Genomic DNA, 421501 nt, shown 5'->3' on the forward strand with positions numbered 1-421501 from the left:
CAGGTAAATACACACTTCTACTTGTATAAAACTGACCTTTGTACGATTAATACTTCATAAAATACTGCAGATCCTTTATCTTACCTCTTTCTAATCTACACACATAAAAGTATTTAAATGAAGTTACACAACAGTGTTGTTGATACAGAGTTGGAGTTTATTCACACGTCACTACAGTGGGTAATGTTTTCAAGAAACATTGAACAGTGCTGCCACATATGACACAGGAAAAAAAGAAAAGACTCTGAACCCTTTCTTTGCCAATATATAAAAATAGTGTTGCTACAAAAGTATAAATTAGGCTTACTAATAAGACAACTCATATCTGAAGCTAGACAGGAATCTGCTGCCAAGTGCAATAAAAAAGACTAAATTAATAGAATCAAACCCTTTTTTGTTGCATTTTAGTAGATTATAAAAGAAATGCCTTTAAAATAGGATGCAAGCAACACTAGTTTATTAACCTAATTGATAATAGACTATAATCAATTTAAGTTTGCATTCTTATACCATTTTGTACAATAATTATAATGAATAAGTTCAAACAAACTCAAATTTACAGCTGATTAATAACGGTATCTAACTTGAGTTTTTATCATATCAAAAACCTGTTGAAATGCTACTGTTTTATTACGCATCGGCAGCCTCCAGGAATGCTTCTTTCACAACTTCGCCGTCTTTGAAAGACTTCATGTGTTTCGCAAGAACGTGACTGACACGATAAGATGCTCTGGAAAAGCCTTGCTCTGGTTGTTGGGCCTGGTGAAAATGGACTGCTGTGCATTTAGCTGTCCCTTTCAGGTCCCTCCCCTTTTGGGAGCGTAGGGCAGAATTAGGAGGGAATTCCGTCTCGTAGCGTTTGTGCACTGTTTTGAAATACCGCTCCTAAATTATCCTTCTTCGATAAAGCCACGCTCGCATTGCAGATGAGACAGATGGACTTTGAATTGGAATAGATACAAAAATAATCATCCTCCCACTCGGAGTGAAAATTATATATGTGTTGCTTCTTGTGTGTGTGCGGACTGTCATTCCTGGTGTTGACACGGACAACGTTAGCGAACTAGTGCACTGCCCACCAGCCACGCCCCGACACATGGGGTCACGCCGGCCAATCACAAAGCTTTGATGCGTTCAGGTGCATTATTCTGGCACAGGAAGATTATGTTATAGGACATTAACGATAAAACAGAATATTGTTGTTCTATTTTTAGGAACATCTCGCGATTTCGACTGGGAATCTCCCCTGGTGTAGAGGGATTTTGTGCTTTTTTGTTACTTGTTTTTTGCACATTAACTTCATGTTGGCATTGTCACTCCGGGTAATATTTCATGTGTAATGTAAGCTATAGAGAGGACCAATATGTGTGTGCAGTGAAAAAAGGTGTTTTTGGTGCTCCATATGTGCTACATAGACGTTTGCCTCTAAGATGGTTTCATTTTCAAATTTATATTTTAACCATCATGCCATGTTTTCTGCTTCCGTACTCCTTGTGCACCCTCAGTAATCTGACTTGAATCCCATTTATTTGCACAGTTTAAAGCCGATTTTTCTCATTTTCGGACAAGGAGGGGGTAATCAACACCAAATTGATTTTTAACTAATCATAAGCTATGCACACTTTCTGCATATATAGTCCAAATCAGGTAAAACATTGACCAGATGCTAATAAATATGTTCATTGTCTTCTAGTAGCCTCCATTGCTTCCACCTAAAGACGGTAGGGTGGCTAAATCTGAATTAGAGTGGTGTGTTCTAGGATTATGTTTACTTCCTCCTTTGAAGGACTTTGAATGCTGCTCAGTGAAGAGGGGACTCCAGGTAAAAGCTCCTATCCTGTATTGATGTCCCTTATTAAATATAACAATCACAAATTAGATCATTTAGAGAAAAAGCGAGCGGGAGTTACCGATAACATCAGCAGATGCAGCTCTCGTAGGCTTTCAGAATAACCAACTCAAAGAAACTTCTTCACTGACTTCACTTGTTTCTTCGACACTCTCATTAATGCCACGGTGGGTCTTTGTCTCCAAAGCAATTGAACACATTTCCCCGGGGATCAAGTGGTCAGTGATCGGGAAATAAATCAAATGTCATGAGTAGACGGATGTCTATCTGTCTCCCGGGGTGGCATATTGACTGAGTGACTGATTTAGATACTGACTGTCAACTGGTTTGTTGATTAATCATTTTGTGCCAATAACACTGAACGCATCGCTTCAGTAATTGCTCGTATGGATAGGAGAACATGTGTGACGGATTTATCGGCGTAAGATAGTAAAACTGATGAAGTCAGTTCACTGTTATAGAGAGCAAATGTAATTGATGCTTTTCTTGAACTGTTTAAGGGAGAAGTGTTGTCACAAACATATCATGGATCATTCCATTTCAGGGATTACCATAAAAGAAGGGTTAGCAGAGATGGTATGTGCCACAAACTGGCTTTATAGGCTACAATTAGCCTCTTTTTTCCAGACTAGGAGATTTTCAGTTTTATATCAAAAGTCTTGAACTCTGTTGGAAGGATTGCTTCGAAACTTGGCAATCCATGTTCCTCCCTGGTAAATTATAAAAACTGGGGATCAGACTCACAATCAGAGTAATTAAACAAGGGAGAAAAATATAACCCTAACCCAAAAATAAGTATTAACAATATAAAAGTAAATGAACAATTAAAGTAGTAATATCTGTACTGCATGTTGTTCTAATAAACAGTTCTAAAATACACCAAATTAAATCTAGTTCATTCGGGATCCAGCAATATTTAAAAATAGGCATTTACTTTCAGATAATGTCAAGTGTAATCTAATACATTAGCCAACAAGATAGGACGCATCATACATTAGAATCAAAGACTATTTAAAAATGTAAGAATGGCTCCATCTTACATATTAATACATCAGTTGTAATATCTCCATAATATACACAGTATTTATATATAACACTCTTAATGCAGGAATTCTGCATAAAAAGAGCTGTCACTTTGGAACTTTTAGTGCATTATACAGCTGATACCACATTGCACTAATTGACATATGGCATTTTTTATTGATCAATCAATCAGTTTTCCCTGATGAATACAATAAGCCTTGTGAAGTGCAATGTATTGCAACTTTACAGAAACCCTGGATTAGGAAATCTATTAGAATTTCAATACTCTTAAGTGTCAATGTGCAAAATGCAATAATGATTAAAGAACACTTTTCAACTGCTTTTGGGATTGCCCAATTGTGGAAGCCTTTTGGAAAGATGTTCCAGGCACAGAATCAGAAATACTTTCGGACAAACTACCAGAATGCCCAAAACTCTTAGGGTTTTCCAAGACTTAAATAACACCAAGAAAAATGTATTGGTATTATTGAAGCTAGACAATATTTGGCTTTCGGGAAACACGATTAGTCAGTGGCTAAAAGACCTGTCTCATTGCCTGGCCATAGATAAATTAACCCTTCTCCCTTCCCCTCCCTGCCCCCGCTCCCCTCTCCCCCTCCCTCCCCTCTTTCTCCCCGCCCCCCTCTCCCGCCCCCACCTATGTCCATATCTACTGTTGTTTATTCATGCCAAATGCCCCCTCTTTCTGACTGACTGGTCCCGATATCTGTATCGCACGGGCAGTAGAGCGGGGAGCCCGGAGTGCTCTGTTACAGGGCACTCTGTATTTCATATTGTGTTTTACTACCATTAAAATCAGATTATTGTTATAATTTTTATGCCGGTGTTTTGAACTCCTTCTCTTATTAATCTGACCAGGCTCATCTAACGGACGGCGTGGAGCAGAGGTGGGCTTTAAGCCACCACTACTGTGTTTGCTCCTACAATACATATACTCTCAACTTGTCCAATTCACATTATTTATGGCTACAGATGTTATGGCTTTAATAGCGTCCTCAGATTCTTTCTCATCTGGTTTATTGGCTTTGGAGATGAGCTAATAAATGCTAATAGCCAACAAATAGCAGGACATACCTGTGCTCTGAATGGATGTATAACAACATCAGACTACCTACATTATGGATCTCTAGAAGGCCATATGGTTGTGACTCTTAACTCTCAGGGACAAAAGGGTAAGTAGTATGATATTTATATTAATGCCATAAAATCTCTCAGGAGGAGGTCAGGGTGGATGGGAACAAACAAAGCCTCAAATACAGGTGACTGTTGACTTATCGTTTACAGCCAACTGTCAACTTTTATGTATTTGGTCCTATAGCCTTGCTACCTTGCTTTTCCCTAACTTCAAAGCCTGCGCAAATGAAAATGTTTATGTGAGCAATGATTGAAATGACTCTGTGTAATGGTACATCATAGTGACCAACCAAACCAAAGAGAGCTAGCTACCATAGACGGTTGTTCTGAGCTCCTCCTAGCAGCATTGCTTAGTGGAGACCGTTAAACTCACCATCGACTTAAAATTGACATTTTGGGAGAAAATCTGATGTGGGTGGCAGACGTGTTATTTAATGAAATATAGATTTATAGTACACACCTTTTTTTACCTTCAAATCTATCCACATTGTTTTTTGAATGTATTGATACATGTTTCTTAGCAAGCTGTTATATCTACCATGTGAGGAGGAGGGTATGTGTCTATAAGTCTGAGCATTAAGTAACAAATGATCATACTGATAGAAATGTTGGCGGTTATTGATCGTACAATGTACAGAGGGGAACATTTTTAAAATAAATCTGATAACAATGCTTCCTAGCATCTTCAGCTTTCTGTTTCTGTACATTATCTGGGCACTGTTTTTGTATTTCCGACAATACTGTTCTGGAATTCTTCCTGAAGGCACAAAATAACAAAAAGACAAAGTTAATTACTGGTTGATTCTGATTTGTTTCTTAGGTGAAGATGATCAAAACAGAGGTAAATGAAGTGAATAATGGACACATTTCACAGGTATGTTTATGGTACCATGTGTCTGGTTTATGTGTTTGTAAGGTGAATATATGTAAGGGTTATGATAATAACCCCCATATGGCCAAACAAATCAATTGCATCTCTAATTTAGTATAGTTTACCTTTCCCATGGTCCTTTTATGAACTCAGTAAACAAGTAGTATTTGTGTCTAAAAATAACTTCTCCCACATTTTAACAGTCATATTTTGGCTTTAAAAAGTACAGGCAAACAATGTTGCTCCTCAATTAGTGGCACCATATCACAGACCGCTCATACGTGTACTTGTTAAGGCAATGAGAAACTATAGAATTGGTCGTGTAATTTTGTCGGATGACGGACCAGCGACATGACGTGTACTGTAATTGGTTGGTGTTATCAAACAAGTGTTGTCTTTTATAAAGGTGTCTGCGTGGAGGATCAGAGACACAGTAATTCCAGCAGCCAGTTTTAACAGCAGAGTGTCTAAAATGTAAATGATGACTCATATTTCCTTATCGGAAGAGAACATGTGCGTTGATGAAATGGTTTGCCAGTACCACAGTATATCTGCGTTTCAATAATGAGGGTTATCGCTCCTGCTCCGCAGCTGTTCCTCAGCCATTACATTTTCTACATGTGCCAATCCCATAATTCATATGCAGAGATGTACAGTATTCTCTACTTACAGTACAGCCAACGCATAATACCCTGTCAGCATTCAGACCTGAGGAGGTAATTACTATCTGCAAAAAAGCGCAACTGTGCCCAAAAGATGCTGAAAACACAATTTGTTTACAAATCAAGAGGCTGTCGGAAAATCTGTTTATGTAAACAATGCTTAAGGATGTTCTGACAGCAGCTTGATAAGTTACTTTATTTTGAGCTGCATAATAAAGAAGAATATTACGGGAACTTTTTATTCGAATATCTTACAAAGACAATTACACTGACATGTTTGTATTCCAAGGACTAACCCTAACATAAGACATCTAGAGCACACTGCATTTTGTGTCTCGTATATTTTGATGTTTTACTGCAGAATTTACCAGCCTGATCCTCAAAAACAACAATCCCATACAACATTGTGAATTTATTTTTGAGAGAAAACATATTTCCTCCCAGATAACATTAGTTTTTGATGTATCAAACATATGTCCATAACGAAAGTCCCGAAAGTCCAAATACAGAAGAGATTTATGCTGAAGAATATATCAATGTCGACTCCTTTAATTTGTCCACAATGGTTTTATTTCAACCATCAAGCTTTACCAAACAATCGGTTTTGTTGTGTTTTGTTTAAATGTACCTTAACCACTTTAACCAACCTTGCAACCTTACTATGCGAGAACAAAAGTTAAAATGTTATTGAGAATGCCATTTAGCTTCATGGAACGTAATTTGCATTGTGTTTATGTTACCTTTAATGGTGTAGAGCAGGGGTGCCCAACCTTTTTTTAACCGAGAGCTACTTTTAAAGTTGCCAGTCTGCCGAGATCTACCAGTCCACATAGAGAGGCGTAGCCATTACTGACAGCCTACTACCAGGTAAATACACACTTCTACTTGTATAAAACTGACCTTTGTACGATTAATACTTCATAAAATACTGCAGATCCTTTATCTTACCTCTTTCTAATCTACACACATAAAAGTATTTAAATGAAGTTACACAACAGTGTTGTTGATACAGAGTTGGAGTTTATTCACACGTCACTACAGTGGGTAATGTTTTCAAGAAACATTGAACAGTGCTGCCACATATGACACAGGAAAAAAAGAAAAGACTCTGAACCCTTTCTTTGCCAATATATAAAAATAGTGTTGCTACAAAAGTATAAATTAGGCTTACTAATAAGACAACTCATATCTGAAGCTAGACAGGAATCTGCTGCCAAAGTGCAATAAAAAAGACTAAATTAATAGAATCAAACCCTTTTTTGTTGCATTTTAGTAGATTATAAAAAGAAATGCCTTTAAAATAGGATGCAAGCAACACTAGTTTATTAACCTAATTGATAATAGACTATAATCAATTTAAGTTTGCATTCTTATACCATTTTGTACAATAATTATAATGAATAAGTTCAAACAAACTCAAATTTACAGCTGATTAATAACGGTATCTAACTTGAGTTTTTATCATATCAAAAACCTGTTGAAATGCTACTGTTTTATTACGCATCGGCAGCCTCCAGGAATGCTTCTTTCACAACTTCGCCGTCTTTGAAAGACTTCATGTGTTTCGCAAGAACGTGACTGACACGATAAGATGCTCTGGAAAAGCCTTGCTCTGGTTGTTGGGCCTGGTGAAAATGGACTGCTGTGCATTTAGCTGTCCTTTCAGGTCCCTCCCCTTTTGGGAGCGTAGGGCAGAATTAGGAGGGAATTCCGTCTCGTAGCGTTTGTGCACTGTTTTGAAATGCCGCTCCTAAATTATCCTTCTTCGATAAAGCCACGCTCGCATTGCAGATGAGACAGATGGACTTTGAATTGGAATAGATACAAAAATAATCATCCTCCCACTCGGAGTGAAAATTATATATGTGTTGCTTCTTGTGTGTGTGCGGACTGTCATTCCTGGTGTTGACACGGACAACGTTAGCGAACTAGTGCACTGCCCACCAGCCACGCCCCGACACATGGGGTCACGCCGGCCAATCACAAAGCTTTGATGCGTTCAGGTGCATTATTCTGGCACAGGAAGATTATGTTATAGGACATTAACGATAAAACAGAATATTGTTGTTCTATTTTTAGACACATCTCGCGATCGACTGGGAATCTCCCCTGGTGTAGAGGGATTTTGTGCTTTTTTGTTATTGTTTTTTGCACATTAACTTCATGTTGGCATTGTCACTCCCGGGTAATATTTCATGTGTAATGTAAGCTATAGAGAGGACCAATATGTGTTGTGCAGTGAAAAAAGGTGTTTTGGTGCTCCATATGTGCTACATAGACGTTTGCCTCTAAGATGGTTTCATTTTCAAATTTATATTTTAACCATCATGCCATGTTTTCTGCTTCCGTACTCCTTGTGCACCCTCAGTAATCTGACTTGAATCCCATTTATTTGCACAGTTTAAAGCCGATTTTTCTCATTTTCGGACAAGGAGGGGGTAATCAACACCAAATTGATTTTTAACTAATCATAAGCTATGCACACTTTCTGCATATATAGTCCAAATCAGGTAAAACATTGACCAGATGCTAATAAATATGTTCATTGTCTTCTAGTAGCCTCCATTGCTTCCACCTAAAGACGGTAGGGTGGCTAAATCTGAATTAGAGTGGTGTGTTCTAGGATTATGTTTACTTCCTCCTTTGAAGGACTTTGAATGCTGCTCAGTGAAGAGGGGACTCCAGGTAAAAGCTCCTATCCTGTATTGATGTCCCTTATTAAATATAACAATCACAAATTAGATCATTTAGAGAAAAAGCGAGCGGGAGTTACCGATAACATCAGCAGATGCAGCTCTCGTAGGCTTTCAGAATAACCAACTCAAAGAGAACTTCTTCACTGACTTCACTTGTTTCTTCGACACTCTCATTAATGCCACGGTGGGTCTTTGTCTCCAAAGCAATTGAACACATCTTCCCCGGGGATCAAGTGGTCAGTGATCGGGAAATAAATCAAATGTCATGAGTAGACGGATGTCTATCTGTCTCCCCGGGGTGGCATATTGACTGAGTGACTGATTTAGATACTGACTGTCAACTGGTTTGTTGATTAATCATTTTGTGCCAATAACACTGAACGCATCGCTTCAGTAATTGCTCGTATGGATAGGAGAACATGTGTGACGGATTTATCATCGGCGTAAGATAGTAAAACTGATGAAGTCAGTTCACTGTTATAGAGAGCAAATGTAATTGATGCTTTTCTTGAACTGTTTAAGGGAGAAGTGTTGTCACAAACATATCATGGATCATTCCATTTCAGGGATTACCATAAAAGAAGGGTTAGCAGAGATGGTATGTGCCACAAAACTGGCTTTATAGGCTACAATTAGCCTCTTTTTTTCCAGACTAGGAGATTTTCAGTTTTTATATCAAAAGTCTTGAACTCTGTTGGAAGGATTGCTTCGAAACTTGGCAATCCATGTTCCTCCCATGGTAAATTATAAAAACTGGGGATCAGACTCACAATCAGAGTAATTAAACAAGGGAGAAAAATATAACCCTAACCCAAAAATAAGTATTAACAATATAAAAGTAAATGAACAATTAAAGTAGTAATATCTGTACTGCATGTTGTTCTAATAAACAGTTCTAAAATACACCAAATTAAATCTAGTTCATTCGGGATCCAGCAATATTTACTAAATAGGCATTTACTTTCAGATAATGTCAAGTGTAATCTAATACATTAGCCAACAAGATAGGACGCATCATACATTAGAATCAAAGACTATTTAAAAATGTAAGAATGGCTCCATCTTACATATTAATACATCAGTTGTAATATCTCCATAATATATACAGTATTTATAAAATATATAACACTCTTAATGCAGGAATTCTGCATAAAAAGAGCTGTCACTTTGGAACTTTTAGTGCATTATACAGCTGATACCACATTGCACTAATTGACATATGGCATTTTTTATTGATCAATCAATCAGTTTTCCCTGATGAATACAATAAGCCTTGTGAAGTGCAATTGTATTGCAACTTTACAGAAAACCCTGGATTAGGAAATCTATTAGAATTTCAATACTCTTAAGTGTCAATGTGCAAAATGCAATAATGATTAAAGAACACTTTTCAACTGCTTTTGGGATTGCCCAATTGTGGAAGCCTTTTGGAAAGATGTTCCAGGCACAGAATCAGAAATACTTTCGGACAAACTACCAGAATGCCCAAAACTCTTAGGGTTTTCCAAGACTTAAATAACACCAAGAAAAATGTATTGGTATTATTGAAGCTAGACAATATTTGGCTTTCGGGAAACACGATTAGTCAGTGGCTAAAAGACCTGTCTCATTGCCTGGCCATAGATAAATTAACATATGGCCTGAAGGGTATATCTTATTTGGGGGTTATACATATATGTAATGGCTAAATGCAAATAAGAAATACTTGTCAAAAGATACTCTCAAATCTCCCTAGAAAAAACAGCTCAGGATTATTCAAGATGAATTCATTATCCAAAGAAATGTCTTTGTTCTCCACAGAATGAGACGTATGAAGGTCAGTTAGTGAAATGCAAGCCAACAACACATTAATTAGAAGCTATAATTCCCCTATTTCATTACAAATGGATATCAATTACATTATATTCCCATCATTCCCGGCCATGTGATCATGATTTGGTTAAAGTGAACAACACTAATAATGTCCAGATAATTTCACACACTTGATGAAAGGTCATCTGAGTGATTGTGTGCGTAATGAGATTAGAAATGGCGACCTTACATACTGATTATTCTTACAATCATTGATTTTATTTTGTTTCATTCCATAGGCATGTTGTCAAGTCGTTTATTTGGCTACGTCTTCCCCACAGAGGCTGGTGGTGTCAGCAGGTCACACACACTGATACCCTGATGGCCTATCGACTGCGTGCTGAAAACGACATGTTAATAGAAACGGGATGACAAACTGAAACCTCTCCACTTCACCTTTGATGGATTGCTACAGAGTAAAGGAAGATCAGGGCCATATATCTTCACCGCAACGTTGTCAGGTTGCCAAAGAAAGCATGCAGGACAACAAATATTTCCCTATTTTCTACTGACAAGCTGTGGGAATTGAAATGCAAATCATCAGATGAACGACGCACTTCGGTGGCGACTGACAGAAATGGGAAGAGCACCTTCTATGTTTTCCCTAAGAGAGAATAGCTACTGGTGTTTCCAACATTTTCACATTTTAATTTCCATTCCCACGGGTGATCATGTCTAAAACCCATCATCTGTCGGCATAAGTTAACACAAATGGCCATAAGATAATTGCAAACCAATGGGAGATGAAGGACAAATACATAATTACATGCTTCAAAAAGGACGTATAAAAAAACGATTTCTAAAAGGTGGATTAAACGGTTACAATACAGACATTTTGGTATTCTTATCCAGACCCAAAAGTCAAGGGTGTGAAAGGTCGGTGTCTTAAAATCCCAGCACTGCGTGTACCTGTAGTGAGAGTACAAGGAGATCATGTTCAGGTTATACAGTACAGGAAATGTTGGAGGAAACTGAAAAATGATGGAGCATATTTTCAGGTAGAAAATACAATTCTGGCTTTAGGGGAAGAGGGTTATATGTGGCCTGAATATGTGCTTTAATTCAGGGTATGAACAAAGAATTAAGAAGAAATGCAGTTTTAAATGGATGATCTGACTTTATGCATAGCTGACACCATGCAGAAAGTCAGACAATGGAGCCTAAAATGAATGCAGATGATCTATCTTGATCTTGTTTTGAGAGAGAGAGAGAGAGAGAGAGAGAGAGAGAGAGAGAGAGAGAGAGAGAGAGAGAGAGAGAGAGAGAGAGAGAGAGAGAGAGAGAGCAGTAGAGAGTCGTCATACAAGATGGCAGCAGCAGTATTTCTTCTCTGAAAATCAGACGTGATATTTTAACTAGGGCCGGGACTTTAACAAAATTAACGCATTTTAATCGCACTTATTTTTGCACAGCGGAACGTTTCTCACTGGATGAGTTTCAGAGTTATGCAAAAAAGAATTTGCATATCACCGCAGCACATCAAGCCTAAAGTATCACCTAAATGCAAAGCATGTAGCAGCTAGCGTGGACGTTAGCCCGACTCCGAGTGCAAGGAACCACACCCTGACCCAACCCACACTCAACCAGATGACTGGTTTCAGGGCCAGGATAAGTAAGTCCACGTCTGAGAAAATAACCAGCTCACTAGGGCTCGACATTAAGGACTGCCCGATGGCCCGGGGCCATCTAGTATTTAGCTCGGGCAATGAATCCTCACCTGCTGGTTGCCCGATCGGGCAATCTATTATGCCAGTATCATGCAGCTCGCGGATCCAGTAATGAGTGACCCGACAGTAAAACTAAACATATCTATAACTAGTTTAGGTAGTTTGAGAGGTAATTGAAATAGCTACGTGTGATATTCTAAACTGAAGTGTGTGTTTTGTTCCGCTCACCGCTGCATGTGGTTATGCAGAGCTGCGTGTCGAGTCTTGACTCGTCAGCAGCAGCTGATCTCTCTCTCCCGTCAGATTAGACTTCACTCGCGTTTATGTCCATATCGATCAGATCCAGCTAGTTCTAGCTAATGATATGACTACCTGCTTATTAAAAGACAACTACACAATAAGTGTCGCTATGCAACTGGATGAGGCCACAAAGTATAGCGCAGCATTATGCATTTGTTTACATGCCCACCGGAACCCCGAGGCATTACCAACAGATCAACGCACAATCAACCCATACAGGACATCTCTTTCTCCACATTAAGTGTTAGACATTAGAGTTGACTATTCTTGTCTGTCACATAAGTGGCGCAACTGAAGCGGTATTGCTCTAAAGCAGGGGTGGGGAACCTCCGGCCCCTGGGCCGTATACGGCCCGCGAGACCATTTGGTACGGCCCTCGAGGTAATTTATAAACACACGCAAAAAAGAAAAAGATGAAAGAAATCTAGACCGCAAAAAAATTAAACAAGCGAGTGCCTGTTTTTCCTGGCCAAGATCAGGGTCCTTGAACACAACACGAGCCTAACGTGTCATCACATATATACAGTCTATGGTCATCACGTGATATATGTCTCGTCTGACAGGGGTGTAGTGCTGACGGAGAGCACCAGGACACCGCTCCGGCACTTCCAAAAATTGCAGTAGCCTACCCATAAGGAGCCGTACACATGCCGCAGTTTTTGCGTGGCTGTGTCTTTGGTTGAAAGCCCAGTGGCGATCTGTTCATGACTGTCATACTGATCATACAGTCAATAACGTTGTTGTTATTAGCATCTGGTTAGCTAGCTATGCTAACGAATATAAGAAGCTTTTTCTCCAACCAGTGAGGTAAAGGCACAACTTTATATGATCATTATTATAAAAAAATAAGATAATAAAGTAAACAGGTATAAAATACTATATAACAGTAAAAAAAAGTTGTTATTAATAAACAAGAATACAGTTTGAAAGGGGAGTGATTTGTAAAATGTCCATAAAGAAAAAGTAAATCTGTTTAGAGTTCTGTTTCATATGGGTGTTGAGTTGAGAGATGTATCCATAGAGCTCCTAATTTTGCTCTCAAATTGCACCAGATTGATGCTTTTAACTTCAACATTTAAAAAAAAATCTTCCCGGGGGAGCATACCCCCCGAACCCCCCTAGAGGAGGTTAGGTCCCCCCCCCACTTAAATCATGTCCACATGGATAGGAAACTAAATACATTTGCACACATCTTGTGTCCATATCTTTCTGTTTTGGTGGTCATGCCACACCGTGCCCGTGCATGCACGAGGTCAATCATTTGTACGGCCCTCGGAGGATGTTGAAAAAATTGAAATGGCCCTTGAGAGGAAAAAGGTTCCCCACCCCTGCTCTAAAGGGAAATTATTTTGACCGAAGATATTTAGATTTGCCGGCTAACGGGAACTCTGACGTGTGCTTCGCGGATGCGCTCGGCTCCTCTCGACTGCTGCTCGGGTCTGCTCGGTCAGCTTCCGGATGAGGAGGCATTCGTTCGACCAACTTACAGTAGTTAACATTACAAACATTTTTAACAGGGGCCATAATAGTGTAAATAATGTTTGTTTTGGCAGTTATAACTGAATGTAATGTTTTCTACTTTTTTCCATCTGGGAAGGCATTTGCCTTCATCAGATGGAAAGTGATTTGACCAACAACTTAAGTATTTCTTATAGCAATGCAGGGCATGCAAGCGAGCAAACACAAACAAGAACAAGAACAAACAAACAAGTGAAATGAAGAATACAATTTAAATTGTACAATATAATATTGTGGTAGTTAATCTTATAATTCAGTCTAGAGAATGCACCAGACAGCATCTAAGACCTGCAAAAATCTAAATTTTCTAGGGGGACGGAGGCCCCCCAAACCCTTCGTGCCATTTCGTCCGCGTGCATTTTTCAGGGCAATCTCTATTGGGCTCAGGGCCATCTGTAAATTAGCTTAGATGGCCATCTCCCAACATCCTTAATGTCATGCACTTGGACTGTAGACCACTTGGAGTAAAATCCATGTGAAAATTGCTTCTCACTGTTCTCAGGTCAAATATGTATATTTGATTAAAAATGCGATTAATTAATTTTTTTAATCGAGTCCCGGCTCTAATTTTAACGTTTTATAGCTTTTAACCACAGTTTTAAATGCTGATATTAATACTATTTCATTGCCTGGCTTTGTGTCAGTAGATTTTGTTAAAAATCTTTGACAGATTTATGCTTAAATTCTCTCAGAAAGTTACTGAAAGATACACTTTTGTATTTAAAAGTTGAAAAGTAGATAATGAAGTACTTTGTGTCAGTAGATTTCGTTAAGAATCTTGATGACAGTTTGTGATTTTGAGGCTATTTCAGTGAAACAAGGCTGTTTTGAACATTTGACAGATTTATGCTTAATTCTCTGAGAAAGTTACTGAAAGATACACTATTCTTTTTAAAAGCTGACCAATACCATGAAAGTACTCTGTTTTAGTAAATTTAATTAGGATTCTGACTCTTAATGTCAGTTTGTGATTTTGAGGCTATTTCAGTGAAACAAGGCTGTTTTTAAACATTTGACAGATTTATGCTTAAATTCTCTGAGAAAGTTACTGAAAGATACACTTTTGTGTATAAAAGCTGAAAAGTAGATAGTGAAGTACGTTGTGTCAGTAGACTTCGTTAAGAATCTTACTCTTGATGGCAGTTTGTGATTTTGAGGCTATTTCAGTGAAGCAAGGCTGTTTTGAACATTCGACAGATTTATGCTTAATTCTCTGAGAAAGTTACTGAAAGATACACTATTATTTTTAAAGCTGACCACTACCATGAAAGTACTCTGTTTTAGTAGATTTAATTAGGATTCTGACTCTTAATGTCAGTTTGTGATTTTGAGGCCATTTCAGTGAAACAAGGCTGTTTTTAAACATTTGACAGATTTATGCTTAAATTCTCTGAGAAAGTTACTGAAAGATACACTTTTGTGTATAAAAGCTGAAAAGTAGATAATGAAGAACATTACTTTTCTAATATATGTTTTTTAGAGGCGTTACTACGATTTATTTCATGTTATTTTAAACACAACATTACTTTTTTCATATTTTTTCAACATACTGTGATATTTAGTTTTTTGTCTTTCTCTCCTTTTTCCATTATATTTTTTGAAAAACTACATAGTGATTTCTAGCAAAATACAACATGCAACTAATACATTATACAATATTACGACTTTTTGCGATATTTTCAACACAATATACTTGTACCTTGTTTTTTTTTAATAGGGCTTCAAGATATTTTGCATGTCATGCATAAACACGGTGTCATCTTTCTTGAAACTGACGTGCTGTCCGTTTTACAAACAAGTTATGTCTTCATCCTCTGAATTGTCCTCCCCCGTCCATCTTCCTTCACCCCTCACAACAACAATCAAGGTGGATCTGTGAAATGAAACACCTCTTCCCAAAGCGTGACTTCCCTATTGAGGGCATGCGTCTAGGGCAGTAGGGTCTAAAATCGATTGGCCATATATACTAACATGCAGAACGTACGGTATGTTTGAAAAAAGACTATCCATTTATCCAGTTCAAGCTGTTGCAAATGACTAATTTAATTTACCCTCAGACTGTTGATTAAGTATTTTAAAGGGGACCTATCATGCAAAATGCACCTTTGTACGTCTTTTATACATGAATATGTGTCCCCGGTGTTCCAGGGAACTCACCAAGTGTCAGAAAACACAACCCTCTCTATTTTCCTCCTTCGCCAAATCTCTAAAAAAGGGGCTGCAACGGATCTGAAAAAAACTGATCCAGATTTCAACACTTTTCTACGTCACAGAGAAGTCCTCGGCTTATTGGTCAACTCTCCACCTATCAGGGGAATGAGCCACGGCCACGTGCATTGCCAAACCTCTCATTCGCATATAGGCTATCGGCAGGCTAAATCAACCCACATCTGTGTTTTTGCCTGCTCTTGCCAGGATGTCTAAGCCAGTTAAACGTTGTGCTTTTGACAAACTAATGCTAAACCCGGGATCAATACCAACCATCCGGGACCAGGCCAGTGAGGACACATCCAATTTTGAAGCTGTAAGTTTTTATTTAGCGGTGTTTTTACTGATAAAGCTATCTCTAGCTTGTAGTATGTAGCAGCATGTAGCATGTAGCTTCGCCGTATCAATGTCGCCTCAAACCCAAATAGTAATCGGTTAGGTGTTTATATGTTTTTGTAACATTTTATTTTGTACGCTCCGCAGTCTTTGCTTTGTCTTTTATTTTAATTATCAGGCCTTTGCTAACATGTTCAGACATACTGCCGTAATGGCGATCTGTGTGAAGGCTGTAATGCTACGCCCTAGCCGATAACACAAGTATTTATTCTCCTATTTATTAGTATTTTGTATCCTCTAAAATCATATTGAGTACGTTATAATAACAAACGTAATCTTCTGTAGCCAAGTGCCGTTTTTTCCAGCGTTATATGTAAAAGCTGTTGTGATTGTAGTCTGTAAGAACGATCAGATATCATCGATCTGTAAGCTAAGCTACGCTACGCTACGCTAATGAGACATGCCGTTTTTTGCAGCGTTATATGTAAACGCTTTTGTGTGTTTACTTGTTTGCGCACATGAATATAAATGGGGGTGTGTTAGGATACAACACTGTGTATGTATGCGAGGGGGGACACACACGACGAGTAAAACTGAGCTAAAGCCCCGTTGGTCTGTTGTTGTTGACAAGGCCTTACCACTAGCATCAGGCTAATTAGTGGCTAGCACTCATTACAGTCAGTCTACTGAGCTCAGCCCCTCTCCAACACATCATCTGTATTGAGTCAGAACCACAGCATGCACGTTACGGTTCAAAACTAACTCAGATTGGAAAAGGCTAAGCAAAGAGCTTTGCTAAATAGAGAGTTTTGCTAAATAGAGAGTTTTAGCCCCATCTTTTGGGATTTCAGACTATATTTATCCAAATAGTATTTTCTCATCCTGAATACTAAGTTGAGATGATTTTGTTCTAACTATGTGTTCTTCTTTACAGGCCAGCACCTCACATACTTACTAATTAGTGACAATTTGTACATCCTTTGCTATTATTTACATTTTTTTTTATCATGGCGGAAATGAAAGACTGTACCTGGCAGCCAGGGCCGGCCCTCGGCATAGGCAGTATAGGTGAATGCTAAGGGCGCATCATCCCAAATAAATAAATAACACAATTTCCCGATTTTGGATCAACAAAGTACATCTTATTATCTTATACTAACAGAACTACGCTTATATTGCGTACAGCGCCCATAAACTATGGCACACCCCACCCCCCCAAATCAAGTTGAACTGCCCCAGTCCCAGTAAAAACCAGAGGTTTATGTGAAATTGTTCTTTTTTTAAAATAATGGTTTTAGTTTGCAATTATAGGTTTTAATTTTGTATTTGTGTTAATTTAAAATAAATCAAACTCCCAAAAAACGTACACAGCTTCTGTGTGCTTTTATTAACATTGGAATTTACTGTGTAAGCGGCCGCAGGGGGGAGAGCTTTAGAGAGCTCTCTCCTGAAAGATTGAGAGGCTCTGATAACCTCAGCTCAGTGAGGTAAAGGCACACCTTTATATGATCATTATAGTTATAAAAAAATAAGAGAAAAGGTGAAAAACAGGTATAAAATACTGACAGTACAAAACAGTTGTTATTAATAAACAAGAATACAGTTTGAAAGGGGAGTGATTTGTAAAATATCCATAAAGAAAAAGAAAATCTACTTACAGTTCTGTTTCATCTGGGTGTTGAGAGATGTTTCCATAGATCTCCTAATGTTGCTCTCAAAGTGCACCAGATTGATGCTTTTAACTTCAATATTAAAAAAAAAAGTCTTCCCGGGGGTGCATGCCCCCGGAGCCCCCTAGAGGAGGTAAGGTCCCCCCCCCACTTAAATCATGTTCAAATGGATAGGAAACATATACAGTTGCACACATCTTGTGTCCATATCTTTCTGTGTTGGTGGTAATGCCACAACCGTGCATGCGCGAGTCATAGTAAGTGTAAGTGTCTGCATTTTGGGTGGGGGGGGCGCCAGCTAAAATCTTGCCTAGGGCAGCAAATTGGTCAGGGCCGGCCCTGCTGGCAGCCCTGCACTACAATGAAAACGCTGAGCGTGCACAAGCCACTACATCCACTGGAAACCCTCTGTATAAACTGCAGTTCCCAAAGGCCAGGAAGGGAGAATGCAGAGCAAAACCAGTAAAGACTGACCCCACATTCCGTAAGTGTTTAAAATATTTATTATACAACTATTTACAAATATAAAATAAAAAAATTAGAAAGAAGTTTCAGTTTTTTACATGCATATACTAATCTAAACCACATTTTTTGTTGTGCTTTTTTTACCATTGCACAGCCCTACGTGGCCAACTTGATGGACCTCATCTTCGACCAAGTCTTTGTGGACCCTGCACCATTATGAGCGACCTGACAGGGAGGAGGGGTATGCTACACGGTTCAATTTGGCTGCTGTCTGAACCCAACATCGACATTTCACGGATCAGGAAACTCCCTGCGTATCCTGAGGACAACGCAGGCCGGAATCACCACTCTGATCATGCGTCCAAGGAAGCCCCAGCACCAGCTCACAAAGCTTCTGTAAAAATATTTAGTGTCATTTATACAAAATACAAGTAGGCTACATTTAGTTTTTTTTAATGGGTTTTTTTTAACCGTTGATTTTGACAATAAAGTTCCGAGTTGATATCAAAATGTGTCGTGATTATTCATGTTTGGATGGGTAAAGAATATTCTGATTTCAAAAGCATAAGGTTGTGTGTGTGGACTTTTTTGTCGTACACATGGGTGTGTTATGCCATTGCTGTGTAATATATAATATAATAGTACATGTACAATGACAGAATGAAAGATTGCATAAAGCCATATACACCAGTATTTATTTCCATGAACAATATTAGCATTCGTTTTACAATTTCAGTCAAAACAAACAAACCACTCACTGCTCTATTTGCCTCAACTGTAGTCCACCATGTTCAGCTATGTAAATATTCAACGCATTCTGCAGGGAGAACACATTTAGGCACACAGGCTCCAATCCAGGATGGTCCACCATACAGGTTACAGAGTCCTCAAGTTACTGCATCCGTCTTGACACATTGTGATAAACATATATTGAATGACATGTGAAAAATGTATTTAAACAGACAACTTAGTAAAGCTGTCAAAAATGTTACCTGTGGTATCTCCATGCAGCACACATTCTCCGTTCAGAAGGCATCGTGGCGCAATTTGCACGAAGAAGTCAATAACTGAGCTTTTAAAAACACATGAAACTACACACATTGCTGACAACTGAGGTGTTGTTGGAGTTATACTTTTTATCATCCTAAGTTATTCAACTTTCCAACGGTTGTTGCACGATGTTGGAAGAAAAGGACTGTTAACTATTAATAAACGCAATGAGGCCATTGTATATATGCTGAAAATATGAATGTCTCCCTTTATAAATATATATATATATATATCGCTGTGTTTGCGTTACAAACTGTACACATTGCATTCTTGCTAATTAGCCAAAATATGAACGGAATAAGGAGCAAGCATCGTAACAGAGTAAAAATAAATAGGGACAACAGCTTGTCAGCTAACCATTCAGAAACGTCCTGCTGCAAACCGAGATTTTTGCACCTCCACCAAAACCTCAGCTGCTTCAGGGTCAGTTTCTGGATCAAATTGATAATATGCTTGAACACATGCATTGCTCTGAGATGACATGTTTATTCGACACTCGTAATCACAGCAAGCACGGTAACGTGACTCTCGCCGGCTCATGCCTGCTCTTCTGCAGGGGGGCGTGGTCAGCTGCTGCTCAGAATTTTCAAAGACAGGCTTGGAATAGAGCGAAAATGAGCGAAACGAGGCATGTCTAAAAAATGATCTGTTTGGTATTTGGAAAAATAAAATGTATAAATATACCTTATATAGGTATGGTCATACACTATATCATTTAAATATAGCATGATAGGTCTCCTTTAAGTGTTTACAGCTTTTCTTTGTTCTGATCAGCCCTACTGGAGCCGCCTTGGAGTGAATAGGAGCAGAAACACACATTTTTAAAAGATACTTCTCTTTGTTGCCTACAACAACATCTAATATTACACCCACACAACCTCACACAGCTTCATATTGGGTTTCCTTAGAGTGGTGTAAAGTAATTATTTAAAAAAGACAAAGATTATGCATAGATATTTTATTATTTCCCCTCTTCAGAGAGACTTTTCTTATAGTTAAATAAAAGTAATTATACATTAGTTCATAATCCTACAACTAAAGAGAACATCCTTAGTTATCACTATTAAAACCTAAATAAGATCTTTTAAATTAATATGAATACCCTCTTTGCAAGCAGATACTTCCTTGTAGTTAACAGTTTCACAAAAACTTTAAAAGAAACATCCTTAGCACTCACATATCATTTAAAACAAAAACTGAATCAGATCTAGAGAGGGCAATAACGTTTTTTAGGTGTCTTAGTGAGTGTCTTAATTAACATATAGATTAACATCCCCTGCTTATCTCAAATCCTCACATCAAGGGGCAACTCCAACGTGTGTGTGTGTGTGTGTGTGTGTGTGTGTGTGTGTGTGTGTGTGTGTGTGTGTGTGTGTGTGTGTGTGTGTGTGTGTGTGTGTGTGTGTGTGTGTGTGTGTGTGTGTGTGTATTAACTGTTCTTAAGGGTAGGGGTAGCTCATTTTTTGGAGAAACCAGTTCGAGTGAGAGTCTTTTGCAGTCAAACCGGGGGAGAAATCCTGCCCCTTCCTTCAGACTTCCTTACAGAGCACCTCTCCCAACACACATGAACGCGCACATGACCAGAAAAGAGGGCACGAGATAAGTTTGTGCACAGATCTTTCGGCTGTAGGCGTCTGAACCCTGCACTGCTGCTGCATTCGTTTCTTGACTGGCGCTCCGGACGGGTGGCGGTCACAGGCTGGTTAAATCCAATTCGAGGCGTCTCTGGTCATTTTTCTTTTTTGAATGGTGACTTGGTAAGCTGAATTGTCTGTCTTTTTTAATTTAGTTTGAGTGTATTTCTATCTTCATCTAATTCCACCCCACTATCTGCTGGCTTCATAGCCACAGGAAGGGGGATGGAGATAAGGGGGGAGGCTGGGAGGGGGCGGGTAGACAGTCTCACGCATAACTTCAAAGAGACACCTAGATTAACATCAAAGGCTTTCACCAGTGTGAAATCACACCTCACATCAAAGGGCAAAACATCAACGGCTAATTAGATTAGATAACAAAGGGCTCTGAGGGACAGGGGCCAGACAACATAACTTCAAAGAGTCTGCCTTAATCAACACATCAAATAATTAGACAACAAAGGCACTACACAGGGGGGCTTTTCACACCTACCTGTTATAACACACATCAATGGACTAGACTACAAAGGGGTGTGAGGGGACAGGGGCCAGACAACATAACTTCAAAGAGTCTGCCCTAATTAACACATCAAAGAATTAGACAACAAAGGCACTACACAGGGGGGCATTTCACACCTACCTGTTAACACACATCGAACAATGGGAGGCGGGACATGGGAGGTGGGACTTAGCTCATTGACCAATGGGAGACGGACTTATCTAATTTGCATAATTGGGGGCGTGTCCACTTGTCACTTTTTCATGCATACTAATGTAATTGAAACAGCATGGTTAATACTACTCCTGTGTCCATCTAAAATAAATTCAGACATCATGACACAATTCCGTCTGATAAATGATAAAGACCTAGAGGACATTATTAAACATCTGAAATCCTGCCTTGATATTATTCCAACAGGATTGTTCAAAACTGTTTTTCATTGCATTGGCTCAGATCTACTTCACACAGTAAACAAGTCTCTTTACTCGGGTGTTTTTCCACAGGCCCTGATAACTGCAGTAATTAAACCGCTCTTAAAAAAGCATAATCTATACGCATCCGTAATGAACAATTACAGGGCAATATCAAACCTCCCATTTTTAGGCAAAATTATTGAAAAAGTTGTTTTTCAACAGCTGAGTCATTTCATGCTTTTAAATGACGGTTTCCATGTGTTCCAATCAGGCTTTCATCCAAATCATAGCACTGAGACTGCTCTTGTTAAAGTCTTCAATGACATCCATTTAAACACAGACAGTGGCAGAATATCAGCGCTAGTATTATTAGATCTCAGTGTTGCATTCGATACTGCATTCGATACAACATATTGCTAAACCGACTAGAAAACTGGGTGGGACTTTCGGCAACAGTTCTAAATTGGTTTGATTCCAACTTAAAAGAAAAAAAAAACGTTGTCTCTATATTATATATATGTTGCAACCCGGTATCACGGCAAGACGTGAACATGTGACAATTTACCATGCTGGGAGACCTGAAGATGTCACGATTTCGTCCCTTCAAACGTGACAGTTACACGGTATTGTTAACATGGCCCAACCAGTGGAGATATAACCGGAAATGCCAAGCAAATGCTACCCCGACGGTCGGTTGTTATTGTCAATATTAATATAATAATGATTTATTTTGTAATAGTCACACTCGATTACGCCGATGTTCTTGTTGCCCCAGCTGGTCGACACCTCTTTTATCAGAAACAAAGGCTACATTAATGTATTAAATCGATGTTAATCCATGCGTGTGGATGTGGAATTAACGGACGTGACGTTGTGCGATTGCGTTGCCACGCAACAGCTTCGGTTCATGTTAATTTACACACTCTTCAACTACAACCGTAGTCATATTTAAAAACATGTTAGAAGGCCTCACGAAATACTTTAATGCAAATTAAAATGTAAATGTGAAGGAATGTGTGTATAACAAAATACATCCGTCATAAACGAAACCGGAAACAGACGTAGGCAAGATCCTCAGCTCGATGATTGGATGGTTTAGCCTCAATGCATGCTGGGATTTGGCGTTTATGTGATGTGAAATCCGAAAACATTTTTTAAAAATAAAATAATACTTACTTCCGAGTGTGCTTGCTTTTCTCTTTGAAAGTCATCATATAACGGCATTGTAATACACGGTTCGGCTGCATTAAATATTATATATCTGCCGTAATTCTCTATTTATAGAGCCCTGCTGAGAAGACTTCTAGACAAACAGGAGAACTGCCGCCAAAACTGAAAACGTGACATGGATCATAAATATATAAGCAATTAAACAACATCTTACATTTCTTTTCACACAATACGTGTCCTTGCAGTATCAACACTCATTCGGCTGACTTTTATATTTGATCCAATTGGTAGATTTACACCATAACGGTGCAGAGCTGATAGAAAGGGACACCTGGTGGTTAAAGCACGTTATTTTATTTTATTATTAGATATTAATAGGAGGATGTGCAAAACAGACAAACTAATAAGGCTTCATTTAAACATTAAAGAATACTTTAGGAAAAGGTCTTCTTTTGAATCAGAAAAAAGCTTTGGGGGTATAGAAGAAGAATATGGAGGGATGAAACCCTCTTTAATGGTCACACATGCAGAGCACACAGCACACACAGTGACATTTGTATCTACAGATAAATATTAAGCCTGACAAAGTACTTAACGTCTAATATATTGCTTTCCTGCAATGTTAACTATGGTTAAGCACTTATTTTAACTGATATTATACATATGTATTATACTCTTATAAGATGTATGTAGATAGTATAAGAAATGTGCAGAATGACAGTTTAATGGTGGAGGTACACGCATATTGATAGATGTCTTGAGTTGAGGAACCTGCGACCCAAGTTTTTCATTCATTGCATAACTACACCGTAGTTGTGTATAATATGCTATATCAATAAACTTTAGCTTAGAAAATCTTGAAATCTTGAAAGGGATGTGCAAAATAGTCATTATATACAGTCTTTAATTAACTATTAGTAGAGAATAACGAGTAATGAATATACTTTATAGAGATCCTATTAACCCTCTGGAGTCTAAGGGTATTTTCTCGAATTTTTGATGTTTTCTTAAATCCCCTTTTAAATGTATTTCTTCTCACATGGCACCCCATGTGTTAAATATCAAAATGTTCAGGACAATCTTTGGTATTGCTATATATGCAAATTACTCACCTTAGAGCACTGTTTTATGAGATAAGTAGCTCAAAAGCTTAAAATGTTACATCCGATTTTAGGAAAATCTTCAAAACTCTTGTGAAAACACAAATTTACTCATGTGATCGACATGTTTTGGTGTTTTAGATTTGGTTACCAAAGTATTAGGATCACAAAAGCAGTGAAATATTTGAATTACACTGTATATAAATGTGTAATTCATGTCTAAAATGAAAAAAATGTAATTCGAATTTTGAGTAAAACAGGTGTTTATCACTCTACTTTCACCACAGCAGGGACTGAGATACATCAGGACTGAATAATGACTTCATATGACATACCAAGGTTCATGTGATATGTACAAATCAGGGTTTCCGTTAGCCGGTAATTACCGGTTTTTAGCTGGTAAAATTTATAAAAAACCGGTAAATTCAAAACCTGACGGTCAAAATGTCTGGTAATAATTAGGGAGGCTCCGATCGATCGGCCGCCGGTCATTATCGGCCGATATTCACTCTTAATAGTTAGATCGGTGCTCTCTATAAAGGCCGATCAGGAGAGCTGGATCTGATCGATATGGACATAAACGCGAGTGAAGTGTAACCGGAGCGAGAGAGAGATCAGATCAGCTGCTGAGTCTGACCGAGACACGCAGCTCTGCATAATCACCTGAAGCTCCGCCCTCTGTTTAGCGAGCTGCATGAGAAACTGACGGGCTGTCAGGAGAGAGAGAGGGAGGGAGAGGATCCGTTTCTCCCGTGTTATTATTCAAAGTTGATGTAAACTTCTGAATAATGTACGTTATCTACTACAAGTAGTTTGTTTGAATGTAATAATTATGTTGTTTGTTGTTTGTGGAATCATTTATTGAAAAATGAATCTGAATTTTTCGATCTGTTACGATTATAAACTGAAGCAATATAAAAATGAGCCCGTGAACTGAGTTTTAAACTGAAGCATATCTGCTCATAGTCCGGTAATTACCTGCTAACGGAAACTCTGCTACACAACTATTATTATTATTGAAATATGACCGGTAAGTTTCAAATTAGTCCGGTAAAATAAATTCTGCCCGGACATTTGACCGGCGAGAAAAAATCCTAGCGGAAACCCTGGTACAAATACAAATTGAGTATTCAACCTTTTTTTTCAACCAACAATTTATTATAAATATGTTTTTTTCAACCAACTATTTATATAAATATAAGAAACTGGAAAATCTTACTATTTACAATATTGAACATCAGAACTTTCAACCAACTATTCATTATACAATGTCAAGACAGTGTCAAGGTCATTGTCTGTCTTCCAAGACAGTGTGTCTGGTTGCTGTGTAGGTGGGGGTGATGGTGCATGGGCTGCTGTGTAGGTGGGGTGTACAAGTGCTATACGAGACCACCACGAGACCTCCTTGCTGGCTGGGTTGAAGGGGATGGCTGTGGTGGAGCCTTTGTGCTGAGGTGTATCTTGACCTGGTGGCAAATGGAGGTGCAGACAGCTGTAGTGATGCTGGTCTGCTGGTCCTTGATGGTGATGGCTCTGGTGAAGGCCCTTGAGCCACAGTAGATCTTGACCTGGGGGCCGGCACAGATGGATGTTGTGGCTGCTGGATAAACGCCGCCTGTGGGCCACTAGGCCCAGACAGCTGTGAAACCTCTCTGTAAAACAAATAAAAATGTAGGACAATAATTACTTAGTTACTAACTAACTAATTTCATTGAAATAAAGTTCAAGTAAAATGTTGCTCAAGCACAAATAACAATGCACACATAAAAAGAAAGTTTGGGAGGTTGGAAAAGGAGTCTCTCTCTCTCTCACTCACACACACACACACACACACACACACACACACACACACACACACACACACACACACACACACACACACACACACACACACACACACACACACACACACACACACACACACACACACACACACACACTTACAATAAAACACTTTCAATGCAAATCCTTATGGCTCATTTGGCTCGATTCTAAGTGAACGGGTCACACACACACTACATCTGATTACAAAGTCTCATCTGTACAGGACGGTAAAATAATAACAGGCACACATAAATAAATATATGACAAAGTCTCATCTGTACAGAACAGTATGATAAAATAATCGATGGCAAAAACATGTCACTGTAAATGTCTCCGTTGTGGGACGAATAAATGATTAATTTAATCATCTACACATGTAATCTCACTTTTACACACCAAAATAACGTTAACACAGAGTAAACTTTTGCTAATGGAGTTTGTTTTGTCCCAAGAAAAAGTTCATGACTATCGATAACAAATATATATCAATAAACCTATTGTTCATTTTCGCGGTATTCCCCACACATTGCCAGTACACTATTACTGTAATATTTACACTTACCCATGTCCAAATGGATCCTTGTTGTTGTCTTTGTGTTCGTCTTCTTCAGAAGAGTCGAAGACTTCAGGTTCTGAATTTCTGAGGCTCTATCTTCACTGCTGCTAGCGAAATAAATCTCTAGTGAAGTCGGCAACCGTAAAGTTTTTTTTAGCCATTTTCTCTCTCTCTCTCTCTCTCTCTCTCTCTCTCTACACAGACGTAAACTGATGGGGAGACACGTGGTTTATGGTTTTTTTACTTGGTGGGTAGGTCCTTATTGATTTCTCGATGTCCATTGGTCATTTCAGACCATGATGGCTGCCGGCCGAGATTTCCTTGACGGACACACGAATCCACTAATCCCACACAGTGTAAAGTCAAGCTGCTTTGAACGGCCATATTGGCTACAGTCTCACAGGAGATACCGCTGGAAAGCTACCCTTCCAGCGATTCCGCGGATATCTGAATCATGTTTCTACTCCTTATAATCGAAAATATATGATTAATTACATAAAATGATGCGCACCTGGACGCGCCGGCGCGTCCACCGACTCCAGAGGGTTAATATCTAATAATAAAATAATAATATTCAATAACGTGCTTCAACCACCAGGTGTCCCTTTCATCGATTTAATACATTCATGTACCCTTTGTTTCTGCTAAAAGAGGTGTCGACCAGCTGGGGCAACAAGAAAATCAGCGTAATCGAATGTGACTATTACAAAATAAATCATTATTATATTAATATTGACAATGACAACCGACCATCGGGGTAGCATTTGCTTGGCAGTTCCGGTTATTTCTCCACTGGTTGGGTTAACAATACCGTGTAACTGTCACGTTTGAAGGGACGAAATTGTGACATCTTCATGTCTCCCAGCATGGTAAATCGTCACATGTTCACTTCTTGCCGTGATACCGGGTTGATATAACTACACATCAGCCTTGACAAACATGACATGCAGGGTTCCTCAAGGCTCCTTCTTAGGATCTCTGCTTTTTAATATCTACTGTATATGCTACCACTGGCTCAAATTATGAAAAACAACAACCTAAGTTTTCATATCTATTTCAGATAACACCAAGATTTATTTAAAAATGTCACCAGGAGACTATTCTCCAATTACAACACTGAGTAAGTGCATTGAGCACATCAATGACTGGATGAGTAGGAATTTTCTCCAATTGAACAAACAGAAAACTGAGATTATTGTTTTTGGAGCAAAGGAGAAATGATTAAAATTCATCGCAGAGCTTCAGTCGGCAGACTTCAAAACAACGAATAAAGCCAGAAATCTAGGTGTAGTGATGGACTCCGACATTAATTTTAAAAGTCACGTTATTAAGTCTGCATACTATCACCTAAAGAACATATCTAGGATTAAAAGACTAATGTCCCAACAGCTGGCCTGGGAGCGCCTTGGGATCCCTCAGTCAGAGCTGGTTGATGTCGCCAGGGAAAATAAAGTTTGGGGCTCTCTGCTGGAACTGCTACCCCCGCACCCGACCACGGATAAACGGGATAAGATGGATGGATGTCCGAACAGGATTTAGAAAAGCTTGTCCATGTCTTTATATTCAGCAGACTCGACTACTGTAATAGTGTCTTCAAAGGTCTCATAAACAAAACCATTAGAAAGCTGCAGCTGATTCAGAACGCTGCTGCTCGAGTACTCACAAACACTAAAAGAGTGGATCACATCAGTCCAATTCTGAAGTCTTTACACTGGCTTCCAGTCCACCAAAGAATTGATTTTAAAGTGCTATTGCTGGCTTTTCAAGCACTAAATTATATTAACGATCTCCTGCAAAAGTATGAACCATCCAGGAGTCTCAGGTCTTCTGGGACGGGTCTGCTCTCTGCTGCAAGTGTCACAACTAAACATTTTTAGAGTAGCATACAAATGAGCACAGTATGCATTATAACCTTAATTTAATAGATTGAATACTGTATTGTATTGTGTTGTTTTTTTAAATATGACCATATTACTAGAAGATATTTAGCCATCTTCTTCGAAATCTTCAAAATCAGGACCAAAATACATTTCATAATTTAAAGGTATACATATAGTTCAATATTTGATTCGTATGACACTGTCACAGTCTGCTTTCTCACTCACCTATTTTCTGCATTAACATTCCTTAGTCACCTGGTAGTCACACCCTGTCTCTCTCTCTCACTCTGTTACACCCATCAGCTCCATTAGTATTTAGGCCCACTTCACTTTCACCTCAGTGCCAGATCGTACTTTCCAGCATGCCAGTCTTTCCCACATTACCCTCCAGATTGCTCTCCCGGGTTTCGACCCTGCCTGTCCCTGACCAGCCTGCCTCGCCTGCTCCCTGACCCGTTCTGTACCTGCGACTCCCGTCCTGCTTTCTCCTTGAACCCTCGCCTGTCCCCGACCAGCCCTTTGCCTAATATCTGCCGTTTTGTCTCCGACCAGCCTATTGCCTTCAATAAAGCTGGTTACCGACTATCCCTGGTTTCCCGTGTTGTGCATTTTGGTCCTCAGCTCGTTTGTGACAGACACAATCCAATGCTGCAGAACTGCTACTATATATACTATGTAGATCATTTTTTCTAGGGTTAAGTTTCATCTTCAAATCTTACATTTTCTAGCCAAAATGATTGACAAAAAAAACACTTTCAATACAGTCAAGCAAACTCAATGTATTTTGTTAAATTGAGTTATAAGACCAACATAAGAGTTTAAGGGCTAAATTAAACTTTTGGCCGGATTGTTTGGTTAAGGTCAAGTTTTTAAGGTCACAATTGCAATCTTGTAGCAGATATCTCCAAAGGTCAAACAAATGAATGTGCTCCTTGGATGTTCCCATTTCATGAGTTGGAAAATGTTGTTTTTTCTCGTAGGCATTTTCACAACATAAAGGTCGTAATGTGGAAACATGGATTCAGCGAACTTGCCTCATATGGCAATGTAAATGAAAGTGAAACATAATTGTGTATCCACCCTGTGATTCAGATCCACTAAAAAAATCATTGGGTTCTTCCTTGGCCAATAACACAACCTTCCACTACGTTTCATTAAATGTCACTTATTATGCAAGATCCACTTTTTCATTAATGTTATACATAACCATGTGTTCCCTCTCGAAATAAATATTCGCTCACTTTTTGTCTTGATCCATTTATATAAAAGCCTGTCTGAAAATGATCAGATTTTGGCCACTTTGTCATAACGATGTTTTGGCTTGTGTAACCATTAGCCAATAACCAACCAACCAAGGTTTTTCCCGTATTCTTGGTGACAGACTTTGTTCAGACCTAATTAGCATTTTCACAAGTATGTTCATATGCAATGGTTCCCAACCTGGTGGTTACAAGGGGGTCACACGACTAAGGCGAACATACAGGTACAAACAAATTGAAGTTATATTTCACACAGGCTCCACCCTCTACTGGACTCTATGGGTACTACTCTCTATCATGCTGTGCGTGCTTTCACCTACTGAGTTTACGTAAACATAGCCGGCCAATAGGGGCGAGCCTACCTGAATGCTCGCGCAGGCCCACAGTATATAAAGGCGGCTACACCCGCCGCCCACTATCCTTTTTCTCGTCAGACGAGCTGACAACCGAAGAGTTAAACGAACGAAGATTAGAAGGAAAAATGGACTCGCCATTACTGGAAGCTCGGCCATGCACCTGCCCTGGTTTGATCGCGGGCGCCGGTCTCCACCACCTCTGCTTAGAGTGTTTGGGGGACCAGGATATGGCCGAGGCGGTGCCATTCACGTCGCCATTCCAGCGGGGCGGATGGCTCCGTTTTCCGTTGTCGGGCACTTCCGGGTCCGGTCCATGGAGGTCCACCGCCCTAGGTGATGACCATGGCGGCGGAGCGGAGCTGCTCCCAGCGGGCAGCAGGCTGGGCAGGGAGCTGAAAACAGCGACTGCAAATAAACACGGGTGTGTTGGGCATCTCGCTCATTGCTGGAGATGCCCCCACCTCACCAGATCAGAGCGATTATTTGTAGCTTGATCGTGGCCGCCGCCGTTGTCTGCCGTGTGATATCCCGGTGAGGGATCACGCCGCATGGCACTTTCCAAAAGGACCGCGTTGTTGATCTCCCGGGCAGGGAGCCCCAGTGTTTACGGAAGGGCTCTTTGGATCGATCTCCTCAACACACTCTCACTCCCTAAGCGTCCAATAGCGACGTTTGGTCAGTGTCCGTGGCGTCCAATTGTGACGCTCCTAGGCTCCTTCAGCGTCATAAAGGGACGCAAATAGCTTTCAACTGATTGCAATGTATTCCCATCTGCGTCGGGATTTGACGCTCATGGAAGCACGGCATTCGTTTATGTCGGCTGCCCTTAAAGGTAATGTGAGCGTCCATTCCCAGGAGTAAAGGATGGCAGAAGACACTACACTACCCAGAATCCCCAGCTATCGTTTGGACTACACCATGTGCTCTGTTTGACAAACCCCATGATAGTCCTCAAGCTCTGTGATTGGAGAGTGTGCTCCGAGGGTTAAGCCGATTCTCGAACAGCACTTGAAATGGGATGGAACCACGGCAGACTGTCCAAAACTGGATTTGAACGGGTCCACCGCGTCCCCCCTCCCCCACCCCATCCCCAGAACTACACATGCTGGCTATTCTGTTTCGCAACATGTTCTCTATGGCACGTCTCTACTGGGAGTTGTAGTTTTAAAAGACGTTTTCGTATTTCCCATAATAAGAAGTTGCCAGTATTAAACTGTGTACATCCCTGGAGGTTTAGGGGACAGGAAACACTCACATTTAAAACATATAATTAATAAATGGGTGAAAATTGCTTGTGCCCATTATGGGCAGTATTAATATATATACCCACATGCCAGCTAAGGTCAGAAGAGCTTTATTTAACAGCTGGTCTTATGTGTGTGACCCCTGTGATAACATTACATTACATTAATTGATAAGCCTGAAACATGCACTTGTCAAGGTTCAGAGGCACATTTTGCAAATATGGCAGTAGCCATCGATCAGCTTAAGATAAGATATACTTTATTGATCCCAAGTTGGAACATTTGCGTTACATCAGCATGTGTAACAGTTAAATATGCAGTTATGTTTATTTGAAAATCATTTAGTATAATCACACAAATTCTGTGTTTTATATTCAACAATTATGTGTTTTATTTTATATTAAATTTATTTATTTATTTATTGATTGTTCAATACCTGACAAGGCCGGAGATGAAATATCTACATACATCTTATAAGAGTATAATACATTATGTATAATATCAGTTAAAATAAGTGCTTCAACATAGTTAACATTGCTGGAGGTATGCACACATATTGATAGATGTCTTGTAATGCACTATTGAGGAACCTGCAACCCAAGTTTTTCATTCAGTGCAGAACTACACCACAGTTGTGTAGGCCTATATGATATGTCAATAAACCTTAGAAAATCATGAAATCTTGAAAGGGATGTGCAAAATAGTCATTACATACAGTCTTTAATTAACTATTAGTAGAGAATAACGAGTAATGAATATACTTTATAGGGATCGTATTAATATCTAATAATAAAAATAATTAAATTCAATAACATGCTTTAACCACCAGGTGTCCCTTTTTATCAGCTGTGCACCTTTATGGTGTAAATACAGCCTATCTACCAATTGGATCAAATATAAAAGTGAGCCGAATTAGTGTTGATACTGCAAGGAGACGTATTGTGTATTACAATGCCGTTATGTGATGACTTTCAAAGAGAAAAGCAAGCACACTCGGAATAAAGTATTATTATTATTTTTTTTAAATGTTTTCGGTCTGTTTCCGGTATTTGTTAATGACGATGTGCTGTGAGATGTGAGACTGGAATTGCACAGGGGGAAAATAACGTAGGCTATCTTTAGATGCGGATTTTGTTAAACTAATATGTTTAGGCTGTGGACCAACACTATACATTGACGGGGAAGGGGGTAGCAATAAAGATAACACCATTAAACAGTTACACAACATAACAGAAATAATATCGATAGCAGCGTCCCTAGCAACCACCTTGGTAACAATGAAAACGTCGCGATTTCCTGAAGTAATCTTCGTAATAACTAGCAAACTAAAGATCATGTACATCCACTGCACACATAATCTGAAATAACAACTCATATTTCTCGCATCAAATGACATCAACACGCATTTTAATGGCCAAACTAACTTTAAAATAAGCATTTTCTACCGAGAATAAAACGAATTTCGGCCATGTTTTCTTTTTCTGCAGGGAGAAATTTGAAGATCATGTGACATAGACGCCAGCCATCGGAATGAATGGTGAAAAAAACGGGGTTTGTCAAACAGAGCCAACCTGATCTCACCAGAATGCGTGACTCCACCACGACTCCTTAACACCACAATGCGTGGTGGAGTCACGAACTTTGTTACATTTACGTGTCGGCACCACACAAACAACCCCAATGTAAAGTGAATGAGGCTCCTTTGTCGTGGTGCACACACGCATTCTACAACGTCCCGCAGTGAGCTTTTATTCTATAAAACGTGTTTAAAATCTACTTTATAGCTTGTAGTAACTCACGGGAGGCTTCTTTTATATATTCATAATTATTTTTATTTTTCGTCAGAATGTAAAAATTACATTAGTTACGAATTTGTGTTCTCAAAAAACACTGCATTGTGTGTAATGCAACTGTGATTTTTATTAAATTAGTTAGTTTTTAAGGAAGGCCAGAGCTTTAGATGTGTCAAATAGATTGTTCCCTTTAGTTAACGTTATTTAAAAGATAAAGATCATGTCCCCTGTATTGTATTACGAGCGTCCATTCCCATTGGATAACGGAGAATTTTACACCCGGAAGTAAGTAGCCTATTCTCCTTACTGTCGATTGATTTTACAGTGATATCTGAACTACTCATCGACTAAAAAAACACCATATTATCCTTGTTAATTACACAACATTGATTGGTTTGAATTGTGTACAATGCTTTTGTATTTTCGGAGAAACAAATATTTTTTTGGAGTTTTTGGACGGCAGAAGACACTACACTACCCAGAATCCTCAGCTATCGTTTGGGACTACACCATGTGCTTAGCTTGACAAACCCCGTGATCAGTCCTCAAGCTCTTTGATTGGTTGACCTCCAACTGCATTCCATATGAAAAAAAAACGTTTCGTAAAAGAGAAAATCATACTTTATTCAGCAGTGCTTGCTTTACTCTTTGAAAGTCATCACATAAATGGTTTGGCTGCATTAAATATTACACATCTGTCGTAGTTATTTATTTATCTACAGAGATCGGGCTTAGAATAGACCGGAAACTATTCTTTTACCGTTTTGTTTTAATTTCACAATAAAGTTAGTAGTAATATTTTGTTTTGATATTATTGTTTTTTATTAACTTCTAGACCGCTGGGTCATGTTAAGACCATCTTTTCTGTGTTGCTGTGGGTTTTTTTCCATCGCTTTTGTGTTACAAATATCAAAACAATAACAAAATAATATTCGTTGTAAACTAAACCGGAAACAGCAGTATATTTTATTTTGTTAACACTGTAAACTTGACAGCCTTTTAACCTATGCTTTTAACCCAAACCACCTACTGGTTAAAGCACGCTATTACACGTTTAGAGTAATTGCAATGCAGGTAGATTGTGTTGCTTTTTAATGACTGTTTAAAATGCCTTTTTCTTAATGTCTTTCATTTTTGTAAAGCACTTTTGAATGTGTTATATTTTATGAAAACATTTAAATATTAAGAGTACATACAAAATAGTGGGAAAGTAGAAGGTCAATTATATAAATATAGAATAGAAAATATCAAGAAGATACTCAAATGATATCTAGAATAAAACAGTTTAGTGCCTGATAGGAGGATGTGCAAAACAGACAAACTAATAAGGCTTTATTTAAAGAAATGTGCAGAATACGACAGTGTAATGGTGGAAGTATACACACATTGATAGATGTCTTGTAATGCACTGTTGAGGAACCTGTGACCCAAGTTTTTCATTCATTGCATAACTACACTGTTGTGTATATGATATGTCAATAAACCTTAGAAAATCTTGAAATCTTGAAAGGGATGTACAAAATAGCAATTATATACAGTCTTTAATTAACTATTAGAGAATAACGAGTAATGAATATGCTTTAAACGGATCTGCAGATAAATATTTAGTCTTCTCAAGCACCAACTATACTATTCAGGTGTAACTAAAGTCTGATTTAAGGGTTGTTTATATTTCACATCATTAATCCAAATCTGTAAAGTAACTAAAATAAATGTAGTGGAGTAAAAATACCAGGTTAACCTTAAAGAAAGCCCTCAGGATTATAAAAGACCCCATCACCCCAGCCACAAACTGTTCTGTCTGCTGCAGTCTGGCAGGCGGTACCACAGCATCCGGACTAAAACCACCAGACACAGAGACAGCTTCATCCCACAGGCTATACGATTATTAAACACCTGAATTTAGAAATAACATTCATCTGGCTGCTACTTAGAAATTATCTAATATATCATATTCCAATCACTTGTATATAGACTCTTATTGCACTATTTCACTATTTTTTCTGTGTATCTGTTTTATTGCGTAGCACTGTTGGAGGAGCCTGTGACCTAAGGGGGGAGGAGGGGGGGTAGGACACGTTCGATTCCTGTTTTGAATAGTGTGCCTTCGATGGGTTTCATTCCATTTCAAAGTCCTTTTTGATGCTCTGTGTAAACGTCGCGCATCCAATCACAGAGGTTGAGGACTGATCACGGGGTTTGTCAAGCTAAGCACATGGTGTAGTCCCAAACGATAGCTGAGGATTCTGGGTAGTGTAGTGTCTTCGGCCATCCTAAAACTCAGAAAAAATCGTTGTTTCTCCGAATCGAAGGGGGAAAATACAAAAGCATTGTACACAATTCAAACCAATCAATGTTGTGTTTTTTAGTCGATGAGTAGTGCAGATATCACTGTAAAATCAATCGACAGTAAGGAGAATAGGCTACTTACTTCCGGGTGTAAAATTCTCCGTTATCCAATGGGAATGGACGCTCGTAATACAATACAGGGGACATGATCTTTATCTTTTAAATAACGTTAACTAAAGGGAACAATCTATTTGACACAGCTGAAGCTCTGACCTTCTTTAAAAACTAACTAATTTAATAAAAATCACAGTTGCATTACACACAATGCAGTGTTTTTTGAGAACACAAATTCGTAACTAATGTAATTTTTACATTCTAACGAAAAATAAAAATAATTATGAATACAAATAAAATAAAAGAAGCCTCCCGTGAGTTACTACAAGCTATAAAGTAGATTTAAAAAACGTTGTATAGAATAAAAGCTCACTGCGGGACGTTGTAGAAATGCGTGTGTGCACCACGACAAAGGAGCCTCATTCTGGTGAGATCAGGTTGAACAGAGCACATGGTGTAGTCAAAACGATAGCTAGGGATTCTGGGTAGTGTAGTGTCTTCTACCATCCTTTACTCAGAAAAAATATTTGTTTCGCCGAATCGAAGGGGAAAAATACAAAAGCATTGCACACAATTTAAACCAATCCATCCATTCATCCATCCATCTTCTCCCGCTTATCCGTGGTCGGGTCGCGGGGGTAGCAGTTCCAGCAGAGAGCCCCAAACTTTCTTTTCCCTGGCGACATCAACCAGCTCTGACTGGGGGATTCCAAGGAGCTCCCAGGCCAGCGAAGAGATATAATCCCTCCACCTGGTCCTAGTTCTACCCCTTGGTCTCTTCCCAGCTGGACGTGCCTGGAACACCTCCCTAGGGAGGCGCCCAGGTGGCATCCTAACTAGGTGCCCGAACCACCTCAACTGACTTCTTTCGACGCGAAGGAGGAGCGGCTCAACTCCGAGTCCCTCCCTGATGACCGAACTTCTCACCTTATCTCTAAGGGAGACACCAGCCACCCGGCGGAGGAAACCCATCTCGGCCGCTTGTATCCGCGATCTCGTTCTTTCGGTCATGACCCATCCTTCATGACCATAGGTGAGGGTAGGAACGAAAATGGCCCGGTAGACAGAGAGCTTTGCCTTCTGGCTCAGCTCCCTTTTCGTCACAACGGTGCGGTAAAGCGACTGCAGTACCGCTCCCGCTGCTCCGATTCTCCGGCCCATCTCACGCTCCATTGTTCCCTCACTCGAGAACAAGACCCCGAGATACTTGAACTCCTTCACTTGGGGTAAGGACTCATTCCCTACTTGGAGTGGACAGTCCATCGGTTTCCTGCTGAGAACCATGGCCTCAGATTTGGAGGTGCTGATCCTCATCCCAGCCGCTTCACACTCGGTTGCGAACCGATCCAGTGAGTGCTGAAGGTCGCAGACCGATGAAGCCATTAGAACCACATCATCTGCAAAAAGCAGTGGTGCAATCCTTAGTCCACCGAACTGCAGACCCCCTCCCCCACGACCACGCCTCGAAATCCGATCCATGTATATTACAAACAGGATTGGTGACAAAGCGCAGCCCTGGCGGATGCCAACCCTCACCGGAAATGGGTCCGACTTACTGCCGAGGACCTGGATACAGCTCTCGCTTTGGGAGTACAGAGATTGGATGGCCCTGAGCAGAGACCCCCTCACCCCATACTCCCGCAGCACCTCTCACAGTAAATCCCTGGGAACTCGGTCATACGCCTTCTCCACGTCTACAAAACACATGTAGACCGGATAATCGTACTCCCAGGCCCCCTCCAGGATCCTTGCGAGAGTAAAAAGCTGATCCGTCGTTCCACGACCAGGACGGAATCCGCATTGTTCCTCCTCAATCTGAGGTTCGACAATCGGCCTGACCCTCCTTTCGAGTACCTTGGAGTAAACTTTCCCGGGGAGGCTGAGTAGTGTGATGCCTCTGTAATTGGCACACACCCTCTGATCCCCCTTTTTAAAAAGGGGAACCACCACCCCGGTCTGCCACTCCTTCGGTACTGTTTCCGACTTCCACGCAACGTTGATGAGACGTGTCATGATCAGTCCCTCAACACCCAGAGCCTTCAGCATTTCCGGGCGGATCTCATCCACCCCCGGGGCTTTGCCACTGTGGAGTTGTTTGACGACCTCAGTGACCTCCCCCCGGGAGATTGGTGTTGATCCCCCGTCATACTCCAGCTCTGCCTCTAACATAGAGGGCGGAGTTGTCGGGTTCAGGAGTTCCTCAAAGTGTTCCTTCCAACGCCCTAACACTCCATCAGTTGAGGTCAACAACGTCCCATCCTTACTGTACACAGCTTGGATGGTCCCCTGCTTCCCCCTCCTGAGGTGTCGGACAGTTTTCCAGAACAACTTTGGTGCCGCCCGAAAGTCCTTCTCCATGTCTTCTCCGAACTTCTCCCACACCCGCTGCTTTGCCTCGGCCACGGATGAGGCTGCTGCCCTTCGGGCCTGTCGGTACCTTGCAACTGCCTTGGGAGTCCCCTGGGATAACAAATCCCTGAAGGCCTCCTTCTTCAGTCGGACGGCTTCCCTGACCACCGGTGTCCACCAGGAGGTTCGAGGGTTACCGCCCCTTGAGGCACCTAGGACCTTGAGACCACAGCTCCCCGCCGCGGCTTCGGCAATAGAGGCTTTGAACACCGACCACTCTGGTTCAATGTCCCCAACCTCCACAGGAATGCCCAAAAAGCTCCGCCGGAGGTGTGAGTTGAAGGCCTCCTGAACTTGGGCCTCCTCCAGACGTTCCCAGTTCACCCAAACTACACGTTTGGGCTTACCAGGTCTATCCAGAGGCTTCCCCCGCCACTCGACCCAACTCACCACCAGATGATGATCAGTTGACAACTCCGCCCCTCTCTTTACCCGAGTGTCCAAAACATACGGCCTCAGGTCCGATGATACGATAACGAAATCGATCATGGACCTTCTGCCTAGGGTGCTCTGGTACCACGTACACTTATGAGCATCCTTATGCTCGAACATGGTGTTTGTTATGGCCAATCCATGACAGTCCAGTAACAAACCACCACTCCGGTTCAGATCAGGGGGGCCGTTCCTCCCAATCACGCCCCTCCAAGTGTCTCCATCATTGCCCACATGTGCGTTGAAGTCTCCCAGCAAGATTAAAGAGTCCCCTTCAGGAGCCCCATACAGGACTCTTTCCAGGGTCTCCAAGAAGGCCGTATACTCTGAACTGCTGTTGGGTGCATAAGCACACACAACAGTCAGAGTTTTCCCCCCATAACCCGCAGGCGTAGGGAGGCGACCCTCTCGTCCACTGGGGTAAACTCCAACAACGAAGCACCTAACCGGGGACTTGTGAGTATCCCCACACCCGCCCGGCGCCTCACACCTTGAGCAACTCCGGAGAAGAATAGAGTCCAACCCCTATCCAGAAGTAAGGTTCCAGAACCAATCAATGTTGTGTAATTAACAAGGATAATCTGCTGTTTTTTAGTCGATGAGTAGTGCAGATATCACTGTAAAATCAATCGACAGTAAGAGGAATACTTACTTCCGGGTGTACAATTCTCCGTTATCCAATGGGAATGGACGCTCACATTGCCTTTAAGGGCAGCCGACACAAACGAATGCCGTGCTTCCATGAGCGTCAAATCCCGACGCAGATGGGAATACATTGCAATCAGTTGAAAGCTATTTGCGTCCCTTTATGACGCTGAAGGAGCCTAGGAGCGTCACAATTGGACGCCACGGACACTGACCAAACGTCGCTATTGGACGCTTAGGGAGTGAGAGTGTGTTGATCTCCTTGGTTACGTGGGTGAGGAGTAGTCGCAGCGTGGCTGCTTCTTGCTCATCCCCAGAGGAAATAACACTGTCCCACACTCCCCTCCCCCTCTGTAAACTCCAGTATAGGAGCCAGCAGGTGGGCGCGTGCACATGAGTGGAATAAACCGAAGTGCTGTCAAAACACTGTGCGGGTTCAAGAGAGAGTGATGTGTGTGTGTGAGAAACGCATTCAGTGAAAATGATTGCATTTATCCCAGAGTAAGAGTCATCTCTCTCCACATTTCCACTTTTCACCGTAATGTCCGTTTCAAATGCGGCTTTCACACCAGCGCTTTTCCCTTTCTAGCTCCGAGCGGGAGCTTTTATGGTTCAGCTCCGGTTTCCCTTTTCTGCTCCTGCTCTGTTCACACCGCCCAGAGCCCAACTGGTGCTGCCGCTGCTGCGTCATGACGTCACCGTTTACATCGCTGATTTGCTCCCCAACGGCGTTACGGTGCTCACAACAACAACAACAACAACGGGGTACTGCGTCGAGTCGATTATCGTGTTGCTTTTAATCACACAAAGCCAAATTAAATAACGACTTCTCCAACCTTATACTTTTCTCCAGAGTGCCGTGGTTCATTGTTTATTAATGTGTTTCTGCGGCATTTACCGACCGCTGCAGTGTTGGCTGCTCTTCCACGGGAGTTTATTCTCCTCCGTTAGCTCTCCGGTTAGCTCACACTGCAGTGGCCGCTCTAAAGTATTCACTGTCCGACTCACACAAGCAGCTGATACATATCCCCAGTTCCCCTTAGCCTAAGTGAATGTGTGTCAGTCTGAATTGACGCTGTTTGGCATCACAACGCTGTTATGAAAGTTTCTCTGGTATACAATTGGTGATGTTAGCATAGCAACCGAAGCTAAAGTGACTACTTGCTATTCTTTCACACACACATACAGGTATTGGGCCGAGCGCGACACCGTACTTCCGGTATCCGCCGTTTTACGCGAGGTGCAAGCAGCCGTACACCGTCTAGGTGTTGCTAAGCTTCCTGTACTGAACATCATAGTCTATTGCCTTAATCAATATCTAGTCAACTCTAAAATACCACATATATGCAATGGCATGATAATATTATTGTGACAAGTGGGGTATTCACCTGGTGTTTCCAGAAATTAGACGTAGATGCAGCCAAAATCGACGAAGGCCACTGTCGTTTTTCCATACATCTGCAGGCAGTCTGTAAAGGCAATCCGACAACCCACACAGCTCTAGTTTACGCTGGTAACGACCTAAAGCACACCCCTCAAGTCCAGAGATGTAATTCGAAGACATGCAGCGATTTCTTCGGTCGTTAATTCAGAAAAAAAACCTAGTGCGCTCTGCCTGGCTACGTTAGCTAGCTGTTTATATTTGCACTTCCAGGATATTTGCACCTCCAGAAAAATGGCGTATTTATATATATATATATATATATATGGCGCGTGTTGCATTGTGGGTAGCTCGTGACGTCACTGTGTGAAAGAATTGCTATCCTATTGTGGCATTAACCGTTTTCTACAGGCACATTTTACCGGCGTATTTTTATTATGATTCTAGTTGTGATAGTCGGACACGACAACCTGTGCAGCCCATGTATTGATTCCATCCGATAGCTGCTATAATACAAAACAAAACATCTGCCTCTCTCCACAATGATCAATAACAGTGAACGGATGGTCAAAGTAAGGTACAAATAAACAGAATCACATGAAGCCTGGTTAGTGTTGTCTGACTTTATAAAGTGTGTTTATAAGCACTACTGCTTGTAGGCAGGCATGACAGTCGACCCATGTTCAGGGGAGGTGGGTTTAGTTTCCTGCACGCCTCGACGTAAGAGAGATGTAAGCGACGCCACCTCATAGCTCCAAAGCTCTTGCCTCTAGACCAGTGGTTCTCAAAGTGGGGGCGCGCCCCCACAGGGGGGCGCAGAGGCATGACAGGGGGGGCGCGAGAGACCAGGAGGAAAAATGGTTATTAAAAAAAAAGATTTAAAAAATAAATAAATCATATTTGGAAATAATATGATACAGTACAGTACTATTACGTCTGGCTCTCTGTGTTTCATTAAAGCTCGGCTCTGTGTGTGTGTGGAACGAGCCATTTTGTTTGCGTGCGAGAGCGAGAGAGCGCACCGGTACCGGATATCGTTGATGTGAGCTTCTGGTGCTAGTGAGCTACGCTAACGGATATAAGGAGTCTTTTCAACAACAAAGTGGAGGAGAGTCCTCTCCTGTCAGACTGAGAGGCTCAGTGAGCTAAAGGACTCTTTCAGTGTTATCTCAGTGGGTCTCAAACGTTTTGGTCACCATTAATGTAAACAATTATTTCCGAGGCACACGTGTATATTGATCATTATAGTTATAAAAAAATAAGAGAATAAATTAAAAACAGGTATGAAATACTATATGGCAGTAAAAAAAGAATAAAGTTTAAAAGGGGAGTGATTTGTAAAATATCCATAAAGAAATAGTAAATCTGTTTACAGTTCTGTTTCATATGGGTGTTGAGAGAGGTATCCATAGATCTCTTCATTTTGCTCTCAAAGTGCACCAGAATGATGCATTTAACTTCAATATTTAAAAATCTTCCCGGGGGAGCTTGCCCCCGGACCCCCCTATGTGAGGTCCACACACCACCTATAAAAATAGAACCTTACCCCTGCTTACACCTATATGCGGCCGTGAGCTGATTATCGAGCCTTCATTGTAACAGTTGCGGGTACGTATGCATGGGGAATGTTGCAGTAGAACATTCCACTGTAGCGACCGGTACATTAATGGGAAACCCTAAATGTTTGAGCACCCTCTATGAAACGTCAAGCTACCCCACAGCACCCACACAAATACATCTCTGGCGCCGCCACTGAGCCTGACTATTTGTGTTGGGGGGGGCCCCCGAGCTAAGAGGCGGCACCGCTGCGGTGTGAACAGGAAAAAACGGCACTTTTCAGGCTCCAGCTCCGAGCCGGAGCTGAAAACGCATTGGTGTGAAAGGGGCAAAAGAGATTTATTTATCCCAGAGTAAGAGTCATCTCTTTCCACAATTCCACATTTTCCCATAATGTCTCGTTGAGATCGGCAAGGCCGTTTTCATACAATGTTAATTGGACACCCATTATGAGGCGAGGCCCCCGTGGGAGTGGCCGCGGTGCGTTCAGGTACCTCCGCAGAAGAACAGTGGTTTACGAAGTGTAACTCTAGTTCTAGAGTGATATGTGTGTGTAAAATGCATTCAGTAAAAACTAGTGCATTTATCCCAGAGTAAGAGTCATCTCTCTCCACATTCCGGCGATGGTGTGAAGGAAGGAGTCCAGAGCCTCCGTCATGCACGCTGGGCTCTATTCTTACCTACTTACAGATACTGGTGGACAGGGGGCTGGCTCATTCCACAATTAAGGTGTATGCAGCAGCCATGTTGTCCTGCCATGAGGGATTTGGAGGCAGGTCAGCCTTCAGTCAGCCGCTTATGTCGCGGTTTTTGCAGGGGGTCAGGAGGCAGCGCCCAGTAGTGCAAGCCTCCGCCCCACAGTGGGACCTGCCGTTGGTGCTCTAGGCTCTGGTCACAGAACCATTTGAGCCCTGGAGCTCTCCTCCCTGAAAGCACTGTCATGGAAGACAGCATTGCTACTTGCCTTGACTTCGGCCAAAAGAGTGTCCGAGCTGACCGCTCTGTCGGTGCACCCAAGCTGCCTTTTGATCCGGGGTGACCGTAGCGGGGCGACACTCATACCGAGCCCCTCCTTTACTCCTAAGAGCCTAAGGAGTTCGTTCAGGTCAAGGGCTATTCAGTTAGGTGGCTTTGATCTTCCACCCCATATTGAGGCCAGGGAGGCTAAATTGCACCTCCTCTGCTCAGTGCGTGCGCTAGCATGTTATGTAGAGCGCATGGCTGCCATTAGACGCACTGAACAGCTGTTTGTGTGCTTTGGGGATGGTGTGGCTAGAAAAGCTCTCTCAAAGAAGTGCCTAACAGGATGGCTATGCGGGTGCATTACACATGCCTATGGACGGGCGGGGAAAGTCCTCCCCACTGGGGTCCGTGCGCATTCTACACGGGCTGTGTCAAACAGCCTTATTCAGCAGTGTGAGTGTAGAAGATATATGCACGTCGGCGTCTTGGTCTACGCCAGGCTCCTTCATAAAATGTTATCTCCTGGACATGTCTGGCTCCTTCTCGTCGTCTGTGCTTGCCGAGGCAACGCATGACTGGTGAGAGGGGGGGGTGGCTGTGGGTCAGCAGGTGTCTGACCCCCCCCCCCCTGGACATAAAGCACTTGTGTTTTCCCATGCTCCTGAGGGACTCGGGAGACATGGTGCGCAATCAGCCCCATACAGGGCTGGAGGCAGGCTGGGAGAGCCTTCCTCACTATTGTCCATGCCCACTCTACACGGAGCGTTTGTGAGTGTGGGGGACGTGGTGCACTTATGTTTTCCCATGCTCCAGAGGGACCTGGGGAACATGGTGCGCGGTAGGCTCCAGACGGAGTCTCCGCACAGATCTTTTCCATGCACACTCTACACGAGGTAAGCGTGCCTTATCCAAATTGCGGCCCCAACTTCTCTACGGTTACAACCGGATGGGAGGAAGTGGGGATGCAATGGATGTTAGCCAAAAGCCAGTCAGGGACGGTGTGGTGGGTCGATGTTGTTGGATGACAGGGCGTGTATACATCAGGGCTCCGCCCACTGTACCCATAGAGTCCAGTAGAGCGCGGAGACTGTGTGAAATATAACGGGTGGTTACGTATTGTAACCCTAGTATATAAGCACAGGCGGAGCCCTCTACCTGGGGGCCCTGTCTTTCCTAGTCCACTCGCTGAAGAGTGTATAGGATAGTGGGCGGCAGGTAGGCTCGCCCCGATTGGCCGGCTACGTTTACGTAAACTCAGTAGGTGAAAGCACGCACAGCATGATAGAGATTAGTACCCATAGGGTCCAGTAGAGGGCTCCACCTGTGCTAATATGCCTAGGGTTACAATACGTAACCCCCTGTTATTGGCTTTGGACAAAAACCGCTTGTTTTGGCATGAAACGAGACAAACACGAGACAAGCACAGGACAAAGGGAGACGAGGACTATATATATGGGCTAATGGGACACAGGTGGCAACAATCAAGGGCGGGGCTGACAATCACTGACGGGAAAAGACACAATGGCAGGGAGTCAAGGCCCCTGAAACAAGATTGAATGGTACATATGAAACGGGAAGTGCAATGACAGAAAGTGAATGACGAAACTAGAGGTAAGTGACTGTAACATGTAAAAATTAAACATGACTAAACATAAATAACTAATTCTAAACATGGACTCTAAACTAGACATGCGACATACATGATAACTAAAGCTAAAGATGAACTAAAAATGGCTAACTCCACAAACGTGGTGTGATGTTTCACATAAGCAATAGGTTGCCAGTCAATTATTCATTTTACATAATCATAACGTAAAGAGGTTAGAAACCTCTGCCTCCCTGAACTACTTCCATCTCTGCCGTTGGACTTCCCTGACTCCATTTGTATCCCACTCACCGTCTAAAAACCATAATCACTGCTGTTTCAGCTGCCCACTTACTGCTCCTGTGATTGTCTTTCTCATGACCCTTTCTTTTCATTGTCGTGCCTTTGTTGTCGTAGATTTGTCATGTTTGCTATTACATAAAGGCCATTGTTGTGTCAGTTCATGTTGACATGTCTACATTTGTTTTAATTTGTATCCACTGTCTGTGCAAATTGTGCTTTGACAGTTTGTTAATGGAATATGCTTTAACCAAAGGAAAGCAGACCGTGTCTCCTCACACAGGGACACTTGCAGTCTACTTACAGCACTTTCATTGTAATGTAACTGTAGCTAAAAGCCTTGTTTGGGATCATTATTATAATTACATTTCCATAGCTGCAAGGCTGAGCACAAGAGGCACAACAACTGCAGCTGTGTGTCAAAATGAAATAAGAGACGGATGGTTTGTTAGCCTTTTACCAGTCTGATAAAGCATTGGGAAATGAGCACAAAGTTTGAAATACTGCCTGTGTGCTGTTGAAACAATTTATGGGGCTGTTGCCCTGTCATCCACTTATGGCGCATTACCACTGCAGGCCTCGCTCAGTTTGGTTAGGCCTTATTAGGCCCGGCTCACTTTAATGCTGCGCTTCCATTACAGTTTAGGAACTGGGGTAGTTACTATAGTAACGCAGTGTAGGCGGAGCCGTGACGTCATCTTCAATGAGAGCCCCAGAAAAACAACACAGCCGTTAGCTCTTAGCACTCAGAGCTCACAGCAGAGATGTTCACAAGTCTTTTTTTGCAAGTCCAAGTCAAGTCTCAAGTCTTTGGTCACGAGTCCAAGTCAAGTCTCAAGTCTTTGTGGGGTGAGACTTGATCAAGTCTCAAGTCTTTGGTCACGAGTCCAAGTCAAGTCTCAAGTCTCTAAAAAAATAAAAGTCTCATGTCTCTTCTGGTTGTAATAAGCCTTCTATTGTCTGCTGCTATCCAGTCTGTTAAGAATACTGCACAGCTATATCTAAGAAATGCAAAGCATTTACTGTGTTATTATCACTCCTATATCTATTAGCATACAGTATCAGTACTGATTAGTTGTTTGTTATATGATCACTTTAAACAGGCTATTGCAATGCAATATGAGGAAAAACATCACACTTTAGCTAAATGCAAACAACTTATAAGCAAAACACTTCAGAAATCAGTATCACAAATACAAAGCTAGTAGCAAGCTAAGTTAACATTACATATGCTGAGCTAAACATATTTGCTAACCGTCCATGCGTTAATGTGACTGACCTCTCCGGGTGACTTTTCAAGTGCCTGATGAAATTCGACGTTGTTGCGCCAGCATCCTGGATTTTGATATTGCAGACTTTGCAGTGTGCGCTCCTTTTGTTGGTGCCGCCGGCGTTTTGTTCGAAGTTTTTGTAGTTGAACCTAATTACAAGCGGTACAGCCACAGGTGTGCCGCCGGTCGCCATTGTGTTACTACGAGGTAGTAACAGAGGCGAGCACGTCTGCGTAATGAGCCCGGCTAAAGTAACTGAATGGCCTACCTGCCTGTCAGCCTTCCATCTGGGCACAAACTGATCTCGTGCCCTCATTGGTCATGTGCGCGTTCGTGTGTGTTGGAGGAGGCGGGCTCTATAAGGAAGTAGCAGCCTCTAGCAGATTATCTCCGGTTGTGTATTTTCAAATTCTAGCGATCTCGAGCCGGTTTCTCTCAAATGTACCTACCCCACCTTTAATACGCCAAAAATAGAAAACACAATGATTGTTCACGAGTCCCAACACACGAGTCCAAGTCGAGTCTGAAGTCTTTTGGTCACGAGTCCAAGTCAAGTCTGAAGTCTCTGTGTGTGCGACTCGAGTCCGAGTCGCAGACTCGAGTCCCCATCTCTGGCTCACAGCTCTTCATATCTGTTCAGAAACTAGACAAAAGTTAAACAAGTACAAACCACAGACTGCCTGTGTCATGGCGAATACAGTAGCTGGTTTATTTATGTCTGTATAGACCGTTGTTGTGAGTGTGGACGGTCGGAGCATATATAACGTTAGCTTAGCCAAGCTTCATTTAGAAAACACGCATTTTAAAAGGGTTTTTTGCCTGCCGTCTGTCTGCAGACTTGTCAAAGCATTAATTCATGGTTTTTACTAACCGGTATCAGTATGCTGTTACTTCGGCATCATTTTGAAACGTATATTACAATTAAATCAAATATGTTCATCTTGTTGTAGTTGTAGCCCCCTTGCCAGCGATTCTCTCTCTAGTTTAGCATACTCAGCTACCTACCAAAAACACAGGGCAGCAGGTTGATTACACCCTGCATCAAATCAGGGCGAAGAGAACAATCCCCAAAAGGCAGGAAAACATACAAAGACAGGAAATGAAACCAGACATGACATGAGGATCCTATTTTGACAAACTAAAACAGGAAACAGAACAACAAAAGGCAATATCATGACAGTGTATTCTTGAAAACTGGAGGAATATCCATACCCTTAATTTCTTAACAATTTGAACAATGGAAACACACATTGTAAATCAACTAAAAGGCAACGTAAAGTACATTCACCTGTATCCAATTCAAATAATATATATCACAAAATATGTAGCCAAAGCAATTTTGCAGCCGGCTAAAGAAAACAATCCCTAAAATGTATCTACGCTGCTAAAGGGTTGATTAGGGCTAAGCTTGCCGCTAAGGAAATTACAAGCCTGCACTGCTCAGACCTCGATTGTGTGTACAATTTCCAATGAAAAATGACTTTGGCACGGTCAGCGACATGCACCTGGCCTACTTGGAGTTTTTTTTTAAAAGTAATAACTGTCCTTCACTAGTAAAAAAAATGTACTCCAAGTTTTCTGGAAGGCAGCACCACACTGTATGGGTTTCAATCTCGCCGAGTATGTGATCTGAAAATGATGACTAACTACCTAATGGGAATGTAATCAGGATGCATGTATGCATGGCATAACCTCAGTATGGTGCATTACTGTCATTGAAAGAATAATAACTAATATGTGAGTAATGGTTATTCATTAGCTGTGAGCTATTTGGAGGCTGAGTCAGAGTGAATGAGGAACAGCTGATAAAGAAGGTGTTCCTGCAGACTGAGGGTTTTAATACTTAATACTAAGGTTATGAATTGTCCAACACAGCAATTATATCTCACTATAACTTGGTCCGAATGCTTTTAAATTACTTTCCACAGGGCAAGGATGGGACTCTGGTGCAGAGATAATAAATCGCTTTAACCCTTAATCCTTTTAATGTTGTGTTTGAGATAATGGAGGCACTGAGACTCTTGACTTATAAGCTTAATACTCCATTACTTCTCCTGATTTTATGACTGCTATACATGTTTCAGAAGTAGCAAAAGAAAATTAAACATCGCTTTTGTATCAAGTCTCTGAAGTTGCACACGACAGGGATGTACAAGCTATAATTCCAGTTGCGTTATAAATGCAGCACCACTCTTCTCAAATCCAAGGTAAGTCAGTTTGTATTTATTTGATTGGACTCCTTTTAAAAAGGCATGTTTTCCTTTATTTGGTGTTCTAACGATGCTTTATGGCCATTCCTGTTTTTTTCACAACCCCGTATTTGATTCCTTACTTTACATAGGGTTCTCTTGGGGGCATTGGAAATCAATAGTAGCTATAAATGTTGTTATACATTGATTTGAATGATCGTTATGTATATTGCATTTGAGTTGTTCCTAGAGTCTGCAAACTGGATCAGGAACCAGAGCTTTAACTTACCGAGCTCCTATTCTTAGAACCAGTGTCCAGTTACTGTTAGGGAGGCAGAGAGCGTCCCCACATTTAAGAGCAGGCTAAAGACCTTCCTTTTCAATAAAGCGTGTAGTTAGGGCTGGCTTCAGGCTTCCTTAGAACATGCTCCTGGATCCTACATTTAAGGAAATTGATTTGATTTGTATTTATTTGATTTTAATTTGTCATTCTTTCTTGTAATTTCATTATATTCTTGGCATATCTTTAATATGTATATGTACATTGTCAATAATGCTTGTTGATGTGTGAAACCAACTGAGACAAATGTGTCATGGGCTTTAGAAATGAAATTGAATGTAACCAGATAAATCTCATTAAATACAAAAGTAAAACAAACAAATACAAACATTTTAAAGCAAGGGTGCATTATATCTTATACTGTAAGCCTATAACACATTTAAAACAATCAATAGAGAATCCAAAAATAAACTATTAAATATGGCTCTTAAATAATATAGTGGATTTAAACTACCATATTTCCCTATTAGATAGTATAAAGTGGCAACACATGGAATTACTTAAATACCCTTTATTGAACTTAAGTACAGTATTGGTGCACAGTAAGTAATAATAGCTGTCATGTAATTGCTGTCCCTATGTCTTCCGACAGGTAGTGAGCTCCTGGTTTCTGAAGGTCAAACAGGATGCATGCAGCAGTTTTGGGGTTTTTACAAATGGCAGAACAACTTCTTGTCCAATGGTCTGCCACATAATAGAAGACAGTGTTTCCCGCAGCCCTGATAGGCTACTTTGTTGCTCTGAACGCTAAACACCGCTAAGCACACACTAATCCGTGGTCGGTCCTTAATCTCCTGCACTCGCTGCGGACCGTGCCAAAGTGGCCCTTTACGCATCATCATCGCTACAATCACTCCCGTGTTTGTTTGCGTAAATGCGCGGTAGTTCCAGCTGACCTGCTTATTGCGCCCCCCCTTCTCTCTTCTCCCCGGTGGGCTCAGTGATACCTCATGGCGTTTGTGCCATCTAGGGTTATCCGCCGCTCCATTGCAGTCTTTCTAGCGCAGAGACTTCACACCTCACTATCTACTCGCTCTCGGACAACTCCTGAATTATTAACAACACAAACTTTCTTTTTGGATATTCACTCCCTTTTTTCCACCCGGCTTGGATGTGCGTTTTAGGAGTCTCCAAAGAGAAGCAAGGGACATATTGTGTGTTTTCACCGACAAGTAAGTACGGCACCGAGAGGATATAGAACAACGCCTGTGTCATATAGCAGCACTGTCTCTCCCTCTCTAAAGAAATACATACTGGAAATACATCCACGAGCCCTTCACAGCAGCCAGCTAGTTATTTTTACTTGAAGGAGGGAAACTACAAATATTCTGTGAAGCTCTTCGTCGCAGCTTGGCTCCCGGCGGAAAAAAAGCGCAGCTTTTTTAGAGCATTTGCTTACTGCTGGTGGTGGTGGGGCGTACCAATTGTGAAGTGCGAAAGAAGAAGCGATATCTGGCTCGCTCGGCAGCTGGTTTCGCAGTTCGTCTCCTGGAATTAGTGGATGAATGGGAAGGGAGCGGCTGTAGCCTCGAACCGGGGAAAGAGAATACTCCGAGCAGAGCCTGCGGTGGCACACAATGGATACTTGTCCGTCTCTAAAGGTAAGGAATAACCTTTATTGGGTGTGAGAGTTTTCTGCCCAGATTTAAAACTAGTAGTTGCTCTATGTGTTGGATATGCAACATCTTTCCACAAGCTTTATTTTGCTGTTAACGCACAAACAGTAGCCTATGTTTATGGACTCGTTGCTTGCTCTATTTTGCAATTACAGGTAATCCGGAGAAAGTAACAATGCACAGTGCTATGGAGATTTTATTTATTTGCATTTTTGAAATGTACATAAGTGGGGAAAAGGTCGCAGCGTTGCAGGGGAATCAAGAAGAGACCTTGGATAGTTGTGCCCGACGCATACTAATCCAGGGTGTGTATGAACGTGCGTGTTTCTTTGGAGGGGTGTGTGTGTGAGAAAGAGAGGGAGAAAGGAGGCGAGGAAGAGATTAGCCTACTCTTCCCAAAATGTTCCCTTGTGATCGCAGAAGCTTTATTAAAACTCATTTTAAGTTGTTTGTGCGCACGCGTGTGAGACAGAATCGGGTTATATGATGTGCTCATTTTTTTTAAACTAGCAGTCCCTATAGAATGTTTTCATTTGTGTGTCTGGTTAAGGGATCGATGGCCGCCTCGAGGCATCATGGGAAGCAGTGTAAAGCCAACACCCGCTGTACTCACCACCCTCTTGTGGATTGCAAGTGTTCCCATGGTAGTGTGGAGGTAGAGAAGCCTGTTCAGCACCATGGACAGTGCAGAGAAATATAGAACTGCAAGTAGGAGGGGAGGCTTTGACACCCACAATGGGGCATTTATCGACTTTTGAATGGCTGCTATGTTATTCTCCTTAAAGCGTCACTCTGTGAAGGATTTGTCTGAAAATAGGTGAGACTTTCAGATAAAAGCGTTGCATTTTACTGAAGAGTTTCTACTGTGTTTGAAAACAGAATAGTTCCGACTCACCGAAAAGAGCACTCTATACAGGATTTACCTTGTATTGTTGTGTAATTTATGTGAGTGGATCCCACTGCCAAGTCTTCAATGTCTGTGGATGGACCAACAATAGCTCGTCTAAAAGAAGATTAAAGAGCCTCTCTAGTTTTGTCTTTACAGAATGATACACAGTTTATTATTATGGGGTGTCACCCAATGAATTTGACTTTACTTCCTTAAATTATTACCTGTAATAACCTTTTTGGTCACTAGGGGGAAGAATATCAAAGTTGTAAACGAAGCATTGACATTATTATGTCTTATAAGTTTATTTAGTGACCTTTTTAGCAAACTGTTTCTTATTTACATATCCGGCAGTAACAGAGCCAAATGCATATTTACTTGGACTATCATTCGTCCACCTGTTGAATGTACGTCCAGTTTTTTCTCTCTTTTTGTTCTATTTTGGCTCCTATCACCCCCTAAGGGAAATATGTCCTGATAATATAATGATTTTGAGAAGGCCACACCCAATTCAAACCTGACAAAAACACAAATAAACTAATCTCAAATAAAGTTATCATATTAAATAATCCAAACGTTTCGACATAAGAAAATGCTGTGCTGAGTGTGACCCAGTCAATCAAAATAATTCCAAAACCACATTTTCACGGCCTATACAGTTTTGAACAAGATCTATTATAAATCAAAGTTACACCACTGATAGTGCACATATGTGATGAATACTTTCTTGCGCTTACTAAGAATGTAGTGCTCTGACTCTAATACTGATGGAGATGGGCTTTCAATAAGAGTTAGTTGACAGCCTCAGTGCTTCAGTATCAGAAACTAAGGGGCACTGACGAGGTGTGTATTTTGAGAGTTTGAAATAAGACTGCCATTGAAAATGATCTGTTTTTGGCTCTAGAAATAATTAACATCGTTTTTAATTTCAGCTAAATCCTTCACCGCTATCACCTGTTGGTTGTTGGCTACATAGCAAGTAGTTTTGTTAGCATCACATATTGTTACTCGAGGACGAGCTATGTAAATCATTATTATTGTGGTATTTAGTTTCTCATCGCTAACTGTCCCCATCTGATATGTTGATATCCCTGGCAGTTATTGTCTGTCAATGCTCAATTTCAGAATGACGCTTGAGGGTTAATGCCTTCTGTCGAGATGCTTGCTGAAATTGATAGGCCTGTCTTGACAGATGAGATAACCTGCGATCGCAAGCAAACGCAATTTACGGGTACAGGCAGATGGATGCTGAGGATGCACTCAGAAGTAGGCCAGATCTACCTTGAGGAGAGGCCTGCCTTAAAGGGCCTGCAAGGGAAATTATGAGAAGGGAGAGGTGGGAGGAATGGAACCCAGAGGACTGTTTTATTAAACGCCACACACAGTGAAATAATAAAGAAGGGATCAATCGCTCTTCATTTCTCACACCGCTCCTCCGCTCCCTTCACTGGCTTCCGGTAACTGCTAGAATCCACTTCAAGACACTGGTACTTGCATACCATGCCGTGAATGGATCTGGCCCTTCCTACATCCAGGACATGGTTAAACCGTACACCCCAGCACGTGCACTCCGCTCTGCATCAGCCAAACGGCTCGCTGCACCATCGCTGCGAGGGGGACTCAAGTTCCCATCCGCAAAAACACGTGGGTTTGCTATCCTGGCTCCAAAATGGTGGAATGAGCTCCCCATTGAAATCAGGACAGCAGATAGCCTACACATCTTCCGGCGCAGACTGAAAACTCATCTCTTTCGACTCCACTTAGAGCGATAGAATTATTAACAAAGCACTTATATACTAATAAAGGACTGGCTTATCTAAAGCCAGTTGAGTAGCACTTGAAATGTTTTGGCTCTATGAAACCTGATGTACTTATATGACTCTGTTTTCTTCAAGTTTGTATCTTCTTGGTCAAATGCACTTGTTGTAAGTCATTTTGTATAAAAGCGTCAGCTAAATGCAATGTAATGTAATGTAATTCGCATGGAATAGCTTTGATTGGAGGCAATTGAAGTTAAGCTAAAAATTAAGTGGAAAATAATTTGGGATTTAGCCGTAAACCCTCTGTGGAATTTTCCCCTGCATGAGTCTCCAAGTCGAAGAAAAACCGGGGCTTGGTTCCTTTCCAGAAAACTCTCCCTCATGGCTCCATTCACTCACCAGCAGAACAAGCTATGTGCACGGGAAATAAATAAATACATCTGAAACACAAGCAAGGAGGAGAGAACATGCAGGCAGTCAGATGTGTTAGATCTATTTGTAAAATAATGAATATACAGCACAGCGCTTCCTGGGAATGGAGCACAGCTGCCGGGCATTTCCATGTGCTTCTGCACCTCAAATTGCCCGGCATCAGAGGGAACCATTTCCCCAATGAATTTAATCAGTGCTCCCGTTGTCACCGAGTTGGTCTTTTGTTTGTGCGCCTGGTGACCACTGTCCAGCTGCTGTAGTGCAGCATATGTGCAGAGTGAAGATGACACTTCATGCAGCGTTTAGAGGAATCAGCTGCTAGGGCGGGGCCCCGGCTCCTGTTGAGGGTTGTGTTAGATGCAGCCCGAGAGAACTCCTTATTTTGCCTGTTTCTTCTTCTAACCAGGGCAGAAAAACTACATTATCTTAGGTTAACTTGTTTATTACCCTAACCCTAACCCTACATTGTATGTAACAGCCATTGTGTCACAAATGGTGATTTCTGTTACACTCACTAAGGTTTTTGATTGTTTATATTTTTGCATTTGGTAATTGTTTATAATATTATTACCTATTGTGAGTTTGGTCACGTAAATATGTGCGGTACTGATTAACAATCACCCGTATAAGATGTGTGTGGGAGAACGGGTCGCTGTATTTTCTATTGACTGCAACATTTTTGTGTGGATGTACACGTTATAATACATTTATAATTTTCATTGAATTAAGATTATGTTCGAGGCATTTTTGGATCTTAGCATTCATTTTGTATCAATGCGCGTCAGACAAAGTCAACCCGGCCCGACCTCAGCCGCTCAGTGACTTGTTTTGTTACTGAAGTCACTAGACATTGTTTTGCTCTCATATTTGATCAATAAACCATACAATCAAACTGTTGGACTTGCAATTTGCTTGAGCTAAAAAAAGTCTAGCTTTTGGTCAAACTTGGGTTGTTTTTGCAGGGTAATGCATGCAAGGGAAGTATCAATACTTTTGAAAAGTAATTCCAGACAGTGCATTCAAATGCTTGTTGAAAATTCTGATATCTGAGAGACGCTTGCATACCAACAATGCACCAATGAGCTATGCGTTCTGAAACCTATTAAATAATAAAAACAAGGCCTCAAGCATTGATGTTATGAAAAGGAATGGGTAGCTTTCAAGGAAGGCTGGAGTTCTCTGCCAAACTGCCTCTTTAGTCTCCAGTGTGGGACCTCGGAGCTTCCCACCAGCTGAGTGGGAACGGAATATCCCCTCAAGCCTTTTCAATACACTGTTTGCTTTCCACTTAATGTGCAATATCTCACAACAACACTATGAATTCAAACAGTGGTGGAAGAAATGTAGCAAAATGTGTGATCATCAAAATAAACCTAAAGTACTAGGGTTTCCCCAGGCATGCATTTACATAGGTGAATCTGGTCAAGTTTTGCCTTTCTTCAAGTGATCGTCAAATGATGTTTGTTTCTTTTACTCATTGATTCCATGTTTAAGCTTGAACAAAGGCAACACAGCTGTTCGCAGTACTACAAAGAGGCATAAATCCATTATTAAAAGTATTCTTTCATTTTGAAACAGTAGCCATATTGTCTTGTTATTAAGCCTTTCTGAGGCTACGCTAAATGCTACTTTGGTGGTCCAGCTGATTTATTATTTATCCAAGCACACACCAGGCAGATTTATTAAAAGTAAATGTGTGATTTAAACGTTTATAGACAGTATTATAACTAGGCTTATATTTGTACCAAAATGGACTCAATATCATTAACTGCTGGAAGAAACCAAGACATTCAGCACCCCCATGCCGTGGAATGTTCCTTAGTTTCATAACCACATTTTCCCACCTCTTTGACAATTAGTAGTCCAATCAAGTTCCTTCGACTGAATCTTAAAATAGTGGATTTTTCAGGGTCACCCCTACAAAGTACCAAAAGTTTATGTAACTATTAAACTTCTACACAGCGGTATGGCTCAGTGAACAGTTTTAGAGTGCACAAGAAGATGTAGTTGTCTGCAAATTCCTTACTAAGGGCGTGTTGAAAAGTAGAAAAACATGGTATTTTAGAAGGGTGATATACTATTTTATGGCATGTATTCACCCTACAATAACATTAAAATATGTACATTATATTTTGTTTATAAACCCCATATTGTTCATCTGACTTCCATTGATATGTAAATCTATCTCGTTCAAATAATGGTACATCGAGTTCTTAGAAATAACTCTTTACATCAATGCAAGACTCTAAATGTATGAGAATGGAGAACCTACTATTTCTCAGGTCCTTTGCCTTTGTGTAGTGGCTTAACCCTCTTACAAAGTCAGAAAAGAGAAAGCGCTTTTGGCTGGCGTTAGATCACATACCTGTGTCGTGAGGTGGATTTCTCTGCTTGTCTCAGCAGGAAGCCCCTTGACTCAGGAGAATATCAAAGTGAGCGGCAGAGACCGAGGCCAAGGCCACTCTGGGGCTTTAGCAAATATCTCAGGGAGTTTACATCAACCTTCCTCTGTGAAACACTAGTCAGAACATTAAGATGTCACTGCTGACCGACCAACATGGCCACCGGTACGTCCACACGGCAGCGTGCGTTGAAGCTTGCCGGTGGGCGTGTCTGGCGTGCGACAACAACCAATCACATTAATCTCCCGCCCTGGAAACACAAGCACGCGGTTTGATTGGCTAGAGCTTGTACTGGCATATGATTTGATTGGCTGGCGCTTCCATCGACACTTGAAAAGTTGAACTTTTGTCAACTTTCAAAGCGAGCAACGGAGGCAATGCGACATGACGGAACCACAATGCAGTTCGGCAAAGCGTGACATCACCCCATTCAAAGTGAATGGGAAGCGTCTCCGTTGAAGCAACGCATGCTGCCATGTGGGCGGGCCGTTAGATACACAGCAGCAGCTATGGATGTACCTCAGAAGATGTTTTCTGGAGCAATAATTATGGAACCAGCATGGCTGACAGTGTGTCTGGGGCAAACCTTTGTTAAAATCAAGACTCAGCACTTTCGGTACATCAGGGAAAAGTGTACCGAGTCAAATTACAAAGGCTAAATTCATCTTTTTTTGCTGTCACCCTTTTCTCCGCTCCCACATGAATTCTATGGTTGTTGTTGCACTTCAGAATAAAGTGCCCCCCCCCCCCTTCCTTCATTTAATGGCAGACTCATTCATCATAGTCAGCAGTTCAAGCACACTCAACCTACAGTGTTTCAACTAACCTTTACATCATAAAAGCCTCTAGGTTCAGGTCTTTGCTGCTCACAAAGCGTTCAGTACAACCGACGGGAGGTCATGTGTTTTCTAGTGTCTCACACAGGACAAAAATATACTGTATGGGCATGGCGGATGGTGTATATGTGCATTTTTTGAAAAATACTCAAAATGTGGTAAGGGGTTTGATTGTATTACGCTTTGGAGATAAGACTATTTTCCTAAAACGTATTTTAAAAAGGGGTTGTTTCTGCAAAATGAAATACATGCAAAAGATACTTTACATTTTGCATTGATTTAAAAACATTTCAAATATTGTATTTGTCGTATGGACAACAACAACAGTTTGTTTTTGGCAATGCAACATACAGTAGTGGCTCCATGGTTCCCTGCCTCTGAGGACACAGTTGACCTGTCAGTAGGTCAGTGTCTGGCATCAGACTAAGCAGCAGAGATTATCTCAACGTAAACACAAAGGAAGAGATCATGACTGACTTGAGGAAGGCCCATGCAGCACTGCACAAGTCCCAATCTCTAAATACAGGTTCTAAGAAGTACAATCATTCCTACTTTGTGCAGTGTGGACACTATACGAAGGGGCATTCTTAGAAGTATGTTCTTGGAACCAGTGTTTGGAAAATTATTCAGATTCTTAACTTAGAAAAATGCTTAAATACAAATTAAAGTCCTGGATTCTATTTGTAACTAAAGTAAAAGTACTGAAGTATTGTCGGCAGAATGTATCAAGCAAGTAAAAGTACTACTTATGCAAAATTACTTTTTCTCAGTATTCTATAATTATCATTTTGTTTGGCTGTTTTTTTTTTTAATACATACACATAAGAACATTACACTGTTATTTACCTCTGAAACGTCTGGCTTCCCAACCAAAGGGTCTCCAGTTAAAGTCCTGATCGGACTCAATATACTGACTGCTTGCCACTTCCTATGGGTCCTTGAGCAAGTAATTAAATCCCAAACTGCTCCCTGGTGCTGTAAAACATGTTTGTGCATTTGTGTGTAGGCATGTGTGTCTTTTTACTGTGTATACATATAAGTAGAAAATACACACATTTCCCTTTGTGGGATTAATTGTATGGCCTTTTCTCAAATAGAAATACCAAGTAGAGTTAAAATGATATCAAAATAGTACTTGAGTACATTTACTGACAGTCTAGCACTGCTTCAAACTATGATGAAGTTCCACCGGTCCGAAAACGTCTTTAGACTGCACGTCCCTACAGAGGATGGTGCAGCCAGCCGAGTCCATCAGTGGGAATTCCCTCCCCACTATCCATGACATTTATACTAAATGCTGATGCCTTCAGGATCATAAAAGCTAGTAGAGCATCCGAGCAAGATCCTCCAGACTCAGCAACAGCTTCTTCTTCTCAGGCTGTCAGACTGCTCCACACCCTGCTGCCCATGGACCCCCAGTCCAGTCTAGCTTGTTTTTCTCACACTGTCTTGTATAGTCAATCTGTGCATTGCACTACATGCTTGTATCTTGCTTTGGTGTCTTGTTTTACAGATTGCTCCTCGTGTGTAGTCTGACGGTTACTCTACTCCCATTGACTGTTGCATCATTCATTCTTCTTGTTTTACACCAGGAGACACCCAGCTGCGCTCCTCTGTGCTGCACTGTACAGACGGATGACAATAAAGTCTCTTTTATCTTCAAACTCACCCAACAGCAGAGGTGGAAGAAGTACCATTTTCAGAATCATATTTAATATATCATAGGACTTAATTATTGATGCATTAATAGGTTAATTTTGCAGCTGGTAATGGAAGGGCCATCTTTAATGAATTAATATACAACGGCCGTGTCTCAATTCAGGGGCTGCAACCTTCGGAGTACGCAGCCTACGCGGTCCGCGGAGGGCCCAGCCCACGTAGACCGGGTAGGCTGGACCGAGCGGCCTACGAAATGAGACGGTCTAGCCTACGGAGCGCTTCGTATTTACGTCACGTGATACGCGCTGTTCCGTTGCGCTGCTCCAGCAGCCTGCTAGCAAATTAGCTGAAAAGGATCCAGAAACTTTACTTTTATACTTTAACCATTTTTTGGAGATCACCAACGGTGATGAAATAAAGAGGACCATGTCCTACACGTCAGGGTAGTATTTTATAAATCCCACCGTACTGTAGGCTATAAGGTCTAAATGTTTTCACTTTGGTCTATTTATATAAAATAAAGTATAACTGATCTATAACAGAGCCAAGATCTCTGTATGACTTTAGTAAACTTCTGAATTGAATTAAAAACAAGTGTGAACCAACAGTGTAGTACGTCCCAACCCAGTCTCACGGCATTTCGTGTTCACCAACACGATTTTTAATCTATTGATTCGTGTTCACCAACACGATTTGCCCCTTTTTTCGTGTTGCACAGCACGATTTTAAAAGCAATGTATTTCTACTGCCTGCAGCACGTCTTTTTCTCCGGTCGGGTCGTGGGAGACCGGAAGCTGTGTGGTTCATAAAAACATGTTCTTACTCAATATCAAGCCACAATTATTGCTTGTATTAAATCGTATAATTTCGGACTTTTGTTGCCGTCTGTGAGGAAAATAAATGGGGCTCAGAGCCTCAGGATACTGAAATCTGTATTTTTAAATATATTTTCCTTCTAATTTGTTATTCTTTTCAAAATAATACACTGTTATTTACTCACCAATAACACACAATTATCGTTGCTTTTATTTATTGGTTTAATTCCATAATCTCGGGCTTTTTTGGTGTCCGTCAGGAACTGAATTTCAAAATAAAAATAACCGGAAACAGACGTAGGCCTATAAGGGACATTTCGAGCATCATTGCGATTGTCAACATTTCTGAGTTTAGGATGGCCGAAGACACTACACTACCCATAATCCCCAGCTATCGTTTAGGACTACAGTCCCGTAAGGTTACGCAGAGCGTCAAACAGCTGTGTGAAATGGAACGAAACCACCCAAAACTGGAATCGAACACCCCTCCAGAACTACACATGCTGGCTATTGTGTTTCGCAAAATGTTCTATGGGACGTCTCTACTGAACGTTTTCGTTTTTCCCACAATTAGAATTTGCCAGTATTAAACACATTGGTGTTATCAAATGTAAAACATATAATTAATAAATGGGTGAAAATCGGTTGTGTCCATAATGCGCAGCATTAATATATAGCATTAATATATACCCACATGACAGCTCATTGCTACTTTGTAATTCTACTCCACTACAATTCAGAGGTTAACCTGGTATTTTTACTCCACTGCATTTATTTGAGTTACTTTGCAGATTCTGATTAATTATGTGAAATATAAACAACCCTTAAATCAGACTTTAGTTACACCTGAGTAAAATTCAAGTAAGGTGATTGTCAAGTTCCAACAATCAGGAGAGATATTTGATAGTTGGTGCTTGAGAAGACTAAACATGTATCTGCAATTGACATGAATGGAAACAAGTAATAAAGTATATTCATTACTCGTTATTCTCTACTAATAGTTAATTAAAGACTGTATATTATGGCTATTTTGCACATCTCTTTCAAGATTTTCAAAGTTGTATTGACATATCATACACAACTACGGTGTAGTTATGCAATGAATGAAAAACGTGGGTCACAGGTTCCTCAACAGTGCATTACAAGACATCTATCAATATGTGTGTACCTCCACCATTAAACTGTCATATTTTGCACATTTCTTATTCTATCTACATACATAAGAGTATAATTCATATGTATAATATCAGTTCAAATAAGTGCTTCAACATAGTTAACATTGCAGAAAAGCAATATATTAGACGTTAAGTACTTTGTCAGGCTTAATATTTATCTGTAGATAGATACCCCCAAAGTTTTTTTCTTATTTAAAAGAAGACCTTAATCTGTTATTTAATGTTTAAATAAAGGTTCATTCGTTTTTCTGTTTAACACCTCCTCCTATTAATATCTTTGTACATCCTGCACTAAACTGTTTTATTTTAGAGATCACTTATAGTATCTTCTTGATTTTTTATATTCTATATTTCTATATTTATACTTTCCCCCTATGAAAGTATGTACTCTTAATATTTTTGTAATCAAATATAACACATACAAACAATAATTCAATAACGTGCTTTAACCACTAGGAGGTGTACACAAGGTGCACAAAGCCATAATAACTTTGTATTATTAGTGTGTATGTACAACATCTGAAGATGTGTAGTTTTATTCATGCTTTCACATAATTTTACAGCATATTGCTATACTATTTCAGACTCAGTATTTACATTCTTACATTCAAAGAAAATCAGTAATATCTTTAAAAACTACAGTCCTTTTCTATCAGCTGTGCACCGTTATGGTGTAAATATAACCTATCTATGAATTAGATCAAATGTAAAAGTCAGCCGAATTAGTGTTGATATTGCAAGGAGACGTATTGTGTGAAGAGAAATTGAAGATGTTGTTTAATTGTTGATATATTTATGATCCACGTCAAGTATTCAGTTTCGGCGGCATTTCTTCCAGTTTTTCCAAAGGTCTTCTCATCAGGGCTCTCTAAATAAAGAACTACGGCAGATCTGTAATATGTAATGCAGCCGAACCGTGTATTACAATGCCATTATGTGATGACTTTCAAAGAGAAAAGCAAGAGCACTCGGAATTAAGTATTATTTTATTCTTTTAAAATGTTTTCCGGATTTCATATAATATAAACACCAAATCCCAGCATGCATTGCGGCTAAAACATCCAATCAGCGAGCTTAAAACCATAGCTGAGGATCTTGGGTAATCGCTCGAAATGCCTACGTCTGTTTCCGGTTATATTTATTTTGAGATTCAGTTCCTGACGGACGCCAAAAAAGCCCGAGATTATGGAATTAAACCAATAAATAAAAGCAAGGATAATTGTGTGTTATTGGTGAGTAAATAACAGTGTGTTATTTTGAAAAGAATAACAAATTAGAAGGAAAAACAGATTTAAAAAATACAGATTTCAGTATCCTGAGGCTCTGAGCCCCATTTATTTTCCTCACAGACGGCAACAAAAGTCCGAAATTATAAGAACATGTTTTTATGAACCACACAGCTTCCGGTCTTCCACGACCCGACCGGAGAAAAAGACGTGCTGCAGCCTGCAGGCACGAAACACATTACCAGTAGAAATACATTGCTTTTAAAATCGTGCTGTGCAACACGAAAAAAAGGGGCAAATCGTGTTGATGAACACGAATCAATAGATTAAAAATCGTGTTGGTGAACACGAAATGCCGTGAGACTGGGTTGTACGTCCAGCTAGCTAGTTAGCGTCACCAAAGTCACGTATTTATCCGTATTATTTAACGAAAATGTACTTTTTAATTGCCCTTTGGGTTTGACGTGTGTGACGTTAGTTCATTTAAAGTAAGTTAAAACCCAATACTCACATTTACTAGTGATTCCTCCGCTTGCCGCTGCTTTTAAATCCACTCTGCTAGGGAGACCGGACCGCCATTTCATTTGAAAAAAACTCACTCTTCCCTGCGCGCATTGCACCCTGGGTGTCAGTCTGCTTTCTCACTCACCTATTTTCTGCATTAACATTCCTTAGTCACCTGGTAGTCAGGCCCTGTCTCTCTCTCACTCTGTTACACCCATCAGCTCCATTAGTATTTAGGCCCACTTCACTTTCACCTCAGTGCCAGATCGTACTTTGCAGCATGCCAGTCTTTCCCGCATTACCCTTCATATTGCTCTCCCGGTTTCGACCCTGCCTGTCCCTGACCAGCCTGCTGCTCCCTGACCCGTACTGTACCTGCGACTCCCGTCCTGCTTTCTCCTGGAACCCTCGCCTGTCCCCGACCAGCCCTTTGCCTACTATCTGCCGTTTTGTCTCCTACCAGCCTATTGCCTTCAATAAAGCTGGTTACCCACTATCCCTGGTTTCCTATGTTCTGCATTTTGGTCCTCAGCTCGTTTGTGACTGAATGATCTGGCCAGAAATGGACCAAGCAAACACCAGGTCTCCTAGAGACCGCTTTGAGAGGGTTGAGGATGCCATCCAAAGACAGGAGGTCACGATAGCTACCTTAGCTACCGAGACCCACCAGGCAACCTCAACCCAGGGACAAACGCTGGCTTACCTTACCTCCCAGATGCAACAGATGGCCGCCACCGTACAACAGCTAGCCGCTACCATGGCTGCTACCGTCCCTCCGCCCGCAGCTCCGATGCTCGCTCCAGCCCCTGGTCCGACGGGATACGCTCCGGAGCCTCGTGTGGGAACGCCGGAACGCTATGCTGGTGAGCCGGAGGGATGCAGTCCTTTTCTCACAAACTGTTCCATATTGTTTTCACTGCAGCCACACACCTTCGCCTCCGAGGCAGCTTGTGTAGCTTTCACCGTTAATCATCTGACGGGGAGAGCCTGTTTATGGGGAACTGTGGAGTGGGAGCAGCAGACTCCAGCCTGCGCCTTTTTTGCTGAATTTTCCGTGGAGATGTGGAAGGTGTTCGCAGCAGCTGGAATGAGCCGGCGCAGTGTGACGCATATCTGAGAGGATTAGCAGATTATATGAGAGATGAGCTGGTTTCCTATGATCTCCCTGCTTCCTTGGATGGGTTGATTGAGCTCACCTCTCGGATTGACAGACAAATCCAGACCCGGAGAGGAGAGCAACAGACAACAACTTCCAGTTTCCGGGAGATTTTGACTTCCGGTTTCGGCGGAGAATTCCCATTCCTACTCTGACTCACGATATGGGGAGGTCGAGCCCATGCAAGTGGGTCGTACCAGTCTTACCTCTGAGGAGAGGGAATTACGTCGAAGAGGTAATCTTTGCCTTTACTGTGGTCAGGCTGGACATATGGTTTCCCGTTGTCCGGTAAAAGGCAGAGCTCATCAGTAATAGGGAGTATACTGGTGGGCCAAACCTCTGAGCTGATCCCCAATCTAAGACCCTTGTGCCATGCTCGACTCCTCCTGACAGGCACATTTCAGGCTCTGGCTGTTTTTATCGACTCCGGATCAGATGTTAGCATCATTGACGAGGAGCTCGCACTACAGCTGGGCATCCAACAGGTTCGGCTGCTCCAGCCGGTACCGGCTAATGCTTTGGATGGTCACCTGCTGGGAACGGTGACACACCAGACGGCACCGGTCAATATGCTCATGTCGGGGAACCACCATGAGACAATCTAGTTTCATGTGCTACGGTCCCCCCAAATCCCTCTGATTTTGGGTTATCCGTGGCTCCGCCGCCACAACCCGAACATTGACTGGGCAACTGGGTCCATCCTAGGTTGGAGTTCCTCCTGTCATCAGGTTTACCTTAAGCAGGCCGCCGCACCTCAACTATCTGTGGATATGAACCTGGTTCCGGATGTCACAGGGGTTCCGGCAGAATATTTGGACTTTAAGGAGGTTTTTAGCAAGGCTAAGGCGACATCTCTCCCACCTCATCGGCCCTATGACTGCGCCATTGAGCTACATCCAGGCGCAGTCCCACCCAAGGCCCGGTTGTACTCGCTTTTGGCACCGGAGAGGAAGTCCACGGAGACTTACGTCAATGACTCTCTGGCTGCAGGAATTATTCGTCCTTCCACATCACCCGCAGGAGCAGGGGGTTTTTTTGTGGCGAAGAAGGACAAGACCCTGAGACCCTGCATTGACTATCGGGGCCTGCACGACGTCACGGTGAAGAATCGTTATCCCTTGCCACTCATCTAGTCAGCATTCGAGTTACTACAGGGGGCTACAATCTTCACTAAGCTGGATCTACGAAACGCTTATCACCTGGTACGAATCCGGGAGGGGGACGAATGGAAGACTGCCTTCAACACCTCTTCGGGACATTACGAGTACCTGGTGATGCCATTTGGACTTACCAACGCCCCTGCAGTTTTCCAAGCATTGGTGAACGACGTACTCCGGGACATGTTGGATCGTTATGTTTTTGTTTATCTGGACGACATTTTGATTTTTTCAAAGAACACGTCCATCATGTCCATACAGTCCTCCAGAGACTTCTGGAGAACTCGCTGTACGTCAAGACGGAGAAGTGCGAGTTTCACACTTCTTCGGTCGCCTTTCTTGGCTACATCGTGGGTCAAGGAAGTGTGGAGATGGATCCTTCTAAGGTTTCAGCAGTTACCTCGTGGCGGGTCCCTGATTCCCGGAAGGAGCTGCAGCGTTTCCTGGGATTCGCCAACTTTTACAGACGGTTCATCCGTGGCTACAGCACCATGGCCGCCCCGCTCACCGCCCTGACCTCGTCCAAGGTGACGTTCCGATGGTCCCCTGCAGCCGAGGAGGCTTTTCAGGACCTCAAGGGCCGGTTTACATTGGCTCCTATCCTGCAAGTACCAGATCCCGCTGGTCAGTTGGTGGTGGAGGTGGATGCTTCTGACGTAGGGGTGGGGGCCATCCTGTCGCAACGTTCTGGTGAGAACCAGAAGCTCCACCCCTGTGCTTTCTTTTCGAGGAGATTGAGTCCGGCGGAGAGACACTATGACGTGGGGAATCGGGAGCTTCTAGCAGTCAAGTTGGCGTTGGAGGAGTGGCGACACTGGCTTGAGGGGACAGAACAACCATTTCAGGTTTGGACCGACCATAAGAATCTGGAATACATCAGGTCGGCACAAAGACTGAATTCCCGGCAAGCCTGGTGGTCGTTGTTTTTTACCCGGTTTAAGTTTTTTTTCTCCTACCACCCGGGCTCCCGCAACGTGAAGGCCGACGCTTTGTCCCGGCAGTTCGGGAGGGAGACACCTGGGGTATTCCGGACACTATTCTTCCTGCTCCTCGAGTGATCGGCGTCCTCGCTTGGGAGATTGAGGAGAGGGTTAAGACCGCTTTGGTGGACCAACCCGGTCCTAGTTCTTGCCCTCTCAACCGTTTGTTTGTGCCTCTGGTTTTGAGGGCTGAGGTGCTTCAGTGGGCTCACAGCTCCAGACTTTTCTGCCACCCTGGAATTCAACGTACCAGAGGGATGGTCCTACAACGGTTCTGGTGGGCCACGCTGGAGGCTGACACCCGGGAGTTTGTGAACGCCTGTCCTGTGTGCAATCGGCACAAACCATCTCACCAAGTGCCAGCTGGCCTCCTTCATCCATTACCGGTCCCACGTCGCCCTTCGTCACATATTTCATTGGACTTTGTGACTGGTCTTCCACCGTCCCACGGACATACTGCCATCTTGACGGTGGTAGATCGGTTTAGTAAGATGGCTCATTTCGTACCCATGCCTAAGATCCCGTCAGCTAAGGAGACGGCAGAACTCATTCTTCTCCACGTTTTTCGCATTCACGGACTGGCGACTGATGTGGTTTCCGACCGGGGGCCCCAGTTCACCTCTGTGTTTTGGAGGGAGTTTTGTGAACTGATCGGGGCGACGGTCAGTCTCACCTCCGGTTTACACCCACAGGCCAATGGCCAGACCGAACGGAAGAATCAGGAGATGGAGACCACTCTCCGCTGCATGGCTTCCGATCATCCCACGACCTGGTCAAAACAACTCCTGTGGGTGGAGTATGCCCACAACACCCTCATCAGTTCCGCTACTGGTCTTTCCCCTTTTCAGTGTGCATACGGTTTTCAACCCCCATTATTCTCTGCATTGGAGAAGGAGGTTACCTGTCCGTCTGTCCAGTCTTTCATCAGACGTTGTCGGAGGACTTGGAGGCAGGCTCGAACAACTCTGCTTCAGTCTGCTAACCGGTATGCCACATCAGCGAACCGCCGACGCACCAAGGCACCTGTGTACCAGGTAGGCCAGAGGGTGTGGCTTTCCACTCAGAACATTCCCCTTCGGGTGGAGTCTAAGAAGTTAGCGCCCAGGTTTATTGGACCCTTCAAGATTGTCAAGGTCATTAACCCTGCTGCAGTTCGACTGAGTTTGCCCCGGAACATGAAGATCCATCCCACCTTCCACGTTTCTAGGATTAAACCTGTCCGGGAGAGTCCTATGATTTCCGCCGCCCCTCCACCACCACCCCCTAGGATGATCGATGGGGGTCCTACCTACACCCTTCGTTGTCTACTCCGTTCCCGTCGCAGAGGAAGAGGGGTTCAATATTTGGTGGACTGGGAGGGCTATGGTCCTGAGGAAAGGCAGTGGATTCCTGCTTGTCATATCCTCAACCCTCAACTCATCCGAGACTTCCACCTGCGTTACCCGGAGCAGCCTTCTAGGACCCACGCTCAACCAGGCGTTAAGCCAGGGGGCACTCGTCCGCTACAGACCAGAGGCTTCGTCGAGGGGGAGGGGGAAGCGTCATCAGTCGAGGAGGACGAGGACTTCCAGGAGGGAGAGGCCGAGAGAGCATTCTTAGATGAGTACTAACCTTTCCCCATACCTCCACCTTCCACCCTGTGTCTGTAGGGTTTTTGTTGATTCTTCTTTAATTCTTTTTTTTTTTCTCTCTCTCCTAGAATTTTCTTAGACCTCAGGAGTCGTCCATTAAGGGAGGGGTTCTGTCACAGTCTGATTTCTCACTCACCTATTTTCTGCATTAACATTCCTTAGTCACCTGGTAGTCACACCCTGTCTCTCTCTCACTCTGTTACACCTTTCAGCTCAGTGCCAGATCGTACTTTGCAGCATGCCAGTCTTTCCCGCATTACCCTTCAGATTGCTCTCCCGGTTTCGACCCTGCCTGTCCCTGACCAGCCTGCCTCGCCTGCTCCCTGACCCGTTCTGTACCTGCGACTCCCGTCCTGCTTTCTCCTGGAACCCTCGCCTTTCCCCGACCAGCCCTTTGCCTACTATCTGCCGTTTTGTCTCCTACCAGCCTATTGCCTTCAATAAAGCTGGTTACTGTTAGGAGATTTTAATGATAACTTGGCCGCATTTCCAAATCTCCTCGCGTCCCTACACAAGCCGTTATCTTACAGGAAGGAAACCCAGAGCATACTAGTAACCGTTAAACAATAATCCACTTTAATGGTAATATACAATGCAATACAATCAAATACATTACCATACACAACCATATCGTATCATATGTGTAATGTCAGGAGTTTGGCCTACTCCTGGCTCCTGCCCACAGGCCGCCAGACCTCCAGTCCCAGCGGCACGAGAAGAGAGAGAGAGAACACAGCGGGGTTCCTGTCTAAATACCTCGCTGACCAAAGGAGGAGTTATCTGCGCCTCCCTTCCAGACCAGTGATTGGCTGCCCAAATTAGTATCAACAGCTCACATCTTAAGTCCCCAATCCCAGTGGCTCAGCTTCCTTATCACAGGGATCTGAGATGACTGTATGTCAACTCCACACCTTCCCCCTCTTCCTTTGTCCTCACAAAACCAAATGTTCACAGGCCCCAAAAACAGTTCACAGTTTTCTTACTCAAATCATTTTCAAGCTTCTTCACAGTTTGCATGAATACATACAAATATTTCCTTACATTACCGACTATCCCTGGTTTCCCGTGTTCTGCATTTTGGTCCTCAGCTCGTTTGAGACACTGGGATATGGTAGGCCGCGAAGGATACATCAGATGTATCCTCCAAATCCGGGAAAATAAGGCTGCATTCGTGGGCCGCATTCGGAGGAGTCTCGTCTTTTTAAAAAATTGGGACAGCCTTCTTTCAGCGGAAGTGACGTTTGCGGTCTCCAAATGCAGCCTCCAAAGGGTGCAGCCCCTGAATTGAGACACGGCCAACATTTCATGCAAGACTTTTAATTGTTATAAATAATGTGTGGGCTATGGGGATTTTACTTGAATTAAGTAAAGGAAACTGTGAAATGCTGTACTCTAAGGAACATTTTTATATTACATTCAAATGATATGCACACCATTTTAATTTATGAGTCTTTTAATCTGAAAATCCCCCATTTAATGCCAACTATGTGCCTTCGGCCTTCTATTAAAATAGAAAAAAAATGCATACATTCTCTGCTATATGTGCCTCTGGGTTAAAATTAACTGGGGTGGCCTTTAATATACAATGATGAATTGGATTTGTATAACCTATGAGTGGGACACACTTGATATAATTCCATTACTTCACACACTGCTGCCATGTTCCAACACAAACACACATTTTCACATTTAGAGTATTTAAACATATTTCAAGAGTGGGACTCCTACAGTACGGCACAGTTTGTGGCGAATCATCCTCACTCCGTTGGGCCGTCTCCTCTTACCCGCTGATGTGCGGCAAGCCTCGAGGTTGGCAACACAAACTGTTTAGCCCCGAGAACTTAATGTGGAGTTCCTTGTGCCGCTGCGGAGCGATAACATTCAGGCTCTGCTGGGGATGTCGCCACTGTAATTTAGAGAAGGGAATGGAAAAGATTATCTTCCTAAGCCCCTGAGCAAAATAAAGAAGTAGTGAGAAAAAACACAAGACAGAAGCAATGAGTCACAGTTAATGACACACAGGGATAATAAATAAGTCTTTTAGAGGAAGGTTTGCTGGTTTTGTCCCGCTTAATATTCATTTAATTCTTGTTAAGACTGAGAGTCACACGAACTGCGTCCAAAAGGTCAACACGTAGGCAAGGGTCTTCACGCTGCTGCAGCCGGAGATGAAAAAATTCGACGATGTACAGTATTAGATATTATTTTTGTCTTGCCATGGCAAAGCTGTTGAACGTGTTGGAAAAGCAATATTTCTCTCTTCGTGTTTGATTTGATCTTTTTCAAATCCACCTTAAACTCCATTTGACATATGCTAAACTGTGTCCTTGAGAGTGAAGTTATTCTTCTTCTGACTGGAATTCTTTAGAGATATGAACATAGTTTGGTGCTATCAACGAGTAACAATCACATACTAAGTGCTCATTAAGATTGGCTCTCAAGATTACAGCACCAGAGTTGTCCATGCTCTCTTATAAATTAAAGTCATTAGGCAGAACATTTCCCAATTTCTCTTTAAAGTTGAAGTTCCCTCTCAGCAGCGTCTTTGATAAATTGATAGCTGGTCTTTTAATCTCACTGTGCTCCTTTGGGGTCCTCCCCGATGATTGGACTGTTGATGGGTCCTTTGCAAAGAGCTTCCCTTGTCTCACAGCAGTGAGTTTACATCAGTTAGTGAGCACGGCCGTCAGTATGCACACAGTGTTCCCCAAGCGCTGGCTTTGAACGCCAACCTTTTCTTTCGCTTGTTTATTAGGCATTCAGTGTAGGGAAATTGCATTGGATTAGACTTTGAATGGTTTTTTCAACATATAACTCTCCGTGGCTGTTAAAGCGCACACTTTCCATCGTGGTTGACGGTTAAGTCTAACGTCTTCAGCTGTAGTCCTTGTCAAGGTTTGCTTAATGAAAGGACCCAAAATACACCTTTATTGTATCAGTAGACTGATTAACGTCTCATACGTCTGTAACTTATGTTGTGCATTTTCGTGTTCCCTTTCCTGTTGTGTGTTATATAGGTGCCCTGCAGAGGGAGTTTCAGCAGTAGCATTGCTGTTAGACACACATTTTTCTTTAATTTATTAATAATATAAAGCTGTTAAGTATGTGGACATTTTGGGATACTAACTGCTGAAACAGTTAATGTTTATGATTAAAAAAGTCAATGTTTTCCTCTTTTTAATTATATTATGGTGAGACTATTTATGATGTTAAATACAGTACAATAAAGACTGCATGGTGTCGGGTTGAATTTTTCATTCAAACTGCTTCAACAAACGGGTTTCATTATTTCTTCTATTTTCAATAGACTGAACAGAAAACACCATCTGCCTCTGGCTGTGGACAGAACAATTTCCTGGATAATCCTTTGTAGAGCTACCATGCTTGACTGTGATTGGCTCAGCTGTTTCCGAGCAATGAGACCAGAGATATGATTGTGGAGAATCATTTCAGATAACCAAAACATTGCATGTCATTAGGGATTCATCCCTACAAAAATAATTTTCTGTCAAAATTGTTAAGTGAAAAGACGTTATTCTTGTTTTACATACTAACTTAGGAGAAATGTTATCTAAACTTCAAGGCTAAACGTTTCAAACTGTTATAACACAGACTATGTATGTTTCTCACTCAGAATTGGTGCAGAACAAGCTCTTTTGAGACATTTTGAAAGATGTTGGTGCGTTTTAGAGGTTAGAATAGCTTTTCTATGCAAACTGTTAGAAAAGTGTGAGTAATGGCTGATGCATGTTAGCAATCGAAAAAAACAGTAATCACCACACCCTCTGATCTACGATCCATCTCACAAAACTGTTTTGCACTTTGCGCTGTACATGAACCAAAATAACAGTGGGCCATTTCACAAAAGCAATTTTCAGGCACCATATACCCGCAGATCGCTAATGGTGCCAGTGTCCCGTTTCACAAATGACTGCCACCGGCAAATTGCAGATGCATTTAAGAGTTCTACAGTCCTCTTGCATTGCTCACAAGTATGCTGTTTCTATCCATTCATGGAAGGTTTTAAAATGTTTGCAAGACAAAGTGATTATTTGTTGGAGATTTGGGGAAAAAATACTTCAAATCTACCACGGTATGTATGTCTCTGCACTTAAAATAGGGTCCATAGTCTAATTATTATTCCCTTGTTTCCCTATTTGTGACACCCAAGCTAGCATACTGGTTTCTTCCTCTAATTTAATATTTTGACTTATTTTATTATTTCATTAATTTGTGTATTTACTTGTATGGATGTTTTCTTTTTCTTTTAGTCTTTTTCTTTTTGTTCAGGTTTTACTTGTTTTTTTTGTAAATACTTTTTGTTGATGAATCAGTGAATGTCAGCGGATGGTTATTTCCAGAGCCATATAATAGAAGAGTTACGACAACGGAAGTCCAAAAACGGTTATCGTCACGTGGTTCATGTAGATGAGGATCGTTCCCCGGAAGTTCATGGCGGGCAATGTGAATGCAATGATAACAGGAGATAGAACTACGATTTTTGGTAATTATTAGTGAATAAAGGTTTTGATTTGCAATATTTATACAACAAATTGATATGTGTATGTATTTACATCAATATGTTTTAAAAAATAAAATAGAATTTGCTAATATTAAGTGATAATATTAGGATTAGTGTGAACAACTAGTTTACATGTTACTAACAGTGCCTTGGTTAAAGACCCTGTTGTTGTTTATTTATAGCTTTGAATTCTTTAAAACCAATATTATCTTCTTAAACTTGTATGGTAGTCAGGAGCATCACTTTCTAATGTTTATTGATATATTTAGCAGGAGGGGATCTAAAGTAATGCTTTAAAATTCAGATTAGATTAATTTCTACCATTTTCTTAAATTCATGGTAGTTTCAGTAATCTCATGGTCATTGAGGACACAAGTTATCTAAATGACTAATGTCATCTGTATGGCTTTCAGAAAGGGCAGGAGACCGACAGGTGACTATCAAAGGACTATCAAAGGACTAGCAGCAGCAGCAGCATGTTAAATGTGTTGTTTTAGGAACATCCATTGCAAATACATGGAATTCAATAAACATTGAATAGCATATCATGCAGTTTGTCTTCCGGCGCAGACTGAAAACTCATCTCTTTCGACTCCATCTCGAGCGATAGAATTACTAACAAAGAACTGCTAACAGAGCACTTATATACTAATAAAGGACTGGCTTATCTATAGCCAGTTGAGTAACACTTGAAATACTTGGCTCTATGAAACCTGATGTACTTATATGATTCTGTTTTCTTCAAGGTTGTGTTTTACTGGTCGAATGTACTTATTGTAAGTCGCTTTGGATAAAAGCGTCAGCTAAATGCAATGTAATGTAATGTCTGTGCCTTTTCCTCCGTGTTGTCCTGGTTTGCTGTGCTGCCTCCTAGTCGCCACCATGGTTTGCTGTGCTGCCTCCTAGTCGCCACCATGGTTTGCTGTGCTGCCTGGGGATGCTCCAATCGCTCAGAGAAAGGAGTATGAATGTACGGCTTCCCCACTGACACAGAGCGGAGGAAGCAGGAGCAATTTCACGACCAACAGCAAAAAAAAATGTGATTTATATACAAACACTGCATTTGCACTTTTTCACAAAACGAAAACCACACCATTGGGAAAGCTTAATGTTTTGTTTAATACAAAAAAAAACAGGGAAAGGCTTGAAAAAGACAGAGTTGAGACTCAGGGTGAGGGTCTCAGTGCAGGTATTCAGGCTCCATTGAATCCCCCTCTGGTTCTTGTGCTGAAAGAGGGAGTAACAGACAGGAGAAAGGGTTATACACACTTGGATGGGAAATTGCCTTGGGGAGATAAGGTGTGGTCTCTGTTCCCAACTGAAGTTATGGAACTTTATTATTTGTGAGTTTAACAAAGTATGACAAATGGCATCAGTAACAGATGTGATATGAATTTCTATAAAGTTGTCTCACATTCTTGGTCATATTTTATATACAGTATGTAATGAGTATAATTACTCATTACATACTGTAATGAGTAATTACATAATATTATACTTTCCTAATACTGAAAGTATTAGGAAAGTTTAGAACCGCTCTGACCTGGTCTCTGAGAAGGGGCGGAGCTTAGAAGCACGGGCTTTTACTCTAAATCGATAACAGATGGACAAACAAAGATTGTTTGTCTCGTAACTGCATCGGGCAGTTAACCCTTCCTCCCACAGGAAAGGCAGAAGACCTTTTGACCTGTGTCTTCCTGAGAATTTACTTGCAGGAGAAATGTGAGAAAGACTGAGAATCTTAAAACACAAAGAGATGTCATTAAAATATTCTCTGACAATACCCACCATCTTCGTGCATCGCCCTGTGGTCAAAAAGAGAAGGGCCCCTGTATCTACAAAGCCCATAGCTCATGATCACAGCGATAGTGTGAAAGGTGACACAGGTATAATAAGTATGAACTCTTAGTAATATTTCTTATTTTTAAGTGGTATAATATTTTAAATGTTCGAACATTTACAGTGCCATGTCTTCTACTTACATTAGTCTCAAAGATTGCGGGAAGAAGGGAAGGGATCACTGCCCTCCACCTGCCAGCACCCAGCCAGAGGAGCGCAAACAACAAAAACAAGCAAGGTGTCCCGTCATGTACCTGGAAGTTTGGGTTGGCAAAATGGAGTAAGAGAGGGACTTGAAAAACCTTGGTGGCTCTCTACTCATGTTGTTACAGTTTTTTGTGCCATTTCCACATCTTTAGGAAATATGAAAAAATTGAAGTGAAATCAACCTCTTCTCTGGAGAACAAACTTTGATTTTTCTGTCTTGTGAGTTTGCAGTCTTGCAGTTTTGCTCCTCCACCTGTAACATCACTGCCCCTCCACCTGCCATACAGTACAGTAGGTTACTAACAAGATTACTTATATAATACAGTGATAGAATACATGTTTAGTATGCTTACTTATATAAAACAGTAGTATTAAACTTACCTTGTGTTTTCACTCTCACTTAAGTCCCTCTCCCTTTGCCATCAATCCAAAATCAGCTGGGCTGCAACATTATACAGACAGGTAATAATCAACATAAGCACAAGGACACAATATGGCTCTGCTAAAAACACTCACTCTTACTCGCACCAAAGTTATATTTATCTAATATTTAACTCCCTACACCCCCGCATACAATCCAGTTTAGAAGCCCCTCTTCTCTAATTCAACAACGTTGGACGAAATGACATTAAAGGGGAAAGGAAACACCAATTACAGTTATAATATTCCGGTAGTTTATTCATTTTACAATGGATATTGATCGTAATATTTATTGTACATGATATTACTCGCCAAAAGAAAATTAATTATCCTCCGGCCAGGTGGGGAATTCCGGGACCAGGCCGCCGCCATTAGGGGAGTCCCAAATGGTGACGTCACTGGATGGGTCTTCGCTCCGGGTATCCATACCGGAAGTCAACACAACGTAGCAGATATGGCAGCGATGGAGGAATTTTGCAATGAGATCGATGTTTTGAACGATGAATTTGACTATTCGTCGGGAGATGACATTGATGTGGAAGCATCTACAGTTACCAGGCATCCCATGGCCCATGCTTATGGACTCGATTCGGTCGAATAGAGTGGCATACGATCCGGAATAAAAAAACAAAAAAAACACAATGCTAACAGTGAGCCTCTTAATTAGCCCCGAGCGAAAAATGCTAACCTATTACTGCACCGAAAAGCACTCCTAGCTCCCTTATTACTTATCCTAGCTGCACATCCAACACATCGTTTATGATCGCAAGGAGACACAGAATATAACGGTGCCCACCTCAACACCGAAAGATACAAACTCGTAAGGTTATCAACAAAAACGTACATCAAAACAAGTGGCGCTAGGTACTAACATACGCCAGGCTAACGGCTTACCTTCCTCATTGTCTGGTCTAAACTGGTCTTCAATGGCATTACAACGATAAAAACGATGATGTAGTTAATCCATACGTTAATATCCAATGGGGCTGTGTCCCCTTTGGAATGTTCTGATAATCTATAAGCAATACAACTGCAATTCCGTTATCTGCTGTCCGCTCTGTGCTCCGTGCGCTCTGGGTCCTGCAATACCATCCATTGAACACCTAGTCCAGCAATACTAGCCTTTTTAGGGCTGTTTTCGACAGATGAGCGTGTGTATGCCAGTTTAATTAGTTGAGCTATAGAACACCCCCAATTCTCTATTGTACGTCATAATAATAGCTACCATTTAGTTTGGACGCGATTGCGTTAATTAATAAGGTCACACTGTGTCAGTAAATACATGTGTGAGCTAGTAATCTGGTAGTGCTGCAGTATTTACCTCTCTCTCGGCAGCTGAAGCAACTCGTTTGGTGGCTCGAACTTCACGTTTGTTGACACTGTCATTGTCTTGCACGGCCGACGTGCTGGGACGGTCGGTGTTCCCGACTGCATAGCCTACGTTGAGAAATCGAATATTGTGGGAACAGATCCTGGCTTCAAATCCGATGTTTTGTATTGAACCAGGCATCCAGACTGGACTTTGAGCAGCTTCTCATCCTTTAGTGGCAGCCTATGGAAATGTACTTCTTCTTCCTTCTTCGTATAAAATCCATTTGTGCAGCCTGGGGCAATACAATAAATTCCTGACGACGACCGTTTTCTTGTAATGTAAACTACTGGTGCATTGCACGCCATGTTGTTTGTTATTGAGCTTTGGCCCAGGAAGCCGTACCCACTCAGTGACGTCACTGGAAAAGTCCCGGAGCAATGGAAGCGCCCATGGTCATTAGGCACGTATTTCAAAAAGTAAATTTGCGTATCTCGATCATTTACATTGGAAATAGACTAGATAAATACATTTCCTAATGGGAATATTGTCGCATGGAAAGCAGTTTGAAAAGTGTTTCCATTTCCCTTTAAGAGAACGGAATTTACAATTGAAAGGCTGTTCAACGTGTGTTGCTAACTTGCTTCGGTATCCTAGCTTGATCTGTTATCTGTAAACGTTCCCTAAATCTACTAATTTAGGGATAATCCACTGACATCCTTTAATACACATGTTAATTTGAATCAGATCTACTGATAATATCCGCAATATAAATCTTTAAACTTCTTCTTACCTTTAAAAGTCCGTCACGAACGGTCTATTAAGCTGCAACTCTGCAGCTCTGCTAGCCTTGGCGCTAACTTCCGAGGAACGATTGAGAGGCTCCACGATCCGCCATTGCTGTAAAAAAGTGGTCCATTGGAGTGAACGGAGATGTCGTAACTCTTCTATTATATGGCTCTGGTTATTTTGACAAAATGAATGGCAGTTCAGCAGCCTTGCTGGTATTAAAAAAAAAGCATGCAGTACATGCTTCCATATATGTTTCCAAGAAAGAAAAAGAAATACAAAAGTTTATGTCTTATCCTAACTTTATCCCAGGTATTACTCCATATTGTTCCTATAGAGTGAATGCAGTTGTTTTGGTGGCACCTGTCCATTTAACTGTAACCACGATTTGTGTTACACTGCATGGGTTGTGTTCCACATGATTGCTTGAAGTGGTGTGATGATGGTGTAATTAGCTATAATAAGGTGCTGGCATGCATCTCCTCGGATTCATGGGAAAACTGCCAAAAATAGAACATTCTGATGAGTGCAATAAGATGTAGCGCTGTGTGCCTCTGATGATCATTTTGTGCACTACAACACAAAACAGCAGGTGAAAACTGCAACTGTAAAGAAACAAAATCAAGCCACAGCAAACATCGTTGAGCGGGGGGTGCTGAGTGTTTGTAGAATGCCCTGCTAATCCCATCCAACGGGCCAATAACTAGTGCGCACAGTATGCAGTGGTGCCTTTGAGTTGTTGAATTTTGCTCCCAATGCACGATCTGTGCCAAAAATAAAAAACAATATCTCAGTATTTATGCTTTTCTCTCTGCTGGTGAAGGGTAAACAGAAAAAAAAGCCACACAGCCACAGGCGTTGAGCCCATATAATCCCCCAGCAGGGTGTCCTTTAGATGTCAACAGTGGCAACAAAGCCTCAATTTGCTGCTTGTATGAAGTGGGTGCTGAATAGAAGTAAAAAGAAGCAGACAGGACCTCGCACAAAGTGATCGGAAAGATAATGTTAACAAAATTATTTGGTTAATCGTAAACTTCTTTGAAGGTAGCAGTTTAAGACTGGTCGTAGTTTAAGCTCCTGACATGTTGTGGCCACACAGAGTCAATATCTGCCATCGGCGATCCTTGCTGTGATGTTCTTGCAACATCTCTGGTGCTCCCCATTGTAGTGTTTTATACCTTTATTCCGAAAGGTCACTTCCCAGTTGGAATGGACCAAAACATGGGTGTGACATTTTGTTTAAATGTTGCTGATGCTTTTGACAATAGAACATTCATAAGAAGTGGAAGTTGACTGTGTGTTGTTACTAATTGGTTCAGTTGAGTTAGCCATTACGACTATTGCCATTTTCAATGTTTGCCGCGGCCATCTTTGTTTTTTTAGAACCAAAAGGGGGCGGGGCTTAGTATACCGAACAAGACATTTTTATGAAGTTCAATTATACTGTACGACGGTTAAAGTTCTTGTATGAAAACACGGACAACGTGGTAGTAGCATGGTGTTAGCATCTATAGTCTTTTTTCTCTAAATCGGACCATAGTTTACAAAATGTTGCAGTATTGAAAAAGACTTGAAACTGGCTATTGAGAAAGCAACCTATTTAGGAAAATGCCTATTGAGGTGATAATTCTAGTTAAAAGAAGGGTTATTTTCTCATTGACTTCTAAACAATCAGATTTTTTTTGCAAACAGTCCAAAAAGTTTAAAACCCTCCTGCAATTGCTTGACTTTTCAGAAGTGGAGATTGCAGTTTGCTATGATTCAGTTGTATACAATTCTCATCACATCATGTTGGAGTTGGTAATGTTCTTGAAACAGATATACAAATCATAAAACATTTCTGGACTCATGAAAGACTGTCAAACATATATAATTTATGCAGCACAACAACATTTTGCCTCTTTTACATCAAAAACGGTTTCCCTTGAAAACTAAAATGGAGTTTATCCGACAGCCTGTAAACAAACAGTTCCACTTCAATCGGTTTTGTTACTGTCATCTTAAACATCTCCAAGATAGTATATTTAAAATGCAAATGAAGACGATGAGCTGTTTATAATGATTGGTGGGGTCCACTGATGTACTCTCTCCTCTGCCACTCTTAGGCTACTGTCTCCAGCTCTAATTTCTCCCTGAGAAATAAGAAACTACTGTATTGAGGTTTCACTTTGCTCTTCAAAGATTGCACTTGTTCATGTATATAATTATCATCCGCATTGAATGACATACGGCCATTTTAATCGCCAATATCAGTTGTTTTTTTGGTTTAGAAGGTGTCTGCTACGCCTTAGGTTCAGGATGTTGTTATCCTCAATGTGTACTGTTGCTTCACCTGTGTCATTATGATGGACACAATGGAGGAAGTCCAGGAGGTAGAATGAGACCATCACACTTTCCTTAGGGTATGGTGGATGGAATGGCGGTGTAGGCGAAGTCTATAGAGATTTGGCTTGGGAACCAGACCGGAAGTTCACTTGAAAGTGCTACCGAGGTGTCCCTGAGCAAGGCACCGTTCCCTACACTGCTCCCCGGGCACTGTACATAATGGCAGCCCACTGCTCCTAACACTAGGATGGGTAAACAAAAAAAATTGGATAGTCAGAGGCATATTACTTAGAAGACCAGATTTCACCTACGTGTAAAACCAATTGTATAATATTAAGTAATTTTAACTGACAAAGCATAAGACAAGTGAAATAGTGGTACAACAACCTTAACCTTAATAAACCTAGGCACACTTAATTATACCCATTTAAAACCACAACATAATGTTTTTCCTTAACCTTACCACATAGATATTGTGCCAAACTTTACTAAAGGGGAAACCTACGGAAACTGTGAACCTTTCATATTTTTGGATTTGGATATGGACTTTTAAACAACTTTTAGTGGCAATTCAATGGCTTGACAACATTCAGAATGTATGTAAATATATTCATATTTTAATGTATTTAAATTATTAATCAGCTAGTCGAGAAACAAGCAGAGAGTTTTAAAAAAGAAAGTATGCCGTTTTGAGAGAACAGGCCTCTTTTTCCGTTGTTGCCTGAGTCCTGACCCTGAGCATTTGGGTTTGAATTAGTAATACTTACTTAGTATAATACTTAGTCACGTGACAACCATTATACATTTGGTACGTGGATTCAGTTGTAAAGCACAAACCTGAGCAATTAAATACTGTATGTGTTTTTTTTGGGGCATTCAACACGCTTCTTTTTTTCAAATAACTGTGTCACTGTCATCATACTTTCCATCATCCCTTCATTGTGTCTTTTTGAGTAGTCATTAGCATGGTATAGCATTGAAGCATTCTCCATGAAATAACCCTGTGAACAAAGCAGCAGCTAATCAGAGAACAATGCCCTGTCTGACCCGCACTGAGCTCCACTCTGTCCGCATGATTCAGTCCCACTGAAAGGCAAATCATCCAAGAAACTGTTGCTTGATTCTTAAGCCTCAGTAAATTGCTTCTCTTCCCTCGAGCAACAATAGCTGACTCATTGACAGAGACCCTGCACACAGGAAAAACAAAAAACGTGTCACTGACTCAATGTTCATCCCATCCATCATGGACTCATTTTAGGGGGAACATTTTTTCGCCTTCATGTGGCGTTGCCCTGTGGCGCCAACTGCTCATCACAAACAAGGCACCCGCTGAACTTATTGAAGCGACAATCCTGTGTTGTCAGTCTTTCATCCACCAGTGATGCTGAAGAGCCCCAGTGCAACAATCATCACAGTGTGCACAAAGCTGTCAGACGCAGCGCCACTAATTTGAGAAGGAAAAGCAAAGATATATTTACTGTGAGATTGAAGTTTCTCTCCAGTGATTACTGCTGCATTTCGACTACAGAATAGAACTGAGTTTTACTAACCATGGTCCAAATAACAAAGGAGAATAGAAATCATAGCTCAAAGGAAAGTTATTTTCCCATGAAGCTTATAAAACAAAAGCCGTGTAAAATGTTTTTGTGTTTCTTAAGCAGCTTTTTCAAGTCTGAGAAAATATCCCGTTATGACATTATATTTATTTCAGCTTGTGCTTGGAGATTTAACAGTTTTACTGCCTTCTTTACGGAGGCCGGCAGGTGCCAAACCGGCCAACACATTTCCATGTGGCGGTGGTGGCGAAGTCGATAGGAACTTGGCTTGGCAACTGGAAGGTCACCAGTTCAAGTCCCGGCAAGAACTAGTGCTACCGAGGTGTCCCTGAGCAAGGCTCCCTACACTGCTCCCCGGGCGCCGTTCAAAATGGCAGCCCACTGCTCCTAACACTAGGATGGGTCAAATGCAGAGAATCAATTTCCCCACGGGGATTAATAAAAGTCCATCCATCCATCTCCATTAGAAGGTATTGTCATCTAGGTACAGTTAAAAAAAGTATGCAAATGTGCCAAAAGAAATGCAAATGAAAAAACATCCGCAGCATATAGATAGTCTGTCGTGGCAGGAAGCTTTCCACCCATCGTGATTTTTTTCCTTTCTTTTTTGTTTCACTAAAATATATAAATGTTTTCTGACAGACATTCAGTATATAATACTTCTTGGCTGGTTGGCAGATGATGTACTCCCTTCTGTCAGTTTCTGTCTTAAGGACACAGGGAGACACTTTCAACTGTTTTCATAAGTAGGATTATATTTCCTCGATGGAAATAACATTTTAAGTAGCACAGTTTCACTGCTGGAAACAATTGTGGCTTACATCACACTTATCAAAATGTTCAATATTGTGATAGTCATTAGAAGCGCCATTTTTCAAAAAGCCTTGTTTTTCTGATGCCAAAAAAGACCCATAAGGCCAAATGTTGTCCAAAGTGGCAAACAGACTCAGACGGCATCAAGAAGATTGCTTGCAATAGAGCTGTGGATGCACTTTCATGGCCTCGGCAATGACAGCCTTAGCCGGCCACCTCGTCTGTCGCCCCTGACAGGATTCCAAAGAGAGCTGTTACTGACTCATAAACATTACAGAGTGCCAGCCTTGCCGGACCAGACCCACAGAAACATACAGCGGCTTTGTGTCCAGGCCCGAATTGATAGCTGTGGTAGCTTATAGGGGTGTAACGGTTCACAAATATTTAGGTTCGGTACGTACCTCTGTTTTTAGGTCACGGTTCGGTACGTTTTCGGTACAGCATAAAAAATGATCACAAAACATAAAATATTTTTGGGGGGTTTTTTTAACGGAGGTTTTTTTGTGGAGATATCGCGGTGAGACCTGGAGCGCCTCCACGCCGGATATATCTGGCTTTGGGATCTGAAGGATTCACCGGAGAGGCCTACTGTCTTTCTTCAGCCCTGCATCTCCGGGCCTCCCACCTCCAGTGCCCCGGGCTCGGTGAGTGACGCCGCTTCACTTCATAACGGAAAGGGAATATCGTGGATGCTGTGCTGGCCTGGGGAAATGGCCACTATTGTGGCTCTGCTGTGCCTTTTGGCTGTCTTGGACGGTGAGAAGTTTTCTAGTCATCCTGAGAAGTCTACTGGATTCATGTCTGTTCTGCCGTCCGCGGTGAGCATCCCCTGCAAAGTATCGGGAGTGCTACACAAACAATTACCCGTTACCTTGTCACAGGCAATCAGTTAGATAAAATATGTTTGTCTTTTTTGTTTGACTGCGATGATGGTTCTTCAGGACTGCTTCTTAAGCTCTAACTCTCGCAGACTTTTCCGGTGATTCTAAAGTAGATGACAATGTACTGTATGTGTGTCGTTTAAGAGGAAAAGATGCCTGTTTTTGTTGTTGTTATTACTGTCAGGAAATGTACAACCTAACCCTGGTCTGCCCAGTAGTAGTAGTCAGATCGCTACTCCTGCTGATTTTAAAGCTAGGTCTGGGTTGGGTTTAATCCACTTGAATGTGTGCAGTCTGTTAGGTAAACTAGATTTGGGCGAGCTTGACTGACGCTGACGTCATTGTTTTATCAGAAACATGGCTAAATAAATCTATTTTGGCCTCTGACATTGCCTTAAATGGTTACAATGTGTATCGTACCGACCGGTAAGGTGGTGGCGTTGCCATTTATGTTAAGAATAAGTTTAGTGTAATCACATTAGTTTCCAAATCTATCAGTAAGATCAGTTGTTTTTATGCGTAACCAATGTGCTGCAGGTCTCCCTTGAAAAAGAGATCGTTGATCTCAATGGGATTTTCACCTGGTTAAATAAAGGCTAGATTTTGTGCGCACGAGATAGTAACCGGTGCGCCAAGTAGGAAGTGGAGCACAGAGGAGACAACCGTTTCATTGCAGACTGTTATGTTTATGTGGAGAAATGGCAGTGCATACATTATTTGAGATATATTTCAAACTCAGACTTCATTTAGGGACATTTTGGCCAGGGGTTTAGAGCTATTTGTTTAAGCACCGGATTCGTAAACCAGTCTGTTTTGATCTATGAATTCCTGTCCGTGACTCTCACAATATCTGCTGACCACAGCTGTTTTATAGAAGGAAAACCTCCTTCACTTTATGAAATCTATGCGGCACCAGTGGCCTGTACTACGAAGCAGTATTTGCTATTTACTATTCATTCATGAAGTATGACGCTGCGCTGTCAGCACGCTCACCCCGTCCACGTGAACGCGCTCTCAGCCAGACAGAGAAACCCTGGTTGAATTACTGAGTTGATAACCAGCTTCGTAGGACCGCTTAGCGAGATTGCGTTTGTTAGGGTTAGTTAAGACGGGTAACTCAAACATATCCAGGGTCTGTTGAACTGGCTTTGTCGTACAGGGCACTGGAGGCAGTAACGTGTAACTCAGCAGAATCTGAGAAGAGCAGCACCAGCTGCAAAGAGCTGTGCCTTTTACTGTTTAGTTCCCTGTGTTCCCTTCATTAGAACCGCTGAATAGAGATTGAGTAGGGGTGTAACGGTATCCGTATTCGTCACAGTTCGGACGTTACGGTTCGGCACATGGCAGTCACACGGCGAATACGCCTTTTTTTACGACTGGGAAAAAAGTCTGTCACTCAGGGCAGTATTACACTATATATCAGGGGTCTTCAACTAAAATTCAACGAGGTCCAGTTAGAGAAAATCTTCCCATGCAAAGGTCCGGAACATCAAAATGTCTAAGTTGCTTCATGAATTAGTGTGATATATATTGAAGTGACCTGTAGCTTTATCAACGTCTGCATGTAATCAACAACTGACTGCCAAATAAAGAAAGAAAGTACAATTCAAAAACAACTATTTATTGTCAATTAACATTACTTAAATACTGTGGATATGTGTAATGTTCCTCTCTGGCTGCATTTACAAATAAAATAGAGAAAATAAATAAAATAGCTTTTGAAAATATGTGCATCTTAAAAGTGCTTAATTTGAGATAAATAAAATAAAGTGTAGCAGCAGCTTGAGTGTCCCTTTTTCTTTGTTAACCGTTTCACATCATGACTTAACAGTTTCAGCCGATTATAGAACAATATCAGTCTTTACACATCATAACAATTGAACAGTTTTAAAGTTTCTCTTTCTTTCCCTCTTATATTGCAGTCCATCACTCACTTTTTTTAAATTCAGTGTGAGAATTGAGCTTGTCGTGCCAGGAGTTTGTAAATCTGGGCTGACATGGAGTCAGGGCTATTCTCATACACATGCAGGTGCTCATTGGTTACAGTGATGCAAACACAGGTATGGTGAAAAAAGAGAGAACTATTCGAAGCAGAAAAAAACCAGCGTAATTTACCATCTGACAAAGGCCTGTGCTATAATGCTTCAATGAACTGCTATTCTTCATAATATACTCAGATCAATAGGAGACAGAGATGTTAAGTTAAAAATCAAGGATTTTTATTATTATTTACAGCAGGGGTGGGGAACCTTTTTCCTTTCAATTTTTACAACATCCTCCGAGGGCCGTACAAATGATTGAACTCAACCTCTGCTTAAAAAAACTAAAATCACAGCCCATTCATTTCGCCTTTCTTTCATGCTGTGCAAAGAAAAAGTAACCTCTTAATACAGATATCTCACCATGACTCACGTATGCATGCATGTGCACGGTGTGGCATGACCACCAAAACAGAAAGATATGGACGATGAGTGCAAATGTATTTATATCCTATCCATGTGAACATGATTTAAGTGGGAGGGGGGGACCTAACCTTCTCTAGGGGGGTCCGGGGGCAAGATTTTTTTTTAAATATTGAAGTTAAAAGCATCAATGTGGTGCACTTTGAGAGCAACATTAAGAGATCTATGGATACATCTCTCAACACCCATATGAAACAGAACTGTAGCATATTTTTCTTTTTGGATATTTTACAAATCACTCCCCTTTTAAACTCTATTCTTGTTATTTTTAACAACTTTTTTGTTGCTGTCATATAGTATTTTATACCTGTTTTTCATTTAGTCTCATTAATAACTATAATGATCATATCAAGGTGTGCCTTAACCTCACTGAGCTGAGGTTATTTGAGCCTCTCAGGAGATAGCTCTCTACCACCTGGTTGTAGAAAAGCTCTTTAAATTCGTTAGCATAGCTAGCTAACCAGATGCTAATAACAACAGATCGCCACTGTGCTTACAACTAAAGACACAGCCACGCAAACACTGCGGAATGTGTACGGCTCCTTATGGGTATTGCAATATTTTAAGGGCTGGAGCGGCGTTCCGGTGCTCAGCACTCCTTTCAGACGAGACATATACCACGCGAAGACACGTTACGCTCGTGTTGTGTTCAAGAACCTGTCCTTGGCCAGGAAAAACAGGTACTCGCTTGTTTAATTATTTTTGCGGTCTAGATTTCTTCTTCTTTTTTGAAGTGAGAAGTTGTCCGTCTGTCGGACTGACTCCCTCCCCCCCACCCCCAAAACGAAAACTCTTCGGTTCTCCACGAATTACACAAGTCACCCAAATCAGCGTTAAAAAAGCGGGAGGCGCCGAAAAATCCCCTATTAATGTATTGATTATAGCGCGGGTCCGTATAGGTCGGCGCCCCCCAAAAAAAGATACTTATATTAATCCCATCCTCAAGCACTTTGGAGGGTATAGTTGTAGGACCAGTACCAATAAATGGAGCAGGTTTCATGTATGTGACACGTTTATTGTCAGAGATAGCAAGGGGTGCATATCGTGGCAACCAGGCTATTCATAAAAAGCACCACCCAAAATAATAAAAATGATATTAATTCCACCCTCAAGCACTTGATGTAAAAATAAACAATACATTGTAAAGCACAAGTACAAGCAAAAGTATACAGACAGGACGTCACAATTAAATAAAACCATATATTAAATAAAAAATTAACTGAAAAATAAGTTACAAATAAATGCAAAATCCAGGATTCGACAACCCAACCATCAAAAAGACAACTTAGAATAGCGGACTATACATTCAAATGCAACTTCCCGTGTCAAGGGGTGCATCATTTGACACATCACCGGCACCGCCCTTAATTTTTTTTAAACGGCATCATGTAAGTTGCGGTCACAACAGTGGTCCACAGTTGCTCCGCAGCGAGGCTCTCCCCGCCCTCCCGTAGACAGTAAAGCTCAGTCACTTCATAACACCAAAGATGGATCGCGGTAAACCAGTGACGTGCGGTGAGGTTCATGGCTGGTGAGGCACTGACTCTTTCAGAGTCAGATTTACAAATATTATATATTTACCTTAATCGAAATATTCGGTCATTTTCAAAAGCTTTTTTAGTCTGATGCTTCGATTCATTTTAAACAGACCGTTCAACAAAAGGATACCCAAAATCTAAATATTGGATTGTTCTTTCTTAGTAAGATCCCATTTTCATTACAATTGGGGTCTTACCTTGACTTGAAGATGAAGTCCATGCTATCCTTCTGGACAACAATCTCTTACTTTTTTGTAAAAGTCCTCCTTATCTTCCTCTAGTTTCAAAAGTCTAGTTTGTTGTTTGCGTCTACCGTCTCTGCGTAGAATAACAGTAGCAACAAGAACATGTGGGCTCCTCACTTGCGCCCCCTTCAGTGCGGCAGAGGTTATGGCTGCCTCCCCTGGTGCTTTTTTCATTGCCGTTGTATGATGAGACCAGCGAGCCTAAATATCACATACGTGAAATAAGTTATTTAGAGACTATGGATGGCGAGGATAAATGTAATAAAGGGATCTACAAACATTACATTGGTGACATACAGTGAGATGGTGCAAGCATGCGCTTAGGGCCCGCTTTCCAGCCAGTTTCTGTGGGGTGACACATTCTGAGGTGAGGCAGATCTCATCTGTGCATCACCTTACCCCACAGTAACTGTCTTGAGCGCGCTCACAAAATAAGTGCCCGCGTTAAATTAGTGCCCGCGCTACAGCCAGTTACTGTGGGCTTACGAGAGGCAGAGCTCGTCCCTGCCTCACTTCTCATCGCTACCCGTAGTTGTAGCGGAGCTCGGCAAATTTGCTGATTTTGACTATATAAAGCGATTGGAATCATACATAAATCACATTTACAACACAGATCAGTGGAGACATTTTATTATTATTTAGTTTTTCTTTAGTTGTTTTTCCGTTACATTGGAGTATGACAGGTGAGGCTCAGCCTCCCCTGACTGCACGTCGCTGCGGTAAACGCTCTCAAGTGAGGCTCCACTACAATAAAAAAGAAAAAGACAAGGCACAGTGTAATGCATTTGTATTGCATGTATATTTTTTATTTGTAAAAATATCAGTTAAAGCTTAAAAGAATAAAGATATTTGTGTTATCTAAACGTTTTACCTCTTTCTTTTACAATTTTGGAATCAAAACGGGGAATCGATAAGAACCGGAATCGATAAGAAGAACCGGAATCGGAATCGATGCATTTCAAACGATACCCATCCCTACCTATGACCAGCTCTCATGCCTCTCGTCCAATGAAATGACTTGGTCGCTCTATGACACGTTGAACCCAATGTGAGCAAATTACACTGAACGCTACGACACAGTACCTGAGATTACTTCCAAAAAGTTGTTCACGTTCTCAATTTTTTACGTTTAACGTTATATTCGTTCGGTACACTTCGGTACACACGTGTGCCGACCCGAATGGCCCTACCGAATATTTTCGGTATGAATACATATCCTTACACCCCTAGTAGCTTCTCACAAGGCTGAGGTCTATCTATCTGAATGGAGCTCTTCTTTCATCCAGCAGCTGCTCTGACACCCTCTAACGTGCTTAATAGGCTACCCCTGGCCAGGGGCGGCGGGTACTGTAGGCTAGGGAAGGCTAAGCCTTCCCAAATATTTGTGTCACTGCATCCTGGTAAAATAAAAATATAATGTATAATGTTTGTGTCTTTGACATTAGCGCTGCTATGCAGCCACCTGTGACTACGAAGCCAGTTCAACATACCGTGTTTGAGTTATCTTAACTAACCCTAAGAAACGAGATCTCGCCATGGTCCTACAGTACGACGCTGGTTATCAACTCAGTAAATCAAGCCAGTGTTTCTCTCTCTAGCTGAGAGCGCGTTCATGTGAAAGGGGCGGGGTTAGCTACATTTGACCAATCACAAACAGGGACAAGTGTACTGACAGCGCAGCATCATACTTCATTAATGAAAAGTAAACTAATATTAGACAAATGTGAACTTTAAACATCCATGACTTAAACATATAATCCAGGATACAAGCCACATAGTTGCACCTGCAAGGTGAATATAGAACTGGTTAAAAAATAACTACCAAGTGTTTGAAAGTGTACAACAGTTTTATGATATCACTGCCCCGTCTAAGACACGAGTGGATCTGACTTTAATTACATTTAAGTTGAGTGTTTCGTCAACTTAATGTGTTGCTTAAAATAATACTTCTGCATACAGTACTGTATATGTGACAATGTAAGTGTTGCACGGCCAGATACGGCTCGAGAAGCTGACTCAGATAAGGAAATATTGTGATATTATCTGATCGATGATCTGATATCAGTGTGATATGAATGATCTATCTGATCGATGATCTAATTCAGGGGTGCCCAACCTTTTTTGAACCGAGAGCTACTTTTGAAGTTGCCAGTCTGCCGAGATCTACCAGTCCAAATAGAGAGGCGTAGCCATTACTGACAGCCTACTGCCAGGTAAATACACACTTCTACTTGTATAAAACTGACCTTTGTACGATTAATACTTCATAAAATACTGCAGATCCTTTATCTTACCTCTTTCTAATCTACACACATACAAGTATTTAACTGAAGTTACACAACAGTGTTGTTGATACAGAGTTGGAGTTTATTCACACGTCACATACTACAGTGGGTAATGTTTTCAAGAAACATTGAACAGTGCTGCCACATGTGACACAGGGACAAAGAAAAGACTCTGAACCCTTTCTTTGCCATTATATAAAAATAGTGTTGCTACAAAAGTATAAATTAGGCTTACTAATAAGACAACTCAGATCTGAAGCTACACAGGAATCTGCTGCAACAGTGCAATAAAAGAGACAAAATTAATAGAATCAAACCCTTTTTTTGTTGCATTTTAGTAGATTATAAAAATAAATGCCTTTAAAATAGGATGCAAGCAACAGTTTCTTAACCTGAATTGATAATAGACTAATCAATTTAAGTTTGCATTCTTATACCATTTTGTACAATAATTATAATGAATAAGTTCAAACAAACTCAAACTTACAACTGATTAATAACGGTATCTAACTTGAGTTTTTATCATATCAAAAACCTGTTGAAATGCTACTCTTATTTTTATTACGCATCGACAGCCTCCAGGAATGCTTCTTTCACAACTTCACCGTCTTTGAAAGACTTCATGTGTTTCGCAAGAACGTGACTGACACGTTAAGATGCTATGGTAGCAGCCTTGCTCTTGTTGTTGGGCCTGGTGAAAATGGACTGCTGTGCATTTAGCTGTCCTTTCAGGCCCCTCCCCTTTTGGAGCGTAGGGCAGAATTAGGAGGGAATTCTCGTCTCGTAGCGTTTGTGCACTGTTTTGAAATGCCACTCCTAAATGACCCTTCTTTGATAAAGCCACGCTCGCATTGCAGATGAGACAGATGGACTTTGAATTGGAATAGATATAAAAATAATCATCCTCACACTCGGAGTGAACATTTTATATGTTTTGCTTCTGCCATAATTGCGGTCTTGTGTGTGTGTGCGGACTGTCACTCCTGGTGTTGACATGGTGTTGACACGGACAACGTTAGCGAACTAGTGCACTGCCCACTGCTCTCCAGCCACGCCCCGACACATGGGGTCACGCCGGCCAATCACAAAGCTTTGATGCGTTCATGTCCATTATTCTGGCACAGGAAGATTATGTTACAGGACATTAAAGAGCCTGTGACACGGTTTTCCCCCATCATCCAAACCCATCAATTTGAGTACATATTGTCCCCTTGAAAACCGTTACTGAACTGATTTTGGATATTTGTACTTTGATAACCATTAATCTGCCTTCAATGTTGACAATTTTCTGGATCTTCTCGCGGATTCTTCAAGTCCCGCCAAATGATGGGTGACGTCATTGCGGGCACAGCGCTCCAGCTGCACCGTCCAGGATCCCAGCATCTGCATGGAAACCTTTATATATATACAGTCAGATGTAAACGCACGACGGCGCACACAGCAGCAAGCTCAGACAGCGATGACAGGTTAATGTTAAACGTGTCTGAGAGCTCATATGAGGCTGAAGGATCGGTTTATGTTGTATCTGTTAGAAGTTTAGGAATGAGGTGCGTCAATATGGGCGATCATATGGTCATGTAGCCAGTGGGACTGGGACTAAAAATCATCCCGGGACTCTCGACCGGCCCACTTCGGTACCGCTAGTAAATTGTCAACGGGGGGGAGCGGGGGATGTAAAATACAAATATAATGTATAATGTCTGTGTCTTTGACATTAGCGCTGCTAGCCACCTGTGCCCTGTACTACGAAGCCAGTTCAACAGACCCTGGATATGTTTGAGTAACAAACAAACTAACAACAACAAACTAACAAACGAGATCTCGCTAAGCGGTCCTACGACGCTGGTTATCAACTCGGTAAATCAAGCCAGGGTTTCTCTCTCCAGCTGAGAGCGCGTTCACGTCTAAGACACGAGTGGATCTGACTTTAATTACATTTGTCTCGAGTGTTTCGTCAACATAATGTGTTAAATAATACTTCTGCATACAGTCTGTGACACTGTGAGTGTTGCACGGCCAGATGAGGCTGGAGAAGCTGACTCAGATAAGGAAATATATGATATATTATGATATTATATGATCGATGATCTGATTGATGATGTAATATGAATGATAAGTGCGACACGTCGGCGTCTTCTCTGCATACGGCAGTTTAAACTGTATTTCCTTTATCCTGTAATATGACTTGAGAGATTTAAACTCCGCACACTGAGTGGATCTCTTTTCTATAGACGCCGGAGGCGGGCAGCGTCAGGTAAAAGAAGTTATTTAGCCTTCTCAAACCTGAGCCTCACGCGCCGCCTATGGGGGATGTGCTAGTTACTTATCCGACCGGCCCACTTCGGTACCGGCCCATCGGGATTCGTCCCGATGGCCAGTCCGCCACTGCACCCAGCCCACGTAAACTGTCAACGGGGGGAGCCTCGCTGCGGGGAAACGGTGGACCTAGTGTCCCGATCGGAGTGGGAATAATAATAATAATCCGTGCATTTTATCCATTAATTTCCCCAACATTGTGGTAAAAAACCACACGTTTAATCCATGTTGTTGGTGTACTACAACTACAAAAAGCATCGGTTTGTTTTCTCATCAGGAAATGCAGACCGGCTCAAACAAACGATTTGTAATCATCATCCTCACTCATCATTTAATGTATCATATGTTCGCCGAATTGACATGAAAGCACTAATAAATGTAGTTTCATCCACTTGAGTTTATAACCACAAAAATAATCGATTTGTTTTTATATCACATCTGACGGGAGGAAATTCAGCAGCTCTCACTCCCGATTTTTAATCCTAATGTAAATCATCATCTTCACCACGATCATTTATGTTTATGTCGCCGAATTGACATGAAAGCACTGACAAATATGAATATACTGTAGTCAACTTCATTAAAACGTTATTAACGTGCCTAAACTCAGTAATTCACCATTTCTACGCATGACACAACACACTTTGTCCGTGTTTGGCTCTCGAAGCGTTCCCGCATTGACGTCACTTCCGGCTTCCCCAAAACTTCAAAATGAGTCGAAGGAATTTCCCGCGATGTTCGAAATTATTGATATTTAACGAAACGGTATCGCTTTTTCTTTTTTAAACTGACAGTTCGAGATTACTAGTAGCCCAATATTTCATTGCACAACAGTTGTTGGGATGGTGTCACAGGCTCTTTAACGATAAAACAGAATATTGTTGTTCTATTTTTAGACACATCTCGCGATCGACTGGGAATCTCCCCGCGATCGACCGGTCACCCCTGATCTAATTGATGATGTGATATCAGTGTGATATGAATGATCTATCTGATCGATGATCTGATTGATGATGTGATATGAATGATAAGTGCGACACGTCGGCGTCTCCTCTACATACGGCAGTTTAAACTGTATTTCCTTTATCCTGTAATATGACTTGATAGATTTAAACTCCGCACACTGAGCTCTGATTGGTCAGCAGGCGGTGCTTTCACTGAGTTTCTCTTTTCTAGACGCCGGAGGCGGGCAGCGTCAGGTAAAAAAAGTAATTTAGCCTTCCCAAATCTGAGCATCACGCGCCGCCTATGCCCCTGGCCTTTATGAATGCCTAGTATGACATTTCAATTGTTTCATTTAGTTTGTTTAGTTGCAAAAAACAGTTTGTTTGGGTTGAGAAGATATGAAAGTAAATATAAAGAAGTCCACTAAATTAGCTACAGTTCACACTCTGTAAGTGACATTTACAGCCTTTGAAGATAAACACGTTAAGATTATGTAAATAATTACAACCCAAGAGTTGCCTTTATGATCATATCAGCCGTATTGCTTCACATAACTGTGACCACCAACATCAGACAGTTGTTAGTCACCACGCAAGTACATTCCCTCTCAATTAGTCTGAAGTGCTTGTGTGAACATAATCTCGGGGTGATAATTTAAAGATAGGAGAAACAGGGTTGGCGTGTTCTTTATAATGGCTGTGATAATGGCTTGTGATAATAGCTGTTTGTGCAAAAGAAAAATAGTTTTTCTCACGTTAGAGCCAACAGGTCCAGCAGTGCTATGGTGAACAAAATAGAAGGATCTCCTGCCTCATCAAATGAGGAGTCAGAGTATGATTAGAAGTCAAATGAGTTTTCACAGGGACAGAATGAGCTCAATTACCTGCAATAATGGAACTTACTGGTGGCGGTGCAAATGGAAAGGAGACGGATTAAAATTGGCCTTTGGCCATTGCGCGGCAAATTGCCTTTTTCAAAAGGTAGCCCAAAGCATGGATCACTTTGTCCTATTTGGGTAAATGGGGACTGGAAAAGTAGGCAAGAGCTGTTTGTGTATGTGTGTGACTGGTGCACTTTACTGTATGTTAATGCATTTGTTGCTGTGTGTGGATAGCCTGTGGGCATGTTTATTATATTCCGGAAAGGGGAGTATGAAGCTCAAACACATTCTTACACAGGTTATCTGAAGTCTCACAAAAGTACTTGAGTTATGCAGAGATTGATTATATTTCAATATGCGGCAGAGTACAGTAAGCTTTCCGGCTAACTTGAAAGTATTTATTATTTTTGTAATATAATTGCAGTTTTGATATTAGCAGCTTTTAGTGAAGCTTGCTCCTTTCATCAATAAAGGGGGGCTGCCCTTGCTTAACAACATCCTCTCAATTAGAGTAAATCAAACCCTTTTTGGGAACCTTTAAAGTGATGCTTACTTTGTTTTAATTTGCCCAGTGGTTTCGGAGCAACATAATCAATTGATTATCATTTTTGTTCATGTTCAGTTGAGGAATTAACCCTAATACTCAAAACATTTTTGCTTTGTTTTTAGTTAAAAAGAAATGTAAAGTTTAAAGGGGACATATTCAGCCCATTTTCTGGTTCCTATTTGAATGTGCACATTTTCAGAAAGTGCTTGATTTTTCTCATACTACTTGTGCTGCAGCAAGAAAACCAAAAAAGCCTGATACGGCCCCTCCCCTTGCTTTTTCAAGTGTTTTTACGTCCACTGGATAGAATTAACCCTTAAACTAACTTTATTTTAGCTCTGTCACGAACGAGCTGAGAACCAAAAATGCAACTCACGGGAGTCCAGGGAAAGTCGGTAACCAGCTTTATTAAAACTTGTTTCCACAGAAAAGTTCTGGTTTAAGACAAACCGGCAGACAGTAGGCAAAGGGCTGGTCGGGGACAGGCGAGGGTTCCAGGAGTAGGCAAGACGGGAGGCGCAGGTACAGGCTGGTCAGGGACAGGCAAGGTCAGGGAACAGGCGAGGCAGGCTGGTCAGGGACAGGCAAGGTCGAAACCGGGAGAGCAAACTGGGAGGTAATGCTGGAAAGAACTGCATGCTGCGAAGTACGATCTGGCACTGAGGTGAGAGTGAAGGGGGCCTATATACTAGTGGAGCTGATGGGTGTAACAGAGTGTGAGAGAGAAACAGGGTGTGACTACCAGGTGACTAAGGTGATTGAGAAATGTTAATGCAGAAAATAGGTGAGTGAGGGAGCAGACTGTGACAAGCTCTGTTTTTAGAAATATACAATATATTCAAATCAAAGCCCAGATCTAAAAAAAAAAACTGGTATATTACCATGTACAAGTAGTCATTGCAACAGCCACAACTGAATTTGTTGAATATGTTTAGACTGCAGAGTTAATAATATATGAAGGCTGGAACATGTGTCAAAAGTCAGAATATGCTTTGTATAAGAACAGCTTGAATTCAAATTTATCCCAAGCACTTTTGATTAACAGTTAAAGTAAACACAGGCCTGCTAACCGCACTCAATAAATGTCAGTCAGCCCGGCCCTCTCCTTCTGAGGCGGCTTCAGTGTGTGAGCGCTGTTCAGAGCAGCATGCCCACTCAGAAGGGAGTGCATTGATTTTTTCCCCTTGGATAACAAGGCTTGACCGACTTGGGTGCTTACATGAGTTCGATTGCTTCCTGTCTATGCTGGCCGTCCATACAGATCTTAGACATACTCATCAAAACTCTAAATGCCCCCATGCAGCTGTGGATGTCTTTGAAGAGAGACAGCTTTGACCGGTGCCATCACTCTTCAGACAGGTTGATTAATTAAGCGTCTGATGTTCAATCAGGGCGACTGGACAAGGGAGGAGAAATGTTGTTCGACAAATTTCAGCTACCGCAATCAGCAGGAGCTTTGATTGATTAAATGCAGCACTTTCACAACTACTTACACCGCTTTGGAAGCTTTTGACAGTTCTACATTCTGAGAGGCAGTGGCAGCTGGGAATACTTCATTATAACATCTCAAGAGAGGAATTTCAACGCTGTGTGACATGCAGTCATTCTGTAGCCGCAGGGTCCATTATTTCATCCATTGGATTTTCCACTCTGAAACCAACAGATGTCAAATAAAGACAAGAAATGTGTTTCATGATATTTTTTGACATAACAGAGTTCAACATAAGGGAGGTTTCCAAGTTGGGCCAAAATAACCCTGATGTCATCTGGGATATTTCAATTTAGTTTTATTTTATAATCTAAAGGTTCTAAATGAAGACAAATTGGGGCAGTGGTTCATACAGCCCCAGCTGCTTTGAGTTTCATCATTCACAACCTCATGTGTTGTTACATAGCCAATCCAATTTTCCTCACATCATGTGTAAGACTGGGGTTAATGAGGGGTCAAATTTGACTGCTAAGATCATTTTCAAAAATCTCTTTAAAAGACAAAGTGAACAGATTAATCTTTGTACGTGTCTTAGGCAGGGCAAGACAGACATGTCCTCTTATGGGCCCAGCAGAGCTTTAAAGTCAGATGATGGCTGGAAATAAAAAGATAAATAACATTGGCAACGACTCAGGAGTATGCTGTGGAAAATCTTTGAAGAGAAGTGTGCTAAAATGTATACGTAGGGTCCATTAGGCATGTTTCTACAACCAGAATATAATGTCAGAAGACTATACAATATAAGATCTTATGTATGCATTTCATATTTAAGCTCCCATTATGTTTTATAAGGAATTAGCTGTATCTTGGCAAGTCAATTACACAAGTGAACTGCTTAAACTGAGTTCAATGCTGCTAATCGATGTCTGCAATAGATTTTTTTGTAATCCATCAAAATGTGTCAGAATTGACACAGAATTGAGTAATCCAGACTGAAGTAGACTTTGTTGAAAGCAGACTTTGTTGTGCTGAGAGGATAATTGGTGCCTCACTCCCATCACTCCTGGACATTTATAACACCTGCATAGCACTCAGCATTGTGGGTGAACCCTTCCATCCCTTCAACTGCCTCTTCACCCTCCTGCCTTCAGGGAGAAGGTTCCGCAGCCTGAGGTCGAGCACAACCAGACTGAAAAAAAGCTTTGTCCACCAGGCTGCCAAGAGACTGAACTATCTCCCCCCCTCCCATCTCTCCCCTCATTTCTCTCCACCGTGCCCCCACTGGACCGGGGCTTTAACCCACCCACAGACAAAATCCCTTTTCTTTTTAAATTGGAGAATTAGAAAAGAAAAAACAAATATTACATTCATCTTGGATTCACCAGTTATGGAATTAAATGCTCAATTCAAATGAATGCTCATGGAGTTATTCACATTGAATGTATTTATTCCTCTTCTAGGTTTGCTTTTGGTATTTGTTTTGGGTCAGGACTTGCTGGTGTGGATATTTCTCAATATTTTAAACAATCCTGCTATACAAAGCTCAGCATGAAAAACAACCTCTGCACTTTCTGTTTGAAGTAACACGAAATGTGCTCAGAGACGCAAATATAATGATGTGAAAATATAGTATTTATTTATATTAATATTTAAATATTTAAGTTGTGAGTAACAAGCTCAAGTAGCTATTCAAGCCCAATGCACATTCTACCTAAATATAGCGTCTGAACCACACTCTCTACTTATCCTGCCACAGCAGGGAAACGTAGCATGACAACAGTAGACTGTACAATAGATTGGTGTTTCTGTTGCTGTTGTCCAGCAGAGTGGTGTCATCTGTCCTTTTCCCAGCATACCCAGCACTAAAATCCACTGCCAGTGTCTGCAGTCTGGATGTAGGCTGTAATAAATAATAGAAAGCCCTGTGCATTGGGAATACATGTACCAAAACATTGGAGCCGCCACACTGTTTTGGCTGTGTTGAGTCTGCTATTATATATTAATAAGGAACAGGGCTCATAACCTGCTGTTATTCTTTGAAAGCCATTTCATTTTTTTCATGAGCGCTGGCCAGAAGTTATGACATAGGCTGTCTGTAAGGAGGTTAAGTGCTGAATTGAGTGGAAGCATTTGTCAGCATGTGCCCGGTACAGCAATACAAGGCTAAGCTTACATATAAGCAACTTTAATGGGTTATGTTAAATAGAAAATATACAGTTTATCATGTTTACCCGTGTATAATCCTCAAAGTCTGAAACCATTCTTTAAAAGCTAAATGTTTCAGTAATGGTAAGTAATGGTCCCCTTAAGAAAGCTCTTCTGTGTTTTTATAGAAGAGTGATGCTCCTCAACAGGCTTGTAACAATTTAAGCAGTCTTCGATTCACATAAAGTGTTGCTAGTTTGTACAGGAAGGCACAAAAGAGAAGGTACACCAGCTTTACTAACACAGTTGATGCCTCAATGATTATACACCTCTGCTTGACCCGTCATTACCAGGTTAACTGTCCAACGTTTACACTCTTACCTCTCAAATTCAAGTCTGTTTCCCAATAAATTGGTGGATGGCAATTAAAATACTGAGCGCTATGTGTTCATATAGTGGACTGATGGATGATGGGATGGTTGGATAGATTGATGGAAGAGTTGATAGGTGGATGAATGATGGATTGAGGGATGGTTTGATGGATGGATAGAGGGGTCGATGAATGTTGGATGGATATTGGAAGGATGGATGGATGGATAGGTGGATGAATGTTGGATTGATATTGGAAGGTTGGATGGATGGAAGTTGGATGGATAAATAAATGGGTAGATGTCACAAACTTGGAAACACAAGGTAAAGGACCAGGGGCAGTGCCAGGGGGTAGCTTGGAGTTGCTATAGCAACTCCAACAATTGGCCTAGCAACGGCTTAGCAACCCCATTGTTTTGTTATGAAAATGTATCATATTTATACACATTCTAGCGAGATCGTTGAAAGTTAAAGCGCAAACTTTTACTTGGCTAATTCTCAGTAGATCGAAAATGGAAAGATTTCTCACAGTCACAAGTCAGCGTAAACGACCGCGATCTCCAACGGAGCCGGTCCAGCCGGACAACCCTGCTATCCACAAGGATCCCGATGTTCACTCTAATGAAAACCGGGAGGCTTGGGACCACGAAGAACAGGTTGCCCCGCCAACTGACCCGCTGCACCCGCAGCAGCAGGACCAGCTAGCTGCTACCGCGAGCTGCAGTGGAACTAGTGGAACTAGCGCTGCTCCCCTCCGCACCGTAATTGACATTAGCCAGTCAGCCTGTGATGGACCAAGACGTCCTATGCTGAGAAAATACCCGACCAAGAAGTACGGACTGCAAATGCGGTCATTCAATCGCCGATGGTACGAGCAATATACTTGGCTCGAGTACTCAGTGACTATGGACAGTGTATTTTGTTTTGCTTGCAGGCATTTTGCTCACGAAGGACGCCGTTCCATAAAGAAACCGCCTTTACCCATGACGGATTTAGCACCTGGGTTAAAGCTACGCAGTCATTCCTTACACATGATGTGAGCAGTGGACATAAATGTGCCATGGATGCATGGTCTGCATTTAAATTAAGGAAAGAGAGTGGCTCAAAAATCAGCAACGCACTCAGCGAGGGACATTCAAAAACTGTATGTGAAAACAGGGAATATATGCGGGCAGTTGTGGAAGCATTGCGTTACACTGCCTGTCAAACCATTGTACAACGAGGGCATAGGGAGAGTGAAGCATCAAACGGGGGAAACTTCATCGAACTTTTAGACCCGATTGGCAAGTTTGACAAAACTGTGGCAAAAAAAATATCCGATAATCCGACAAATGCAAAGTACACACACCACGACATACAAGATGAGCTAATTGAGCTGATGTCAAATATGGTCAGGGATCAAATCAGTGGGGAAGTACAGGAAGCTGGAGTGTTTCTACTGATGGTGGATGAGAGCAAAGACGTGAGTAAAAAGGAGCAGGTGTCTGTGGCAGTGAGGTATATATACATAACGATGGCATACAGGAGGAGTTCCTTCACTTCACCCCAGCTGATGGACTAGACGCCGATTCACTTTTGACAACGATCAAACAGACGCTCAGTAAATGCAACATTGATCACAACATGTGCATTGGCCAATGCTACGACGGTGCCGCTGTCATGTCGGGGTGTAATAACGGTGTGCAGGAGAGATTTCGGAGCCACAGGCCCTTTATGTACATTGCCATGCCCACCGGCTACATTTAGTTTTAGTTGACTGTGTCAAGAATGTAAGACCAGCAGGGGATTTTTTTGAAGTTGTGCAGATGCTGTATAATTTATTTTCTGGCTCTGTCGTGCACAACATTTTCCATAAAAAAACTAAAAGAACTTGAACCAACAGAAAAGCCGGTTGAACTAAAAAAGCTGTCACACACTACATGGGCTTGTCAGTATTCAGCACTGTGGGCCATTCAGAAAACACTGCCAGCAATCTATGCCACACTCGATGAGGTTATCACAAGGTCAAATGCTCTCAGGAAGACAGAAGCTAGAGCAGTGAAGGCACTGATAGACGGTCAGTTTGCTGTGCAACTCACTCTATTTGAGGATATGTTTCGGGCCACCAAATTCTTGTCCGACCATTTACAGTCCCCAGATCTGCAACTGGCATCTGCCACGGATCTTGTTGAGTCGGTAATTACATCGCTCTCCGAAAAGCAAAATGAAAAATCATGGGAAAATGGTTTGGACAAAGCACAAGCCCTCTCCACCAAGACTGGCATCCTCCTCCAGTTGAGACAAGAACGATGTCAGACTCAGCCTGCATGCCATCTACAGGAGTTTGTAGTTGATGCTCCAACAGGAAAACTTCCACCACTCACCTCCTCTGATGACATCCGAAAGCACTGCTACTACCCTGTCATTGATAGACTCGTCAATGAAATGAAAAGGCGGTTTTCGTCATCTTGTGGAGTTCTACAGGGCACGTCTGCCTTAAATTCAACACATAAGTCATTCCTTGAGATGGAACACCTATCACCCATGGCCCAGTATTATGGGGTAAAAACTGACAACCTGTCTGCAGAACTGCACCAAGTTTGACGGCTCTTTGACCGAAAAAAGCAGCAACAGGGACAACCTGTGAAAACCACCCACAAATGTCTCTCCCTTCTCCGGCCATACAAGGACGCATTTATTGATTTGCACAGACTTTTGTGTATATCGGTCATACTGCCTGTCACGTCTGCAACCTGCGAACGCAGCTTTTCTTGTTTACGGCGTGTCAAAAACTACATAAGGAGCAACAGCGGGGACTTAAGGAATAGCAATTTGGCTTTGCTGTCCATCAATGCAGAACATGCAAGAGCCCTTGATGTGCACAACCACAACAACAGACGCATTGTCCTGCTCTGACAGATGTGACCCATTGGTGAGTGGCTCTGCCCCCCTTCTCACATACGTGTGTGTATGTGTGTGTGTTATTTAGGCAATGTTGTTGGTGGGAGTTAAAGAGACCGCCCCTTCCAGGTGTGTGTGTGTGTGCGTTTTCCGGTGTGTGTGTGTGTGGAGGGAGTACGAGACGGTAGGAGTTGTGTTCAAGTGTGGGGACAAGTCATGAGTGTTATACTATTGATTGGTTCTGTAAATAAAGAGAACGTTTTCAACATTGAAGGCTCGAGTGATCTGTGATCTTGAATAGCGGTGAACGCTACAATATGAACAGGCTTGTGCGTTTATTTTGAAAATTAACTAGCAACGCCGTGCTGTCATATAGCAACTGCTAAGCTACTGCAGCAAAGAAAATCCTGGCGCCGCCCATGTAAAGGACTCAAATGCACGACCCGGGAGACAGAAGTAAAGTATGAGTAAACTACTTTATTCCAAATAGGTTTACAAAAAATGATCAACACTCTTAACGAGGTGAAAAAAAGGCTCAAAAAAGGCACAAAGAAAATCACTCAGTAAGTGAGGAACAAAACTTACAAAGTAATTCAGGAGCATGAATCAGGCTTGAGATAAGATAAGTGATCGCTGGTACGCAGACTACTGGCATGGAGACAGGACAAGACGAACTGACACAAGACAAGGGAAGGCTGGGGAATTTAAACAAAAGGTAACTGGCACAGGTGGTAACAATCAGGGGCGGGGCTGACGCTGATGAGAGCGGGAGACACACTCAAGGATAGGGAGTGAAGGGACCAGGGGTGCGTCTCACTTCGGTTATTTTTCATTTTCTCGCTCCTCGGGCTCTGTATCCAACGGAAGTTGATTTGTCTTCGCCATCTTGAGTACCGTCCCAGTGGCCTTATTTTTTCAGGAGGACCGAGAATCGAGGAGTGATAATGGAGGAGCGATAATGGAGGAGCGATAATCGCGGAACTACCACACCATCCTCCGGTGACATCCTCAGACACTCGCCCGCCCCCTTACTGTGTATCGCTCACTGATTGGACAATGCAGCGCATGCACTGATCTGGCTGTTGTCAGACGATCAGCTGTGCGGCGTCATCACAAACGGACGTCGCTTCACGTGAAGCTCCGGAGGAAAGGACGTCCCATTGCTCTTAAGACTAATTTCCCTGCTTCTCGTGGTTTACTTGCGTCTCTCCATGTTTCCCTGGTGGGAGGGACTAGTCGCAGGGAAACGACGCAAGTGAGGGACGCAAGGAATCCATTTAACCGAAGTTAAACGCACCCCTGGAATGAAACACAAAAGGTGAGTACCAAAATAAAACAGGAAGTGGGAGACAAGACAAAAAATGATTAAACTAAAACATGAAACTTGACTGAACTCAACACTTTTGATGGGACACAAGTCACACAACAGTAGATGTATATTAGATGGATGGATGGATGGATGAATGGTTCATGGATCAATTGATGGAAGAAATATAATAGATAAATGCAAAGCTATCATCGATCAAAGCAAATCCATCAAAAATCTTAACCAAATTAAATATGACAGAAATGTCCTCATTCACATAAAGGTTTGATTTGCCTTTCTTAAATGTAATACCTTTAAGCACATGGCTGAGTGGCACTGACTGACAGCTGACAGCTTGCATTATTAATATTCTGCCGCCCCATTCACTTTTAATTAAATCTGCCATGTTTCAGTCTCCTGGTTTTATTGAAAAAGATGCAAAACAAAGAAGTGTGATGAAAAAAAGCTGGCTTTCAAAAAATCTTTAAAAAAAAACAAACAATGTTTATTTGCTTTGAGATTCAGGGTTACTATGGGAGGTTTTTTGGAGGAACAACAAAATGGAAGTCTGACATTAAATTACATCAAAACATTTTAGGGAAGATGGGAGAATCAAGGTATGCACGGTCTCTTACTGTATATGTGTTTTCTTTACTTCTGTATACCACAGCCAGCCATGATGATGGGTTCTGATTGCCTAAGCATGTCCATCTTAATTGGATAAGAGTAGATGAAGTATGAGGAAATATTACAGCATATGTTAATGTTTGTTTTTTATTTAAAATAATGCATACATATAATTAACTTGGGTTAGGGTTAGGATAAAAGAGCATGCCAACAGCTCCATATTTATCAGACATTTGCTAGCATGTGAGCATGATAATAAAGAGCACATCTACACATGATGGGATGTCATTCTGTTCTCTTGCATAACTTTGAATATGTCAACCAGTTCATTAGTTCCTATCAATTTATTTGAAATCTCGACAGTACACATAGTAGTTTTGGCTTTCTGGAAACATCTGGGTATTTTTCATCACAGTCAGAGTTTGGCATTCTACGTGTATCATGGTCAACAGATCACGTCAGCAACCACACAAAAGGTACCATATGTGAGCCTTTCATTAGACATGGACCTCAGGTGTTAGCTCTCTGCTCATCTTGACATACAAAAGACTCAAGATTGTTATTTCCCTCCTTAAACATCTTCCTTTTTTCTGAATGTTGTGATCATTTGTGCTCTGTGACAAAGCCTCGGCCACCTCTTTTCATAGATATTTGGGAAAATATCTCAGAAATGAATTCAACAGGAGAAGTACTACATATCTTTTCATGTTTTTGATCAGGTAGCAGCTCTTGGGTGTTTCTATGAATACCTGAGCCATTTATAGCTCCTTAGATCTTTCTTTGTTATTGCATGAATTTCATTGAGTATGCAACCAATTGACATTCGTTTTCAGTTTTATAAAATAAACATTATAATAATGCTTTACAAACATTAACAAAATCAGAAGGAGCTTTTCTGTATCCAGGCAATGTTTTTTAAAATAAAGCAAATATGATATTTTTTTCACCTAAAGAAGGTTTATTTCTCCGCTCTTACTCCGTTTCATGTTCAGATCCTAAGGGTATACATGTTGAGTTGTGGTAATTCTAAGGAAAGGCGTTAAGTCTAAGCAGTCAGGGAATGAAAAAGTCAAAGAGCATTTATGTGACTACATTGCATTTCGAGAGTTCTGCCTAAGGATGAAAAAGGAGGAAATTAAACCTTTGCCTTATCGTTTTTACTAAAGCTAGTGGTTTGACTCTGGGGATGGAAAATCTGGTCTCTGGTTGGTCAACCACTTTTGTGTAAAATTAACAATTAAATTAGAAGATGATAGCACAATGATTTGGTGATGCTCTCTTGTCCTATGAGGTTCCCATGTGGTTTCAAGTCAAATGGTCACAACTATTGATATGACATCTGTTATAGACATTCACCTTCCTTTTAGACAACCATATTCATTTCAGAAATAATCTGGATTTTCATTCAGTGCCATTTTTAGATTCAATTTGTCCTAATCCTTGCTATCAAATACCTTCACAACTAATACAAAATGGTTGCAGACCGTGTGGTTTCCTCCACAGAGGGAAGGACGGATTGATTGTATCCTAAATCAATTTCCTAACATTTTTTCCATTCACACAGTCAGTGCTGAACCTTTAAGAGGATCGGCAAAAAAAAAAGGATTTCAGTTTCGCAATAAAGATAAAGATCTTGAATGTACCTGCTGTCTCCTGGGCATAATTCATGGCGTGGAAATGATCACAAATTATCTGTTATAGATTTTCAACTGTACCTTTGAAATAAGTATTTTGCGATCTAGTACTATTGGATAAAGACCAAAGACCTCTGAGAATCATATTTCATGAAGACATATGATTCTGAGTGCTTGTTCAACAATGATACTTTTAACCTTTTCTGCATAGTGGAGAAATGTATAGGATTCATTTTTGCCATTCTTAAGAAGTGCATGAAAAAAATATTTTTGCCAAAACTTTCCCGCCTTAACACGGAGAGATGGGATTCGAGACAAAGAGACTGAATTATAGCCTATTTTGAGTCTTATCAGAACCATTTGCAATATACTGTAAGAGAAGGTTTGCTTTTGGTATAACTTACAGACAGTAAGGCAGACAATAGGAAGTAAAAATAGTCTCCATCTAGGCTATTAAAATCGTTCTTGGAATGCTCCACCTCGACATGCGGTTTGGAGCACCGAACCCATGCAGCTTTTTATTTGTCATTGTTCCACAGTCAAAGGGAGACATCAAGGATAGTTGCACTGTGCATTTGTTCCAATATTGCAGACGATCTGGCCCGTTTAGAGTGGTTTATGTGCTCTCAAACAGTCAGCAGATGTCTAATTGAGGTTCTCAAGGAATTATGGATGAATAAACTAAGCCTTTTTCTTTTTTTCGGAAGTTTTTCCTTGTACGATGTGAGGGTCTAAGGATAGAGGGTGTCGTTTTTCTCATACTGATATTCTGAACAATCTGTGCTGTTGTATTTGGTGTAAAGTGTCTCTACTGTAGGCTATTTTTATTATATGTACAGCACTTTGGCTCGACCAAAAATCGTTTATAAATGTGCTATATAAATAAAACTTGATTTGATTTGAAGCCTTGGGGGGAAAAAACACATATCTCTAGACTGGGATTTGTCTGCCAGGCATAGCCTGTTGGATCTCTGGAAGAGCTCACTGGTGTATGATTAATTCAAGAGTAATCACAGTGAAAGAAAAAGCTTCCTACTTTGTTCTGCCAGTTTATTCCACCGTGGAGGTCAAGTCAAGGATTCAAAGCTCCCAGTAGGCTGTGCAGGATTAGAGATGTGTTTGTTTTTCTAACAAAGGAATGAACTCGTAAGCTAACAGCGCTGCTGATTGTGTAACATTTGAGTCACACTTGTTGGAAAATTAAATATACCCAGTGACAGATCATTGTTTACATTTGGTGTCCCACTGTGCTACTGGAGTGTGTGTTCTCCCTGACATTCACGCTTCCACTGGGATACGGGAACATGTTTGGGCCACTGTCATGGCCTGGCTCTTAGCTATAACAAACGCGTGGAGAAGGACGAGTATATATAGGAAAAAGGTATTTCATATATATTATAAAGCTCAATGTGGCCGGAGCCAAACAAAAAAACAAAGAAAGAATAGGCAACATGGCTGCTCTCTCAGGTCTGGTCCTCTGCAGGGGAGCGAGATCAAGAATCTGGCTCCGGCCTCTTAAACCTCCGGTGCCATCCGTCAGGTGTCCTCAACCAGATGTAACCCACATTAAAACATAGTAAGCATAAAGTCGTTCAAAAGTGATTTCATTAAAGGATACACGTTTACAATTGGTCAATGATAACAATGACCAATCCCTTTAAAAATATAATAAATAAAAGTAGTATGACAAATTACAAGGTACTGTTCCTTTAAGGGATCTCTGCTCACCACCAGGCACACGCAGCGTAGCAGGAGAAAAGATCAAACGGAGCAAGATACAGATGAGAGGAGCGGAGTAAATTATATTAAAAGTGATTCAAAGTTGATTTAAAAAAGATAAAAATACCATCCACACGGTCGGGAAACCCAGTAGACGGTATAAAACATTAACCAACGGTGTTTTGGTGATTCAAACCTTTTCATAGAAAAGTTTTGTATGAGTGATTTAATGTTAGCTTCATTGTTAGCATTTCATGTTGTTGAACTGTAAGGGAAGCTATGAACATGTCTTGCAATGTCATGTATTTGTTATTTTGTTTGGCTGAAACTACGTGGCTTTAATGTGTATTTTACAAGGGGAAATATGTGTTATTTATTTGTGTGAACAGGATAAATGACACGTGTAGAGGAGAGTAAAGCTGCCATTTTGAGCCCCATTATAAGCTGTATTGAGAAAAGAGCTAAGTTTGCAATAGTTTTGAAAATGTAATTATATAATTTATATTGTTAGTCTATATTATATTTATATTCTTTCATGACCTGTGGTACAGGTCAAGAGATCAAGAGATAATAGCTGAACCTATATGGGATTAGTTTTGTATCATAAAGATAAAGCAACACTTTCTCAGAATAAAGCAAAACTATGAGTTTAAAAGAAAAAAAAACTGAGTCAAGCAAAATAAAATACATTTCTAAAATAAAACTATAAGTTGCAAACAAATCATTTGTGTAATCATGTAAACTATAAGTCTTTTTTCTTTGTTTTAACATAGGTTTTTGTTTGCAGTTCTTGTTTCTTCTTTCTCAATGATCAGACTTTTGCTCTCGCTGCAGCTTTCTCTTTTGCGCTCCCTCATTTTTTTTTGAGATTCTGACACAAACATCCCAGGTGGGCGGGACTTTCAGGGGCGCGTCCCCATTGGCTACTCAGTTGTTGAGTGACAGCCCAGTCCTCCAGCGATTGTACAGTGCAGGCAGCTGCGGTGCGGTAGCTAGCTGAGCGTGGACAGAAGACCCCCAGAAGAACCAGCATTTCAATTAATATAATACTACAAGTGAAAATATATGTAAGTATTGATCATTTGTGCTATACGGTCTGTTTCTTTATTGTGTTAAGTAGGAAGTAAAGCTGTGCTATGAAAGTTAGCTTGTGCTACCTTTAGATCCATAACAATGCAAGCTAAGTAGCCTAACAGTTAGCTACATAGCTAGCAGTGAGTGAGCGTTCAGACACCGGCGCACACACTCAAACGGACTCGTGTGCCTGACTCTACCTACAGGTTTTCATGATTCTGTTTAGATATGCAAGTATAAGCCATGATAGCTTATTTTATTGACACGCTAATTTGATATGAAAATCAATGGAGGCTGAGTTAACTTTGTAGGAAAACCTACCGTCTACGACTGCCCCTGAGCTGTGTTTTATTTGTTAACTTCATATTTTTCATTTCCTAAAACATTTATTTTCCTCTCATTAACAGTGTGGATCATTGAGACAGCGTGGCGTCCTGAGTCTAACCCCCTGATCCCACCGGAAGCGCCTGCGCTGCGCTGTGGCTGCGACGCACTGCGACCTCCTCCTGCGTCATAACCCACCAGGCGCGTTTCAAAACGTTGCGGAAGCGGAGCGTCGTGTGTGCAGCCCCGCAGTTATTAGATGAACGTTCCACTTCCTGCCTGCGCTGCGCCACGTCAAAAATAGGATTCATCCTATATTTTAGAAATTCCTTGCGGCGAGGAGCTTCTGGGACGCTTCTGGGATGCTTCTGGGACGCTTCGAGCCGCGGCGCAGCGGGTCTGGTGGAATAGCACCCATTGACTAGAGTGGCCGCGATCGCTAAAACCGCCGCAGACGCTCCTGGTGGGATTAGGGGGTCTGCGCTGCGGCGTTTTTAGCGATCGCGGCCACTCTAGTCAATGGGTGCTATTCCACCAGACCCGCTGCGCCGCGGCTCGAAGCGTCCCAGAAGCTCCTTGCCGCAAGGAATTTCTAAAATATAGGATGAATCCTATTTTTTACGCGGGCAGGAAGTGGAACGTTCATCCAACAACTGCGAGGCTGCACACACGACGCTCCGCTCCGTTTTGAAACGCGCCTGGTGGGTTATGACGCAGGAGGAGGTCACAGCGCGGCGCAGCGCAGACGTTTCCGGTGGGATCAGGGGGTTATCCCGTATCCCCACTTCCTCTGAGGGGACAGCACGGAGGGGGGGCATGAAGAAAGAACTGCACTAGCTTCATCCACGCTGGCGTTACTGTTATCACTGGCTCAGTGTCATTTCATTTGACCAAATGTCTTTACATATACATGTAATAGATTTTATTATTATCCACCTTTTTGTTTTATGTCCTTTTATTTAAAACATTCTTTGAGACTTCATATTCTGGTTCAAATTTCAATAAATGTAATTTGTATAATCACTCTTGTCTTTATTCTACATGAAAATGTTAGAGATTCCATTCAAATCTGTTGATTATTCATATCGAATAGTATGTCAAATTTGTAATGCTAAATGTATATCATTTTCTCACAGGATATAGAATGAGATAACACCGGTTTTATCCATTGTGTATGAATGCTTCAGCTCTTCAGACCAACATAGTAAGATGTGAGCATGTTCCTAATTGTGTTGACATGCAGCCTAGGTCTGGTCTGTTTAATAAAGCAAATCTGCCACTTTTATATTGCAGAATTTGTTCAATTAAAGCAGTCTTTAATTGTTTGTCCTAAACATAGCAATATATGCTTTTGAAATGTAACATGTCTTTGAAAAATAATAGTATACACAGTTTATATTGTGTATCACCTTTAGCTTAAAAATATGTGATTTTTTAATCTATAAAATAAATAGACACACTTTATCAATCCCAAATTGGGAAATTATTTAACAGCAGCAGTGTGTTCAGGACAGGTATTAAAATATATAAAGTTGGAATAAAGTATGAACTACACATCACAAGTATAATGCATTGCAATCCATAAAATAAGTCCGATATGTTCATGAAAACCCCCCAGGAGACACCAACACTAATGTGGCCGAGTGGACTCCGGAGTTTGCTGCATGAGTTGCACTGTATGATCTGTGGTGTAGTGGGCTGTCACTCAAAAGCTGAGTAGCCAATGGGGACACACCCCTGAAAGTCCCGCCCACCTGGGATGTTTGTGTCAAAATCTCAAACAAAAAATGAGGGAGCGCAAACGAGAAAACTGCAGCGAGAGCAAAAGTCTGATCATTGAGAAAGAAGAAACAAGAACTGCAAACAAAAACCTATGTTAAAACAAAGAAAAAATACTTATAGTTTACATGATTACACAAATGATTTGTTTGCAACTTATAGTTTTATTTTTGAAATTAATTTTAATTTGCTTGACTTAGTTTTTTTTTCTTTTAAACTCATAGTTTTGCTTTATTCTGAGAAAGGGTTGCTTTATCTTTTTGATACAAAACTAATCCCATAAACTCACTGCCAGAGTGGTAGGAGTATTGAAGAAATGATAAGGTTGGAACTGGATTTAAGTTGTACCTGGATTTAAAAGAGACACTATATATTGTACTCTAGGTTTTCATTTGTCATTTGATTTCATTGATGGTACAATTGTGTTTTTTTTCATTGAATTAGATATATTTTACCTGTGAAAAGGGAAAAGAAAAAGAGTTAACTCAGGATATTGAAGAGATTAAAATAGGAAAAATCTATAAATAATACTTAGTAGACCGGTATAAAATAGGCTATTTTATTTTGTTCATCCTATATGGATACCATTTACTAAGTCACAAAAATCAGAAAACAAGGGAAAGGTGAAATACTTACCTCTGATTATACTGCAGAAAATATTCATTGTCTATGTTTAATGTTTTGTCTATTTGTCTATTTCGTCAGTAAATTGCCGGCTGTTCTATTCAAACCACCTGGTCTCTGGTCTAATTACTTACCTGTCTATCCACTCTAGTAGAATCCAGAATCCTTCTAGTCAGATAGCATAGACCAAGATAAGAAGTGTTACACAGAGGAAGAACGTTAAAGGGTCATACACACCACAGGACCTTAAAGCAGGGGTTGGCTACCTGCGAAACCATTGCCCAGAATGAAATGTATCCCCTCGATTAGCAAAGCTGGACATACACCAACAGCTATTTCACCTTTAACAAGGTCACAGTCAATATACACCTTATGAACATGAATAGGAAGAATTTTTAATCCCATCCCCCAACTCAGAGCTGTGTCACTTTCATCAGACAACGGCAAAACAGAGTCAACAATATAGGAGTCAAAAGCCCCTGTGTCCCGCAAGATTTTGATTGGAATTCTGACATTACTACCTACCAATGACACCAAGCCGTCTCGTATAAATGGAGTATAAGATGCCAAAACCTCAGATCCACATAAGTGGGATTTAAGCACATCGGCAACACAGCAGATTTTCACAGGAGCAGCCAACGCAACAGGCCCAACAAAACATCTTCCTCCCTCAGATTATGCTCCAAGCGCAGGACATTCTGCTTTCCAATGGCCTTTCTCACGACAGTAGTGGCAATTATCAATGTTAACCATGTTGTCCACATCAGCTTTTACCAAACCCAATTTCCTTGGATCCATCCCAAATGAATCATCAACAGCCCTTCTACTTCCTTCAAAAACAGTTAGGGCCCCCCCAGAGCGCCCTCCGAACCTGCTCTTATGAAGTAACACAAACTCATCACCTGCCACAGCAGCTTCAGCCGCAGAAGTGACCTTTCGTTCAGTGACATATGTTGCAATACGATCAGGAAGAATATTTTTGAACTGTTCCAAAATCATGAGTTCACACAAATCGTCAAAAGAAGCGATTTCAAGAGCAGTTAACCAACGCTTAAAATGAACAGACAAATCCCTCGCCATCTCCACATATGTTTGACCTTGTTTCTGCTCAAAGGACCTAAAATGCTGTCGATAGGCCTCTGGCACCAGTTCATATGCTCTAAGCACCGCCGATTTTATTTTGCTAGAGCTATCTTCCAGACACAAGTAGGAATATGCAGACAGTGCTCTTCCTGTGAGAACACACTGAAGCATCAGAGCGCAGTCTGAATCAGGCCAATCTCTAACCCTAGCTACACGTTCAAATAATAAAAAAAAACGTGTCAGGATCACTTTCATTAAAGTGAGGTAACAAACGCAGGTTATTAACATCAAAGCGATGAGGAGACCTGGGCACCTGTTCACCCTGCCCCTCACCAGACAACGCGCCATCTCTGATAATAGACAGACGATGTCCCTCCAACTAGGGGTGGGCGATATGACGATATATATCGTCGTGACGATATTAGGTCTCCACGATATGCTTTTTCAGAGATATCGTATCTATCGTGCATATGAAACGCTAACCATTCCCATTGAGATCATTAAAACTGTTATTTGAACGGCGATCAAGCCTGAAGCCACAGAGACGGACACGATCCCCTGTTCGGCTAGGGTTAGGGTTAGCCAACACACTCACTCCATAATCGTCCAGGAGCGATGTTTGGTCAGTGTCCGTGGCGTGCAGTTGTGACGCTGCTAAGCTGCATAAAGGGACGCAAATAGCTTTCAACTGATTGCAATGTATTCCCATCTGCGGCGGGATTTGACGCTCATGGAAGCACTGCATTCGTTTGTGTCGGCTGCCCTTAAAGGCAATGTAAGCGTCCATTCTCATTGGATAACGGAGAATTGTACACCCGGAAGTAAGTATTCCTCTTACTGTCGATTGATTTTACAGTGATATCTGCACTACTCATCGACTAAAAAACACCAGATTATCCTTGTTAATTACACAACATTGATTGGTTTAAATTGTGTGCAATGCTTTTGTATTTTTCCCCTTCGATTCGGAGTAAAGGATGGCAGAAGACACTACACTACCCAGAATCCCCAGCTATCGTTTGGACTACACCATGTGCTCTGTTTGACAAACCCCGTTTTTGTTTCACCATTCATTCCAATGGCTGGCGTCTATGTCACGTGATCTTCAAATTTCTCCCTGCAGAAAAAAAAAACATGGCCGAACTTCGTTTTATTCTCAGTGGAAAATGCCTATTTTAAAGTTAGTTTGGCCATTAAAATGCGTTTTGATGTCATTTGATGCAAGAAATATGAGTTTTTATTTCAGATTATGTGTGCAGTGGATGTACATGATCTTTAGTTTGCTAGTTATTCATTTCAGAAATAAAACCAGCTTGAAATGCTATTTTGGTCTGTTACTCCTTTTTGTTTTAGTTTCTGTTACCTTGTAGGTGCGTGTACTGTTAAGTAACTTGAAAAATAACCAACATGAAAAAATATCGTGATACTGCTTGAAAAATATCGTGATAATATATTTTTCAATATCGCCCACCCCTACCTCCAACTCTATCTTGGCTTTCTCAGATTCTTGTCGTATCCGCTCCACTGTGATTTCCTTCTCAATTCCCATCTTATACTTTACTCTGTCATGTTCATACTTTACTCTGTCATGTTCCCACTTTATTTTTTCATGTTCCAGCTGCAACAACATTTCCTTCTGCTGCTCAAAAGAAAGTGCACTAGCCTGAGAAAGAGGTTTTAACAAAACCCCCTCTTCCTTTGTAGTAAAAACTCCTGTCTCCCTTAATGTCAACACTATAGTCTTTTATGTTCTCTTTCACCGACAATAGGCACAGAGAAATGCTCAGCAATCAAGAGCAGCTGCTCTCTTGAAAAAGTGCCAAGAGACTCCTGAGACGGAGCTTCAATAAATGCCTCTATGTCAGCCATATTAAATTATAACGACCCCTCACCGGAACACAACACCGGACCTTTAAAGAGCCTGTGACACGAGTTTCCCCCATCATCCAAACCCATCAATTTGAGTAAATATTGTCCCCTTGAAAACCGTTACTGAACTGATTTTGGATATTTGTACTTTGATAACCATTAATCTGCCCTTCAATGTTGACCATATTCTGGATCTTCTCGGGGATTCTTCAAATCCCGCCAAATTATGTGTGACGTCATTGCGGGTCAAGTGCTCCAGCTGCACCGTTCAGGATCCCAGCATCTGCATGTAAACGCACGATGGCGCACACAGCAGCAAGTGATGACAGTTTAATTTAGAAATTTAGAGCTCATATGAGGCTGAAGGATCGGTTTATGTTTTATCTGTTAGAAGTTTAGGAATTAGGTGCGTCAATATGGGCGATAATACGGTCATGTAGCCAGTGGTGGACTGGGACTAAAAATCAGCCCGGGACTCTCGACCGGCCCACTTCGGTACCGCTCGTAAATTGTCAACGGGGGGAGTGGGGGATGTGCTAGTGACTTATCCGTCCGGCCCATCGGGATTCGTCCCGATGGCCAGTCCGCCACTGCACCCAGCGTAAACTGTCAACGGGGGGAGCCTCGCTGTGGGGAAACGGTGGACCTAGTGTCCCGATCGGAGTGGGAATAATAATAATAATCATAATCCGTGCATTTTATCCATTAATTTCCCCAACATTGTGGTAAAAAAACCACGTTTAATCCATGTTGGTGTACTACAACTACAAAAAGCATCGGTTTGTTTTTTCATCAGGAAATGCAGACCGGATCAAACAAATGATTTTTAATCATCATCCTCACGATCATTTAATGTATCATATGTTCGCCGAATTAACATGAAAGCACTAATAAATGTAGTTTAATCCACTTGAGTTTACAACTACAAAAATAATCGATGTGTTTTTATTAGGGCTGTCAAGTTAACGCGTTAATAACGCGTTAACGCATGTGTATTTTTTTTCCTCGGCCGCCCCGTAGTTTCAGAGCGCATCAAGTTTAAAATACCATCTGCTGACAGCCCCGCTCCTGCCGCCCGCTTGCAGCAGACCACACTTCCACGCTTACCGGCAGGCACCGACTGGCCATCGGGAGGACCGGGAGGGTGTGTGTAATGTGGCCCGAGCAAGCAAGAGAGAGATCTTACGTGCATTGTTGCTGTTGTTAGCATCTGGTGCTAGCTAGCTGCGCTAACGGATATAAGGAGCTGTTTAAATGAAAACGGGAGCGACATTTCCCAACAACTGCGCCGAGCACTTGACTTTATGCAGGCAGCCAGACAGCGGGACATTGGAGGAGAAGTCAGCCCACTCATGATTGCAGCAACATGATTGCAGCGTCCAGGCAGCTCCCGTTCGAGCATATGCCTTGAGTTGCACAAAGCTCCAACGATCCAACACACACACACACACATATATATACACACACACACACACACACACCCCATTTGTAGAGAGGTTCCAGGTTGAATTGAGGCGAATATTTGTAATGTTCAGAGGTTGTTGTTTAATATTCATGAGAATATTTGTCATTGTTCAAATGATAATGAACATTAGCATAAAGCATATTTGTCCACTCATATGTTGATAAGAGTATTAAAAACTTGAAAAATATTCCTCTAAGGTACATTTAGAACAGATAAAAAATGTGCGATTAACTATGGACAATCATGCGATTAATCGCAATTAAATATTTTAATCGACTGACAGCCCTAGTTTTTATATCACATCCGTCGGGAGGAAATTTAGCAGCTCTCACTACCGATTTTTAATCATCATCTTCACCACGATCATTTATGTTTATGTTCACCGAATTGACATGAAAGCACTGATAAATATGAAAATACTGTAGTCAACTTCATTAAAACATTATTAACGTGCCTAAACTCAGTAATTCACCATTTCTACGCATGACAACACACTTTGTCCGTGTTTGGCTCTCTCACCGCACAGTGGAGCATTCCCGCATTGACGTCACTTCCGGCTTCCCCCAAAACGTCAAAATGAGTCGAAGGAATTTCCCCGCGATGTTCGAAATTGATATTTATCGGAACGGTATCGCACATTATTTTTTAAACTGACGGTTCGAGATTACTAGTAGCCCAATATTTCATTGCACAACAGTTGTTGGGAGGCTGTCACAGGCTCTTTAAACTGAGAGAAGAGCAAAAACCAAACAGAGACCACAGCGTTTATTATACGTACCAAGTGGAACAATACTAACTTTTTGATTGGAGTTTCCCCACTAACTGTTACCATCCCACTGACTAATCTCCTCCCTAGTCTTCATGCAGTTACTTGTGGTGGGTATGTATGCACTGGAGACCGCTGGCCCAGCAAAGCGACTAGCAAGCTAGCAACACTACTGAAACCACGGCTATGCTCCCAAGCCGAAGCTTCAACCACTTTCTCCGCCACACTACACACCCAGCTCAACAATCCCAAGGGAACCACCGTTAAAACCCAAAAGGGAAAACTCCGCACTGCTCCAAATACAACGCACCAAAAACCCACACGTGTCAACGAGAGAGAAAAAAAAAAAAAAAAAAAAACAGCTGACCACGGCTAAGAACAACTAGCAACCACTCTGCCGAAATATAGTACAAAACAAATCAAAGCCTCACAAAGTAACCCAATCAGTCCTTAAACAACGATCACAAATATAAATGTCCTTCCCACATGCAGTCCAATGAGCCGAAACAAAGAAACCGACCGCACTGCATGCGCAAACAAACTTTACACACCCCACCAACTCCTAACACAATACTCACCTATCCGTTGCTGTAGTATAGATAGAAGAAGTGGACGAGCCCCCAGCTGTCATGGCCTGGCTCTTAGCCATAACAAACGCGTGGAGAAGGACGAGTATATATAGGAAAAAGGTATTTCATATATATTATGAAGCTCAATGTGGCCGAAGCCAAACAAAAAGACAAAGCAAAGAAAGAATAGGCAACGTGGCTGCTCTCTCAGGTCCGGTCCTCTGCAGGGGAGAGAGATCAAGAATCTGGCTCCGGCCTCGTAAACCTCCGGTGCCATCCGTCAGGTGTCTTCAATCAGTGCAAGCAGAGGTGATCCTCCGGTGCCATCCAGCGCTTTACTTTACCACGTGTAGTCCAAGTGAGATTTTAATTCATACACTTTTTGTGTGTCAAAATATCAAGGTGACTGTTGATTGTGAATACTTTTAAAGGCATTTTGGGACATATTTCCTGAAATTTAGTCTAAGCTTCAAGCCTCTTGGCATATTTGAGAGCCGCTTTTGCTAGGATTTAGACTATTCACTGAGGAATTGTATACTGTTTTCTACAACAAAACTCATTAGGGATATGAGAAGCAACATTCAACAAACATATTTTGAAAACATTTCACCAAGGAGTAGAACTAAAAGAAGAAATAAGAAGAGATACAACAAACTTAAATGAAAAGAAACAAAACATTTAAAAAAGTCAGAAGCTTGCTTGTTAAAAAACATAACGGTGAAAAGCTATGCCTAATCCAGTCCCAAAATGGAGAGGTGTCAGCTGTGGCAGAAATACTGTTATACCAGTGGCGAACCGTCAGGGCCTTCAAGGTATTCAGAGAATACTCTGGAACACTCAGATAAAACAAACAAAAAATCGATTTAATTATATAAATAAAATGTATATAAAATGAATAAATGAGAATCGTATCTTGTTGATCTGTAATATGACAGTGTTACGTTGATTTGTTTGTCCTTCTCGGACCATGCACTACGCATTTCAGTGGTTTTGTGTTAGAAAAGAAAGAAACCAATCAGATCTTGTTCTGGGTCTCTGGGTAGAATATCCTTCAACCGTGTGTGTCTACAGAAGGTCCAGTTGTGATAGACACGGTTCGCCACTGTGTTATACACATTAAGTGTTAACAACTTTTGGCAACAAAATCCATCTGTTCCTTTACAACATTACATTTTTGGTGAGAAGGCTTTCTAGCTTCCTGTTAGCATACAATCCAAACACTACCATGAGGGTTAGATACATGGACAGGCGTCAGCTATGGTCGAATCACCGTCATTCCCAGTGTTAGCAACTTAAAGGTCCCATGTCATGCTTTTCCGGTTATTACCAGTCACCTTGTGTGTTATGAAGGTTTTTATGCATGTAAACGGTCTGCAAAGTCACAAACCCTCAAAGTACACCCTGTAGCGAGTACAACTCTAACACAGAAGGAGCTCCAACAAGCCGTGTAGGACAGAGACTGAATACACATACTATACAGAGATGCTGTATGAGAAACCATGTGATTTTGGAACATTGAACAATATAAATCTATTTTAGTAGACCTCAACAATGGAATTATGATCAGTAGAAATGGCCATGACATGGGACCTTTTTAAAGCAACATAAACAACCTGTTTTTTGCATCATAACTTGTTGGCAATACTCATATTCCATTCAGAAAGTGGAAGCTTAGCACGTTTGGCTAACTAGCTTTGTCTCTCTAGCATTATTTCCTAGCACTGATTCACGCTTCATGTCCTTCTTGTTGGTGTTATTTCCAAACCCCCTCTGTCATTGGCAGCTTCTGCATCCTCAGTGATGTGTTGGTTCTATTTTTTTTGTTTCCAAAAATAGGATCTAGTTAGCATTAGATGTGAAAGCACAATACCAGATTGTCACAGCAAGAAGCTCACTAGAGGACTGCAACATATGGTTTGCTATCATAAAAAAAAAAATCAAATGTCTTGGAACTTATTTTTTCGATAAATTCAGTACAGCTTTTTACCAATCATTTACACATAGCCTATGCTGATTTATTTCGGAGATTGCAAAAGAGTTGCATGCACAGTTTACATTTTTCTTTTACACAAGCAACAGAGACACCCAAAACAGAAGCTGAGAGTCTGATGTTTTAATGGGCACGTTGTGACAGTAAGCTGTCTGCCCTTTACACACCCTCTGTGTCAGACAGCTAACACAGAGCCACTGTGTGGCGTGGAACCTCAGCTAATGAGCCACAATCTGACATTAAATAATGGATGAATTAAGAACAGAGACCGAGAGAGAGGAGTTTGTTAGAGTTCTCACAAATAGTTAGTGTGAATAAAGTAGAAGTGTGTGTGAACTATGATTCTTCCACACCATAGGCTCCAAAGTACATTTTGGAACCTTTTGTACAAGCCACACCATTTAAAAAAAACATTATTCTTACACCAAAACATTATTTTTTAAACGGACATATTAGAAGTAAATTCAGTTTGTCGAAGGCAACTTTATCACATTCAGTCTGCAAACATTTTCTAAAACAAAGCTTTAACTTTAGCTAAATGGATGCAAAATATCAAGCAATTGTCAACTAACGTTCATAAACTCTAAAAAAAAAGTCTGTTAGCAGTGGTAGCAGCAACATATACTTACACTTGATTTTGTAAGAGACTGGGAGTGTATACCATATTATACCATTGGTGCAACTTATAAGGCATGATCTTTTTTCATAGAGCATCTTTGGTCTAGTTTTAAAATGCCAGTGATGGCATTAAGGTTCACTTGATTTGGGCATGGACACATAAGACTTAGTTATAAAAGAGAAAATGCATTATGTTAAGTGTTTAAGCAAAATTGAAGTCCAAGGGTCAGGATATCTCTGTCAGTCCTGTTTAAATTATGTTTCCAAATTCATGGACTTTGGGATTTAAAATTAATAGAAGTCCCCTTTGAGACACATAGGTAGAATTAGTTCTTTACTTTTCTAGTAATTGTGAGAAATTCCGCTAAGAACGTAGTCCTTATATGTAGCTTCACAAGAAAGGAGAAGTTCACATCCAAGGCAGCTGACAGATGATGTAGCTGGACTCTAATGACCTCTCATAGAAGTTCCACTCTCACTGTAAAGGTCGCTGTCCAAGGCCCTGAAACCTCTCTCTACACAGCGGACACTTCAAGACATTTCCTTTTCCTTCATGTTTAAAATCCTGACACAATCTCATGATATTGACATTTCATTATGGGGTGTCTGCTCTCTAAGTGCCTTCTAACCTCCTTTATGGTTCATATCCACCATACGAAATGGAAAAACTAAGTAAAAAATTGGCCACAAAAAAACAAACGTGTTAGTGTTACTGACTCTACATGTTGCTACAGTGCAGAAAAGGCTAATTTGATTGTATTGCCTGAATTTGAGTATGAATGCATGTCTGTGCATGTGTTAGCTCTGTGGTAGTATGTTCAATCATCTATGGTATACTTCCCCTCTCGCCCAATGTGAACAATGGCTCCCTCCACCTGCGATAATGCACATCAATGACTGTTTTCGGGTGTCATTTAAAAGAAGTGAGTGTGGAAGCAGGCTCGATATCCTTGGGCATTGTTCTCCACTGATACATTGAAGCCTAATTAATCGTCATTGTCAGGCTGCATTTACAAACTGCGCCCTGTCTGAGGATCTGATGCCGTAATTAGGCTCATAAAGGATTGAAAGGTCAGAGATGTTCCTCGATGATAGTCCGGAACAAACCGTTCAGTTGACCAATTACATCAATATATCAATAATTCAGCCATATAAAAGCTTTAAATGGCCAAATAGAACATATATTTCCTCTAAGTTGGGGAAATAATGGCACATGACACTTGATGTCTGTAAGGCAGTGTTTTTTTAGTTGTTTGCTGGCTTTTATGTGGGCATACTCGCCCATAATGCATGAAACAAAAGCCTCAGCTCGCTGTGACTGCAGTTCCATTTGCCAAGTCGATCGAGTAAAATGTACAAAAGTCCATAATGACTCCGAGGGGTGCTACAGTAGATCATTAACCCTCTGAACCTCAAGTGGTTACAGGCTGCTTCTTTCTCCTGTCACATTTGATTCACTGTGGCCTTGTTTCTCACCGCAATATATAAGTCCTGCACTTCTATGGAAACAGCACATCCAGGACTAGGAGTAGGGAGGACTCAGGAATGTATTTGCTGCAGCATATTGCAGTTATACTGACAAAAACAAGTTGAATTTCTAAAATAGGGGCAAACATGGGAGCTGCATTCACAACATGTTCAAAGAGCCCATAATTGAGACGAATAATACAAGCAATCTGATAAACATGTCAAACTATTTTACATTTTAAAGCCTATTCCAACAACCTCTGTTGCCCTCTGTTCTCGACTCTGTGTAAAAAGTCACCAGTTTAGTCAAAGTCTTGCTAAGTTTTTGTCATGTGATTGTTAGGGTTCAGACAACTCACTGCTGTCTAAATGTATTCTTATATAAGATCCTATTACTATAAACTCTTTATTATGGTGTGAATATAAAGTGTATAATGAACTCATTTCGATTAAATATGACTTATGAGCTTTGTTCTGATTATTTTGACTGATTGACCTATTTGTCTCCAATAATCTGTTCAAGTACCGTTGGAAAGTTAAACGTGTGATTGTGATGTTTGTTTTTACAGTTTCTGGCTTTGACAAAGCCTGCCATTTTGGCATTTTTTGGAACAAAACAGCGTGCTTTGGGGTTCAGGAAAAGGCTGATATAGTGTTCTGTGGACCAATATATCCATATATTATTTATGTATTTTATATTATTCTTTTCACTCATGACAATGAATATACTGTGACGACCCCTCCCCCCTTCTGCCTGGTTGTGCTCCCTGCCTTGCTGTCCTCTGGCAGGTACTGGGAGGGTTGTCCTGTTTGTGCCCGCCCATCTAGAGGCGGAGCCACAAGAAGTGTTGATACAAAATACAATGTTTCAAAATTGCTTTAAATACAAAGTCCACAATCCAGTTTTTAGAACATTTTTGATACTTCTTAAAATAAGTACTTCCATGGAGCACATTAAGTCAGAATTGTATGCATCAAAATAAACCTTTATAAGACTGTATCATATAGTGCCATTCTACACCTCAGACCACATGGGTAATTATTCTCTAAAGCCACATACTGTAGGTGTCAGCTCAGGCTGTTGCCATAGGTTGCATGCCATAGCCATTATACACCATGACTTCTTATAATGCATTTGAAATTTAAACCCATTAGATTGAATACACTTTAGAATTCATAAGGGCACATACATAAGAGTAAAGGCCAACTTTCTTCAAATGTAATCCCAGAACCACACAAATGTCAAGGCTACAGCTACGAGCTGGCAGGACCGGAAAATATACAGACACAGAAAGAAAAAAATCTCTAAAAATGCAATGCATCACATTGTGGATGAAAAATGGTAAATAACGCCCCTAGTGGCCCTACCTTAATATAATTTTAGCACAATTCTTCCATTTATTTGATATTTATTTTATTAAAAGGGACAGGTATGGTTTCCTTATTGACATTTTGCATTCTATTGAAGTTGTTATTTCTGATATTTATATGTATTTTATTTACTATATGAATATAGAAGCAACACGTCTGATCATGTTACAATCAAATGTATGTTATTGTGATATATGTAAATATACTGTATATGACTTTTGTGGTGGGTAAGGATTGGGTCTATAGTAATGTCGAGGCGTTCCGTGCTATTCTATACGGTGGCCCTGAAGTGCAAGTCCAAACAACATTTCAGGAAACACCAGAGAATTTCAGAAAACGAGACAGCATTTCAGAAAACACCACAGCATTTCAGATAATGCTACAGCATTTCCGAAAACACTACAGCATTTGAGAAACGCCACAGCATTTCACAAAACACTACAGCATTTCAACTTATACGGAAAGGGTATTCCTTTAGGGCAATGTTTCTCAAACTTTTTCATACCAAGGACCACTTAACCAATAAAAAAACACTCGTTGACCACCTAACTCAGGGGTCTGCAACCTTTTTGACCAAAAGAGCCATTTTGCTCCTTTTTCCAAAACATTTTTTTGTCTGGAACCGCAAAACATATTTCATAGTTTTTTATTGTTGTATCAGACAAAAACTACAGTTTTTTTGCATTTATTAGGTTATTTATTACATGATATAAAACTGTTAACCTCTAATAAGAAACAAAGAACTCTTATAAGGAGAATTAAAAATAATACACAGGCCTACTTTAAAATAAATTAAACACAGCACTTGGGGAGTCCTCTGCACATTTGAAGGGAAACAAAATATTATTAAAATGGGCCCAGTTTGAAATAAATAAAACATATAGCTGCACCCTAAAAAGAGTTAAAGGTAGGGTAGGTAAGAATGGAGAAACCAGCTTGAGTGCGCTAGAATTTGAAAGTACACAACCGGAAAAAATATACCTCTTCCTCATGCTCTTCCTTTAGACTTTCTTACAGAGTCCCTCCTCCAACACACACGAACGCGCACATGACCAATGAGGGCACGAGATAAGTTTGTGCACAGATGGAAGGCTGACAGGCAGTTAGGCCATCCAGTTACTTTAGCCGGGCCGGCTCAGATGATTGGTCGTGCTTTTTACAGTACTACGGCTTCCAGAGATTAATTTTTGTATGTATTTATTGTCAAAGCATTTAATATATTCATTGCTATCGGGACGTTAAGAGCATTCCATGGAATATAACAAAACGTGTTTTCTGAAATAAATTACATACCCCATTGAATTATGACTGAAGATCGTCAGCTGTCTTCCTCTCCCTTGTTGTTCCTCGATACGTAAAGGCTGCACCACCGTTGACAACTTCTCTCTACATATCAAACATACCGGTAAACCAGCATCGTTTGCTGTGAAAGCATATAACTCTGTCCACACAGAATTAAATCCTGTGTTCCTCCGGTACTTTTCTTTGATTTATCCATAGTTCGCTCATCGAGCCGGAGGTCAGGTTATTCGCCTCCAAGAAAAGGCGCTCGCGCGGGACCGTAGCAGGATGTGACGCATATTTTAGTTAACCTAATTAAAACCGTTGTTTTTTATTTATGTGTCACAGTATCACCTCAAAATACAAGATACGAAACATTTTCAACCATGCAACACAATATAAATAGTCCTACAAATACTTTTATTTTATTTCCTTCTTATTTTTGTCTAAACTCAAGGGAGCCAGAGCAGAGGGCTTAAAGGGCCGCTTTAGGGAGAACACTTCTTGTTTGTGATTGGACAGAGCCAGCCAGAGAAGTACGGCTGTGATTGGTTGTTTTTGCTGCCAGTCAAGAAATGACGCTTCGTTATTGGTCAGCACCCGACAGCGCAACATGTCACAACACATCAGCCATTAGCTGTTAGCACACAGAGCTCACAGCTCCTCATATCTGTTCAGAAACTGGACAAAAGTTAAACATGAACAAACGACAGACCGTCTATGTTATGGTGAATACAGTCGCTGCTTTATTTATGTCTGTATGCCGTTGTTGTGAGTTTGGACGGAGCAGCTACAGGTTGGTTTATCCTGATCGATCCGATCTCCATTCAGAAAACAAGCATTTTAAAAGGTTTTTCGCCTGCCGTTTTGTCTGCAGACTTGTCACAGCATTAATTCATGGTTTTTACTAACTGGTATCAGTATGCTGTATTTTCTGCGGGAGGAATGATGCAAAAATATATATCTTAAGATAAAGAAGTATAGAACAAAGATGTTCGTAAATAATAGGAACAATTAATGGGCCCACATAGCAGATTCACCCATTTTCTCCACTCTGAGACCAAAGCAACTGTTTAAGTGGCAAGCCTGCTAAGAACATACATAAGTAATTTGTTTTTGTGCTTACAAGACACACTGCAGCTGCTTTGAAGGGCACTCACTGCTGGGTCTCACTTGACTTTGACTTATTTTCAAAGAAAACTGTCAAAGGAAAAAAGAAAACAGACAATACAGCTAACGGCAAAAGGCAACGTTGGTCAGAAAGGGTAAAGTCATTACTTGTTCATGAACAGAGATGGGGTCGTTACTAAAAAAAAGTAATATATTACATATTACATATTACTTTTAAAAAAAGCAATATATTACACTACTTCGTTACTCTCTACATAAAGTAACTCGTTACTTTACTCGTTACTTTACTCGCAGGGCCGGCCCGCCCCTCCCTGCAGGCAGATCACGCAGACTGCTAAAGTTTCAAATGTTCTCTTTAGTTCAGTTTCCATTGTCGCATAAGACTGATCCAGATCCTGAATGTTTTCCTATCTGACCGTGGCTGTCCTCTGTCTCCTGCTATCTGTATATTTTGCGCAGTCTATCTCTGCTCACGCTGTTGCGTCGGCGTGTTCTCCTGCGTGTTGGCCATGTGTTTCACTGGAACCAGACACCGCAAAGACTTCAGCCGAGCACGTACGAACTGCGCATGCGTGAGTGGCAATAACTCTCCTTACCAGCAGGCGGCGGTAGTGTGTATTCATCATTCAAAACAGGCAACAACCGGAAAACAGAGAAGAAGAACAGACCACGTGATATAAACAAACAACAAATAGCTGTGCGTTAGCTTCACCTTAGCATGTGTTCTTTGCAGGTGTTTGTTGAGGTTTGATTATGACTGATTTTAGTAAGTAACGAAGTAACGCGTGTCGGGGCAATGTTAGTAACTGTAGTGTGATTACTGAATTATAAAAGTAGCGCGTTACACTACTCCGTTACCGACAAAAGTAATATTATTACAGTTACTTTGTAACGCGTTACACCCAACTCTGTTCATGAATATAACCAATTATGTTTTCAGGCATTCTGTTTATCATAACCAGGCCCAATTCATCTGGCTGTAGATGTTGATGTGAAAAAGAAAAAGAAAAAGAGAAATAAGTGGGAAAAAAACAGGTTGCATTAGTCAGGGTGCTTGAAATACTTGAAAATGCTTGAAATGTCAAGGTTGGGAAAGTGCTTGAATTTTGGGAATGGTGCTTGAAATTGAGATAAAGTGCTTGAAAATGTAAATGCTTTACTTTTACAATAAATTGCTGTCTGACTGAATAGTTCGCTTTTTAGATTAAAAGAAAATAATTGCTTCGTTTCTACATAAAACAGCTCCGCTGCGGCCTTCCCGTGCTATGCGCGTGACCTGCAAGTGTTTGTGTTACGTGTGACCTGGGCATTCTGATGAGAGATAGGTGACTGTGTGCCAGGAGGTTGCAGTTGCAGTTGGCTAGCAGAAGACAAATACAAGCCAAGATGAGGGTCAAGCCCACGAGTAGCCTCCTGCAAAGTTTGCAAAAATAACGATGCGAGAGTCTGCGCTGACGAGCCACATGAAAGGTACGCCGTAGTAGAGCATTTTAGATTAGGCTAACGTTGCATGTTACGTTTGTTTAAGCTAACGTTAGCGAGCTGAATAGCGAACTCAATTGAGGGATAATAATAATTGCAGGGGACAATCATTTCAGAGGAGCGTACCTATGTTATGTGCGTTACAGTCGCCATCCTGTGGTGTTCAGAGGATGAAGCACTCACGGCATTTCGTATTATAGTCACAAAATATAATCTATTGATTCGACACAGAGCGATTTTGAAAGCAATGTATTTCTACTGGTAGTATGTTTCGTACCTAAACCAAATGTGACTTGATCTATCGAAATCAGTAACAATGACCCGAAGACACATTTTCGTTTCTATTACTGGTCTGGGGGAAGCTCGCGAGTGTGTTTCTGTATTTTTGAGTTTGTGTACCGGGGAAACACTTACAAGAAACACCGGCTGTTGCTATGCTTGCTGTGACGTTACATTAGTCTGTTCTCTGCTTGTAATTATGCCGAAGCTTCAAAGTTTTATTTATCATCTGAATTTGCCGAAACAAGTTTAATATTCTGAAAGCCAATACTTTGTTTATTTGACAACAGATGAAAACAAACTGTCTTTTATATAAAATTGAAGTATTATACAAGTAAAACTACATTTTGCTTTAATCCCATGTAATTGTAGAATGAACACAGTCTTCCTTTGAAGATGTGTAAGTCTGGTGTCTTGAGTACAATTACCTACAAATCATTGTGCACATTTGTAAATATTATTTTCCACTTGTTATCATTATGAGTTTATTTGTATGCAGCCCTGCGTGATTTTGTGGCTACAATTCAGACTAATACGCTACTAGAGGTGGAATAAGTACTCAGATCTTGTACCAGAGTGTAGGAATACTCTGTTACAGTAAAAGTCCTGCATTCAAAATGTTCCTCAAGTGAAAGTAGAAAAGTATTATCATCAAAATATAGTGATAGTAGCGACAGTAAAAGTAGTCATTGTGCAGATTGGTCCATTTCAGAATAATATATATGATATGTTTTATAATGATTGATCATGAAAGTGTTCTCAAAGCTGGTAAAGGTGCAGCTAGTTTGAATGACTTTGTATACTGCAGGGTAGCTTGTGGATTTACTCCAGATGGAACTAAAGTCTGATTTAACACCTGATTATATTTCACATCATTCATCCAGATCTGTAAAGTAACTAAAGGTATTAAATACATGTAGTGGAGGAAAAGTACACCATGTACCTCTGACTTATGTTCACTTCCAACCTAAAAGTACCTAACAAATAGTAATCAATAATGTATTGAAAAGTTATTTGGCTGATTGTTTTATATTGGCTCAGCCAGGTTATATGGGATGCCTAGTCTACATACAGATCACTCATTTTGAAATATTAAACTTAGTTTTCTTTTCTTTAATTTTTCATCCTCGTGTAGAATGCTATCACGAAACACACATTTGGTTGTTTATAGCATAAAGAACATCTGATTTAATGTGAGGTAGGGAAATAATCATTTGAGTATGTGCATATAAATATGTAATTTACAACAGCTGTAAGCTGCTTGAAACCTGGAAAATGCACCTTGAAAATGCTTGAAAAGTGCTTGAATCTGACTTTGGAAAAGGTGTAAGAACCCTGATTAGTGAATGCCTTCCTTCTTATAATACTCAAGAGCTTAGTTGTGTTATAGATAAAAGAACATCATTTAATACCATGACACTATCTGTCTGAGGGCACATTAGTCCTTTCCTATACTCATAGGTATTTATATCATCCAGACCTTTTGCAAAAAGAGTTTACCTTTTCTCTCTTTTATGTTTTTTAATTGGGAGAATCCGTGTCATTGATTCAGCTCTCAACACTATTCTAAATGAAAAAAAGGCTTCAGCTGTTGAGTCTTTGAGCTAAATGTCAAGGTCATCATGCTGCTGGTGGTGGTAAATCAAAAGTCAAAGATCACCAAAGTAATTCACATCAAATCAAGTTTTATTTATATAGCACATTTATAAACGATTTTTGGTCGAGCCAAAGTGCTGTACATATATTAAAAATAGCCTACAGTAGAGACACTTTACAGCAAATACAACAGCACAGATTGTTCAGAATATCAGTATGAGAAAAACGACACCCTCTGTCCTTAGACCCTCACATCGTACAAGGAAACACTTCCGGAGAAAACCCACAGTTTAAGGGGAACATGGGAGAAACCTCAGCGAGAGCAACAGAGGAGGGATCCCTCTCCCAGGACGGACAGACGTGCAATAGATGCCGTGTGTAAATCGAAGAGATAATACATTTTACAGCATATAGACCGAATGTTAGGAAATGCATGTGTCTGTAATAAGAAGATGAATCCACGAGGATGTCAGCTACAATCCTGAGGAAGCCATCAGGGAAGCAGCATGACGAGACCCAAGGCAGGACCGCAGAGACAGGTTCAGCCACGACCCGAAGTCCACGACTTAATCCAGAACTCAGGATAGAGGATCCAAGACACAGGACTACAGCAAGAGGATCAGCCTGGACTCCGGTTCCCGGCGTAGATATAGATACAAAACAAGAAAAAAGATTTGGCTGGGTTAATCGGAACAAGAGAAAACACAAACACAGGCAGAGAGGGAAAAGGTCATTGGATAGAAGTTATTCTTGATAACCCTCTAAAAAGATCTCATGAACTTCCCCACTCAATCTCAACTTTAATCAATTAAAGTTGCTTTTATCTTCAAAATCATTAGTATTCATTATCTGGTGACCCAGAACGTTTGTACAAAATATTTGTACAAAAACCATAACTACCAACCTGCTGATGGCTCAAAGGGAATCGTTAAACGTGCAGTAAAGTCCGTAAGCTTTATCCTCTGGGGAGTATGAATGTTTGTACATAAGTGTATGGCAATTCATTTAACAAGCTTGGCTGAATTGTGGTTGCCTAAAGAAGCTGAAAACACAAGAAAAGAAAGAACACTTGTTCACCTGCAGCGTTCAGGGGACCATGAATATTTGTAGAAAATGGCAAAGCAATTCATTAACATTTGTTGTGATGTTTCACAAAAGACCAACATGTCAACCTGCTGGTGGCTTAAGGGGAAGAGCTAAAGGCTCATTGAGGAAGGTCGACTTTATCCTCTGGGGACCATAAATGTGTGTACATATACATAACACATTTGTCCACATGTTTCACTAAAATCCAACCTGCTAAAGGCTTGAGTGAAAACAATTATGGGATCAGTAAAGTCAGTGAGCTTCATTTTTTGGGGACCATGAATGTTCTTAAAAAAATAAGTTATCAATCCATTCAACATTTATCGAGATGTTCTACTAAAACCCAATCTGTTGGTTGCTTAGGAGAAACCTTAAGTGCTTAGTGAAGTCTGTAAGCTTCATCCTCTGGGGACCATGAATGTTTTAACCAAAGTGCATAGCATTAAATGTAACATGCGTTGAGATGTTTCACAAAAAGGGGTAATATAGAGGATCTGTAAATCCAGCTTCATCCTAAGGGGACTATGAATGTTTTTACAACATTTTAGAGCAATTCATTTGAAACTTGTTGAGACATTTCTTCCTTGACAAAAGTGGTGAACCAAGTACACACTCAAATACAACCCGTACGCCAGTTCTAAATGACTGGTTAATGTGAGCATGCTGTGTTTACATTGAACAAATCAATCCATAATTCCCAGTTACATGAAAGTGGCATGATATGCGGAGCTGCATAAGGAAGTTCTGATTTATGTGTCTTCAATTGGTGAGGTGAAACATTGTCACCATGTCAACATATGCAGCAGATCAGCGGGGTTTGCTGAAAATGGCAGATTGTCAGTCAGGTCATGCCAGTAATATGTTTACAGGAAAATGCATCTGACAAAACAACACAGTAGGAACATATTGCCTTGGCGAACTTGGATGTTTTTTCTCTCGCTGCTTGTTTGCATGAGAAGGTGAATGTTCAAAGAGGGTTGAGATATTGTATAGTGAATAGGAAGAGACTGAATGAATAGACATTGACAATGCAGGTCTTAAGTGCCTGCTGTTTTTCAATTAAGTGCCATATGTTAAGTCACACGACACACGTACTGACTGGAATGGTAAAAACATTGTTGTCGTGCCGTTATAGTCATTAGAGAATTGAGGGCACTCTCTTTGGAAACATGCCACCTACACTACTCTCAACAGGTAATTCAAAGAGAAATGAGCTCGACTTGCGTATGTGTATGACAGCGAATTAGCTGACAAACTGCTCTTTAAAAAAATTCAAAAAGAGCATGACACTTAGAGCTTATTAAGTAGGGAAGAAACATGGGACAGCCCACAAAATAATATGGAACATACATAGAACGCATCACCCTCTGCTTGAAGATCATTATTTTCAAATGGGAGAATCCATTAGGGCAGCAATAGTCATTTTAATTGCACTGAATTAGGTTGACAGTTGTACATGCATACTGTAAAGCAAGTGCTGTTTGGCTCATACTAAAGGCAATTTATGTGAAAAGAACACTGTGAGTAACACGTATCCGAGCACATTCAGTTACAGGGCCTAACATGACTCACATTAAACTTACATTCAGGTGGTTAGAAGAACATACAGTATACATGTTTTAATGTGATCAAGGCGGGATGTACTCTTTGAACCCCTCGGCTTTCAGTCTGATGACCATAAGACTCAGTTGCTAATGGACATGTTTCTGGGAATTTAATGTAACCAGTGGAAATAGTCCTTTTCCCCTGGCCCCGGTCAATAGTTTAAAGGGCCCCTAATTTTGAGGGGTTTCCCTTTCCTGTAGTGTGTTGTATGGGTTTTTGTGCATGTAAATGGTCGACAAAGGCTTTAATCCCCAAGTTTCCTGCAGAGGCAGTTTCTCTCCCACACACTCCCCCCCCCTGCCTGAAGTGCCTCCATTGGACTTCTGTAACATAATGAAATCACTATGTAACACACGCGATTCTATTGGCTAATGCACCAAACTATTTTATGTGATAGCAGACAGCTCTAAGCGATAGACCAATCACAAGAGTCGGCCAGCTAACCAATCAGAGCAGACTGAGCTCTGGTTTCAGACCGAGGGTGTAAAGAGGTGCTGAAGCACAGGCAGTATGTGAAAAAGTAAGCAGTTCTTGAACATTAAAGCATGGAGACATGTCACAGTAGAGGCACAACATACAAATATGAAACTGAAAATGAGCATAATATGGCCTATTTAAAGTACGATTAGCAACTTGAGATGCAAAACGGGTGTCATACTTGCCAACCCTGAGACCTCGGGAGCATTTCAAAACCACCGCGGGGGGGGGGGGGAGGGGGAGGTCGCTAGTGGATCGCCAGAGCTGTATTAGATTAACATGTAGTTGTAAGTGCACTGCCTTGCGGCCTGTAGCACCATCCTTGATGGAGCATGTGTGAGCTGGAGTTGCCGATTCTTGTTCAGTTTTCTGTGACTATCTTCCTCGCCCTCTCACACTTTCAGTTGCGCGCGCTACTAAAGAGACGCGCTGCCTACCATGGAAACCAAACAATGGTGTAGCTGTATTAAAGTCCGAGTGGAAACAGTCAATCTGATTTTGCCAGAAATCGGGAGAAATGCGGGAGAAATATAAAAAAAAACAACGATATCGTTGTCAGTCAATAGCCAATGGATATCGATATTGCAATTTATTTTTCTCTCCACACGCACTTGCTTGCATACAACCAAATGTGCTCAGATGTGATGGAGGAACAAGAGTGCTTCCAAAACCACAGTCTTGTCCTGTTGCTTACAGGTTCTGCCTTCATATGGACAATCTGTTCATAGAGATAATGAATCATGTAGTATGTATTTGCTGTGCTGTAGGTGGTTTGCCCTTAGAGAAACCAGTTTGCCTCGGCCTTATGGAAACAGCTTTTGATAACACCAACAACTGCCTGAGGTTAAAATGCAGCTACGTTAGCAATAGCAGCTTTACAGCTTTTGGCAGATGCTTACAGCTCTGCCTTAAGGGGAAAGAACAAAACTGTGGAATATGGAGGGGCAGGAGCTAGTGCTAACCCTAAGCTTTAGCAACATAGTTCTGTTTGTAAAATGCATTCTTGGACGGGAAGGGGTTAGGTGCAGGGCAGTGGTTTACGTTAGCTTCACCAAAACGTTGACATTTTAATTGGAACATGCTAATGGCAAGAGGTTCAGATTCAGAGGAAAAATAGTTTAGCTCTTGACTCCGTGTGTGTGTTTGGTGTGAGAGCACATGCAATTTAATGAGCTTCTTTACACAAGGAGCCCAATAACAGCTGTGAAAATAATTATGTGCAGCAAAACATTCATGTGAGAAACAACAATCACAAACATGCTGTGTAGCCTCGTCGCTAACAGCTCCTTAATTGTCCGCGTTAGCCTCTACCGGGCAGTAGGAAGGACAAAATGTCACATCTGATGACAAAAACAAAGCCTTTACCCGAACAACCCCAGCTGGAGTGGCTCGTAGCTTTATCAATCCGCGGAAAGAAATATCAGATTGCAACTGACCTCGGCACTGCTGCTCAAAATCCCACTGCCGCCATAAGAGGCTTTACTACAGACTCGAGGCGGGTGAATAGGGATCATTTAATGAAACATTAGACGAGAGCACTCCACAGTCCTTTAACAAATTGCTTTTCTGACTGCCAAGCTCGGCTCAATTTGGATTGCCTGAAGGAAGTGAAAACACAAGAAAAGAAAGAACACTTATTCACCTGCAGCGTTCAGAGGTTGGATATAATAGTTCCAGAAAAACAATTGAAATATACAAAAGGAGGCTGTCCTGAAATGGCTTTCCTACAAAGTCTACTTGTGGATTTATGACAACTTTCTGAAGGACAGATTAAGTGTGATGGGAGGCTGTTGACTTCCGACCAGAGAGAGCAGAAAGCACCCTTCCTCTTATCTACAGCCACCACGGTGCACAAACAGGTGGCTGTTGGGTACTGGCACCTTTTTACTGGCAATGCTAGGTAATTAAGATGACACTTAAAGCCAATATGACTATTCTGTCTGAGTGCTGCACAGATTTAGCTTAGTTATGGTGTGTGTGTGTGTGTGTGTGTGTGTGTGTGTGTGTGTGTGTGTGTGTGTGTGTGTGTGTGTGTGTGTGTGTGTGTGTGTGTGTGTGTGTGTGTGTGTGTGTGTGTGTGTGTGTGTGTGTGTGTGTGTGTGTGTGTGTGTGTGTGTGTGTGTGTGTGTGTGTGTGTGTGTGTGTGTGTGTGTGTGTGTGTGTGTGTGTGTGTGTGTGTGTGTGTGTGTGTGTGTGTGTGTGTTTTTCAGGAGGGACTTGCATGCAAGAGAATGACTTATGTCCATGTTTGCATGCATATGTCCCTGTCTGCCTATGCCGGATGTACATTCATGTGCTAATGGGACAATCATTGGGACTCAGGCGGCTTCTTGGTGCTTCAGTAATGAGGGCAGAGAAAGGCACATAGCCATGAAGTGTATGTGTCAATTGTACATTGTGGCTTGACTTAGCTCCGGTGGGTGTAAGATAAAGATGTAGCCCTGTTCGGAACACACTGGAGGCATTTAAAAGACGACGGCACATACATTTATGCAAAGATAAGTAACACTGAGACCAATTAAAGGGAAATTATGGAAAACTATCTTTTTGTGACTTTCCATAAATAGGCTCAGGAAGATAGTATCATTTTAACCAGAAATCTTTTTTTTCCGTATATGCCCTAATACATTTTTTAACTAACGAAGAGTAATGTTCAAGACAACTATGTTACATTTAGCAATTAAACAAAGATGTAATGTATTGGTTTGAATGTCAATATTTAATATTTTATTTTGTCATAATAAAAGACTATTAAATCCCATTTGCAAAACATAAACTGCTTACTAATACTGTAAGTATTTAAGCTAATTTGTGTTGCAGCTTGGGTCTTATTTTGGTAGTCATCCTCTGTTATGCTAACAGTGTACTGAGCTCATTCACTGTTGAGAATCTAAAAATAGATCCAACAGGGCAAAAATAACTGCACACATGCACACATATGAGCCACATTTATTTGAAATATAATCCATCTGGTCAACTAGTCATTTATAAAATGCATAGCCATAGATGATTTGGGACAAGAGGGTTTTTTATGGAAGAAATTCAGGCTATCTAGCAGGTATACAACACATATGGCTAATTTACCTTATTGGTGTGCCCTTATGAACCTATTCTTAGCAATGATGATGAGTTGCCACTTCTCAAAAACGATTATCAATGACCAGACACACAATAATGATGCCCAAACAATAACATTTCTCCTATTCATTTACGTTAGCAATTCTGTATGGACAGCCCTAAGCACGGCTGATAATTGTAAAGTGATTTATGTGAAAACTACACAGCGTGCTTCACACTTAAACAGTATGTGCAATCATTTCTCCACAACATAAAATGAAATGAAGGGAAAATACATTGATGGTAGACTACCTTCTATTGTTATAGATAAACTGTCAAGCTGACATGAGTTGTCACATACATTGTTAGAATTTAATTTACACTCTAGGCGTTCCCTTCTGTTGAATGCCTATCATATTTAACCTCCACACATTTAGACAGCTTCATTATTATTATTATTACATTTATTTGTTAACATGTGTAGGTGGTATGTTCCTTGAGTGTGTTGTGCACAATATGCTTTTTGATAGACGTTTTGCATTTCATTAATAACAACTGTGAGGAAGTGACTGCTTCTCATTAGCAGTCAGCAGTTTGGTGGTATGTGTCTGCAGTAGTGTCTATTCCTGGGTGTGCTGTGCACCGACGTCAATTGAATGAATTCTCCGACCTTAGCTCTTGATCAAACAGAATAACCGGTTTTCTCTCCTCGCCTGCTCATTATTCTCCTGCTGTTTCCTCGGTGCATTGTCCGCTGTGCACGGGGACATTGGGACAGAGAGGTTAGAGTTCCCTGTGGCTCGACACTTCATTGAGTTGAGAGTAACTGCCAGGGCACACAACACATATTTTTGTCATCCCAGGGGAATGACGGAAGGATGGAAGATTGTACGGCATGAGCGGAGTGGCATTCTGATGATCACGTCAAGAAAAACAGCAAGCCGTTGAATGGTTTTCAGATTAAAGCTGATGCTGGACACAACACGAAACAAAGAGCGACATTTCAGAGTGTTGGTACATGGGTAATCATGAACCTTAAAGAGGGTAAGGTCTCCAAATACATAGGTGGTTAAAACATATTTGAACTTAACAACTGGCAAAGAAAAATGTAAGCAAATACGAGATACACCTGGGAATAAGGGAAAGATAGGGGCAGGTGGAACTAATCAGGGCGGGGCAGTTTATCATACAGGCTGGAAACACACAAGGGCAGGAAGTGAGGGATCTGTACCAAGAGCCCGACTGTTTAAGTCCTTTCAGTGACACCACATTTCTGCAGTAACTGTGGGAATTCAAAATGTTGCCACATTTTGCACATGGTTACCAGGGGAAATCCAGAGTGTCAATTAAAATGACGGTGTAAATTGTACACAGAAACATAAATATTTACGATGGAACATATAAATCAGAGTAATGAAGGCATAAGCTATGTATGTTACGTCCTTTTTCACCTGTCATTTCTTTAACTGTTGCTTCAAGATTCTGTATCAATCATAACACTAAATGTCAGAATGACATCACCTTTTGCTAGAACCTGAAATATGTTCAAATCAAGTGAAGTCTAGTACATTAGAAGCGTACAATAAAACCCCACATCATGTGCTGTTGTGTCCCGGTAACCCAATATTTTCTGCAAAGTGCTGTCCAAGATGTATTTGCTGGAGATAAGGGCTTGAGTGCCAAGATTCAAGAGCAAATTGTTAATAATAAGAACAAAATTGAGAACAAGGAAAAACATAATCTAATCCTGGGACCAGAACATGACGATGAGATTTACGAGTACTGGTTGAGCCATAACCCAAGAGGGTAACTTTGTGAACACAGCTGGCTTTACAGAAGATCCATGAGCAAACACATTTTGTAAATGGTTGCTTTGCACTGGTGTGACATGATCTGCAAAAACCTCTTAGTATTAGAAAAAAGTCTCCATTTCCCATGGTTAAACCTTTGAATTCCTCTGATCTGTCAGTACACGCAGTCACACTTTCCACAGATCATGTTGTGGTCATGATCTAAATTAGTACACAGGCTTTTGTCAGGTAACTCTGACAGGCAAAACATGGAAATCACATTATACCCTGCATGAATCATCATCAATGTGCTTTCCCTGTATTCAAGTCTTTCCGGTAGCACTCTGGGAAACATACCTTTCAACAAGAAATGGCCTGGAACACATTAAATCCATGAGCAGGTATGTGTATTTGAGTCAAACACTCAAGAGATGGAGGAGTACACCTGGGTAGACATTTACTCAGTTATAATGCTTGCAGGTCAGGACATGTATGATTCATGTTGAATAGTCTATAATGTAAGTATATACATACCCAGATAAGGGTCTCTTTGGTGGTATTTTGTCCTCTGAACATTTACAGAGAAGCAGCCGTTGGCAATGATAATATGATATCTCGCGCTTTGGTACACATAATAACACGCAAGTAATATAATGAGAATCTAAGAAAAACATTGAAGTAAAATATAGGTTTAAGCCCTTAACCTCCCCAAATACATCCGTGACTACACCAATCTCACCATGGTCAAATCAATACTCACCTTTTCATAGCTACTTTCAATCTGTAATAAATGTTGTGTTTTATAAATGTTATGTGTTGTTTTAAATGTTATTTTTATGAATTTTAACATGTTACATGTCTTTGAGTACCGTGAAAAACGCTCTATAAATAAAACGTTTTATTATTATTATTATTATTAACCCTATTCGCACTATTTATTTTATATATATTTTTGAGAGTAACCCATTAACAAATTGTTAATCTTGTGCCCAGTCATAGGGTTGGCACATCAGTGATATTTTGTTTCTGTTCTTTTGGTTCATTAAGGAAACCTGGTTTGTTTCAGTTAATTCACAGATATATTTTTTTAATGCAGAGTGTTGCTTGGGCAGGTTTCTTTACGCCCATTATCACAATAAAGTTTATTTCACCTAATAACTTGTTTCTGTATTACCATCAGTGTACCTTGTCACTCTGTTGAATTGGTAAAAGTGAATACCTGTTATGGCCCATTAGAGATACAGAAATGTTTCCCATGTGCTTCCAAGCTGCTCAAAATGGTCCATTGCCACATAATGGTAATTCCCAATCTGTTTTATTGTCAGGCAAGAAAAGGCCTGACTGTCAGGTCGTTCAGAATACCCTTAACCTAATACCCTTCGTTTGTGCTATTGGGGAGATTGGTTAGTCCAGTTCTGATTGGACGACTGTGCAAATATCTGTTATTCTTTATGCAACTATTTCAGTCACTATCTACAGGAACAGCCAGGTGTGATATAATTAATGTTTTCAAGGGTAAATGGCCTTCGAACGGCATTGGACAAATCTGTGTACAAACCAGCTGGTTTCAAGCTTTGCCTGACCTTACGGTTCCTCTATTGTTAGTGCAACTAGTTATAACCTTGCTGAAATCTTTTAGGAAGAAAAAACAAGCCAGTGGTAAAATTAATAATGTCATTGGTAGATATCCAATAGCATTAAACAACTGACTTCCTTCATTGGACTTTGACCTAGCTGACCTGTTTGACATCCGACTAGTTGTTGAACTGTTTGGTTTGTTGTAACTTGATCTCTCTGCAGATCAAATTCTCTGTCGGAGCTAAAGTAGACTTTATAGACTTACAGCGCATGCTTGATCTCCATATATTGGCAAAGAAAACACTTGTCTATTATCCCTCATGAAATGCCTAATGCATAATGCTAATATTGAATATACATACTGAGTAATTAAACCAGTATACATTAAACAGTTGCCTCCCAGCAACACTTTTTATGACCTAGTTTGTTTCAAGCAAACTGAACTTTGTACTTATGCATTCTCACCTTACGATGGGGAATTCAAAATAGTATTTAGCACAGTTCTCAGTGTAATCTGTGTCAAACAGATAAGACTTCCAAACAGACTAACTCCCCTTAGTTGTTCTGAAGTGAAAAGGACCAAGTTTGACAGGTGAAATTGAATGTATTTGACAGCAAAGATGTCTACTAAAAGCAAACTAGTATCTTAAAAGGTATGAGGAAGAAGGAATAAGTAAGTGGAAAGTCCTTGAGAGTTGGTGCATCCTGCAGATTTCAGCCAACCTTTTTGCTAATGGAGTTGCAGAACCATCCCCTGTAAAGAGGAGAGGGACGCTCAAATGAGGCAGCGGAATGACAGGCAATAGACTGGAAAATATTAGACAGAGAGAGGGGGGTGGACTCAAGCTGATGTGTTTATTTGCCACTGCGGGTTCCCAGCAGAAATCGTTGTGGGTGAATGCATTTGAAGTCCCCAATGCATAAAAAGAAGTTGACACAGCCTGTGTCCTACCATAAAAATCTTTAGAAATCATTCACGCCCTCAGATTTTGTGACTGTTGATCCTGCTTGGTTTCAGAAGTTCAAAGAGGGATTTAGGGCAAGGTTACAATCTTGATGAGTCATGTTCATGAGTAAAATCAATTTTCATCAGGTTGAGCTTTGTCATTGAGACAACTTTGTGCTACTGTGAAGTCAATGGAGTGATTTTGACAAGTGAGTGGATTCTAGAAGTGCAATTGAGCTAGGTAATAACATAAGGCTTGTGCGAAGAAAAGCATAAAAAGTGAAGTTCCTTTAAAAGTGTCTCACAAGTTGTAGTTAATCACCTTAGTTTCTCAGTTACCTGGTCTAGAAAAGCAAATCACAGCCACTAGGGATGAAGTGTACGAAACAACTAACCAGCTATTGCTATTCCTGACAGCTTGACGTGCTTGTTTTGTTGGAATTACACAATCAAGTCTTCGTTCAGCAGTGAAACAATCACACAAGTTCATCTGGTAGCAAAATGCAACGTTATTATCTTTTCACTACGCTTTTCAAAGAACGAAAGGATGCTTGGTGACGTTCTTGGCTGACCCCACTTAAACTGTTATTCTGTAAGAGAAAATACACATGTGTGAAACATAAAAGCTACCACTGAGGCAGCTTCTTAAAGAAGATACAAGACATAGATAATGTAGAGCATATTTGAAAGCTTGCCAAGATGATTCATTACATTACAACTAACTGCTGAGTCACATGTAGCGTTCTTTGTTAACCTTTCAGATTGTGCTAAGAGACAAAGCTGAAAAAGCAAAGTAACACATGCAATACAGCAGTTCTATATTTGTTGATATAGCTTTGCTAGAAAGGCTGAGTCATTGCTTCAGTTGTGCTGCCTTTTGATTAGGGGTGTAACGGTTCACAAACATTTCGATTCGGTACGTACCTCGGTTTTTAGGTCACGGTTCGGTTCGGTACGTTTTCGTTACAGCAGAAAAAATTATCACAAAACATAACATTTTTTTTTAATTATTATTAAACTGTGAATAATGTATTCAATCAAATAAATACAAAATATAATAAAATAAACATTAAGGTGCAGCTTTTCGATGAACTGAAATAATCTGTATTTGTACTGTACTGTACTAGTACCTAAGCAGCCAGTTTGACATTTGGACTTGCTTGTCATTTCATGTTTTTTTAAAGACAGAGGAACTTGTCCACATTGCTTGCCGAAAGGGCAGATCAGCTGGCACTAACAATGTCTCCTGCCGTGGAGAACACCCTCTCGCTAGGGACAGAGGTAGTAGCAGATACAGCCAGGTAGCGCTTTGCTAACATGGCAACATAAGGATATTTGCCGTTTGTAATAGCTTTGGCTCGGTCTGAAGTTTTTGCGAGTGGTGGAGGCTTAAATGCTAGTGGGAGTTGGGTTTGCACTTCAGTCTGTTGGTACCGGTGATATTCACGTTCGGGTGATATTCACGTTCGGGTGATGCCTTTTCAAATGAGTGTGCAAGTTTGATGTATTGCCAGCCGCGTAACCAATTTTAGTTGAACAATGCCGACAAACAGCTTTGGTCCACCTGTCTTTGTCCGTCATCCTTGTACGTAACTGCAAAACCAAAATGTTCCCAAACCGGAGACTTCAATGATGCTGGAGGATTTTCGAGCTCAACTTTATCTGCGTTCGCCATTTCGATAGTTCCTCAAATTACTGACTACATTTGAACGCATCCCTCTGACTTGCTCGTCCAATGAAATGACTTGCTCGCTCTATGACGCGTTGAACACAATGGGAGCAAATTACTCTGAACGCTGCGACGCAGCACCTGAGATTACTTCGAAGAAGTTGTTCACGTTCTCAATTTTTTACGTTTAACGTTATATTCGTTCGGTACACTTCGGTACACACGTGTACCGAACCGAAGTGTACCGTTACACCCCTACTTTTGATACATGTCATCAGGGCCGCCCCTCCCTACAGGCCAATCACGCAGACTGCGTGGGGCCTCACTTCGCCGAAAAAGACAGTAAAATAGTGGTATGCAACGTGTGTGAAGCAGAAATCCTGCAGCTCCGCCCGCCGGACCGGTAAGCGCAGCGAAACACACACACAGGTGTTTCCTCATATTCCAAACGAGAAATTACGGTAGCAAATCAACCGGTTCTTTACGACCAGAACTATTAACGGGATACAAACGGAGGAACCAGGCATGGAGGGAGGTGGCAGAGACAGTGGGTGAAACTGGTAGGTTTTCGCCTGTTTGGGGAGTTTATATATATATATTAGTGCTGTCAAAATTATCACGTTAACTGCGGTAATTCATTTTTTTAATTAATTGCGTTAAAATATTTAACGCATTTAACGCATGTGCAGAATGGCCCGCCCCATACGTGCCACCAGTGGCAGCGCCAGGGTATGGCTGGGGTAGGCTACACCCATACCAAGAAATGGCTGTTAAAAATGATGTTAAAGTAAGCAAAATAAAGTCTGCCAACTCGCGCGGAGTAAATTGCTCAGACAGCAGTTAGTAAGATTGATTTCAGTAGCCACGGTTTTGAAAACTTTTGTCACGTAGTGATCTTCTTCTCAATAGAACATCTTTGATAACGGCGTGGTGTTGTTGCAGGAAGTCCCGACGGAGAATACTTTTGCTGTAGTACAGGTAACACATAACTGGTACGCAGGTTATGTGCGTAATCTGAAATGCACTTGTATCACTTGTGTCACAAAGCGCATTTGCTTTTCCATAAGGCGGTTAGATCACCGGACGACAGAGTCGGTCTCCGTGTGCACAGACAGGGCTGCTGTTAACGTCGGTCTGTACAACGGAATTGTGCCAAAACTACGCCAACCGGCTGCGGAGGGAGACTCCCCCCCCCCCCCTTTACTCGAGAACTGCGCTAAAACAGCTGATCACAACGTTCACACTCTGTTGTCACGAAGTATTCCACTAGCCGCCCCGCCCCCCCCCCCCCCCCCCCTCTGTCGACCTCTCTGAAGTACTCCCCCGTTGATAGAAATCAACACGTTGTAGTGCCGAGAGATATGGAGTCAGAGGCGGTGCATCGAAGGTGCAAAAGGGAACTTTAATCACAAGCTGCAAAGGACATGTTGTCGGGTCGCAGCCCGGGTCGACAAGAGAGAGAGCCAAGAGGGCACACCTATTTATAGGTAACCCATAACATGTCCGTGTGGGAACAATAACCGCAACTGTAGTTCCAGGTTTGAATTATGTCCCAGTGGTTAAATAGGTGGTCACCACACAAGCCCCCCCAGAATTCAAACATGGCAAAAAAAAAAAATATCCCCACGTCCGTGGAGGAAGCACCACAAGGGCCGAGGAGGGTGGGGCCGCAGGTGAGGACCGGGCCATGGAACGGGCCACGAAAGGGGGCAGGGGCCCTAACGAGGGCGAGGGCACCCACACCGGGGGCGGGCCGTCGTAAGGGGGCCGCACTAGGTGTTGCGGAGAACCCAGCAGGAAAGAGGGCAACCCGGCCGCAGGCAGACGCACAACGGCGGCGGGCATGAAGTCCTCGGCAGGCGTCGAGGTATCCCCGGAAGAGAGGGCAACCCGGCCGCAGGCAGACGCACAACGGCGGCGGGCATGAAGTCCTCGGCAGGCGTCGAGGTATCCCCGGAAGAGAGGAGCAGTCCCCCCGGGAGGAAGGAGCACAACCCGGCCGCAGGCAGACGTGCCGTGGCGGCGGGCATGAAGTCCTCAGTAGGTGCTGAGGCATCACCGGGAAGCAGGAGAGGCCAGACAGGGTCCCGGAGCGCGCCACCCATGGGCCGATGGAGCATGGGCGACGTCCGGAACTGTCGAGGCGAGAGGGGGTCCAGGAGTGCGCCACCCAGGCGTCGATGAACGTGAGTGGCGTCTGGATATCCCCGGAAGGCAGGAGAGGCCAAACAAGCTCCGGAGCGCGCCACCCACGGGCCGATGGCAGCATGGGCGACGTCCAAAACCGTTGAGGCGAGACGGGGTCCAGGAGTGCACCACCCAAGCGTCGATGACACCGTGAGTGGCGTCTGGAACCGCCGTCGAGGTGGTGAAAAAAACGAGAGTGTCCACATGAGGTCAACCGGCTGGTCGAACCTCCTCTCCGGCACCGGAAAAAAAATTGTCAACAGTCAGATGTTAACAAAAATATGTCGACAGCAGCTAGCCGTTAGCCGCTAGCTGGCAGCCATGGGCAGCTGCTAGCTGTCGTTAGCCCCTCGTGGTTAGCCGCTAGTCGTCGTCAGCTAGCGCAGCCTGGACGTGCAGCCGCACACCCCGAAGAAACAAACCCACGAGGTAGCAATCGGGTTGCTGGTCGAGCAGGTCGTGCATCGTCCTCCTGCTGGTTGGAAAGCCGATGCGGGAACGGCGAGCAACGTCCCCAGCTCTTCTGCGGGGCGCGCACCGAGCCTCAGTCCGCGTGCCGGTGGCAGCCACGGACGATTCCAAAAATCCCCGGCATTTCGAGAAAGAAACATGAGTTCCTTTTGCCGTGTTCGGGTCCGTCCCGGAAACTTCTCGAGACTTGTCGGGGTCACCAGTGTAGTGCCGAGAGATATGGAGTCAGAGGCGGTGCATCGAAGGTGCAAAAGGGAACTTTAATCACAAGCTGCAAAGGACATGTTGTCGGGTCGCAGCCCGGGTCGACAAGAGAGCACACCTATTTATAGGTAACCCATAACATGTCCGTGTGGGAACAATAACCGCAACTGTAGTTCCAGGTTTGAATTATGTCCCAGTGGTTAAATAGGTGGTCACCACAACGTATTGATTTAAGACCCCACGGTTTGATGATTGATAGGTGTGTGGGTTGTCTTTCATTTTGACACGCAGAACATTTTTATAATAAACATAGATACTCTATGTTAAATGGATATATCCGCCTTCTTTCATTTATCTTTCCATTCCCACAACAATATACATACATAAATGGCATATTTTGGACATAGTTCGAATGGTGATTAATCATGATTAATTAATTTTTAAACTGTGATTAATCTGATTAAAAAATGTAATCGTTTGACAGCCCTAATATATATATATATATATATTGCTCGCATAACATCCCCGGGGTTTTTTGCTTTGTATGTCGGGGGCGGGAGATTCATGTGATTGGTTGTTGGTCGCGTTGCTCGCAAAAAATCCCCAAGCTTTCAGACACGCCCAGCTCCAAGATTTTCAAGATTTTTGAAAAGCTGCTGTGTGGACGTACAGTAAGAGTTAGACCTAACACACTTAGTTATTTTATCTACCTCTGGAACAAGCTAAACTAGTTATTATAAATATATGTATTCTTCATTGTCGGGTCACTCATTACTGGATCAGTGAGCTGCATGAGCTACTGACAGGCTGTCAGGAGAGAAAAAGAGAGCGCTTCCGCTAATTTCTCCCGTGTTATTAAGTGAATGTAAACTTGAATAATGTACATCATTTGAATGTAATAATTAAGTTGATTGTTGTTTGTGGAAGCTCCAGTGAATGAGCCCCATTAACTGAGTTTTAAACATCACTTTAAATGGAAGATTTAAAGTGATGTTTAAATCTTCCATTGAGGCCCCGCCCACTCGATCGGATCGGCGATCGATCGGTATCGGCCGATACTGATTCCGGCGATCGGCCCCGAAATTGGCGATCGGAGCATCCCTAGTGACTATAGAGGGACACTTGAAGAAAATGACTTCAAAGGAGCAAGAGAGATAGCAGCTGCCCAATTTGCGGGCGGTGGTGGCGAAGTCCATAGGGACTTGGCTTGGCAACTGGAAGGTCACCAGTTCAAGTCCCGGAAAGACCAAGTGCTACCGAGGTGTCCCTGAGCAAGGCACCGTTCCCTACACGGCTCCCCGGGTGCCGTGCATAATGGCAGCCCACTGCTCCTAACACTAGGATGGGTCAAATGCAGAGAAACCGTTTCGTTACATGGTACCTGTACTGTGTAATGACAATAAGTTGAATCTATCTATCTATCCAATCAGATCTCACTTTAGCAGGATAATAGCATTCAGGTCCCTCAAGGCAGAAAAGAGGATGTGTCATAAATTATAAATTTCCTTGAGAAAAGATATGGATGGCGGTGTCATGCAATAATTGGCACAGCACTTAGCTCCAAGTAAAGCTGGCCGGTGGCTGAGTGATGTACGCTGCAGGCACCCACCCCGAAAACACGCTGAAGCGATTTGCAATGTCAGCGTGACACAAAGAGGCGCCCCCAATTATCATGTCGACCCAAGGCGATATGGTTTGGCAACCTCATTTCATGACCTGTACGGCAGCATGCTGGGGTGTAACCGAGATTTCAAGGCGAGATTAGCTTCCTGAGATGATTGAATGTGCTCCTGGTAATATTCTAATGTCAAAACACACCTGTAATATTAAACTAAAACTGGTGTTACACTGAAATGTACAGCGTTAACCCTTTTCAGATGTGGATTTGACTTTGGCACACATGATGAATTAAAATGATAGGGAAAAAAAGAATGCTCACAACCAGCCACAATGATTCAGATACAAGCGCTCCGATTTACTGGCAGGATCAAAGGTTTTTGACGAAAAAACGCCTTTGTACTTTCAAAATGTAATGCCTGTACCCAATCCTGACAAGCCGCAATGTTGCTTAGCTTTTAGGATCATTCTGTTTTCATTATTTCTTTTTCAAATACTCTTTTTTAAGGGACAGTTACCGAAGTACAACAAGCATTCTGGTGTTTGAACCAGACATATACATGTAGGTTTATATGTTGATACAGAATTATTTTCAATCTCAAACCAGTTGATCAAAACCATCACTCTTAAAAGACTGAAAATCCCTTACAGACATAACGTACTTTAACAAGTGGCAACCTCCATGACTGAACAACTCTTTTTTAATATTCAGCAGGGGGCCAATAATAGTGTAGAAGCCTACGAAAAAATTATGCTATTTCTCACTTGATGAAGTACTACAGTAATCATTTTCTTAACGAGTTTACGGTCCCATTGGCTTGCTTAAAGACCTTTTCAGTACAGCATGATAACATAGCCGCTGAAAAAGGGTTTCCTTAGGGCATGGATTGACATTTTGATACTAGTTTGGGTGTCACCTGTCTTTTTGTTTCAACTTATGGAATGGTATCATTGTGGTACTTAAAAATGTTCAGTGTTTGATTTTACTTATGTCCTACATCAATTCTGGCAAGTCAGAAAACAGAAAGTTGGCGGAAAAGGTCAAAATGCCAAACTCAACGCTTTATAATGATAGTCTACAAAACAATTGGTGAAATCTCAGTGACTTCTTCTATACGATCAATACTAAATACTGATAGTATCATACAATCCACTATTAATGTCTTTATATTTTTAAAGAAAATCAAAATAAAAATAAGTTTCAAATTCCCCCCTCCCCTTAAAAAATGGCAAAAGTCCAACATTTCAAGATATACACTTTTTTGCTTTTCCAGCTGAAGGTGACATTAATAGATTAATAACATCGTGTGCATTAATAATGAAGCTGGAAGGGATTTAGCTTAGCTTCTAAAGACTGTATACAGGGGGGGGGAAAGACAGTCTGGTTCAGTCAAAATAATAATACACACTTAGCAGCACCTCTGAAGCGCATAACCATGTGTTTCTAGTTTGTTAAATGTGTACACAAATAGGAACGAAACAGCATGTAATGGCCATTAAAACCCCAGCTTGCTGTTTTACATTTATGTGTGTTAAAATAACTATTGCATTAGATGCAAGCACTTGCATCCTACCTAATTTAGAAACCCAATTTATAAAAGCTCTTCCAAGCCTTGCTGAATTAATATCCCTCCTGCATGGCTTTTATAGCCTCAGGCTTTTTCTTTTTCAAGAAAGCCACAGCCACAAATTTGCAGTCGCAATTCTCACTGAAATGTGTAGAAACCAGCACTTTGACGACTTTGTCTTTGTTATTCGTCTAACAATTTGTTATTCGTCTAACAATTCCTTCGAAATAATGCCACCCTTAGGGAATGGATGTAACTCCAGACCTCAGTCAGGGTTTGGGCGAGACCCAGTGTTCTGTTTTCTCTGAAATGAAAGAAATACAGACCACACATATGTATAAGATCGCTGCCATTTCTCATGCCTCTTCTCATTGTTTTCCTGTAGGTGAAAAAGTGAACAGATGAGGTGGAGGACTTCTTCCTCAGCACACACAGAGACGTCACCTTGCAGCATTCATCCGTGGGAGGAGAGGAAATACTTGGGACTGTTTGTTGCCCTCAGGAAGAATTCAAGGTCAGTGCACGCACACAGGTTTAAGACAAATAATAGGAACAAGGGAGCATCTTCTCTCCTATTGGCTCTGTATACTAAGATGAGTCAAGTGAGTTGATGCGATGTTTTGCATGAGCTGCATTGCTTTCATGAACAAATAATTGCCGGTAAATGAAGATTCTGTTCAATGAAAGAAAAGAGACAATTCCCAAATGTCCTTTTGTTCCATCTGGCCTTTTTCTCTATTTCTCCCTCAATTGAACTGTTCCTTTCCTAATAATATGTTTCCTTTTCTGGCGTTGCTTCCTTCCTCCCATGTCCCCTCTGTAATCAACGCCTCCAAACAAATGTTGGGCCGTCCAAAGTTTTTTTTTTCTTTCTTTTTTTCTGTGAAGTCCTCACACTGGGATGAGTTTGGATTTTAATTGCTTCCCCACAGATTGCTGCCTCACTGAGAAACTGGGTTAATTGCATGAGAAGACAGAGCCACTTGTGACCTTCATTGAATCCTGCCAACTACAGTTACTGCAGCATGTCTACTGCAGTGTTGCATTTACAGGTTATTTAGCCACTTCTATGTCAACAAAAAAGGTGATGGCTTGGGTGTCAGGAATGCTTTTTTATGAATGTTGACATGTGTTTCGAATCGATTTTAAAGTGTCAGTCCTGCAAAGTTCTCCTGACAGACTGATGTGTCCTGTACAGCTCCGTTAGCCTACACGTGTCAGTTGGCATATGGAGATGTTTCGTGTTGATCAGGCAGGTTGAATGGGCTGATTGAAAGCAAAGAGGGAATGGAAAGTAAACTTAAGATGTCAAAGATGATCAGTCCATCAATACTTGCTTATTTCAGTCCTTACTTAAAGAAAGTTGGCCAGCTGTTCTCTCTCATACATATTCAGTTAGTGAATGAGGGACGGCTCCAATCAGACCTTGAACTCTCTCCAGCCTTCCTTCTTTCTATCCTCCAATCCTTCCTTCATTAATTACTTTTTTACCAATCTGTGTCATGTGTTCCTTAAGTCCTTCTTTTTGCCTGTACCTTCCTTCCTTTATCTTGTCTCCTGCTCATGTCTTCTTTCCTTCTTCTTCCTTCGTTTTACCTTCTCTCTTTGTCATGTCTTTTGTTCATTCTTCCTTCCTTCCTGCTTTCCTTCCTTTCTTATAATGTTTTGAACGTTATTCCCGTCTTTTAACTTTTTTTCCATCCTCCCATTTGTTCTTACTTTCCACCTCTTTGTTTCCTTCCTTTTTTTCTTTCCTCTCTTCCTCATGTTCTTTGTCCGTTATTGTCCCAGTTTGTTTACATTGCTTCTTTCTTCTTTTCCCATCTCTTCCTCATGTTTTTTCCAACCTTCCTTCAATATTTCCTTTCTACCTCTTTTCTTTCAATCTGTCCTTGATTTTCTTAATTTCTTCCTTCTTTTTTTCCTCTGTCTCTTCCTTTTCTTTTCTTCTCTTTATACTGTCTTTTCATCATGTATTTAGTCTCTTAAGTCAGGGGTTCCCAAACTTTGCTATGCCAAGGACCCCCATATAGCATTATCCTCTGACGGGGACCCCCCTGTTGCAATTTTTTTAATTATGTCTACAAGTGCCTCGCGATGGAGCATGCAGTGTGTTGCCACTACATTTTGAGCCTTCTGCCTGATTTAAGCTGTCACTCCGCTTTTTTTGCCTGTCATAGCCCCACTGCCCCATCTGAACACACACCCACACAACGAGACCAGTCAAGTCCATTTGAGATGATGTACTCATCTAAAACTTGGAAAATGTCTCTTCATGTGGTCCTACCTTCCAGTGCTTTGCAAAATAATATGTCCTCAACAAAGTTGTCTTCTGAAATAAATCTAATGCTGTATGCAAGCAATTCTGCGTCATTTGCTACATCCGTGCTCTCATCCAGCTGCAGAGCGAAATATTCACTAGCTCTCACTTGCTCCAAAAGCTGGGCAGATACTCAGTTTCACTCTCAGTAGTGGCAGCTCGATTCTGATTGGCTTGAAGGGCGGTCGTGTGATTCAAAAACAAAAATATTAAAAGATTGGCATCAAAGGACACATAGATTGATAGATATGCAGTTATTAATAACATCTAAAAAAAAAAATTAAAATTAAACTTTAAAAAAAAAAACACTGTCTTAAGTAATGTATTCCTGCTCTCCCTTGTTTGCTCTTGTCCCTTCCTTCATCCCGTCGGTATTACTGTCATCTTTGTTCCTTTTTCCATGTGTCCCATTTTTTCTCCACTGTTATTTATTAGTTTTCTCCTTCCTTCCCTTCTTCCACTTTTACTTCCATATTCCTTCCCTCACCCCTTCCTCCTGTCTGTCCTCTGTTCCTTACCTATTCCCTCATCTCTGTCTGTCGCACCATGGATTTCCTGGTGAATATGAGGAGCTCACACACAGACAATGATAGCTGGAGATGAGGTTAGGACTGACATTCCCCTTAGGACTGGCGCCTGGCACAGAGCCCTTGTAGAATATTCCAAATTACGTGAGAAGCTGCAGATAATAATACCTGTTTTATAGGTTGACAAACCCAGGGAACTGTGAAGGACGAGCAGGGTCAGGTGAAAACACACACGGGCTGTAAAGTGTGTTTCATTGGCAGGGTGTTCAGATATATGAGAAGTGGGTTGATATTGAACTGAAAGAGCACACTATGATTATCCCAAATTGTCCTAATTATTTTCAGATATCATTACATTACATTACATGTTACTTTTTAGACGCTTTTATCCAAAGCGACTAACATACTCAATACTGTGGACAATCCCCATAGGAGCAAGACATTTGGGGTGAAGTGTCTTGCCCAGGGACACAACGACATGCTGACTGCAGTGGGGTTTGAACCTGTGACCCCCTGATCCCAACATCAAGGCTCTATCCACTGCGCCACACGCCCATATCATTTTTATATATTCACTAATTCTTGCTAATTGACTGCCACAAGGTATGTTTTTGATGAATAGAGTAAATATGAAGCCTATAGACTGGCAAGCATTTGACATTTATCTGTCGATTAACTTTGTTTTCACTTTAATTGATTCCCTTTAGATTGATGATTTAACAATATTCACTGTATTGACACAAAGGGTGCTTTTTGTTAAAGCTTCTGCTAATGAACAAAGTCATGCAAAAATATTGAGGCTGCTAAAATGAACATTCAGAGTTTTTGACATTCAGACCAAACTTTCAGATCCATCAGCTGATCAACATAACCCCCCCCCCAAAAATGGGACTCACATTGTTTCATTTACAGCAGGTCTTTGTGTCTGCATTATAAGTGACACATTTAGCAAAAACAATGTTATCCTGCAATTAAATAAGGCTATATTCATTTGTATTATTAGGTGGTAGTATATTTTTTAAAACAGAAGACATGGTTGAAAAACATGCTTTTAGGGTAGACCTTCAGCAACAATAGTCAATGCGTCTTATAATTATATCTATTAGGAATGCAAATAAGGAGTTTATGCAGGAAAGGTAACTTTAGGTGTGTTTTAACCTTGACTTTTCATCCTATGTCTTCAGTGTCTTACTGAACCAACTACAATGTAATCCTATCAGGGAAATCATGCACTGTAAATGCATGTGTGAGTTGGAGAAGAAAGGTGAAATGTGAATGTCCCCCAACAGTCTAAACCTATAGAAGCATAGGGGCTTGTCCAAAGTAAACCTGAGCCTGCCCTAACTTTGAGCTTTATCGAAAAGGAAAGTCTTAACCCTGCTTTTAATTGTGGAGATGGTGTCTGCCTTCCCGAAACACAAACTGGAAGCTGGTTCCACAGAAGAGGAGCTTGATAGATGAATGCTCTGGCCGCCATTGCACTTTTGAAGACTCTAGGGAACCATTAATAACTCTTGGAAGGTAATAGTGGGGAAGTTGTGTACAAAAGAGGATGTTACCTGGCCAGGGAGCAAGTACAGAGCAGCTTATACAGGAGTAAAATGATCCTATTTTGTACAGTGTTGAGAGACGTGTTGGTACAGCCTGATAATCAGGAATTACAATAGTCCATGCCTTGAAGTAACAAATGCATGGACTTCAATCAATCAATCAATGTTTATTTATATAGCCCAATATCACAAATGTTACATTTGTCTCACTGGACTTCACAGTTTGTACAGAATATCAGTACGACAATACGACACCCTCTGTCCTGAGACCCTCACATCGTACAAGGAAAAACTTCCGGAGAAAACCCACAGTTTAAAGGGAAACATGGGAGAAACCTCAGGGAGAGCAACAGAGGAGGGATCCCTCTCCCAGGACGGACAGACGTGCAATAGATGCCGTGTGTAAATCGAAGAGATAATTTTACAGCACAGGTAGACCATGTTTGGAAATGCATGTGTCTATAATAAGAAGATGAATCCACGAGGATGTCAACAATCCTGTGGGAGCCATCAAGGAAGTAGTATGACTTGTATTATTGCATAATTTTGAGTCAAGATATGCTGGATGTTCGCGATGTAATTACTGCATCATTTGTAAATGATCAGTGAATACTAGTGATAACAGATAGTAATGTATTATTCAAAGGAAAATATCCTGCTGTGTCTTTCCAAAATCAGGCGTCTTGCCTGGAGGAGGACAATGATCAGTCTATCACTTCAAACACACACTAATTGATTTGACAAATAGAGATCTTCCTTGAGTGCACCCCCACACACTCAATCCTCCATCATATGCATTTTAGTAATAGCTAATGGAATATGGATATGATCCTAATAGGTCTCTCCTCAATATATTGAGTAAGTCTAACTCCGGAGTGATTGTATTACATTCTAATGAGCTCTGTTGTTTTGACTTTCACAATTACATGTCCTCTCTGATTCTCCACTTTTGAAGTCATGATTAATATGTAGAACACAACTCTGCCATAGAATGCATTTGGACATCTGTTGTTTTTGAATGACAAGCCACCATTTGTACAATTTTTGTTGATTTCAAGTCAAATATAATACACTTTTCAATTAGCCAATCAGGGAATTAAAACATAATGATTGTTATTAAGAGGCGGACAAGATGTTTGAATGGATTTAAGGCGGTTTTGTGGTGAGCAGATGGTAAATAAATATATTGGATCCTTATTTGAGTTCTGATGGCATAGCCTGACAATATTTTGGGGAAATCCATTATTTGCATGGTGGCATATCGTTCAATCTATTTGCTGCCATGACAGCCCCTCGGCCTTAGCTCTTGTTCTTTAGTTGATCTTAGGGTTAGGGTTTCTCTCTTTCTCTTGCCTTCTAGATTTCATGGTAACACCTTCTTGGATTTCATTTATATTGGATAGTTCTAGATTGCCGCTCTATTTGAAGTCTGCATTGGTAATGGTTTCTGGTATGGACAACCCCAAGAAGCATCTGAAGCAGTGGTTGATGAATGCCTGTAGTTTGTTGACTATGTTGGCAATTTTCAATGTTTTGATCTGTACAACAGAATGGATTTGATGTTTGAATGAAAAATGTTCAGTTTGGTAATAATGTTGCTCTGAAGCAGTCTACATAATAACTTTAACCCACTGACCCTAACCCTAACACAAGATATTTTCATCAGTCCCAAATGCCTAATTTGCCAAGTTTTCTTTAGCAAAAGTTTTGAGCTATTTGTCTACACTTCAACTTGTATGCCTCACTAAATAAGGCCATATCGACCTGCATTTCCCCTGAAAATGACCACTGGCCATACATTGTGAGCTGCAGAATCGTCTCTGCGGATATATTTTGAGAGTGGGAGTGCTTGGAAGCCTTTCCAAGAGATCTGTAAAAAGAATAAGGGGAAAAATGTGTTTTGCTTTAAACATTACCCAAATATATTGAGTTCAAAGCAAACTTGACAGTCAGACAAAATCGGCTACATCCAAGAATCGTGCAGATTATATACAAATTGGCTGTTGAAACTGTAGCTCAGAATCCACCGTGGTGCTGTTTGTGTCTCTACCTACTGAGCTTTGATCAACAACATTTCTGGATGGCGAGAACCCTGAATAGCTCCCCCTCCTGCAGCAGCTATTTATGAACGTGTCCCAAAACTGTCACCCTAGATGAAGGGTGCAGGATCGAGTCAGCCTATTCCTCAACAATCCTTTAATAGTCTAAATACTCCTGTGATTTAGCTGAGCCACCCTCAGATTGCACTGCCTGCTTTGTGAGCCATATTAACCTGTCTCATATGTGTGAATAAAACTGTAAGGAACATGTTGATTATCATACTGTCATCATTGCTGTTCAGACAATGAAGGTGAAGGTTAGACAGCGCCTTGGGTTGCAATATGTGCTGCTACACAGAAATACTTTTATTTGTGTAACAGTATACAGGGAGTTAATGAAGTGCTATATAGGCTTCGTTCTATGATAAATACAAATCCACAGGCGGGCCTGGGGTAGAAACTAGGACATTCACTGGATATCTCAGGTGAATTGAATCCTATGGTGTCCCTGACTATGTACTGAAAAGATTGACAAGTTGACTTTAATTAAATGTTTTATGTCAACTAAACAATATTAGGTTCAACTTAAGAAGTTAGACTTTCATCTAACTTAATTATTTGACATGATACATTTAATTAAAGTCAAAATGTCAGCATACCCAAATGGATTCCTGGTTGCAGAAACTGAAGGAATAAACCAGTGGCTTCAAATGCGTACAATCCCATTGTTGTTGATAGCTTATGATATTATATTATTCCATTAAGCATTGTTGTCCATGCTTTTGGGATTCAATATTGTGTAGTGCTGCCTGTCATTACACGTTACCAAGAAAACATGCTAAGAAATGACATTGTTGGCATTTCAAGTAGTTTGTTGTTTTTTCAGGTTCAAAATGGGTTCATCCAGTCATGCAGGAACTTGATGGTCAGACGACATATTTTCTTTAACTGCATAATAAACCAAGAGGTTTTGACTCCACCGGACTCGCTCTTTGTTGGTTTTCAATACGGAAAAGTTGTGGATATAAGCTTGTAACGGTTGCCAAAGTTTCAGAAGTGGATTAAATAAGATTGTTTCTTCCAATATGGAATCAATTCATTCCATCACACTCCAGCTTTATCAAGACAAATTGCTATTGGTCAAAAACTGGAATATATATTTCACCAAAGTTGAGCTAGACAGGAATGATTTGTACATATTCACTTGTATTAATCATCGGACTCCATTTCCGGCATTTTTCATGTTCAGCAATTCAGCTTAATTCACCAAAGGAAACACTGGTGTGAGAGAGCTGTTGTGCTGCGGTCGCACTGAGGCAGCAGAATGAGACAAACATGATAATCACATTATATTCTGTTTGGGGAACGTTGAACCATTATTCCAAGATGGTAAACTCCATTGAAGTCCCACCAGAAATGGAAATTAAGTCTTAATTAGCTATTTGTGTATTGCTTTGTAAACAAGGGAAGCCAAACACAACGTAAGTGTTGATTCTTTTTTAATTAGCTGCATCAATCGCATTAGTGTTAATTTTGTTTTGTTATGACTGTCAGTTATTCCTTTGTAGTAATTTTTGCCAGACGTTTGTGGACACTGCTGTGATTCTTCCCATAAAATAAGATATTTTGAATCTGTCATAAATTCCTAATTAGTGGAATACTGACATACTTGTTTTCACCATACACTTCTTCAAAATGGCGTGAATGCAACATTTGTCTCACGTAAAAGTGTCAGCCAGACTAAGTGCAAAAGCAGCTGAAAGCTTTTTTAGCCTAAAAGTAATCCCAAGAGTTCTTGTGTCACAGAATTCCCAACATACAAAGAAAACATCTATATAGCAAACTATTCCAGGTTTACCGTGATGTGATCAGGTTCTAATCTGGTTTATGTTGGAATTGTGTCTGTGCAATATGTCCAAAAGTCATTACAGTATATCAATCCACAAATTCAGCTCACTCAAAATACTGTTATTAATTTACTTTTCCAAATTAAATTGCTGTGTTAGAAGAGCAGCAAAGTGTTTAGATGGAAAAAATAACCAGCAAAATTACAAATCAAAATTATGAACAATTTCCATCAAATATTAAGTGTTGATGCATTTTAAATTTTAGATACAGCCAAGTCACTCCACAGAGAATTTCAGAAAATGTCCTTGTTGCTCCTCAATTAGGCTCAGTGTCACGGTTAATGTGCTCATATAAAAGCTGTGTGTTATCATGGAGAAGTGGTATTGAATTTAATTTCAATACAGGAAATGCCTCAGCAGTTATTTTCTTTTATGAATAATCTCTGCAGTTTTAATACTCTAGGCACTGGGGAAGACATGTATAATGGTATGAAACCGAACCCGTCAGTTTTATTAGCTATCGTTAACTGGAAGTGCAGAAAGAGTATCTCTGACAAGCAAGATGAATATCACTGACTCATGAGTGCGTTTTACCCTACAGCTCAAGACCACTCCGGAACCATCAAACTACCGAAGCCTCTAACAGAATGTGGAATCAGAATCAGATCCCACAAAACACAGTGTCAGATAGTCGAAGCCAAAGTTTTCTCCAGATACTAAAAAAGACATGGACAAAAACACCCAAGCAGAGTTCCACAAACTCTCAGCTTTCTATGGTTGTATAACTTTTAGATTCTCATTGTCAAAATATCCTGATGAAAGCTCAGACATGTGTGGTGTCCTTTGCTGACAGTGCCTTGATCTATGAATTTCATTGTGAATGTCATTGTATAGGAATGGGTCATATGTGTTGGAGGACTTGTTGATTCATTATCATGTGCTATAGAGTGGTGAAGATGTATGGTATGCCGACCCAAAAGTTAGCATTGCAAGCAATGGGATTTTCGGTACATTTCCAATAAGACTACCCTTATAAAGGATTCACAAAGGGTTTATAATTAGGTTATGAATTAGGTTGTAAACACTTTATTAATCATTAAGAACCATTTAAAAACCAGTTCTAACATAGTTTTCATACATCAACACAGGCTCACTACTTGGCAAGATGACTAAGCCTTATATTGGCTACTTAGCGAGAATCAACTCAGTGAGCAAAGGATACCAAGGATGCTGGCTGATGAAGAAGACGAAGTAAGCTAGGTAGCCAATATAAGACTTGTACAGATAAACGTGGGCTCACTATTTGGCAAGCAACCGGTCACAGGTGCCCTGTTTATCTCATGTCTTATGTAAGGGATAATGTGCAGTGACGAAGCAGAGGGATCTAGATCGGCATGAAGGTGTTCTTTTCCCCATAATGACCAAGTCGCTGCACATTATCCCGCTTATTACATGGCCCCATTCTCAACAAAGTAACGTTATGAGTCCCAATATTAATTGACATGCTTTTATGGATTTAGAAAATGATTTTATTGATTTAAAAAATAGTATATTGATTTAAATTGACATGCATCCGCTAAGAAAAATAGTCCGTTGTTACCGTTTGAACTAACGTAGCAATGGCAGGAACTGCTTCGATAGCGTTTTTGAGGAGCTTTTTGATTACAGATTTGAAAACATCGCTGCTTGCTTTAAAAGTATCACAATTCATTATGTCAGACTTTGGAAAGTATCTAGATATCCCTGCCCTAATGCCAAAGTAACTGGCAACTGAATATGTGTCGCCGTTTGATGTCTATGTCTGGACCGCTGCGTAAAAAGGAGGGTTTCCGCCCGTTACTTCTCCGCTGTTTTCTTATCACTCTTGTCTTGTCAGTTAGAAAAGCAAACTGCATGCAGTTTGCTTTTCGGCCAAACTGTATACAGTTCAATCGAACGGACTTGTTTGTGCAGATGTAAGCGTCCTTAACAACGGTCAATAAGTGCTTGACAGCGGTCTGTCTGTTCTGGATTAACAATATGTCACGTGTTCTGAATTGACCAATCAGAATCGAGTATTCAACTAAGGCGCCATGTAATAAAAAAGCGTATTAATGATGTATAAAGTGTTCACAACCTAATTAATAAATGAATTACAAACTATTCATAAACCCTTTATCAGGGTAGTCTTATTGTAAAGTGGTACCGGATTTTCTGATATGGATTTCTGTATATCGCAGAAAATAAACTCTGTGGCAAACACAAATGTATGATACTTAACAGGTCGAGGTGTTAATACATTTGCCAGATGTAAATAGCTTACAAATATCACCGCCACTCAGCTAAAGACAGACTTTTTAAAAGATTCTTGTTAGCAACCACCATTTTTACATAGAAGATCATCGATTCACCAGTTGGGTATTTACTGACCTATTTTATGTTGTTGAACAAAACGTGAACATCTCATGAGCTTGTGTTATCCACAGACCTTATTTCAGGCATCAAACCACAATGACATTCATAAAAACGCTAACTTCGAGACGATGGAACCACATGTTGTAAAATGCTTAATCATGCATGGGTTTTAGGACTCATTCCTATTAACTTTCATGTACAACTTGCACAGTTGTAAAAGGAGGTCTCAGGGAGTGCAGATTGAAAAACTAGGCATTATAATATGTCAGGTACTGATAAGAATGAAGTTCAGATGTTGACAATGAGATGATCTTTTTTTCAGCTAAGGTTGGTCTGCTTTTTTTTTTTGTCTGTTCCAAAGCAAGACATCACTAAAACATCACTTCAACGTCCTATGAAACTTGGATATTGATAGCTCAAGCATTAGGGCATAACTTACTCATAATTGGGTCATCGGGTCGTGCAACTCCCATTGAATACATGACATGAATCTGGAGTTTCTGAGATCTACAGAGCTAGGGAGGAGTATTTTAGGATGGTGCCACACCCATGCATGGCATCTGTGCATCCTTATTTCTGCCAATGGTTATACACTGAGGCAAAGTTAGCAGTAATGTATAAAGAAAGGCAACAATGCTCTGATACAGGCAGTGGAGAAGAAGAGTGAAGGATTGCAAACTTGAAACAATCCAGAATTGAACCAGAAAGGAAATGCATCCAACACGCTTGGTGCTGACTTCAATTATACAAACAACAATGAGGTCTGGTGTGTCGTTTTGAATGTAAACTAAGTCCTCGGATCACCTTTAAAAGTATATCTAAATAACTTGTTTAACTGTTTAATATATAATAACGGTTTTCAGATAATGATGTGAAATGCCATAGCAGTTAAATTGTTTGTAGATCTCAGTAACGTCAGTGCCTTAATCTGCTTTTTATATTAAACTGTACCTCTAAGGGATTTTGAATGCAATATCAGTTATCTTCACCTGCATTTCAGTGTACATGCAGCAGGGGAAGGTGCAATCAATCATCATACAGTGTGGGCGTACACTGACATTTAATGCCATCTTGGGATCATTTTCAGCAAAACTCCTTCATGGGAGTTTGCATTACAACAACTACTGTAATGAGATTTTAGATTTCCTTTAATTTCCCTCGCATACTCCCAGTTGGGTTAATAGCACTGTATGTAAAGATTATGTTATCCTCTAATGAAGACAGTATTGTCTTAAATCACTCCCTAGGTTTAATGAAACACAATATTTCTCAACAGCTAAATATTATTGTATAAGCAATCCTCAAAAGATAACCATTTAAAAAGACAATTGTACGAAGTATCACTGTCTGTAAAATGATTTACCCAAAGCATATTACGAAAAAGTCATAAAGATTAAACATTTGACACATACACATCTTCTCAAAAAATGAAATAATCAGTAGTTGCGCTCACAGTAAATAGGAACAAAAAAATCATTGATGAACTAGATAAAACCATCCTTGAGAGGTTAGAAAAATATCTTGTGATTAAAACTACTTCATGTGATAAAAAACAAGCCTTTCTTCAAACTTAATTAAAAATAAAAGGGATCTTCACGGAATTAGTCATGCATGTGGATTCAAATAGATACATTCTCCCATGTCCAGTAGTCACACGGAAAGAAAAGCAACCCACTGGTCTTTTTTTAGATTGTGACTGAGCGACTGCTGACAAAGCTCTTCATGTTTTATTGATCAAAGGAGCTATTGATAGACTGATGTGCATTTTTTTCTCTATCTTATTAACTAATGACACACATTATGCTGCCAGACAACAACAGTCCCACATCATGCAAATGTGGAGCAACCTTTCATTTGCCTCTGCAGAGCATCATATGGAGCACACACTGTTCCCTTCATTCATGTATCTCCGGGGTGCATCTTGTTGTTTCCGTCAGCAGCTGGTTTGCAGCAGTCTGCAAACAGAATGCTACAAACATCAGTGCGTGGCTCATTGTTATCAGACTTTTGATTTCTTCCCAGAGAGCTGTTCACTCATATTTCACTGACTGACAGCTTTGTGAATATTTTATTGAATATTTGATGTGTGTTTTCAAGAACTCTATCAGATGTGTGAGACAGGCAGAGCAGCACCTCAGCATGTCATGTTTCAGACCGGTTTGAAACGGAATCACACTTTTATTTCAGTGGACGATGTTTAAAGGGGCCCTATTATGCTCATTTCCAGGTTCATATGTATATGTTGTGTCTCTACTGTGACATGTCTCCATGCTTTATGTTCAAAAAGCTCTTTATTTTTATCATACTGCCTGTGCTGCAGCACCTCTTTTCACCCTCTGCCTGAAACAAGACCCCTGTCTGCTCTGATTGGCCGGCTCTGTTGTGATTGTTCAACCGCTTAGCATATCATGTACAATGTGTTGGAGCCCTTGCCAATAGTAGCGCAAGTGTTACATACTGATGTCACTATATTACAATATATTATTATTGAGCACAATAGAGGCGTTTCCGGCAGGGAGGGGTGTGACTGAAAGAAACTTCCTCTGGAGGGAACTTTGGAATTTTAGCATTTAACCGTTAGCCACAATGTTATCAGACGGTTTGATCAGTCTTTGGGAGCAACGGATTACAGGTAACCAGATTACGTAATCAGAATACAAAAAAAGGTAACTGTTTTGTCCTTACAGTAAGATAAAAAGAAATATCTAATCAGATTACTGGTACATTTCTAAAAACTGCCAGCAGGATTCAAATGTTACTAAAAACTAAAAAGAGCATATTGTGTTTGTTGTAAAAGGATCAGATGTGATGTATGCTCTGTAAACTGTATTGTTCTATACTTTCAGTGAATCTATACGCCTGCTGCATGCATTTGCTTCATGGTTTTTACTTTCTGTGGCTCATTTGTTTAATTTTAATTCATTAGTTCAACCTATATTTTCATAAAATTGTGCGTGTTAAACAAAAAAATTAGCATTTTCTTTCAGCTCAGATTTTATGTTTGCTTTTTCAAACTGTAGTATGTGCTCATGTTTTTCAAATATATATTCAAGAGAATATCTTTGTTCTTTGGACTGAAAAATAAGCCATCATCTTCTGTAATATTTGTAACATTTTTCACATTTTATAGACCAAACAATTAGCCTATAATATAGAAAGTAATAGGGAACATAGTCATGAGTTTCAGCTCTGCTAAACTTTCAACTGTGAATGTTATATTAACTTTTTTAACCATGTGACTATTTCCCAGAATACAAGAGAACTAAAGTGATTGTGTGCCATGAGTAGAGATGATAAGAAAGAGAGGTTGCCATGTATTCATACTGCAGGCCGACCTTTTGAAATGCCATCCTTTGTCTTCAAAGACTGACCCCATGCCACCAGAGAGCCGTTTCACCTCTGCAACACCAACTACATACATGCATTGTCCTTTTGCTGGGGCAAATGTATTACAGTTTTTCCAAGAACTTTGTGAGTGATGGCTTCCCCGGAAAAGGGCACATTCGTTGTAGCTAAATAAACGATTTTCAGGGGAAATGGTGTAGAACTAACCCAGCGAAAGTTGTTATTTTGCATGCAAATGAATATATATCCCTTTGTGTGAACAGGGGAGATAATGCACTGCGGCTTTGCCTGTCTGTATGATGCAAGATAAAATGATGTCATATTAAGCTGGTTTTTAAGGTCTGGTTTGGATGTAATCCAGCTAGTTTAGCATTTACATCCGGCATGCATAAGTGAGTACATTACAACCTGACAGGAGACAAACATGAGCTTCAGGCCGGGGCTCTTTATGTAAACCTCATCCCAAAACAGATTTTACAACAACAAAGAATTTTGGAATTTAAAATGTGTTATTACCCTTGCATACATAATGTATTCCCCCCTTGTTTACTCGTCATAAATATTCTATCTTGTGTTCAGCACTGCAGGGCCTAACTTAGACAGTCAATTACTGTATGCGCCTTCACCATATATCTTGCATGCAAATGAGCCTATAAATACAACGACTCATCTCTCAGATGCATGACTCTTTCGCTGCATTAAACAGTGGGCTGAGACTCACTGTAGGTCTGTCACTGTCTTGAAGTTCTTTATAACACTTATGGGACATGCAAATGTAATCTTCATCTCATGCAATGTCAGAAGTTAAGCCCCTACATAGGCTAGAACTAAAGACATATCATTTTTAAAGTTTTAACTCAGACATAATTTTGCAAGACCGACATCCTGGCTTCAGGAAGTGCAACGGAGAAACTCTGCAAACAAAAGGTGTTTATTTAACTTTGAACCGTTTAGTTGTGAAAAATAAATTCGATTTTAGATATTTATGGATAGAATACTATGTTTGCCATTACTGTAAGTCTGCTTTCTATACTCAAATCCAAATATTATCCATTTACTACCTCATTTGAAAAAAAGTTAGCTAAACCCCAACAAATAACATGAATTGCGGAGTTCGAAGTTTTCAAGCTCCAAGTACTGATACGCTGCTAAGCTAACTTTGGACTAGCTAGTTACAAGAAGTTCAAATGTTTTAAGCATGATTTATCAACCTTGTTTAAGAAAGATGAATAAATAACTCAATTATCCAGATCCCAGTTCAACATGGATATTTCTTCAGTTAAAGATATGGTAACATATTGGGAAAAATCTCTAAACTAACTTTAATTTTAGGTTAAAGGTGGGGTAGGTAAGTTTCAGAAACCAGCTCGAGTGCACTAAAATTTGAAAGTACACAGCCGAAAAGAATCCGCCCCTTCCTTCAGACTTCCTTACAGAGCACCTCCTCCAACACACATGAACATGACGTCAGCAGACTGGTGAAAGTGGCCGCCTGTTGCTGGCGAGTCATTGAAGTACTGCTGCAATGCACGCCCAATGACGGCACAAGATACATTTGTGCGTGCACGAGATGGAAGGCTGACAGACAGGGCGGCAATCCAATCCCGGGCCGGCTAAACGGATTGGTTGTACTTTTTACAGTATTACGGCTTCCACAGATGACATTCTTTTATGGATTTTTTGTCAAAGCACTTCAGATATTCATTGCTATCGGGATGTTAAGAGCATTCCATGGAATATAACAAAAAGTGTATCTCGAGCCGGTTTCTGAAACGTACCTACCCCACCTTTAAGCTAATGCTATCCATTCATATCTCAGCCACCTTTTTACTTATTTTCTATTTGGTTGTATTCAAACCCCATATTTTTTGCACAATTGCAGGAAGAGACGATGCCACATCAGTAATATGAGGATGATACTATTTGTATTAGGGTTAGATCTAGTAGTAACTTTATTGGATTTTTTCCAATTTATGTGATCCAAGAATTTGCACACTTTAATGTACATCATATAATCATTGGCATTCATCAGTTATGTAATTGCTTAATCAGATTTTTTTTTTTATTATTTGCATATCCCGAGTATCTGGGGTGTTGATTTTGATCAAACACAGATGAATTATGTAGCAACGACCCACAGAAGCAATCCACAGGCTGTGTCACCGATGCTGCAGAGCTAAAGATAGAAACAAGAAGAGGTCAAGTTCACTCCGCCTGCACAGAGCCTACAGTGTTGTAAAAACACAGCAGGTTCAATGCAGGGAATAAGCCAGGAGAGTGTTTTGAAACCACGCATGGCATCCATGAAAAGTTTCAGTCTGGCTTCAAACCTATGCACAGCACTGAAACAGCCCTTTTTAAGAGTTTTTAATGATCTGCTCCTATTCCTAGCTACCGACTCAGGTAGCCCAGCTGTCCTGGTGCTGTTAGACCTGACTGCTGCCTTCGACACTGTGGACCATAGCATCCTGTTGTCACGGCTTGAACAGTCCACAGGCATCACAGGCTCTGCCCTTGCATGGTTCAGATCCTACCTGACAGACCGTAGCTTCTCAGTGCAGCTAGGTGCCTTCTCCTCTGCTAAAGCACCTCTTACCTGTGGGGTTCCCCAAGGCCCTGGACCCCATGTTTTTATTTCTCTGTACATGCTGCCCCTAGGCTCAATTGTCACTAAACACAATATTCCCTTCCATTGTTACGCCGACGATGTACAGATCAATCTACCCCTCAATCAAAATGCCAACTCACTACAGCAGTTGATGGACTGCTTGATAGAGATAAAATCCTGGCTGAGCAAAAACATCCTTAACCTTAACGAGAGCAAGACAGAAGTCATCTCTTTTGGACCCCAACCTCCAGCATCTCCGGTTGATATTCTGGGCTCCCTCAGTAAAAACATCCTCCCCTCTGTCATGAACCTTGGAGTGACCTTCAATAGCGCTTTTAAATGTGACAAGCAGGTCAGCAACGTAGTCAAATCCTGCTTTTTTAAAATACGACTATTGGCTAAGACCAAGTCGTTTTTATATTTTAAAGACCTGGAAAGGGTTATTAACGCCTTTGTTACCTCGAGACTGGATTACTGCAACGCTCTGTATGTGGGTACGGACCAGGCCTCAATTAGACGCTTGCAGCTAGTGCAGAACGCAGCTGCACGTCTTCTGACTGGCCATAAAAAGCGTCACCACATCACCCCAATTCTGGCCTGGCTTCCAATTTGGTTGTGAATTGATTTTCAAATAATTGTATTTTTTTTCAAAGCCCTAAATGGGTTGGCTCCGGCATATATAGCAGAACTCCTCCAGCACTACACCCCAGCCAGAGCCTTAAGGTCGGCTGACCAGCTGCTGCTGATAGTGCCCAAGACCAGGCTCAAAACCCAAGGACACCGAGCCTTCACAGCGGCTGGCCCCAGGCTCTGGAACACTTTGCCCCTCGATGTGAGGTCTGCCCAGACCCACATTTGTTTAAATCCTCACTAAAAACACACTTTTTCTCTCTGAGCGTAGTATGACACCTGACTTTTGTAAATGATTGTCTTTTATTGTGATTGTAGTAATGTGTTTTTATTACATGTACAGCACTTTGGCTCGACCAACAATCACTTTTAAATGTGCTATATAAATAAAACTTGATTTGATTTGATTGAAAGGTTTGCTCAAGGGTCAACTGTGTCGCAGAACATAGATTTAAATAGCATAACGCAGTTGAACCTATCTATGTACATTTGGAAAATATTGATAAAGCAGGTTTATCTCTAGAACAGCCTACTCTAATTTATTTTAGAACAGCCATGAGGTTAGGGTTACCGCCAACGCAACAGCAGATACAGTACTGGTAAAAATAGTTCATTGTTTCTAATGATAATTTTTGACAATAACAAAGACTATAATAAAACAAGTTTTTTAAAATTCTGTTTATAAAGTTTATTCATTTTTCAAATTTGGCTTTTTTCCCCCAAATCTTTGAAAATGTGTTAAAAAAGATAAAACAATAAATCAACCATTTAAAATGGTACGTTTAATCCTGACCATATACAAATTATTATTCGATGTGGAACAGAGGCATTTGGCAAAAATGTGGTTAACGCCAAAGCAAACTAACGGAAAACACGCACAGACACACAATATTCTATAAATAATTGAATAATCAATACGCCTCATAATTTGCTAGGATGACGCAATATAGGCGAGTTAAATGTATAAGAATACCTTTTCTGGTGTAAAGATCAAGTTCAAATGTGTTACCTTGTGCGCATGTGTGTAAGTTAATGACATCAATTGAGAACGGGAGAAAAAGGAATTTGTGTCACAGTGTTTGTTCTGTAACTTTGCCAAAGTGTGCCCTAAAATAATAGTATCAAATGATTATGTCTATATTCATCCAACTAGCACACCTCATGTCCAAACTACTCGGTTGACAAGGATGTGGATTGCTGGACTTAAGAATTGAAGTTAAACGAATGAAAAACGCTAGTACTTTGATGTCTACCCACTCCATACTGTTTATGTGAACTTGTCTTTTACATTAGGCCCAATAGCATAAGGTGACTTTAGGGAGTGCTGCTTTCTTTGAAGACTTCATTCATTAGCATTCAAAAGGACGGCCCTGGTCCAACCGCCCAGGGCCCGGATCAAAACATTGCCAACATCAGGGCGGAGGGACGTGAGTAGCATTCTCTCTGACCTTGTGTCTTTGAGGCGCCTCATTTGCAGCTCGGTGTCATGTGAAAATCCCTCTAGATAGATGGTGTCATGGTATACTCAGCAACCTGTCATGTCACGATGATAGGTCTGTTTTCTGAGAGCGATTGGTTTTGATTTGAAAGGACGGTAAAGCAGGTCTTTGATGATCTAGATCCAGGTGGTAATGATGCTAAAGAGGAGTATGTATGTAGGCCCTGCAGAGACTTGTGAAAGACAAGCCAAAGTCAATGAAACTCTTAGGACTTATGGATTTTGCTCACCCTCCCAAATGTTTCCTTGTGCAAGCATACCGCCAACTAATAAGGGCCTTATGACTCAGTCTGTGAACTTTCTCTCTGCTGAGTTAGAGTTTCAAAGGCACTAGAATGATTTTACTTGTCAGAGTTAATTTAGTAGTCATGATTAGTACTTCTTAGTCTGGGAAAAAAGTTGTCTGATGCTCTGGTGCTTTGTGATGTTTCATCAACCCGGTAGTTTGGCTTTCCGACTTTAAACAGAAAGTACCGTTTGTGTCTCTTATGTGGGTGTTGATGACTTTTTTTAAATGCCTTAAAGTGTATTGGTTTATATCTATAAAGAAATACACTTTAAGGAATTTTCAGTAGTATAGGTATGTAAACAATATATATATATATAAATATGCATACAATATATTGGATATACTGTAATTCATTTTCTGTTGACATTTTATTTATTTGTAATATAATATGTTTATTCATGAAAATACAATTTAAGTAACATCTTCTATGAAAACCAAGTTAGAAACATTTGTTTGTATGCTCTCAATAGTAGTTATTAGAAAAAATGAAAGAAAGAAAATTGGAAACAGCCAAAATTAAACATGTTTGACTAAAGGGATAAGGTTTCTAAATCAGAATCTGCCAATTTTGAACAAAATATTCAGCCAATCAAGAAGTGCCAAGTTGTAGTGTAGGTTGGCCAGTCCACCACTTTTGTCCAGAGTAAAGTATCTCAATATCACCTGATTTGTCCTCCCACACCATCGTGATGTTGTTGTTGTTTTGATTTGTAATAGTACGTCTCAACAACTTTTGGATGGATTGCCATGAAATGTGGTACACACATTATGACGTTGAATTAATTGTTATAACCATTGGTGCTGCATTATTTATTTTCTTTGAGTGCTATAATGAGGTAAAAAAAGCCTTGGCTGTATTTCAACTTATTTATTGAACTGATTTAATTCAGATTTACTAGCTCAAAATGAAATTAGATTTCTGATTTGATTCAATGTAATCAATTATCAATTGCATTAGGGTTATTTTAGTTACAATACTAGTATTGATTTGACATGAAAGAGATAAGAGAAATAATGCTGTATTAAAAAGGAAACCTGTTACTCTTGTGATCGATACAAATATTAAGATTTGCATTCTGTAAAACCCAGCTCTAATGAACTAGGACAAAATTAAATATCTGCATGGCCATTGTGAGCATGTTGGGCCACATCAGTATAAGGTCAACACACCTTACAAAGATTGGGGTACTTTCAGAATATTTTACACTAACCCCAACCCGTAACCCATTACAGTTAGCAGAGCCAGATCTCATCACAACATAAATGACATATTAACATGTGTTTTTATAGAGTGAAGTTTGTACGAAAAATGTTGCATTGTTGCAATTATGTAAACATATCAAAGCCTGCATTTTGATGGATTGAATCCTCTTTTATGTGTGTTTGTGCATAAGTAAGTAGCCGATATGTAGCAGAAGATATGCAGAAGTAATACATGTGTAAGATTTAAAGGGTGCTTCTTTTAAACACACTTCATCTCCCCTGAAGGCAATACAGGTTTAAATGTGGATCTGTCTTGTAGTACTCAACCACCTTGCTTATTTATAATGCACACTGAACTCATTAACTTGTATGCAAGGAGTAGGTACAATCTAATTGTAGAGCAACCCAGCAGTCTGCTCTGTCTCTTGTGGGCGTCCAGTTGTGGCTTTGGTTTTGGGATCAGATGTGCTCTTTGTGGCTTGGATCAGATGACTAACCAGACTTAAAATGATCCTCTAAGCAACCCTGTGTGTGTGTGTGTGTGTGTGTGTGTGTGTGTGTGTGTGTGTGTGTGTGTGTGTGTGTGTGTGTGTGTGTGTGTGTGTGTGTGTGTGTGTGTGTGTGTGTGTGTGTGTGTGTGTGTGTGTGTGTGTGTGTGTGTGTGTGTGTGTGTGTGTGTGTGTGTGTGTGTGTGTGTGTGTGTGTGTGTGTGTGTGTGTGTGTGTGTGTGTGTGTGTGTGTGTGAGGTTGTGTTTTTGGCTCAGTTAGTCTATTAGTATGTCAGCAGGATTACACAAAAACCACTGGCCCAATTTTCATGAAACTTGATGGAAAGGTGTAGCATAGCCAAAGAAAGAACCAACAAATAAATTGTGGAGTACATGTCTACACAACAACGCGGGACCTGTTGGTTTAGTGATGTAACTGATATCCAAATTAGCAATAATATACAACAACTCTTTTTTACATGATAGCATCCATGTTTTCTTCCACAATGCGACTTAAAATTCCCAATACACAGAAGTCTTAAGAACTTCTTCCCTACTGTGAAACCGAGATCATCTGAGCAGCATTTGAATGCACCGTTGGCTTTGACGAAGGGCCGCACTCTCTGGTTAATGTACTATTGACATGTGGTAGGAAACCTGGGGGTCCGGTCCCCACAGAAACGTCCTGGTGGTGGCCAGATGGTTGGGGAGGAAAAAATGCAATATTATCTGAATGGCGTTTACAGTACATTACCTCTACCATCGACATCATTTTGCTGTGTCTGAAAAAGAGGATTCCGGAAGGTCAATTGGAGAGAAACAGTCCAGCAGTAAATTCAGCAAGGACATACAGTAGAAGTAGTTCAAGGCACACAAAACTAAGCAAAACTTTCATCACGAATAGAAGCATAGCCTATCATCATTTATTAATCACCTTCCGTGTTACCTGGTCCTTTCATTCCAATGTGTTTTTCCTTCTGGAAAGTCGGAATTAGATCTTAAAGATCTATTCAGAATCACAAAAAGCAAACAGGCTCAGAAAGAAACCGTGACGTGACAAGTTCCTGACTCTATCGCTTCATTTTTTCAGTTTTATGGAAAGGTGCGTACTAACACAAGACCCCCTTACTTTTTTACATTTACATTATGTGTTTTCATTTTATAACACAGACATCCACTTTTGTAGCTTTGGGACTTGCTTTAATAATATGCCAAATGTTTACACCAAAAGCATTAATTTCTCACAGTTTATTAGTGATTAATGTTGTGAACACCAACATGATTATTCTTGGGGTTCCTGACTGAAAAGGTTAAAAACAAGTGCTGTCATTTGTGTAAGTACATATCTAATTGCTTTATAGTATGCATGTTAATGGTATGTTAACGTGTTATTCACAATGTCTCAGTAACTCCTGATGTTCCCATACTGATATATTCTTGCTTGTGAAAGGCCCTGAATGAATGTGTGTGTGATCTTAATTCCTTAATCAACACATTGTCAACACTGGATTCACTGGGCTTTAAACACTGATTTTAAAACGTTTTATTGGCATCCTCCATCCGCCTTGATTGACCCTTGAAGAGTACCAGACAGGCAGCGTTATTGATTGATTACTTCGATGCAACTTATTTTGTATAGAGCGTTCAGAGACACACACAGCTTAATTAATTTGCTTTCAGGCACTCAGTAGCTCACACCTTACTTGAGCTATTTGACATTCATGAGCATGCACACTGCTTGTTTTACGTTGAGAAGCTGACAGCCAGAGCATAGTTGTTGTAGCATTTGGGGTGTGAGTGAAAACAGATGAATTTATGTATCATAGGGCAGACAATACTCAATTTACATATTCCTTACCTTCAAGGTCTCCACATGTAACTGCATTTACATAACTTTAACACCAGAGATGGCTAAAGTACAAACATCCTTTACTCAAGTAGATGTACAGATAGCCTACTCATGTTTAAAAATACTCTGGTAAAAGTAGAAGAACTGACTAAACTTCTTTACTCAAGTAAAAGTAAAGGACTATGGGCTTTGAAATGTACTTAAGTAACTGCCAACTGTTTTAAATAATGTCATTGTTAGCTAATGAATGTTACGAAATTCAAGTTATAAAACTTGAAGTGGTTACCTGTTACAAATACCTTGGTATCTGGCTTGATGATTGTCTCACTTTTAAACTTCATGTCAATAACCTGCTTAAAAAGCTGAGGGTTAGGCTAGGTTTCTTCTACAGGAACAAGTCCTGTTTCTCGCTTGAGGCCAGGAAAAGGCTAGTCACTGTGACCTTTTTACCTGTGCTGGACTATGGTGATCTGATGTATATGAATGCACCTGCCCATTGCCTGGTCAAGTTAGATGCTGCGTATCACAGTGCACTGAGATTTGTGACAAACTGTAAAGCATTAACCCATCACTGTACCCTGTATGCAAGGGCTGGTTTGCTTTCACTAACTGTACGGAGGCTCAGTCACTGGTACATTTTTATATACAAAGCCATGTTAGGGAAACTTCCATCTTACATCTGCTCCCTGATCTCACGGAAAATTGTAAGTGGCTACTGCCTGAGATCGAATGCTGTGGTTTTATTAAATGTGCCAACTGCTAGGACTGTCTTAGGGAAGACAGCTTTTAGATGCGCAGCTCCTCTGTCTTGGAATAGTCTGCAAATTAAATGGAAACTGAACAATCTGGTGCCACTAAATGTTTTTAAAGCTCGGTTGGATGCTAGTCAATCAGAAGCTATTGGTACCTGTTTATGTGGATAATTATGTAAATGATGCTGTATGATGTCCTTTTGTTGTTCTGTTTATGTTTTTATGTTTCATGTCCTACTTGAGCAGGTCTCGCTTGAAAAAGAGATCAATGATCTCAATGGGATTTATCTGTATAAATAAAGGTTTGAAATGAAATGAAATGAACGATGCTAAACAATGGCAATATTACAACGTTTGTATTGGTCCCTCTTCTTTAGAGAAGACCAGGAAATGATGGATACACGGATCATGTTCAAATCAATAGGCACGCAGTGACTCTAAATAATAATGATCACGCCACCAAACACAGATTAAAACTAAAGTAACAAACCTGTTTTGAAAAGTACAGGTATTTTTGTTAAAAATGTAAGAAGTGAAAGTAAAAAGTCGTCAGAAAAAGAAGCAGTGAAGTAAAGTACTGATACCAGAAAAATGTACTTAAGTACAGTAACAAAGTATTTGTATTCCACTACTTCCCACCTCTGTTTAACACCACGGCAAAAGTGAAAAAGGAACACATGCGGGACTCTTTTTCCTCTGTTACATTATGTTACATCAACCATAATCTAGAGTGACAGCTGTTTGATGACCTACAGTATGCGTCACGCAAAAGCAGCATCTCAGTTATGCAGCGTGAAATTGTAACTGTCTCAATTCTGGTAGAACTTTCACAGCTTCATGCCCGTTTGCACTGGAACAATGTTAAGCCCACCACGAGGCAGTGTGGGCACTCGGCTGCTGGAGGTGGAGCGGCTGCTTGCAGGCTCTGGAATCTGGTTCAAGCATATTGTGATGCCAGAATCAAAAGCAGAGGTGTACTTGGCAACTGCTAACAGCTATAAACATGGATGTCGGGATATCTCTGTGGCTTAGAATCACCCCGCACTGCAGAGAGAGAGATTGTCAATGGGATTCTGGGAGGATATTCTGCATTCTTGTCACAGAGGCAGAAATCCCATCATGACGTAACAAGTGAAATGGGTTGCCAGAGATAGCAAATTGTTGTATTTTCGTTTAGTTTATTTTAATGAATAGATTGAAACCCCAGGAAAAGTTTGACTTCAGGACATATGAAGTTGTTTTTATCCATCTTAATTTATTAACTAACTTTAAATCTGCCAACATCTTCAGTTCTTTTTTTAAGGTATTCAAAATGGTCTGGTTATGTGGTCATTGATGTTTGCTATGGGAGGTAATTGAGCCAATGAGGGTTTTTATGTGGAATTATTTATCTGGATGTCATGTTCCTGTGCCAGAAACCTGTTGACTTGACTTGAAAAATATCAAGTCTTAAATAACATTTTAATATGTACCACTCAAAATGCTTTGCTTAAACACTGTTTTTAGATTTTAGGTTCAAAGCCAAGTTGTTTTGAACAAGATTTTACAAAAGTCTCTTACATTTGCACGTACATGAATCTGTGCATATTCTATCCCAGGGAGAGTCCACATCCTCACCTACGTACGTTAACAAATACATTTTATGTTTGAAAATATAACACCTAATCCATTTTTTATACTTGCTGCAAACTCTTTGCATAGAGAGGTTATCCTTGTTTGTGTTCCTTACTGCAATGTAGAGTTCTATTAAGAAGTAGAATGATGAGTAAAAAACGATTTTCTTTTTTTTAAATCTGAGTTTTCTCAGGATCATTTTAAGTATTCGTGGACAAATATATATTGTTTTTGTCTTTTGGATGAACAGACCCTTAAAAAGAATGCACATTAGTTGATAAACGGGCAGATGGAGAAAGTGCCAACGACGGTCATTTGTCTGGGATCAGGCATTCTGCTTCTTCATTATGGTAGGCCGCTGTGACACAGTGCTTATTATCCAGCATCACACTGGCACTGTTAAACTTATTTTGTCTTTTACCATAAGACTCCAGTGTTTTCCCTGTCAGCCAGTTGGATTATGTGTCATTTATTTTTCTACCCTGACTGTGTGATTTGGCAAAGATGGACGCCTGGCAGATGCAGACCTTAGAAAGAGCTTTGTTTGAGCAGAAGGATGTATTGGTCTGTGAAACAGCACTAATTGCATGGAGACTTTAAAATTGCTTTTGTTTATTCACCTCGGCCGACATAGCCTCGAGCCAGAATGCACAATTTGTATCCAAATAAACATAATGAAAGCTTGTTCTCTACCATTCTCTCTGTGTTTTCTTTTTATCTTATCTTTGATGAAAGGTTGAAAAGCAGCATTGGGTTTTTTGAGGACGCTAGCGAGGACGCTAGCAATGACTTGCTTACGGAATTTTGATGAGTCAATGTATGAATGCTGTATCATTTATCCCGAGGGCTATATTTTGCATTCCTATAACTTCACTGAACAAAAATATAAACGCAACACTTTTGTGTTCGTCGTCCATAACATACGCCTACCCATACCATAACCCCACCACCACCATGGGCCACTCAATTCACAACATTACTCTAACCCTAACCCTACCCCTACCCTTAACCCTACCCCTCACACCAGATACTGACTGGTTTTCGGACCCCCCCAATAAAGCAAAAATGCACGTTTCAGAGTGGCCTTTTATTGTGGCCAGCCTAACCCCCTAAACGCACCAGGAGCGTCTGCGCTGCGTTACGGCCGCGCCGCGGCCTTCGCAAAGATCGCGGCCACTCTAATCAATGGGTGCTATACCCATTGCTCGAAGCGGCTCGAAGCGTCCCAGAAGCTCCTCGCCGCAAGGAATTTCTAAAATATAGGATGAATCCTATTTTTGACGCGGCGCAGCGCGGCGCAGGCAGGAAGTGATGAAAATCACCTTGTTGTCTGCTTTGCTGGTTGAGGGGGTGCACCCTGGAACACCGGATCCTTCTCCTCCCCCCCACCACCGTCTTTCAAGTAGGAGAATACATGCCAGCGGTCTCCTCCGGTTTACAGGCACTGTCAATTATATATATATACAAGAATTATGATGATGAATGCATATTTTTTTACCACTAAAATACAGCAACACATCTTTGATTCATGTCGTTTATAACTGGAATATTACAATTATTATTAACTGTGTCTGTAGTCTACAACACAACAAAATAGGAAATAACAACAATAAACCCGATTTAAACAGACACAAACATAAACCATTTAACTACGTAGACTACTACTTGTAGAAGTACAAATGTCCAGGAAATATTCCAAAATCAACAACAACTGCGAGGCTGCACACACGACGACGCTCCGCTTCTGCAACGTTTTGAAACGCGCCTGGTGTGTTAGGTCGCAGGAGGAGGTCGCAGCGTGGCGCAGCCGCAGCGCAGCCGCAGCGCAGCCGCAGCGCAGCCGCAGCGCAGCGACGCTTCTGGTGCGTTTAGGGGGTTAGGCACACCTGTGCAATAATCATGCTGTCTAATCAGCATCTTGATATGCCACACCTGTGAGGTGGGATGGATTATCTCGGCAAAGGAGAAGTGCTCACTAGCACAGATTTGTGAACAATATTTGAGAGAAATGGTTATTTTGTGTATATAGAAAATGTTTTAGATCTTTGAGTTCATCTCATGAAAAATGGGAGCAAAAACAAAAGTGTTGCGTTTATATTTTTGTTCAGTGTAACTAACTTCCAAACAGTTTCTTCTGTCAGGGGACTCCTTTGAAACATTCCCTGCAAAGATTTTGGATTTTAATCTGTCTATCTGACCCTGATGTGCTCAAACTTATTCACCCTTACTTATTTATCATTTGTATTCTCCAGACATGAATAAAGGTCACTGAAAGGTATAATTACCAAACCGAATGCAACGAAAAACTGTTTATCTGCTCACTCTATAGTGCAGTTTGAATGTCTGATCATTAATTTCACTTTGGTCATGGCCAGCCAGTGGGCTTTTGGTAACAGATACATAATAGACCAAAGTACACATTTGTTAATTTAAATGTCTTTTTTCCCCCCCATTGAATCCTTTAAATCACAAATGGTTTGTTAAGCAGACAATCTTCTACATTCATAATCATTCATCACAGAAAACCAACTCTGAACCCCCATGATAGTAATAAAGTTAACATATTATTTAACTAACTTGTCTAATATTTGTCTATTATAGTTTACTTTTCATTCGTGAAGTATGACGCTGTGCTGTCAGTACGCTTCTCCCTGTTTGTGATTGGTCAAAAGTTGCTCACCCCGTCCCTTTCATGTGAACGGGCTCTCGGCAGGACAGAGAAACCCGGGATTGAGTTACTGAGTTGATAACCAGCGTCGTAGGCATACTTGCCCACCCTTCCGATTTTTGCAGGAGACTCCTGATTTCATTGCCCTCTCCCGGTTTCCTCCCGGGATCATATTTCTCCCGCATTTCTCCCAATTTCTGACAAAATCAGATTTACTCACAACTGTTTCCACTCGGACTTTAATACAGCTACACCATTGTTTGGTTTCCATGGTAGTGCGTCTCTTTACTAGCGCGCAACAGAAAGTCTGAGAGGGTGTTCATTATGGTGAGGAAGATAGTCACAGAAAACAGAACAAGAATGTACAACTCGACCCTCTGCTCACTCCTTTCCTGTAAAATACAGGTCCAGCCCACACATATGCTCCATCAAGGATGGTGCTACAGGCCGCAAGGCATTGCACTTACAACTACAATAAGCATGTGGAGATGTTCTTTTCATCTTTCAAAGTCCGTTTCCCCGCTGCGAGGCTCCGGCGCTAACAGTTCTAACAGCTTGAAATTCACCCAATTTCTGAGGTCCCAAGGTTGGCAAGTATGGTCGTAGGACCGCTTAGCGGGATCTCGCTTGTTAGGGTTTGTAAAGCCAGATAACTCAGAGATATCCAGGGTCTGTAGAACTGGCTTAGTAGTACAGGCCACTGATCGATAAGGCTAAGCTAACCTGTAGCTGCTCCCTCCACACTCACAGCAACTTCATACAGACATAAATAAACAACCCAGTCTCACGGCATTTCGTGTTCACCAACACGATTTTTAATCTATTGATTCGTGTTCACCATCACGATTTGCCCCTTTTTTTCGTGTTGCACACCACGATTTTAAAAGCAATGTATTTCTACTGGTAACGTGTTTCGTGCCTGCAGGCTGCAGCACGTCTTTTTCTCCGGTCGGGTCGTGGAAGACCGGAAGCTGTGTGGTTCATAAAAACATGTTCTTACTCAATATCAAGCCACAATTATTGCTTTTATTTTAAATCGTATAATTTCGGACTTTTGTTGCCGTCTGTGAGGAAAATAAATGGGGCTCAGAGCCTCAGGATACTGAAATCTGTATTTTTAAATATTTTTTTCCTTCTAATTTGTTATTCTTTTCAAAATAACACACTGTTATTTACTCACCAATAACACACAATTATCCTTGCTTTTATTTATTGATTTAATTCCATAATCTCGGGCTTTTTTGGTGTCCGTCAGGAACTGAATTTCAAAATAAAAATAACCGGAAACAGACGTAGGCCTATAAGGGACATTTCGAGCATCATTGCGATTGTCAACATTTCTGAGTTTAGGATGGCCGAAGACACTACACTACCCATAATCCCCAGCTATCGTTTAGGACTACAGTTCCCGTAAGGTTACGCAGAGCGCCGAACAGCTGTGTGAAATGGAACGAAACCACGCCAGACTATCCAAAACTGGAATCGAACACCCCTCCAGAACTACACATGCTGGCTATTGTGTTTCGCAAAATGTTCTATGGGACGTCTCTACTGAACGTTTTCGTTTTTCCCACAATTAGAAGTTGCCATTATTAAACACATTGGTGTTATCAAATGTAAAACATATAATTAATAAATGGGTGAAAATCACTTGTGTCCATAATGCGCAGCATTATATTAATGCCGTATACCCACATGACAGCTCATTGCTACTTTGTAATTCTACTCCACTACAATTCAGAGGTTAACCTGGTATTTTTACTCCACTGCATTTATTTGAGTTACTTTGCAGATTCTGATTAATTATGTGAAATATAAACAACCCTTAAATCAGACTTTAGTTACACCTGAGTAAAATTCAGGTAAGGTGATTGTCAAGGGCCAACAATCAGGAGAGATATTTGATAGTTGGTGCTTGAGAAGACTAAACATGTATCTGCAATTGACATGAATGGAAACAAGTAATAAAGTATATTCATTACTCGTTATTCTCTACTAATAGTTAATTAAAGACTGTATATTATGGCTATTTTGCACATCCCTTTCAAGATTTTCAAAGGTTTATTGACATATCATACACAACTACGGTGTAGTTATGCAATGAATGAAAAACTTGGGTCACAGGTTCCTCAACAGTGCATTACAAGACATCTATCAATATTTCATTTCATTTAATTTCAAACCTTTATTTAACCAGATTGGTCCCATTGAGATCATAGATCTCTTTTTCAAGGGAGACCTGCAGCATATAGGTTCCACATGAAACATAAAACAATAAAGGACATTATACATTATATTTACAGGATACATAGTTATAGACATTTACAAGTGCCCATTGTATCAGCAAGCATTTCATTTAGCCTAGCTTTAAAAACATGCAGAGGAATGAGATTGCTCTGCATGTTTTTAAAGAAAAATATGTGTGTACCTCCACCATTAAACATATTCATATTCTGCACATTTCTTATTCTATCTACATACATAAGAGTATAATTCATATGTATAATATCAGTTAAAATAAGTGCTTCAACATAGTTAACATTGCAGGAAAGCAATATATTAGACGTTAATTACTTTGTCAGGCTTAATATTTAATATTTAATGTTTAAATAAAGGTTAATCCGTTTTTTTGTTTTGCACCTCCTCCTATTAATATCGTTGTACATCCTGCACTAAACTGTTTTATTGTAGAGATCACTTATAGTATCTTCTTGATTTTTTATATTCTATATTTCTATATTTATACTTTCCCCCTATGAAAGTATGTACTCTTAATATTTTTTTAATCAAATATAACACATAAAAACAATAATTCAATAACGTGCTTTAACCACTAGGAGGTGCACACAAGGTGCACACAGCCATAATAACTTTGTATTATTACTGTGTATGTACAACATCTGAAGATGTATAGTTTTATGCAGGCTTTCACATCATTTTACAGCATATTGCTATACTATTTCAGACTCAGTATTTACATTCTTACATTCAAAGAAAATCAGTAATATCTTTAAAAACTACAGTCCTTTTCTATCAGCTGTGCACCGTTATGGTGTAAAACAGTAAATATAACCTATCTATGAATTAGATCAAATGTAAAAGTCAGCCGAATTAGTGTTGATACTGCAAGGAGACGTATTGTGTGAAGAGAAATTGAAGATGTTGTTTAATTGTTGATATATTTATGATCCACGTCAAGTATTCAGTTTCGGCACCATTTCTTCCAGTTTTTCCAAAGGTCTTCTCATCAGGGCTCTCTAAATAAAGAACTACGGCAGATATGTAATGCAGCCGAACCGTGTATTACAATGCCGTTATGTGATGACTTTCAAAGAGAAAAGCAAGAGCACTCGGAATTAAGTATTATTTTATACTTTTAAAATGTTTTCCGGATTTCATATAATATAAACACCAAATCCCAGCATGCATTGCGGCTAACACATCCAATCAGCGAGCTTAAAACCATAGCTGAGGATCTTGGGTAATCGCTCGAAATGCCTACCTCTGTTTCCGGTTATATTTATTTTGAAATTCAGTTCCTGACGGACGCCGAAAAAGCCCGAGATTATGGAATTAAACCAATAAATAAAAGCAAGGATAATTGTGTGTTATTGGTGAGTAAATAACAGTGTGTTATTTTGAAAAGAATAACAAATTAGAAGGAAAACAATATTTAAAAAATACAGATTTCAGTATCCTGAGGCTCTGAGCCCCATTTATTTTCCTCACAGACGGCAACAAAAGTCAGAAATTATACGATTTAAAATAAAAGCAATAACTGTGGCTTGATATTGAGTAAGAACATGTTTTTATGAACCACACAGCTTCCGGTCTTCCACGACCCGACCGGAGAAAAAGACGTGCTGCAGCCTGCAGGCACGAAACACATTACCAGTAGAAATACATTGCTTTTAAAATCGTGCTGTGCAACACGAAAAAAAGGGACAAATCGTGTTGGTGAACACGAATCAATAGATTAAAAATCGTGTTGGTGAACACGAAATGCCGTGAGACTGGGTTGAAATAAAGCAGCTGTATTCGCCATACAGGAAACACACATTTAAAACGGTTTTGCCTGCCGTTTTTGTGTACACAAGCATTCATCAATGGTTTGGAAAGTGGCACTGTACCTTAATAATATAAAAGATTGTATTTGCGTGTATTTCCTGTTCGGAAAGTGGCAATGTACTGAGAGTGGAAGTGTCCTGAGATTAGCGCCTGCAGGCAGGCTCCATGGACCTGTCAGCTCTGGACAGCGCAAAATGCGTACATGAGGCGCTACGTCATGAACGCAAGAAATCATCAGCGATCAGCGATCCGTGCACAGAAAGCGGTTTATGTTTGCAGATTCAGAGGTTTTAAACGGAAAACAAATATGTGAGGATCAAAGATACATATGTAAAACTTTTTTCTGTATTTGGATTGTATTTACATGTATATGAAACGGAACACATTTGTGTGAGCATTGAAAAACACAAGTGTGGATTCGGAAATACAAGTGTGAATCCTTCTGTGTGCATGTGTGTATTATGAGACTGTTCTGATCCCATAACAAAGGGCTATAAAATAAATACATATATGTCAGCAATCTGAAAATAAATGTATTGGTTGGTATGGATATGTCTTGCTTATGTCGCATTAATGTTCAATTACACTTATAAAGGAACACAAGGAAGCTGTCTTGGCTATCACTCTGATATTTGTAGATAGAGCACTTGCTAGCATTGAATAACCCTTTAGTGAATGCATGTTAGCATGTAGCATTGGGCTTATGGTTAACTTGGAATGTATAGATGAACAGGGGCTTCATACCTAGCAATGGCGGAAAAACTCAATCAAACTTTGGAACCCTTAAGACAAAACATGTCAAATTTTCTTTTCACGGAAATATGACATGCTTCACCAAATCTTCTTAAACCCATTCTGTCACATTCCTTCAGTCAGCATTTGTGCCGCCTGTGCCACAATGATTGGATGATATAAATCACTTCAACAGGACAAACAATCAGCAAAACCCAGAGCGTTCTGATTTACTTGAGTTGGATTAGAGTCTTAAGCTATCTCCCCCAACTATTCTCTTATTTTCCAATTCTATCATTCTCCCTTTCTTGGAGTAAATTGGCATCATTTACTGCTGTCACTGCAGAGCTCATTGTCCCCCATTATCCCAGGGACAAAGCTGCCGTGACATTGAGTTAATCCGTGCTTGTTTCAATTTTGCTCCCAGGGGGTGACAACAGATAAGGAGTTCAGGTAACTGAAGGCAAGGAGGTGCCATACACCGAGGCAAAACGGACTACAATGATTGAACACTTAAAGAAAGATAATATGCAATCTGCCAGGCAAATTATGTTGATTTCCCCAAAATGGTCACAGACGTGTTTGGCTTGCTTTTTAAGGTTCTCTCACTGAATTTGATTGGAAACTTTTCTTAAGACCATATTTGCTTGCCAGAATGTCAGGCAAACGTATGCTACTGTAAAAAAGACACCATGTCTTCACTAAAAGGAATTTTATTTGGAATCAATGGCAAACTAGTTTAGGCGAAGACATTCCCCCACTAAAACATTGTTGGAGCAAGAAACACACGACCAAACAACTAAGACCTCTGTCAGAAGCTTTTGAAGGATAGCTGTCAGCAATCTACATTTGCTAGCCTGCTCTTTCACTGACTGATGTGAAATGTCATGTATAAATCTCATTGTCTTGTCGGATAAAGCTCTCACCAGGTGTCTAATTATATCAGGTCATACTGTATGCATGTCATTTGGTGTATTGTGTGTTTAAGCTTTCTTAATTACATCTACAGAATAAAGATAAGACACTAGAATTAGCTGGGGTTGGTTCAGGGATGAGCTCTGTCATACTCATTCAATAAGATAAGAAGTTTATCAAGATTTTCGGAGCTTGACTATTCTCTTGAATAAAAGTTGAGTCCTTTTATAATTTCACTACATTTATTTGTATTTGTCTCTTACAAGGCTGCTCAGTTTTTTTGTCTATGGTAGCAGAAATGCAGCACTCGTGTCAGGATGTTGAGGGTGGATGTAGGAGTATTCACCACTTTAGAGGGACACATAAAAGGCACCCAAAAGCAGTGAACCAAACCTAATAAACAAGACAAATATGTCACCGTTAATGGTCTTTAATGCAGAAGTGTGTCTCCCAGAAATATCTGTACCCATCTGTCCCATCTGTTAGATGGTAAATGTGAAGTAGTAAAGTGGCTCTTGATAGCATTTCATTGGCAAATTAAGTAATTAACTAGAAATGGATTCATAAAGCGCTCGAAGGTGTCATAATGTTTGTACTGAAAACATTAATTTGCAGTGCTGTGAAGACATTTCACATTTGTCGAAACCTGGGAATTGCCTCCCTCCTAGGTCCCATCTCTGCGGGATATCAAAAAGATGATAGCAAGTTAATATGCAATCTATTGATTGCACGTCAGCTTTTACAATCTGGCCTCATCTATTGGTCTGCAATCCGTCTGTCTCATTTAAGAGATTTCGGGAGCTGAGGTGAGCCCGTCCTCTACCTGACAAACTTTTGCTCCCCCATCCATCCAGCCCCTCTCACCGCCCCTCTTACAGCCCAGCACAAGAGCTCTATCGTGGTTCACTAATCCTCCTCATTAAGCCGGGCCTCCAGGCTCTCGTTAGTGTACATCTATTCCCACATGCCTTGTACTCGTGTCTTTCATCTTTGGCAGTATGTGCACATGTCATGAATTTGCCATGAAGCAATATAGCATGTGTGTCAGGACTCTGATGTCTCTGTTGGCTGAGGGACCAGATAGCACGTGGAAAAGGCAGCTGTTATCGCTCCATCTTGATGTTTGAGGGAAAATTGGACGGATATAATTTGCGCTGCCTATTATAGAATTTCACATGGACTCCTATTAAAAGACTAAGGGTTTATTTATTAAGTATCGCTATTAGCCAATGGCACCACCAAATCTTCCTGGAGTTCAAAACCCAGAATATTTCAAATGTGTTCAATTTATGTGAATTTACTAATAAGAAAGCGGTTGATGTCAAAATGTATTACATTGTACATTAGAAAACATGTCTCTTTAAACAATAGGTTTTGCATTTAGTCTAGGAAATAGCCTGAAGGACCCTCATCAGGCAGCAAGAACAGAGCCAAACAAAAGGTTCATATTTGTATAAGCTTTTCAGGATCAATACAAGTGGCAGGGATAGTTATTGTAGTACGCGGTGTAAGATACAGAAGGTAAAACCTCAGGGCTGAAAGTCCTTGTTTTATTTCTTATTTCTGAGTTCTTAGACCAAACAAGCCTTGAGGTTCTGATGGCGATAAATACATATACATTTTATAGCCTGACAAAGTGACGTTGAGCATTTAGCTTGTGCAAAGTTTCCGGAAGGGAATAAGTATCTATATATCGACCCTGCTTTGAAGTTACCTGTTCAGTCCATAAGCTCCTTTTTCATTTCCTTGTTAAACGCCTTTCAGATTAATCTTGAAAACAACTGAGACCAATTTAAAGCTGGGCTATCAGGGGCAGCACTTCCAACCATAGAACTTCCTCTGACAAATGGTGCTAAAGCTCCAGTGACAGGCGGCGGGCAAGATGGGTTTGAAGGCTACAAATCATCCACTGTGAGAAAGCACAGAGTCGAGCAGCTTTGGCTCTCTATCAGAAATATGCTTTAACTAACAGGCTATCCTTTTTCAAAGTGTTTTAGGGTACGGATTATTTTTAATCAGAGGAATAGATGTGAAATATTGAACCATAGAGAGTAGTTTAATGTGTCTGACACGGTATGAAACTAAAGAACAGGTGATAACAGCTTATTTCTGCTTTGTGGAAATATTTTAACTCCTTTACATTTACATCACTGGATACACTTAGGATACACGCATAGTTAACGTTAAAGTAGATATGCCACTATTATTATTGTTAGCGAAAGTAATTTTGTACACAAAAAAAGTCATAGAGATATTTAGCTTTTCTCTGTATCTCTGTTCTCATTCATAACACTCCGTTCGATGTCTCACTATGGGGATGCGCCTCATCGCGGAGCAAACAGAAGCATCAATCTCATTACGCCAATCCTGATTGGCCGGTGATTCTTGACGTCAACGTCAGGGGAAATCACCCCCTATAAGTAGTCTGCGCCACGACGCATGCGTCATTCAAACACCTCTTCTCGCTTCAGAGCACATCTCGAACGGTAGCCGGGCTAGCTTAACAGTCCACAGACTGAACCCAAAGCTAATTTTCGGTCGACGGGCGTTAGCCGGCTACCCGATTCTCTCACAGAAGAGTATTATAGTCAACCTCGCCGTTCTTCCTCTGGAGTAAGGTAAGGTTTTGACTTCAAGTTAGCAACACACCAGTTGCTAACTTGTGTTTTTTCCCTCACTACCGACACCACGGTAGCGAGGACACTTTTTTCTTCTCTCTTCCACGGAGGAGAAAAGGATTACAGGAATATTACCATACCAGGTAATATCCTTGAGAGAAAAAGACCCACGCTGTCCTTTTTTCCCCCGGATTAAAGACAGATCGGTAAACATTTTTTTCTCGAACGTACCTGTCATGAGCGGACCCTCTCCACGCCTCACGGCGAACGAGATGGATGCCTCTCCCCCTCACACCAGAGGAGTCAGGAACTCGGAGGCTCGGCGCTGCGGTTGCGGGTTGAAAGTGTCAGGCACAGACTCACACCAGATCTGTTCGTCCTGCCTCGGGCTGGAACACGCCCAGGAGGCCATCGACAACCCCGGCTCGTGCGGACATTGTGCCCGCCTCACCGTGAAGAGCCTCCACCGAAGGTTAGCGCAACAAGTTAACCTGTCGGGACGGGACCCCCTCATGTCCACTGACCCGCCGACCGGCAATCAGGACACGGGGACGTCTGCCGCAGAGATGGAGCCCCTCACTGCGGTCTGGGGCTCACCGACAGCGGCACCCGCAGAACCGGAATCCCGCGCCATATCAGGCCGAGATCCGGTGGCGGCAAGAAACGCGGGAACTGGGCCCCACGCTATACCAAGCTGGGGCTCCCGACTGGACCTCACCATGGTTTCACCCGCGGAAGATGTCCTGGAGTTAGACTACATGGAGGACGAAGAGTACACCTCTGAGTTCCTCCTGTCTGACTCGGATGAGCAAGAAGACGACGTCTTCGTGTCACCAGCTCAGGCTGCAAAGCCGGGAGCGATGGCTGCTCTCTCTTGGCGATAGCACACCAGCTTCGCCCTGTCTCAGTATGGACCTACAAGCCGTGTGTCAGCGCGCTGCGGCCAGACTAGATAAGTTGGCCGAGAAAATCTCCGGTTCCGGCTGCAGCTCAGGCTCAGCCAACCCAGAATTTCGGCCAGCAGTCGAGGAAGAAGAAGCGAGCGGCGTGACAGCCCCTCCTTCTCCCCTCCGTGAATGTGTTCCAGCCACCTCGAGAGATGCCTCAACGTCATCCTCAAGTCCGCATAAAACACATGTCACATCTTTCTGTCTGAATAAACCATTTTCCGCTGACGCATCCAGGCTCCGGCCAAGGGCGCAGCTCCAAAAAAATGAAAAGAAAGACAATAAACAGTCTGTTAACCATAAATCCCCTTCTGAGAGCAGCTACGGCCTCTCTCAAAAGGCGGATAATAAACGGGTCTGTGAAGGCACCACCGCCACGCGCATGCGCAGTGCCGGTTGGGGCTTTAAGGGCACTACCGCCACGTGTGTACGCAGTGCCGGCTAGAGCTGTAATGGACAGCCCGTCAATCCTTCCCCTTTCAAGAGCAGCTACGGCATCTCTCAAAGGACGGATTATTGACGGGTCCGTGAAGCCACCGCCACACACATGCGCAGTGCCGGCCGGGGCTTTAAGGGCGCCACCGGCACGCGCAGGCGCAGTGCTGACTGGAGCCGTGAGGGCACCACCGGCACACACATGCGCAGTACCGGCTGGAGCTGTAAAGGCACCTCCGTCACGCACATGCGCAGTTCCGGTCGGAGCCATAAGAGTGACATCCCAGCTGGCTCTAAGGAGCATACAGCAGGAGATACTCACGATGTCTGCCTGGGCTTCTCAAAACAGTTATAATGTATCTGTTTTCACAAACCCAGAGAGAGTCAACCCACATTCTGGAGAGAAAGGTTCTCTCTCTCCTAGAAAGAAGGGTTTTATCTATAAAGCCCACCGAGCGGAGTCAGATTACGGAGGAAAATGTCCTCGTAAAGCACCCGCTCAACATGGGCCTCATAATAAAAATAAACCCCGAACGCCACGGCTTACGGAGAGTTTTGGTGATTATGAAATTCGTAGTGGTACTACACCCGACTTTTCCAGTGCGGGATGCGCCTACGGGTGCAGTCTTTTCACGGAAGGTGGTCACCACGGACGCAGGTCAGACGGGCTGACAGGGGACTTACGAGGGTCGCCCGGTGAGAGGTCTCTAGAACAGAGACTTCCAGCGGGCACGCGTAAATTACCCGGAGCTTTTAGCGGTGTTCCCCACCCAAAAAATGCTTCCTGCCTTCTCTCAGAGGACTTCATGTCCCCGTGAGGATAGACAACACGATATCGTGTATGAACCGCCAGTACACGTTCCCACCCCTGGTTCTGTTCCCCTTAACTCCGGCCAGAGTGAAAGAGCAACGCCACACGCTTACTCTGATGTTTCCACCCTAGCCCGCAATATACGGGCTGGCGGGGATATATCAGCTGTTGTGCGGGCAGCCGTGGCAGCCCCCACCACGCAGGGACAGATTGTCTCAGGCGGGGAGGGCGATCCTTCACCCACGCTCAGAGCACGGGGCACTATGGGCCTGACCCGTGAGTGGTACAATCTGAATACAGTGGGACTCCCTCAGAAGGTGATAAACACTATTCAGAGTGCGAGAGCTTCCTCCACCAGGTCTCTTTACGACTGTAAGTGGAGGGTGTTTGAGGAGTGGTGCCTTCAAGAAGGACACATCTCTTTTCAATGTCCTGTCGGGGTGATTTTATCATTCCTACAGGACTTGATCGATAAACACAGAGCTTTTTCCACGATCAAGGTGTACCTGGCTGCTATTGCTGCATGCCATGTGGGCTTTGAGGGTAAGACGGCTAGCCAACATCCTTTGGTTTGCCGTTTTATGAAGGGAGCGCACAGGCTCCTCCCTGTCTCCAGGTCGCTGGTGCCCTTATGGGACCTGGCAGTGGTTTTAAATGGGCTCAAAATGACCCCATTTGAACCCCTGGAAGGAGCTGACATGAAACATCTGTCACTCAAGACTGCTGTTACTGGCCCTGGCATCCGCTAAACGGCTCAGTGATATCCATGCACATGTACATCCCTCATGCACTCAGTTCGCCCCAGGGCAAACGAGAGTGTTGTTGAAACACACATATATGGACAGATCAAAAGAGCTTCGTCTTAATGACCAACTCTTCGTGTCCTGGGCTAAACCTCACAAGGGTAAGCCTGTTACTAAGCAACGACTATCCCACTGGATCGTGGAGGCGATTGCTTTGCCCTATACGAGTCAGAATCTGCAAGCACCTTCGGGTCTGCGGGCTCACTCGACTCGGGGCCTGGCTACATCCTGGGCTTTGTTCAAGGGTGTTTCCATCCAGGATATCTGTGCGGCGGCAAGCTGGTCTTCGCCACTCACTTTTGTCCGCTTTTACAGGCTGGACGTCTCCGCTCCAAGCGTGGCCCGAGCAGTGCTGGGCACCTTGTTGAGTCGGGACTCCACCTGTTAAATTCTGGTTGATCGGTGATCTTCGAGATAAGCTCGTCTGGCAATACGGGAGCTACAATATCCCATAGTGAGACATCGAACGGAGTGTTATGAATGAGAACTATACGTTACTTACGTAACCCCAGGTCTCAGAGTAACATGAAGTGAGATGTCTCACCAGACGGCCCTCCTTGCTATGGTGAAGCGAGAAGAGGTGCTTATTTTGAATGACGCATGCGTCGTGGCGCAGGCTACTTATAGGGGGTGATTTCCCCTGACGTTGACGTCAAGAATCACCGGCCAATCAGGATTGGCGTAATGAGATTGATGCTTCTGTTTGCTCCGCGATGAGGCGCATCCCATAGTGATACATCTCACTTCATGTTGCTAGAACTGGGGTTACGTAAGTAACCTATAGTTTCTGTTGTTCTCTGTATTATGTTAAAGTGAATGTGTGTAGCTACTAATACAACTACATATTCATACTGATAATCTTGTACTTTGTCATTATGGGATGGATTATTTCCTGATATATGGACCAAACAATCAATCGAGAAAGAATATAAGCGAACCTGCCTGTGGATATTGTGGAGTTTGATTGATTTTTTTACCCCAGTATGGCTAAATGCAACAGCGCAACCCTAACCCTAACCACACCTTTACTTATTGTTTGGAAACTTGAATATAAATAGATAATTGTAAAGCTCCAACAAGCCGTGTAGGACAGAGAGTGAATACACATACTATACAGATATGCTGTATCAGAAACCAATGTGAGTTTGGAAAATTGCACAATATAAATGTATTCTAGTATACCTCAACAATGGAATTATGATCAGTAGAAATGGCCATGACATGGGACCTTTAAAGGGAACTTTAGTCAACCCTTTTGAAAAAACACTTCGACAACGTCTTGTGTGGTTCTCAGTCCAGAAAAATAACTTTGTGGATTTCACGGGACCATTCATTGGTTGGGCGTATTCATTTCTGAACAAAAACCTGCGTTAAGTCCTTTATGTAGGCATTTACCAGGAGATTATAACAAGAGTACTCATGAATTGAAAGTGAATTATTTAGTCAATGTCTTTGGTGCTTGATCCATTCCAGAAATATGCCAAAAAATTGTGCTTCTCATGTTTCAGTTTAATGTTTTTCTAGCCACAATGCTAGCGTGCTCTAGGGATGGCAATAAGTCAAATGGTCCATCGATCACTTTTCATCTGAACTATCTGAACACATTTTGGAAGGATGTAAATTAAATGCATGAAAGTGTTATCACCAACGGTAAATCCTATTGGTTTCAGTGATCCCCTGAGTTTTTATCTGCCACCATCAACACTACAAAGTTGAGAGCGACATTCACTCAGACACCAACAACATAAAGAGGAGAACAAAATGTGCATAGATGTGGCCACTTAATCTCCAGGTTCACAGAGTTTATTATGGGGTTTGGGTGAAATGTCTTGACTGTTGCCACTGCCACTACATAAAAAATAGGCGTCAGATTTGGAAACTTAAATTACAACTAGTCAATAAAAGCAAAGAGCCATATGACAAGTTAAACACAGAGGTTTACAATTGTGTGATGGTTATTATAACTTCACTTCAATTAGTTAAATTATGTATGATGTTATGCAAATTATTGCTTCAAGGATTCATCAGTAAATCTACAGTGCTCTAACTAAACTGCCAAATACAATTCAATACACATCCCTGAACCTACCTGGTCATTTTCCTTCTTGCATTATCTACACTCCCAGCATAGCGACAAGTATGTGTGTGTGTACTTTCCAGCCTTGATGCTTTTAAACCGCATACGCTTGATACAAGTGGCCGCAGATATTGAGGGGAAACCACATGGACTGCGTAATGACAATGTGTGTGAATTCGATAAACCCTTTTCTCATGGGCACTAGAACCACCGTCGCGGAAAATGTGATTACACTTCTCCACAGGAGGGGCAATGTGGGACGTTGTTGCAGAGGGGAACTTGGCTTGTCATTGAGTCCGCAGTTTGTCTGTTGCCTCATAGCCAGTAATAACGTTGACACAGGTGTAATGTCCAACTAGGACTGGAAATATCTTTTGTGTCTATTTTCTATTTCTACTTTTGAAGCTGAGCGTGAGTGGTAATGATTCAATGATGCATAATGTTGATGGCACCATGTTGAACCATCATTGGTGTAAACTGACTTGTAAATTGAAGAGAATTGAGATAAGTAGTGTAACCAACATCCTTTAAAAAGGCCTGTGGCTCGAAACTGAGACTCATTTTACTGAAACAAAAATAAAATGCAAAATAACTTACTCATTTTAACTAGAAGAGTTACAAAAGTATGAAAATGTATCTTTGAAATAACTTATCTTTAAAGTAAAATATAAATGGATTAATCTGGACATGTTTACCAATCTTAATCTTAATTTGTGTTTAATCACATTATCAAGTTTGACCCCAAGAATGGATGTTTGTTGTAAGAAAACAACCTTGTTACCTTATTCCCTGCAGTAAGTAGCAGTTATTTGTCTAAAACCAATTAGCCAATTTAGTCAGCCATGGAACTAAACTGTACACAACAAACGTATAAAGGCAGCAGCTAATGCTAGCTTTTATTGTACAATAAAATGGCAAACCGGCAAAATGTAGCTCCTCTTAGCCGTCCCCCGGCAACTCCCGAGCAGCAGGGAGGCTGGGTGACTGTTCAGAAGGGGCATAACGCGAAACCCGCAGGTCCCCACCAACCCGTTCACGTATCTAACAGATATTCCCCACTCAGCGAGACACCCGCTGAGAAGCCAACTCTGGTTATTGGTAGCTCTATTATGAGACACGTGAATTTAGAGACCGAAGCCTCCACAGTCACATGCATTCCGGGGGCCAGAGCGGGCGACGTTGAGGCGCATCTTAAACTGCTGGCTAAAGATAAACGTAAATACAGTAGGATTGTTATTCACGTCGGTGGTAATGATGTTCGTTTACGCCAATCAGAATGCACAAAACTTAATGTGGAGTCGGTGTGTAGTTATGCTAAAACAATGTCGGACACCGTAATCTTCTCTGGTCCCCTCCCCAATCTGATCAATGATGACATGTATAGCCGCATGTCATCATTTCAGCGCTGGTTGTCTTGGTGGTGCCCAGCAAACAATGTGGGCTTCGTAAATAATTGGACAGCCTTCTGGGGAAAACCTGGTCTGATTAAGAGAGACGGCATTCACCCTACTTTGAAAGGTGCAGATCTCATTTCGGCAAACATTTCAGGGCTTTGTGGACGTAATCCATGACAAACTGGAGTTGAGACCAGGAGGCAGAGTCGCAGTCTTACACGCTTCTCTGCGCTCTCTCCTAGGCAGTCACCCATAGGAATCCCGAACCCAATAAAATACCCAATATTAGCGGTGTGTGTGTCTGCCCAAGGACAATTTAAGGTAAAACCTAATAGAGGTGTCATACATAATAACCTAACAAAAGTAAATGTAACAACTACTACAGTGCAACAAAACAGGAAGATTAAATGTGGTCTCTTAAACATAAGATCTCTAGCATCTAAAGCAATATTGGTAAATGATTTAATATCAGATTATAATATTGATATATGCTGTCTCACTGAAACTTGGTTGAGACATGAAGAATATGTCAGCATAAATGAGGCCACTCCACCCAGCCATGTCAACACTCATATTGCTCGAGGCACGGGCCGAGGAGGTGGAGTTGCAGCAATCTTTGACTCAAGTTTACTTATCAATACTAAACCAAAATGTAATTATACCTCTTTTGAAAGCCTCGTTTTTAGTCTTACGCATCCGACCTGGAAAACTTTGCAGCCAATCTTATTTGTTACAGTGTATCGTGCACCAGGTCCTTATTCAGAATTCTTATCAGAATTCTCTGAGTTTTTATCAACTTTGGTTCTTAAAACAGACAAAGTAATTATCGTAGGTGACTTTAATATTCATGTTGACGATGATAAAAATAGCCTTACTGTTGCATTTAACTCTATATTAGATTCTGTTGGTTTCTGTCAGAGTGTAAATAAACCAACCCACTGTTATAATCACACTCTCGACCTTGTTCTGACTTATGGTATTGAAATTGAGCAACTATTAGTCGAACCGCATAATCCTGCTTTATCCGACCATTTCTTAGTAACTTTTGAAGTACTGTTACTAGACTACAAAGCATTAGTCAAAAGCTCTTGCAGCAGAAACCTATCTGTTAGTGCTATAGCCACATTTAAGGAAGAGATTCAACCAATACTTAACTCGATAGCATGTCTGCATGTAGGGGAGGAAACTTATACAAAATGTACACCACCCCAAATTGATCATGTTGTTGATAGTGCTATAGATGCGCTGCGAATAAAATTAGATTCTGTTGCTCCTTTGAAAAAGAAGAAAATAAAACAACATAGATTAGCTCCATGGCATAATGCCGAAACCCGCAAAATAAAGCAAAAGTCTAGACAACTTGAAAGGATATGGCGTTCCACTAAACTTGAAGAATCTCGTTTAATTTGGCATATTACTCTCAATGAATATAAGAAAGCACTGCGTAAAGCGAGAGCAGCCTACTACTCTTCATTAATAGATGAGAATAAGAATAATGCAAGATTTCTTTTCAGCACTGTAGCCAGGCTGACAGAGAGCCACAGCTCGATTGAGCCTTCTATTCCCTTAGCACTCAGTAGTAATGATTTTATGTGCTTTTTTAACGATAAAATTGTTACTCTTAGAAACAAAATTAATGACCTCTTGCCTTCGACCAGTATAGTGTTATCAACAGCTCCCGGAATCGTAAGTTCTAATATTACACTAGATAGTAAACTAGAATGCTTTTCAGCCATTAACCTTGAACAATTACATTCAATGATTCTCTCTTCTAAACCATCAACGTGTATGTTAGACCCAATTCCAACTAAGCTGTTGAAGGAAGTTTTTCCATTAATTATCAGGCTATGTTCCACAATCATTCAAAGTAGCAGTGATAAAACCGCTTCTTAAAAAGCACAACCTCGATCCAGAGGTTTTAGCCAACTATAGACCTATTTCTAATCTTCCGTTCCTCTCAAAAATTCTTGAGAAAGCGGTCGCAAAACAGTTGTGTGATTACTTAAAAAACAATGATTTATTTGAAGATTTTCAGTCTGGCTTTAGAACACATCATAGCACAGAGACAGCTCTGGTTAAAGTCACAAATGATATTCTAATAGCCTCAGACAAGGGACTTGTCTCTATTCTTGTTTTGCTCGATCTTAGTGCTGCATTTGATACTATCGACCATGATATCCTATTGCAAAGACTAGAGCACTTAGTTGGCATACAGGGAACTGCTTTAGGCTGGTTTAGGTCCTATCTATCTGAACGCTCTCAGTTTGTACGTGTTAACGATGAATCTTCCACGCAAACCAAAGTTAGCCATGGAGTGCCACAGGGCTCAGTGCTCGGACCTATTTTGTTCACATTATATATGCTTCCGTTAGGCAATATTATAAGGAATCATTCTGTAAACTTTCATTGTTATGCGGATGATACTCAACTATATTTATCAATCAAGCCTGATGAAATTAATCATCTAAATAAAATTCAAGACTGCCTTAAGGACTTAAAAACGTGGATGACCTTAAACTTTTTGATGTTAAACACGACCAAAACTGAAGTTATTGTACTTGGCCCGAAGAATCTACGAAACAAATTATCTAAAGACATACTAACTATGGATGGCATTAATTTGGCCTCCAGTGAGACTGTAAGGAATCTTGGTGTTATATTTGATCAGGATTTATCCTTTAACGCCCACATAAAATCAATTTCAAGGACCGCCTACTTCCATCTACGTAACATTGCAAAAATCAGGCATATCTTGCCTCAAAACGATGCAGAGAAACTAGTCCATGCATTTGTTACTTCTAGGCTGGATTATTGTAACTCTTTATTATCAGGGAGTACCAAGAAGTCAATCAAGTCGCTTCAGCTGATTCAAAATGATGCGGCTCGTGTACTAACCAGAGTTAGGAAAAGGGACCACATTACTCCTGTTCTGGCTGCCTTACACTGGCTCCCTATAGAACACAGGATAGAATTTAAAATTCTTCTTCTCGCCTACAAAGCCCTTAATGGGCAGGCGCCATCTTACCTTAAAGAACTCATTATACCCTACTGTCCTACTAGGGCATTGCGTTCCAAGAATGCAGGGTTGTTGGTTGTTCCTAGAATCTTTAAAAGTACAATGGGAGCCAGAGCCTTTTCTTATCAAGCTCCACATTTGTGGAATCAGCTTCCAGTTTGTGTTCGGGCGGCAGACACCCTATCCGTTTTTAAGAGTGCGCTTAAGACCTTCCTTTTTGATAAAGCTTATAGTTAGGGCTGATTAGATTCAGCCCCTAGTTTTGCTGATATAGGCTTAGTTTGTCGGGGGACATCTTACTTCTTCCTTCTCTCTGTCTATACCCGTGTACACTCATGTTCCGATTAACCCAGCTTCCCCAAATGTCTTTCTTTTTGGTGTCTATATACGCTGGGATCCGGAGTCATGGATGATCCTGCGGTCCTGTGTCCTGGATCGCGAGCGCTGGATCTTGAGTCGTGGCTGTGGTCCTGGATCATAGGTCCTGGATGGATATCCTCGTGGATTCATCTTCCTATTATACACACATGCATTTCCAAACATTTGGACTACCTATGTTGCAAATGTATTATCTTTTCAATTTACACACGGCATCTATTGCACGTCTGTCCGTCCTGGGAGAGGGATCCCTCCTCTGTTGCTCTCCCTGAGGTTTCTCCCATTTTTCCCTTTAAACTGGGTTTTCTTTGGAAGTTTTTCCTTGTACGATGTGAGGGTCTAAGGACAGAGGGTGTCGTATTGTCATACTGATATTCTGTACACACTGTGAAGACCACTGAGACAAATGTAACATTTGTGATATTGGGCTATATAAATAAACATTGATTGATTGATTGATTGATTGTACAATGCACAGCAGCATGTTTTTTTTTTTTGTCAATTTATTGAACATGTCAGAAACAAAGACATACAACAATAATATATAGATATATTATTTTTTTCTTCTCACTCAAATTAATAATTATAACAAAGTACAACAAAAACAACAATCATTCTCAAATAGTCTCTGTCATGTTCAACAGGGGCAAGAAGAATCTTAAAAAAAACGTTTCTAGCATATATTTTTCTTATAAATAAAATATTAGGTCATCGTCATCAGCGACATGTTTGTCTTGTTAATTTGTTTGCTTTTGTTTTTTTTACAAAACAATCAGAAAGAAATTACTTTTACAATTGGTTGGCAACATCATTAGCCTAAAAATAACAAAACAAACAAAAAAAACATTCACCCAAAAACGAATAGTAGGATAAGATGAAGGCTTTCCTTCATCTTATCCTACTATCCTACTGCTTAAAACCCTTTGTTGTACATTCCTAAAGGTGGAGCATTGATTTGTTGATCATTTGTGACCTTTAGTGGATACTATTATTGCCAACAAGGACACACTGATTACAAATGAATAATGAGTTCCATTAATAGTGTTGTTGTGATGTTATAATGAAACAGCGTTCTCTTGGCATCTTTCAAAGTCTCAATTCCCTCATTCATTGTGTTAGCATAAATGTGCAACACGGCAGGAAATAGCTTGAGGCAATTTCTTTAAATGAAGTGATGGTGAATTAAGAAGGCTAATGAAACTATTCTCTAACTGCTCCGCCTTAAATGCTTATAATGACTTTGTGAATGGGCAAATCTCAGGTCCACCCACCATCCACCTTCTCCGATAACTCCGGCTTAGCTATTTCCAGTTGGGAATGGTTTGAGTGGAGGTTCAGTCTCTTAGGTGAGCGTGAAGTGCATCCTGTGTTGGCGTTTGTAAAACTGCAAATCGACAAGCTAAGCCCAGCAAGGGACCTGCTAAACACAGAGGCTTAGATTGTTTTCTGTTAGGGTCCCCTGGTTGATCGAGAACTGTTGATGAGCCAGATCTGCTCCAGAAATTAAAGCTCCGTTGGGGTAGCGCTTGCAAGTTTTCAACGCATCAGACTTGAAGTTCACGAGAAAAGAGTGAGCTGGAAGTCAAACAATAAATCTGATCCGTGAGAACAAGGCGTGTCATGGGTCCACTGAGAGAGGCATTGATGGAACAGTTGCGTGTGTGCCAATAAGATAGTCTGGATCAAGAAGAACTTGCGAAGGAGGGGAAATACATGAGGGAGGCAGCATGTAAACTCCTCGTAAGATGAGCACTGAGTGCAATATAAAGATGCTATCAATGGAGGAAAAAAAAATGCAACCTGTAATTCCTTACCTTAACATGATTATGACTTCACAACATTCGGATAAAAATACATACTCACCTTTATTTAATACTTCTAGAGGTCATAGCCTTCTATTGCTTTGTGAGCAGATGGTGGCATTTTGCTTCATTTAACGTCCCCAAAATGTTTTTTTACATGCATGACCTTGTCCTTTTCATCATACATGAAGACGAGCACAAACATATTCAGCCACATGCACACCGGCACTCTTACTCCCACACATACTTGCAAAGTAAACAAACAATAAAGCTTTCGGAGTGTGTGTTTATGAAGGCAAACAGCTTGTAGGGATGACTGGCCAAGGAAAAATAAGAGAAAAGAGACGAATAATGCTCGGTCCTTGCCGAAATTATAATGTCACTTGGGAGCCGTAGCCCTGCACAAACACCCCGCTGTGCTCTATTTCAATAATTTTCCATAAACCAATCTCCCCTCCCTCCTACACTGTGCTTTAAGGAGACTTTTCTTTGAGAAGTAGATCATTCCTTATCAATCACAATGGCACTGCCTGAATTGTAAAAGGTTTCCAAGCTTAAGGGCATGATTGGCTCACATCAAATGCTTTGTTTAGAATCTGTGTGAGATGGTATCAAAATACAGAGGTTAACATGACTCTCATGTAGGCGCCTATTTTATTATTCAGTACAATATTCACAAGAGAGAAAAAAATGCTTGTTATGTCATGACTTTCTCTTGGAATTTCCTACGCTTAACCTTACATTTGAATGGGACATAACCTTATTTTTAATATAGTGAAATAATGTCGTAGAAAATGTCCTTTTAACAGTTTTCTCCTTTTCTCTCTTTCTATAGGCTGCGTTACATCTTGCTCGCTGAGTGTGAATGTGTGGCCTTCAGGTATTTTCGAGGGACCGTATGGCACAATACCATACGATATAGGTACGCTTTTTTCCCTTCACTTTTCCTGTTTACTGAAATTACACCTGAAAAGCCCTTGACCATTCTTATCAAGCTCAGGCCTTGGCAGGATGTATTCACTAATGCAGAAGACTTTCAATATGAGAAAAGTGACAGAAACCTCAGGGAAGGTGATCAACTTGAGCCTTTAACACCAGATTTGGTTGGTGAATTCTTCTTAGCTTCCACATCTATCTCCCGCCCAGGAGTGATACTTAGTATCAGGAAATGGAGGCATGAATTATTAGCCTTGAATAACCTATACAACTGCCAGATGAAAAGAAAAATTTTACATGACAAATTAATCAGTCAGGTACATGGCTGTATGCTTAGCTTATATAATTACCACTGTGTAGAAAACAAACAAATCAAACAAGCAAACAGCACCTCCCACTCACTATATGAGCTTGCATATTAAACTTTACAGTGTCTCTTTTTTATAAAACATTGTACTTGCATACCGCCTCCATGCTCTGAGCATAGTCTGCACCTACCTGCATCTGTAGCCTGTCTTTGTACTGGTGACAAGAGCTAATTAAACACATAGTATGCTGCAATCCTTCATATTTCATTGTCATAGCGACTACACATTTACTCTGCTATTCATTGTCATAGCGACTACACATTTACTCTGCTATTCATTGTCATTGCGACCATACATTTACTCAGCTTTGCAATATCCATACCACCATAGTATTTAGAATGTCAAATGCCGAATGCCAAAATACCGCAAGCCTGCTTCTCGCTATTCTAACCCACAAGTTGAGCAGCGGATGATCTGTTACATTGCTTGGGTCGAGGATAGAGCACTGACAGATGACAGCTCATAGGAATTTCCCGCTGTGAACTGCAATGGATATATGATAAGGTCATAGTTCAAGGTGAAATCTAATGATGGGGCAGTATGAATTGTATGTACTACATGAAACAGAGTTGTTAGGGCACATTCAGTTCATACTAAAAGTAAAAAGAAAAAGTATGCGAGGGAATGCAGCCTTAGAATTAAATGCACATGGGCATTTATCAAGTGTCAATAGAAATCGGGACATTGGATCCATTATGGGACATGTAACCCATCAATATTGCCTGTTAAAGTCATAGATGTATAAAGAAAACTGGATACAGCGTTGGAGGTGGGGTCCTTTTCACTCAACAAAAAATGGCTCACTTGTGAATGTAGCTTAAATTGCTTGACTCTTGAGAACAAAAATACCTGGATCGTAGGCGATCTTTCGGACACATTGGTCACAGGGCATGCCAGCTTTAGCCCTGCCTCCAATCAGCAGTGTCACGGGGGGACTCAGCTAAGTCACAGGAATGGAGAGGAACATAACTCTAGATTCGGCTTTCAGCGCATTTTACAACTTAGACCTAATGATTTCAATAAGGGTTTTTCAAGTGTTCATATAGGGAAGTTGGTTAATCTCACTGAACATTTGTTTTGCTAATTTACAGCCTTGTTTTTCCTCATGTAAGGCAATTAGAAAAAGTATGTTTGGGCCCAATGGCATCACCTGACTAACACAGAAGTTGAAGTACCATCTTTTGGCCACTATCATTATTTTTAATTAGCCTTCCTGAAGGCTTTGGTGGGTCAATTTACCTCATAATATACTCAACTGAATGTGAAAACAATTATTTAATATCTCTAGTGACAACAATATTTGAAAGAGGAAACAAATATCCTTTTGATAACATTATTATTTACAGAAGCACCTATTTTTTAAGGTAGTGATAGGTCAGAACATCTTGTTGAGGCTTTCTAGCCAAATTGTTTTAACTGTGTTGCTTCTTAAGGCTTCAAGAGAACTCTACGTGGCAATTTACTGCTTGAAACGACAAGTCATTGGTACAAGAACCTACATACTTCTTCTTAGTTGCTTTTCTGGTCACTGCATTGCTAACCAATGAATATTGAAGTTGTTAGAATTGTTGACATGCTATACATGTATGCAGGGATGCATGACGTGCATTGAATGATACGCAACACTGAGCGAAGGAGATGCCGGTGCAGCAGCTTGTGAAGATGATGATGACAGTGATGATGGTTTTGACACTGTGATCACAGCAGAACACCCAGCTGTTAAATGAGGCTACAGTATACAGTAGCTGCCATTGATGTTGTCACTACTGTAAAGCAAGTGGCAATTCCAAGTCTCAGTGGAAGCTGTCCTAGATTCTTGATGAACACTTCTGATCACTGCAGATCAGTCATCTAAAGGGGATTCAAAGAGTGCTTCAGGCTTTTGAGGCTTTACGCATTCCCACTCAGGGGGTTTGCGAAGGTCACACAAAGTGAAAAAACTAAGAAGGTGATATGCAGAATAATTGTGCCACGTGCTTGGATTCGGTCTTTGTAACACCTGCAGCAAAACAATGCTTAAAGTCGTGCTGCGGGGGATTTATTTTGTATCCAAAGTACATCTAGCTTAGAGTACTTGATGAGGGTGAAGTGATGTCTAGCTTGTTTTGGCACTCAAATAGAAATGATAGATATGGGGCAGGTTCATAAAGAACAGATAAACAGCTAAAAGCAATGCACAGCGTTTTACTGACCCTGAGATAAACAAGAATGCAAGCGTGGATTGGATTTGCGCTCACTGTATGTGAACATAATATAAAGTGCATCACTATAAATTGAAAACCTCTCCTGCGTGATTCATAAAAGGATATTTTATAACATGGACAAGGCGCGTCACATATCTCCATTAAGGTATCATTTTGAAGGGAGAACGAGAAGGTGAGAATATGTAAAACACAGTTAAAAAGAGTTACATTTTTAAACCGCAATGAGTGAAAGCTTGAATCATTTCTGACCTACAGTACAAGAGTCGACAAGCTGAGGCTTTATAAAGAAGTTGCTTTCCTCTGAGGAATGTCTTGGGAAATACATCATGCATTGTTTCAATTAGTTCCCCCCTTCATCCCAGGACTCTGCAAGTCTGATATCTTAATGACAACACTCTGCAAACACACTGTAGATGTTAACTTTCAAATGACTGGGCATGCTAAGTGTGACAGGTCCATATGTTTTAGTCCGATAACATCTACAGTGGTCCAGCTTCTATATTGAATTGTTTCTAGGTATTGAGTAACACTGCAGAAATTCTAAGTAAGGCATGACCTTTGTTGTAAAACAAATGCAAAATGTTCCAAAAGTCTGCTATACAGTATATGGACATTTCACCTGATTTGGACACCGCAATTGCCTTCAGTGATGACATGTCAATACTACGGAGCCCTGGAGGGTTCATAGAGAAAAAAATAAATAAAACGAGGCCACACTTTATTAACTTGTGCGCACAAGATAGTTTCTCGTTTGCACGAGATACTTTCTTATGATTAAACACATCGGACTCCCTGATTATTATGCCATATTATTAGTTTTATGAAGAACATGTCCGGTCGCCAGGGCGTGCGTGTGTGTTTGTGTTTATTTGTTTATGATAGTGTCATTCGTTCCGGTGCACTCCGGCAGGACTATTAGCACTACATCGAGATTAAGATTAAACACATTTGTTTCACTTCAATGTGTGTTGAAGTGAAGTTTTTCCTTGTACGATGTGAGGGTCTAAGGACAGAGGGTGTCGTTTTTCTCATACTGATATTCTGAACAATCTGTGCTGTTGTATTTGCTGTAAAGTGTCTCTACTGTAGGCTATTTTTATTTTATGTACAGCACTTTGGCTCGACCAAAAATCGTTTATAAATGTGCTATATAAATAAAACTTGATTTGATCTGATATAACTATGGAGAACCAGATTTGTGTAAATTACTGTTCTTGGTAATTTGAAAACAAATGCCGGTGTCGGACACACAAACAACACACCGAACACACACACACAGAGCCGAGCTGAGCACAAACACACACACATCATGCGCCCTGGTGACTGGACATCTCCTTCATAAAACGAGTAACAGGGGGAATACTCTGGTAGTTCGATGTGTGTAGAGGTGTGTGTGGTTGAACGTAGCAGCCTTGATCTCTATTCAGCTGTTCTAATGAAGGGAAACACAGTGAAGTAAACAGTAAAAGGCACAGCTCTTTGCAGCTGGTGCTGCTCTTCTCAGATTCTGCTGAGTTACACGTTACTGCCTCCAGTGCCCTGTACGACGAAGCCAGTTCAACAGTGAAGGAGGTTTTCCTTCTTTAAAACAGCTGTGGTGGGCAGCAAATACTGTGAGAGTCACGGACAGGAATTCATAGATCAAAGCAGACTGGTGTACAGACTCTTCTGTTTTGCGAATCCGGTGCTTAAACAAATAGCGCTAAACCCCTGGCCAAAATGTCCCTAAATGAAGTCCGAGTTTGAAATATATCTCAAATAATATATGCACTGCCATTTCTCCACATAAACATAACAGCCTGCAATGAAACTGTTGTCTCCTCTGAGCTCCACTTCCTACTTGGCGCACCGGTAACTTTCTCGTGCGCGTGAAATAGTATTTTGTGCGAACGAGAAAGTATATCGTGCGCACAAGATACTTTTTTTTTCTCCATGAACCTTTAAGGCTCCATACAATACTGTGATAAAAGCTATGCTGCTCATAAGTTGCCAAATAATCAATGAATGTAAGTTTAAGAAACAGTACACTATTTTGGAAAACATGCTTGTTCACTCTCTAAAGGCAAGAAAAAAGGGTCTCAGGTCTATATGTTAAAGGTTAGCTTCGGTATTTTTTGCCCTCGGTCCTATTTTTCAAGTTTCTGTGTTGAGGAGACTTATGGCGCGTTTCCACTGTAGCGCGGAGTTCGCTTTAAGCGCGCGGAGCCGTGCGGATCCCGTTTTTGGTTGCGTTTCCACTTGGCCTAGTACCGGCTAGCGGGTCCTAATCCACAGTTTTTCGGCCCCATAAAATCGTGATTCTAGGGCCAGGAACAACCATGCTGAGTTGGGCTGAGTATGCTAAACTAGAGAGTGAATCGCTGGCAAGGGGGCTACAACTACAACAAGATGAACATATTTGACCGTGATTTAATTGTAATACACGTTTCAAAATGATGCCGAAGTAACAACATACTGATACCGTTTAGTAAAAACCATGAATTAATGCTGTGACAAGTCTGCAGACAGACAGCAGGCGAAAAACCTTTTAAAATGCATGTTTTCTAAATGGAGATTGGCTAAGCTAATGTTGTATATGCTCCGACCATCCACACTCACGGCAACGGCCTATACAGACATAAATAAACCAGCGACTGTATGAGGAGCTGTGAGCTCTGAGTGCTAACAGCTAACGGCTGTGTTGTTTTTCTGGGGCTCTCATTGAAGATGACGTCACGGCTCCACCTACACTGCGTTACTATAGATACTACCCCAGTTCCTAAACTGTAACGGCCCGTCCACACAGCGGCGTGCGTTGAGAGCTTCACCATTCACTTTGAATAGGGTGACGTCACTTTTTGCTGAACTACATTGTGGGAAGCGACGCGGAGCTTTGCTGGCGTGGCTTGCGGCAAAAGTTGAGCAATGTTCAACTTTTGAAGCCTAGGCAGAAGCGTCAGCCAATCGAATCATATGCCAGTACAATCTTTAGCCAATCAAACCGCTGCTTGTGTGTCAGGGGCGGGAGATTCATGTGATTGGCTGTTAGTCGAGTTTCAGACACGCCCCCCGGCAAGCTTCAACGCACGCCGCTGTGTGGACGGGACGTAATGGAAATGCGCCATAAAGTGAGCCAGTCCTAATGAGGCCTAGCCATACCGAGCGAGGCCGTGTTGTGGAAATGTGCCATTAGATATTTTGGAAATAGGTCAAAAGTTAACAAGAAGTTTCGTGTCATAAAAATTGTGGTGAAAACTGTTGTTCGAGTATCTAATGGGAGTTACAATCCTTTAAAGTCACATAATCAAAGATGGTGAATTATGCTTTTTAAATGTAGTTTCGCAGTTATGGTAAAATATGTTTTACTCAAAAAAAAGACATCACAGTACGCATTTTTCAGTGGACTTATTTGGGGAAATCATATTACAGATCTAGCGCTTCATTTCAGACGCCTACCCGTGCGGGTCCGTGATCGGCACGGGGTGGGCCCCTGCTGAAAAGGAAAACCCCCCTGCAGGACTTGAAACGCCCCCTTGATAAATACATTTAATTATAATGAAACCAGCTGCAATGGATCATGGATCCACCAGGGGGAGCCGTGAAAAGCTGCCACACTGGAACTCATCTGAAATAAACAGCTGATCTACAGGTATCTGATATAGCGGATATTTGTTAAGATCCATATGTCACGGATAGGATCATATTCTGTGCTAAATAAGAGACATGTAATCATTTACTAAACATCACCATGTTTTTATTTAACAAAATAATGTTTAATTCACGTTGGCATAAGTACAAAACCATCGCTATGTTTTTAGATCAGGAAATGCATCCAGGCTCAAACAAACGATTTTCAATCATCATCCTCACGATCATTTAATGTATCATATGTTCACGAGTTGAAATGAATGCACTACATTTAATCCACGTGAGTTTACAACAACAAAAATAATCGCTTTGTTTTTACATCACATCCGACCGGAGGAAAATGCAGCGGCTCTCACTACCGATCATCCTAATCCCACGTGCAAACAATAATATGTACAGTGTTAATAGTTTACTGTATTATTAGTGTCTAATATTACTGGGGATTTCGGAATGGTACTATATTTTGATTTATTGTATCGGCTTCATATCGCAATATATTCCCGAAGTCTGAAATGCAAAAATGTCCCACATTAGGGATATTCACCCTACATTTAGTCATTCAAACACAATCATATTTAGTTTCTTTTTAACGAAATAAATGTGGTTTAATCCACATAATTTACTGTGTTAATTGTTTACTGTAGTATTGTGCACATTACTTTTCGCTGCTTGTTGCACCTGGTTAGAAGCTAAACTGCATTTCGTTGTCTCAGTACCTGCAATATGTGCAATAACAATACAGTTGAATCTAATCTTGAGCAGGAACAAATGTATTTAGGCTACTTAGTACATATCTGACATAAACGATTAAACACATTTGTGCATTCTTTAAACCGAGTCAAGCCGAGTCCGGAGGTGGCGGCCCATTAAAGTGTGCACCTGATTGTTTAACTTGAAGGTGCCTGATGACATTTAATCATTCAAACAAAATCATATTTCGTTTATTTTTAACGAAATAAATGTGGTTTAGTCCACATAATTTAGGCCTACTGAATGTAGGCCTTACCTCACCCCCTCCCTGGTAAATACATCCTGTTGAGCAGAATCTACAGTGTCCAGTATTTTCCGTTTCGTAAAATGATCAAATACGGCGAAGATATTCAAATATGTGCTTCCATTGTTCATACTTTTGAAATGTATTAACTTTATATCATCGTATCTCCGTGTTTACTGGGTGTTTTTGCATGAAACAAAGACTGGGATATAGTTTCAAGCCAGTACTTTCGACAGAAATACACGGCAATGTTGTCCGGACTGTTGTTTTTATGCGGCACCGGCTTGAACAGGTCATGTGATCTGATCACCCCGGCGTGACGGTCGACTCCAAAGGGTTAATATTAAATACATATAAGTATTTTTACAACTTGTATTTAGAAATACTCTGTTGTAATTATTGATGCATAAATGTGTTCATCCATTCAATGTGGCATCTGCTATAATGGGGTTAATGTATGATATTACTTAATAATACAATGATATGATATGATAATTACATTTTAGTTTTATTCATTTCTTATTTCATAGTTTCTCATTATTATTTTTTTTATCGCTCATCTTATTTTTGATTTTTTTAATCTGTGTGAATCTGTGCTGTCCTGTTTTTCACTCTCACCCTGTTGCTTTTTGAACTACTGAATTTCCCCACGGGATTAATAAAAGTCCATCTTATCTTATCTTAATGTATAAATTGATTTACTTCAATCTACTGTACTGTGTAAAAACACCCCAACAATATTACAAGAAATATACTGCATAAAGCAAACTATACTTTATTTGATCTAAAATATTGATGTTTTTTCATTATAGTAGCCTGTGAAAACCATACAGTAACAAATAAGTGATTAAATGCTACAGTATTCAGCAAACACAACTGCAGAGCTGCAAACATTGCAAACAGACTAAGTTCTACAACACCCAGTTCAATCAGGAGAGACATGATGTATGGAATACATATTTATTATCGGTCACATTATATCAATGAAACATAATGATGACAGTTCATCACAAATGAATGAAATGTTGTTTTGGCGATTAGGCCCAGGTTTTTGTAGGATATCAATCGGGAAGGGAAGAACCGTTTCCGATGAACCCCCCTGGGTCTAGACACTGGTGGTGGTGATAAGTGGTTAGGTCCGGTTGGAAGGGAGAAGGTTAAGCTTGGTCCTGAGTTCAATCAATCGATCAATGTTTAGTCATATAGCCCAATATCACGAATGTTACATTTGTCTCAGTGGTCTTCACAGTGTGTACAGAATATCAGTATGACAATACGAAACCCTCTGTCCTTAGACCCTCACATCGTACAAGGAAAAACTTCCGAAGAAAACCCAGTTTAAAGGGAAAAATGGGAGAAACCTCAGGGAGAGCAACAGAGGAGGGATCCCTCTCCCGGGACGGACAGACGTGCAATAGATGCCGTGTGTAAATTTAAAAGATAATACATTTGCAACATAGGTAGTCCGAATGTTTGGAAATGCATGTGTGTGCATGCATGGGGTGGAGGAGGGTTGCGCGTTGACACCTGGAAGACAGCTGATAGAACAGGGGAGAGCATATATAGAGGGATTAACAGGTGCGATCATTAGGCTTGTAAATGGAGGGGCGTGATAGGTTAGCTGAGGAGTGGCGCTCCCTGTCATTTAGATGCAGGGAGCAAGTATTGCCATGACGAGCAATACGGAGTGTTAGGTCTTCCTGTCTGAACTTGCGCTAAGCTTCATTTCAATCAGGAGAGACATGATGTATGGAATACATATTTATTATCGGTCACATTATATGAATGAAATGTTGTTTCGGCGATTAGGCCCAGGTTTTTGTAGGATATCAATCGGGAAGGGAAGAACCGTTTTCGATGAACCCCCAAAAGAATGAAGTATGAAGTACTGAATGTGAATAATCTTACCTTGTGGGATGAAGCGGAAATCTATGGATGGAAAGGAGAGGTTAATACATGTGAGGATTTAAGCGACTGATGCCTCCCGGGCATCCTTCCTGGACGTACAGGGCATCCCGGACGTACGGGGCATCCCGGATGGGGCATCCTGGACGTACGGGGCGTCCCGGACGTACGGGGCGTCCCGGACGTACGGGGCGTCCCGGACGTACGGGGCATCCCGGACGTACGGGGCGTCCCGGACGTACGGGGCATCCCGGACGTACGGGGCATCCCGGAGGGGGCATCCTGGCCGTACAGGGCGTCCCGGACGTACGGGGCATCCCGGGTGAGCGGGGACTACCCGGACGCACCGAGCGACCCGACCAGCACCCCGGGCGCCCGGAACGTGCGAGGCTTCCCGAACCTTTTCTCTTGCGGGGCAACCTGCTTTAGCAGGGACACGTTATACAGACCCGAAGGTTTTACAGCCTGGACATACAGGTTTAAATATTCAGAAATAAACATGAGCCGCGGGGCGACATACGTGCTGACATGCTAAGAACCACCACCAGTTATATGCATACGTACCAATTTGTTAAGGTTTGGAGAGACCTTTGGATAGCCAGCACGGCATTGAGGTCGGGGCGAATGTAGGATGAGAAAGCGGAGGAGGACCACCGTCCGAGTTGTTGCAGGGATGAGGATGAGACACCTTGATTAGCAGCGGAAGTAGCTGCGCCTATTCTAAAGGAGTGCCCCGTGTATAGAAGAGGTGATAACCCGGATTTAATGAGGACTTGTTTTAAATAGACATTGAACTGTCGTTGCGTTAAAGGAAAATTCCCTGAGATAAGGAATAATGGTGAGAGAGGATTAGAGGTAGGTCTAAGCCGTAGGAACTTGATCATGGCCTTATAAGGGCAGAACTGGGAGTCGATGCGGTCGGCGATGACGGAGCAGGCGCCGCCGCATTTGGAGTGTTAAAGATATAAACTAAAGTGGCTAGCGTGAAAGGATATGTCAGAAAGCTGACGTCTCGATTGGAATCGAAAGTAAGGGAAGCTGTGGTAAATTCGCCTGGTTTGAGAAAGGCATAAAAAGCTAGGAGAAATAGAGCATCGAGTAGTGCATCGATATAAGGGGAGAATAACCCACTTCTAAGTTTGGAGAGCATGAGGCGTAAAGTGGAGAGTGTAATAGGGCGTCTCCGGTCTAAGACGGGGGAAAAGTTTTAATGAGACCTTTGAGGATGAGTTTGACTGACTGGTTTGCGAACAGGCTGGGAAAGCCGGGATCGGAACGCGAACGTTAAACTGAACTCCTGCTAAGAGGCCCCGGATGTATTGGGGTTTGCGGTGGCGATCAGTGGCGCAGTAGCACATGAAGGCACACACGGTGGAGATGAGAACAGGTTTAAGTGTGATGCCTACGGAAAAGCAAAATGTCGCAAACGTTCTCCAAGCGAATCATATGTTTTGAGGGAGGACGCGCTAAGCCCTTCCTCATAAACCTGCTGATTCGAGGTGCCTTTCTAGGGGGCTTCTATTTAAGAGAGAGAGAGGAGATGCAGGGGAGGAATCCTGACGGGTTGAGCGCTGGCTCCTGGGCAGAGGTTCCGGAACGTCTTGTGGGCTGACTGCGGTGATCTATGGATGAAATGAGAGATTAACATGTGGATTAAACAATCTGCCGGAATCACTACCGGGCTTACTGTACATCATAAGATGCTGACCCGAAGGTCGATGGCCGGAATCAGCGCCGGACTTACGAGAACACTACCACTAAACAACGGCCGGAATCGCTGCCGGGCTTACTGTTCTCTGCTGGGCTTACTGTACATCATAAGATGCTTGACCCGAGAGCCACCGGCCGGAATCAGGCCGGGCTTACGTACTACCACTAAACAACGGCCGGAATCGCTGCCGGGCTTACTGTACATCATAGGATGCTGACTCGGAAGTCGACGGCCGGAATCAGCGCCGGGCTTACGTGAACACTACCACTAAACCTTGCCGACACGATGGTCGATGACCTGCGATGCAGGGTTAAACATGCACAGATGAACACTACCACTAAATGTATAAATACCAGGAAAGAGAGATCTTGGATGGCCGTCTGGTTGTTGTAGGGATGAGGAATAATTACCTTGATTGCGGCATGATTGCGGCATGGTTGCTGCACCTATCCTGGACGAAGCCCTGAAATGCTATTAAGACACCACCACCAGTTATATGCATGTTTACCATAGGTAAACTGAGAGATCTAGGATTGCCGGCATGAGTCGATGTCCGGGGGAAGAGGGAGATGTAGACAATGTAATGCAGCTGTTAGCTTGAGTACAAAGAGACATGAATGTTATACCCTGGCTTATCGTAAGCCATGTGAGCATGAACCAATATAAATGAGACAATATGCGCAGCATAAAATGATGTATGCTTAGTGAACACTGAAACATGACCCATGATATGGGACTAGCTTAATTAACAGTTTAATTACGCCACGGTGAGACATAAATGCACTTGATTGGGTGATTAGACTGTCTTCTATCATCTTACGTGAACTTCTCTTTCTCCCTGAAGAAACTCCCCAAAAACCCCACGGATGGGCAGCATCCGTGAATAAAAACGAAGACTCATTGAGTGTCTGAGTGAGTAGATACAGCCGCTGCTAATGTGTGGCGTTAATGCGGGTGGGGGGGGGGGGGGTGAAAGATTATTTTCCATGTGATTCCTGGCGCGAGGTACTGGCAAAGCTGCGGTTGCGCCTGGGGCATACAGACCTCGGATGAGCGTCCTTGCAGGACTGCAGATGTGGAGGAATGTACGATATGGGTGGTAGCAGACGTTTTCGTTAAAGTTATGACAAATCTTCTCGTCTTGCCTATGCTGCACCTGACGGCTTTGATTATTATTCCCGGAAAACAGCATGGGAAAGACTCTAGCCCAACAAAATAAAATACTCAGTTACCTCTAATCATTAACCCATGTTGTATAATTTAGTGAACTCTGTGTGTTGCTGCCAGCATACATGACACCTGACGTGGAACGTTACTCGTGGATGGGGCTACAGAGCTGCTAGACAGTCGAAAACGGTGCATTCCTCTGTCTGAATGTGCTGCACTTTGATAAATGTTTAGACAAAAGCTAAACTCTTATTGCACTTTTGGCAACGAGCATTCTCCACGTCGAGACGGGTAAAGTTTAACCACACCTCGGAGCGCGTTCTCTCCGCCACCTCCGCAGAGTGCTCCGCTGCATGTAGTAGCTGCGTGTGTGTAAACTGCCCCGCCCCCTCGCACGCAGACCGGGGAGAGAGATCTCGTCTGATCGAAAATACATCATAGACGCATTTGTTTGTCTTTTGCATATTAGAAATGAGTTGGCGCCATCATTTCAGGTAACGCTGTGTTGAAGCTTGAAACTGCGTTAGTTACTGAGCATTGTAATGGGTAGTAATTACCCGACTGCATTAGTAATGCAAGTAATACGTTACTGAAACTCCATACTGTAACGCGTTACACCCAACACTGCCTGGAACTCACCTTACCCCTCTTGCCAGCGCTACTCTGACGCCTATTTAGAGTGAGGCGCAGGAGGAAGTAGCTTCAATGGGATGTAGCTTGAGCCCTGCCTGCCTGCAGGAGGGGTTGTGGTTTGAAGCCAAAATGGGTAAATCTTCGCATGCGATGAGGACCCGTTTCGCGTGAAGCCGGAAGCGCCGCATTTGAGCGGCCCTGAAGCCAGTGATACCCTCTTGAGAGACTGAAGGCGTACGTCAATTGTTTGGGTGAAGTAGCCCGTTTCCATTAAGCCGGAGGAACTTCCGTGGAGCCCGATTTCCTTGTCTTTTCCTCCCGCGTCCGGGTTTGCGGGGCGGCCGGCTGGAACCGCTAGCCGACTGGAGAACGCCGCCTGTAGCTTAATCAGCCAGACTGCGGAGCTGATGAATAATGCCTGGAGCTGGGACGAAGCTCTGCTGCTGGTTGCGCGTTGACACCTGGAAGACAGCTGATAGAACAGGGGAGAGCATATATAGAGGGATTAACAGGTGCGATCATTAGGCTTGTAAATGGAGGGGCGTGATAGGTTAGCTGAGGAGTGGCGCTCCCTGTCATTTAGATGCAGGGAGCAAGTATTGCCATGACGAGCAATACGGAGTGTTAGGTCTTCCTGTCTGAACTTGCGCTAAGCTTCATTTGTCTTTGTGTATTTTGTGAATGAAGCGCCATCTCATGGTTAAATCCTGTAATTGAACAAATGGGGAAATTGGGCAATGCCCTCTAGCAATTTGGCAACACCCCCAGCCACTGGCATCCGCTGGGCTTTTGACTGGGACACACCCATGTGAGTCTGATCTGGAGTGCTACATCTGTATGAATGGCATTGCTAGAAAGAACCACCATAAATAACCATAAAGAGTAGAGAGTTTTAACAAAGCTTCTCCGACACACTCAGTATGAACCCACCTTCAGCTGCTTCACAGCCCAGCTGTCACGTGCATCTGCAGGATGAGGAAGGCAGGTGTGATGAAAGGGAGGAAGGGCTGGTGGTGGGGGCTGATCAGGAAATGGTGTAGGGAAATCTAATTTATTTTTCATACACTGCTGAGATGCAAAGTCATATATCATGCCATGTAGCAATTTTGTGCCAGTCCCAGGCACACAAAAGATGAAAGAATAGTGATCAAAGATACAGAGAGAGAAGTCAGCTACTGGAGTTGCTATGAGATCCACTACCACTGAGAACAATATAAACTGTGTTGAAATATTCATTCAGACTCCTGTCACTGTTGGTTTTTAGTGTCGGACAACTCACTAATGTAAAAGAAAACATATTTGGAATTGAATTCTGGTTAGCTTTTAAAGCCCTGGGCTGACTCCTTATCTTAACAATGAAACAACAACATGTTCTACACTTAGTAAATGAAAAAAGACATAGAACAATTATTAGCATATGAACAAATTCCATATACTATAACTATCAATCTTTCCTTAAAGTAGATCAATGGTCTATTGCTAAAAAAATACAAAATCTCCCTGCAACAACAAGAAGCACATGGCCAATTATAAGCCAGGATGAACTTCCCAATATAAACTATTATGAAATTATTGCAAAAGCTTACTCTGTCTCTCATTTAGCAGGATAATAAGCCATGTGCTTCTGTTTGTAGCATAGAAAATGTGTATTTTCAGAATATTAGACTGTTGGATCCATTTCCAATGGGGCAATGTTCGGACTTGAGGGCATATTATCAAATCGCGCAATTTTCAGAATATTGTGGCCGACCTAAATATGTGGGTGGGCATTTGATCTCTGAATTTGGACCCAAGGTAAAAGTACCGGGTGGCGCAGGGTTCATCAGTTTATTGATCTTGCTTATCAATAGGTAAAATACTTATATTTGTCTGGAAATTCACTGATCTTAAAAAAAACACAATCATAGTTGCATCCCATCAGGGCTGCAAACTAAGAAATGAAACCACTATCATCTTGGGCAGCGCCAACGTGGTGACCCAGTTTCGGCACAGCAGAGGCATATTCTTTCACACACAGTGATGTCACGAGCTACCCACAATGCAACGCGCGCCATATATATATATATATATATATAAATACGCCATTTTCCTGGAGGTGCAAATATCCTGGAGGTGCAAATATAAACAGCTAGCTAACGTAGCCAGGCAGAGCGCACTAGGTTTTTTTTCTGAATTAACGACCGAAGAAATGGCTGAATGTCTTCGGATTACATCTCTGGACTTGAGGGGTGTGCTCTAGGTTTGTGAACAGCGTAAACTAGAGCTGTGTGGGTTGTCGGATTGCCCTTACAGTCTGCCTGCAGATGTATGGAAAAACGACCCTCGAAAGTGGCCTTCGTCGATTTTGGCTGCATCTACGTCTAATTTCTGGAAACACCAGGTCACACTTGTCAAAATAATATTATCATGCCATTGCATATATGTGGTATTTTAGAGTTGACTAGATATTGATTAAGGCAATAGACTATGATATTCAGTATAGGAAGCTTAGCAACACCTAGACGGTGTACGGCTAAACCCTCGGCCTGCTTGCACCTCGCGTAAAATGGCGGATACCGGAAGTACGGTGTCGCCCTCGGCTCAATACCCGTATGTGTGTGTGAAAGAATAGTAATAATAACATAAACATTCAGGCTACCCGGACCTCTGTAGAAATGTCTTGGGGGATTCAAACCTGGGAATTTATATGATAAACAAGCTCTATTTTAAAGCTTTTATGGTTACCCTGGCAACTGATTTCCCTGCAAAGAACATGTCTCAGTCATTGATGTATGTACATGTATTACCCAAGCGGCAAACTCTAGGCCACTTCCGGGATGCGAATCAGGAAGTGCCTCAAACTGCAGTTCATCTAGTGGCCAGTAGGAGCAGTCTGCAGAAGGGAGCAATTTCCATAGACCACAAAGTTAAAATGCCCAACTTTACAGCAGAAATAAACATGTTTACATCATGGTTTCAAAAAAAACATTTTATTCTCAGTATAGTTAGATTCCCCCTTCCTGTCTATGGATCCTGGAGTGAATTTTTTCTCAACTCATCTGTTTAAGAAATATTCAGTCTTAAAGTTATACATAAATTAGGGCGTGGTAACTTTGAGTGACAGGTACGAGCCTCACTGTCGGCTAACAGCAATTTGTCAGCTCTATAGGCTAGGCTTTGCTAGTTGTATTTACCGAACTTGACCCAACGGACGTGTCCGTGGATTTCATGTATTTTGTTAAGTATAAGACAATTAAAATGTCTTGTTGTGCGGTTGATTGTACTAACCGACATTCCAAGAAGTCTCTTATGCACTTTTTTCGGTGAGTATAATTGTAATATTTTATATATATATATATATATCAGGGTTTCCGCTAGGATTTTTTCTCGCCGGTCAAATGTCCTGGCAGAATTTATTTTACCGGACTAATTTGAAACTTACCGGTCATATTTAAATAATAATTATAATAGTTGTGTAGCAGAGTTTCCGTTAGCAGGTAATTACCGGACTATGAGCAGATATGCTTCAGTTTAAAACTCAGTTCACGGGGCTCATTTTTATATTGCTTCAGTTTATAATCGTAACAGATCGAAAAATTCAGATTCATTTTTCAATAAATGATTCCACAAACAACATAATTATTACATTCAAACAAACTACTTGTAGTAGATAACGTACATTATTCAGAAGTTTACATCAACTTTGAATAATAACACGGGAGAAACGGATCCTCTCTTTTCCCCTCTTTCTCTCCTGACAGCCCGTCAGTTTCTCATGCAGCTCACTAAACAGAGGGCGGGGCTTCAGGTGATTATGCAGAGCTGCGTGTCTCGGTCAGACTCAGCAGCCGATCTGATCTCTCTCTCGCTCCGGTTACACTTCACTCGCGTTTATGTCCATATCGATCAGATCCAGCTCTCCTGATCGGCCTTTATAGAGAGCACCGATCAAACTATTAAGAGTGAATATCGGCCAATAATGACCGGCGGCCGATCGATCGGAGCCTCCCTAATTATTACCAGATATTTTGACCGTCAGGTTTTGAATTTACCGGTTTTTTATAAATGTTACCAGCTAAAAACCGGTAATTACCGGCTAACGGAAACCCTGATATATATATATATATATATACAAGCTAAGCTAAAACATACACCTGCTAATCATGCTAACGGGTTGGACAGAGCTCCAGCCGGAAGAGCTATAGGTCTTCGGAGCTATAACTGCGGTGTGCTGTTCGCAGGGAGGTAACGTGGTAGTGGCAGCCAAAGGAATTATGTACGCCACAATTGTTCTTATATGTTTGTGTACTAATTAGATATTATTTACGGGTGCAAACCATAGACTGTATAACCTGTTAATATGTTAAGTAGGGGATAGTGTGCAGCAAGTCATTATTGAAGAAAGCCCGACGCTAGCTTCTCGTAGCTTTGGTTTTTTCCCTCATTAATGACCGCCTTGCTGTACATTATCCCTTATTTATTGTATTTGCTCCTTTTGTCTGCACGGACTCTCTTCTGTGACAACGTTACATTTCCAGAGGTGGGAGGAATTAAGGATGTACAATTATGAACTGCAAGCTGGGTTGTTAGCTTAATACTGGGAGCATATTAGCTTAGCTTCTTAGCGTGAGCTAGGTCTGGAATTTCACGTCCGTTGTCAGCAGGTCCCGCCCTGTCCCGCCTCGGCTCCGCCTCTTTGCCCTTATTTGGAGCAGGCGGGAGTTAAAATCGACGTCACTGTCGAGCCGTTAGTAGCCGACTCCGCCTACTAAGGGCTTCTCTGCAACTCTGCAGAATCCTATGGGTGACGTCACGGACCCTACGTCCATTTATATATACTCTGGTATTACCGCAAACCCGCATGTTTATTTTGAAGATCAGATATGGATTGTGATGTCAAAATATTTACGCTTTTCTCTATCTCATCCTCTGTGTTGCTCAGGGCTGACCACCAGACTCTAACAAACAGAGTTAGTTCAGGGATCTATGATTATTCTGACAGGCTGTTATGTTACAACCACACATTTTGTTTATTTTCTGTAAACTGGCTTACAATTAAAAAAACGCCGGGGGAGATCTCCATGGTAACTTATGCTGAACATCTAACCCTCTCCAGGAGATAAAGAGATCACCTCCAGAAAGCACCGCCTGCTGACCAATCAGAGCTCTGCGCATATAGTTTAAAGCAATAGTCATATTCCAGGCTGAAGGAAATACAGTTTAAACTGACGAATGCAGGAAAGAGGGCTGGCAATGAATCGCCGATTGTGTGAACATGGTTATTGATAAAATATCACTGCCCATCTATCACATTTGCGGAAAGCAAGCTTACTTAAATAACTGCCACAACATAAGTAAATGGATCAAAGTAATTCAGAGCATTGCATACAGTCCGGGCAGTGTAAGTGTATGACGCGGATCACATCATATATTTTCTTTTCTGTGTCAGCTAAGGTCGTTGTGCACTTATATTGCCACATACTGTGTGCAAAAGTATTATTTTACAACACATTCAGTTGAGACAACACTCAAGTGTACTGTCATTAAAGTCACTTGATGGGGCAGTGATATTATAAACCTTTTTATTTACGCATTCAAACAGTACTTAGGTTTGGGTTTAAGTCATGGATGCTTGAATTATAACATGATAGTTTAGTCGCCATTGATGAAGTATAACGCTAGGCTGTCAATACGCTTGTCTATATTGTGTTCGGTCAAATGTTGCTAAGTCCGCCCATTTCATGGCAACACACTCGCAGCTGGACTTAAAAAACCTGGGTTGATTTACCGAGTTGATAACCAGCGTCGTAGGACCGCTTAGCACGATGCGTTTGTTAGTTAAAGTCAACTTTATTGTCAATCTTCCAGTTTGTGTGACGGACAGAGATCGAAATACTGTTTCCCACAATCCCAAATATAAAAACAAATGTATATAAAATATTAAAATATGTGTGCAAATATGTATATATATATATATATACACAGTCAAAGACACATTTGTACATGTGCACACATTTAGACCTACATAAAAACACAACAATCAATATAAAATAACAGTCACTTAAATATTTTGTGCAAGATAAATATTAGTGCAAGATTTTCCATAGAATGTGCATTATTGCAATATTGTCCTGTGAAGCTGACCGTTGAGCAGCCCGACCAAGCAAGGAGAAAGAGGCAGAGAATTCAAATATAACCCGGTGTGGGCATATATTACTCACAACCATGACACAGCCTCAATCTGCTGTTCACATGAGCACAGCCACCAGGATCTCACACACACTACCTGCCCCTAACAGCCAGGGAAACAGAGCCTAAATACCCACACACACTAATCAGCAACTAGACACAGGTGAGGGGGGAGGAGACAACACAGGGCACCAGGTGCACACAATCCAGCAACAGACATAACGGGAGGGGGAACACTTTTCAAACAGAAACATATAACTGAACAGAAGTACACACATACAAACCCAACTAAACGCAGTCAGCACTTGTACAATTAATGCCACTTAACGCTATGATGTCTACACCCCCCACATATTATTTGCACCCGGATTATTCTTAACCGCTGTCATTCTACACCAGCATAAGCACTTTCGGCGCTCTCGCTAACTCCCCTATCTTGTCAGGCGGAGCCGAGGACCCGACCAGCACCTGCCAGACGACATTTCAATTAATACGGTTTAATCCTTTAATAAATACTATCTCAATAATTAGTATAAATTATATAAAATGTGCAAATATGCCATGCCAAACGGTACTGTGCAATCACGCTAATAAAGTGCAAAACTGTTCACCAAAGTGCTGAGTTACCAGGCCCGAAGCCGTCAGTTCACAGTGACGAAGTTACCTTCGTCACATGTCCATAGCAGCGTAAACAAGTGTCTGTTAGGGTTAGCGTACAGGTCTCTAAAGTCCATTCACATAACCTGTATAAATTATCTTTTATCTTTGTCTTGTTCCATTGATTTATATGAATTACATTATATTACATTACATAGCATTTAGCTGACGCTTTTATCCAAAGCGACTTACGATAAGTGCGTTCGACCAACAAAATACAAACTTGAAGAAAACAGAATCATATAAGTACATCAGGTGTCATAGAGCAAAACCATTTCAAGTGCTACTCAACCGGCTTTAGGTAAGCCATTCCTTTATTAGTATATAAGTGCTTTGTTAATAGTTCTATCGCTCGAAGTGGAGTCGAAAGAGATGAGTTTTCAGTCTGCGCCGAAAGGTGTGTAAGCTATCTGCTGTCCTGATGTCAATGGGGAGCTCATTCCACCATTTTGGAGCCAGGATAGCAAACCCACGTGTTTTTGCTGATGGGAACTTGGGTCCCCTTCGCAGCTAGGGTGCAGCGAGCCGTTTTGTTGATGCAGAGCGGAGTGCACGTGCTGAGGTGTACGGTTTAACCATGTCCTGGATGTAGGAAGGGCCAGATCCATTCGCAGCATGGTACGCAAGTACCATTGTCTTTAAGTGGATTCTAGCAGTTACCGGAAGCCAGTGGAGGGAGCGGAGGAGTGGCGTGGTGTGGGAGAATTTAGGAAGGTTGAAGACCAGACGAGCCGTTGCATTTTGGATGAGCTGCAGAGGTCGGATGGCACATGCAGGTAGACCAGCCAGGAGGGAGTTGCAGTAGTCTAGGCGTGAGATGACGAGAGCCTGGACCAGAACCTGCGTCGCTTTCTGGGTCAGCTGGGGACGTATCCTCCTGATGTTGTAAAGCGTGTATCTGCAGCAGGGTTGTAGCAGCAATGTTTGCAGGGAAGGACAGGTTGTTATCTAGGATCACGCCCAGATTCCTTGCAGTCTGAGTCGGGGAAACAACAGAGGTGCCGATGTTGATTGTTAGGTCAAGAGTGGGACAATCTTTTCCCGGAAGGAAAAGCAGTTCAGTCTTGTCAAGGTTGAGCTTGAGGTGATGAGCAGACATCCACTGAGAGATGTCAGCTAGACAAGCAGAGATGCGTGCGACGACCTGGGTCTCTGAGCGGGGAAAGGACAGAATTAATTGGGTGTCGTCAGCGTAGCAGTGGTATGAAAAATCATGCGGGCTAATGACAGATCCGAGCGAGTTTGTGTACAAGGAGATTAGGAGGGGACCAAGAACAGAGCCCTGAGGGACCCCTGTAGTTAATTGACAAGGGTCGGACTCCGACCCTCTCCAAGTAACCCTGTAGGTGCTGTCTTTGAGGTATGAGGTGAGGAGGGAAAGTGCAGAGCCTGAAACTCCAAGTTCTTGAAGAGTGTGAAGGAGGATCTGATGGTTCACCGTGTCGAATGCAGCAGACAGGTCCAACAGGATTATGACAGAGGAGAGGGAGGCTGCTTTAGCCGTGTGCAGTTCCTCAGTGACAGCAAGGAGGGCAGTTTCTGTGGAGTGACCTGCCTTGAAACCAGATTGGTGCGGATCCAGAAGGTTGTTCTGATGGAGATAACAGGAGAGTTGTTTAAAGACAAGTTCAAGTTCAAGTGTTTTAGAGAGGAACGGGAGGAGAGAGACAGGCCTGTAGTTTATAACATCAGACGGGTTGAGAGTGGGTTTCTTTAGGAGAGGGTTTACTCTTGCCTCCTTGAGACTGTTTGGAAAGTGACCAGAAGTTAGAGAAGTGTTGATGAAATGGGTGAGAAACGGTAGAATATCAGGAGCGATAGTCTGAAGGAGGTTTGAAGGGATAGGGTCCAGAGGACAGGTGGTAGGGCGGGTAGAGGTAATGAGAGTAAGAACCTCACTTGGAGAGAGAGGGGAAAAGGAGGTCAGTGTGTGGGTGAAAGGAGGGTCTGGTGACCCAGCGGTGAGTAAAGGTGAGTCAGAAAAAGAAGAGCGAATATCATCAACCTTTTTTTCAAAGTGGTTAACAAAGTCGCTTGACAGAAGGGAGGAGGGGGAAGGGGCTTTGGGGGGGTCCAAGAGGGTGGAGAAGATGGAAAAATAGTTGTTTAGGATTGGAATAGGAAGATTGGATCTTATCTTGAAAGAAAGTGTTTTTTGCCTGAGAGATCGAAGCAGAGAAAGAGGAGAGGAGAGCCTGATAGGTTAGGAGGTCGTCATGGTGTTTGGATTTCCACCGTTTCCGCTCTGCTGCCCGAAGGACGGTTCTATTAGCACGCAGTGCGTCATTTAGCCAGGGAGCAGGAGGGGACTGACGAGCCTGCCGAGATGTGAGAGGACAGAGAGAGTCCAGAGAGGATGAGAGAGTAGAGAGGAGAGTTTCTGCAGCAGAGTTTGGAGGTAGGAGTTGGAACGAGTCAGAGGAAGGGAGGGCTGAGAGCACCGATGATGCAAAGGTAGAGGGGGAGAGGGAACGAAGGTTACGGCGGACAGGTGCAGGATGAGAAGAGATTAGTTTGTTATGTTTGGAAAGGGGTAGAGAGAATGAAATGAAGAAGTGATCGGAGGTGTGGAGCGGGTTTACAGAGAGGTTAGAAGTAGTGCAGTTACTTGAGAATATGAGATCAAGGACATTGCCAGCTTTATGAGTTGGTGGAGATGGAGACAGTGAGAAAGCAAAGGCGGTTAACAGAGATGTTAGTTCGTCTATCTTCCATGTCTGGAGGTTGAAGTCTCCGAATGAATAAATTAGGTGATACATTTAATTTCAAACCTTTATTTATACAGATAAATCCCATTGAGATCATTGATCTCTTTTTCAAGGGAGTCCTGCTCAAGTAGTTCCACATGAAACATAAAAACATAAATAGAACAACAAAAGGACATCATACAGCATCATTTACATAATTATCCACATAAACAGGTACCAATAGTTTCCGATTGACTAGCATCCAACCGAGCTTTAAAAACATTTAGTGGCACCAGATTGTTCAGTTTCCATTTAATTTGCAAACTATTCCAAGACAGAGGAGCTGCGCATCTAAAAGCTGTCTTCCCTAAGACAGTCCTAGCAGTTGACACATTTAATAAAACCACAGCATTCGATATCAGGCAGTAGCCACTTACAATTTTCCATGAGATCAGGGAGCAGATGTAGGATGGAAGTTTGCCTAACATGGCTTTGTATATAAAAATGTACCAGTGACTGAGCCTCCGTACAGTTAGTGAAAGCAAACCAGCCCTTGCATACAGGGTACAGTGATGGGTTAATGCTTTACAGTTTGTCACAAATCTTAGTGCACTGTGATACGCAGCATCTAACTTGACCAGGCAATTGGCAGGTGCATTCATATACATCAAATCACCATAGTCCAGCACAGGTAAAAAGGTCACAGTGACTAGCCTTTTCCTGGCCTCAAGTGAGAAACAGGACTTGTTCCTGTAGAAGAAACCTAGCCTAACCCTCAGCTTTTTAAGCAGCTTATTGACATGAAGTTTAAAAGTGAGACAATCATCAAGCCAGATACCAAGGTATTTGTAACAGGTAACCACTTCAAGTTTTATTCCTTGCGTAGTTAAAATATCTAAAAAAGGCTCTGGTGTCTTTTTAGCTTTAGAAAAGAGCATTACCTTGGTTTTCTCAACATTTAAAAGAAGCTTTAGTCCAGAGAGCTGCGTCTGAATAATGTTAAAAACAGCCTGTAATTTAACACCAGCCTCCTTAATGGAGGGACCTGCACAGTACATCACGGTATCATCCACATAAAAATGTAAAGTAGCTTCATCCACCTAAACTATTAATATAGATAGAGAAAAATAGCGGACCTAAAACTGAACCTTGTGGTACACCATTAGCAATGTTCAACCACTCAGAAGACAGCCCATCAAAATGAACACATTGGGAACTTTCAGAGAGGTAGTTTACAAACCACCCCACTGCATGGCTGGACATGCCTATACTGGCTAGCCTCTGCTTTAAAATGTGATGATCGACGGTGTCAAACGCTTTTGAAAGGTCAATAAATAGAGCTGCACAACTCTGCTTATTATCTAAAATACTCGCCACATCATTCACCACTTTCATTGTGGCAGTGATGGTGCTGTGTTGCTTTCTGAAGCCTGACTGATGTTTAGACAGGATGTCATTTGTACATAAAAACACCTTTACCTGTTCACTCACTAAGCGTTCAAGAACCTTAGCCAGAACTGACAACTTAGAGATTGGCCTATAGTTATTTAATAAGGTGGCCTCCACTCCTTTTAGCAAAAAGGCAGGACATACGCTGACTTCCACAATTTTGGAATTGTGTTTGAGCTGAGGGAGAGGTTAAAAAGAGTAGTAAGAGGTGGAGCAATAAAATCTGCAGCTATCTTTAAAAAGAAAGGTTCTACGTTGACCGGGCCAGCCGGTTTCTTAGGATCTAACTTGGTTAAAGCTTCACGAACAACATCAACAGTAAAAGGGGTAAAACTAAAAGGGTTTTCCAACACATGTTTTTCAGAGTCACATACTGTAGTGTTCACAGAAGCAGAGTTAGTGAGAGAATCAAATAGAGAACCACAGGACACAAAATGCTCTTTAAAGCAATTTAGCATAGTAGCCCTGTCCGATATAGTGCCAGATGCTGTGGTAATGCACGGAGGTAGCTCATTACGGATATCGCCGGTGGATAACGATTTAATGGCTTTCCAAAATGTTCCAGGATTATTCAGATTCTTTGTGGTTACTGACAGATTTTGATTTAGCACTTTTGACATGAGAAGTGAAGCTATTTCTTAGCTGCCTAAAATGCAGCCATTCTACCTCTGAGCCTGATTTCCTAGCCTTTGCCCAGGCCTTGTTTCTCTCATGAAGGAGACTGGACAGATTAGCAGGAAAACCAAGGATTGTCTCGTCCCTTTACTCTAAATGTACGCAGGGGTGCAAGTCTATCAATGATCTCCATAAAACCAAGATAAAAATAAGACCATGCGGTTTCTACATCAGCACACAGATCGATTGTACCCCAATCAAAATCAAACAGATCATGCACAAAACCCTGCTCCACAAAGTGTTTTTTGTCTCTCTTAATGATAATGCGAGGTTTAACCTTATGGACCTTAGTGTCCCTAATTGTGGCTACAACACAGTGATCACTCAGATCATTTGCAAATACTCCCACAGATGAATATTTATGGGGAGGATTTATTAGGGGACTTAATGTTAGGGCGAGTAGGACTGTCAACAATCTGAGTAACATTTAAAGAGATACAAAGGTTTTTCAAATCCTCTGACACTGCAGTTAACCAGTCCCAGTTAAAATCTCCAAGTAGCACTATTTCCTTGTAGTCTAGTTGTGATAAAATATGTGCTAGTGAAGACAAGGAGTCTTTGACAGCTGAGGGGGGTCTGTAACAGCTCACCACCATGACCTGTTGACCCTTTGCCACTTCTATATTTATGGCTAACAATTCAAATTGCTTACTGATCGATATGGAAACTAATGTGGTTACACTGAACTTATTCTTAACATAAAAGGCAACGCCACCACCTTTATTAGGCCGGTCGGTACGATACACATTAAAACCATTTAAGGCAATGTCAGAGGCCAAAATAGATGTGTTTAGCCATGTTTCTGATAAAACAATGACGTCAGCGTCAGTCGAGCTCGCCCAGATACGGACAAAATCTAGTTTACCTAACAGACTGCGCACATTCAAGTGGATGAAACCCAACCCAGACCTAGCTTTAAAATCAGCAGGAATCGCGATCTGACTACTACTACCGGGCGGACCAGGGTTAGGTTGTACATTTCCTGACAGTAATAACAACAACAAAAAACAGGCATATTTTCCTCTTAAACGACACACATACATTGTCATCTAATTTAGAAACACCGTAAAAGTCTGCGAGAGTGTGATTTGAGCTTAAGAAGCAGTCCTGAAGAACCATCATCGCAGGAAAACAAAAAAGACAAACATATTTTGTCGAGCAGATTGTCTGTGACAAGGCAACCGATAATTGTTTGAGCAACACATCTGAACCTTTGCAGGGGATGCCCACTGCGGGTGGCATAACAGACCTGAATCCAGTAGACTTCTCAGAATGACTAGAGATCTTCTCATAGTCCAAAACAGTTAACAGGCACAGCAGAATCCCGATATGGGCCATTTTCCCAGACCAGCAGACAGTATCCACGATGTTCCTGGAACAAAATCAGCACAGCACCAAAGGACAGGCGAAAACAGCAGCGTGGAAGCGCTCCGGTCCCTCCGTGGTATCGCCGGGGTGAAAGCAGGCCTCTGCAACAGCAGAACCAGGACAGGTGGAAAGCAGGCCCCAGCGGTGGTAAAATCCTCCTCCGCACAGCAGCACACGCCCGGTGGAAGCAGGCCAAGCCCGAAGCGTGGATCCACTCCATCTCTCCGCGACGACTCCAAGGTAAAAACCTCTCCAGTACAGCCGTATTCTACAGGTGGGAGCAGGCCTCCGTAGATTGCAGATCGCAGGCAGCAACAGGTGGAGCCGCTCCGTCTCTTCGCGACGAGCAGGCCTCCGTAAATCGCAGATCGTATGCAGCAACAGGTGGAGCCGCTCCGTCTCCGGAGGAAAAACACCTCAGTACAGCCGTACTCGACAGGTGGGAGTAGGCCTCCGCAGATCGCAGACAACTAAAACTACTACTTGTATAATCAGTGATGGCTAACAGTTTGTAAGCAGGAGAGCTAGATGCTAACAGATGCCAGATGCTAACAGGTAAGTGCGAGCCTGTAGAAATTGCGACTGCCTCCAATGACAGCGTAGGAAGAGTGGTGACAGCGATGTAGAAGAGACATGGAGAAGAGGGGACACATGTTGAGTAATAAAACAGTCTCATCTTTTCTTTTTGTGCCACATTTATTTCTACATTAGTAAATAAACCATAGAAGCTTCTGAGAGTCACCAGAAGCTTTCAAAGCCATAAAGATATTTTGGAGTTGGCTGTGAATTTTAATAGACAATCAGGGTTATTTATCAACCTGCTGTACTTTTTTTTGGAAGTTCAGCCCCTATTGAACACTGTAAAACAATCCCTTCTATTTTGTATTTCATTGCTAAGATTCTTTATTCTATAATGTTGCTCAAGCGCAATGTAGACCAATGCTTTACAAGACAGAAAGACTAGGAAAGCATCCATTTTGTGCATATATCAAAATAAACAGAGCAATTCAAGGTGTTTCCTCTCTACTAAGCCGTGAAAAAGGTGATTATCTGTACCTTGTTCTGCGTAATGAATTCAAGAGTCGATATCAAGCTATAGGCGCACAGCATATTAACAGAAAATTGACATTTCTTTTTTAATACTTACTTTTCTTTGATTGATATAATTTGATAGTGTGTAGGTCATCATATTCAAACAAGAGATACTGATTTGCATCGGTAACCACAATAGTCTTACACCACTGGCAGAAGATTTTTATAGTCAGTCCAAGATGAGACTGTTTTTTCTTTTGCCAAACACCATACAGTTGTAGATCCAATTATCGAGTTACAACACTCAGAGTACTTGTCTTTTGCTTTATGAAGATACAAACCAAATTGTTGTGACTGTGGGGGTGTAAGGCTTGATTTTGCCTTCTTACTCATTACTACATTAATTTGGGCTATTCTATTTTCCTCAACATCATCCAAGTCTGTGTGCTGTAAAATGAAAGTCAGTGATTTTCTGCACGAGTGAGCATATAATGATCGCAAGCAACCAACTTGTGATTGTTATAGGATTGCTATAACATTTGGACAAAGTTTGGATTAGTTTTTCAAAACATATAATTGTATTAACGGTGAAACGTTTTTGTCAATTCAATTACAGATCATCAATCATGGAAATCAATGTTCAATAACAGAAACAATAGAGAACAAATATATTTTACAGAAAGTGTAAAATAAATACTTGGGGTATGGAGTCTCAAAGGTGTTGAAGTCATCAGGAAGAAGGTGTCTAACCAAAAACCATATTTAGTTGCATTATTGGAAATGTAGGATTGATCATTTTGGTATTTTGTCCAATAATCTTGAGATAATTGGTACGACAAATAACTTACAACACATGACGAGACTTCTCATAAAGTAGGTGTGCCCAAAGAGGTGCCCAAATACATTAAAATATTAACATATTATAAACATTACATGGCTAAAATGTTAGCAGGGGGTGCTTCATTAGATGGGTTGAGAGATTATTATCTATTTGGGAATAGGTTTTTCTGGCCACCTGGTAAATGTAAGTCCAACATTCTACTTTTATCTCTGTTTTGGTCAACTCCTTAGAGAAATATCTGGCTCTTTAGCTGATAGCTGCTACTCTATGCTCATCATATGCAAACTTTGTTTGTCTGTTTATTGGTACTGGGTAGGTAGCATGCAGTGGGTTTTCAGAGATGTTATGCTATACATGCGGCGGAGAAAATCAAAACAAAGATAGCCTAACAACATAATCAGTGTCTATACGTTTGTAATCTTTTGACATTTCATGAGGTCATGTCAACATGAAAACATTTATAATTGCAGCTTGCAGTAGTACGTTTGAGGGTCCAGAGCTGCAGTTCAAGGTGTTAAGTATAACAACACATGTAATTATAATAATTACAAAGCAAAAACTAAGCTGATATCTATAATGAGCTGATTGTTGTCTAGATGAATCCAGCGGGTTGTAAACAGAGCCTTTGTTGCAATAATGCCCACACAACTTCAAATCAGTGAGTGTGTGAAGATGCTGAATACACGAGTCAGGTCACTCCCACATCACGGTTGTATAAATTATGTTTTATTTTCCATCGTGCACCAGGCAGTGTGATGTATCCTTGCTTAAGGCGAAAGTGAATCGATTTGTTTTTCTCTGATCCCAGCAGGGGTCCTTTGGCACAAAGTTAAGGCACCTATCAACACTTCAAAATTGATCAGTGACACGTCGTTTCCATGAATGCGAATGATTATTATCATCATAGCATTCAACTAAAACAAAAAACAAATCTATTTCTATATTTGCCTGGCTTAATTGCTGAATATTGATGGATTACTTTGAGTGTTTGTTGAATGATTTCACAAGATAATTAATCAGATTCAGACCACAAAGGCAACACCTCCCCAACAAACCAATCAGCTAAACAAGCTCAAATTAAGCATTGCAGACTGGGCCACCTCTGACGCTCTTGCACGGAGAACAAAATGCACAGTTCCCCAAGAAAGAAGAGCATTGATCTGCGCTAAATCATCGCGACTTTGTGACAAACCCACTGGAGCTGAACTAATGCTGTTAAAAAGATGCACCAGATGCCATGTGCTTCTGTCTGATGTGAGTTCTCGCTTGCTGCCTCAATGGAAGGAAGAAGAGAAAGGGTTGCAATTACATGCAGAAAGGAGTCGAAAAGTATTGTGTCTCACCTGGAGGGGAAATCTATTTCTCTCGACCTTCTGTTCTTGGTTTTATTTTTTGAACTTTTCTTCTTTCTTCCAATTTTGTTCCTCACCTGTCTACAGTCTGTCATCTTTATTTCAAACCGGAGAGACGTGATGTAAGAATTACATATTTATTGTTTACACGTCATATGAATGAAATGATTGCCATGATAATACAACAGGAGAATGTAATGGTGTTTGGCGATTAGGCCCCCGGTTTGCAGGATAATCATTCAGGAGGGAAAGCACCGCTCCGATGAAATCCCCGGGGTCTAGACACTGGTGGTGGTGCTGAGTAGGTGAGACCGGTCTGAAGAAGGAAGGTTTAGCTTTGTCCTGGAGGAGACTGGAGGCGAGAGGGGTGGAGGCGGGTTGCGGTCATCTGCAAATGACAACTGACAGGGAGGAAGAGCAGGCATTTAAGGAATTTAGCATGTGCAGCTATTGGCTGCTGAGGGGTGACGCCCTCATATTTAATGAGGGGGGAAGGGAGCCATCGAGTGACGTGTAAGTGACTCGTGTTAGGTCTTCCTTATTGAACTTGCGCTAAGCTTCATTACACTGGTAAAAGTTGCACTTTTGTTAAGAAGCACGAGGAGAGGAATCTTTGAGTAGGGTGAATAACGACGCTTCATGACATCAGCATAATTTTCAGCCTTGCAAATGTTAGACAGTGATTCTTCAGTCCTATATTATCTTCCGAAATGTGTTTTCACAAGTATATAGCAGGTTATATGAGCACATTGAAAGCATGTGACTGAAGTGTGCATCTAGACCGGGTGACGACAATACCTATTGACGCAGCAACCACTGTAAGTTATATTCTTGTTTAATTAGACTTCTCTGTTTCATTTATTCTACTCTGTATAATTGTTCTGTAGTTATTGTAGCTAAAACGGCGCTTTTGAGAGATTTTAAATCTCAGATCTGCTCACGTGAACCTGTTACACAGGTCTCAGTAGGCACTCAAGCCTGCATTACAATATAGGCAGGGCCTCTCTGCTGATTGCGTGAAGTATACAACAGCGTGAATTAGTCATCTTCCAGCTAAAAAGCATTCAAATACCGCATTCAAAAACTGAAGAACTCAGTGTGCATCTAGACCGGGTGACGACAATACCTATTGACGCAGCAACCACTGTAAGTTATATTCTTGTTTAATTAGACTTCTCTGTTTCATTTATTCTACTCTGTATAGTTGTTCTGTAGTTATTGTAGCTAAAACGGCACTTTTGAGAGATTTTAAATCTCAGATCTGCTCACGTGAACCTGTTACACAGGTCTCAGTAGGCACTCAAGCCTGCATTACAATATAGGCAGGACCTCTCTGCTGTCGCCCATCAGCTGTAGAGAGCTAACTAATTAGAGGGGCGTGGTCCCACAGCTGTGAGAACTCAGCAATCAGGCGTCCATTTTAGGTAGCTCTTTCCTGGAGCGTCAGCTTCAGACATTGGAGTCCTGCTGGAGTCACGAGGGTGGCAAAGAGGAGGCAAATCCTACTCTGATTGAGCTAATTACCGCATGGTGTCTTATTTTATTTTATTTAGCTTTCTAGCCCCTCATGCTATAATCATGTGTATTTTCTCCATTCCTGTTCATGTGTCTTCTCGCAATTATCACTGGCCCCGTGTATCTCCTAATCGCTAGTGATGGTGAGATGAAGCTTTTAAGCTGTCCAGCCAATTGGTTTGCAAAAGGGTTCATCTCATGAGGCTTCATCATGGGCTTCATTTGAACACAAACCCCCCTGTTGGTAAAAGTGTGTAAAATAGGCAGATTGGACATCTCAACAGTGTGCTCTATCTATCTCATACCGAGTTCCCATTGAGTAAAGCCTTAGAATAACTCTAAACAACGAACATTAAATCATATTTTCATGTTAACAATATTGTATTTATTCCAGTTCAATGATTGTGATTGAAAAGCCTAAGGAGGCTGCTAAACATTGCAAAGAGGGATTTGTATTCCTTAATAATATTCATAAACTTAACCATGTTGTAGCCTGAGAAAGGCTAAACCATATCAAAGAATACATTTATTAACTACATTATCTCATTTAGCTGTAGCTTTTATAAACAACAAAAAATACGTATTGTTCAGTCGTTGAACCAGGGACCCTACGGTCATGAGTCACCTGCTTTCCAGCTGAGCCACAGCACACACACTAAAGCTCCCTGAAAACACTGCAACATATTTATTCCTGTATTTATTTGTTCATGTTTTTATTCCTACATTTATTTATGCTTGTATCTATTTATACTTATGACATGTTCCGACCTCTATATAAGTGAGGGTCTGAGCTCTCTTGATTCCATCGTGTCCACCGGGTACATGAGGGGTAATATGATTCTTAGTATACATCCATGGGTATTATGAGCGTTGTGGTTCAGCAGTTCAACCGATCTGAATCGCTTCGTGAAGCAGTCACGTGGTATCGACAGGCAGCGAGGCTTCGTTTGTCATCGATGACGTCACTGGCCCAAAACGATACAAGCCTCGATACATGCTTCACAAAAAGCTTCGGGATTACTCGACACACGCTCCGAAGCCTCGGTGCAATACGTAACATCACTACTAATCGCTATAACCGGCCTGCTCTCGTCTATCCCACGTGCTCCACTGAGATCCAACATCTAGTTTCAGGTGGCCTGTGGAACTGCCAGTCAGCTGTTCCTAAGGCTGACTTCATCTCTGGCTACGCCTCCCTGCATACCCTGGATTTCCTTGCTCTCACTGAGACCTGGATTACTCCATTCAACACATCCACCCCAGCAGCTCTCTCCACATCATATTCCTTCTCCCATACACCCAGACCCACTGGCAGAGGAGGTGGCACTGGTCTCCTGCTCTCTCCCAAATGGAGCTTTTCCCTCTTCAAGCTACCTATCTGCACTCCTTCCACCTTTGAATTCCATGCCGTCACAGTAACCCATCCTATACAATTAACCATTGTTGTTCTCTACCGTCCACCAGGCGCCTTGGGGGACTTCTTCGAGGAATTAGATAATCTCCTCTCACACATCCCTGAAACTGGCCCTCCTGCTGTACTTCTCGGAGACTTCAACCTCCAGACAGGGAAGATAGACAAACTAACATCTCTGTTAACCGCCGTTGCTTTCTCACTGTCTCCGTCCCCACCAACTCATAAAGCTAGCAATGTCCTTGATCTCATATTCTCAAGGAACTGCACTACTTCTAACCTCTCTGTAGACCTGCTCCACACATCTGATCACTTCTTCATTTCATTCTCTCTAACCCTTTCCAAACATAACAAACTAATCTTTTCTCATCCTGCACCTGTCCGCCGTAACCTCCGTTCCCTCTCCCCCTCTACCTTTGCCTCATCAGTGCTCTCAGCCCTCCCTTCCTCTGACTCGTTCCAACTCCTGCCTCCAAACTCTGCTGCAGAAACTCTCCTCTCTACTCTCTCATCCTCTCTGGACTCTCTCTGTCCTCTCACATCTCGGCAGGCTCGTCAGTCCCCTCCTGCTCCCTGGCTAAATGACGCACCGCGTGCTAATAGAACCGTCCTTAGGGCAGCAGAGCGGAAACGGTGGAAATCCAAACACCGCGACAACCTCCTAACCTATCAGGCTCTCCTCTCCTCTTTCTCTGCTTCGATCTCTCAGGCAAAAAGCACTTTTTCTTCCTATTCCAATCCCAAAAAACTATTTTCCATCTTCTCCACCCTCTTGGACCCTCCCAAAGCCCCTCCCCCTCCTCACTTCTGTCAAGCAACTTTGTTAACCACTTTGAAAAAAAGGTTGATGATATTCGCTCTTCTTTTTCTGACTCACCGCTGGGTCACCAGACCCTCCTTCCACCCGCACACTAACCTCCTTTTCCCCTCTCTCGCCAAGTGAGGTTCTTACCCTCATTACCTCTGCCCGCCCTACCACCTGTCCTCTGGACCCTATCCCTTCAAACCTCCTTCAGACTATCGCTCCTGATATTCTACCATTTCTCACCCATTTCATCAACACCTCTCCAACTTCTGGTCACTTTCCAAACAGTCTCAAGGAGGTAAGAGTAAACCCTCTCCTAAAGAAACCCACTCTCAACCCGTCTGATGTTATACACTACAGGCCTGTCTCTCTACTCCCGTTCCTGTCTAAAACACTTGAACGCGCTGGCTTTAAACAACTCTCCTGTTATCTCCATCAGAACATCCTTCTGGATCTGCACCAGTCTGGTTTCAAGGCAGGTCACTCCACAGAAACTGCTCTCATTGCTGTCCATGACCAACTGCACACTGCCAAAGCAGCATCCCTCTCCTCTGTCATCATCCTTTTGGACCTGTCTGCTGCATTCGACACGGTGAACCATCAGATCCTCCTTCGCACTCTCCAAGAACTTAGAGTTTCAGGCTCTGCACTTTCCCTCCTCACCTCAAAGACCGTACCTACAGGGTAACTTGGAGAGGGTCCGAGTCCGACCCTTGTCAATTAACTACAGGGGTCCCTCAGGGCTCTGTTCTTGGTCCCGTCTTCTTCTCCCTGTACACAAACTCGCTCGGATCTGTCATTATCCCGCATGGTTTTTCATACCACTGCTACGCTGACGACACCCAATTAATTCTGTCCTTTCCCCGCTCAGAGACCCAGGTCGTCGCACGCATCTCTACTTGTCTAGCTGACATCTCTCAGTGGATGTCCGCTCATCACCTCAAGCTCAACCTTGACAAGACTGAACTGCTTTTCCTTCCGGGAAAAGATTGTCCCACTCTTGACCTAACTATCAACATCGGCACCTCTGTTGTTTCCCCGACCCAGACTGCAAGGAATCTGGGTGTGATCCTAGATAACAACCTGTCCTTCACTGCAAACATCGCTGCTACAACCCGTTGCTGCAGATACACGCTTTACAACATCAGGAAGATACGTCCCCAGCTGACCCAGAAAGTGACACAGCTTCTGGTCCAGGCTCTCGTCATCTCACGCCTAGACTACTGCAACTCCCTCCTGGCTGGTCTACCTTCATGTGCCATCCGACCTCTGCAGCTCATCCAGAATGCAGCGGCTCGTCTGGTCTCCAACCTGGCTCCCTTCACTGGCTTCCGGTAACTGCTAGAATTCAATTCAAGACACTGGTACTTGCATACCATGCTGCGAATGGATCTGGCCTTTCCTACATCCAGGACATGGTTAAACTGTACACCCCAGCGCGGGGGGGAAGGAGCCGGAGCTTGTGCGGGAGGTGGAGCGGTACCAGTTGGATCTGGTTGGGCTCACCTCTACGCACAGTGTCGGCTCTGGAACCTTACTTCTGGATAGGGGTTGGACTCTATTCTTCTCCGGAGTTGCTCAAGGTGTGAGGCGCCGGGCGGGTGTGGGGATACTCACAAGTCCCCGATTAGGTGCTTCGTTGTTGGAGTTTACCCCAGTGGACGAGAGGGTCGCCTCCCTACGCCTGCGGGTTATGGGGGGGAAAACTCTGACTGTTGTGTGTGCTTATGCACCCAACAGCAGTTCAGAGTATACGGCCTTCTTGGAGACCCTGGAAAGAGTCCTGTATGGGGCTCCTGAAGGGGACTCTTTCATCTTGCTGGGAGACTTCAACGCACATGTGGGCAATGATGGAGACACTTGGAGGGGCGTGATTGGGAGGAACGGCCCCCCTGATCTGAACCGGAGTGGTGGTTTGTTACTGGACTTCTGTGCTAGTCATGGATTGGCCATAACAAACACCATGTTCGAACATAAGGATGCTCATAAGTGTACGTGGTACCAGAGCACCCTAGGCAGAAGGTCCATGATCGATTTCGTTATCGTATCATTGGACCTGAGGCCGTATGTTTTGGACACTCGGGTAAAGAGAGGGGCGGAGTTGTCAACTAATCACCATCTGGTGGTGAGTTGGGTCGAGTGGCAGGGGAAGCCTCTGGATAGACCTGGTAAGCCCAAACGTGTAGTTCGGGTGAACTGGGAACGTCTGGAGGGGGCCCAAGTTCAGGAGGCCTTCAACTCGCACCTCCGGTGGAGCTTTTCGTGCATTCCTGTGGAGGTTGGGGACATTGAACCAGAGTGGTCGGTGTTCAAAGCCTCTATTGCCGAAGCCGCGGCGGGGAGCTGTGGTCTCAAGGTCCTAGGTGCCTCAAGGGGCGGTAACCCTCGAACCTCCTGGTGGACACCGGTGGTCAGGAAAGCCGTCCGACTGAAGAAGGAGGCCTTCAGGGATTTGTTATCCCGGGGGACTCCCGAGGCAGTTGCAAGGTACCGACAGGCCCGAAGGGCAGCAGCCTCATCCGTGGCCGAGGCAAAGCAGCGGGTGTGGGAGAAGTTCGGAGAAGACATGGAGAAGGACTTTCGGGCGGCACCAAAGTTGTTCTGGAAAACTGTCCGACACCTCAGGAGGGGGAAGCAGGGAACCATCCAAGCTGTGTACAGTAAGGATGGGACGTTGTTGACCTCAACTGATGGAGTGTTAGGGCGTTGGAAGGAACACTTTGAGGAACTCCTGAACCCGACAACTCTGCCCTCTATGTTAGAGGCAGAGCTGGAGTATGACGGGGGATCAACACCAATCTCCCGGGGGGAGGTCACTGAGGTCGTCAAACAACTCCACAGTGGCAAAGACCCGGGGGTGGATGAGATCTGCCCGGAAATGCTGAAGGCTCTGGGTGTTGAGGGACTGTCATGGTTGACACGTCTCATCAACGTTGCGTGGAAGTCGGAAACAGTGCCGAAGGAGTGGCAGACCGGGGTGGTGGTTCCCCTTTTTAAAAAGGGGGATCAGAGGGTGTGTGCCAATTACAGAGGCATCACACTACTCAGCCTCCCCGGGAAAGTTTACTCCAAGGTACTCGAAAGGAGGGTCAGGCCGATTGTCGAACCTCAGATTGAGGAGGAACAATGCGGATTCCGTCCTGGTCGTGGAACGACGGATCAGCTTTTTACTCTCGCAAGGATCCTGGAGGGGGCTTGGGAGTACGCTTATCCGGTCTACATGTGTTTTGTAGACTTGGAGAAGGCGTATGACCGAGTTCCCAGGGAGTTACTGTGGGAGGTGCTGCGGGAGTATGGGGTGAGGGGGTCTCTACTCAGGGCCATCCAATCTCTGTACTCCCAAAGCGAGAGCTGTGTCCGGGTCCTCGGCAGTAAGTCGGACCCATTTCCAGTGAGGGTTGGCCTCCGCCAGGGCTGCGCTTTGTCACCAATCCTGTTTGTAATATACATGGATTGGATTTCGAGGCGTAATCGTGGGGTCTGCGGTTCGGTGGACTAAGGATTGCACCACTGCTTTTTGCAGATGTGGTTCTGATGGCTTCATCGGTCTGCGACCTTCAGCACTCACTGGATCGGTTCGCAACCGAGTGTGAAGCGGCTGGGATGAGGATCAGCACCTCCAAATCTGAGGCCATGGTTCTCAGCAGGAAACCGATGGACTGTCCACTCCAAGTAGGGAATGAGTCCTTACCCCAAGTGAAGGAGTTCAAGTATCTCGGGGTCTTGTTCTCGAGTGAGGGAACAATGGAGCGTGAGATGGGCCGGAGAATCGGAGCAGCGGGAGCGGTACTGCAGTCGCTTTACCACACCGTTGTGATGAAAAGGGAGCTGAGCCAGAAGGCAAAGCTCTCTGTCTACCGGGCCATTTTCGTTCCTACCCTCACCTATGGTCATGAAGGATGGGTCATGACCGAAAGAACGAGATCGCGGATACAAGCGGCCGAGATGGGTTTCCTCCGCCGGGTGGCTGGTGTCTCCCTTAGGGATAAGGTGAGAAGTTCGGTCATCAGGGAGGGACTCGGAGTTGAGCCGCTCCTCCTTCGCGTCGAAAGAAGCCAGTTGAGGTGGTTCGGGCACCTAGTTAGGATGCCACCTGGGCGCCTCCCTAGGGAGGTGTTCCAGGCACGTCCAGCTGGGAAGAGACCAAGGGGTAGACCTAGGACCAGGTGGAGGGATTATATCTCTTCGCTGGCCTGGGAGCGCCTTGGGATCCCCCAGTCAGAGCTGGTTGATGTCGCCAGGGAAAAGAAAGTTTGGGGCTCTCTGCTGGAACTGCTACCCCCGCGACCCGACCACGGATAAGCGGGAGAAGATGGATGGATGGATGGATGGTAACATATCAACTTTATAAGGTCATTTAAATGTTGTGTTAACAGCTTGATTTGCTCCCCTCTAGGGTTAAAAAAAAGTTGACTTTTTCTCCAAACTAAATCTTTGGAACTTAAGTATTGTGGTTAGAGCCAAGACAAGTGAGAAAGTAGTCATTCAGAAAGGATTGAAGCACTACAACAATAAAGTCACCATGACTGTTAAACCACCTACAGTAGGTCAAGTTTTTAAAAAATCCAATCCGGAACACAGTCGAGTCCAAGTAAAGGTACAACGTAATTTCTTGTGTTATTTCTGAATAGAGCTGTCCGAAGTGTGATAAATTACTTGGGTGTGTTGGGGCTGAAGACTACAAGTTGGAAAAGTTAGTGTGAAGTTGGGCAGAACTTTGCATACTACATATTTGTAAATCACAAATATGATGCCAGATGAGATGAACTTTTATGCTCCATAGACAACACAGTCTCACTCCCTGATAGTCCAAAAGCGACGCTTGGTCAGGGTCCTTTGGCGTGCAGTTGTGACGCACCGAGTCTCCTTCAGCTTCATAAACGGACGCAAAGAGCTTTCAACTGATTGCAATGTATTCCCATCGGCGGCAGTATTTGACGCTCAGGGAATTACCGCACCCGTTTATGTCAGCGGCAGTTAAAGGCAATGTGTGCGTCCATTCCCATTGGATAACGGAGAATTGTACACCCGGAAATAAGTATTCTCCTTACTGTCGATTGATTTTACAGTGATATCAGCACTACTCATCAACTCAAAAACACCAGATTATCCTTGTTGATTACACAACATTTATTGGTTTAAATTGTGTTCAATGGATTTGTGTTTTTCCCCTTCGACTCTGAGAAACAAATAGTTGTATCGGAGTTTAGGATGGCCGAAGACACTACACTACCCATAATCCTCAGCTATCGTTTGAGACTACACCAATGCGCTTTGCTACAAACCGCGTGATTAGTCCTCAAGCTCTGTTCAACATTCACTTCCTGGCGGACGGCAAAAAAGCCAGAGATTATAGAAATAAACAAATAACAGGGATAATTGTGTGTTATTGTTGTGTAAATAACAGTGTGTTATTTAGAAAAGAATAACAAATTAGAAGGAAACAAATATTTAAAAAAATACAGATTTCAGTATCCTGAGGCTCTGAGCCCCATTTATTTTCCTCACAGACGGCAAAAAAAGTTCGACATTATACGATTTAAAATAAAAACAATAATCATGGCTTGATATTGAGTAAGAACATGTATTTATGAACCCCACAGCCAGGGCCGGCTCAAGACAATTTGCCCCCCCCCCCCCATAGAATATATAAAGAATAAATTAAAAATCTCTACAAAAGACGAATACACTACAAAAACAGAAACTTATTGACATAGGCAAAAAGGCTTCAAATGTATTCAGTATTGTATGAACATGTTTGAATTGGGGGATGGACGTCACATCCGGGAAGACATTTTTGAACATTTTAAAGTAAAATGCTTCAATCTGGTGCACTTTGAGCACACAATTACTACTACGTAGATCTAGGGGGTACAACTCTAAAACACCCATATGAAAAAGATCAGTTAACATTTTAATAATCAAATGAGTATGTGAACATAACCAATAACCTACCATAGCTAATAAATGTAACTTATTTTATTTTTGTTGTTCATTCATATCTTATTTGACCTAGTTAACATTCATTTATGTATTCATATTTTTATCTCTCCAGTTTTTAAACGATATTTTTGGTTTACTGTCCTATAGTATACATTGAAAACACCAACCCCCCCACCCTACACACAAATACAAAAACCACACTTGCTTTAGTTATAATTCAACAAACATCTTTTAATAAACAAGTAGCTTCCACAGAAGGAGTTATATAACTATTTTAAAGAACACTTAAGAACACACGTATTGTAATAATAAATAAACAAAATAAAATAAATGAAAAAATATTAACAAATACATAAAAACAATTTATACAAAAAAAGAACAATTAAATTTCTGTTTTTGAACACGCATATTGTAATAATAAATAAATACCTTACTGACTTGTTTGACTTAAACACTCAGAATTGCACTCGTCTTGACTTCTTTGCTGCAAAGTCATCGATAACATCCTCATATGACAGCTGACGAGAAACATCACTGTTAATGCTGATGATGGCAAGTCCACTGAGGTGTTCTTGGACCATTGTAGACCTCAGGTAGGTTTTAATTAACTTCAGCTTTGAGAAGCTTCTTTCTGTTGAAGCCACTGTCACTGGCATAGTGACTGCGATCCTGAGGGCCACCCTCAGGTTCTTCCTTTCCAAGAACACCAACAGTTCCAGGGTGGTCATTGTGGGTGAGGGGAGAGTTCGAAAGTTCATCAGCTCCAGTGCCAACTCTATTCCATCTATGTCTGACTGTCCGCCAGAGCTCAGGGTGTTGCTCAGTGTTTGACACTGCTTTGTCAGCTCGTTTCTGGGCAGTTCGGGGAAGTTGACAAGCACCCCAAACTTTGCCTGAACTTCTTCCAGGTGTTCAAAACGCTCATTGAGGGAAGTGATGCAAACATCAACCACCCTGTTGAAAAATGTAACTTCCATCTTTTTTAGGGCATTGGCCATTGGCTCATCAGGTGCTTCATAAGAGAACTGCCTCTTGGTTGACCTCAGCCTCTTCTCCTTGAGGACAGCATCCACATCCATGTTCTCACACATGTCTTTAGCACTGATCTGAGCAGAGGCAAATCCAGTGGCTCTGTAGTCTTCCAGGGTGGCCTTTGTCTTTCTTAGGAGGTCAACTGCGATGTCAAGTTGCATTGACACAGACTGCATTACCTTACTGACCTGTTTGACTTTACTGAGGATGTCGTACCACACCACAGTGCAAATGGAGAAGCCCCCACTTCCTCAGCCAAAGACTTCCTCAGCCAAAGACTGTGCCTCTATTTTGATCATCATGTCAGTGGCCTTGTCCCTCACCTCCAAAAGTGCATCTTGAACATGTTGAGCCTGATATCGCACAGCTTCCACACTGTTGACCCGGCTCTCCCACCTGGTTTCAGACCATGCTTTCAAGGTAGTGGTGACATCGCTCTTCAGAATGTCCCAGCGCTTTGTGGATGCTGAAAACAATGTAAAAAGCTTTTGGAGGTAGCCAAAGTATCCAGTGGCATCTAGGGAGCTTTTCGCTGCATCAGCTAACACCAGATTGAGAGTGTGTGCGCCACATGGCACGAATAGTGCCCTCTGGTTTAGTTCAAGTAACCTGGCCTGAACTCCTTTGTTTTTCCCTCGTATATTGGCACCATTGTCATAAGACTGTCCCCTACAGTCCTCAAAGGGGATGTTCAGTTCTTGGAGCCTGTCCAGGATGAGGGATGACAAACTCTCGCCAGTTGATTCCTCAGCAACAAGGAACCCCATAAAGTGTTCCTTAACTTGTGGCATCTCCTCCATTGTAACAATCCTTAAGATGACTGATAACTGCTCTGTGTGGCTAATGTCAGGTGTGCAGTCCAGAATGAAGGAATAATATTTAGCCTTTTTAATTTCTTCAATCATGTGGGCACTGATTCTCTCACCGATACATTCAATGAGTTCATTTTGAATATTTTTTCCGAGATATGTGGTATGGCTTGCACCCCTTTTGACTTTAGCAACGTGTTCTTTTCATTACAGGGTCAAACATTGCCATCAGCTCCACTTCTTTAAGGAAGTTGCCATTGTTGGGTTTGTTCCCCTGAGGCCAATGTTTCTCTCAGCTAATGATTGAATGATGGCGACCAACCTTGTTACCACCTCACGCCATCTCTTCCTTTCTATGTATGTAAGCGCCATCTCAGTCCTATCAATAGATTGCCCCTTTTGTAATCGAAACTCTAACTCTTTACATGATTCCATGTGTTTAGTATGTTCTGCTGTGTTCTCGTGTGTTTTCAGTAATTGGTGGCAATTTTTCCAGTCATTTAGTCCTGCACTGATTCATTTGTATTCCTTCTGGGAGAACAGCTTGCAGCAAAAACAGTAAAGGCTGTCGTTTTTCTGTGAGTACAATAGCTAGCTTCCCTTGATTATTTCCCCATTTACCAGTTTTCTATAAAAGTATTGGTGGTGGCAGCTTCTCCCATCCTGTCTTTTTGGAAAAATTAAGTGGGGTTTTGCCTGATAGGGTCCTCTGCTCACAAACTCTGTTCATACCTTATCATACATGGATGGCCAGTCGGCAGGGTCAACAGCTGCTGCCGACTGTGTTGTGGTACTCGGGATCAATGTTTCCCCTGCAGATTGTGTAGCAGCAGGTTCACTTGGGACAGGTATCGATACATTTTCACCTGCAGACAGTCAAACATGCATGAATACAGTCAGACACCCACTGTGTGTGTGTGTGTGTGTGTGTGTGTGTGTGTGTGTGTGTGTGTGTGTGTGTGTGTGTGTGTGTGTGTGTGTGTGTGTGTGTGTGTGTGTGTGTGTGTGTGTGTGTGTGTGTGTGTGTGTGTGTGTGTGTGTGTGTGTGTGTGGTGTGTGTGTGTGTGTGTGTGTGTGTGTGTGTGTGTGTGTGTGTGTGTGTGTGTGTGTGTGTGTGTGTGTGTGTGTGTGTGTGTGTGTGTGATAATAAACTAGAAAACTGTGGTACTGTGCTGGGAAGCTTCCAGGTGTGAACATGTGTATGAACTACCCACAACCCTAATAAACTCACCAGGCAATATCACAAAAAACTTGACTGAACTCACCCGCTACAGGCAGTGATGCAGTAGACTCAGGTTGTGCAGTGGTGGGAGTGGGATTACCCAGATATTTTAACAATGCACCTGGAAATTACACAGAGAATAATGTAGTAGGTATCTATCTGCAATAATACTGAGCAGTTCAGACTAGCTGACATAATTTCCTATGCAAAATATATTTTTAAGTGATAACCTAGCTAGTTAATGATTTAGCAGACTTATTTTGTGGCCATTACCATTTGTAAGCTACAGATGGAACAAAATAGATAGCTTTAATAATAATAAATATATGAATACAAGAAAAACCACACAGTGCAGTTGGTGTAAAAAGAGCTATCAAGCTAGATGGTAAAGCAGCTAATCTGCTAGCTTCTATCATACTATATATCAGCTGCTATCATTAGCTAGCTAGCTTTATACCGTTGCTTGAAAAATGCCAATAAACACAAACAGTCATCAGACATACCTCTGTTTTCCTGGAGTTTTTCCTCCTCTCTCTTTCTTCACCTTTTCCAATGCGCCCCAGACGGCTTTTTGTTGGGATTGCCCCGCTTCATGTTGTGACAGTGAAGTTCTAATTCTCGTTCAAGACGCGAGCGCGCACGACACGCAAAACACAAATGGACAGAACCAAAGAAAACATAGAGAGGGGTGGTGCAGTGTTAGGGCGCCCCTACGTTTTATTTTTCATATTCTCAAAAAAACAAATGAATCCTGATCTGAGCAGTGCCTAAAAAAAAGGAATCTGGGGGGTGCCTACAAAAATAAAAAAATATACATAGGCCTATTAAAAAAATGTGTTATCAAATCTGGACTGCGCTCCCTCTACAGTGGGCAGGGCGGGCCGGCCCTGCCCACAGGTTCCGGTCTTCCAAGACCCGAACGGACAAAAAGACGTGGTGCAGGCACGAAACATACTACCAATAGAAATGCATTGCTTTTTAAATCGTTCTGTGTTACACGAAAAAATTAAAAAAAGGGGGAAATCGTGTTGGTGAACACGAACCAATCGGTTAAATGTCGTGACTATAACACTAAATGCCGTGAGAGTGGGTTGTAATGTATTAGCGACCCCCACAGATGTATGATTTCCCTGCTTTCATGGGAGCTCAAACCCCTCCTTATCGGAGCTCAGCTCCCTTCGGCTCCCACATAACTCAAACCCTGGTGGAGAGCAGGGTTTCCCACACATAGACTATACTTGGGCAGGCCGCCCAGATATATTAACGGCCGCCCAAGTATATTTCGCGACCCATTTAGGTTTTTTTTTTTTATAATTTTGTGTTGTATTCGTCCGTGACCACGACGCTATCTGCGATCGATTAACTTGTGGACAATGATCCCTCGCTCCCTTGCACTGATCTCGCCTCCTTCTGGTCTGTTAAGTGGCCTGCCTCACACAGGGTGACTGGCTGTCCACATGATGTGGCCTGCCGACATGGCCACTGTCATACATATCATAAATCAAAGCCCTTGATTGGTCTCTGTGTGTCATTCAAGCTCGGGATAACCTCAGCTCAGTTGAGGTAAAGGACTCTCTGAGTGTTTAGATAGTTAACTTAGTCTAAGTTCTCAGTGGGTCTCAAACGGTGTGGTCACCATTTATGTAAACACATATTTCCATTTGAGAGGGTAGTGATTGGTCTAATGGATAGTGAGGTGGGCTGAAGATCGGAAGGCTGTGAGTTCAAATCGGCCAGGAACACCACCACTAGTGTGCCCTTGAGTAAGGCACTTAGCCCTTAGTTACTCCAGGGAGAATGTCCCTGTAATCGGTCATTATAAGTCGCTTTGGATAAAAGCGTCAGCTAAATGAAATGTAATGTGATTAGTAAAATATGCATGAATAAATAAATAAAAAGTTAACTGGGTGAAAAAAGGTAAGATACACTTTTAAAACTTGTTGAGAGAAAACTAGTCTTTGCTGCTGCCTCAAAGAGGAGCAGGGGGAGAGGAGGGAGACAGGAGAGGCTGATTCAGGAGCACAGACACACTCACAACTATAAATGAACCAAACATAAATTAATAAACAAGTTTCAGTGTTTTTTTCATATTGGAAATGGTATGTTATTGGTTATGGCCAGAGTTGGGTGTAACGTGTTACTTTGTAACGCGTTACTGTAATAATATTACTTTGTCGGTAATGGAGTAGTGTAACGCGCTACTTTTATAATCCAGTAATCACACTACAGTTACTAACATTGCCCCGACACGCGTTACTTCGTTACTTTCTAAAATCAGTCATAATCAAACCTCAACAAACACCTGCAAAGAACACATGCTAGGTGAAGCTAACGCACATAGCTGTTGTTTATTTATATCACACACACCTTCTTCTCTGTTTTCCGGTTGTTGCTTGTTTTGAATGACGAATACACACTACCGCTGCCTGCTGGTAAGGAGAGTTATTGCCACTCACGCATGCGCAGTTCGTACGTGCTCGGCTGAAGTCTGGCTCCAGTGCAACACATGGCCAACACGCAGGAGAACACGCTGACGCAACAGCGTGAGCAGAGATAGACTGCGCAAAATATACAGATAGCAGGAGACAGAGGACAGCCACGGTCAGATAGCAGGAGACAGAGGACAGCCACGGTCAGATAGCAGGAGACAGAGGACAGCCATGGTCAGATAGGAAAACATTCAGGAGCAGTCTTATGCGTGAACTAAAGAGAACATTTGAAACTTTAGCAGTCTGCGTGATCTGCCTGTAGGGAGGGGCGGGCCGGCCCTGCGAGTAAAGTAACGAGTAAAGTAACAAATTACTTTATGTAGATAGTAACGAAGTAGTGTAATATGTAATATGTAATATATTACCTTTTTTTAGTAACGACCCCATCTCTGGTTATGGCCATGATTTTATGATTATTTAAATGTATACAGTTCTGTTTAATATAGATGTTTCCATAGATCTAGTCTCTTTATTTTCCCCTCAAAATGCACCAGATTGATGCATTTAACTCCAAAATAAAAAATAAAATCTTACCGGGGAGGCGTGTCCCTGGACCCCCATAGAGGATTTGAGGTCGACCCCCACTAAAAATCACATGGATAGGTTCCTAAATACATTTATAAATACATTTATTTTTTAAAATAGTAACCCATTTCCATATGTTCATGTGTGGGTAGTAGATTTAAACTATAGGGCTATCATTATGGGCCCTGCCTGTACCTGTTCGCTCTGCCATCGCGTGAAGGGTCTGCTAACAAGCGACCAACAGAAAGGTTAATGTTGTTGCACGTTGCATTTTTATATTTATAGACATTTATTTTGGACGAAAACTTAGCGTGAGGAAAGGCATGTGTGGCTCAGTGCATGAGGGTTGGCAGCCCTGGTACTTGCAAACATCCTGGTGATTTGATTTCTGCACAGCTGCCGAAATGTAATGATTCTGTGATTTTATAAAGCAACAATATACTGTAGGTGTCTATCTTGTTTTCTCTTAAGTTACACTAGTCATATTGCTTAATTTTGTTCATGATAAAGTCAGGGAAATAATTGTTCAACTTCACTGGTTCAATCTCTAGTACTGTGTTGCAAGTACTGGGGTTCGACTGTCATAAATGGAGGCTAAAATGTGATAAATTGCAGAAATAGGTCAAATTTAGGATTTAAACTATTAGATAGTTGAAACTAATGTAAATTAAACACTGACTTACCAAACCCACAAGATCCAGAAAGACAATAGAAAATAGGTTTTCACTCAACAACTTTTAGTTAAATACAAAAAAATAGCCCTTCTTAATCTTTCTACCCTTCAGGAAGCCTATCTCCTGAGAAATAAGAAATATATGGGGCAACTTTCTCTGTTTCCCAGTATGACCAGTGGGTGATTAAACCACAGAGATCAGAGGAAGGCAGGACTGTACTGCTGTGCTTTAGCATAAGGCTTCAGTGGCCACAGCATGCACTGAAAATGTTCACTAAGCACTAAAAATGACCAGCTACCTTTGTTGTACAAGACTCTGTCGATGGAAGATCTATTTCATGTCTCTGGGCCAGCTGTACCACAAAGAAAGGCAGCAGCAGCATCTGCTGTGTGACAGGGATGTTTACTACAGACTCTGAAGCAAAGTGCATCGCACATCCAGGGCCGTATCTATGATTTCCTAAATACAGAGGTCCAAACATGCTAGGGGGGTTCGGGGGAAACCCCCCGAGATTTTTGGGATTTTCATGTTCTAGTTAGGTGCTTTTTAAGTCCTGTGGGGGGTCACAAATTGGATAATATATTAATTTCAACCCATGTCAGTGGGCTGACAATGTCAGCATCAATTATTTTTAAAGTGTAATACATCATAAGAATCAGTTAATTGTTACTATTAATGATCTGGACATGCAGAAGAGGCTAAAATGAACACATTGTCAACATTCATTTTCCATGTCTCTCTCCTTTCCATAACCTGCACGCTCTCTTCCATCTTCTTGAGTCTCTCTGTCTTCTTCCTGTTCATTACTCTATCTGTCCTCTACTCTTTCTCTTTGTTCAATCTCTCCCTCGTTGTTCACTGTTTGCTCCTCCTCACTTGTCGCTCCTGCCAGTGAATTAAAAGCAATTCAGCAATTTAGTTCATTTCACTTGTTTGTTTGCATTCTTTTTTTATTTAAATCTGTTTTGTTTGATTCTCAAAAGAGAACAAAGATGTAAGCAAATTGTGTTTTATACAATTGTATGTTATGACATAACAAAGATATATGTTGTTTTAAAATTATGCCTATTGTCTATATTGTAAATGAAGACTACGTTATAGATAGATAGATAGATAGATGGGGTTATTAAGCCGACATTCTTTTGTGTGACTGTTCCTCCCTGACTTCCATCACTTTCTCTCTCTCTCTCTCTCTTTCTCTCTGCCTGTCCTGTCTCTTCCGTACCAAAGCTGAGCCTCGACTGACGTAGTCTTTTCATTATATCTGAATCAGTGTAAAAAGCAAACAATACAATGTTATATCTTTAATGTTTTACTCAAATTGAAAGAAAAGCATTACAACGTTTGTTAAAAGGTAATCCTTCTGACATTGGATGAACGTAATTAACTTTAGCTCTCTAGCTAGTTTATTCACGCAATTTAAACCAAAGTATAGCCTATAGCTGCAATATAAGTTAGTGTGCATGTTGTCGGACGTCCACTGACTAACGTACAGCGTTCACACAGGATCTGCTGGTCATATGATGTCCTGATGAGCAGAAACACAAGCAGCCCGCTGGACTCGGATCTCTAGATACTTCATCACTCTTCGCTGCTCCGGTACAAGTCCGGGCTGCCGTGGTTTGTTGATACATGTCGTCTTCTTCTGTTTGCTTTAATCAAGGCTACGTAGTTATGCAGCGCCCCCATGGTCAGTAAATGGAAGTACTACAAATAACCCCTTTTCGTGCAATTATTTCACAAGTTTTGTTATATACACAGCTCGAAAAATATTACCAAGGTCTGGACCTCGGTGACCTCAATGGTAGATACGGCCATGTTCACATCAATGGGAACATTCGGTTTCAGAAAAATATATTGCCCAACTTCAATCGTTCATCACTTTGTGTTCTTTTATCATTTCTGAAACTAATTAAAAGAGGACCTTATCAGGCTCTGAAGGCAAATCACACAAAGTTAATCTTATTATTGTAGCCGGAATATTGGCTGACTGGATCACATGCAGATTATTTGATTTGCTTTGAGTCCGCTCTAGCTGCTCGTCTTCAAACACATTTGAAACCATTCTGTCCAGGAGGAAAGGCTGACACCACACATGTTCCTGTTTGACAAAAAGCTGGCTGACAGACCGCTGATTGGTTTTGTGCCCCTCATATTCTCTTACTATTGTGTGTCCCTGTACTGGGCATATTTCTTCTCAATGGCTTCTTCCCGTCAGCCATTTTGTGAGCATATGGGTGCATAGTGTATGAATGCCCCTGTTTCAAAGCTGCTTGTCTTTCATTCAGGAAGTCTAAGCTCTTTAACACCTGCAGTATGAATTATATAACAGTCCCCCATATGGGCAGTTGTCTGGATAAACAAGCATATATTTCTCGCATGAAAGTTTGCATTATCTAATGAACTGGTACCTGGTATCATAGCTGCCTCTGTTGGCTTTTTCCCAGACCTAGATTAGATTTGCTAAAAGTTCTTTGTTTTTAGTTTTTCCCTTTTTGGAGAGGCAGATGGGATGGGTTTACTGCCTCTGAGATTTTAATTTTGGGTAAAGTTTGAATTGCAGATTGCTGTTATTTTCTTCTTCTAAACATTTCTCCAGACACCTGATTGTCTGGAAAAGTCAGACTCACAAAGAGTCATTTCAATATTTGTTCAGACACCTGGGGCCTCATTTATAAACGGTGCGTACACTCATAAGGTGGCGTACGCCAGTTTTTAACCTCTTAAGCCCGAAGGTCCCCCCAGTGGACCCCTCCCTCCGTTTTTTTACGAGACTATGTCTCAGGGCTTCTTAACATTTATGAAACTATTAATGTTTCATACCCTTTTAAAGGTAAGAAACTCCGCTAACTGACAATAAGAACAATTGTTAGCTAAAAAAACCACAAGAGTAATACCAAGCCTTTGAATTAGCATTGAGCGAAAAAATGCTAACTAATGCTAACGCTTTTTTACACAGAACTCACGGTAGAAATGCCCTTATTACTATCTTAACTGCACAAACAAGATATACGATTTAAAGCTGAGACTCCACAGATTCCACACATATAATGTCATCACTGTACGACCTCGAATTGCTGGAGCTATCAGCCAGAAAAGAGAAAGTAAACAACATCCGGTTTCAAAAATATTACAATATTTACGTCTTACCTTTTTTGATTTGTGATCAAAAGTTGTGTTCAACGGAATAAAAACGCCGCTCAATGTTAATCCAATGTCTTTGTGTCACGTAGAAATGTTTACTGATAATCCATCATCATATGTATGGCAATATACTGGGTATTGTAGCGCCAGGAAAAGGGAGTCGGAGGCGGTGTATTCAGAACGGAGTTCCAATCTTTATTATCCATTTAGTTATAGAGAGGTCAACACCACGTCTGCTCTGCTTAACGAGCTAGCAGGAATGAGGGCTAACTCTCCAGGTGTTCCCACTAAAAGGTCCGTGTGGCAACACAATAAGAGAGGTGAATTATGTCCAATGACGTGTCACCACACAAGCCCCCCCAGAATTCACGTATAAACAAAATCCGTATGGCGGGGAGGAACAATCCGCCTGCCCCCACGAGACCTGCGCACCGGAGTCGGTACAGCGACCTCCGCCCGTGCGGCCCCTGACAGAGGAGGGACCGGAACAAAAGGTCCACACTCCCTGACAGGAATCAAAGCCGGGGGTCGGCCCCGTCTCGGCGGCCGAGCCAGCACCACCGGCCGGTCCACGTCCAAGTGAGCAGCCTTCACCCGGTCAACCGAGACGTGCTCAGCCTTACCGCCCATGTCAACCACCAGGTGTTTTTCACCGTGTTCCAAAACCCGGAAAGGTCCGTCGTAAGGGGGCTGCAGGGGGCCTCTGTGTGCGTCGTGACGGATGAAGACGTGCCCAGCTGAGCGTAGCTCCGCGGGAACTTGAGACCCCGACGCACCGTGCTGAGTAGTCGGGACTGGAGCGAAAGCCTCCGCCGCGTCACGCAGAAAAACTCGCTGGGCTGTGGCAGACCAGGGAGCTGACGCATTTGGGAGGAAATCCCCCGGATGGCACCGATGACGACTCTGGAGAGGCAATCAGCGACCAGGTTCGACTTGCCAGCCACGTGCTTAATGTCCGTAGTGAACTCTGATATGTAGGAAAGCTGCCGCTGCTGACGTGCCGACCAAGGCTCCGCCACTTTTGACATGGCGAAGGTGAGCGGCTTGTGGTCGACAAACACCGTAAATTCACGGCCTTCCAGCATGAAACGGAAGTGCCGCACGGCCAAATAAAGTCCAAGGAGCTCTCGGTCAAAGGCGCTGTACCTGCGTTCCCTGGGCGTCAGCTGGCGGCTGAAAAAGGCGAGCGGCTGCCAAGCGCCCTCCACCCACTGCTCGTGCACTGTGCCGACCGCGTAGTCCGACGCGTCCGTGGTGATGGAGATGGGAGCCGTAGATGATGGGTGTGCCAGCAAAGCCGCCTGAGCCAACGCGGTCTTGACCTCAGCAAAAGCGACGTCCGCCTCTGCTGTCCAGTCGATCGCCTGGACGGGGGTCTTGCCTTTCAAAGCTTCATACAGCGGCCGCATGATGTGTGCGGCCCGGGTGATGAAACGGTGGTAGAAGGTCACCATCCCCAGAAACTCACGGAGCGACCGGGCTGTGAGCGGGCGAGGAAAAGCCGCAACAGCCTCCACCTTCGCTGGCAGAGGTGTCGCACCGCCCTTGTTGACGCGGTGCCCCAGGAAATCAATGTCAGACACCCCGAACTGGCACTTTGCCGGATTGATGATTAATCCGTGTTCGTTGAGCTGTGTGAAAAGGGCTCGGAGGTGGGACAGGTGCTCCTGCACTGAAGCGCTCGCGACGAGTATGTCGTCGAGGTAGACAAACACAAACGGCAGGTCCCGCAGTACCGAATCCATCAGGCGCTGAAACGTCTGAGCGGCATTCTTGAGTCCAAAAGGCATCCGCAGGAACTCAAAAAGTCCAAAAGGTGTTATCACTGCCGTCTTGGGAATGTCCAGGGGGTGCATGGGCACCTGGTGGTATCCACGCACCAGGTCCACCTTGGAAAACACCCCTGTACCGGCCAGATGCGCCGAAAAGTCCTGAATGTGCGGCACTGGATAGCGGTCAGGCGTAGTGGCGTCGTTGAGTCGGCGGTAATCCCCGCACGGGCGGAACCCGCCGTTCGGTTTGGGGACGACGTGCAGGGGTGAAGCCCAAGGACTGTCAGAGCGGCGGACAATGCCCAGGCGCTCCATGGTTGCAAACTCCACCCTCGCCACAGCCAGCTTAGAAGGGTTCAACCGCCGGGCCCTGGCGTAGACAGGAGGCCCCCCGGTAGTGACGTGGTGCTCCACGCCATGCTTAGTGGTAAGCGCAGAGAAGGTGGGCAGCGACAGGTCTGGAAACTCGGCCAACAGTCTGAGAAAAATGTCTGCCCCTGACAGCGAGCCCGACAGCCCGTCGTACGCTGCGCTGCCAAGTGTGCACACGAGGGAAGAAAATGTCAAGGCATCAATCAAACGCCTATTCTTAACGTCCACTAAGAGTCCATGAGCACACAAAAAATTCGCTCCGAGGAGGGGAAAAGAAATGTCCGCTGTCACAAAATCCCAGCTGAAACGCTGTCCTCCGATGCACAAACACATAGGCCTCACGCCGTACGTGCGAATGGGACCGCCGTTAGCCGTCGTCAATCGCGGTCCATGCCCTCCCCGGGTGACGTCTTCACTCGACGCGGGAACTACGCTCCGTTGAGCGCCCGTGTCACACAGAAACAGGCTCCCCGAAACGCTGTCGCTGACGAAGAGGAGCCTGCACGTGCCGCCGACGCTCAGGGCCACTACCGAGCGCCGGCCCCTCCGTTTCCCGGGGGTTTGTAGCTGCACGGAGCAATGCACTTCTTCGCCATTGTCCCGAAACGTGCGTGGTAAAAACACTCTCCGGTGTCTCCACGCCGGCTCGCCACAGCCGTGTCCGGCCCCCGCCATGCTTTCTTGACTGCAGATGGGCTGCTGCACGTCTCTGCACCGGGCTGTTGTGTAGCCAGGAAAAAACGATCTGCTTCCTCCGCCAAGGCCCGCGGCTCCGTGGCAGGCGTGTTGGCCAGCGCCGTCTGGACCCGGGGAGGCAAGTGACGCAGGAAAATCTCCATGAACAAAATCCGGGGATCTTCCCCCCCTAGCAGATTTAGCATTTTCTCCATTAGCTGAGATGGCTTGCTGTCTCCCAGGCCTTGAATGTCAAGCAACTGGCGGGCCCTCTCCTTAGCAGATAAGCTAAATGTCTTCAGGAGAAGGGCCTTAATCGCCTCATATTTGCCATGATGTGGGGGGGCTGCGATGAATCCCACCAACCTGGACGACGTAGAGCTGCCCAGCGCTGTTACTACATGGTAGTATTTCAGGTCCCCGTCACGGACCTGTCGGCAGGCGAAGTGCGCCTCCACATGTGCGAACCATGCCTCCGCGGCGTGCTCCCAGAACTCCGGCAGCTTTACTAAAACATCGCGTTCAGCCATGCTCGTTAATTTTCCGGAAACTTTCTCGGAAACGTCAGGGTCACCAGTGTAGCGCCAGGAAAAGGGAGTCGGAGGCGGTGTATTCAGAACGGAGTTCCAATCTTTATTATCCATTTAGTTATAGAGAGGTCAACACCACGTCTGCTCTGCTTAACGAGCTAGCAGGAATGAGGGCTAATTCTACAGGTGTTCCCACTAAAAGGTCCGTGTGGCAACACAATAAGAGAGGTGAATTATGTCCAATGACGTGTCACCACAGTATAAACTTTTGCCGTCCAGGCTTGTACTTTCAGATATGTTTCGTTTGCTTCTCTATTACGTCCGCAATGGTAATGTTTACGTGGATTTGGGAACTGCCCATCGATTCTATTGGATGTAATGGTTAAGAAAAAGGTGTAAATCACCCAAATCGACCAATGGGTTCCAGAGATATGGTCCTGCGTAAAGTATAAAGAATACCAGCCAGCTTAAGTACATTACGCAGCAGACTTTACTTATTGTAATGTTTACTACGTAATTCCTTACGCAGGAATTGCAGGACCCAGAGCGCATTGGAGCACAGAGCGGACAGCAGATAACGGAATTGCAGTTTTATTGCTTATAGATTATCAGAACATTTCAAAGGGGACACAGCCACATTGGATATTTACCTATGGATTAACTACATCATCGTTGTTATCGTTTTAATGCCATTGAAGACCAGTTTAGACCAGACTAAGAGGAAGGTGAGCCATGTTAGCCTAGCGCATTAGCGCCACTTGTTTTGATGTACGTTTTTGTTGATAACGTCGCGAGTTTGTATCTTTCAGTGTTGAGGTGGGCACCGTTAGATTCTGTGTCTTTACGATCATAAAGAATGTGTTGGATGTGCAGCTAGGATAAGTAATAAGGGAGCTAGGAGTGATTTTCGGTGCAGTAATAGGTTAGCATTTTTCGCTCGGGGCTAATTCAGAGGCTCACTGTAAGAGGATAACAGAGTAGGCCAACCTGATCTCACCAGAATGCGTGACTCCACCACGACTTCTTAACACCACAATGCGTGGTGGAGTCACGAACTTTGTTACATTTACGTGTCGGCACCACGCAAACAACCCCAATGTAAAGTGAATGAGGCCCCTTTGTCGTGGTGCACACACGCATTTCTACAACGTCCCGCAGTGAGCTTTTATTCTATAAAACGTTTTTTAAATCTACTTTATAGCTTGTAGTAACTCACGGGAGGCTTCTTTTATTTTATTTGTATTCATAATTATTTTTATTTTTCGTCATAATGTAAAAATTACATTAGTTACGAATTTGTGTTCTCAAAAAACACTGCATTGTGTGTAATGCAACTGTGATTTTTATTAAATTAGTTAGTTTTTAAGGAAGGCCAGAGCTTCAGCTGTGTCAAATAGATTGTTCCCTTTAGTTAACGTTATTTAAAAGATAATGATCATGTCCCCTGTATTGTATTACGAGCGTCCATTCCCACTGGTTAACGGAGAATTTTACACCCGGAAGTAAGTATTCCCCTTACTGTCGATTGATTTTACAGTGATATCTGCACTACTCATCGACTAAAAAACACCAAATTGTCCTTGTTAATTACACAACATTGATTGGTTTGAATTGTGTACAATGCTTTTGTATTTTCCCCCTTCGATTCGGAGAAACAAATATTTTTTCGGAGTGTTAGGATGGCCGAAGACACTACACTACCCAGAATCCTCAGCTATCGTTTGGGACTACACCATGTGCTTAGCTTGACAAACCCCGTGATCAGTCCTCAACCTCTGTGATTGGATGCGCGAAGTTTACACAGAGCGTCAAAAAGGACTTGAAATGGAATGAAACCCATCGACGGCACACTATTCAAAACAGGAATCGAACGTGTCCTATATATTCCATATTTATATCATTGACCTTCTACTTTCCCACTATTTTGTATGTACTCTTAATATTTAAATGTTTTCATAAAATATAACACATTCAAAAGTGCTTTACAAAAATGAAAGACATTTAAGAAAAAGGCATTTTAAACAGTCATTAAAAAGCAACACAATCTTCCTGCATTGCAATTACTCTAAACGTGTAATAACGTGCTTTAACCAGTAGGTGGTTTAGGTTAAAAGCATAGGTTAAAAGGCTGTCAAGTTTACAGTGTTAACAAAATAAAATATACTGCTGTTTCCGGTTTAGTTTACGCCGAATATTATTTTGTTATTGTTTTGCTATTTGTAACACAAAAGCGATGGAAAAAACCCATAGCAACACATAAAAGATGGTCTTAACATGACCCAGCGGTCTAGTAGTTAATAAAAACAATAATATCAAAACAAAATGTTACTACTAACTTTATTGTGAAATTAAAACAGAACGGTAAAAGAATAGTTTCCGGTCTATTCTGATGCCCGATCTCTGGAGATAAATAAAGAACTATGATAGATGTGTAATATTTAATGCAGCCAAACCATTTATTACAATGCATTCATGTGATGACTTTCAAAGAGTAAAGCAAGCACTGCTGAATAAAGTATGATTTTCTCTTTTACGAAACGTTTTTTTTCATATGGAATGCAGTTGGAGGTCAACCAATCAAAGAGCTTGAGGACTGATCACGGGGTTTGTCAAGCTAAGCACATGGTGTAGTCGCAAACGATAGCTGAGGATTCTGGGTAGTGTAGTGTCTTCTGCCATCCAAAAACTCCGAAAAAATATTTGTTTCTCCGAATCGAAGGGGAAAAATACAAAAGCATTGTACACAATTTAAACCAATCAATGTTGTGTTTGAGTTGATGAGTAGTGCAGATATCTCTGTAAGATCAATCGACAGTAAGGAGAAAACTTACTTCCGGGTGTACAATTCTCCGTTATCCAATGGGAATGGACGCTCGTAATACAATACAGGGGACATGATCATTATCTTTTAAATAACGTTAACTAAAGGGAACAATCTATTTGACACAGCTGAAGCTCTGGCCTTCCTTAAAAACTAACTAATTTAATAAAAATCACAGTTGCATGACACACAATGCACTGTTTTTTGAGAACACAAATTCGTAACTAATGTAATTTTTACATTCTGACGAAAAATTCAAATAATTATGAATACAAATAAAATAAAAGAAGCCTCCCGTGAGTTACTACAAGCTATAAAGTAGATTTAAAAAACGTTTTATAGAATAAAAGCTCACTGCGGGACGTTGTAGAAATGTGTGTGTGCACCACGATAAAGGAGCCTCATTCACTTTATATTGGGGTTGTTTGCGTGGTGCCAACACGTAAATGTAACAAAGTTCGTGACTCCACCACGTAATGCGGTGTTAAGGAGTCGTGGTGGAGTCACGCATTCTGGTGAGATCAGGTTGGAGTAGGCCTATGTTTTATTTTTTTTTAACAACAGTTGTATTTGCATGGAATGAATACCTATAGTGATAATTAAAAGTAATAAAATGATTTTTACAGTGAAAAAGTTCAAATGGAACTGATGGTTCCCAAATTACCCAGAGGTGAGTCCGCTTGGACTTTATTTTTCTAAACCTCTCTAAAAAGATCAAATTTCACTTGTTTTGCATCAATCTTGATACAGGGTACTTATTATATGTTATAGTTTGGATTCCTAAAGCTTTTAGTCTACTAGCCCATCATTCAAGGGTGGTTTTCACTATAAGTAATGGTTTTTTTTTAGGCGGACATTAGAATGTACATGTTTTACTGTGTTCCATCTGAATTTACTTTAAAATAAAAACATCTATATTGATTCTGACACTTCTACATCCAACTTACACATATGTAACCTTGCTTTGAGAGAACATATTATTAATTTACCCCTTTTAGAAGAATATATAGTCTTTTTTTCCTTTACGGGAAAATGTGCGGTCCTCCACGCAAACTCTGACCCATGCGTACGCACTAAGCACAAAAACGGGAGGGACAAGAAACTGCGACACCGTTAGCAGAGGGAAGAATGGAGAAAAATATGTGAAAATAATACCATAAATAAAATGTTACCTCATTTATCTTATATGAAGAATTCATTTTCAAACATTGATTAAAGCCAATCTTGAAATGATTAAACAGACGCCTGTTTGCAACTCCTCAGTGCACACAAAAACATAACTTGGAGAAATAAATAAATACGGATATGTTATTTAAAACCACCTCGAATATGTTGTGTTGATGTTATGACATGTATTCTCATAAATAATGCGGTAAGCAGGAGGACAGAATTACGTCTAAACTGACGCCGTTTTGCATTTATATAGGTTGTAGATACGAGCATGGTTTTATATACTATCACGTTTAATCATGTTTTATGCCGTTTGCTAAGACTTGATAAGTCACTCATAAAACACAGGAGGTATGGAAACTAAGAACACCATATATTTGGTAGATTTGGCATCACAACTGCTTTACGTTATCCATATTGGCTGATTGAGAAGATAGATTGGTCGATTGATAGACTGTAGTGTGTATCTAATAGATCATTATTTCCTAGTTTCTTCTCAAAGAAAAGGTTCTTCTGAATCTTCATCGTATATCCTTCTGTATTGCAAACATGTTTGGCTTTTGGAGTGTTGGTCAGGTAAAAAAAAATCAGATTGACATCTGGGCAGGTGTGGCTCAGCAGTTTAATGCACTCATCTTCAGATCAGGGACGGACCGGTTCAATCCCCACTGCAGTCAGCGTGCCACTGTGTCCTTGGGAAAGACACTTCACCCAAAATTGCTCCTGTGGGGATTGTCCACAGTATTGAATGCATGTAAGTCTCTTTGGATAAAAGCGTCTAACAAAGTGACATGTAATGTAATGTAATGTAATTTAATGTAATGTAGAATAAAGCGTCTTTGAGCACCTGGAACAGCACTATAAAAAAAAACATTTATTATTATTATCTGAGAACTTGTAAGAAACATATCTTACATTTGTTCAGCTTTTTTAGACTTCGTCATCAATCAACCCTGGCAAATGTTGCCTTGTCCCTTCATTCCTCTAGAATTACTACATGTAGCTCCCTCCTTTTTATTCCCTTACCATGCTTGAGTTCTTATACAAGACGCAGTACCATTCGTGATGGCTTATTGTACCCGTCTCTCTATGTCTTCCTCTCTAACTCACATTATGCTCACATACTCAGCTAGCTCTGTTTGTTTGGAGGACTACTGGTGGTGGTAAACAGCTTTCACAGGCAGCGTGAAAAAGAAGCTGAGGCAGTGAGCAGCTGCCAACCATCGTGTGCATGAGTGTGTACGCCTGTGCGTCTGTCAACTGTGTGTGCATCTGAATGTCACCACAGATAGTCGTCTTTAAGAAGAGAACATGAGAAAGTGAAACAAAATTCAATGTTGGGGCTGTCAACTAGAACGTTCTCAGCAGTCTGTCAACATTCTAATCACAGATGGCTTGATCAGAGAGGGTTTCGCGCTCTGGTAAAAGGTTTTCTGCCTTCCACATATACCATTTAGAAAGCTTACACCCACTGTGAAAGACTGCCAGTGGGCTTTTGCATACAATGTGTGCATGATTGGCTCTGCTGCTGGGCCTGTGCTGTAAGTTGAAGCTGTAACAAGGGTGATGGATGGAGCTTGTTACTCACAAGTGATTTGCATCATCTTTACTGTTGCCACAAGGCTGCCGGGGGAACCACCGTAAAACATATTTTTGTTCTCCTTTTTCAAAGTAGCAGATCACTCTCATCTGAAGTTCTTTCGTCTTCAGGCATGGTGGGGGAAACAGAGGAATTGGCCTTTGACGTTACAGATCCCCTTTTTCCCAGCATCCCTTTGCTCCAATCGACCCTCCTCCGCACCGTGATCCACTTTTGGTTCCAAATGTTTCCAGGCTATACGTCTCCTCTCCCTTTTACTGTATCTCAGGCTCTCCCGCGCTCTCCCTCCCCAATGCGAAGGCTTCGTGTTGCGGTGCACCTTCAGGCGGTGTGTGGGATGGTGTTGTGGGCTGGCATCTGGCAGCCTCTGATAAGAAACGAGTGAGCTGGTGCTATTCCTTCTGAAACGTTTTAAATTATAATTTTTTTGTCGTCCAGGAAGACCATTGGGAAATGTTTTTGGTGATGTGTGAGGAAGTTTCTAAAAAATGGACCTTTCAATAGGCTTAGACGAGTTCATGCAGTGACCGTATGCACCCCACTTAATAAGTCTCTTAAAGTCGTCATTTTTTGCTGTTTTGATATAATGGAAACACAATTTTTTACTCACCACCTCATAAATTCGGCATGGCAACAGTTCTGATGTACATCCAGCTTCTGCGAAATATTTCCAAATAGCCATTTGATCCATTATTGATAAAAATGAGTGTGTAACGCAGCTTTATGAGTGGCCTATTAATCATCTTCTGTCAACAGAGATGAAAAAAACATGCCTTTGAATAATAATAATAATAATATATTTAATTTGTTAGCGCTTTTACAGGTGCTCAAAGACGCTTTACAGATATAGTGAAGAGAAAAGAAAAGGAAGGAACAACAAATAAATATATAGTTAAAGTTAAAGTCAAATAATACACATTAAAAGCCAGATTGAAGAGGTGAGTTTTTGTAAGTTTTTTGAAGGTGGTGAGGTCGGTGCAGTCTCTGATGGGTTGTGGGAGTGAGTTGTAGAGGGAGGGGGCAGCGACGGAGAAGGCTCTGTCCCCCCAGGTCCGGTGATTTATGCGGGTGGGGATGGATAGGAGGTTGGCTTCTGATGAGCGGAGGCAGCGGGAAGGGGTGTGGTGGTGCAGCAGGTCTGTGAGGTAGTGGGGTATAATCAGCAAATTAAGTTAAGTTTTGATTTTGAGTGACCTTGGGGAGTCTAGATCTTCCTGATACTACTTCTGGCCACTAATGTCTGGCTGGAACACGCTCCAGGCAAACCCTAGCCACATCTTCTTCCTGCACTTTTTGAATGAGAATATATAATCTGAACCACAGGCGGTTGTTTATCACAGTTGAAATCTGTTTCTAGGAAGTTTTGGAATTAATCGCTTAAATGAGTGGTTAAATAATACAACATCTGTATATTAATGTAACCCCTGAGGCCTTCTTTGTTAAAAAGAATACATGCCCATTGTTGATCAAACTATTTCCCCCGTTGCATTTTTTCACTGCCTTCATTTCGTGTTTGACATGGGGCTGTGGTTACCGGAGTACAGGGACATTATTTGTCCTTCTGCAATTAATTGCAAATAATCATTCTGGGGAAAGAGTCAGACAGCTAATTGCTATGATAATATCCATGTTTCTGAGGCATCACGGGCCACAGATTGATCGTGGCTGTGCAAGCAGTAGTAATGGAGAACAGTTGCCAGACTGGCTGGCTAAATCACTTTCATTGTATGGCTCCATCGACCGCTCAATTGTGTCTCAAAATCCCAATTCATAAAAGTCTAAGATATTTTATAAGTTTTTATAGTCTGTGGTCAGTGGTTATGGTATTTTCACAACATAGCTTTCCAAGAGCATTGAAAAAAATGAATACATCTCCACAAAAATATGCATTGTTAGTGAAGCTATAGGATGTATGACAACCTTAATTGCATGTGTTATTAAAATTATCAATTCTTAAGACCACAGATACATTGTGTACAAATGTAATTTTTTAACAAAGAAATCCTCCAAAATGAGGAAGTTCTAAGACATTTTTACATAACTGATTAGCCCCTGGAAATTGTAATTCAAACCTTAAACAAGTTTCTATTCATGAGTAAAGTTTTGATTCTCCTGTTAGACATGATTTCTCTCTCACACACACTCTCACACTCACTCTCACTCTCACTCTCACTCACACACACACACACACACACACACACACACACACACACACACACACACACACACACACACACACACACACACACACACACACACACACACACACACACACACACACACACACACACACACACACACACACACACACACACACACACACACACACACACACACACACACACACACACACACACACACACACACACACACACACACACACACACACACACACACACATATAGAATATTGGCCTTGGATCTCACCCGTTGATCCATCTCACGCTTGAAAGAGTCAGAGTCTCTGGCCGGAAAGTTCAGCGGTCAGGAGCGATGAGATGAGCCGGGCAGAGAGCCAACCAAATTCTAAAATGAAGAAGAGACACAAGTGAGATGCTTTGACTGGATAAAGGGAGCGAAAGCAGGAGGCGTACGTTGTCAATTACCCATTTAGGTCTGATATAGCGCAGAACCTGTGACTTGCCTGGGGGTGTGTGAGGGCTGTTATGTGATGGAAACAGGAGCGTATCCAGCACTGCAGATATATAGTATGTGGACAGCTCTGTGTGGGAGCTGTCTGAAACTGTACTGCAATCTGACTCACCCCTACATATCTGCACTTCTACCGTCAAACCTAACCGAGCTGTCCTGGGTAAAACATTAATAATTAATCATTCTAGTCATTTCTTTTGTGCAACAGCACAGGTTTATGTTTATTAAAACTGCTATATTGATTGTTGGTTTCCCCTGATGTTTTGTTTGAGATTCTACACAGATTGTCTCTGACTGCACAGTTCTTTAAGATGCAATATAAATGAAAACAGGAATGCATAAAATAACTCTCTGAGATCTCATGCACCAAACAGTTGTGAAAAGTACATTTACGTAAGTACTTTTCTTTCTGTGCCACTTTATACTTGTGTTCCACTACAATTCAAAGGGAAATATTGATTTAACAGATAAAGTTACTAAATGAATTCAGATCTTAACATACAAGGTAGAGCTTATACATTGTTTTGCTTCTATATGAATTGAATGACCATCCAACATTACCTCAAGAAACATTGAGTGGGTTGACAGGAAATTATTTGGTAGCAATTTTGCTAATTGTTTTTAATTGTTTTGTTTAGGCAAGGCAAGGCAAGGCAAGTTTATTTATATAGCACTTTTCAACACAAGGCAATTCAAAGTGCTTTACAAAAAATGAAAGACATTAAGCATTAAAAAAGAAAAGCTAATAAAATAAACATTCAAAGAAAAAATACATGGATAAAAGTTACAGTGCAGTTTAAGATATGAATAGTAAAAATAAAAGCAGCGACAAAAAGAAAAGTCTTCAGCCTGGATTTAAAAGTAGTAAGAGTTGCAGCGGACCTGCAGGTTTATGGGAGTTTGTTCCAGATATTTGGAGCATAATAACTGAATGCTGCTTTACCATGTTTAGTTCTGACTCTGGGGACAGAAAGCTGACCAGTCCCTGAAGACCTGAGAGATCTGGATGGTTCATAATTTAGCAGAAGATCAGTAATGTATTTTGGGCCTAAACCATTCAAAGCTTTATAAACCAGCAGCAGTATTTTGAAATATATTCTTTGACACACAGGAAGCCAGTGTAAAGACTTCAGAACTGTAGTGATGTGATCCACTTTCTTAGTGTTAGTGAGGACTCGAGCAGCGGCATTCTGAATCAGCTGCAGCTTTCTAATAGATTTTTTAGTGAGACCTGTGAAGACACCATTGCAGTAGTCGAGTCTACTGAAGATAAAGGCATGGACAAGTTTTTCCAAATCCTGCTGTGACATTAGTCTTTTAATCCTAGATATATTCTTTAGGTGATAGTAGGCTGATTTAGTAACTGTTTTAATGTAACTGTTGAAACTCAGGTCAGAGTCCATGACTACACCTAGATTTCTAGCTTTATCTGTTGTTTTGAACATTGCACACTGAAGCTCAGCGCTAACTTTTATACGTTCTGACTTGGCTCCAAAAACCATTACCTCAGTTTTATCTTTGTTTAATTGGAGAAAGTTCTGACACATCCAGTCATTGATTTGTTCAATGCACTTACTCAGTGTTAGAATTGGAGCATAGTCTCCTGGTGAAATTGTTACGTACATTTGTGTGTCATCTGCATAACTATGGTAACTTATTTTGTTGTTCTTCATTATCTGAGCTAGTGGTAGCATGTAGATGTTAAAGAGAAGAGGCCCCAAGATGGAGCCTTGAAGAACCCCACATGTCATATTTGTCAACTCAGATGTGTATTTACCTATAGAAACAAAGTTGTTTCTGTCCTTTAAGTAGGATTCAAACCAATTTAGAACTGTTTCCGAAAGTCCCACCCAGTTTTCCAGTCGGTCTAGTAATATGCTGTGGTCAACAGTGTCAAACGCAGCACTGAGATCTAATAATACTAACACTGAAGTTCTGCCACTGTCTGTGTTTAAGTGGATGTCATTAAAGACCTTTACAAGAGCAGTCTCAGTGCTGTGGTTTGGACGAAAGCCTGACTGGAACACATCGAAACAGTTATTTAAATGCAAGAAATTACTCAACTGTTGAAAAACAACTTTTTCAATGATTTTACCTAGAAATGGGAGGTTTGATATGGGCCTGGGTTCATTACTGAAGCATCTAGATTATTCTTTTTTAAGAGCAGTTTAATGACTGCAGTTTTCAGGGTCTGTGGAAAAATACCTGAGTGAAGAGATGTGTTTACTCTATGAAGTAGTTCTGAGGCCATGCAAGGCAAAACATCTTTGAAAATCCTATTGGAATAATATCAAGGCAGCAGGAGGAGGATTTCAGAAGTTGTATAATGTCCTCTAGGTTTTTATCATTAATCTGATGGAATTGTGTCATGATGTCTGAATGTATGTTAAGTGGACACAGAGACAACACATTTGCTGTTCCTGATGCAGAGGCACTGACTGCTTGTCTGATTTTCTGAATTTTGTCAGTGAAAAAGGAGGCAAAATCATTGCACGCCCTGGTGGATAGAAATTCAGAGGCTACTGACACTGGGGGGTTAGTTAGTCTGTTGACGGTAGCAAACAAGGCACGTGCGTTGTTTTTGGTAATGATGTCAGAGAAGAACGATTGTCGTGCGTTTTTCAATTCCAAATTATAAAGGCCAAGTCTCTCTTTATAAATGTCAAAGTGAACCGGGAGATTTGTTTTTCGCCACCTGCGTTCAGCTTTTCGACATTCTCTTTTTTCTGTTTTCACGGTCATGGCCTTTCTCCATGGATATATTTTCTTCCCAGTCATTTCCTTTACTTTAATTGGAGCAATGGCATCTATAACATTTTTAATTTTTGAATTAAAATGATCTACTAGCTCATTTACTGAGGTGTTAGCAGGGGCAAGTGTGGTAGAAAAATTCTGAGTAAACATTTCCCTAATATTTTCAGTTAAATATCGCTTTGTGGTTACCTCTTTTTGAACACTTGTGTGAACAGAAATAGAGCTCTCAAAGAACACACAGGAATGATCAGAGAGTGCAAATCAGTCACCACAACCTTAGAGATATTCAGACCCTTTGAGATAATTAAGTCCAGAGTGTGCCCCTTATTGTGCGTGGGCTCCGTCACAATACTGAGTCAGTCCATAGCTATCAAGAACACAACACAGTTCTTTAGCCCCTCTGTCCTGGGGGTTGTCAACATGGATGTTAAAATCACCAACAATGACTAGATGGTCAAAGTCAATACACACTATAGACAGCAGTTCAGTAAAGTCATCAAAAAAGCTTGCACAGTATTTGGGTGGTCTATAGATATTTAGGAACAGAGCTCGAGAGGAGCATTTCAGCTGAAGGGCCACATATTCAAAATAATCAAAGTTTCCATACGATGTCTTCCTGCATTGAAGGGAATCATTGAACAGAATAGCAACTCCACCCCCTTTCTTATGCATTCTTTCCTGACTCATAAAACTAAAGTTGGTTCGATAAGAACAGCTGCACTGTTATTTTGTTCAATCCAAGTTTCTGTTAAAAACATAAAATCGAGATTGTGCTCAGTGATAAAATCATTGATTAAAAATGTTTTTCCTGCCAAAGACCTGACATTTAATAAAGCTAGTTTAAGTTCGTTAAACACACTATCAGTCATGTTTTTTGTAACAAGCTGTGGCTGACATGGAATCACTGCTAAATTAGATAAACTCACACAAACGTTTGGGCGATTCCTGTTTCTAAGATGATTCACTGCTCTTATTCTATTACCTATCAACACAGATGCAAAGCTACTGGCAGGCAGGGCCCCGACATGTCCTGGAAAGAGTTGAGAGTGTCATACGCCCTTGAGCCTGGACCCCACACATATCAGTAAGAGTTTGTTGTGTTTTGTACACATACATTCTTATCAGGCTTCGGAGACTGCAGATGCTTTCTTGAAGGGAGGGGAGGTGGTTGACGTAGGCACGGTGATGAAGACGGAGGAGATGGTGCGCATCTCTGCGGTAATTTTGGTGGGCGTAGTTGAGGAGCGGGGATAAAGGACATGGTGCCAGCCCTGCGTATCGCCTTAGTTTGGTCTTTGAACTCCAGGAAGGAATCGGTGCCAACCCTCTGTATCTCCTTTGTGGGTTCAGCGATCTCCAGGAGGGTGGGCGAGGGTGAAAGGGTGAACAGAGTATCCTCAAAGGCGTTGACAGGGGGAGGGGGGAGACTCCTCCGTGTGTCTCATATGTCTCCCATAATCAGAACATTCCTCAGGCGGGTGCAGTGATAATTCTTTAGGGTTTTCTTTGTGTTGTGTCTTTCTCCTGTTTTGATTCCTCTTGCCGCTTGTCCTTGGCAGAGGGAACAGATTGATGACGCAGGCAGTTGAATATGTTAGAGATAAACAATTTCACTCCTGACTTGTTCAGGCAAACTCCATTTGCCTGAACAAAAAAAGTTCCAGAAAAAGTTAAAATTGTCAATAAAATGAACAGAATGGTCAGTACAGACAGTTGAAAGCCAGGTGTTCAGTGCAAACAATCTGCTGAATCTCTCTGCTCCTCTTCTGACTGGCAGTAGAGGGCCACTGATGAACACATCTGCATTTAGAGAACTGGCAGTTTCCAACAAACCTTTAAAGTCTTCTTTCAGCACTTCTGACTGTTGTTTCACAACATCATTTGTTCCAATGTGTAGTACCACATTCTTCACAGTCAGATGTTCAGCCCCAATATGCGGGATCTTCTCAGCCAAGTCAGAGACCACATCCTTGGGAAAACAGAGTACTTTGGTGTTGTTCTTATTACACAGACCTTTTACATCTCTTACAGCAGAGTCACCCACAATCAGAGTTTCAGGCCCAGTCGTTAGTTTTCCCTCTAACCTTTTACTTTTGGAGTAGCTATTGGTCCTTACCCTGCTATGTGAAGAGGACGGGTTATCCAGGTCATCAGAAAGAGATCTCCGGCTCTCGGTCAGCGGAGCGTATCTGTTCTGGATTGGCACACTTGGTGGTTTAGGAGGATTGTTTGTAATTCTCCCTTTAGCAGCTGTCCACGACTGTTTAGGGGTTGAAGAGGCGCTCTTCCTGGGTGATAACAATGCAGGCCAGCCGGTCGCATCACAGATTTCTGAGCGCTGGGCTCTGCCTGTTATCCGTCCTCCCAAATCCCATGAAAATGATTTACTCTTAGGCTTTGCACCCAGAGAGTTCCAGGGAGGACTACCACTTGTAGATTTATTACCCGGTACACAGCCCTCCTGTTCCGTGGAATCCTTGTAGCTGCTAACTAGCTGTGAGTTAGCATACCCTTTTTCATTATTTTGCAACACTGGTAAAGTGGTGTCATTCCCACGACATAGTCCATTCACTTCCACGTTAACTTCCAACCGTTGCATTTTAATTTCCAACACAGCCATCTTCTGTAGAAGTTTGTGGAAGTCATCTGTAGAGAATGGAGGCATTTTGCTACCAACTAGCTTAAGCTAAATAGCATGCAGTAGCCTACCAGGCTTTAGCTGTTGCTAGGCCACGCTACTGTAAGACTGAGGTCATCGTAAAAATGTTGAAATATGGCTGAAACCCTCCGTCTATTTACGAAGATGAACTGTCCCAGTGATAAGTTAATGTCCAGGAGCCGCTGCTCGAAGTTTTCAGAGAATAAGAATAGGAAAATCAGCATAAAAAGTAAGCAAAGGCAAGAGCAAGCAGAAAAGCGTCTGCACTGTAAGAAAGATAAGGAGATACAGATGTTTAAAAAAACATTTAAAAGTTCCCGCTTCCTAAATGTGAAGATTGTGGTGACCACCTATTTAACCACTGGGACATAATTCATACTTGGAACTACAGTTGCGGTTATTGTTCCCACACGGACATGTTATGGGTTACCTATAAATAGGTGTGCCCTCTTGGCTCTCTCTTGTCGACCCGGGCTGCGACCCGACAACATGTCCTTTGCAGCTTGTGAATAAATAACTATTCTTGCACCTTCCTTGCACCGCCTCTGACTCCATATCTCTCGGCACTACAAGATCCTGTTTGTGATGCCTATGTGTTGTGTATTTTTTTAATTTCCACATATCTGAAGAAATAGACTGGAGACAGGAGCATACGATTTTGGTTGTTTACTTTCAAGAAAGGCATCAGACATCCAATACAATCTCTTCATACAGTATAGAAACAAATAGTACATGACCTCACATCATTCACTTATTGACTCTGAATCTGTTCTTTGGACAGCTGGGTCATCATGTTCTGGTGTCACCATGAGAGGACATCTCATGCGGTCCCAGATACACATGTTTACTAAACAAAACTCAATACAAGATATAGTTCTCATTCATAACACTCTGTTCGATGTCTCACTATGGGATGCGCCTCATCACGGAGCAAACGGAAGCATCAATCTCATTACGCCAATCCTGATTGGCTGGTGATCTTGACGTCAGGGAATTCACCCCCTATAAGTAGCTTGCGCCACGACGCATGCGTCATTCAAACACCTCTTCTCGCTTCAGAGCACATCTCGATAGTAGCCGGACAAGCTTAACGGTCCACAGACTGAACCCAAATATATCCATTTCGGTCGACGGGCGCTCGCCGGCTACTCCTTCTGCTTTGCAGGAAGACGGTAATACTAACGCCAGTTAGTATTGAAATCGACCTTGCCCTTCTCTTCCCCGGAAAGTAAGGTAGGTCTGATTTTGTCAAGCTAGCAACACACCTGTTGCTAGCTGTTACGCAGACAAATGTCTGCGTAACAGCCTCCTGCTCCAACTGTGCGAGAAGCAGCCAGCTGTTACGCAGACAAATGTCCTCGTAAAGCACCTGCTCAACCTGGGTTTCATAATAAACACAGAGAAGAGCATGTTGTGCCCCGCGCAGACTATACTCTTCCTGGGTTTACGCCTGAACTCGGTTCCCTTTGCAGCTCGCTTGTCAGCGGAAAGAGTGAAAGCTTTCAGAGCTTGTCTCGCTCTTTTCCAGCTGTGCAAACATGTTCTCTTCAGATCATGAGTGATGGTTACTGTGAAATGCGTAATGGCACTGCACCACTGGCTGCACCCGACTTTTATAGTACGAGGTGTGCCTATGGGCGCTGTCCTTTCACGGAAAGTGGTCACCACGGACGCATGTCTGACAGGTTGGGGAGGTATTTATGAAGGTCGCCCGGTGAGGGGTCTCTGGAGCAGAGACCTCCAGCGGGCGCACATAAATTACCTAGAGCTTTTAGCGGTGTTTCTCACCCTAAAACGCTTTCTGCCTTTCCTCAGGGGACATCACGTCCTCGTGAGGACAGACAATACGACCACATTATCGTATATTCACCGCCAAGGGGGTTTGCAGTTACACACACTGACGCGCAAACTGATCCTATGGAGCGGTAGACGTCTCCTCTCTCTGAGAGCGACGCACGTACCAGGAGTGATGAACCTCGGGGCAGATCTACTGTCCAGAGGTATACCACTTTATGCAGACTGGACTCTACATCCAAGGATTGTGAGCCAGCTGTGGGTGCGTTACGGCAGAGCTGCAGTGGATCTGTTCGCATCGAAAGACAACGCTCAGTGTCAGCTGTTTTTTTCGATGCGTGATCTAAATGCACCGTTAGGCGTGGATGCACTCGCGCACGATTGGCCCCCGGGCCTTCTGTATGCGTTCCCACTAGAGATGTTAAGATTCACCGATTCGCATCGGTGCACCGGCATAAACGTTCAAGATGCGAGTGCACCGGTTGAAAGAGTGCACATCGGCTACAGGTTGGGTTGAACCGGGTTGAACTCGCGATGCATCGATTGCGTAGCGTCTTTGCATCGGTAAAAAACCGATTCAAAATCCCCTCATCTTGTCAACGCTCAGCAGAGACGATCTTTGATATTTGCTTCGCCACTACGGAGGCCGAGAGTCTCAGTTATCAACACACACGGAAGTTGAGGAGAAAGAGAAACGCAGCGCACCGAAAAATACCTACAAATCAAACGTTTGGCAACACTTCGGATTGTTCAAGAAAGACGGTGTAATAGTCCTTTATGCTCTATAGTTGACTGCAGGTCATGGAGAGTAATAAGGTATCCGTCAGAGATGTTCACAAGTCTTGTTTTGCAAGTCCAAGTCAAGTCTCAAGTCTTTGGTCACGAGTCCAAGTCAAGTCTCTAAAAAATAAAAGTCTCATGTCTCTTCTGGTTGTAATAAGCCTTCTATTGTCTGCTGCTATCCAGTCTGTTAAGAATACTGCACAGCTATATCTAAGAAATTCAAAGCATTTACTGTATTATTATCACTCATATCTATTAGCATACAGTATCAGTACTGATTAGTTGTTTGTTATATGAAAATGTAACCTCTTGTTTAATTACACTGGGTCTCTAATGACATATTTTAAGTCTACTATAAATAAACATATTCCTCTATCCTCTCACTCAAACCCAGTGTAATGGTAACCTGATAAACCTGTAACATTAACGTTACGTGGTCAACAATAAACCTATAAACCGACAGATGTATTAGTGTATGTAACTATGTATTTTTCTACGTTTAACGTTAGCCAGTAGATGGTGGCAGCGGAACATAATGACGTTACCGACCTTTTTTATGTCATGTCAAGAGTTGGATGTCAACGCCACTCAACTCAAACAAGTGTGTCACTAATCTTTTCAAATATTCAGTTACAAAGCTAGTAGCAAGCCAAGTTAACATTACATAGCTGATGCTGAGCTAAACATATTTGCTAACCGTCCATGCGTTAATGTGACTGACCTCTCCGGGTGAGTTTTCAAGTGCCTGATGAAATTCGACGTTGTTGCGCCAGCATCCTTGATTTTGATATTGCAGACTTTGCAGTGTGCGCTCCTTTTGTTGGTGCCGCCGGCGTTTTGTTCGAAGTTTTTGTAGTTGAACCTAATTACAAGCCATTGTGTTACTACGAGGTAGTAACCGAGGCGCGCACGTCTGCGTAATGAGCCTGGCTAAAATAACTGGATGGCCTACCTGCCCGTCAGCCTTCCATCTGGTCACAAACTTATCCCGTGCCCTCATTGGTCATGTGCACGTTCGTGTGTGTTGGAGGAGGCGGGCTCTATAAGGAAGTAGCAGCCTCTTGCAGATTATCTCCGGTTGTGTATTTTCAAATTCTAGCGATCTCGAGCCGGTTTCTCTCAAATGTACCTACCCCACCTTTAATACGCCAACAATAGAAAACACAATGATTGTTCACGAGTTCCAACACACAAGTCCAAGTCGAGTCTGAAGTCTTTTGGTCACGAGTCCAAGTCAAGTCTGAAGTCTCTGTGTGTGCGACTTAAGTGCGACTCGAGTCCCCATCTCTGGTATCCGTAGACCTTTGTATGAGGTATCTTTATTACTTAACAGGTCTACAGCCATGATACATAGATCCGTCCTAGATGCGGGCTTGCATACACACAGTATCACTCCGCAGCCGCACCCCATCAGTAACGTCCTGATGGTATATGTGCGCGGCACTATATACTACAGATGGTCAACTTGAAAAATCGCTCGCAAATTGTTAACGATGCCGAGCCGCTTTAAAGTACACACGTAGTATGAGGAACTTAGTGACGCACATAAAGAGGCGACATGGGGTCTGCGGCTGAAAAGAGAAACCTGAAAGTTAGACATATGAGTTAAATCACTCAGTGAGGTGTTCCTGTCAGAGAGAGTGGCGTTTAGTTTACAGCTGCCTGTGACGGCCAATAATAATTTAAATGTCTTCCTTACTGTAAGCAGTTATGAAATAGCTGTTTGTGAAAGGTTATTTGTATTCTTTATTGTTCATATAGAACCCACTGCTTTCTGCTCACTGGTGAGTCAGCCGATGAATGAGTGTTAAGCACATCAGGCTGGCAGCTGTATGGGCATTGCACTATGGTAGCTGTTATTTGCACATTGTTAATCATGAGCAATGCATCCTTACATTGTTTAACTGTGAGGTGTTATACAATTGTACTGTACTCTGGAGAGCTTTTAAAGGTAAAAAAATAAACGGCATGATGGGATGTGCAGTACCAAATATGTAAAGCACTTTTTTGTTAATGTACGATTTGCTGCATATAAGGAATACAACAAAAATCCTCTGTCGTACCATATTGAAGTATCATTATTTTTGCATCGTGTTGAATCGCATCGTATCGCTCCGAATCGCATAATGTTGAATCAAATCGTATCGCAACAGGGGTGAATCATATCGTATCGCATCGCCTGGTGTTTCAAATGTATCGTTAATGTATCGTATCGTGGCTACGTATCGAGATGCGCATCGCATCGGCCTCAGTGATGGAGATGCACATCCCTAGTTCCCACCCCTGGCTCTGATACCCCCAACTCTGGCCAGAGTGAGAGAGCAACGCCACACACTTATCCTGATAGCTCCGCACTGGCCAGCTATGTACTGGCTAGCGGAGATATATCAGCTGCTGTGCGGGCAGCTCCCACTACGCAGGGACATACTGTCCCAAGCGGGGGGTGGGTGATCTTTCACCCACACCCAGAGTGCTTGGCTCTATGGGCCTGGCCCGTGAGTGGTACAATCTGAATACAGTGTGACATGAAGCTGACCCTGGCAGCTGCCAAGCGAGCCAGTGGCACTCATGCACTATCTGTACAGTCTTCATGCACTCAGTTCGCCCCAGGGCAAACAGAGTGTGGTTGAAGCCCAACCCTGCCTTTATCTTAAGGCGGTTGGTTCAGGTACCACATTTGACATTGAGGCATCCTCCCCGCCACTGTATTCCTCCGGGGAACAGCGGCCGGATTTGCCGTGTCTAGCCCGTGCTTTACTCACGTACAGAGACAGATCAAGGGTGCTTCGTCCTAATGATCAACCCCTTGTGTCCTGGGCTAACTAAGGGCAAGCCTGTTACTAAGCAACGGCTCTCCCACTGGTTTGTGGAAGCAATTGCTTTGGGGCCCATACGAGTCAGAGTTCGCAGGCACCCTCGGGTCCGCGAGCTCTTTCGACTCAGGGTCTGGCTGCATCCTGGGCTCTGTCCAGGATGTCTCCCATCCAAGACATTGGTGCGGCGGCGAGCTGGTCCTCGCCGCTCACTTTTGTCCGCCTCTTAACAGGCTGGACGTTCTGCTCCCAGTGTGACTCAAGCAGTGCTGGCCACCTGGTTGAGTCAGAGCTCTACCTGTTAAGTTCTGGTTGGTTTGGTGATTTTCGAGATAAGCTCGTCTGACAATACGGGAGCTACAATTTCCCATAGTGAGACATCGAACGGAGTGTTATGAATGAGAACTATAGGTTACTTACGTAACCCCAGTTCTCAGAGTAACATGAAGTGAGATGTCTCACCAGACGGCCCTCCTTGCTATGGTGAAGCGAGAAGAGGTGCTTATTTTGAATGACGCATGCGTCGTGGCGCAAGCTACTTATAGGGGGTGAATTCCCTGACGCTGACGTCAAGATCATCAGCCAATCAGGATTGGCGTAATGAGATTGATGCTTCTGTTTGCTCCGCGATGAGGCGCATCCCATAGTGAGACATCTCACTTCATGGTACTCTGAGTACAGGGGTTACGTAAGTAACCTATAGTTTTAAATTAATATACTATACTGCTTTTCCTTTGAAATGTTTTTCATAAGTTTCTAAACATACTTTTACTTAAGTTCTATACTCAATATAATAATTGTAATGGTGTATTTTAATATTTTACCTAAAGGATCTACTAAATGTACCCCTTCTCGAACACTATGATACAAACACTTTTTCCCTTTGCATGTCATCAATAGCAAGTTGGAACAACAATGTGGTGTTTCAACTTAATACTTGACAACCATTAAAGGTGGGGTAGGTAAGTTTGAGAAACCGGCTCGAGATACCCTTTTTGCTATATTCCATGGAATGCTCTTAACATCCCGATAGCAATGAATATCTTAAGTGCTTTGACAAAAGAATCCATAAAAAAATGCATCTGTGGAAGCCGTAGCGCCGCTTTTTTTCGGCTGTGTATTTTCAAATTCTAGCGCACTCAAGCTGGCAAAATTACCTACCCCACCCTAAAAGTAAACAACAGGATCAAATTAATTAAAAGGTGCTGAAGGTCTTAGGTGACTAGAGCAAAATGCCAGAGGTGGGAGTAAGTCCTACATGTGCAAGTCATGACCTACAAGTATCAAGCAAGTCCCAAGTCACTGTGATGAGAGTCAAGCAAGTCAAGTCATTGCTCAGGTCAAGCAAGTCAAGTCAAGTCATACAAGCCAGTTTCCGCATTTAAATCAGTTAAAAGACAGTGGTTATAAAAATGGATTCAACCCACACTATGATCTTCATTACATACACAGTTAATCATTTGAAATCTAATTTGACAATCATATTAGATTCATATTAACCCTAGAACTGCAGACAATAGCTAGGATTCAATCAAAAAGTCTGTTCAAAAAGGCAGAATTCCAGGTAAGAAAATCATATATGGCATTTGCCATTACACATATCTAATTTAAATGTCTATTAACACTAGAACCGCCAACAGCGTCAGCACCTACATAGATATCATTTTCAAATCATTTAATTTGTTCCTCTTCATAATTTCCTTATAAACTAAGTAGGACGATTTAAAACTCACTTAATTGGGTTCATTTTGAAATTGCTTCAGTTTATCATCATAACAGATAAAAAAGTTCAAATTCATTTTTACAATAAATCAAAGAATGATGCACTTCTACAAACAAAAACAACATAATTAAAAAATGTAAACAAACTACTAAAAGTAGATGAACTACATTATTCAAACGTTTACAGTAACTTCTGATAATAACACAGGGGAAATAAACGAGGCATCTCTTTTCCTCTCTCTCTCCCCCTCTCCTGACAGCCCGTCAGTATCAGGGTTAGTCAAAATGAATCCCTTGGAGGTTCTAGTGTTCATTTACCGTTTTGTCTTCTCTTTGCAATGCTTAATCGATTTGAAACCAAGTCTAACGTAGCTTAAACTTAACGTTAGCTTTCTAGCTAACACAACACATTCACGCACCTTTCTCTGTGGGGTTTTTTGTAGTGACGAATGAAGTTGGATGTTGTGGTGGTCGTGTCACTGATCTTTATGCTGCAGACCCTGCATACCGCTGTTCTTTTCTTATTACCGTCATCAACAACATAATCCTTGAATCCAAACTTGACTATTTGTGGAGTAACGCTAGCCGCTGCCATGTTAACTGACACTCCTGCCGTCTAGTGGGTTGCCAGGTTTGCGCGCATGGCGCTATAATCACCCAATCACGTTTCGAGAAAACTAAACGTAATATCTCAATACAAACGCAAATATTTAATTTTAAACAGTCAAGTCCTTTCAAGTCATCTGTCTCAAGCTTAAGTCAGTCTCAAGTCATGAATACCAAGTCAAAGTCAAGTCAAGTCTTCAATGTTAGTCAAGCAAGTCTCAAGTCCAAAAATATGCGACTCGAGTCGGACTCGAGTCAAGTCATGTGACTCGAGTCCCCACCTCTGCAAAATGCCATTGACAAACAATTATTTCGCATTTATTTTCAAATGCATCACAAAACTAAAGCAAGGCCACGTCCTCAGTAAACGTGTGAAACTCCAGATGGTCTGAGAAACATACATTATTATGGTGGTTGAAAATATTATTTCTTAAAAAGCTCAGATGATTCAGCTTACCCATAGGCGGCGTGGGAGGCTCAGGTTTGGGAAGGCTAAATCACTTTTTTTACCTGACGCTGACCGCCTCCGGCCGGCGTCTATAGAAAGGAGATCAACTCAGTGAAAGCACCGCCTGCTGACCAATCAGAGCTCAGTGTGTGGAGTTTAAATATATCAAGTCATATTACAGGATAAAGGAAATACAGTTTAAACTGCCATGCAGAGAAGACGCCGACGCGACGCACTTATCATTCATATCACATCATCAATCAGATCATCAATCATATAATATCATAAGGTATCATATTCCCTTATCTGAGTCAGCTTCTCGAGCCGTATCTGGCCGTGCAACACTCACATTGTCACATACTGTATGCAGAAGTATTATTTTAAGCAACACATTAGGTTGACGAAACACTCAACTCAAATGTCATTAAAGTCAGATCCACTCGTGTCTCGGGGCAGTGATATTATAAACCTGTTGTACGCTTTCAAACACTTGGTAGTTATTTTTTAACCAGTTGTTCTATATTCACGTTGCAGGTGCAACTATGTGGCTTGTATCCTGGATTATATGTTTAAGTCATGGATGTTTAAAGTTCATATTTGTCTAATATTAGTTTACTTTTCATTAATGAATTATGACGCTGCGCTGTCAGTACACTTGTCCCTGTTTGTGATTGGTCAAATGTTGCTAACCCCGCCCCTTTCACGTGAACGCCCTCTCAGCTGGAGAGAGAAACCCATTGATTTACCGAGTTGATAACCAGCGTCGTAGGACCATGGCGAGATCTCGTTTAGTTAAGATAACTCAAACATATCCAGGGTATGTTGAACTGGCTTCGTAGTGCAGGGCACAGGTGGCTGCATAGCAGTGCTAATGTCAAAGACACAAACATTATTATATTTTTATTTTACCAGGATGCAGTGACAAACATATTTGGGAAGGCTTAGCCTTCCCTAGCCTACAGTACCCGCCGCCCCTGAGCATACCTCTACTGGTACATGTGCTGTTGAATATAAATTAGGCTGATAACCAACCAACCCAGACTGCCAATCCACTTACATATATCATCGCAATGAATCTGCTCCTTACTTATCCATTCAATGCTCCCAACTCATACATGTCAATTATTACCTTAATTTGAATTACTATGTCTTTATTTTTGGTCATTATCATCCCCAAATGAGTTTTCTGACCTTAAAGGGGCCCGATTATGCTCATTTTCAGGTTTGTATTTGTATGTTGTGCCTCTACTATGACATGTTTACGTGCTTTACTTATTTCATACTACCTGTGCTGCAGTACCTCTTGTCACCCTCTGTCTGAAACCAGAGCCCAGTCTGCTCTGATTGGTTAGCTGACCGGCTCTGTTGTGATTTGTCAATCGCTTGGAGATGTCCCGCCCCTTAGCCTATCATGTACAATGTGTTGGAGAGCTAGCCAATAGAAGCACAAGTGTTACAAATGTATGTCACTATGTTGTGGAAGAAAACAAAGGCATTTCAGGCAGGGGGGGGGGGGGGGGGGGGGAGTATTTGAGAGAGAAACTCCTTCTGGAGGGAACTTTGGGACCATTTACATGCACAGAAACCTATGCAGCACACTGCAGGAAGGGGAAACCCCAAAAAGCATAATAGGGCCACTTTAGCACTTTAATTCTAAAAAGGTTTACAAAAAAGTATCTTGTCATTGCTGCATTACAATGATAAGAGGCATTGGAGACGTGTAAAGGATGTGTTGCATTCAAGGGCATAACAGCCACAACAAGATAAACCAGACAAAACAAACAACGATAAATAGACACAGTCTAATCCGATAAAGGTTAATTAGGTCTGCAACAGTTAAAATATAAAATGAATACAAAAACAATTTAATTTATTAACTGCAACCCTCAAGCAGAATCAATTAATTTGATCCTGTTTTGGGATGTGAAGACACTCGCATTCATTATTGTGCGCGGGGGGATTTCATCAAATACCAAGCACGGTTGTGAAGTCTGCTTTAATTAATCAGCGTGTGTGTGTGCGACGATGTGTGTTTGCAGTCGAATGTCAGAGGCATGTATGTAATTAGTACAAGACAATGGTAAACTACAGAAATTAAGAGGGTACACAGACCTAAAATGTCTGACCTTTTTACAACCATGACGGCTTGTTCAAGAGGCAGATCTCTCATTGAATAAATGAAAACACCACAGATGTACAATGGCACAAAGATCCTCGTTAGTTCGGTGTAATTCCAACAAATTCCCTTTTATCCCGAGCAAATATGATATGAGATGCTAAGATGAAGCTAAGACAGGAAAACTAGTACCTTCTCATTCTTAAATATGGAGACTAATATATATGAGGGAGGCTGTGGCTCAGTGGATAGTGTGCTGGACTTCAATTCACGGGGTAGCAAGTTCGAGTCCCACTGCAGTCAGCATGTCGTTGTGTCCCTGGGGAAGATACTTCACCCCAAATTGCTCCTGTGGGGATTGTCCACAGTACTGAATGTATGTAAGTCACTTTGGATAAAAGCGTCTAACAAATTACATGTAAAGTAATATATTTTAAGTAGGGCTGTCAAACGATTACAATTTTTAATCAGATTAATCACAGCTTAAAAAGTAATTAATCATGATTAATCACCATTCGAACTATGTCCAAAATATGCCATTTATTCATGTATATTGTGGGAATGGAAAGATACATGAAAGAAGGCGGATATATCAATTTAACATACAGTATCTATGTTTATTATAACATTGTTCTGTGTGTCAAAATGAAAGACAACCCACACACCTATCAATCATCAAACCGTGGGGTCTTAATTCATTACGTGTTGATTTCTATCAACGGGGGAGTACTTCAGGAAAGTCGACAGAGGGGGGGGGGGGCGCGAGTGGAGTACTTCGTGACCACAGAGTGTGAACGTTGTGATCAGCTGTTTTAGCGCAGTTCTCCAGTGAAGGGGGAGTCTCCCTCCGCAGCCGGTTGGCGTAGTTTTGGCACAGTTCCGTTGTACAGAGTACCGACGTTAACAGCAGCCCTGTCTGTGCACACGGAGACCGACTCTGTCGTCCGGTGATCTAACCGCCTTCTGGAAAAGCTTCACAAGTACATCGGTACGCAAATGCGCTTTGTGACACAAGTGACGGTACGCATTTCAGATTACGCACATAACCTGCGTACCAGTTATGTGCACCCCTGTACCAGAGCCATATTATTACTATTATATGGCTCTGCCCTGTACTACAGCAACAGTATTCTGCGTCGGGACTTCCTGCAACAACACCACGCCGTTATCAAAGATGTTCTATTGAGAAGACGATCACTACGTGACAAAAGTTTTCAAAACCGTGGCTACTGAAATCAATCTTACTAACTGCTGTTTGTGCAATTTACTCCGCGCGAGTTGGCAGACTCTATTTTGCTTACTTTAACATCATTTTTCATGGTGGGGCTAAGCCATTTCTTGGTATGGGTGTAGCCTACCACAGCCATACCCTGGCGCTGTCACTGGTGGCACGTATGGGGCGGGCCATTCTGCACATGCGTTAAATGCGTTAAATATTTTAACGCAATTAATTCAAAAAATTAATTACCGCCGTTAACGCGATAATTTTGACAGCACTAATTTTAAGGTATTCAACATAAGTTGTTATGGAAATCTGAGACCCAACACTGTGGAGAGTACAAGTCAAAGTGATCAAAACAAATAAATGGTGAATCAGACAGAGTTGTCTTTCTGGTTATTTATTTGAAGCTTCAAATACATAAGATACAATAAAAATAGACACAGGTCTCACAGAGTATAGAATAGTCTGCGCGAGTGCGCACCTGTCCTTGAGCTGTAGATAGCATAACGGTTACCAGAGTAGGGAAGTTCTTGTGTGACTTTGTGTGAGTCTCACCCTAGTCTGCCAAATCAGCTCTGTGGCCTTGAAGCGCTTGGGAATAAACCCACAGTAGAGTATGAGAAGAAAACAGCACATCTCAGGAAATGATATAGGTGTTTTACAATGTTTTGAGAAGCATTTGGTTTAAGCATATAAGGATATAATAAAAATGTCCACTACATTCTCCCCTTTTGATCATACTTGATCAATAAAAAAAAAAAATGACAGGATAGACTGATATAACACATCAATGAATACACTCCATCGCTGGTTTAAGTAAACACATCACAAATATATCATAGAAAACTGGCTGTTTTTGTGGAGGACAGACTCCAATATAATGTAAGCATAAGAGAGGAGGGTACACATGATTATATTGTAGTGTCGGAATCAGACTCTTCTGATTCTAGCTGGTCTATCTCACTGTGGCGCAAAGGATTGTCGTGTAATGGAATAGCAGTATACTGAACGAAAGCTGAGGATACCATGCTGGAAACGCACTTCTTCAGTATTGGGATAATCAAACAGGTACAACTGATTAATAGGCCAAAAATGATCGCCAGGGGTGTAACTATCCTAGCCAGCCATGCTTCCCACCCCCCCGATGTAAGCCAGGACCACCAGTCCCAGCCACCTGCGTTGGATATGTCATCCGCTTTCATGTCGACTAACAGGTCGTTGAGATGCAGCACGGTGTCAGTGATGTTCTTGGTGACGTCGGGAATGTAAGTGCAACAGGAGTCACCGATCACATGACACAGGCCACCCTTTGAGGCGAACAAAAGGTCAAGAGCAAATTGGTGCTGCATGAGCATGTTCCTAGAGGCTATTATGAATGGGGGCAATGCCTGGAAGCCTTGCGTCGTCTCGTAAGTGAGGTTCTCTAGCCGGACGTGTAAGGTATCCATGTTATGGGCATTGTTTACTGTACCCCACCATGGGAACAGGCCGCCCATGAATTTAGCTCCAGCGGACGTCAGATCTCTTTTTACCTTGTGGTGGTCGGGGTGTTGGAACTCTGGGTAATGATGTGTCGTGTACATTAAGGACGTGAGGACAGTGACTGCAGAGTGCATGTACCTATCCAGAGGGGAGCCAGAACTTGGTAGAGCTTGTCGCCGCTGTTTAGAGTCGGTGAGGTCCTGATAATTTCTTCCGGTAAATTACTCTGACCTACTAATTGACCTGACCGAAGTTATTGAGTCTATGTAAGTTTACTGCTTGGCTCAGATCCACCAACGTCAGCAAGATCTCACCTCTATTAACTCCCCGAAGAACCAGGTTCAATTAACTGCTGTTTCTATTCAGACAACTCTTTTTAATCTGTTTAAGGGATCCCGAAGGATTTTGATATCAGTCATGAGGTGTCTTCCTACCTAAGTGAGTGTGGCAGGGTGCAATCTTACCTTTGAAGCAGGAGAGGAGAGCACATATTTTCTTTTTAGTTGTCCCAATCCAACAGGTGAGATCAGTTTATTTGAAGAAAAAATAGGTCCAATCTAACACAGAGTCTTTACCTTTTAACACATTATAATCATATACAACATATCATGCTGGGGTTATATTTTTATCAAAAAGCTTAATTCATATTTCTCATCTTTCCCAGATTCAAATAGAGTTATTAGTTCTAAGATCCCTATACGTACTAATAACGTATTCCAGGTCGATCTAAATAGTGTTATTCATAAGATTCCCGTACGTTCTAATAATGCCTTCCGGGTAGATCTAAATAATACTATTAGGTCTAATATTCCCGTACGTTCTAATAATGCCTTCCGGGTAGATCTAAATAATACTATTAGGTCTAAGATTCCCATACGTACTTATAACGCCTTCCGGGTATACCTTACCGAGAGCCATTTTACCCAGCTCTGAGGGCCAGAGCTTACCGGGAGAGAGTATACCAGGGGTTTCCCCCTCTCTCCCCCCACGAAATCCAAAAAAGCCAGTCTTTTTATGCTCAAAAAACCGGATAGAAAACCCCAAAAACACCTCCTCTATACCCAACCAACATATTCTATTGGCTCTGGCATAAGACACACCTTCCCATGACCATGACATGACCAGACATATTCTATGGCTATGACATAACCACCTTTTTAAGATAAGATAAGATAAGATAAGACTTTATTCATCCAGAAGGAAATTGTTGTGCCAGAGTAACAGTAACAAAATACAACAAACACAATAAACACAGCAGAAAAAGAGCAATCAAACATCCACCGACAACATGAAACATAGAAACATAGATGGTCACACAATCAATGCAATCATTATTAGCAGTATTCAGTAGTTTTCAGTAGTTAGTAGTGCAAAAATTAAAACGTAGTGGCAGTTACGTAATTGCACATTATCATAGCATTATTAATAATAATACTAATACTAATAATATAATATAATATAATATTGCACATAGTTATGTATAGCAGCGAGTGTAATTGCAATGATGGTAATTATATTGATATCTTGCACATAGTGTTGGTGTGGAAGTTCTCAGTGCCCTTTACTTAGGGGTGAAGAGTTAAAAAGTTTGATGGCCACTGGGAGGAAAGACCTCCTGTGGCGCTGTGTGGTGGTTATCGGTGATCTCAGTCTGTGGCTGAAAGTGCTCCGGTAGGAAACCAGCGTGGCATGCAGGGGGTGAGACCCATTGTCCAGAATGCCGAGGAGTTTCCTCAGCATTCTCCCCTCCGACACCACTGCCAACGACTCCTGGTCCACTCCCAGGACAGAGCCTGCTCTCCTGATGAGCTTGTTGAGTCTGTTGGCATCAGCTGTCTTCACTCCGCTGCCCCAACACACCACAGCAAAGAAGATCACACTGGAGACCACCGAGTCATAAAACATCTGCAACATAGTGCTGCAGACGTTGAAGGACCCGAGTCTCCTGAGGAAATACAGGCGACTCTGGCCCTTCTTATATAGGGTGTCAGTGTTTTTACTCCAGTCCAGTTTATTGTCTATGTGGACACCCAGGAACTTGTAGCTGTCCACAATGTCCACATCCATGCCCACGATGGTAATTGGGCTTGGGGCGGTACTCCGCTTCCTGAAGTCAACCACTAGCTCCTTGGTTTTTGTGACGTTGAGCTGCAGATGGTTCTGACCGCACCACTCCACAAAACTGTCCACCACACTCCTGTACTCAGCTTCCTGGTCTCCGATGATACAGCCCACAATGGCAGAGTCATCTGAGAACTTCTGCAGATGGCAGGACTGTGAGCAGTGTCTGAAGTCTGATGTATAGACTGTGAACAGGAAGGGAGAGAGGACCGTGCCCTGAGGAGCGCCCGTGCTGCTCAATATAATGTCAGAGGTGTTGTTCTGCAGCTTCACGTACTGTGGCCGAGCTGTGAGATAGTTGGTTATCCAGCTCACCAGTGGAGCATCCACCTGCCTCTTTTTGAGGCCTCAATGTGTTTCTCCTTAAGTCAGGAGCCCCCCTCCCTGCTGTGAGAGGAGAGGAAATAACCTGCCTACTCTCTTATCAGAGAGTAAGGCATAAATCATTATAGGTCTTACACTCAACTTAACAAACCACCTGTGTTTTGTTTATGCTGTAAATATAGAAACACCTAAAATATGAAGCATTTTCATTGTGGGTTATACAAGAATATAATTGATTATATCTAACTTTCGTTTTAAGTATTCAACATACTATGAAGCTCTGAACACCACACAACCAAACGTAATCTTGTGGCGAGCTAAACCCAGCATCACTGGACCAGGCCAGTTGGAGGGAAATATGGTTAACATCAGGGAATGCTACGTTAGAAAGGATTCTTCCAGGGGCACCGAATACGCGACAATACGAGATTTTGTAAGCACCGTAACTGCACGTGTTCCGTAGGATACGAGTACAACCAGTAGTAGTGCCTAGGAACAAATAAGGTGGTGTAAGAGACGTTTTGTGGTACTCTCTCTGGATGCAGAGGCTGTGTTTCATCCCTCTCAAATGGCTGGGGTGCACATGGCTGACGGGTTGGTACTTTGCGTATGTGGTATCAAACGTAGATGCACGCAAAGGGGAGTTAGACCGATTACTGCATGGTGGGGGAAGCGGCCTAGCATAACGCCACTCGGTTACGCGGTCTTCACCCTTGATGGGCCTTGTCAGAGCCATAAACGTGCAGAGGTGTTCAACCTGGGTCAGAGAGCGAGGACGAACTGGCACGGACATTGATGAGTCCTGGGGGAAAAGGGTGCATGCATAACATGACCCATTTTGTCCTGCGGCCTGCAAGAATGATCTCAGAGTGTGCCACCAGACGTTACCGGTGATCCCATTACTGGTCTGAAACACATCAATGTTGCTATGGTCGTTATTGCCTATGTATAGATTAGGTTTTAGAAATGTAGATGTACCTATGGATGTCAACAGTTGCGTCAAAAGTTGCTTACCCTTTTCGGGGGTCTGAGTTTTGGGCGCGATGTCTATGTAAAATGTGCCACACGGGTCGGCGCCGGATACATACATACAGACAACATAACAACCCTTGTCTGATATCTGGGCAGCCTGTAGTTGCAACAGGATAACGGGGCTCGATTAATTGACCTTGGAGATAGACAATCTCTCTTTGATGTTTGTTTTGTCGTCCCATAAGGTATAACCCCAATCGGTGTGCGCGGTGGTCCATAAAACAAAAGTCCAGCCCCCCGAGCAGTGAGTGGCGGTGTGACTGTCACTCTCGACATAGCATATGTAGGCGTCTGCCCACCCCAGTTTCTTAGGGTCGGGGCAATGCATGTAGTCGCACGGGTCTAACTGCACTGTGCTATCTTCCCCATCCCTTAGAGTAATGTTACCAATCCCTGTCTTGACCAGCCCCTCGACCCATGTGGTTCGCCCTGCTTTTCGCCCTGCACCTCTTAGATACCTCGATTTTGGCTGACATGCTGTATGCTGACCATGGATACATAAAATATAGGACTAGTCCTAACACAACTATCATGGCAAGTATGCAGAGGAACCATTTTATGATTGTCCAGGCTCTCCAGTAGTATCCACATTGCTCACGGTTGCCTTGTCGCCTTTCCAGGTGAGCCCTCATCACGAGGCAGGAATGCTCCATGGGGTGTGTGTGTGTGTATTCTCTCGGTCGATTTTGTGACACGGACAGTCAGACCGCACACCGATAACACAAACGAGGAACGAGAGAGCATATGGAACCACTCAGCTGGCACTCGCTTTTGACACCTTGTGTGTTTTGGTGTATGTAGTGCAAGTGTGGTGCTGGTGGTGACTTGGACACGTCACTTGTTGTCGTCTTCCGTTGGTGACTAGGACACGTCACTTGTTGTCGTCTTCCATTGGTGACTAGGACACGTCACTTGTTGTCGTCTTCCATTGGTGACTAGGACACGTCACTTGTTGTCGTCTGCTTCTACCGTTTCTCCTTTCCTGTGACTACGACCTTGCAGTGGCTGGCGTGGACCCACGTAGCTCTCTCGGCAACCTTGACCGCTGTCTGGGTAACGAGAAGCACCTGGTAGGTACCTCGCCAACGATTGGAATTCCAGCTCTTTCTCCGGAAATCCTTGATCAGCACAAAGTCGCCGGGTTGGAGATGGTGAAGTGGACCAGTGGCAGGGGTAGGCAAGGCTGCGGCTACCTGACGTCGGATGTCTGCTAAAGTGGATGATAGGTTAACACAATATGACAACATAGCATCCTCACACAAAGTTGTGGAGGGAAGAGGACACCCTGGAGCCTTGAGTCCAATCTGTGGAGGAGCCCCAAAAAGGATTTCAAATGGGCTGAGTTGACTCTGTGTTCTTTTCCGCATCCGCATGTACATCAGCACAATGGGCAGAGCTTGTGTCCATGACAGACCTGTGTCTGCACAGCATTTTGCTAGTTTGTTTTTTGTTGTGCCGTTCTCTCTTTCCACCCCACCCCTACTCTGTGGATGATAAGCACAATGCTTTCTGATGTCCATGCCCATGTATTCTCCTATCTGCGTAATGGCCTCATTAGCAAAATGTGAACTGTTGTCGCTAGAAATGTTGTCTGGTAGTCCCCATCTAGGAATGATTTCCCTCAGTAGTGCCTTTGCCACAGCATTTGCTGTCTGTGCTTTTACTGGGAAAGCTTCAACCCATTTGGACCACATGTCAACCACCACCAGACAGTGCTTCTTACCCTCTGATGGGCTAAGCTCAATGAAATCCAGCATTAGGTGCTCAAATGGCCTGGTGGGAGGTGGATGTGCTCCGGGTCCTGTAAACTTTACTGGTCTACCAGAATTTTGCATAATGCAAATTAGGCATGCTTCACAGTGCTTTTGTGCTGTTACTGTGAACCCCCTTGTGAACCACTCCTGATTTATAGCCTCTAACATCCCTCCTTTTGACACATGATCAAACCCATGTGTCAACTTAGCGAAATGAGGGAAAACATGTATTGGGAGACGTGGATTGGAATTTGGACCAACCCAGATGCTGGAGGTTGGGTCAAAAACAGCCCCAGCGGCCTTCCATTGAGCCTTCTCAACTGGCGTAGCTAGCTGCTGCATGGAAGTCAGTAATGACATTTTGTCAGTGAAGGAGGAGACAGGGATTTTAACAAATGAGTGTGCGTGAGGTGCGAGAGGAATCAGAGCAGCTGCCTTTGCGGCTGAGTCAGCAGACGCATTTCCTAGGGAAACTGGGTCTGTACTGCTTGCGTGTGCGGCACATTTACAGACTGCAACTTCAGATGGGAGCAGAATGGCGTCTAGTAAGCCTGCAACCAGTACATGGTTAAGTAGTGGTTTGCCATCAGATTTCAGAAATTGTCTACACTTCCAAATAGCCCCAAAATCGTGTACTACCCCGAAAGCATAGCGTGATTCAGTGTAAATAGTCACGGTTTTGCCTTCTGCAAACGTGCAGGCTTCAGTTAGTGCGATGAGCTCTGCTGCTTGTGCTGAGAGGTGACATGGAAGTGGTCCAGAACGGAGTACAGCAGAATCTGAAACAACAGAAAAACCCACCCGATTAGTGCCCCCTTGGTCGCGAGAGGCAGACCCATCAACATACAAAATGAGGTCAGCGTTGGTCAGAGGAACGTCTTTTAAGTCCGGTCTAGGTGTGCACACAATGGAAAGTACGGCAACACAGTCGTGTTTGTCCCCGTCTTCAGGCAAAGGCATAAGAGACGCTGGATTCAGAGTGTTACATCGCTTGACATAAACATTAGGCATGTCTAACAGGCATGTGTGATACCTAAGGTAACGTGCAGCAGAGAGGTGTGATGTTCTTTGTTCAAGGAGGATGAGTGAAACAGCATGTGGAACTAACAGGGTCAAAGGTGCATATCCCACAATGTCACGTGAGGAGTTGAGCGCTTTCTCAGCAGCAGCCACTGCACGTAGACATTTAGGCAGGCCAGCAGCTACAGGATCTAGCTTGGAGGAAAAATAGGCAACAGGCCTCTGTCTTCCTCCATGATCTTGAAGGAGAACTGAGGTCATACACCCATGTCGTTCATCCACTGCCTGAGTGAAAGGTTTAGTGTGATCAGGTAGACTTAGAGTCGGTGGGGATTGGAGAGCCAGCTTCATATTAATGAAGGCTTCGTCGGCTTCCGGTGTCCATATAAGGTGATCTGTAGGTTTCAAACCAGTGATGTACGTGATAGTACGCAGTGGCAACTCGATTGGAGAATAGTTTGGAATGAATGACCTGCAGTATGAACAAAAACCCAAAATATGACATCATCTGTCGCTTAGTGACAGGTTTTGGCAGAGCAGCCAATGATGCAATACGCTTATCTGAAAGCGTTTTCCCCTCTCCTGAAATGACATGACCCAAAAATGTAACTGTTCTTTGTACATATTGGAATTTAGACAAACTGGCCTTATGGCCTTCGGCTGCGAGATGCATTAACAAATCAATAGTATCAGTTTCACACTGTTCTACTGTGGGTGTGCAAATCATGAGGTCATCGACATACTGGATGAGAGCCGTGCCTTCAGAAACTTGTAGAGAGGCCAAACTTGTACACAATGCCTGGTTGTACACAGTAGGAGATTCACAGTAGCCTTGACACAAACGTGTGAATGTGTAAGGTTTACCGTCATATTCAAATGCAAACCAGAATTGGCTGTCTTTGTGTACAGGGACACTGAAAAATGCATTTGAGAGGTTGATGACAGTAAACAATGCTGCAGAGGCTGGAACTTGGGAAATAATCAGATAAGGATTTGGGACGAGCGGTGCATTTACAGCTCGTAAATCCTGGACAAATCTCCATTCGTCAGGAGGTTTGTCTCTGATCTTTTTGACAGGAAACACTGGAGTGCGGACCGGGAATCGTTACACGGAATAATGACCCCTTGTTTAAGCAGAGAGGTAAACACTGGCCGAATGCCATCAACAGCATCACGTTTCAATGGGTACTGGGGTTGATTTGGACGGAACGTGGACTTAGGAGTGATAACCACCGGCTCAGCAGAGCGGATTAAACCTATGTCATATTTGTGAGCTGCCCACAGTGTTTGAGGCACTGTTTTTAGTGCGTCAGGGAGCTCAGAAATATGACTGAAAAATGAGAACTCCGGGCCAGATGGGCCAGCAACGGGGTTAACATAGTCATCATTGCCTGTGAGAGTCAGAGAACGCAGTACATGAACTGAGCAGTCAATGCTGTACTTAAACATGTCATGTGATGGGGAATACTCAATCAACGGGTCGTCTGCTAGTCCAATCAGTACTAGATTCCCAGTCTTTAACGATTGGACCTAAATCTCTCCATCTATCAGTGGGCCCCCTGGCTAGTGAAATGTGTGGGACCGCCCCTGGGATTTGATACAGCTTGTGTTGTGCGGCTGTGAGTCTAACAGAGATAGCACTACCCAGCGAATTCCAATACATAGTTTTAAGCATGATCTCATCATTCAAACATTCCAGCAGAAAACTCTCATCATAGTATCTACAGAAATCATCAACAACGTTAGCAGTACAATGCAAATGAGAAGTTTCCATGAACACAGCAGGTGGAAAAACACGTTGATGAGTCAAACGCAACAACTCCTGAGAATCAGGAGTTGTCAACAGCCATTGGTACACATTCAGCAGTTCTTTATCATCAAATGTGGGGTTTTGAACCGTCAATGGAGTTGGTCGTCGGACTTTGAGTCCCTCATTTGTGGAAATGAGGTCTCAGCCGAACCGGAGAATCAGATCTCTGCCAAGTACATTTATTGGGCAGACAGATGATAAAAGAAAACTGTGTTTGACTGATGTGGGAAATGGATGACTGTCATCACCGTTATCTTTACACTGAAGTGGTATCGAAAACTTCTCCTGCACAGTTACTGCTGTGAAGCTGCTCCCATTGAGTGAATACATCTTCCACTAAATTCGCAATCAGGAAAATCTGCTCTTTTTACCAAAGACAGTATAGCCCCAGAATCAACCAAAAATGTAACATCAACACCCATGACAGCCAAAGTCAGTGTGGGACATTTCTTAATGCAAACATATTTCAAATATGTGCCCTCTTTAACCAGACATGTCTTCTACATTTTCCAATTACTCAATAGCATGGTGTGTGTGTGTGTGTGTGTGTGTGTGTGTGTGTGTGTGTGTGTGTGTGTGTGTGTGTGTGTGTGTGTGTGTGTGTGTGTGTGTGTGTGTGTGTGTGTGTGTGTGTGTGTGTGTGTGTGTGTGTGTGTGTGTGTGTGTCACTTCCCTGGTGCTGCTGGCTGAATTTCCGTCTCGCTCGATCGGGCCCCTTTCTCCCCATCTGGTGTAGGTCAGTCTTTGTGAATGGTGGCCCCGTCCTTATTGTCCCCCTCTGCCTCCACTGCCAGTGTTCTGTGAGCAGTCCCATAATCCAATGTTCAACACTGCCACACTTGAAACATCTTTCGTCAAATGAAGGTCTTGCTTCTCGTCCTCTGCCTCGTAAAACCTCCTCTGCCTCTCCCTCGGTATTGTGAGCGGCCATCATTCTGCGTAGCTTGCGCTGTCTCTGTGAGACCGTTGAGAAAGGCATTACTGAGGTTTGTCCCCCAAACACCTGCTTGGGCATCGGGTTTGTTTATCCCGCTGTTGTCCCCATCTACTTGGGGCTGATTGGGGTGGTGAGCTTGGAGTTGACGGACTGCATGGCTGGGGCTTGTAGTGGAGGTGGTTGAGGTGTGCCAACCGGATTGCCAGGGTTGTAGGCCGGAGGAGGGAAGGGATACCCAGAGTCGAGGAGAGGTCATTCAGGCCTGCAATGGAAGGACACAGATGTCTGGGGTTTACATGGTTTTGGAAATAATTTATTTTCCTTCTTTTCTTCACATTCATCTTCAACCTTAATATTTTCTTTAATGCCCAAGGCCAACTGCCTTTTTTTACTCCCCAGTATTATAAACACTTTATGTGAGTGTCCAGTTTTCTATAAGTCTTTTACTTTAACTTTATTTGTACCATTCATTCCATCTTCATGTTCTCGTAATTTATCTCCCAGGTTTTTGATTTTTAATTTACTCAAAAAACCTCCTTTTGGAAATCCGAACATTTCCGTCCAGATATTTAATTTAGACGGACTGTTTTCACCATGGTTTTGCTCGCATGACATCCACAATCGGACCCTCAGGGGGGTGTACAAACCCCCTACCCTGCTTTGCTCCCATAACAAAGTCTTTAAGTGTTTCCTAAACACCCCGTGTTACCAAAACACTATTTTTTCATCCGTCGATGATGTGATATGTGTTTCTCAGTACAAATCACACAAAAACTGATCGTAATCCCAAATCACGACGGATATCCCAAATATCCTACTTTCGAGCAGTCCCTCTCATAAATGTCATGGAGTTTAATTACGTTTAACTTTAAACAATTTAGACACTGTACATCTCACCGAGTATTGAAAGCCTTTTGAGTTTGTTGGATCTCGTGAAGTCAATTGGTTCCACCCCGCGCTGGTCCTCGTCCCGTACGGTTTCTGTCGAGGTAGAGGAGAATCCGAGGATCCTGGAGCGACCACCAGCGTCTGTAGGTGTCCCCAATCGAACTTGCAGAGATCCTGCCGACAACGCCAATTGTTATAGAAATCTGAGACCCAACACTGTGGAGAGTACAAGTCAAAGTGATCAAAACAAATAAATGGTGAATCAGACAGAGTTGTCTTTCTGGTTATTTATTTGAAGCTTCAAATACATAAGATACAATAAAAATAGACACAGGTCTCACAGAGTATAGAATAGTCTGCACGAGTGTGCGCAGTACAATATGGTAGCAAAGCTTATATACAAGAAGGAGTGGGAAGTTCAGAAATCTGTCTTCACACAGTCACATATTCTTCATCATCATCATCATCATCGTCATCATCATCATCATCATCATCTTTATTTAAAGAGACTCTTGGTCCATTATTACAAAACATACAACACTCAAATACAAACTAAAAAAAGGCAGCCATACCAATGTTTCCACAGAGGTGACTGGTATCGTACAGCACTGAAACACGGATTTGAAAGCAGCATAATGACATGATGAGTTATGAGAAACATTCAATCGACAGATGAATTTGTACATCAGACCTCTCAAAAGGGCATGGAACGTGTTGACTCGTGCATTACAGAACATTTCACTTGCACTGCACCACCTTGGTTTTCTAAGCAGTATACGCAAACAGTCATTATATGCAACCTGGAGCTTCCGGAGGCTCGCCTTCTTATACTTGACCCACAAGGGGGCAGTATAGAGAGGAGTGCAATATGCTCTAAAGAGGTTCACCTTAACCTTATCTGAACACCAAGAGAATTTTCTAGCCAACATGTTGGCTTGTATATATAAGACACGCCGCTGTCTATACATGTCATCATCATCATCAGCCATTTCATCTGTGATGATGTGTCCCAGATACTTCGTGTTACAGCAAACAGACAGCACCTGTCCTGACAGATAGAATGTTGGAAAACAAAGGTTCTTATCCCCTTTTGCTCTACAGATCATTACAGCGCTCTTCTTAGCATTGTATTTAACGTCAAATTTGACTCCGTAATCAGAACAAACATTTAGCAACTGTTGAAAACCAGCACTGCTAGGAGAAATAATTGCCAGATCATCGGCATACATAAGATGGTTTACAATCACATTACCAATCACACACCCTGTTTTACAGACACTTAAATCATCCGATAGATCATTCATATAGATATTAAAAAGGCATGGTGAGAGGAGCCCCCCCTGGCGGACTCCATTACCAACACCAAATGGCGCCGAGACTGCATTCCCCCATTTGATCTGCATGCTCTGGTTGGCATACCAATAAGCCAGGATCCTAATTATACTGTTAGGCACACCTCTTTGTCTCAATTTTAAAAACAGTTTATGATGGTTAACTTGGTCAAAAGCCTTAGAGGCATCAATGAAACCAATCAGAACAGTGGAATTCTGTCTTCTATATGTTTCTACCATTTCCTTCAAAGCATAGATGCATAACTCAGTACCATGCTTAGCCTTGAAGCCAAACTGGTTATCTGAGGTACATAAATAAGAACATAGTCTATCCAACAAAATTCTTTCCAGGACCTTGGATAACACACTGGCTAGAGCAATTGGTCTATAGTTATCCAAGCTCCCTACCTTGCCCGCTAACCAAAGTAACAAAGTAACAGTCAACATGGAGTCTGGCAACATACCATGAGTCATGAGGCCGGTAAAACAAATGGCAAGAAGAACTGCAACCTTCGGGCTTGCCAGTTTAAGGTGCTCTGCAGTGATTCGGTCAGAGCCGCCTGCCTTGCCATCAGCCAGCTGTGCAATTGCTCGATAAACCTCTTTAGCTGTGATTCCCACTGTGTCACTTTTCACAACACTACCAACTTTGTAGGGGTCACTTTTAACACAATTAAGTATAGTAGAGTAATGTTGCCTCCACAACTCAGCTATGTTATCGGCTCCAGATACTCCCTCTACGGTACACGGGAATGACGTACTGGCCCTGTTCAGAGCTCTCACCTCCTTCCAGAAGCCAGTCACATCATTATGAAGGAGCTTTTCAGCCATAGAGTCCGCTCTCAATGTTTCTGTATGTTTGTTGACATAACGAACTGCATATTTATATCTAGCATGTGTACGCTTTTTGAGATCCAGGACAGGCCCCTCTCTGGGCCTTCCTGCCTGGACCCAGGCCCCAAAAGCATTCTTGGCTTCAGCGTATTGATCAGCCACATGTTTATTCCAGACTGGCTTGTGTCTCTTCCTAGAGTAGGTACAGCACGGTCTACTGGCCTCCCATACAGCTCCCACAATACAATCATACATGTTACAGAGGTCTTCACGGTGAGAGCTTTCATTACAACCCACATCAACACACAGAGTTGCCACTTTGGGTAGATATACATCACTCAATAGGACATCAGTTCTCCCATAGTACAATAGCCTATCCTCATTTGTGAGCTTGGACCAGTCCACTTTAGTGGTACAGGCATTTTTAACCTCCTGAGACATCTCAGGGAGACTATCATAATCTAGTGACATTATAAAAGGAATGTGATCTGACATTGATGCCTCATACACAATCTCAATTGATCTTACAATGTCATGGGCATTAGCAGTGCTTATGCAATGGTCAAGCCATGAAGTTGTATGCCAGGCCTCGCTTATATATGAATAGCTATCTGTAGGCAGAAGTATTTGGCTTGATAATATAAGATTGTTATCATCACAAAACTGTAGCATATCCTTAGCAAACAAGGACCTTTTGTCTGATATGTCAGCATTCATATCACCCACTACATAAACACTGGAGGAATGATTATCAACAATAAAAGAATGTATAAAAGCAAGTCTGTTCAGGTATTCATCTTCATTATGCTGTGACTCATATGGTGTATATACATTGAGAATGCTAAACTCCTTGTTATTCATTTTGATCTGTACAGCAATACACCAGTCAACTTCAAGCCTGATGACATTAATGACAGCGTCCAGCTTTTTGTGCCACAGGATAGCCACGGCCCCTGCTATCCTTCCTCTCACTATTCCCAGAGATAGGTCCGTAGTGGACTCACCAGCCCTGTGAAAATTGTCATTAAGAGAGTTCAACTTTCCCAAGTCCTGCTTTGGTAAGAAAGTTTCTTGCAAACATAAAATGTCACATTTTTGTAGCAAGTTGTCCACCACTACACGTCGGATCCTATCAGCAGCGCTGTTGCCCAGGCGCAGCCCGCGACAGTTAAATGATCCAACCCGCATAACGTTTAGCTAAGCAGCTCAGCCGTAGCCCCATTCAGTACCCTCGCACCAGCAAAAGGTCTATCTCTGCTAGCCCCTATCACCTCCGCTTTACGTGGTTCATAGTATCGCCTCACAACTGAGCCTTCAGGCCAGAGTTCTGGGTTAAACATCTCCGCAACTTCATTGCACTCAGCACACACTTTAAACGAGCTATATCTGCTGCTCGCAGTGTCAATACGGTGACAGTTAACATCACAGCCGAGTTGTTCAGTTAGATATTCGGACAGTGTCTCAACGTCAAGGTCTGGCGAGAATTTGGTAGCAAAAACACTCACCAACTTCGTACGGATCACTTTTATATTCCCTTGTGCAGCAGTGCCAACAATAGGCTTAGGCATCCTCCGTTCAGGTTTCCCAACAAGCTGTTTAGATAAGGCAGACTGGCCCTCGGCCCTATTCCTCCGACCTCGGCCCTGTTTCACAACTTGACTCCATACCTGCGAATTTACCGCAGTTCCTCCAGGGCTCACACAGGCACTCACGGTCCCTGACGCAGCAACCGGGTCAACACAGTTGGGATGTACATCAGTAGAAGAGCCGGGGGGGCTCGCATCCTTCACCGACACCGCACCATCCTGGCCATCACCCTGAGCGCTCCCACAGGTAATTTCAGCGTCACTTGGTACAGCCAGTCCTCCACCATGACTCGGCTCCAACTGGCGTTCTACGGCAGCAACTCTGCTGTCCATGGTCGCAGCCACAGCACGCAGGTTCTGACCGATATCTGCCTGAACTTCCACTACGTGTCTTAATGCGCAAACCTCGCTGTGCAGTCACTCCATCTTGCTCAGCAGGTTGGACACATCCAGGTTGTTAAACGTAACAGGCGGCAGCTCATCCAGGTAGTGGGAGACAAAACGGGGGATGTTTTCACTGCATTCATTTAGCATTTTTAGACAGCTTTTGATATTGTTTGCATCCTTCTGGTTGCCTTTAAAGACCACACACCGCTGCTTGGTTTCAGGACAGAGTTCAAACAACGTCTTTTTAGAAGTCTCGATCCATTCGGATTCAAAGGTGTTAGAGGCTACAAGGACTATCTCGTCCTGGGTGATAGTTTTAATTTTAACCGCCAGGAAGTTGAGTAACTCATCCTCTACAATAACTAGGCCGTCAACAGTCTTGTATATTGTAGGTTTTAATCGAGGCCGGTGGTTTGAATCAGGAGCTACTGAGCCACGACACACACCATCAGCCATCTTGGCAAGCACGACGAATATTGTTATTAGACACCTGTCCTTGAGCTGTAGATAGCATAACGGTTCCCAGAGTAGGGAAGTGCTTGTGTGACTGTGTGAGTCTCACCCTAGTCTGCCAAATCAGCTCTGTGGCCTTGAAGCGCTTGGGAATAAACCCACAGTAGAGTATGAGAAGAAAACAGCACATCTCAGGAAATGATATAGGTGTTTTACAATGTTTTGAGAAGCATTTGGTTTAAGCATATAAGGATATAATAAAAATGTCCACTACAAAGTCCTTTAGGAAACGTTAAGTTTGGACATTAGAGGCAAGGCAAGTTTATTTATATAGCACTTTTCAACGCAAGGCAATTCAAAGTGCTTTACAAAAAATTAAAGACATTAAGCATTAAAAAAGAAAAGCTAATGAAATAAACATTAAAAGGAAAAATACATGGATAGAAGTTACAGTGCAGTCTAACATATGAATAGTTCAATTAAAAGCAGCGACAAAAAGAAAAGTCTTCAGCCTGGATTTAAAAGTAGTCAGAGTTGCAGCGGACCTGCAGGTTTCTGGGAGTTTGTTCCAGATATTTGGAGCATAATAACTGAACGCTGCTTTACCATGTTTAGTTCTGACTCTGGGGACAGAAAGCTGACCAGTCCCTGAAGACCTGAGAGATCTGGATGGTTCATAGTTTAGCAGGAGGTCAGTAATGTATTTTGGGCCTAAACCATTCAGTGCTTTATAAACCAGCAGCAATATTTTGAATTCTATTCTTTGACACACAAGAAGCCAGTGTAAAGACTTCAGAACTGGAGTGATGTGATCCACTTTCTCAGTGTTAGTGAGGACTTGAGCAGCGGCGTTCTGAATCAGCTGCAGCTTTCTAATAGATTTTTTAGTCAGACCTGTGAAGACACCATTGCAGTAGTCGAGTCTGCTGAAGATAAAGGCATGGACAAGTTTTTCCAAATCCTGCTGTGACATTAGTCTTTTAATCCTAGATATATTCTGTAGGTGATAGTAGGCTGATTTAATGTGACTGTTGAAACTCAGATCAGAGTCCATGACTACACCTAGATTTCTGGCTTTATCTGTTGGTTTGAACATTGCAGACTGAAGCTCAGCGCTAACTTTTAAAGAGCATATTTACCCAAAATGTAAGCAGACCATTAATGGTTTGGGGATTGTCAAGTCAATTAACAGTTTTCATGTTGCACTATCAATATTTGTTTGACAGTACTGGGCTCTGAATATCTCACCAGTATTGTTGTTCACTAAAGCACCCATCTATCATTGGGTTCGGTGGCAGTTGTGTTGAATACGACTGACTTTTGAAAACCGCTGACCCAGACCGAGTTCTCCATTGTTATTTTGAACGATATCTAGGGTCAGATTTTAAGTTTAAACTTTTAGAAACGGAAAAAGAAAATTGCCACTCAGGGTTCAGTTTCTTCACAAAAAGCTACTGTGTTACCACAAAGGAGTAAAGAACTGTGGAGTTCTCTTGGTTAAAAGTGCCAGCCCAATTTCAGAGCCCACTCAACCATATCATGACTCTGGGCTTCAGAGGCTAGATTTACCAGCAAGTTCAAAGCTGATTATAGAGCTTTCAAATAAAATTCCATTTGAATTTCTGTTACGCACACAACATAATCTTAGGCTTAATGAATCAGTGCTTCTTACTGAAGAGAAGAACACTTTAGGTGTTGTAGTTTACTTTTCGCCTCATTGTACTCATACACAGGGTTATACATTTAACTATTGCATGCAAGAACCAGATCTTTTCTAATGCAGTTGATAATCTTAATACGGAAGATTCAAGTGGGAGGTATTCATATCCAATGAATCCTTGGCAGAGCTCCAACTAAGTGCTAATCAAGTAAATTAATTAGTCATTCTCTTTGGCAACTCTGGATGCCTGGTATAAGAATATCTACTTTGCAACTTTGTTTCCTGTGCAAAAGGACAAGTGTGACAGGATAAAAAGTAGACTTGTGTCCAGTGTACCACAGAAAACCTTTGGTGACAATGAAAACTGACCACAAAAACCTTTGGTGACGAATACCACCCAGGAACCTTTGGTGATAATGAATACTACCCAGTAAACATTTCGTGAAAATGAATACTACCTAGAAAACATTTGATGAGAATGAATACTACCAAGAAAACATTTGGTGACAATGAATAATACCCAAAAAACATTTGGTGACGATGAAAACTACCGAGGAAACATTTGGTTACAATGAATAGTACCCAGAAAACATTTGGTGACGATGACATTTCAAATAAAGCAACATCAATTTCTCTGAGCAGTCAATCAGAATTAAGAACCTTTTTAAAAAAAACCTGTACAAATCCTGATCTTACCAGTGCTCAAAGACAGCTATCCTTATCTCAAAGGTTTTAGACTCCCAAAATCTGATTGAACAGACTGAGGATACGTTTGTACATCTGCATCAATTCCATAGATCCTCTTCAGAGAAACTTGTAAGAAAGCGTAGCAGGAAAAAAAACTCACAGCTGGTGACAATCCTGTCACAGTTCTAGAAAGTTACACCCTTTCAGGTAGTCTTTTCATATCCAGCAGCCTGTAAATGTGTTTGGGTATACAGTATGTGATTGAACAGATAGATCACTATTATCCAGTGTCAGGTTTCTGCCATGACGTGCTGCTTCCATTTTACACTCTGATAATCTCCATCTTTTGTCAAGATTTTTAGTGATGCCAAGATTCTTTTTTATAAATCCTGTGAGCAATTTTGCATTTATTTTCACATTTAATTTCCCCAAAGATGCAAGATGCCAGGAAGTAAACAGAAAAAAAATTGAATTTTTTCAGCTTTATATGTGCAGGTAGCTCCAAATAGCAGTGAGAGGTGTAACTGTTGTCATGTTTCATCATGTGTGCTTGCTGACGCTCCGGCACTCAACATTGTGACATCAATGGATTGTACACATCACACCAAGGTTTACCAAGCTGTCTACATGTGACACATTCTATTATATGTGACACATTCTATCAAAGTGTTACAGAGGAAAGAGAAAAGGCAGAAGATGTAAGGCTGGTGAGTCCAGCTCTCTCTAGTCAGTACTCTCACAATATTCTGTAAGAGCGGGAGTAGTGTATCCCCCACCCCCTCCCCCTCAATTGGGTGTTGGGAGATTATACCACTGAACACAGCTGACAACGGCAAATAGCACTGAGGCAAAGGGGGCACGACTTGGATTACTTTTTTTTGTAGGTCCGGGCATTGAAAAGATAAATCAGATACAATGAAACACGACCAATGTATTTGGCTGTACAGCATGACATATTCACTTGGACTGATATAGAATGTTCGTTGGTAAGAAGAAGCCATCAGACTGACCGTCCTTCTCCCCCTAAAGGAGTACTATTGGATTTTCAGATTGCAAAACAGCTGTGCAGTCATGTTCATGTGATGGTTAACCTTGTACAACAAACTCCTACTCACAAAAGACACCTTGTTTTTAACAAACCTGCACTATCTTTCTGCCGTGCCAGCCTGTCTTTGTCTGTTTCTTTTCCCAATAACTCGTAGATAAGTTACAATCCATCCTTGTATATACATCATAAAAGCTGAGCTTGGCAAAAAGCCTTGAAGCAGGAAAAATAGCTAGTCTGCTGCTACCACAATATAAATCTATTCATTTAAGGACCAAAGGACAAAGTACAATACATTGAATCCTGGATTTGTTTGAATGGCAAAAAAAATCGTTAAAGTTCAACCTACATAAACCAGTCTTCATAGAAGAACAAAAACACTCAGAAAACACTGTTTGAACATTTCTTGTATGTTTCACAGCACTTCATGTTTAAAGTTTGGAAGAAAATGTACTTGCCAACTGTATACCATTTTTTTCAGGGTTTTGTTCACAAAGGAAATCAGTTCAGTAAATACATGTTCCCTTTCTATGATAGAGACAAAGACAAATGTATCAGAATAATTCAGAGTTTCTCCACATAATATGTATTTATTTTTCAAGAGAATAATGTGTAGAGCAGCATGTAGATATTTGACAATACCTAATGATAAATAAGTAGCTTTTCCACCTATGCCTTTTCATGTCCGTTTACTTTTCTATATTAGCATTTGATTGATGCTAGCACAGCTGACAAAACCAAAAGCTATTAAACCAATGGCCAATTTAAAAACCTTTTAAACTGCATTTGCTGTTCTAAATGCCCAGTGTTGTACTTTCTTTTTAAAAAAAACAAGAAATCCCTGTTCAGCTGATAAAGCGATGTCCTTTAACATTCACAGAGGCAACAGCAGCACATTTAATTTCACGAGTGCATGAAAGCAGAAGTAATGGAGTAATTTGCAGTCTGCGCTGGATGCCTTTTAGAACCAGTCTCTGCACAATCATGTACAACTCTAAAGAACGGCTGCATAAACACATTTCAGTTCAACCAAAGTTTGTTGGTTCTCAAAAGTGAGTGAAAAATGTGTTACAGTAACTGCCAATGCATGTACAAACACTAGCTGCAGTCTTTGTAGTTTCCTTACCGGCAACTGAATTATAATATTACACTATAGACGCTTCCTCTGAGTTCTTATTACTATTAATAGACTATTGCCAAAGTAGGTTACTTCCATCTGTCTTTCCATTCTGCATGGTGTATCTTTTTATCAATTACAGAGGAAAAGAATAAAACATCAACATTCTTAGTTTAATGCATTTATTTCAGCAATGGGTCTTTGCGTTCAGACAGAAGAGAGAAAAAACGGGTTCTCATTTCATCAATTTCAAATGGGTGAAATCATGACTGTCAATCTATAAACTACAGCTAGCAAACTTACGCTATAAGTTACTTGAAAACACTGTCTGTGAAAGGTTCATTAGATGTTTTCATACAGGTACAGCTCAATAGGTAATTGTCCTTGTTACATTGTTAGATATATAATAGGGAAACATCTACCTCTCTGGTTTTGTTCTAAGACAATCCCTGTTTAAAGCTTGAGCTTGCTAAAGTAAAAAAGCTAAGGTTCGATCGTTAGCTTGAAAATCTTTGATTAATGCTTTGAATTTTCTCGTTTACAAGTAAATAAGACTTTAGGTTAAGGACTTCCTCTGTAGATTGAGAAAAATACTTGTTCTGGTCTAACTTTGGCTAAAGGTGATAATAACCTTTAAACTCTCATATTTCAGGTACCAACCCTCCCAAAATGACCAGGTTGTGAAAATTCCAGAATTAGCTATCGCCACACACAAAGGTCTATACAAATACAAATACAAATATGAATGAAAAATGACATAATCAACTTAATTTGGGCAGGCAAACACATATCCTGGTGTGATATGACTCTAAGTCAAGAGGATGACATAAGAAAAATGTAAAGCAGCCCGAACGCAGTGAATTTTTTATTTAAAAAGTGTGTTAAGAAGGGACAATGCGGGACAATGCACGACTCTTTAAGGATTTAAAACTGTGAATTGTAAAAAATGACACAAATCTTTTGTCTCAAGTATCATCCAACAATCACCCTAGTTACAGTTGCTAAGCTATAGAAATATATTTTGTTCATAGAAGAGATACAAAGAGTGCTTTAATCACCAAAGAATCCAGGGTCACAACGAGGTTAATAATGGATTTCACAGGTTGTATAATGCAATGCCCTGTGGAACATTCTATAATGTAGCCTTGTTGGTATTTCCACAGTTTCTTTGTCGCTTGAATTGAATTGTAGATGGTGTTGCTGGCTTGGTAAAGGCCACGAGTAAATGGATGTGGACCTCAAACATCCGTGGTTCGTCTCTTTGTGACTACTATCCTTAAAAAGGTCACCTCTGCCTCCCCTATGCGCCTGGCTTGCTTTACCCATCATCTAAATACTCTCCACATATTGCACACACCCTAATGGGAAGTGCGGAATGAAAATTATACATAATTGTTCAACTGCACCCAGATAGCATTATGAGCATCTCTGCAAATGTGTATATTTCCCCCAGTTTTTGAAAAGGCTTACCCACCACAATTGGCTATTTTCAGTGGAAAACAAGATCAAAAGAAAATGAGCGAGGCAGATTCTGTGGGTTTTCATGGCTTTTCAGTTGCTGTTTCTCAATGCTGTCCATTAAAATTAGTTCATGAGAGAAACTGTCTCTCTTCACTGACAGATCTCACCATGAGGCCTTGTGGGAATTAGCTCCAGAGTGCTGAGAGAGTCAGAACAGCAATAGATTTGCAATTATTTCTGCTCAAATAAACACATTTTTCACACAGTTTACTGGAGTGCTGATTGAATGCTCAGATGTAATCACCATGGGGGAATTCAGGTCCATCTTAAAGGACAGAGAACACAACACCATTGGTATATGTGAGTGCTCGTATATCCTAAAATCGTTTTACATTTGGCCTGTTTTTAATGATTTTTAATACTTTGTTTTACTTCGTATATTGACTGGCTAATGTGCCATTTTATTTGTGTTTTACAGCTGTATTCGTCTGCCTGTCTTGTGTGTTTTATCTGTTGTAACTTCGTACATGCTGCCCTTCAGGTCACTCTTGGAAAAGAGATTTTAATCTCAATGAGTCTTTTACCTGGTTAAATAAAGGATATATATATATATATTCCACAAAAAATTAATGGGTCAAACAAAAGCACATTTTTACTGAGAAATCTGTATAATTCAGTTAGCTTTTTGGTTGAAATTCTAGGCCTTAGTTACAGCTTCCCTAAAATTAGTGTTCCATAGATGGAGTGAATTCACAGTAATATAATTTGAGAGTAATATATCCCATATTTCTGTATGGTGATCTGAATCACCAAAAAAACAGAGTGCAGAGATTACATAGCTCATTGTTGCACTGCGTTTTGATAGGCTAGTCATTTGCTCTCACCACAATAAGCTAAAATGCCAAGCTTGCTAAAACAGCTTAAATCACTAGACATAGCTAGCAAACGTTATGTGGGCTTGTTAAAGAAGAGAGACAATGCTTAATGGGCAGATACAACATGTTGCTCCCCTTAATACACTCTGGGGGTTTAAAGCTGCAATTTCTCTTGGTCTAGCATTGCAACCCAGTCTCACGGCATTTCGTGTTCATCAACACGATTTTTAATCTATTGATTCGTGTTCACCATCACGATTTGCCCCTTTTTTTCGTGTTGCACAGGACGATTTTAAAAGCAATGTATTTCTACTGGTAACGTGTTTCGTGCCTGCAGGCTGCAGCACGTCTTTTTCTCCGGTCGGGTCGTGGGAGACCGGAAGCTGTGTGGTTCATAAAAACATGTTCTTACTCAATATCAAGCCACAGTTATTGCTTTTATTTTAAATCGTATAATTTCGGACTTTTGTTGTCGTCTGTGAGGAAAATAAATGGGGCTCAGAGCCTCAGGATACTGAAATCTGTATTTTTTAAATCTTTTTTTCCTTCTAATTTGTTGTTCTTTTCAAAATAACACACTTTTATTTACTCACCAATAACACTCAATTATCCTTGCTTTTATTTATTGGTTTAATTCCATAATCTCGGGCTTTTTTGGCGTCCGTCAGGAACTGAATTTCAAAATAAATATAACCGGAAACAGACGTAGGCATTTCGAGCGATTACCCAAGATCCTCAGCTATGGTGTTAAGCTCGTTGATTGGATGTGTTAGCCGCAATGCATGCTGGGATTTGGTGTTTATATTATATGAAATCCGGAAAACATTTTAAAAGTATAAAATAATACCTAATTCCGAGTGCTCTTGCTTTTCTCTTTGAAAGTCATCACATAACGGCATTGTAATACACGGTTCGGCTGCATTACATATTACAGATCTGCCGTAGAACTTTCTTTATTTATAGCGCCCTGATGAGAAGACCTTTGGAAAAACTGGAAGAAATGGCGCCGAAACTGAATACTTGACGTGGATCATAAATATATCAACAATTAAACAACATCTTCAATTTCTCTTCACACAATACGTCTCCTTGCAGTATCAACACTAATTCGGCTGACTTTTACATTTGATCTAATTCATAGATAGGTTATATTTACACCATAACGGTGCACAGCTGAGAGAAAAGGACTGTAGTTTTCAAAGATATTACTGATTTTCTTTGAATGTAAGAATGTAAATACTGAGTCTGAAATAGTATAGCAATATGCTGTAAAATGATGTGAAAGCATGCATAAAACTATACATCTTCAGATGTTGTACATACACACTAATAATACAAAGTTATTATGGCTGTGTGCACCTCGTGTGTACCTCCTAGTGGTTAAAGCACGTTATTGAATTATTGTTTTACGTGTTATATTTGATTAAAAAAATATTAAGAGTACATACTTTCATAGGGGGAAAGTATAAATATAGAAATATAGAATATAAAAAATCAAGAAGATACTATAAGTTATCTCTACAATAAAACAGTTTAGTGCAGGATGTACACAGATATTAATAGGAAGAGGTGCAAAACAGAAAAACGGATTAACCTTTATTTAAATATTAAGCCTGACAAAGTAATTAACGTCTAATATATTGCTTTCCTGCAATGTTAACTATGTTGAAGCACTTATTTTAACTGATATTATACACATTAATTATACTCTTATGTATGTAGATAGAATAAGAAATGTGCAGAATATGACAGTTTAATGGTGGAGGTACACACATATTGATAGATGTCTTGTAATGCACTGTTGAGGAACCTGTGACCCAAGTTTTTCATTCATTGCATAACTACACCGTAGTTGTGTATGATATGTCAATAAACCTTTGAAAATCTTGTGCAAAATAGCCATAATATACAGTCTTTAATTAACTATTAGTAGAGAATAACGAGTAATGAATATACTTTATTACTTGTTTCCATTCATGTCAATTGCAGATACATGTTTAGTCTTCTCAAGCACCAACTATCAAATATCTCTCCTGATTGTTGGCACTTGACAATCACCTTACCTGAATTTTACTCAGGTGTAACTAAAGTCTGATTTAAGGGTTGTTTATATATTTCACATAATTAATCAGAATCTGCAAAGTAACTCAAATAAATGCAGTGGAGTAAACATACCAGGTTAACCTCTGAATTGTAGTGGAGTAGAATTACAAAGTAGCAATGAGCTGTCATGTGGGTATACGGCATTAATATAATGCTGCGCATTATGGACACAAGTGATTTTCACCCATTTATTAATTATATGTTTTACATTTGATAACACCAATGTGTTTAATACTGGCAACTCGTTCGATTCCAGTTTTGGATAGTCTGGCGTGGTTTCGTTCCATTTCACACAGCTGTTTGACGCTCTGCGTAACCTTACGGGGACTGTAGTCCTAAACGATAGCTGGGGATTATGGGTAGTGTAGTGTCTTTGGCCATCCTAAACACAGAAATGTTGACAATCGCAATGATGCTCGAAATGTCCCTTACAGGCCTACGTCTGTTTCCGGTTATTTTTATTTTGAAATTCAGTTCCTGACGGACACCAAAAAAGCCCGAGATTATGGAATTAAACCAATAAATAAAAGCAAGGATAATTGTGTGTTATTGGTGAGTAAATAACAGTGTGTTATTTTGGAAAGAATAACAAATTAGAAGGAAAAAAATATTTAAAAATACAGATTTCAGTATCCTGAGGCTCTGAGCCCCATTTATTTTCCTCACAGACGGCAACAAAAGTCCGAAATTATACGATTTAAAATAAAAGCAATAATTGTGGCTTGATATTGAGTAAGAACATGTTTTTATGAACCACACAGCTTCCGGTCTTCCACGACCCGACCGGAGAAAAAGACGTGCTGCAGCCTGCAGGCACGAAACACGTTACCAGTAGAAATACATTGCTTTTAAAATAGTCCTGTGCAACACGAAAAAAAGGGGCAAATCTAGATGGTGAACACGAATCAATAGATTAAAAATCGTGTTGGTGAACACGAAATGCCGTGAGACTGGGTTGAGCATTGTAGTTAATGTTAGCACATTTTGGATTCTTCCGTGTCATTGACATCACTGAAATGGCTTTGTCCATCCACTTTAGTTCTGCTACTGTTACACTACATTTAAGTACCATTATCTTAATTACCACTCGTTCCCACAGATGCTGTTAAGATGCTGAAAGTCTAGCTCCACATCATAGTTGCTTGGCTAAATCTACTGTCACAAAAGTGTTGTAAGACTTATTTGCTTATATTTTCCCATTTTTTTATTTTAAAATGTTTCTCCCTCGCCTTTCTGTTTATTATTTGGCTCTGTCCCCAGAGTCAGAACTAAACATGGTAAATCAGCATTCAGTTATTATGCTCCAAATATCTGGAACAAACTCCCAGAAACCTGCAGGTCCGCTGCAACTCTGACTACTTTTAAATCCAGGCTGAAGACTTTTCTTTTTGTCGCTGCTTTTAATTGAACTATTCATATCTTAGACTGCACTGTAACTTTTATCCATGTATTTTTTCTTTTAATGTTTAATTGAACTATTCATATCTTAGACTGCACTGTAACTTTTATCCATGTATTTTTTCTTTTAATGTTTATTTTTATTAGCTTTTCTTTTTAATGACTGATTTTAAATGCCTTTTTCTTAATGTCTTTCATTTTTTGTAAAGCACTTTGAATTGCCTTGTGTTGAAAAGTGCTATATAAATAAACTTGCCTTGCCTATTTTTTTTATTAAGAACAAATCAAATAATAGTACATGATTGTAAAATGTTACTTGGTCTTATTTACAATATAAGACCAAGTAACATTTTACAATCATGTACTATTATTTGATTTGTTCTTAATAAAAAAAATACTCAGCCAAATAATAAACAGAAAGGCGAGCGAGAAACATTTTAAAATAAAAAACATATATATGTGGTGAAACATATGAACAGACTGTTTTTGTATATGTCTGATATACATTAATTTCTTCAGAGATTCAGACTCCATGAATCACTTTTTTTTCCATATCAATTTCCTTCTCATTATCTCTGTGTAATACACAGACCATATGCAGTGGCACTCCACAATACAACTACTACTTGAATCAAGGAGAGGAGGGGTTATTTATGCATTTTTCCTATTGTAATTATGAGTAATGAGAAGTAGAGAAAACACATTAAAGGGTTGTAACAATAATAATAATAATAATAAGATGAATAGGCCATATACTGTGACTCCTCTCACACACATGAATAATGATAAATGATTGCATGTAGTTAACATACGAATATTACAATTGTGCCTCCTTTTGGTTCTAGTGAGAAAGACTAGAAGGCAGAGTTTTCCATTAATGTTGCTCATGTAAAACAAATTTAAATTGATTTGAGTGTATTAGGAATGAATGATACAATTTTCTGCGGGAATTTAAAGACCGTTGGATGAAGCCAAATGTGGCCATCCAGTCAGGTATGAGGTTCTGTTATGGAATATTGCATACAATTTTGTTTGAATGGTATGGATATGATAGGAAAAGGGTACTAATAAGGCAAAGGTTGAAAACATACTCCGTCAGTTAACACACAGACCAGAACTCTGTATATGCTTACAGCATATACATGCACTTGCCCCACTTTATCTAATTTCCATTGCATGCATAACACCCTATCTGTATTGACAGCTTATAGGTACTGTATGTGCATCATTAAAAATGCCTTCTTAGTTGGCTTATTCAGAGAATCCTCATGTGATTTCTCACACATTATTTGCATTGCAAAATAAATGAAGAATATTAATGTAGAAAATCCTCAAGGATGATTGTTATATCTGAGAAATATTTGCCTCCGTGGTCCAAAGGTCATGGTGGAATTGGATTTTAACTGTGTTAATAGGTCCTTCACATAAACACACACACAATGATGGATGCATAAGTGTGATGTTATTGATGTTTTGATTAAACTATAAGATGAAGTAAAGTGTGAACAGTTTATCTTAGCTGATCATTATCTAAAAATGTGTCTCTTTTTTTTTCTCGTTTTTGCAGGTCCCTTTCTGTGAACTAACATGGACAAAGTGGTCATCAGTCTCCTGCTTCTGGGAACCGCAGTAACGATGGTCCATGCCTGTCCAAAATACTGTGTCTGCCAGAACCTCTCAGAGTCTCTAGGGACTCTGTGCCCCTCCAAAGGCTTGCTCTTTGTCCCGCCAGACATTGACCGGCGAACTGTGGAGCTCCGGCTGGGCGGCAACTTCATCCTCAAGGTCACCACCCTGGACTTTGTCAACATGACGGGTCTTGTTGATCTCACCTTGTCCCGTAACACCATCAGCACCATCCAGCCTTTCTCTTTCATCGACCTGGAGACCCTAAGATCCCTTCACCTCGACAGTAACAGGTTGACTGAGCTGGGACCCGACGACCTCCGAGGACTGGCCAACCTGCAGCACCTGATCCTCAACAACAACCAGCTGAAACAGATCGCTGACACAGCCTTTGACGACTCGTTATCAACAATGGAAGATCTGGATTTGTCGTATAACAACTTGCGCAATGTGCCTTGGGAAGCCATCCGCAAGATGGTTAACCTCCATCAGATAAGTCTGGATCATAACCTCATATTGTACATTTCAGAGGGGACTTTTACAGATCTGGATAAACTCGCCCGCTTGGACCTCACCTCCAACCGTCTCCAGAAGCTCCCTCCAGACCCCATCTTTGGGCGCTCACAAAGCAATGTAGTGATGAGCACTCCTTATGCACCTCCGCTCTCTCTAAGCTTTGGAGGAAATCCATTGCACTGCAACTGTGAAGTGCTTTGGCTTCGAAGGCTAGAGCGGGACGATGATATGGAAACTTGTGCATCTCCTAATAGTCTAAAGGGGCGCTACTTTTGGTCTGTTCGTGAGGAGGAGTTTGTTTGCGAGCCCCCTCTGATCACGCAACACACACATAAATTACTAGTGCTTGAAGGCCAAACGGCTAGCCTGCGCTGCAAAGCAGTCGGGGATCCGATGCCAACTGTGCATTGGGTTGCTCCTGATGATCGTTTGATCAGCAACTCCTCCCGAGCAACAGTATACGAAAATGGCACCCTGGACATTTTAATCACCACATCCAATGATTACGGGATTTTTACCTGCATAGCTGCCAACGCTGCAGGGGAATCTACGGCCTCCATTGAACTGTCAATCATTCAACTCCCCCATCTGAGTAATGGTACAAACCGTACCACACAGTCCAAGTCAGGGCTTTCAGATATAACCAGTTCTACCAAGATCAGTAAAGGGGAGCCTAAACCTCTACCAGAGAAGGTGGTTTCTGCATCAGAAGTGACTGCCATCTCTGCACTGGTCAAGTGGACTGTTAGCAAATCAACTCCAAAGGTCAAAATGTATCAGCTTCAGTACAATTGTTCTGAGGATGAAGTCCTTATTTACAGGTAAGAATGCTTTGTGAAACTCCATTACTTCAGCAGAGGCATTTCTGGTCAGAGTGGTTAATTAAGCCTGAGGTATAATCAATAGGCGCATTCACACTGCGGTACTTTTCCCACAAAGGTTCATGCGAACTTAGTTCATGAGAACTCTTTTATCGCGTTCACACCAAAAAGAGCCGGTACTAAAATGTGTTCATGCGAACCTTTTTACCCCCTCGAAAGTCCCTGCTAGAGAGCAGGGACTTTCGAGCGGCTCTTTTGTGAGAAAAGAGCTATATTTCTGATTGGCTGGCTGGATTGCAAACCACGCCCCGTAAAACTCCAAAAAAGTTGTGTGAAGCCGTCATTTTATTATCCTCGCATTAGCATTATTAGCATTAGCCCAGCGCAGAAACGCAGAGAGACTAACAACACAAAATAAAACATGGGAGCGGTGGAGATGAGGAGGTGTCGGCGTTCTGGCGATTTACTCGGAAGGCTTCAGTAGAAGCTGCTGGGACTCCCAGCAGCTTCTACTGAAGCCAGTCCCCAACTCCGGGGACTTCCGGCCGGGGACTTTGGGCGGCAGTATACGCCGTGAAGTGGTTTGCGGCCTGACAGTAAGCCCGAAGAAGAAGAAGTGATGTCAGCGGCTTAATTTGCCTAATCCACCCCCAGGGACTTTTTCCGGTGTGAACGCGATCTGTACTTAGTTCATGCGAACTAAAGAGTTCGCATGAACTAAGTTCGCATGAACCTTTGTGGGAAAAGTACCGCAGTGTGAATGCACCTAATCATTTTATTTTAAGCCTCTTCAGTCAATTGCTAATTGTTGCTGAGTATTATTCCGAGTGTGCTTGTTTTTCTCTTTGAAAGTTATCACATAACGGCATTGTAATACATGGTTCGGCTGCATTAAGTATTACATATCTGCCGTAGTTCTCTATTTATAGAGCCCTGCTGAGAAGACTTCTAGACAAACAGGAGAACTGCCGCCACAACTGAATACGTGACGTGGATCATAAATATATAAGCAATTAAACAACATCTTACATTTCTTTTCACACAATACGTCTCCTTGCAGTATCAACACTAATTCGGCTGACTTTTATATTAAGCCTGACAAAGTACTTAACGTCTAATATATTGCTTTCCTGCAATGTTAACTACTGTATGTTTAAGCACTTATTTTAACTGATATTATACCTATGTATTATACTCTTATAAGATGTATGTAGATAGTATAATAAATGTGCAGAATATCACAGTTTAATGGTGGAGGTATACACACATATCGATAGATGTTTTGTAATGCACTGTTGAAGAACCTGCGACCCAAGTTTTTCATTCATTGCATAACTACACCGTAGTTGTGTATAATATGTCAATAAACCTTAGAAAATCTTGAAAGGGATGTGCAAACTAGTCTTTATATACAGTCTTTAACTATTAGTAGAGAATAACGAGTAATGAATATACTTTATAGGGATCCTATTAATGTCTAATAATGAAAATAATAAAATGCAATAACGTGCTTTAACCACAAGGTGTCCCTTTCTATCAGCTGTGCATCGTTATGGTGTAAATACAGCCTATCTACCAATTGGATCAAATATAAAATTCAGCCGAATTAGTGTTGATACTGCAAGGAGACGTATTGTGTGAAAATAAATGTAAGATGCTGTTTAATTGCTTATATATTTATGATCCACGTTTTCAGTTTTGGCGGCAGTTCTCCTGTTTGTCTAGAAGTCTTCTCAGCAGGGCTCTATAATTATAGAACTACGGCAAATATGTAATATTTAATGCTGCCGAACCGTGTATTACAATTCCGTTATGTGATGACTTTCAAAGAGAAAAGCAAGCACACTCGGAATAAAGTATTATTGTATTTTTAAAAAACGTTTTCAGATTTCACATCACATAAACACCATATCCGAGCATGCATTGCGGCTAAACCACCCAATCATCGAGCTGAGGATCTTGCCTACGTCTGTTTCCGGTATTGTTTATAACGGATGTATTTCGTGAGGCCTTCTAAAATGCTTTTAAATATAACCATGGTTGTAGTTGAAGAGTTTGTAAATTAACATGAACCGAAGCTGTTGCCTGGCAACGCAATCGCACAACGTCACGTTCGTTAATTCCACATCCACACACATGGATTAACATCGATTTAATACATTAATGCAGCCTTTGTTTCTGCTAAAAGAGGTGTCGACCAGCTGGGGCAACAAGAAAATCGGCGAAATCGAGTGTGACTATTAAAAAATAAATCATTATTATATTAATATTGACAATAACAACCGACCGTCGGGGTAGCATTTGCTTGGCATTTCCGGGTATTTCTGCACTGGTTAACATGGGTTAACAATACCGTGTAACTGTCACGTTTGAAGGGACGAAATCGTGACATCTTCACGTCTCCCAGCATGGTAAATCGTCACATGTTCACGTCTTGCCGTGATACCGGGTTGCTTTTAAGATCATTGAAGTCCAAAGTGTAATCCTTTGCCGTGAACTATTCATTAGAAATCCAAGAAGAAAAAAGATTAAGGACCCTCATTTTGATGCATCTTTCTTAAGGTGCTCAAGTCCATAAAGTGAAAGTGTGGAGATCTTCGTGCTCTGTGAAATCACTTTTCTTATGTCAAAGGAGAGACTTTCCATCATTATAATCAAGTTGGAAATATAGAAAAGAGCCTCGTTGTAAAACATTAAATCATTTTGGGAAAGAAAATAAGATGCCACACTTTGCTGTAGGAACTAATGTTAATTTCGTCAGCTATTTTTTTATTTAGTTTTAGTCTTAGTCCTGTGTTAAATTTCCTTTTTTAGTTTTAGTCACCTTCATCCTGTTTTTATTTAGTCAAGTTTTAGTCGACTAAAAGTCTGAGCATTTTAGTCAAAGAAAACTAATTGTTTTAGTCTACTTTTTGTCATTGAAAACTGTTGAGTCTTTTTTAGTCATCAGATTATATAGAACATTTCAGTCAAACTACTCTAGCCAAAACCAATAATTTGTCATTTTAGTCACATTGTTTCTTTCTCCCAAGCAGTGGTGGCATTATACTTTTTCGTTGTCAGTCATTTTGACGGACAGGATCGTAACATTTCCGGCACAGTGTGCCACTGCCCGGTGTACTGTACTTCAAATGTACCGCCGCGCGCAGCACAGACACACAGCTGCTGCCCAGCCGCAACACCGGCATTTTCGTCTCATCACTTTTCGTCAGCGATATTGCATGTTGATTTTGTTACAGTTATTGTTTACTGCCGTCGGTGCCGTCTCATCGTTTCGTTTTAGTCATGGAAAAAAAGGTTGTTGGCGAACATATTTCGTCATAGTTTTAGTCAGCGAAATTAACACAGGAACAAACAAATAGATACATGTTTGATGAATCCTTGTTGCGAACCTAGGATTCAATTTGTCTGACAGCCCTAAGATATTTTCCTGACTTTGCCAAAGACCACCCTTAGAATAATAAAAATGGTATTCACAGCATCAGAATGGAGGGGAAATTGTTGGCCTGTTGTGGTCAACATGTACTGCAATTTCCTGTCAGCTTCATTCTTCCTTACGAACCGACAATGGATGGTAAATTACTTACTAAAAAAACGTACTCTGTGCCGTAGTCCTACGTAATTTTCCTGCACCCAGATAGAGCCATTTAATGAAAGATCATTGAGAAAATAAGAGAAGTATGGTTATTAGCTGGGAATATGAGATAAGAACTGTACACAATATTGAAGAAAGATATTACTTTGTTCAAAAACTGTCAATGCAACTCACTCCATGCAAATTCAATAATAAGGTGTTTATCTGATTTCCTTGCTTGCAGTGCCAGATTGTCACGCAAGAAAAAAGAGAACAATATGAATTTTCAGTATATTTTTTCCCCCGGTGATGGAATTGTCAGATGACTTATCTTGTTTTTTTTATGGATTTTATCTAATGTGCAAACATACCACTGATATGTGTGGTATATTTACTGAATTATTTTCCTTAACGAAGTGATTATTTTAATAGCATTCCTGATGGAAATCCTTATTTCATACTTCCAAATTGCCCTCATGATTCGCTGTTTAAAATTGTTTTTCTACTTCATAATCACCACACACAGTATGCAGTAGAAAAAATACCGAAAGCAATGGATTTATCTGGTCTTGTATAATAACGGCTGTGCAGTACTTTTGCTTGTCAAAAAACAAATTAGGAGTTGGAAGGAAAAGATTACGTGCACAGAGAGGCCACCACTGTCTTTGAATTAACATCAGTATGACTTCATTGCTTGCACACGCACACCTACTGCTCTCCTCTTGTTGGCTGACATAGTTTCCCAGGGTACTGCCCGCCCTCAAGCAATGGCATGATTAAAAATCAATCAGAGCCACGTGGGGAAGGTGAAATATTGCATGAGTTCTCTCAAACGGGAGCCAACACAGCTTCTTCCTAGTTATGTAAAAATACAATTATGGATGAATAATGGACTGCAGCCCCTCTGGTGTCTGGGCTCCCTGCGATTCAGAGGGATCAAAGATGAGGATACATGTACTGGAAGGGAACGACAAGCTAATAATCTATAGACGACTGAGGAATCTATTTTTAGATACACATATGGTGAAGAGTCTATAAGGGCCATTGTGTACTCACAGTGTGTTACAGCTATTGATTGCTACTCCATGTTGTGTGGTCTCAGTAATAGGCTATATAGCAATGGTTTCGAACATCTTCCTTCAGATATACCCAAGCTCAATATCTGCTCCACTGATACCACCCACCAAGTGAAATTTATATTATACAAGACATTTTGATCGTAGAATTATTCAGTGATGGAAGGAGTAGAAGTGAAAGGAATATAACCCCATTGTAGAGGTAAAAGTGTGGCATTCAACATAAGTGAAAGTAAAAATGAATTAGCCCAAAAATATACCAAAACTAAAAGCACTGATGTAGAATGGCCATTTTGTTAATAATTGATACATTATATAACTGGATTCTGATGACTTATTCCAAACAGCTTTAATTGTGCTGCTGGTAAATGTAGAATTACCTTTTATTACTTTGTATACTCCAAGGTATTTTAATTCACAATAGTATATCATAATTCATTAACCGATTTTATTTTCGTACTAATAATTTGAAACTGAAAATTAACTCATTACTAATCTTTTCAAAAAAAGATGTTGAATAAAGAGTACAATATCTCTACCCAATTGTAGTGAAGTAAAAGTAAGAGGTAGCACAAAATGGAAATACCAGGTAAGGTAAAAGTACCTAAAAAATGTCCTTAAATACAATACCCCAGTAAATGTTCTTATTTACTCTGCCCCTTCGGCATTGTTTTAGCTTAGGCCCTTTCTGTCAAGTTTGCAATACCAGTATTACCACTTTACGTTACATGTTATGCTAAACCTTTCCAACATGTATTCTTGAATGTTGGTTACATATTTCCATTTCTGGTAACACTTTCTATAAAACTCAAGGCTATTCTATATAACTGTAGAATTATAGTAATAAACACTCATATTATAACGCATTGTTTAAAGACTTGTTACTCAAAATACATTGTAATTGCTGTTCACTCACTGTGTACAATATATATCAGTTGTAATTGCTGATTTTATACAATGCATTACATTGCATGCATTATAAGTTATAACACGTTAAAGGTTAAGGTTTGGATATGTGCTGTATTGCAGCTGTTACCATGACAATGTAGGACTTTTGATCAGCCCAAATGCTTTGAGTATATTCCCCAAAATAACTGTTCTTATATTCTTGCTTTTAATATATGAAACAAAGCTTTAAGATAAGATAAGATAAAATGGACTTTTATTAATCCCTCGTGGGGAAATTGTTTCTCTGCATTTGACCCATCCTAGTGTTAGGAGCAGTGTGCTGCCATTTTGAACGGCGCCCGGGGAGCAGTGTGGGGAACGGTGGCTTGCTCAGGGACACCTCGGTAGCACTTGGTCTTGCCGGGACTTGAACTGGTGACCTTCCAGTTCCCAAGCCAAGTCCATATCGACTTCGCCACCACAAAGTGGTTGACTTTGAAACACGGTTTATATTCATTCGTACATAGCAATGATCTCAGAGAACAGATGTTTAGAGTCCTATTCCAGCTTCCTTAATGTTTCTGGTTCATCGCCGTTCGAGTATGTGCATTGCCACGACTTGTACAATATGGGTACTGCTAATTCAAAGGAAAATGCTAGCTTTACACATGTAAGTTGTTTCCACGACACGTCGGGCCCATCCAACAACCAAATCTCCACACATTTCCTGTAGTGGCATTGAACATTGGCACTCAACAAAAGTGGAAATCAGATTTGTCCAATATGTACGGAATTCCAAGAGTAATGGACTTGTGTATACAGTGTCTGCAAAGGGCTTACATACATTTGATATCCAAACGCTATTTCAATCTGATTTGATTGAGTTGTTTTGGAAAGGTTTATAACACTTCACTGTTGTTCACGAACTGCATTAATCAAATAGCTTTTTTAATGAGTTTAGTAGCTTAAATTATCTAAAAAAACGTTAATATAACTGTTTTTGGGATTTGTTACATGTGTATGTCACTGCAGTCTGTGTAGTAGGATTAATTTGTTGGAAAAAGGCCTCTATCATTGGCTGTCTACACAATTCAGTGTTTCATGCAGCATAGCATTGATTAGCAATACAATTTAGAGAATTAATCTTCTGCAGATTGACGTTCATTTCAGTCAAAAGCAGCGAGGCTTAGTATTCAGTAATAGTTAAACATCTGACATTGTAACAGATTGAGTTGAAACAAATGAATGCTTGATAAATGGAACATACAATAGTTTACATTCAGCCAAAACAATGTTAAAAAAGTCACCATTGAATACTTATCTCATTGCTTTTGCCTCATGCATGTCAAATGGGATACACTTGGACCAATGAAGTAATTTTTCTGAATTACTCTGTGCATATAAATAGCTACTTAGCATGCTTCATTTTGGCAATTCCTTTGATCTGCTCTTGTATAACGAACCATGCCAGTGTTTCATTCAAATTTCAAAGTCTTCTACCCTTGCACTTCCACAGCAAGAGGTCTGTATTTTTCATGTTGTATCTTTTTGTGTCTTGTCAGGATGATTCCCACGACTAACAGAGCCTTCATAGTCACAAATCTTGTCCCAGGAATGCAGTATGACTTGTGTGTCTTGGCCATCTGGGATGACACCGCCACCACCCTAACTGCCACCAACATTGTCGGCTGTGTCCAGTTCATAACCACGGAGGACTACCCGCAGTGCCAGTCTCTCCACAGTGGCTTCCTGGGTGGCACCATGATCCTAGTCATCGGCGGCATCATCGTGGCCACGTTGCTGGTGTTCATCATCATCCTCATGGTGCGGTACAAGGTGACAAGTGGCATCCAGACCGATAAACTACCTGCTGTGAGCAACACGTACTCGCAGACCAACGGGGGGTTGAACCGGTTCAGCGGTGCCCAGCCGCAGGTCAAATCCACAGTGGTGGTCATGCGTGAGGAAATGGTAGAGTTCAAGTGTGGATCCCTCCAGAGCAGTCTATCTTCATCATCATCATCTTCTAACTCATTAGACAGCAAAATAGGAAGGGGGGCTGGCGACCACTACAGCATGCAGAGCAGTGAATGCAGCACCTTGCCCAGCAGCAAGTTCAGGAGGCATGGCACCAAAGCACGGCCAAACCTGGACCACCTTTTAGGGGCCTTCACCTCACTGGAGCTGCGAGGGGTAGCAAGGGACCACCACCGGGCTTCTGGCCCCACTACCTCTTCCAATGCTATGATCACGGTAGCAATGGTACCCCCGTCTGACAAACAACCCCTGCTCGGTAGGGCCGAGTCAACCACCATGCTGGGACGTCTGTTAGGGATGCCCCAAGAGGGTAAGCCCAGGAGGAGCCACTCGTTTGACATGGGTCACGTGGGGGCTGCACAGTGTCGCGGCAGCCACCCTCGCAGAATCAGTAACATCTGGACTAAGCGCAGTCTGTCTGTTAACGGCATGCTGCTGCAGTACGATGACAGTGAGGACGAGAAACCTGCTTTCGAAAGCGCGGAGTGGGTGATGGAAAGCACAGTTTGAGTGGGTCTTACTATGAGGTCCATGGCCAATAAATCTATATCAGGAGCTAAAGGGACATGAGTGTTTTGGCAAGGTGTTGCAAATGGGAATCTGCATTTGGGTATTGCATGAAGTTCATCCATGTGAATACTGTCTAAATGATGTGAGAAAAGACACTCAAATCCATAGATTACTGGCCATGATCTCAAATCTCTGAAAGTGTCTAACTGTATTTCAATACTGATTCCTGGATTGTGCAGTGGGAATAATTTCCCAACCACAAGGCATATGAAAGTGTCTCATAGAGAAAGAGGGGGGAAAAGGAGGATCAATTCTGAGTGGATTTACTAAGTCTTTATCGAAAAACTGAATGCCAAGAGGATTTGCCTCGGCTGTGGTGAACTGAATGTGCGTCACAATGTCTTGGACCCTCAGCACGAAATGGGACTACTGCAACAGACAATGGGACTGCTGCGACAGTAGCAAGAAAGACTGGAAGAGCGAATAGAACATTAAAACAAAGTCATTTTTATTTTCATCTTGGTTTTTCTACCATTTTTACTGTTTATTATTTGATGTAATTCCTCAGCAGGCACAGCTCTTTGAATGAGATTATACACTTACACAGCTATCCCTTCACATCACTCAAAATTACACATTTCAATCATTTACAAAAATAATACCTTTTTTACAGTAAGGTGTCTAGGCCTTAGATATTAGAAACACTGAGGCAAAATTAGCCAGTATAACCCAGCCTGGATTTCTACCTCAGGTTATGGATCATATGTGGTTATTTAAATATGAAAGCAAATGGAAAAATAACAAACAATCCAAATGCACAATCAGCTCAAAACACAAACTTCTTCACTTGTTTGCAAACGCTTCAAAGAATAGTTTTTTAGCCGATGAAATTGAGTTTGTTATCCAGCTCAGGTTTAGTTCCGAAATGTCTTTTTGAAAGTTTTGAATGGCTAATATTGACAACATTTTCACCTTTATGCTCAAAGGACATTGATGTAAGCCCAGTGTTATCCTCATGATACTGTCTCCAGATGCTTACAGCACATATTAGTGTCACCAGATCGGAATAGTCTTTGAAATCCATCAAGGCCACACAATAATTTGCTTATCCTCACAGCAGTATGTATTTGGCTCTAATTCTCTTTAGTTAACAATAACAAGGGAGTACGCCACTTATTCATTTAGCCAGGTTAAATGGCGGAATGAGTCCAAATTGACTTTTATTAGTTTGATAAAGGTCATTATGCTGCTCAAGGGAGGATGTTAAGTGGAGAAAATGGGAGAAAGATATCTTTTTAAAAAAGGGCCAAACAGCTGGAAACTAGCTTGAAATATATCTCACAAGATTGCGTGATACAGAACCACAGTTGGTTTTTGTATTATGTGAATTGATTCATCAAAAGAACCATTCATCTTTTACCGTCTTTCATTCGGAGCTGTACATTGCAGTACGATTCTTTGAATTAGTGGCTATTGGGATTACTGCCAAGACATCCCTACACATGTTGATGCCTTTCTCGATATATTGTGGGTTTCTGCTGCATTTAAAAAATGTCGGGTGGTCATAATTTTTGTATTATTTTCATCCTAGGTGTACTGTTCTGTATATTGGCATTTTTTTTTGTACAAAAACTGGGTGAGAATGTAAAGGGGGGGGAAATTGTGCAGTAGTACTTTTATTTTCATGTGAAGCAAACAGTGAGAAGGTGCTTTACTGTGGTGTACCAACTTGGTCATTGTTAGTTGGCTCACTGAAATAGGATTGTACATGATGTCACATGTAAACTACTGGCTGATTTAAAGGATCAGCTAAAATGTAAAATATACATTCAAATGTCTTGGTTTATTATCCCACTATGAAATGTCTACCTCCACCATAACACAGTTGGTGTGCAAAATAACATTATATACCAACAGACAGTTTTCAGAGTTGTAACCATAACACATATACCACAGAAGCTATCTATTTAATACATATGGGGGTATACACTCTGTGTGAGCTTATAGCACTATTTGTTGTATTTTCTTCAGTGCCACTCCCATGTATCTTAAAGAGACCGATATAACAATGAATCAATCCTTTTGAAATATGTGTTGTCCTCTGACACAGAGCTTGTTTGCTATGACACAAACAGGGGACATTTTATTTTTTACCAAAATCACAGGAACTTTAGTTTATTTTGACTAAATCCTTAAAACTTTAGTAAATGAAACAAACATGTCTGCATGAATGGGAACCTATAAAGATGAATAAGAAAATTCCTTTTTATTTTATTTGGGGTAACTGATCCTTTAACCTGCTCTCTTTACCTGTGATATCATGTAACACCCTCTGCCACTATGTTAACTGACAATACAATTTAAGTGTTTACTTGACTTGACATAGTCATGACTCTCACCTGAGGTTCTAGGACAAAAACAAGAAAAAAACATGTTCCTGTGTGAAAACATTTTGCTACAAAAGAATATAAAATATTGATCTATTCCTATGAACCAAACTGGATCTTCTGTGTTTTCTCTTCTCAAAACATCTTACACTAAACATATTACATTCCTTTGATTACTAACCTAACCCTTCTATGCTTGAAATGTTACCTTACGGTTCTGTTCAAACCCACAATACAAACTAAATCAGTGTGTTTCCTATCCTGCTGTCTTTGTTTACTGGGGATGGGAAGGGTTTGCCTCCTAAGGTCCAGCTGCTGTAATCAGGCCAGTTGCTGCTGACTCACCTTATCGCTGCCCTTATTACAAATCACCGGTACATGCAGCTCCTGGCCAGAGCCCATAATAAGGTGCTTACGGCAGCACAGAGTAAATATAACCTCCACAAGGGCCAAGTGTTGCATGATAAGGCTGTGATATGCACCTGCCAAAAGTTGATATGACAAAGACATAAACACAAACTGTGGCTACTGTACATCCACATTAATACCTTTTTCGATGGAAAAATATTCAGGTGTTTTGGAACCTTTTTAACTAAAGGTTTGCCATCTAGTCTGGCTAGGAAGAAACGGTTACCTTTGAAGACGATGACACAGACACCCATGATAGCTTTTTGATAGGGTCCTTTTAGTTATGATGTGTACTTCCCTGATTCTTCACACCCCTATCACGTTAAAACTTTACCGAAAGAAAACTTACAGCATCAACTTCAGGTTCCCCGCAACTACTACTGGTTAATTCAACATATAATTCCTTTATTTGGTAGATGGCTTTGGACACTGAAAACCCAATGCAATGCTAAATGTTGATATGCCAGTCCTTGCTATGATATTGGATGGTCAGAAGGACCTGAATGCCGACTGAAGGCTGGGGTGACAGTCCATGGAGCCCCTCTTGAGGATTCTGCCATCAAAGAACACTGCTGGTTACATGAGGTATGTTTGCTGATCTCAGTCCAGGGCCATATCCAGGATTTCCTAAATACCGAGGTCCAAACATGCCGAGATTTTTGGGATTTTCATGATCTAGTTAGGTGCTTTTTAAGTCCTATGGGGGGTCACAAATTGGATAATATATTGATTTCAAACCATGTCAGTGGGCTGCAGCATCAATTCTTTTTTAAAGTGTAATGCATAACAATTAGTTGATTGTTACTATTAATGATCTGGACATGCAGAAGAGGCTAAAATGATCACACAACATTGTCAACATTCATTTTCCATGTCTCTCTCCTTTCCATAACCTGCCCCCTCTCTTCCATCTTCTTTAGTCTCTATGTCTTCTTCCTGTTCATAACTCTCTCTGTCCTCTACTCTTTCTCTTTGTTCAATCTCTCCCTCGTTGTTCACTTTTTGCTCCTCCTCATTTGTCGCTCCTGTCAGTGAATTAAAAGCAATTCAGCAATTTAGTTCATTTCATTTGTTTGTTTGCATTATTTATTTTAACTTTAAATCTGTTTTGTTTGATTCTCAAAAGAGAACAAAGATGTAAGCAAATTGTGTTTTATACAATTGTATGTTATGACATAACAAAGATATATGTTGTTTTAAAATTATGCCTATTGTCTATATTGTAAATGAAGACTACGTTATAGATAGATGGGGTTATTAAGCCGACATTCTTTTGTGTGACTGTTCCTCCCTGACTTCCATCACTTTCTCTCTCTCCCTTTCTCTCTGCCTGTCCTGTCTCTTCCTTACCAAAGCTGAGCTTCGACTGACGTAGTCTTTTCATTATATCTGAGTCAGTGTAAAAAGAAAACCATAAAATGTTATATCTTCAATGTTTTACTCAAATTTAAATGAAAGAAAAGCATTACAACGTTTGTTAAAAGGTAATCCTTCTGACATTGGATGAATGTAATTAATGTTAGCTCTCCAACTAGTTTATTCACGCAATTTAAACCAAAGTATAGCCTATAGCTGCAATATAAGTTAGTGTGCATGTTGTCGGACGTCCACTGACTAACGTAGAGCGTTCACACAGGATCTGCTGGTCATATGATGTCCTGAAGAACAGAAACACAAGCAGCCCGCTGGACTCAGATCTCCAGATACCTCATCACTCCTCCACTGCTCCGGTTCAAGTCCGGGCTGCGGTGGTTTGTTGATACCAACGTTGATACATGTCGTCTTCTTCTGTTTGCTTTAATCGAGGCTATGTAGTTATGCAGCGCCCCCATCGGCAGTAAATGGAAGTACTTCAAATAATCCCTTTTACTGCAATTATATCACAAGTTTTGTATACACAGCTCGGAAAAAATTACCGAGGTCCGGACCTCGGTGACCTCAATGGTGGATACGGCCATGTCTCAGTCTACTGGTTGCCAAAAAACATACAAAATGGTTTCAGAATGGTGCCTACAATCTGCAGATTGGTGCTAACTAGAGCCAAGAAAATGGAATCCCTTTGCCAGGACGTCATCCCACGGCCAACCGCTGAAGCACAGGATGAGGTTGGCAAAAGCATTGCACGGCCTCCTGTTCTTCAGGTATGTGGATGCCATTGATGGCTGCCATGTCTGCATAAAGACTCCCAAAAGGACCCAAGTGCCAGGATTACCTTGGCAGAAAGCTCTTTCCATCATAGGCAATAATTGATGGGAAGGGCCTTCATCAACACCTTTGTGGGTGTGGCGGCTCAATACCCAGTTACATTTGAGTCGCCGAGAGGCTAAACTTGGCTTTAAACTGTGACGCGTTTTCGAAAAGAAAGTCCATGTTGAAGCAATATAGTTGTAAGGATATTTAATAAACAAAATCAAAACATAGTAACTATGGACAAAACGGTGTTTTACTTTGTAGCGGCCAAAATCATATAGAACTAAAACAGATAGTTAACTTAACAGCCGCTGAGGCAGTAGTTAGCGGATCTTACGCAGGGCAATGATCCAGGTCCAGACAAGATTCTCCGTTGTGCATTTTATTCCTATAACAAAATACAATGAACAGGTTTCCTATATCTCTTTCCTTGAGCCTTTCCTATGGCTTTCCCTTGTGTAGCTTGAAACACCCTGTGGCTTTAAACCGTTTGCCTACTAGTGCTCTGGCTCCCACCACCCACCTGTCTCCAATATATACAATTACACCAGGTGCTCTAATCACCCAGTGCCCAAAACATGCCTTCAAAATAAAAGCATAGAAACTACTTTAACTTATGACGCTAACTAAGAATACATAAATGATAATAATAAACACTATAAACAGCAAGAAAATAAATGTTAAACTATTAAATAATAAAAAGAGATATATATATCTCCAACAGTGGGTATCCTGGCTCCTTCCAAGATTCTTTCACACACAGTGACGAAAATACGCCATTTTGCTGGAGGTGCAAAGCTAAACAGCTAGCTAACATAACCAGGCAGAGCGCAATCGTTTTTCTATTTCTATTTCTATTCTGAAGAAATCGCTGTAGGCCTATGTCTTCGGATTATATCTCTGGACTTGAGGGATGTGGTCTCAGTCGTTACTGGCGTAAACTAGAGCTGTGTGGGTTGTCTGATTGCCCTTACAGACTTCCTGCAGATTTATGGGAAAATGACCCTCGAAAGTGGCCTCCGGTGGATTTTGGCAACATCTATGTGTATCTTCTGGAAACACCAGGTGAATACCCCACTTGTCACAATAATATTATCATGCCATTGCATATATGTGGTATTTTAGAGTTGACTAGATATTGAATAAGGCAATAGACTATGATATTCAGTAGGCTACAGGAAGCTTAGCAACATCAAGACTGTTACAGGATTTTTATTTTGGAAAGTATATTTTTTTCTTACTTCTCACTTTTTTTATTATATTTTATTATATCATAACTTAGTACTTTTTTCTTAACATAGGTAACATTAAGCTGTCTGTGGCTCTTTCCTGCTGTAACGATGCAAATGTCCCCTCTGTGGGACTAATAAAGGTATTCTGACTAGTCTAGGGCCTGTAAACATAACCTCATCATTGGCCATTGATATAATTTGGTACTACCAGCATTGTAGCTATTGTCACTGTGTTAAGCCTTACATTGATGCTTACCAGCTGTCAAATCAAAGGTAGTATATCCTACTATGTTTGATGTTTAATTATAAGGTGACAGTGTATGTTTTACCTTTGTGTTTCAACAAGGTGTCCACACTAGAGAAGCGATGAAAAACTACAAAGCACTAGACTCCTACAAGCTGCTGGAATCTGGTTGGGTGCAGACAGTGAGGCATATCATTCCTGATGACACAACCCTCACTGTCCTGAGAGCTGACGTGACACCGTCATTCCGTGTTAATGAACCACCGCATCATCCATGGGCAGCCGTTACCCAGCGTGGCGATGTGGTTGCTGCTCACTATGACTGCAAAGTTGGGTATGTAGATTCCAGTATGTAGAAACTAAATGTTTACTATGAACATATTCTGGTTGTATATTGTTTTTTGAAAACAATTAAATTACATAGGAATCATTGGAAATATGAAAACATTTCACCTTTGGTGGATGTCTTTCTCACAGAAAACAATGCCAGAATATTGACTTGTAGTTTGTTGAACTTTTACGTTAATAATAATAATAATAATAATAATAATAATGTATGTGTTGATTTATGTGTGTGTCTATAGGCTTGGTGAGTCATGCTCCCATATTGGAGGTCTGCGCTACAAGGTGGAGATGATCGTCAGAGTCGGCGGAGCAAGAGATCATGCCTACACTGATGTTCTCTGCACATGGAACGAGGCGAGCATGAAAGGTGTGCAACCAGCTCGAGTGGCCGACATCAACTTTTATGGTGATAAGCCCAAAGAGAAGGTGGTTGCCAACAACGCGCCAGCTCGTCGAGCAGACCCCCAACCCGTCTCCTCTGATGTATTTGAAGACTTCCTTATGTCCCTTCTTGCTGCCTCCAATCCAGTCATGCCAGTTGGGCTCAGCCTCTTCGGCTCGACTTCTTCAAACTTCGCCCCAAAGAAAGCTGTTGTACCCTCACAGAAAGTCCCTCCAGGGCTGCGGTCCCTTTACAGAGGTGTGGAGGGTTTCAATTCCCTTGATGAGGTGTACAGTGCTGCCACACAAACTATGAAACTTGACCACAAAGATGTGGAGCATATTGGTAATGTCACCAAGCTGCAGTCCAAGTCTTTGGTGTGGTACGAGCAGAGGGCTGGTCGAATCACCTCATCCGTTTCCCACTCTGTTCTTCGCACCAGCACTACAAAGCCGTCACAGTACCTCATAAAATCCATATGTTGTGACAGGCCATCAAACTTGAAGAGGACTGCAATTGTGTGGGGGAACGAACATGAACAAGTTGCCAGGCAGCAGTATGCTGACGGGGCCATCTCTTCAGTGCACAGTGATCTCAAAGTCAACAACTGTGGACTCCTCATCAAAAGGGAGCAGCCTTTTCTCGCTGCCTCTCCAGGTGCCATGCTGGCATGCTCGTGTCATGGGATGGGCGTGTTGGAGATAAAGTGTCCATTTAAATTTCGTGAGATGAGTGTAGAAGAAATGAGCAAGGAGAAAGACAGTTGTCTAGACCAGAATCTCGAGCTCAAGGAGTCACACCAGTACTACACGCAAACGCAACATCAAATGTATGTGACTGGTGCAAGCTATTGCGACTTCCTTGTGTGGCTGCCCACTGGGGGTCATGTATGCACAGTTTTCCCTGACAAGGAGTACACCCTAACTTCTGTGCCTGTTTTAACAGCATTTTGGGAGGGACATATTCGCCCTGAGCTGTTGTTCAGAAAGTTGGAACTGGGTACTAAGCAAACTGAACATGGCAACAAGCAGGGTTATTGTTCGTGTGGATCCGCAGATAGTGTACCCATGCTAGGGTGTGATGATGACAAATGCACACACCAATGGTTCCACTGGGCTTGCGTTGGCATTACCAAGGAGCCTAAGTCCAAAACGTGGTACTGCGACAATTGCAAGTCGAGCAACACCAAGAGAAAGCGACAAAGGAGACAGTGAACGTTTCGACAGTGAACGTTTTTCAAAGTATGTGTAGTATAGTTTTTCAAAGTATGTGTAGTATATCCAATTCTGCCATGTTTTTCAAAGTATGTGTAGTATATCCAATTCTGCGATGTTTTTCAAAGTATGTGTAGTATAGTTTTTCAAAGTATGTGTAGTATATCCAATTCTGCCATGTTTTTCAAAGTATGTGTAGTATAGTTTTTCAAAGTATGTGTAGTATATCCAATTCTGCCATGTTTTTCAAAGTATGTGTAGTATAGTTTTTCAAAGTATGTGTAGTATATCCAATTCTACCATGTTTATAAATGTGTGTTCATGTTATGTTTAATAAATGTTTATATCCGAGAAGGATTATTAATTCTGCTCGTATGTGATCTCATATTGTGGATCATTGTAGTCCTTCATAAGCCCAGATGAAATTACAATTTAAACGATAGTGTTGGCAACATGTATTATTTATGGAACACAAACAAATCCATGAAACTCTTATACAAAGACACCAGGTCAATATTTGAACAAAGAAAATAATACAGAAAATATGGATGGAATCCTAGGTAAAGTATCACAGAATCAACATACAAAATATAACATGGTCAACTCTAAATGTAAGCATGTGAACTAGCAACCACACATACAAATTAATTCCTTGTATACAATCCCACCCCCAAGGTTAGTCAAAATTGCACATACCCCAACTATCTTATCTGCACTTGATTTGTCTACCTGATCTGCCTCATCCTTCAGAGATTTAATATGTCGAATCGGCAAAGTGCCTTGCAAAATAACAAAACGATTTTTCATTAGGCCAATCACACGCTCAATATGAATTCTCACCGATGACAATTTCCTAGAGGATTCAAGATCTTTGGCTGGTAATTGACTCTGCCCTTTAGTGAATGCTGGTGTGAGCAGCTCTACACCAGCAATACCCGCAAACTCTTCCTTCATTGTAAACCCCCTATCCGCTAGAACTTGGTCACCCGGGTGATGGTCACATTTAGTCAAGAATCCGCTTTGATGTACTAGTTCCACATCGCTCACCCTCCCACCCCAGGCATCAGACAGAAAACAAATGGCACTAAGTGGGTTACATCCAATAAGAAACGTCATAGTGGTGTGACGCTTATAATTTGACCAGACTTGGGCACGAGCTTTAAGGTTCCCTGGAGATTCAATGAACACTTCAAAACAATCTATTGACGCATTTCCACTGCAACGGGGTAGCCCCGTTTAAGCGTCCCTAAGCGTCCTCGCTCAGGCCTCGGGCTGCCTCGCTGGCCGGCCGAGGCCGTGGCGCATTTCCATTACAGTTTAGGACCTGGGGTAGCAACCATAGACTGTATATATAAATGGACGTAGGGTCCGTGACGTCACCCATAGGATTCTGCAGAGTTGCCGTGAAGCCCTTAGTAGGCGGAGTCGGCCACTAACGGCTCAACAGTTACGTCAGAGTTCAACTCCCGCCTTCTCCAGCCTGCTCCAAATAAGGGCAAAGAGGCGGAGCCGAGGCGGGACCTGCTGCCACCGAGCTGGAAGTTCCAGAGCTAGCTGAAGCTACCAAGCTAAGCTAACATGCTCCCCATCGTTTCTAAGGTAAGCGGCCTTGAAACTATTCAGCAAAACTATAAATTATAATCTAAGTTATTGAGTTTTTAGCATAATACTTCAGAATCTTAAAACCCCTTAACGTTTGTATGTAATTGTGCTAAATTCAACACTGGAATCAAGCAAATATTAATGTTTGCATGACATTAGTTATTTATATTTTGATATCACTTAACTATACGTTTAATACATTTAAGTCAAGCTAAGGTACATGTGATGGTAGCTAGTTAGTGCTCTTACCTGTGATGCCTCCTCCAAACAGCATTATAACCAGACTGTATTATTCAAACTAAGTACCAGTTCTAGATCCTTGACTTTAGACAACCAATTCAAAAGACAAAATGTATTTAAAGACCAATCTTTATTTGAATGTGCCTCTTAACATGAGATATTAGTTATACAGTAATAGTATTGACAATCTAAAAAAACTGAGCAACTCAACAGTCAACTTTATGTTTCTTATTGTCTAAAGCATTTATTATTTTCATTTCCCCCCTCTCATATTCAGTGTGGACGGATTGAGACAGCCTGGTGTCCAGAGAGCAGCAGAGACTTCAGGGAGAAACCTCTGTGTGATGGACGTCCTGTCTGTTGGTGTGGAGAGGACTGAGGGTCTTTCCTCTGCGAGAAGATCCAGGCCTGATGGAGGAGCCCATGCTGGGCAAAGCTGATACCAACTGCACAGGCCTAGTCTGTCACGTTATTTGACTTAATGTGTTTACTTATACATTTGATAGGTTTACACCTTCTGTCCATATGTGCTTTTTATTTAAAACATTTGATTAACTTTTGGTTCACATTTCAATAAATTGTATTTGTATTTGCATTCCTTTTGTCCATTATTCTTACTGAAAATGTTAGATTACACATTCCCATCTGACTGAAGATTGGCCCCATTTATTTGTGACGTTGCAAACTCTGCGGTACAAGACACAAGTGATGTGAAGCTCATAAAGTGAGGCAAATAGAAATAATCAGTGGATGGAGTGTAGATGTGGAAATAGCTGACTGTTTTTACAATACAAGTAGTTTCTTAGTGAATGTCCTGTACTGGTCTTAAAATCTCATAACATCAGCTTTTAATGTTCGTCTTGGATGTTCTTCTTGACCCTCAGAGAAGGAGAAAATGTCGTGTCTTTCAGGCATGTCCTTTCCTAACAAAAATGACAGGAAACATAAAACATATTATTGCAGAACAAGTGTGTTATTTATGAAAGCGGTGTGTTTGTGTGTTTAGGGGCTGTAGATATAATTATTTTGTAATTGTAATGTTTTTATTTTATTTTAACAGTGAGCAATCAGATTATGAATGAACAGTATGAAGTTCATCAACATTTAAATATATGTTATTATCAAAATAATATTTAATTGTTACAAAACGTAGTGCAACTGTAGAAGCTTGCTCTGTTTTCTCACTGAAAGAATAACTTTTACCACGTTTTACAGACAATATTGAGAGATAAATAGTAGCAGTTCTCACTATGTGTTAAATATCTTTGCCTTCAATACATTAAATTAGAGAGCTGACAAAGTCATATTGCTAAATATCTAATTGTAACTTTTTGCATGGAATAAACCCTCAACTTAACTGATGTGTAGGTGATCTAGTATTTAGTATTGTTTATTGGAATGTATATCAGTGTATTCAAGTCAATACTTCATTCATTTAAACCAATATATTTCTTGATTTTTGTACAGTATGAAAAAAGAGTCTTTGTACCTGAGCTGAAGTTCACTGCTGTGAGGAGTCCAGTTCTGTCTCTCACTCTCTGGTCCAGCCTGTCTGCATCACCTGGACAGCTTAAACAAACAGATATATATATATATATATATATATATATGTAAAGTACCATGTGTAAAAACAATATAACTGATTCTCTGCTGTTGAACATGTTGGATTGTGTATTGTCCGAGTCAGGGTCCTTTTTATTTTACTGTAACTTTGGAAGTTGTGTTACCAATGCTTACTGTTTATTTGATACCCATTTGGTAATGCAATTAATAAAAACAACAAGGTTTGGGTTCGTTCTTCAGATGACTGTGACGTTAACGTGTAAGCTCAATAATGAACTCCAGCTCAATCAACCATATTGTAATATCTAAGTAATCATCTTGAAATATGACATTAATAATTGTAATATACACACATCTTATTGTGAGGTTGATTTCACATAACTACTTCGACATTAGCTTGTCTACATACTTGAGCATAGCCAATTTAAATTAACCTTATATGCATCCAGTTCTACCTACATAATAAAATATCTCTAAGTTACAAGGATGTAACCTTATTTTATCAACCTCAAACAGAAGCCGTTTGTTCAACAGTATTATCCCACTTAACACTTGTCTATTTCGTTTTAACCTTTATATATACAGTTGTGGTGACCACCTATTTAACCACTGGGACATAATTCAAACTTGGAACTACAGTTGCGGTTATTGTTCCCACACGGACATGTTATGGGTTACCTATAAATAGGTGTGCCCTCTTGGCTCTCTCTCTTGTCGACCCGGGCTGCGACCCGACAACATGTCCTTTTCTGCTCCTCATTAAAGTTCCCTTTTGCACCTTCGATGCACCGCCTCTGACTCCATATCTCTCGGCACTACACTGGTGACCCTGACAAGTCTCGAGAAGTTTCCGGGACGGACCCGAACACGGCAAAAGGAACTCATGTTTCTTTCTCGAAATGCCGGGGATTTTTGGAATCGTCCGTGGCTGCCACCGGCACGCGGACTGAGGCTCGGTGCGCGCACCGCAGAAGAGCTGGGAACGTTGCTTGCCGTTCCTGCATCGGCTTTCCAACCAGCAGGGGGACGATGCACGACCTGCTGGGTCGACCAGCAAACCGATTGCTACCTCGTGGGCTTGTTTCTTCGGGGCGTGCGGCTGCACGTCCTGGCTGCGCGGGCTGACGACGACTAGCGGCTAACCACGAGGGGCTAACGACGGCTAGCAGCTACCCATGGCAGCCAGCTAACGGCTTCCGGCTAGCGGCCGTCGACACCAGCTAACAGCTAACCACTACAGCTAACGGCTAGCAGCTACCGACGGCTAACAACGACAGCTAACAGCTAACAACGGCTAACAGCTAACGACAACTAGCAGCTACCGACGGCTAACAACCCCTTACGACGGCCCGTCCCCGGTGTGGGTGCCCTCGCCCTCGTTAGGGCCCCTGCCCTCTCCTGCGGCCCCCTTTCGTGGCCCGTTCCATGGCCCGGTCCTCACCTGCGGCCCCACCCTCCTCGGCCCTTGTGATGTTTCCTCCACGGACGTGGGGATATATTTTTTTGCCATGTTTGAATTCTGGGGGGGCTTGTGTGGTGACCACCTATTTAACCACTGGGACATAATTCAAACTTGGAACTACAGTTGCGGTTATTGTTCCCACACGGACAGGTGTGCCCTCTTGGCTCTCTCTCTTGTCGACCCGGGCTGCCACCCGACAACATGTCCTTTTCTGCTCCTCATTAAAGTTCCCTTTTGCACCTTCGATGCACCGCCTCTGACTCCATATCTCTCGGCACTACACAGTCTATGATTTTAAGTTGGAGGCTACGATTAGCATCGTTAGCACCGATGTAGCTACCACTAGCTTACATGCTAACCCAAGCCTTACTATTCATTACGTAGCTGATTAAAATCATTAACACATAAATAAAGCACTCAAATTTTACTTACCGCATTCATGCACCGTCTGTTTTAACCGCAGATCGAGTCACAATAGTCCGATATATAAGCATGAAGAACAAACAATCACGGCCGGCTACAAGTTGTGTTTCCTGGATGAGCTGAGCAGGCAGAGTCCCTGTAGCTTCACGGAGCAGCTAGCGGAGAGACAAGAAGCTAACAGCGGCAGGCACTTGACAGAGCCGTCACTCAATGTGACCACGCCCTAATTTATGCACACACTTTAAGACCTAATATAAATAAAAGGGTCGCGTTAGAAAACAATTCACTCACAGATCCATAATCATGAAGGTGGAATCTAACTATATCGATAATAAAATGTATGGAGCCAGGGAGAGAAACATGTTTTTTTCTGCTGTAAAGTTGGGCATTTTAACATGGGGGTCTATGGAAATTGCTCCTTTCTGCAGCCATCGCCTATCGGCCATATATGAACTGCAGTGTGTGGCACTTCCGTATTGGCTTCCCGGCTCTGCCCCAGAGTTTGCCGCTTGGTAGCAACGCAGTGTAGGCGGGGCGATCAGCTTTTTGGCGGGCTTTTTGGGCGGAGCGACGCTGGGTAAAACTGCAGTGGCGTCATCTTCAATGCGACACAACTCACAAAACACACACAACAATGGAGGATGTGGAAGCGATCGTTTACTTGTTTCTTGGTGTGTGGCTTGTTATCACAGCAAGAAGGAAAGTGATCACAGCAAGCAGGAAAGTGATCACAGCAAGCAGGAAAGTGATGTTTCAAAGTAGGCTGCGTATAGCAAGACGAGATACAGAAGAAGCTGACGAGAGAGTTGTGGAAGTCCTACAACGCTGCAGAGACTACAACAGGACTTACTACTCGGTAAGCTAACGTTCGCTAACTAGCCATGTGTTTAGGCTCACGCTCACAATACGACCAAAGTGTTTCAAATATTTAATTAATTGTAGCTACCACTTTTACGTATTAAAATATGTATGCTTTTGTTTGTGTATTTCAGAAGTTACGTCGCCGCATCCATGTGTTTGGATGCTCGACCGAGCTACCGAGTGGTGGTCTGTGATTGTTCCATCTTTCACACACACTCAGTGGGTGGATAACTTCAGGATGTCTGAGGAAACATACACCTACCTGTGCAACAAACTGCGACCAGCGATGGAGAGACGGGACACAACATTCCGCGTGTGTATACCTCTAAAGAAGAGAGTGGCCATCGCACTGTGGAAGCTTGCTACCGGCTCAGAGTAGAGAAGCATTGGACATCTTTTCGGAGTGAGCAACACCACTGTGTGCCGGTGTGTGCGAGACTTCTGTGCTGCTGCAGAGGCGTTGTTAGTACCGGAACTAATTCGTTCACCAGACTGGCAGAAGTTTGCAGAAATGGCTGCCTACACTGAGAACAGGTGGGGGCTCCCTCAGTGCGTAGGTGCTATTGATGGATCACACATACCCATCTTGGCACCACAGGAATACCACTGTGACTATTTCAACCGGAAAGGCTGGCACTCCATCATCCTTCAAGGAGTTGTAGATGGAAAGGGACATTTCTGGAATGTGTTTGCAGGAATGCCTGGGAGCATGCATGACGCTCGGGTTTTGAGGCTGTCCTCATTGTGGGAGTTAGCCAGTCGTGGCAACTACTTTCCACATTGCACCAGGGACATTGGTGGGGTGAATGCTGGCTATTACATGCTTGGAGACAATGCCTATCCCTTGCAACGCTGGCTCTTAAAACCCTTCCCAGACACTGGACGGCTGACAGCAGAACATGTGGTATACAACAAGAAAATTTGCAGCGCACGGGTTGTGGTTGAGAACGCATTTGGTAGACTGAAGGGAAGGTGGCGTTGCCTCATGAAAAGAAATGACTGTGATGTGAAACTTGTGAAATCCATGGTGCTAACATGCTGTGCTCTGCATAACCTCTGCGAGAGTCATGGAGAGGACTATGATGATGGGTGGAATGCACCAGCAGCCGCAGAGCCTGGGGTAGCAGCGGCTCAAGGTGCAGAGGAGGAGGGCGCTACCTGAATATCTAAATATGCATTGTATTGTATTCATTGTATTGAACATAAATAAATCCTTTTTTTTTTCATATACATGTGTTTGTCAAATGTTTTAAACAAATATTATCTGAATTGAATATTTGAAATTCAAGCACCAGTAAGTACTGCCCCATAATAACATTTGAGGAAATATCAGATCATGAAAAGAAAATCTTTCTAATCAATTAAGCGAATATCAAAGCTAACTATAAACATAAATACTAAAGTGTAAAACACAGCAAAACTATATTCATAAATGCAAGTGTAAAATAGTGTGGACAATTGTAAACTTGGATGGAGGCTAAAGTATCCACAATATAAAATATATTAAAATATAACCTCAATCTTTCTTCTAGACATGTTAAAAGCATGCTTGAATGCGTTATAGGTTTCTTTTGTTCTCTCGTCTTTGAAATATATAAGGAATGTGTTGTTTGAGTCTAGTAGAACGAGGGTATTACAATTGAGAAATGTCTACATGTATTATATATTTATCATGTATTCTTAATACTATTACAAAATAAACATGTAATAATGTTTTAGAGGAGGACCTCAAGCTAGCAAACTCAATTTCTTGCTTTAAATCTCTTAAAACTAAGGGGCTTTTTCCTAACTGATGGTGTTTGTTATTCCTTTATAAATTCATGTATGTTTATATCTTCTCTAAATAAAGATTATGTGAATCTGATTTTTTTCTGTTGGGTGCCATTCATTATCAACAAGAGATAAGATAAGTCAAAGAAGTACTTTAATGATGGCAGTATACAAAAAAAAAAATGGTGTATCAAAAAGGCATGCCATTAAACAATACATATTAAAAATTATAAACTGTATTGCAGCCAGCATACATGGCATTGTACAAATAAAATGAACATTTTAAAGAACATAAATAAACAAGAAAGTACAAATTTAAAAAGTAACTAGAAAAAAATATATAATATGTACAATAACTATTAAGGTTATTTTAAGTTGGACGAGGAGGAGACGGGCCACGTCGGCTGCCCAGTCCCCCTAGCACCTCGCCAAGAGTGCGCAGGAAGGCTAGGTTGAAGGTCTCTGTTTGAGCGGCCTCCTCCCTTCTCAAGGCGGCCTCCTCCCTTCTCAAGGTGGCCTCCTCCCTTGCCTCCTCCCTTCTCAAGGCCGCATCCAACTCCCATCTCCGCTCAGCAGACGCTTTGGCCCAGTCCAGGTGCCATTCCAGCTTGGCCATGTGCTGTTCATGGTGCCGCTGGGCCCGATCCTCTCCTCCTCGTTTCCTCTTGCCTGGGTGACCATAAGATAATAATTAGCAATAAGGAAAAAACACAGGACAGGTACAGGTCACACAAGGATATAAGAATAACATGTATAAACAGAACAACAGTAAGGTGAACTAAAGAAAGTTCTGGCCCTAGATGTTTACAGTGATTGTGAAAGTGAATTACATTATGTCCAGCCTGTTGATAATGAATATAAATATATGTATATGATTGGATGTCACACACAACTGTACTAGCTGCTTACTAGCTAAGACTTTACTTGTAACAGAGCATTTCCACACAGTGGTATAGCTTATTTTAATTACTGACGATGGATGATCCAAGGTTTAAAAAAACAAAACACAATTCCAGTCGTTTTGCCATTTCTATTTCTTACCTAGAACCACACGCTGCGGTGTCGTGATGGCACTCGGTGTTGGTGGTTGAGTCGGGTTAGGGTCTTCGGCTGGTGTCTGTGGTCGAGCTGGGGTCCGTTCTGGATTCAATGACGATGTGGACGGAACACTGCCATCACCCGTTGTTCGGGAATGTTCCTCCTCACAAGTCCCAATGTAATCATCTAGAACAGCAAAATGACTTGTTAATTCCACAAACTACTGCAGCACAATACTAAATAGCAACAACAACTATAGAAAAGAAAAACTGAACGTAAACAATGGCACATATGGTGTTAGCAAACAATAGACTACTGCAGCACAATACTAAATAGCAACAACAACTATAGAAAAGAAAAACTGAACGTAAACAATGGCACATATGGTGTTAGCAAACAATAGACTAGCTATGTAGCTATGTAGCTCTTCGGGGCTCCATAAAAGCATGGGTTGTCGAACATTAATGTAAGGATAAAATAGACTTATTTGTTAGAAGTGAGCGTACCTTGCAGGGACTCCAGTAAAGCCGTTGCAGAGTCCAGGCCTCCCTCCCTCCCAACGTTGGCCGGTCTATGGCCGTAAATCTGGTCCAACAAGTCGAACCACATCCATTGTTTGCGACCCGCACCACTCGTGTTATTGTTGTCCTTTATTATGCGATATTCACTCTTCATCTTTTTAAGTTTTTCCCTACACTGCAGGAAAGTCCTTGAAAATCCGCGTTCGGACATCTGTGCAGAGACATCCTGGAACACTTTTACATTTCTTGTTGTTCCGTCGAGCTCCCGCTGGATTTTATCATCCCCAATGAGATGAAGGAACGTCGTCACCTCCTCGGTCGACCACGGTGTGCTTTTCTTAACAAACGTAGCCATTTTTGTAGCTCCTCCGTTTACAAAATGCTGTTTATAAAAATGCTGCTAGCTTGCTTCTAAATATATATGCGACGCTAGGGATGAACTCGCGCGCGATCTTGTGACGATTCTCTCTGACCAATCAGCAGTCGAGAGTGTTGACGTCACAGCCCTGGCCTGGGGCCTATACTACGAACCTGGTTCAACCTAACCTGGATATGTTTGAGTTAGCCGGTTGGCCTAATACAAAACATACGCGCTCTCGCTAAACTGTACTACGACGCTGGTTATCAAGTGGATCGCTCAAGCCAGCCGTGTCCTATCTAGTTAGGTGCGCGTTCACATGAAAGGGGTTGTATTTGGAGCATTCGACCAATCACAAACATGGAGAAGCGTACTGACAGCACAGCGTCATACTTCCTGAATGAAAAGTGAACTTTAATACTAGTCAAAAATGAAGAAGTTAAACTTTAAACATCCATGACTTAAACACTTTATCCAGGATAAAAGCCACATAGCTGCACCTGCAAGGTGAATACAGCTGGAAAAAGAAAAAGTGTTTGAATGCGTACATTAACAGGTTTATGATATCACTGCCCCGTCTAAAACACGATCTGACTTCAATTACATTTGTCTCGAGTGTTTCGTCAACTTATGTGTTGCTTAAAATAATACTTCTGCATACAGTATGTGACACTGTGAGTGTTGCACGGCCAGATACGGCTCAGCTGACTCAGATAAGGAGATATATGATACATTATGAAGTGATATGCCGCGGACTGTACTTAATGTACTCTGATCCGGTTACTTATGTTGTGGCCGATATTTAAGTAAGCTTTCTTAACGCTAATGTTATAATAGTCAGATTGCTCTGAAGATGGAGGTGATATTCTATTCATGTTCACGTTCACACAGTCGGTGATTTTTGCCGGCCGTCTTTCCTGCGACGGCAGTTTTTCTGTATTTCCTTTCTCCTGTAATATGACTTGATCGCTTTAAACTCCGCACACTGAGCTCTGATTGGTCAGCAGGCGGTGCTTTCACTGAGTTGAGCTCTTAGCCTGCAACCTAACCTGGTCCCGACCAGGTTAGCTGCTTAGCATATATTACCATGGAGATCTAGCCTGCTAAAAAGAGAACCAGCTTCGGATGACCGGAAAGCCGGAGTTTTCCCTGAATTTAGCCGGCTAAGCGAAAATCCTGCTTCGCAGTATACCCCCCTGGTCTGATAAATAGAACCACGATTTTATGGGGCCGGAAAAAGAGGGAAAAAGTACCCGCTAGCCGGTACTAGGCTATATGGAAATGCCAACAAAAACTGGCTTGGCCGCTTGAGGACGGTTAAGGACGCTTAAACGGGGCTACCCGCTGCAGTGGAAATGCGCCATATGATACAAGTCAGTCTAGGGTACAGAGCCTTGAATGCAGGTGGCATATTAGAAAATATGCGCTCCCTCTCTGGCCAACTAACAACACGCTTCAGTTTCACAAAGGCTACATCCATCCACTTCCAAAAATGATCTATGAGCGTGCTCTGAGGGATGCCTACCTGGTCTGCCAAATACTCAAACTTCATGCCATGTTTCAACTTCACTATCATATAAAAAAACTGATCAATGTAGGGGATGGATGGGGTACCTTTGCATATCATCGAAACTAGCAAGAATTGAAAAGTGGCTAGAAAAATGGGCCAAGTTAGTCCGGTGTAATACTGACACTTCTCATTGTTGTCAGCAACAGTGTTCGAAGACAGCCGGACAGAGTTGAGGGTGGCCCTAGCATGGTCCCTCTCAGCAAAAGCAGCATCTCTTTCCGCCCTGAGTGCAGAGATCTCATCAAAGAGCATCTGTTGAGGCACGGAAGGTGGAGACACTGAACTGGTGGACGGTTGAGGCGAATCAGGAGTAGGTTGATGCTGTGGAGGTTCAGAGGATGCAAGGGATGTGTCCTGCACTCCAACGGGGACTGCGTAAGCCACTCTGCACTTCTTTTTTGAGGGCCCATTTGCTTTGCCAAGCATCTTCTTGCCATGACGAGACATAGCATTCGAGAACCTAATACACACAAACATTACATATACCAGGGGTTAGGGTGGTGCGATTATGGCAAAAATCATAATCACGATAATTTGGGTCAATAATTGATATCACGATTATTAAATACGATTATTCATTGACTTAGAAAAAATCTATTTATTGAACTTTAAAACAAATAATAATTTGAACAGTATATTTTTAACAGTTGTTTACCCTGAACGTATAATTCAACTGAAAAACCAATACAAACATAAATTAAATAAATGATACATTTATATTTATATATATCATTTATATAAAATACAATTAATGATAACTGACACCTACCCACAGCTGGTATGTTATTGTAAAATGGTATACTTCACATCTATCACAACAGTATTACAGTGTTCGATTTAGGCCAGGCATATCATCAGTATATACATGAATTTTCCGCAAACCTTCTCAGTTTCTGGCACTTGTCAGCTGTTGGTAGTTTCCCAGGCGTAGCAAATTTGGTCGGGATGTAATCTGGATGGCCGAGCTCCTTGGAAGGCTGCCCTGAAAAACAGATAAGAGCAACCATGATGCTATGCTACCATGCTATGATTCTGCTGTAGAGGAAGGTAAACAGTAGTTTGGTCCAGTCCGGGCTAGCGGCGGACATCAGATTAATCATAAACATAGTAGTTGTTCTGAAATACAACTTCAACTTACCAGAAATGAAGTGTGCCGAGCAGATGTACACATATTGCACGGTGTCCTTGGGTTTCCACGGAGTGATGGCATCGACGCGAGCGCAAGCTCTCGCCCACTGGGCCCTTCGTCCTGGCTGTTTTTTGTGACTGGGGAACTTGAAGAAAGAAAACTTGGATTTTCCATCACTATCTGTCATCGAATGATGATTTCTACAAGTCCCAGCACTACACCACTTCACCATCTTACGTTCAGGTAAACGCTGGCGTTAGTATGATATGCCCATATTTGGACATACGCCCGATCTAGTAAGCGACACATAGTATATTTTAATAACAAGTAAATAAGCCAATACCATTTAGGATTTTATATTATAATGTTGCCAAAGGTTTGTATAACACTATACAGTGATTCAGTGAAAAGTTTAACCAATTTCTAGACATTTTCAAGCTATAAATAGTGAATATGATATTCTATTTTATCTATTTTGTCAGTGTTATGACCTTATAACAGTTGTTTTATGTTTTTTGCATGTGTTTAATTTTTAGCAACTGTCCACTCGGATGTTTTATTCCAAGAGAAAGGATATTGGAAGGAAGGAGGAAGATGACGATGTGGAAGACCCTGACTTTGTCCTACCCACCCACAATCTGGACATTCCAGGCCCAAGTGACATGGGCCCCTCTGCCAAGAGGAGGTGCATGCAACCTGCAGTGCTCCAGGTCGATGACGACGACGATGACGACGACGATGGTGACAACGAGCAGCCAGCCCTACAAGCCAAGAGGCCCACCAAACCCAGGAAGTCAGCAGCAAGGCCAACCACCTGGCACAAAGCTGACCTGGAAAACATAGAACTGCCGGAATACCAGCACTCTCCCCCTGACTACATTGAAACCCCTTTTCAGTACTTCACAATATGTCACTCATATCACCTACCAAACTAATTTGTATGACACTCAAAAGGACATTAACACCACTTTCACCACTAATGAGAATGAGATAATGACATTGCTGTCCATCCTGATGTATATGGGGATTTCAGAGCTCCCAGCTTTTGAAGATTACTGGGCCATAGAGACCAGAGTCCCTCAAGTTGCCAACCTGATGTCCTCAAAGAGGTTCAGGCTGCTGAAAAGGGTTGTCCATTTCAATGACAACACTGAGCTCCCTGGTTCCATTGACCGCTTCTTCAAAATCCGGCCACTGTTCATCTTCCTCAATTACATGACATTGCATTTAGCTGACACTTTTATCCAAAGCGACTTACATTCGACCAGGAAGACACAACCTTGAAGAAAACAGAAAAAAAAGATGGACTTTTATTAATCCCTCGTGGGGAAATTGTTTCTCTGCATTTGACCCATCCTAGTGTTAGGAGCAGTGTGCTGCCATTTTGAACGGCACCCGGGGAGCAGTGTGGGGAACGGTGCCTTGCTCAGGGACACCTCGGTAGCACTTGGTCTTGTTGGGACTTGAACTGGTGACCTTCCAGTTGCCAAGCCAAGTCCCTATCGACTTCGCCACCACCGCCCACAATCATATAAGTACATCAGGTTTCATAGAGCCAAACATTTCAAGTGCTACTCAACTGGCTATAGATAAGCCAGTCCTTTATTAGTATATAAGTGCTCTGTTAGCAGTTCTTAGTTAGGAATTCTATCGCTCGAGTTGGAGTCGAAACAGATGAGTTTTCAGTCTGTGCCGGAAGATGTGCAGGCCTTCTGCTGTCCTGATGTCAATGGGGAGCTCATTCCACCATTTTGGAGTCAGGATAGTGTTTAGAGTTCTAGGTGCGGCCCCGATTAATTTATTCCGGTAAATTACTCTGACCTCACTAATTGACCCGACCGAAGTTACTGAGTCTATGTAAGTTTACTGCTTGGCTCAGATCCACCAAACGTCAGCAAGATCTCACCTCTAGTAACTCCCCGAAGAACCAGGTTCAATTAACTGCTTGTTTCAATTCAGACAACTCTTTTTAATCTGTTTAAGCGATCCCGAAGGATTTTGGTATCAGTAAATGGGGTGTGTTCCTACCTAAACATGTGTGTGTGGCAGGGTGCAATCTTACCTTTGAAGCAGAAGAGGAGAGCACAGATGTCCTTTAAGTTGTCCCAGTCCAAAAGGTGGGATCAGTTTATTTGAAGAAAAATAGGTCCAAACTAATACAGGGTTTTTTCCTTCTCTCTTTACAACATTATAATTATACTAAACAACACACAAAAATGATGCTGTGATCATGTTCAAATATGAAACTTTAATTCACAGTCTTACATTTATTACCAAAATGTTTCCCTTTACCTGCCCATTTCAGTTGTGACATTCTCTCATACAAAGACTGGTGATAATAAAAGCCCATTCAAAATCCCGCAATGATTCGGAGGGATTTCCTCACGTGGGCGGGTTTCACTAAACACTCAAAATCCCGCAATGATTCGGAGGGATTTCCTCACGTGGGCAGGTGTCACTAAACCATCAAAATCCCGCAGTGATTCGGAGGGATTTCCTCACGTAGGCAGGTGTCACTAAACCATCAAAATCCCGCAGTGATTCGGAGGGATTTCCTCACGTAGGCAGGTGTCACTAAACCATCAAAATCCCGCAGTGATTCGGAGGGATTTCCTCACGTAGGCAGGTGTCACTAAACCATCAAAATCCCGCAGTGATTCGGAGGGATTTCCTCACGTAGGCAGGTGTCACTAAACCCTCAAAATCCCCTTCATTCCATGCAGCAATCACTCAGCATTCCAACCAAGAAATTCAAGAGATATTCACCAAGTTTGAGAGAACCTTACCGAGAGCTATTAACCCAGCTCTGAAAGACAGAGCCTACCGGGAGAGAGTATACCAGGGGTTTCCCCCCCTCTCCCCGACGAAAACCAAAAAAGCCAGTCTTTTTATGCTCAAAAAACCGGATAGAAAACCCACAAACACCTCCTCTATACCCAACCAACATATTCTATTGGCTCTGGCATAAGACACACCTTCCCAAGTTTGTGTAAAACAAAACATGACTGGACATATTCTATGACTATGACATAACCACCTTTTTGAGGCCTCCATGTGTTTCTGCTTAAGTCTGGAGCCCCCCTCCCTGCAGTGAGAGGAGAGGAAAGAACCTGCCCACTCTCTTATCAGAGAGCAGGGCATAGATCATAGGCCTTACACTCAACTTAACAAACCACTTTGTTTTGTTTATGCTGTAAATATAGAAAAACCTAAAATATGAAGCATTTTCATTGTGGGTTATACAAGAATATAATTGATTATATTTGATTATAACTAACTTTCGTTTTAAGTATTTACTTCATACTATGAAGCTCTCAACACCCTCTTTTGAAAACGCAAAGTTATAAAACAGCAACAACTAAAATTGTAAGCATACCTACATATTCAAAAACCATCAAGAAGCATTCTCATTATGGGTTCATACAAGAATATGATTGATCATATATGATTTATAACTAACTTTCATTTAAAGTATTTACTTCATACTTTGAAGTTCTCAACACCCTCTTTTTAAAACGCAAAATTATCAAACAGCAACAACTAAAATTGTAAGCATACATACATATTCAAAAACCATCAAGAAGCATTCTCATTATGGGTTCATACAAGAATATGATTGATCATATATGATTTATAATTAACTGTCGTTTTAAGTATTTACTTCATACTATGAAGCTCTCAACACCCTCTTTTGAAAACGCAAAGTTATAAAACAGCAACAACTAAAATTGTAAGCATACCTACATATTCAAAAACCATCAAGAAGCATTCTCATTATGGGTTCATACAAGAATATGATTGATCATATATGATTTATAACTAACTTTCGTTTAAAGTATTTACTTCATACTATGAAGATCTCAACAATAGCAAACCCACGTGTTTTCGCTGATGGGAACTTGGGTCCCCCTCGCAGCGAGGGTGCAGCGACTCGTTTGGCTGATGCAGAGCGTAGTGCACGCGCTGGGGTGTACAGTTTAACCATGTCCTGGTTGTAGGAAGGGCCAGATCCATTCGCAGCATGGTAAGCAAGTACCAGTGTCTTGAAGTGGATTCTAGCAGTTACCGGAAGCCAGTGAAGGGAGCGGAGGAGCGGAGTGGTGTGGGAAAATTTGGGAAGGTTGAAGACCAGACGAGCCGCTGCATTCTGGATGAGCTGCAGAGGTCGGATGGCACATGCAGGTAGACCAGCCAGGAGGAGGGATTTGCAGTAGTATAGGCGTGAGATGACGAGAGCCTCGACCAGAACCTGCGTCGCTTTCTGTGTCAGCTGGGGACGTATCTTCCTGATGTTGTAAAGCGTGTATCTGCAGCAACGGGTTGTAGCAGTGATGTTTGCAGTGAAGGACAGGTTGTTATCTAGGATCACACCCAGATTCCTTGCAGTCTGAATCGGGGAAACAACAGAGGTGCCGATGTTGATAGTCAGGTCAAGAGTGGGACAATCTTTTCCCGGAAGGAAAAGCAGTTCAGTCTTGTCAAGGTTGAGCTTGAGGTGATGAGCAGACATCCCCTGAGAGATGTCAGCTAGACGAGCAGAGATGTGTGCGGCGACCTGGGTCTCTGAGCGGGGAAAGGACAGAATTAATTGGGTGTCTTCAGCGTAGCAGTGGTATGAAAAACCATGCGGGCTAATGACTGATCCGAGCGAGTTTGTGTACAGGGAGAAGAGGAGGGGACCAATAACAGAGCCCTGAGGGACCCCTGTAGTTAATTGATAAGGGTCAGACTCTGACCCTCTCCAAGTTACCCTGTAGGTACGGCTTTGAGGTATGAGGTGAGGAGGGAAAGTGCAGAGCCTGAAACTCCAAGTTCTTGGAGAGTGTGAAGGAGGATCTGATGGTTCACCGTGTCGAATACAGCAGACAGGTCCAACAGGATGATGACAGAGGAGAGGGATGCTGCTTTGGCAGTGTGCAGTTCCTCAGTGACAGCAATGAGAGCAGTTTCTGTGGAGTGACCTGCCTTGAAACCAGACTGGTGCGGATCCAGAAAGTTGTTCTGATGGAGATAACAGGAGAGTTGTTTAAAGACAGTGCGTTCAAGTGTTTTAGACAGGAACGGGAGTAGAGAGACAGGCCTGTAGTTTATAACATCAGACGGGTTGAGAGTGGGTTTCTTTAGGAGAGGGTTTACTCTTGCCTCCTTGAGACTGTTTGGAAAGTGACCACACTGTAAAAACGCAAACTTAAAATTGTTGGTCAATATAGGTCCTTTCAAGACGGCCACTTTTTCAAAGTAAAAACACTTTTGGGGGTAGAAGAGGCACGTATTTCTATTGGATTGTATATTGATGATTTTGAGGTATGTAATCCTTTGGGGACATCTAGAACAATTCATAAGATCACCGCCGTCTACTGGGTTGTGCTCAATTTACCAGCAAAGTTCCGCTCCACCCTACCCTTGATTCAACTGGCTCTTCTTGGAAAAAGTGTGGATGTTCAACTATTTGGTTATGATGCATTTCTTTATCCGCTGATCAAAGATATACAGTCTTTAGAGAGGAATGGGGTGTATGTTGAAGTTCTTGATACGTTTGTAAAGGGAACAGTGTTTTGTGTCTGTGCAGATAATCTCGGGGCCCACAGCCTAGCAGGCTTTCATGAATCTTTCAATGTTGAATATTTCTGCAGATTTTGTTGTTTTAACCGAAACAAAATAGCCACTACTGATGCAAGGGACTGTCAATTAAGAACAGTAGAACAGCACAACACCTTTGTGGAAGAGCTTAAATATAGTGATAAAAGTGTGAATGGTGTTAAACAAGCATGTGTGCTAAGTAACCATTTGACCTAATTCCATCCAGTTACTGGGTTTCCACTTGACATTTTACATGACTTTTTTGAAGGTGTTATCCCAGTAGAGTTATATTTGTGTCTCAAAGACTTGATTAAAAAAGGATTCATTACATTTGATGGACTGAATAGCCGCATTAAAGCATTTCCATATAAATATTCTGATAAAGTCAACAAGCCACACCAAATTACAAAGGCAAGCTTTGGAAGTCGAAGAGTCAGTGGCAATGGACATGAAAACTGGAGTCTATTAAGATTACTACCACTTCTCATTGGGAGCCGTATTCCAGAACAGGAGCCCTCGTGGGAAATATTGATGGACCTTAAAGAGATTGTGGAAATCATTGTCACTAACACAATATCAGAGGAAATACTGTGTTACCTGGAGAGTAAAATATCTGACCATCGGAAGCTGCTACTTGATACATTTCCTGACTTTAAGTTTCTGCCAAAACATCACTTTATTGAGCATTATGTTCACCTCATACGTTGCTTTGGACCTTTAGTGGACTTGTGGACTATGCGATTTGAGGCCAAGCATAGCTTCTTCAAGAAAGTGGTGCATGATGTTTTCAACTTCAAAAATGTGCTTCTTACACTCTCTTCGAAACATCAACACATGATGGCGTATTATCTTGATGGCAAAAACCTGTTAAAACCAAAACTGTACATTGGCAGTGTTGATAAGGTGAAAATATCCTCATTGGAGGAAAATATTTTGTACTTGTAGTACTGATACCATCCACTAGACTCCTTGTTACGTCGCGAGCTGCGTAGATGATTTCAAATACCACAAAATAATCTGTGACACATTTGTGTGTATTGTGTTTGTTTCCCGGGGCAACCCTCACAAGAAACACCGGCTGTTGTTATGCCTGCTGTGACGTTAAGTTGCCTCTTGTAATTATGCCTTTACAAGCTTAAAAGTTGTTTTTATCATCTGAATTTGGCGAAACAAGTTTAATATTCTTGTTTATTTGAAATCAGATGAAAACAAACTGTCACGGACCCTGCCGTGTTATCTATGATTACTATACGCTTTTCATTCATAATATCAGCGGAGGGAGGGGGAGCGGAGCTGAGGAACAGCAGAGTGCGGGATGACAGGTGTCTGTGTAGACATTCCCATTATTGTGGAATAAGGGGGATGCAGAGACTGGCTACAAGTGTTCAAGTTAGACAACTAATGTCTGGGTTAGTGTTCATGACTTCATGTGTATGTCATCTAATGGTTAATCTCAATACACACACATTTTCCGTGCTTTCCAATAGTTTAAAATAATTGTATTCCACTGTTAAATAACCTGTTCAATACAAACACGCCACTTGTAAAAATGAAATAACATTTCTGTGAACTGATATTTGTTTAGTGAGCTTATTAGAGGATGTTCCCATTGTTTGGGGATGTTCCCTTTGATTGTAAAATGTCAATGAAGATGTCAGACTTAGTATATTTGTTAATAATTACATACAACACATGGAATTTGTGTGTGTGTGTGTTCCAAGTGAATCTGCGGCCCCCCTGGTGGGGGCCGCAGTACATCTCAGTACATCTCAGTACATCAATGATGTGGCCCCCACCATAGATATATATAAACACTAGATGGCTCATGGGAGATTTTCCAGCGTAGCTGACCGGCCGCCATCTTGCTACAGTTAACAGTTACTCTGATTCGCATTATGGTAGCTGTTGTAAGGTGAGTGATCTGCACAAAAATACTCTTAACTCACTGAAATCTTGACTGATTTACAAACGGTTTGGTTTATTATAAACATGATTAGCATGGCTATGATACAGGATGCTTGGACATGTTGAAATTGCAGCTTTTCTTTGTGTATGTGGTTGTATTTATTAGCTGGCTAATAACAAGAGGCTGTCAGTGAGACCTAGTATTACAAAGTTGACCCAGCAACTTTACACCAGTGGGAGAGGCAGAACTGCTCTTTATTTTCAACACAACTTAAGTTACACATGATTTCTTCCAAGTGGTTTGGCTTGTTAAAAACATCTTGCATTATGATACAGGAATTTGCTGGCTTTGTGTTTACAGAAGTACCTGACTATGCCGGACTTTTGTGCAGCCTACGGATGCTCTAATCACCGCAGTCTGGAAACAAGAACCCGTGGGATCACCTTTCACGTGTAAGATATGACAATATTATGACTACAATTAGGATAATCGTTAATTACTTAGTGGATGTATGTACATTACAAGTCCAGCTACACAGGATCAGTGGGGCTATGTGAGATAATAGTATTGCAAGATTGTTGTTGACCCAGCCTCTTTAGAATATGTTGTTACCATTTCTTGACACAATTATTTAATGTTTCTATTGGACACCTTTTTTATTACTCTTAGTGTGGTTGTCTTATTCTTAAAGTAGGCTATACATACATGCATACATACCAAACATATGATAATTTCGGTGTGTATTTTTGTCCTACCCTTAATGTTAAAGGAAAGAAGGGAGGAACATGTTGACAATAATTTATATATCTGGCTACCTTTCTCATGTTTTTAAGGTTTCCCAAAACCAAAGAGAGGAGGAGGCAGTGGGAACTCGCCCTAAGAAGGGACGGTTTTGTTGCCTGTGACAGGACACTGCTCTGCAGTGAGCACTTCAGGAGTGAGGAATTTGACTGGACAGGGCAGACTCTCCGGCTTAAAGATGGTGTTGTGCCAACAATATTCAACTTCCCAGCTCATCTTCAAAGGGTATGTGTATCATTGGCCAACAACAATTCAAGGTGTATAAGATTGATATATAAATATGTGATTAAATGTCACACTTTAGTTTTTCTTTCTGCAAGTTTAGGAATAAATAATGTGTTGTGTATTACAGCACATTTTAAACACTCAACATGTCTTTAATGTTTATTTTAGCCGGAAGCAACAAGAAGCACAACCACTTCAAGAAGAGCGGAAGATGAACCTCAGCCTAATGTTGTGAGTATTCTGAATGTGGCCAAGGCCAGAGAGATGGTCATTGATTTCAGGAGGGTGAGGACGTCTCCTCTACCCCTGTGCATTCTGGGAGAGGATGTGGCTGTTGTGGAGGACTACAAATACCTGGGAGTGCACTTAGACAATGGGCTGAACTGGAGGATTAACACTGTGCACAAGAAGGGATATTAGAAGAAGGATATTCATTTCCATATTACTATTATTTATATATTCGTATATTTTTATATTTATATATTAATGGCGAATCGCTACCACTAGGAGCATAATATCGCCACCTACTATCTATTTATTAAATCTTCATGTTCCATGAGACGCAGCACTATGTTCCCCACATATGTTTATGTTTGCTCAGTCTAATAAACCCATAACATGGTTGTGAAAGAATACCAAAGCTGAGGCTGGACGATGCTTGATTGTTGGTGTGCCATGTGTCACCGTGTGTCTTATTGGTTTTGTGTTATACTGTATTTTATTGTGTGCAGCTGGTCCTTATCTCAAGACACATTTAAAACAAATAACCTTGAAGTCCCATCTCTCCCCACCTGCTCCTGCTTCCTACATCCCCTCCACACCACACCAAGTTGTTCTTCTTAATAATAATAATACATTTATTTTGGGGGGCCGCCTTTCATAACACCCAAGGACACATAGGATAGTTTATGTTTAAATTGTTCCCTATATTGCATAGGGGCAATATAGGGAACAATTTAAACAGTGGATGTTGTGATATATCAGCCGGGGTGAGACAAGACAAACCACAAATGGACTACAGAAGGACACAAAAGGACACATGGGACAGTTTATATTATTCTTGGTCTTTTTTCAATAACATATTTCAAAGGTTCTGGATTTGTTTACAAATCTAGAAACTAAATACAAAACTAGGATGATATGAAGATCTCATGTCAAAAATAATTGTGATAAATTAGACAGAACTGGCCTGTCTGTGAGCACATTTTATGTTGGTTTGGTTCTTCTGATAAAGGTGTGAATATCTAAATAATATACCAACATATGCTATTGTCATTAGTTGTGTCCCTGTTCTTAAAGCTAAGGCATTGCTAAATTAACAACTCTTGGCTTACAGAGTGGTAACATGAGACCGATTTTTATATATAAAATATAAATGTATTTTAATTTTATAATTTATTTTAAATATTAACAATATAATAAAATAAATGGAAATATATACACTGGCAAATATTTAATATAAATACCTTGTGTGTGTGTGTATAGCTATTGCTTTATCTGATTAATGTTATTTTCATATGAAAGTCCATGATTATAAGTATGCAGTATCATAACTACATCTTTGATGTTTATAAAAAACCAAACCGTTTGAAAATTGGTTGAAAATTGAGCAAGCTATGGTTATTTAAATAGTAAACCATAATGTTATGAATGAGAGAACTCCCTGTAGCAAGATGGCGGCCAAGTGGCAACGTCGGTCTCCATTGGCCAGCAGCGCGGGTGAGTCATCTAGTGTTTATATATATCTATGGCCCCCACCACCATCAAAGTTGCCCATCCCTGTCGTAGATGATGGTGGACCTACCCCGTCTCAAATGGTCAACAGTATTGCTGTTGTCTTGGAAGAGACAATTGTACTCTCGGATCTACCAGACATCCCAACTGCATTTGTCTACCTTTTTGGTCTACTCTATGCCCTGAACATTGAGTTTCCAAAAGAACACAAGTACACTTTTGAGACTGTTCAGCATATCTTCATGGGACTTTCCACCAGTTGCTCACAGCGGATCAGGAGTTTGAAAACAAAGCTCTTAATCTAAGTGAGCATTGGCAAATTCAAAAACAGATTCACAAGATGTCCCCATTTCATTTTCCTGCCTTCACCGCTGTTTGTGACTTGAACATTCAGTTCCCAATACCAAACTAACCCAACTAACTAACTAAACCAACCCACTAACTAACCCAAATAACCCAAGTTCTTTATCTTTACAGATCAAATGTTAACTAGTGACATGAACATCTTGCTACATTTTCAAAGACATGTTCTCACTCTTAAGGCACAAGCACCTTTTTTCTCTAACATTATTTCACATTTTTCTCAAGCTGGCTTGCATACTCGTTATATAATAACTTTGCACAACTTTCACTTAATGGAATTGTTAGTATGTAGCAGAGATGTTCACAAGTCTTTTTTTGCAAGTCCAAATCAAGTCACAAGTCTTTGGTCACGAGTCCAAGTCAAGTCTCAAGTCTTTGTGGGGTGAGACTTGATCAAGTCTCAAGTCTTTGGTCACGAGTCCAAGTCAAGTCTCAAGTCTCTAAAAAAATAAAAGTCTCATGTCTCTTCTGGTTGTTATAAGCCTTCTATTGTCTGCTGCTATCCAGTCTGTTAAGAATACTGCACAGCTATATCTAAGAAATTCAAAGCATTTACTGTGTTATTATCACTCCTATATCTATTAGCATACAGTATCAGTACTGATTAGTTGTTTGTTATATGATCACTTTAAACAGGCTATTGCAATGCAATATGATTAACGTTACCGACCTTTTTTATGTCATGTCAAGAGTTGGATGTCAACGCCACTCAACTCAAACAAGTGTGACAAGCAATTCACTAATCTTTTCAAATATTCAGTTACAAAGCTAGTAGCATGCTAAGTTAACATTACATAGCTGATGCTGAGCTAAACATGTTTGCTAAACATCCATGCATTAATGTGACTGACGGACCTCTCCGGGTGAGTTTTCAAGTGCCTGATGAAATTCGAGCCCGGCTAAAGTAACTGGATGGCCTACTTGCCTGTCAGCCTTCCATCTGGGCACAAACTTATCTCGTGCCCTCATTGGTCATGTGCACGTTCGTGTGTGTTGGAGGAGGCGGGCTCTATAAGGAAGTAGCAGCCTCTAGCAGATTATCTCCGGTTGTGTATTTTCAAATTCTAGCGATCTCGAGCCGGTTTCTCTCAAATGTACCTACCCTACCTTTAATACGCCAAAAATAGAAAACACAATGATTGTTCACGAGTCCCAACACACGAGTCCAAGTCGAGTCTGAAGTATTTTGGTCATGAGTCCAAGTCAAGTCTGGAGTCTCTGTGTGTGCGACTTAAGTGCGACTCGAGTCCGAGTCACAGACTCGAGTCCCCATCTCTGGTATGTAGTACTCAAAATAAGAAGTTTCTATACATATGAAAGGTACATTTTCTAGACCAACAATAATAACTTGGCACAACTTTCACTTAATGGAATTCTTTGTATGTGGAACTCAAAGTTAGAAGTTTTTAAACGTATGAAAGATACATTTTCCAAACCAAAGATAATAAGTTAGCACAAGCTTTACTTATTTAAAATGTTAAGTATGCAGAACTCAAAACTTGAAGTTGTACAACATTTGAATGAGTTGTCTCGACAAAATATAATTAGTTGACTCAATTGAAAAGAGAAACTTAGAAATGTTAGTTGGCCTCAAAACTTAAAAATATTGTGCAGCCTGTTGCCTTGACATTTTGAGTTGTCCTAACTTTTTTTTTTTTACAGTGCAGAAGTTAGAGAAGTGTTGATGAAATGGGAGAGAAATGGTAGAATATCAGAAGCGATAGTCTGAAGGAGGTTTGAAGGGATAGGGTCCAGAGGACAGGTGGTAGGGCGGGCAGAGGTAATGAGGGTAAGAACCTCACTTGGAGAGAGAGGGGAAAAGGAGGTTAGTGTGTGGGTGGAAGGAGGGTCTGGTGACCCAGCGGTGAGTAAAGGTGAGTCAGAAAAAGAAGAGCGAATATCATCAACCTTTTTTTCAAAGTGGTTAACAAAGTCGCTTGACAGAAGTGAGGAGGGGGGAGGGGCTTTGGGAGGGTCCAAGAGGGTGGAGAAGATAGAAAATAGTTTTTTGGGATTGGAATAGGAAGATTGGATCTTATCTTGAAAGAAAGTGCTTTTTGCCTGAGAGATCGAAGCAGAGAAAGAGGAGAGGAGAGCCTGATAGGTTAGGAGGTCGTCATGGTGTTTGGATTTCCACCGTTTCCGCTCTGCTGCCCTAAGGATGGTTCTATTAGCACGCAGTGCGTCATTTAGCCAGGGAGCAGGAGGGGACTGACGAGCCTGCCGAGATGTGAGAGGACAGAGAGAGTCCAGAGAGGATGAGAGAGTAGAGAGGAGAGTTTCTGCAGCAGAGTTTGGAGGCAGGAGTTGGAACGAGTCAGAGGAAGGGAGGGCTGAGAGCACCGATGAGGCAAAGGTAGATGGGGAGAGGGAACGAAGGTTACGGCTGACAGGTGCAGGATGAGTAGAGATGAGTTTGTTATGTTTGGAAAGGGGTAGAGAGAATGAAATGAAGAAGTGATCGGATGTGTGGAGCGGGTTTACAGAGAGCTTAGAAGTAGTGCAGTTCCTTGAGAATATGAGATCAAGGACATTGCCAGCTTTATGAGTTGGTGGGGAAGGAGACAGTGAGAAAGCAAAGGCGGTTAACAGAGATGTTAGTTCGTCTATCTTCCCTGTCTGGAGGTTGAAGTCTCCTAGAAGTACAGCGGGAGGGCCAGTTTCAGGGATGTGTGAGAGGAGATTATCTAATTCCTCCAAGAAGTCCCCCAAGGCACCTGGTGGACGGTAGAGAACAACAATGGTTAATTGTATAGGATAGGTTACTGTGACGGCATGGAATTCAAAGGTGGAAGGAGTGAAGTTAGGTAGCTTGAAGATGGAAAAGCTCCATTTGGGAGGGAGCAGGAGACCAGTGCCACCTCCTCTGCCAGTGGGTCTGGGTGTATGGGAGAAGGAATATGTTGTGGAGAGAGCTGCTGGGGTGGATGTGTTGAATGGAGTAATCCAGGTCTCAGTGAGAGCAAGGAAATCCAGGGTCTGCAGGGAGGCGTAGCCAGAGATGAAGTCAGCCTTCAGGCGTGAGCTGCAGACCCCCAAACAGTCTGTGGATGAGTTGATGGTTGCCGACAAAGGGAAGACAGCCGGCAAACTGAGGCAGTATATAAAGACCAATCCAGTGTTGTAAGTGATAAGTTGTTTTACAGGGCCTCTGCGGATGGCTTCATCCACGACATGGTGCTGTACCAGGCAGAGATGGAGTACTCGAGTCCTGGACTCGGACTCGAGTCGGACTTGAGTGCCGATCTTCGGGACTCGTGACTTGACTCGGACTCGCGCACTGATTGACGCGACTCGGACTTGGACTCGTGAATTCTCGCACAGGATGACTTGGACTCGGACTCGGACTCGTGAATTCCCCCCCCTACGATGACTCGGACTCGACTCGTACATTGACGCTCCGACTTGGACTCGAGCACATTTTCTCTGGAGTCTGATGTCCTCTATCCTGTATGGCGAGTTCACGTACTGGGCCCCGCTGTTCCAGTCTAGAGATGTCTACAGACACACCCCGCATCGTGCTGTATGCTTTCACACATTCTGCTTCCACATTGGAAAAGAGCAGCGCAAAATGCTCGTTATGTGGAAACAATATAGAAGAGAAGGCTCCGTAACACATTACTCTAAGGATCGAGTTCAGACATATAGGCTGTCTTGAACACTATCATCAGAGTAACGTGATCTAATCATTAAATAAAGATTCAGCCGATAACACGAAAGCACATGGCTACTTAACATGCATAATGACATCATTTTGCATGCTAAGTAGCCATGTGCTTTCTGGGGCTAAATCTTTATCAGTAAACTGATTTAACCCGTAAAAGTTCCTTCAAAATAAGAGTCCCAATCTTATTACTATCAAAATAAAAGTGCAAAACGAAAACTTTACCATAGGAAAATATAGGTATACAAATATAATCACTTCTCTAAAAGGTAACTCATTTTAAATATAGTCTATTTATATATAATAATAATATTAATATTATAAATAAGCTTTATATTTGTATAGCACCTATTACAAGAATTGTAGCCAAACTCGCTTCACAGCAGTTCAATAGACAGGATAACAGCAATGTAGAGGAGCAGCTACATTTCAAAACATATATCCACGAAGATTAATACATGAAGACTTGTGACTCGGACTTGACTTGGACTCTTCTTAAGTGACTCGGAATTGGACTCGGACTCGAACACAGGTAATGATGACTCGGACTCGGACTCGACTTGGACACTCCTTGGGTGACTCGGACTTGGACTCGGACTCGACTACGACTCTCCCTTGGTGACTCGGACTTGGACTCGGACTCGAAGAGTGGTGACTCGAGGGTGACTTGGACTCGTGAATTGGTGACTTGACTACAACACTGGTACCAGGGGAAGACTACTCTGGAGGCCCACGGTGTCCCCCTGACACCTGAACAACAAGCCATGGGTGCCACCAGCCAGATTGTCTCTGTCCTGGCAAGTACCATGTCCTCCCCCAGTACCATAGCCATCTTTGTGGATAATTTTTCACCAGCCTGGAGCTAGTGCGATACCTCCGAGACCAGAACTGCAGGTATACAGGGACAGCCAGGGACAATAGAATTGGAAAGCCCCCGCTCAAGTCCATCAAGGAAATGGAGAAAAAGGCTCTCCCTCGTGGAACATGTGACTACATCATGAGTGATGATGGGATCCTGGCTGTCAGGTGGAAGGACAACAGAACAGTATCTCTGCTGTCAACAGTCATCAGGTACTGCAGTGAGACGAAGTCGAAGGAGCCGGTGAGCTGTCCAGCTGTCATCCGGACCTACAATGCCAACATGGGGGGCATTGATACTCAACTATATTTATCAATCAAGCCTGATGAAATTAATCATCTAAATAAAATTCAAGACTGCCTTAAGGACTTAAAAACGTGGATGACCTTAAACGTTTTGATGTTAAACACGACCAAAACTGAAGTTATTGTACTTGGCCCGAAGAATCTACGAAACAAATTATCTAAAGACATACTAACTATGGATGGCATTCATTTGGCCTCCAGTGAGACTGTAAGGAATCTTGGTGTTATATTTGATCAGGATTTATCCTTTAACGCCCACATAAAATCAATTTCAAGGACCGCCTACTTCCATCTACGTAACATTGCAAAAATCAGGCATATCTTGCCTCAAAACGATGCAGAGAAACTAGTCCATGCATTTGTTACTTCTAGGCTGGATTATTGTAACTCTTTATTATCAGGGAGTACCAAGAAGTCAATCAAGTCGCTTCAGCTGATTCAAAATGCTGCGGCTCGTGTACTAACCAGCGTTAGGAAAAGGGACCACATTACTCCTGTTCTGGCTGCCTTACACTGGCTCCCTATAGAACACAGGATAGAATTTAAAATTCTTCTTCTCGCCTACAAAGCCCTTAATGGGCAGGCGCCATCTTACCTTAAAGAACTCATTATACCCTACTGTCCTACTAGGGCATTGCGTTCCAAGAATGCAGGGTTGTTGGTTGTTCCTAGAATCTTTAAAAGTACAATGGGAGCCAGAGCCTTTTCTTATCAAGCTCCACATTTGTGGAATCAGCTTCCAGTTTGTGTTCGGGCGGCAGACACCCTATCCGTTTTTAAGAGTGCGCTTAAGACCTTCCTTTTTGATAAAGCTTATAGTTAGGGCTGATTAGATTCAGCCCCTAGTTTTGCTGATATAGGCTTAGTTTGTCGGGGGACATCTTACTTCTTCCTTCTCTCTGTCTATACCCGTGTACTCTCATGTTCCGATTAACCCAGCTTCCCCAAATGTCTTTCTTTTTGGTGTCTATATACGCTGGGATCCGGAGTCATGGATGATCCTGCGGTCCTGTGTCCTGGATCGCGAGCGCTGGATCTTGAGTCGTGGCTGTGGTCCTGGATCATAGGTCCTGGATGGATATCCTCGTGGATTCATCTTCCTATTATACACCATAGTTATACACACATGCATTTCCAAACATTTGGACTACCTATGTTGCAAATGTATTATCTTTTCAATTTACACACGGCATCTATTGCACGTCTGTCCGTCCTGGGAGAGGGATCCCTCCTCTGTTGCTCTCCCTGAGGTTTCTCCCATTTTTCCCTTTAAACTGGGTTTTCTTTGGAAGTTTTTCCTTGTACGATGTGAGGGTCTAAGGACAGAGGGTGTCGTATTGTCATACTGATATTCTGTACACACTGTGAAGACCACTGAGACAAATGTAACATTTGTGATATTGGGCTATATAAATAAACATTGATTGATTGATTGATTGATTGATAAGAATGACATGTTGGTCCACCTCTACCCAGTGGCGGCACCAGAGATTTTCTCTAGGGGGTGCTGTGGGGTAGCTTGACGTTTCATAGAGGGTGCTCAAACATTAAGGGTTTCCCATTTTCTACTGCAACACTCCCCACACGCACACACAGTGTACCCGCGACTGTTACAATGAAGGCTCGATAATCAGCTCACGGCATATAAGTGTAAGCAGGTGTAAAGTGCTATTTTTACAAGTGGGGGGTGCTCACCTCCTCTAGAAGGGCCCTCACCTCCTCTAGTAGGGTCCGGGGGCATGCTCCCCCGGGAAGATTTTTTTTTAAATATTGAAGTTAAAAGCATCAATCTGGTGCACTTTGAGAGCAACATTAAGAGATCTACTCACGCCTAGACTACTGCAACTCCCTCCTAGCTGGTCTACCTGCATGTGCCATCCGACCTCTGCAGCTCATCCAGAATGCAGCTGCTCGCCTGGTCTTCAACCTTCCTAAATTCTCCCACACCATGCCGCTCCTCCGCTGCCTTCACTGGCCGATAACTGCTAGAATCCACTTCAAGACAATGGTACTTGCGTACCATGCTGTGAATGGATCTGGCCCTTCCTACATCCAGGATATGGTTAAACCGTACACCCCAGCACGTGCACTCCACTCTGCATCAACCAAACGGCTCGCTGCACCATCGCTGCGAAGGGGACCCAAGTTTCCATCAGCAAAAACACGTGGGTTTGCTATCCTGGCTCCAAAATGGTGGAATGAGCTCCCCATTGACATCAGGACAGCAGATAGCTTACACACCTTCTGGCGCAGACTGAAAACTCATCTCTTTCGACTCCACTTCGAGCGATAGAACTATTAACAAAGCACTTATATACTAATAAAGGGCTAGCTTATCTAAAGCCAGTTGAGTAGCACTTGAAATGTTTTTGCTCTATGAAGCCTGATGTACTTATATGATTCTGTTTTCTTCAAGTTTGTATTTTGTTGGTCGAACGCACTTATTGTAAGTCGCTTTGGATAAAAGCGTCAGCTAAATGCAATGTAATCTATGGATACATCTCTCAACACCCATATGAAACAGAACTGTAAACAGATTTTCTATTTCTTTATAGATATTTTACAAATCACTCCCCTTTTAAAACAAACCGTTTGAGACCCACTGAGATAACTAGACTAAAGTTAACTATCTAAACACTGAGAGAGTCCTTTACTTCACCTGAGCTGAGGTTATCTGAGACTCTCAGTCTGACAGGAGAGAGTTCTCCCTCCACCTTGTTGTTGAAAAAGCTCCTTATATCTGTTAGCTTGGCTAGCTAGCACCAGATGCTAACCACAACGATCTCCGTCAGATACCCACCGGTGTGCTCTCTCTCTCTCGCGCACGCACACAAAATGGCTCGTGCCACACACACAGGTCAGAGCTTGAATGAAACACAGAGACCCAGAAGTAAGCTACTTGTACTCAAGAGGCCTATTATGTGCAGAATCCCTCTCGTGTTCAGGTCGTTTTGATTGAGTGTCCACACGTGGACGTTTAAGGACTAAAAAACGATACATTTTTCACTTTGCTGTTAGCAAATAATTTGGTGCTCTAGCTAACAGGAAGTCACTCAAGTGTCACAAAGTAATTTAGCCTATGGGTAGGTCAAAAATCAAATGGGTGCTGGCCATTGGCGTAATAATAGTACTACTGTTCCGATTTATTGTTGTACTGCTATTTATTTATTTATTGTTGAACTGCTATTTATTTATTGGTGTACTGATGTTGTCTGCTGTACTCTATTTAATTATGTTTTTATTTTCTAGTCTTGTTGTGGTCAGTTAACATCTTGCCAAGGACAACAGTTGAAAATTAGCCTGCTGGCTAATACTGGCTCATTTACAGCAATGTGAATTAATGTGCACTGTCCTTTAAATAAAACAAACAAACAAACAAACCTGTGTTGGCTTTGTGTTTTTGGTAAAAAATGTGTTTGTTTCACATTTGCATTGATGTAATCAATAATCTTTCTAATTTAAATGTAATAAAAATAATAATAATTTTGGAAAAAGAAAAAACATATTTCTTGGGGGTGCTTAGCCTCTACCGCACCCCCATGAAGCCCAAGAGGTGGTACATGCATATGTTTGCATACGCCATTGATGTCAGCCTCACAAATGCCTGGATCATGTACAGGCGGGACTGCAAGGCCCTTGGTGTGAATGGCGTGCCTCTCAAAAGTGGAACGATGGTGGAGTGTTTTAAACATGTGGGGACTACAGACTGCAGCAGGGGCCTGTTGAAGATGTCTGAACACCTCTGCCAGCTGAACTGCACACACCCTGAGAACACGGCCAGAGATGCCATCAGGTCCAGGAGCCTTGTGTGGGTTAACCCTTTTAAAGGATTTGCACACATCTGCCCTGTTTAAAACAAAAGGGCAGGGCTCCTGGTCCTTCTGTGCCTCCACAGCCTGGCTGCTCTCAAATCATGCAAAAAAACTGTTCAGCTCATCTGGGAGAGATGCGTACGCAGACACTCCCGCAGCTCCTTTGTAGTCTGTCATTGTTCTTAGTCCCGCCCACATGTTCCGGGTGTTACAGCCTTTGAAGTCAGATTCCACCTTGTCTTTGTATTGTCTCTTTGTGCTGCTGATTGCTCTCCGGAGTTCATACCTTGATTTCCTGTACTCCTCCAAATCTCCAGCTCTGTGCGCGATAGTGCGCGCTTTCAGCTTGCCACCCACCTCGCTGTTTATCCAGGGCTTTATATTCGGGAATGTTCGTACAGAAACCTTCGGTACCACGTCATCGATGCATTTCCCAATGTAGCAGATGACCGTATCCGTGTGTGTGTTGATGTTGTTGTCCTCAAACACACTCCACTCCGTAGATGCAAAGCAATCTGACTCCTCACTTAGATATTGAAAATGCTCCGCACACACACACTTAGCACAGAACTCATGGTAGAAACACTCCACCACTTATCAGATCTTCACAAACAAGACATCAGCTAGCAAGCTGAGATTCCACAGATTCCAGAAATATGAGTATTATCACTGAGCGACCAGGGGGGTATACTACGAAGCAGGATTTTCGCTTAGCCGGCTAACTTCAGGGAAAACTCGGGGTTTCCAGTCCTACGAAGCTGGTTCTCTTTTTAGCAGGCTAGATCTCCATGGTAACTTATGCTATGCGGCTAACCTGGTCGGGACCAGGTTAGGTTGCAGGCTAACAGCTCAACTCAGTGAAAGCACTTTCCTCGCCGGTGCGCAATGTTTTGTGAATCGGAAAATGTCGGAACATTTCTGTACCTATTTTGTTTATTTCTACTACGTAAGCAACCTTCCCACATGAATCCTACGCACGGCGTTATAAATGAGGCCCCAGATCTTGCATGCATGCTCCAAAGGGGGCGGGGCCAGCAGCTACTGACCCATAATCAGCACTTCTCTAACAGGGCTGAAACAGAGGGATATGTCTAAAGTACATGATCCGTCTATTTTCAGCAAAACACATCATAGACATATTTTTTTATTTGTATATATCTGAGACCAATAATATATGCCTACAAATAGCATAATAGGAGTCAAATGTTCTTTGATGGTTTCCGACTTTTGCCCCAGCTGCAGAAGAAAGGGAGCCACCAACACTGGGCGCCATGTCAGCCAAAGGCTTATTCCTCTCCCAACACATGGGTCCATTAGAACAGGGGGCTTAACAGTAGGCAGCCTCCCGATTGCCTCACAAGTCTTTTTATCTGGTATGAGGCTACCGATTTGACTAGACTCTTGCACATGTGATAACACCATCAGCCATCACTGGTTTGATATCCTGTCTGATCGAACAAAACAAAACATTTCTTTGTAAGGAAAATATGTTTGATGCATACAGAAAAAGAACAGGATCATCGTTTGTTTGACTGGGCTGCCTACCAGGGACGTTCATCATTTTATTCGTCTCTTATCGCTGACCTTCACTGTCACCGTTTTAATTAAAAGACCTCAACCAAATGTGGTTTTACTGGGCAACAACCCCTTTTAGGTTGACTGACGTACTTTTTTCAGCAATTTATGCAGTGCGTCCATCGATCATCTTTTATGCTGGAGTACAGGTCGCAGGTGTGGATTTTCTCTTTCTGTAGAGGGAAACCACACCATATTTGAGGTCATGACAAAAAAGTTAGCATAAAGTGGGAGTCTCATATTCACAACAAAAGTGGGTGTCCATTACAAAGAGCTCTGGGAAAGCAAACCTTATCTATCGTCTGTGTCTGCAGCCTCATCACCACTTCCATGGGGATGTTTTCTTCCCAGAATCCTATATTAATAACCTCATGATTAATAATGCGTGAGGGAACGGCTGACTGTGTGAGGTTTGTTTATTTCTCAGACAAAGTTGTCTTGCTGGAGAAAAGTTGAAATGCCAGAGTTTATTTAGTCATGTCTCATAGCTGGTATACCATCACTCAGTCTTAATAAGTATCTCATCCGCTGTCAATCTTCCTTCCACTCTGTAACAAGGAATTAAGTGATATCTGCTGGATAGTGTAATAAGGTGTCAGAATGCAATTAAACGCTCCTCTGGACAGCTATCAAATGCAATCACATCTCCACATCATTACATTAACTGTCATGTATGCTATTTCTTCGGTGCCAACCCTTTTTAATGTAATTCCACACCTGATCAGTCTGGCATTTCGCATAAATTATATTGGAATATTTGGAGTTATTGCAGGAATTTTGTTAAGACATACTTTTATAATTGGCTTCATTAAAAGTAGCACTAGCACAATGTAGTAAATCATTACCTAAAGCTGCACAAGTAATATTGTTTGTATCAACAATCGATCAAATTACTGTGTTTTAGCACATTGGGAATCATCATGCAACTTAGCAGTTCCCATCCGTTCTATTAAGCATTTTAGCATCTTTCAGCTCAATGTGTCAGTCCTGACGTGTTGCGCCTGTTTGATAACCTGATTTTATTCACCTGATGGCCTTTCGTTTTTTTCCTTCCACCTGTGTCATGTCATTATGATTACCTCTGCATGTATTTAAGTTCATTTTTTTGTCAATATTTGTCAGACCGGGGTTGTTTGTTTTTTGGCTTGCCCAAATCTATTCTGACACTATTAAAAGGTACGTTTTTAGCCAAATTATTTGGTTACCTGCTTGTGGATCCTGTCGGCTTTGCTCTCCAGTGTGAATGTTTTAGTTTCACTCTGTGCAACTTTTACTGTTTTGATTCAGCCTTACCACTCAACAGTAGACAGACCAAGTAAGCAAATAGCAAGTGAACTGTATGGAGCATTTAGCAGCTAAACATACATCTAATATCCTCAGGAGTCACCATTCATCAGGTGGGCGAAGAGCTAAGACTACAATGATTGATACAGTTGTTCGAACGTAGTTTGGATGTGTAAATGAGCATCTAGCCTTTTGACATTGAGCTATATAAGTTAATGTACAGACGCATCAGATGAAACAATCAAGACACCTTTGAACACTTATACAACAATGCCTCAGATCAATTAATCACAAGTTTAGTATGTCAAGCCTTAAGCCCTGTAACCCGTCCTCAACCAATCCATTGTTTGCTATTTTACAGCGTGTAACCCGCTTGGGCTTCCTTTTGCACTTCTTCTTCTTAGTCCCTTTTGACCCAGGCAACCGATACAATCAAGTAAGAGGCGGGCTTTCTTACTTCATAAATTATATTCCTGTTTTGACGCAAGTATCTAGACCAAACAAAGATAATAATAAACGGGGCACTGTAACAACAGCAAGAGCTCTACAAATGTGGTCACCCACACATTTGTTTTTAAGGCATTTATTATGGCAACATATCTCTCTACAACATGTATGTGATCACAGCCTTCATCCGCAAAATAGGTTGGTATGGTCATGAGGTAATTGAAGTGAATACAAACCCTTAAGTGCACGTTCTTTAAAACCCTCTGGAGTCGGTGGACGCGCCGGCACGTCCAGGTGCGCATAATTTTACGTAATTAATTATATATTTTCGATTATAAGGAGTAGAAACATGATTCAGATATCCGCGGAATCGCTGGAAGGGTAGCTTTCCAGCGGTATCTCCTGTGAGACTGTAACCAGGGCACAGCAGCCAATATGGCTGCTTGACTTTACACTGTGTGGGATTGGTGGATTTGTGTGTCCGTCAAGGAAATCTCGGCCGGTGTCAGTACCAGATGTGTTCGGGCTACCAGATATGTTCGGGTGTATTTCCGTCGCATCCGTCATCTGTCATATCTGTCTACTCACCTCCCTCTGCTCCCAGCACTCTGCTGACACACACCGGCTGTCTGCGGAACTGCAGCCGGAGGAACTCGGTACAGCTTGTTATATGTGTGTACTTGTGCACATAAATAATGTTTCTAATTATTTACAATTAAAAAACATATATATTCTGCGTTACTTTAGCCAACACTTTTATAAGGCCACTAGATTAGATAATTACGAAATGTGTAGATAGAATACATATCTTTCAGGTTGTTATTTTGTCATTGTTTAATGTTTTATTTACCTTTTAGTATTTTTATATAGTATCTGAACTTTGGAGAGGAGTTGGGAGACACACCACACATCAAATCACATCTACATATTGGTTCTCTGCTTCATACAAGCAGGATTTCAACGTCATGTACACCATTGACACCTGCCGTGGATGCTTGGAGCCTTACAAAAACTGCAAACCAGGTAGACTTCTTATTCTGGATAATAATGTTTATGTGTCATTACATATTTAGTGTGTTGTGGTCCTAGTGTGATTCAATTACAATATTTTCTTTTTCTATTCATAGGATATGTTGGGAAAGGTAAAAGAGGAGAATTGCAGGGCATCTACTCTGATGACCAACATCCAGGCTATTGCAGTCCCTTCTGCAACCAGATATCATAGGTACAGATTAACTCACACAAACAAATGTCAGAATAGACTAAATTGTCACTGCAATTAATGAAGATCATCATTTGATATGTTATCTTCAAGTTTGGTTTCCCGGATGCTGCCCGTCGTGGACTTCGGGTCGTGGACTTCGGGTCGTGGACTTCGGGTCGTGGCTGAACCTGTCTCTGCAGTCCTGCCTTGGGTCTCGTCATGCTGCTTCCCTGATGGCTTCCTCATATATTCTGAACACTCTGTGCTGTTATATTTGCTGTAAAGTGTCTCTACTGTAGGCTATTTTATTATTTTTACAGCACTTTGGCTCGACCAAAAATCTTTTATAAATGTGTTATATAAATAAAACTTGATTTGATTGATTTGATTTGAAAGGGTGTGCGCCAAGGTTCCATACTAGGACCAATAATTTCACCATATATGTAAATAATCTCTAATAATTTATCAAATGCTGCTTTCCATTTTTATGCAGATGATGTCATTTATTGTTCATCCTCTTCTATAGAGCAAAGTCTTGATTTCCTCCAGTCTGCCTTTGATATTATTCCATCCCATTTATCTCAACTCAAGTTAGTATTAAATGCAGACAACTCCAAACTCATGATATTCTCAAATGGCAAAAAGTTAACTTATTGTCTCCCCAACATTTGTACTGTTCAAGGGACTGACATTTACATTGAAAGGGTCACTACATACACATATCTAGGTTTTATTATTTATCAGAACTTATCTTTCAAGTCACACACTGAAAATGTTGTTTTAAAAATTAGGTTTCTCCGTTCAGACAAGGAAACATTTGATCTCTGCAACGTTTTTACCAGTACATGAATGTCTCTGACCAGTGCCTAAAGAGTTTGGATACTGTGTACCATTGTGCATTGTTTTATTACATATATATATATATATATATTGTGAGTTTGGAATAAATATGCACTTTATGAAAATTGGTTACTGTTAGTAAAAAAACAGTAAGGTTAATACTGGATGTTTGTTACACTTGGATATGTTTTCATTGGACATTCAATTCAATACCTTTATTTGTCCAGGTAAAATCCCATTGATATCAATGATGTCTTTTTCAAGGGAGACCTGCAGCAGTAGGTTCCACATGAAGACATACAAACATAAACAACAGAACAACATATCTATCCACATGTACAGGTACCAACAGCATCCGATTTTGTAGCATCCAACCGAGCTTTAAAAACATGTAGTGGTATTAGCTTGGTAATTTTCCATTCTTTTTGCAGACTGTTCCATGTTAGTGGAGCTGCACATCGAAAAGCTTTCTTCCCTAAGACAGTCCTAGCACTTGGGACATGTAATAAAACCACAGCATGCAATCTCAGGCAATAAGTACTTTCAATTCGCAGAGAGATCAGGGAGCAGATGATCAGTGGGGCCTTGTTTTTACTGAATGGTGTGTTTTTTTATGGGGAAATCAAATATGAGCTTATTTTTAGGATTTTCGGAGACTTTGCACACATTTTCACAAACATGTTCACGCTAGGAGTACTTCCATTCGCTTCGTCTTGATCTGTAGATGTGATTTGATGTGTTGTGTGTCTCCCAACTCCTCTCCAAAGTTCAGATACTATATAAAAATACTAAAAGGTAAATAAAACATGAAACATAATGACAAAATAACAACCTGAAAGATATGTATTCTATCTACACATTTCGTAATTATCTAATCTAGTGGCCTTGTAAAAGTGTTGGCTAAAGTAACGCAGAATATATATATTTTTTAATTGTAAATAATTAGAAACATTATTTATGTGCACAAGTACACACACATAACAAGCTGTCCCGAGTTCCTCCGGCTGCAGTTCCGCAGACGGCCGGTGTGTGGTAGCAGAGCGCTGGGAGCAGAGGGAGGTGAGAAGGCGGATATGACGGATGCGAACATATCTGGTACCCCGAACACATCTGGAACCTACACCGGCAGCCATGGTCTGAAATGACCAATGGACATCGAGAAATCACTAAGGAGCTACCCACCAAGTAAAAACATAAACCACGTGTCTCCCATCAGTTTACGTCTGTGTGGAGAGAGAGAGAGAGAGAGAGAGAGAGAGAGAGAGAGAGAGAGAGAGAGAGAGAGAGAGAGAGAGAGAGAGAGAGAGAGAGAGAGAGAGAGAGAGAGAAAATGGCTAAAAAAAACTTTACAGTTGCCGACTTCGCTAGAGATTTTTTTCGCTAGCAGTAGTGAAGATAGAGCCTCATAACCTGAAGTCTTCGACTCTTCTGAAGAAGAAGAACACAAAGACAACAACAAGGATCTATTTGGACATGGGTAAGTGTAAATATTACAGTAATAGTGTACTGGCAATGTGTGGGGAATACCGCGAAAATGAACAATAGGTTTATTTATATATATTTTGTATCGATAGTCATGAACTTTTTCTTGGGACAAAATAGACTCCATTAGCAAACGTTTACTCTGTGTTAACGTTATTTTGGTGTGTAAAAGTGAGATTACATGTGTAGATGATTAAATTAATCATGTATTCGTCCCACAACGGAGACATTTACAGTGACATGTTTTTGCCATCGATTATTTTATCATACTGTTCTGTACAGATGAGACTTTGTCATAGATTTATTTATGTGTGCCTGTTATTATCTTACCGTCCTGTACAGATGAGACTTTGTAATCAGATGTAGCCTATGTATATGTGTGTCTTTGATTTTATACTGAAGTAAAGCAACTGGAAGTGTGTGTGTGTGTGTGTGTGTGTGTGTGTGTGTGTGTGTGTGTGTGTGTGTGTGTGTGTGTGTGTGTGTGTGTGTGTGTGTGTGTGTGTATGTGTATGTGTGTGTGTGTGTGTGTGTGTGTGTGTGTGTGTGTGAGATCGAGAGAGACTCCTTCTGCAACCTCCCAAACTTTCTTTTTATGTGTGCATTGTTATTTGTGCTTGAGCAACATTTTACTTGAACTTTATTTCAATGAAATTAGTTGTAATTATTGTCCTACATTTTTATTTGTTTTACAGAGATGTTTCACAGCTGTCTGGGCCTAGTGGCCCACAGGCGGCGTTTATCCAGCAGCCACAACATCCATCTGTGCCGGCCCCCAGGTCAAGATCTACTGTTGCTCAAGGGCCTTCACCAAAGCCATCACCACCAAGGACCAGCAGACCAGCATCACTACAGCTGCCTCCACCTCCATCTGCGGCTGCCACCAGGTCAAGATACACCTCAGCACAAAGGCTCCACCACAGCCATCACCTTCAACCCAGCCAGCAAGGAGGTCTCGTGGAGGTCTCGTATAGCACTTGTACACCCCACCTACACAGCGGCCCATGCACCATCACCCCCACCTACACAGCAGCCAGACCCACTGTCTTGGGAGACAGACAAAGACCTTGACACTGTCTTGACATTTATAATGTAAAGTTGGTTGAAAGTTCTGATTTTCAATTTTGTAAATAGTGAGATTTTCCAGTTTCTTATATTTATAATAAATTGTTGGTTGAAAAAAAAAGGTTGAATGCTCAATTTGTATTTTTACACATCACATGAACCTTGGTATGTAATATGAAGTCATTATTCAGTCCTACTGTATCTCAGTCCCTGCTGTGGTGAGAGTAGAGTGATAAACACCTGTTTTACTCAAAATTCGAATACATTTTTTTTCATTTTAGACATGAATTACACATTTATATACAGTGTAATTCAAATATTTCACTGCTTTTGTGATCCTAAGACTTTGGTAACCACATCTAAAACACCAAACCAATCGATCACATGATAGTGGAGCAGATAAGTGTGATTTTTTGGCAGAATCGTTCAAATGGTGATACAAGCATGAAACTTGGTAGGAACGTTCCTTTAGGATCACTCTGCAAGAAAAAAGTGCTAGCCACGTGGATTTTCAACATGGCGGCCATGTTTTCCAAGATGGCCGCCAGGGTATGAAAAAAACAACTTTTAACCATAGAAATCGCCAGAGATGTCGGATTTATTTCATCTTGGTGTCGATTTATAGGTTTTTGACCTTGCTAGAGCTGATTCCTGAGTGTATTGATCATTTTCTTGAACCAATAAATCAATTTTAGGACTTGTGTAACAATAAAGAAGTCAAATGACAACTATTGTGCAGGCTTCGAATACAAGTAAATTGGTTCTCGTTATAGACGGGGAAGGTTAGAATTGCCCCTCCAAAGGACTGCTAATGCCGGGGTGGCAAAGAGGATGAGCTCTCTTTGCCTACTAAATGCCCCAAATGGCAAGCGAAACAAAGCCTCTGGCAGTCAAGCTCCAACCCTAGCCTTCTCGTGGCGGGGGTGTTTCCACAAATAGTGGTGGTGCGAAAGGCGAGTCTCTGGCGCCTGAAAACCAGACAGCTCTGGGCAGATGAAGCTCATTAGCCAGGTAAAGGCAATTCATCTAGGAGATGGAAAACTCCGAAATAAAACCACTTGCGACCGAAATGCAGCCACAAGGATATATAGGACCCAGACATCAGTGTAACCAGCGATGATGGTGGACACCAGCCAATATCAATTAAACACAGAAAAAGAGAGTGTATGTCATGCAATACCAGGGCACACTGGTGGCAACTCAGCATGGGGTTCAATGTCAGCTAAATCGTGGGTTTAGTATCCCAAATGCTATCTAATGAACCCCTCAGATGTTAGATAGCCGCACCTCAACCGACAGGATGTGCCAGCGCGGGAGAGCCGAGCCAAGGATAACGGGGGTTTTACATGTAGTTATCCGGATGGTGTACAGATCGCACAGGATTTAAATGACATTGGATGAACGATCGGGCTAGGTGTAGGGCAAGTGCATGAACCTAGCTGTATCCTATACATCAATTTGCACTAACGTAAGGTGGTAAAAGGATGAACCCTCGACCTTGCCATTCTTAGTCACAAATTATGGATACTCAAGCAAAATCAAAACCACAAACAAACTGGACGAAATGTTGTCTCTGTCAGAATGATACAGAGGAAAAGTTAATGTCACCACTAAGTTCATTCCAAAGGGAACAGGACTATGCTGGTTATACCAACATTGCAAACAATGTGCCATTGTTTCATGCCATCAATGATATGCCGATTCCACTTAACCCAGCCAGACTAGATGAAGGTGGTGGTATAAAAGAAACACTGATGCGAAACAGAGCAAAATATCACCAAAGCTGTAGATTGTTGTTCAATAACACAAAGCTACAAAGGACACAGAAGAGAGCGACTGCAAGTACTTCTACGTGCAGAGAAGAGAACGGCAGTAAGAGGCAAAGAACATCAGATCCACCAAAAGCGTCATCAGTATGCTTTTTGTGTGAAGAAGAGGCCGAAACATCAACTTTACGACAAGCAATGACAATGCAATTGAATGAAAGACTCAATGAGTGTGCCAGGACTCTGAATGATGGAAAGCTCCTCGCAAAGCTCAGTGCCGGCGATGCTGTTGCGCTGGAGTTGAAATATCATCCTGCTTGCCTTGTAGCTGTATACAATCGAGAACGAGCCCATCATAATTTGATTTTGCAAGAGCAGAGCTGCAAAAAGCCAGATAAAGAGTTATACCCCATTGCTTTTTCAGAACTTATCATCTACATCACTGACACCAGAGCTGCCACCGAGGGAACAGATCCAGTTATATTCAGGCTGGCAGATTTAGCTACACTGTACAAGCAGAGATTAGAGCAACTCGGTGTGGACTCTCCGGACGTGAACTCAACAAGGTTAAAGGAACAGTTACTCTCGCGTATTCCAGAGCTTGAAGCGCATCAGAAAGGACGCGATGTCCTGATAGCATTAAAAAATGACAGGCTCAATTCTTGCTGATGCTAGTAAATATGGTGAAGCTATACACTTAGCTAAAGCTGCTGATATCATACGTAAAGAGATGCTTAATCACAAGACCAAATTCAACAATCAGTTCAAGGAAGGAGCTGGTGAAGAATCCATTCCTCCCTCACTTCTACAGTTTGTGTGTAATATCGAACACGGTGTCGATATTAAGTCACATCTGAAACATGGTGTAGTAAAATCAGACTTGGCTATTGCACAACTGTTGCAGTATAACTGCTACACAAAGTACAGAGATGGATCAGCAATCCACCGGCATTCCAAAGACCGTGAGACACCATTTGCTGTATACATTGGGATGATAGTGTTCGCCAAGACGAGAAAACGACAACTTATTGACAAGCTTCATGAGAATGGCATCAGCATTTCGTATGACAGGGTCTAAGAAATATCTGCCCAGTTAGGCGAATCTGTTGTAAACCAGTATGTGGAAGAAGGAGTTGTGTGTCCACCGGTTCTACGTAAGTGAATTTTCACCACCTCTGCTATGGACAATATTGATCACAATCCAACAGCAACCACAGCTAGTACATCCTTCCATGGTACAAGCATTTCAATGTTCCAGCATCCAAGTTCGGATAACAAAGGAGAAGTACGTGCCCCACCCAAAGTTGTGGACAGCAGGGCAAAGAAAGTGCCTGAGCTTCCTGAATCGTTCACGAACATCCCACCGGCCTTCTTCAACAGCCAAAGTCTGCAAGCAAATCCGAGACAAAGTTACTGAAGGAAGACTGCAATTTGTTTTCCCGCCTCTTCATCTCCTGCCAAAACAGAAAGTGTGACTTGCAAGAGTTCTTCAAACACGAGAATCAGTCTTTTCCGGCCTCACTCAGTAACAAGGGGAAACTACACACATGTACGAAATCGGATTTAGTGGATGTACTACAAGCCAAGGTTACGCTTCCAGAGACAAAGCCAGAGTCTGACGTACTCATTGTAGATGGAGCTGCGCTGGTAAATACAGTAGCACCACGAACACCAAAGACATTTGAAGAGTATGCCAGAAAGGACATTCTTCCTAAAGTCGAGTACTACAGCACGAAACACAAAAGAACCGACATCATCTTTGATGTGTATCATCAGTCCAGCCTGAAGGCAGAGGCAAGATCTAAACGAGGAAAGGCCATCAGAAGAAGAGTAACAGCGACAAGTAAAACTCCCTCGAATTGGCAGAGCTTCCTTAGAGATAGCACCAACAAAACAGAGCTATTCCATTTCCTTGCCGACAAAGTGGCTGAAATGACAACGGGCAATCCAGTTATCATGACTAAAGGAGAAAATGCCATCACCACCACCAGTGACACCAGTGTTAACCTGGAGGAAGTGGCCCCATGTACCCATGAGGAAGCAGACACGCGAATATTCGTACATGCTCGGCATGCAGCCACCGAGGGATACAAGTCTCTGATGATTGAAGCTAATGACACGGACATTGTAGTTATTGCCATATCCCTTATACCTTCTCTTGCCGCAACAGGTCTTGAGAAAATGTGGGTTGCATTTGGCAAAGGGGAGCACAGGAGATGGATCCCTATCCACGAACTTGTGTCTGCCATAGGACCAGAGAAAACGAGTGGGATGCTCTTCTTCCATGCCTTCACCGGTTGTGATGTTGTATCATCTTTCAATAGCAAAGGGAAAAAGACAGCATGGCAGACATGGAATGTATGCAATGAAGCATCAGTCATCTTCACGAAACTCAGTCAGTGCCCATCAAAGATTGAGGAATCTGATCTACAAATCCTGGAGAAATGTGGGGTCCTGATGTATGACAGATCAAGTTCAGTTGCGTCTGTGAATGAGGTGAGGCTTGCTCTCTTTGCACGAAAGCAGAGGTCATATGATTTCATTCCACCAACACAAGGAGCACTCAAGGAACATGCCAAGCGAGCTGCATATGAAGCAGGACACATTTGGAGCCAGGCAATAGTCCGCCAGCCAGAGCCTCAGTGTCCGTCCGAGTGGGGTTGGTTCAAAGAAGATGACTCGTGGAAGCTCTTCTGGACTGCCCTTGCTCCCATAGCTAAAAGCTGCCAGGAGTTAACAAAATGTAGATGCAAGACACAATGTAGTGGAAGGTGCAAATGCTTCCGTTTCGGACTAAGTTGTACTCCACTATGCAGTTGTTTTTGTCAGACCTAGCTAGTCAGACAATGAACATTGCAGGGCAGAAAAACATTGCAATAGAACTGGGACCGGTTCGTGTTATATTCACCCCAGGCGCATTACGAACGAAGTGCAGATGTTGTTGATGGCATGATACCCCTTGCCTATCAAATTGCCTTTAGGAAATACTAGAATTTAAAAAAATAATAACGGCAAATTTAAAGTGATAATTCAGCATCAATAACTGGAAGTGCTGAACAAAACAGAAAAAGACAATTTGGGTGAATCTAAACTCGTATATTAAAGTAATACTTTTTCACCTAAAGCCACATATGGCAGGTAAGGGGTTAATACCACATCATACATCTGTTTTGATATCATAATCGGGTTCGCCAGTGTTGAAAACATATAAATCGCCACCATGACCTACTGAATTGGACAGATCTATCCAAAGTTATCAGGAAATGTCACCGATGGGGTGGTCATCTGGTGGCCATCTTGGAAAATGGCCGCCATCTTGGAATTTCAAGTGGCTAGCACTTTTTTCTCATAAAGTGACATAAAATAAATATTCCTGCCAAGTTTCATGCTTGTATCATCATTTGAACGATTGACCTTGTTATCTGCTCTACTATGAGTACATTTGTGTTTTCACAAGAGTTTGGAAGATTTTCCGAAAATCGGAAGTAACATTTTAAGCTTTTGAGCTACTTATCTCATCAAACAGTGCTCTAAGGTGAGTAATTTGCATATATAGCAATACCAGATATTGTCCTGAACATTTTGATATTTAACACATGGGGTGCCATGTTAGAAGAAATACATTTAAAAGGGGATTTAAAGGTCACATGTCATGGCCATTTCCACTGATCATAATTCCATTGTTGAGGTCTACTAGAATAGATTTATACAGTGCAATTTTCCAAACTCACATTGGTTTCGCATACAGCATCTCTGTAAAGTATGTGTATTCACTCTCTCCACTAAATGGCTCGTTGCTCCAATTGGTCGGGACCAGTCGGGACGTTGTGAATCGCGCTAAGCTCCGTGGAGGTGTGATTTCCTTGTTTAGCGATACACAGCGAAACATAGCCAAACTCACCCTGAGCACACACAAAGTCACAGCCGAAGTAAAACCAATAAGTGTGGCTTGATATTGAGTAAGAAAAAGGTTGATAAACGCTGTGAGAATGGGTCTGCAGAGAGAATTTCGCCGTGATCCCAACTGTCGTTTTGGGGAGGTATTTTCTGTGTTAGAGTTGTACTCCCTACAGGGTGTACTTTGAGGGTTTTGACTCTGCACACCGTTTACATGTAGAACAACCTACATAACACACAAGGGGACGGGCAATAACCGGAAAAGCATGACATGTCACCTTTAAGAAAACATCAAAAATTAGAGAAAATACCCTTACGGCCCCTACACACGGCGGCGTGCGTTGCTGCTTCAACGCTTCTGCCCATTCACTTTGAATGGGGTGACGTCACGATTTGCCGAACTGCATTGTGGGAGCAAAGCGTAGCTTCTCTCGAGGTGCTCGCTGCAAAAGTAGAGCAATGTTCTACTTTTGCCGCCTCGACGGAGGCGTCAGCCAATCAAATCCCTCGTATGTAAATCTGACAGTACAAGCAGTAGCCAATCAAACCGAGTGTATGTTGGGAGAGCCAGACCGCAGTTATTTCCCATATGTCAACAAAAGGAGGAGAAAATGATCGTGGCGGTAGGGAACATACAGGGATACAAACCGGAGGAGCCAGGCATGGGGGGAGGTGGCAAAGACAGTGGGGGAAACTGGTAGGTTTTCGCTTGTTTGGGGAGTTTATATCCAGTGTATTTCGTTTGAATGGACAGATAGCAAGCATAGACAGTATATTTAGCCAGCATGGATCTAGCATGAATGCTTTGCTTTGTATGTCCGGGGCGGGACATTCATGTGGTTGGTTGTTGGTCGGGCTGCTCGCGTTGATTCCCCAAGCTCAAGACACGCCAAGTGGCAACGCACGCCGCCGTGTGTAGGGGCCGTTAGACTCCAGAGGGTTAATATCGACACCACTATAAAAGTCAAGGATCACTCATTTTTATGAACTTTTTTTACTTGGTTACCTATTGTTTTATCATTATTTAATCGATATAAAGAGGTATTATTTGTATTGATTTGGTACAGTGTTTCCCTTATAACACAGAGTTCTCCCTCACAGATATCCTGTTTAATCTTTAACTTCTGGCAAGTTTTTAGTGATCAGGGGAAGAGATGTATACTTATGACGGATAGACTTCCTCTCCTGTGATGCACCTCCAGATGCCTTTTCCTGCACGGAGATGCTCACTTGGCAAATAGCCAATCATCTTGCGGCTGGTGTTGCACCAACACCTCACCACCTCAATTGATTCTTCTTTCATCAGCGTAAACTTCTCACCTACTTATGTTGAAGCCCAAGGAATGCTGCAATTTGTTTGGCAATGAAATCCCCTCTGTTGGCTGATGGTATCTCTCTCTGTGAACTAGCAACTTGGGATGCTTTTATCTTCGTACAACTAAGGCCCCGGCCACACGAGGACGATAACGGTCTTTCCGTTACCGTTTTGTGTCATATAGACCATTCGGCCACACTAGGACGACAGAATACGGCACTAAACGACTACTGTAACGATAATGGGTCCCAAGGTGGATAGAACGGCATACGCAACGCTCTGGGGGGTCAAACGGCTCCGTGTGTATGCCCTGGCCTATACGATCATTTTCTGATAATGATGAGGCAATAGCCCGCCTCTCCCCACCTCTGCTGCTCACCCCCGCGTCAAAGTAAACTGCACCCTGAATTCAGATTATTTATCTTTCTCTCGATATGGACATAAACGCGAGTGAAGTCTAATCTGACAGGACGGAGACACGCAGCTCTGCTCACCTGCAGCTCCTCCCGCTGTGATGCGACGGTGAACGGAGCAAAACACACACTTCAAGCAAGATCATCACCCTTAGCTATTTTAATTACCTCCCAAATTACCTAAACTAGTTATAAATATGTTTATTTTTACTGTCGGCCGGGTCACTCATTACTGGATCAGCTGCTGCATGAAACAGACACTGACGCTGTCCGAAGAGAGGGAGGAAAAAGAGAGGCTTGTCGGAGCAGACACAGTTGTGGTGGCTTAAAGCCCAGCTCTGCTCTGCTCCGCGCCGTCCGTTAGATGAGCCTGGTCAGATTAATAAGAAAAGGAGTTCAAAACACCGGCATAAAAGTTATAACAATAATCTGATTTTAATGGTAAATAAACACCAATACAATTTTACAGAGTACTCTGGACTCCCAGTTCTACTGCTGTGCGATACAGGTATCGGGACCAGCCAGTCAGAAACAGGGGGCCCCGTGCATGAATAAACAACAGTATATATGGACATATTTGGGGCGGAGAGTCACTGCTTATCTTCCACCGGACTTCACTCCTTTAATTTCCCAGGGAAGGTTTCACACGAACTATTCTTTCCTAAACAATCAAACATTGTACACAGATATATTGGTGCTATATTGGCCTCAAAAAGAACCTTGAAAAGGACATGTGTGTGTGTTTGGTAAGAGGAAGTGTGTGTGTGTGTGTGTGTGTGTGTGTGTGTGTGTGTGTGTGTGTGTGTGTGTGTGTGTGTGTGTGTGTGTGTGTGTGTGTGTGTGTGTGTGTGTGTGTGTGTGTGTGTGTGTGTGTGTGTGTGTGTGTGTGTGTGTGTGTGTGTGTGTGTGTGTGTGTGTGTGTGTGTGTGTGTGTGTGTTGATGTCTTGGTCAGGGAGTGTGTGTGTGTTGGTATCTTGGTCAGGGAGTGTATTGTGTGTGTGTCAGGGTGTCTGGGAAAGTGTATGTAAGAAGGTTTATATATATAGGATTACTTAAAAACAGTCCCAAATAATACATGTTCACTTTAATACAGTTCAAGATAATACCTGTTTACTTTAATACAGTTTAGAACAATATCTGTTTGCTTTAATCCCTTTTTTGATCTCACCTTCAGAGATCAACTTATACACAGCATTTGGAACATAACCAATTAACATACAAAATGAGGTCAGCGTTGGTCAGAGGAACGTCTTTTAAGTCCGGTCTAGGTGTGCACACAATGAGAAGTTCGGCAACACAGTCATGTTCGTCACCGTCTTCAGGCAAAGGCATAAGCAGGGTTCTTACACCTTTTCCAAAGAAACATTCAAGCATTTTTCAAGATTTTCAAGCATGTTACAGCTGTTGTAAATTACATATTGATATGCACATACTCAAATGATTATTTCCCTACCTCACATTAAATCAAATGTTCTTAATACTATAAACAACCACATGTGTGTTTCGTGATAGCATTCTACACGAGGATGAAAAATTAAAGAAAAGAAAAGTAAGTTTAATATTTCAAAATGAGTGATCTGTACGTAGACTGGGCATCCCATATAACCTGTCTGAGCCGATATAAAACAATCAGCCAAGTAACTTTTCAATACATTATTGATTACTATTTTTTGTGGTACTTTTAGGTTGGCAGTGAACATAAGTCAGAGGTACATGGTATACTTTGCCTCCACTACATGTATTTAATACCTTTAGTTACTTCACAGATGTGGATGAATGATGTGAAATATAATCAAGTGTTAAATCAGACTTTAGTTCCACCTGGAGTAAATCCACAAGCTACCCTGCAGTATACAAAGTCATTCAAACTAGCTGCACCTTTACCAGCTTTGAGAACACTTTCATGATCAATCATTATAAAACATATCATATATATTATTCTGAAATGGACCAATCTGCACTATGACTACTTTTACTGTCGCTACTTTCACTATATTTTGATGAGAATACTTGTCTACTTTCACTTGAGGAACATTTTGAATGCAACACTCTACTTCTACTTTTACTCAAGTACAAGTTCTGAGTACTTATAATTTCACCACAAGATCTGAGTACTTGTACTTTTACTCAAGTACAATATCTGAGTACTTGTTCCACCTCTGGTAGTGTATTAGTCTGAATTGTGGCTACAAAATCACGCAGCGCTGCATAAAAATAGACTCACAATGGTAACAAGTGGAAAATAATATTTACTAATGTGTACAATGCTTTGTAGGTCATTTTGATTACTCAAGACACCTGACTTATACACCTTCAGAGGAAGACTGGGGTTACGTATTGTAACCCAGCTTCTATGAGTATATACATCCCTCTAAGGCTATCGCTATTGGGCAAACCCCACTGCACGTGTGCAGCACTGACAGACTTATTCCACGCCCACCTACGACGTGGGCCCCACCTCCAGGCTCACTTCCGTATAAATAGGAAGTAGGCCCTACAATCCGCTCCCACAGCTTTTCTTCAGCTATTCGCGGCACCAGTGGGGCCGAACCTTAGAGGGCTGCGCCTATACTCATAGAAGCTGGGTTACAATACGTAACCCTAGTACTATTTCGTATAAGGCTTCGCCCTCTAAGGCTATCGCTATTGGGTTAAGGACGAAGCAGGATATAGTCTACGCCCCACTGGTTCCGTCCGTTACCAGAAGCACAAAACACACCTACTCAGTTAATAACCCATGTCCATTTCGCCGTGCGTAAATGGAGCATCACGTTCCCAGGGAATATAGCATTTCCAAAATGAATATTTCCCCATCAAGGAACGAAGGTAGGCTTACTCGGGCTACCTGAGTTTTTTAAGTCTTACTTGTTAAAAACGATCAAGAGAGGGGAGCAACGGCCGCTTTCTACATGCCGACAGGCAGGAGAGAGGCCTGCAATTTGGAAAATCCCCGATATTCCTCAATCTGGCAGACTATTCAGTACTGAATGTGTCAGAGAGGAATGGGAGACATCCCTCAAATAAAAACGAATAAACGAACAGGGTGAAGACCAAGATGCAGCAGTGCAAATGTCTTCCACTGTCATTCCTCCGAACAATGCCGTAGAAGTTGATATTCTCCTGGTGCTGTGCGCTTTAATGTTTTCCGGTGGATCCAACCCAGAGGAAACATACGCCTGTGACACCGCCTCACCCAGCCAGTGTGACAGGCGCTGTGCAGATAGAGGCTGCCCTACTGAGCGCTCTCTGAAATGCACAAACAGACGCTGGGATTTGCGTAACGCAGCCGTGCGTGTAACATAGCATGCCAGTGCGCGCACGGGACAGAGGAGATGAGATGTGGCTTGTTCCTCTGATGTGTGAGGCGGAGGAAAGAAGCCCTCCAAAGTTATCACTCTCGATCTGAACGAGCTTGTGATCACCTTCGGCATAAACGCCGGGTTCAGGCGTAACACAGCTGAGCTGCCATCTCCTTGGATCTGGAGACATGAAGGAGCCACAGAGAGAGCAGACAAATCACTCACCCTTTTAGCTGACGTCAGAGCCAGGAGCAGCGCTACCTTGGCTGACAGAAACTTCAGGGGAACTTGATCCAGCGGTTCAAAACAGGCTTTACCTAGTGCGCACAGCACTACAGCCAAATCCCATTGAGGCGCTAAAGCGCGTGATACCGGTCTGAGTCTCTGTACTCCTCGTAGGAAACGTTTTGTCAGCGGGTGACTAAACACCGTGCTGACCCCAAACCCTACATGGCATGACGAGATGGCAGCCGCATACGTTTTTATCGTGCTATGGGCCAATTTCCTGTCCAGCAACAGCTGGAGGAATGACAGCAGGAGAGGCAGGGGACACGCCACGGGGTCCACGCTTTTTCCTACACACCATCGTTGGAACGCCGTCCATTTGGTTGTGTACAACGCCCTGGTGGACGCGGCTCTGGATCCCTGAATAGTCCTCACAACATCTTGAGAGAGGCCGAGCCCCTCTAAGTGTTCCCGTTCAGGGGCCATGCCCACAAACGTTGGCCTAACACTGGGTGACCGCTGATTGCTCCCTCCACCTGGGAGAGAGCATCCCTCCGCCACGGAATATCCCACGGTCTCCCTGACAGCATCCGCTGCATGCAGGGAAACCAGGAAGCTCCCGTGCGCTCCGGGGCTATTAAGACCGCTACCAGTCGCTCCTCCTGCACTCGGTCCAGGAACCGAGGGATCAGAGGGACTGGTGGGAAAGCGTACAGTAACACCCTGGGCCAAGGTCTGTGTGCGAATGCGTCCACCCCCAGAGGGGGGTGATCCTGCCTTCTCAGGGTGAACCAGAGAGCACACTGCGCGTTCCCGCGAGCAGCGAACAGATCCACCTCTGCTGTCCCGAACCTGCTCCATACTTGGGAGACCAGCTCGGGGTGGAGGCTCCAGTCCCCTTGTCGAGGACCTCCTCTGGACATGAGATCTGCCCCTCTGTTCAGCTCGCCAGGAATATACACTGCTCTGATCGAGAGCATGTGTGTGCGCGCCCAGCACCACAGCCGCCTGGCTGTGTCCAGCAGCTGTGCTGATCGTACACCTCCCTGGCGATTTATGTAGGCTGCCGCCGTTTTGTTGTCTGTCCGAATCATCACATGATGATTCCACAGCAACGGGGCAAAGTGCTGAATTACTCTCCATACGGCGAGTAATTCCAGCGCGTTTATATGAAGGGACATGTGCGGCGGCCACTGTCCCCCCACTGCCTGCGACATGCATGTTCCTCCCCACCCTGAGAGCGATGCGTCTGTAAACACCGAGGTGTGTGACATCACTCTGCCGAGGGGAACCCCCACCGACAAGATGTGGGGATTTTTCCAGTAGGTCAGATCTAAACCTACGGATGGAGGAACGCACACCCTGCGTCTCCTCTGACGCACAGGGTCGATGCGCAGGCGAATGAACCACCTCTGAAGTCTCCTCATGTAAAGGAGACCCAGGGGGATCACCACGTGACCAGCTGACATCATGCCCAACAGCTGCATCACGGAAAGGGCTGTCACCACCTTGCCGGGTGTGACGCGCCTGAGGAGAGCTGTCAGATTCTCCACTCTCCGCTGTGAGAGTCGTGCTCTCATGCGGGCTGAGTTGAATTCCATTCCCAGATACATGATAATCTAGGATGGAAGAGGACAGCTCTTCTCCCAATTGATTATGAAACCCAGGCTTGACAGGTGAGATACGAGTTGTACCGTCTGTAAAGCAGCTTCCTCTCTGGAGCGAGCCAGCAACAGCAGGTCGTCCAGATAAAATAACACTCTCATCCCTCCTCTGCGTAGCGGCTCCAGCGCCGTCTCCACACACTTTGAAAAAGTGCGTGGAGCCAGGGAATATCCGAACGGCAGTCGATTGACTGGTACGATATTCCCTGGAATGAAAAACGCAGGAATTTCCTGTGTTTTGGGATGATGGTTATATGGAAGTAATGGGTCTCATTCCCCCCGCCCCGTCTCCTTCGGGACCAGAAAATAGCGGGAGTAAAAACCCCTGATTTTCTTCCCTTTGAGGAACCCCGGGAAAAGGCTTTCTTTAACCCGAGTTCCTGCCGCTCTGCACGGAGCGCGAGACACTGTTCTTGGGATGACAGGACTTCCTGTATCCCGTAGAACTGCGGGGGGGGAGAGGCGAATTGCAGAGACTACCCTCTGCCCATCCGCCTCTCATCCATCTGTCCATCAGACATACTCGCCGCCACCCTGAGTACCATACAGTACTCTGATAGTGCCGGGTGTACATTCTCTGGATGTGCTGTGGTTGGTAACAAACCATGCCAGAGCCCTCCACATGCTGCATTCCACACCGGCTCTCAATATGTCGTCGTTTAGGAGAATACTCATAAACTGCGCGTTCACACTCAACCCCACTAAGGGATGAGCGGAGGTGTGTGCAGTGCTGTCCACACGAGGCCGTGGGCAGGAGGTGTCTGAGACAGAGGAAGAATCCATGCTGCCTAAACCCAAAAAGTTTACGGTAGACGGACTTGAATAGCAAGCCCAGTAGTTTTATTAACCGATAAGTTAAAAAACCCAGCCGGCTTAGGCAGCGAGCCATGCTGCCAAGTAACCAATAGGCTATTGGCAGCTGGCTTAAACCGGGGAGCCTTGCTGCATATTAACTTCCCTCTGTCCATATAACCCACACTCCGTCCTCAAGGCGCGAACCTGCTCTGGATGTGCTGTGGTTGTCATGGTGACGAGCCACGCCAGAGCCCTCCAGACGTTGCATTTTACACAGGCTCTCCTTATGTCGCGTTTAGGAGAAGGCTCGTAAACCGGACATTTAAGGTGCGTTCACGCTCAACACCCCTAAGGGATGAGCGGAGGTGTGTGCAGTGCTGTCCACACTGTAATAATGGCACTCGTGGCTCATTACGGCCGTGTGTAGGAGGTAGGTTTGGGACAGAGGAAAAAAATCCGAGCTGTCTAAAACCCAACAGGTTTTAAAGACAGTCGGTTATGCAGCGAGCCATGCTGCCTATAACCGACAGGTTAGGGGCAGCCGGCTTACCCGGTGAGCTTGCTGCTTATTATTATCAATCTGTCCATCGAATACATGTGTTGCCACTCTGAGTAATACTCTGAGAGCGCACACCTGGTTTGGATGTGCTGTGGTTGTCATGGTGACGAGCCAAGTCAGAGCCCTCGCCGCCGTTGCCCGTGAAGCAGCCCAAGAGGGGCCGGACCGAAAAAGGCTGCGAGGGGCCCTCCACACGCTGCATCTCACACCGGCTCTCATCCTGTCACGCTCAAACCCGCTGAGGGAATGAGCGGAGGTGTGTGCAGTGCTATTCACACAGTGCGTAATAACATGCCTAGGCTCATTACGACCGTGTGTAGTATAGGCACATCTGGGACAGAGTAAAAAACCTGTGCTGCCTATAACCGACAGGTTTAGGAGCATCAGGTTTAACCGTCAAGCCCTGCTGTTAAGTAACCGGCTGGTTAATTACAGCTGGCTTGTGCCGCGAGCCCCGCTAACCAACAGGTTACAGCCGGCTCAAACGGCGAGCCCCGCTGTCTGTTTAACCTTACAGGTAACAACAGCTGGCTTATGCACCTCCCCACGCTGTATTACACAGCGGCTCTCCTCATGTCGCCATTTAGGAGCTTTTAAAACTCGTAAAACGGACATTGAGGTTCACGCTCAAACCTGCTTGAGGAATGAGTGGCGGTGTGTATAGGAGGCACATCTGTGACATAGGAAACAAACCCGGGCTGTCTAATTAACCGACAGGTTTTAAAGACAGCTGGTTTTAGCCGTAAGCCTTGCTGCCTAACAACCGACAGGCTGTGAGGCAGCCGCTTATGCAGCTTTATGTCATCCGGAGGAGAGCTCTCCTGAACCGGGAGATCTCATTAGGCGGCTGCCTTTCCGGTGATCTCCGGGAGTTCCTCCACCTGGTGATCCGTGAATGGAGGGGAAGGAGTCGCCTGACTGCTGCCCGCCACTCGGATCCAATAAATAAAGGGCTTGGTCCACAGAGTAAAAACTCCTGGACCAGCCAATCATCCTCGGCCGCAGCAACGAGAGCGTCCGCTCTCCACTGCCTGTGGGCCCGAGGGAGATGGACACAATGAGTGCACGACACCTGGGGAGTGAGAGCCGCGTTTGCGTGCTCTAATCCCCGGAAAAACTCACACAGTGAGCTCCGGTCGTAACTCATATGTCGGGTTGACACTGGGCCCCCACCCTGTTTCCCCCGTCCGGAGGAGAGGGAGGATGGGCCCAGGGGAACAAGGAATATTTGCTCTTTTAGCTCTTAAAAGAACTTGTTTTGCCTGTCAATGCTTCTGCAACGGAGTGCTGAAGAAAAGTAGGAGCGGATTGTAGGGCCTACTTCCTATTTATACGGAAGTGAGCCCGGAGGTGGGGCCCACGTCGTAGGTGGGCGTGGAATAAGTCTGTCAGTGCTGCACACGTGCAGTGGGGTTTACCCAATAGCGATAGCCTTAGAGGGCGAAGCCTTATACGAAATAGAACTGTTTATTCTACAATTACATGGGATTTGTTAAGATCTGTCTGTGTTGGTGTTTTGTCTTGTCTAGATCTGTCTGTGGTTTTCTGTCTGCGTTGTGTTTTGTCTTGTTTAGATCTGTCTGTGGTTTTCTGTCTGCGTTGTGTTTTGTCTTGTTTAGATCTGTCTGTGGTTCCCTGTCGTTAGTTTCCCTGGTGTGTCTGATTACCCGATTGTGTTCACCTGTGGCCCCTGTGTTTTCTCCTCCCTCCTCACCTGTGTCTTGTTTGTGTGATTAGTCTTGTGTGTATTTAAGTTCTGGTTTTTCTGTCTGTCTTTGTCGGTTTGTCTTGTGATATGACTTGGTACGGAAAAGGGAAAAAACAACGATATTTGGAATACAAATAAGTTGCTGTTTGTACGATCCTCTCCCCTAACAGCATTTATGTGGGGTGGGCCCTATCTGAGTGTTCGTGATGGCTGAAAGAGGAGAAATAACGAAGGAAATTGACGTGCATTCAGGAATGCAGGAAGTTGAGACAAAGAATGTGGGAGTGGAGCGGGAGACGGGGAAAATGGCGGCGGAGAAGTCTAATAACAAGACGAAAAGACGTGAGGGCGAAGGAGAGAAAGCAGAGAAGGACACAAAGGCTGGAGAGGCTGTCGGGGCTGCATCTCTGGAAAGAGGGCAGGCTGGAGTGAAGACGGGAGTGACGGCCGCGAAAATGGCGGAGGTCCCGCGAGGTGGAGGTGAGGGAGCGGAGGAGAATGAAGATTCTGGGGAAAAGAATGGTCCAAACGACGGAGTGAACGTAGGAAACAGCAGAAGAACAAGTGAAGATGGAAATAGGAGCGAAAAAGAGGAAGTGAGCGACGAGGAAGAAAATGCAGAGGAGCGGGTGAGCTACTCCGCAGAACTGACGTTGGGTGTGTACGTAGAGGGGCGAAGAGGAGAGGTATCGATGATGGACTTGCTTAAGGCAATAAGGAACTTGTGCGGGGTAATACTAGGGTGCAGGGTGAGAGGGGAGGGGAGATACGAAGTGACAATGAAAACGCTAGTAGGGAAGCGGAGGCTGTTGGCGGGGTGCACAATAAATGGAGTAAGGGTGAGAGCACAAGAGCTAAGAGACAATGTAGTGACGGTCTCCTTTTTGCACCTGCCGGTGTATATCAGTGATGGGGACATTCTGTCGAGATTGCGAGAGTGGGGGGTGAAACCAGCATCAAACATTATGAGGTGCTTTCTGCCGGGAACAGGAAGAGATAGAATAGCAGATGGAACCCGCTTTCTGAGGGTTGTATTTAATGACAAGGTCCGATCCCTCCAATATTCCACCAAGTTTAACACAGTGGGGGGATCGGAATACTTCAGAGTCATACACGACAACCAGGAGAGAGTCTGCAGGAAATACAATAAAGCGGGACATATGATGAAGCAATGCCCAGAAGTAATGTGTTATGAGTGCAAGAAAATGGGGCATTGCGCAGCTAACTGTGGCGAACAGGGCGGGGGAGGAGCGGAGAGTGGAAATGAGGAGAGGATGGATGGGGAGTTGACTGTGGGTGGGGGGGGGAAGCAGAGGAAAAAAGACCACGTGAGGATGTGATGTTAAATGAAGGAGAGGAGGTTGCGGGGGGGAAGGAGTGGAGAGTGTGGAGTATGCTGTGGAGAGGAAGGATAAAAAGAGGATGAAGGGCAGTGAGAAGGAGGGAGAAGATGTGGGAATTAGGGGGGGAAAGGATGTGGAGGTTGAGATGGATGAGACTGAGGGGGGGTGAAGAAGTAAGGGAGGGAGGGGGAAAGGATGTCGAGCCTGGGATGGTGGGGGATAGCGAGGATAGCGTGGAAGAGGAGAAGCAGTGTCTGAAAGAGGAGTTAATGAGAGTGAAGAAGGAAGGGAAGGGATGAGAATGAGGAAAGAGCGGAGGAGGAGGGAATGGAGGACTGGGAGGTGATAAACATAAATATAGGGGTGATTAATAAAAAGAGTAAGTGGGTGGAAAGCAAGGAGGATGTGCATCGCCTCACGCTAATGCAAAGGCCGTATGGAAAAAGAAGGGGAGAAACGGTGGGAAAGTGGGAGTGGGAAAGGAGAAAGGCATGGGCGATATTTGAGATGTGGAAAAGGGAATATGGGATAAAGAGTAATTGATGGGTGTAATGTATGACAAAAGTGTGCGATGGTTTGAATATTTGTCTGCTATATTTGAGAATGCTTGAGGTAAGCTGAAAGTGTGGTCTGCATGATTATGTTTTTGTTCTGATGTGTTATTGATATGTGATATGCAGGAGTAAGGAGATGGGGAGTAATGTTTTTTCGTATGAAATAGAAAGTAGATTATGTGTATATTGAAGGAATATCAGGCTATTAAAAAGTATTAAACAGCATTTTCCAAGGTATTAAGAAGGTCCACAGCAACGACAACATGAAACACCCTTTAATTTACTGAAACAACATGTCGGGAAACCCCCTCAAGGTGGCCCCATGCATAGCGTGCCATAAAATGCTGCTTCTTATTTTAAGTTTCGTTGCCTTGCTCCGCTCTGTTGGGGGGGGTTTATCTGCTGGTGGACTACCTGAGAGATATACAGCAGGAGAACACGCCGTCCACCGCGGAGAATAAACAGAAGGGCAACCATGACAACCATGCTCCGGGGTCTTCTTCGCTGATTTTGGTGTATTTTGTGGCGGCAGCAGCGCCACTTACAGGCCTGGCATATGTACTCCAGCATTTCCAGCGGTCTAGTGTGAACGGACACGTTAATGAATCTAATGCGTGTGAACGGAAGACTTTTTTGCGTTTGCGTATGCGTTTTACTGTATGCGTCCTCGTGGGGCCGGGGTCTAAGCCAAACTATATCCGGTCACAGAGATCTGCTATTTTAAAGTAAGGTCAACACATATCGACCCTAAATATAGTCTATATTAAGAACGAGAAAAGTCTTAACATATATATCGTTTTTTGTAAACATATGACAAATGTGTGAGGGTGATGACGTCAGAGCATCGTCCTATGTGCCGGGCTTAGCCCCGGACAGCCCCAGCCCAGAGCCATATAATAGAAGAGTTACGACATCTCCGTTCACTCCAATGGACCACTTTTTTACAGCAATGGCGGATCGTGGAGCCTCTCAATAGTTCCCCGGAAGTTAGCGCCAAGGCTGGCAGAGCTGTGGAGTTGCAGCATAATAGACCGTTCGTGACGTACTTTTAAAAGGTAAGAAGTTTAAAGATTTATATTGCGGATATTATCAGTACATCTGATTCAAATTAACATGTGTATTAAAGGATGTCAGTGGATTATCCCTAAATTAGTAGATTTAGGGAACGTTTACAGATAACAGATTAAGCTAGCATACCGAAGCAACACACGTTGAACAGCCTTTTAATTGTAAATTCCGTTCTCTTAATGTCATTTTGTCCAACATGTTGAATTAGAGAAGAGGGGCTTTTAAACGGGATTGTATGCGGGGGTGGAGGGAGTTAAATATTAGATAAATATAACTTTGGTGCGTGTAAGAGTGAGTGTTTTTAGCAGAACCATATTGTGTCTTTTCTGTTGATTATTACCTGTCTGTATAATGTTGCAGCTCAGCTGATTTTGGATTGATGGCAAAGGGAGAGGGACTTAAGTGAGAGTGAAAACACAAGGTAAGTTTAATACTACTGTTTTATATAAGTAAACACCTTATCTCCCTTAAGGCATTTCCCATCCAATAGGTGTGTTATATAGGTGTGTATAACCCTTTCTCCTGTCTGTTACTCCCTCTTTCAGCACAAGAACCAGAGGGGGATGCAATGGAGCCTGAATACCTGCACTGAGACCCTGCACCCTGAGTCTCAACTCTCAGTGTTTTTCAAGCCTTTCCCTGTTTTTTTAGTATTAAACAAAACATTAAGCTTTCCCAATGGTGTGGTTTTCGTTTTGTGAAAAAGTGCAAATGCAGTGTTTGTATATAATTACAACACATATTTTGTTGCTGTTGGTCGTGAAATTGCTCCTGCTGACTTGAGCCAGCCATTTTTTCATCCGCTCTGTGTCAGTGGGGAAGCCATGCATTCGTACTCCTTTCTCTGAGCGATTTGAGCATCCCCAGGCAACACAGCAAACCATGGTGGCGACTAGGAGGCAGCACAGCAAACCAGGACAACACGGAGGAAAAGGCACCGACAAACTGCATGATATGCTATTCAATGTTTATTGAATTCCATGTATTTGCAATGGATGTTCCTAAAGCAACACATTTAACATCATCATCATCATCATGCTGCTGCTGCTGCTAGTCCTTTGATAGTCACCTGTCGGTCTCCTGTCCTTTCTGAAAGCCATAAAGATGACATTAGTCATTTAGATAACTTGTGTCCTCAATTACCAGGGGATTACTGAAACTACCATGAATTTAAGAAAATGGTAGAAATGAATCTAATCTGAATTTTAAAGCATTACTTTAGATCCCCTCCCTCTAAATGTATCAATAAACATTAGAAAGTGATGCTCCTGACTACCATACAAGTTTAAGAAGATAATATTGGTTTGAAAGAATTCAAAGCTATACATAAACAGCAACAGGCTCTTTAACCAAGGCACTGTTAGCCTAACATGTAAACTAGTTGTTCACACTAATCCTAATAATCCTAATAATTACCAAAAATCGTAGTTCTATCTCCTGTTATCAATGTATTCACATTGCCCGCCATGAACTTCCGGGGAACGATCCTCGTCTACATGAACCACGTGACGATAACCGTTTTTGGACTTCCGTTGTCGTAACTCTTCTATTATATGGCTCTGCCCCAGCCCAATTTAACCCCTGGGTATTTGTGAGGGAGCTCCAATATGGCATTACCCCGCTGAAGCTCACCAAAGTTTAATATATTTCATAGTTCAAAGTTTTGTCAATTGTTTTGTTTATTGGTCAAATACTGGTTTCTAATGGTTTCTGAGGAGTTTTACTGGAATGAAAGAGCACAGAGTACAGAAGCAACAAAGCAGCATACTGCATTAAACCTCACCTTCACAGAGAGGTTGAAGTTCATGTGGAGAGGAGGCTTCAGTAGTCTGTCTGCACTCTGTTTAGTTGTGCTATCTTACAATCAATATAGTAGTGAGGTAAAGTGTATCGCCAATGTAACCGGTTAGAACTCAAAGTTGCGATGAGGTCTTAAAATGTATGGTAAGGGTCTTTGTGTTAAAATGTAACTATGTTTATATTTTTCTAATAAAAAAAATAAATAAAAAAAAGTATTGACGTGGTCTGCGGTGAGTGTTCTGTTCTGTGTTTGTTAATAGTTAGCCTTGTAATAAAGGAGCTATTTTTTTGTCACATTAATCTGCATTTGGGTCCTGCTTCCTGCTTCACACATCGTAACATTACGAACCGACCTAGAATGGACCCAGCGGACAGTTTGTACGAGGTGGAGTACAATTTGACATGTTTGAGGAATGACTTTAAATATGCCTCCAGTAGTGAAGAGAGGCGGTCCGTTTTTTCTGCGGCACGCCAGCAGGTAACCTCAAGGCCCTGGGTGGAGGACTTTTTTGGCTGCTTTGAGGTCAAACCTGATTCCCGGCCTGCTAGCCCCAGGCATGCTATCTCCATGTCTCCCAATTCCCAACCTGGCACCATACGCCTTGGTGGGTTCCGCCTGAAGTCAACCCGTGCTTCTGCCCCAGTTCCTGCTCCTGTCCAGGAGTTGTATTCCGGAACTCGTCTGGCTTATTGAGGTCCACGGAGTATTCAGGCGGCTGCTAAGAGGAGTCGTCGCAAGGCCAGGCTAGCAGCCCACACAGCCATGGTTCCAGACCCAGTTCTGGCCCCAGCAGCCATGGATTCGGCTTCAGAACCGTACCTTACAGCCATATTTCCGGCTTCAGAACCGGACCTTACAGCCATGTTTCCGGCTTCAGAACCGGACCTTACAGCCATGATTCTGGCTTCAATTCCGGCTCCAGAGCCGGCCCATTCAGCCATGTTTCCGGCTCCAGAACTGGACCTTAAAGCCATGTTTCCGGCTCCAGAACCGGAACTTACAGCCATGTTTCCGGCTCCAGAACCGGACCTTAAAGCCATGTTTCCGGCTCCAGAACCGGACCTTACAGCCATGTTTCCGGCTCCAGAACCGGACCTTACAGCCATGATTCTGGCTTCAATTCCGGCCCCCGCAGCCATGGTTCCAGACCCAGCTCTTGCCCCAGCTGCCATAGTCCCTTCTCTGGTTCCCTCTCTAGTCTCTTCTCGAGTTCCCCCTCTAGTCCCTTCTCAAGTCCCTTCCCTAGTCCCTCCTCAGGTCACTTCTCTAGTCCCATCTCCAGTTCCCTCTCGAGTCACCTCTCAAGTCCCCTCTCGAGTCACCTCTCGAGTTCCATCTCTAGTCCCTACTCAAGTCCCTCCTCTAGTCAATTCCCTAGTCCCATCTCTAGTCCCTCCTCTAGTCACTTCTCGAGTTCCCTCTCGAGTCTCCTCTCGAGTCCCCTCTGGAGTTCCCCCTTGGTTCCCCTCTCGAGTCACGTCTCAAGTCCCTACCCAATGTCCTGGTCCGTTGGAGGTTCCGCTGGGGGTCCTGCCAACTGCATGTCCTGTCCCGTTGGAGGCCCCGTCGACTACTCCTCTGCCAGGGGTCCTACCAATCCTATGTCTGTCCCGTTGGAGGTCCCGCCGTCTACTCTCCTGCCGGGGGGTCCTGCCAACTCCATGTCCTGTCCCGTTGGAGGCCCCGTCGACTACTCCTCTGCCAGGGGTCCTACCAATCGTATGTCTGTCCCGTTGGGGGTCCCGCTGTCTGCTCTCCTGCCAGAGGGCCTGCCGGCTCCTTGTCCTGTCTCGTTGGGGGTCCCGCCGACTGCTCTCCTGCCGGGGGTCCTGCCGGCTCTTAGTCCTGTGCCGTTGGAGGCCCCGCCGACTACTCTCCTGCCGGGGGTCCTGCCAACCCTTTGTCCTGTCCCGTTGGAGGTCCCGCCATCTACTCTCCTGCCGGGGGTCCTGCCAACCCTTTGTCCTGTGCCGTTGGAGCCCCGCCGACTACTCTCCTGCCGGGGGTCCTGCCAACCCTATGTCCTGTCCCGTTGGAGGTCCCGCCGACTACTCTCCTGCCGAGGGTCCTGCCAATCCCGTGTCCTGGTCCTCTCCCGTGGGGGATCCTGCCGAGGCCTGTCCCACCAGCGCCTTCCTGCCCGGCCTTCGGAGCTGTCTGGTTTTCGCCCTCGAGCCCGGCCCTCTGAGAGCTGCAGTCTTCACCCTCGATCCTGGCCCTCTGAGAGCCGCAGTCTTCACCCTCGATCCCGGCCCCCTGAGAGCCACGGCCTTCGCCCTCGAGCCCGGCCCTCTGACTTTCCCGGCCGCGGTCCTCGCCCTCGAGCCCGGCCCCCTGAGAGCTGCGGTCTTCGCCCTCGAGCCCTGCCCCCTGAGTGCCTCGGGCCCGGGCCCCTGACTCTTCCTGCCACTGACTTCGCCCCTCCATAACCCCCTTTTCAAGCTCTGCCTTGCCCCCGGGCCGTCAGCCCAATCCCGTCCTCCAGACCCCCTCCACCCACCCTGTTGGCCCTAGTTCTGTGTCCCTCCTCCGGTCCCCCTCCACCCACCCCGCTGGACTTTTTTTGGGACGTCTGGGATCCGTCCCTTGAGGGGGGGTACTGTTAAGATCTGTCTGTGTTGGTGTTTTGTCTTGTCTAGATCTGTCTGTGGTTTTCTGTCTGCGTTTTGTTTTGTCTTGTTTAGATCTGTCTGTGGTTCCCTGTCGTTAGTTTCCCTGGTGTGTCTGATTACCCGATTGTGTTCACCTGTGGCCCCTGTGTTTTCTCCTCCCTCCTCAACTGTATCTTGTTTATGTGATTAGTCTTGTGTGTATTTAAGTTCTGGTTTTTGATGAGCTCATGCTTAAAACTATGTATTGGAGTTTGCTGCGCAGCGCTGTTTCTGTTACAGCGCTTCTACTGTCAGATTTGCATAAACGTGATTTGATTGGCTGACGCGTCCAGCTCAGCTTCAAAAGTTGAACATTGCTCAACTTTTGAATCCTGGAAATCTTCGCTTTGCTCCCCCACAATGCAGTTCGGCGAAAAGCGAGGAAAAGTGATGTCATCCCCATTCAAAGTCAATGGGCAGAGAAGCGTTGGAAGCGGTGGAAGATTCGTCTAAAGCTGCTGTGTGGACGTACCGTTAGGGAGTGAGAGTGTGTTGCCATTGCATGCATTCTCTCTCTTTATAAACAGAGTCATATTAAAAAAGTAGAAATACACAAAACGTACCGTAGGCAGATGGCGAGTCGCTCGGCGGGTCCGATTGACAAACGCATACGGGTGTCTGCCTTTGCAATCAGTGGACCGACTTTTCCGAGCAACTCGTCGAACACGTCTTTGCTCATCCTGAAGTACTGCTGAAACAGTACACCATCCAGGCGGAGCTCTTGGACAAGAACGTGGTATTCCCCCCGTTGCAGACGTTTTCTGAGTATCGGATGTACCCAACAGCGACGCACAATACGTGGCCTCCTGCGAGACATTGCATAAACCAACGCTACCCTTGCTACAAAACCGGCATCCATTTTGGCAATAGTGGAGAAGAAGCGGGCTTTTTTTTGCTTTGTATGCCGGGGGCGGGCGGGAGATTCCTGATTGGTTGTTGGTCAACTTGGGCGCGAGAAATCGCCAAGCCTCAGACACGCCCAGCTTCAAGATTTTTTGATGTCTGTAGTGTAGACGGGCCGAAGATGCACGGATACCTACAGCTACGTTAGTTTTGTATTCTTATACATATAAGTTGTGAAGAGAACGGAAGAATACTTCCCTCTGTTTACAGAGCATGCAGCCCAACGAGGTATGTTGTTGTGTTTGTATTACTTGTATGTTTATTACCTTGCTAGTTATCTCACATGCTGTGCATGTTATTGTGTGTCTAACACGAAACTATGTTTGTCATTTATACTGTTTGTTTGTGTAGTTTTCACGGTGGATTCGGAGGAATAAACCCGTAATGAGAAAGCCACTTGTGTCTGCCTGTGCTTCGAGGGAATTACACTAAATGTACCCACAAGAAGATAAAGAAAAAGTACTTATAATTGCTATGCAGTCTGGAAAAGAAAAAAAATAGACTGGTTTAAACTTTTCGAGTGACAGTGAAACAGCATTTGGACACCATATTGCTTCCTTAATTTCCCACGTTTCCTGTTGTAGCATATTGTTAGAGGTAATGCATTCAGCAGCTTGAATCAGCAGGATACCAGTTTGTCTGACAGAACAGTTGTTCAACAATGTGTGACAATTGGATTGAGTTTAATTAAATTAAAATGTTTGTATTACCACAACAACATTAGAGTTTCAGCCACAGCAGGCAGACACTTTTAGCAATAACAGAAAATAGAATACCCTGTACTCTACTAACCCAGCATCCAACAGCAGTACTACTAGTTTGCAACCAGGTGGTAAACAAGTAGAACAAGAGCTAGGAGTTTAATAAACCAACCGGAGAATGGAATGGAATTTCGAAGAAATAAAGACATTTCCAAATTAATAAAGCTGATTGCTGACATGTTAACCCTAGGAACAAATCAATGTTTGCTTTTTGAGCTTGTTTCACAACCGTCAACAATTTTCATGTTAATAATGTGTACTTTTTGCTAAATGTTTGCAGTACTGGTCGACCAGATATTAGCTGATGGAGAAGAAGCATTAAAACCAGTTCCCTAATACAAAAATCAAACATATAATTGTTATCAAAAGTGTACCTTTTTTTCTGTTGAATATTTGTATGTTGTAAAAACTGAAATGTCAACATGCTCTTATGTTAATAGTCTTTATTTATTCTCATACTGCCTGTGCTGCAGCACCTCTTTTCACCATCTGTCTGAAATCAGAGCAGTCTGCTCTGATTGGTTAGAAGGCCGGCTCTGTTGTGATTGGTCAACCGCTTAGAGATGTCCCGCCCCTTATCACGTACGATGTGTTGGCGTACTAGTGAATAGAAGTGCGGTTGTTACATAGTGATGTCACCGTGTTACAGAAATAAACAAAGGATTAGGAGGGGTGGGAGGTTGGGTGTTGGAGAGAAACTCCCTCTGGAGGGAACACAGGGATTTTAGCCTTTGCAGACCATTTACATGCACACAAACCTATAAGACACTACAGGAAAGGGAAAACCCCCCAAAGTATAATACGGCCCCTTTTAAAACTGTAATTCTAAAAATCTTATGAAACGGTATCATGTCATTGCTGCATTAAAATGATTAGAGGCATTGGAGGCTTTTAAGGAATGTGTTGCATTCAAGAACTAATATTCACTATAAATACTCATCTGTGGGAGTATTTGCGAATGATGTGAGTGACCACTGTGCTGTAGCCACAATTAGGGACACTAAGGTCCAAAAGGTTAAACCTCGTATTATTATTAAGAGAGACATAAAACATTTTGTGGAGCAAGGTTTTGTTCATGATCTGTTTGGGTTGGATTGGGGAAAAATCGATCTCTGTGCTGATGTAGAAACTGCATGGTCTTATTTTTATCTTGGTTTTATGGAGATCATTGATAGACATGCACCTCTGCATACATTTAGAGTAAAGGGACGAGACAATCCTTGGTTTTCTACTGAACTGTCTAGTCTCCTTCATGAGAGAAACAAGGCCTGGGCAAAGGCTAGGCAATCAGGCTCAGAGGTAGAATAGCTGCGTTTTAGGCAGCTAAGAAATAGCTTCACTTCACATGTCAAAAGTGCTAAGTTGAAGTACTATTTGTCAGTTACCACAGAAAAGCTAAATAATCCTAGGAAATGTTGGAAAGCCATACAAATCGATCTCCACCGGTGAGATCCGTAATGAGCTACCTCCGTGCCTTACCACAGCATCTGGCACTATATCAGACAGGGCCACCATGTTAAATTTCTTTAATGAGCATTTTGTGTCCTGCGGTTCTATGTTTGATTCTGTTTCTAACTCTGCTTCTGTGAACACCCCAATCCGTGACTCTGAACAATGTGGTCTGGAAAACCCTTTCAGTTTTACTCCTTTTACTGTTAATGTTGTTCATGAAGCCTTAACCAAGCTAGATCCTAAGAAACCGGCCGACCCGGACAACGTAGAACCTTTCTTTTTAAAAATAGCTGCAGATTTTATTGCTCCTCCTCTCACTACTCTTTTGAACCTCTCCCTCAGCACAAATGCAATTCCAAAAGTATGGAAGTCAGCTTATGATGTCCTGCCTCTACTAAAAGGAGGGGAGGCAACTATTTTAAATAACTATAGACCTATCTCTAAATGATCAGTTATGGCTAAGGTTCTTTAACGCCTAGTGAGTGAACAAGTAAAGGAGTTTTTATGTTCAAATGACATCATGTCTAAACATCAGTCAGGCTTCAGAAAGCAACATAGCACCATCACTGCCACAATGAAAGTGGTGAATGACATTACGAGTATTTTAGATAATAAGCAGAGTTGTGCAGCTTTATTTATTGACCTTTCCAAAGCGTTTGATACCGTCGATCATCGCATCTTAAAGCAGAGGCTACTCAGTATTGGCATATCCAACCATGCAGTAGGGTGGTTTGTGAACTACCTCTCTGAAAGCTCCCAATGTGTTCACTTTGATGGGCTGTCTTCTGAGTGGTTAAACATTGCTAATGGTGTTCCTCAAGGTTCTGTTTTAGGTTCACTTTTATTCTCCATCTACATCAACAGTTTAGGTGAAAATGTGGATGAAGCTACTTTACATTTTTATGCGGATGATACCGTGATGTACTGTGCAGGTCCCTCCATTAAGGAGGCTGGTGTTAAATTACAGGCTGTTTTTAACATTATTCAGACTCAGCTCGCTGAGCTTCTTTTAAATGTTGATAAAGCCAAGGTAATGCTATTTTCAAAAGCTAAAAAGACACCAGAGCATGTTTTAGATATTGTTACAATGCAAGGACAAGTACTTGAAGTGGTTACCTGTTATAAATACCTTGGTATCTGGCTTGATGATTGTCTTACTTTTAAACTTCATGTCAATAACCTGCTTAAAAAGCTGAGGGTTAGACTAGGTTTCTTTTTCAGAAACAAGTCCTGTTTCTCGCTTGAAGCCAGGAAAAGGCTAGTCACTGTGACCTTTTTACCTGTGCTGGACTATGGTGATTTGTTGTATATGAATGCACCTGCCTATTGACTGAACAAGTTGGATGCCGCCTATCACAGCGCACTGAGATTTGTCACAAATTGTAAAGCACTTACTCATCACTGTACCCTGTATACCAAGGAAGGTTTACCATCACTTACTGTAAAGAGGCTCAGTCATTGGTACACGTTTATTTATAAAGCTTTGTTGGGTAAACTCCCGTATTATATCTGCTCTCTGATAACACAGAGAGTTGCAAGCAGCTATTGTCTGAGATCGCATGATGCAGTATTGTTAGATGTGCCAAGAGCAAGGACTGCTTTAGGTAAGACAGCTTTTATGTGCACAGCTCCACTTGCTTGGAACAATCTTCAGCAAGAATTGAAACTGAGCAATCTCATTCCTCTGCATGTTTTTAAAGCTAGGCTAAATGAAATACTCGTTGATATTATGGGCACTTGTAAATGTCTATAACTATGTAAATGTATTCTGTAAATATAATGTATGATGTCCTTTATTGTTTTATGTTTCATGTGGAACCTATATGCTGCAGGTCTTCCTTGAAAAAGAGATCTATGATTTCAAGGGACCAATCTGATTAAATAAAGGTTTGAAATTAAATGAAACATAACAGCCACAAGAAGATGAACCAGGCAAGCAACAACCATGAATCAACTAATCCGATAAAGGTTAATTAGGTCTGCAACGGTTATAATGTAAAAATAACACAAAAACATATTCATGTATTAACGGCAGGCCTCAAGCAGAATCAATTAATTTGATCCTGTTTTGGGCTGTCGAGACTCTCGCATTCATTATTGTGCGCAGGGGGATTCAATAAAATATCAAGCACTGTTGTGAAGTGGGTCCCTTCAATGTCAAACCGCTACATCTGTCATGTTGGTCATGGATTACACTTACATGGTATAACTGGTTTTCAATAAATATTTGCCTGACCTCGCCCTAACCTATAATGAAGCTCAGCAGCACAGCATCCCGGCAGCGCACCCTTTTGTTCAATATTGTGTAAATGTCACTCAGTAAATAGAGCCGAGGAAGTGTGTGTAACCTTGAAATATTTCTCTCGTCTGTAACGAAACGCCATCCGCCTCTGTGTCATCCAGCTGGTTGGCGTGATGAATGGGACTGAATCACCTCATCCAGCTGTAGCAGGTATATGTGATTAACTTGTTTGCAAATCTCATGCATAAAATTGTCCTCTGTAATTGAAGCGAGATATTTCCTTTCTCAACAACATGCATTATGAATATTTTATGGCACACATTCAAGTGGTAAATGGTCCAGGAAATAAGCTCAATTCAGAAATTGTATTAACCGAAATTATATATTGTCAGGTCTGTCTGCCAGGTGAGCACTCGTCCTCTGGTTTGATCTATTTTGTTTGCCTTTAGTTGGGAAATTGGATGGAGACCAGAAACCATTCCGGTTTTTAAAGGTCTCATTCATTCCCCCAAGAGGAAAATGATCAGGAAAATTAATTAGCACCAGTGTGGTTGTTATGTGCCCAAGTGTCATGGGACATTTGTATTATGTACTATTGCTTTTCTTTCCCAATGCCATTTTTCTTTCTTCTATTTTTTCTTTCATGTTATATCTCCTCATATATCTCCTCCCCCTGGGAAAAATCCTCCGTCACCATGAGGTTAATTTTCACTGCTACGCCGATGACACACAGGTCTACATTTCCTCCAAACCCACCACTGCCCTCCCCCCAACCTCCCTCACCACCTGCCTTGAGGACATCAGGAGCTGGATGAGCAGGAACCTCCTGAAGCTTAACGGTAGCAAAACTGAGGCCCTGCTCATCGGCTCCAAATCCACCCTCACCAATTCACATATCACCCCAGCATCAAACATCATCATCGACGGCTTCCCCATACCATTCGCTGCCCAAGTGAAAAGCCTCTGTGTCATTCTGGACGGCTCCCTCTCATTCGCACCACACATAAAAAACATCACCCGCACCGCCTTCTTTCATCTTCGGAACATCTCCAGACTCCGCTCATCTCTGTCCCAACCCAGCACTGAAATCCTGGTCCACTCATTCGTCACATTACATTACATTACATTACGTTGCATTTAGCTGACGCTTTTATCCAAAGCGACTTACAATAAGTACATTCGACCAGGAAGACACAACCTTGAAGAAAACAGAATCATATAAGTACATCAGGTTTCATAGAGCCAAACATTTCAAGTGCTACTCAACTGGCTATAGATAACCCCTGCGAGATGGAGTTCATGACTTTATGAGCTGTTCATGTGCACTCATGAAACATTCATGAATAACTCATTATATGTTCACTTGTCATGTTCATGAACCAAAATTCTTAAAATGCTCATGAACCATTTTAAAGAGCAATTCATGACATTTTTTCATGACAAGTTCCTGTTTTGCTCATGACAGACTTTTATGAGCAAGTCACAACATTATAATTAAAACCCCAAAAAGTTTGCATGAGTATTTCATGAACTTTTCATGACTATGAGCATTTCATGAATTTTGGATGATGCAAGTTCAGAATATTTTTGAATATTCATGAGCATTTTATGAACTTTTGATGATCAGTGTGATGTTTTTAAAGACCTCTTGAATATTCATCTACTATTTGAACATTTCTTTCTTTTTTAAAACTTTTAATCTTAAAACAAAACAATAGTGAATTTGAAACTGAACATTATATGTATTTATTTTGGTGACATTCATATCATTTTATGGTTTATCTGTACTGTTTGAGAAGCAGTATGAGTAAGTAGCGCCAAGGTGGAACCTTTGGCAGGTGAGCGGTGACATCTGGGTTATTTTAGGGGGGACACTTCCGCCCCCTCCTCAGAAGCAATCCAGACGATCAACCGGATCCTGTGTATAATTATTGCTGCTCCACTTTTCTGTTTTCTACAGATCAGTACATAATGAAAATGATCGATGTTAACTTGTGTGAATTAGATATGATGTTGGAGATGTTTAGGAGAGTGTGTCAGAAAGTTTTGAGCATGTTTGACATAGTAACGGTATTTTAAAAATACTAAACTGTCGGCAACAATAGATGCCATTTTCGCGGGCTTCAGCCGCGCCTGGGTAAATGTGACCCGAGCGAAGGCTCACAGGCAGGTTAGCTGCTGCGCACGGGTAATATGTTTTGTTTACCTGAGTGAAGTCTTGCAGGCACATTGCCTTGTTTTTTGTTTATTAACATTGACAGTGTATTTTTGTGATCTCCATAATATGTTATATTTTGTAAAGATAGATATATTGATAGAAAGTATTATTTGATAGCGTTGTGTGTTTATAGATAACAACCTGTCCTTCACTGCAAACATAGCTGCTACAACCCGCTGCTGCAGATACACGCTTTACAACATCAGGAGGATGCGTCCCCAGCTGACCCAGAAAGCGACACAGGTTCTGGTCCAGGCTCTCGTCACCTCACGCCTAGACTACTGCAACTCCCTCCTGGCTGGTCTACCTGCATGTGCCATCCGACCTCTGCAGCTCATCCAGAATGCAGCGGCTCGTCTGGTCTTCAACCTTCCAAAATTCTCCCACACCACGCCGCTCCTCCGCTCCCTTCACTGGCTTCCGGTAACTGCTAGAATTCACTTCAAGAAACTGGTACTTGCGTACCATGCTGCGAATGGATCTGGCCCTTCCTACATCCAGGACATGGTTAAACTGTACACCCCAGCGCGTGCACGACGCTCTGCATCAGCCAAACGACTCGCTGCACCCTCGCTGCGAGGGGGACCCAAGTTCCCATCAGCAAAAACACGTGGGTTTGCTATCCTGGCTCCAAAATGGTGGAATGAGCTCCCCATTGACATAAGGACGGCAGAAAGGTTACACACCTTCCGGCGCAGACTGAAAACTCATCTCTTTCGACTCCACTTCGAGTGAGGAGGGAAATTCATAAATGAATGTATGAATACCAACATTAATAAATAAATAATAAGCAATAAATAAATAAGGCAATAAATAATAAAATAAGTAATAAATAGACAACAAAATAAATGAGTACAATATTGATAGACAAGTATACATGAAAATATGATTTTGTGTTCATTGTCAAGGGTTATTCTAAGGCTTAACTCATTGGGAACTCAGCACAGAAAGATCGCACTGTTGGGATATATCTGCCTGTTTTACACGTGTTGACCAACAGGGGGGTTGTGTTCAAGAGATACCCTTTTGCGAACCAATTGCTGGAAAGCTTCATAAGGCTTCATCTTGCCATCACTACGATTAGATGAAACCGTTCGAAGAAGTGCTGATTAATGAATGATGTAATGCAAAGAAGGTATTCTGCAGATGATAAAAACGAACGCTGAGTGAGTGACTCATTGATATGAGGCGTTGTTAGAAATTAAAATCAATGTTTTATGGCATAATGTACCTTAAACATACCGTCAGTTTAAATGCTATTTTTTTCTGGAAAAAACCGGAAGTTCTCAATCCCAAGCTTTTATTCTGAAAATCCTTCATGACGACATCCGAGACTACCGTCCATTAGTATCATTAAAGTGGCTATTGACGCCGTTAACATGTATTACATATAAAGTTATGAAAGAGATAAGGAGGAGAAAAGGCATGTGGAAGTAAGCAATGAATGTAAAATGTCGAAATCCTCTGTTTAACGCGATATCGGACACAAGAGAACGAGGGGGGAAGTCCCCTACGTCACTACAGCTCCCAGAGAGGAGGTGCATCTGAGATTACAGGGGGCTCAGCAGTAGTAGGTTTATATGAGCAATAGTGGCCGGCAACAGCAATGAAAAATAGCATTGATGGTCCCCAATGAACAGATAATGGCATTTGTTATGTTTTGAAACCAAGCAAGTGAGAACATTTCAAGTGAGTTAAAAGTGCAATCCTGAAATATTTCATATAGTCCAAAGTGGACTATGGAAAAGCACAAAAGCTTAAAAACTGTACTGATAAAACAAATGAGAACATATTGTAAATCAAGGCAAATATTATTTGAACCAGCTCATGGTTTGAAATGGCAAACATTGAAAAGCAAAAGTATTATTAAAACTATGTACTAAATCATCACCTTGGTCCCACTCGGGGAAGAGAATATTTACTGTGCTTGAAAACGGGTATCACATCGTCATGTGAGGTTTACTTTGTGACCTGGAGAACTGCAACATTAGCTCGTTGATAAGCTTGGGATATGAGATAGTTTTGTAGCCATTCGTGGTGAAGGCATCTGTGCTATTGTATGCATGCATTATTTGACCCAACACTTCTACAGGCATGGCAGAATATGGCACTATTTTCACATGAATATTCTAGCCCTTGTCTATTTGTATACCACGAGCTGCAAAATGACCGCCTAACCCCACTGTACAGGCGGGTACTTGTTTAGATAAACCTGGGCAGGCTCTGTTTTGCCGTGGTATCCTGGCACCTGCGGGCCGCAGAGGGGCGAAGTAGTTTCGGGCGACGAAGACTGCTGCTCCGGGGGCGAGGGTGGCGAGTCAGGCGGGAGTAAGCTCGTGTCCACAACGGAGGGTAACGTGATGTCCCCATCTGACCTGTTGCTACTGTCTGCAGTAGATGCAGTGTTGCTGGCGTTTAGTGATGGTTGCTTTAACCATTTTCGTATAAATGATTATCCACAGATGTGTATCACTGCTGTGGAAGCACTTTGGAAATGATGCACGCGCAGCGGAGCAGGTCACGCGCACCTGACACAATTTGTTGTTAGTATCTTTCGCTCCGTTCTCTTTTTTGAATAGAGGGTGCATACCATTCAACTGCCACGAAGATCCCAACGCGAAGCTTGAAGGGTAAAGACACCAGGTTTACTAATCTACCCGCACAATTTGTCTGGTGTCGGAATGTCTCGCTTGTACATTCTTAAAAAACAAAACACCATTTAATTTAGGGTTAAAATGTGTTGTAACATAAAAGTAGGAATCAGAATAAAGCTGCCTTGTCCTGCAAGCATACCCCCAACCATGTTTGAAATCCCTCCGGACTTCCTGTGGAATATGCTGACGAAACACAAAGATAAATTGGAGGAACATGATAAAACTGTATTTATTACATGGCTTAGTTGAATACTTGATTCTGATTGGTCAATTCAGAACACGTGACACGTTGTTAATCTAGTAGGGGAGAAGGGGGTACATTGAGCCAGTGGGTAAATTGAACCACCCCCTGTAACCAGGCAACGCCTTATAGTTGTAATCAAGTGACCAGAAATTATGCAAGCTCCACCCATTTCTCATTGCCTGTGAAAGAGAGATACTCATTGTGTAAAGTAAACATTTTTACAAAAAAACGTTTTTTGCTTGTCAAAGTACATTTTCTAGATGTCAGCTATATTGGCTGTCATGTCAAAACAAAGTATCCAGGTTTAAACACATATTGTATATGTTGATGTGTTGGCAGCGTATTAAACCATGTGAATCATTAAGCTAAAGATGCTAGGCTATTTTTTCTAAAATGGTGGCTACGGGGTAAAGTGAACCATGGGCCTTGGGGTAAGTTGAGCCAGTTTTTCAATGGAGAAATGAATGAAAGTAGGCCAAGTTGATAATAAGAGCTCATTGTAGGCTATATTTAAAGTTGAATTTACCCTGTGTTTGATTGGTAAGATGTATGAAATTGTATCACCATTTGTATGATTACTTTTCTTTTTAACATGTTCAAATTCAATCGGAATTTATATTCAAAATATTTGAAAAACTAAGTTTGTATTTGGTTTGTTATTTATTGTTTATAGTTACCTTTAAGATTTGTTGTAGGTATGGCCAGGTTTGAACAGTGGTTACATTTACCCCCTGGCCCTGACCTGGATCAACTTACCCCTACACTGGGGCAAGTTGAGCCACAATACTTTCTTTTTATTTAGAAGTAATATTTTCACTGCCCTTGATCAAATATTAATTATTATCATTGCCATTGATAGGAGACTTCCTGAATTATAGGTGTGTGTTTTCATTTTTACTGTGTCATTTATCCTTGCTTAGAAGACAGCATAACTAAAAAATGGCTCAATTTACCCCACTCTCCCCTACAGACAGACCGCTGTCAAGGACTTATTGACCGTTGTTATGGACGCTCAGATCTGCACAAAGAAGTCCGGTCGATTTAACTATATACAGTTTGAACTAGGACAAGAACACAGCGGAGAAGTAACGGGGCAGAAACCCTCCTTTTTACGCAACGGTCCATACATAGACATCAAACGGCAAAACATATTCAGTTGCCAGTTACTTTGGCATCAGGGCAGGGCTACTTTTAAAGCAAGCAACGATGTTTTCAAATCTGTAATCAAAGGTCTGCAAAAACGCTATCGAAGCAGTTCCTGCCGTTGCTACGTAGTTCAAACGGTAACAACGGACTATTTTTCTTAGCGGATGCATGTCATTTTAAATCCATAACGCTACTATTTTTTAAATCAATAAAAAAAATTCGAAATCTATAAAAGCATTTCAATTAATATTGGGAATCATATCGTTACTTTGTTGAGAATGTGGCCTTGTAATAAGCGGGATAATGTGCAGCGACTTGGTCGGTTATACATTAAAGTATAATAATGGCCCTCGTGGATAAAAGAACACCCTTCATGCTGATCAAGATCCCTCCGCTTCGAATCGGGCTCCTGATCTGATTCTTTTACCCATAATGACCGCCTCGCAGCACATTATCCCTTACTTAAATATACATATAACTAAAAAGTTGAAATCACAGCTTCCTGTAGAAACTCTATGGGAAGTTTACTGCATATCCGATGTGTCATATTGACGTCAAGGCCACATCATTGCACTTCAACTAAACTGGCCCCATGACTTGCTTATTCATTATTTTTCTATAGCTGCTTAATTAGAGTTCAGGGTCACAGCTGGAGTGTATTCAAGCAGGTGACTGGACAGAATACAGGGAAATATGCTGGACATCATATTTTAGCTGTACCTTTTTGTCGAATGGAACAAATAATCAGCATCTTTCCTGCCCTATAATTATTTGACAAACGGCATAAATAAGTTGATTAACATTAGGGTCTCTCAGCCAAAGCTCTATTATAAAGCTTTAGTTTCTAATACATTGTAATGGTTCCAAACCACACTGAAAAAAAGGCTGTTGGATTCACATAATTTTAATATGTACATCGGTTGCACATATTAACAACATGTGTACTTAAAACTATTCCATTATGTAAAGACACACAACTATGTTGTGTCAAAGAAACATTCAATTGTTATGTTAAAGCCAGACACGGCAGGTAAAAACATCATTTTACATGCAATTTTGAGACGTTGTGCTATTTTGATTCCATAACATGTTTTTGTTCAGGCTTTTGGAAGGAAAACGTACCAAATACACATTTAGATGTTTATTTTTACTATAGTTTGTCTATTTGCGTTTGTAGATTTCTCCTAAATTCACCAAAAGTTAGCATTCTAACGTAACATAAAGTACCGCGACTGCTGTTTGCACCATGTCATCAGAGGTATCGTTGGAAAGCTCCGTCTCTCCTGTACAATGTCATCGGATCCAAATATGGTAATTTCCTTTGTATCAGCAACCAATCGTGAAAGTACAAAGGGGTATTAAACCAAAAAACTAAATATCATTGGCTGATGTCAATTTCTGTCAACGTGATTCGTTCAGATGCGTCACGTGATGTGCTAAAACGTCGGCACAAGAGTAGACATGCAGAGCCAGACCGATGCGGTAAAGTTCTACACCGCCTGACAGCAAACACGGCCCTTTCTAATTTCTCGAATTCCCCTTCTCGACTCCCCTCCTCGTGTCTTAGTCCCGCCCGCAGGAGATGCGAGCGGAGGAGTCGAGGAGGGGAACCGAGGAGAGAGGAGGGGAAGCAGCAGGCGGTTAGAGAAATGAGAAATCCTCTCCTCTGAGCAGTCATTTTAAAGAGACGTCCATTAATGATGACAGGAGGCAGAGCAGCCCTCTGTCTGATGGACAGAGGGCCCCCCCCCTCTCTGGTCGCTACAATTAAGAAATGAAATTCAAAGTTGTATTTACAAGTATTAAAAGTAAGCATAGGACACCAAACCAACTGAGACCTGTCTGTCCGCCACATCTACAGACACACATACACACTGTAAGAGTTGGTGAGGTCCTGATAATTTATTCCGAGAAATTACTCTGACCTGCTAATTGACCTGACCGAAGTTATTGAGTCTATGTAAGTTTACTGCTTGGCTCAGATCCACCAAGGTCAGCAAGATCTCACCTCTATTAACTCCTGAAGAACCAGGTTCAATTAACTGCTGTTTCAATTCAGACAACTCTCTTAAATCTGTTTAAGCGATCCCGAAGGATTTTGATATCAGTAAATGAGGTGTGGCCCTACCTAAGAGTGAGTGTGGCAGGGTGCAATCTTACCTTTGAAGCAGGAGAGGAGAGCGCAGATGTCTTTTAAGTTGTCCCAATCCAAAAGGTGGGATCAGTTTATTTGAAGAAAAATAGGTCCAAACTAATACAGGGTTTTTACCTTCTCTCTTTATAACATTATAATCATACTAAACTAAATGATGCCGTAATCATTTTCTAATCTAAAACCTTAATTCACAGTTTTACATTTATTATCAAAATTGTAATTTCAACTGCCCAATTCAGTTGTGATTTTTAAATGTTCCCGATAGAATTTAGAGGCATTTCCTCATAAAAGCACATCAATTTCATACCTTTTTTCCGACACAGACGTCGGGAATAACATTCAAAAACCCATTCCTATCCGCATGAATTCGGAGGAAGATTACTCACAGGTGGCGGGCCTAATATTCACAAACACATCTCCCATCAAATCATTCCACTCAGCATTCAACCAAGAAATTTGAGAGATATTTACCAAGTCTGAGAGAACCTTACCGAGAGCTATTAACCCAGCTCTGAGGGACAGAGCTTACCGAGAGAGAGCATACCAGGGGAACCCCCCTCTCTCTCTTGCTCCCTCCCAAAAAGAAAGTTCCTCCCCATCCGCCAGTGTCTTTATGCTCAACAACAGAATATAGAAACCTAAGACACCTCCTCCACACCCATATTTGTGAAAACTGGGCATGGCCTCTGATGTACAGGACTGGACATGACCAGACATATTCTATTGGCTATGGCATAAGACACACCTTCCCATGTTTGTGTAAAAAGGACATGACCCCTGCAAAATATTATTCTCGGCTATGACATAACCACCTTTTTGGGGCCTTAGTGTGTTTCTCCTTAAGTCCGGAGCCCCCCTCCCTGTGTACTGCTGTGAGAGGAGAGGGAAGAAACTGCCTACTCTCTTATCAGAGAGTAAGGCATACATCATTATAGGCCTTACACTCAATTTAACAAACCACTTGGGTTTTGTTTATACTGTAAATATAGAAAAACCTAAAATATGAAGCATTTTCATTGTGGGTTATACAAGAATATATTTGATTATAACTAACTTTCGTTTTAAGTATTCAACATACTATGAAGATCTCAACAACACACACACACTGTAACACACGCACCTACACACTGTACAACACACACCTACAGCTCCTAAAGCATATCATATATAACAGGATACAGCCGTTGTGTATTTTATTATGTGAAGCACTAAATGGTTTTAGACATATCGACTCTTTGTTTGTAGATATCTACTAAACTAAAGCAAATAAGGAGAGTAATGTAGGCCTGTTATACTGAGTGATATATATTTTACACACTGCTCTGCTTTCTGCACGGACCTCACAGCTGTTCTCAATGTAAACATCGTGACGCGATGAAAGCAGTTAACCGTTAACGTTAGCCGTGGAGGACCGTGGAGGACCCATCAGTGTATCCTCGGTTATAGCTCCTCCAGAGAGCCTCCTCGGTCCTTGATGTGCATTTAGAGAAATGAGATGTCCTTCAACATGGCGTGCTGAAATTCATTTCCGGGTCACTACCGGAGGACCGAGGAGTCGAGGAGTTGAGGAGGGGTAATAAGTGAAATGAGAAAGGGCCACGAAACAATTATTTAAAACAAGACATACCGCAAACATGCCGCAAGCTCATCCATCGGCTATGACTCCCCGATGGACAGATAATTATATTCCTATTTGATCATGTGCCAATTATTGTATTACGGAGAGCAATGTGAGCGTCCATTCCCATTGGATAACGCAGGATTTTACACCCGGAAGTAAGTATTCTCCTTACTGTCGATTGATTTTACAGTGATATCTGCACTACTCATCAACTCAAACACACCAGATTATCCTTGTTGATTACACAACATTGAGTGGTTAAAATTGTGTGCAATGCTTTTGCAATTTTCCCCTTCGATTCGGAGAAACAAATATTTGTTCAGTTTAGGATGGCCGAAGACACTACACTACCCAGAATCCTCAGCTATCGTTTGGGACTACACCATGTGCTTAGTTTGACAAACCCCGTGATTTGTCCTCAAGCTCTGTGATTGGATGTTGGAGTGGCAGTGTGCGAAGTTTAGGCAGAGCATCAAACAGCATCCCCCTCCCCTTAGGTCACAGGCTCCTCCAACAGTGCAACACAATAAAACAGATAAACAGAAAAAATAGTGCAAGTAAATACAAAAAGAAAAATAGTAAAATAGTAAAAAGTTAAATAGTTCAATAAGAGTCTATACAAGTGATTGGAATATATGATATAGTAGACAAATCATTTCTAAGTAGCAGCCAGATGAATGTTATGGATGTTGTTTCAAAGTTTAGGTGTTTAACAGTCTTCTGGCCTGTGGGATGAAACTGTCCCTGAGTCTGGTGGTTTTAGTCCGGATGCTGCGGTAAGATAAGATAAGATAAGGTGGTACTTTATTGATCCCAATTTGGGAAATTGTTTTTGTTGCAGCAGCATAAAAGACAAGGCATTTTACAATAAAACAAAACTACAAATAAACAAGAATAGAAAGAAAATAGAAAATATACATGTAGATATTATATATGAAAATATATGACATATGGAATATGAAATATTAAATATTGAACAGATTATATTTGTGTAAAATGTACAGCGAGGTTTTATTCCAAGAGAAACTATGGATCAACAGAGTTCTCTTCCAGACAGAGGTGATCTATTGTACAGAGTTATTGCAGTGGGCAGGAATGTGTTCTTGTATCGGTCCTTGTGACAGCGGAGCTGCAGCAGTCTGTTGGAGAAGGAGCTCCGTTGACTGTCCAGCTGCAGATGGAGAGGATGGGGGGGTTATCCATGATGGACAACAGCCTGTTCAGTGTCCTCCTCTCCACCACAGCTTCAAAGGGGTCCAGCTTGATGCCGATGACAGACCCAGCTTTCCTGATCAGTTTATTGATTCTGCTGGTGTCACCAGCTCTGATGCTGGCCCCTCAGCAGACCGCAGCAAAGAAGAGTGCACTGGACACAACAGACTGGTAGAAGATCTCCAGCATCTTGCTGCACACGTGGAAGGATCTCAGCTTCCTCAGAAAATAGAGTCTGTTCATCCCCTTCTTGTGCACAGCGTCAGTGTTGATCCTCCAGTTCAGCCCATTGTCTAAGTGCACTCCCAGGTACTTGTAGTCCTCCACAGCAGCCACATCCTCTCCTAGAATTACTTTACAGATTTGGATTAATAATAAAATATAAACAACCCTTAAATCAGACTTTAGTTACACCTGAGTAAAATTCAGGGAAGGTGATTGTCAAGTGCCAACAATCAGGAGAGATATTTGGTGCTTGAGAAGACTAAAAATGTATCTGCAGATCCCTATAAAGTATATTCATTACTCGTTATTCTCTACTAATAGTTAATTAAAAACTGTATATAATTGCTATTTTGCACATTCCTTTCAAGATTTTCAAGGTTTATTGACATATCATATACACAACTACAGTGTAGTTATGCAATGAATGAAAAACTTGGGTCACCGCTCACAGGTTCCTCAACAGTGCATTACAAGACATCGATCGATATTTGTGTATACCTCCACCATTAAACTGTCATATTCTGCACATTTCTTATACTATCTACATACATCTTATAAGAGTATAATTAATATGTATAATATCAGTTAAAATAAGTGCTTCAACATAGTTAACATTGCAGGAAAGTTGATTGTCAAGTTCCAAAACAAACCATGCAATATATTAGACGTTAGGTACTTTGTCAGGCTTAATATGTATCTGTAGATACCCCCAAAGCGTTCGTGATTCACTTTAACTAATCAGCATTAAAATGTATGCAGATGATTCCTGAATATATACACCAGTTCCCACATCTTAAAGGGACCCTATTATGCTTTGTTTTTTACATTTTCTGTAGTGTTTTTTGTGCATGTAAAAGTAACAGTGACATCATTATGTAACACTGACACTTCTGTTGGCAAGCACTCCAACACATTGTATGACAGACCAGGGGTTGCGACATCTCTAAGCGGTTTACCAATCACAACATAGTCGGCCAGCTAACCAATCAGAGCAGACTAGGCTCTGGTTTCAGACAGAGGGTGAAAAGAGGTGCTGCAGCACAGGCAGCATGAGAAAAACAAAGAGCTTTTTGAACATTAAAGCATGGTGACATGTCATAGAAGCATAAAATACTAATATTAACCTGAAAATGAGCATTATGTCCTCTTTAAATGTGGACCGTAAGACAATAAATGATACGTAACAAACATATTAGTTATGAGAGGGGGAAGATTATCAATATGGGAATGTGCAGAACCATCCCACATTAATTGTCTGATTTTTGTTTATGCCCTTTCAATGTGTATTAGAATGCATTCTGCAGTATCTTTTAATGGCAACTTAATGCAGGCATTGGATGCAAATTGTGAAGTGTGGAATTGTCCAATATGGATTCAAAGCTGAGGATACAGGGCTGGGAAAATGACAGCCCCATATAGCAGAGGTGGGGACTCGAGTCACATATTTTTGGACTTGAGACTTGCTTGACTAACATTGATAAAATACTTGACTTGACTTTGACTTGATATTCATGACTTGAGACTTGACTTAAGCTTGAGACAGATGACTTGAAAGGACTTGACTTTTTAAAATTAAATATTTGCGTTTGTTTTTGTATTGAGATATTACGTTTAGTGTTTTCGAAAAGTGATTGGGTGATTATAGCGCCGTGCGCGCAACCTACTAGACAGCAGGAGTGTCAGTTAACATGGCAGCGGATAGTGTTACTCCACAAATAGTGAAGTTTGGATTCAAGGATTATTTTGTCGATGAAGCTAATAAGAAGAGAACAGCGGTATGCAGGGTCTGCAGCATAAAGATCAGTGACACGACCACCACAACATCCAACTTCATTCGTCACTACAAAAAACCCCACAGAGAGAGGTGCGTGAATGTGTTGTGTTAGCTAGAAAACTAACGTTAAGTTTAAGCTATGTTAGACTTGGTTTCAAATCGATTAAGCATTGCAAAGAGAAGACAAAATGGTAAATTAACACATTTTGTATGACTTGACTTGCTTGACCTGAGCAATGACTTGACTTGACTTGCTTGACTCTCACCACAGTGACTTGGGACTTGCTTGATACTTGTAGGTCAAGACTTGAGACTTGCTCATGACTTGCACATGTAGGACTTACTCCCACCTCTGCCATATAGTAGATGGTATAAAAGAAGTGGATATAGTCAATTTGAAGTCACTGTCCTTGCACCTATTGCATCCATCACACTTTTTAATAAAGAGGTTGATTTCACTGCTATCCTAAATTGGCAGAATGTTGGAAAATCTCACGGTTTTGTGTCGAGTGAGGAATGATTCCTGATTTGTATAGACAATTCTGGTTGGAATGCTCCTTAAATGGTTTGCTCATATGGCAAACGTTCCTGTTTGAATGTACCTGACAAAAGTTTCCAATGAGTCTGTCAGGAGAAATTTCCCAAATCGTATTTTTTCATGGCAGTGCAGATTTTTCTAAATGTAATGTTTCCTAACAACATTGGTTGCTATGTCACTAATGTTTTCCTCAACTAAACAGAGTAACGTTGTGCCTTAGCCAAATAAAACCAGTGGCAACAGTCATGAATTGTGTATTTGTACAATGTACTAAATCAAAAAATGCAATTTTAACAGTGTGTCTACAAAAAGTAAAAATATATGCAACAAATCATGTATTCCCAAATATATTTCATCAACTTCACATGAACTCTCGAATGCAGCTGTTCATGGATTATTTCTCTCTAAGTCTAATATTAAATTATTGATTGACAGCGCTAATGGCATTGTACATCTGTCTTTATTCTCCTCCTCAGGAACCAGCAGACACTGGTCCTCTGCTACTGAGCATTAATGGTGCATGCTGGGAAAACTGTGCAAGGCTGAAACCACAGGGGGCTTTGAGACATCAAGTGCCTTTTATAGTGCAATGTTATCCCCCAGCAGTCTGCAGTACAGCTTGGTGTGTGGATGTACTTGTGGTGTCTTTATGTTCTACAAAGCAACCTTCCCTTCCAACAGTTTTCAGTGACACATACAATGTTGGGAGTTATTTCAGAAAACGAAGTCATCTTTTCTTTTTAATGAAAAGAGCATTTAGATTTTAAAATCTTGCTCAAGCATAATGCTCTTAAGAAATAGTTCAGCAGTTTCTGGCAGAACTTGGACAATTGTAGAGGAAAGTATTATTTTTGGCACACCGTAGCAATAATTTAGTTTCTTGGGATGCTCAGAGTGTGAGCTATTTTCAGACATGCCAAAAAAAGGCCTAGAATAACCTGTTAAAGGCTGCAAGCAGCAATGAACGGGTCTTCACACATCCACGCATGTCAGGGGTACATTACTGGGATTGTTGGAGTCCGGACGAACAGGTAGACATCTTGTCTTGTGCAAAGAGTGTTGCCATGGTTTTGACAATTTGTGCCACTGTCTATGTACACACTTTGCAATCTAAGTTGCACTGGTTGAGCCCATGTGCAAGTCCCTCATTGTACATACATTTTCACCAGGTTTGATATTGGTGCTAAGTTCTATCTAGTTTTAGTGCATATTCAGACAAAAAAAATCATCAAAAATAATAATTCCTACAGTTTCAATAGGGTCCTTCAACCCTGACTTTGTCGCTGCTTGGACCCTAATTATGTGGCTTAGCTCTGCCAGCTAATTAATTTATTAAAAGGTCAATCCATACATTCATCTGAGGACTGAAAAAAGAAAATCAATGCCAAATTAGCATATATTTTGGATGGTTGAAGAAAATATAATCTTCAATAAAGCCTGAGGTCTGAAAATGGCAAATAGGCAATGGATTTAAAAGACATTGAGTTAACTCTGGCTTAGTCCATTGCTGGGTGTTTGGTTACGAAATAACTTGTAAGCACACAGTACTGTACAAATGGTGGAAAGTACAATCTTGATCATAATTAAATGGATTCAAATGGATTTGTATTTGTAATATTTCCTATTTCAATGAGGAGCATTCATTTACATGTAGGTGGGCCATTTTCAACAAGAAAAGTCAGTGTCTGCTGTGATACCATTTCACATTTACCTGGCATGTGCATCATGTATCAACCATCTTGATTCAGAACAATGGACAGCAATATGATTCATGTAGTGGTGCAGCGCTGCCCGTATTACTGAAACGGAGCTGAGAAGATCGAAAGAAAGTCAGACAAGAGTGACATGAAAGCCACAACAGCTGTTCATGGCATCACAAATCGATTGGATCAAATCTTCAAAGCTTCTTAAAGCTTCTAGTAACATTAAAGGAACATACTGTTGGAACCCTAACCCCAGCCCATAGATCTAATGTTAAGCTCTTTCTTGCTCATCCATGAATGTAGGTTAAGCAAAGCATCAAACGTAAACCAAGCATCAAAATAGGGTTAATCAAGAACCATCTTCCCAACAACTTCCCTTAGCAATAATACTTAACAAGCTCTACAACACGTCTTCTACATGGATTCCCATAAAAAAGCTCTTGTCTTAGCACATCATCAAATATGCAGCAACTAATAAGATCGAGTAGATGTATAGAATTGACGAGAACAGTTTTTATTTTAGTTGGCAAAATTGAGAGCCAGAAACCAATAAAGAGGAGCCTCTGTCTAAAATCAAGGATGTATTTATGTCTAAAAGCCCTGACATACCGTTTTTTTAGTGGCGTTAAATAAATTAACGCCACTAATTATTTTAACGCGATTAACGCATGTGCATTTTTTGTCCTCGGCCAACCCCGTAGTTTCAGAGCGCATCAAGTTTAAAATACCATCTACAAGCTGATGCTGACAGCCCCGCTCCTGCCGCTCGCTTGCTGCAGACCACACTTCCACGCTCACCGGCAGGCCCTGACTGGCCATTGGGAGGACCGGGAGAGACCTTACGTGTATTGTTGTTGTTAGCATCTGGTGCTAGCTAGGTGCGCTAACGGATATAAGGAGCTGTTTCAATGAAAACAGAGGAGTGACATTTCTCGGCCGTTTTCGTTAGTCGGAAGAAGAAGCGTGTCCTGTCGCCCAAACTCAATTTGGTGTGTCTCGCACCGTCGGCCGTGACACGCCTTATTTGGACTGCCTGACCCGATGCATGGCCGATACATGTTGAATCGGCCATGCATCGGGTCAGGCAGTCGGACCAAGCAATCACTCTGATTGGCTGTTCAGCTAGCGAATCAGTGCATGAGAAGCGAAATGGAAGTGAGGGACGTAAACAAACGATTTAAGAAGGCACACACAGACTGCTATTCATTTTCATCTCATCATGGAGATCTGGAATGATGGAAACGAAGACCTGCTCATCACCTTGATACAGGAGAGGCCAGCTCTGTACGACATCACAGAGAAAAGGTACTCGAACCGAGTAGTGAAAACCGGACTCTGGCGAGAGATTGAAACGCAACTTGGTTTCTCGGGTAAGATTATCTTTTTCATCAATTGAGCTCTTTAGCAGATACTGTTGGCTTTTTATTGTTTGCCAGCGTACAGTGACGTTAATGTGAAATGTAATTTGTTATTTCAACCTTGTGTTTTGTTGTTATCTTGTTGCTAGCTGTGCAGTTTTGCACTGCATATAGATATGAATTGGACATGCTAACTAGCCACAATCAATCAATCAATCAATCAATGTTTATTTATATAGCCCAATATCACAAATGTTACATTTGTCTCAGTGGTCTTCACAGTGTGTACAGAATATCAGTATGACAATACGACATCCTCTGTCCTTAGACCCTCACATCGTACAAGGAAAAACTTCCGAAGAAAACCCAGTTTAAAGGGAAAAATGGGAGAAACCTCAGGGAGAGCAACAGAGGAGGGATCCCTCTCCCAGGACGGACAGACGTGCAATAGATGCCGTGTGTAAATTGAAAAGATAATACATTTGCAACATAGGTAGTCCAAATGTTTGGAAATGCATGTGTGTATAATAGGAAGATGAATCCACGAGGATATCCATCCAGGACCGATGATCCAGGACCACAGCCACGACTCAAGATCCAGCGCTCGCGATCCAGGACACAGGACCGCAGGATCATCCATGACTCCGGATCCCAGCGTATATAGACACCAAAAAGAAAGACATTTGGGGAAGCTGGGTTAATCGGATGCTTACATCGTTTATTTGTGTGCTTCAGAGAAAGAGCTGAGGAAGAAGTGGGATTCTCTGCGAACCCAGTACACCCGGTACAGGAAACTTGCCCCTTCGGGTAGTTGTGGAGCACAAAGGACTGGCAGACAGCAGTGGATCATAACCAGGTTGCAGTTTTTAGAGCCCTACAAAAGAAGGAAGGAGAGTACTTCGAACCTCACCATCACGGTAACTATTTTATTTGTTGAGTACAAATAAGTGTTTTTTGCTTCTTTCATTTACAAAAACATTATTTTCATTCATTTGGTGGTTACAGTGTTAAATATAACAATAACAGAATAATATATATATTATTGTATTATAATTATTGATGTGCTCATCACCTTAATGTTGCAGCTGGTAAAGGAGGAGCTAATTGAAATTACATGATATACTGCTGGGTAGCTTATGAAATTCACCATGGGATCAATAACGCTTTTCTCTTAACCTATAATAATACATGATAACATATGTCTTGATTATATTTTGTAGTGTTCTGAATCTTCTAGAACAGGCATCCTCAAAGTCCGGACTCCAGTCCGGATCCGGACCGAACCACAACTGTCTCTGGACTCTGAGCAAATTATACTTTTCTTATGTATTATCTGTGTTATCTGCGAGACATCGCCACAACGCAACGAGTCAAAATGATCCGCTATGTCCATAGACCATGGATGTATAATAATAACTGGATACAGCGTGTGAGGCGGGGCCTCATTCCTTCCTATGAGTTGCTCATTAGCGCATGATGATAAAATGGCCCAACTTTTGAGAGAGTGAAACGTCACAGATTACCCGGCATGCCTGAGAAGTACCCGTATGTGCGCTCATAGCGCATGCGCAACTTTAACCAAAAAGCTCGTTCACATCAAGCACGTCAATTTGCGTACACGTAACAGCACCGTGCGTTCATGACAGCATGGTAATGGATTGTTATTATGATGGATTTGATATTAATGAGGCGGCAGTTAGCAGCTAGCGGCTAGCTAGTAATTATACTAATGTACACATCAATCGTTATGTACTTATATTACGCTGTAACAGGATCTAGTGATATCCAACAGAGCTTCATTTAGCATGAAATAATTATTGCACTGTATATATATATATATATATATATATATTAGGGCTGTCAAGTTAACTCGTTAATATAAAAAAAATGAACGCCACTAATTATTTTAACGCGATTAACGCATGTGTATTTTTTTTTTCCTCGGCCGCCCCGTAGTTTCAGAGCGCATCGAGTTTAAAATACCATCTACAAGCTGATGCTGACAGCCCCGCTCCTGCCGCTCGCTTGCTGCAGACCACACTTCCACGCTCACCGGCAGGCCCTGACTGGCCATCGGGAGGACCGGGAGGGTGTGTGTATGTGTGGCCCGAGCGAGCGAGAGAGAGACCTTACGTGCATTGTTGTTAGCATCTGGTGCTAGCTAGCTGCGCTAACGGATATAAGGAGCTGTTTAAATGAAAACAGAGGAGCGCTCTATCCACACAACTGCGCCGAGCACTTGACTTGATGCAGGAAGCCAGACAGTGGGACATTGTACGCAAAGTCAGCACACTCAGTGCGCGCAACATGATTGCAGCGTCCAGGCAGCTCCCGTTCGAGCATATGCCTTGAGTTGCACATAGCTCACACGATCCAACACACACACACACACACACACACACACACACACACACACACACACACACACACACACACACACACACACACACACACACACACACACACACACACACACACACACACACACACACACACACACACACACACACACACACACACACACACACACTTTGTATTGTATGAGAGAGGTTCCAGGTTGAATTGAGGCGAATATTTGTAATGTTCAGAGGTTGTGTTTAATATTCATGAGAATATTTGTCATTGTTCAAATGATAATAAACATTAGCATAAAGCATATTTGTCCACTCATATGTTGATAAGAGTATTACAAACTTGAAAAATATTCCTCTAAGGTACATTTAGAACAGATAAAAAATGTGCGATTAATTGGACAATGGACAATGGACAATCATGCGATTAATCGCGATTAAATATTTTAATCGACTGACAGCCCTAATATATATATATATATACAGTGCAATAAGCTTCTTAGTGCAATAATAAGCTACAGGGACGTTAATCTAACGTCGGTAATATTAACTTTATTTAATACAACATTTATGGTACAATATTTAATCATACAGCCCATGTAGTATAATATTTTACAAATGATGAATTACAGCAAACATGTGCAATATATCCATTATTACGGCTCCGTGGGATGGCAGTAAGGCGATATGGGTCCGTTCTTATTGTGCATCCATGGGTAAAGACAAACGCATGTAGTGCTGAACACGTAAGATGAACATGCCGGGCAGCACGGTCCCGTGGGTTAGATGTGCGTTCATAATGCAGAGGGAAATAACTCTCAGAATAATATTATTAGCACATTTTTACAACTTGAGGAACGAATGTTTTTAATAAGGGCTATACAAGTGTTCATACTGGGTCGTTTATTTAGTTTAAAAAAATGTATCCAACGAGTTACAGACCACTCTTTCCCAATGTAAGTCAATTGGAAAAAGTGTTTCTGGGCCCAGCAACCTAAAGGAAGTGTAGTACCGCCGTTTGGCCACAACGAATATTCTCATCAGACTCCGGCGCACTTCCTGGGGGCTTGCCTTAAGAGGCTTCTCAATACTCAAATTTCCCCTCCTCGACTCCTCGGTCCTCCGGTAGTGACCCGGAAATGAATTTCAGCGCGCCATTTTGAAGGACGTCTCATTTCTCTAAATGCACACCAAGGACCGAGGATCGAGCGTCGAGGAGGCTCTCTGGAGGAGCTATAACCGAGGATACACTGATGGTTCCTCCACGGCTCCTCCGCGGATGCATTTCCGGGAACGGTGGAGGCGTGACGCACGGCCGGACTTATCTCAGCCAATGACAGCTCTGCATGCATCCCCTGGATATTATTTTAGAAACTGCTCTCATCGCAACGCGATGTTTACAGTGAGAACAGCTGTGAGGCCCTGCAGAAAGCAGAGCAGTGTGTAAAATAAATATCACTCAGTATAACAGACCTACTCTCTTTATTTGCTTTAGTTTAGTAGATATATACAAACAAAGAGTCGATATTTTTCTAAAACCATTTAGTGCTTCACATAATAAAATACACAACGGCTGTAGCCTGATTATGCTTTAGGAGCTGTAGGTGTGTGTGGTACAGTGTGTGTGTGTGTGTGTGTGTGTGTGTGTGTGTGTGTGTGTGTGTGTGTGTGTGGTACAGTGTGTAGGTGTGTCCTGTACAGTGTGTAGGTGTGTGTGTGGTACAGTGTGTGCGCAGATGCGGCGGACAGACAGGTCTTAGTTGGTTTGGTGTCCTCTGCTTACTTTTAATACTTGCAAATACAACTTTTGGCCCGTAATTTCAATTCCCCATTTCAGCGACCAGAGAGAGGGGGGGGATATATCCAGTCTCTGATTGTGTTACGTTATTATGAGAGTGCTCTCATACTTTAAATTGCATATATTTATATAAATATATTTGTGTGTGTGTGTCCGCATCTGTAGCCTGTTATTGTCTCATTATACCGCACTCTCAATTAATTCAAGGTAAATATGTGGGGGAACAATGTTCAGCTGATCTAACAGAGATTATAAAATATGACAAAACACTCGACAGCTGATGCAGCTGTTGCCACGTAATAATGAACGGACGTCGCTTTAATATGACCGCTCAGAGGAGAGGAGTTCTCATTTCTTTAAACGTCTGCTGCTTCCCCTCCTCTCTCCTCGGTTCCCCTCCTCGGTCCTCCGCTCGCATCTCCTGTGGGCGGGACTAAGTCTCGAGGAGGGGAGTCGAGGAGGGGAGTCGAGGAGGGGAAATTTGAGTATTGAGAAGCCTCTATAGACTGCAAACAGCGCTCTGCATGTCCTGTTCCACTGTCTGTGTGTGTCTGTCAACGCATTGGTCCAATCACATTCAGCATCCCGTCAGCATTTTTTCCCCCCAAACAATCTGCAAATCAGAGGCACAGTAGGGCGGGTCTTCACGGAATGCGGGTGGGAAAAATGTGTGTCTCGTCTCTTTCAACCTGTCTGAGTCAGAGCGAGAGTTTAAACAAAAAAAAAATCAGAGCGAGAGTTAATAGCTCATCTAGTTCCATCTGTACTGTAGCTAGTAGCCTAGTTTCACCTACCGGGGTGGCAACTGACACCCTAAAAATAGGCCTTGCCACCCTAGCTGCCACCCCAGTTGACAGCTTTGTTTTGAAAGAAAAGTTGTGGCTCATCGGACATTTATGAGAGAAAGTCTCTAATGTCCGAGTGCAAGTGAATGCAGCACAAGATGCACGTCATGCACCTCCCCCGGTCCTGGCGCGAGCGTGGACATATGATTGTCGGCGATTTCATTTGAATGGGAAGGCGCAAAACGAGAAGCATTCGGACCCAAGCACTGAAGGAATGAGGTATTTGCGGTCTAGAGAAGAGACTGTCAGTTTGGCTGTACTCAGCATTGAATCAAAACGCACTAAAGCTGTTGATCTTAATACGTTTGTGAGGCGTTTTGCTGAACAAAATGGTAATCGCCGCATTCAGCTGTAATAGACATGTCAACTTGATGCTCTGCTCACGGATGAGCATGCAAAACTATAAAGATGATGACCTTACGTGTGTAAATATATTTTTTTCTTTGAGGGGGTCTGCCCCCAAAAAACAGTTTTAAGTCCTGAGAAAGTCAAATAAGACTGTGTAAAACTACACTGCCCAGCCAAAAAAAAGTAACCACTTTGATTTAACTAGGCCAGAAGGTAAGGGCATTCCACTGGATAATAAGTATAAAAGAATGCATGACTGAAGTGATGGAGACCATGTTCAAGGCAAACAAAAAGAGGAAATAACAGGTCAAATCAAGCAAATCCCCCTCTCAGATTCCACAGCAACCAGAAGAACATAAATACTGGCTGGTGATTTGATTAATCAGCTTTGTGATGGAATAAAAAATGCACAGTGCATTTCCTTAGACACTACACTACCCAGAATCCCCAGCTATCGTTTAGGACTAAATCATGTGCTCTGTTTGACAAACCCCGTGATTAGTTCTCAAGCTCTGTGATTGGTTGACCTCCAACTGCATTCCATATGAAAAAAAAAACGTTTCGTAAAAGATAAAATCATACTTTATTCAGCAGTGCTTGCTTTACTCTTTGAAAGTCATCACATGAATGCATTGTAATAAATGGTTCGGCTGCATTAAATATATTACACATCTGTCGTAGTTTTTTATTTTTATTTATCTACAGATATCGGCTCAGAATAGACCGGAAACTATTCTTTTACCATTCAGTTTGAATTTCACAATAAAGTTAGTAGTAATATTTTGTTTTGATATTATTGTTTTTTATTAACTACTAGACCGCTGGGTAATGTTAAGACCATCTTTTCTGTCAAATATATCCGTCGTAAACTAAACCAGAAACAGCAGTGTATTTTATTTTGTTAACACTGTAAACTTGACAGCTTTTTAACCCAAACCACCTACTGGTTAAAGCACATTATTACACGTTTAGAGTAATGCAATGCAGGTAGATTGTGTTGCTTTTTAATGACTGCCTTTTTCTTAATGTCTTTTATTATTATTAACTACTTGTTACTTGTTGTTACTATGGACGCTGCTATCGATATTATTTCTGTTATGTTGTGTAACTGTTTAATGGTGTTATCTTTATTGCTACCCCCTTCCCCGTCAATGTATAGTTAGACCCTCCAGAAAAACGCGATTCTGCGATCGCAGAATTTTCCGCATAATCAGCAAAATGGCGCAGATTTTTAAAAAGCCGCATATTTATCAAAAGGCCGCATAATCCCCGCATTTTTCCACACAAAGTTGAAAAAAAAAGTTAACTCGTCTTGACGTGAAGTGATGATGATGCGCGACGTCATCAACTCGCGCATCACAGAAGGTAAACAACACCGTAGAGTGAACGTGTGGAGCTCACTCGATGAAAAAATCGAATCCATCTCATTTACCGACGAACATTTCTGCTAAAGACCGGCCAAAGCAGTACCCCGATGTCTTGCATGAAAGTGGGGGGAAACTATTCTGCTCCCCGTGCAACTGTGTTGGAGCATAAGAGAACATCGACGGTGACGACCCACTTTGATTCATTCAAAGATTCAAAAAATGCTTTCTGCTGCTGCGGACAAGAAAGCCAAACAACTCACGTTCACCGAGGCATCAACCTCCAAAACCCTTTCGAGGGCTACAAGAAACGAAGTGAGTAGCCTACAAGATTGAAGCTGATCAGATAACGAACGAGTAAATGAAAACAGAATGAGGCGGAGAAGTGTGTGTGTGTGTGTGTGTGTGTGTGTGTGTGTGAGAGAGAGAGAGAGTGTGATTAAAATAGCCCAATTTACAATAAATAAACATTGAATGTGTTTAATTGAATAGTAAAGGGGTTTAACGTTAGTGGCAGGTTGTGTGTGAGAGAGAATAAATAAATAAGACAGCCCAATATTTATTTTTTCCGCATATTTCGCAACTTTCCGCATATTTTGCAACTTCCCGCAATTTCACCGCATAAAATAACATAAAACCCCGCATGTTTGATCGCATAATCAAGGATTTTAGCCCGCATAATCAAGGATTTTAGCCCGCATAATCAAGGATTTTTGCCCGCGTTTTTCTGGAGGGTCTATATAGTGTTGGTCCACAGTGCACATCTACAATTGTGGCATAGATAGCCTACGTTATTTTCCCCTGTGCAATTCTCCATTTACTCAACAATAACACATACTTATCCGTGTGTTTATTTATTTGTTTGATTAATAAACACAACTTGGAGTCCGTCAGGACCGAGGGTCGGAGCAGCTCATTTGCTTTAGAGAATATTACACCCGGAAGTAAGTATTCTCTCCGCTTCGCTTGACAAACCCTGTGATAGTCCTCAAGCTCTGTGATTGGAGAGTGTGCTCCGAGGGTTACGCAGAGCGTCGAACAGCACTTGAAATAGGATGGAACCACGGCAGACTGTCCAAAACTGGATTTGAACGGGTCCACCGCGTCCCGCCCTCCCCCACCCCGTTGCCAGAACCACACATGCTGGCTATTGTGTTTCGCAACATGTTCTCTATCTATCTATGGCACGATGGGAGTTGTAGTTTTAAAAGACGTTTTCGTATTTCCCATAATAAGAAGTTGCCAGTATTAAACTGTGTACATCCCTGGAGGTTTAGGGGATAGGAAACACTCACATTTAAAACATATAATTAATAAAAGGGTGAAAATGGCTTGTGCCCATAATGGGCAGTATTAATATATATACCCACATGCCAGCTAAGGTCAGAAGAGCTTTATTTAACAGCTGGTCTTATGTCTGTGACCCCTCCTGTTGTTAATTGATGAGCCTGAAACATGCACTTGTCAAGGTTCAGAGGCACATTTTGCAAATATGGCAGTAGCCATCGATCATCTTAAGATAAGATATACTTTATTGATCCCAAGTTGGAAACATTTGCGTTACATCAGCATGTGTAACAGTTGTAAATATGCAGTGGTGTTTATTTGTAAATCATTTAGTATAATCACACAAATGCAGTGTTTTATATTTAATAATTCTGTGTTGTTTATTTATTGATTGTTCAATACCTGACAAGGCCCGGAGATGAAATATCTACATACATCTTATAAGAGTATAATACATATGTATAATATCAGTTACAATAAGTGCTTCAACATAGTTAACATTGCTGGAGGTATACACACATATTGATAGATGTCTTGTAATGCACTATTGAGGAACCTGCGACCCAAGTTTTCCATTCATTGCATAACTACACCGTTTGTGAATATGATATGTCAATAAACCTTAGAAAATCTTGAAAGGGATGTGCAAAATAGTCATTATATACAGTCTTTAATTAACTATTAGTAGAGAATAACGAGTAATGAATATACTTTATAGGGATCCTATTAATATCTAATAATAAAAATAATGAAATTCATTAACATGCTTTAACCACTAGGTGTCCCTTTATATCAGCTGTGCACCTTTATGGTGTAAATCAGGGGTGGGGAACCTCCGGCCTCCGGGCCGTATACGGCCCGCGAGACAATTTGGTACGGCCATCGATGTCATTTATAAACACACGCAAAAAATAAAAAAATGAAAGAAATCTAGACCGCAAACAAATTAAACAAGTGAGTGCCTGTTTTTCCTGGCCAAGGTCAGGGTCCTTGAACACAACACGAGCCTAACGTGTCATCACGTGGTATATGTCTCGACTGACAGGGGTGCAGTTCTGACGGAGAGCACCAGAACGCCACTCCAGCACTTCAGAAATTGCAGTACCGATAAGTCCATACACATGCCGCAGTTTCTGCGTGTCTGTGTCTTTAGTTGAAAGCCCAGTGGCGATCTGCTCATCTGTCATACTGATCAGACAGTCAATAACTGTGTTGTTATCATTAGCATCTGGTTAGCTAGCTATGCTAACGAATATAAGAATCTTTTTCTACAACCAGTGAGGTAAAGGCACATCTTTATATGATCATTATAGTTATAAAAAAAATAAGAGAATAAAGTAAACAGGTATAAAATACTATATGACAGTTATTAATAAAGAAGAATACAGTTTGAAAGGGGAGTGATTTGTCAAATATCCATAAATTAAAAGAAAATCTGCTTACAGTTGTGTTTGGGTGTTGAGAGATGTGTCCATACATCTCCTAATGTTGCTCTCAAAGTGCACCAGATTGATGCTTTTAACTTCAACATTTAAAAAAAATCTTCCCAGGGGAGCACGCCACACCCTGCACGTGCATGCATACGCGAGTCATGGTGAGATATCTGGATTAAGAGGTTGCTTTTTCTTTGCACAGAATGAAATGAATGGGCTGTGATTTTAGTTTTTTTAAGCAGAGGTCAATAACTTGTACGGCCCTCTGAGGATATTGTAAAAATTGAAATGGCCCTTGAGAGGAAAAAGATTCCCCACCCCTGGTGTAAATACAGCCTATCTACCAATTGGATCAAATATAAAAGTCAGCCGAATTAGTGTTGATACTGCAAGGAGACGTATTGTGTGAAAAGAAATGTAAGATGTTGTTTAATTGCTGATATATTTATGATCCACGTCACGTTTTCAGTGTTGGCGGCAGTTCCTCATGTTTGTCTAGAAGTCTTCTCATCAGGGCTCTATAAATAGAGAACTACGGCAGATATGTAATATTTAATGCAGCTGAACCGTGTATTATAATGCCGTTATGTGATGACTTTCAAAGAGAAAAGCAAGAAAACTCGGAATAAAGTATTATTATTATTTTTTTAAATGTTTTCGGTATTTGTTGTTGACGTTGTGATGTGAGATGTGAGACTGGAATTGCACAGGGGAAAATAACGTATCTTTAGATGCGGATTTTGTTAAACTAATACGTTTGCGCTGTGGACCAACACTATACATTGACGGGGAAGGGGGTAGCAATAAAGATAACACCATTAAACAGTTACACAACATAACAGAAATAATACCGATAGCAGCGTCCCTAGCAACCACCTTGGTAACAATGAAAACGTTCTATGGACGCAATTTCCTGTAATCTTCGTAATAAAAAAACGCGGTTTGTCAAACAGAGCACATGGTGTAGTCCTAAACCAGGGGTACTCAAATACAAATCTTAAAGGTCCAAAATAAATGTTTCAATAAGACAAAGGTCCGTTTATTACGGTCATTCAAACTTTTAAACAATTGCAAAAAGATTCTTAACACGAGGTTGCAAAAACAAATATAATCTGTATGCAGCAGTTTTCATTGTTATTGTGTCTGTGCTTGACCCCTCAGAGTCGCAGTGGAGCTGCACAGTTATGAATAAAGGAAGCTGCACCCTCTTTCATTCAGCATTCCCATTATTGCTTTATAAATGTCTTGCCCCCTTGTGTGTCCAGTTCACTGAGGTTCGTCAGGCCCAACACATCTTCAACAAACTCCCCCTTTGCCTCATCATACAAACTCACAAACACCAGCAACTGAGCATCGTCAGTGGACTCACCCACAGCTAAGGAAATGCACTGTGCATTTTTTATTCCATCACAAAGCTGATTAATCAAATCACCAGCCAGTATTTATGTTCTTCTGGTTGCTGTGGAATCTGAGAGGGGGATTTGCTTGATTTTACCTGTTATTTCCTCTTTTTGTTTGCCTTCAACATGGTCTCCATCACTTCAGTCATGCATTCGTTTATACTTCAGTTATTATCCAGTGGAATGTCCTTACCTACTGGCCTAGTTAAATCAAAGTGGTTACTTTTTTTTGGCTGGGCAGTGTAGTTTTACACACCGTCTTATTTGACTTTCTCAGGACTTAAAACTGTTTTTTGGGGGCAGACCCCCTCAAAGAAAAAAATATAGATAGATAGCAGAGCATCAAGTTGACATGTCTATTACAGCTGAATGCGGCGATTACCATTTTGTTCAGCAAAACGCCTCACAAACGTATTATTAAGATCAACAGCTTTAGTGCATTTTGATTCAATGCTGAGTACAGCCAAACTGACAGTCTCTTCTCTGTCAGTGTAGACCGCAAATACCTCATTCCTTCAGTGCTTGGGTCCGAATGCTTCTCGTTTTGCGCCATCCCATTCAAATGAAATCGCCGCCAATCATATGTCCACGCTCGCGCCAGGACCGGGGGAGGGGTTACATGACATGCATTTTGTGCTGCATTCACTTGCACTCGGACATTAGAGACTTTCTCTCATAAATGTCCGATGAGCCACAACTTTTCTTTCAAAACAAAGCTGCCAACTGGGGTGGCAGCTGGGGTGGCAAGGCCTATTTTTAGGGTGTCAGTTGCCACCCCGGTAGGTGAAACTAGGCTACTAGCTACAGTACAGATGGAACTAGATGAGCTGTTAACTCTCGCTCTGAATTTTTTTTTTTTAAACCCTTGCTCTGACTCAGACAGGTTGAAAGATGCTGACGGGATGCTAAATGTGATTGGACCAATGCGTTGACAGACACACATAGACAGTGGAACAGGACATGCAGAGCGCTGTTTGCAGTCTATGGACATAGCGGATCATTTTGACTCGTTGTGGCGATGTCTCGCAGATAACACAGATAATACATATGAAAAGTATAATTTGCTCAGAATCCAGAGACAGTTGTGGTTCGGTCCGGTTCCGGACCGGAGTCCGGACTTTGAGGATGCCTGTCCTAAACGATAGCTGGAGATTCTGGGTTGTGTAGTGTCTTCTGCCATCGCCGAACAAATATTTGTTTCTCCGAATGGAAGGGGAAAAATACAAAAGCATTGCACACAATTTAAACCAATCAATGTTGTGTAATTAACAAGGATAATCTGGTGTTTTTGAGTTGATGAGTAGAGCAGATATCACTGTAAAATCAATCGATAGCAAGGGGAATACTTACTTCCGGGTGTACAATTCTCCGTTATCCAATGGGAATGGTGGCTCACATTGCCTTTAAGGGCAGCCGACACAAACGAATGCCTTGCTTCCATGAGCGTCAAATCCCGCCGCAGATGGGAATACATTGCAATCAGTTGAAAGCTATTTGCGTCCCTTTATGAAGCTGAAGGAGCCTAGGAGCGTCACAACTGCACGCCACGGGACCCTGACCAAACGTCGCTCCTGGACGATTATGAAGTGAGAGTGTATTGTCCAGGCAGCTCCCATTCGAGCATATGCCTTGAGTTGCACATAGCGCCAACAATCCATCACACACACACACACACACACACACACACACACACACACACACACACACACACACACACACACACACACACACACACACACACACACACACACACACACACACACACACACACACACGCACAGACACACACACACTTTGTATTGTATTATTGTATGAGAGGTTCCAGGTTGAATTGAGGCGAATATTTGTAATGTTCAGAGGTTGTTGTGTTTAATATTCATGAGAATTGTTGTCATTGTTCAAATGATAATAAACATTTGCATAAAGCATATTTGTCCACTCATATGTTGATAAGAGTATTAAAAACTTGAAAAATATTCCTCTAAGGTACATTTAGAACAGATAAAAAATGTGCGATTAATTTGCGATTAATCGCGATTAACTATGGACAAGCATGCGATTAATCGCGATTCAATATTTTAATCGACTGACAGCCCTAATATATATATATCTGCATTATTTTATCCCACTTTATGCTTTTCTCTTGCTGCTTGTTTTAGACTGATTTTATATCTTATTTCTTAATGATGTAAAGCACTTTGAACTGCAATCCCCTGTATGAAAGGTGCTATACAACTAAAGTTATTATTATTATTCAGATGGATGTTTCTGCCCCTCTGTTCATTCTCCCATTATCCTCCTCAATCTGCCTAGAAGTTTTGATGTTGCAGCTGTTACTATAACCAATACTAATGCTAGTGCTGCAACTGACAGTTATGTGGCACATTGTTATTGTTTCTTATCGCTGTGCGATTAAAAGAATAAACACAAATAGCAGGATAGGCAATGCAAAACTTTATTTCGTACCTTCATACACACATAACACAACATTAGAATGAGCTTTTATCAACGCCTACATGATGATAACCTGTCAACAGGAAAATCCACATGACATTAATACAGAGCGGGCAGAACCCAAATCTAGCTCCAGTGTATGGGGGTTATTCCATATCTTTATTCAAGAGCGTGGTATTTAAATTTGAGAGCATACTTTCTGTATTTATTTCCCTCAAACCCTGTCCTCGCACTCAAATAGTGCCTGCTTGCACTTAGATTTGCTCTGCTTGTGCTCAAACTGTACGCTTGCACTCAGATATATTGCTGCTTACAGATTTGTTCTGCTCTCAGATTTATTCTGTGCACGCTCGAAACTTTTGTGCAACAATCCTGTCAAAATCCCTCAACCAATAGGAGGCCAGGTGTTCTTGCGGGTGCGTTCACTTTAGTTATTACAGCGTAAGGGTGGTGTATGGTGAAGATAATTAAATTAACATATTATAGCAGGAAGTTTAATACAGTGTAATTTTTGGTATATTCATTTTAATGTCCCCTGATATATAAGAAGTGTGTTTTTATATATTCATGTGTGTACTTAATTACTTAATAGTAGCAATTTATATGAACAAGAAGCTGGAGAGATAAGAAGTGAAAACGTCCGTGTCAGGAGAAGGGAACAGAGAGGAAATACCCTTATATAGACATATGCTATAGGCAGCAGAGAGAAGGATGTGTGTGTGTGTTGCTGTAAGCCATGGTCTGTATAACAACTGCTCAATTATACTGGTGCTTGTGTTTTTATTGATTTCTTTCTGTTTTATTCTTTCATGTTATGAGTACTAAATTGTCACAACATTGTGCAGTAGTTGGCTTAAATGTGTTTAAATTACTTACGTGAAATAAGGAGCAGGTTGGCATGACAGGAGACTAAAGATGTGGGGAGAGGATACATTCTTATCTAAACACAGAATGCCAAGTAGCTAGAATGATACATGTCTAAAAAATATGTGTGTGTTTAATTACTTTGTATCAATAATAATAGGGAGTTGGAAATATGAGGAGTAAAACCATTATTTAGAGTAAGATGTGAGCAGGGGAATGTCCTTATTTGAAGATAAGCTCAGAGCTCTAAGATGAGTGTGCGTTCTCTGTATATGTTATGTACAGTTCGTGTTGGACACCCAATGTGTCTGTTTTACCTTAAATGGTAAAACAAGGAAAATGAGTGTGCGTGACACAACCTAAGAAAAAATGAGTGTGCGTTCTCTATAGAGGCTGATATTCTACTATTTTACTGCTTGAGAGCAGAGGTAATGTGTTCCTCGTTATTATTTATATTAAAGTAGTACATATATTGTTTGTATTAGTCAACTATAACAAAAGTATGTGAAACTGTGTGTACATTGAACTAAGGGGAGAGGGGGCCACAGAGAGGGAAGTCTGCAAAATGTGTGGGTGTGTGAAAGTACACCCAATGCGTCTGTTTTACCTTAAATGGTAAAAGACTCTTGTTTCTGTGGGTCCTCTGCTGGCTCGTCGCTTTTATATCAACCAATGAATGGACTCTATGGGAGGAGAATCCGGCACACCTCCTCCCCGTTCTTTTTGCATATAAGCCTGTTGTGTCTTTAGATCGCTCTCTCTTCTCCTGCTGTCAAGACCGGAATCTGAACAGCACACGAACCAGGGCAGGAGTACTCCTTATTGTATAGCATTGTATTTTTACCTTTTATAATTAAAACAGATTATTGTTTAACTGGTATCCTGGTGTCTTCTGATTTCCTTCCTGTTATGATTTTAAGCAGCTCGCCAAACGACACGGGGAGCCGAGGTGGGTTGTAAAAACCTCTCAGCTACAACAATGGGCATATGTCTCATAATTATTTGTGTGAACATAAAAATAATTTGTGTGAAAACACCATCCACAAATGCATTTAAAAGATTTGCAAACTCACAAATAAATGTGCAAGTGTAAAACGGATCTGCAAATACGCTATATATTTTCACAAATAAAAAAAAGATCTGTGATTATCTTAACATTGACAACTTTCGATCAGGCATTTGTGAATCCATTTTGTATTTGCCGAAAAAAAATGCGCTTGCGGATCTCAAATCTCTGCTCGTGGATCTCACATTTCTGCTTGTGGATCGTCTTTTTACACACACGGAATTTTGAGACATATTTTCAGCCGGTCTCGGCTAAAATCTACTCGTGTCACTCAGTGGTTTTCGGAAACCACGTGATGGCCTGCTGATGACGACATTTCCGCATTATTTCAAAGTACAGATGTAGCACTCCAGATCAGACTGAAATGGGTGTGTCCCAGTCAAAAGCCCAGCGGATGCCAGTGGCTGGGGGTGTTGCCAAATTGCTAGAGGGCGTTGCCCAATTTCCCCATTTGTTCAATTACAGGATTTAACCATGAGATGGCGCTTCATTCACAAAATACACAAAGACAACTGTGTGTTGTAGAATTTAGTCTGTTTGCAATGTTTGCAGCTCTGCAGTTGTGTTTGCTGAATACTGTAGCATTTAAATCACTTATTTGTTACTGTATGGTTTTCACAAGCTACTATAATGAAAAAACATCAATATTTTAGATCAAATAAAGTATATAGTTTGCTTTATGCAGTATATTTATTGTAATATTGTTTGGGTGTTTTTACACAGTACAGTAGATTGAAGTAAATCAACTTATACATTAAGATAAAATAAGATGGACCTTTATTAATCCCGTGGGGAAATTCAGTAGTTCAAACGGCAACAGGGTGAGAGTGAAAAACAGCACAGCACAGATTCACACGGATTAATAAAATCAAAAATAAGATGAGCGATACAAATAATAATAATGAGAAACTATGAAATAAGAAATGAATAAAACTAAAATGTAATTATCATATCATATATTATAATGTATTGTATTATTAAGTAATATCATACATTAACCCCATTATAGCAGATGCCACATTGAATGGATGAACACATGTATGCATCAATAATTACAACAGAGTATTTCTAAATACAAGTTGTAAAAATACTTGTATGTATTTAATATTAACCCTTTGGAGTCGACCGTCACGTCGGCGTGATCAGATCACATGGCCTGTTCAAGCCGGTGCCGCATAAAAACAACAGTCCGGACAACATTGCCCTGTGTTTCTGTCGAAAGTACTGGCTTGAAACTATATCCCAGTCTTTGTTTCATGCAAAAAGACCCAGTAAACACGGAGATACGATGATATAAAGTTAATACATTTCAAAAGTATGAAAAATGGAAGCACATATTTGAATATCATCGCCGTATTTGATCATTTTACGAAACGGAAAATACTGGAAACTGTAGATCCTGCTCAACAGGATGTATATGTGTATTTCTGTCGAAAGTACTGGCTTGAAACTATATGCCAGTCTTTGTTTCATGCAAAAAGACCCAATAAACACGGACATACGATGATATAAAGTTAATACAGATATATTTCAGAAGTATGAATAATGGAAGCACATATTTTAATATTTGCCGTATTTGATCATTTTACGAAACGGAAAATACTGGAAACTGTAGATTCTGCTCAACAGGATGTATTTACCAGGGAGGGGTGAGGTAATCAGGTAAACGGAGTGATACGAAACGAGACGAAAAGAGACGAAGAGGGACGGTGGGAACCGAAGAGAGACGGCGGGAAATGGAGACAGATGAATATATACGAAGACAGGCGGCGGGAGACGAAGAGAGGCGGCAGGAGACTGCGATTGAAGTAAAGTGACAGACAAACATTGAGAATTTAGATATAGTTAGATAGATTTAGAGTTTTGAAGATTCAACTATGATGAAGAGAACTCTGAATGTGAGTCAAGCTTTAAGCTTGTTTTTTGACATGGAGGAGGAGGAATCTGTGATGTTGCTCTGTGTCGTAGTTGACAGAAACCGCTTTGAAGCGTGGCACAGATAAAGACAGAAAAAACTGATTTTTGTACATAATGTGTATATATATATATTTGTATTATATTTATAATAACACTTTTGCCTTATCAGAATGAAATCCCATGCTACCTCAATCAAACTTTCACATTATCATAGTAACATCCCATGTATATATTTCCAGCTTTTAAATGGTTTCGTTGTGTATGTTTGTGTTACCTACATGAAAAATAATATCATTTTCAAAATCTGTTTTTACGTTTTTTTGTGATTTTGGGTCCAAAATGTTCATATAGTAGAAGATCACTGCTCTAAACAAAGTCAAAAATCCTACATCCATACGAAATAAATATAATTAATTATGATGAATACGTTAAGTCTTGTTCATTGTTTTTCACTTTTATTAAATGTTTGATATTTCCGGTGGAAATAGTGGATTATCGGACATTCAAAATGCAGCATATTTTCACTCTTACACACATATATTCCCCTTTTACATACATACATTTTCACTCTTACACACATTTTCACTCTCACACACGTATATATTTACACTCACACATTCATACATTTTGCTCTCATATTATCATATTTCAACGCACACATTCATATATTGTCACTCACACATTCATGCATTTTGTTCTCATATTCATATAATTTAATGCTCATATTTATACATTTTGCTCTCATGCGAAATCTACTAAAATAAAGTATGTCATGGCGGTCAGCTGTTAAACATAAAAGTGTATCTTAAGGGCTGTAAATATAATAAGCCTGTTTTCAATTCTAGACACAGGCTTATTATATTTACAGCCCTTAATAACATTCATTTTCTGGACTCAATGTGTGTCTTGGCCGTTTTCTTTGTTCCAAGCAAACGAGTGCTTTTTGTTTTGAAATCACTTCCGCGAGTTGCGCGGGCCCCCCCCCCCTCGCTCCACTGACCATTAGACCATTTAGTAAGGTAAAAAGCAAAAGGGCAAAAACGCCTCTCAGACGCTCTTCCGTTTACTTTTTTACCCGAGCTCGGGTCCGAAAATGCTATATATGTAGCAACAGTGCTATATCTGAAGTGTCATTCATGAAACTATTAATATTCCATACCCATCTGACCGGAGGAAACTTGGCTAACTGACGATACGAAAAAAAAAATAAGTCTCACAAGAAGCCTCTAATGGCGCATTTCCACTGCAGCGGGTAGCCCCGTTTAAGCGTCCTTAACCGTCCTCAAGCGGCCAGGCCAGTTTTTGGTGGCATTTCCATATAGCCTAGTACCAGCTAGCGGGTACTTTTTCCCTCTTTTTCCGGCCCCATAAAATCGTGGTTCTATCAGACCAGGCCAAGGCTGTGACGTCAACACTCGACTGCTGATTGGTCAGAGAGAATCGTCACAAGATCGCGCGCGAGATCATCCCTAGCGTCGCATATAGATCTAGAAGCAAGCTTGCAGCATTTTGTAAACGGAGGAGCTACAAAAATGGCAACGTCGAAGAAAAGCACACCGTGGTCGACCGAGGAGGTGACGACGTTCCTTAATCTCATTGGGGATGATACAATCCAGCGGGAGCTCGACGGAACAACGCGAAATGTGAAAGTGTTCCAGGATGTCTCTGCACAGATGTCCGAACGCGGATTTTCCGGCAATGTAGGGAAAAAGGCAACGGCTTTACTGGAGTCCCTGCAAGGTACGCTCACTAATAACAAAGAAGTCTATTTTATCCTTACATTAATGTTCGACAACCCATGCTTTTATGGAGCCCCGAAGAGCTACATAGCTATTGTTTGCTAACACCATTGTTTACTTTCAGTTTTTCTTTTCTATAGTTGTTGTTGCTATTTAGTATTGTGCTGCAGTAGTTTGTGGAATTAACAAGTCATTTTGCGGTAACACTTTACAATAAGGTACACAAAATGTGCTTAGTTACTGAGGAACTACTAGATAGTTAATGGTTAGTTAATGAGTAGTTTCCTCAGTGACTGCGATTGAGGAACTAATGGTTAGTTACTGGTAAACAGACTGGGGCGTACTGTATTAATGAATCATTCGTTAATGGTTAGTTAATGAGTAGTTCCTCAGTGAACTTATGGTTAGTTACTGGTAAACAGACTGGGGCGGCACTGTATTAACAAATCATTCGTTAATGAGGAGTTCCTGAGTGAACTAATGCTTAGTTGCTGGTAAACAGACTGGGGTACTGTATTAATGAATTATTCGTTAATGGTTACTTAATGAGGAGTTCCTGGGAGACTTTGATTGAAGCAATGGTCCGCTGCAGCAGGGCACATTTAAACCTGCCATCTTCGGCTGGCTTGGGTCCCACCCTGGATCAACTGGTGGAGGTGGATCCGATTGACCTTACCATTACTTAGGCCGTTTGGGTACGGTAAACTCAAGGAACGCAAACAAAAACAGTAGTTACCCATTACCTAATGATTACCTTACCGTTACTAAAACAGTAGTTACCCATTAAGTAATGCTTACCTTACCATTCGTTAAGCATTGTGTGTCCCCTCAAGTAAAGTAATGCATCAAAAACAGTAGTTACCCATTACCTAATGCCTACTTAACCATTGGTTAAGCATTGTGTGTCCCCTCAAGTAAAGTAATGCATCACAAACAGTAGTTACCCATTACCTAATGATTACCTTACCGTTACCAAAACAGTAGTTACCCATTAACTAATGATTACCTCACCATTAGTTAATCAGTTTAACAAACAAACAAACACTGTTGATGACAATGACGGATCTACAGCCACTGAAGTTTTACATTTTTATTCAAACAACGATGAAAATAACAACAACAAAAAATGGAAATAAAAAATACTTTTTATAAAAGAAAACTAAAAACAAGTGCAAACCAAAAAAACATCCATTCCTTCCTCACTTCCCCTTTGGATTAATGGATAATAGTCCTCCATTGGTTTTCAAGTCTTGGACCTTCCCCTCTAAATGTTGGTCCTTTATGGCAGCTTTACACATCTTCGAGAAATGGAGAAGGGTTTCCCCCTTCTTCAGTGTTCCCCGGATGTCTTGGTAGATGCCCGGGTTCACGGCATGCAGTTCTGCAATTCCTGCAGTGTCGGCAATGGTTTTGCGGTCCACTCCTACCGCTCTGTAAGACGTTTTATTATTCCCCTTGTTTACCGCCTCAAGAACACGCTTGTAGCGGCTTATGGCGTCTTCTGGGGTCAGGACTGAAACAGAAAAAAAGACAAATATGTAACTATTTAACAACAGTACTTTGTTGTTGCCTATCCTAATGATGTCTGTAGTGCAGAAATCAGTTAGGATATGGGTTTATTTATTGATAATATTGTTGTACTAGTGCTATAGTGGTAGTGTAATCCTTACATACAAAATTGTGTAATGAATTGGTGTAGTGTAAAGGTATTACTAGTCTTGTAGCTTTGCTCAAAGTAATGTATACATGTTAGTTATTGTGTTTGGGGTGTGTACCTTTATATACAGAAGTTATGTTTGGGCAATCAGCTCTACTTTTATCCAATCATGTTTAATAATGATAACTGATAAGACGATCCACAATGTGGATTTAATGCTCTATCGACATTGCCCCGTTTCTAATTTATAACGCATCAATATTGCCAAGTTTTAGCCTGGCATCCTCATGTCTCAGCAGCCTTTAAATGGAACAGTTTGGAGAATCTGCTCTCCCTGTTCTTTTATTCAAATCTGACACTGCAGGTTAATGTAAGCGTGCAGAGACCAGTTGTTTGGAAACAATGGTGTCGCTCTGAACAGAGCGACATCACAGCATGTTCTGTTTAACATTATAGGCCTACTTATATTCAGGGATACAAACACCTGTATGGTGAAATAAGAGAACTATTGGAAACAGAAAAAACAGCGTAATATACCATCTAACAAAGGACTGCGCTATAATGCGTCAATTAACTGGCTATTCTTTATAATATACGGATAGGAGACAGAGATGTTAAGTTACAAATAAAGGGTTTCTATTACTATGTAGATCAGGGGTGGGGAACTTTTTTCTCTCAAGGGCCATTTCAATTTTTACAACTTTCTCCAAGGGCCGTACAAATTATTGAACTCAATTTCTGCTTAAAAATTCTAAAATCACAGCCCATTCATTTCACCTTTCTTTCATGCTGTGCAAAGAAAAAGCAACCTCTTAATCCAGATATGTTACAATGACTCGCGCATGCATGCATACACGGTTGTGGCATGACCACCAAAACAGAAAGATATGGACACAAGATGTGTGCAAATTTGTTTTTAAATATTGAAGTTAAAAGCATCAATCTGGTGCACTTTGAGAGCAAAATGAAGAGATCAATGGATACATCTCTCAACACCCATATGAAACAGAACTGTAAGCAGATTACTCTTA

The 421501-nt window shown here is 41.9% G+C and overlaps 1 protein-coding gene and 1 long non-coding RNA gene across 3 annotated transcripts; one reads left to right on the forward strand and one right to left on the reverse strand.

Annotated features, from left to right (window-relative positions):
• The first annotated feature begins 49537 nt into the window (after nucleotides 1–49537).
• On the forward strand, nucleotides 49538–309046 carry LOC117468169 (leucine-rich repeat and fibronectin type-III domain-containing protein 2). Of its 2 annotated transcripts, XM_034112180.1 has the most exons (4): nucleotides 49538–50128; nucleotides 144162–144290; nucleotides 297117–298512; nucleotides 305613–309046. In XM_034112180.1, exons 3-4 carry the CDS (start codon nucleotides 297137–297139, stop codon nucleotides 306595–306597), a joined length of 2361 nt encoding a protein of 786 aa, XP_033968071.1. In that variant the 5' UTR covers nucleotides 49538–50128; nucleotides 144162–144290; nucleotides 297117–297136; the 3' UTR covers nucleotides 306598–309046. The 2 variants fall into 2 exon arrangements, with proteins under 2 accessions (XP_033968071.1, XP_033968073.1); XM_034112182.2 differs by lacking the exons at nucleotides 49538–50128; nucleotides 144162–144290 and adding an exon at nucleotides 192230–192315.
• Nucleotides 309047–323541: 14495 nt separating this feature from the next.
• LOC139436019 (uncharacterized) lies at nucleotides 323542–324548 on the reverse strand. The gene is made up of 3 exons (XR_011645224.1): nucleotides 324465–324548; nucleotides 323962–324144; nucleotides 323542–323589 (listed from the first exon to the last, which is right to left on the reverse strand). It is a non-coding gene; the product is annotated as an uncharacterized lncRNA (long non-coding RNA).
• Nucleotides 324549–421501: the final 96953 nt, after the last annotated feature.

Source organism: Pseudochaenichthys georgianus, chromosome 22 (genome assembly GCF_902827115.2).
Source record: "Pseudochaenichthys georgianus chromosome 22, fPseGeo1.2, whole genome shotgun sequence".
In the NCBI taxonomy this organism is placed as follows: domain Eukaryota; kingdom Metazoa; phylum Chordata; class Actinopteri; order Perciformes; family Channichthyidae; genus Pseudochaenichthys; species Pseudochaenichthys georgianus.

Coding starts and splice junctions, on each gene's coding strand:
- LOC117468169 (XM_034112180.1), top strand. CDS start 297,137: ATGGACAAAGTGGTCATCAGTCTCCTGCTTCTGGGAACCGCAGTAACG. Junction 298,513..305,612: donor GATGAAGTCCTTATTTACAG/GTAAGAATGCTT, acceptor GTGTCTTGTCAG/GATGATTCCCACGACTAACA.